This window comes from Erythrolamprus reginae, chromosome Z (assembly GCF_031021105.1).
Source record: "Erythrolamprus reginae isolate rEryReg1 chromosome Z, rEryReg1.hap1, whole genome shotgun sequence".
NCBI lineage: Eukaryota > Metazoa > Chordata > Lepidosauria > Squamata > Dipsadidae > Erythrolamprus > Erythrolamprus reginae.
The window spans coordinates 51803908-52366134 of NC_091963.1; the positions used below are offsets into that span (position 1 = coordinate 51803908).

General features: G+C 41.4%; 2 protein-coding genes across 6 annotated transcripts; one reads left to right on the forward strand and one right to left on the reverse strand.

Moving 5' to 3' along the window:
- The first annotated feature begins 8775 nt into the window (after positions 1 to 8775).
- NR1D2 (nuclear receptor subfamily 1 group D member 2) lies at positions 8776 to 116271 on the forward strand. 3 transcript variants are annotated; one of them, XM_070727265.1, is made up of 9 exons: positions 8808 to 9310; positions 10103 to 10658; positions 49811 to 50071; positions 72524 to 72612; positions 72960 to 73104; positions 80461 to 81113; positions 85145 to 85330; positions 106425 to 106635; positions 113179 to 116271. In XM_070727265.1, exons 4-9 carry the CDS (start codon positions 72535 to 72537, stop codon positions 113373 to 113375), a joined length of 1470 nt encoding a protein of 489 aa, XP_070583366.1. In that variant the 5' UTR covers positions 8808 to 9310; positions 10103 to 10658; positions 49811 to 50071; positions 72524 to 72534; the 3' UTR covers positions 113376 to 116271. The 3 variants fall into 3 exon arrangements, with proteins under 3 accessions (XP_070583364.1, XP_070583366.1, XP_070583365.1); XM_070727263.1 differs by lacking the exon at positions 10103 to 10658 and having other exon boundaries at positions 8776 to 9310; XM_070727264.1 differs by lacking the exons at positions 10103 to 10658; positions 49811 to 50071.
- Positions 116272 to 143490: 27219 nt separating this feature from the next.
- On the reverse strand, positions 143491 to 441471 carry THRB (thyroid hormone receptor beta). 3 transcript variants are annotated; one of them, XM_070727267.1, is made up of 9 exons: positions 441040 to 441471; positions 369453 to 369636; positions 350187 to 350250; positions 215155 to 215255; positions 212363 to 212510; positions 194015 to 194220; positions 188719 to 188865; positions 156213 to 156471; positions 143491 to 145943 (listed from the first exon to the last, which is right to left on the reverse strand). In XM_070727267.1, the coding sequence occupies exons 2-9, from the start codon at positions 369456 to 369458 to the stop codon at positions 145702 to 145704; spliced, it is 1173 nt and encodes a 390-aa protein (XP_070583368.1). In that variant the 5' UTR covers positions 369459 to 369636; positions 441040 to 441471; the 3' UTR covers positions 143491 to 145701. The 3 variants fall into 3 exon arrangements, with proteins under 3 accessions (XP_070583368.1, XP_070583369.1, XP_070583367.1); XM_070727268.1 differs by lacking the exon at positions 369453 to 369636; XM_070727266.1 differs by lacking the exons at positions 350187 to 350250; positions 369453 to 369636; positions 441040 to 441471 and adding an exon at positions 222034 to 222361.
- Between the last annotated feature and the right edge of the window lie 120756 nt (positions 441472 to 562227).

The following is a 562227-nucleotide window of genomic DNA, read 5'->3' on the forward strand; positions in this document are numbered from 1 at the left end:
ATTACAAACCTGTTTGTAACATTAAGGAATATTTCAACTCTGATGAAATGGGTTGAAACAAGTGGTGTTATTAATATGGTTACATTCTATGCAGTTTACAGGGAAATAGGCCCAAAACTAAATCATACAGACTCACAGATGGGGTGAGGGCACTCAAAGGGTTGCTGAATATTTATTTATTTATTCGATCCAGTAAACCTTTTTCTAGCCAGTTTTGAGGAGAATACACTGGATACTTAAGTGTGGAGATAGAGAATGCTACAAATCAATACAGAGGGGCTGATTTAAAATAAATTATGAAGGAAATTAACCCATGGAACAATATTAAAACTGCAGCTAAATATTTCAGGAAAAGTTTCTAACAAAGAAGCAATTAGTGAACACTTTTCCCCTACATTATAAGACTTAGATCTGTGGGCTGATTTGTTCTGTTCTTCTGATGACTATACCACACTGTCTAGGTTAAAAAAATGAATTAGTGAAAGAATCTTTCCCTGCTGTGCTCTGTTGGATTACCATACACACAATTCAACACTGATATAGAGATGCGGGTTTTTATTAACTATCTATTACATAGTCAGTTGAACAAGTGAAAATTCATTCTCCAGGATTAAATTCTCCATCCCTTTAGGTTCTCCTTCCAATCTGAATTAATCTGCCATAAGGCCATTAATGGAAACTGTGAAATGAACTTTGTTTTAAAAGATCAGGAGGCTGTTTGGTGGAGGCTGTTGCAGGCAAGTGTTACAGAATGCAGAAAGCCTTGTTCACGGGCAAATAAAGAATGATGCACAAACATTTCCACAAGCCTTAAGCAGATAAACCTTTTGAGTACTGTACTTGCTTCTAAAATAATCACTTAACTAAAATGAGACTTCAATATTTTTATGACTTCTGTCCCCACCTTAAAAGCAGCTAGTATGTATTTCGTTTTGTTTTTATAATTAGAATAATCCAACTCAGTTTTCCCCAGCATTCTGTCTTCCAGATATATCCAGATTAAAAGAGGTAAATACTGTATTTTAAATCAACCTTAAATTCTGGTGACTACATAAGACACTAGTTGTTGTTTTCTTGCCAAGAATATGGAAATAGCTTTACATTACTTCCCCCCCACCCAATACTATATTTTTATTTCCCAATGTTATCTACAATCTGGAGCATCCTGGTAGTCTCCCATTCAAGTACTAACCAAGTCTGGCTGTGGCTAGCCTTTTCAGTGTCAGCTAAGTGCTGCCATCTGCTGTGTTTAGATTATGCACTACAGTACATCTTCCACATCTCCCAGAGTGGGAAAAATGAATGAATGTAGTGTTGTTTATATAAAAGGCAGAATACATCAGATCCCTAAATGATACAAGGTGCAAATGAAATGAACTTCTCCATTCTTGCTTCAACAACACCCCAAGGAAGTGCAACCGTGAACCTTAGAAGCAGAACCAAAAATGTGTTTTCTGAACAAATTTCTGAGATTTTTGCCATTCCATTTTTGTGCAAATCCATTCAAATGATTTCAGCTTCTAACACTTCTATTCACCACAACAAACCACCAGTCCAAAACTATCAACCCATCTTCTAATCCACATCAGGATTGTCCTTATCCCTTGTAACTACACTCTGTAGCTAAATCAACTTCTACTGCCACAAACAACTCAAATACCCACACTACTATTATAATGGCCAGAGTTGGAAGGGACCCTAAAGGTCATATAGTCTAACCCCCTACTCCAGCAAATATCTCCATACCATTTCATACAAATGACAATCTCCTCTTAAAACAGGCAAACCGCTCCACTATTTAATCGTTGGCTGCACTCCAGCATCCTAATACTTACCCCTATCATCTTCTATCCTACTTCCCATAACTTGTTCTCTAACAATTTTCACACATGAGTATATCTTCATCAGTACAACACACAATGGAACCACAACTGCAAACATATGCATAAACTCTACCTAAGCCATGCTGTAAGAAACAATTACACTTCCCCTCATTCTCTCAATTTATAAATTACAAAGAGAACAATGTATAAAGGGAGATGAACGTTGCATAATGAAAGATCCACAAACAACTTTCTCTTCCCTTAAACAGAGCCAAATCCAGAAATCCTGACATCATAAACTACTAAACATGAAAGAAACCTCTTTCACACACATCTGTACATTAATATGAGAATTCACTGACACAGAATTCCCTCCTCTCCTACAACTGCCAACTAAAGCTGTCAAGAAGCTTTATAACTTCTGTCTCATCCTCAAACCTCTAATAATAGTATGTAATAAATAAACTCAACAGCTCAGCTACATAACTGCAAAACTTCTGCCCTTGTATTAAACACACACCATCTATCCCGTGACAATATTCAAATTCTCTCCTCTTTTAAATAAAGCATATTCAAAAATTCCCTTATTACCTGCTACCTATAGCAATGGATCAATTCTCCTCCTTGATCTGCTGCACCAAAAAACCCAAAAGAAAAATATCCCTTCAATAATCATAAACTTATTGCCTTAAAAAGAATCTAGCTGCTTGGCAACCAACTTAACTCCAATATGGCAGTCATATTTTCTTTTTCTTTTTAAAATAATTTTTATTATATAAATAATTAAAAGAAAACAATAAGACAGTATATAATTTATCATTTTACAATATTATTATTTGTTTGATTAGATATTGTACCTACGTCTTATGAGACAAATAACTAGACATAACATAACCCCCAACCCCTTGAACGGTTGTCTTCACAGTTCCTTCTTTATGTAATTTACGGTTTATAACATCAGCGGTTTTCATGTTTTTGTTCTATATTTCCAGTAAAACTAAGGTCATGTTATTGCTATCATACCCTTATTGGTAAAAGTTAATTCTGGGAACATAATTTTTTTATTTACAGCTATTATCTCTTCTCTTATCTACCCAGGTATAGAATTTCTCCAAATTTCATATTTTGATTCTTCCTTGTTTTTAAACTTTTGAGTCAATTTATCCATCTCTGCACAGTCATAAATCTTTTTAATCATTTCTCTCTCTGATGGTGTTTCTTCTTTTTCCAGTTTTGTGCGATGGTTATTGTAATTGCTGTAATGATGTGCTGAATCAAATAATAGTAGTCTTTTTTAATTTTTCGATCTATTATGCCTAGAAGGAAATTTTCTGGTTTTAGTATAAGTTTTATTTTAGTCATTTCAAAAATCCATAATTTTGTTTTTTTCCATATTATCTTTATTTCGGAGCATGTCCACCACATGTGGAAAAATGTTCTGTTTTTATTACTACACCTCCAACAATTTGGTTTTAAATTTGGGTATATTTTTGCTATTCTAGCTGGGGCAAGATGCCATCTATAAAACATTTTTTGGATATTCTCTTTATACGATACAGATTTTGTCATTTTATAGTTTTTCCATACTGACTCCCATTGTTCTAAATATATAGTGTGACCCAAATTTTTTGCCCAACTGATCCTGTTTCTATTTGATATTCAATCAGAAAGTTGTATGTTCTAGTTATAAAATTTTTATCTTGTCCTAATATTAATTTGTCTAGTATTGAGTCTTTTTCTTGAATACCATCTCCTTTTTCATTTTATTCTTTCTATTCTTCCTTCTAGAACGGAAGGACTTTGTTAGAAAAATAAAGGGGTTTTTGGATCAAACTTTGGACACTTGACAACTGGTTTGTAGTTATGGTGGTGGCAATGTCCCAGGGTTATATGAACATCTTTTGGGATCTTCTGACAAGCAACTGCAGGGATTCACTTAATGACTGTGGCAAGAAAGGTGGTAAAGTGAGGCAGAACTCACTTAATAACTGTCTTTCTCAGGAGATAGAAACGTTGGCCTCCATTGGGGTCAGAACAGAAGTCAAGGATTATCTGTCTGACCAGTGCACTCTTTTAGAAGCAGATCAGAAGTCCATTTTGAAGTTCCACAGAAAATATCTAGGGGGGAAGGCAGGTTGTCCTCCACTTACAACGGTTCATTTACTGGCTATTCAAAGTTGCAACAGCCTTGAAAAAAGTGACTTATGCCCCCTTTTCACACTTACAACATTCACAGCAGCCCCACAATCACGTGATCAAAACTTGCCCACCGTTTCATATTTATGACTGTTGCTGTGTCTTGAGGTCATGTGACTTTTGCTACCGTCTCATAACCAAAGACAATGGGGGAGAAGCCAGATTTGCTTAACAAGTTTTCTAACCGATCCATGCCCAGGCATGAAAATGTGCCACTCAGCCATTATACTTTTCTGCCTGCATTAAAAAAAAATTAGAGGGAACATTGGCAGCCATGAGCACTGTACCCTCTAAGGTGTGCGGCCGCACGCCCCAAAACAACTTCCCGCGCAGCCTTTTCTAAGGCCGTGCAACGGGAAGCGCTGGTTGCCCCTGCCTGCCGCGGACGTGCCGGTGCTGAGCCTCCCTGCCCCCCACCCCAGGCGCCTCTGGCCCCCTCGCACCCCTGGCCTCTTGCCGCTGCCAACCCGATCCACTTTCTCCTCCTTTACCTCCTGCCTTGGGGCGCGACTCCTCCCGCAGTGGTGGCGGCTGCGCCTTCTCCTCTTCCTCTTTCGGCTGCTAGCGAAGGGGCTATGAGAGGAGCAGGGCAGGTGTTCCTGAAGTGCTCCCAGGCTATGAGAGGGTTTTCTCCGAGCACTCCGCCCCATCCCGTCTCTCTCGAGTCGCAGCCCCTTCGCTCAGAGTGCTTTCCCCGAGCGCTTAAGATTATCCTTAGAATAAGAAAAACCTTCCATGGCCTCCAGAGAAGAAAGGAAGAGAGAGAAAGATAGAACAAGAGAGAGAGAGAGCAACAGACAGAGCGAGGTAGAAACAAAGAGAGAGAGAGGGAGAGAGATAGCAAGAGAGAGAGAGAGAGAGAGCAACAGATAGAGCCAGATAGAAAGAAAGAGGGAGAAAGTAAGAAAAAGAGAGAGCAAGAGGGGGAGAGAGAGAAAGGTAGAGAGAAAGAGAGAAAGAAAGAAAGAGAGAGAGATGGTTTTGTTTTATTATTAATTTCTTTTAATAAAAAAGAAGGGAATCTATCTATCTATCTATCTATCTATCTATCTATCTATCTATCTATCTATCTATCTATCTATTCTTCTATGCTGCTCAGTCCCGAAGGGACTGCTGCTCAGATACTATACTTTTCCGCCACACAAAAAAAAAATTAGAGGGAACATTGGCCATGAGTTCTTTCCAAAACTTGGCAATGAATTGAGGCCCTTGGTCAGATACTATGGTGTCAGGTAGACCATGTTGCCAGACAATGTGCTGGATGAATAGTTGAGCAGTGACTTTAGCTGTAGGTATTCTGCATCAAGGAATGAAATGCACCATCTTGGTTAGCATGTCCACCAGGGCCGCCGATAGACGGGTACTACAGGGAGTGCCGTACCGGGCCCCGGGCAAATTGGGGCCCGCAGTCAGCGGCTCCTTGCACATGCCCAGTGTGTACCCTCCCTCTTTTGCCGGCTGCCTGCCTTTACCAGCAGCAGAGAGAGGTAGAGATCGGGCGCGTTGCCGGGTGGTGGAGGCGGTGTGGGGCCAGACGCTGGGTGCCGGGGACGCGGGGGGGGGGCGAAGGGGTGGACGTGGCTGCTGCTTCTCAGCTGCAGAGCCGAACGGGGGCGGAGATCATCCGGTGCTGGGGCCATGCGGGACCGCTTATCAAGGTGGGCGTGGACCGGCAAGCCACCCTACGCTCTCTCTCTTTCTCTCTCTGTTGCTGGTGTGGTGTATGAGAGAGAAAGAGAGAGAGCGGACCCTGGGGTGCGGGCGTGGGGGGAGGGCCTGGAGTGGGAAGTGGCGACCCGGCCAGCGTGGAGAAAGCGAAAGAGAATCTCTAGTTTTCAGGCCCAAGACATCCACGCAGGCTCAGGAACGCGGGCAAGACGCGCCTCGGTTTCCCGCATTTGCCAGAATGTAAAAAAGGAAAGAAAGAAAAAGAAAAACTTTTGGGTGAGAAAAGCAGGAAAAGCCGATTAACAAAACCGAAGTGATTTTTCGGGAGATCAAAGGATTCAGTCTCGATCTCGGGGTGTCGCAGGCGGAGGGCTGGGAGGGAAAGTGCCTTTTTGCTGCCCAAACAGAAATTCGCTTTGCTCGCCTGCACCGAGAGAGTGGGGAACTGTTCGGAAAGAGGCCCTTAAAGTGGGACAGAAGCGAGGCCCCCCTTTCTTGCCCTTGGAAGCCCTCGGCGGGACACTTCGGGCGGCCTGAGCCCCCCTGGCCGGTTTTGAAGCCCCCTCGGCCCCGCGCGGCACCTGTCAGAGGAAGCTGCCCTGTCCCGGCCAGGATCCGGGGGCGGCGGAGGGCCCCGGGTGCGAGGTCGTCGGGGTTTGAGGGGCCCTAAAGCGCCTGGCAGATTGCCCAGCGGGTCTCGGACGCCACTCGGGAGCCACGGAGCCCCTTTTCTGCTCAGGGTCTGGGCCGCACGCTCTTCGCCCACAGCAGAAAAACAGAAAAAATAAGGGAGAGAGAAAGAGAAAGAAAGAGAAAGAGAGAAAGGAAGAGGAGAGATAGAAAGGGGGAGAGGGAAAGAGGGAGAGATAGAGAAGGAGAGAGAGAAAGGGAGAGATACAAAGAGAGTGAGTGAGAGGAGAGATAAGAGAGAGAAAGAAAGAGGGACAGAGAGAAAGAAAGAGAGGGACAGAGAGAAAGAAAGAGAGGGACAGAGAGAAAGAAAGAGGGACAGAGATAAAGAAAGAGAGGGACAGAGAGAAAGAAAGAGAGGGACAGAGAGAAAGAAAGAGGGACAGAGAGAAAGAAAGAGAAGAACAGAGAGAAAGAAAGAGAGGGACAGAGAAAGGGAGAGAGAGAAAGAGAAAGAAAGGTAGAGAGAAAGAGGGAGAGATAGAGAGTGAGTGAGAGAAAGAGAAGAGAGAGAAAGAAAGAGAGAGGGGGGAGAGAAAGAGGGAAAGATAGAGAGGGAGAGAGAAAGGAAGAAGAGAGATAGAAAGGGAGAGAGAGAGAAAGGAGGAGACAGAGAGAGAGAGGGAGAGATAGAAAGAGAGTGAGTGAGAGAAAGAAGAGAGAAAGAGAGAGAGAGAATTAGAAAGACAGAAGGACAGAGAGAAAGGGAGAGAGAGAGAAAGAGGAAGAATAAATATTAAATATTGTATTTGTTCCCATTTTGTTTTTTACTTTAAATAAGGTATGTGCAGTGTGCATAGGGATTTGTTCACATGTTTTTTTAATAGTCCGGCCCTCCAACAGTCTGAGGGATAGTGAACTGGCCCCCTGAGTAAAAAGTTTGGGGACCCCTGATCTACACTGTTCAAAAAAATAAAGGAAACACTTAAACAACACAATATAACTCCAAGTAAATCAAACTTCTGTGAAATCAAACTGTCCACTTAGGAAGCAACGCTGATTGACAACTTGGAGTTTATATTGTGTTGTTTAAGTGTTCCCTTCACTTTTTTTTGAGCACTGTACTTTGAAATTAACTTGGATACCACGGGCTCGTTCAGACCTGCGTTCACCGATGGGCGTAAAAACTAGATCGAAAAGGATATTGAGATGTGAAGCAATATGAAATTGTATTTGGTTTTTTTTTAACAGCTCCTATTTTAATACCACTGATAACTACACAACCCCCTGGATAATTAGAATAGAATAACAGTGGGAAGGCACCTTGGAGGTCTTATAGTCCAACCCCCTGCTTAGACAGGAATCCTATACTACTTCAGACAGATGATTTTTTTTTAAAAAAAAAGTAGTTATTATGTAAACATTAAAAAAATAAGATAGTACATAATCTATCATTTTACAATATACTTATTTGTTTGTTTAAATTTTGTATTTGCATTTTATAAGACAAGCAACAAAACAACACACCATAACAAACACCACCCCCGTCCCTTTTGAACTGTTATCCTCACAGTTCCTTCTTTATATAGTTATACGCCCTGTAACATCAGCGGTTATTATATGATTATTCTATAGTTCCAGTAAAACTAAGGTCAAGTTGTTGCTATCATAATCTTATGAATAAAGTTAATTCTGGGAACATCGGGTTTTATTTACAGCTATTTTCAGATGATTATCTAACATCTTCTTAAAAACTTTAAAAAAGTAGTTTTAAAATGGCGGGGGCGGGGGCCAGACACTTAGGCTGTATGGGGCCCCAAAATTCCTGATGGCGGCCCTGATGTCCACCACCACAAATACAGCTGTGAATCCAGCAGAGATAGGTAAACAGGTCAGGAAATCCATGCAAATGCCCTCCCCCAAGGTCAACGGGTACAAGAATTGACATAGGAGTGGACATCATGGCAAAGTCTAGGCCACCAAAAAGTTCAGGATACTAGTTGTAGTGTCTTGAAGAGGCCCAAATAGCCAGCAGCTGGGTTATCATGACACTGGTTTAGGATAAGGGCTTGAAGTGGCCCCTTTGGAATATATTACAGATCTCGGTGACATAGAAGGTCTTTGGAAAATGTCCATGGTGAATCAGGGTAAAAGCACCTTTGAGACAAACAGGGCTGAGACTCTCCAAAGATATTTGCCATAAGTTACTCAAGGGACTGAAAGCACCGAACTTTCCTTTGTGACCTAGGAAAGAAGTTTAAGTCAGCCATCTTCTGGTGCAGGGCTGTTAGAAGAAGGAAAAAACTTGCAAGTCTGGCTATCTGTTCTTTTGGTGCAGTTCAGGATCCACAGATCTGCCTCACCATGCGGGGTTGAGAACAGGTTATTCTTTCTAACCTTCTCTCCGCCTACCTGAAAAGAAGAAACGGTGTCACTAGGTGACAGACGCCCAAGCGGCAATGCAGAGCGAATGAGGGGGAGGTAGGAGAAGAGAAGGAAGGATGGCGGTGTAGAAGCAGGAGTCAACGCCGTACTCCCGTTGACTCTTTGCCCTGTTGTCAGGGGGAGGAGAAAAAGCCGCCGCAGCAGCCCTGACAGAGCCAACTCAGCAAGAAACTTCCTTAGGAAGGCTCGGTGGTGGTTTATGTGGCTGTTGTTTCAGCTTCTCCCGCCTAACAACGCACGAGGCAGCTCCACGCACAGGGCAGGCGGGTGCACCTCCCATGAACACAGCTGCCGCAGTGGTTCCTTTTGCATCCACACGCAGGTGGGAGGCACAGGAAAGAAACCCAGAAAGAGGCACCTGCATCGCGCGCCCCGGCAGCCCTTTCGAAGCTGTCACCAAAGACGCACGGGGTGGATTTCTTAAACCGGTGGTTCAGGAGGCTTCCTCAAGGGTCAGCCACAGTCTGTCCAGTTTCCTTTTAAAAAATCCCGGTATTCAACAGCAGGTTTTTGTTAGAGAAGAATGGCAGGCATGGATTTGAGTGTTGGTAAGTGGATTCTTTATTGGGACGGGACTCCGCAACCATAAGTGCTCGGAACGAGGGGGAGGAATAGGGTTTGCCTAAGGAGGTAATTGGAACCAGAGTCTTTGTGCAGATGAAGTTTTATACTTTAAGCAGCTGCTTTTACTAGGGATGATCGACAGTGTCTTGGTCGTAAATAATTTGAAGTTCGCCTTATTAGTTCTCGCGTTTCTATTCCAAACGCGAAGGGACAGAGAGTAACACCTTTCGCTTCTAAACTTCTGCAGCGCGGATGATTAGAAAGGGTTTGTGAGGTTTTTGCTGACTGAAAAGGAAGAGCCCGACTTAGAAATGAGAGGTTACAAACTAGCGGGGTCGGGAGAGAAGAAACGGCTATGAGTCCATTCATAAAAAGAAAAACCAAATAACGCGCCATGGAAAAGGGGGTTGGCGAGAAAAAAAGTTTTCGTGGAGCTTGAGCTGAATGCAATTACTTGGATCGTAAGGCTATTATATTTTAGAGAGATCAATCTGGGTATTTGATCTTGGGGACAGGTTTGGGCTTGCCGCCACTCCCAGTTCCCCATAGTTGCTGCCCCTGTTTCCTACTGGTTGCTTCCTTTCCATCACCTCACATGGACCGGCTGGCTAAGCCATGTGCGCCCTTTTGTTTACGTTCGGTGCCAGGCGGGCCTTCATTGGCTCTGGCTTGCTGAGATGCCCAGATTGTATAATTGCGCTGGGCGGTCTTCCTGGGAGACCGTGTGGACTGACACGTATAAACTGCAGCCCGTTGTTTTGGTGACCTACATCCAGGCGCAGCGGCTAAGGGACACGTGGGGGCTGAAGCAGAGGAAACGATTCATTCAGCCGCGCCCTTTGTCTCTTCTCACTCCGCCGCGAAGTGGTGATTTGTACTTGGTGAATAGAAGGAGTTGCCCTGCAGACAAAGGATCCGAAGGCGGCTATTTCCGCTTGGAATTGGAAGGAATCGTTCCTGCAACCGCGAAATGCTTTACCGGACATCTCAACTGTTGGGCAGAGTTTGATCACTTTTGGTCTCCCAAGTGATGGACGACGGGTAGCTTTAGTTTAGTTAACCACACATTCCCCAAGTGAGTTTCATCAGGACCGTGATCAGTTGAATTTAGAAAACCATAAGCAAGGATAGGATTGGAGGGAAATACAAGATAAGCAGCACTGATGATGTTATTTAGTGCAGTGTTTTTCAACTAGTGTGCTGCAGCACAATAGTGTGCCGTGAGACATGGTCAGGTGTGCCGTGGGGAAATTAAACATGGGTCTCCAAACTACCATTCCTGCCAGGATATCCCTTTTGTGTTCATTGAAACAGAACCAGGTTTTACACTATGTGAGTATAAATACATTTAGAAACTATATTATTAACTACAGTATATGAATAATGTGTACTGCTTTAGAGTGTCATTTTGCTTGGTGGTGTGCCCCAGGATTTTGTAAATGTAAAAAATGTGTCACGGCTCAAAAAAAGGTTGAAAATCAATGATCTAGTGTGTATCAATGTTCCCTCTAATTTTTTTTTTGTATGTGGTAAAAAGTATAGTGATTGAGCAGCACATTTTCATGCCTAAGCACCTGAATTTTTTCACAGATGTTACCCAAGACAAGAAGGAAATAGGTTTTCATTGTGGTCCTCCTGATGATCACAATGATCATAAGGGGCATGCATAAGTGCACCGCATGCCTATCACCTGGTCCATCCCTGACCTAATGTTTCTCTATTATTAGTACCAATATCAAGTATATAAGCATTGTTATATCTTTGTATACTACCAATACATACTTGACAAATAAATAAATAAAATTTAATTTTGGATGAAATGACAACATAATGGGATTTGAGACAAAAACCTTTTCTATCATCATACCCACACTTTGGAACATCATTTCCCCAGTTGATTATCATTTGAAAGCTGTTCATTTTAAAATTGTTTTATAAGTATATGTCTAACTGTGATGTTGATGATTTTGGTACTCTTTTTTTTTGGCAAAACATTTTTTATTTTTTTCCACCTTCATAAAACATTACATGTACAATGATACCTCGTCTTATGAACTTAATTTGTGTGGTGATGAGGTTCATAAGAAGAAAAGTTTGTAAGATGAAACAATGTTTCCTATAGGAATCAATGTAAAAGCGAATAATGCGTGCAAGCCTATTAGGAAAATCCAAAACATTAAGGCGGGTGGACGGAATGAGGACAGAGGCAAGTCGAGGAAGCGGTGGGCAAGACCATCTCACTGCCAAAATGTGTCTGTGGGAGCCCTGGTCATCCATCGCCCACCGCCCCCTCCTGCCAGAAGCCCGTGAGAGGCCAAAGCCAGGTGTGGGGAAGGGCAGAACTTTTAGCTTTTGGATGGACAGGAGAGCCCGGAGCTGCCACCTTCCTGCCTGCCCACCTTGCCGGTCACCCCCACCTCGCCAAAGGTGCCCATCCCGCCTGCTCCAAGAGCTGCACTGAGGCCTCCCGGGAGCCACTGCCACCAGTACGGGATCCCCTCACTGCCCGTGCCTCGCACCAGCAACAAAGCAGTGGCAATTGCTGAGGTGACTTTTCCCCTCGGCTGCTTTTCCATGGCGGGAGTGGCGGTGGTGGCTAACAGAATGGGGACATGGGCAGTGAGGGGATCCCGTCCTGGCAACAGTGGTTCTAAAGGGCATTCTCCCCACCTCCCCTCAGCAATCTAAGAAGCTCTGAACATTCATTAAGGATCTCAAGAATCTTTGCCCATTTGGGAGCTTCTCTCATTCATGAGAAAAGGGGGGGGATTGGGATAGCTTCTGTCACACGTTCTCTCCCTCTTACCTCAGCAATCTAAGAAGCTCAGAACGCTCATTAAGGATCCCGGGAATCTTTGCCCATTTGGGAGCTTCTCTCATTAATGAGAAAAGGGGGGGGGATATTGGGATAGCTTCTGTCACACATTCTCCCCCACCTCCCCTCAGCAATCTAAGAAGCTCTGAACATTCATTAAGGATCTCAAGAATCTTTGCCCATTTGGGAGCTTCTCTCATTCATGAGAAAAGGGGGGGGATTGGGATAGCTTCTGTCACACGTTCTCTCCCTCTTACCTCAGCAATCTAAGAAGCTCAGAACGCTCATTAAGGATCCCGGGAATCTTTGCTCATTTGGAAGCTTCTCCCATTCATGAGAAAAGGGGGGGGGGGATTGGGATAGCTTCTGTCACATGTTCTCTCCCCCTTCCCCTCAGCAATTTAAGATGCTCAGAACGCTCATTAAGGATCCCGGGAATCTTTGCCCATTTGGGAGCTTCTCTCATTAATGAGAAAAGGGGGGGGGATATTGGGATAGCTTCTGTCACACATTCTCCCCCCCCTCCCCTCAGCAATCTAAGAAGCTCTGAACGTTCATTAAGGATCCCAGGCATCTGGGAGAGGAAAGAGTAAAACAGAAATGAAAGGGAGAGAGGGAGAGAGGGAGAGAGAAATGAGAGAAAAAAGGGAAGAGAAAAAGAAAAATGAGAAAATGATTGAGGCAGAGAATGAGAGGAAAGAGAGAGAAACAAAAAAGAGAAGTGACTCTTGATTTAAAGCATATAGTAAAAAGCACCCAAAAAATAAGAGAACCCCCCCCCAGCCCTCACCTGTTTTTGGAAATGGTTCAAGAGTGTGTATACACACACACACACACAAAGGGGGGAGGAGACAGGGATGGAAAAAGAGAGGGGAAGTGAGAGGGGTAGGAATGAGAGAAAAATCCCCTCGCTGCCCGTGTCCCCACTCTATTAGCTCCCGCCGCTGCTCCCGCCATGGAAAGGCAGCCGAGGGGAAAAGTCACCTCAGTAGTTGCTGTCGCTTTGTTGCTGGTGCGGGGAGTGAGAGCCAGGGAGCCTTGTCTGAGGCCGAAGCGCGGGACCTTGCCACAACCAGGATTCTCCGCCTCGGGACTGCCGATGCAAGCAAAAGGAGGTGGGGAATCGTGGCGGGGGCGGCAAGCAAATGGGAAATCACAAGGCAGGGGAAATCCCTATGGCAGTAAGAGAGCGCATGTGCAGTAGGAGAGCCAACGCACCCGGGCTTGGGTTCGTAAGGTGAAAATGGTTCTTAAGAAGAGGCAAAAAAATCTTAAACACCGGGTTCGTATCTCGAAAAGTTCACATGAAGAGGCATTCGTAAGATGAGGTATCACTGTATATACCTTCCAGTGTTAAAAAAACATATACAGTGGTCTCTTGACTTTCGCAGGTCCAACTTTCGCGGAAGAGTTATACCATGAGTTTTCAAAAATATTAATGGAAAAAATACTCCGTGGTTTTTTTTGAACACCAAAGGTTTTTCTAATCTGTCCCTCCCCCGGGGGTGAGCATGGAAGCCAAGCCGCAGCTTTTCTTTTCTTGTACAATGTCTCTTGTACAATTATCCAGAGGAGGAGAAATTTTACTCTTTTCCCTCCAATATTTAGCTTCTTGGTTAGAAAAGATGCCTGCAGAGTGGTGATATGCTTGTCATTGAACTTGTTCTCACAGTAATGGAGGACTAGAGAAGTCTTCCCCATCCAGCCCTCCCTGAACAGAATCACCTTGAAACCGCCAAACCTCTCTCCGCTCCGATAGACAGCGGCGCTGAGCAAAATCCGAAAGAACCGGGGGGGGGGAGAGAAAGGAGAGGAGGCCGCACGGAGGAAGACTGCCAGGGGGAAGCAACCCACAGAAGGAGAGGCTTTTCAAATGCGGCAGCTTTTCAAATGAGCACTTCCCCAGGTGGGCAGCTTTGCTCACTGCTGCCGGGCTTGACAGCAGCCCCCTGACTGCCATTACCACCTTGTGCCAGGGTGGGAGGGTGGCCGCTTGTTAGCCCCTTGCCTCCGCCACTGCCTCCTCCTCCTCTTCCACCACCTCGCTGCCTGACCCCAGCAATGTCATTTACACAGTGCTAATGGAAGATCCGTCATCGCTTCAGAGGAGGAGAGCCCGGCATAGGAACTGGGAGGATGGAGCTGGATGGAGCACCGCTGCTGGCCACGGTGGCTGCGCCCGAAGCCTCTCTCTCTCTCTCACACACACACACATACGTCTCCACCCCTTCTTTCCTGGTTTAAGGCACAGGTTAAAACAGAGCGCTGAGCGAGAGGCAGGCAGCAGAGGGCGAGCGGCATCGGTGGGGGGGGGGTGCCATGCTTTTAAAGTTTTTTAATGTTACATTTATGTTGTAAATATAGTGTCTCTACTTTGTGGTTGTTCATTTTTCACAGGTCTTGGAACACATCTGCTGTGAAAAACGAGGGTTCACTGTATAGATACACATTCTTATTCATTATTCAGGAATCCCCATCTTCATCTATTCTTTTCATAACCTAGCCCAATCTGCTTGTTTTATTCTTTTTCAGACTCCCCTCCTTTCTTTATCTCCTCCTCCTACCTACTTCTTCACTCCTCTACCACTCTCTCCTTCTCTTCCTTCCTTTCTATTTCCTCTTCCACCTCCTTTAACCTTTCCAGAATGTCTCCCGTCTTATATTTACAGACTAGTGTTACATAATCAAATTTAAGGAATACCCCTAACTCTTCCCCGCCAAAAGGAGAATTCTTGTTGTTTATAACATTTCAATCATAAAACTTAAAATAAATCTATTATACTAGGTATATACCATCCAAGAAGAAAGCTACTTCCAGTAAAGAAAAATCTAGTTTTGTCTTCTGGGTTCACTATCAAATTAATCCAGCTAAAACTCCTACAGTTAATCCCTATAGTTTATCATTCCAAAATAGTTGTTTATTTCTCATACCTTTTCCCTTTTAGGCCTGCTGCTTCCTCCCCCCACCCTCAGATCATTTCCTCAATGTCTATTTTTCTGATTCCTTCATTTATCATAACTAAAACCCTCTACTCGGCTTTTAGAAATATAGTCAAGCATATTACAGTATATTGTATGCATTTTCATTATAAATATAAGATTTTCTAAATAATCAGGAGTTTATGTATTATTTCAAAATAGTTAATTAGTTCAAATTTTCATACAGTAAATCTTCAAATTTTTCATTTAAACATTATCTCATACTTTAAAATTATCATTCCAAACCAATTCATTAATTCAGACTCTCGTATGGTAAATCTTCATATTTTCCATTTAAACATTATTTCATAAATTAGGATCATTACTAACTCAATAAATATCAAATCAGGAATTACTCCACCCTTAATCATGTCCTTCCTGGAGTCCACGTTTCAGCCGCCCAGGAAGGACGTCTCTGTGACGTCAAAGCTCCACCCATGGAATTCCCTATTGGGATTCCCCACCTCCATTTGAGCCTTCCGACCGGCCGGCAGCTCCATGGCTCTTCTGCAAAGGTGACAGCCGGGCGGCGGCGCTTCTTGGCGGCAACCCGAACCTAAATGCTGAACCCGAACTTTTGCCGAACTTCCAGGTTCAGCGTTCGGGACAACACCAAGAAGCTCCCCGGCTGTTTTGGAAGGGACAACACCAAGAAGCTTCCCGGCTGTTTTGGAAGGTGACAGCCAGGCGGCGGCGCTTCTTGGTGACCTCCCGAACCTGAACGCTGAACCTGAACTTTTGCAAAACTTCCAGGTTCGGCGTTTGGGAGAACACCGAGAAGCCCCCCGGCTGTTTCAAAAGGTGACAGCCGGGCAGCACCGCCCAGCAGAGCGCTGTTTTTGCGATATTTTTTTTGCTTGCACACATTAATCGGTTTTACATTGTTTCCTATGGGAAACATTGTTTCGTCTTACGAAGCTTTCGCCTTACGAACCTCCTCCCGGAGCCAATTAAGTTCATAAGATGAGGTATCACTGTACTTGGGGCGGCAACAGAGAAGGCCCTCCCCTGTGGTCCTGCTAACCTGCATTGCTCAGTTGACAGGACCTGGAGCAGACCAACTCTGTGTGCTCTAATTGGTCTCTGGGAGGTATGTGGCAAGAGATGGTGCCATATATAGTCTGGCCATGAGCCATATAGGACTTTATAGGTAATAACCAACACCTTGAATTGTGCCTGGAGACTAACAGGAAGCCAGTTCAGTTCGCGGAGTATAGGTGTTATATGGGTGTATCGAGGTGCACCATGACAACTTGCATGGCTGCATTCTGGACAATTTGTGTTGTCCAGAGTGTTGGAGTCTCTGAACACTCTTCAAGGGTAGCCCCATGTAGAGCACATTGCAGTAATGAAGATGGGAGGTGATGAGGGCCTGAGTGACTGTGCATATAGCCTCCTGGTCCAAATAGGGCCTCAACTGGTACACCAGGTGAACCTGATCAAAGGTCCCCCCTGGCCACAGCCGAGAAATGGTGATCAAGATTCAGCTGTGGATCCAGGAGGACACCCAAGTTGCAGACCCTATCTGAGGGGGTCGATGTTTCTCCCCCCCAGAACAATTGATGGACAGATCAAATAGTCCTTAGGAGCGAATATCCATGGTCTTGTCTGGGTTGAGCTTGAGCCGTTGGGCCCCCTTCCAGACCTTTCCAGCTTCTAGGTACTGGCACATCACATCCACCGCTGAATTGGCATGGGGTGGAGATATATAGCTGGATATCATCAGCATACTGATTATATCACACCCCATGCTGTCGGATGATCTTGGCCAGTGGCTTCATGTAGATGTTAAATAGCATATAGGAAGCTTGATGTTACTGTCACTATGTCACTGTATTTTATTTTATTTATTTATTTATTTTGTCCAATACAAAATGAGGGTTTTAGTGGGTATATATCTATATATACATAGTAAAATACATGATGAAGGTTATAGTGGAGATGCTCATAGTAAAATAAATCTAAGAAATAATAGAAAAGAAGATATAATAATAGAACATATCAATGAAAGAATAGAAGAAGAGATATAGGAATAGAAGAAAGGTATAGGAGATATAGGAGAGCAATAGGACAGGGGACGGAAGGCACTCTAGTGCACTTGTACTCGCCCCTTACTGACCTCTTAGGAATCTGGATAAGTCAAGCGTAGATAATCTAAGGGTAAAGTGTTGGGGGTTTGGGGATGACACTATGGAGTCCGGTAATGAGTTCCACGCTTCGACAACTTGGTTACTGAAGTCATATTTTTTACAGTCAAGTTTGGAGCGGTTAATATTAAGTTTAAATCTGTTGTGTGCTCTTTTGTTGTGGTGGTTGAAGCTGAAGTAGTCACTGACAGGCAGGACGTTGCAGCATATGATCTTGTGGGCAATACCTAGATCTTGTTTAAGGCGTCTTAGTTCTAAACTTTCTAGGCCCAGGATTGAAAGTCTAGTCTCATAGGGTATTCTATTTCGAGTGGAGGAGTGAAGGGCTCTTCTGGTGAAGTATCTTTGGACATTTTCAAGGGTGTTAATGTCTGAGATGCGATATGGGTTCCAAACAGATGAGCTGTATTCGAGGATGGGTCTGGCAAAAGTTTTGTAAGCTCTGGTAAGTAGTGTGAGATTGCCAGAGCAGAAGCTACGTAGGATTAGGTTTACAACTCTTGAAGCCTTCTTGGCTATATTGTTGCAGTGGGCTTTGGCACTTAAATCTTTTGTTATTAGTATACCAAGGTCTTTAACCGAGTGGGGATTATCTGTGATAATTTGATTATTCAGTTCGTATTTGGAGTTCAGATTCTTCTTCCCAATGTGTAGGACAGAGCATTTGCTAGTTGAGATTTGGAGTTGCCATGTGTTAGACCACTCAGAAACAGCGTCAAGGTCTTTATGGAGAGTAGTTGTGTTATCGGTGGTGTTGAAGAGTTTTACATCATCGGCAAAGAAGACACAGTTGCTTGTGATGTAATCGCAAAGGTCATTGATGTAGAGAATGAAGAGCGTTGGTCCCAGTATACTACCTTGGGGAACACCGCTTTTAACTGGGACGGGGGTGGATATGGTGCTTCCTATTTTGACCACTTGTTATCTGTTTGACAGGAATGCTGTAATCCAGCTATGGAGGGATCCTGAGATGCCATAGGATTTGAGTTTTAGGAGTAGTTTGTCGTGGACCACTGAATCAAAGGCTTTGCAGAAGTCAATATAAATTGCATCTGTAGATTTCCCTTGATCTAGATGAGTTGTCCATATATTTTTGCAGTGGAGGAGCTGCAGGTTGCAGGATAGTTTTTTTCTGAAACCAAATTGTTTGTTAGAGAGCAAATTATTAGTTTCTAGATGGAGAGTAATTGATTTGTTTATAATTGATTCGATGACTTTGCATGGGACGCAGCATAGTGAAATTGTTCTGTAGTTATCTACAAGAGAGGGGTCTCCTTTTTTGAAGATGGGGGTGACCATTGCTTTCGACCATAGCTTAGGAAGTGTGCTGGTTCTGAAGGATTTTTCAAAAATTATGCTTAGTGATTCGGCTATGGCAGAAGAGAGCTTTTTAAGGAAGTAAGCACATAGACCGTCTGGTCCAACTGATAGAGAAGATTTAAGGTCACGTAATGCTTTTTCAACTCGGTCTTCAGTGAAGTCTACTTGGGTTAAGTCGTTGAGGGAGTTTGAGGTGCGATTGATGAAATTGGGGGATGAGCCATTGCTGTTAACAAAGACAGAGCCAAAAAAAGAGTTGAGGAGGTTGGCTTTGGATGAATCATCATGATATTCTTTGCTGTTTGTCAGTTTTTCCTGAAAAACTAATGCAATTTTTCCCAACTTTCATTCATTCATTCATTCATTCATTCATTCATTCATTCATTCATTCATTCATTCACTAATTTACAGGACTTGTAATAATGTCTCCAGAAAGCTCACAACAATCTATAAAACATGATTAAAAACAAAAGCACCCTTTCCCCCTAGATGCCAGACTAAACATCTTCCCAGCTCAACCCCATCTTTAGTCTAATGCTTCTCAGATCCACACAGCTCTTAAGAAGGCCAAAAAGGAAACATCATTGAATTTAATCTTACTATAGATCTGTTTGAAGAGACATGTACAGTTACTTTTAATTGAAGTGCAGTTGATGCTACTTACTCAGACTGTGTTCATGGTTTCTACTCACATTTACAAAAATACACCATTTTTGTGTATTTATAGCCATCTGCTCTAGAATTACTTACTTGAAAGCATTTTCAATAGTTTTGGAATATCACAATTTTGCTTATATCTCCTCCTAGGACAGAAAGCATTTTCCATTATTTGCAGTTTTTTCTTATGTGTGTATGCCCACATATGCTCACGCCCATCCAATCATCACTGAAATCTCACTGTCGCATGGACTTTGAACTGTGGCATTTGTAATGTAACAGGTTGGAGGAAGGCTGCGAAACAATTTTCTCTGATGACTGAGCTTATGCAATAGATGAAGTCAGGTGGTAGAACAAGTATAGACTCCAGAGGGTTGCATAACTGAATTAGGCAGTTTGCCTAAGACTGTGAGAATTTGAATGCTTTTTTAAAAAATGAAAGACTGGATAGTGTAGGGAGTGGTTCTCTCCCTTCCAATTCAGTAACTGTAGAAAGTACAGGTGAGTAGTGTCTATATGTACTAATTACAGTGATCCCCCGGTTATTGCGTCCCCGACCATTGCGAACAGGGTAATTTGCGATTTTTGAACCCGGAAGTCAGAACACCATCTGCGCATGCGTGCCCTTTTTTTCTATGGGCACGCATGCGTAGATGGCGCCGGGCAGATCAGCTGCTGGGCGGCTTCCCTAGGTCTTCCCCCTCTTGGCGGGCATCAGCGAGGAGTTTCCCCACCGCCCACGCAAACTCCTCGCTGCTGCCGCTTCGCTCGGGCCGCTTCCCAGCTGAGTACTCAGCTGGGAAGCGGCCCGAGCAAACGGCTTGTCCGCAGCCTGCCTGCCCGCGCGCCCGCGGCTCGCGCGCCCTTCTCCCGCCCACGCCATTCGCTCGGGCCGCTTCCCAGCTGAGTACTCAGCTGGGAAGCGGCCCGAGCGAACGGCTTGTCCGCAGCCTGCCTGCCCGCACGCCCACGGCTCGCGCGCCCTTCTCCCGCCCACGCCGTTCGCTGGGGCCGCTTCCCAGCTGAGCCCTCAAGCCAAGCGCAGAAGTTTGCCTTTGGCGCTTGGCTTGAGGGCTCAGTTGGGAAGGCGCGCGGGTGTTTTAAAACGTCCCCGCCGACATGGGGGGCTCGCTAGCACCCCCCCAAACCCGGGTTGGGGGTTCGGGGGGGTGCTAGCGAGCCCCCATGTCAGCGGGGACGTTTTAAAACACCCGCGCGGCTTTCCAATGAGTCCTGAAGACAAACGTCAAACTTCCGCGTTTGTCTTCGGGACTCATTGGAAAGCCGCGCGGGTGTTTTAAAACGTCCCCGCCGACATGGGGGGGCTCGCTAGCACCCCCCCAAACCCGGGTTGGGGGTTCGGGGGGGTGCTAGCGAGCCCCCCATGTCGGCGGGGACGTTTTAAAACACCCACCCAGCTTTCCAATGAGTCCCGAAGACAAACGCGGAAGTTTGACGTTTGTCTTCGGGACTCATTGGAAAGCCGCGCGGGTGTTTTAAAATGTCCCCGCCGACATGGGGGGCTCGCTAGCACCCCCCGAACCCCCAACCCGGGTTAGGGGGGGTGCTAGCGAGCCCCCCATGTCGGCGGCGACGTTTTAAAACAGCCGCGCCGCCCCCAATCTTCAGCTCCTCGCTAGCGCTGCGGAAGTAAAAACACCATCTGCACATGCGCAGATGGTGTTTTTACTTCCGCAGCGCTACTTCGCGAAAACCCACTCGTTGCGGGGGGTCCTGGAATGGAACCCTCGCAACGAGCGGGGGATCACTGTACTCCAAATGTCTTGACCCAAGTGCCTATTGTACAAGTTGACAAAATTGCAAACATAATGGAATTTTAAAAAATTATATAATACTACATCTTGGAGAAATAAAATAAAGTTGAATTGAAAGGTGATATTTTGATGAGCAAAAAAAGTTTTAAAAACATTTAAAAGATAATTAGAGTGTTAATAACAATAGTTTTTGTCAAGAATTTTTCCTGCCTGAGAGAGACAATTTGGGTGTGGTATAATCTCAGTAGGTGCAAGAATGAAGAGGGAGAAGGGCAGAGTTTAGCCTGAGTTCTTCCCCATTGCTCTTGATGTTTCTGATGGAAAAGGATATCTGTTGAAAGTGTTCCTGTAAATATGCTACTGTAATCTTTATTTGTGCATATATAAAGTTTGTTCTGAATCTCAACCACATGCAGTCACTTGTGTCTCAGGCTTCTGGGTTTTAAGTGCGAACTCCAATAGGTTATGAGCCAAGTGAAACCCAGAGAGAAATATAGAATATAGGGAAATATAGAATATGAGACTGCATTGTACATTTAAAATGGATCAGGATGGCTAAAATTGAGTTTAAAGATAGCTCAGTCCCAAAGCTGGGAAAGAAGAACTATTTGATATGGGCCGCTAAGATGGAGTACTATTTAAAAGCTAAAGACTTTTGGGACATTGTCAAAGACACCCCCCACACAAATGCTTACAACAGCAGAGGAGAAAGCCCATGATAAGGCTATAACTTATATTGTTTTAAGTCTCCAAGGTGAACAATTTATGGCAGTGGCAGATATAAAGTTAGCTAAAGAGCTTTGGCAAAAATTGAGAGCCATCCATATGAATGGATCTGCTTGCAATGTGGTATAGTTATCAAGAAAACTGTTCAGGACTTGCATGCAGCCAGATGACACTATGGAAGAGCATTTGGTAAAAATACAATCTTTATTTCTGGAACTAAAGCAGAGGCAAAGCAAATTACCTTCCCTGAATCACAAAAGACTCGTCTTCTACTGAACGGTTTAGATGAGAGCTAGAACACTATTTCAGCTGAATTTGAGAGCAAGCCAGAAGATGAGCTAAATTTAGAAAGCTTAAAGTCCTGCTTGCTGAATGAGTTTGAGAAAAGAAAAAATTGCCATTCTCAAATGAAGTCTCTGAGAAGAGAGCAAAATCTGCCCACCGTTAATGAAATCACCCATAACCAAAATATCTCCCTTTACTGCCATTTGGGTAATTTCATCCACCATTTTGTTGTCATAATCCTCAGATTGCCCAGGATTCACCCCAATTCTAATGACAGAACCCTCTTTAGTTTGCATGCAAACCCAGAGAGTCTCCAGCTGTTTCCCTTTTTAAAATTAGTGTTGCTTTTAGACTTTCCTTAACATAAATGGCTATTCCACCTCCCCTTCTCTCTATTCTAACCTTCCTATACAGTGTATATCCTGGTATGGATATTTCCTATTCATTGGAGTCTTTAAACCATGTCTGGTTATGGCAACCAGATTCAAATTATCTCTAGATATTATGGCCATTAACTCACAGAGCTTGTTGCTCAAGCTTTGAGCATTTGTGCACATTACACAAAGAACATTATTATCATTATTTGATAATAATATATAGATATATGCATGATGCAAGCACCTGGGTGTAAGGTTAGTAAACCCAATGTCGTGTATAAATTAAGAAAGGCAATTTATGGGTTTAAACAATCAGTCCAAAATTGGAACGTGTTTAGACACAGTGTTAAAGGATATTGGATTTAAAGGTGGTAAAGCAGACAGTTGCATTTATATAGGCAAATTACAAGGTGAAAACTGTATGATTTTAACTTTTCGTGGGTAATCTTTGTTTTATTGCAAAGAATGAATCTCAGGTAGAAGAATTTTCCAGAAAATTGGAAAAGAAATTTGAGTTGAAGAATCTTGGAGATAAAGAATTATTTAGGTGTTACAAAGAACTGAGAAAGGAGGGTACATTATCAATCAGAAGAGAAAGATTGAGCAACTGCTAGATACATTCAATATGAAGGACTGCAACAGTGCACCCACTCCCACAAGCACAGATTTCTATAATATCCTAAGTGAAGAGAGAAGTGAGGCTTGTAATCAAGAAGTGATTCACTCAGCAATAGGAAGCTTACTGTATATATCCCAGTGGGCAAAGCCTGATATTGCATGTGCAGTGAACATATTATGTTGGTTTACTGCAACACTCACAAAGGTATCTAAAAGGAACCATAGATTTGGGACTAAAAATACAGTGCATTGAAGATTTGAAGATAAAGTATTATGTTGACAGTGACTTTGCCAACGATGTAAAGACCAGAATGTCAAATTCTGTTTGGTGGGACGTTAGTTGGCTGGAAGTCTAGAAAGGAAGCAACAGTTGCTATGTCTACTGCAGAGGCAGAATTCATTGCACTGTCTGAATCGAACTGTCTGGATCGAATTGTGTTCAGAGGTAACATGATACATATAATTATTAAAGGATCTAAAGGTCAAGGTAAACAGTGAGGTCATGGTTTTAAAAGATAATTTAGCATGCGTTAAGATGGTCACTGGTGATAGAATAAAGAGTAGAAACAAACGTGGATATCAAATACTGCAATGTAAGAGAAGCTGTAAAAGCTAAGCTAATATGTTTGGAACACTGTGCATCAGAAAGCAATTTGGCTGATGTGATGACAAAGCCACTTGGTGGTATCATGTATAAGAAGTTTATAGGGAAAAGGGGCAGGGTCAATGGCTGTGGCGCCACAGGTCTCCCTCGCTCTCACAAGGGAAGCCCTGAATCCCCACTGTCCGGGGGTCCCTGTTCTTCTGAACTGGGACCAATCCTCTCTGCAGGGGAGGTGATGCAGGGGATGCTACCACGGGCTTGGTTGGGGACCGGCATGCCCCCCCAGGCAAGCCGGCTCAGTCTTGTGCCGGTGGAAGAGTGAGATCGGCCAGGCCGTCATATCTGGCCAACGTAGCCACGCAAGACAATGCAACACAGAGATTGAAGAAGCCTGGAAACATCTGGAAGGAGAATTGATTTTAAGTGTTGGTGAGGTGCAGAAATGTTTTAAGCGATGTGCTGGTGAGTGCAGAGAGATGGATGAGACTTTAAATGACTTTTCATATTTTTTTTTTACTCCTGGAAGCAGAAATGCCAATAATTGGTGCGGAAGTGGCTGTTCGGTTACAGGGCGATTAGCGGAAAGCTGTAAAATTGTAGCAATCACCTGGAATTGTTGTTTTTCCTTTTTTCAAGGATATTTAAAGATTTCAAAGATTTGGAGCTTCAATTTGGATTTTATTTGGATTTATTTAGGTATTTTCTTTTTTATGATGATGTTACTTCCCTTTGTAACAATTGAAAAGAATAATTAACTATGATAATATACTGCCATCTTCTGGTTTGAGGAGCTTTTACAAGGAATTTTTATGATGCATATTCATACCAGATGGTTTTACATTTGTTCTTTGGTCAGCTTCCAGCCGTTGTTCCTCTGGTGCTTTGGAGAATAGAGTGGCTCCCTCCTCTTTGTGGCAACTCCTTATATACCTGTATACAGCTATCATGTCTCCTCTGGCCCTCCTTTTCTCTAGGCTATCCATGCCCAGTTCCCGCAATCTCTCTTCGTAAGTCTTGATTTCAAGTCCCCTAATCATTTTGGTTGCTCTTTTCTGCACCTTCTCCAGAGTTTCAATGTCTCTTTTGAAGTGTGCTGACCAGAACTGGATGCAGTACTCCAGATGTGGTCTGACCAGGGAGTAGTAGAGTGGCATTAATACTTCCCTGATCTTGGAGTGTTTCCCCCTGTTAATGCAGCTTAGGATAGTGTTGGCTTTTTTGGCCGCTGCTGCACATTGCTGGCTCATGTTTAGTTGATTATCCACCAAGACTCCAAGATCTCTTTCGCAGTCACTATTGCTAAGTGGGGTTTCTCCCAGGCTGTATGTGTGTCTAGGTTTTTTTTTTACCAAGGTGAATGACTTTGCTCTTGTCGATGTTGAACATCATGTTGTTAGTGTGGACCCATAGTGTTAATCTGTCTAGATCTTTCTGTATTTTGAGCCTGTCCTCTAGGGTGTTGGCTGCCCCTGCCAGCTTGGTATCATCTGCGAATCTGATTAGTTCCCCTTCTACTCCCTCGTCTAGGTCATTGATGAAAATATTGAAGAATACAGGGCCCAGGATGGAACCCTGTGGTACCCTACTGCCTATCTTCTTCCATGTGGATTTGGAACGGTTGAGGACAACTCGTTGCGTGCGGTTGGACAGCCAACTTTATCCATCTGCATGTGTTGTAACCTATCCTGTTTTTTTCTAATTTGTGGATTAGGAGGTTGTGGTCAACTTTATCAAAAGCTTTGCTGAAGTCCAAGTATATGAGGTCTACTGTGTTGTGTTGGTCCACTGATTTGGTTATGGTGTTGAAAAATGATACGAGGTTGGTTTGGCATGATTTGTTTCTGACGAACCCGTGCTGGCTGTTGGGTATAATGTTGTTTGTTTCTAGGTAGTGGCAAAGTTGTTTTTTAATTATTTTCTCCGATATTTTTCCAGGTATAGAAGTCAGACTGATTGGTCTGTAGTTGCCTGGGTCAGTCTTTTTACTTTTTTTGTGGATGGGGACTACGTCAGCTCGTTTCCAGTCTTCCGGAAGATCTCCAGTGGTCCAGGATTTTTGGTAGATGAGGAGAAGTGGTTCCGCAATGGTGTCTGCCAGTTCTTTTAGTACTCAAGTGAAGTCCATCTGGCTCTGGTGATTTGTACTTGTTGAGCTCCCACAAGTAGTCCCTTATTGTGTTTTTGTCTATGTTGAGTTCCGGGGCTATTTGTTGCAGACTTGCAGGTTGGTTGGTAGGTGGTTCCATTTTGTGTGAAGACTGATGCAAAGTAGGTTTTGAGCAGCTGTGCTTTGTCTCTGTTGTCTGTGATTTCATTACCGTCTTCATTTTTTAGTGTAGTGACTGTTTCCTTGATTTTCTTCTTGTTGTTTATGTGCTGGAAGAAACTTTTTTTTATTGCCTTTGACTTTCGTTGCAAGGTATTGTTCGTGTTGGGCCTTTGCTGTTTTTATTTTTTGTTTGCAGGTTTTGGCTGTTTGCTGATATTCCGCTTTGGTTATGAGTCCTTCTTTCCATTTTTTGTATTTGGCTTTTTTTTCTTTTATGTTGTCTGAGAGTTCTTTGTTCAGCCAAGCTGGTTTCATTTTGGTTTTCCTATTTTTCTTTTTCATGGGGATTGTATTGTTTTGGGCATCTATGATACTGTTTTTTAGGGCCTCTCAGGCTTCCTGTGTGGTTTTACCCTTTAGAAGTTCCTTCCAGGTTTTTTTCCCCAGGTTTGCTCTGAGCTTGTTAAAGTCCGCTTTTCTGAAGTCTGGGACTCTAGTGGTGTTGGGTACAGCAGTTGGTGATTGTACTATGTTGAATTTGAGAATGACATGGTCACTCTCACCCAGTGTCCCTTCTCCTTCAATTCCCTCCATCATTTCTTCCCTGTTTGTTAATATTAGGTCGAATATTGCAGTCCCTCTGGTTCCTGTCTCCACTTTTGGGGTTAGAAAGTTATCAGTGAGACTGGGGAGAAATCTATCAGACTTTCCACTGAGCTTGTTTTCCAGTTAATGTCGGGGTAGTTAAAATCTCCCATTATTGTTGTGCTGTGCTTGTTGCATATTTCTGTTAGTTGGCTTGTAAGGAGGTTGCCCATTGTATCCGATTGGTTTGGTGGTCTGTGGTTGGTGGATAACCTCAGTGGAGACAGATTTGAGACTGATTGGAGTGACATTTGGGCAAGTATGGATCAAGGAATACAAAATGGAAATATGGCTGCTGATAGGATTTCTAAAGAAAAAGAAGATTTTTACTGTGTTGTACATACTCTCGGTCAGTTGGAGGATGATGATGAACTTGAGGACTCTGATACAGATTGTGTTTATGAATTAGTGGTAGGCCCAGGGTTACAGGTAGTAGAACAGGTGGGAGGCCAGCCACAGGATGTTGCTATGAGTCCAGAATCTAGCGAGCAAGAAACAGACGTTTGCTGGGTCAATCCTAAATACAGAAGGGTCCAAAAACAAAAGGAACAGGCTTTTGGAAGAAGATCTTAAGGGGAGGAATGGGTTAAATACTGGAGTGATGTATTTGGTACGTCAGGGGGCCAGTGGGGAAGAAGGGTGGAGTTTCAATGTTGTGCTAAAATGAAAGATATTCCCGTTCAGCTCCCAAGCTAGCGAATTCATTCTGTGTTATTTTACAGTCATTTGTGCTGTTTTTGAATCATGGTGTGAGTAGATAAATCTTGGTAAACGGAGGAGGCTGGGAGGAATGTTTGAGGAATGTAATTAAGAGAGATAACGAGAGGAAAAGGAATGTGCTAGTATGAACTGCATTTTGAATACAGAAGAGAAGAGAATAAAGATGGAATTTCTTTGTTTATGAAATACTGCATTTAGTAAGAGTTATTTGTAATAGCTAAAGTTCTACCAGAAACCAGAACCCTAAAGGATTTAAATGAAGACTTAAAAACTCTTAAATGGACTTTAAATTAAATTTGACTTTAAATTGGACTTTATTATAAGGAAAATGTAATGAAATTTTTAGGAACAAATTGTTTTAATAGAGGAGGAATTAATTAAATATTTAGATTTTAATTGAGTTGAATTGAATGTTTAACTAAGACATTTGAGATAAAATTTTCTTGGTGGGGAAATTTTGAAATAATAAAATATTATTGTCAAAAGAGAAATTGATAGGGTTGATTAGCTTTAATGATTAATGTAAAGATTAAGATATGAAATAATGATCAACTAAATTACTTTTTGAGATGTATAACATTATTTCGATGGGAAAAAAATTAGAATAATGAAATAATATTATTAAAAATGAAATTGAATTGAAAATGTTTAGGTCTGGTAAGATGATTAATATTAATGATGAATGTTTAATGATTAATTTGGTTAGTGTTGTTGGTTCAAATATATAGATGAGAGGGACTATGGAATTATATGTAAATGAACCATAAGTAGATAAACTGTGATGAATACAAAACGAAAAAGCATGGAAATAGAGAACATTCTTAATGATATTTGCTGATATTTATTTTTTTTAAGTTAAAGAAAAGGGAATAATGATAACTAGAAATATTGATTATATTTTTAATTTGGAATATGATTATTAAATTAAATTTCATATTTCTTCTCTTTTTTCTTTTTCTTCCTTTTTTTCAGAATGGGGTATGTTGATTTTATTGGATTGAAAGTGTTATAATCAGAATGGGGCAGATTACACTGGGTTTACAGTGACTTATTTTTATAGCTTTTTTAGAATAGGGTATAATGTTTCTATTAGATTGAAAGTGTTATAATTAGAGTAGGGAAGATGTTTTTACTGGTTTTTCAGTGCCTTTTTCTTTTCTTTGAAATAGGGTATAATGATTCTATGGGATTGAAAGTTTTTTAATTAGAGCAGAAAAGATGATTCCACTGGGTATACAGTGATTTTCTTTTTCTTTTTAAAGAATAGGGTATGATGATAGACTGAAAGTGTTATAATTAGAGTAGGGAAGATGGTTTCACTGGAGTTACAGGGACTTTTTTTCTTTTAGAATAGGATAGGATGACTATTGGATTGAAAGTGTTACAGATTAAAAGCCTTATAACTAGAGTAGGGTATGGTGAATATATGGGGTATTTAGTTTTGTTTTTATTCTTCCTTTTTATCTTCTTTCTTAACTTCTTTGTTATTTTTTCTCCTTGCTATTTTTTAGTTTTCTTTCATCTCTATTTTTATTTTGTATTTTTATTCATTAAAGGGAATTATTTTTAATTAGGTTCTTTTTTAATTTGGTTATTAATCTGGCAATATTTGAGATATACTATTTGGTGGGTTCTCCTGTTTTGCTCCCTTTATATATATATATATATATATATATATATATATATATATATATATATATATATATATGTTAAATGTTTTTTAGCTGGAATTTTAAAATTAAGGGAGACTAGTATAGATCCATTTCGGCCTATATATATATTTAAGTATTTTTTGGCAATGGTTGGATTTAATTTAAATACTGTGCTGGAGGTAATTGGAAATTTTTACTCCTTTTCTTTTCCCTTAATGTCCTTTTTCCTTTTCTCTTTTATTCTAAAGGGCATTTATTATAGAAGAGGGTTTAAAGTATACATGAAAATTGATATGGAGGAGATTTTGAGAAAATTGAAGCATTATGATCCAATTAATTTGATTTGATTAAGAATAGTAACAGCCTAAAATATATAGTATTGGCTAACAGGTTTTTTTCTTACTTATTATATAAGGAATTGGAATAATTATTTTTTGTTCAGATGTCAAATGGTAAGGAAGTGGCATTGGTTAATCTATGTATACCAAAACTGCAAAAATAATATATTGTAATGTAACTTCAAATTAATGGTATCTTTTTTTCTGTACATGTGATTGGAGAAGAAAAATAAAAATAATTACCCACAAAAATAAAACAAAGAAGTTTATAGAAGCAATGGGTATGATTGCTTCTCCAGCCATGAAGGGAGGAGTGTCAAGGTTTTTTCCTGCCTAAGAGAGACAGTGATTATGTAAAGTTCAGTATGCTAATTTGGGTGTGGTATAATCTGAGCATGTGCAAGAATGAGGAGGGAGAAGGGCAGAATTTAGCCTGAGTTCTCCCGCATTGCTCTTGATGTTTCTGAGGGAGAAGGATGTCTGTTGAAAGTGTTCCTGTAAATATGGTACTATAATCTTTATTTGTGCATCTATAAAGTTTGTTCTGAATTTCAGCCACAATGCAGATACTTGTTTCTCAAGCTTCTGGGTTTTTGGTGCGAACTCCAATATTCACTCTCTCAACATACGCTGTTTCAATCAATCACCCCAGAAGATATATTAGAAGTCTCCCGAAATGGACCAGAGCATAAGTACAGTGATGGCTTGGTGGCACCACGTTTCTGCAGAGTGGTCTGCAAAAATGAACCTATAAAACAGCTTTTCATCAATATCATTAACCTCATAACTAGAAACAACATCAGTTACAACAAACTTACATCAAGACCAGACTTTTTGCTCCTTCAACGCATCTGCTCCTATGAACTAAGGGCAGAACTAACCCTTGACCTGGGTGAAACAAACTTATACATAGACTACCACACGGAATATGTCAAATCCAGGACCCACAACCCTCCCTACATCTTCCAGCCTAACTCGTCTCATCAACCACCCTACATCTTCTAACTCAGTGTTTTTCAACCAGTGTGCCATGGCACACTAGTGTGCCGCGAGACATGGTCAGGTGTGCCTTGAAGAAAGAAGCTCAGGTTCCGGTCTCACAACTTTTTGCTGAGGGCGCAAAGAGCAAAAAGTTGTGAGACCAGAAGCTGATCTAAGTTTTCCGGCAGCGGCTGGAACTTCCCTGGCGGCGGCAGCAGGTGAACTTTGGGCCCGGCGGGAGAGCACCAACAGCAGCGGCACCAGGCAGTAGACGCAGGGCAGCGGCTGCGAGTGGTCACAACAGCGTATACCACACTGGCAACAGCAGTATCGGACAGTAGCTGCGGGATGGCAGTAGGGCGGTTGGCTGTGAGCAGGAGCTCCAGGGCAGAGGCACTGACAGTGGCGGCTGGACGTGTTGCTGGACACCGTGCATGCTGATACTACAGGGCTGGCACTGGCCCGCTGGCTGGGCCAGAACATAGGTGCCAGCCCCACGCCAGCATGTACGGCATCCAGCAACATGTCCAGCTGCCGCCGCTGGTGCCTCTGCCCTAGAGCTCCCGCTTGCATCCGACCACCCTGCCACCGCACCGTGGCTACTGCCCGATGCCGCTGTTGCTGGTGTGGTGTACGAGAGAGAAAGAGAGAGATAGCAAGAAAGAGAGAGAGAAAGAGAGAGCAAGACAGAGAGAGAGAGCAAGAGAGAGGGGAGAGAGAGAAAGAGAAAGAAAGCAAGAGAGAAAGAAAGTGAGGGAGAGAGAAAGAAAGCAAGAGAGAAAAAGAGAGAGAAAGAGAGTGAGAGAGAAAGAGAGAGAAAGAGAGTGTGAGAGAGGAAGCAATAGAAAAAAAGCAAGAGAGAGAGAGAAAAGGAGAGGAAGGGAGAGAGAGAGAGGGATGATAGCAAAAAGGGGAGAAAAAAGAGAAATGAGAAAATGATTGAGGCAGAGAATGAGAGGAAAGAGAGAAACAAAAGAGAGAGGAGTGACTCATGATTTAAATCATATAATAAAAAGCAACCAATAAATAAGAGAGAAACCCCCCCCAGCCCTCACCTGTTTTTGGAAATGGTTCAAGAGTGTGTACACACACACACACATACACGCACAAGGGGGGGAGGAGACAGGCATGGAAAAAGAGAGGATGTCTTAGAGCAGTGTTTTTCAACCAGTGTGCCACGAGACATGGTCAAGTGTGCCGCGAACAAGGAAGCTCAGGTTCTGGTCTCACAACTTTTTGGTGAGGGTGCGAAGAGCAAAAAGTTACGAGACTGGAAGCTGAGCTTCCTTCTTCATGCCTTCCAAGTTTTCTGGCAGCTGCAGCGCCTGCCCAGCTGGAACTTCCCTGGCGGTGGCAGGTGAGCTTTGGGGCCCAGCGGGAGGGCGCCGGCAGCGGGAATGGGAGGGCGCTGGCATCAGTGGCACTGGGCAGTAGCCATGGGGTGGCTGCTGTGAGTGGTCGGCAACTGCATACACCACGCCGGCAACAGCAACATCGGGCAGTAGCCGTGGGGTGGTGGCAAGGAAGTCAGGAGGTTGATGGTGTGCCCCAGGATTTTGTAAATGTAAAAAATGTGCCGCGGCTCACAAAAGCTTGAAAATCACTGTTCTAACTGACCATCCCTCAACAACAACAATGACACCTACCAACTAGCCACACTGCAACAACAACAACAAAATGACATCCCAAACACCACAAACAAAGACTAGGAAAGCGCGCCCGTTACTACTTTTAACCAATCCAAAACCCACTCCCAACACAAAACCAATCTCAAATGCAAATTATTAAATGCCAGAAGTATAGTCAACAAGATGTCTGAATTCCTTCTTTTTCTTGACTCCTCCATCTTCGATATTATCTTTGTCTGTGAAACATGGCTCAATGTATTCTACCCAGACTCCATTATTACAACAAGGAACTATCTTGTCTCTTGTTCTGACTGTGAATCCTACAGAGGTGGCAGGGTAGCTATATTTATTTATTTATTTATTTATTTATTTATTTCTATTTTTATGCCGCCCTTCTCCTTAGACTTAGGGTGGCTTACAACATGTTAGCAATAGCACTTTTTAACAGAGCCAGCATATTGCCCCCACAATCTGGATCCTCATTTTCCCCACCTCAGAAGGATGGAAGGCTGAGTCAACCTTGAGCCGGTGGGGAGATTTGAACCACTGACCTACAGATCTACAGTCAGCTTCAGTGGCCTGCAGTACAGCACTCTACCTGCTGCACCACCATATATATTCTACAAAAAATCTCTAAATCTAAAAAACATCAAAGTTGCACAGGATCTATTGCTCCCTGAAACTATTATCTGTGATCTATCCCTAAATACCACAATTCACTTCTTACTCTGCTATAGAGCTCCAGACTATGACATCACACATGCAAACAAATTATCCACATTACTAGCATGGGCTACCCACTGTCCACACCCCATCATCTTCCTCGGAGACCTCAACCTGCCACACATTAACTGGACCTTAAATGAATGTAGCACGGAACCTATCCATTCTACTATATATATAACACCATGACCAGTCTGGGACTTAACCAATTAGTAACTAACAATACTAGACTAGATAATTGTCTGGATTTCATCTTCTGCAACAGCAAAAGGGCAATATATGGCTTACAAATAAAGGAACCATTATCCAGCAGCGACCACAGCATGATGAACTTCAGTCTCAACCTAAGCCACACTAAGATCCACCCAAATAATGCAACATCGAAATTCAATTTCAAAAAAGCGAACTATGAACTCATTGAAGCCCATCTCTCAACATTTAACTGGCAAACTCTATTCTCTAACTGCAACTCTACTGATGACCTCTACAACACATTCTTGCTCGAAATGAAAATAATTATCAGACTTCACAACTACCTCAAACAAGAAAAATAATCTTCCTATCTCAATAAGAAAATTACAAATAAGGAAAAAATCTCTGTGGCGGAAAAATAAAAAAGGACAAGTAGCTAACTTCAAAAGACGTTATAACAACCAAATAAAAGCAGAATGTCTCAACTACCACAGCAAACAAGAGGAAAACCTTCTACGCACCAAATCTAATGGAGCCTTCTACAACTTTGTCAACAACAAACTCAAGGACTCTAGACCTATCCCATCTCTCATAGGACCTAACCACAAAGAATACAATGATGATTCATCCAAAGCTAAACTGCTCAACTCATTCTTTGGCTCTGTCTTTGTTAACACTAATGGCTCATCCCCTAATTTCATCAATCACTCCTCAAACACTCTCAACGACCCAACGCAAATAGACTTCACTGAAGACCGAGTTGAAAAAGCATTATATGACCTTAAACCTTCTCTATCAGTCGGACCAGATGGTCTATGTGCATACTTCCTAAAAAAGCTCTCTTCTGCTATAGGCGAATCACTAAGCATAATTTTTGAAAAATCCTTCAGAACCAGCACACTTCCCAAGCTACGGTCAAAAGCTATGGTCATCCCCATCTTCAAAAATGGAGACCCCTCTCTTGTTGATAACTACAGACCAATATCACTATGCTGCATCCCATGCAAAGTCATGGAATCAATTCTAAACCAATCAATTACTCTCCACCTAGAAACTAATAATCTGCTCTCTAACAAACAATATGGATTCAGAAAAAAACTATCCTGTAACCTGCAGCTCCTCCACTGCAAAAACATATGGACAACTCATCTTGATCAAGGAAAATCTACAGATGCAATTTATATCAACTTCTGCAAAGCCTTTGATTCAGTGGTCCATGATAAACTACTCCTAAAACTCAAATGCTATGGAATCTCAGGATCCCTCCACAGCTGGATTACACATTCCTGTCAAACAGACAACAAGTGGTTAAAATGGAAAGCACCATATCCACCCCTGTCCTAGTTAAAAGCGGTGCCCCCCAAAGTAGCGTACTGGGACCAACGCTCTTCATTCTGTACATCAATGACCTTTGCGATCACATCACAAGCAACTGTGTTCTCTTTGCAGATGATGTAAAACTCTTCAACACCACCAATAAAACAACTACTCTCCAAAAAGACCTAGATTCTGTTTCTGATTGGTGGCATGGCAACTCCAAATCTGAACCAGCAAATGTTCTGTCCTACACATTGGCAACAAGAATCCGAACTCCAAATACAAACTGAATAAACAAATTATCATAGATAACCCCCACTCGGTTAAAGACCTCGGTGTACTAATAACAAAAGACCTAAGTGCCAAAGCCCCCTGTAACAACATCGCTAAGAAGTTGTTAACCTAATACTATGTAGCTTCTGCTCTGGCAATCTCAGACTACTTACCAGAGCTCACATGACCTTCACCAGACTCATCCTTGAATACAGCTCATCTGTTTGGAACCCATACTGCATCTCGGACATTAGCCCTCGAAAATGTCCAAAGATACTTCACCAGAAGAGCTCTTCACTCCTCCACTCAAAACAAAATACCCTATGAAACTAGACTTACAATCCTGGGTCTAGAAAGCTTAGAACTACGATGATCGAAGTATTGCCCACATGATCATATGCTGCAATGTCCTGCCTGTCAATGACTACTTCAGCTTCAACTGCAACAACACAAGAGCACGCAACAGATTCAAGCTTAATATTAACCACTCCAAACTTGACTGTTAAAAATATGACTTTATTAATTGAGTTGTCGAAGCGTGGAACTCATTACCAGACTCCGTAGTGTCATCCCCTAACCCCCAATAATAATTAATAATAATGGCGCTGAATTCCCATTGCTCAGGGATTCTGGTCCTTCTGGACCAGACCAGATCTCTCCTGCATGGAGAGTGATGCATGGGGCACTGTCAGGGGCTGGCAGTAGTTGGCATGCCCCGCCAGGTGAACTGGCCTGTCTCACACCACTTGTGGTGAAGCTGGACAGGCAGCCATGACTGAGCCAACACAGCTGTGGAGACAATGTGACGCTGGGATGGATGCCAAATGATAGCATCTGGAAAGAGAGTTGGAGGAGTTGCCCACAGAGAAAGGGAGGGATTTCCTGTCGCTGATGGTAAGCTGAGAGTGCCTGAAAGGGATTTTGGACTTTTGCTTTGCGATTGGTTGCTGGACGGAGCTAAAACAGCCGGAGATTGAAGAAGGCAGCTATCTGTGCAAGGTGGCATTTCAGCAAAAGCTTTGAAAAGTAGCAAATTGCCTATCATTGGATTTTTTTTTAGCTATCTAATTGGTTTTATTTTAAACTTGCCTTTTGGTATCTGGAACCTTGAATCCCTTTGTGGAAGCTATATTTTTCTTTTTTTATGTAAACAAAGAGGAACGTAAAATATCAGAAGAAGAAGACACCAAAGCCGGAAATAGTTGGTAAAGAGCTATCCAGAAAAGAGCTGGAAAATTGTTATCTAGCGCCATCGTGTGGTCGGAGGAAATATAGCAGCTTGCTATTTGCTTAAAGATTTTGTCATTTGACTTCCACACTGGCTATGAGAAGGTAGATCAGCTATTGCATGGAAGGAAGAAAATATTTAAGATGAAAATGACTGAACTGAATTGATTTGATTTGATCTGATTGGACTGCTTGAGTTGATTGAAAATACATTGGACAATATAATTCGAAATTAAACACTTTTAAGAAAATCCAGAAGATACTAAAATTCACCTGTACCATAAAGAAGAGGAAGAGGATAGGGTTTTTTCTTTTTCTTTTTTTCTTTTTTTACAAAGTTATCTAGATTAGGGAAGAATATTAATACACTGGCTTTTCTAATGGAAGATACTTTTCGCAAAAATAATGGAACAATATGATTTACAGTATATTGATTTTGATTTGTTAAAGCAGAAATGATATACTGATATAACGAAAGAAATGAAAGAAATGAATTGAGTAGGAAGTACATCTTAAAATTTCTAACAACAACCCTTCCTCCTATGTATAATGTATATTGACATCGTTATAATTAGATAAAGATACGATATGAATAGTGTTTCTTCCCCCCCCCCCTTTCCTTCCTGGGTTTTAAAGAGAAGTAAATTTGGATATTCCTTTTGTTAAGGGCAGCTATGATAAAATGAGGGATTTTTTAAAAATAAAAGCAGGAATGAGTTTAACAAGAAGAAGGCTAGAAATGGACTGAAGCATGATGGCACAGTTATGAAAAACAGCAAATAGCCAAGAGAAATCTAGATACCTATAGCACTTTAGATGCAAATGAAGGTGAAGAACAATATCCAAAATCCGGGTGATAGAATATAGAAAGGAGGTAGCACAGGATGAATGATATATATCAGAATAAATTGGATAAATAATTAGAAAAGTTTGATTAATTTGACTAAGAAATTGGCATCTAATATTTTATTTTATTTTAATTTGAGGTATGTAAATTGGAATCTCTGTAAGTTGTGAAAAACAATAAAAAATTTATACCCCGCCCAATAAACCCTTGAAAATGCTCACTTCAGCTTCAACCACAATAACACAAGAGCATACAACAGATTCAAGCTTAATATTAACCGCTCCAAACTTGACTCTAAAAAATACAACTTTAGTAATCAAGTTGTCGAAGTGTGGAACTCATTACCAGACTCCATAGTGTCATCCCCTAACCCCCAATATTTTACCCTTAGACTGTCCATGGTTGACTTCTCCAGATTCCTAAGAGGTCAGTAAGAGGCGTGCATAAGCGCACTCGTGTGTTGTTTATTGTATTATATTATGTATTATATTATATTATATATTATATATAATTATATATATTATATATATTATATATTATATGTTATATGTTATATGTTATATGTTATATGTTATATGTTATATGTTATATCTTGAACACCCGGTTCTTATCTAGAAAAGTTTTATATGATATGATATGATATGATAATATTATATTATATTATATTATTATAATTATATTATAAATTAATTGCCCACCCCTGATATATAGTATACATATGCTGGTAACAGATGCTAAGTGAAAAAAACTGAAATCATTTGGTTATTATCACTTCCCTATAATTCCATATTATTTATTTATTTATTTATTTATTTATTACTTAGATTTGTATGCCGCCCCTCTCCGAAGACTCGGGGCGGCTCACAACATGTAAAAACAAATCATAAGCAATCAGACAAATTTAAAATATTTAAATATTTAAAAAACCCCATATGCTAACAGTCACACACACAGACATACCATGCATAAATTAAACGTGCCCGGGGGAGATGTTTCAGTTCCCCCATGCCTGCCGACAAAGGTGGGTTTTAAGGAGTTTACGGAAGGCAGGAAGGGTAGGGGCAGTTCTAATCTCCGGGGGGAGTTGGTTCCAGAGGGCCGGGGCCGCCACAGAGAAGGCTCTTCCCCTGGGGCCCGCCAACCGACATTGTTTAGTTGACGGGACCCGGAGAAGGCCCACTCTGTGGGACCTAATCGGTCGCTGGGATTCGTGCGGCAGGAGGCGGTCTCGGAGATATTCTGGTCCGATGCCATGAAGGGCTTTAAAGGTCATAACCAACACTTTGAATTGTGACCGGAAATTGATCGGCAACCAATGCAGACTGCGGAGTGATGGTGAAACATGGGCATACCTAAGTAGGCCCATGACTGCTCTCGCAGCTGCATTTTGCACGATCTGAAGTTTCCGAACACTTTTCAAAGGTAGCCCCATGTAGAGAGCATTACAGTAGTCGAATCTCGAGGTGATGAGGGCATGAGTGACTGTGAGCAATGAGTCCCGGTCCAGATAGGGCCGCAACTGGTGCACCAGGCGAACCTGGGCAAACGCCCCCCTCGCCACAGCTGAAAGATGTTGTTCTAATGTGAGCTGTGGATCGAGGAGGACGCCCAAGTTGCGGACCCTCTCTGAGGGGGTCAATAATTCCCCCCCCAGGGTGATGGACGGACAGATGGGATTGTCCTTGGGAGGCAGAACCCACAGCCACTCCGTCTTATCCGGGTTGAGCTTGAGTCTGTTGACACCCATCCAGGCCCCAACAGCCTCCAGGCACCGGCACATCACTTCCACCGCTTCGTTGACTGGGCATGGGGTGGAGATGTAAAGCTGGGTATCATCCGCATATTGATGATACCTCACCCCATGTCCTTGGATGATCTCGCCCAGCGGTTTCATGTAGATGTTGAATAGCAGGGGGGAGAGGACCGACCCCTGAGGCACCCCACAAGGGAGAAACCTAGGAGTCGACCTCTGGCCCCCCACTAACACCGACTGCGACCGGCCAGAGAGGTAGGAGGAGAACCACTGAAGGACAGTGCCTCCCACTCCCAACCCCTCCAGCCGGTGCAGAAGGATACCATGGTCGATGGTATCGAAAGCCGCTGAGAGGTCAAGGAGCACCAGGACAGAGGATAAACCTCTGTCCCGGGCCCGCCAGAGATCATCCATCAACGCGACCAAAGCGGTTTCCGTGCTGTAACCGGCCCTGAAACCCGACTGCTGGGGACCTAGATAATCGGCTTCTTCCAAGGACCGCTGGAGCTGGAGTGCCACCACCTTCTCGACAACCTTCCCCATAAAGGGAAGGTTGGAGACTGGACGATAGTTGTTAAGTACGGCTGGGTCCAGAGAGGGCTTCTTGAGGAGGGGGCGCACAAGCGCTTCTTTATAGAGTGAAACATATATTATGAAACATTATGATCCTGGAAAGTTCCTTTATTCAATTTTAAGTTAATAATTCATTCAATTCATATAATGCTACCTAATTATTTAATTTTTTTTTAAAAAATCCTAAAGTTGTCAAGTTTTTTTCTACTTCTGTTTTTATCTATAAATGAACTTGTTTGCTTTCCATAAAAGGGGGGAGAGATTCATATTTAATAATTTTATATTTCCAGAGTAATACCATTTCTCCTTCCTTTCTCCTTTCCTCCATTTCTCCTTCCTTCCTTCCTTCCTCCCTCCCTCCCTCCCTTCCTTATTTACTTGCTTGCTTGCTTGCTTGCTTACTTATATTAAAGAAACATAGAAACACAGAAGATTGACGGCAGAAAAAGACTTCACGGTCCATCTAGTCTGCCCTTATACTATTTCTTGTATTTTATCTTAGGATGGATATACAGTATGTTTATCCCAGGCATGTTTAAATTCAGTTACTGTGGATTTACCGACCACGTCTACTGGAAGTTTGTTCCAAGCATCTACTACTCTTTCAGTAAAATAATATTTTCGCACATTACTTCTAATCTTTCCCCCAACTAACCTCAGATTGTGCCCCCTTGTTCTTGTGTTCACTTTCCTATTGAAAACACTTCTCTCCTGAACCTTATTTAACCCTTTAACATATTTAAATGTTTTGATCATGTCCTCCCTTTCCCTTCTGTCCTCCAGACTATACAGATTGAGTTCATTAAGTCTTTCCTGATAAGTTTTATGCTTAAGACCTTCCACCATTTTTGTAGCCCATCTTTGGACCCGTTCAATTTTATCAATATCTTTTTGTAGATGAGGTCTCCAGAACTGAACACAGTATTCCAAATGTGGTCTCACCAGCGATCATTTTGAGTCTGTCAGAAATCCTTCTCTTCTGAAGTTTTTGCTAACAGAACTGCCAATACAATACTCAGATTGAGGATTCCTTTTGCCCAAGTGAATTATTTTACATTTGGAAACATTAAACTGCAGTTTCCATATTACAGATGCCTCCAGGAATATCAACTTTACAGTCATTGGCAAATAGGCAAACCTTCCCTACCAAACCTTCCCCTATGTCACTCACAAACATATTAAAAAGAATAGGACCCAGAACAGACCCTTGTGGCACACCACTTGTGTTGTGGTTCAGTCTGGGACCCCTCCGGGAATGGCTGACCTTCTGTCGGTTTCCAGCTCAGAGGGAGAGGCTGAGGAACAGGAGGTGCAGACTGACGAGGAAGAGGAATCCCAGGCTGAAGAAGAAGGACAGCCAGAGTCCCACCAGGGGGAGCTCTCCCCAGCAAGCAGCCTGGATTCCTTAGGGGAAAATGCTCAAGACATCATAGATATGCGACAAAGGAGAGCTAATCAGAGACGGACTCAATTGGCTAAGTATTTCCAGCATTAGAGGTCACAGCTGGGTTTGGGTGTGGTGCTCTTGGGAAAGGATAAAAGGCGGACCCACCCTTCCTGGCTTGTGGAGTTTTATCTTGGAGATTCGTGAGACCTGTCTGTGAACTTTGGTGGCTTACAATCCTGGTTTGTGCCTTGGACTATTGAAACCTTGGGGGGGGGGGTGCCAGCAAGAAGCTTGTGGTATTGACTGGACATCAGGACCCTGCTGTAACGTATTATAGCTTGTCTGTTGTGAAGACAGGTTTTCCTTTGTGCTTATTTTTCCCAGCTATAAAATACTTTTGGCTTTTACCAGAGTGTCTGGCTGTTTTTTCAGTTGGTGTTGAGGTCTGGGAAAACCCAGACAGAACAACTTGTAACCTGTCTCTGCTCAGAATACTCGCCATTAACAACAACTCTCTGATGTCTACGCTTCAGCCAGCTGCAAATCCACTGAACTATCCAGGGATTAACTCCAATCTTCACTAATTTATCTATCAGCTCTTTATGTGGAATTTAATTTAATTTAATTTAATGAAATAATTTAATGAAATTTCATTTCATATCCAATTCTCCTATTTTATATCCTCCACAAGTGTCCTGTCTTATCTTATTGGCTAGCATCTCTATTGCTTTCTTTGTCCATTCACTTTTATATGTGCTTCATTTCCTCTATATATTCCTTTTATAGTCTCACAAAATTTATCTCCCATATTTAATTCCTTGAATAATTTGTATAGATAACTATGATTAACTTTATCAAAGGCTTTGTACACATCTAATTTCAAATTCCCGATTTCCTCTTGGTAACAGTAGCATGGTGTATCACATTTACTACATTTCTTATTGGTTCAATTATCTTCCTACATTTTACAAACCCATATTGATCCTATTAAAAATATTTTCAATTCTATTTGCCAATATCTTCATAATCCTGATTTGCCAAACTGATAGAACGATATGACTCCAGGTCCCTTAGATCACAATCCATTTTGGGGGTGGTAACAATCTCTGAAATTTCCATGTCTGTAAGATATTATGAGTTTGAAATATATCATTAAACAACTTCATCAAATGCAGTATCAATTCATTCACATAAGTCTTAAATATTATCCTGTAAATCCAACAGGGCCTGAAGCTTTGGCTTGTGTTAACCCTTTAATTACACTGTTTCATCTTGTGTAATTTCTGCATTTAACATTTGTTTATCTTCTTCACTTACTATTTTCCCAACATTAATAACCCCCGCATCCAGTTGTTCTGCTTTATACAAATCCTCATAAAAATTCCTCATTATTTTCTTTGCCATATCTTATCTCACCATTAGGGTTTCTTAATGCTAATACAGTATACATGATTTTTCTTTTCTCTTCTTTATATATATTACCATTTGTTTCATTGATTTTTGTCCCCCAGCCTACATTTTTTGTCTCATTGCCACTCTCATTTTATTCCATTGTATCTCATCAAAAAGCTTCAGTTGTTTCCTTTTCAATTTCAATAATGTATTCCATTCCTTTCTTCTCATAATTCTCAATTGCACCTGTATCAGATTTATTTCCCTTATCTTAGTCTCCCTTTCTCTACCCCATCTCTTCCTTATATCTGCTTCCATGCTAATACATTGCCCCCTCATAAATACCTTACATGCATCTCAAACAATTGATTGCTGTATTTCCCCTACATCATTTATTCTAAAATATTCACATAGTTCTGTTTGCAATTTAAGATTATCATGTTCATTTGAGGATACAAACATATTATATCTCCAAATTCTTGTACATTTGTACATTGTACATTGTACTTGTACATTTCCCATTCTGTTCATTAGTATATAGTCTATGCAGCTATGGACGTATTATGTCTTGCTGAGTAGTAAGTACTTCTGTTTAGTAAAGCTGAAGAAAGATCCACCATATTAAGTCTGTTTAAATGCAGCATTCTTCTATTACCCATTCCCATTGTTAATTGCATATTAAAGTATCCTGCCAAAAACGTTGTACCCTCCACAAAATTATCCAATTTTCTCTTTATATTTATTATAAATTGTTTTGGAGCATAAATTGCTGCCAATGTTAGTTTCTCTTGATTGATTTTTTCCCTTTAACAAATCAGCATCTCCCTTCCCTATTCCTTTGAACTCCCACCTCTTTAAATGGGACTCTTTGATGAATAGGAATTGCAATACCTCTACTATTTTGACTACCACAAGACTCATATATCCATTTAAATTTTTTATCAATTATCAATTTGTCCCTTCCTCAGCATCGTTTATGTGTTGCTGTTGAAACCATAATGTCCACCCTATTGTCCCTAGCCATCCTTAATATTCTATGGTGTTTCAAATTCGATCCCAAATAATTTACGTTTAGAACCATAATAACCCAATCACTCATAATATATAATTTTAATCACTTTTTCCTTTTTTACTTCCCTTAGTTTACTTATTTTTCTTTTATTTACCCTTCTCATCCTTCCCCTCCAGTGCCTCCCCCTTAACCTCCCCTTAAAGAAGGGCAACAAGTCTACTATTTGTCCTTCCATGAAGGCACCAATCCTGATTGCATTCCCACACCTCTGGCTCCCCTAACAACAGCTCTTTCTTCTAAAGTCCCCCCCCTCACCTTCCCTTTTAACAATTGCCGCCTGTTATGTTATACTCTTCCCTTTCACCTTAAAAAGAGAGTAGAAAAACCTGACAGGGACAAAGTTTCAAAGCAGTTCCTAAGAGGGAAGAGAAAGCCATTAACAAAACTTCACTTCCTCAGTTTCTTCTCCCACTGCTGTCTTGGCTTCCTCCTCTGCTCTTTCCTCAAAGTACCCACTTGTGCTTCCAAAACTCTCAGCTGTTTTTATCTTTGTTTTTCCTCCAATGAAGTCTGAGAGCCAACATCCAGGATTTCACATCCACTCGAGTCAGTAGCTACACCCATCCCTCCTTCTGCACCTTCTCCTCTCTGGTCTCTCAGATGTTCAAACTCTATGCCTTGTTGTTGCAGCAAAACCTTTCCCTCCTTGAATGTACATGCTCTGTACATATCATTTTCTTGATACACCAAAACCGCTGCAGGAAATGTCCACATAAACTTCACTCCACTCCGTAACAAACAAATTGTAATTGGCCTCAATGCCGCTCTATCTTGGAGAGTTTGCTGAGAAAGATCCCTAAGAACTCTTATCTCATTTCCATCTTGATTAAGATCAGTAATGCTTCTCAGATGCCTATTCAGATTTTCAGCCTTCCCTTAACTTGCAAATGCAATCACAGTGTCTCTTTGTCTTTGTGGATCCCTGCAAATGTCAAACTCCAGTGGGCTCTTTCTATATCTTCAATATGAATCTCTGCTTTGAGCCACTCCAGGATTGCATCAGCCAATTTTACTCCAGTTCCAAAGCCCTGTTTAAAACCACTCAGGGATAGGTTCCATCTCCTTTAATGATCTTCCAAATTTCTAAGTCTCAAATTTTGCTGCCTCTTTTCATCATTCACCATCCTGGCTTAGATTCATCCTGGCTTGGGCCTGGGGTTGACCACTAACACCGACTGCGATCTGCCAGAGAGGTAGGAGGAGAACTACCATAAAATGGTGCCTCCCATTCCCAACCCAGCCAGCTTTTGCTGAAGGATATCATGGTCAATGGTATCAAACACTACCGAGAGGTCAAGAAGCACCAGGATAAAAGAATGACCCCTATCCCAGCCATGCCAGAGATCATCCATCAGTGTGACCAAAGTGGTTTTCATGTTGTGATCAGGTTGGAAGCCAGATTGAAATGGGTCTAGATCAATGTTCTGTCTGTGTCACTCCAGAAGCTATGACCAACCCAAAAAGATAAGCCAGACACACCGGTTGAATCCAAACACAGTTTTATAATGGTAAAGAGAAAAGAAGCCAACAGAAAATGTCCTTACAAGTCAGGAAAGCACTGGAACTCCAAATAGATACACGAAGGCAATTGTTCATGCATAAACACAGGACCCTCAATGCCAAACAAGGCTGTTGCTAACATACAACAACCTCCCATGGGTCTTCAAGACTGCTGGGCCACGAGCCAGGAACAAAACGCTGAGAGAAAAGGCAGATAACTCCAACTCCACTTTGATAACACTCTACGCTGCTGGAATGGTTCTCATGCCTTATAAACCCTTCCCTGCTAATGAGGACCACACCCAAGCCCTGGTGTTCCTCATTCAACGCTGATAATATCTATTCAGTTGATTCCTCCTTTGATGTATGCCTCTCTGTCGCATACTAATGATAGTTTGTGCTTCATCATCCAATGACTCCAGAGACTCCAAGCTACTTGCTTGAGAGAGCCCCTCCCCAGGGCTCCCAGGCCTTTCTCCCTTGTCACTTTCCTGACTGTAATCTCCCCTGTCTGACTGCCAAGAACTCTCCTCTCCGCTCTCAGCCTCCCCCGGGCATGGAGCCAGCAGAGATGCAGCTGGTCTTTGATCTGACTCAGGCTGAACCACAACAGATCAAGGGTAGGCAAAGTTGGCTTTTCTTTGATGTATGGACTTCAACTCCCAGAATTCCTGAGCCTAATCATGCTAACTTAGGAATTCTGGGAGTTGAAGTCCACATGTCATAGAAGAGCTAACTTTGCCTACCCTTGGTCTAGATAATCTGCTTCTTCAAAGATCCATAGGAGTTGAAGTACCACCACTTTCTCAACAACCTTCTCCACGAAGGGGAGTTTGGAGACAGGATGATAGTTCAATGAGGCTGGGTCCAGGCAAGGCGTCTTGAGGAGGGGCCTCACAACTGCTTCCTTTAAAGAAGTGGAAAGGATCCCTCACTTGAGGTGTTGACTAACTGAAGCCAGTCTCATGTCACCTCTCTACTGGCCAAAACCAGCAGGGAAGGGGCAAGGTCCAACAAGCAAGTGGAGGTATTCATCGCTCCTAGGGCCGTGTCCACTTCATCAGGAGTCACAGGTTCAAACTCATTCCACAGAATGGGTCTAAGACTTGCCCCAGTCATCTCATATGACATTGCCCAATTGGAATCCAAGTCTACTTGAATTTGAATGATTTTGTCTGTCAGAAACAGTATGAATTCCTCTGCCTGCAAGGGATCCTTCTCTCTCTCCACATTAAGAAAAGAGCAGGTGAGAATCTGTGGACACAATAAGAGCAGAAAAATGTGTACGTTTTGCTGCTCCTATCATCACTAAATATATTCTAATATAGGTTCTTAATAATGTTCGATCAGACTCGGATTTGCTGGCTCTCCAAAGTTGCTCTAGATGTCGCTTCTGGTGTTTTATCTCCTGGAGCTCTTCGGTAAACCAAGTGACTTTCCAGGATCCATTGCCTCGAAGAGGTCATAAAGCTGCAATCTGGTCTAGAGCCCCTAAAGTCGCCCTGTTCCAGGCAGACACTAGGAGCTTCGCTGGACTGCAGACAAGGTATCTCCCTAAGCTCCCTCTGGAACCTAAGTGGGTTCCTGCCTGGGGTGTGTTCTGGTTTCAGGCTAATTCAGGTAATAATTGGAACAAATGATTGCTGGATGCCTTATTTTTGTAAAAACACAGCAAAACTCCTCTTTATTTCCCTTTCACTCTTTATTAAAACATCTGCTATTACGCAGTGCCATTCATTCTTGTTTCCCTCTTAAGCAGTTAGGCAAATTATCACAGTAGTAACTTTAAAACATTCCACAAGTCATTCTAAAATTTATGGGCTAATCAGTGCTAGCAAAGCCATAAAAACAGGTTATAAATCATATGTTAACTGCTTACATGCCGGAGCGCAACTGGAAAGAAACCCTCTTGGTATTACAAAATTGATGTAATCAGCTTCTCTTCCATTCTCACCCAGATATCAGGTAATTAATTAATTAGTTCCTCACTCTCTAAGGTCCTAAAGTCTCCTTCCTCTCACTTCCTCTAATCTTTTCTGGTGGCATTTGAAGCGGGGTTAACCCATCTCCAATTCTGCCCATTTGATTCATCTGAACTCATGTGTATGTCATGATCTTCTTCCTCTCCTTCATTAATATTCCTCTCTGTCTGTAAATCAGGTAAACTGGCCAATTCTAAATCACTGTCTCCTTTGGAATCCGAGCATTCCCAAGGCTGAAAGGGAGTATACACAACAGGGCGGAACCACTTAATCGGTTCATTTTGTTTGGTCATAAACATTTTAAATTCAGCCCCAACAGACCTCTTTGGTCACCTCCTCAATACCCAGTGCAAGACTTGAGTGATTATTTCATCCTTGGTAGAGTGACATGCAACCTCAAGTGAGGTTATTGGGCCAGAGTCCAAGCAGTCAATTAGAAGCACAGGTATCTCGTGTATGGGGTTTTCCAATAGCTCCAGCAAGGAACAATGACTGAGGGTGTCGGCATGCTCCAATGTCTATCCAGACCAGTAGATTATCCGGAAGCTCTAGGCAGCCAGGAAAATGGCCCACCTAGTCATCCTGTGTGATAGTGAGGCAGGCATGGGGCAGTCACCTCTGATGAGCCCAAAAGTGGGCTGTGATGAGTGATCAAATCAAATTGCCACCCATATAAATAGTAGTGACAGCACTTCACTTAGGCCATCACAGCCAGCACTTCTCTGTCCAGCTGACTGTAATTGCACTCTTTATGGACAGAGTCCTAGAATAGAAGGTGATGGGTGCCTCAGTGCTGTTGGGTAGGCAAAGACTGAGGACAGCCCCGATGCCAAAGGGTGGAGCATTGCAGGTCAACCCAAGTGGCAAGATCTTATTATACTGGATCAGGAGGCTGTCCACAGAAAGTAGGCATTTGACAGCTGCGAAAGTGAGTGCCTCAATCTTTCCCAGGTTCATTTCGCCTTTTCCTCAGCAGCTTGTGGAGCGACTTGGGCACCATAGCCTTCAATTTAAGGAAAATGCTATAGAAACTAAGGAGTCCAAGAAACGTTTGCAATTCAATCTGATTCTGAGGGGTAGGGGCATCCTGAATTGCCTTATTTTTTGCATTTGTGGGGTGAATCTCAGAACTGTCAATCATGTGTCCTAGGAACTCTATCCTATCTACTCCAATTTGGGATTTCCTCTTTTTAAGCCACTGACCCTTGTTGCGAATTTGGGTCAGCACTGTCTTCAGTCTTTGAAATAATATTTTTTGCTTTGGCCAAAATTAGATTACCATTGAAATATGGCATGGCCCCTGGAAATCCTTCTAACAGGTGTTTCATAAGACTTTGGAACAGTCCGGGTGCTACGCTAACTCTGAACTGGAGCTTCATACATTTAAATGCATCCCTGTGCAACATAATGGTCTGGGCCTCCACAATGGTACCATCTACAGGAACCTGCTGGTAGGCCTGCACAAGATTAAGTTTTGAAAAAATCTTTCCTGGGCCCAGGGAGTACAGAGATGCTGGACCACAGGAACTCGGTAGCTGCTCTGCTGAATTGCCTTATTAAGCATGCACTTATAGTCAGTGCAAAGATGGATTGACAGGAGTCACTATAAGGGTTTCCCAGCATGCAAGATCAATGGGCTCTAGGATCCCTTGGCCAATTAGCTTTCCAATTCCTTATCTATTTTCAGTCAGAGGGTGAGAGGTGGCTTCTGAGGTTTAAGCTGAATTGGTGCTACAATTGGGTCCAAATTGAACAAAATTGGGGTCTCCTTATATGTACCCAGACTGCCATTTAAAATGTTCTCAAACTCCCTCAGACAGTCTTCCGTGGTGCTGTCAATGATAGTATTGACTCCAGTCACCCACATGCCAAGGGCCTGGAACACTCCAAGTTGAGCAGGCTTGGATGGGAGCTGTAGACCACTGTCAGTGTGAAGGGGCCTTTGAAATTTTTGAATTGTATGTTCAAGGTGCAAAAGCCGATGACTTGAATGGGGTTGCCAGTTGGTAATCAATCAGCCCCAGCTCTTGGCACTGCAGTTGCTTTTTCTGGATCTGCAGGATTGCTTGTTGCAGTGTGGCCCAGGATACAATGATGAGAGATGACCTGGTATGTGTCTCCATGCTGCATGGTGACCCCTTGAGCAGGATGATGACTCGCGGCCTTTTCTAATGTGGTTTTGTTTCTTGCCAGATTGTTGTTTTGCAGGCCTCAGTTGCGTTGGCCCAGTCAGCTGCCAATCCCTGTGTTGAGGCTACTTGGTATAGCCAGGCTTGATCAGTGCTAGTCATGTTGCCTTTGGTGAAGGCAGCTTGGCAAGGCAGATTCTTGTTAGATGACTCCGACAGTTGCACCATTGATAGATGGCCTCACAGTATCAGCAGTCAGTGCACCGATGGTGCCCTCCACACTGCACATGGTGGAAGTCTTCATCGGATGCATTTGCCACTTTGTGCTTTTTGAATTGAAGACAGCAAACTTCCTCATTGCTGTCAGGTAAGAAGTCTCATGCCAAACTCTTGCGATGCATGCTGACTGCTTTCATGCACTTCTTGGGCTCCTTCATTGCTTTAATACCTCAGTCAACCTAGTTTATGCCTTGGCTGCCCTAGCCTTGTCCAGTGCAATGTGGAGAGTGAAGGTGGTTTTTGAAAGTAACCTCCATTGTAAGTTAATGTGCCAAATTCTGCAGATCACTCAGTCAAACAGTAGCTCATCTGACAATGGATAGCAGGAACTGACAATGGATAGCAGGCTTGTGCAGCATGGCAACATATTCATTAATGGACTCCCCCTCCTTCTGGTTCCACAGATTAAAGGTGTGCCACTGTACAAATTTGGTTTCAGGGCATAATGGGTCTTGAGCATCTGGACTGGTGTTGGTTCAGAAAGTGCCTGGGCCATCTCGAACATGTCGATGCAACAGTAGCTCAGGAAGAGTGCTCATTTGCAGTTGTCAGATATTCAAAGGAGGTCGGTTGCCTCCATGAAGCATTCAAAGCGAGTCATGTAGGTATCCCAGTGCTCCCGTGCTGAGTTGAAGTGACTGTTCCGGGTTGGATTGTGAGGTGGTCAGCTTTTTTCTGGCCTATCTGCCTTCTGATCCCATCCTCTTTGCCAGTATTGCATGGGTGAATGGAAGAGTGGCTTAAAACAACAGCTCTTTATTTGGCAATTATTTACAATCCACTTTGTGTCTTAATGCCTTGCTAACAGACATGAAAATCAAATTGCAATATTTTGTATTCACTACTGATTATTTTCTTGTGTCTTTAAAAACAAAAGTGTTGAATAGGGTGAGTGGAAGAGGCTGACAGAAGTGGCTTCAAAACAACAATGCTTTATTTGTCAACTATTTACAATCCAGCAAAGGCTCTGTCTGACAACCAGCCCCTTTATAGGGAGCTGCCAGATAGGCAAGCCAATCAGCAGTCACTATATTCCCTCCAGAATGGAGAACCTGACTGAAGCCTGTGCTTCAGTCTGACAATGCAATAAAGAGCGACTTAAACTTCACTTGTTTTTCTCTGAGCACATTCTTTTGGTTAGAATGATGCAATTAAATTTGAATGTTGGGCTTCAGATGATGAAGTAAGATGCTGTTTTCTGAAAATCAAAAGGCATTTCAAATAATGTTATAAGAAGAGGAGGAGGAAGGGAAGCTGACCTCTGACTGCAGATAATGGTTGTACTCATGTGTTCTTTTCCAGGAAGTGTAATTGCTTATACCCACTCTTCAAACTCTGCATCTAGCCCTGCTTCTTGCCACAGTGAAAGCTCAGACAACAGTTTTCAGTCCTCTTCTTCCCCTGTACCACCATCACGAAACAGTTTCTCCTCTGAGAGGAGCTGCAGTAACAAGAGTAAAGAGCACCATGATGGAAGACCAAATGGTGACCAATTTGAGAATCACAGTAAGGGTTATCAATTGAGTAGTGCCTCAGCAGCAAAAAGTCATAATGGATTTGCAAGTAAGTGCTATTAGTCTTTTGCAAAACACTCATTTCTGACATCATGTTTCTCAGTGCCTTTCATTTTTTTTCTATAACTCTCAGATTTTCCTTTTTTCTTCCAACAGTTAGCTGTTATAATTAAACTGATACTCACTTGTTGGATAATTGGAGCTTTGCAAATGCTGTCTATATCCTGGCTTCCAGGTGCTTTCTAGATGAACTATTGTTAGACATACTCATGTAACATTGTAATAGTAAATAAGATTAACTTGTGACATCTGAATTGAATCTAAGTACAGGATACAGTGGTACCACTACTTACGCATGCCTATACTTACAAACTTTTTGAGAAATGAACCAGGTGTTCAATATTTTTTTGCCTCTTCTCACAAACCATTTTCCACTTATGAACCGTTGCTTCTTTTTGGCTGCTGCTGTTGCAGCGAGCAGTGGAGAGGAACCGCAAGAAGGGAAGCAGTGGCAGGCAGAGGAAGCAAGGCGAATGGAGTGGGGAAGGGACAGCTAGAGGTGATGGGCCGGACAAAAGCGAACAGAATGGGAGAGGTGGCAGTCCGAACGAAGCAAGGCGAAAAGAGTGGGAAGAAGGACAGCAAGGGTGGACTCATAGAGCCCAAGAAAGGGGAAAGGTTTGGAGGAATGATTAGAGTGGGGTGGGGGAAAACGGGAGGCAGGGATTCATTGAGCCCAAGAGAGGGAAAAGGTGTGGGGGAAGGATCAGAGTGGGATGGGGAAAAATGGGAGGCAGGGATTCATGGAGCCCAAAAGAGGGGAAAGGTGTGGGGGAATGATCAGAGTGAGCTGGGGAGAAACAGGAGGGAGGGACTCATAGAGCCCAAGAGAGAGTTTTTTCGTCTTGCTTCACTGGGTCACTTCTACCACCTCTCCCACTCTGTTCACCTTGCTTTTTTTGGCCTGCCACCTATTGTCCCTCCCCCCACTCCGTTCGCCTCCACTTCATCTGCCCATGGCTTTTTTTTTAAGCCTGGATTTTCCTAATGGGTTTGCGTGTATTATTTGCTTTTACATTGATTCCTATGGGAAAAATTGCTTCTACTTACGAAAGTTTCTACTTAAGAACCTGGTCACGGAACAAATTAAATTCATAAGTAGAGGTACCACTGTATATTTATCTGAAGCTTGGCAGTGGTGGCTTGTAGCCTATATTATTAATTCTTCATTAGTTAATCTCTGACTTCCATTATTCTAATTAAACTGGAGTCCTGATACTCAAACTATCCTACTGGCATATTATTGTTTCATAGTCAGATTTGGGCCAACAGATTATGTTGTCCCATGGTCCACAATTCAATTTGAAGGGAAAAAAAGATAAATTGAGAAATGTTTATCAAGAAACCCCAGCCAGGAAATACCTCTATTTAAAATGCATAAATCATAGCATTTTACATTTGAGATTTTGGAATTCCCAGATTTGCTACTGAAAAGTATACATTCAAATTGAGAAAAGGGGTATTTTTATTTCTGAATCAAAGTAAATAAAATAAGTTTAGCCATGTAACAACATTGTGCCTACTTTGAAGATTATTTAGGATTGTGATCTCATATAAGCACAAAATCTATTAGGTTTACACTGCCATAAAAATCCTCATTCATTCATTCATTCATTCATTCATTCATTCATTCATTCATTCATTCATTCATTCATTCATTCATTCATTGGATTTCTAGGCCAGTGTACTCATTGCTGTTTACGAAATAAAATCAATACAAAATACAAAATTTATGAAACCCAAACATAAATCCTAAAACTTAAAACCCTAGACAATTAAAACCATTCCAACCAAGTTCATCCCAAACACAGTCATACTAGCAGCTGGAGTAGAATGTCAGTGCTGAATGGCCCCAGTCCTACTAATAAAGGTGTGTTTTTAAAACCTTTTGAAAGGCTAGGAGGTTGGGAGTGGTGTGAATCTCTGGGGGCAGTTGATTCCAGAGGATCGGAGCAGCCACAGAGAAGGTCCTTCCCCTAGGCTCTGCCAGGTGACATTACTTGGCTCATGGGAACTGGAGAAGGCCAACTCTGTGGACTCTGACTGGCCGGTGGGATACACGAGGCAGGTGACAGCCTATAAGTAATCTGGTCTTAAGCCATGTAGGGCTCTTTAGGTAATAACCAACACTTTAAATTGCATCTGCAGAGCAATCGGTAGATAATGCAGCTCATGGTGTGATGGTGATACATGGGTATACCGCGGTAAACCCATGTCAGCTCGTGCAGCTGCATTTTGGACTAGCTGCAGTTTCTGAATGTTTTTTAAAGATAACTCCATGTAGAGTGCATGTAGTAATTGAGCTTCGAGGTGATGAGGGCATGAGTGACCATGAGAAGAGCATCCATGTCCAAATAGGTGCATCAAACTGACTTGTGCAAACATCCCCCTCGCCACAGCTGAGAGATGTTGTCACACCTGAAACCCTTCTGGGCACATCTTCAAGAGAGGAACACCTCCCTCAGGGCCCAGACAGCTCTCAGTCAATGTTCCCTCTAATTTTTTTTGTGTGGGGGGGGGGGCAGAAGAGTATTGTGTCTGAGCAGCACATTTTCATGCCTGAGTAGCACATTTTCATGCCTGAGCACCTGGTTTTTTTCACAGATATCACCCAGAACAACTTGTTGCGTAATTGTTTGGGGCTCGGTGCTGGGGCAGAATAAGGTCCCTTCCCACTATGTTATTCTGTTATTCTGGTTGCCTAATTATTGACATCACTAGCTTACAAAGATTCCAACTGAAATTAGCATGATCAATAATTTAAAGAACAGAGGGCACAGAAGCTTGCCTAAAGAAATAGGTAAACTTAGATCAGCCGATAAGCTTGTTTATATCTTATTTGTTAACCCAACTAAATTATGAGTGGAAATAATAGATTTATATTTGCTCCCAACTAGTACATTATGTTCACAGAATCGTTTTTATTTCTTGCACCTTTGCATTTTTGGGTCTACTACTTCCTCCCCTTCCTAAATCTCTTCCTCAATATCTTTTTTTTTTAATTCCTTCTTTTATCGTAACCAAAAACCTCCAGAAATAACTTTAGGTATGTAATTAAACCTGTTATCTTCATCTTCATTATAATATCATTATAATTTTCTTAATAATCGGGATTTCATATATTATTTCAAAACAATTGCTTAGTCGAACCTCAAGGTGATAAGGTCATGAGTGACCGTGAGCAAAGATTCCCTATCCAAATAGGGCTGCAACTGGTGCACTAGGCAAACCTGGGCAAACGCCCCCCTTGCCACAGCTGAAAGATGGTGTTCTAAGGTTAGCTGTGGATCAAGGAGGATGCCCAAGTTGCGAACCCTTTCTGAGGGGGTCAATAGTTCCCCCCCCGAGGGATGGATGGACGTCTCCTTGGGAGGCGCCACTCTGTCACTCTGGATTGAGTCTGAGCCTGTTGGCACCCATCCAGACCCTGACAGCCTCCAGACACCGGCATATCACTTCCACTGCTTCACTGACTGGACATGGGGTGGAGATGTACAGCTGAGTGTTGTCAGCGTACTGATGATAACTCACCCCATGCCCTTGGATGATCTCACCCAGAGGTTTCATGTAGATATTAAACAGCAGAGGAGAGAGAACCAACCTTTGAGGAATCCCATAGGGAGGGACCTAGGAGTCGACTTCTTCCCCCCTGCTAACACCGACTGCGACCGACCAGAAAAGTAGGAGTAGAACCACCATAAAACAGTACCTCCCACTCCCAACCCCTACAGTTGGCGCAGAAGGATACCATGATCGATGGTATCGAAAGCCGCTGAGAGGACAAGAAGCACCAGGACAGAGGATAATCCCCTGTCCTGGGCCTGCCAGAGATCATCCATCAGCGCAACCAAAGCAGTTTCCATGCTGTAGCCGGGTCTGAATCCTGATTGCCGAGGGCCTAGATAATCGGCTTCTTCCAAGGAATGCTGGAGCTGGAGCGACACCACCTTCTCAACAACCTTCCCCATAAAGGGAAGGTTGGAGACAGGACAATAGTTATTAAATACGGCTGAGTCCAGGGAAGGCTTCTTGAAGAGGGTGCGCACAAGTGCCTCCTTGTACGGAGCCGGGAAGGACCCCTCCCTCAGAGAAGCAGACCAGCCAGGAGGGACACGGGTCCAGCAAACAGGTGGTGGAACTCACAGCTCCAATGGCCTTGTCCACTTCATCAGGTTCCATAAGTTAAAACTTCAACTTATTCCATAAGTTAAATCATTACTATCTCAATAGATCACTAAATAACAATTTGGGATTACTCAATATTAATTGTAATTTTTTTCTTCTGCAAAATGATATTTATCTTGTAGAAGGAGAAACCATCCTCTAAAAAAAGTAAATATATTAATACAGTGGAACCTCGACATACGAGCAGCTCTACTTACGAGCTACTCGAGATAAGAGCTGGGAGGGGAGCGACATTTTTGTTCGCCTCCCGAGCTCACATTCGGGATACGAGCGCCAAGGAGCTGTCTCCTGAAGCCGAACGCTAACTTCCGCGTTCGGATTCAGGAGACAGCTCCTTGGCGCTCGTATCCCGCGTGTTTTAAAAGGTTGCAGCCGGCCTGGGGGGCTCGGGGGGGTGCTGGCAAGCCCCCCAGGCCGGCTGCAACCTTTTAAAACACGCACGCCGCTTCGCAGCTGTCTCCTGAAGCCGAACGCTAACTTCCGCGTTCGGCTTCAGGAGACAGCTCCTTGGCGCTCGTATCCCGCGTGTTTTAAAAGGTTGCAGCCGGCCTGGCGGGCTCAGGGGGGTGCTGGTAAGCCCCCCAGGCCGGCTGCAACCTTTTAAAACACGCGCGTTGCTTCGCAGCTGTCTCCTGAAGCCGAACGCTAACTTCCGCGTTCGGCTTCAGGAGACAGCTCCTTGGCGCTCTTATCCCGCGTGTTTTAAAAGGTTGCAGCCGGCCTGGGGGGCTCGGGGGGGTGCTGGCAAGCCCCCCAGGCCGGCTGCAACCTTTTAAAACACGCACGCCGCTTCGCAGCTGTCTCCTGAAGCCGAACGCTAACTTCCGCGTTCGGCTTCAGGAGACAGCTCCTTGGCGCTCGTATCCCGCGTGTTTTAAAAGGTTGCAGCCGGCCTGGCGGGCTCAGGGGGGTGCTGGTAAGCCCCCCAGGCCGGCTGCAACCTTTTAAAACACGCGCGTTGCTTCGCAGCTGTCTCCTGAAGCCGAACGCTAACTTCCGCGTTCGGCTTCAGGAGACAGCTCCTTGGCGCTCTTATCCCGCGTGTTTTAAAAGGTTGCAGCCGGCCTGGGGGGCTCGGGGGGGTGCTGGCAAGCCCCCCAGGCCGGCTGCAACCTTTTAAAACGCGCGCCGCTTCGCAGCTGTCTCCTGAAGCCGAACGCTAACTTCCGCGTTCGGATTCAGGAGACAGCTCCTTGGCGCTCGTATCCCGTGTGTTTTAAAAGGTTGCAGCCGGCCTGGGGGGCTCGGGGGGGTGCTGGCAAGCCCCCCAGGCCGGCTGCAACCTTTTAAAACATGCACGCCGCTTCGCAGCTGTCTCCTGAAGCCGAATGCTAACTTCCGCGTTCGGCTTCAGGAGACAGCTGCGAAGCGGCGCGCGTGTTTTAAAACGTCGCAGCCGGCCTGGGGGGCTCGGGGGGGTGCTGGCAAGCCCCCCAGGCCGGCTGCAACCTTTTAAAACACGCGCACCGCTTCGCAGCTGTCTCCTGAAGCCGAATGCTAACTTCCGCGTTCGGCTTCAGGAGACAGCTGCGAAGCGGCGCGCGTGTTTTAAAACATCACAGCCGGTTGCTTCTCCGCTGACTCCTGAAGCCAAAAGCCAAAGGTGAACTTCCGCGCTTCAGGAGGCAGCTGAGAAGCGGCGGGGCTGTTTTAAAAGACTGCAGCCGACCTGGGGGGCTTGCCAGCACCCACCCCCAACTTGGAACCGCGGCTGGCGGCGGCGGAGGAAGGCGAATGCGGCTTGGAAGCTGGGAGGGGGGCGGAACGTCTTTGGCCACTTAGCTCTTCCGCCCCCCTCCCAGCTTCCAAGCCGCATTCGCCTTCCTCCGCCGCTGCTGGGCTGCGCGTGGCGGGAGAAGCCCGGACAACGCCGGAGCGCTGGGCAGCACTACCGCTTTCCTTCTTCCCGTCACGCCTTCCAAAGCAGCGCTGGGCGAAAGAGAGCGGGCGGCCAGCGGCAGAAGGCGAGAGATGCCTCTTCGTGCACTCGATCTCGGGGGTTCGGGGCGAGCTTGCCACCAGGCTTGGCTGGGGGGGGCTTGGCTTCTACGTGGGGGGGCGGCGGCCGGGTCCGGCTCCCGCCGCTGACGCGCCCCTCTGACGGCATTGCTGGCATTCCAGGCGAGCCGCCCGGCATAAGCAGCGGTTTCGTGGGTGCTGGCAAGCCCCCACCACGTTACTTCGCTCCTGTCCTGGCTAAATCGTGTGGCAGCAAACATGCTTTGGGAATTTGGCTGGGGGGGAGGGAGTTAGGAAGGTGCAAAGCATGTTTGCTCGCACGGGGAAGGGAAAAGGGGGCGGCTTAAGCCCTTCCCTGTGCTTCGGAAGCCGCTGACGCGCCCCTCAGAGAAAGAGAGAGGGGGGAGAGAGAGAAAGAGAGGGCTAGAAAGAGAGAGAGAGTGAGAGATGCTCAGTGAGCCTTTCTTTGAAGTTGCCTTTCTTTCTTGCTTTCTTTCTTGCTCTTTTTCTTTCTCTCTTTTACCTTCCCTTCCTCTATTTCTTCTTTTCCTTCTCCTTCCCACCTTCTTCCCTCCCTCCCTCCCTTCACTCATTCCTCTCTTACTCTCCCCTTTCATAGGTTTCCTTGCTTCATTCCTCTGTTCCTGTCCCTTCCCCCTTTCTTTCTTTCTTTCTTTCTCTTTTTCTTTCTCTCTTTTACCTTCCCTTCCTCTATTTCTTCTTTTCTTTCTCCTTCCCACCTTCTTCCCTCCCTCCCTCCCTTCACTCATTCCTCTCTTACTCTCCCCTTTCATAAGTTTCCTTGCTTCCTTCCTCTGTTCCTGTCCCTTCCCCCTTTCTTTCTTTCTTTCTTGCTCTTTTTCTTTCTCTCTTTTACCTTCCCTTCCTCTATTTCTTCTTTTCTTTCTCCTTCCCACCTTCTTCCCTCCCTCCCTCCCTCCCTTCACTCATTCCTCTCTTACTCTCCCCTTTCATAAGTTTCCTTGCTTCCTTCCTCTGTTCCTGTCCCTTCCCCCTTTCTTTCTTTCTTTCTTTCTTTCTTTCTTGCTTTCTTTCTTGCTCTTTTTCTTTTTCTCTTTTACCTTCCCTTCCTCTATTTCTTCTTTTCTTTCTCCTTCCCACCTTCTTCCCTCCCTCCCTTCACTCATTCCTCTCTTACTCTCCCCTTTCATAAGTTTCCTTGCTTCCTTCCTCTGTTCCTGTCCCTTCCCCCTTTCTTTCTTTCTTTCTTTCTTTCTTTCTTGCTCTTTTTCTTTCTCTCTTTTACCTTCCCTTCCTCTATTTCTTCTTTTCTTTCTCCTTCCCACCTTCTTCCCTCCCTCCCTCCCTTCACTCATTCCTCTCTTACTCTCCCCTTTCATAAGTTTCCTTGCTTCCTTCCTCTATTCCTGTCCCTTCCCTCTTTCCTTCCTTCCTTCCCACCCTCCGTCCATTCATTCACCCATTCATTATTCATTTATATGTACATGTACATTTCTTCATTAAAAACATGTCTTTCTGCATGATTTAGACTAACTTTGTGAGTTTTTTGAGGGCTGGAACCAATTAAAATTATTTACATTAATTCCTATGGGGAAAAGTCGTTCGAGATAAGAGCTGCTCGACTTAAGAGCCCAGGTCCGGAACGAATTAAACTCGTATCTCGAGGTACCACTGTATTAATTATGTAGAACAAATGGATTGGAATGTATTTGATTAGAATATATTGGAATAAAATAGATTGGAATAGAGTAAGATAGGGTAGGGTAGGGTAGGGTACAGTAGAATAGAATAGAATATATAGAACAATAGAATAGAACAGAAATCGGAATAAAGACTGAAATAGAGTAGAGCAGAACAGAACAGAATATAATAATCAGTGTTTCCTCTATTTTTTTTTCATTTCCATGCCTGGGTGTGGATCGATTAGAAACAAAAGAGGATCACATGACCTCAGGACACACAGCAACGGTCATAAAAATGAAACGGCAGCCAATTTTTGATCCTGCGATCATCGGGCTGCTGCGAAGGTCCTAAGTGTGAAAAAGGGGCATAAGTCACTTTTTTCAGGGCCGTTGCAACTTTGAACGGTCAGTAAATGAACCATTGTAAGTTGAGGACAACCTGCCTTGCCCCCTAGATGTTTTCTGTGGAGCTTCAAAATGGACTCCTGATCTGCTTCTAAAAGAATGCACTGGTCAGACAGATAATCCTCGACTTCTGTTCTGACTGAGTAAGATGGTTATTAAGTGAGTTCTGCCTCACTTTACCACCTTTCTTGCCACAGTCGTTAAGTGAATCCCTGCAGCTGCTTGTCAGAAGATCCCAAAAGATGTTCACATAACCCTGGGACGTGGCCACTATCATAACTAACTTGTCAAGAGTCCAAAGTTCGATCCAATAACCCATTTATTTTTCTATCAAAATCCTTTTTTCCTAGAAGGAAGAATAGAAAGAATAAAATGGAAAGGGGGATTAAAAGGGGATACAAAAAAATAAAAAAGAAAAGGTTTTGGTTCAAAGTTCTGCTCAGATTGAAAAAATTGGAGTTTGAGAAGGGTTGATTAAGCTTAGAGTATTGTTTTATTTGCTCTTTTTAAAAATTCAATTATTTTTTTATTTAGATATATCAGTTTAGGAATTGCTGATCTGTTTTAATAAAGTTAGAGGTATTGATTATAATAAGATATTCAGTAGGTGATACTGATTTGGATTAATGCATAAATTGAATTGAATTTAGCACTTTGGCATACTGATTAATAAGTTAGAAATATAATTGATGTACTTTTTGAAGGAACATTAAGGAGGGAATTTAATTATAAGAAAATGTATGTAACTGAATGATAAAATTAGGAAAAAAAACTTTTGCAACTTTTGGGATGATTGATATTAGTTACTAAGAAAATACTACATTTTATTCATGGAAAATTAGATCACTGTATTGTTTGAATGTATGTTGAGAGAAAAAAAAAATTATCCCCCCAAAAGTCCTCCCACCCTCTTTCCCTCCATTCATTTCATTCTTCCTCCTCCCTCCCTCCATTTTTCCTCCCTCCCTCCCTCCCTCCTTCCTCTCCACTTCTCTCTTTCCCTCCCTCTCTTTCCCTTTTCTTTCTTTCTCTCTCTTTTCCCTCTCTCATTCTCTCCTTCCAGGTCTCTCTCATTCCTGCATCCTCTCCCTCCCCCCTTCACTCTCCCATTTGTTTCTCTCCTCCCTTGTGTGTCCAATCACACTTGGCCAATAAAGAAATAAAGGAAGGATCATCCCGGAGCAGATTCCATTGACTCCAAAATGAGGGGGGGGACTCGGCCATGTTGGAGGGAAATGGGGTGGGGAAGAGACTTGCTGCCAGGCACTCGGCTCCAGCCCCTCCCACCTTTGTATCCTCCCTCTCTGAAGATTCACCCTCCTTCTCCAACCCCCACCCCCGTCTCCGAAGTTTGACAACTCCTCCCATTGTCTCAGCACTCAAAATGGACAGCTCACATCTCTTTTTACTGCCGTATTCTCCATTTCAAAATGCAGGGGGGGGGCAATCTTCCAGGCCCTGCTTTAAACCCCCCCAGGAGGCTTTTGAGCAGCAGTCGGGTGGTTGCTGTCAGCAGGGGCCATCACAGGTCTTGACGGCAGGGGGCCCCTGCTGCCCTGACCACTGTGCTCGCCTTGTGCCATAGGGGGGTCGCGTGCAAGCCCCTGGCCTCCACCGCCTCCTCTTCTACCGCCCTGCTGCCTGAGCCCATTTACAAGGGGCTGGTGGAAGACCTGATGTCGCTTTTGCTAAAGGTAGGCAAAAAAAAAAAGCAAAAGCGACATCGGATCTTCCACCAGCCCCTTGTAAACTGCCTCAGGCAGCGGGGCGGTGGAAGAGGAGGCAGTGGAGGCAAGGGGCTTGCACATGACCCCCCTGTGGAACAGGGGCCTGCTGACGTCAAGGCCGCTCAGGGAAGTGGCACACAGCGATAGAGCCAGAGAAGCCGGGTGGGGCTTAGAGCCCACGGGGCGCGGGCTCCATTGCGCTGGCATGGAAAACTCTGGGCTGAGCTTGGTTTTTTGCTTGCACCCCAGCGCGCTGCATGCATTAGAGGGAACATTGATAATAATAATAGAATGAAGAATGAATAGAACAGAACAGAGATTGGAATACAGATTAGACCAGAGCAGAATAGAATAGAATATAGAATAGAATAGAACAGAACAGAACAGAACAGAATAGATAGAATAGAATAGAATAGAATAGAACAGAACAGAACAGAGATAAGAATAGAATAGAATAGAACAGAACAGAGATAAGAATAGAGTATACAGAATAATAGAATAGAATGAAGAATGAATAGAACAGAACAGATTTTGGAATAGAGATTAGAATAGAGTAGAGCAGAACAGAATAGAATAAAGAATGAATAGAACAGGACAGAGATTGGAATAGAGGTTAGAATAAAGCAGAGCAGAACAGAACAGAATAGAATAGGAGATAAAAATAGAGTATATAGAATAATAGAATAAAGAATGAATAGAACAGAACAAAGATTGGAATAGAGATTAGAACAGAGAAGAGCAGGACAGAACAGAACAGAACACAATAGAATAATAGAATAGAATGAAGAATCAATCCCATTCAAAGTTTGCCTTCATTTTGTTTTCAATACCACTCACCATGAGAAGAGGGGCGGTATCAATGGCCATGGTGCCACGGGGCTCCCTCGCTCTCACAAGGGAAGCCCCGAATCCCGACCGTCCGGGGATCCTGGTTCTTTTGAACTGGGCCCACTCCTCCATGCAGGGGAGAAGATGCAGGGGATGCTACTGGGGGCCTGGTTGGGGGCCAGCATGCCCCCCCAGGCGAACTGGCTCAGTCTCGCGCTGGCGGTGGTGCGAGGTCGGCCAGGCCGCCATGTCCGGCTGACGTAGCTGCGCAAGACAACGCAACGCAGAGATTGAAGAAGCCTGGAAACATCTGGAAGGAGAATTGATTTTTAAGTGCTGCGAGGTGCAGAAATGCTTTAAGCGATGTGCTGGTGAGTGCGGAGAGACAGAGGAGATCTTAAATGACTGTATTTTTTTTTTTTGAAGCAGAAATGCCGATAATTGGTATGGAAGCAGCTGTTCGATTACAGGGCGATTAGTAGAAAGCTGTAAAATTGTAGCAATTACCTGGAATTGTTGTTTTTCCTTTTTTCTTCAAGGATATTTAAAGATTTTAAAGATTTGGAGCTTCAATTTGGATTTTATTTGGATTTATTTAGGCATTTTTTCTTCTGATGATGTCACGTCCCTTTGTAACAATTGAAGAGAATAATTAACTATGATAATATACTTCCACCTTATGGTCAGAGGAGCTTTTACAAGGAATTTTTACGATGCATATTCATACTAGATGGTTCTACATTTGTTCTTTGCTGGAAGGATTGAAGCTGCCCATTATTCATCTAAACTGTGGAAAGAATGTTGTACCCAGCTCTATTTTGGATCATGGCCAATTAGAAGAACTCTTTTTGAAACTGTTCTTTTGATCAAGAAGAAAGAGATTTGGGGAAGTTGAGCAAGGCAGCTAATTAACATTGGAACTGTTCAATGTCTATTGATTGGCTTGGAAAGTGACAGCTAAGATCCAGGTGGTGACTTTTGGATGCTTAGATCAGTGTTTCCCAACCTTGGCAACTTGAAGAGATTTGGACTTCAACTCCCAGAATTCCCCAGCCAGCATTCGCTGGCTGGGGAATTCTGGGAGTTGAAGTCCAAATCTCTTCAAGTTGCCAAGGTTGGGAAACACTGGCTTAGATTGATTAAGATTTGACGTAAAAGACTTAATTTGTTTAAATTGTGGAGTTCTTCCTTCCCCGTTTGGGCTAAACATTTTAAAACTGGAAGTAAGGCTCCCCCCCCCTTTTTTTGGATTACTGGTGCTGCCATCTATTGGAAGGTTTGTTAATGGGAGAATTATTTGCTTATTTAATTAACATCTGCTGTTTGGCCTTGGAAAAGGAAAACAAAGAAGAGAATCTAATGGGAGAACAGAATTTCTTTGATAAAAGAAGAAGTTTTGATTGTGGATTTGAACTTTGAACAAACTCCTGAGAAAAAAAAATTAAAAACTCTTGAACTTGCATTTATCTCATGAATTTGGTGGACATAATTGACTGGCAAGGTTGACAAGGTTGACTCAGCCTTCCATCCTTCCGAGCTGGGTAAAATGAGGACCCGGATTGTGGGGGCAATAGCCTAGCTCTGTTAAAAAGTGCTATTGCTAACATGTTGTAAGCCGCCATGAGTTTAAGGAGAAGGGTGGCATAATAAATAAATAAATAAATAAATAAATAAATAATAAATAAATAAATAAATAAATAAATAAATAAATAAATAAATAAATAATATACTGGGCTGTTTAATATAATTTTTTTAAACAGTTAGAAAAATAAAAGTCTTTTTTCTATAGACATGGAGAAATAAGATTCAGGAGATCAGAGAATTTTTTAATGATATTTGAGGAATGATGATTGAATTTAGAGAATCAATGAGAGACTGTACAGGAATTATTCGAGAAACAAAGGAAGCGTATGACTCAAAAGAGAAAAGTGGAGCAGAGGATTTTCCGGGACAACTAGGACAAGATGGAAAACAAGATACAGGCAATATGGAGAATGGACAGACTAAAGGACATGTTATTGAATTGGATGACTTTGTTACCTTAACAAATGATACTGCAAAAAACATCAAGAATTGTTTGGTCAATGATTGGGCTGTTGATCACATGTTTTACTATGAATATATTGAAACTAGCACAAAAGGAAAATTGAAAGGATGCCAGGGGTTTAAGAGACTCAAAAAGAAAACAATATTGAAAGTGATTGGTTGGAAAAATACAAAAAGTTGACATTTGCAAAAATTGAAGGTGTTAAGAGAAGAAATTAAATGGAAAAGGGGGTTAAAGGGGAATATAAAAAAATTAAAAAGTAAAGGGTTCCATTCAAAGTTTTAGACATGTTAAACTTTGTTAAAGTTAAAGAAATTGGAGTTTGAGAAGGATTGATTAAGTTGGAGTACTCTTTTGTTTGTTATTTTTAAACTTTAATTCATTTTCTATTTAGATATATAAGGGGTGAGTACAAGTGCACTAGAGTGCCATCCGTCCCCTGTCCTATTGCTCTCCTATATCTCCTATACCTTTCTTCTATTCCTATATCTCTTCTTCTATTCTTTCATTGATATGTTCTATTACTATATCTTCTTTTCTATTATTTCTTAGATATATTTTACTATGAGTATCTCCTCTATAACCTTCATCATGTATTTTACTATGTGTATATAGATATACAGTGGTCCCTCGATCATCGCGAGGGTTCCGTTCCAGGACCCCTCGCGATGATCGATTTGTCGCGAAGTAGCGGTGCGGAAGTAAAAACACCATCTGCGCATGCGCAGATGGTGTTTTTATTTCCACCGCAGCAGCGAGGAGCCGAAGATTGGGTTTCCCCGCCGCCTCGCTGCTGCTGCTTGTCCGCGCGCGTGCCGCCCGCCCCCCCCCCCCGCGCTGTTGCTGGGGCCGCTTCTCAGCTGAGAAGCGGCCCTGGGGTTTCCCCGCGCGCGCGCGTGCCGCCCGCCCCCCCGCGCTGTTGCTGGGGCCGCTTCTCAGCTGAGAAGCGGCCCTGGGGTTTCCCCGCGCGCGCGCGTGCCGCCCGCCCCCCGCGCTGTTGCTGGGGCCGCTTCTCAGCTGAGAAGCGGCCCTGGGGTTTCCCCGCGCGCGCGCGGTGCCGCCCGCCCCCCCACGCTGTTGCTGGGGCCGCTTCTCAGCTGAGAAGCAGCCCTGGGGTTTCCCCCCGCGCGCGCGTGCCGCCCGCCCCCCGCGCTGTTGCTGGGGCCGCTTCTCAGCTGAGAAGCGGCCCTGGGGTTTCCCCGCGCGTGTGCCGCCCACCCGCCCACGCCGTTGCTCGCGCCTTACCGGGGCAAGAGGGGGAAGACCCAGGGAAGCCTCTGCCCGGCGGGGAAACTCCACCATCTACGCATGCGTGGAAGGGCACGCATGCGCAGATGGTGGAGTTTACTTCCGGGTTGAAAACTCGCGATATAGCGTTTCGCGAAGATCGAGATCGCGAAACTCGAGGGACCACTGTATACCCACTAAAACCCCAATTGTGTATTGGTCAAAATAAATAAATAAATAAATAAATAAATAAATAAATAAATAAATAAATATATGAACTTAGGAATTGCTGATTTGTTTTAATAGAGGTAGAAGTATGATTATAATAAGATTTGTAGTAGGAGATACTGATTTGGATTAATCCATAAGTAGAATTGATTTTAGAATTGTTGGGGAGATTGATTTTTAATTGATTGAAAATAAGTATTGATTATCTAAATGTTAGATGGGCTGAAATAATTTTTAAATTTGGGATTAGGTAAATATATTATTTAGAGGGGAGAAGTAATCTGAAATTCTTATATGTTTATGTTTTGTTTTTAATTTTCTTTGGTTATCATTTGATTGGCTATAAAAGGTTTTCTTGGTTTATAGAAAAATATTTTAAAAAGGAAGGAAGTACTCTAGCAAAACAAGTTAGAAATATAATTGGTGTTGTATCTTTTGCAGGAACATTAAGAAGGGAAATTAATTAAAAGAAAATGTATGTAACTGGATGATAAAATTAGAAAATATTTTTTTGCAACTTTCTTGATGATTGATCTCAGTTACTAATAAAATACTGCATTTTATTTATGGAAAACTAGATAGTACATTGTATCGTTTGAATGTATGTTGAGAGAAAAATAAAATTAAAAATTAAAAAACCAAAAAACACAAGGCCTCAGATATAAAAATGTTGCTCCCCTCCACCAGTGAGTATCATCTCTCCTCTAAATGAGGAGGCGATAACGTTCTTTTAAAAGTCTTTCTTTGTAAATAGTCCTGCACATAAAAGGAGAAATTGTTTCTGGGCTGGTGCATGATGTTAGAAGTGTGACATAGTCCATGTATTTTTTGTTGATATTTGCTACAATGAAGATTGAGTTAATTAAAGCAGCAAGAGTCCAAAGTCCATAAAATTTACTAAGAAAGGACACTAACATAATGCTAAAGTCACAAGGACCCACTGTTTGCAAATGATGGTTCATGGTTGCTTATTCTAATATCTTCAAGTCTCACTCTTCCTTCTCTGGGTGCTCCAACTAGTATATTAATCCTCAGATCTTTCTCAAGAACAAAAGATTTCTGGACATTGTTTTTGCTGGCAGCTCTTACCTGCCAGCTCAGCTGTGTCTTCTTTGTCCGTTGGGTTCCTTGCACTCTCCAATGTTGCCTCCGCCAACCGCTCTCACTGGTCAGCGTTGTGTTCAGCCCAGTTGCACAATTCTCACTCGTCAAACTGTCCTCTACTGGCTGCTCCCACCTACCGGTCCAGCAGCTTAGCTCCCTTACCCTTGGAGCTCCCCAAGGTTAAGGTTAGAGCTCCCATTATGTTAATGTTACCTTTAAAGCTAGTACCATTATACAGAAGCTTGAAAACAAGGAACTGATTTAAAGCATAGTAGAAGAGCACTGCATATGTACAAAATCCAAAGCATTTCTCCTGAATTATGAGACTATTTGAAAATATAAAAATATTGAAAATATATTTTAAAATAATTCAAAATTCTACCAGTCACAATGGGTGGGTTTGTTTGTTTGTTTGTTTTGCTGCTGCGACTTAACAAGTTAGGAACAGAAAATTATATTTTCTATCAGAGCTAATTATATATTTGTAATATCCTATTTTCTTGTCTGCAAATTCTTAAGTTCTCAGTAACTGGTGACTCCTACATTTAGTTTCTTCTTTACTTATTAGCTCAGATATACCAGCCTTTGAATCTGGAACTTCTTAGGATTGTAGCACATTTGTTTTGGAATTGCACATTTGCTTCCACTGGTTTCTATGCTAATAAAGCTTTTATTATGGGTGTACCAAGGCACGCCCATATTACTCCAACCTTACGCAATCTGCAATGGTTGTCAGTCGGTTTCTGAATGCAATTCAAGGTGTTGGTTATTACCTTTAAAGCCCTAAATGGCTCAGGGCCAGGCTATTTACAGGACTGCCTTCTCCCTCATACCTTGCTATGGCCAGTAAGGTCCCACAGAGTCGACCTTCTCCAGGTCCCATCCACCAAATGATGTCGGTTGGCAGGGCCTCTGGGAAGAGCCTTCTCTGTGGTGGCTCCGACCCTTTGGAATCAACTGCCTTGAGAGATCCTCACTATCTCCACCCTGCTGGTCTTCTGGAAAGCCGTTAAGACCTGGCTTTTCCGGTAGGCCTAGAACTAGAATTGACTGTAAGTATGAAAGGTTTTCGTAGGATATTACTCTTTTTATTGTGTTGCTGATTTTATTGTTATATTTTTATCTTTGTTGTATTTATAATTATTGTTAGCTGTTCTGAGTCCTTTTTGGAGTGAGTGGCATATAAATAAATGAATGAATAAATAAATAAATAAATAAATAAATAATTTCTCATTTACATATTGCCTTGTATAGTGATCATTTGAAATTAAGAGTTGAAAAAAAGCTTTGCAACTAATCCTCATATTTATGCCGTCACATCTGTCTGTGGTCACATGATCACTATTCAGGCACTTTGCATCTGCCACACATTTACAACCATTGTAGCTCTAGCAGTCCTGTGATTGCCATTTGCAAGTTTCACAATCGGTTTCTTATAAGCAGAATTAATGGAGAATATGGAAGTAAAAAAGTCAAGAATCACATGAAGTGTCACTTGACCGCACTTAATTGATTCACTTAATTAAGCAATTAATGGGCACAAGCAGAAGTGATATAAGTCCAATGCTGTCATATAGTTTTTCACTTGGAGTTGTTGCCAATCCAGTTATGATTGGTAAGGCAGGACTACTTATACAGTACTGGGAACATGCCACAAAACTCAAACAATGATACTTCAGTACAATACTATTATGACTTTAGTTTCCACTTCTGAAATGTTAAAAATTTGTATTATATCTTATTATTTATTTATTTAAAATATTTATTTAGCTGCCAATCCTATAAGCAATTCATTATTAGTGGTGTCAGGTGTACTAGTGAAAGCACTGAATTTTCTTGTCTGAAGAGTACCTAAATACCCACTGTAAAAAAAAAATCATCAATGAACATCTCTGTTTTTCTGTTTTGGAAATAATATCTCTGTTAAGTTTTGCCAACTTTAATAATAACTTATTAATTTATTACTTTTTGCAGGGTTTCTAACAATTCAATCCCAGAGAACAACTTTAGCTAGTTTATTACCCAAATACTTAAATTCCATGATCAAAAGTGGAACGGTTGATTCCCTAAATTTTGTTACTGGAACCTGCTTGAAATAAGTAATGATATTTCATGAATTCCTATGTCAGCATCAGATAGCATTTTCTTTTTTTAAAATTTCAACCCATCACTTGCTGAAACATTTGTGTTTTATTTATTTTTATTGATTGATTGATTTTGTCCATTGCAAATGAGAGTTATATTGGGTTTACATATAGTAAATATATAATGAAGGTTATAGAGGATATACGCATAGTAAAATATATCTAAGAAAGAATAGAAGAGAAAAAATAGGAATAAAATATATCAGTGAAAGAATGGAATAAATATAGGAAAGAAGAATGGTATAGGAGATATAGGACAGCAATAAGACAGGGGACGGAAGGCACTCTAGTGCACTTATGCACACCCCTTACTGACCTCTTAGGAATCTGGAGAGGTCAATCGTGGATAGTCTAAGGGTAAAGTGTTGGGGGATGACACTACAGAGTCCGGCAATGAGTTCCACACTTCAACAACTCGGTTACTGAAGTCGTATTTTTTACAGTCAAGTTTGGAGCGCTTAATATTAAGTTTAAATCTGTTGTGAGCTCTTGTGTTGTTGTGGTTGAAGCTGAACTAGTCGCCGACAGGCAGGACGTTGCAGCATTTTTTAAAAAAATTATGCTTAGTGGTTCAGCTATAGCAGAAGAGGGCTTTTTTAGGAAGTATGCACATAGACCATCTGGTCCGACTGATAGAGAAGGTTTGAGATCATGTAATGCTTTTTTAACTTGGTCTTCAGTGAAGTTTATTTTTTGGGTGGTCTGTTTTTGTTAACAGCAATGGCTCTTCCCCCATCTTTGCAAATCGCACCTCAAACCCACTAAAAAACCTAACCCAAATCGTCTTCACTGTAGACCATGCAGAAAAAGCAATCCGTGACCTCAAACCTTCCCTATTTGCCGGACCAGACGATCTCTGTGCATACTTCCTAAGGAAACTTTCTTCTGCTCTTGCTGAACCCCTAAGCATTATCTTCCAAAAATCCTTCAGGACCAGCACACTCCCCAAGCTGTGGTCAAAAGCAGTAGTCATCCCCATTTTCAAAAAAGGAGACCCTTCACTAGTGGACAACTACAGACCGATATCTCTCTGTAAAATCATGGAATCAATTATAAATCGATCAATCACCCTCTACTTAGAATCTAATAACCTACTCTCAAATAAACAATTTGGATTCAGAAAGAAATTATCCTGCAACCTACAACTACTTCACTGCAAAAACATTTGGACTACCCACCTCAACCAAGGAAAATCCATTGATGCAATTTATATAGACTTTTGCAAAGCCTTTGACTCAGTGGTCCACGACAAACTACTCCTAAAACTCAAATCCTATGGCATCTCAGGACTCCTCCACAACTGGATTACTGCATTCCTGTCAAACAAGCAACAAATTGTCAAAATTGGTAGCGCCATCTCCACCCCCACCCCTGTCATAAGTGGCGTTTCCCAGGGAAGTGTACTAGGTCCTACTCTCTTCATTCTCTACATCAATGACTTCTGTGACCATAACGAAAGCAACTGTGTTCTTTTTGCCGATGATGTGAAACTTTTCAACACCACTGATAACACACTCACTCTCCAAAAAGACCTGGACTTTGTCTCAGACTGGTCTAACACCTGGCAACTTCAAATATCAACCAACAAATGCTCTACCCTCCACATCGGCAAAAAGAATCCAAACCGCATATATGAACTGAATAAACAATCTCTCACTGCTAACCCACACTCAGTAAAAGACCTTGGAATACTAATATCGAATGACCTAAGTGCTAAAGCCCACTGCAACAATATTGCCAAAAAAGCTTCTAGAATTGTTAACCTGATCCTACACAGCTTCTGCTCAGGCAATCTTACACTACTCACAAGAGCCTACAAAACTTTTGCCAGACCCATCCTAGACTACTGCTCATCTGTCTGGAACCCATACCATATCTGAGACATCAACACTCTTGAAAATGTCCAAAGATATTTCACCAGAAGAGCCCTTCACTCCTCCACTCGAAACAGAATATCCTACGAAAATAGACTAAATCCTGGGCCTAGAAAGCCTTGAACTATGGCGCCTAAAACACGATTTGAGTATTGCCCACAAGATCATATGCTGTAACGTCCTACCGGTCAATGACTACTTCAGCTTCAACCACAATAACACAAGAGCACGCAACAGATTCAAACTTAGTACGAACCACTCCAAACTTGACTGTAAAAAATATGATTTCAACAATCGAGTTATCGAAGCGTGGAACTCATTACTGGACTCAATTGTGTCAACCCCTAACCCCCAACATTTCTCCCTTAGACTCTCCACGATTGACCTCTCCAGGTTCCTAAGAGGCCAGTAAGGGGCGTATATAAGTGCACTGGTGTGCCTTTCGTCCCCTGTCCAATTGTCTTTCCTTTCTTTCACCTATCATATATATTCTCTTCCTTTCACATATCCTCTCCTCTAAGTTCACTTTTACCCTCATATATATTACCACATGTCTATTTTTCCTCCTATGTATTTGTGTATTGGACAAATGAATAAAATAAAATAAAAAATTTGGGTTAGGTCGTTGAGGGAGTTTGTGGTGCGATTGATGAAATCGGGGGATGAGCCATTGCTTTTAACAAAGACAGAGCCAAAGAAAGAGTTGAGGTTAGCTTTGGATGAATCATTGTGGTATTCTTTATTGTTGGATCCTTTGAGAGGTGGAATAGGTATAGAGTCTTTGAGTTTATTGTTGACAAAGTTGTAGAAGGCTCGATTAGATTTGGTGTGTAGGAGGTTTTCCTCTTGTTTGCTGTAGTAGTTTAGGCATTCTGCTTTTATTTGATTGCAAATGTTTTTATAACGGGTTCTGAAGTTGGCTACTTGTCCTTTTTGTTTTTCCTCCAGAGAGATTATTTTCTTGTTTGTAATTTTCTTATTGAGATGGGGAGATTATTATTTTTTGTTTGTGGTAGATTTTAGAGGTACATGGAGTCTGATAATAATTTTCAATTCGAGTAGGAATGTGTTGTAGAGGTCATCAGTAGTGTAGCATTCAGAGAATAGAGTTTGCCAGTTTAATGTTTAGAGGTGGGCTTCAATGAGTTCGTAGTTTGCTTTTTTGAAATTGAATTTTGGTGTCGCATTATTTGGGTGGGTCATAGTGTGGCTTAGGTTAAGACTGAAGTTTATCATGCTGTGGTCACTGTTGGAGAATGGTTCTTTTATTTGTAAGCCAAGTATTGCACTTTTGCTATTGCAGAAGATGAGATCAAGGCAGTTATCAAGTTTAGTATTGTTATTTACTAGTTGGTTGAGACCTAGAAAGGTAACGGTATTATAAATAGCAGAATGGATGGGTTCCGTGCTGCATCCATTTAAGGTCCAGTTAATGTGTGGTAGGTTGAGGTCTCAGAGGAAGATAATGGGATATGGATAGTTGGTTGCCCACGTTAGTAATGTGGATAATTTGTTTGCATGTTCAATGTCGTAGTCTGAGGCTCTGTAGCAGACTAAGAAGCGAATTGTGGTATTTAGGGAGAGATCACAGACAATAGTTTCAGGTACCGATAAATCCAGTGCAACTTTGGATTATTTTAGATTCAGCGATTTTTTTGTAGAATATGGCTACTCTGCCTCCTCTGCGGGATTCACGGTTTCAGCGGAAAACATGGTAGTTTTTTTATGTATAATGGAGTCTGAGTAGGAAGCAGTTAGCCATGTTTTGCATATAAAAATTATATCAAAGTTGGAGGTGTCAAGTAGAAGGTGGAATTCAGACATCTTGTTGACTAAACTTCTAGCATTTAATAGTTTACATTTGAGATTGGTCTTGTGTTGAAGTTTGGTTTTAGGGTGGTTAGAGGAAGTAAGGAGCCTGCTTTCCTATTCTTTGTTTGAGGTGGTAGGGATGTCCATTTATTGTTGTGGGGGGGTGGTCTGGTACGTGTCAGTTTGTTGTTGTGAGGTGGAGGGTTTGGAGGAGAGGGATGGTTGATGTTGGATGTTAGACCGGAAGATGTAGAGAGGATTATGGGTTTTGGGTTTGATGCATTCCGTGTGGTAATCTATGTAAAGGTTTGTTTCACCAAGTTCATAGCGCCTCTTGAGTTCTGCCTGTAGAGAGCGAATATGTTGTTTATTTGATAAACCTATTGACATGTTTCTGAACAAAGACATTTTCAGATGGCATTCAAATCTAATATATCTGTGCTATTATTGTTCACAATAACATGATACAGGGTAACATTTCAGTTGCATAGAGCAGATATGTCAGTTTTTATTTGTCCTAAACAAATGTTTATTCACTGAATATTAGTTAATAATTAAAATAGATTTAACAGCAAGACACATTTACACGATAAAAGTTTGGGTGCACTTTTGGCCTTAAGTTCAAACTCACAGCAGTTTCAATTGAACACACGTGCACACAATAGATTCAAACTGAATGTAAACCGCTCGAAACTCAACTGCAGAAAATACTTCAGCAACAGAGTGATCAATGCCTGGAATGCACTATCTGACTGTGGGTTTTTTCCTCAAACTCCAAAAGCTTTAACCTTAGACTGTCTACAGTCAACCTCATCCTAAGGTATATGGATAAACACACTATCCTGCCTATTGTCCCTGTCCCACTCTCCTATTGTCCTAATTTACCTATACCAACTTTGCTTTTGTTTATTTTTATACTATACCTGCTATCTTGTACATGATTTGACAAATAAATAAATAAAATAAAATAAAAAATGGGAAATGGGATTTATTTCAAGGAACTCTGCACAGATTTCTTAGAATGCTTTCCCCCCCCTAGTAACACAACATTAAATTTAGAAACTATACTGCTTTTGCTAACTCCTTTACTAAAATATTTTTATTGTTCTTTGAAACATGTATAATAATGATCTTAAAATTACAGATTTACAGAATTAGATTACATTACATAACAGTAAATCTACCTCTTCTTCATTTCCCATGTTACTACTGAGCTTTCATACTGTTGCATTTTTAGAATTTAATGGCATGGTCCTGCTGTGTAAAGTCTGTGGAGATGTTGCTTCAGGATTTCACTATGGGGTCCATGCTTGTGAAGGCTGCAAGGTAATTTTTCTAATATAAATGGCTTAAGGTAGCAATGAATATATATGAATTTAAAATTGAATATAATTGTTGCTGACTGTCTGAAATGTAGTTTATGTTTTATTTGCAAAATGGCCAAATTTAAAATATTTTTATTTTCTACTAAATAAGTACATTCAAAAAAGCTAGGAGTAATGTGCTTTAAAGTTTAAGAATAATATTTTGTTGGTGTTTTATTCTATTATTTTTAATCACAACAAAATTTCATAAATCTTATTTTCAAGATTTAACATGCAAAATTGTATTTATATGATATAATTGAAAGGTTGTTCACAACCCCCCAAAAAAACAGTTGCTTTTTTTTCCAGGGTTTCTTTAGAAGAAGCATTCAGCAAAATATCCAATATAAGAAGTGCCTGAAGAATAACAACTGCTCCATAGTGAGAATGAATAGAAACAGGTGTCAGCAGTGCCGATTCAAAAAATGCTTGTTAGTAGGAATGTCAAGAGATGGTATGTTTCTATATTGAGCAGTGACCTTCAAACTATGAATTATTGTACATTTTTTACATGTTGTAAATTATTGTACATGTTTAATTCAAATTGAAGTTTTATAAAAATAGTAATAAAGTAGAGGTTAACATTGTGCTCTGTTTCTAATCGCACTGTAACCATAAATTCACGTATGGAAATGATACTGGAACATGAAATATGTTCTTATAAGAACTTGTAGTCCCAGTGAGTATTTGTGAATCCAGGTCATCCTCTATTTACAACAGTTCATTTAATGAATGTTTAAAGTTACAACGACACTGAAAAAAGTGACATGACAATTTTTCACACTTACAACCATTGCAATGTCCATATAATGTACTTACATGATCATAACTCAGATGCTTGGCAACTGATTCACCTTTTGTGAACTTCTGACAAAGTCAATAGAGAAACCAGATTCACTTTACAACTGAGTGACTTAACAGCTGCTATGATTCACTTAGCAACTGGGGCAAAGCTTACTTAACAACTGTCTCGCTTAACAACAGAAAGTTTGGGCTCAGTTGTGGTCATAAGTCGAAAACTTCCTGTACAAGCAATTGAGCTTATATTCATAGCATAAGCGGTATCCCCGATGGAGAGAATAAGTGTAGCAAGACCCTATTCACAAAGTGCTCTAAACCATGTTTGTGAGGAGGATGTTTACATCTCCAACTGTACAAGACAGACTGGACTGTCAGGACCTCTTATATATTTACGTTAGATATTAGCAATCCATTCTTTTAAATTATCACAGAGTCTTGACTTTGCTATTTATCAACCACTGGAAGAAATGCAAATTTCCAAACAGAATTTTCTAAGAGGGTAGTTTTCCAGGAAGGAAATTCAAACTTTGGCTAACTTTATTAGATATTATTCCTGACATATATATACTTCCAATTTAGGCTTAGCCATAAGAAAATTAGCCTGTGATCCCACAAATGACTGTATTTTTTGGAGTATAAGATGCACTGGAGTATAAGACACATCCTAGTTTTGGGGGAGGAAAACAAATCTGCCTCTGTCTTCCAGCAATTTGCCTCCCAGCAAATGTTATTTCTGTGCATGTGTGTCTGACCCATAGAAATAGCAAAGAATTTAGAAATGTACAATATGGCAGTATATTAATACCAGAAGGTTTTCTTAAATGTAGTCACACTAACTCCTCCTAATTATTTAAATAGATCAAACATGACTAAGTCAGGGTTTAACTCAGCTGACTTACTATTAACAGGACCACTGCTACATTTCAGATTATACTTTTACAGATTCTATTAAAATTGATGTGGCTTTCTGTTAGTATAGTTATTTTCTCCTATTTAAAATAAGATACAATAGCACTGGGCCTCTTCAGATCAAGCATTTATTTTAAAAAGCTTCTTCATTTTGTTAAGTTATCTAGAACAATAATAAAGCAGTCTTTAAAAAATGTCTAATAATTTGAACATTCTATAGGCATTTATAGTTATTGACTTACCTCCTTGCTGCAAACAACAAACAGCCAGTTTCAGCACAGTCTGATTAGCACAAGAAAATAAAATTCTGCCTTATCTCTCCCTGCCAGTAATTTGCCCCTGTGCAGCTTTAGTTTCATTTTCATTTTAGCATGTAGGCTTGTCTGCAATTTCAATCAACTGAGGGTCAGGAGGTATATAATCAGTGGCTTGTACTAATCAGACTGTGGGCTGCTTGCTGCAAGGAAGTAAATTGCTGTGAAGCAGAAACCAAAGGGTGGGGCTACATTCAATGTTTAAGACGCACCCATGTTTTCATCCTTGTTTTGGGAGTAAATATATGTGTTTTATAAGGCAAAAAATACGGTAGTTTGACTATCCTAATCTGTCTCTCTCTTCTTTTTTTAGAACAATATTCAAATATGGTTACTTTAAGATATGTGAACTTCAGCTCTCAGAATTTGCTAGCTAGCCAATTTTGGGACTTAAAGTTTATACATCTTAAAGTTGTCAAGTTTGAGTAATACTGATTTAGAAGAATGATCTAGTAAATGGGAAGTTTCATACCATTATTAATTCATCATAGCCTGGTAACGTGATTAATTGAATTTGCAAAGGACACACCACAAACAAATCACAAATGTGTTGTGCAAGACTAACAAATTAAGGAACTAAAAAAATAATTACAGGACAAGGATATTTACAATATTATAATTACTCTGACTTTGCCCATCTCTGCCTTTTTTGGATATCATCATTTCAGACAAACTGGTTTTCATAAGCTGGATATCACAACAAACTGGTTTACATTTTTCTCAAGCCAAAGTATCTCAAGTAATGCCAATCTGCCACCCTTGTTTCCATTTTGGTTATTCTTAAAATTTTACTTAATATAACCATAATACTTCCCAAACTGTGAGTAATCCTGGTTACTAAGTTTTTGCTATTGCCATTCCAAGTTGTATTTCTATGTTTTTTCCTTATGTTGAAAATAATGCTTGCATTCCTGCCTGCATGGTTGAGAAGAAAAATTGCTTATTCTTATTTTATAAGTTATTTCAGAGCTTTATTAATAATACATCCTTCTGGACAACTCCTAAGATATATTAAGAAAAGGAAAAACAAACGCAAAGCAAGCATCAAAGACCAGGGCAAAAGCTGAAGCAAGAAAGTAGAAGCGACAAAAACTCACATATCTTATCACAAGAAAATGATATCACCATATTCTCAACTAATATTAATGGATCGAACTCAGACAGAAAAAGAAAAAAGATCTTCCACAAACTTCTAAACCACAACTTTCATATAACATGTTTACAAGAGACACATATCACTAAAAAGGATGCCACGGCTCTACTTCTCCCCGGTCTTGGCGAACTCTTTACTTCCTCAGCATTAGTTAAAAAAAGAGGAATTGCCATATATGTTAAAACCCAATACAGGCCAAAACTTATCTATGAAGACACTGATGGTCAAATATTAATGGTGCAGATAACTATTAAAAACGAACAACTAACAATAATAGGAATATATGCACCTAATATCAATCAATCTATATTTTTCTCTCAAATACACCAATAAATAACGGAAAGAAACTTAACAAATTTCATTATTATAGGTGACTTTAATGCAATACAAAATAAAAATAAAGATCACAAGAGTAATAAACAACAAAGACTAAGAAAAGTTCTCCCAACTACATTCGAAGACCTAACATATGAATTTGCACTTAAAGATATGTGGAGAACACACCACCCAGAGAAAACACAATACACCTTTTATTCGCATCCACACAAATCATAGTCACGTATCGATATGGCTTGGTCTAATTCTTATATCATTAACCATATAAAAGAAATACGGATTTTACCCGGTTCTTGGGCTGACCACAACCCCATACTCCTAACTCTTAACAATCAGAATAACATAATACGCCAAAGATGGACTATGAATCAATCCACCATAAATGAAAAACAATTTAAAACCAACCTAGAAAATGAACTACCAACCTTTATAAAAACCAATAATGAAGGAGATACATCTCTTCAGATAATTTGGGATACAATGAAAGCCTACATAAGGGGCATATATATTTCTTACTCAATCTATAACAATAAACAAAGAAAACAGAAACTCAACAATCTTAACTCAAAACTCCAAGACACAGAAACAATTCTTCAACAGAATCCGGATGACACAACAACCCTTATTAAAATAAAAACTATAAAACATGAAATAAACTTAGAAACCCAACAACAACTTACTGCCAAAATTAAAAGATTAAAACAAATAAATTTTGAATTCCGGCCGTTGGCTGCCTTTTAAATTGGCACAACAAAAGGCGGAAAAAACAATAGAGTCCCTATATGATAAGATAGGTTCCTTGAAAACAAGCACAGAGGAAAAGAAAAACATAAACTTCTATCAGGAACTATATAATTCAGATACAATAGATAACTCTGCAATTAGGGAATATCTACTCCAAAACGAAACATTAGAGCTAACAGACGAAGAAAGCACCAAATTAAACAAGACTATTACCCTCACAGAAATCAAATTGGCCATTGCAAAACAACACAACAATAAAACCCTGGGACCTGATGGAATCCCCTCGGAATTTTATAAACATCACCAGGACCTATTAGAGCCACTTATGTTAAAAGTATACAATGAAGCCTTACTTCAAGGCAACCTTCGTAAACCATGGTCCGAAGCTTACATCACCATTATCCCGAAAGAAAATAAAGATAAAAAATACCTAGAAAATTACCGACCACTCTTTTTACTAAACACAGATTATAAAATATTTTCGACAATAATTGCAGAACGTTTAAAAAAGATTCTAAATAATATTATTCACTCAAACCAGAATGGATTTCTACGGGCAAGAAATATTAGTAATAATACTCGGACCATACTCAACACCCTAGAATATTACAATAAAAACCCCGATAAACCGATGGCCCTTATATTTATAGATCTAAAAAAGGCTTTTGATTCTTTATACTGGGAATATTTCATAGCACAAATAGAACATATGAAATTTGGCAATAATTTCCTCAATTTAATTAAATCCATTTATTCACACCAATCAGCTAAAATACTCTTCAACAAATCTATTACAGAAGAAATAACAGTAATGAGAGGTGTACATCAGGGATGTCCTCTGGTATCTCTAATATTTATACTTGCCATGGAAACATTATTAAAAAATATAAGAAATAATACACAAATACATGGAATCGAAATAAAAAAGAACACTTTAAACTTCAAGCCTTTGCAGACGACATGGTATTCATAATTCAAGATCCACTCAAATCAGCCCATATCTTATTGGACGAACTTCACAGATTTGGGGAAATAACTGGTCTCAAAATCAATGTAGATAAAAACCAAAATTATAACCAAAAACATGACAGAAAAACAAAACTCCCTACTAAAACAAGCTCTTAATCTAAAAATTATGGAAAAATTAAATATCCTCTGGCATCTTAATTTCAGCAAATAACAACACCATAAAAAAAGACAATTACGATAAACTTACACAAGACTTACAAAAAGATCTAGCCAGATGGACAAACCTAAAACTATTTTTAATGGGCAAGATTGCCGCAATTAAATCAATATTCTTCCTAGATATTTATATTTATTTCAAGTAGCCCCTACTAAACTAAACCAATCATTCTTTGAACATCTCCATAAACTAATTCGAAAATTCATTTGGACAAAAAAGAAGGCAAGAATAAAACTAAAAACCTCCAAGACCATAGGTCTAGAGGTGGTTTTGGCCTATCCAATTTTTATCTATACTACCAAGCCACGATTATGACCAAAATCAAAGATTGGATAACTCTCCAAAATACAAGACTGCTTACATTGGAAGGATTTGACATACAGTCAGGATGGCATCCATTTTTAATGATGGAACCAAACAAAATACCAAAACACTTTAAAAATCACTTCATAAGAAATACTGTAATATCAATATGGCACCAAATTAAACAAAACTACTACTTAGCAACTCCGAAATGGCTATCTCCAAATGAATTTTATACCTATTTGACTACCCTTTCCACTCCAAAAATAATAACCTACTTTAACTTACTTGACTCTAACGACAACATCTTAACTAGACAAGAGATGCAAGAAAACGGAATACACATAGATTGGTTCACATACACTCAGATAAATGCTAAATACAAACACCATAAAAACACTTTTAGGTTTCAAAATGCCAACCCCCTCGATCTAATACTATTTGGATCCAACATAAAAATAATTTCTAAACTCTACACCTACTTACTAAAACAAGACACCGTAGAAGAAATAGTCAAAGGATGTATGATAGCATGGACACAAAATTTTGGATATACAATAAACCTTACAGAATGGGAAAAAATATTCACAATTAATTATAAATTGACACCAGCAATATCGTACAAAGAAAACCTTTATAAAATGATTTACAGATGGCAACTTCCACCAGCCAGACTGTCAAAAATGTACCCAAATATATCACCCCTATGTTGGAAGTGCAAAAAGAAGCAAGGAACCTATTATCATTTGTGGTGGACTTGTACATATGCCAAAAAATTCTGGACAGAAATTTAAAGAATAATAGACCAAGTCATATCGATAAAGATTACAACCAAACCTGAACTGTTTCTTCTAGACAGAAAACCTCCAAAGAAGACAGATACCTTATCATACAAATATTGACTGCCGCCAGACTAACATATACCCAACAATGGAAAGAAAAAAACATCCCAACAACTTTAACTATTATTAGTAAAATTATGGAATGTGCTGAACTATCCAAAATGACAATAGAAATACAAAATAAGAATGAATCCGAGTTCTACAAGGCCTGGGAGAAGAGGTACAGATGGCTATCCAACACAAATGACAATAAAACAGAAACCAACTGAAAACTCCTTACTTGGCACCAAAGGAAAAAACAAATACAATCAAAAAAATATATATAGACTACGGTAAATACAAACTAGATCTTCTGTCTGAGTTCAATTCCTCTGATATCTATCTATAATCTACTAACAACGCAACATCCAACCATCCTCAATATACACACCCACAACCATAACATTATAATTTAAAAATATGTCATTAAACTACATACGCCCACTATATCGCAGGTACCACCCGTTTCCCTTTCCCCACCAAAACCCATCTTATCTTATCTAACCATACTAATATATTGCTAAGTAAATCTATAGATACAAAACCATAAAACGTTAAAAATTAAGTATAACATGAAAATGTACAGTTAAATGTTTAAAACTGATACATAATAAGTTAAATATCTTATGCTGAAATATGTCTATTGTTCTGTATCGCCCTTACTTTTTGTATCCCTATTTCCCCCACTTTTTATTTTTCTTCTTTTCTTAAAAAATCAATAAACTATATTTTAAAAAAGAAAAAAAAAGAAAAGGAAATAAAGTACAAAATAGTACAAGACAATAACATACAAAAAATAATATAGGAAAAGGAAAAAAAAGAATACTTATAAAAGTCCACATCTTTTCCAGTAGCCTTTTCTGTCCAGAAGCAGCATAAATGTGCAATTTGCTTTTTGAGGGAAAAACAACTTTAAAAACTTACCTCATTCTCTTAATTGCAGTTGAAAATACCGGATAGTCTGTGTATAAATTCTCTTCCATGTATTTTACATTTGAGAATAATGTATCTTTAGAATTTCAGGTTCCAGAATAAGTAGGGTAGTCTTTTGGTCCTTCTTCACAATTTTGCTGTGAAATAGTTTCTGTGTTTAATCAATGATGTAATTTCTTAAGGAATAATACAATGGAATTATTATTAAAATTTGATTTAATGTAAAAGTCTCTCTCTGTCTTCCTTGTAGCTGTTCGATTTGGCCGAATTCCTAAACGAGAGAAGCAAAGGATGATAATTGAAATGCAAAGTGCCATGAAAACTATTATGAATACGCAGTTTAGTGATCACTTGCCCAGTGAAGCATTAAAAGATAACCAGGAGGCATTGCTCTTAGTGCCCCAGGAACAACTGAACTCCAAACTAAAGAAAGAAGTAACTGACAGAAGGCCCTCTTCTCCTTCTCCCCTTCCTCTTCCACTATGTCCTGCTTTTCCTCTGCCCTCTAATATTGCCAAGGAAGAAATGATTGGCATGGTGACTATTGCCCACAAAGATACATTTATGTACAATCAGGAACAACCAGAAGATCGTAGCACTGTTTTTCAGCCTCCAAATGTTGAAACAAATCTTAAATACTTGGAACAATACAGTTCTGGTGGTGAAGCTGATCATGGTAGCATAAGCAGTGTGCTTCAAAATGGGAATGTTAAACATTTCAATGGACAGTATAAAGGGCAAAACAATAGGTGCTATCCAAGTGGGTATAATCTTTGCTTCCATTCTATGAACTCCACCAGTGGCTTTACCACAAAAGGGTATAATAAAATGCTCGAAAATGGCTTTTCTTCCATTGAATCTCTGAATGTGTATTCCTGCAGCACTGGAGGAAGAATGCATCTGGTATTACAATTATTAAATACTTCAGTCGTAGTAAGGTTAAATTAGTGACATAGTTCTGAGAACAATTGTGAAGTAAAGTATACAGGTAATCCTCTGGATACAACCAGTCACTTAGCAAACGTTTGAAGTTACAACATCTCCCAAAATCATTAATCTTTATGACTGAGCACAGGGACACTGCAATGTTATATAATAATAAGAATAATAACAGAGTTCGAAGGGACCTTGGAGGTCTTCTAGTCCAACCCCCTGCTTAGGCAGGAAATCCTACATTACCTCAGATAGATGGTTATTCAACATCTGCTTACAAACTTCCAGTGTTGGGGCATTCACAACTTCTAGAGGCAAGCTGTTCCATTGATCAACCATTCTGACTGTCAGAAAATTTCTCCTTAGTTCTAAGTTACCTCTCTCCTTGTTTAATTTCTACCCATTGCTTCTTGTTCTATCCTCAGGTGCTTTGGAGAATAGGTTGACTCCTTCTTTGTAGCAACCCCTGAGATACTGGAACACTGCTATCATGTCTCTCCTGGTCCTTCTTTTTATTAAACTAGCCATGCCCAGTTCCTGCAACCATTCTTCATATGTTTTAGCCTCCAGTCCCCTAATCATCTTTGTTGCTCTTCTCTGCACATTTTCTAGAGTCTCAATATCCTTTTTCATAGTGTCAACCAAAACCAAATGCAGTATTCCAAGTGTGGCCTTACCAAGGTCTTATAAAGTGGTATTAACACTTCACCTGGTTTTTATTCTATTCTTATGTTAATGCAACCCAGAACTGTGTTGGCTTTTTTGGCAGCTGCTGCACATTGCTGGCTCATATTTAAATGGTTGTCCATTAGGACTCCAAGATCCCTCTCACAGTTCAACAGTACTTACTACTTACTACTTATTACTTACTTACTACTGTTGAACAATGTTGAAAGCATTCGACAAGGTGGACCACAACCTTCTACTCTCCAAAGTAAAGAAGAGTGGAATCGACAGTAACACAACAAGATGGATTGAAAACTGGCTGACCAATCGCACCCGAGTAGCCCTCAATGGGATTAAATCCACATAGAAAGAGGTAGGCAGCGGGGTACCATAGGGATCAGTCCTCGGTCCAGTACTCTTCAACATATTTATCAATGACCTAGACGAGGGAATAGAGGGGGAATAAATTAAATTCGCAGATGACACCAAGCTGGCAGGAGTGGCCAACACCCCAGAGGATAAACACAGAATTCAAAAAGATCTAGACAGACTTGTACAGTGGGCCGAAATGAACAAAATGAAGTTCAATGTAGAGAAGAGTAAAATCCTGCACCTAGACAAAAAAAACCCAAAACATGCATACAAATTAGGCAAAACCACACTCACCATGAGTGACTGTGAAAGGGATCTTGGAGTCTTAGTGGATAACCAGCTAAACATGGGCCAGCAATGGGCAGCAGCGGCTAAAAAAGCCAACACAATCCTAAGCTGCATGAACAGGGGGATACATAATACCACTCTATAAGGCCCTATTCAGACCGCACCTAGAGTATTGCATCCAGTTCTGGTCACCACACTTCAAAAAAGATATAGAGACTCTAGAGAGGGTGGAGAAAAGAACAACTAAAATGATAAAGGGACTAGAGACCAGGTCATACGAGGAAAGGTTGCTGGAACTGGGCATGGATAGTCTAGTTAAAAGAAGGGCTAGGGGGGACATGATAGCTGTATACAGGTACTTGAGGGATTGCCACAGAGAGGTGGGGGACATACTGTTTTCCAGGGCACCAGAGGGCCGGACGAGGAACAATAGTTGGAAACTGACCAAGGAAAGATTCAACCTGGAGATAAGAAAGAATTTCCTGACAGAGCGATCAACCAGTGGAACGGCCTACCAGCGGAGGTTGTGGACTCCCCAACTTTGGACACTTTCAAGAGGAGATTGAACTGCCATTTGGCTGGGGTGATGTAGGATTTCCTGCTAAGGCAGGGGGTTGAACATGATGACCTGTAAGGTCCCTTTCAACTCTAATAATAAATAAATAATGTACCACACACCTGTGTATTTTGTTTTTCTTGTCTAAATGTAGAACCTTACTTTTTTCACCACTGAATTTCATTTTGTTAGATAGTGCCCATTGTTCAAGTTTGTCAAGATCCTTCTGTATTTTGCACCTATCTTCTGGAGTGTTGGTTATTCCTGCCAGTTTGGTGTCATCTGCAAATTTGATAAGTTCCCCATCTATTCCCCTCGTCCAAGTCATTGATGAAGATGTTGAAGAGTACTGGGCCTAAAACAGAGCCTTGGAGTACTCTACTGCATACACCCCTCCATGTAGATGTAGTTCCATTGAGCACTACACTTTGAGGTGTTGACCCCCTCCACTCTTCCCATAAGCCTTGTGCCTACTTCCCACCCCACATCTACCCACTCCACTCCTTGATGTCTTTAGACCACTTGGATTCAGCATAGACATCATTTCCCGAGCAGCCATAATGAAATAGTCTCCTAATCACCTATGCAAGTGGCTTCTCTCCCATTGGTGTCTTTCTCTACTGTGTCACAGACTTTGCCTTTCCTCCCAACTATTTAGCCTGCCACCTGCACCACTAAGCACCCAGATTCTACCTATCTGCAGTAGCAGGAACTTCACCCACTATCCAAGGGGTTACCAATTCAAAAGAAAGGACACACAGAAGATACATTCACACACACACAAAACTCAGCTATTCTTTCTTACAATCTCCAAAGGAAGGTACATGTTTGTGTATGTGTGTGTGCGTGCGCGTGTTTGCCACTCCCTCAAAGAAGCTTTGATCTTGACCTTCCATTGTAAAGAAGGGAACAAGAGAGTTTGGAAGTTATTTTCCAAAGAGAAAGGAAAGCTCTAAATGCCTGGGAGACTCCAATAATGTAAAGCAGCCGCCTTCTTCACAAAGCCTGAAACATCTGGAAAACTTCAGCCCATTTTAGCCAATCAATTTTTTGCTGGAAATTGGAAGTAAACACCATTTCCAGCAAAACAAACAAACAAAAAACCTGTGACTGGGATACTGCAAACACTCATATTTTATTTATTTATTAGATTTGTATGCCACCCCTCTCCATGCAGGCCAGTTGCTAAATGTCCAAAACATGATGATGTAACTGGGGGGGGAATGTATCATTGAAATTTCAAACTTTTTGTGGATTCATCATAAATCCAAACAGTTGCTAAGCGATCAGTTGTAGTTTGAGGACTCCCTGTATTTGGAATATTAACACCATTGAAGAAAAAATTCACATGTGAAATCACCTTAGAGTGAACAAATTCCTTCTCTTGTATGTGTGTTTTTGTTTTTTTTAAAAAAATACCTGTACGAAATCAATTGGGAGAGGGGACAAATATTAAATAATTACTAATTATAGTGTGACCTTCTGTGTAATTGAGCATAATTTAAATAAACCAATTGAACAGTCATAACTTCCATAGCATTTTCACTTGAAGCTGAAAGTACATTCTCTGGGGGGGGGGGGGGGGGTTTTCACACTGCTTGTACTATATTTTATAAATGGCATAGAAACTGCATGAAAAGTTATTCAAACTTTTTAAGCTTTAAGAGTTTTTTTAAGCCTTAAAGTATAGTGGGGGGAAAATTAAGATTACAGTAATGCACTTACAGTCAAGGTCATATAATTTGTTTCTGGATAGTCAGTGTAATTGCCTATCAATTGTCCTACATGTGTATAAAATGATACAAACATTCTAAAATTATAATGCAAAGATGCTATGTGAATGTAAGTTTGTAAGTATAAAATATTGTGGGAAATAGACTCTAAAGTACTCTCATACTCAGTTTTCTTTTTAAAGAAAGATTTATTTGTGTTGTTGTCAAGAAGTAACTCTTAATTAGATTCTAATATTTTTGGAACATATTTGCTAGCATTTTTAAATATGTACTGTTTTAATTATGAATAATTGTGTTATATTTGAAAACATTTCTAGTTTCATAGTTATAGAAAAGAAAAAGAGTTCCAAGTTGCATTTTGATTCCATATGTGTGTAAATATCCAGGTTTGCCCAATGAACAAGACTCCTTTTGTGGATCCAAATAAATCTGGTCAGGAAGTCTGGGAAGAATTTTCCATGAGTTTTACCCCTGCAGTAAAAGAAGTAGTGGAATTTGCCAAGCGTGTTCCAGGTTTCCGAGATCTTTCCCAACATGATCAAGTAAACCTTCTTAAAGCTGGAACATTTGAGGTGAATATTTCCTTTTTATTTCTATCAATTTTACAACAATTCTATCTCTTTACAACTATATAAATTGATATTAGAATAATAGATAGAAAATATTACTTACCTCTTAGAATATTGTGGTATATTGAGTTATATCATATATTGAGTTACACTAGGCATATAGGGGATGTTATTGACTGTAGATTAAAAGTTCCAATGGCAACTCAACAAACTATAATGAAATCAATGAGGAGGGGTAATTTAACTATTGCATCCCCAGCTGTACAAAAATCTTCCTCAGCCTCTGATATTAACATTGCAGAGGGTAAAGAACAGACTCCTACCTTACAAATGCTACAGAACTCTCTGGATAAAATACAGGAGTGTATGATTAAACAACAGGAAGCTACAAATAAAACTCAAGAAACAATATTACAAAATCATTTAGAAACACAAAAGAAATTTGAGGAAGTATGCGAGAACTTTGTCAAAATTAATACTATAATAGAAGGAGTCCATAAGACAGTGGAAAATCATGAGACTAAGATTAAAAAGGTAGAAGAGACAGTGGAAGCTAATAAATTGAGATTAGATGAAAATGAAGAGGAGCTTAAAAAAGTAAACAAAGATTTGGAAACCGCAGTGAAAGAGATGAAGAAGGAAGGATACTTATTATAGAAATTGAAATTAAAAGGAAAAAGATAACATTAATTGTGATATATGCACCTAATAATGACCAAAAAGCCTTTTTTTAAAAACTATGTCAAAAAATAATAAAACTTGAGAAAGAAAACATTTGTGTGGTTGGAGACTTTAACGCAATAGCAAATTTTGAGAAAGATTATAAGGGAATGGAAAGAAATAAAAAGAAAGAAGAATTGCCAGATGAATTTAAAGATATAACAGAGGAATTTAAACTGAAAGATATATGGAGGGAACGCCACAAAGATGAATATAAATATACTTACTACTCGAACCCACATAAGTCATTGTCCAGAGTAGATATGGTATGGACAGATATATAACTCCAAAAAGAGATAATAGCGGCTGAAATTGAACCCAATCTTTGGGCAGATCATAATCCGATAAATATTACAATTAAAAGAGATTATAGTAGGAGGTATAGATGGACAATGTACACTAAAATAATAGAAGACAATCAATATAAGCAATTCATAGATAAAGAACTAAATTTCTTTCTAGAAAAAAATTGGAATAATGATACATCAATCCAAAACATTTGGGACACGACAAAGGCGTTTATAAGAGTCTAACAATAGCATACATAAGCACTGTTTCCCCCCCCCCCCGCACACCCTTTTCCATGGGCGCTTGCTCCCCATCCCCCTGCCAGCCTGCGGGGGGGAGGTGCAGGGGTGGGGAGGCGCTGGCAATAGAAGAAAAGGGAGGTTACGGGGAATGCTGCTCCAGAGTGCAGAGTGGAGGAGGGTAATCTTATCTTCTCCCAACAGCTCCAAGGTTTGTTTATTGGTTTGTTTGTTTGTTTATCCATAGGGTATATACAGTGAAAACATAAAAAGTTTTTCAGTGAGTGAATCCGGAAACTTTTAAAACAAATTTGGTACCAGTGAATCAATGCAGCTGCATTTATGTGCACAGAAAAGGGAACCCTGGCCTCTCGGTGCTGCCCCCTGCCCACCTGATCCACCCCCTCTCCTCCTCCTCCACCTCCTGCCTTGGATCGCGACTTCTCCCACGGCGATGGCCGCGGCTTTTCCTCGTTCTCATCTGCGCTCCCAGCCAGGGGGCTGTGAGAGAGGGTTTTCTCCACATGCTTCAGGAATGCCCACCCCGCCCCTCTTGCAGCCCCTTCGCTGGGAGTGCTTTCGTCCCAGACTTTCAGCAAGGGGGCTGCAGTAGAGGCAGGGCAGGCGTTCCTGAAGCGCTCGGAGAAAGCGCTCTCTCACAGCCCCCTCGCTGACAGAGAGAGAGAGAGAGAGGGAGAGAGAAAGTAAGTGAGAAAGAGAGAGAGAGAAAGGGGGGGAGGGAGATAGCAAGAGAGAGAAAGAAAGAGTGAGAGAGAAAGAAAGCAATAGAGAGAGAGAAAGAGAGAGAAAGAGAGAGAGAGCAAGAGGGGGAGAAGGATAGAAAGAGAGGGAGAGTGAAAGTGAGAAAAAGAGAGAGAAATGACTTGATTTAAAGCATATGGTAAAAAGCACCCAAATAATAACAGAACAAACCCCCCAGCCGTTTGTGTGTGCGTTTGTGTGTGTGTGTGTGTGTGTGTGTGTGTGTGAACTCTTGAACCATTTCCAATAGCTCACCTGTTATTGAAAATGGTTCAAGAGTTCACACACACAAACACACACACACCACACACACAGTGGAAGGAGGGGGAGGAGACAGGGATGGAAAAAGAGGAGAAGATAGTAATAATAGTAATAGATTTTGGTTTTGTTTTATTATTAATTTCTTTTAATAAAAAAGAAGGGATTTTTTTCTTGTTTGTTTATACTGTATATATAGTGACTGGGCGGCATAGAAGTGTGTGTGTGTGTGTGTGTGTGTGTGTGTGTATGTATATATATATATATATATATATATATATATATATATATATATATATATATATATATATATATATATATGTAGATTGTTCTGAGTTTGGGTTTTGCCCTGTGTAATATTTTGCATGTCTATGCGACGTTTCGGTGAAATCACATTCACCATCATCAGGCTGAAGTTTCAAGCTTCGTGCTGTTGTAAAATGGAATGTTTGCAACTGTCATTTCTTCTTAGTATATAGTGTGGGGGTGGAGATTTGGTTTGAATGTAGCAAATAGATTGGGTGATTATGTTTTAGTGGTCTGATTGGTTGGTGGAATCATAATTATTAGAAGGATTGACATGGTGATTTTTATGAAGTGTTTTTTTGTTTAAGGCTGGTTTCCAAATCTCTGGTAGGCGGGACGTGTCATCTCTTTTATTTATGCAAAGGGGGCTCCTCTCAATCTCTATGGCTTCCAAAGCAATTCTTCTATATAAATTCTCTGTTTTGTGAAGTAATTTAGTTTTTTCAAAGTCAATTTCGTGCCCTGTTTTTTTTAATGTGCTGGACAAGGGAGGAAGTTTTTTCTTCTTTTTTAATTGCATTTTTATGTTCTGCAATGCGTGCACTTACTCTTCGATTGGTTTGTCCAATGTATGTGGCTGCACATGTTTTGCAAGGAATTTCATAGATTCCTTGGTATTCCAATTGGATTTTATCTTTTGGGCTCCTTAGGATATTAGATATTTTTTGGTTAGTGCAAAATGAAGTTTTGATGTTATGTTTGTGCAGAATTTTACTAATTTTGTCTGTGGTGCCCTTGATGTAAGGGAGGATGGTGGTACCATTGTCCTGTTCTTGATCTTGTTTTTTGGGGAGTGTCTCTTTTTTGATTAGGTTTGTGATTGTTTTCCCTTCGAATCCATTAGAAATTAATACATCTTTGAGTTTGTTCAATTCAGTTTTTAAGTGCTCATGGTCAGCTAGGCGTTTGGTTCTGGTGATGAGAGTTTTGGCCACTGAGGTGATTTGTGCGGGGTGGTGGTGTGAGTGTGCATTTAGATAACGGTTGGTATGGGTTTTCTTTTGGTAGATAGTGTGTCCTAGGCTGCCATTGGATTTTTTATAGACCAGTACATCTAGAAAGGGAAGTTGATCATTGATTTCTGTTTCCATGGTAAACTGTATTTTGGGGTGTAGGCTATTGAGATGTGTGAGGAAATTGTCTAGTTTTTCCTTACCATGTGGCCAAATTACAAAGGTATCATCAACATATCTCAGCCAAAGTTTAGGTTTGTATTTGGATTGCTCTAATGCATTATTTTCGAAATATTCCATGTAGAGGTTGGCGATGACAGGTGAGAGGGGTGATCCCATGGGGGCTCCCTCTATCTGTTTATATCTTTGTTCGTTATAGATGAAGTATGTATTAGTCAGGCAGTGGTTGGTAAGGTCTAGGATATATTTGGGGGGGCTTGTGTTTGTCCTGGATGGCTGTCAAGGCTTCTTTAATAGGTATTTGTGTGAAAAGGGACACGACATCAAAACTCACAAGTAGGTCATCGGGTTGTAGGTTTTGTTTTTTAATTATTTGTATAAAGTGGAATGAATTTTGAACATATGAGGTAATAGTTTCTGTATATGGTTGAAGGTATTTGGCTAAAAATTTGGCAAGGTTTTGTAGAGGGGAGCCTATAGAACTGACTATTGGCCTGAGAGGTATTCCTTCCTTGTGTATTTTTGGAAGGCCATAGAGTTTTGGACATATGGAAGATTTTTCTCTGGGGATGATTTTTTGCTGGATTTCTTCACTGATGGGAGAGGCCTTGATTTTGGATTTGGTGGTTTTTCTAGGTAGGTGGTAGGATTTGCACACATTATTTGCTTTTACATTGATTCCTATGGGAAACATTGTTTCATCTTACGAACTTTTCACCTTACGAACTTCCTCCTGGAACCAATTAAGTTCGTATCATGAGGTACCACTGTATATTTAAACGAGTTTGAACTACCACAGATGTCTGAAATTAATATAGACAGAATAGAAAAAGATATTTCAATGATAGAGCTTGAGAGAGCAATTAAAAAACAAAATAGTAACAAAACACCTGGAACAGATGGGATCCCAGCGGAACTATACAAACAAATGCAAGAACCCACAAAAAAACTGATGTTAGTAATGTTAAATGAGGTGTTAAATAAAGGGAAAATCCCTCAATCATGGAAGGACAGCTTAATTACTCTAATACCTAAAGACATAAATCAAAGACATTTGATAAAACAATACAGACCAATAGCATTATTGAATTCAGATTATAAAATTTTCGCAATGATTTTAGCAGAAAGATTCAAAATAATTATAAATGAAATAATACACCCAGACCAAAACAGCTTCCTACCAAATAGAAATATTAAAGATAATCTAAGAAATATAATAAATATATTAGAATACTATAAGACAAACCCTGGGAAAACCATGGCTTTGATATTTTTGGATGCAGAAAAAGCATTCGATAATTTAAATTGGAATTTTTTAATAAATCAATTAGTAAAGATGAAATTTAAAGAAAAATTTATTAGGGCTATCCAAACAATATACACCCAACAAACAGCCAAAGTGATTATTAACGGCGAATTAACAGACAATATAAATATAGAAAAAGGTGTACGACAAGGATGTCCTCTCTCTCCATTGATATTTATACTGGCTAAAGAGATCTTACTAATACAGATTCGAACTAATAAGGATATTAAAGGACTGAAAATAAAAGATCAAGAATATAAGATTCAGGCATTCGCCGATGACCTAGTTTTTAACATAGAAGATCCCATTGAATGTGGTGGGAAATTATTAGATGAAATTATTAAATTTGGGGAAGTAGCAGGATTAAAAATTAATAAACAAAAGACTAAAATAATAACAAATTAGAAAAATGGAACAAACTACAGATCTCTCTTATGGGAAGAATCTCTGTAATCAAAATGACTATTTTCCCTAAAATACTATATTTATTTAGAACAATTCCAGTCACCTTAAAAAAAAACCTTCTTTCAAAAGCTTAACAAAATTGTAACAAAATTTATTTGGCAGGAAAAAAATCAAGGATCAAAATACAGTATCTACAGGATAATAAAAAGCAGGGAGGTTTCGGGTTACCGGACTTTGAGCTATATTATACAGCATCAATTATGGATTGGCTAAAAGACTGGATCAAATTAGAGAATAAACAATTACTATTTCTAGAAGGCCATGACCTGATGGTAGGGTGGCATGCCTTTCTATGGGGCAGGAAAGATAGAACCCATAAATACTTTAGACAACACATTATTAGAAATATGATCCTCGAAGTATGGACCAAGATTAAAAGATCACACTATTCACAAACCCCACAATGGTTCTCCAGTATGGAGGCCATAATGCATCCCAATACAAAAGATTTAAATAACATGGTTAATTATTATAAATTACTAGATGGAAGAGGTAAACTGAAAACAAGGGAGCAATTAGAAAAAAATGGAATAAGAATAGACTGGTGGCCATACAATATAAAAAAATCGAAATATAAAGAGGATAAAAAAACAAATGGGATACAAAAAAGGAGAAATAGAACTTGACAAAATAATATTAGGTCCAGACCAGAAAATGATTTCAAAATTCTATAAGTACCTATTAAAATATAACATGGAAGATTATATAGTCAAAAACAATATTCAGAGTTGGGGTAGGAATTTTGGATATAGTGTAAGCCTAGACAAATGGGATATGATATGGTCCAGAAACTTCAAATTAACGAAATCAACAGCATATAGGGAAAATTTGTAGAAAATGTATTACAGATGGCACCTCCCTCCAGCAAGACTTGCACAAATGTACAAAGGGATAAATCCACAATGTTGGAGGTGCAAAGAACATATGGGGACCTATTACCACATCTGGTGGACCTGCCCAAAAATAAAGAAACTTTGGATTAAAATACAAGATTGGCTAACAGATGTACTCCAAATCAAAATAAACAGAAGACGGGAAGCGTTCCTGCTAGGAATGATAAATCAAAAATTAGACAAAAATAAATATTATCTGCTGATACACATACTGACTGCAACTAGAATGGCAGTAGCCCAATGCTGGAAAAAATCTAACCCTCCGGAAGACTCATTAATACTAAAGAAAATTCTTGACTGTGCAGAACTAGATGCCTTAACATTAAAATTAAAAAACAAAGAAGACTTCGATTATTATAAAACATGGAACATATTTTATGATTGGTTTAAGAGGAGAAATAGAAGTTCAAATTGAATTATGATAATAATGATGCTTTAAGATATGTATTTATTGACAGAAAGATGAAATATGATGCAATTACAACGATTTTTTGTGAAAACAAATCTTTATGTAACTAAATTAATTAATAAAAACGGGTAAGGAAGGCGGTTTAAAAATAATAATAATAATAGAGAAGACATTGATAATCAAAAAGAACAACAGTGAATGCCGATGATTTCTTTTTACCAGAAAATAATTTGCTATGCAACAAGACTGTAACTCTCCTTCTCTCAAGAGGAAATTGATGGTATTTTTATGTTATTTGTAATTTTGTAATTGTCCAGGTGTTTCTCTGGGTAGTGGTATCTATTGTCTAAAACAGGAGTGGTTATTTTATGACTTGTGGACTTCAACTTCCAGAATTCCTGACCCAGCTGTGCTGAGCCATGCTGCCTCAGGAATGCTGGGAGTTATAGTCCACAAGTCATGAAAGGGAATAGTTCCCCACCTCTGGCTTAAAGGAACCCCAGACTTCTGTCCACAATGGAAATCCAATTCTTTCTGACTATATTGAGTTTTGCCTTTTGGAAAAAGCCACGATGAACATGAGAACCTCCCAAGAACCAAGACACAGAACAGGACAATGGCATCGCTCTCCTCTCTTACATCAAAGGCACCACAGATAAAATCAGCAAAATTCTCCGCAAACACAACATCAAGACAGCCTTTGGTACAGATAAAAAAATAGCCAACATTCTAAGAAACCCCAAAGACAATACCCAGCTAGAAAACCAGGGAGTTTATCAAATACCATGTAAAATCTGTCCAGCCACATATACAATGGTACCTCAGTTCTCGACCACAATTTGTTCCAGAAGTGTGGTCGAGAACCAATTTCGTCGAGTACCGAATTAATTTATCCCATAGGAAATAATGGAAATTGGTTTAATTGGTTCCCAGGCCCTGTTGACTCACTGGGAACCAATTAAATCTATTTTCTTTATTTCCTATGGGATAAAAAATCTGAGGAGCTCTATAAGCGCTCCAAGCTGCTGGAAGGGTGGGGGCGGCTGCAATCCCAGCAGCTTTGGGGGGGCTTCTTTCCTCAGTGCTTCGTCTTGTTACCTGTAGGCAGCTGCACCAACTTTCTCCTTCTCGGCGGCGGCAACGGTGGTGGCTTCCCTTTGAGTAGCAACAGCGCTGGGAACGTCACGTAATGAAGGGAAGCTGCTGGAGCGATGGCAACTGCTGAGATGGCTCCGGCGGCTTCCCTTCATCACGTGACATTCCTGGCGCTGTTGCTCCATGAAGGGAAGCCGCTGCCGTTGCTGCCACCGGGAAGGAGAAAGTTGGTGCAGCTGCCTACAGGTAACAAGATAAAGCATTGAGGAAAGGAGCCCCCCCCGGTGGTAACATTTTGGATAATTAACAAAGTTTTCCTGTGGCTGTTAGGTATCCGAATTTTTGTTCGGATACCGAAGGAAATTTTTGCTGAAAATTTTGTTCTGTATCCGAAATGTACGACAACCAAGGCATTCGAGAACCGAGATACAACTGTATTGGACAAACTAACAGGAGAGTAAATGCACATGTTACAGAACACAAGAATGTATTAAGAAAAAAAGAAAAACTTCCTCCCTTTTCCAACACTTCAAAACTACAGGACATAAAATTGATTTTGACAGAACTAAATTAATTTCCAAAACAGAACACTACAGCAAAATAATAATCCTGGAAGCCATCAAGATAGAAAAACATCCCCAAAATATGAACAAGCGTGACGATACCTCCCGCCTACCAGACATCTGGAAACCAGCCCTCATTAACAAACGTATCCCAGCCATACAAACTGAAACCAGACTCAGAACACACATTGCAAAACAACTAAGTAGCCTGCAAGCTCCAACTACTCAGAATATCACCCCCAATCCACAAACATCAACCAATCAGCATACCTCAGTTACATCAACGACCCCAGGTGTTACCCTACTGACTCACCAGGAAGTTTCAACACAGCATGCAGCTGCTGAGCTATCAAACCACACCCAGCCACCAGTATTTATAGAGGGAAGGAAGCTCAGGTCTCTCTGTGTTTGCCCTAGAACAAGGACAGAAGCACCAGCCTGAAGATGACAAGTGGGACCACATCAAAACGTCGCCAGAAATCTCTGAATCCTACACCGGAAGAAACCTGAATATGGCCAAGACCATCATACCTGTACCCATGAAAATCTACGAAAACACACACACACACATATATATTTTATTTTTCAAGAAAAAAACAAAACATCACAAACAAACAAAAAAACCCCAAACAAAACACAACCTGAAAAGGAGCTATAATTGCTCTGTTCAAAATAGTAGTCTTCATAATACAAAAAGGAAAAACTATTGTTAATTAGATCAATTCAGAGGAATAAAAAATATCTATTACATTTCTCTGTTTGAATACATTTTAGAATGATAAATTCTACTATTTTTATAATTCATTAAGCATTTTTTAAACTCAACCAAGTATAAACCCTTTCCCAAATTTTATAAAATTCTGATTCTTCTTGATTGTTCAAACGCCTTGTCATCATGTCCAGCTCTGCACATTCTATAATTTTCCTGATTACCTCCTCTTCTTTAGGGACTTCCATTTCCTTCCATCTTTGTGCAAAGACAATCCTAGCAGCTTCTAAAATATGGGTTATTAAATAGTAAATTTCTCTTTTGTATTTACAATTTGTAGTACCTAATAAGAAGAATTCTGGGGTTTTCCTAATTTCCTGTTGGGTGATTTCTCTTATCCAACTTTCTACTTTATTCCAATAAAGTTTGGCTTTTTGGCAAGTTCACCATTGATGATAATAAGAACCAATTTCTCTTTTACATTTCCAACAATTAGGTGGTGTATTTGGGAACATTTTTGAGAGTCTATTAGGGGGTAGATGCCATCTATAAAACATCTTAATCTGATTTTCTTTAAAGGAAACCAATTTAGTTATTTTATATGTCCAAACCCTTTCCCATGTATCTAAATCTATTTCTCTTCCAAAATTTCTACACCAACTAATCATATTGTCTTTTAAAATCGAACCAACAGTTTTAGAACTAATCAAATATTTGTATGCTTTCCCTATCAATTTTACTTGATTTTTAATTAATATTTTCCCTAAAACATTATTCTCTTTTCTAAATACAGTGTTCCCTCGATTTTTGCAGGGGATGCATTCTGAGACCGCCCACGAAAGTCAAATTTCTGCGAAGTAGAGATGCTTCCTTTCTTCCTCCCCCTCCCTCCTCCATTCCTGGTTTTACTTAACCCCAGAACCCACAGGGGCAATGGGGTGGCAATCTGGGGGCTTTGCTGCGCTCTAGAGTGCAGGTGGTGGCAGCAGAGGCTGGAGTGGAGGCCGCGCATCTCAGCTGCTCGGCAGCCCGCACATACCTACTACTGCTGCTGCTGCTGCCGCTGCCGATTTTGCCACTACATGGCCCCTCAGCTGTTTGGTGGCCCACGTGTCTTCTGTTGGCCACGGCGGTGGCAGGAGGTGCAATCTGGGCAGCGGTGGCCAACACGTGGGCCGCCAAACAGCTGAGAGACCTGGTGGTGGTGAAATCGGCGGCAGCAAAATTGGCAGTGGCATCGCGAAAGTGGAGGAGCAGCTCCCGGGATATCCCTCCAGCTTGCCCATCAGGACGCTAACCAGCCCAAACCGTTGCCCCCCTTTGCTGCTGCAGGTGGGTAGCCGCCCATCTTGGGCTGTCTTGTGCCTCCAGATCCGGAGGCTCGCCCATGGCCACCGAGGGCTCCTCCCCAAGCGGCGCCAGCCCCAAAAGAAGAAAGTTCTGTTTAGGGGGCTGAGCCTTGGCCGCCATTGGCCAGATTGCACCTCCTGCCACCATGGCAGCCAACAGAAGACACGTGGGCCACCAAATAGCTGAGGGGCCCTGCGGCAGCGAAATCGGCGGCAGCAAAATTGGCGGCAGTGGGTGTCAGTAAGGCTCTTCAAGTGGAGCATACCAATGCTCCGAGAATTAAAGGGGAAGGATTGGGAGGCTGGGGCGGAAGCGGAGCTTTTATTTAAAGACGGCTTCTTTAAATACATTTTAAAAATTAAAAAAAATACCACAGGTTTTCAAAATCTTTATTTATTTATTGAAAACCTGTGGTATAGGCTTTCTGCGAAAGTCGAACCCGCCAAAGTCGAGGGACCACTGTATATATGTTCTCATGTCTTTTTCAAATCTAGACTGAATCTGGGCATATTGCCACCAGTCCATTATTACTCCTGCTTCAAGTAATTCTAGTCTAGTTTTCAATTTCAATTGTTCATCTAATAAATCCTTATATTTCCATATCTTACCTTCTTGTAATAAATTGGGGTGGCATATCGCTTCAATTGGGGAGATCCATTCTGGAATTGTTAAAAAGTGATCTTTTTTAATATCGATCCATACTTCCAATAATGACTTTCTAATTATATGTCTCTTAAAATATGAATGAGTCTTATGCTTGTCATACCATACAAAGGCATGCCAGTCTAACATTAAATTATGGCCCTCTAAATTCAGTAATCTTCTATTTTCAAGATTAGCCATTCCTTAATCCATGATAAGGCCGCAGCATGGTAATATGATTTCCAGTTTGGGGGGCGAGCCCACCTCTCTTACATGTCAAGCAACTTAACTATTTGTAATATTTCTTGGTATCTTTGTGCTCTCGCAATCTACTGCTTAAAATCAATTCTTGTTGTATTTGAGGTTGTTTTCTTATAGCACCTAAAGATTCCTCTTTCTCCTGGCTGGTAGCCCCCAATTCCTCTCCACTTCCTTTAATAGCTTCCTTGCGCAATTGTTCTGTTCTGTTCAGGCCACTTTCTTCAAAAAATTATCTGGCTTTATCAACATTCTCGACCTTTATTCTTGCTCCTTGCCAGTACAGTGAGAGACCTTCTGGGATAAGCCATCGGAAGGTTATATTTTCTTTGATTAAAATTCTAGTCAAAACATAATACTCCCTCCTGCTTTCCCTAACTCTTTTTTGGAACCTGTTTTCAGATTATAATTTATTTTCCTTTGTAGTCCAGACTTTGATTTCTTGTGCATTTTAAAATATCATCTCTTATAGTCTTTCTTATGAATTTGAGATGGACCTCCCTTGGTAAATTGAGTTTTCTGGCAAAACTTGTCTGTACTCTATAAATTTCATCAATTTCTTTTATCAGTTCCTGGGGATCAACCTGTAGGATCTCTCCTATTATCTCCGCCATTTTTGAACCTAGGCCTTCATCCTTTTCTTCTATAATATTTTGAAATCTCAGTCCATACGAAGCGTGTTGTAATTCCAAGTGAGTTATTGCCTCGTCAAATCCTCTATTGGTTGTACCGCTGCGCTCTTCGAGTTCTTCTATTTTTTGCTCTACTGTCTCCATTTTGCCTTCTACTGTTTGGATCCTTTGATCATTCTCTTTTAAGGTTTGTTGTATGTCTTCGGTTTTTACATCCATTTCTTTCATTCTTTCCTTCATTTCTCCCATTTCGACTTTTAGATCTCCCATTTCGGCTTTCAGATCTTCATGTTGCTGTCTTGCTTCATCTCTATTGGTATCTATAGAGATCAGGGTTTTCTGCATAAAATCTTGTATGACAGACAATGAATCTTGAATAGTTTGGAGAGAAGGTTGTAGTAAGGCTTTTTCCTTCTCCTTCTCTTTTTCTTTTGCTAACATACTTGTTATTGTCTTTTGTTGAGATGGAGAAGGGGATGAAGATTCTTGTGAGGCCAGAGATGTAGTCGAAGTCTGTTTTTTAGAAGTTTTTTTTCCCCCCAAATCTTTTTATTGTTTTATAGATACATATATCACAATTTGTTTATACAGTTTACAGGTCTTATCCAACTTTTTTACCGGTTACAGTTGTTATATAGATAATATTAACTTAATACTATGCAATGCAAAACATGGTAAAAACATTCAAATGGTATTTTCAAATTTTTTTAAGGTTTGTACTGCTATTTTGTATAGAATTATACAAATCTTTTCCTTTGAATCCACTCGTGCCAATTGTTCCACATGCTTTTAGTTTCATTGATTCTGTTTCCCTTAAGTAGGTTTGTCATCTCGTCCATTTCTGCACATGTATATATCTTGTCTGTTATTAAATTTACATTGGGAGTCTGTTCGTTCTTCCATGTTTGCGCTATTGCAATTCTTGTAGCTGTGTTTATGTGAGTCAATAAAAAAGGGTTTGTTTAGAGTATGATCTTTTCCAAATTCCAAGGAGCATCCCCTCCGGTGAGTACTCTATTTCCTCCTTCGTAATTTCTTTTAACCATTTGTAAATTGTTTCCCAAATTTTTAGAATTTTAGAGCAGGACCACCACATATGAAAGAAAGTTCCTTTTTCTTTATTGCATTTCCAGCATACCTTTTGGAGTGCTGGGTAAATTTTGGCAAGTCTTGCCAGTGGTAGATACCACCTGTAAAATAATTTGTAATAGTTTTCTTTATAGGCTGATGATAGGGTGATTTTAGTTATTGTATTCCATGTTTTCTCCCATTCTGCTATATGGATTTCCCTTTGTATATTTTTCTCCCAGGCTACCATTGGATTTTTAATCATCTCTTTTTCTTTCTCCTGTTCTAGTAAAATCTGGTACAGTTTGGTTATCTGTTTTTCCACATTTCCTGTTAAGATCTTGTCCAGAGTTTGGGTGGAATTTGCTATACCTGGTGTTTGTTTATCCTTATTATATCTGGATTTTATTTGTATATATGTCCACTCGTCCAACCTATAGTTTTGTAATTCCAATTCTTGTTTAGTTTTAAGTTCTCCATTTGGGTGTAAGATATCTTTATATTTTATGGTCTTGGTTGGGTCTATCAAATTCGGATATACTATGGCTTCCATAGTAGATAGCCATCTAGGAATTTTGTTATAAAATTTTCTTTTAGTCTCATACCAGGTTTTAAGGAGAGATTTTCTTATCATGTGTTTATTAAAGGCAGTTTGTTTTTGTTTATCATCTCTCCATAAATAGGCGTGCCCCCCCATCTGTAGATCATGGCCCTCAAGTACCAGTATTCTTTTATTAGTGAGATTAATCCACTCTTTTAGCCATGTTAGGCACGCTGCGGTGTAATACTGTTTCAAATCGGGGAGTCCTAATCCTCCTCTGTTTTTGGTGTCTTGGAGGTATCTGAATTGAATTCTGGGTTTTTTATTTTGCCAAATGAATTTTGAAAAAGTTTTATTAATGTCTTTGAAAAAATTTTGTTTGATATTAATAGGGGCAGTTTGAAAAAGGTAGAGGAATTTGGGTAAAATGTCCATTTTTATCACAGCGATTCTACCTAACATGGATAGTTGCAAATCCTTCCATTTTTCTAAGTTTTTATTAGTTTCTTGTATGAGTTTGTTATAGTTATCTTTTTTGAGAGATGAAATTTTATTTGATAATATTAGTCCTAAGTATTTAATTTTTTTGTAGTTTGTAGATTTGTAGTTTCTTCCAATTTTTTAATTTGTTTTGTAGTCATATTTTTTGTCATAAGCATCGTTTTTTGCTTATTAATTTTTAGTCCTGAGAGTTCCCCACAAATTTCTATTTCTCTGATTAGTTCTGGGCCAGACCTTATAGGATCTTCTAAGAAAAGTACAATATCGTCTGCGTATGCCTGTAATTTGTACTCTTCGTCTTTTATCTTAATTCCTTTTATTTCATTATTTAGTCAAATTTTGTTTAGTAGTATTTCCTGGGTTAATATGTATAACAAAGGGGACATTGGGCATCCCTGTCTTACCCCTTTTTCTATTGAAATTAGTTTGGTCATGTCATTATTGATTATCGCCCTGGCTGATTGTGTTGTATAAGTATTTTTAATGATATTTTCGAATTTGGTTCCCAGTTTTAGTTCTCTGATTACAGCTATTAAGTATTGCCAGTTGACGCTATCAAAAGCTTTTTGTGCGTCCAGGAATGCAAGGGCTACTTGTTCTCCTGGATGAGCTTCACAGTATTCTATGATATCTAGAACTGTCCTTGTGCAATTTGAGATATTAGGTAGGAATCCATATTAGGTAGGAATCTATTAGGTAGGAATCCATTTTGGTCTGGGCTGATTATTTTATTTAATATATTTTTTAATCTTTCTGAGAGAATTGCCATAAAAATCTTGTAATCCGCGTTTAGTAAGGATATTGGTCTGTAGTTTCTTATTTTTTGTTTATCCAGGCCTTCCTTAGGTATCATTGTGATGTATGATTCCCTCCAAGTATTCGGGATTTTAGCTTGTTCCAGGATTGCATTGTAAGTTTCTAGTAATATAGGTTCAAATAATTCTTTATTATGTTTGTAAAATTCTCCTGGAAGTCCGTCTGGTCCTGGTGTTTTATTATTTTTTTGTTTTTTTAAGGCCAATTGAATTTTCTGTAGAGTTATTTTCATGTTTAAAAGTTGTTTGTCTGGCTCTTCTATCTTTAGTATATTATTCTCATTTATATATTTGGCAATTTTTGTACTTTCTACTGATTCCTCTTTATATAAATTTTGATAGTAATCTTTCACTATTTCTTTTTTCTGCTGTTCATCGTATTGTAATATTCCGTTTTTATCTTCTAAGTGATAGATTAGTTTATCGCTTTTTGCTTTTTAATTTTTTTGCGAAAGCCATCTGCCCGGTTTGTTAGCCGATTCAAAGTGTTTTTGTTTTGAATATTTTATATCTTTGGCAAGTTCTTGTTGTTCTAAAGTGTTTAGTATTTAGCTTCTCTTAGTAAGTTTATTGTTTGATTATTTGTGGGGTCTTGTTGGAGGATTTTTTCCAAATTTACTATTCTATTTGTGTGGTAATTGTGTTCTGCTCTTTCTTTGATTTTTTGGCTGCATATGATATTGTTATTCCTCTCGTGTATGCCTTTAGTGTGTCCCATAGTATTTGTGTTGTAGTGGGTTGTTTCCTATTTTCTTCTAAAAATAATTTTATTTCTCTGTTAATCATCTTTATATATTTCTCATCATGTAATAAATTTGTGTTCAATGACCATCTCTTATAATATTTTTTTGTTCCTTGCCAAATTATAGTAATCGGATTATGATCTGCCCACATGTTAGGTTCTATTTCCAGGGATTTTATTGATTTATGTAATCTTTTGCTTAGCCAAACCATATCTATTCTTGATAGTGAGTTGTGTGGTCCAGAGTGGAAGGTAAATTGTTTGTCCTTTGGATGTCTCAATCTCCACATATCTGTTAAATCTAATTCTTCAGTCATTTTATTAAACGTATTTGGTAATGTAGGTCTTTTCAGTTTACTTTTCCCCCCTGTTTTGTGGTCCATTTTTGGCTCTACAATTCCATTGTAATCTCCTACCATACAAATGTTTATATAGTTAGTTTCAAGCAAAATTTGATGTATATTTTTATAAAATTGTTTTAACTCTTGATTCGGGGCGTATATGTTCACCAGTAATATTTTCCCCCCTAATATTTCAATTTCCGTCATTGTATATCTTCCTTTGGGATCCGTTTTAATTTCTTTTGGTTTTAGTTCTTTCTTCACATATGTGGCCACTCCCCTTTTTTTTCATTTTCGTCTAATGAGGCATGTAATTCCCCTAATTTTGTATATTCTAAGAATTTCTTATGTGCTAATTTGATATGCACTTCTTGCAAACATATTATCTGTAGTTTCTGGTTTAGGAGTTTGGAAAAGACCTTTTTTCTCTTACAATTGTTATTAAGGCCATTTATATTTATTGAAATCAGTTTGATATCTGAAAGCATTTAGTTAAGTATTCCTCCTAGGGAGGAAAAAAAGTTAAAGCAAGAAAGCTAGTTTTATTTATCTGCTGCCGCTGCCATTTGTGATCTAGTCTTAGCCCCTTCCTCCTTCTCCTTTCCTCTCTCTGTTTCCTCTGGTCCTTGCTTTCTGTCTGTTTGTCCGTCTGTTTCTATATCCTCTTCCTTGCTTGATTCTAGTCTATCTCCACTTTCTAATTCGGAGTCTAGGGCAGTTATTCGTTCGTATATCTCTTGTGCTTTTTCCTCATTGTCGACTTTCACTCTCCTTCCTTCTATTTTTACCATCATCCCCTCTGGTGTTATCCATCTAAATGTTATTTCCTTTTTGTTCAGGAGGGAGGCTAAGTTTCTATATTCCCTTCTTCATTCTCTAATCTTTCTAGGGATTTGTTTCAAAATATTTAGTTCTCTACCTTTATATGTCATTTTCCCTTCTCTAGAGGCTGCATATACCCTGTCTCTTGTAATCTTTCTAGTGAATCTTAAATGTATTTCCCTGGGTAATCAATGTCTTCGCACAAAGTTAGTATTAATTCTGTAAATTTCGTCTAATTCATTTATGACTTCCTCTCTGTTAGTCTGTAATATCCCTGAGATTATTGTTGTCATAATCTCCCCAAGGTTTTCATTTTCTGCCTCTACCACATTTTGAAATCTTAGAAAGTAAGATGATCTCTCTAGTTCCAATTGGATCAAGGAGTTTTCGAGCTCTCTGTGGGATTCTATGAGTTTTTGATCAACCTGTTCCAATTTTTTTTCATTTTGTTCTGTCCTTTTTCTACTATTATTATTTTTTCCTCATTTTTGTGTGTTTCTGCTTGTGCGGATTCCAATCGGTTTTCTAATCTCAGTATATCAGTTTTTAATTCTACATGATTATTTGTGATCAGTTCCTGCAGTTTCAACATGGTTTCCTGCATTACTGTTGAAGTTTTGTTCATGTTTTGCATCAATAATGTACTCTCTTTTTCCTTCTCTACATTTAACATCTCATCTATTTGCCTTTGAGAGGCAGGAGAAGCTGTATTTGTTGTTGTGGTGGTTTTTTTACCACCTTTAGGTTGATAACTAGCCATCTCTTTTATGATCTGATTTTGCTTTTCCAATATAGTAAATATTCTATTCCAGATCACCATGGAAGATGAAAGAAAAGTGTTTAAGCAGATTAATAACTCTTGCTATATTTCATTCACTAATTAAATTTTTATAGTCAACTTTCTAGTTTGTAATTAATTAAATGATTCTAAATTCCTTTGCAAATAGCAATGTAAATAACAATGTAAATATAAACTTATGAACTTATAAACTTATTTTCTATACAGTTCAATTCTAATTCTTATCAATATTCTATAGTTTCCTATCTTATTCCGATCTAAAGTAATAAAGAAATAAAGAAAAACAATTAAGATACTCTTAAAAATATTAGTCAAATAATATGCTTTCAATTTCCAATTCCTATCTATCTATTTATTATGTTAAGAGGAGGATTATAATGAGAAAGAAATATTAACACAATGCTATAAATAGTTCTAATGCTTATTCTTATCTATATTATATATATATATATATATATATATATATATATATATATATATATATATATATATATACCCTTATGTATAGTAGTTATGAGTAATTATAAGAGTAGAAATCATAAGAAAATTATAAGCAAACATGTAAAGTATAAGAGGTATTGTGTCTTCTCTCCCCTTGTTGATTGTTGATTGTAGTTAGTGCTGTTAAAGAGTCCTTATTCCAAGGACTTTTGAAAGCTTTAAGTGTTCTGAAGTGCAGCTCTGTGATGCAGGGTTTTTTTTTGAAAGAGTTAACGAGTTAATTATAGGGTTGATTGTATTTGAGTTCGCTGAGTGTGACTTTCCTTCCTTTGCACTCCTCTCCGCTTTCACTTTCAGGGGCAGAGAAAGTACAAGGTCTTTTGCCGCTTGCTAGTTTGTGCTAGTTTGTTGCTAATTTGTGCTGACTTGTCTGTTCCAGCTCTCCTCCGACTCCTCGGTTCATATGCTGTTTTGCACCCCGTCTCTGGGTCTGTCCTCAGCGCCGGCTTCCTATTCTTAAAGTTGTAGATTATGGAACAAATCTTCCTTCTGTTCTCGGCGTTCTCCTCATCCTCTTGTCAAATCACTCGGCTCACTCGGCTTTCGGGTTTTTTATATTCAAAGAACCCCTTTTGCTACTTTCTCCTTCTTCCAGACACCCCAATTCCAAACACAGCAGTTCTCGGTAAATAGGAAAAAGAGAGAGGGGGCTAGATGAATATTTCCTCTGCTCTCTCAATCTGTTATATCGTATCTTTGAGTCCAATTCCGGATTCCGCACACACCAGCAAAGGAAAAATCAATATCTATGTGCTTCAGTATTATATATTATCAATGGTTCCAAAATCCAAATTAAACACTGTCCTGGGAAAAAGTTTTTAAAGTCCCTTCGGAGATCGGTATTTCAAATTAACCAGCACCCGATCAAAAAGGGTTGCTGGATTTTTCCACCTCACCGTCGCCGCTTTTGTAGATTCCTACGGTAATTTTTAAAAAAAATCTCCTTACAGGCAGTCTATTTCAGCAATATAATAGAATTTCTATTTTTAACTTCTAATAAAAAGTTCTAGAATAAGTTCTTCAATATGCAGTACATAGTATGATCTTAAAAAAAGAATTGTGGAAAGATCTGTATTCCTCACTTGCTTCCCTCTGCGGTGGCTCCTTGGAGTTTCGGACCCGCCATACTTTGACAGCAAAGACGGGTGCCTCCAACCTCTGATAGAAAAGGGTGTCCTTCGCACCAATTGCAAAACGCCTTTTAACAATCGATGCCCAGATAGTCCCTCATCTTCCACGTCACCCTCCAAGCGAACTGTGCCCCGAAAGGTCTTGGAGATCGGAGGAAAAAAGCAAGTCCAGGGAGGAGATCCTCCTTGCAGCTGCTTCACTCCACGTTGCCAACCCGGAAACTCCCTGTTTTTTAGAAGTTTTTATAATAGTAGTCGTATTTGACATCTTGAATGAATTTCTGGACTTCCTTAGGCCTATAATAAAATTAAAGCTTTTCCAAAATGACATCCACTTTATAAATCAAAACTTATGAAACTAACTTATTACCTAACTTATAAAATGATCACTTGAAACCTAATTGACAGTTAGATACTTATTAATATGTGCTTAATTGCTATAAAAATATGATGTAAAACTCAGTTATATAAATCTTATAATACTCAATTAATTAGTTATTTGAATAATTATGAAGGGGAAAAAACAAAAAGAAAAAAAATAGTCAGTTATCAAAATACCACAGAACTTGTAAATATAGGTAAATATATAAGTAAATACTGTATAAGTATTTAACACTTAATTAATTAATCAGGCTTAATCAGCTTAATCAACTCAGATCTGGAGTTCCAGAACTGCTGTGCTGAGAAACTCCTTTAAGAGTCAGGCAGAAATGCCAATGAATAAGAAAGAAAAGAAACCTGGAGATCTGTAAGGGTATGTGGGTGATTTACGGACCTTTTCTTAAGGAAGAATATGCTGATTAGATCTGCCTCTTGCATTTGTTATCTCTTGGCCAATTTGAGCAGGCCTCTGCCAACATGAACTGATATATATGGTCCTGTCTGTACAAGGCATATTTAACTATATAAAAACGTTTGAATTGAATCCTTTGTTCGTGGGGCTTCTTTGTTCTAATCAGGTAGGTCCAAAGCAGAACAGTATTTAAGAAATGCCAATTATCCTTTTCTCTTGCCTCATGTTTCTTTTTCTGATGAAAGATATTATTTTTTACCTCTGTCACTTTAAAAAGTTTTAAATGTTGATGCTAAGTAATATTTGCCATATCCTTTAGGCTCTGTGCAATAAAGGTCAGTCTGCTTAAACCTAAGTTTTTGACTGACCCCAGTGGATTGCCTCTCACTTTAAAAGTAATAAAATAAATTTTAGAAGATGTTGCATTTTAATTTAAAACCATCTTATAACCTCAGTATAAGTGTCAATTTTTGTGAGATGGATTGCCATATAAATTTGATAAATAAGTAAAATTCCAATAAAAATATAAAAACCAAGTGAGGATATCTCCATATCTCCAAACTCTAACTTTTTTTAAACATATAACTTGTCCTACTTCTAAATTATATAAATAGTTGCCAAGTAATCTTTTTAAAGTGATTAATAATATCTTTAGTATATTGTAAAAAGCCTTTTTAAACAAACAAGTGGAAGATATAAATTATATAGCATAGTAATCATTTTGTGTGGGGATTATTTTAGAATTAAATATTCAGGATATATCACTACGTATTGCTTTTAGGCACAAACAGGGAACACATTTTTGAGCAGGATAATGTTTGGATAGAAGAAATTGAAGGTCTGGGAAGTAAAATCCCACAAGGCAGTAATTAATTTCAAGACAAATCACCAAGAATTTACCTTGTTCAGAGAAAACTTTTATCTTCAATTTTATGAACTGTCAAACTTTAAGATTCTGTATGAACTCTGTATAGATTTACATGCGAGCTTTTCTCCCTAAATTTTCTTTTGACCAGGTACTAATGGTACGGTTTACATCTCTATTTGATGCAAAATATCGTACTGTCACTTTTCTTAGTGGAAAGAAGTACAGTTTGGATAATCTACGTACCATGGGAGCTGGTGATCTGCTGAATTCCATGTTTGAGTTCAGTGAGAAGTTAAATGCACTCAAACTTAGTGATGAAGAAATGAGTTTGTTTACAGCGGTGGTCCTTGTATCTGCTGGTAAGAAATCAAAATGAACCTTTATATATAGCAAAAAATAAAATAGATTTTGCCTTTCAGAATATATGAAATTTGATTTGGGGGTTGGGCTCCACTTCTCCCTCTCTCCTGGGTTTCTTCATATTGTTTAACAAATAAGATTATATTTGAAATTTATCTTACAGTATTTTATCTCTTCTGGAGGTATCTCACTAATGGTTCTGTCCCTCTTCCTTTTATATAGTTGGTTTGTATAAAAAGAAATGAGAACTAGATTTTTTTTTCAGCAGTAGCTACATTTGGGACTGTTTAGGAGCTTAGCCAAATGCACCCATGATGTCATTTTTTCAGTAATGATGCAATATTTCCTACTTTATTTGGAATGTATTTTTATATACATTTTTATAGATGTAAGATTTTTTGGGGGGATTTTTTGCAGTTCACTTTTAGTTCAATATTCTTTCTCTTGTGAATTTCTAAAGAAAATTTGCTATTGAATTTTAAAATAAAATTGTGTGTGTGTATGTGTAAATTACAATGTTGCATGTTCTCATCCATATTGGAATAAGAATATTGCATTAGGAAATTGGAATTATCGTGCTGTTTGATCTATGATAATTAATTTTAGTTACTGAAGTGCAACAAATCCAAATCCAATAAACAAACAAACAAATAAATAAATATCCTTAGTATGTGCAAAAATGTATTTTCTCAGTCCACTTGCCATGTATTCTATATCACATAAATAAACAGAATTTTTCATTGTGGAATAAATCATAATATAGGAGGGGAATGGGCAACCAAACATGTGCTCTCTTACTCTTCAGAGTGGCAAGGAAGAGTATTCTGAAGTCATACTCACTCCAATCAACATTATAGAAAATCCTAATTTGTTAAGTTTCTGTTCATTTTACATTCCTGATTATGTTAGGATTCTTGCCTCGTACCCGAAACATTCCTGTTAACTGTACAGTCTGGTCCTGTGAGGGTGAACCTATGGCATGTGTGCCACGGGTGGCACATGGAGCCATGATGCTGGGCACACCAGGCAGTGACCATGGAATTTCTTCCACTCACAGGTGTTAGCAAATTCAAAAAATGAGCCAAGACTAGACAAATTATCAGCAGGCATACAACAGCAAAATTCACATTAATAGAAAGCATGCCAAATGCAAAGTTTTACATTTTAATAAGAAGTTATTTTATTTATTTATTTATTTGTTTGTTTGTTTTTTTCATTTGTTTATTTATTTTGTCAAACAATTATAGGGTGATAATTTGTACAAATTAAACATTAGATAAGTAATGATAAAAAGTAACAAAAGAAAACAATAGGACAGGGACAGTAGGCACAGTGGTACGCTTATGCACGCCCCTTACAGACCTCTTAGAAAGCGGGAGAGGTCAATTGTAGATAGTCTAAGGTTAAAGGTTTTGGAGTTAGGAGTAGAAACTACAGAATCAGGTAGTGCATTCCAGGCGTTGATTATTCTGTTGCTGAAGTCATATATTTTGCAGTCAAGTTTGGAGAGGTTGATATTTAGTTTAAATCGATTTCGTGCTCGTGTGCTGTTGCGGTTGAAGGTGAAGTAGTCATTAACAGGTAGGACATTTTGGTATATGATTTTATGAACTATAATTAAGTCGGAACGGAGACGACGGAGTTGTAAGTTGTCTAAACCAAAAATTTCAAGTCTGGTGGAATAAGGTATTTTGTTGTGAGAAGAGGAATGAAGGACTCTTCTTGTGAAATATTTCTGGACTCTCTCAATTGTGTTGATGTCAGATATGCAATGTGGGTTCCATACAGGTGAGCTATATTCTAGGATTGGTCTGACAAATATTTTATAAGCTCTTGTTAGCAGTTCAAAATTACCAAAGAAGCTGTGAAAGATTAGGTTAATAACTCTTAAAGCCTTTTTGGTAATGTTGTTGCAGTGGGCTCTAGGACTTAGGTCATTGGATATGAGTACTCCAAGGTCTTTGACAGATTGAGGGTTATCAATAAGTTCAATTCCTCTAAGTTTATATTTAGTATTCTGATTCTTTTTACCAATGTGTAAGACAGAGCATTTAGTGATAGAGATTTGAAGATGCCAGGTTTTATTTGTTTGTTTGTTTGTATGCTGCCCCTCTCCATAGACTCGGGGCGGCTAACAACAATAATAAAAAACAGCATATAACAAATCTAATATTTAAAATAACTAAAAACCCTTATTAAAAACAAAACATACCATGCATAAATTGTATAGTCCTAGAGGGAAGGAATATCTCAATTTCCCCATGCCTGACGACAGAGGTGGGTTTTAAGGAGCTTATGAAAGGCGAGGAGTGTGGGGGCAATTCTGATCTCTGGGGGGAGCTGGTTCCAGAGGGCCAGGGCTGCCACAGAGAAGGCTCTTCTCCTGGGTCCTGCCAAACAACATTGTTTAGTTGATGGGACCCGAAGAAGGCCCACTCTGTGGGACCTAACTGGTCGCTGGGATTCATGCGGCAGAAGGTGGTCCCGGAGATATTCTGGTCCGATGCCATGAAGGGCTTTATAGGTCATAACCAACACTTTGAATTGTGACCAGAAACTGATCTGCAACCAATGCAGACTGCGGAGTGTTGGTGTATTTAGGGAAGCTCATGATTGCTCTCGCAGCTGCATTCTGCACGATCTTAATTTTCAGAACACTCTTCAAATGTAGCCCCATGTAGAGATTGTTTCAGTAGTCGAGCCTCGGGATGATGAGGGCATGAGTGACTGTGAGCAGTGACTCCCGGTCCACTCCCATCCCCACACCCACAAGGCAAATCATGTGGACAAATCCAATGCAGGGATTTCTAATTCCTTCCTGTGTTCAGTTACTTTGGATTCTGCGTGAAGGAATGTGTGCTACGTGGCATATCTCTCACTCCCCTGTGTGTGTTTTTTTTTCTTTCTTTTTACCATACTGTGTCAGGCCAGCCTTTAAATTCACATATTAACATGGGGCCTGACAGTAATAATAGTAATAGATTTTGGTTTTGTTTTATTATTAATTTTTTTAATAAAAAAGAAGGGAATTTTTTTCTTGTTTATTTGTTTGTTTATTTATTTATTTGTTTGTTTGTTTGTTTGTTTACTTACTTACTTACTTACTTATTTATTCATACATACATACATACATACATACATACATACATACATACATACTTCTAACACCGACTGCGACCAACCGGAGAGGTAGGAGGAGAACCACTGAAGGACTGCCTCCCACTCCCAACCCCTCCAGCCGGCACAGAAGGATACCATGGTCGATGGTATCGAAAGCCGCTGAGAGGTCGAGAAGCACCAGGACAGAAGATAAACCCCTCTCCCGGGCCCATCAGAGATCATTCATCAGCGTGACTAAAGCAGTTTTCATGCTGTAGCCGGGCCTGAATCCTGATTGCTGAAGGCCTAGATAATTATTTTTGCACTAAAGAGTTCTTTTTTTGGTTTGTTTCACTGAAAGCGCTTTTGCTGTTTTTTCCCCAGAGAAAAGCCGTTAATCACATATGAGTTGTTTTTTTCTAAAATAAAACCTCTACTCAGATTACTGTGTTTTTCATAGTATAACATGCACCTTTTCCCTCCCTAAAAGGGGCAATGTTACTGTCTTATACACCAAATGCAGCCATTTTTGGCCTCCTGAAATCCTGCCCGTATGCAAAAACTGGGGTGTTTGTGCCTTCTCCCAGCCATCAGAAGCACTCTGCAGACCTCCCAAACCCTCTATGTGCCCCATTTTTTTGCAAAAATAGACCTATTTTTCATCTGTTTTTGTGAAACTTGGATGTGCAGAGTGTTTGAGAGGCTTGAAAGGTGCTCTGGGAAGCGGGGAGGCAGGCAGGACAAAATCTTTTTTTTACTTACCTCTTCATAATCTTGGTGTGTCTTGTACTCTGAAAAATATGGTAAATTTCTCTATTGGCACTTGGAGATAAATACGTGGGTTTTGGGTTGGGTTTGGGCACTCGGTCTTAAAAAGGTTCCCCATCACATAGCCACTCAAAATTGTTCTTTTCCTCAATATAATAATATCAGAACATTTTTGTTATTTTACTGTGATCTCAGAGATGTTCTAATATGTGTGTACTTGTTGCTCTGCTCAAAAAGAAAAGTAAAGATTCCTCTGTAATATTCAAGCTATTGGATCACAAGTTCAGTTATCATTATCTATGCAGAATGTATTTGCCATCTCAGGGTGCCCTCCATCCTTCATTTTAAATTAAGGACATTGCATCGGCATCCTTCAGTCTTGAAATACCATGCTACCATGCTATTGTGGTCTGTAATTCCCAGAGCACGAAGCCTGGGTAGGTTAGTATAGAGCAGTGTTTCCCAACCTTTTTTGAGCCGCGGCACATTATTCATATTTTCAAAATCCTGGGGAACACTGAAGGGGGGCGGGGCGGGGGGGGCGGGCTAAAGAAAAGTTTGGACAAAAAAACCCTCTCTCTTCCTCCCTTTCGCTCTATTTCTCCCTCTTTCTCTCTTTTCCTTCCTTCCCTTCTTTCTCTCTCTCCATCCCTTTCTTTCTTTCTTCCTCTCTTTTTTTCTCTCTTTCTCTGTCCCTCCTTCCCTTCCTCTATGTCTTTCTCTCTCCCTTGCTCTCTCTCTCTGTCTCTCTTGCTATCTCTTTCTTGCTTTTCTCTCTCTCTCTTTCACTGTCTTGCTATATGTCTCTTTCTTTCTCTTTGCCTCTCTTGCTATCTCTCTTTCTTTCTCTCTCTTTCTCTCTCTCTGTCTCTCTTGCTATGTCTCTCTTTCTTTCTCTTTCTCTCTCTCTCTGCCTCTCTTGCTAAGTCTCTCTTTTTCTCTTGCTATGTCTCTCTTTCTTTCTCTCTCTCTCTGCCTCTCTTGCTATGTCTCTCTTTCTCTCTTTCTCTATCTCTCTTTCTCTTTCTCTGCCTCTCTTTCTTGCTCTGTCTCTCTTTCTCTGCCTCTCTTGCTATGTCTCTCTTTCTTTCTTTCTCTCTCTCTCTCAGCTGACTGCAAGCGGGAGCCCTGACGGCGGCAGCTGGACGTGCTGCTGGACACCGTATATGCCAGGCCCGCAGCGCCAGCAGCACGTCCAACCGCCACAGTCAGGGCTCCCGCTTGCAGTCAGCTGAGAGAGAGAGAAAGCTCCCTCTCGCCGCCGACATCTCCCTGCGACTGCCTGCGGCCACCCCCCCCCGCTCCCATCGCCAGTGCCCTCCCGCCGGGCCACAAAGGACACTTGCCGCAGGTCCAACCGCCACAGTCAGGGCTCCCGCTTGCAGTCAGCTGAGAGAGAGAGAGAGAGCTTCCTCTCGCCGCCGACATCTCCTCCCGACTGCCTGCGGCCGCTGCGGCCGCCCCCCCCGCTCCCAATGCCAGTGCCCTCCCGCGGGGCCACAAAGGACACTTGCCGTGGATGCCAGAGAAGCTCCAGCTGGGCGGGGCGCTGCCGGTACTTCCGTCCTGGGGCTCCCGCTCGCAGCTGTCCCCCGGCTCCTGCTCGATGCCGCGGTTTTCGGCGCTCTCCTGCTGAGCTCCAAAGAAGGAAGGCGGGAAAAAGGCTTTTTCCCGCCTTCCTTCTTTGGAGCCCAGCAGGAGAGCGCCGAAAACCGCGGCATCGAGCAGGAGCCGGGGGACAGCTGCGAGCGGGAGCCCCAGGACGGAAGTACCGGCAGCGCCCCGCCCAGCCGGAGCTTGGCGGCACACCTGGCCATGTCTCGCGGCACACCGGTGTGCCGCGGCACACCGGTTGGGAAACGCTGGTATAGAGCATAGACTGTTATCCAAGCAGAAGATCCCCCCTCTCCATGTCTCTGAAATATTCCAATGGAATGGTGAAAGCCGATATGATTGGTTCCAGCTACATCACAGGAGTTAACAGAACACGGCTGTACACAGTCATGAACTGCTTCCAGGACTCCGGTTCTGGATTTTGCCTCCTGAAGCCTGTTCTAATAATGGATATAGCCACGAGGCAGTGGAGGTTTGCAGCCAGAGTTTTTCTTCTCTTACTGGTTGACCAAGGCGTCTTTTGTATCTTGCCGTACTCTTAGCAAGATCACTTGCAGAGATCACCTTCATGCCATTGACCTATTCTAGTAGGTTTCATCCACTCAGTCCATCGGAATCTGTCTTAATACGCTCAGGATAAAAGTCCCATTGGCTACTTTCAATCTGTTTGGCCAGCCTCTCGAAGCTGTTGCCCAGGATGTGGCCACTGTGCATGCTACAGCTATTAGATTAAAGCTTGGTGACAGGTGGAGACCAAAGGTGAATGAGCTGCCCTAAATGAGCTGCTGTAAAGGACACAACATGCCCCTACACCAGAGGTGCTACCCCTCCCCGAGCACCCCATACACTGCTTGTTAAATGTATACTTATTTAAAATGGGCTTATTAATTTATATTGGACTTGACCAGTAGTGATTATGATTTACCTTGATTGAATATCATTTACTAATTTAAATGCTTTGATGAATACCTGGGTACTTTGCAGAACTTTATGCAGTGTGTTTAACAATATAAGTTGCAAACCAATAACTGTCTCCCTCCCATTGTTTATCTTTCATTTAGAACGATCAGGAATAGAGAATGTCAATTCTGTAGAAGCACTTCAAGAAACATTGATCCGTGCACTCAGGACTTTAATCACAAAAAATCATCCAAATGAAGCCTCTATATTTACAAAACTACTTTTGAAACTGCCTGACCTGCGTTCTTTAAATAACATGCACTCTGAAGAACTTCTAGCCTTTGAAATTCATCCATAAGCTTTTACCTCCTACTTATATACTTGATTTACCTAAAATTAATGGTTTTTATTTTGTGCTAAAATGTTTCTTTATATTTGTACATGTTTCTGTGAAGGATTTGTATAATCGTGATCTCTTACCATGCAATAAATGAGGTTGATCCTTATTTCACCACTGACAAAATGGCCACAGATTTCATCTTCATTATCCAAAAAAGTCCCTCTTGCACAAAAGCTGAAGAAATTACACTAAATATTATAGATGCTGACTTCTTTGTCTTTACAGAAAATATCATTTAATTATCCTAAAGAAGAATTCACAGTGGCTACAAATAGAAAGCAGCACTTTGAATAATAAATGAAGCAAGATTACATTGGTCCAACTCATCCTTAAGTAAATACCTTGCTATATGAGGAAGTTTTAAAAAACTGTTTCTGATTAAACTATGAATAGTTTATAAAAGAATCGGTGTATATTAATTTGTTCACTTTAATATAAAATTACACGCTCGTCTCTGTACATGTTTGTGTGCATATACACACATACACATATAATGTGAACAGAGATGGGTGTATTATTACTTTATGAATTTCATATATGTACAGTACATAATACTATAAATATGTAAATATAAACAAACTTCTCAATATTTTCAGCTATGAAGAAGTTAAAGGATGATTATCGATATTAATGCATTGGATTATGTATAGTTGAAGTAAGTAAATATTTAAAACTTAGAGATTCTCAGTTTGTATCTTGATATTCTGAATTTTTTAATTTTTGACACTTCAAATAATATAAGTGAAGAGATAAATAGATAAAATTTGAACATTATTGAGAATGTATGCATCTATACAGCTTCATTTGCGTTTTCTTACGGGTGTGAGATCCTGAGACCAGCGCAGCCGCACATGTGCCTGACATGTGCGCATGTGCCTATGCAAGCTTTTGCTCTGCACATGCACCTGAAGTAATATCTGATGTGAGGATGCTCACGCGGGTGAGATTTTGGCAAATTTTGGCCTGTTTTTTGCTTCTGCGCATGTGCAGAAGCAAACAGAGGGCAAAATTGTTGAAATCTTGCCCGTGGAAGCGTCCTTGTGTGAGATTTTGCTTTGGGTGCATTTGCAGAAGCAAAATCTCACACAGTGGTGCATGCACACATGTTGGGCGCGTGTGTGGCTGGGTTGACCTCCGGAACCCATCAAAAATCGCTAACGGATCATGGATCCTATCTGTACCGTGTGGGACCCATCACTGCATCTATAGTAGGCATTTAAAGTTGGTGAACAGCCTTTTTAATTTTTCTGTAAAGTTTCCAGTGTCAAGGAAACTATTTTGTACCTTCATTGCATATTGAGTATTGTGAATCATTTGTTCTACATATGTATGCAAGTTGAATGTTACATACCGGTAAGTCTTGTAACATGAGTGGAACTTTTAAAGTCAGTTTTGTTGTATCTCCATAGGTTTTGGAGATAGGTTATCCAATATCTTTGAAGTTCTGTTAATTTCATAACTTTTTAAATGCCAGTGACAAATAGCTAAGCTATTCTGTTGCATTTTTAAAATTAATGTATGAATTGCTTCATGCTGTTTATAGTATGAAAATATTTTAGTTGGAGATGTTCCAAAATATGGCTTTTGAAAATACATTTATATTTCATGGTTATTTAGTACTTAACACATCTTGAATTTCCCATAACTTTATATGAAAAATTACAATATCATAGTTGACAAATAATGTTTAGGCCAATGCATCACTAAGTGAAAAAATATTTCTTTGTAAATTTATTATATAGCATACTTATTTGATTTAAATTAATTTCTGTTATCTTACTATTTATCAAACTCCTATTTTTGCTAAATTCAAGCAACTATTGGGATGTGTTTTTACTATAATAATAGGGTCACATGGAAAAGAAAAAGCTCAACTGCAAGTTATAATTTGGGGAGTAATTATTTTTGAAAATGGTTACCAAATATCAAAAATCCAAACATGAGTTAGTCATTTTCCATGAATAGAGGCAAATTACTTGATTCTTGATTTCTTCCATGAAGATTTTGTCTGGAAGCAAAGTATTGTTTGAACTTTTGTGAACAATTGCATATGTTTCAAAGAATCAATTCCCCAAATACATATGTAGTTTAGAAAAATGCACTATAAAGTAAACTTTCAATTTACAATTGGTACAAATTGTACAATTTCAATTTAAGCTTGATCTTATTCACTGGAGGAAAAAGTTTCTCTAGAAACAAGATGTAGAAAAAGTTTCTCTAGAAAAAAGATGTAGATTTGAATTCACCTTCTGTCTGAAGTCTGGAATTTTAAATGCTGTATTTACATTATGCTATAAAATCAAAACTGTGGCCTCCACACTTACTTTGTCTTGACAGAATAATAGGAACAACTGTCTGGAGGAAAAAACCAGTAAGTCCGGGTGCCTTTTGGGAAGCGCTTGTGAGACAATAGGAACAACTTTGCAGCGGCTTTTATCAATATTCATACAATAATGAAAATGAACATGGTGATAAGCCATTGCATAATTGCTCCTGACTTCTGCCAAATACTATGTGCATAAAGGAACAGTCTTTATGTCAAATGTGATCTAAGGTTTAAGATTTAGAATTTTAACTAAAGAAGTTGTGTAATGTGAACTCTGCTTTACTGTGGTCATAGGTTATATATTACTTAAAATATTGAGAAATATGTCAAACTTTTGAATACTGTTAATGGGCGTTGCTGAGGAAATACAAAAATGTACTGTATTTTTTTTTAAATGGCTTTACTTGTTTAAAAATGTTTAATGTTAAAAATGTTAAACATGGGCGTTATGATGACAAAGCAGTTTTCTTAAGATTGTGTGTCCTCATTTTCAAAATAAAAACTGAAACCTGAAGAAGGGAGATCCAATCTTTGGGCCAATTTCTTGTGAATTTTTATTATTTAGAACATTTTTATTATTTAGAAATGAGAGAGAGTAAAAAGATAGCATTCGGATAGGAAAGGCCTGAGCAAACAGCACTTCAACAGGTTTTATTCTTTTGTGTTAATATCCCATCTAAAAATCTGATTAAATCTCAGCAGACAACAAATAAAACATTTAAGTGTAAAAAAGGAAGCATAAAACAAAAGCACACAAATGAGCCATTTAAGAACAAGTAAGCTCTGAAAGCATGTTCAAACAGAAATAGTTTTTAACTTTGCAATTTAAAAACAATTTCCCAAAAAGTGGAATCACAACTCAAGTTTAATACTTGAAACATGAGTAAGAAGGCCCTTACAGGAGCAGCTCTGGCACAACTGGTTAAGACAATGACTAGAGGGGATAATATTTTAGATTTAATTTTTATGAATGGGAATTGGGTTTCAAGGGTTAAGGTGGGAGAAAATTTAGGTTGCAGTGACCACCTATGTTTGTGGTTTGATATAAAAACCTGCTGGATTTCATCCCGGCTTTATTGTCACTGTTCTGCAGTCGTTCTCCTCCTACCTCTCTGGTCGGATGCAGTCGGTGTTGGCAGAGGGTCAGAAGTCGATCCCTAGGTCTCTCTTTTGTGGAGTTCCTCAAGGGTTGGTCCTCTCCTCCATGCTGTTTAACATCTACATGAAACCTCTAGGTGAGATCACCTGATGACACAGGATGAGTTACCATCAGTATACAGATGACATCCAGCTGTACATCTCCATCCCATGTCAATTCAGTGAAGCAGTGGAAGTGATGTGCCAGTGTCTGGAGGCTGTCTAAATTATTAGCAGGACAATTGGAGTGAACTTTTACCTTTTGCAGAAGTGGCTTATAATAATTTGCTACACAGTAGCATGGGTTTTGCCCCATTCAAATTGATTTATGGACAAGATTTTGTGCCTATCCCTGGGTTACCACAACACGAGCCCAAACACCCCCACTTAAAAAGAATGGGTAACTCAATTAAAGACGAATGGGCTGATATGAGCCCAATGAGGCTCACCATGCCCATAAGATTCAGGCCAATAAAGAAAGAATGCAGCTAGTGAACTATAAAGTAGGAGACAGAGTCTTTTTATCGACAAATGTTTTACGGACCACCCAAAAGTCTAAAAAATTAGGACCCAAGTAAGTGGACCCTTTCCCTATCATGCAGGTGGTAAACCCAGTAGCTATGAAACTGGACTTGCCTAAAACTCTGCAAAGAATCCACCCAGTGTTTCATGTCAGCCTGCTGAAACCTGAGCAAACCTCGGAACTATGGGCTGTTCGGGCTGACCCCCCAACACCTTTGTTCATTGAAGGAGAGCAAAATTTTTAGGTCAAGGAAATTCTAGATTCTCGTAAACAAAGGGGAAAACTATAATACTTTATTTTTTTATTTTTTTATATTGTCCAATACACAATAATACACAATGAAGGTTATAGAGTATATAGTAGAGAAGAAACACGAGATATAGGAGAGACTATAGGACAGGGGACAGCAGGCACTCTATTGTGCTTATGTATGCCCCTTACTGACCACTTAGGAATCTGGAGAGGTCAACCGTGGATAGTCTAAGGGTAAAATGTTGGGGGTTAGGGGATGATACTATAGAGTCCAGTAAGGAGTTCCACGTTTCGACAACCCAATTACTAAAGTCATATTTTTTACAGTCAAGTTTGGAGCGGTTAAGTTTGGCGCCTGAATCTGTTGTGTGCTCTTGTGTTGTTGTGGTTGAAGCTGAAGTAGTCTTTGACAGGCAGGACATTGCAACATATGATCTTGTGGGCAATACTTAGATCATGTTTAAGGCGTCGTAGTTCTAAGCTTTCAAGGCCCAGTATTGTAAGTCTAGTTTTATAAGGTATTCTGTTTCAAGTGGAGGAATGAAGGGCTCTTCTTGTGAAGTATTTTTGAACATTTTCAAGGGTGTTAATGTCTGAGATGCGATATGGGTTCCAAACCGATGAGCTGTATTCGAGGATGGGTCTGGCGAAAGTTTTGTAAGCTCTGGTAAGTACTGTGAGATTGCCAGAGCAGAAGCTATGTAGGATTATATTAACAACTCTTGAGGCCTTCTTAGCGATGTTGTTGCAGTGTGCTTTGGCACTTAGATCTTTAGTTATTAGTATCCCGAGGTCCTTGACCGAGTGGATTAGATTAGATTAGATTTATTGGATTTATATGCCGCCCCTCTCCGAAAACTCGGGGCAGCTCACAACAATAATAAAAAACAGTACACAATAACAAATCCAATGCCCACCAATCTAATTACAATTTAAAATTAGTAATTTCATAAAACAATCCCAATATATATAAAAAACAGGCACACAGTCAATCAATCAACAAAACAGCATGGGCAAGGGGGAGGTGTTTTAGTTCCCCCATGCCTGACGGCAGAGGTGGGTCTTAAGGAGTTTACGAAAGGCAGAGAGGGTGGGGGCAATCCTAATCTCAGGGGGGGAGCTGGTTCCAGAGGGTCGGGCCCCCCACAGAGAAGGCTCTTCCCCTGGGTCCCACCAGACGACATTGTTTAGTCGACGGGACCCGAAGGAGGCCGACTCTGTGGGACCTAACCGGTCGCTGGGATTCGTGCGGCAGGAGGCGGTCCCGAAGATATTCTGGTCCGGTGCCATGAAGGGCTTTATAGGTCATAACCAACACTTTGAATTGTGACCGGAAACTGATCGGCAACCAATGCAGACTGCGGAGTGTTGGAGTAATATGGGCATACTTAGAGAAGCCCATAATTGCTCTCGCAGCTGCATTCTGCACGGTCTGAAGTTTCCGAACACTTTTCAAAGGTAGCCCCATGTAGAGAGCGTTACAGTAGTCGAGCCTCGAGGTGATGAGGGCATGAGTGACTGTGAGCAGTGACTCCCGGTCCAAATAGGGCCGCAGCTGGCGCACCAGGCGAACCTGGGCAAATGCCCCCCTCGCCACAGCTGAAAGGTGTTTCTCTAATGTGAGCTGTGGATCGAGGAGGACGCCCAAGTTGCGGACCCTCTCTGAGGGGGTCAATAATTCCCCCCCCAGAGTGGTGGACGGACAGATAGAATTGTCCTTGGGAGGCAAAACCCACAGCCACTCCGTCTTGTCTGGGTTGAGTTTGAGTTTGTTGACACCCATCCAGGCCCCAACAGCCTCCAGGCACCGGCACATCACTTCCACTGCTTCGTTGACTGGACATGGGGTGGAGATGTACAACTGGGTATCATCGGCGTATTGATGATACCTCACCCCATGCCCTTGGATGATCTCACCCAGCGGTTTCATGTAGATATTAAATAGCAGGGGGGAGAGGACCGACCCCTGAGGCACCCCACAAGGGAGAAACCTTGGGATCGACCTCTGACCCCCCACTAACACCGACTGCGACCGAACGGAGAGGTAGGAGGAGAACCACTGAAGAACAGTGCCTCGCACTCCCAAGCCCTCCAGCCGGCACAGAAGGATACCATGGTCGATGGTATCAAAAGCCGCTGAGAGGTCAAGGAGCACCAGGACAGAGGACAGGCCCCTGTCCCAGGTCTGCCAGAGATCATCCATCAACGCGACCAAAGCAGTTTCCGTGCTGTAGCCGGGCCTGAATCCAGACTGCTGAGGACCTAGATAATCGGCTTCTTCCAAGGACCACTGGAGTTGAAGTGCCACCACCTTCTCAACAACCTTCCCCATGAAGGGAAGGTTGGAGACTGGACGGTAGTTATTAAGCACGGCTGGGTCCAGGGAGGGCTTCTTGAGGAGGGGGCGCACAAGCACCTCCTTATAAAGGGGCGGAAAGGACCCCCTCCCCAAGGAGGCGTTGACAATCTCCTGGACCCAGCTACGTGTCACCCCTCGACTGGCCGAAACCAGCCAAGAGGGACACGGATCCGGTAAACAGGTGGCGGAACTCACAGCTCCAATGGCCTTGTCCACTTCATCAGGTGTCAACAAGTCAAACTCCTCCCAGACAGATGGGCAAAGACGTTTAGCCCCAGTCACCTCGACTGACTCATTGTCAGTCGACTCTGTTTCACAATTGGAGTCGAGGTCCGCTCGGATCCGAGTGATTTTATCAGCGAAAAATGTGTTAAAATCCTCGGCACTACTCTGCAAGGGCTCCCCAACTCCCCTCTGATTAAGAAGGGAGCGGGTTACCCTAAACAGAGCGGCCGGGCGGGATTCCGCTGATGCAATCAAGGCGGCATGATACGCGCATCTTGCCGCCTTGAGCGACACTTTGTAAGTCTTAATATGAGCTCTTACAAGTGTTCGATCGGATTCGGACTTACTCTTCCTCCATTGCTTCTCCAGACGTCTCTTCTGGCGCTTCAACACCCGGAGCTCCTCATTGAACCATGGAGCTCTCCGGGGTCTAGTGCCGCGGAGAGGTCGCAATGGCACAATCCGGTCAAGAGCCTCCCCTGCAGCCTTGTTCCAGGCCTCAGCAAGAGATTCTGCCGAACTGTGGACGAGTGTATCTGGAATAATCCCAAGCGCCATCTGGAAACCTTCTGGATCCATCAGGCATCTGGGGCGGAACCTCCTAATTGGTTCCGCCTCCCTGCGGGGAAGGATTGGAGCCAGGAAGTTAAGCCACAGTAGGAAATGATCTGACCACGACAAAGGCAACACTTCTAAGCCCCTTAATCTCAGATCATTACTCAATTGCTCAGAGAGGAATATCATATCGGGTGCGTGCCCACCCTCATGAGTCAGACCCTGAACTACTTGAGTCAGGTCCATGGCTGTCATGGTGGCCATGAACTCCTGTGCCAGTCCAGAGCAACCGCCGAGCGACGGCAGATTGAAGTCCCCCAGGACGATAAGTGGGGATTATCTGTGATAATTTGTGTATTAAATTTGTATTTGAAGTTCTGATTCTTTTTGCTGATGTGTAGGACAGAGCATTTGCTGGTTGAGATTTGGAGTTGCCATGTGTTGGACCAGTCAGAAATTGAGTCTAGGTCTTTTTGTAGAGTAGTTGTGTTATCAGTGGTGTTGAAGAGTTTTACATCGTCTGCAAAAAGAACACAGTTGCTTGTGATAAGATCACAAAGGTCATTGATGTAGAGAATGAAGAGTGTAGGTCCCAGTACGCTACCTTGGGGGACACTGCTTTTAACAGGGACGGGTGTAGATATGGAGCTTCCTATTTTGACCATTGTTGCCTGTTAGACAGAAATGCAGTAATCCAACTGTGGAGGGATCCTGAGATGCCATAGGATTTGAAGTAGTTTGTCATGGACCACTGAATCAAAGGCTTTGGAGAAGTCAATATAAATTGCATCTCATCTATAAATTTTTCTTGATCAAGATGAGTTGTCCATATATTTTTGCAGTGAAGGAGCTGTAGATTGCAGGATAGTTTTTTCTGAATACAAATTGTTTGTTAGAGAGCAGATTATTAGTTTCTAGGTAGAGAGTAATTGATTGGTTTATAATTGATTCCATAAGTTTACATGGGACGCAGCATAGTGATATTGGTCTGTAGTTATCGACAAGAGAGGGGTCTCCTTTTTTGGAGACAGAGTTGACCATTGCTTTTGACCATATCTTAGGAAGTGTGTTGGTACTGAAGAATTTTTCAAAAATTATGCTTAGTGGTCTAGCTATAGCAGAAGAGAGCTTTTTTAGGAAGTATGCACATAGACCATCTGGTCCGACTGATAGGGAAAGTTTAAGGTTGCGTAATGCTTTTTTGACTTGGTCTTCAGTGAAGTCTATTTGGGTTAGGTCATTGAGAGAGTTTGAGGTGCGAGTGATGAATTTGGGGAATGAGCCGTTGCTGTTGACAAAGACAGAGCTAAAGAATGAATTGAGAAGGTTAACTTTGGATGAATCATCATGGTATTCTTTGTTGTTGGGTCCTTTGAGAGATGGGATAGGTCTAGAGTCCTTGAGTTTGTTGTTGACAAAGTTGGATTTGGTGCATAGAAGGCTTTCCTCTTGTATGCTGTGGTAGCTGAGACATTCTGCTTTTATTTGTTTGCATATGCTTTTATAACGGCTTTTGAAGTTTACTACTTGCCTTTTTTTGTTTTTACGCCAGAGAGATTTTTTTTAAATTGTAATTTTCTTATTGAAATGGGAAGGTTATTTTTCTTGGTTGAGGCAGATGCAAATGGTATGTAAAGTCTGATGATTATTTTCATCTCAAGCAAGAATGTGTTGTAGAGGTCATTCATAGAGTTGCAGTTAGAGAATAAAGTTTGCCAGTTTAATATTGAAAGATGGGCATCAATGAGTTTGTAGTTCGCTTTTTTGAAGTTGAATTTTGGAGTCACGTTATTTGGGTGGATCTCGGTGTGGCTTAGGTTGAGGCTGAAGTTTATCATGCTGTGGTCACTGTCGGAAAAAGGTTCTTTTATTTCTAAGCCATATATTGTACTTTTGCTGTTGCAGAAGATGAGATCCAGACAGTTATCTAATCTAGTATTGCCACTTACTAGTTGGTCAAGTCCCAGACTGGTGACTGTGTTATATATAGTACAGTGGATAGGTTCCGTGCTACATTCATTTAATGTCCAGTTAATATGTGGTAGGTTGAGGTCATCAAGGAAGATGATGGGGTGTGGGCCGTGGGTAGCCCACGTTAGTGGAGCTGATAATTTGTTTGCATGTGCGATGTCATAGTCAGGAGCTCTGTAGCAGAGTAAGAAGCAAAGTGTGGTATTTAGGGATAGATCACAGTCAATAGTTTCAGGGAGTAATAGATCCTGCGCAACTTTGATGTTTTTAATGTTTATAGATTTTTTTGTAAAATATAGCTACCCTGCCTCCCATGCGGGATTCACAGTCATAATGAGAGACAAGATAGTTCCTTGTTGTAATAATGAAGTCTGGGTAGGATGCATTAAGCCATGTTTCACAGACAAAGATAATATCAAAGATTGAGGAGTCAAGAAGGAGAAGGAATTCTGACATCTTATTGACTATACTTCTAGCATTTAATAATTTGCATTTGAGATTGGTTTTGTGTTGGGAGTAGGTTTTGGGTTGCTTAGAGGTAGTAAGGGGCGCGCTTTCCTAGTCTTTGTTTGTGGTGTTAGGGATGACATTTTGTTTTTGTTGTTGTAGTTCTGGTTGGTATGTGTCAATTTGTTGTTGTGAGATGGTCGGTTGGAAGAAGTAGGCTGGTTGATGAGAGATGTTAGGCTGGAAGATGTAGGGAAGATTGTGGGTCCTGGATTTGATGCATTTTGTGCGATAGTCGATGTATAAGTTAGTTTCACCCAGGTCAAGGCATCTCTTTAGTTCCGCCCTTAGTTCACGGGAGAGGATGCGTTGAAGTAGCGAAAGATCTGGTCTGGATCTGAGTTTGTTGAAACATGTTGTTTCTGGCTATGTGGTTAGTGGTTTTGATAAAAAGCTGTTTTTGCAGGTTCATTTTTGCAAACAACTTTGCAGAATCGTGGTGCCACTGTGCCATCACTGAACTTGTGCTCTGGTCCATTTCTAGAAACTTCTAATATATCTCCTGGGGTGAATGACTGAAAGAGTGATTGTTGTTGATGGATAATGTTCTGTATTTTTGTTATATCAGGTTCGTCATTTTCTTCAAGGCCGAAGAGGATGGCATTTCGGCGTTTTTGTTCTCTCTCCATTGCATCTTTGACAAGAGTAGAGATGTCAGGAGAAGAATTGGACTGTCTTTGTGTTATGGGTGGTGCAGTGGTAGAGGAAATTGGGTTAGGACGTTTAGCGTTTAATAGTGCCTGTACAGTGATCCCTCGATTTGCGCGTTCTCGATTAGCGCGAAACGCTGCAACGCGGTTTTTCAAAAAATATTAATTAAAAAAATAAAATATTAAAAAATAAAAAATAAGTCCACGCTAGTTCTCTCTCTCTTTCTCTCCCTGTTGCCGGCGTGGTATATGAGAGAGAAAGAGAGAGGCAGAGGTCGGGCGCATTACCGGGAGGTGGAGGCGGCGTGGGGACGCTGGGTGCCGGGGACTCCGAGGAGGGGGTGGACGTCTGTTCCCTGAATGGAGACCGCCGGCCGCTCAATCGGGCCGGCAGGGAACAGAATGGAGCCTTCCGCGGCGGGGCTGGTAAGGGGGGGAGCCGAGGGGGGAGCCGAGCCCAGCCCCGTGGCATTCGCTTTCCTCCCGCCGGCAGCCGACTGATCGTGGGCTCCTTCGCAACCTCGGAGAGCTTCCTGGTTTTCGTGAGCTTTCATGCCCTGGAAGCTCTCCGAGGTTGCGAAGGAGCCCACGATCAGTCTCGGCTGCGGGTGGGAGGAAGGCGAATCCCCCGTGGGCTCCGTTACATCTTCCGCTGCCAGCCAGGCCATGCTGGCGGCAGCGGAACAATCGCTGGCTGTCAACTTTTCTTTTTAAAACTGGGCAGGAGCTGACTTGCCTCCCCAGTGCTAAAAAGAAAAGTTGACAGCCAGCGCTGCGACTGACGGAATGCTGAGCCTCCCGTTCTCCCCCACCTCGCCCCTTCCGGTTTCGGCGTTCGGCAACGGAGTCCGGCGCTGGGGCCATGCGGGGCCACTCATCCAGGGGGGCGTGTGTGGACTGGCAAGCGGCAAGCGGCAAGTGATCTGGCGGGAAGACCAAGGGAAGGTTCCTTCAGCCGCCCAACACCTGATCCGCTCCGCAGCGCGGCAGCAGCGAGGAGCCGAAGATGGGGTTTCCCCTTTGCCTTTACCCCATCTTCGGCTCCTCGCTGCTTCCGCGCTGCGGAGCAGATCAGCTGTTGGGCGGCTGAAGGAATCTTCCCTTGGTCTTCCCCGCCGCCCACACGCAAACTCCACCATCTGCGCATGTGCGGCCATGAAAAAAATGGCGCACATGCGCAGATGGTGGTTTTACTTCCGCATCCAATATAACGCGGAAATCGGTTAGCGCGGGAGGTCTTGGAACGTAACCCCCGCGCTAACCGAGAGATCACTGTATATCTTTTTCTATGGATAGTAGGCGTGATTCTTTGTTTTCAATGAATTTTGATGCGTTTTGGAGGTTGTTTTCAATGTATTGATATCTTCAGAAATGCTATTGAAGATCTCTAATTTTGTTTTCAGGGTATTGATATCTTGAGAAATGCTATTGAGGGTCTCTAATTTTGGGGCATAGGTTGAACAGAGGTAGAAGAATGAGGAGTTTCCATGGAGATAGGTGGCTGTATGGTCAGTTATGTTTAGGCAAGGGTGGTGTGCAGAATTTTTGCAGGTTTGACATTTGGTGTATTTATCAAAATCATTTATAGTGTCTTTGCATATAAAGCAGGAATTGCTGCTTGGATCTTCTGACTAAAGATTTTGAGATTTTGAAGATTTGATTGAAGATTTGTTTTTTCCTGGCATGACAATTCTCAGGGATTGAGCTTTATTGTTTTATGGGGAGATGAGTTGATGGGTAGGCAATGGAATTTTTAGGGCAGGAGAGCAGGAAATGGCTGTTTACTATTTACTGGCAAGATGTTTGAAAGAACTATATAGTGGTGAAAAAATCAGAGAATTTACTGTTGGGTTGAAAGTGATTCTTTGTTAATAAAGTTGGAAAATCAGAGAATTTACTGTTGGGTTGAAAAACGATTCTTTGTTAATAAGGTTGGTTTGTTTATTCCTTTTGTTAGAGTATTTTAGCTCCTACCAGCTCCTAGCACTGTCTGGGTGTTTGCAGAGTCAGAGCTTCCTTACTTCAGGGCTTTGAGATGCAGATTGAGATGGGCTAGGCAGGGGTGGCAGGTGGGGGGAGAGAAGAACTTTTCCTCTTTAAAATTTATTGAAACTTCTTGAAAAACTTCTTGAGGTTAATTTAAGTCTCTGAGCTTACGGTTTGAGTTTAAGCTTTGGAAGAGGGAAAGAGATTTTCTGGAGAGAAAAGTATCTGGATTCTTATACCTCGGATTCTGGTTGCTGAGATTCTTTGTTTTGTTATGGAGCAACTGGAAGAAGGTGAGTGGAAAAGGGTACACGTTGCTATATTTGTAGCACGCTAAAAAAACCTCACCGGCTCTTGATCTTCCGGTTGGCTACATGTGGTGAAGCAGCTGCAGGGAGGGATCTCTCCCCCACACGGTTGCTTTTTCTTTTGATTCTTGAGACCTTTCAGGGCACAGATTGTTTGGAGAACGACGTGGGCAAGGAGGGACTATCCAGGCATCAATTGGTAAAGGCGTTTCACAATTGGTGCAAAGGACACCCTCTCTATCAGAGAACAAAAATGCCTGTCACAGCTGTCACCAGTATGGCGGGCCTGAAACCTCAAAGATTCAATTCAATTTATTAGATTTGTATGCTGCCCCTCACCGAAGACTCGGGGTGGCTCACAACAATAATAAAAACAATATTCCAGCGAAAACAAATCTAATATCACAAAGCACATAAAACCCTATCATATTTAAAAAAGCAAACAACATATACATACCCAAACATAAATATAAAAAAAGCCTGGGGGAAAGGTATCTCAACTCCCCCATGCCTGGCGGTATAGATGGGTCTTGAGTAATTTACGAAAGACAAGGAGTGTGGGGGCAGTTCTAATCTCCAGGGGGAGTTGATTCAAGAGGGCCGGGGCTGCCACAGAGAAGGCTCTTCCCCTGGGGCCTTCCAAACAACATTGTTTGGTCTACGGGATCCGGAGAAGGCCAACTCTGTGGGACCTTATCGGTCATGGGGATTCGTGCGGTAGCAGGCAGTTCCGGAGGTACTCTGGTCCAATGCCATGCAGGGATTTAAAGGTTACAACCAACACTTTGAATTGTGACCGGAAACTGATCGGCAGCCAATGCAGGCCACGGAGTGTTGCAGAAATGTGGGCGAATCTAGGAAGCCCCACGATGGCTCTCGCAGCCGCGTTCTGCACGATCTGAAGTTTCCGAACACTTTTCAAAGGTAGCCCCATGTAGAGAGCATTGCAGTAATCGATCCTCGAGTTGATGAGGGCATGAGCGACTGTGAGCAGCGACTCCCTGTCCAAATAGGGCCACAACTGGTGCACCAGGTGGACCTGGGAAAACGCCCTCCTGGCCATAGCCAAAAGATGATATTCCAATGTCAGCTGTGGATCGAGGAGGACGCCCAAGTTGCAAAACCTCTCTGAGGGGGTCAATAGTTCCCCCCCCCAGGGTAATGGACGGACAGATGGAATTTTCCTTGGGAGGCAAGACTCACAGCCACTCCATCTTGTCTGGGTTGAGTTTGAGTTTGTTGACACCCATCCAGGCCCCAACAGCCTACGGGCACCAGCACATCACTTCCACTGCTTTGTTGACTGGAGCCACAGCAGAGGGAAGCAAGTGAGATAAACAGATGTTTCCATACGTCTTGTAAGCTTATACCGTATACTGTATACTGGGGACATCTACCGTGTTTCCCCGATAGTAAGACACCCCCGATTGTAAGACATATCGGGGGTTTCAGGGGGGTCGGCTAATATAAGCCATACCCCGAAAGTAAGACATATGTCTTACTTTCGGGGAAACACGGGGGGTATTGCCGCCGGATCCTCTCTAGCGAAGGCAACACCCCTCTGCGCCCACCTCGCGTGGCGAAAGGGGAGGGACGGGATGGAAAGCGAAGCTAAGCGAGTTATCACGGCAGCTTTGCTCTCGCTGGCTCCCTTTTGCGCTTCTGTTACGCTTGCTTTTGCCGCTGCCGGCAGTCTACGAGCGTTCACTGGCCGCTGCTACAGTCACTTTCTGCCTCTGCTGGAGCCGGCTGTGGTTTCATCCTCTGCTTGGAGAGGTAGCATCCTCTGCTTGGAGAGGACTTTGGAAGTGACGCCGGCTGCTGTACCAGTTTCTTTCCTTCTCCCCCACCCCCATTTTTGTAAGGAAGCGCTGAAAGACACCGCGGAACTTACCGCTGAGTAAATTTATTATTTTAAAGCAGCCGGCTTCACTTCCAAAGTCCTCTCCATGGCAACTCCTGTCTTGTTTGCCTTCGGACCCCAAAATACCCCCCAGCGTGCCCTTTTCCATGGGCGCGCAGTCCCCATCCCCCTGCCAGCCCGCGGGGGGCGGGGAGGCGCCGGCAGTACAAGGCGCTGCCCCCGCCCATCCGATCCACTCCATCTCCTCTTCCGCCGAAAGGCAAACGGCGCGCCCCGCCGCTTAGGCTTTTGCTGCTTCTGGAGGGGTGGGCGCCGATGCCGAAAGCCTCAGCGCCGTTTGGCTGCCGGGGGGGCGAGGAGGAGAAAATCCTCCCCCCCCGGAGCAGCAAAAGCCTAAGCGGTGGGGCGCGCCGTTTGCCTTTCGGCATCGGCGCCTTCCCCTCACGAGCAGCAAAAGCCTCAACGACGGAGCCGAAAGGCAAACAGCGTGCCCAGTCGCTTAGGCTTTTGCTGCTTCTGGAGGGGTGGGCGCCGATGCCGAAAGCATCAGCGCCGTTTGGCTGCCAGGGGGCGGGGAGGAGAAAATCCTCCCCCCCTCCAGGAGCAGCAAAAGCCTAAGCGGCGGGGCGCGCCGTTTGCCTTTCGGCATCGGCGTCTTCCCCTCCACGAGCAGCAAAAGCCTCAACGACGGAGCTGAAAGGCAAACAGTGTGCCCAGTCGCTTAGGCTTTTGCTGCTTCTGGAGGGGTGGGCGCCGATGCCGAAAGCCTCAGCGCCGTTTGGCTGCCGGGGGGGCGGGGAGGAGAAAATCCTCCCCCCCTCCAGGAGCAGCAAAAGCCTAAGCGGCGGGGTGCACTGTTTGCCTTTCGGTTCTGACGCTTAGGCTTTTGCTGCTCGTGGAGGGGGGGTTGGCGGTGCCGATGCCAAATGCTTTCCCTCCGCTGTGGGGGGTGCAGGGCAGGCACAGTGAGCCCCAGGAGACAAAGAGAGAATGAGAGAAAGGAAAGAGACAGAAAGGGAGGGAGAGAAAGAAAGAGTGAGAGATAGAAAGGATAGAGAGAAAGAGGGAATGAGAGAAAGGAAAGAGACAGAAAGGGAGGGAGAGAAGGAAAGAGTGAGAGATAGAAAGGATAGAGAGAAAGAGGGAATGAGAGAAAGGAAAGAGAGAGAAAGGGTTGGAGAGAAGGAAAGAGTGAGAGATAGAAAGGATAGAGAGAAAGAGGGAATGAGAGAAAGGAAAGAGACAGAAAGGGAGGGAGAGAAGGAAAGAGTGAGAGATAGAAAGGATAGAGAGAAAGAGGGAATGAGAGAAAGGAAAGAGAGAGAAAGGGAGGGAGAGAAGGAAAGAGTGAGAGATAGAAAGGATAGAGAGAAAGAGGGAATGAGAGAAAGGAAAGAGAGAGAGAGAAAAAAAATAAGAGAGAGAACGAGAGAGACATATAAGACATACCCCGAAAGTAAGACGTAGGGGGGCTTTTGGGGGTAAAAAGAAAGTAAGACGCTGTCTTACTATCGGGGAAACACGGTAGCAGAACAGTTTTTGGCACAACGAATCCCAGATTTCTTTTTGTATTGAGAAAGAGATTGCCCCATTAGGAGACCTAAGAAAATAGTCTCATAAATTAGTAAAAGCGGCGATGGTGAGGGGAGAGAGAGGACCGACATTTCACCGAGATTGAGACTTTGAATACTTTGGAAGGAGAGTGCAGATCTCTGCATGGAGCAGAAAATTTCCCCTAAGAGATTTCTCAATTTTTCGTATTGTATTATATTGAACTACATAAGCTATTTACTCTTTCTTTTGACTCGAGATACCGGATCTGTTTAAATTGATCAAATTATGCGAATTTGCAACTTTTCCTCTGATCTCAAAAAGCCGAGAGGTTTGACAATCAGCTGAGGAATGAAAGAACGGAAAGCAACAAGGGACAGAAAGCAGAAGGGCGTTTCAGAGTGCGGATACAAGGATTATAATATTGCGTTGGATTATAATATTGTGTTGGATTTTCAGACAGTCACGTCGTGCTGAGACCCTGAGGATCTTGAGGAGGCTGTAGGGAACTACAGTGGTACCTCAAGATACGAACCCCTCATCTTACGAACAACTCGTGACACGAACCCAGGGTTCAGAAAAATTTTGCCTCTTCTTACGAACTTTTTTCGAGTTACGAACCGGCATTCGGGAGGCTGCTGGGAAGCCCCCCGGCTGTTTTAAAAGGTGACAGCCAGGCGGCGGGGCTTCCCAGCAGCCTCCTGAACGCCGGTTTGTAACTCGAAAAAAGTTCATAAGAAGAGGCAAAATTTTTCTGAACCCCGGGTTTGGTTCGGGAGGCTGCTGGGAAGCCCCCCAGCCCGGCTGTCACCTTTTAAAACAGCCGCGCGGCTTCCCAGCAGTCTCCAAACGCCGAACGCGGAAGTTCGGGTTTGGCGTTCGGCTTCGGGAAGCTGCTGGGAAGCCGCCCGGCTGTTTTAAAAGGTCGCAGCTGGGCTGGGGGGCTTCCCAGCAACCTCCCGAACCCCGAACCCGGAAGTTCGGCAAAAGTTCGGGGTTCGGGAGGTTGCTGGGAAGCCCCTCAGCCCGGCTGTGACCTTTTAAAACAGCCGGGCGGCTTCCCAGCAGCTTCCCAAAGCCGAATGCCAAACCCGAACTTCCGCATTCGGCGTTCGGAGACTGCTGGGAAGCCCCGCCGCCCGGCTTTCACCTTTTAAAACAGCCTGGGGGCTTCTTGGCGGCCTCCCGAACACCGAACCCGGAAGTTCGGGTTTGGCTTCGGCGTTCGGGAGGTCGCTGAGAAGCCCCCAGGCTATTTTAAAAGGTGACAGCCGGGCGGCAGCGGTTTTTTTGCGGGGGGGGGTTTTCGTTGCACGGATTAATTGACTTTACATTGTTTCCTATGGGAAACAATGTTTCGTCTTACGAACCTTTCGTCTTACGAACCTCCCCCTGGAACCAATTAGGTTCGTAACACGAGGTATGACTGTACAAGGAAACGGTTTGATTCTTCGGAATAGAGACTGACAGGAAAAAAAAATCAAAAGAGGTTTGGGCAGAGGAGATGGTCGGGAGATAGCGTGTCACCACGGATTACTCCGTGGCGGAGATTTGGAACTCGATCTTCAGAACAGCAAAACATGCAAAACATCTTGTTCTTTTAATAAGGACTCTTCGTCTTTACTCCTTGCCATAAATTGTATTGGAGAACTAAAAACCCACAGAGAAAGAACAAAAAAAAATAGCAAACAGAATAGGAAGTGACATTCAATTTCATGGACCATGAAAGAGCTAAAAACAACTGGAGAAATAAATCACAAACTGGAACTTTGAAAAACAGCCTTTATCGGAAATAGCGAAGAAGAAGTAATACCTCTTCCCCTTTTACTGTTTCCTCCTTTTCCTTTCTTTTCCCTCTCATTTATGTAAAAATATATAGAACATAGAATAAGAATAGAATTCATAGAATAAGTTTATAATACTTGCATAACCTTCATATTTTTAGGATATTTATATATTATATTATATTACTATATTATTTACATATTAAAACTATTATTAGAATTAGAATTAGAAGTAAATATAGATATTAAAATTAATTATTTATAATCTACTTTTATATAGCTTTATATAGTATAATAACTATATGCAATATAGCAATCTTAACATATATAATTAATTAATTTTATTGATGAATAAAAATAAGCTATAGTATATATTTTACTGATACATTTATAACCCTTCTAATTAATCTTTTGGATACCAAATTTATGAATTGTAAGCTTAACTCTTATTTTGTCTAGATATCTCTTATGGTTATATGGAATAGAATATATACTATCTTAGAAAAACAAAACCAAATTATAAAGGAAATGGCTAATTACCAACCCAGAGGTGGTAAAAACCTAACCTCAACAACCCCAGCAAATACAGCTTCCCCAGCCTCACAGAGGCAAATCGACGAGATGTTAAACTTAGAAAAAGAAAAAGGGAGCACATCATTAATGTAGAATATGAATAACACCTTAACCATAATGCAGGAGACAATGCTGAAACTACAAGAACTCATCACAAACAATCATTTAGAGTTAAAAACTGATATACTAAGACTAGAAAACAGGCTGGAAACAGCCCAAATGGCAACACAAAAAAATGAACAAAAAATAGCACTGGTAGAAAAAAAACCTGAACAAAATGAAAAAAAATTAGAACATGTTGACCAAAAATTAAAAGACTCCCATAAAGAGCTGGAAAACTCATTGATCCAACTGGAATTAGAGAGATCCTCATATTTTCTGAGATTTCAAAATGTAATTGAAACAGAAAATGAAAATCTAGGGGAAATTATGACAACCATAGTGGCAGGGATATTACAACTCAGCCGAGAAGAAGTAGTAAATGAGATGGACGAAATATATAGAATTCATACAAATTATGCACGTAGACACCAATTGCCGAGGGAAATCCACCTAAGGTTCTCTAGAAAGAATACAAGAGACAGAGTATATGCAGCTTCTAGAGAAGGAAAATTGACATACAAAGCAGAGAACTAAATATATTAAAACAAATCCCTAGAAGGGTAAGGGAGCGAAGAAGATAATACAAGACTCTAGCCTCACTTCTAAACAAAAAAGAAATTACATTTAGGTGGATAACCCCGGAAGGAATGATGATAAACTTAGAAGGTAGAAGAGTTAAGGTCAACACTCTCGAAAAGGCGCAAGAAATATATGAGCAAATAGCCAATCCAGATTTAGAATAAAAAAGCGGAGATAGACTAGAATCCAGTAAAGAAGATGAAATAGAAATAGACAGATGAACAGAAAGAAGACAGGAAGAAATAAGATTAGAGGAGAGAGAAATGGAGAAGGAAAAAGAAGAAGGAACCAAACAGCAGCAGCAGCAGTGAATAAATAAACAATCAATAGCAACAAAACAAACAAACAAACAAAACAGAACTAAAAGGAAATAATTTTTTTTATTTAATTAGATGTTATCAGAAATTAAATTAATCTCAATAAATATTAATGGCCTTAACAACAACTACAATGAAGAAAGGTCTTTTCCAAACTCCTGAGCCAAAAAGCACAAATAATTTGTCTGCAAGAAGTGCCCATTAAATTAGCACATAAAAAAATATCTAGAATACTCCAAATTTGGAGAACTTTATACATCATTAGATGAAAATAAAAAAAGAGGGGGGGCCACCTATGTGAAAAAATAATTAAAATTGAAAGAAATAAAAACAGACTCAAAAGGAAAATATATAATGACCGAAATTGAAATAAAAGGTGAGAAAGTATTAATAGTTAATATTTATGTCCTAAACCAAAAATTGAAATTCTACTTCAAACCAACTCCGGAAACATCTGTATAATAGGAGACTATAATGGGATCGTGGACCCAAATATAGATTACAAGGCAGGAAATAAAATACAATAAAATGGTCCACCCCACCTATTACATTTAATAAAATGACAGAAGAACTAGACCTTACAGATATCTGGAGACTAACACACCCAAAAGAAAAACAATTCACTTTTTACTCAGCACCACACAACTCCTTTTCCAGAATAGATATGGCATGGTTAAACAAAGGAATGTATAAAAAAATAAAATCGGTTGAGATAGAACCAAACACGTGGGCTGACCATAACCCGCTAAAGATTATTTGGCAAGGAGAAAAGAAAGAATACAGGAGATGGTTGCTAAACACAAACCTACTCCAAGATGAAAATTACACAGAGATGATCAATAAAGAAATAAAATTATTCCTGGTGGAAAACAAAAAACAACCTACTTCAACACAAATACTCTGAGATACTCTAAAAGCATATACCAGAGGGTTAACAATAGCATACACAGCCAAAAAACAAAAAGAAGAGAAGGAGGAATACAACCACTATATAAATAAAATTACTAGCTTAGAAAAGAACCCCCAACAAGACCCAACAAACAGTGAGATTTTAAAACTTTTGAGGGAAGCCAAATATAAAATAAACTCTATTGATTAACAAGAATTAATTAGAAACATAAAACAAACAAAGCAAAACTATTTCGAAACAGTCAATAAACCAGGCAGATGGCTCTCCCAAAAGATCAAAAAAGCAAAAAGCGATAAACTGATTTATCAATTAGAAGACAAAAATGGAATAATCCAGTATACAGAACAACAGAAAAAAGAAATAATATAGGATTACTATAAAAATCTATATAAGGAAGAATTAATAGAAACCCCAAAAATAATAAAATATATACTAGAAAACAATACATTACAAATTGATGATCCTGATAAACAAATGTTAAATAATAAAATAACTATACAGGAAATTCAATTAGCCCTAAAAAAACAAAAAAGTAACAAATCTCCAGGCCCGGATGGCCTCCCAGGAGAATTTTATAAAGGGAATAAGGAAATAATTGAACCCATCCTATTAGAAACATATAACAAAATACTAGAACAGGCAAAACTCCCAGATTCATGGAGAGAGGCATACATTATAGTAATATTGAAAGAAGGTTTAGACAAACAAAAAATACAGAACTATAGACCAATATCACTACTGAACGCAGATTATAAGATCTTCATGTCGATTCTAGCAGAAAGAACAAAAAAATTTTTAAATAAAATTATCAACACGGATCAAAGTGGCTTCTTACCACTTAGACAAATCTCAAATTGTACAAGGACGGTATTGGACATTTTGGAGTATTGCGAAGCACATCCAGGAAGGGAAGTAGCTTTTGCCTTCCTGGATGCGCAGAAAGCTTTTGATAATGTCAGCTGGTAATCCTTATTAGAATTAATTAAAGAATTAAAACTAGGCCATAAATTTGGAAATATCATTGGGAATATATATACTCTCCAGTCAGCCAGAGCAATAATAAATAGTGATATGACAAATCTAATTCCTATAGAAAAAGGGGTACGTCGGGGTTGCCCAATGTCACCTCTTCTATTTATATTAACACAAGAACTACTACTAAACAAAATACTTAGGATTAACAATATCCAATAAAACTATATCCCTCAAGAAAAACAACTATGATAAACTAGTACAAGAAACAAAAAAACCCGTGGAAAAATGGAAGGATTTACAATTATCAATGCTAGGCAGAATTGAGGTAATAAAAATGAATATTCTCCCAAAATTCCTTTATCTCTTCTAAACTGCCCCTATTAATATAGAACAAAAATTTTTCAGAGAGATAAATAAAGATTTTTCAAGATTCATCTGGCAAAATAAAAAACCCAGTTCTAGGGGGTCCGAATGTCAGTCTTGCTATGTTTCATCTTTCCATTATGCTTCGCCTGTCATAAGTAATGGGGGTAGTGGGTGGGTGTTTAGGGATTTGGGAGGGGAAGTTTCCGGAGTGGCCCTGGTAAGTTTTGTTTCTCCTGGTGAGGTCCAGAAGAGTTTTGTTTCTCCTTGAGAAGAGGTTTTAAGAACATCCATTAGTAGCTGCATTCCATAAGCATGACACAATGGTGAAGATGTCCACCTGATGAAATTGGACAGTGGGGATTGGCTATTTCCCAAAGGGGTGTGTGTGGGATACTTTAATATGGGCAACTATCGCACCTTTTTCCTCAGACTTTTCTTTGCTTCTGATGCATTCACTTCTGATTTAGTAAAGTTTACTTTTAAAGTTCAAAATGGACTCTGAGTTTTACTTCTTTAAAATACTGAGTGGAGCCATCCCAACAACTTCATTTTAATGCTACACCAATAAAATATTTCAAGTATGAAAATAAAATTATTTTGACAAAATTAGCCCTCAGACTAGGGACAATCCCTTCAAAGATAATCAAGCAACGAGTCAACAAACAGCTAGAAGCAAACAAAGTAATAACCAAAAGCCAACATAGGTTTGTCAAAAACAGATCATGCCAGACTAATCTTATAGCATTTTTTGCCAAAGTGACAAAATTAGTGAACCAGGGGAATGCTGTTGATGTGGTTTACTTGGACTGCAGTAAGGCTTTTGAAAAGTAGATCATAACCTACTACTAAATAAAGTAGAAAAGTGTGGGATAATATTGCTTGTTCCTTGGCTTAAAAAAACACCAACTTGAATATCTGGCACCTTCCTTTCCATGTAGGACTCCTAAGCATTACTTTGTTAGCATGTGAAATGTAGGTTACTGTAACTTTATTTGTATAAAACTCTACAAATTATATTTTGTTAGCTCTAGTGTTTGATATTGATAAACTAACCTCTTCCAAACATTCTCTAGACTTACTGTTGCTCTTAATTCCTGAACACCTCCAAACTGTAATAACCAGATGCTAATCTATCTTCATCTTGTGCTGTTCCATTTTTCATGACTTTGCAAATATCATTGCAATGGTCTTTATCTCTCCTAACAGCTCTCTGCATTATTTTGGTTATTTGAATTAGCAATGAAGAAACATAGAAACATAGAAGATTGACGGCAGAAAAAGATCTCATGGTCCATCTAGTCTGCCCTTATACTATTTCCTGTATTTATCTTAGAATTGATATATGTTTATCCTAGGCATATTTAAATTCAGTTACTGTGGATTTACCAACCACATCTGTGGAGGTTTGTTCCAAGCATCTACTACTCTTTCGGTAAAATTATATTTTTTCACGTTGCTTCTGATTTTTCTCCCAACTATGGATGATCTCTGGCAGGCCCGGGACAGGGGCTTGTCCTCTGTTCTGGTGCTTTTTGACCTCTCAGTGGGTTTCAATACCATCGACCATGGTATCCTGCGCCAATTGGAGGGGTTGGCAATGGGAGGCACTGCTCTTCAGTGGTTCTTTAATATATTGGATTTGTAACATTGTACTTTGTTGTGAGCTGCTCCGAGTCCTCAGAGAGGGGCGGCATACAAATCTAATATATAATAATAATAATAACTAACCTCAGATTGTGCCTCCTTGTTCTTGTGTTCACTTTCCTATTAAAAACACTTCCCTACTGAAACTTATTTAACCCTTTAACATATTTAAATGTTTTGATCATGTCCCCCCCTTTCCTGACCGCACTGTTCACTGTTCAACAACAATCACACAATGACATCTATGACCGTAGCAAGATGTAAGGCTCAATGGCCCCAAGCCTGCCAACAGAGATAAGTTTTTAGGGCCTTCCGGAAGGCCAGGAGGGCAGGGATGGTATGGATCTCTGGAGAGAGTTGATTCCAGAGGTCTGGGGCAGCCACAGGGAAGGCTCTTCCCCTAGGCCCTACCAGCTGGCATTGCTTAGCTGATGGGACTTGGAGAAAGTCAACTCTGTGGGACCTGACCCGCTGCTGGGATACGTGAGGCAGAAGATGGCCCTGTAAGTAATCTGGTCAAATGCCATCTGAGGCTTTATAGGTTATAACCAACACTTTAAATTGTGTTGAGAGACCAATTGGCAACCAATGCAGCTTGTGGAGTGATGGGGAGATATGCATATGCCTAGGAAGGTCTGTTATTGCTCACGGGCTACATTTTGCATCAACTGTAGTCTCTGAATGTGTTTTAGAGGTAGCCCCATGTAGACGATATTGCAGTAGTCGATCCTACAGGTGATAAGGGCATGAGTGACTATGAGAAGAGGTTCCCTGTCGAAATAGGGATGCAACTGGTGCACCTGTACAAAAAAAAACCTTGCCACAGCTGGGAGATGGTGTTCTAAAGTCAGCTGTGGATCAAGGAGGACTCCTAAGTTTTGGGCCCTCTCTGAGAGGGTCAAAATTCCCCCCCAAGTTATGGATGGAGAGGTGGAGATGTCCTTGGGAGGCAAAACCCTCAGCCATTCCATCTTGCTGGGTTTGAGTCTGAGCCTGTTAACACCCATCCAGACCCTAACAGCCCCCAGACACTGGCACATTCCTTCCACTGCTTCACTAAATTGACATGAGGTGGAGCTGTACAGCTGGGTGTCATTTGTATACTGATGGTAACTCATCCTGTGTCATCAGATGATCTCACCCTGCAGTTTCATGTAGATATTAAACAGCAGGGAGGAGAGGACCAACCCCTGAGAAACTCTACAAAAGAGAGACCTAGGGGTAGACCTTTGACCCCTTGCCAACACTGACTGCATCTGACCAGAGAGATAGAAGACGAATGACTGCAGAACAATGACAATAAAGCCAGGATGAAATCCAGCAGGTACTGGAGAACTATTCGAGGAAATTTTGAGTAGTTTGGAGAACCAGTAGTGGAAATTTTGAGTATTTGGAGAATGTTGGATTTCTATGTTATTTATGGTTATAAGTGATGTTCTTCACATCATACAGCAAAGACTCTTCATAGCAGAACTGTGATACTATGTACAGGGTACAGATACAATGACTCCAATATAAATCTTATGCTTTTATTTCTTCTTTTCTCATTGAACTGGTTTCATATTTACACAAATAAACAACTTGACAGTATAACTATATTTCTCTATACCGCTGCTCTGTATGATGCAGATTCACCAACAGTCAGCATACGAATCCCAGAATTCTATCTTCCAACTGCCAAAACTGACCACATGCCAGTATGCAAATTAGCTCTCAACATTCCATCTCCTTTTCCCATGCTATATGCTAACAGAGAACTGGCAAATACCACCTCTGGCTGGCCCCAGAGTGGGGTGGTAATGGAGTTTTTGCAGTATTCTTCCCCTGGAGTGGAGTGTGGATGGAGATTTTGCAATATCCTTCCCCTAGAGTGGGGTGGGAATGGAGATTTTGCAGTATCTTTCCCTTGCCAATCACGCCCACATAACCAGTAGTAAAAAATATTTGGATTTCACCATTGCAATGAAGTTATTATTCTATTCTATTTTGGGAGTATGGGATGCAACCATCAATTAACTGTATTTGCAGTTTCCCTCTGCAGATTACAAATCACACGCCATAGATCATAAGCATTGGACTTGTCTGAAGTTAGTCTGAGATTAAATTTAAAGGTAGCCTCTTGAAGTGGAGCAGGATTGCAATAAATACAGCATAAATTAATCCAGTTTACCATACAATGCCATTTGATCATGCTTGAGAAAGATAGCTTGCTGTCTCACAACAAAGTAATTGAATTGATATTATTACAGAAATAACCTCAGCCACTAGGAGTAAAAATATTTAGGACTGCTCCATTTTACCACTAGAGGTGTATGCTGTGGCATTAATTTTAAATAAGTTCAGCTCGTTCAATTTTGTGGAGCAATAATTATTTAGAACATCTTTCTTGGACAGTGTTAATGGCTTTTATTGTTTATAAGACTTTTAATCTCATTACAATGCAGATTCTAAATCTCTAAGCCTTCATCAGGGGGAGTAAGAGAATCAATTCAACTCTAAAACATGTCCTAATACTACAGGAAAGTGTCTGAATGAGCTCAGTTACTATATTGTGTGTTGCATTTCCTTTTCTACATGACTTTACTTTGGGAAATAAAATATTTTGGGTCACTATAGGAAGTAAAACTATCAAATCTGGACTGCACAATCTGGATGATCCTTAAATGGCAGCAAAGATAAACATTGAGCCTATTGGACTCCTTAAAAAAGGAAATTTGCAGTCATATCTTCAAGAGGGATATATTCCTAACCATTGATCTTTCAAAATATTAAAACAAAACAGGTTAAAAAGAAATTAAGTGACAAGAAATAAGAGACACCAACACACATCAGTTGTAAGATGTTTGTTTTTAGAATTCAAGCTTACATAATAATCTATGCTCACTATAGTCATAATTGCATATTAATATCTGCATACAAAAGCTATGTAAAAATTATATTCTTTTCCCAAATATACAAATTTCTCATAAAACATTTATGATAACATATTTAATATAGTTTTTAGACTTTAAAAATATTACCCATCTAGCATATATTTAACACTGTTTGAAAGGGGGAAAACAAAACAAAACAAACAAAACACTTAAATTTTATCCCAGAATCATGTCTTTCTAATAAATCTGTGTACTTCCAAACTTAGTCTGAAGAAATCCAAACCATAACAAGGCTAATCCAAAGCTCAGCAGCAGTCATCTTAATAAAATAAAAAGAAACAAAACACCATTTTGTGGAATTCTTAAATAATTGACATAAGGAAAAATAATTTAAAAAATTAAATGTTTTTTCAATCCATGGTATAATCTTATTTCTTACTTTCATAATTTCAATTGCAAAATAAAAATGTTTTACATTGTGCTCAATAATTTACACCAATTCCATTTATACAGATGTAGATTTACATTTGATTGTCTTGTGCATAAATAACGATTAGTGTTATAAAGTTAAACTGTACAAAACAGATAGTCACAAACAGCTTTTTACCTGCACAGTACTGCTTCTGAAGGCAACATAGTTGAATGAGGATTAATATACAGAAGCAAGATATAAATGCTATTTGCATTTGATAGAACTTATACAACACAGTAAAAACTTAGTAAAAGGCCAAATCCTTTTAAAAATTGTAGTAATCTATATTTATGCTTGCATGTTTTAAAAAGAAAGCCTATTTTATTTTAAATTAGATTTCTTTGTTTTTGTTTGAGGGAAATAAATATCTGCTATCTAGGATACAATGACTATAAAATTTTATATAAGGGTCATATCAAGCTAATATCAAGAGGAAATTTCTGATAAATTAAACTATTAGCAGAAATTACAAGAGAACATAGCAAAATGTCTCCTGTATGTCTTACTATTTTAAAGCTGCAAAAAGGCAAGTAAAGAAATATTTCTTAGCAGATCATGAATGAGTGCACAACTTTATTAACACTTTTCTTAACTATCAAAATGAGGCAGAAACTTGTTCTGGCACAAATGGCTGATAATGACTTGCCCATTTTATTCATCTTTTTTTTTAAAAAAAATATCCTATAGACTGAACTTGTTTTCTAATAATGTAAGAACTGAATGAGTCCCATGGGTTTTGATTCTAATTTCCAGCAGAGGATAGATGTTATAAAAGCCTAATCTTACAAAAATATTGGCTCAATCTGAAAAGCATTAAGATTTAAAAACCTTAAGAATGATGTTACTGACAATTTATGTGGCATATCAATATTATATCTACATTTACAAGTATACAGCATAAAGTATATCACTAACAACAATGTGGTCATCTTGTGGTCTACAGAGCTGCATTGGTAGATTTCCTTCCACAAATCAAACAATTTCCTTTTGACGTTGCATTGCCTTTTTAATTCCACTGCAGCACATTAATACAAAGGTAAATCGCAAATGTTCAGTGTCTGATTCTGACACTTACATTTTGGCACAGTGCTGTTGTTTTTAAAATGGTTAGGTCACTGTAGAGTCAATCACTATTCTCTCTCCCAATTTAACTTCATATGGAATTCAACTGCAACATCAAACCCACAGAAGCTTAAATATCTATCATTTATGTTAAGCTAACAATTATTTTTAAAAAGAGAAATAATATTTTGTAGAATGCTCCACTTGATACTATATCTATAGCAGAAAACAAACTTGAAGAGCATGGGACATAATAAACAACCAGAATTAAAGCTGCATAGTCAAAAGTTCAGATATTTTGCAGTCAGTCAAAACAGCTCCCAACAGAGAATAAATGGGTGTACAAATTACCACTCCTAGTAATCATTATGAAACTAAATCTGAAGATGCTTCCAGATGTTTCTTAAAATTTTATACCAGTGTTTGCAGGATTGGGACCACTTTATTTGTCAAAAAGAAACCTGAGTAATCATATTCTAGTAACTTAAAATAATATATTTCTCTGGTGTGACTAAAAATAGAAACCATTATAACACAAGCACACTTACACATGAAAAAAGAAGAGCAACTGGAATTCTAGGGTTGGGATATTTTGTGAGATTAAGCTTCTAGAAATCAAAATGTGGCTCTTGAGTTTTGATGAATAATCACTGGGATTGTCATCCAAATTAATTGATAATCTCTGAATAGCATAAAGCACTTTTAAAATCAAAGATGAGCCAATTTCATGTATTTATTTTAAATGTGGGCTAAACTTTAGAATACCATATCATAAAGAACTAATGCAAATCAAAACATAGCATCATTAGATTGTGATCTTAGCTTGATGTATGTTTTATACATAGTATATTATAGTTTTTAGAGTGGAATTGTTTCACAGTAATTATTGAAAAGCTGTGGAGTTTGCTTAGATCCAAGATTCTTTCCCCACCCCCTTTAATAAAGGAAAACTTTGGAATTTCTCTGAAAATAACTTTAGATTCTATTTATTACTTTATATTTGGCTAAGCAAATGTGGTCATTTTGGGGGGGGGGATTCAAATTGATTCAACTATGCTTTTGGACAATTATTTTTAGAGATCTCAAGCTATTAGTCAACTCTGATATTATGCAAATATTTATGTTATCACAAATTTGTACAAGATAAGAAACTGCATAGTCTATAAAAATCTCTCCAATGACAATATCCTTATATGATTATTCTGTAGGTATATCTAGCTTATCAAACACACATTATTCACCCATTGCCCATGAAGCCCCAGAGAATAGCATTCCCCAATCTTTCCAGCATGGGGGGGGGGAGGGAAGGAAGAGAGAAGAGGGAATAGTGCAAGAGGCAGGTGCATGCATGCACACACAGCTTCATTTGTATGGACTTCACACAAGTGGAGCTGCAAGCACTGGTGTCCGCCATTTGTCCAGGTAAGGGTGTGAGCAGTGGTGTTCACCGCTCATGTGAGTGGGACTGCGAGTGCTTGCACCTACCATTCACATGAGTTGGGCTGCATGCATGCACTGACCCACCATTCACATGGCCATGGCTCACACACTGGGGACCCCTGCCATAGAAGATATCATTCAGGAAAAAAGCAATCCTTGATAAGGCAAACTCACTGGCATCTTGATTTAGGTTGCTATAGAACCAAAAATATTTTACAGAAACCAATTTGAAATGTTGGCATTTTTAAAATAAAAACTGAAACACTGAAGTCAGAAGCATTTCTTCTCTCCAATTCATCTAGACCAGTGGTTCTCAACCTTTCTAATGCGGCAACCCCTTAACACAGTTCCTCTTGTTGTGGTGACCCCCAACCATAAGTCTAGCGCCAATTCTCCCAACAGAGCTTTAAGCTGATTGGCAGGAGGGTCAGAGGGACACCCCCACTGTCAATGCCTGATTGGTGGAATTGTAAAAATATGTTCTGAGGTGCCAGAATAGAAGCTTTAGTTCCTAACACCACAGGAAATTTGTCTTTTCTCTGGGTGTTAGGCAACCCCTGGTCATTCGACCCCCACAGGGGTCCTGACCCCTAGGTTGAGAACAACTCATCTAGACTGAAAGTTTAACTGTATGATTTGATATTTACTGATAAGGATTACCACACTATTTATAGATTGTAAATCGAGTGTATTTAAGCCATTGAAAATAACCTAAATACAATAAATTGAAATAGAATACCTATTGTCAATGGAATAAACCATAGCTGAAAACAATACTATAATTCAAATGTTGTTCACAGTGACAGTCTACCTGAGTGCAAACATTATTAAAGAGGACAAAATGATTTAGAATTTCAGCTATTCATTTGGAATAAGATTCAAAAGTGTACCTAACAATTTACATTCTGTCAATTTTTTTTCTTGAAATGGATTTCCATGTCATATCATGTTCACAAAAAGTTAAAGGCCCATATCTCTTGGCTGTATAAAATGAGATTCACAAATCCTAGGAATCAGGTTACTGATTTATGGTCATTGGAAAGATGCTGGTATACTGGTAGAAAAAAGATATATGACTATACATAACAGAGTGGAAAGGTTTATAACAGGTAACTCAAATTAATTTTCATTGAGTTGAGAGGGGGAAAGATAGAGAAAATCTTTTGTATGTATCATATTAAATTGGAAAGAATTCATTGCACATATTTTTATGATTTAGGAATTGCATGCACTAGAAGAGACAAAATGGAGAAATCAGAGAATCCCTTAAAGTTATTATCATGTGAATATTTAAAAAAATATAAATGGCAGGGGCACAGAATAATCTGTCTTGCTAATGACATCATAATGAGATATGTATATCTTTTGTATAGTTACAATGGGTCAATTTTGGTTGATCAGCCAAAAGTCATGAATCCTGTAAATCATTTATCTCCAGATGTCCAAGAACCTCAATACCTAGCATATCTTTGTTGACTTGGGTGACAACCAATTTGGTGATGGTTATAACTTTGGATGGTCAACGAACTGCTGTAAGACAAGGACTACATTTGTCACCCAAGAATCTACTATGAGAATCAAAGAGATTTTAAAATATTTAGATTCTAAGAATCTGAAACGGTTCTTGGATGTTCTGTCTTTATTATATTGATGGTCTTTGACTATAATAAAGGTTTTACTTACTTACTGATTCAAAATAATTTGGGGCAAGTGGAAGAAATATAGACAACTATGACTCTGATTTATCCAAATTACCATTAAAAAGAAAAGAGATCAAGAGCCTTGGCTCTGGGTATATTTTAAATGTTCTTATTTCTTCCTGTATTTGTGCTTTTTGACTGAATAAGAGGGAATGAGAAGCTATATTCACCTGGGGGGAAAATAGGACTCTGACTGCATTCTGTAGCTTTTTACAAAGGTAGTCCTCACTAAACAACCCCAGTTCAGATCAGCAAGGTAGTTAATCAAAGCATCACATGACTGTGCTGGATTTAAGGTGTCACTCACACTGCTAAGCAAATCACTCGTGGTCATTAAAGCAAGATATCATGCAATTGCGACTTGTGATTTTAATCCTGGCTTTTTCATTAACTCTGCTTGATGGAAGCCGGCTTGAAATGCACAAATAGCAATCTTGTAATTATGGAATGCTGTGTTCATTGTAAAACACTCAAATGTCAATTACATAACATTACAACATTACATGCTGCAATGGTCATAAGTGCAAGGATCAATTATAAAGATACTTTTTCAGTGTCACTATAATTGAACACTTGCTAAACAGGGCAGCCATTAAGTGACGATTACCTGCAAAACATAACATTCATAACAATTTGAAAATTTTGATGAAATTATGATTATGGTAGGAACTTACTTGGATAAAGCTATCTATTTTTAAACATGGCAAGGTGAAATTAGGCGTAGCTAAAGTTGCAATCTGGGAATACACTGCAGTGAACTTAATATATCTGAATTATATTTCTAGTTGTATATAACTGCAATTGATTGCATTTGATCTTCAGCAAGATTAAAACTTGCTAGATTGTTCTGAATTCCTCAGCCAGAGTCCTCATGTCCAGAAAGTAATTAATACTGTATACAATATGGCAGGATACATCTATCCATTTTCTTGCTTCCTCAATTTATTTATATTTATATATTTATACCCATATCTTTCCAAATAATTATACACATGGGTCACCTGAGTGCTGGTGAATAAACTTAAAATTCTTGAGGTTAAACTCTCAAAGGATTCACATCGAAAGGAGTAATGGACATACAAAAAAACCCACAATTATGACAAGTACCCGCATTGAAGGGATATCTTCATTCATCCATGCCTATTAAAAATAATCCTCCAAAGATTATTGGTACAAAATAAGAATGGACCCAAAAGAAAAAGCAAAAGCTAGGCAATGGAATGAAATGACACCCAGTAGTGCTATAGAATCTCTGAGAATCTTTCCAGTCTTTTTAATCCTCAAACACTTCTAAGAACAAAGGAGGAAAGAGTTCTGTGGGGCATTCCACCTTCATGTGCAGGAAGCGGCTAGCATGGCAGGCTCCAATCATTCGTAGGTCGGTCACCTTCATCAGCAGTTTTGGCCAGAAGTGTGCAATATGGTGTTTTCTGTAATTAATATAGTGTTCAAACGCCAACAGGAAACTTTCTTGACACTTTTCTATTCTTTCAATGCTGACAAGACCTGGGCGATCTGTAAATATAAGATTTAGATTATAAAAAATTCATTCACCTTAAAAAGGATATTTTATAAAGTGCAAATAGAATCAAAATAACTTCCAGTATATTTCTCCAGGCTGCATAAACTAAATCTTTGCATGATCCTTGTGAACTAGTAATTTGGGAAAAGGGACTATTGATGGGAAAAGCAAGCTTGGTTTTTTGGTGAACGATGAATTGTGTTGTGTGTATGTGTGTGTTGCACATAATCAGGTGATGAAAGTCCTACCTTTTAAAATTTGCATCATTTACTTAAAAATGTCTGAGGTCTGAGTTACCTGGTTGTGCTAGCTATTTTCACACAATTAAATTGTACTCTGTGACTGATCTCTCTCTGGACATTGTTAAACTGGACAGAAGTTGGGACTAGTGTTGGGCGAACCGAACTTGCACAATTCGGGTCTGTACCAAATTTTGCGGTGTTCGGTATACCAAACCCAAAGTTTTTAAAAAATCCGTGCCGAAGTTCAGGTTCGGTTCGGGCAACGTGGCAGACCAATGGACAGCCTTCTTCTTACCTGAAGCCATGCGGTCTCCGGACATCAAAGTAAATGAAAGGCTGGGATTGGCCATGTGTCCTGCTGATCACTGATTGGCCAGCAGTATGCATGGCTTGGATTGGTCCCCAAGGACACCTGATCTGCCTCTATAAAAGGCAGCACCTTGCTGTCCAGCCCCATTGTAAGAGATTCCAGCTAGCGAGGGAAAGTCTGTGTTAGTTATGCTGAGAGGGAGAGATAGATTAGATTTCACTTTGTTTCTGCTACAAAGAAAGAGAGATATTGGCCTACAAGAGACAAGAAAACTTTGGTGAGCATTCAGGCAGGGCAGGGCTGAAGAAGAAAAAGACAGGGGGAGGTAGGGGGCCAGTTGCTCTCTGCTACACTTCCACTTTTACATTTTTAAAACTTTTTTCCTTTCATTCATTTTGTGTACAAATGCATGGAAGGACACAACAATATTACTTTGTGGGTATTTTTGGAGTTATTTTCCCTATCCTATACTTCCACTTTCAAATTTTTAAACATTTTTTTCCCTTTCATTCATTTTGTGTACAAATGCATGGAAGGACACAACAATATTACTTTGTGGATATTTTTGGAATTATTTTCTCTATCCTATAATTCCACTTTCAAATTTTTAAACAATTTTTTTCCTTTCATTCATTTTTATTTTGTAGGTGGCAAGATTGCCACTCAGTAAGCAAAAAAAAAAGGTTGCTGAGTCTGAACAAGGCTGTTGTTCCTGTCTGAAAAAAAGTTCTCCAGAGTGGTCTAGGAAACTTCTTGTCCGGAAAACCAACACCTGCTTCCAGGGCCAAAGCTATTTCCTGTATCCAGAGGGAGGGGGGCTCCAGTTCCTGTCTGAAAAAAAGTTCTCCAGTGTGGTCTGGGAAAGTTCTTGTCCTGGAAAGCAACACCTGCTTCCAGGACGAAAGCTTTTTCCTGTATCCAGAGGGAGGGAGACTTGTCCAACATGCAGATTGGTTGGGTGGGAAAAGTTCATGTAGAAGTCATAAATCGAGCTATTCCAGTAATGAAAAAGTGCAATGGCTAACATGTTGAAAGCTGCTCAGACTCTAAGGAGAATCACGGCATAAAAATCGAATAAATAAGTCAATACATAAAAAGGGGTGGACAGACACTTTTGTCTTGTTACTGACCTCTGGCACTCGTACTTTTGGGTCCACCTCTGGGCCACTTTCTTTCAATTTCTTTCTCTGCATTTCCTTTTTTTCTATATATAAAAAAAGCCACTAGAGCTCTGTCAATTTATTTTTTGGTAAAACAAGGGCCAATTCCTATCTCTGCATCTCTGTCTTCTATCTAATCTGAAGCCTCAGTGCTCTCTGAAATTTTGGGTCAAACATGGGGCCACTTCATGTATCTGTGATTTTGATGTTTTTCTGTCTAATACAAAGGCTCTACTGCTGCCTGGGCATTTAAGTTTTACAGGGCATTTTTTCTCTAATTCTACTTCCACCTGAACGCTGCACCTTCATCTGTTCCTTGGATCAGTGTCACTGCAGGCCTTCAAACATGAAGAAAGCCACGAAAAAGGGACATGGCCGTGCTGGTGGTGGTGATGGAGCTGGTGCTGCAGGGGCAGGTAGCGGGCGTGTAACATCTGCGTCTCCTACCCCTTCCTCTGGTGCAAGCAGGCGCCTGGGTTTGATGCAAGAAGAAGTTGGCGATGACATGGCATGCAGCGCTACATTTCCTTGTTATTGCCTTCTACACACTCCACCACATCTGCGTGTTCAGTGCCTGAGTCATCACACACACCCAAAGCAGCAAGGCCGTCTCACCCAGAAGCAGAGGAGTCTTTAATGCTGTTCTCTGAAACTTGTAACTGGGATGTCATGAGGCGTCCAACTGCCCAATCTGCAGTTGCAGACCTTGGGCTTCCGGATAGCCAGGAGCTTCTGCTGGAGAAAGAGGAGGTGTCCATGGCATCATCGGGGAAGACCACGATCGATGATGATGAGACCCAGATCCCCACTCCTGCAGCTTACTGCAATGTAGAGTCTCAGAAGGAGGCTAGCGGGGAGGAGTTGGTGGAAGAAGATGACGAGGTGCTAGATCCCACGTGGACCGAAGGCTGACAGAGTTCAGAGGAGGAAGAGGATGTGGTAGTCCCACAGCCCCAGGCAGCCAGCAGAAGTGGAGGGAGAAGGCTGCAAACCCTCAGCGCTCAGACTGTTGGTACTACTGCCCACCGTGTCCAGGGGCCGAGCACGCCTCATGTGTCAAAAAGAATTTCACCAGCGTGGCATTTTTTCAAGCAGTTAACAGAAGACAAGAAAAAGGTTGTTTGCAATCTCTGCCACCAGTCCCTGAAGCAAGGGACAGATCTTAATAATCTCAGCACCAGCTGCATGACCAGGCACCTGATTTCAAAACATGACCTTCGGTGGAGATAATACCTTAAAATTATTCAAACGCCTGGGTCTTCCTCTTCTGCTGTGGCTGCCTCGGCCACTGCCAAAGCCCCCCCCCCCAGCAACAAGTTCACCTGTCCCTCCCCAAAGGGACAATGATGGATCACCACTAACACCAACACCAATGGCAGCACCGGCACCACCAGCAGCAGCAGCACTGGCAGCAGCCCCACCACCACCATCGCCAAGCATGTCTACACCATCCCAGGGAAGCATTTATCCCTCAAACTTTAGAGAGAAAACGGAAGTTCGGCCCATCCCACCCACGAGCCCTGGCCCGAAATGCCAGCAATTCACAGCTGCTGGCATTTGAAATGATACCCTACCGCCTGGTGGAGAAACCAAGTTTCAGGAAATTTGTTAAATTGGCTGTCCCACAATACTCCATTCCCAGCCGCTATTACTTTTCACGCAAGACCATCCCTGCCCTGCACCAACATGTAGTGGAGAAAATTCAGTGTGCACTGCAAAATGCTGTCAGTTCCCGCGTCCACCTCACCACCGGCATGTGGACCAGTAAACATGGCCAGGGCTGGTACATCTCTCTCACTGCCCACTGGGTGAATGTAGTGGCAACCGGGCATGAGGCGGGAAGCAGTTCAGCACATATCCTTCCACCACCCAGGATTACTGGACATCAGTCGGTGCCTGCTGTTGCCTCCTGCTCCTACTCTGCTTCCCCGTCTTCTTCCTCCATATCCAGTAAGCGCAGCCCGGTAACCTCCTACTTCAGAACAGCCATGGGTAAACGGCAGCACGTGGTGCTGAAACTCATCTGCTTGGGCAAGAGATCACACACTGCCCAGGAGCTATGGATTGGCATGCAGGGGCAGACAGATGAGTGGTTGTTGCCGCTGAACCTGAAGCCGGGGAAGGTGGTGTGCAACAACAGGCAGAACCTTGTGGCAGCCTTGGGCCAAGCGGGGTTGATGCACATCCCTTGCATGGCGCATGTGGTCAACCTGTTGGTGCAGAAGTTCCTGGCCAATTATCCGGGCATGTCGGCGCTGCTAGGTAAAGTGCGTGCGGTGTGCGCACACTTTTGACGTTCTGCTGCTGCTCACCTATCTTCCCTGCAGAGGAACTTTGGCCTTCCCACCCACCACCTCATCTGCGATTTGCCAACCAGGTGGAATTCCACACTGCATATGCTTGAAAGGGTGTGTGAGCAACAGCAGGCAATAGTGGATTACCAATTTCATAACCCCCAGTCAAGTAGAAGTGCAGACCCACAGAACTTTACCCCCAATGAGTGGGCCTCCATGAGGACATTTGTTCTGTCCTGCATGGCTTCCAGTATGTCACTAATATGGTCAGCGCTGACAATTCCGTCATCAGTGCTACCATCCCCATGGTTTAGGAGGAAGGCCCATTTTCCCAGCAAATCCATGTCTCACAGGGTGGGGAGCAGCCCGGTACTCCGCTGTCCACCCTGCATAGAGTTTTGGGGCAGGAAGAGGAGGAGGAGGAGGAAGAGGAGGAGGACTTGCAGCAGGGTGGCCCCCAGTGCAGCTCACAGGCACCAATGGAGCGTGACTGGAGGGGGGAGCAGGAGGAAGAGGAGGAGAGACCTGTTGCTGAAAACATCACCTTGACTCCAGACAGCCTGGCTCACATGAGCCACTACATGGTCCAGTGCCTGTGGAATGATGCCAGGGTAGCCCGCATCCTCAACTCTGCCAGTTACTGGGTGGCCGCCCTGCTGGATCCCCATTATAAGGACAGCATCGCCTCCTTCATACCAGCGCCCAAGCAGGAGCTCAGAATACGCGAGTACAAGCATGTGCTCATGGATGCACTATTGGAAGAGTTCCCACAGCAATTAGAGTGCCCAGTGGTGGCACACAGAGTAGGAGTAGGACGTAGTCGGCAACGTAGAGGGAACACTGGCAGGGGGGTGGTCATTGTCAGACATTGCAAATATCCATGACATCATATTCAACATCCACACAGATCCAACACCCTGGGATGTGATGTCCCATAGCAGAAGGCATCACATGACCCGCATGGTGGATGACTACCTGTCCATGCTCATGATGGTTGTTAGCGATGCCTCCACCAACTTCAATTTTTGGGTAGGTATATTGAACACATGGCCAGAGCTTGCCCTCTATGCCCTGGAAGTGCTGGCCTGCCCTGCGGCAAGCGTCCTGTCAGAGCGTGTGTTCAGCACCGCAGGAGGGGTAATCACTGACAGAAGGATCTGCCTATCCACAGACAACGTTGACATGCTGACATTTCTTAAAATGAACCAGGCGTGGATCACAGAGGACATTGCTGTGCCACACCTGAGTGAGTGGTTAGAGCTTTCGCTACCATCATCACCAACACCACCCTCATAGTTGTAAAATTCATGTTATGTGTGTATATAGTCAGTTATATTTTTATGGTGAAAGTTTGGGTATAGTTTGTGTTTGACTAAAGTTTGTGTTCAATAAACCTATTTTTTGCACAGATTTGTTCTGAGAGCCTAAATGGATGTTCCTTCCAAGTTGTGTCACCTATTGAAAATCTGAGATATCCATTTTCATGGGAAAACTTTTAGTGTGTCCTGAGTTCAAATCCAGTCAATGGCTGTACTGTGCACCTGGCCAGGAAGAAAAAAATTCTTTTGGAAAAATGGTTGCAGGGAGCTTAAATGCAGGATATCTTCAGAGAGGGGCGGCATACAACTCTAATAAACTATAAACTATGTTCCCTCCCAGAACTGTCATCGTTTGTAAATCTGAGATATGCAGACTTATAGTGATGGGATGTAATGTTCTGGTTTGGGTTTGACAAACACGGTTTGTGTTCTCTCTCCACCAGTTGCAATTTGGCAATGTGCCACTCTTGTCCAGTGTGCAAAGCCATCCAGCCATGGCAACAGAACAAGCGAAAGAGAAGGTGTCCAGGGCCTCATCTGGGAAGGATGATGAGACCCAGATCACCGATCCTGCAGCTTACTGAGAGTAAGGCTAGCGGGGAGGAGTCGGTGGAAGAAGATACCAGGGGTGATGATGAGGTGCTAGATCACACGTGGACCAAAAACCCTCAGTGTTCAGTCTGCTGTTACTACTGCCCACAGTGGCCAGTGACCCAGCGTGCCACATAGTGCATGCCCTCCAATCACACAGGATTGCTGTGCAAAATCTGGTGGGTGGCTGCTGTTGCATCCTCCTGCTACTCTGCATCCCCCTGTTCACCCTCTTGCCAATTTAATTTGTGGGCAACCACAGGGCCGCCTTCTTTCTCTGCCTTTCCTTTTTCTATGTAAGCTGAAGCCTCAAGCTGCTACTACTAGTCACAGCGGCCAGAGACCGATAGCACCACAGAGCGCATGGCCTTCCATCACACAGGATTACTGTGAAAAAGATGATGCCTGCCGCATATGGGATTGCTGGGTAAAAGCTGGTGGGTGGCTGCTGCATATGGGATTACTTTGGAAAATCTGGTGGTTGGCTGCTATTGTGTCCTCCTGCTACTCTGCGTCCCCCTGTTCACCCTCTTGCAAATTTAATTTGTGGGCAACCACAGGACCGCCTTCTTTCTCTGCCTTTTCCTTTTCTATGCAAGACAAAGCCACTAGCGCTGTCTCTCAATTTAATTTGTGGGCAACCACAGGGCTGCCTTCTTTCTCTGCCTTTCCTTTTTCTGTGTAATCTGTAGCCTCAAGCTGTTAGTACTGGTCACAGTGGCCAGAGACCGATAGCACCACAGAGCGCATGGCCTTCCATTACACAAGATTACTGTGAAACAGGTGATGCCTGCCGCATATGGGATTGGTGGGCAAAAGCTGGTGGGTGGCTGCTGTTGCCTCCTCCTGCTACTCTGTGTCCCCATTCACCCTCTTGCAAATTTAATTTGTGGGCAACCACAGGGCTGCCTTCTGCGGCTCTATTTTTAAAAACTTCGGAATTCGGGTTCAGGGTTCGATGATGTCACCCAAATTTTTTGCAAAGTTTGCCCGAATCTGCTGAACCCGAACTTCATTGCGTTTGCCCATCACTAGTTGGGACATGTTCATTCATTGGAAAATTAAATGATCTGTCAACTGGGATGATATAATGTAACAGTTTACCCTGTTGAAACTGAAATTGCAAACTCTGTGGCAATATTTCAGATGTATCAAACCAACTTGTGAGCTATATTGTGTTTAGAAGGCTTTTTCATGGCCTTTGTATTATTCTGTGTCCCACACCCTTGCTCAAACAATGCTGCTGAAATTTATTTATTTATTTTGTCTCGTACATAATGTAGGTATGTGAGGATATAATCATATTAGTATACATGAATAAAAGATTAGAAATATATTAGAAATAATAATATCCATATACATGATACTAGTAAAACATAAAGGGACATTAGGACAGGGGATGGAAGGCACGCTGATGCAATTATGCACTTATTACTTATATTTGATAGCAAATATAAGTGCCAAAATTTATCCTGAGCTGGTAGCTCTCAGAACAGCAATTTTGCTTATGGTTAAGGAGTAAACTTTTGATCCTAGCTTCACAAGTCATGGTCAGGATTTAAATTCTTAACACCTATTTGATCTGCTACAGCTAAAACAGCAATCATATTAAGCTTTGTCCAGGATTCTTTTATGTGCTAGTCCATATGGCAAAAATTATGCCATGTTTGCCTATGGTCCATGTTCATACACTTGGGTTCTGCTAAGGAGCAAGGGTAGGATACAAAAAACATAGCAAACTGGTGGATAATTTGCTTTTACAAGTAATCTCTCTTATATAATATCCAGTTAATCCTATGTGCTCACTCATTATTTAATATCACTAAAAACTTAAGCATCTCAAAATACATTCAGCAAAAGACAAAACAAAATTTGCTCATAAGAATGGTATAGACCTATGATGGCGAACCTATGGCACATGTGCCACAGGTGGCACATGGAGTCATTTCTGTGGGTATGTGAGTTGTTGGTCTATGTCAGCTTCACCACACATGTGCATCAGTGGTGAGCCACCATTCCCGGTGCTACCAGAATGGGCTGGGAGCACGGGAGTGTGCATGCACCTAGTGTATGCACATACATGGTGCAGGATTTTGCTTCTGCATATGCGCAGAAGCTGAATCTCATGACGAGCATGCATGCAAGTGAGATTTCTTGTTTTTCATGTAAGATAAGTGCAGGGTTTGCCTGAGGCTCTGGGAGGGCCAGTTGAGGCCATTTTTGCCCTCCTAGAGCAGCGTTTCCCAACCGGTGTGCCGCGAAGCTCCTAGGGAAGCTCCAGCTGGGCGGGGCGCTGCCGGTGCCGACCTGGGGCTCCCGCTCGCAGCTGTCCCCCGGCTCCTGCTCGATGCCGTGGTTTTCGGCGCTCTCCTGCTGGGCCCCAAAGAAGGAAGTCAGGAAGAAGGAGAGCTTCATTCTTCGCGCCTTTTTCTCGCCTTCCTTCTTTGGGGCCCAGCAGGAGAGCGCCAGAAACCGTGGCATCAGGCAGGAGCCGAGGGACAGCTGCAAGTGGGATCCCCAGATCGGAGGCACCGGCAACGCCCTGCCCAGCTGGAGCTTCTCTAGCGTCGGCGGCAAGTGTCCTTTGGGGCCCGGCGGGAGGGCACTGGTGGTGGGAGCGGGGGTGGTGGCTGAAGCGGCCGCAGGCAGTCGCGGGGAGATGGCGGTGGCGAGAGGGAGCTCCAGGCGGCGGCGAGAGGGAGCTCTCTCTCTCTCTCAGTTGACTGCAAGCGGGAGCCCTGACGGTGGCGGTTGGATGTGCTGCTGGACGCCGTACATGCTAGCGCTGCGGGCCTGGCATATACGGCGTCCAGCAGCACGTCCAGCTGCCGCCGTCAGGGCTCCCGCTTGCAGTCAGCTGAGAGAGAGAGAGAGAGAGAGAAAGAAAGAGAGACATATAAGAGAGGCAGAGAGAGAGAGAGAGAGAGAGAAAGAGAGACATAGCAAGAGAGGCAGAGAAAGAGAGACAGAGTGAGAAAGAGACAGCAAGAGAGGCAGAGAAAGAGAGACAGAGCGAGAAAGAGAGACAGCAAGAGAGGCAGAGAAAGAGAGATAAAGAAAGAGAGATAGCAAGAGAGGCAAAGAGAAAGAAAGAGACATATAGCAAGAGACAATGAAAGAGAGAGAGAGAGCAAGAAAGAGAGAAAAAAGCAAGAAAGAGATAGCAAGAGAGACAGAGAGAGAGAGAGCGAGCAAGGGAGAGAGAAAGACATAGAGGAAGGGAAGGAGGGAGAGAGAAAGAGAGCAAAAAAGAGAGGAAGAAAGAAAGAAAGAGGGATGGAGAGAGAGAAAGAAGGGAAGGAAGGAAAAGAGAGAAAGAGGGAGAAATAGAGCGAAAGGGAGGAAGAGAGAGGGTTTTTTGTCCAAACTTTTCTTTAGCCCGCCCCCCCCACCCTTTCAATGTTCCCCAGGATTTTGAAAATATGAATAATGTGCCGCGGCTCAAAAAAGGTTGGGAAACACTGTCCTAGAGGATCCAGGAGAGCCTCCATAGCCTTAGGATGGTGAAGTAGCCCCTACTGGGTCCACTGGACATTCGCAAATGGCCTGTTTCCAGCCTCCGTAGGGCAGGGGAGGCAGGAAAGCTTCCAGAGCCTGGACATGGCAAAAAACAGGCTTACCAGAAATCTGAAAAAAGGCTGTTTCTGGCCTATGGAGGCTTCGGGGAGCCCTGCTAGGCCCCAAATGGGGTGGCGGGAAGGGGGTCATGCATGCAGGTGGTGGGGCAGCACAGGGGGTTGCGTGTTCATGTGCGGGGAGAGCCTTGAATTATAGATGTGGGCACACAAGCACATGCATGTGTGCTTTTGGTACCCAAGGAAAAAAAGGTTAGCCATCGCTAGCATAGACTGTTAATTATATCATTTTGCATTATTGACAATGATATAACATTATTATAAAATCATGTATACTGGACTTTTTTTAAAAAAGGTGTCGATTTAACATATTGTTTTTATGTTCTAAGAAGGAAGTGCAGTTGTTGAATGATTGTCTCTGTATAGGTCCATTCCTTTCCTTTTTCATCATTACCAATGAAAGGGAAATCAAATACACCAGAGCTCACATAATTAGAGCTCAGAAAGGGAAAAATTGGCTCCGTGCTTTCCAATTGAACACTTGAAATAGAAAAGTGTTTCTCTGTGGAGACACCTATTACAAAACTTGTCAAGGAAAATCTGCTGTTCCTGAGTGCCATGAAATCTCCATGCTACAACAAACAATTTTTAACACTGTTATCTGATTTTTATTTTGTATGTTTGAAGGAGTGTAGTCTTTCTAGAAGGTTTATAGAATCCTTAACAGGTTAAGATGTTGATTCATAATATCTTTCAAATATTCACACTCACCTGAAGACATCAGCAGTACAGCCTGAAGAAGAGCAACTTCCGTGTCATCAAGGTTGAATGATGATAGTGACATACCCAAGTCAAAAATAGCATCTGATACTACACCAAGACCCCCATTTTTCAACTGGCCTCTTGTTACTGCCATTTCTCCATTTAGTGTTAAGGTCTCACTTTCTGGGTCGTAGCGCACTGCTGCTCTGAGGGACATGATCTCCATGCAACAACCTTTCAGAAGTATAATTTGATCTTCACATGGCAGCTGCAAATAATTGCAAGTAGAATAAATTTTCCCACATGAAAAATACTTTTCTATAAAATAAAAACAAATATAAAAGCAAATCTTCCCTATTACGGTATTTCAAGATATGCCTTTCACTAGAAGCTATCCCTGCCATATTCACAGAAGATCAGGGCCCTTTAAACAATAGTTAATAATATTTTCTCTTTTCACTTTAGTGTCCATATAAAATTTTCAAAAAGGAGAAATAGTTATACAATTGCCTGAAGCCATCCATTTAGAAGCCGTTAATTTTAAAAAGGGCAAAGATCTCTTTAGAGGAATATCAGATGTATACACAGTACACCTGCAATTTCTCCTACATAATACAGTAGTACCTCTACTTATGAACTTAATTCGTTCTGTGACCAGGTTCTTAAGTATAGTAGAAATGTTTATAAGAAGAAACAATTTCTCCCATATGAATCAATGCAAAAGCAAATAATGTGTGTGACTGGGGAAACCGCAGGGAGGGTGGAGGTCCTGTTTCCTCCCAGGAGATTCCTAGAGAGGCTGCACAGAGGCTTCTCCCCGCCGTTTCCAGTTACAGTTTCGGAGGCTTGGTTTTGTAAGTGGGAAATGGTTCTTCAGAAGAGGCAAAAAGATCTTGAATACCCAGTTCTTATCTAGAAAAGTTCATAAGTAGAGGCGTTCCTAGGTAGAGGTACCACTGTAGAATGCTGACCAAAAGCCAATCTGCAAGTTATTTCTAAATTTGATGTTTGTTAGAATTCATAATGGCGGTGACTGGAGAGTGAATAAAGTTGGCAACTTCGTATTCAAAATATTTTTTCATTGACCATTATTATTAAACCAGTTTATAAACTGCCAATTCTATATATTTGAAATACAAATCAACAGAATACTTAAGAGAAGAATACCATCCTGATTTTGTGTATCATATGGTTATTACTTGTGCTAATAAAAGTCTTATTTCATATGGCTACATCTGAAGACATTTATTTTTTAACTAAGAATGCTTTCTTCCTCTAACTGTAAGGAAGGGGATTTTTTTTTACAGATGTAGTGATTACATTTAGCATTGCAAAAAAACCATTCTGAGAAGCAATAAAAGTTTGCCTTCATAAATTGAAAGCCATACCTAAATGACAGACGAATTGTTGGCAAGTAGATGGACTAAGAAAATTATAAAATAAAATTGTAAAATTATAAAATAAGTAAAATAAAAAAGAATTTAAAACAAGACTTCATATGGAAAAACAAATATTATATGTCCCCCATCTTTTCCTCCTCCTCCTCCTCCTCCTCTTCTTCCTTCTCCTTTCTTTTCTTCATTTGTCAGCTTGAGAAGTACAGTGATGGGTTTACTTATAGCCTAATTGAGCTATACATTGATTTTCCTGAAGAGCAGGTAAAATAATCTATACTGGAAAGGGAGTCATAGTGAAAGATACTATAACCATATTCATTCTCAAAAAAAGTAATGTTGTTTCTTAATATAGAAGAGGAAAAATATAAATAAAGAATAAAATAGGAAAATAAAGGCACATATAATGAATATTTATTTTTAGATCATTTTAAAATTAATACAATTCCTTCAATACTTATTGCTATAAGCCTTGTGCCATACATTTCTAAAAAGGAGTAAAATTTTATAAAACAGGTGAAAACTGCAGAATAAATGAATAATATTCCATAACCCGACAGTGGCCAGCTTGCTAGCTCTTTTATTAGGAAGTACAGTGGTACCTCTACTTAAGAACTTAATTCGTTCGTGACCAGGTTCTTAAGTAGAAAAGTTTGTAAGTAGAAGCAATTTTTCCCATACAAATCAATGTAAAAGCAAATAATGCATGCAAACTCATTAGGAAAGAAATAAAAGCCTGGAATTTGGGTGGGAGGAAGAGGAGGAAGAACAGGAGGAGGACAGTCACTGCCAAAGGAAGAAGGTGAGGTAAGGGGAATTTTAAAAATCCAAAACTTTAAGGCTTAAAAAAAAAGAGGGACTATGATGCGGCGAGGAGGAGCACGCACCTCCCATACATCTGACACGAGGCTGCCTCCCATACACTGCACCAGAGAGAGAAACCCAAGTTGGCGAGAGGGGGGAACTTCCCACTCCTTTGATCAAAAGGTGGCTGCTGCTGCTGCTGCGGCTACCAGCTAACCCTTCCCATGGTGAAGGCCTCCCCTCTCCTCTCGCTCGTTCGTTTTGTAGCCGGCACCTTTTCTTCACTGTGGTAACTCCTCTGTTTGGCTGAAGCTGAGTTGACCTGGCTTGGAGGCAGCATGAGGGAGTCACCACAGCGAAGTGGTTTATTCCCTCTCCAAGCACCCAGAGTAAGGAAAATGCTCTGTTCACTCTGGGCTGCCCAGAGCAAAGGGAGTGTTTCTTTTCTCTGGGTGCTGGCAGAGGTTTATTCCTTCTCCAAGTGCCCAGAGAAAGGAAAATGCTTTGTTCACTCTGGACTGCCAAAGCCTTCTTAAGACTACGAAAGGCTTCTCTGGCAGCCCAGAAAAGTCCAAAATTGCTGGGATTAAAGGGGGAATGGCAGGAAACTGGTTGGGCCTTTGTGCTGCTCTCAAATTTCCTGGGAAATTTTCCTGGGCTGAGGTTCTTAAGTAGAAAATGGTTCTTGAGAAGAGGGAAAAAAAATCTTGAATACCTGGTTCTTATCTAGAAAAGTTCTTAAGTAGAGGCATTATTAGGCAGAGGTACCACTGTATAATAGAAAGTAGGCAAAATGGCTATTAAATGATTGAATGCTGCCCTGGAATGTAAGAGATCCAGATTTAGGGAAACATTCTAAAATCAATCCTCAATTTTGGTAAGTTACATTTCTTTTTACTATTGTTCTCTAATGAACAAAAACTGTTATTTAAAGCTGAAATGGCAGTATTTTATATTTATCTGAGTTATACTCCAGTGCTTTTGGCACAAATTTATGTATTCTGTGACAGTATTTTATATGTACTTAAAAATATACTTTGGTGCTTTTTAGTGTAAACTCTTAGACAAGTGATGCATTTCCCCCACAAGCTAAAAAAGACTGGAATACATTTTGAAACAATAAGAGGGGAAAGAGGGAAAGGAAGGAAGGAAGGGAGGAAGGGAGGGAGGGAAGGAGGAGGGAAGAAGGAAGGAAGGAAAACAAACAAGCAGAATGAAAGCAATGGAAAACTAATTATGAGATTCAGAAGCATCTTGAAATGTGTATTCAGTGATCCCCCGCTCGTTGCGAGGTTTCCGTTCCAGGACCCCCCGCAACGAGCGGGTTTTCGCGAAGTAGCGCTGCGGAAGTAAAAACACCATCTGCGCATGTGCAGATGGTGTTTTTACTCCTGCAGCGCTAGCGAGGAGCCGAAGATTGGGGGCGGCGCGGCTGTTTTAAAACGTCGCCGCTGGCATGGGGGGCTTCCTAGCAGCCCCCCAAACCCAGGTTGGGGGTCCGGGGGTGCTGGCAAGCCCCCCATACCGGCGGCGACATTTTAAAACAGCCGCGCCGCCCCCAATCTTCGGCTCCTCGCTAGCGGGCAGGCAGGCGGCGGACAAGCCGTTCGCTGGCGCTGGCTGTCGCCGCTTTCGAGCTGAGCCCTGGAGTGAATTCGCTCCAGGGCTCAGCTCGAAAGCGCCGACAGCCAGCGCCAGCGAACGGCTTCTCCGCGCTGGCTGTCGCCGCTTTCGAGCTGAGCCCTGGAGCGAATTCGCTCCAGGGCTCAGCTCCAAAGCGCCGACAGCCAGCGCCAGCGAACGGCTTCTCCGCGCTGGCTGTCGCCGCTTTCGAGCTGAGCCCTGGAGCGAATTCGCTCCAGGGCTCAGCTCCAAAGCGCCGACAGCCAGCGCCAGCGAACGGCTTCTCCGCGCTGGCTGTCGCCGCTTTCGAGCTGAGCCCTGGAGCGAATTCGCTCCAGGGCTCAGCTCCAAAGCGCCGACAGCCAGCGCCAGCGAACGGCTTCTCCGCGCTGGCTGTCGCCGCTTTCGAGCTGAGCCCTGGAGCGAATTCGCTCCAGGGCTCAGCTCCAAAGCGCCGACAGCCAGCGCCAGCGAACGGCTTCTCCGCGCTGGCTGTCGGCGCTTTCGAGCTGAGCCCTGGAGCGAATTCGCTCCAGGGCTCAGCTCCAAAGCGCCGACAGCCAGCGCCAGCGAACGGCTTCTCCGCGCTGGCTGTCGCCGCTTTCGAGCTGAGCCCTGGAGCGAATTCGCTCCAGGGCTCAGCTGCAAAGCGCCGACAGCCAGCGCCAGCGAACGGCTTCTCCGCGCTGGCTGTCGCCGCTTTCGAGCTGAGCCCTGGAGCGAATTCGCTCCAGGGCTCAGCTCCAAAGCGCCGACAGCCAGCGCCAGCGAACGGCTTCTCCGCGCTGGCTGTCGCCGCTTTCGAGCTGAGCCCTGGAGCGAATTCGCTCCAGGGCTCAGCTCCAAAGCGCCGACAGCCAGCGCCAGCGAACGGCTTCTCCGCGCTGGCTGTCGCCGCTTTCGAGCTGAGCCCTGGAGCGAATTCGCTCCAGGGCTCAGCTCCAAAGCGCCGACAGCCAGCGCCAGCGAACGGCTTCTCCGCGCTGGCTGTCGCCGCTTTCGAGCTGAGCCCTGGAGCGAATTCGCTCCAGGGCTCAGCTCCAAAGCGGCGACAGCCAGCGCGGAGAAGCCGTTCGCTGGCGCTGGCTGTCGCCGCTTTCGAGCTGAGCCCTGGAGCGAATTCGCTCCAGGGCTCAGCTCCAAAGCGCCGACAGCCAGCGCCAGCGAACGGCTTCTCCGCGCTGGCTGTCGCCGCTTTCGAGCTGAGCCCTGGAGCGAATTCGCTCCAGGGCTCAGCTCCAAAGCGCCGACAGCCAGCGCCAGCGAACGACTTCTCCGCGCTGGCTGTCGCCGCTTTCGAGCTGAGCCCTGGAGCGAATTCGCTCCAGGGCTCAGCTCCAAAGCGCCGACAGCCAGCGCCAGCGAACGGCTTCTCCGCGCTGGCTGTCGCCGCTTTCGAGCTGAGCCCTGGAGCGAATTCGCTCCAGGGCTCAGCTCCAAAGCGCCGACAGCCAGCGCCAGCGAACGGCTTCTCCGCGCTGGCTGTCGCCGCTTTCGAGCTGAGCCCTGGAGCGAATTCGCTCCAGGACTCAGCTCCAAAGCGCCGACAGCCAGCGCCAGCGAACGGCTTCTCCGCGCTGGCTGTCGCCGCTTTCGAGCTGAGCCCTGGAGCGAATTCGCTTCAGGACTCAGCTCCAAAGCGCCGACAGCCAGCGCCAGCGAACGGCTTCTCCGCGCTGGCTGTCGCCGCTTTCGAGCTGAGTCCTGGAGCGAATTCGCTTCAGGACTCAGCTCGAAAGCGGCGAGAATGAACGGCGTGAGCGGGCGAAGGGCGGGCAGCAGCGAGGAGTTTGCGTGGGCGGTGGGGAAACTCCTTGCTGATGCCCGCTGCTCGCCCTCCCGCCAGCAAGAGGGGGAATACCCAGGGAAGCCGCCCAGCAGCTGATCTGCCGGGCGCCATCTACGCATGCGTGCCCATAGAAAAAAAGGGCACGCATGCGCAGATGGTGTTTTGACTTCCGGGTTGAAAAATCGCAAATTACCCTGTTCGCAATGGTCGGGGACGCAATAACCGGGGTATTACTGTATCTAGTGTAAGAAATCATAGCTAAAACTATTATTTTCACTGCTCTCTAATAAGAATGAAATATATTCTCCTTGCTCTTTTTGCTTATTGGAGTGAACATTTCTTGTTGGCTATCTTATATCCAGCAAACTCCTGCAATTCCCTAAGTGAGATTATCCTAGAGAGTAGTAGTTGAAATTCAGTGAGGTCCAGTGACATAGGGTTCCAATGGGGAGCATAACAGGAGTTGACAGCATCTGTGCTGTTCTTTGCAATCTAGTACTAAATGCTGTGCTTTCAAATGAGTGCTTTAAAAATGTATCTGTTTAATTTTAATTATTTTTTTAATTAGATATGTAAATTTAGGAATTGATTATTGGTATTAATAGAGTTATTACTACTGATTTTTTAAAAATCTGTCTTCTCTCTTTTTTAAAAAAATATTTTTATTGATTTTTCTAAAATAAGAAAAACACACACACAACATATAACAAGTTTTCATTTCATTTTCATTTTTCATTTTATTGGATTTGTATGCAGCCCCTCTCCGTAGACTCGGGACGGCTAACAATAGTGATAAAAACAACATGCGACAATCCAATACTAAAGAAGCTAAAAACCCTTATTTTAAAACCAATCATACATACAAACGTACCATACATAAATTGTGGAAGCCTAGGGGGAAAGAATATCTTAATTCCCCCATGCCTGATGACAAAGGTGGGTTTTAAGAAGCTTGCGAAAGGCAAGAAGGGTGGGGGCTATTCTAATCTCTGGGGGGAGTTGGTTCCAGAGGGACGGGGCCACCACAGAGAAGGCTCTTCCCCTGGGTCCCACCAAACGACATTGTTTAGTTGACAGGACCCGGAGAAGGCCAACTCGGTGGGACCTAATTGGTCGCTGGGATTCGTGCGGCAGAAGGCGGTCCCGGAGATAACCTGGCCCGGTGCCATGAAGGGCTTTATAGGTCATAACCAACACTTTGAATTGTGACCGGAAACTGATCGGCAACCAATGCAGACTGCGGAGTGTTGGTGTGACATGGGCATATTTAGGGAAGCCAATGATTGCTCTCGCAGCTGCATTCTGCACAATCTGAAGTTTCCGAACACTTTTCAAAGGTAGCCCCATGTAGAGAGCGTTACAGTAGTCGAGCCTCGAGGTGATGAGGGCATGAGTGACTGTGAGCAGTGACTCCCGATCCAAATAGGGCCGCAACTGGTGCACCAGGCGAACCTGGGCAAACGCCCCCCTCACCACAGCTGAAAGATGTTTCTCTAATGTGAGCTGTGGATCGAGGAGGATGCCCAAGTTGCGGACCCTCTCTGAGGGGGTTAGTAATTCCCCCCCCCCAGGGTAATGGATGGACAGATGGGATTGTCCTTGGGAGGCAAAACCCACAGCCACTCCGTCTTATCAGGGTTGAGTTTGAATCTGTTGACACCCATCCAGGCCCCAACAGCCTCCAGACACCGGCACATCACTTCCACTGCTTCACTGACTGGACAAGGGGTGGAGATGTAAAGCTGGGTATCATCTGCATATTGATGATACTTCACCCCATGCCCTTGGATGATCTCACCCAGCGGTTTCATGTAGATATTAAATAGCAGGGGGGAGAGGACCGACCCCTGAGGCACCCCACAAGGGAGCAACCTAGAGGTTGACCTCTGACCCCCCACTAACACCGACTGCGACCAACTAGAGAGGTAGGAGAACCACTGAAGAACAGTGCCTCCCACCCCCACCCCCTCCAGCCGGCGCAGAAGGATACCATGGTCGATGGTATCAAAAACCGCTGAGAGGTCAAGGAGCACCAGGACATAAGATAAACCCCTGTCCCGGGCCCGCCAGAGATCATCCATCAGAGCGACCAAAGCACTTTCCGTGCTGTAGCCGGGCCTGAATGCTGACTGCTGAGGACCTAGATAATCGGCTTCTTCCAAGGACCGTTGGAGCTGGAGCGCCACCACCTTTCAACAACCTTCCCCATAAAGGGAAGGTTGGAGACTGGGCGGTAGTTGTTAAGAATGGCTGGGTCCAGGGAAGGCTTCTTGAGGAGGGGGCGCACAAGTGCTTCCTTGTAGGGATCCGGAAAGGAGCCCCTCCCCAGAGAAGCATTGACAATCTCCTACTTCAAGAGGACCCCATGGCTTTACAGAAAGAAATCGATGAAGTATACCGAATTTCGAATAGCTATATCCGTCGACACAACCTCCCAAGAGAGATACATATTAAATTCACAAGAAAGGCGTTGCGAGATGAGATACTTCATTATTCAAGAAACTCCCCGCCTCAACGACATGGAGTAGAAATAAAGATATTAAAACAAGTTCCAAGAAGTGTCAGAGAAAACAGAAGAGATTACCACTTTTTAACCAAAATCTTGATTAAAGAAAATATCACTTACCGTTGGCTTATTCCACAAGGACTTTCTCTGACATGGCGCTCTACAAGGTACAAACTGGAAAACGTAGATCAAGCTATGTTCTTTCTTGAACAGAGTGGTTTGGGCCACTCCGACCATGCAAGTAAGCAACTAGTGGTCCAATTACAACCAGCTCAACAGCAACCAGGGGAAAAATCACTAATTCAGCAAGAAGAAAACCTGGGGGCAACTGCCCAAGTAATAGAGCAGGACCAAGGCTCTAGAAGAGTTCAACCTCAGCGAGAAACCAAAAAACCTATTAAATGACAACGAATAAAGACTTGAAAATCTTTTCCGTAAATGTTAATGGATTTAACGAACCAAGAAAAAGGAAGCAAATTTTTTCCAAAATCAGAAACCAAAATGTTCAGATTGCAATACTACAAGAAGTTCATATTAAAAAAGATAACCAAAAATTACTGTTGAATCCCAAAATTGGAAAAATGTATGCTGCATTAGCAGACCAAAAAAAAAGAGGTGTAGTGATGTATGTCAAGAATTCTATAAATTCCAAACAAATATATAAGGATAAAGAGGGTAGGATATTGATTGTACAAGTAGACATTGAACCCAGACCTCTAGTGGTTGTTTCTATTTATGCCCCCAATGAAGACCAAATGACATTCTATAAAAATTTACACCAAATAATAACAGATTTAGCTATTGATAATCTATTGATAATAGGTGATTTTAATGCTATCGCGAATAGACAATTAGACCACTCAGGAGGGGGAGGTAATAAAAAAAGGGGAAAAGGCAAAAAAACAAGAAGAAACTTGCTACCCAGTACTTTTCAAAAAATGAAAGCGGAACTATTATTAAGCGATATTTGGAGGGAAAGACACCCTCTCAAAAGGCAATTTACCTTTTATTCCAATCCTCACAAAATTTGGACGAGAATTGACATGTTATGGGCACCAAAAACAGTGGCAGAACAAATAAGAGAAGTCGAGATAGACGTTAATACATGGGCCGATCATAATCCAATAGTGGTCTATATGACGATGAATAATAAACAGAACAATTGGCGGATGAACAGGTATATATTAAACGACAAGAAATATAAGGATTGGATTGAAAAGGAATTAAAAATATTTTTTGAAATTAATAAAACATCAGATACTACTCCACAGAACTTATGGGATACAGTTAAAGCGTACATAAGAGGTTTAACAATATCTTATACAGCAAAATACAATAAGGAAAAGAAATTAGAGTATTTACAATTAACAAACGAATTAAAACAATTAGAATCCTTATCGCAGCAACATACTAAGAATAGAGATCTAAAGACAGAAATAAACGTAATTAAACATAAAATTAGAGTTATAGAACAAAACCAACTAACTGAAAAGATTAAAAGAGCAAAGCAACAATATTTTGAATATGCAAATAAACCTGGCAGATGGTTAGCGTATAAACTTAGAAAACAGAGTCAATCAAAATTAATCCAAAAATTAGAAGATAAAGATGGTAAAATAAAATTTGATACAGAAGGTAAGGCAGACATTGTGTATAATTTTTACAAGGAATTATATGCTAAAGATCATGTCATTGAAGATGAAGTTTTTAATTATTTAGAGGCTTCAAATTTACCACAAATAACAGAAGATCAACAGGCTACCATGGATGGACCAATAACAATGGAGGAACTCCTAATAACAATTAAAAAACAGAAAAGCAACAAGGCCACAGGCCCAGATGCCATACCTGCAGAATGGTACAAGATAGATAATGAAACAATAAGAAATCATATGTTAGAAACTTTTAATTTCTGTAGACTTGATGGAAAAATTCCTAAATCTTGGTCAGAATCACTGACAACCTTAATACATAAACATGGTACAGAACCAGAAAAAATTAAAAATTATAGGCCTATATCACTATTAAATGTAGACTATAAGATTTTTATTGCCATTTATGCAGAGAGACTCAAAGGAGTTATAAATGGAATAATACACCAAGACCAAAATGGGTTTCTTCCAGGGAGACAAATTAAAAATAATATTAGAACTGTAATAAATATACTAGAGTACTATGAACAACACCCAGATAAGATGGCATCTTTAATGTTTTTGGATGCTCAAAAAGCCTTCGACAACGTTAATTGGATATTTATAAAAATGCAATTAAATAAAATGAGATTTGGCCCAAAATTTGTTAATTTAATAGATACCATATATTCAAAACAAACAACGAATATAATATTGAATAATAGTCAATTACCAATACTTGATATAAATAAGGGAGTTCGCCAAGGATGTCCTATATCACCATTGTTATTTATTATGACCCTTGAAACCTTATTAATTAAAATAAGAGCGGACCCCAGAATAAAAGGTTTAACCGTAGGAGATGAAATCTATAAACTCCAGGCCTTTGCAGATGATCTAATGTTTATAATTGAAGAACCGACTACAACAGTTCCTACTTTATTACAAACCATTGAACAATATGGAAACGTAGCAGGTTTAAAGATAAACAAAAACAAAACACATTACTTGACTAAAAATATGAACAAAACACTAGAAACTAAATTAGAAACTATTTCTGGAATAAAGACTGTAAAAAAGGTAAAATATTTAGGAATAAATTTAACAGCGAAAACAATAACATTAAAAAATGATAATTATATGAAATTGTTAGCAGAAATTAAAAAAGACTTAGCAACCTGGAACAATTTGAAAATATCTTTCTTAGGAAGAATTGCAACAATTAAGATGAATATTTTACCCAAGGTCTTATTTCTTTTTCAGACAATACCAATAAACCCAGGGGGTATCTTTTTAAAAACTTTAACCAACTTAGTTAAAAAATTTATATGGCAAGGTAAAAAAGCAAGGATAAAAATGAATTGCTTAGAAGATATCAAAGAAAGAGGAGGATTTGGCCTTCCAAATTGGAAATTATACTATCAGGCCGCCGCACTAACATGGCTTAGAGATTGGATAATCTTAGATAATAAAAGAACACTCGAACTAGAAGGACATGATTTAATGCTTGGATGGCACGCATTTTTATGGTATGATAAGGACAAAAACCATTCATACTTTAAAAGGCATACATTAAGGAAATACTTACTAGAAGTATGGAAAGATATAAAGAAGAATCATTTCTTAAGCATCCCAGATTGGTTAGCCCCCTTAGAAGCAATAACGTATCCAAAGTCTATAAAGGACAAGAAAATGACTCATAGATATAAAGAACTATTAAATGATCAGATGAAGCTTAAATCTAGAATTGAACTACAAGAAGAAGGGATAATAATAGATTGGTGGCACTATGCCCAGATCCGATCTAGATATCAGAAGGATAAAACTCTTTACATTTTTAATAAAAGTAAGAATTCTTTAACTACCTTAATAACCACTAACTCTACAAAAATGATAGGGAAAATATATAAACTACTTATTGCTCATAAAAATATAGAGTTGACTTTAAAAGATACTATGATAAGATGGTGTAGAAATATTGGTAAGGAAATAGATATAGACACTTGGGAGAAAGTCTGGATTAATAATTGGAAAATGACTAAATCAGTTTCCTTAAAAGAAAACCAAATCAAAATGTTCTATAGATGGCATCTCCCACCAAATAGGATAGCAAAAATGTTTCCTAAAACATCCCCAATATGTTGGAAATGTAAGAAGGAAATAGGAACTTACTATCATCAATGGTGGACATGTAGCAAAGCAAAACTATATTGGAAGATGATTGAAAAAATATTAAAAGAAATAATAAAACAAGATATAGATAATACCCCGGAATTTTATCTATTAGGTGTCACAACCCAGATCTATAAGAAAGAAATTTTTTATTTAATCATACATATATTAACCGCGGCTAGAATAATATATGCGCAAAACTGGAAAGGGGAGGAAATCCCCAAGGAAGAAGAGGTTATAGCTAAGATATTAGATTGCGCTGAAATGGATATGATGACAAGAAGATTAAACGATCAAGAGGATACTAAATTTTATGAAACATGGAATAACGTTTACAAATGGATAGATAAGAAAAAATAAGATATATTTTTAGTGGTTGTTTTTTCTTTCTCTTTATTCTGTATTAGTTTTTATCTAGATGATAACAATAGTAATATTAGTTTAAAAGGATTTTTTGATGATTATGATATAGCTATGTATGTATAAGTATAAACAATATATTAAGATTTTTGAAGTATAATAGTTGAATTTAGTCTTACTGTTTAGATTGAAGGTTTAACACTATTTTATTATAGTAATTAGGATTATATTAAAGGTATCTTTCCTTTCTGGTAACTATGTTATACTAACCTTAATACCCACATTAAGATTTGTAAACTTCAACCCAAACTTATTAATCTTTTCTTTTTTTTTTTTTTTTATAATAGTTAACACATATGTATTCTTTTTCTATATTTGAATTTATACTTTCATAAGAAGCGGGGGAAATACACCCCCACTTTATGTTCATTGTTTGTTTGTATTTGTTTGTCTTTTTATGAAAAATAATAAAAAAATTGAAAAAAAAGATAATCGGCTTCTTCCAAGGACCGTTGGAGCTGGAGCGCCACCACCTTTCAACAACCTTCCCCATAAAGGGAAGGTTGGAGACTGGGCGGTAGTTGTTAAGAATGGCTGGGTCCAGGGAAGGCTTCTTGAGGAGGGGGCGCACAAGTGCTTCCTTGTAGGGATCCGGAAAGGAGCCCCTCCCCAGAGAAGCATTGACAATCTCCTGGACCCAGCTCCGTGTCACCTCCCTGCTGGTGGTTGTGCTCACCACCAGACAAATATTCATACCCCACCACCAATCGGAGGTGTTTCTTATATAAATCGTTTTAACCCAAGAGCGAAATATTTATTTACATATTATAAAGTGATTCCAGCTTGTTTCTTATAGCTTGGTCTCGGATCCTACTCGCCATATATTGTCTTACCTTGTCCCATCACCCCATCAGTTGTTGCAATTCAGTTTCATTAGTTAAATTCATCCTTTTGTCCATAATCTCAAATTGAATGTGGTCCACCATGTACCTATACCAATTTTGCATTGTCCATTTTGTCACGTCCTTCCAACCTAAGACTATTACCGCCTGAGCGCTTTCTATTGCTACTTGTTTTATCTCTCTGAATTCTCCCACCTCATTACTTTTAACTAATACTGCCATTTCCTTAGTAATTATCCATCTTATATTTAATATCCTATTAATATCCTCTTGCACTTTTTGCCAAAAATTCTGCACTACTGAGCATTTCCATAGCATATGCATGAACACTCATTTATCTTGGCACCCATGCCAACAAATACCTTTAACATTCTGCTGAAAATGTGCAAGTTGAACGGGTATGTAATACCACTTATGTAGTATGTTCCTTCTCATTTCCCTAACTCTTGTATTCTTAGTTTTCCTTATATTCTCTACTATATTTTTAATCTCTTTCACCTCTGCTGAGTTATTAGTACTGATTATAATATAATGCAGATTTAAATGATTAAAGACCGAGTGAAATTAGAGAATATTTAGAAATTTTCTTTTCCATTTCTCAAAATGATTGAAATTGATTGATATTTAGGATTAACAATTAAGTAAGAAATGTAGATAAGCATTAATTGGCAAATGGGTTGAAATCTTAAAAATTTGGGAAATGTACTATTTATTTTTTGTGTTATTATGCTCTGTTTTTAATTTCTTTTTGCTAACATTTGATTGGTTATTTGATGGTCTGATCTTCCGGTTCCGGTGGGGCAGCAGGAAGGAGGGAGGAAATCGCTGATCTGCTGGACTACGGTTTAACATCGTAAATATAGAACTATCTTTGTTTTCATTTTGATAACCAGCATACAATCCCAGTGAGGTGAGAGTCCCTATCTCGAAAGACCTTGGTGCTCTACCTCTCTGTGACGATTTTTAGGCTATTTAGATGGAGCCTGGCACCATCTTGCTGCTGATTGTCTTTAATAACTTATTGCTGATTGACTGTTTTGTTCTATATTTTTATATTTAGCTATTTTATATTTCTATATTTCTAATGATTAGTATGAATTTTAGAATTTAGCTTTTTAGCTCTATTATAATTATAGAAATGTATAGTAATTATAGCAATTTTAAATTAATTTTTAACTAATTTATTGTGGGTTCTAAATGATGGATGACTGGGAACGGTGGAATGGTGGGAATGATATATATAATATGAGTGAATGGGGGGAAGGGTTAAGGTTGGATGACAGGGGTGGGAGGGCTGATGTGTATGAATTAAATGAGTGGGGTGGATGGGATGATATTTATTTGAATAATGGGAGCAGTATGAATGTAGAATTTAGCCTACCTAGCGATAGACAGGAGGGATAGGGATATCTATCTCTGGGGTGACAGAGGGCCAGAATATCCCAGTCTTGCTGAGGAGAGGTAGATATGGCGGGAGTCACGGGGCTAGCCGTCCTGGAGGAAGAAGGGGTCGCTGCTTAAAAGCGAGCCTCTGTTCTGGTCCCTTGAGCTCAACCCGGGGTAGTGGTGACGAGTGTAATCCGGGCCCTGGGCTCAAACTGCTACTCAATGCCAGATCGGTCGTAAACAAAGCGCTCCTCATCTGGGATTTGATCCTGGATGAGGAGGCCGATCTGGCATGTGTGACTGAAACCTGGCTGGGCCCAGAGGGGGGAGTTCCTCTCTCGGAAATATGCCCAGCTGGGTTTCAGGTATGGCATCAGTCTCGACCCCAGGGAAGAGGGGGGAGTGGCTATTATAGCCAAGGAGAACCTTTGCTTGCGTAGACTCGTTGCCCCTGAGATTGTGGGTTGTGAGTCCCTCCTTGTGAAGTTGACTTAGGGGTTCAGGTGGGCTTGTTCCTCACGTACCTGCCTCCCAGCTGCGTGTCAACAGCCCTGCCTGTGCTGCTCGAGGAGGTGGCCGGGTTGGCGGTGGAGTTTCCCGGACTTATTGTCCTGCAGGACTTCAGTCTGCCATCACTCGGCGGTTTCTTTGGACTGGCACAGGAGTTCATGGTCACCATTACAATCGTGGACCTGACCCAAGTAGTTCAGGGTCCGACTCACAAGGGGGGACACACAACCGACATGGTATTCCTCTTGGAGCAATTGAGTAATGGTCTGAGACTAAGGGGCTTAGAAACATTGTCTTTGTCATGGTCAGACCATTTTCTACTGCGGCTTGATTTCTTGGCTCCAATCCTCCTCCGCAGGGAAGTGGAACCGATTAGGAGGTTCCGCCCCAGATGCCTGATGGACCCAGAGGGCTTTCAGAGGGCGCTTGGGGTTCTACCAAATTCACTTGTCCACAGCTCAGCGGAGTCTCTTGCTGAGGCCTGGAACAAGGCTGCAGCGAAGGCTCTTGACCAAATTGCGCCACTGCAACCTCTCTGTGGCACTAGACCCTGTAGAGCTCCATGGTTCAACAAAGAGCTCTGGGAGTTGAAACACCAGAAGAGACATTTAGAGAAGCGATGGAGAAAGAGTAAGTCCGAATCTGATCGAACACTTGTAAGAGCTTTTATTAAGACTTACAAAGTGCGTGCACCATGCCGCCTTGATTGCATCAGCAGAATCCCACCCGGCCGCCCTATTTAGGGTGGCCTGCTCCCTTCTAAACCAAGGGGGAGTTGGAGAGCCCTTGCAGGGCAGTGTCGAGGAATTTATCTAGTTTTTCGCTGATAAAGTCGCTCGGATCTGGGCGGACCTCGACTCCAATTGCATAGCAGTATCGGCTGACAATGAGTCAGTCGAGGTGACTGGGGCTAAACAGTGAGCTCCACCACCTGTTTACTGGATCTGTGTCCCTCTTGGTTGGTTTTGGCCAGCCGAAATGTGACATGGAGCTGGGTACAGGAGATTGTCAATGCCTCCTTGGGGGGAGGGGGGTCCTTCCCGGCTCCTTATAAGGAGGCACTTGTGCACCCCCTCCTCAGGAAGCCTTCCCTGGACCCAGCCATGCTCAACAACTACCGTCCAGTCTCCAACCTTCCCTTTATGGGGAAGGTTGTTGAGAAGGTGGTGGCACTCCAACTCCAGCGGTCCTTGGAAGAAGCCAGTTATCTAGGCCCTCAGCAGTCTGGTTTCACGACCGGCTACAGCACAGAAATTGCTTTGGTCGCATTGATGGATGATCTCTGGCGGGCCCGGGACAGGGGCTTGTCCTCTGTCCTGGTGCTTCTTGACCTCTCATCGGCTTTCGATACCATTGACCATGGTATCCTTCTGCACCGTCTGGAGGGGTTGGGGGTGGGAGGCACTGTTCTTCAGTGGTTCTCCTCCTACCTCTCTGGTCGGTCGCAATTGGTATTAGTGGGGGGTCAGAGGTCAACCTCTAGGTCTCTCCCTTGTGGGGTGCTTCAGGGGTCGGTCCTCTCCCCCCTGCTATTTAATATCTACATGAAACCACTGGGTGAGATCATCCAAGGGCATGGGGTGAGGTATCATCAATATGCTGATGATACCCAGTTATACATCTCCACCCCTTGTCCAGTCAACGAAGCAGTGGAAGTGATGTGCCGGTGCCTGGAGGCTGTTGGGGTCTGGAAGGGTGTCAACAAGCTCAAACTCAATCCAGACAAGATGGAGTGGCTGTGGGTTTTGCCTCCCAAGGACAATTCTATCTGTCCGTCCATTACCCTGGGGTTGCAATTATTGACCCCTCAGAGAGGGTTTGCAACTTGGGCATTCTCCTCGATCCACAGCTAACATTGGAACATCATCTTTCGGCTGTGGCGAGGAGGGCGTTTGCCCAGGATCGCCTGGTGCACCAGTTGAGGCCCTACTTGGACAGGTTGTCATTGCTCACAGTCGCTCATGCCCTCATCACTTCCAGGTTCGATGGATGGAGTTGGCCTTCTCCGGGTCCCGTCGACCAAACAATGTTGTTTGGCTGGCCCCAGGGGAAGAGCCTTCTCTGTGGCGGCCCTGGCCCTCTGGAACCAACTCCCCGCAGAGATTAGAACGGCCCCCACCCTCCTTGTCTTTCGCAAATTACTCAAGACCCACCTGTATCACCAGGCATGGGAGAACTAAGACATCTCCCCCAGGCTTTTTATATTTCATGTTTGGTATGTATGTCCTGTATGGTTTTAATTGTTGGGGTTTTTATATATTTTTAATTATTAGATTTGTCCCATTGTTACACTGTTTCTTATTACTCTTGTGAGCCGCCCCGAGTCTTCGGAGAGGGGCAGCACACAAATCTAATATATTATTATTATTATTATTATTATTATTATTATTATTATTATTATTATTACTACTACTACTACTATTATTATTATTATAATACAAGGCTTTCTTAGTTTATAAGAAAATGTATTAAAAAGGAAGGAAATACTATGGCATAGTGGTTAAGAAGTTAGAATTATGATTGTTGTTATATTTTTGAAGGAACATTAAGGAAGGAATTTAATCAAAAGAAAATGTATGTACTAGATGACAAAATTAGAAAAAAAAAATTCTGCAAAAAAATTACCCCTCCAAAAAAGAAGAAAGGAAAATAGAAGCCTCTCGAGAACCGGGTAACTCTATGCAGAGATCTTGGTGAGTATCCAGTATTTGCTTTGGCATTTAGGTATCGGGTCCACAAAGGCAGTTGTTGGGCGAGTAGGCTAGTGTGACTGGTGACTCTGAGAATGTGTGATGAGATGCCCTTTTGAAGGATCTTATTAGATTAGAAGACCTTCAGGGCGAGGTGAGTGGACTCCCAATCTGCGGTTCCATCCTCCCGCGAGGGAATTGGCCAGAGATGGAGGGCTGAAAGACGGAGCAGTGTGAACTGATGGTTTCAGTAGTTGCAAACCTGGTCAGGGGTACACTAGTGAGGAAACTACCTAATAAAGAAAAGAAAAACCCATGGGAGGAAATAATGGATCCAGGGATACAGAGGAATATGTCCCAAAGAATAAGAAAAAACCTAAACTTAAAATTGAATCAGAAGGATCATTGGGTAAAATTCACTCGGGACTCATTTTTCTGCTTCCTTGACTGAATATATGACCTAAATCAGTGATGGCGAACCAATGTGCATGTGTGTGCCAGCCAACTGATTTTTGGCTCACACAGAACCTCTGGGAGGGCATTTTTGGCTTCCAGAGAGCCTCCAGAGGGATGGGGAGGGCATTTTTACCCTCTCCAGCTCCAGGGAGGCCTTTGGAGCCTGGGGGGGTGAAACATGAGCCTACTGGGCCAACCAGAAGTTGTGAAACAGTCCATTTCCAGCATCCAGAGGGCCTGGGGAGGCAGGGGAAGCTGTTTTTGCCTTTCACAGGCATTAAATTATGGGTGTGGGCACTTGCATGTCTGCGATAGCATGCACACACACTCTTTCGGCACCTGAGGAAAAAAAGGTTTTTACCTTCCCCAGGCTCCAGGAAAGCCTTTGGAACCTGGGGAGGGTGAAACATGAGCCTACTGGGCCCACCAGAAGTTGAGAAACAGGGCGTTTCTGGTCTCCGGGGGGCGGTGAAGCTGTTTTCACCCTCTCCAGGCCAAAGGCTCTCTGAAAGCCAAAAACACTCTGGGAGCCTCTGTGCAAGCCAAAAATCAGCTGGCCGGCAAACACATGCACTTTGGAGCTGAGCTAGGGCAATGTCTCATGTGCCAGCAGGTATGGCCCCGCATGCCACCTGTGACACCTGTGTCATAGGTTCACCATCACTGATTTAGGTCATATAATCAGTCCAGGAAGCAGAAAAATTAGTCCTGAGCAAATTGAAGGAATAATTGAACAACTCCGACCTAAAATACAAAGACAATTAAGAAGATTTTTGGGATTAGTAGGATCCTGTCGACTGTGGATAGAAGATTATGCCGCATATGCTAGACCTTTATAAGGAGAACTAATGAAAGGAAAAGCTCCTAGATTACAATGGACAAGGGAATTGGATGAATATTATCAGAAATTGAGAAACTCCTTGACAACTGCCTTGGTACTAAGCCTCCCAAACTTAAAGAAGCCATTCCATTTATTTGTAAATGTCCAGGAAGGTCTAGCTCTGGGAGTTCTTGCTCAAACCTGGTGTGGCCAAAAGAAACCAGACGTTAGATGAGATGTTAGATGAGATGACCCAGGACGTTAGATGAGATGACCCAAGGATGGCCGCAGTGAGACGTTAGATGAGATGACCCAAGGATGGCCGCAGTGAGACGTTAGATGAGATGACCCAAGGATGGCCGCAATGTCTTCAGGCAGTTGCAGCAATAGCTAGCCTAGTTGACAAGAGTAGCACAATTATTTTGGGAGGATCTCTGATTGTAAGCTATCCATATGATGTGTGTGTGTGTGTGTGTGTGTGTGTGTTATTTTGAAACAGAAGGCATGATGATGGCTGACCGGTGCCTGAATTTTGAAGAATGATGGAATATTACTAAATCACAAGGACTTAATAATCACTACAGCAATGCCTTAAATCCAGTTCAATTTATGCAGTAGAGAGAAGGAAAAGAAAGAGGTGAAGTAGAACATTTCTGTGGTGAAGTCATTGAATTAGAAACCAAAATAAGACCTGACTTACAGGATGAGCCATCAGAGGGAAGATGAGAAGGAGAAGAAAGGGAATAGACTAGCTGACTCAGAGGCTCAGTGAGCCGGAATGGAAGGAGATATAGTAAAAATTCTCTCATCCCAAAAGTAGATGAATTGAAGGATATACCGATATTTACTGAAAAGGAAAAAGGAAAATTGCAAGATCTTGGAGCAGAGAAAGATAAGGAGGGAAGGTGGTGGCTCCAGAATTGAAGTGCTGAATCAAGCGTTTCTTCATCTCATTATGGAAAAACTACATGAAGGAAGCCATTGGGGAACACAGGCTTTGATTGATGCAGTATTAAAAATATATGCAGGGATAAAAGTATAAACTGAGTAACAAGTATTTAGTATTAACCTGAGTAACAGCAGGTTACTCAGAAATGTATAATCTGTCAAAAAATGAATATTAGGAAACAACAGAGGGGAGGGAGACCTCTGGGCCTGTACCCTTTTCAAAATATTCAAATAGATTTTACTGAAATGGCACAGGTGGGAATGTTTAAATATTTCCTTGTAATTGTGAATCACCTGACAGGGTGGGTGGGTGGATGCTTTCCCTTGCATAGATGAAACTGCCAGAACTGTGATAAGAATTTTGTTAGAACTTGTTATTCCCAGATGTGGCCTTGTCCAACGTATTGACTCAGACCAGGGACACCACTTTACTGGATGGATTATACAGAGGATCACTAATATGTTGGGAATAAATTGGGATTTACACAGTCCTTGGCATCCACCATCTTGTGGAAAAGTTGAAAGGATGAACGGGAAAATTAAGAGCACATTGATAAAAAATATGTTTGGAAACTGGGTTGAATTGGTTGAAAGGGTTGCCTATCACCTTACTGAGAATTAGGACACAACCTAGAAGAGACACAGGATTAACACCTTATGAAATATTGTTTGGGATGCCCTTAAGGGGGAGTGGGCTTAAGGCTGGGGACTTCCCTACAAAAGATAAGGGGCTTATCCAATATTTGCAATGACTGTCCTAGTCCTTTGAATCTTCTAGGTCCAGCAGATTGCTGATACAAACACCTGTGCTCAGTTATATGATACATAATATTCAAGTCAGTGATTGGGTGCTGATTAAAACTTGGAGGACTGAGAAATTGCAGCCACTGTGGGAAGGTCCATTCCAGGCACTGTTAACCACTGATTCAGCAATTTGGACCACAGAATGACGTTGGACCCACTGTACTTGAGTGAAGAAAACTGACTCATCCGACATGTGGACCAGTCAACCCACAAAATCCTTAAAATTGAAGATAACCCGACAATAAAATGTTTTCTTTCAGGGCTGGACACTGGACACAGAATATCCTCCAGAGAAAAAATGAAGGATAGTTAATGGTGGTAATCTGGCTAGGCCTTGAAGGGATGTTGGGAATACACATTTGCATAGAAAATGAGGGTAAGTGGGATAACGGAGGAAAGATTCATTATTATTATGATGTAGGGTGGGAGCATAATGAAAATTGTGATTATATTATGAAGAAGAATATTTTTAATTGGAGTACAGCACCTGTGAATTATGAACCACACCATTTTAATCCTAGTGGGATGTGGAGATTTTTCAAAGAACAAGGATGTTGTTTGACTACTGCCTCACGGGATCCGTTATGCAGAATTGCTACTGATATGGGATGTGTGGCCCATGTTGACTTCCTTGAAGTATGTTGAGGAGAATAATTTCCCATATGATGTAGATTTTGAATGTGGGGCACAGTGGCAGTGGACGTTTCCACCAAGGGGTAGAAAGGAAGGTGCCACCTCAGATTATGGCAACAGCCCTGGGGGAGTAGGAAAGTGAGATCAACCTTACCCACAAGAAAGAAGAGACTAGTTTCAATAAAAAATACACAGACTTGTGACAAATGCGTCACTAAAGTAAAGTATGGAGCAGAAAATAAAATGACTGTTCTACACTAATATACCCCCTGGAAGAAGGGTGGAAAGAAAGAAGGGCAATGCATATATCCAGGACAACAGTATGATATTTATATGAAGAATGAGAAGTATTGATGTTCCAAACCTCAAACTCCTATAGAGGTGAATGCAACCATTTATACTGGTAAAGGTGATCAGGGAATTAGTGGGGGAGGAATATTGGTTGCAGTACATAAATAGCACCAAAATAATAAGAATAGGAATATCTTCTGAAGTAGAGTTTGATGCATGTAAACATTAGAGGCACATCTTAAGGGTATAAAATATGGTGATAAAAGCTGGGAGAATTCGTATAAACACAATCATAAATATCTTTGTGGAGTATCTTTTATTGGAGTAAAAGTAATCCTAATATTTGGTTACCTTGTGCAGGAAGAATTGACTGTAGCGGGTGGAAATGTGTCTGTTATTATACAGGAGGAAGGTATTCTGGATTTGAATGCCCTAATATTAGGGAATTTCGAAGGGGAGAAAGTAATTTCGTGCAGATAAGATGGAAGATCACCAATTCAAATAAAATAATAGCATATGGGTTGGAACCAATGGAACTGGAAGTGATCCAATGACTTATATTATTATTTAAAAAATTAAGGTGACAAATGAGATTGAAATTCAATGGTCTGTATATGATACTTTGAACAAAGCAAAGAAAGCTCAAATTGTAACAAACAAAGCTAAAAAGCCTATTTGTAGAATTTGCTGAAAATTTTGCAAAGACCTTAGGAGTAACCAATTGCTATGTGTGTGGTGAAACCAATATGGGAGAAGCATGGTCTTGGAGGCATTGGAAGCTGATGGGGAAATGTTCAATAACTTCACGTAGAAACATGTGTTTTTTGTGATTTTTTTTTGCTTGCATGCATTAATCAGTTTTACATTGTTTCCTAAGGGAAACATTGTTTCGCCTTACAAACTTTTCGCCTTCCGAACCTCCTCCTGGAACCAATTAAGTTCGTAAGACGAGGTATCACTGTACAAAGTTCCATTGCAGAGATCATTTCCAGCCAACAAGCTATAAAATTTGTGATGGTGATGAAGGAAATTGGAGATCAGATGAAATTACTTTGATGTGGAAGCTGTCAAGAAACAATGGTATGAGGTGTTGAATGAAAGAGAAACCAAAAAGGAGAATTATGAGAAGTTATGGCTAATTGAAATAAAACAAAATCTTAAGACTTTATGCTGTAATACAGAACAAGAAGAAATGAAGGACTGAGAATAGAAAATTCCAGGAAGAAAAAAATGTAAGTTTTATTTTATCAGAGAACCAAGAGATAAAGTGACTCATGTGGCCAAGGTCCATTGTTGAAAGGTGTCTACCAAATATGGGCATGTTAGAAGAAAGAAAGAAAGAAAGAAAGAAAGAAAGAAAGAAAGAAGGAAGGAAGGAAGGAAGGAAGGAAGGAAGGAAGGAAATGTAATCATATTAGGGTATGTTTTCATGTGTACCTTTGCAATAGGTTGCCACCCACCTCATCCGACAAGCTGATGAGAATTGGGAGGCCTATGTTAGGGTATATTAACCTGCATTTGGCTTTGTGCAGGCGCGGCTCTCTTGCAAGGTTCGCCACACTTTGGAAATCATTTCTTTTTAAACTCAGAGAGAATAAAACTCTGTCCCTTTTCTTTCTGAAGTCTCATGTGAATTCTTTTACAGAAATTCTGCTCACGATAATATGAAAAGAGAAGTCCAACGCCACATTCTATGCTCAATGAATTTTATATTAAGTTGTTCATTTATGGATCTGTCCTCATTCCTTTTGCCTTCTCCACTCCCCCGTTCTCAAAAGGAATGGTCAAGGCAAGGAAGTAGTGTAAAGAAGTATATGATTAAGTTCTTATAGCAACAACAATATTCTGTGTAATGGCTTGCTGCCATTAATCACCAAGCTATTTTCTACACTGAAATGTAATCCGGGAGTCCCCTTTTCGACCTCACTAAATGCTTCCACCCTGCCTCCCCAGACCTGAATCTATGGCTCCAAATACAGGAAGAAAATTAACTCCAAATGTTAATTGTTAAATGTTAAGATGTAAGATGGCGACGGAAGCAGATGTGTAGTCCCGTCGTGGAAGATCTTAGCAAACAAAGTAGGGAAAAGACTTTTTAAAAGTACATAAATAACAAAAATTACTAAAATAACTACTGAAGGAGCACCCATGGACTACTACCCTGAAGGACTTCTAGCGAAAAGCCTCTGCAAAGCTCAGCTAAGAAGAAATAAAAAATAAAAACCTTCAGATCTTCGCAAGCATGCATGGCCTCAAAGTTCAGCTATCCTGGACAGAGGGTAAGCGGGGACTATAGACGAGATCGTGCGGGACGAGAGAAAGCATTTGAGTTAATTAAGCCAGCCAAAACTAACATGGGGAGGGAGAGGATTTTTGCACTGTGAAAGGAAGCCGCTAGCCAAGAAAGGAAGCAAGGAGTCACTAGCTTTGATCTCCTCCCCGACACCCAGCTGATGCTTCCTAGCAGCCACTGACAACCACGAAATAGCTTCCACCAACCTGGGATTTCCCCCGGTACTCCCCAAAGCCAACGCTACCAGCCTGAGCCCCTTTCACCCAGCTAATTCCTCCCCCCCACCCTCACGGAGCCTTCAAAAAACCTTTGTGAGACAGACACTCATCTGATTTCCTCCCCCGGAGCGTCCATTAGCTTGGGATTCCCTCCCTCTCTCCTTAAGCTGCCTGCCTAGCCCCTGCCACCCAGCTGTTTCCTCCCCCCTCACCTTTACAGAGCCATCAGGTAATCTAAACTCCAGAAGCCTAGATATCTCTCCTCAAAGCTCTGACTCCTGAAGACCCATCCTGCAAATCTAGCTTCTGTTGAAAGTTGTGTCCGCCATTAAAGAAACTTTAACCTCGTGGCTTCAAACAAAGCCACTCTTCTAACAAATAGACAACGTGATCCCATAGGTGAAAGGGACCAAATAATCAAATAATAACAATAAAGAAATATAGAAATGGTTCAGTAGCCCCCAAATTCTGCAGAGTGATTCTCACAAGTGAACTTAGCAAACGCAAATTCATTAAGACCATAAACTCATTAAACAGAGATGACTCAAACCCTAAATAACTTTGCTCTAGACCAGACTTATCAATCTTACAACGTATCCAATCCCATGAATTATTAGCAGATCAAAAAAAAACGTCAAGGCCAAGGCCAAACTGATCTTTATATAGACTACCATGCCGGCTGCATCAAAACCAAGTTATGCAATCCACCAACCAACCCCCAAACCACCATCAACCAAAACCACCCCAATCTCCAATCTACCCTCAACCAAGATCAACCCCTCATTAACCACTACCTTCAAACCACCATTGCCCACAACCAACCTAACTTCCAATCCATCACTACTCAAAACCAACTCTCAATAAACCAAGACTAGGCATGCACAACCCTTACTTACTACTACTACTACTACTACTACTACTACTAATAATAATAATAATAATAATAATTTATTAGATTTGTATGCCGCCCCTCTCCGAAGACTTGGGGCAGCTCACAACAGTAATAAGAAACAGTGTAACAATGGGACAAATCTAATAATTAAAAATATATAAACCCCCCAGCAATTAAAAACCATACAGCACATACATACCAAACATGAAATATAAAAAGCCTGGGGGAGATGTCTTAGTTCCCCCATGCCTGGCGATACAGGTGGGTCTTTGGGTAACTTGCGAAAAACAAGGAGAGTGGGGTCCATTCTAATCTACGGGGGGAGTTGGTTCCAGAGGGCCGGGGCCACAACAGAGAAGGCTCTTCCCCTGGGGCCCGCCAAAGAACATTGTTTGGTCGACGGGATCCGGAGAAGGCCAACTCTGTGGGACCTTATCGGCTGCTGGGATTCATGCGGTAGAAGGCAGTTCCAGAGGTATTCTGGTCCAATGCCATGTAGGGCTTTAAAGGTCATTACCAACACTTTAAATTGTGACTGGAAACTGACCAGCAGCCAGTGCAGACCACGGAGTGTTGCAGAAACATGGGCGAATCTGGGAAGCCCCCCGATAGCTCTCGTGGCTGCATTCTGCACGATCTGAAGTTTCCGAACACTTTTCAAAGATAGCCCCATGTAGAGAGCGTTGCAGTAATCGAACCTGGAGGTGATGAGGGCATGAGTGACTGTGAGCAATGACTCCCTGTCCAAGTAGGGCCGCAACTGGTGCACCAGGTGAACCTGGGCAAACGCCCTCCTCGCCATAGCCGAATGATGATGTTCCAATGTTAGCTGTGGATCGAGGAGAATGCCCAAGTTGCAAACCCTCTCTGAGGGGGTCAATAATTCCCCCCCCAGGGTAATGGACAAGGGAGAGACCTATAGGTCAACCTCTGACCCCCCACTAACACCGACCGACCAGAGAGGTAGGAGGAGAACCACTGAAGAACAGTGCCTCCCACCCCCAACCCCTCCAGACGGTGCAGAAGGATACTATGGTCGATGGTATTGAAAGCCGCTGAGAGGTCAAGAAGCACCAGGACAGAGGACAAGCCCCTGTCCCGGGCCCGCCAGAGATCATCCATCAACACGACCAAAGCAGTTTCCATGCTGTAGCCAGGCCTGAAACCAGACTGCTGAGGGCCTAGATAATCAGCTTCTTCCAAGGACCGCTGGAGTTGGAGCGCCACCACCTTCTCAACAACCTTCCCCATAAAGTGAAGGTTAGAGACTGGACAGTAGTTGTTGAGCACGACTGGGTCCAGGGAAGGCTTCTTGAGCAGGGGGCGCACAAGTGCCCCCTTATAAGGAGCCACGAAGGACCCCCTCCCCAAGGAGGCATTGACAATCTCCTGTACCCAGCTCCGTGTCACCTCTTGGCTGGCCAAAACCAACCATGAGGGACATGGATCCAGTAAACAGGTGGCGGAGCTCACAGCTCCAATGGCCTTGTCCACCTCATCAGGTGTCACCAAGTCAAACTCCCCCCAGACGGATGGGCAAAGATGTTTAGCCCCAGTAACCTTGACTGACTCATTGTCAGCCGATACTGCTATACAATTGGAGTCGAGGTCCGCCCGGATCCGAGTGACTTTATCAGCGAAAAATGAGTTAAATTCCTCAGCACTGCCCTGATTTAAAAGGGAGCGGGTCACCCTAAACAGGGCGGCCGGGCGGGATTCCACTGATGCAATCAAGGCAGCATGGTATGCGCATCTTGCCATCTTGAGCACCACTTTGCAGGTCTTAATAAAAGCTCTTACAAGTGTTCGATCGGATTCGGACTTAGTCTTTCTCCATCGCTTCACTAGACGTCTCTTCTGGCATTTCAACTCCCGGAGCTCCTCGTTGAACCATGGAGCTCTACGGGGTGTAGTGCTACAGAGAGGTCACAGTGGCGCAATTCGGTCAAGAGCCACTCCTCCCCCCCTTCCCTGGGGTCGAGGCTGATGCCATACCTGAAACCCAGCTGGGCATATTTCTGACAGAGGAACTTCTCCCTCTGGGCCCAGCCAGGTTTCAGTCACACATGCCAGATCGGCCTCCTCATCCAGGATCAAATCCCGGATGAGGAGAGCTTTGTTTACGACCGATCTGGCATTGAGTAGTAGCAGCTTGAGCCCACGGCCCAGATTACACTTGTCACCAGTACCCCGGGTTGAGCTCACGGGACCGGAACAGGGGATCGCTTTTAAGCAGCAATCCCTTCTTCCTCCAGGACGGCTAGCCCCATGACTCCCGCCATATCTACCTCTCCCCAGCAAGACTGGGATATTCTGGCCCTCTGTCACCCCAGAGATAGATATCCCCATCCCTCCTGTCTCTCTATCGCTAGGTAGGCTAAATTCTACATTCATACTGCTCCCATTATTCAAATACATATCATCCCATCCACCCCACTCATTTAATTCATGCACATCAGCCCTCCCACCCCAGTCATCCAACCTTAACCCTTCCCCCCATTCACTCATCTCATATATATCATTCCCACCATTCCACCCTTCTCAGTCATCCATCATTAAGAACCCACAATAAATTAGTTAAATATTAATTTAAAAATTAATTTAAAATTACTATAATTACTATAAATTTCTATAATTATAATAGAGCTAAAAAGCTAAATTCTAAAATTCATACTAATTATTAGAAATATAGAAATATAAAATAGCTAAATATAAAAATATAGAACAAAATAGTCAATCAGCAATAAGTTCTTAAAAACAATCAGTAGCAAGATGGTGCCAGGCTCCAGTCCGGCTGGATTCTAAAAAGAGTCTAGTATAAATGTCCAAGTCTCTTGGTACAATGTTCTCTTTGGTGCCGGCCACTGCCACTGACCGGCACCCACAGTTCTAGTCTGTGTAACTTGACTGTTATTATCTTGGACTCCTCCGTCTCTACAATGTCCCAGGGTCCCGTCAGTTACCACAGTAGCCCTCCAGTTCTTCCCGGGTGACATATTTGACTCTTGGCTCCACACTTCACAATCTCCATGGCTCCACACTTCCTCCCAGCAGCCTCCCAACAGCCTCCAACCTCCAGCCTCAGCGTGTTCCCCTCCTGGCAGCCTCCTCAACTTCCTCAACAACATCCGTTTCTAATCTCAAATGTAAACTGATGAACTCTAGAAGCATCGTTAATAAAATACCTGAACTCCTTCTCTTACTACAAACTGCTAAATTCGACATCATATTTATCTGTGAAACATCATTAAATGAACCCCACCCAGACTCCGTTATCACAGTAAGTGACTATCAAGTTTACTGTTCTGACCGTGAATCCCGCAGAGGAGGTGGTGTTGCAATCTTCTACAAGAAATCACTCAAGCTTAAAAAAGTGCAAGTTAAACAAGAACTTTATCTTCCTGAAACCATCATCTGTGAACTGACCTTAGATACCACACTTCGCTTCTTTCTATGTTATAAAGCTCCAGATTATGATATCACACACGCAAACAAGCTAATCTCACTGCTAACGTGGGCAAGCTCCCACCCACTTCCTCTTATATTTCTTGGAGACTTAAACCTTCCACATATAAACTGGACCCTAAATGAATGTTCCACTGAACCCATACATTCAACACTTTACAATGCCATTACTAGCCTAGGACTAGATCAACTAGTTACTGACAACACTAGACTTAACAATTGTCTTGACCTCATCTTCTGCAACAGTCTACACTCAATTTACGGGCTACAAATAAAAGAACAATTTGCTAACAGTGACTATAGCATGATTGACTTTTACCTAAACATACACCCTCACAAAACCCACCTTAACAATAGAAAAGCCAACTATAACTTCAAAAAGACCAATTACAACCTCATCAAAGCCTACCTCTCACCTCTCGATTGGCACACAATTTTCTCTGACTCCATCACTACTGAAGACTACTACAATATGTTTTTACTTGAAATCCAAATAGTCATCAAATTATACGTACCACTAATATTCACCAAAACTAAGAAAAACAAATTACCCATAAAAATAAGAAAGCTCCAAACCAAAAAAAGAATTCTTTGGTACAAAAATTAAACAGGCCATGTTTCAAACTTTAAAAGCCGGTATAAAAATTTGTGTCACCAACTAAAGACTGAATGTACCAATTATCACATCATCCAAGAAGAAAATCTTCTACGGACAAAATCTACTTGTGCCTTCTACAACTTTGTTAACAATAAACTCAAAGACTCTAGACCCATCCCACACCTTAAGGGACCAAACAACATAGACCATAATGATGAATCAGTCAAAGCCAACCTCTTTAACATCTTCTTCAGCTCAGTCTTCGATAACAACAATGTCTCATGCCCAGCATTTCCTAACCACACCACAAAAAACCTCAATGATCTTACACAAATTGATTTTACAGAAGATAACGTTAGAAAGGCATTACGCAACCTAAAACCATCTTTATCTTTTGGACCAGATGGACTAAGTGCATACTTCTTAAAATAACTCTCCTCCACCTTGGCTGAACTTCTGAGCATAATTTTTAATAAATCTTTTAGTACTAGCTCCCTACCCACACTATGGTCACTTGCCACTGTCATCCCTATCTTCAAAAAAGGAGATCCAAGCAATGTTGAAAATTACAGACCTATCTCTTTGTGTTGTGTCACCTGCAAAGTTATGTAATGAATCATAAACCAATCCATTACACCCCACCTTGAAGCTAATAACTTACTTTCCAATAAACAATTTGGTTTCAGAAAAATATTATCCTGTAATCTACAACTCTTACACTGTAAAAACATTTGGACCACTCAACTTGACCAAGGTAATCCAATTGATGCAATCTATATCGACTTTTGCAAAGCCTTTGACTCAGTTGTCCACGACAAACCTCTTCTGAAACTCAAATCCTACGGCATCTCTGGACTACTACACAATTAGTTAACAGCATTCCTATCTAACAGACAACAAGTGGTCAAAATAGGAACTGCCACTTCTCTTCCTGCTCCTGTTAACAGTGGTGTCCCTCAAGGTAGTGTTTTAGGGCCCACACTATTCATACTATACATAAACGATCTTTGCGATTGCATCTCTAGCAATTGTGTTCCCTTTGCAGATGATGCCAAACTATTTAATACCACCGACAATAATGCTACCCTTCAAAAAAACCTTGACCAAGTAGCAGAATGGTCTAAAACCTGGCAACTTCAAATCTCCACCACTAAATGCTCTGTCTTACACATTGGTAAAAAGAATCAGAATACTAAATATAAACTTGGAGGAATTGAACTTATTGGTAACCCTCAATCTGTCAAAGACCTTGGAGTACTCATATCCAATGACCTAAGTCCTAGAGCCCACTGAAACAACATTGCCAAAAAGGCTTTAAGAGTTGTTAACCTAATCCTTCGCAGTTTCTTTTCTGGTAATTTTGAACTGCTAATGAGAGCTTACAAAACATTTGTCAGACCAATCTTAGAATACAGCTCATCTGTATGGAACCCACATTGGATTCATTTAACTGGAGGGGTTGGGAGTGGGAGACACTGTTTTATGGTGATTCTCCTCCTACCTCTCTGGTTGGTCACAGTCTGTGTTAGCGGGGGGGGCAGAGGTCGACTCCTAGGTCCCTACCTTATGGGGTTCCTCAGGGGTCGGTTCTCTCCCCTCTGCTGTTTAATATCTACATGAGACCCCTGGGTGAGATCATCCAAGGGCATGGGGTGAGTTACCATCAGTACGCTGACAACATTCAGCTGCACATCTCCACCCCATGTTCACTGAGTGAAGCAGTGGAAGTGATGTGCCGATGTCTGGAGGCTGTCAGGGTCTGGATGGGTGCCAACAGGCTCAGACTCAATCCAGACAAGACGGAGTGGCTGTGGGTACTGCCTCCCAAGGACACGTCCATCTGTCCGTCCATCACTCTGGGGGGTAACTATTGACCCCCTCAGAGAGAGTTCACAACTTGGGCTTCCTCCTCGATCCCCAGCTAACTTTAGAACATCCTCTTTCAGCTGTGGCGAGGGGAGTGTTTGCCCAGGCCCACCTGGTGCACCAGTTACAGGGAGTCTTTGCTCATGGTCACTCATGCCCTTATCATCTTGAGGTTCAACTACTGCAATGCTCTCTACCTGGGGCTACCTCTGAACAACTTGTCCAAAATGCAGCCGCGCAAGCAGTCTTGGGCCTTCCAAGAAATGCCCACATCTCGCCATCACTCCGCGGACTGCATTGGCTACCGATCGATTTCCAGGCACAATTCAAAGGGTTGGCAATGACCTATAAAGCCCTTCATGGCATAGGATCAGATTATCTCCGAGACCTTCTTCTGCCGCACGAATCCCAGCGACCAGTGAGGTCCCACAGAGTTAACCTCCTTAGGGTCCCGTCGACCAAACAATGTCAGCTGGCGGGACCTAGGGGAAGAGCCTTCTCTGTGGGAGCCCCGACCCTCTGGAATCAGCTCCCCCTAGAGATTTGCACTGCCCCCACCCTCCTTGCCTTCCGAAAGAGCTTAAAGACTCATCTTTGCCTCCAGGCTTGGGACTTTTAAATTTTCCCCTGACCAATGATAGTTTTTAAGTATGAGTGCTGAATGATTGGTTTGATTGCTTTTCTTTTTAAATTAAATTTAATGCTGTTTTAATGTAGTATTAATTAATTAATTGGATTCATATTATTGTTTTATTTTTGTATATGCTGTGAGCCGCCCCGAGTCCTCAGAGAGGGGTGGCATGCAAATCCAATTAAATAAATAAATAAATAGTGGCACAGGGATTTTGGATTCTATCTTGATAAACAGTAAGTCCAGATTCTGAAATCCAAACATAAATCATAAATGCAATTCTTAGCCCTTTGAATGAATTTATGTTGTTACTTTAAAACCAGAGATAGACAATATTTCATGGGTTTAGGCCTGCAAAACTGATGCTGATGTCTGGCTTTGGAAGGGATATAAAAGAGAGAGGGAGAGGGGGAGGGAGCGAGGGAGGGAGAGGGAAGGAGAGAGAGAGAGAGAAACGAATGACATTTTTCAAGGAGTTGGTGGAATTTGGTTTGCCCATTTACAGGTACTTCAAGGATATTTTTAAAACTATCCAAATTCCCTCCAAGTTATTAAGTATAGTGAGAGGAAGATATCCACAGGGAAAATACTCCTATTACTACCTGAAAAATCATTGAATTCTAAGAAAAAGTCTAACTTGTTCTGTCAAAGGATGCTTTATTTTTCTCCACTTGGAATGGGTGCCTGTATGCACAACATAGACTGTAATTTTTCTTTTTTCTTTTGTTCTGAAGTGTTATAAGATAATGCAAAATATCTATCAACAACAACAATATCAACAATAAAAATGCTACCAGAAATCAAAACAAATTAAATAGAAAAGGAATTCATACCTCACAGAACATAGGCAACTTTTTGGCAAAATCCACCACTCTTGTGATAGCTGGTGTGATAATTTTTGTAAACTGGCTGAAAGCTTCTAAATCTACTTTCCCACCTTCTGGGGCATTTACTATTGGTGCTTGTCCAATATCCTCTGGCTAACAACAGAAAACAAAAACATTGTAAGAATGTAATTTATTTACCATAAATATGGATTCTTTTTAAAACTTTGTGCAATGTTGGCAACTTAATTTTTTTCAGCTGGAATAGATTGACAGATAAGATAAATAGAAAGAAAAGGAATCAACAAGGACTTTCAACTTTTTGTTAACTTTTGGACATGGAATTAAATTTGGAAATTCAAGTCAAAGTTATATAAGATTCTATTTCCTGTCACTTAACCTACAGTTGTATAACTAATTAAGATGTACCGGTGGAATACATGAATGACCGGATTAGGGAATTAGGGACAGATCATCAGGGAGAAAATCTTTGCAGTTGCTATGAGTCAATCAATCCATCAATCATTCAATCAATTCTAATTACTTGGAAAAGAAAAGTGGCTTGCAATTTTATGGCTATGTCTAAGTTAAAATTAAAGAAACAAGAAACAAGAAAAGTTGACAAGATCTGTTGACAAATCAATTCTAATTTCTTCAAATATTTTTCCAAAAGGCTCTGCAGTATAACACAGGAAAGATACCTATGTTTAGCTTATGTTTAAAATAGATCTAATTTTAGTATTGGTACTCTTCTAACTTATTCATAACCAGTATTATGTCCTTAAATTGGATGTACTGGTTGGATGCCCTGAATCCAATTTCCTATTCCGTATGGGATCTCAGGATTGATGAGAGGTGCAACTTCACTTTCTCCTTTTAAGATCCTTCTGAAATTTCAAATATTTATTAACAAACAATTTCAATGCTTGATTAAGAGTTTATTGCAGAGTTCAATTCAAAGATAATTTCTGTACCTGAATTGCACTAGATGTGTTTTTGCTTAGAATTTATTTACTCGGAATCCAAATTCAAATAATTGTCTAGTTCAAATTAATAAAGAAGTTGATACAGAATCATGTATTGTTTCTTTGTATATATTTGTATATGATCAATAAATATTATTTTAAAACAGAATCATGTGAGATGCAGATTAAATCAAAAGAAAATAAAAATAGTATGCACAATTGATGAATCTGATTGTTATCTGACACAGAATTTTCTTTTTAGCACTAATCAACTACCAGATGTAGAACCTACTGTTTCATTTATTTTTATGTCAAAAACATTTCTGCATTCTACATGGATATTTATATTTTCCCTGTTTCAGCACATAAAAAAGTTCCCATAAAGGTTTCTGCTGTTAACATTCAGTATCTATGAGTTAAGATGCATAGATTAGTTAAATATAGTTAAAATTATTTAGATTAGTTAAAATATGGATTACATGTTAATAATTGGGATTAGCATTTTTGTCATTTAAGCCGGTGATTTTCAATCTTTTATGAGCCGCGGCACATTTTTTACATTTACAAAATCCTGGGGCACACCACCAACCAAAATGACACAAAATGACACCCTAACACAGTATATATTATACATATAGTTAATAATATAGTTTCTAAATGTACCTTTACTCACTTAGTGTAAAACCTGAGCTGAGGCTTCATCTAGTGGTGGCAACATTTACCTCCAGTCCTGACCAGGATTAGAAATCGGGACCATGGGGAGGAGTAGCAGCTTCAACTACTCGCCGTGGCCACACAACGACAAGTGTGCAGCAGCCCGGGCTGGGTGTGGATGAGAGGTGGCCTGCTATTGGTTCATCAGTAGTGGTTGGGATGAATTCTAGAAGGTGATTGGTCAGTGAGCGTTCCCTGTGCCTCCACTCTTCCTGTTGCTGGTAGCTGGAGGGATTGTGAGGGGAATGTTTATGTGCGGCTGGCGACGGCTGAGGGCGGGCTTGATAAATGGCCTCTGCGGGCCATATCTGGCATGCGGGACATTTGGGGAGCCATGTTTAATTTCCCCACGGCACACCTGACCATGTCTCATGGCACACTAGTGTGCCACGGCACACTGGTTGAAAAACACTGATTTAAGCAATGCAGTCATTAAGTAAGCAATGCCCAATTTTACAACCTTTTTTTGCTGTGGTTGTTAAGCAAATTAGAGTATATAGTTGTTATATAAATCCAGATTCCCCATTGACTTTGCTTGTTGGAAGCCTCCTACAAAGCACACAAATGGTGATCAAGATGCCTCAACTGTCATAAATTCATGTCAGCTGACATGTGCCCAAATTGTATACATTTTGATCACATGACTGTGGAAACACTGTTGATAGTAAGTGCAAGTAAGGACCAATCATAAATATTTTTTCAGGGCTGTCATAACTTTGGAAGGTTGAAAGTTGAGAGCTAACTATTATGATCACTGAAATTATGTTGCCTAGTAAAAAACTATTTATATAGGGTTTTTTTTATCTTGCTATTGACAGCTATTAGTACTAATTTTAAATTATTACACTTAGAGTATTTGTTTATTTGTATGATAGATATCTCTCTGTGTTGTATGATTTATAAATTCTTACCTCATCTAACTGAGGTAAGATGGTTATTCCATGCACTACTATTTTTTATTCCATTGATGGAATGATTCATTCCTTATGAGTATGGGTTGATGGATAAACCACTAGGGGGAAGTAAACAGATTTGTCTGTGTGCGGTTTTGGCAGCCATTTAAGTCAAACAAATAAAAAGTAGTTTGCACAAAGATTTTGCTCTGGGAATTGGTTTACGAACCATAAACTATTCTACGAATATTATGTAAAGAGATGAAACAAAGGACCAGGGCTTTGTAGGAACAGGAGCCACTAGAAAGAGAAGGTCTGATTTCACGGGCCAAAGAAGTGCAACAGTCACCTATTTTCAATTACAATTTCAATTAAATTCATTTAGCCATGGATGGGGTAATAATTTTAGGGCTTCCCTTTACTATGTCTGCTTGATAAACGCAGTGACAGTTGGAATTCTGATGTCCCTCACAACCAAGCCAGTCCAGTGAGACAGAATTTGATTGTCTCACAGCAGACCTGCTGGACCAATTGAAGTCGAGTGGATTGCTGCTTCGTGCTGTATCATGTCCTAGCATTCTCCTTCATGCACCATGATTATCCAAATGGAACATCTTTAATTGAGATAACTGGAAAAAACACTTGAAGAAAAGAAGGATATTGTATTTCCTCTACTGTGGGCTGATGATATATTGTTCTGCTTTAAGTATATATCCTCTGGAAATAATGGGATGTCTTCATTCAGGGCAAGGAGCTGTATGAATAGGGTGATTGGAAGTACAGCATATCCATGTATTAGTAATGAGTTGACAATTAGCTCTTACTATTGGGAAACATTTTGTAACTGTCAACTGGAAACTGTCCTTTCATAATTTAATATAATTAAGATTCTACTTCCTGGAACAAAATAACCTACTGCTATTATCCCTCTTTAATGTAATTAATGTAGAAAAATCATTGGGATAACCCCTAATTTTAACCTTCCCTTTTCATTTTTCAAATATTTCCTAAAAGTGACTAGAACCACTGTATATTGTTTTAGCTTTGTCCACTTAGTTTATAAGGTGCACAACCTCAGATTGTTCATACTCTCTAAAGGTATTACTGAATTACAGTGTTTACTATGATAAGAGGAATTGTAAACAAATTGGAAATAATTATATAAGTTCATAAACTTTAATTAATGTAGTTTAGTGGGGGGTTTTAACCTTGCTTCTATCCATTTTTTAAAATTATGGTTAGCCCAGAGGACTGTGGAAAAGTTTTGAAAAAGGTTTGCCCAGTTGGTTTAAAATTGTCTCCAATATCTAACAGGGAAACTATGGAATGCTTGAAAGATCCAGTAATACAATATATTTCATTTTTTTTAAAAGAAAGGATTGATGATTCTTATATTATTCTACCATTATTAAAAAACTAAACCCTTCTCCCGTAGGAGGAGCTCTTATAACTTGAAAATATCCTTAAGTTAAATAATATAAAATGGATAAAGATAATAATTTGTAATATCTGGTCTCTATTAAACTAAAATAATTGAACACTAGAACTTGGCATAATAATATTAAAAAAAATAGCAGCCCATATGCTACGTTAGGTCCAATAACATTACTGGTTTCCATGTAGTTTTATCAGAGAATTACTATTAAGGATTTTTGTTTACTCATTGCAATAACTATGTGAGGAATAACCATGTATCCATAATTAATTGTGTTCTATTTTAAAAAATAATTACTGCATGGTATAACAAAACTCTTTTCTCCATGTAATAAGTATGCTATAATATTAATTTGGTTTCTGGACTCAATTCAAAGTGTTGGTTATGAACTATAAAGCCCTACATGGCACTGGACCAGATTACTTGTGGGACCGCCTACTGTCACATGAATCCCATCGACTGGTTAGGTCCCACAGAGACAATGTTGTTTGGCAGGACCTAAGGGAAGACCCTTCTCTGTGGGAGACCTGCCCCTCTGGAATCAGCTCTTCCCAGAGATTTGTACTGCCCCCCCCCCTTCTGGTCTTTCGTAAGAGTCTTAAGACTCACTTATGTCGTCAGTTTTGAGCCAATTAGATCTTGGCCCCTGGCCAATGAATGATTGTATGATTGTTGTACGAATGGGTGTGATTGATTTTAATATTTAGGGATTTTAGATAGCTATTTAATTTTAATTTAATTGGATTAATGTTATTGTAGTTGGCTGGTTTTTTATATCTTTGGAGAGGGGCGGCAGAGAAACCAAATAAATAAATGAATGAATGAATGAATGATTGATTGATTGATTTACTATTTGCTGCTTTAAAATATCATACATAAGTACAGATGGTATTAAAACACTTTAAACAAGTGAATGGGGGGCCAGTATATCAGGGAACATTAAGCAGAATCGTTACAATCTTATAGTTCAGACACAGAGGGCAATGGACTTCTATTCATGCAAACCTTGGGCATCTTATAGTGGCATTTATATCTGGAAGGAGCTCAAGAATGCTGGTGAATGGGGTGATAATGCAAATGGATGGCCTAAATTTTGCTTTTCTCGGTTTCGAGGAGGGATTTAGAGATCATTGCTTATTTGTAGCTATATTAATTTTATAATATAGATTTTAGGTTTCCCCCATCAAAATGGCAAAAACTCACCCTATAAATGTTCAGCAATTACATTTACTATGATGTGCACTTTCACCACTGAGCTCCTCTGAGGAAAAGACAGTCCTAGACTGTGTAGTACATACCAAAAATTTCCTTTTCTGTTTCCAGTGACTTCCTTGTGCATTTGTGGCCATATGTGCTTCTGTAACAATTTTAATAAGCTCCCATTCTTCATCAGTTGGTTCCGGTTTCACTCCTGTTGTTCTTTGTAATTCTTCTCGGCGTCTTTTCTCTCGATTTTCCTCAATCAATTTTCTTTTTGCAAGTCGTTTACTATCATCCAACACCACTAATGAGAAAATAATGCATTACAAAAAAGGAGACCAGAAATGATTCTTATATGGATTTTAATATCTCTTTTCATGATTCAGGTAATATCTATGTTGGTAATGGACAAATAGCAGAATGACTAGCCAGGGCAAAATCTGGAGCTTTTATATCTAATCAAGCACATCCTCCAAAATCAAGTTAATTACAAATCATGGAAATTCATGATGAAAAAATGTGTATACACCCACATACATACACACCTACACATACATATATATTAGTGCTATTATTTCAGGCCTATTCTATGCTGTAACAAGTTAAGCTTCAAAAAAAATTATTGTCAAATCTGTCTGAAGGGGTAACATGTCTTCAAGATCAAAAGATGAGACACAGAATCTTAGGATAAAATATTTCAATTTTGTGTACTTTCCAAAACAAGAAATAATGCAAAAATACCTGGAACAGTCACATGATTTTCCATATCCAATGAAAATACATATGAAGAAATCATGGAACTATTCCGCTACAGCCCATCACCTTGTCTTTAGGGATAAGGTGAAAGATTCTTACATGAAGATTCTGCTTTGTGTATATATGAAGGGCTCAACCACATAAAGAATCCTGGCTGACCATCAATTGACTGTCGTATAGAGGAGCCTCAAGTACAAACTTTTCCATTATATAGCCACTGAATATATGACAAGAAAATCTATCAGGCCTTTCCCATATTGTGAAGATATATTTTCCTCTAATGGAGACTGGAGAAAATATGGAGAATCACTGCCCTTATGTGAAAGTATGAACAATGATTTCTGTTATTGTTTATCGTGTTATTGAGGGAGAAGGGACAGACCTTTCTCCTACTTTGTGCCACTGCCCTAGCATAGATTTGTTACTGCTTCCCACCATAGTGATAACCATATGCTTCCCACCATAGTAACGAGTGTGCATAAGTGCATCAGAATGCCTTCCGTCCCCTGTCCTAATATTTCTTTTTTACTAGTATCATGCATATAAATATTGTTATATTTTTTATACCACCAATATGTACTTGACAAAACAAATAAATGAAATAAAAATAGTGATCTTTGCCCTTTTGTGCTGCTGGGGAAAATGCTAATGCCCTTGAAAGCAAATGCAGCAATGCTGGGGCAGCTCCACAATCATAGAGACCAGGATAGGGAGTATTACTGATAGGAATATTAACCTCACAGAATAGAGTACAACTTTCACAAGGGACTAATAAATACACCAGGCAAAAAGAAAAAAATTGGCTGCCAAATAACACTTAGTTCTTTCTAGGAGCTAAAGGAGAAATAGCTACAGATTGATTCTGAGGAGGATGAGCCAGGCCCATCTCGGGACTCTGTGGTTTTGTCAGCTGATGCAGAGAGTGAGAATGAGGGAGAAATAGACCTGGGTGAACCTGAAGGACCACCAGAGGTGGCAAATATGTCAATGACAGTAGGGTCTGACTTAGAGGATGAGGAGGAGGACCATGAGCATTTGCTAGATGCTCACTTTAGAAGACTAAGAAAAAGACAAGAATACTTGTATGGAAAAAGTAAATAGTCTGTAGTTTGTTAATTCGTTGACCACTTCCCATAGGTATTTAAGGGTGGCTAAAGGGAAATTCAGAGTGGAGTTTCAATGTTTTGTAATGGAGTTGCTCGATGTTTGAAGCTTCAGCCAGGTTACGCTAGCCAACTGTTATTTCCCTGCTAAAATCCTTGGAGTAAAAGTGCCTTGTCTATGGAAATGCTGGAAAGCTGTAATTGTAAGTCAGTGAAATTGGAGACTCCTTATCTCAAAAAGGAATTTGTAAGTAGCTTTGATCTTCGGCAGTAGCATAGCTGCTGGACTTTTATCTTATAACTGCTGTCATTGAGAAGCTGCCAAGATGAACTTGCATGCATGAATTTGGCTTGTATAAATGACGCTTGCTATATAAAAACTCAAACAGACTCAAACTCAATCCTGATAAGACGGAGTGGCTGTGGGTTTTGCCTGCCAAGGACAATCCCATCTGTCCGTCCATCACCCTGGGGGGGGGGAATTATTGACCCCCTCAGAGAGGGTTTGCAACTTGGGCGTCCTCCTCGATCCACAGCTAACATTAGAAAACCATCTTTCAGCTGCGGCTAGGGGGGCGTTTGCCCAGGTTCGCCTGGTGCACCAATTGCGGCCCTATGTGGACCGGGAGTCACTGCTCACAGTCACTCATGCCCTCATCACCTTGAGGTTCGATTACTGTAATGCTCTCTACATGGGGCTACCTTTGAAGAGTGTTCGGAAACTTCAGATTGTGCAAAATGTAGCTGCGAGAGCAATCATGGGCTTACCTAGGTATGCCCATGTTACACCAACACTCTGCAGTCTGCATTGGCTGCCAATCAGTTTCCGGTCACAATTCAAAATGTTGATCATGACCTATAAAGCCCTTCATGGCCTTGGGCCAGAATATCTCCGAGACCGCCTTCTGCTGCACGAATTCCAGTGACCGGTTAGGTCCCACAGAGTTGGCCTTCTCCAGGTCCCGTCGACTAAACAATGTCGTCTGGCAGGAGCCAGGGGAAGAGCCTTCTCTGTGGCGGCCCCGACCCTCTGGAACCAGCTCCCCCCGGAGATTAGAACTGCCCCCACCCTCCTTGCCTTTCGTAAGCTTCTTAAAACCCACCTCTGCCGCCAGGCATGGGGGAACTGAGACATCTCCCCTCGGCCTACACAGTTTATGCATAGTATGTTTGTGTGTATGTTTCTTTTAACAAGGGGTTTTTAGTGACTTTTTAATTATTAGATTTGTTATGTATTGTACTATTACTGTTGTGAGCTGCCCCGAGTCCAAGGAGAGGGGCGGCATACAAATCTAATAAATAGTAATAATAACAATAATAAAGATTTATTTGAAATATCAGTGCGTGGATTTCTCCTTTGTTTTCAATCTACATAGGCCTGAGATAGAACAGTTGGCAAGCTAGTCATTGTAGAGATTGGGAAAGGGGATGATCAGTCTAGAGTTCAGTCCCAAGGTTCAAGATTGACTCAGCTGTCAATTTTTCTAAAATTGGTAAAAATAAGTACAAAAATTGTTGGGGCCAATTGTAAACCAGTTAGAAAATGCTGTAAAACACCATAAAGTAGTATATAAGTCTAAATGCTATTGTTTTTAAATTAAACAGTGGAGAGGACAGAAAATGTGTTGTGCGGTTGTCATATATCCCTAAAAAAGTAACTCTAACTCTCTTTATAACTAAATGATAAAACATTTTAGCATTAATTCTTTATCCAAATCTAGAGAAAATCTAGAGGAAAAAATTCTGTATGGAAATATGTTGTCTAAAATTATTGTGTCCAATCATTCTTACTCAATGGTTCAAAACCTATATCACATAATAATAACAGAGTTGGAAGGGACCTTGAAGGTCTTTGTCCAACCCCCTGCTTAGGCAGGAAACCCTACACTACTTCAGACAGATGGTTATCCAACATCTGCTTAAAAAATTCCAGTGTTGGGGCATTCACAACTTCTGGAGGCAAGCTGTTTCACTGATCAACCATTCTGACTGTCAGAAAATTTATCCTTAGTTCTAAGTTACTTCTCTCCTTGTTTCCACTCATTGCTTCTTGTTCTACTCTCAGGTTCTTTGGAGAATAGGTTGACTCCTTCTTTGTGGCAACCCCTGAGATACTGGAACACTGTTATCATGTCTCCCCCGGTCCTTCTTTTCATTAAACTAGCCACACCCAGTTCCTGCAACTGTTCTTCATATGTTTTAGCCTCCAGTCCCCTAATCATCTTCGTTGCTCTTCTCCCCACTTTTTCTAGAGTCTCAATATCCTTTTTGCATTGTGGCAACCAAAACTGAATGCAGTATTCCAAGTGTGGCCTTATAAAGTGGTATTAACACTTCACGTGATCTTGATTCTATCCCTCTGTTAATGCGGCCTAGAACTGTGTTGGATTTTTGGCAGCTGCTGCACACTGCTGGCTCATATTTAAATGGTTGTCCTCTAGGAATCCAGGATCCCTCTCACAATTACTACTGTTGAGCAAAGTACCATATATACCGTACCTTTGCATTTTGTTTTTCTTGCCTAAATATAGAACCTTACTTTTTTCACCATTGAATTTCATTTTGTTAGGTGGTGCCCATAGTTCCATTGAGTGTGTTGAGTGCGGTTAATTAGCTAGTTTTGAATCCAGCTAGTGTTGCTGTCCATCCCACATTTTTCTACTTTATTTAGTAGTAGGTTCTGGTCTACTTTGTCAAAAGCCTTACTGAAGCCAAGTAAATCACATTGACAGCATTCCCCTGGTCCACTAATTTTGTCACTTTGTCAAAGAATGCTATAAGATTAGTCTGGCATGATCTGTTTTTAACAAACCCATGTTGGCTTTTATTTTGTTTGCTTCTAGGTGTTCATAGACTCGTTGCTTGATTATCTTTTCCAAAATCTTCCCTGGTACTGAGGTCAGGCTGAAAGGTCTATAGATTCTGGATCTGTTTCCCCCCCCCCTTTCTTGAAGATGGGAATCAGCTCTTTTCCAGTCCTCTGGCATTTCCCCCCAGTGCTCCAGGATCTCAGGTTCTGAGATCTCGTCTGCCAGTTCCTTCAGAATCTTGGGGTGTAATCCATCTAGTCCTGGTGACCTGAATTCGTCTAGGGTGGACAAGTGTTCCCTTACCATTTTCTTCCCTATTTTAACTTGTGTTCCTAATATGTTTTTTGTGATGCTGTTTTTTGATAGGTTGGACTGTTTTTTTCTCTTTGTGTAAAGACAGATGCAAAAAATGTGTTGAGTAGCTCTGCTTTCTCCCTGCTGCTTGTCACCTGCTTTCCGTTTTCTTCCTGCAATTGACCAATTGTTTCCTTGACTTTTTTCTTGTTTTTAATATCTTGGAAGAAGCTTTTTTGTTACTTTTTACTTTTGTTGCTAGCCTTTGTTCATTGTGAGCTTTAGCTTTCCTCACTTCATCTTTACAGGCTCGGGCTATTTGCTGGTATTCTGCCTTAGTTATTTCCCCTTCTTTCCACATTTTATACCTGGCCTTTTTGCCTTTCAATTTGTCAGAGAGTTCTTTATGCAGCAATGCTGGTTTCTTTTGTGAACTATTATTTTTCATCTTCATTGGTATTGAACTAGTCTGGGCTTTTATAATCTCACTTTTCAAAATTTCCAAAGCTTCTTGAGTTGTTTTCCCCTTGATGATTCTCATCCATGGAATCTTTCCCAAGATCTCTCTGAGTTTATTGAAATTAACTCTCTTAAAGTCCAAGACTCTAGTTTGACTTCGTTCTACTATTTGTGTTTGCATAATGTTGATTTCCAATATTTCATGATCACTTGCTCCCAAGGTTCCTGTAGCTTCAACAACTTTTTTCATTTAATCTGTTAGTGAGAATTAAATCTAATATGGCTGATCCCCTTGTTCCCTTCTCTACTTTTTGGGTAACATTGTTGTCTGCTAGGTTTGTTAGGAACCTGTTGGATCTTCCATTTGGTGCAGAGTTTGTCTCCCAATTGATGTCAGGATAGTTAAAATCCCCCATTACTATTGTGATGCGCTTCCTACATACCATATTTTTCAGTGTATAAGACGCAGTGGTGTATAAGACGCACCTAGATTTTAGAGGGGGAAAACAAGGAAAAAAGTATTCTGAACCAAATGGTGTAGTGTTATATTGTTTAATAAAATACCGGTGTAGTAGAATACTTTTTACAACCATGTATGCTTTTTAAAACCATGTACACATTTTACAAACATCAAACTTGACAGCTTCAAGACTTGTGGACTTCAACTCCCAGAGTTCCTCCACCAGTCATGCTAGCTCAGAAATGGGAATTTAAATCCTCAAGCCTTAAACTTGCCAGATTTGAAGACTCTTGCACTCCTAACCCCTAACTCAAACAAATAAACAAAACAAACGATGACAATTCATTTTGTTAGTTGTTCCTTTAGACACAGAAATGGCTAGTGATAGAATCATTTACAATTACAGTTCCCTGATGAGGTTGTCTTAATATTTTACTATTACTTAATATATTACTATTATACAATGAGGTTTTAAAGACCCCTTTCTTGAATACTCCAATTTTCACAAATGAAGTACATGGAAATATATGGTGATGATGATAAACCTGAAATACTCCTTAAAAGGAGTGTTTCTAGAGCAGGGATCTCCAACCTTAGCAACATTTAAGAGTTGTGGACTACAACTCTCAGAGTTTCTCAGGCACCTTTGCTGGCTGAGGAACTCTGGGAGTTGAAGTCCATAAATCTTAAAGTTGCCAAGGTTGGAGATTAGTGTTGGGCAAACCCAACAAAGTTCACCTAACCTGAACTCGAACCCGAACCCTTCTGGAAATAAAGCCATGCCAGGAAGGAGTCCCGCCCCCGGAATCCCACAATTTTTTCCATGAAAATACACCTGCATAGCTCAGCTTCTCAAAAGGTGGCACACCTTGGAGGGAACCTGCATTTGGGCACCTCCAGTTATACCATTGACAGGATTCGAACACAAACTATACACAAACTTTTTCCATAAATATATACCTGATTATATACATACATAAAATTAATTTTACAGCTGTTGGGGGGGAAGGTGGTGGTGGTGGTAGCAAACGTTCTAACCACTCACTCAGGTGGTGGCGCAGCCAAGTCCCTTGGGATCCATGCCTGGTTCATTTTAAGAAATGTAAGTATGTCCACGTATGTGGATAGGTGAATCATTTTGTCGGTGATGACCCCTCCTGCGGTGCTGAACACACGCTCGGACAGGACACTTGCCGCAGGGCAGGCCAGCACTTCCAGGGCATAGAGGGCAAGCTCTGGCCATATGTCCAATTTACCTACCCAAAAATTGAAGAGGGTGGAGGCATCGCTAAGTACCATGAGATGCGTGGACAGGTAGTCGTCCACCATGCATGTCACGTTCTGCCTTCTGGTATGGGCCATCACATCCGATGGCAATGTTCCCTCTAATTTTTTTTCGGTGTGGGCGGAAAAGTATACTGTCTGAGCGACAGTCCCTTTGGGACTGGGCGGCATAGAAGTATAAATAAGTAAGTAAGTAAGTAAGTAAGTAAGTAAGTAAGTAAGTAAGTAAGTAAGTAAGTAAGTAAGTAAATAAATAAGAAAAAAATTACCTTCTTTTTTATTAAAAGAAATTAATAATAAAACAAAACCAAAATCTATTACTATTATTACTATTTTCTCCTCTTTTTCGATCCCTGTCTCCTCCCCCCTTGTGTGTGTGTGTGTGTGTGTGTGTGTGTGTGAACTCTTGAACCATTTCCAATAACTGGTGAGCTATTGGAAATGGTTCAAGAGTTCACACACACACACACACACACACACAAACGGCTGGGTTTTTTTTTCTCTGTTATTATTTGGGTGCTTTTTACCATATGCTTTAAATCAAGAGTCATTTCTCTCTCCCCCCCTCTTGCTCTCTCTCTCTCTTTTTCTCACTTTCTCTCTCCCTCTCTTTCTATCTCTCTCCCCCTCTTGCTCTCTCTTCCTTTCTCTCTCCCTCTCTTTCTATCTCTCTCCCCCTCTTGCTCTCTCTTTCTTTCTCTTTCGTTTTCTTTCTCTCTCTCTATTGCTTTCTTTCTCGCTCACTCTTTCTTTCTATCTATCTCTCTTGCTCTCTTTCTCTTCTTTCTCTTGCTATCTCTCTCCCCCCTTTTCTCTCTCTCTCTCTTTCTCATTTACTTTCTCTCCCCCCCCTCTCTCTCTGTCAGCGAGGGGGCTGCGAGAGCGCTTTCTCCAAGCGCTTCGGGAACGCCTGCCCTGCCTTTACTGCAGCCCCCTTGCTGAAAGTCCGGGACGAAAGCGCTCCCAGCAAGGGGGCTGCGAGAGGGGCGGGGTGGGCATTCTGAAGCGCATGGAGAAAGCCCTCTCTCAGAGCCCCCTGGCTGGGAGCATTTTTGTCCCGAGGAGAAGCCGCAGCTGCCACTGCCGCGGGAGAAGTCGCGCCCCAAGGCAGGAGGTGGCGGAGGAGGAGAGGGGGTGGATCGGGTGGGCGGGGAGCAGGGCTGAGAGGCCAGGGGCGTGAGGGGGCCGGAGGCACCGTGGGGAGGCAGGGGTGGCTGCGGCTCCCTTTCGTCCTACTGCCGGCGAGATCTGTAGATTGCAGTCCTTAGTTTGTAGCTTGCAGTCAGAACTGGAAAGATTGTCCCAGCCACATGCAGCCATGTGTGCAGCCTCTACTTTCACAGTGCCCCCCGAGGAGGAGGGCTGTGTGGACAACTGTCGGTGCAGGAAGATTACGTGCAGTGGAGCAAAAACATAGCAATTTTGGTCTCTCTGTATCAAATTCCTATAATGTTCTTGCAGATTTAAATGGTAAGGATGTTTTAGATATTAGCGAGGCTCCTCAGGTGGAGAATGAGGGAATATTCCAAGGAGAAGATGTTGTGAGGTGCATAGTGTCACCAAACCATCAAGTGCAGTTAGTAGAAATAAAAAGAGGACACATTTTCTTGTGGGTGACTCAACTGTTAGAGGTGTTGATTTCGGACAGAGCAAGGATGTGGTGAAGCTGATGAGATGTCTCCCAGGGGCCACTGCCAGCAGGGACTGGAGGCGGATTACAAATATTGTCAAGGCTGTGGGTAAAGGTAATAATGTTGATGTGATGGTGCATCTTGGCACAAATGATTTGTCCCAGAGAAATGTTAATGTAGTAAAAAGAGATTTCCAATGTCTAAGCATGGAGCTGGGCAAAATAATTGATTCAGTGACTTTCTCAGAGGTGTTACCGGTTTGTGGCCAGGAGGATAAAACAACTTGTATCAGAGAGTTTAATGTGTGGTTAAGGCAGTGGTGTAAAGCTGAAGGTTTTGGCTATGTAAGTCATGATGTCAGTAGGTGGTCTAATAGGGAGTTGTTTAAAAGGGATGGTTTGCATCCATCATACAGAGGTATCCAGGTGCTCGGTGAGGAGTTCAGAACTTTTTTGGACAGGCATTTAAACTAGATAAAGGGGACAGAGATGTAACTGATGTGGATGATTTCTGTCCCCGACCAATGAGGATAAATCAGTTTCTGGAAGCTTATGAAAAGGGAGATGCAAATAAAAGAGATGTAGTTCTTGATGATAAGGGCCAAACTAATAATGAAAATAATGTTCTTCAGGTAATGTGCACGAATGCTCAAAGCTTGAGCAACAAGCTCTGTGAGTTAATGGCCATGATATCTAGAGATAATTTGGATCTGGTTGCCATAACTGAGACATGGTTTAAGGATTCTAATGAATGGGAAATATCCATACCAGGATATACACTGTATAGGAAGGATAGAATAGAAAGAAGGGGAGGTGGAGTAGCCATTTATGTTAAGGAAAGTCTAAAAACAACACTAATTCAAAATACATGTAAGGATCTGGAGACTCTCTGGATTTGCATGCAAAATAAAAAAGGTTCTGTCATTAGAATTGGGGTGATCTATAGGCCTCCAGGGCAATCTGAGGAATATGACAACAAGATGGTGGATGAAATTACCCAAATGGCAGTAAAGGGAGATATTGTGGTTATGGGTGATTTCAACATGCCTGATGTTGACTGGAATATCCCCAGTGCCCTTACATGCAAAAGTAAGAATATAGTAGAGGCCTTTACAGGAGCAGCTCTGGCACAGCTGGTTAAGACACCGACTAGAGGGGAGAATATTCTAGATTTAGTCTTTATGAATGGGAATTGGGTTTCAGAGGTTAAGGTGGGAGAAAATGTAGGATGCAGTGACCATCTGTGTTTGTGGTTTGATGTAAAAACTGATTGTGAGCAATCCTATACTGCAACCAAAGTATTAGATTTCAGAAAAACAAATTTTAATGCAATGGGGGAATATTTAAATGATGAATTAAAGGGGAGGGATAAAATGGCAGGAGCGGGCACCCAAAGGACTATATTAAAAAAGGCCATCTTAAAAGCCACTGGACTGTATGTAAGGCAAATAACTAAAGATAAAAGGAAGAAAAAAATCGCTATGGTTTAGCAATGATGTAAGGGCTATAGTCAATGAAAAAAAGGCTGCCTATAGGAGGTATAAAGAGTCTGGAAGTATAGCTGATAGACAGGTGTATAAAATGAGACAGAAGGAGGCAAAACACATAATATATGCTGCTAAAGCCGCAAAAGAGGAAGAAATTGCCAAATCTGTAAAGAAGGGGGATAAAATCTTCTTCAGATATATTAGCGATAGGAAGAAGAAAAACTGCAGCATCACAAAGCTTAGTACCGGGAATAACACATGTATTGATGGGAATAAGGAGATCACTGACTATTTCAATAGCTACTTCTGTTCAGTTTTCTCAAAAGACACCTTACAATATAATACTATAGATGGATATAGCATTGCTTCCAGCTGTACGGATTCAGCTCCAGTGATCTTAGAAGCTGATGTCTTAGAAGAACTTGAACAATTAAAGATAAATAAGCCAATGGGTCCAGATGGCATCCACCCCAGAGTTCTTAAAGAACTCAGATTTGTCATTGCTACGCTCCTGACTGATTTGTTTAACCAATCCCTGTTAACAGGAGATGTTCCTGAGGATTGGAGAATGGCCAGTGTTGTGCCTATCCACAAGAAGGGCAGTAGAGAAGAAGCTGGTAACTACAGGCCAGTTAACTTGACACCAGTTATAGTTAAAATGATGGAGATTCTACTCAAAAAGAGGATAAATCAGCACCTAAAAAACAATAACTTATTGGACCCAAATCAGCATGGCTTTACTGAAGGCAAATCATGTCAGACTAATCTCATTGATTTCTTTGACTATGTCACAAAGGTGTTGGATGAAGGTGATGCTGTGGATATTGCCTATGTGGGCTTCAGCAAAGCCTTTGATACAGTTACATATAAAGAGCTGATAGATAAATTAGTGAAGATTGGATTTAATCCCTGGATAGTTCAGTGGATTTGCAGCTGGCAGAAGCGTAGACGTCAGAGAGTTATTGTTAATGGCGAGTATTCTGAGCAGAGACAGGTTACAAGCGGTGTGCCACAAGGATCTGTTCTGGGTCCTATTCTTTTTAATATGTTTGTGAGTGACATAGGGAAGGTTTGCCTATTTGCCGATGACTCTCAAGTGTGCAATAGGGTTGATATTCCTGGAGGCGTCTGTAATATGGTAAATGATTTAGCTTTATTAAATAAATGGTCAAAGCAATGGAAACTGCAGTTTAATGTTTCCAAATGTAAAATAATGCACTTGGGGAAAAGGAATCTTCAATCTGAGTATTGTATTGGCAGTTCTGTGTTAGCAAAAACTTCAGAAGAGAAGGATTTAGGGGTAGTAGTGTGGTCGGGCAGTAGGAAAAACAAGTAGGATGCTTGGCTGCATAGCTAGAGATATAACAAGCAGGAAGAGGGAGATTGTGATCCGCCTGTATAGAGAGCTGGTGAGACCACATTTGGAATATTGTGTTCAGTACTGGAGACCTGACCTACAAAAAGATATTGACAAAATTGAACGGGTCCAAAGACGGGCTACAAGAATGGTGGAAGGTCTTAAGCATAAAACGTATCAGGAAAGACTTAATGAACTCAATCTGTATAGTCTGGAGGACAGAAGAAAAAGTGGGGACATGATTGAAATATTTAAATATGTCAAAGGGTTAAATAAGGTTCAGGAGGGAAGTGTTTTTAATAGGAAAGTGAACACAAGAATAAGGGGACACAATCTGAAGTTAGTTGGGGGAAAGATCAAAAGCAACATGAGAAAATATTATTTTACTGAAAGAGGAGTAGATCATTGGAACAAACTTCCAGCAGACATAGTTGATAAATCCACAGTAACTGAATTTAAACATGCCTGGGATAAACATATATTCATCCTAAGATAAAATACAAAAAATAGTATAAGGGTAGACTCGATTGATCATGAGGTCTTTTTCTGCCGTCAGTCTTCTATGTTTCTATGTTTCTATCTCCCCCTTATCTATTCTTATCTATTTGCATCTTTCCGTTCCCACGACGATCCACTTTTTTTGGGCCAATCGAATGAGAAAACGGGCTGGCTTTGGACTGGAAGTGTTTGGAACGGTGCGGGTTTTGCGCTTGTCTGTATGGTTCCCTTGTTTTCTTCTCTGGCAATTCCTGGGGGACTGACTTGTTCAGGCTCTCAAGTGCTGCCGCTGCTGCTCCCACCATGGAAAGGTAGCTGATGGGGACAGGGTTATTTTCCCCTTTGCTGCCTTTCCATGGCAGGAGAGGCAGCGGCGGCACTCAGGAGCCTGAACGAGCCCGTCCTCCAGGACTTGTCAGACTTTCCTCTTCGGCTGCCTTTCCATGGCAGGAGTGGCAGGTCCTGGAGGATGGGCTCATTCAGGCTCCAGAGTCTTGCCACTGCCGCTGCCACCATAGAAAGGCAGCTGAGGGGGACAGACTTATTTTCCCCTCAGCTGCCTTTCCATTGTGGGAGGGGCAGTGGTGGTGCTTGGGAGTCTAAACAAGCCTGCCCTCCAGGACTTGCCAGACTTTCCCTTTGGCTGCCATTCCATGGCAGGAGGGGCAGGTCCTGGGGGATGGGCTCGCAGGTTCCAGAGTGCCGCTGCCACTCCTGCCATGGAAAGGCAGGCTCCCGCTCATCCTCGGGGCTGAGCCACAGGCTTCCCGCCGGGGGCTGCCAGGTGGCCTTGACAACATTTGGTCTATAATTTTTAAAGCACTTTTTTGAGGTAAGAAGGTGTGTCTTGGGTGAATTTTTAAAAATCTTTCTTCTCCAATCACGTGTACAGAAAAAAAGATACCATTAATTTCAAAGTCTTCGGAAAGGGGCAGCATACAAATCTAATAAATAATAATAATAAATTAATTTATAATATAACATTTTTACAATTTCGGTATACACAGATTAAACAAATGCCACCTCCTGATGATTTAACATCTGGACCAAAAAATAATTATTCCAATTCCTCATATGATAAAAAAAGTTAAAAAAAAGAACTGTATACATTTTAGGCTGTTACTATTCTTAATCCAAAATCTCCTCCATATCAACTTTCATATATACTTTAAACCCTCTTCCATAATAAATGCCCTTTAAAATAAAAGAAAAAAGAAAGAACCTTAAGGGGAAAGAAAGGGAGCAAACTGGTATTTAAGTTACTATTAAAAAAAAGATAGCTAAAATATATATAAAGGGGGCAAAAAATAGGGGGAGAACCCACCATATAGCATATCCCAAATATTGCCAAATTAATAAACCAAATTAGAAAGGAACCTAATTAAAAAATAGTTCCCTTTCATGAATAGAAATACAAAATAGTAATAAAGATTAAAGAAAATTAGAAAATAACAGGGAGAGAATAAGGAAAAAATATAGGGAAAGAGATAAGAAAAGGGGAGGATAAAAACAGAATGTACTCCATACATTCATACATTCATCATATCCTGTTCTGGTTATACAACTTTCAATCCATAACACTTTCAATCCATCATCATAGCCTATTCTATAAACAAAAAAGGTCACTGTAAAGTCTGTAATCATCTTCCCTATACTAATTATAACACTTTCAATCCATCATCGTGCCCTGTTGTAAAAGGAAAAAAAAATTCACTGTATAGTCAGTGTAATCATCTTCCCTATACTAATTATAACACTTTCAATCCAGTAATATCAACATATTCCATTCTGAAAAGAAAAGAAAGAAAAAGAAAGAAAAGAGAGAAAGAAGGAGATCATTAAATTAAATTAAATTAAATTATCATATTCCAAATTATATTAAAAATATAGTCAACATTTCTAGTATATCATTATTCCCTTTTCTTTAACTTTTTAAAAAATTATATCAGCATATATCATTAAAAATATTTTCTATTTCCATGCTTTTTATTTGTACATTCATCATAGTTTATCTGCTTATAGTTAATTTACTTATATAATTCCATAGTCCTTCTCATCTATATATTTGAATCAACAACAACTTTAATCAAATTAATCATTCCACTTTAATCATTAGTATTAGTCATCCTACCAAACCTAAGCAAACCTAAACATTTTCAATTCAATTTCATATTCAGTAGTATTATTTCATTATTCTAATAATGTTTTGATCAAAATAATTTTATACGTCTCAAAAAAGTAACTTAGTTAACCATTATTTCATATGCAACTCACTTAAAATCTTAATCTTTACATTAATAATTAAAGCTAAACAACCCTATCAAACCTAACCATTTTCAATTTCTCATTTAACAGTAATATTTCATTATTTCCCCCTAGAAAAATTTCATTATTTCCACCAAGACAAGATTTTTAAAAAAATCTCAGATATCTTAGTTAAACATTCAATTCATCTCATTTTAAAATCTAAATCTTTAATTAGATCCTCTTGCATTAAATCAATTTATTCCTAAAAGTTTCATTACATTCTCTTATAGTAAAGCCCAATTTAAAATCTATTTAAAATCAATTTCATTTTAAAAATCTATTTAAGTTCTAAACCTTCATTTAAATCCTTTACTTTTAATAATATTATTTCATTATTCTGTAATTTTACCCACCAGAGTAATTTTATGAGTCCCAAATATCTTAATTAATCAGTATTACATATGCTACTCAATCAAAATCAATTAAATCAATTAACAATTGTAGTCTTAAATTAATCCCTCCTCCATTAGAGCAGATTCTCCCTTGCAATTTCATTAAACTTTTCATATAGTAAAGTCCAATTAGAGTCTAGCTTGAATTAATAGTCCAATTAAATGTTTTTTTTCAAAAGTCTATTTATGTCCTTTAGTATAAATCTTCTTCTTTGAAAATCCTGTCAGCTTCCATATTCCCATTTTATGTTCTTGCTCCATACTTGCCCAGATGTGTCCAATGTGTCCTTTAGTTAGTGTGCAGTATCCCCTCTAAGTTACAAAAAATAAGTTCTTCCGGTTAGCCATGTTCCAAAACAAACCTGGGGACAATCTTTTTTCACCAGTATACATAGATATCAAACAGCTTCATCCTTCCAACAAGAAAAATAAAATAAAAAGCCATCTGGCACTAATTGCATCACGAAACCTTTGTAGTACCTCCTCCAACCTGAGGATGGCAGTAAATTATCACAACTGATAATTCGTGGTAGTTGTTATAATGGGAAGTGACGGGAAGTGACATCATCGAGGGGAAAAAAGAAATACCTCAATAAATTTAAAAAAAATACCAATTCAAGCTCCAAATCTTTAAATTACTTAGAATTCATCCAAAAGAAGAAGAACAATAACTTGGCAATTTGCTATGACTTTAAAGCTTTCTGTTAATCGCCCCATAGCCGATCAGCTGCTTCCACACGAATTCCAGGCATTTCTGCTTCCATGAATTAAAAAAAGTAAGAAACAGTCCGTTTTAAGTTTCTTTCTGTCTCTCCGCACTCACCAGCACACTGCTTAATCCTTTTTCACCTCGCCATCGCTGCAATCCATTCTCTTTCCAGGTTTTTCCGAGCTTCTTCAGTCCCTGCATTGCGAAGTCGTTTACGGCTAGTGTTGGCCAGACATGGTGGCCTGATCGATCTCGCGCCACCGCTGGCGCCAGGCAAAGCCGATTCGCCTGGTAGGGCTTGCCGGCCCCAAACCAAGCCTCCTATGTCACCTCCTCTGCAAAGAGGATTGGGCTCGATTCAAAAGAGCTGGGACCCCCAGACAGTGGGGATTCAGGGCTTCCCTCATGAGAGCAAGGGAACCCTTGGCATCACGACCATTGACCCCACCTTTGGTGTCTTATACATCAAAAAATAAGGTACCTTGGTTAGCTGACTATCAAAAAGTTCATCTACTTCCATTGTTTGGTTGGGTGGCCTACACTATAGACCTATGGCAATGTCATTTTCCCCATCCCCTTTAATGTTGACCTAAATGCATTCAAGATTATTTTCATTACAGTGATCCCCCGAGTTTCGCGATCCCGATCATTGCGAAAGGCTATATCGCGATAATTCCACCCGATGACGTCACTCCCTTCCTTTCTCATCTTTCTTTCTCTCTCTCTTTCTCTCTCTTGCTTCTTCCTCTCTCACACTCTCTTCCTCCCTCTCTCATCTCTTTCTTTCCTTCTCTCTCTTTCTCTATCTCTCCCCCTCTTGCTCTCGAGCGGCAAGCGAGCAGCCGGGCGGGCAGGCGAACGGGCAAGCGGCAAGCGGCAAGCGATCTTGGGGTTTCCCCTTTGCCTGGGCGGCGGGAAGACCCAGGGAAGGTTCCTTCGGCCGCCCACCAGCTGATCTGCTTGGCAGCGCGGCAGCAGTGAGGAGCCGAAGATGGGGTTTCCCCGTTGCCTGGGCAATGGGGAAACCCCATCTTCGGCTCCTCGCTGCTGTCGTGCTGCAAGCGAGCGGCAAGCGAGCAGCCGGGCGGGCGGGCGAACGGGCAAGCGGCAAGCGATCTTGGGGTTTCCCCTTTGCCTGGGTGGCGGGAAGAGCCTGGGCAACGGGGAAACCCCATCTTCGGCTCCTCGCTGCTGCCGTGCTGCAAGCGAGCGGCAAGCGAGCAGCCGGGCGGGCGGGCGAACGGGCAAGGGCGGGCGAACGGGCAAGCGGCAAGCGATCTTGGGGTTTCCCCTTTGCCTGGGCGGCGGAAAGACCCAGGGAAGGTTCCTTCGGCCGCCCAACAGCTGATCTGCTCTGCAGCGCGGCAGCAGCGAGGAGCCGAAGATGGGGTTTCCCCGTTGCCTGGGCGGCGGAAAGACCCAGGGAAGGTTCCTTCGGCCACCCAACAGCTGATCTGCTCCGCAGCGCGGCAGCAGCGAGGAGCCGAAGATGGGGTTTCCCCGTTGCCTGGGCAACGGGGAAACCCCATCTTTGGCTCCTCGCTGCTGCCGCGCTGCGGAGCAGATCAGCTGTTGGACGGCCGAAGGAACCTTCCCTGGGTCTTCCCCGGGTCTTCCCCGCCGCCCACACGCAAACTCCACCATCTGCGCATGTGCGGCCATGGGAAAAGGGGCGCGCATGCGCAGATGGTGTTTTTACTTCCACACCACTACATCCCGAAATATCGATTATCGCGAGGGGTCTTGGAACGGAACCCTCGCGATAATCGGGGGATCACTGTATTGTTGTGCTCTATTTCTGTAGAGGTGTAGTTATTTCTTATATATTATGCAACTTCACCTCCTCTTTTATTTGGTCTGTTTCTTTTAAATAATTTAAATCCCTCTAGCTGTATATTCCCTTTGTCAGTTTTATCCCCCCAAATTTCCGTAATGGCAACTATGTCATATCCTCCCTGATAATTAAAAGAAGGGGTATATGAAAAACTTTCATACCTGAAGAGGCATTGCTAATCAGAATAGACATAAACATAAGCACCTAGGTAAAATCCTGTTAGATCAGAGCAAAGCAGTACCAAAAATAGCATGCAGCTTGTACTAAATATTTAGAGGTACCTAGACTGTTGTAAGCACAGTGCTACTGTCCCATTCTTATACTGCTCAACAAATAGTATTTGGAAGTATATTATCTGAAACATTGATAACATGCAGACATCATGTTAGTAATTTAAGTATTCATAAGCTAAGTATTTGGAATTTTTAGTATGTATTTAAACAATTATATGTCTCTCTACACACATAAGTATTGAACAAATTGATTATTTTAATATTTTTAATGAGCTTTAACTGTTTATATCCTTATAAATCATTAAGACTGATATGCTGAGGCTGCAATTTTTAATTATAATTACTCCAATTCACATCAATTAAGATGCTCCTGCAAATTTGCTGAGAAACTTTGGGAATATACATACATACATACTTGTAAAGAGTTAATTTTGCAGTCATATATTGTATTTTCTTAGAAATGAAATAGTGTTCCCTTTCCATCTGGCTAAAAATAAAACAAACAACCTCAGAATGACTCATGCAACAGTATCCAACTTCCCATTTTTCCAAATCTTTAAGCTTGTTTTTTTCCTTCCTCTGCAGGACTTTGCTCAAAAATCACTTCACTGTTCATCTCATTATTATTGCACAAAATAATTTGGCCCAGAAGAAAGCATAATCTTTTCAAGAGTTAACAAAAAATTTAAGCTCTCGAAAAAAATTAATTGAACAATATTTTCAATCAGCATATAAGAATATAAATTAAAAATTTGAATAAAAACCTGATTATCAAAACAAATTGTAATAAACATATCTAATGAAAATAAATAGGAAATTTTTATAAAGCTTACAATCTGTTGCCATGCCAACATAGATGCATTTCTTGAAGCGACACTCCTGGCACTGATTTCTTGTGACTTTGTCTATCACACATTTTCCTTCATATTTACAGGAGTAAGTTGGATGAAGATTTTTTTGAATTGTTCTTCGAAAAAAACCCTGTGTGAATAAGAAGTTACAAAATTTTACCAAATCACTCCCCTTTCTGTATAATGTATGTAAGACATTTAATTGGGTATTTATTTATAAACCATTAAGAAAATGCAATATAATTCTATAATTACAATTTCTTTGATTTTTCCCTCGGCTGGGAATCTGAAGCTTAACTACATTAAGTTACATATCTACCCCAAAGTTCTGCACCAATTTTATATCTTATTTAACTTTTCAAAAGATGACTTTAGGAGAAACTCCTGAAAAAAAAGAATATGCCTTATATTGCACATGATTTAAATCATTTACTTGGAGAAATTGGACAAATAACTGTACTCAATTCTTGTTTAATTGCTATAAATGAGCTTATTTAAAAGATTAAAAGGACTAAAGGATTTTCCAGTTCATGGACAGTTTTTAAAAAAAGAAAGTAGTGATTAATAATTCTTGTATACTGTTGACATCCTATTCCTGTGACCTGTGACCTCTGTAAATAATTACATCAGTTTAGTACCTAAAGGAGCACTGATGAATATTACCTTTTTGTAAACTGTAATGTTACTAATGGATGACATTTGAATGCACATTAGATAGGTACTATATTAGATTTTATACCATGACACTTTAGATGGATTCAGCTCACAGACATTTTGACCAAACATATCCCGAGAGTATTTTCTAGGTTGTAATTTATTGAATATCTTTATCTGAAATACATATAAGATTGGCTTAGCTACAATTCTTCTTTATAACATACATTGACATTTTTAATACTAGCCTAATGTATATAAAGCAGTATCTGATTTCCATTTCCTATGCTGATGTATGAAGAAACAAGAAGCTGAAACTATCGCTGAAGAAAGCAGAAACTTCTGATCATTCACCTTTATTATCGTGTTTCCTCCCAAATAAAAACCTGTCTTATATTTTTTTGAACCCTGAAATAAGTGTTTGTCCTTATTGCCAGGCACTCAAAAGCCCAATTGTGCTTATTATCTGAGGATGTCTTATTTTGGGGGAATAGGATACAGTTTTAAAAATGGATTACAAACTCGATGAAATCAGTAGTCACATACCTGATACCACTTTGATAGCATGCTACAGAATTGAAGTTAAAAGTGAAAAACTCTTTGATGCAATTAATTATGATTTAATTAATTGATTAACAATTTCAGTCGGAGGATTATGAAAGAAAGACTTCTGTCATTTAACAATGTTATATAAAGCGATTTATAAAATACATTAGCAAAATTTACTATGTCTTAAAGGTGACTACTTCACTGCAATAAGCCCCTATTTAGCTACTTGATTTTGACTTAGTGTGATCTATTTCATTTATTTATCAATGACCAGATGCAGATGTGGGAAAGATCCAGCTTCCAAATATCTTTGCAGCATAACTAGTGGCTAGACTGAGGCTTTTGGAAAAACCCCAAAACATCCTACTAAAATTTAGTAGCAAGTAATTTATTTTAAATTAAATAATATAGGTATAGCATACGTCTCTGACAAATTTAATATAACAATTTTTACTTTTCTTAAAAAATAAATATCCTGAACTCATATCACAAAGAAAGAATTAAATTCTTTCTCTACTTTTAGTTTTAGTGATTATTAGTCACCATGGAACAATCTCTCACTTCGTAGCACTAGGGGGAAAAAAAGCTCTTGCCCACTCCTGTTTTAAAATTGACATAAACTTACAGTTTGTGTTGGCTGCAAATGAAAACATGTTTGATATATGACCTTGGGAGACGTGTCATTAATAAATGACGAAATTAATAATGCCAAGTCATTAATAAATGACAAAGGTGATAATGCCATGTCGTTAATTAATTGCCAAAGTTTAAATACAGCAAGGAAAACACAATCTCAGCCACCACAACTATAATTTCTTATACAAAACACTGCAGAATTCAATGACCTGGTTTGGTCATTGGGACCAGAGGTTTAGTTTTCCAGGCTTCCAGACTAGCGTTAGAATCCATCCTCAGGGTATTTCTCTCTATTAAAATATACACCTTGGGATATTCTGTATTTATTTACACAAAAATACTACATGTAGAATAGGCCAAAGTACACATTCTAGTAAAGAGAAGTTCCCGAGGATGGCTCCAATGTGAGTCAGAAAGCTTGACAGAAGCTTAAACTTCTGGCCCCAGTGACCAACAAAGATTGGATTCTGCAACAATATCCTTGGACATGTTTCTTTGCCTTCATTCCTAAAACATTATTGCATTTATATTGCTATATAGTGCTTTGCTTAAAAAATCCAGAAAAAAATAAGTTTCTGAAAATGTTTGAGATCCTTCTTTCTGGAAAGATAATTACAAAAGAGAGCAAGATGTAAGAGTAAGATTGCAACAATTCAATAAAAAGAAGGGTAAAAGTAATAATTCTAGACTGTATTTTCTTTTACACCGCATATGATTTTTAAAAACTTGTTATTGTATTTTAAATTTCTAAAATCAATCAGTAAAATGGGAGTCCCTTTCTATTGCAAGCACAAACATTACTTTGTGATATTAAAATAAGGATTATTCTTGTTTTGTAACATTTAACATGCTGTTCCACTTATGTAATATCCATTGTAGGAAATCAAGCTAATTGATGATTTCCAGCTCTTATTCATTTACATTGCTATTATTACCTTGCAACCTTCACAAGTGATACAACGATAATGATATCCAGTTGCCTTGTCACCACAAACAACACATAACTCATCCTTGTCTAAATAACTGGGTATGTACCCTGCAAAGAATTAAGAGAGAAATTTTATCAATGCAAAAAATAAACTTGAAAGGAATCTCCATTATTCAATGCATCTTAATATAACTTACTACTCTGACATTAATGGTTTCTTAAATGGAAGCAAGAAATACATCAACATTGAGCAGTCTGAATCAAGGTATTATAAAATACAAAAATATAATTATTTAGAAATCTAAAATTACTAAAGAAAACAATGTTACCAGAATGAACATGTATCTATAATGTACATAATTCTGACAATTGACACCAAAATATCTTAAAGTTGCTAAGGTTCAATAAAACTGGCCTACAAGAATGGAGAAAATTTGATAAATACATAGCTACTGAAGAAATCTAATGCAGATTATGCTTAACATAAATTAACATAGAACTCTAAGCTACTCACGATGCCATTGCCGATCAAACAGGTAATTTTGCTATTCTCCTTATGTTCACTGAGAGCATATACATCAAAGACAAATTCCTTATGTGGCCAATCACACTTGACCAATAAAGAATTCTATTCTATTCTAATTTAAAAATGAGAAAGACTGCACTTCTAGTATCTGGGTCCATTTTTTCCCTTGCTAAATGATTCCTTTTTTTTCTTCCTTCTAGCCCTAAAATGCTGCAGAAATATTTTTAATCAGTTTCTATCTGTAGCTGGGTTATGGAAATAAGATCTGACAGGAAACTGAGATTCATATACATCCTTTTTTTAGGGGGTAGCTTAAGTAACTCTGTTAGAATTAGTTAGAATTACTCTTCTGCCTTGCTGTTCTCAAAGTGAAGATAAATTTATATACTTCCACGTGGTACCATTTTCACTGTTTTACCATGCTTTGTCAAGAAGTTACAAGGCATCATGATCCTTAAGCCACTTCCCTCACTTGTAGGCAAACATACTTGCTTGTGTATAAATCTTTATTGTGAAATATCTTAAAAACTTTTAAAGATATTTCTGTACCTTTATCACCTCTTTTCTAAGTCATCTAATAAAAATATGTAAAGTTAATACATTTTATCTCGGAGATCAGTAATTTTCAAAATTTGTAGACCACTGTCTACAACTTGGTGGTACAAAAATAACCTGGATGTATCTAATTCTTAACAGTGTAAAATAATTTCCCTAAAAATATAAGGAGTTTATTTAGATTTAGGTCAGTTTATGTGGGCTCTAAGTGCATCATCCTTATGTTCAGTGTTTGTCATGAGGAACTGAGGAAGATACACATTTGCATAGAATATAAACCTAAATACAGCCTTTTTCCTTAACTAGCATATCTTTAATAAAATACATTTTGTTTGGATTTACCTCTCTGTGTGCTAAAGGGAAAATAAAAAGAGCTTTCACACTTACTTCCTGAATCTGAGGTTCTTGGCCCAAAGGTGTCAGTAACAGACACTAACAGTATTCTCTTTAATATCTACCACATTTGAACTTTTAAAAACATATCAAGAGAGAAGTGCTCATATATTAGTGATATTGATGGATAAAGAGCTCCTATCTCTCTTGTACAATTGAATTTTCAAGTTTATTTTTGCTGTTAATGCTTTAATATTATGTAATGTTAATATTATATTTCATTCTTGAAAGCAAAAATATACCAGAGTTCTTTCTGTATGAAAATATTACCTGTGTTCTGTTCAAACTGTAGAAGGTTGCTTGAGCACATAGTGAAAGCGTCTGACTAAAGAACCTATTTCCAACCCCTTTCATAAATAATAGGTGTGTAAGCTATTCATGAGCGTGCCAATTGCAAGTCTTGCTCTGAAATCTTCGCAGGTCTTGCTCTTAAATCTGTGCTGCATTGTTTTTAAGTATATTGAACTGGATTCAAACCAGTCTTATTGACTTGAAGAAATATTCATTTTATAGTAATATGAGACATGAATTAATCTAATATAACTAACAATCAAAATAAATCCTAGTTCAAATTAATTTAGAAATACATATGTACACCCCTAAATTTAAGGTAGAATCAATTGCTACATAACACATAGACAGAACTGGATTAATTTCTTATACAAATCTACAGCTGGTTTTTGAATTGTTTGTCTATTCTGAAAAATATGGAAGATCATGATATAAGTGCTAAAGTCAAACATTATTTCCTCTTGATACTTTTTAATGATAGAATTTTTGTCAATGTATTGATTGGCATTTCGTAAAAAAATGGCTATTGTGTTAAAAATATGAACAGAAACACGATAACTTCATGGTCGTTCAATTAAACAACATGCATATTGATAAATAGTGAGATATTTTGAAGAGAAATTGAATATACAATGCTGTGATTCAAATTATGGTAATATATGGAGCTGCCTATACAATGTTACAGAAAGTGGAAATGATTCTTTTTCCTTTTCTAAATGATCCTTCCACTGGAAAGTTCATGTACAATGAATTGTATTGGTTTTCATTTCCCTAATATTCTAGGAGAAGTATGCATCATGATAACCAATACAGTGATACCTCTACTTAATAACTTAATTCATTCTGTGACCAGGTTCTTAAGTAGAAAAGTTTGTAAGTAGAAGCAATTTTTCCCATAGGAATCATTGTAAAAGCAAATAATGTGTTCAAACCCATTAGGAAAGAAATAAAAGCTTGGAATTTGGGTAGGAGGAGGAAGAGGAAGGAGGACAGTTAATGTCGAAGGAAGAAAGTGAGGTGAGGTAAATAAAAAAAATCCAAAACTTTAAGGCTTAAAAAAACCGAGGGACTGGGCTGGCGAGGAGGAGCACGTACCTCCCATACATCCGGCGCGAGGCAGCCTCCCATACACTGCACCAGAGAGAGAAACCCAGGCGGGCAAAAGGGGAAACCTTCCGTTCTTTTTACCGAAAGGCAGCTGCTGCTGCTACCTGCTTCCTCTTCCTTCCCATGCTGAAGGCCTCCCCTCTCGCTCGCTCGCTCACTTTGTAGTTGGTGCCTTTTCTTCACTGTGGTGACTCCTTGGTTTGGCTGAGGGCGAATTGATCTGGCCGGGGCAATGCACCCCCCTTTGCCTTTCTGTGCCCAGATGCTCCAGGAGGCAACCTTTCATCAGGTGTATGGGAGGCAGCACGAGGGAAACATCACAGCGGAGTGGTTTATTCCCTCTCCAAGCACCCAGAGAAAGGAAAACGCTCCGTTCCTACTGGACTGCCCAGAGCGAAAGGAGCTTTTCTTTTCTCTGGGTGCTGGCAGAGGTTTATTCCTTCTCCAAGTGCCCAGAGAAAGGAAAATGCTTCATTTGCTCTGGATTGCCAAAGCATCCTTAAGCCCCACCGAAAGGCTCCTCTGGCAGTCCAGAAAAGCCTGAGAGGGCCGGGATTAAAGGGGGAACTGCAAGAAACTGGCCGGGCCTTCGTGACACTCTCAAGTTTCCTGGGAAATTTTTCCAGGCTCGGGTTCGTAAGTAGAAAATGGTTCTTAAGAAGAGGCCAAAAAATCTTGAACACCCGGTTCTTATCTAGAAAAGTTCTTAAGTAGAGGCGTTCTTAAGTAGAGGTACCCACTGTATATCCCAACACAGAAATTATCTTTTAGCACTACCATATATGTTGCTTTAGCATATATCTTTTAAAAAAAATAATTTTTATTAAAGAATTGTTTACAAGATTGAAAAATAAATACAAATATAAAAGTAAAAAAAAAGATAAAGAAACAGATAAAGTGAAGAAAAAAGTATTTAGAGAAGCAATTTATGATTTTCCTTGCAGCAGTTATACCTATCCAGATTCCTAAGAGGTCAGTAAAGGGCGAGTACAAGTGCACTAGAGTGCCTTCCATCCCCTGTTCTCCTATACCTTTCTTCTATTCCTATATTTCTTCTTCTATTCTTTCATTGATATGTTCTATTACCTTCTTTTCTATTATTTCTTAGATATATTTTACTATGAGTATCTCCTCTATAACCTTCATCATGTATTTCACTATGTGTATATAGATTAGATTTATTGGATTTATATGCCGCCCCTCTCCGCAAATATATATAGATATATACCCACTAAAACCCTCATTGTGTATTGGACAAAATAAATAAATAAATAATAAATAATAAATTATATAACACAATTCCCATCTGCTCATATACATACACAACATATACAACTAGTAAATCCAGAAACCATCAGTTTCTAGATTATAACAGTAATTGTTAATCAAGTTAATTTAGCAATTTCTGTTACATTCTACCATCTTCCCCATTCATCCTCTGTTCTGGGTATTTCTGTAGTCTTCATCTTTGTACATGTAATAATATTGTTGCTCTTACCATAGATAAAACCAATAATCCATGAGTTATTTTAGCATATACAGTAATATCTTAAGGATTTTTGTCCTCTTGATTAATTTTCTGTAATTTAAATGTAGCAATGATTTTAAGATGAAAATTCTTAAATAACTGGAAATATAAAACATGTATGTTTCATAATGGTTAGATACTTAGAATTAAGATTGTATCCTACCAATTATGTAGGCAGCTTTTTTCACAAACCATGAAACTTTTATAAACACATTTTGATTAGAATTAGAAACTCTGAAATTTACTTTCTTTTTAGGAATAATCTAAATTGTAAGATATGTTTCTTAATTTTTTAGGTACTAGCCTATAGGAACATAATGGCAAGTAACTGGTATAATTAATGCAAGGCAAGTTATCTGGAACAAATATAAAGAGCTTGTAAAGCCAACTGTGAACACCTGCTCTGAATCTTAATTTTGTTTAATGGACTAATATTAAGGCTTTGCTAACAGCAAAATAAATATATGTAAAATAAGAAAGAAATCAATTGTGGATCAATAGTGTCACAAATGTTTTATATTACAGCTGTCTGCCTTCAAGAGAGGATTAGCTGATCAATTTTTTTTTCAGGACTTGGCTGAAAGGTCTTATAAGATAGGTTTATAGTTTCCAATACAATTTGATCAACAAATGTGTTACACAATCTTTGCTGACCAAGAAAATGAGCAAAAAATTGTTTGTAGTCATATGAATTTCATTCATTGACAGCAACATATTATTATCAAATATTTGGAAAGCTTTTATATTCAAAGGAAAACAGGCAAGAAAAAATTATTGGAGGAAAATTTCACAATGAAAATTCCAAGAAATAGCTGCTATTTACTAATACAGTATTTAATAATTAGATGTTCGGACTAGTGTATTAATATATAAGATTAAAGCCTAATATATACAAAAAGTTATAGTATTACAAAATGATAATAATCAGGAATTATTTAATTTTATAGCCATATAATAAGTTACAAATTGTATATGGATAGAAATCTTATGAAGCTATATATGCAAATTATCATTCAGCTTTGCTTAACTTTATTAATAATATTTGCCATTAAAACAAGTGTGTTGATTATATAGTTTCTAACTGAAGATGGAGACAGGGAGAAAAAGCAAAAAAATAAAAAGTATATATCTGTCACTTATTTACATTAAGACTCAAAAAAGGGAAAAATTCAAAAACAGCAATAATAGAAGAAAACAGAAAAGAAAAAGAAGATACAGAGATTAGGTTATTTTCACTTTTTAAAAATCCCACTTTTTAAATATACATTAAACCTTTAAATATTTACATATTGGTCAGTTTTTAAGTTCTGGAACATTTTAAATGTGAGGAATAATTTAAATTTAATTTTTACCATTTAGTAACTTTAAAAAATTCTAGACTTTTAGAACAGAATGATTTTTTAAAAACTACTGAATAACTTTGTCTACTACAAGTAATAATTTAAGAACAGTAAATGTTGCTATGTATATCTCAAACTGAGCAAAAGAACAATTTTTAATATTGTGGAATTCCATTTTAAATAGATGACATTCATCTGTAGAATTATTTTAAAATAAATAGCAATTTTGATATTTGTTCAGATTTTAGTTATATGAATAGACCATTTACTCATATACATGTATTTTAGATTGAACAAAGTCAACTAACTTCAGAAACATAATTGCTCACTATCAAAAAAGTAACATTTAATATTGTAAAGATAATAGAGCATTGGTTTATGAAATAAAATGTATTTCAGAGTAAATATTTTATATACATGCAGCTAAATGTTTCTCAGTTGTTAAATAGTTTGCTTTCTTTAAAATATAATATAATGTAATCTGAAATGAAGACATACTTCAATGTTGCCTAAAAATTATTTATTTAGAATTATTCTTTTATACTACCTATTAACTGCACCACCAACCAAGGTGTTTGATCAATTAAATGATAAAGTAAAGTTTCACTTTGTTTTTCTAACAGTTTTTCCCCCGTGAACTGTATTATATTATAAATATAAATTTTATCTATATTATAAAATCCAGTGATTAGCATTTTATGTATATTAACAGTATCACAATTTTTGAACACTTGATGAAAACTAAAATGTTAAATAGACAGAGAGATGAAGACACAGAAGACCATATATTTTATAAATCACGAATGAATTGAATGATTTGCAAAATCATGAAACCACCTAAAAATGAATAGCATGGTAGACTGGCAGTTTGAAAATATTGTATACATATAAAAAGCATCCTGATATTAATGTAAAAATACCTGCATGTCATTATCATTTATCAAAATAAACCCATTTCAAAAATCACCTAGCAACATCTGTTGCTACAGCTTCCAATTCTAGACAGGCAGTTTTCACCTCTAAGAATGTAACTTAGAAAAGTATGCTCTTTAAAGAATTAGATGCAGATAGATGTTATTGATCTCTTTCGGTCTCCCCTCCCTCTTTCTCTCTCTCTTATCAAAAAATGACAAATATTTTCCCTACCTTTTTTCTGAGAGAAGGCTGGTGATTGCACTTGAGAAAAAGTAGGCTTTTCTTCAGTAAAATATTCAGTTTGGTTGTATTGATGCAGGGCCATGTCCATGTCAGAATACTCGCTCTTAAAAACGCTTCCAGGGTAACTACAGGTATAAGGCTGATTCACTGCCCAGGCCTGTTCCATATATATGTTATTATTGTGCAGGACCTGAGCATCACAACTGCTGTAACTCTGACTATCTTCGATATAAGTGCAATAATCTGAAGGCTGCACGTAGCAGTTGCTGTTGGCAGCTGAGTGAGCTTCATAAATTTCTTGTATGCAATAGTTCATTTTGTTATCCTCTCTCAGCCTATACTCTTCATATGCGTGCACACATTCACATGCATATACACTCGATGTGCATATGCATTGAACAAGAATGTAAGGAACAGATGCACAACACTGAGAAAGGGAACAGTAAAACTGTATGCTTAACTGTAGAGCAGCCAATGACTGCCTAATACCTGCTTTATATTAGGGATGGGTGGATAACTGCCCTATGAGTCCCATATATTGGAAAGCAGATTTATGACAGTCAAATGTCTTAATCTGTGACTGCATGTTAATTCTTAGAGAAGAATTACTCTGGGCCCTCAGGCAAAGAAAAAATGTCTAGACCACATCACATTTGGGGAGTTAATGATTACTTTATAAAACTAGTTCCATTGCCTTGCATTAAGACTATAAATGATTGCTAACAGAAGATGCCTCCAGCACTATCAAGTTAAGTGTAAGCAACAGAAAGAACACTTAGGCAATCCTAAAGACGATATGCTGAAAATCCAAAAATCAATAATCCCACTTTTCAGCATTAATTGAAAAATTCTAAAGGGCAATACTGATGACACCAGCAGTAAGTCTGTGTTTTAAACAAAACTTTAGTGTCTAAATCTGTCATCTACTTTACTGTATTGATTTTGATTGACAGAATTATCTGAGTAGACCTTTCCTGCCTTACACATACTTAGGTCAAACTCCCTGCTGCTTGATAATTTAACACATTTGCAAGAAAGCAGATTTCTCAGACTTCACTGATTTTAATAGATGTATTATTGAATTCAACAGGTGGAAAATTATAAAACAGGCCGCCTTAATCAGCAAACAGAATACTGCTTACAAATTAAAGTTAAGCTTAATTGGTTTTCCAGTTGTATTTCATTAAGTTGCTTTCTTCCCAATGTGAGCTGTTTCTGCATCTGTTTCATTTACGCCTTAATAATTATTATTTAATAATTAGATAAACTCTTCTCAACTTTAAAAATGTTTTATATTTATATGTTTTATATTTCATATAACAAATATTAAAATTAATGCCTAGCTAACACTCACTTAGCAATAAATTTTATTTATTGGTTTATTTGTTTGTTTGCTTGCTTACTTACTTACTTATTTGCTGCCCATCTTATTTCAAACAACTCTGGGCAGTAAATCCATTTGAATGATAAAGACTATTTCTTGGTATATGGACTCTGTATTGCATAAGCAAGATTAGGACACATAACTCCTTAAGGGGGTGGGAGGTTTAGAATTATGAAATATAAATAAATAAATATTGACCAATAATAAATATTAATTTTTATTGTATTTTTTAATGTTTTAATATGCTAAATATATACCATATTTTTGGGACTATAAGATGCATCAGTGTATAAGATGCACCAAAATTTCAAAGAGGTTAAGGAAAAAAGTTTTTGTCCTTCCCGGACCCCAGAAGTACACTGCAGGAGCATTTTTGCCTTCCCCAGGAGCACTCTAGGGACTTTTCAAACTTTCTGTGCACCCCATTTTTCACAAAAGGCCCATTTTTCAACCATATTTTTTGCAAAAACGAGGTGTACATTTATGGGGGCTAGGAGAAGGCAAAAACAGTTTTTGCAAAAATGTGCCCTGTTTTTGCCTATCTTTTTACAAAAAACAGGAGGGTTTTTTGCTTTCCCCTGCAGGCCTCCTAAATCTTCTATGCACCCCATTTTTTATTTTATTTTTTAAAAAGGCCCATATTTTGCAAAAATCAGATGCAGGAGCAGGACTTTGGGAGGCCAAAAATGTCTGTGTTCAGTGTGTAAGACACACCAATATTTCCACCCTCTTTTAGGGGGGGGTACATTTTATACTCAGAAAAATATGATAATCACTAATTTGGAAACTAGCTCAGTTAAAAGTCATTAATATCTTCAAAGGGAGTAATTTACAAGCACAAAAGAATGACAGCATATTGAACAGGAACAATGAAATAGGATTGTTCTGCATGTTTTTTTTCAATCTATTGCTTATAAAACAAATTTCTTATTTTTGTTTTCCCTAGTACATTAACTTGTATTATTCAACAAGGCCTATTTTGCAAATTATAAAAACATAAAATCATAAAATGCTAAAAGTCAATCAGCTGCACACATTCATGATGGGTATTTGTGCGTAATACATACTTAAGGAAAATTTTCAGGCCCATCACTTGACAAGCAAAGTTTAATTAATGGAAGGTTAAAGTTACTTCATAATAATGTATCATTAAATATCCTTATAATATCTTAGGGATCTAACAGAGTTTATTTCAGCTAGATTGTGTAAAACGTTTATAAATAATTAGCAGGCAGAAAATTTCGAACTGAAAATATTTCCAAACTTGTTATTCAATTCACATTAAATATTACTTTCTGCTATGATGCAACACAATTTTCTGTAATCTACACAAATAATAGAATATCATAAATGTAAACTACATTTTTCAATCTAATCTGAGTTGGGATAAAGAATAGTCCATTCCCAAATACCTCATTGTGATTTTTGTGGATTCCGCCCCACACATATACATACACACATCCATCCATAAGACATTGTTAACTAATTCTCCTTTCTCTGGCTGGGTAGGAGTTCATTTTTCCAAGCAGTTGACAAATCTCTTTCTTATTTATTTCTTATTTATCTATTTATTAGATTTGTATGCCGCCCCTCTCCGAAGACTTTCTTATTACATTTTATTTAATATATTTTAATTATTTCATCATGTTTTAAATAAATTATGTATTTTATTTGCTTTAGAAATTACTACTTAGTAACATTTCAGAATTCATTTTTGTTGCATTTTGCTTTTTACATTATATTGCTAGCTATCCTGATATTAGGCAATAGAGAAAATAAAAATATTCCATATAGGTAAATAAACTTTATCTACCGGTATATGATTAACAAACTTCAACATAAATTTATTTCCAAGGAAAACAGACTGAATGGCCATCTGGCAGTAGCAATGCACAGATTATAAGCTAAGAAAATCTATGAATAGTATAAAAATGGGACACTTATAGTAATAATAAATTGCTTGGTACTATCTGAAAGAAAATCAATGTTGTTTAGAAATAAAACATTTTGAGAAACTTCCAGTGAAATAGGCTTTGTCATGCTATAAGATCTTTTAAAAAAATAAGAACTGGGAACTGAAATTAACTGTACTATTAGCATTTATAGCTCCATTGCACTATCCATTTTATACTAATTCTATATACTATGTATACATAATAACCATTCATAATAAAATATGGAATACTGTACTGTACTTTATTCTTAACAAACTAAATATAAAATATAAACTGCATGAAAATAATTAACCACTTTGCTTGTTGAAATGAAACATTATTGCAAAAGAAAATTACAGTAGAATTATATTGTTTTTAATCAAACTATAGAATGAAAATTTTACACTACTTCTAAAAACAACTGTTGATGGTTTTAGGTCAGCAATAGCAATTTGTGTTACCATGTCATTATTTGAAGGGAAATCAATAGCTAAATATATTTCTCAATTTGAGTTATGTCCTCTAATGCTGTAATTTCTTGGCCGTTAATTAAAAAAACACCCCAATTTAAACTATTGCTATATTTTCCACTTTTTTTGCAGGAAAGAACAATAGGATTATAGGAGGAAATAGATTTTTAATAAACTACTCATTTAACATATTTACTTGGAAAAAGTGATTTTTTAAAAATGAGGATTATATTTAGTACCACAGAACAGTTATAAAAATACACTACACTGCCATTATTAAATTAATATGATTTAAAGTCAATATCATACACATAGTATTGTCTCAACTTATTTTAAAATGTTTTAAAACCTAGATGACAGCATTACAAATATTGTGAATTATTTATGGGCTAATCGACTAGATTTTGCAAGAGTGTGATATGACAATGAAGATTTTACAAAGAGTTGAGATGGGGGTTGAAGCAACACAGGAATCTGTATCCAGAAGTCTCTTTTTACACTAATGTACCATATCATGAGTGAAGTAAAAAATATTTTTAATAGGGTTTCAATCAGTGAAAGATTTTATAGGGTCTCAATCAGTGAAAGGCAGCAAAAAAATTTACTACCACATTTTGGGCATGGCTTATTTTATGGGTGTGGCTTGCCATCCATACGACCAGGTGGGAATGGCTTGATGATCATGTGCTTAAAGGTGGCCAACTTGATGTCACTCATGTCAAGAATTTGGGTTATGTTTAGGGTGCCTCGCCTCTCCTAGCCTCAAGGAGATACAATTTCCCTATCTATTTACTCTTACTGAACATCCAAAATATACTCTTTAATTCTATGTATATATAGAATAGAATAGAGTAGAATTTTATTGGCCAAGTGTGATTGGACATACAAGGAATTTGTCTTCATGCATATGCTCTCAGCATACATAAAAGAAAAAAATACATTTGTCAAGAATTATGTGATACAACACTTAATGAGTGTTATAGGGCAGTGTTTTTCAACCAGTGTGCCGTGGCACACTAGTGTGCCGCGAGACATGGTCAGGTGTGCCGCGAAGCTCAGAGAGAAAGAAAGCAAGAGAGAGAGAGAAAGGAAGCAAGAGAGAGAAAGAGCGAGCGAGAGAGAGAGAACACAAGAAAGAGAGAGAGAACAAGAGAAAGAAAGAAAGAGAGAGAGAGAAAGAGGGAGGGAAGGAGAGAGAAAGACATAGAAGGACGTAGGGAGGGAGAGAGAAAGAGAGCAAAGAAGAGAGGAAGGAAGGAAGAGAAAGAAAGAGGGATGGAGAGAGAGAGAAAGAAAGAGGAAGGAATGGCGAGAAAGAGGGAGGGAGGGAGGGAGGGAGAAAGAAATAGAGCGAAGGGGAGGAAGAGGGAGAGAGAATTTTTTTGGCCAAACTTTTTTTAGCCCCCCCCCCCGCTCCATGTGCCCCAGGGTCTCGTAAATGTAAAAAATGTGCCGCGGCTCAAAAAAGGTTGAAAATCACTGTTATAGGGGTCAAATAAGCAATGAAGAAACAATCAATATTAATAAAAATCTTAGGATACAAGCAACAAGTTACAGTCATACAGTCCTAGGTGGAAGGAAAAGGATGATAGGAATGATGAGAAAAACTAGTAGAAATAGAAGCACAGATTTAGTAAAAAGTCTGACAGTGTTGAGGGAATTGTTTGTTTAGTAGAGTGATGGCGTTCGGGAAAAAACTGTTCTTGTGTCTAGTTGTTTTGGTGTGCAGTGCTCTGTAGCGATGTTTTGAGGGTAGGAGTTGAAACAGTTTGTGTCCAGGATGGAAGGGGTCAGTAAATATTTTCCCCGCCCTCTTTTTTGACTCGTGCAGTATACAGGTTCTCAATGGAAGGCAGATCGGGAGCAATTGTTTTTTCTGCAGTTCTGATTATCCTCTGAAGTCTGTGTCAGTCCTGTTGGGTTGCAGCACCAAACCAGACAGTTATAGAGGTGCAGATGACAGACTCAATAATTTCTCTGTAGAACTGTATCAGCAGCTCCTTGGGCAGTTTGTGCTTCTGAGCTGGCGCAGAAAGAACATTCTTTGTTGTGCATTTTTGATGATGTTTTTGATGTTAGGTGACCATTTTAGGTCTTGAGATATGACAGAACCTAGAAATTTGAAGGTCTCTACTGTTGATACTGTGTTGTCTAGTATTGTGAGAGGTGGAAGGGTGGAAGGGTTTCTCCTAAAGTCTACCACCATTTCTACGGTTTTGAGTGTGTTCAGTTCTAGATTGTTCTGGTCACACCACAAGGTTAGTTGTTCAACCTCCCATCTGTATGCGGATTCATCATTGTCTTGAATGAGTCCAATCACTGTTGTATTGTCTGCAAACTTCAGTAGTTTAACAGATGGATCGTTTGAGATGCAGTCATTAGTGTATAGAGAGAAGAGAAGTGGTGAGAGTACACAGTCTTGGGGGGCACCTGTGCTAATTGTACATGTATCTGATGTGATTTTTCCTAGCTTCACCTGCTGCTTCCTGTCTGCTAGGAAGTTTGTGATCCACTTACAAGTGTGTTCAGGCACCGCTAGCTGATTTAGTTTGGTTAAGAGAATGTCCGGTATGATGGTATTGAATGCTGAACTGAAGTCTACAAAGAAGACCCTAGGGTAGGTCACTGGAGATTCAAGATGTTGAAGGATGTAGTGTAGAGCCATATTAACAGCATCATCTGTCGATCTATTTGCTCGGTATGCAAATTGCAGGGAGTCTAACAGTGGATCCATGATGATTTTCAAGTGGACCATCACTAGCCTTTCAAAGGTTTTCATAACTACAGATGTCAGAGCAACTGGTCTGCCATATATATGCCATATATACACTTGCATATTACACACAGGCACAGAAAAATATACATTATCTACTATATAAACTGTAGGTGTATGTACACACACATGCATGCATAGCTCTTCTAAAATTATACACATTCAACCTCATTTACTGTGATAGGAAAAATATGCCCAGAACCCAGACGGGGGGAAAAGAAAAAAAATTCAAAATTTTTCTACTGGTTCTGCGTACCTGACTGTACCAATAACACCAAAAAAATTGGTATGGCTGTGAAATAAAAAGAAAAGTACCAAGAAAATGAAAAAAAAATATTCAAAGAATTTGTCTACTCTTGATCTCTGATTGCTTTGATCTAGAGAGCACAATTCATTGATATTACGAATGTGTTGCAGACAGACGTAGACACTCCTACAAAGAGCTCCCAAATATGGGTTTGAAAAGTTGGAAAGTTGGAAAATAACCCCCAAACCTCCCCTAAACATCTTAAAAGACATACAGAACTGAAGAGCAACTAAAGCAGATCAAAGAGAGCTGAAGATAAATGTTAAAAGGGGAGGACGCTTTCTAGCTTTCGCTATCGGCAAAAGTGAGTAGAAATATCAGAATAAAGAAAGATGGTGGAGGGAGGAGCTCTAAGCCCTGGGGGAAGTGCTGAACTGAAATTAGATAAATTGCTTCAAATATTTGCATCTCTGGAAGAAAGATTTAAAGATGTCGAGGATGTGCTGGGGAGTCTTGCCAAGCATAGTTAGTTAAAAAGGGTCAGAAGAACAAGCAGAAAAACTTTTAAAAATAGAGTCACAGGTGAAAGGCCAAGCTGAAACATACAGGCAGAAGAATTACAGGCTTACTAATTTAGAGGATCGTCAAAGGAAATGAAATCTGTGTTTATGTGGTTTTAAATAAAGTTTTGGTGCAAGATTGAAGTTGGCTTAGGTACTCCATGATTGGTTAAAGGTGAATGAAGTTCAAATTAATTTGGGGGATATGGAACAGGTTCACTGGAGTGTCCAACGTAGAAATCCGGAGAGGCAAGCGAAAGGAAAGCTGAACTGATTTATAAACATCTGAAAGGCTACGCTGGCCTCAATCAAGATGGAAATGAGATAAGAGTGCTTCCTGGTGGCAGCGGCGCTGTGATGGGAGGTAATGTACAGAACTCCATCCCCGAACCTCCTATTTCTTCCTGGAGGCCGTGCATTTGTGGTCTAATCAGACTTGGAGGGTCTGATCCTAGAACAGGGGGTCTTCCAGAGCCCGAGGGACAGATCGCCACTGCCCTGAAGGGAAGGGATCGCCCCGCAGCTCCAGAAAAGAATAACTGGGCACCAGCCATGGCTGGCACCCGGCCATAGCAGTGTGACCACGCATAAGGAAGGAAAAATGATTTAAAAATAAGTCAATCGAAGAAAATAGATTAACAGAGGAGAAGACAAGGTAAAAGAATAAGGAAGTAAGTAAAGATTTCAGATTCCACAAGATCAATTGCTTAAAGAAAGTCAATTTGAAATAAGGTGAACACAGAGACGTTGCTAGAGTTTAATGTCCGCAAGAGTGGAAAATTACTAACCAGAACTTGATTTCTCATGATCACACTGCGAGAACAAAGGAGTTGTTTAAGTTGCTTTAATTTTTCTGATAATCCTAACCCTGGAAAGAACTAAGAATATACTTTTATACAAGATATAGGGGATTAGGATTTGAATTTTTATGAACTAAACTAAAGAAAATTTTGATTGGTTGTTTTTTTTCTTGTTAAAATCATTTTGGCCTTAAAGTGTGAAAGAAGTTTGTGCTGTGAAATATAATGACAACGAAGGGCTAAAATAAATAAAGAGGAACAAAAGATCTGATTTTGAGAATTGATTTTATGGTGAATTAAATTGGATATCGCAATTGGATTTATGTCTTTGGAGTAATCAGTGAAGACTGGATTACAGAGGACTAATTTGAGAGAGACTGAATCGTATTTGGATTATATTGATTTTATGGTGAATCAAATTGAACATTGCAATCGGATTTATGTTTTTGAAGTAATCAGTGAAGACTGGACTACAGAGGATTAATTTGAGAGAGATTGAATTGTATCTGGATTATATTGGACTATATGAAAATATGACTATTGATTACTTGTATAAAAATTGGACAGAACTTTAATATTGGACTACAACTGAAGATTTTTTTTTTCTTTCATCAGTGGGAGACTGTTTGACTCTTTGCCCATCTATTGGAATAAATTTGAGATCCAAGGATTAAATAAAGGAAGAAAAAGAAAAGAAGGATTGAACTGATATCGTTAGATTTTAAAAGGACCAGACAGAAAATATAGTTTAAGTATATTTTGTTGTTATTTCTTCATAACTTTCTTATTGTTGTATTCCTCTGGTGGTTTTTTTTCTTGGTATATTATTAAGAATAGAATGAATTGCTAGCTTTCCTTTCCTCCCTCCAGGTTTGATATACCCCCAACTCATAATAAGTTTTTTATTATGTTTTTTTGTATTGCTGTGGTTTGCATTATATCTTTCTTTCATTTTTTCCTTTCTTCTCTTTTTTGCCATTTTTATCTGATTTGACTAAGTTGATTAAGTAGATTAAGTCTGATTAATTATTTAAGTGTGTAATATCTATATTCACTTATATTTACAGGTTTTTGAGGTATTTTGATAACTGATTTTGATAACTGATTAATTCTTTATTTTTTTTGTTCTTTCTTTGTTGTTTGACTTTTCCTCTTCTATAATTATTCTAATAACCAAGTAAATTGCATATTATAAGATTAATATAATTAAGTTTTACATTATATTTTTTATTATTAAGTATATAATAAGTATATATTAATAAGTTCTTTATTGTTAACTAGATGTTAAATAGTAAGTAAGTAATCATTTATAAACTAAGCAATAAGTGATTTTATAAGTTTTAAGTCACCAAGTGGATGTCATTTTGGAAAAGTTTTAATTTTACTATAGGCCAAAGGAACTCCAGAAATTCATTTAAGATGTTGAATATATCTACTATTATAAAAACTTCTAAAAAACAGACTTCGACTCCATCTTTGGCTTCACAAGAATCTCCAACTCCATCTCCATCTCAACAAAGGATGATAACAAATATGCTAGCAAAAGAGAAAGAGAAGGAGAAGGAAAAAGCATTACCACAACCTTCTCTCCAAACTATTCAAGATTCACTGTCTGTCATACAAGATTTTATGCAGAAAACTCGGATCTCTATTGACACCAATACAGAAGAAGAAGGAAAGCAACATGAAGATTTGAAATCTGAAATGGGAGATTTAAAAGTTGACAAGGGAAAAATGAAGGAAAGAATGAAAGAAATGGATGTAAAAATCGAAGGTATACAACAAACGTTAAAAGAGAATGATCAAAGGATTAAGACAGTAGAAGGCAAAATGGAGAAAGTAGAGTAGAAAATGGAAGAATTCGAGGAGCGCAGCAGTACAATTAACAGAGGATTTGATGAGGCAATAACTCATTTGGAATTACAACGCGCTTCGTATGGATTGAGATTTCAAAATATCATAGAAGAAAAGGATGAGGATTTAGGTTCAAAAATGGCTGAGATAATAGGAGAGATCCTACAGGTTGACCCTCAGGAACTGATAAAAGAAATTGATGAACTTTATAGAGTACAGACAAGTTTTGCCAGAAAACATAATTTACCAAGAGAGATCCATATAAAATTTATAAGAAAGACTATAAAAGATGATATTTTAAAATGGACAAGAAATCAAAGTCTGGACTTCAAAGGGAAATAAATTATAATCTTAAAACAGGTTCCAAGAAGAGTTAGGGGAAGAAGGAGGGAGTATTACTTTTTTACCATAATTTTAATTAAAGAAAATATAACCTTCCGCTGGCTTATTCCACAAGGTCTCTCACTATACTGGCAAGGAGCAAGAGTAAAGATTGAGAATGTTGATGACACCAGGGACTTTTTTGAAGAAAGCAATCTGAATAAATCTGATCAACTGCGCAAGGAAGTTATCCAAGAAAGAGGAGATGAGCTGGGGGCAACCTGCCAGGAGAAGGAGGAATCCTTAGGTGCTAGAAGAAAACAACCACAAATGCAACAAGAATTGATCTTAAGCAGTAGATTGCAAGAACACAAAGATACCAAGAAATATAAATAGTTATGTTGGCTGATACGAAAATCTTTTCTGTCAACGTGAATGGATTAAATAATCCAAGAAAAGGAAATCAAATATTTGCCAAACTCAAAAAACAAAGAGCGCAAATAATTATACTTCAAGAAGTGCATATTAAAAAATCCAACAGAAAACTATTATGTAATCCGAAACTAGGGTAAATTTTTACTAGCTTAGCTGATCAGAAAAAAAGAAGTATTGCAATGTATATAGATGAAACAATAGATACAAAACAATTATATAGTGACCAGGATGGTACAATTTTAATTATACAGCTGAAATTAGAATTCGAACCTCTCATCATTGTATCCATCTACGCACCGAATGAAAACCAAAAAGAATTTTATAAAAAGTTACATGATAAAATAAATGAATTGGCTATTGAGAATATGAAAAAGAAAACAATTTTGCCAATGACATTTTGGAAAATGAGCTCAGAATTATTATTGAAAGATATATGGTGTGAGTGACATCCATTAACTAAACAGTATACTTTTTATTCAAACCCACACAAAATTTGGACAAGGATAGACATGGCCTGGGGTTCTGCACATACTTCTGAATATATTAAAGATATTGAGAAAAAGATAAATAGCTGGGCAGATCATAATCCGCTTATAATTTTTTGGAAAGGAAATAAGAAACAATTTAAATGACAAATGAACAGAAATATTTTACAAGATTCTCAATATGCAGAATGGATGGAAAGAGAATTAGAATTTTTTTTAGAATTAATAAAAATTCTGAACCTCCCCTCCCCCTCCACAAAATTTATGGGATACAGCCAAGGCCTATATTTGGGGATTAACGATTTCTTATACTGCAAAAAAAAAGAAAGAAAAAAAGAAACACCAGCAATTAGAGAAATAATTAAAAGATTTAGAAACAGTACTACAAAGTGACCCACACAATAATAAGGTAAAAAGGAAAATGGATTTGTAAAAACATAAAATAAATTTGATTGAACAAGAACAAATAGTTGAAAAAATTAAAAGAGCAAAACGGGAATATTTTGAACATGCAAATAAACCAGGACAATGGTTAGCTTTTAAATTGAGAAAACAACAACCGCAACAACACACAAGCACAAAATCGATTTAAACTAAATGTCAACCGCTCCAAACTTGACTGCAAAAAATACTACTTCAGCAACAGAGTAATCAACACCTGGAATGCACTACCTGATTCTGTGGTTTCTACTCCTAACCCCAAAACCTTTAACCTTAGACTATCTACAAATGACCTCTCCCCCTTTCTAAGAGGTCTGTAAGGAGAGTGCATAAGCACACCACTGTGCCTACCGTCCCTGTCATATTGTCTTCTTTTCTTACTTTTTATCATTACATATCTAATGTTTTATTTGTACAAATTATCACCCTATAATTGTTTGATGAAATAAATAAATAAATAAACAAATAAAATGATAAAGAAATTGGAAGATAGTAAAGGAGCACTAAGATATAGAACAGACGAAAAGAAAGAATAGTGGTGGAATTTTATAAAAATTTATATCAAAAAGAAGAAATAAAAGAAGAAAAAATTTCTGAATTCTTAAATTCCATAGACTTACCACCACTATCAGACGAACAACAAAAAAGGCTTAATGCTCCATTTACTATGGCAGAATTACAACAAACTTTGAAAAATCAAAAAAATAATAAAGCTACAGCCCCAGATGCTATTCCTGCTGAATTTTATAAATTAGATAGTAATGTACTTACTTTGAATATGTTAGAGATTTTTAATAAGATTATCACAGATGGTAAAATTCCTAGAACATGGTCGGAAGCCCTGCCAACGTTAATACATAATCCAGGAACAGAGAAGGATAAAATACAAAATTATAGACCAATAGCTTTATTAAATGTAGATTATAAAATATTTGTTTCTATTTATGCATTTAGATTTTTAAAAAATTTAAATGAAATAATTAATGAAGATCAGAAAGAATTTTTGCTGGGCAGACAAATAAAAAACAATTTGAGGACAATTATTAATACATTGGAATTTTATGAACATCACCCAGAAAAACAAATGGCATTGGTATTTCTGGATGTAAAGAAAGCTTTTGATAACGTTGATTGGACTTATATGAAATTACAATTAAACAAAATGAAATTTGGCACTAAATTTATAAACTTAATAGATGCTATATATTCGAATCAAACAGCCAAAATTATATTAAACAATGATCAAACGGAAAGGTTAGAGATACAAAGAGGGGTTAGAGACGGTTGTCCCCTCTTGCCCCTGTTATTTATTTTAACATTGAAAACTTTGCTAATAAAAATAAGAGAAAATAAGAATACTAGAGGATTAGAGATAAAAAAAGAATCTTATAAAGTCCAGGCATATGCCGATGATGTTGTCTTTATTACAGAAAACCCCCTGACTTCAATAACAAATTTAATAGATCAAATAGAAGAATTCAGGAGTGTGGCAGGCTTGAAAATTAATAAAAGTAAGACACAATTGTTAATTAAAAATATGACAGAATCACAGATAAAACAAGTGGAAAACTTGACAAATATGAAAATAACAAAGAAAGTGAAGTATCTTGGTATTTCGATTACTGCAAAATCCATGTCTTTAAAAAATGATAATTATACAAAACTCTTAGGTCAAAGGATTTAGAAATATGGAATAATTTACAATTATCTCTACAGTAGAACCTCGACATACAAGCTGCTCTATATACGAGCATTTCGAGATGCGAGCTAGGAGGGGAGAGATATTTTTGTTCTACTTACGAGCCCACATTCGGGGTATGAGTGTTTCTTCCGCCGCCGCCAGGCTCCGCCCAGCTGTCATTTTGTAGAGAAGCAAGAAGCGGAGGAAGAGCTGGATGCTGGCGGCGGAGGAGGAAGGCAAATGCGGCTTGGAAGCTGGGAGGGGGGCGGAATATGGGAGGAGAGAGGCAGCCTCCACGCTTTCCTTTCGGAGGAAGAGCTAAGTGGCCAAAGACGTTCCGCCCCCCTCCCAGCTTCCAAGCCGCATTCGCCTTCCTCTGCCGCCGCCAGCCGGAGCGAGCTGTTGGGCTGCGCATGGCGGGAGAAGCCCGGACAACGCCAGAGCGCTGGGCAGCACTACCGCTGCCGCCGCCGCGGGGAGAGGCGGGCATGTGGGCTGGCAGCATTGGGCTTGGTGGAAAGTCCGGGGGCAGCTCCAGCGACTCCCCTCCCGTGGCTGCTCGGTGGAAGGCAGAGGGCGCGAGGAGGAGGGGGGGCGAAAGCTGACGCAAGGAGAAAGCGGAGGGGTGGGGGTGGCGGGGAGGCATAAGAAGAGAGGAACCCCCCTCCCCGCACTCACATTCTCTGACTAGCTAGAGGCGCGCGCGCGTGTGTCGGTGTGATTGCGACTCCCCTCCCGTGGCTGCTGTTGAGGCGGCAGCGGCGTCCGCCTCTGGCGCGCGGCTCTCTCTCCATTCTTCTCTTTCCCCCTCTCGGGCTCCGAATGCGGCGGCGGGAAGAGGAAACGAGGCAGTCCCAGATCGCTTGCTTCCCCGGCCAGCAAGCCGGCTGCCTGGGAAAGCAGCACATTTGAAAAACACTTTCCCAGGCAGCCGGCTTTCTGGCCGGGGAAGCAAGCGATCCGGGACTGCCTCGTTTCCTCTTCCCGCCGCCCGCCGCATTCGGAGCCCGAGAGGGGGAAAGAGAAGAATGGAGAGCTGCGCGCCGGAGGCGGACGCCGCTGCCACCTCAACAGCAGCCACGGGAGGGGAGTCGCAATCACACCGACACACGCGTGCGACTCCCCTCCCGTGGCTGCTGTTGAGGCGGCAGCGGCGTCCGCCTCTGGCGCGCGGCTCTCTCTCCATTCTTCTCTTTCCCCCTCTCGGGCTCCGAACGCTCCTGTCCTGGTTAAATCGTGTGGCAGCAAACATGCTTTGGGGGTTTCGCTGGGGGGGAGGGAGTTAGGAAGATGCTACTTCTCCCCCCCAGCCAAACCCCCAAAGCATGTTTGCTGCCACACGATTTAGCGGCAAAGTAACGTGAAGGATTGGAAAGCTGAAACCGCCCGGTTTCAGCTCCCCAATCCTCCACGTTACTTCGCTCCTGTCCTGGCTAAATCGTGTGGCAGCAAACATGCTTTGGGGGTTTGGCTGGGGGGGGAGGGAGTTAGGAAGGTGCTACTTCTCCCCCCCAGCCAAACCCCCAAAGCATGTTTGCTCCCACGGGGAAGGGAAAAGGCGGCGGCTTAAGCCCTTCCCTGTGCTTCGGAAGCCGCTGACGTGCCCCTCTGACGGCGTTCGGCGGCTTCCGAAGCACAGGGAAGGGCATTGAAAAGGCGCGATGCTTTTCCGGGCAGCCGGCTTGCTGGCCGGAGAAGCGAGCGATCCGGGAGTCCAGGAGGGGGAGAGAAAGAGAAAGAGAGAGGGGGGAGAGAGAGAAAGAGAGGGATAGAAAGAGAGAGTGAGTGAGAGATGCTCAGTGAGCCTTTCTTTGAAGTTGCCTTTCTTTCTTTCTTTCTCTTTTTCTTTCTCTCTTTTACCTTCCCTTCCTCTATTTCTTCTTTTCTTTCTCCTTCCCACCTTCTTCCCTCCCTTCCTCCCTTCACTCATTCCTCTCTTACTCTCCCCTTTCATAAGTTTCCTTGCTTCCTTCCTCTGTTCCTGTCCCTTCCCCCTTTCTTTCTTTCTTTCTTTCTTTCTCTTTTTCTTTCTCTCTTTTACCTTCCCTTCCTCTATTTCTTCTTTTCTTTCTCCTTCCCACCTTCTTCCCTCCCTCCCTCCCTCCACTCATTCCTCTCTTACTCTCCCCTTTCATAAGTTTCCTTGCTTCCTTCCTCTGTTCCTGTCCCTTCCCCCTTTCTTTCTTTCTTTCTTTCTTTCTCTTTTTCTTTCTCTCTTTTACCTTCCCTTCCTCTATTTCTTCTTTTCTTTCTCCTTCCCACCTTCTTCCCTCCCTCCCTCCCTTCACTCATTCCTCTCTTACTCTCCCCTTTCATAAGTTTCCTTGCTTCCTTCCTCTGTTCCTGTCCCTTCCCCCTTTCTTTCTTTCTTTCTTTCTTTCTTGCTCTTTTTCTTTCTCTCTTTTACCTTCCCTTCCTCTATTTCTTCTTTTCTTTCTCCTTCCCACCTTTTTCCCTCCCTCCCTCCCTTCACTCATTCCTCTCTTACTCTCCCCTTTCATAAGTTTCCTTGCTTCCTTCCTCTGTTCCTGTCCCTTCCCTCTTTCCTTCCTTCCTTCCCATCCTCCGTCCATTCATTCACCCATTCCTCTCTTGATCGCTTAAAGCTGGTCCCTGGTGCAAAAAGGGTTGGGGACCTCAGTCCTACAGGATTGGGTGGCAGAGAAGTTGAACATATGTAAATTTAAAAGTTTAAGAAAGTTTACAAGTTAAGTGAAAGAAACTTCATTATTCATTTATATGTACATGTACATTTCTTCATTAAAAACATGTCTTTCTGCATAATTTAGACTAACTTTGTGAGTTTTTTGAGGGCTGGAACCAATTAAAATTATTTACATTAATTCCTATGGAGAAAAGTTGTTCGAGATAAGAGCTGCTCGACTTAAGAGCCCAGGTCCGGAACGAATTAAACTCGTATCTCTTTTTTTTTTTTTTTAAATATTTTATTTATTGATTTTTAACAATTTAAAATCACACAACATAAAACAGTGCATAGTGAAATGTGAATTGTGCCCATCACCCCGACATACACACATTCCCCACCACCAAATTGGGGGTATTTCTTTTTTAATCCACTTAACCCAAGAGCAATATATCTGTCTACATATTATAGAGTGATTCTAGTTTATTTCTTGTAGCTTGGTCTCGGATTCTGCTCGTCATATATCGTCTTACCTTGTCCCACCGTCCCATCAGCTGTCCCAAATCAGTTTCATTATCCAAATTTATCCTTTTTTCCATAATTTCAAATTGAATATGATCCACCATGTACCTATACCAATTTTGCATTGTCCATTTTGACGCATCCTTCCAACCCAAAACTATTACTGCCTGAGCACTTTCTATTGCTGCTTTTTTTATTTCTCTAAATTCTCCCATCGCATTGCTTTTTACTAATACTGCCATTTCCTTAGTGATTGTCCATTGTATATTTAACATTCCATTGATATCCTCTTTCACTTTTTGCCAAAATTCCTGCACTATCGGGCATTCCCAAAACATATGCATAAACACTCCTTTATCTTGACAACCATGCCAACAATTCCCCCTAACATTCTGCTGAAAATGTGCAAATTGAACGGGAGTAAAATACCACTTATGTAATATTTTCCTTCTCATTTCCCTAATTCTTGTATTTTTAATTTTCCTTATATCTTCTACTATATTTTCCATTTCTTGTACCTCTACTAATATCTCATTTTGCCACCATTTAGTCAATCCATCAATCGTGTCCCCATCTGACTGCACTAGCAGTTTGTATATATTAGTTGCTTGCGCCTTTATCCCCTCACTTTTTTCTCTTATTATTTTCTCTAACCCTGTCTCCTCCCGCCATAATACTTCTTTATTCTCCCTTTCATTTAGATATTTACATATTGCATTTATTTGTAGCCACCTTCCCTTACCTAACCACCATTCTATGCGATTTCTACTTGGCCTGCCATCCTTCTCGTATAACTGTTCTATCTTAGTTATCCCTCTTCCCTTCAACTCTCCTATAACCCTATTTAAGTTAATTTCGTTTTCTCTATTTATTACATTAAGCGATGACAGTTTAGATTTATATAATCCTATTTTCCCTTGCCATTTTTTCCAAATTTCCATAGTCCCTTTCATTGGGCCTATTAATTTTCCTATATCTCTCCTATTCCACTTCCTAAAAATTAATTCTCTATTATTCATCCCGTTTATCTGTTTTTCCAATTTCGCCCATTTATTTTCACTTAATTGCAACTCCATTAACCTTTCCATTTGAAAAGCTTCCCTATACAGCTCCAAACATGGAACACCCCATCCCCCCTCTTTTTCATTCGCAATTAACCACTTTTTTCTTATTCTTGGTCTCTTATCTTCTTCAATCCAATAATTTAATTTTTTGTCCCACTCTTTAACCTTACATACCGATAACCCCCCCGACAGCACCTGAAATAGGTACATCATCTTGGGAGCTATCATCATTTTTAAAGCTCTTATTTTAGAGAGTCTCCTTAGCTTTTTATCTTTCCAGCTCCTCATCTGTTTCAACATTTTCCTCCATGTTATTCTATAATTAATCTCTTCCATTTTCACTGGGTTTTTTAATAACCAAATTCCCAAATATTTTATTTTTTTTAAGTCCTAATTTCAACCCTGATTCTTTCCTAATTTCTATCTGTTCTCTCGGATCTGTATTTAAACACATAATCTCTGATTTTTCCATATTAACCGACAGTCCCGATTCCTGCTTAAACTCTTGTAAAATATTTATTATACCTTTAATCATCTCCATCGGGGTCTGGGTCAATATAATTGCATCATCTGCAAATAAATTTATTTTCATTTCTAATTCCCCTATTCTATATCCTGCCCAAGTGTTATCTTGTCTTATCTTATTAGCTAAGATCTCTATTGCTATTACGAATAATTTTGGAGACAGAGGGCATCCCTGCTTGGTGCCGTTTAATATTTTAATACTCTGCGTTCTTTGTCCATTCACTCTTATATATGCTTCATTTCCTTTATAAATCTCTTTTATAGTTTCACAAAATTTTTCCCCCATATTTAATTTGTTACATAATTTATATAAATAACTATGGTTAACTTTATCGAACGCTTTATAAACATCTAATTTCAAAATTCCCAATTTCCTTTTAGTAGCGGTAGCATGGTGCATCACATTCATTACATTTCTAATTGGTTCACTTATTTTCCTTCCCTTCACGAATCCATATTGATCCTCTTCAATTATTTTTGGTAAAATATTTTCTAATCTATTTGCCAGTATTTTCATAAATATTTTATAATCCTGATTTGCCAAACTGATCGGACGGTAAGACCCAGGCTCTCTTAAATCTCGACCCATCTTCGGAATGGTAACAATTTCTGAAAGCTTCCATGTCTGCGGGATATCACGATTTGACAATATATTATTAAACAATTTCCCCAAATGCGGCAGCAAAACATTCACATAAGTTTTATAAAATTCCCCTGTAAACCCATCTGGGCCCGGTGCTTTGGCTTGTTTTAACCCTTTAATTACTCTAGCAATTTCATCTTGTGTAATTTCTGCATTCAAAATTTGTTTGTCTTCTTCACTTACTATTTTCCCAACCTTGAGGACTTCTATCTTCACTTGCTCCTCTTTATACAAATCTTCATAATATTTCCTCATTATCTCCTCTAACTGGTCATTACCATATCTAACCACTCCACTGGTGTCCCTCAATGCTAAAATACATGATTTTTCTTTCCTCTTCTTCAGATATCTCGCCATTTGCTGCATTGATCTTGTCCCCCAACTCTGTATTTTATGTCGCATCGCCATTCTCATCTTATTCCATTTAATCTCATCATACACCATCAACTGTTTCTTTTTCAATTTCAGTAAACTATTCCAATCTCTACTTTTCGTCATTCTTAACTGCTCTTGTATCAAATCTATTTCCCTTATCTTCCTTTCCCTCTCTCTACCCCACCTCTTCCTAATATCTGCTTCCATACATATACATTGTCCCCTCATGAAGGCCTTACATGCATCCCATACAATTGATTGTTTAATACCACCCACATCATTAATTCTAAAATATTCTGATAACTCTGTTTGCAATTTCTCTTTATCTTGTTCCCTAGCAGTTACAACTGCATTATATCTCCAAATTTTTTGATTTCGTTCCTGACCTATTTCCAATTCTGCCAATAGTGGGGCATGATCTGATATCCATATACTTTTAATGTCTACTTTTTTAACTTGTATATTACCTCCCCTGTTCATTAATATGTAGTCTATGCAGCTAAATGTGTGATATCTTGCTGAATAATATGTAGCTCTGTTTAAAATATCTGCATGTAGATCCACCATATTAAGTCTATTTAAATGTAACATCCTGCTATTTGCATTCCCATTTGTTAATTGCATATTAAAATCTCCTGCCAAAAAAGTTGAGCCCTCCTTAAAATTGTCTAACTTCTTCTTAGTATTTATTATAAATTGTTTTGTTTTCCCATTTGGGGCATAAATTGCTGCTAATGTCAACTTCTTTTGATTTATTTTCCCTTTAACAAATATCCACCTTCCTTCTCTGTCTTTCTGAATTCCCACCTCTTCAAAATTAACCCTCTGATGAATCAGAATCGCTGTGCCTCGACTATTTTGCGTTCCTCTTGACTCAAACACCCATTTCCAATTTCTATCATTAATCAAGTTATCCCTTCCTCCCCTTCTTTTATGTGTTTCTGTCAAAATCATAATATCCACCTTATATTGCTTAGCCATCCTTAATATCCTAAAACGTTTCAAATCCGATCCCAAACCATTCACATTTAAAACCATTATCTTACACTCCGTCATAATATACCAAAAACACCCCTTTCCCCTCTTGTTTTGCCCTTGGTTTATATTTTTCCCTTTTCTTTACCCCTATTACCCCCCCCCAACGTGCCTCCCCCTGTGCTCCCCCCACTGAGAGGGGAGAAGACAAGAAAAAACCTTGCCCATACCTGAGGCACATTTTCTGGATTGCGTTCCCACTCAAACTAGCTCCTCTTTCAACCCTTTTTAATTTTATAAAAGAGAAAATTTCTCCCCCCCTCCTTTCTCCTTTAAATAATTCCTTCTTTAATTTCTTCTTTAATTTTAAATTCTTAAACCCCCTTTTTCTCCCCCTTAGACTTCCCCCACTGAATGACAGATATACAGGAATCCCAAGGCATCTCCAAGAAAAATAATAATAATAACAACAATAATAGTAATAGTAATAGTAATAATTCTTTTCCTTTTCCTTCCCCCCCCCCCCCCCACAACAAGACAAGGGACCAAACACCATCACTTTCTGGCTCTCTTCTCACGCTGAGCCCGTGTTCTTCTCTGCTCCTTTCTGATGGCCTCCACCTGCCCGCTTAACTCCTTCAGCTGCTCTTCCCTTCGTCTTTCCTCCTCATCAGGGGTACTCCGACCGTCAAAAGCCTCTTCTTCTTCATATGCTAGTGCTCCAGTTTCATCAAACTTAATCCCCAGTTGATCCAGCAAAGCCTTTCCCTCCTCCAATGAGCGTGCTCTGTACATTTTATTATCCTGGAACACCAAGATGGCCACTGGATAGCCCCAGCTAAATCTGGTTCCACTTTGATATAGCCGGCTTGCAATTGGTTTCAACACAGCTCTCGCTCTCAGGGTTTCCCAGGAAAGATCCCTCAGAACCCTTATCTCATTTCCGTCTTGTTTAAGGCTCGTAGAAGTCTTCAAAGTTTTATAAATCATCTCTGCTTTTTTTTCACTAAGGAAAGCGATGATCACATCTCTCTGTCTGCCGTCTCTCCTGGGGGCTGCCCAATGAACCCGCAACAGCTCCTCCACGCTGACCTCCACGCCTGTCTGTTTATTTAACCAAGCACAGACAGCTTCTGTTAACTTAAATTCAGAGGGCAAATCCATTCTGAACCCTCGTAAACGCAAATTCCTCCTTCTCTGTCTGTCCTCCAAATTTGCGATTCTGTCATTTATTTGTCTTATTTTTCCATCGTAATCCATCACTTGTTTCTCAACTTTCAGTATCTTTCCAGCAGAAGAATCCCCTTCCTTTTTAATTTGTTTAACTTCTAAATCCATCTGTTCCATTTTATTCTCAACTTTGTTGAATCTCTGTTCAAACCCGCTACAAATCTGCAGCAGTTTATCTAACTTCTGCTCAATGTTAGCCAGACTAGAGAGGTCTTTCCCTCCCTCCGCCATTTTAAGATTTATTGTACTCACTTATCACTTCCTTGTTACAGCGAAAGCGCCTCCGTCTTTGCTTGAAATCATAAATCTTCAAACTCACTTTGATGCCGACAGATTCTTGTTTCTTCCTATATTTTTCTAAGGAAGATTTATAGTCTTTTTAAGAGGGAGAAAACTCTTTACATTTTATCTTTGTTCGGAGCCAGAGGTGAAATGCCTAGAAAGCAATTCGGCACATGCGCAATCATATCTCGTATCTCGAGGTACCACTGTACTTGGAAGAATTTCGACAATCAAGATGAATATCCTGCCCAAAGTATTATTCTTATTCCAGGTAATTCCAATTAACCCAGGGGGGATTTTTTTTAAAGAATTAACAAAGATTATAAAAAAAATTATATGGCAAGGGAAAAAAGCGAGAATAAAACTAAGTGTATTAGAAGATGTAAACGAAAGAGGTGGGCTCGCCCTACCAAACTGGAAATTATATTTCTAAGCCGCGGCCTTATCATGGATTAAGGAATGGCTAACCATGGAAAATAGAAGATTATTGAATCTGGAGGGACCTGACTTAATGTTATGTTGGCATGCCTTTGTATGGTGTGATAAGTATAAGACTCATTCATATTTTAAGAGACATATACAGTAGTTAGAAAGTCATTATTGGAAGTATGGATTGACATAAAAAAACCCCACTTTTTAACAATCCCAGAATGGATTTCCCCAATCGAAGCAATATGCCATCCCAATTTATTACAAGAAGGTAAGTTATGGAAATATAAGGATTTATTAGATGAACAAATGAAATTGAAAATCAGACAAGAAATACAGGAAGCTGGAGTAACAATGGATTGGTGGCAATATGCCCAGATTCAGTCTAGATATCAAAAAGATGTAAGAACGTATATATTCAGAAAAGAGAATACAGTGATCCCTCAAGTATCGCGAGGGTTACGTTCCAAGACCCCTCGCGATACTCGATTTTTCGCAATGTAGTGGTGCGGAAGTAAAAACACCATCTGCGCATGCGCGCCCCTTTTTCCATGGCCGCGCATGTGCAGATGGTGTTTTTACTTCTGCACCTGGGAAGACCCAGGGAAGGTTCCTTCCGCCGCCCAGCAGCTGAGGAGCCGTCTGCCTGCCCGCCTGCCCGCCGCTTTTCCGCCCACCGCTTGTTCGCCGCTTGTCCGCCCGCCGCTTTTCTGCCCGCTGCTTGTCTGCCTGCCGCTTGTCCGCCACTTGTCCGCCCGCCACTTGTCCGCCGCTTGTCTGCCCGCCGCTTGTCCGCCCGCCGCTTTTCTGCCCGCCGCTTGTCCGCCGCTCGGTGCACGATCGGGGTTTCCCCTTTGTGTGGGCGGCGGGGAATTCTGGGAGTTGAAGACCCAGGGAAGGTTCCTTCGGCCGCCCAGCAGCTGATCTGCTCGGCAGCGCAGTAGCAGCGAGGAGCCGAAGATGGGGTTTCCCCGTTGCCCATGCAAAGGGGAAACCCCATCTTCGGCTCCTGCGCTGCCGAGCAGATCAGCTGCTGGGCGGCCGAAGGAACCTTCCCTGGGTGCCGCCCGCCGCTCGAGAGCAAGAGGGGGAGAGATAGAGAAAGAGAGAGAAGGAAAGAAAGAGATGAGAGAGGGAGGAAGAGACTGTGAGAGAGGAAGAAGCAAGATAGAGAAAGAGAGAGAGAAAGAAAGATGAGAAAGGAAGGGAGTGACGTCATCGGGTGGAAAAATCGCGATATAGCGTTTCGCAAAGATCGAGATCGCGAAACTCGAGGGATCACTGTAATGTTTTATGGTAATTACTAATTAGCTGCCCCGAGTCTACAGAGAGGGGTGGCATACAAATCTAATAAATAAATAAATAATAAATAAAATAAAAATCAAGGAAAACTGATTTGGAAAGCATATAAATATCTAATTAGTTCTAAAACTGTTGATTTGATTTTAAAAGACAATATAATTAGTTGGTACAGAAATTTTGAAAAAGAAATAGATATAGATACATGGGAAAGACTTTGGACATATAACTGGAAAATAACAAAATCAGTTTTCTTTAAAGAGAATCAGATTAAGATGTTTTACAGATGGCATCTACCCCCTAATAGACTTTCAAAAATGTTTCCAAATACATCCCCAAATTATTGGAAATGTAAAAAAGAAATTGGCTCTTACTATCATCAATGGTGGTCTTGCCAAAAAGCCAAACTCTATTGGAACAAATTAGAAAAATGGATTAGAGAAATCACTTCACAAGAAATTAGGAAAACCCCAGAATTTTTTCTACTAGGTATTATAAATTATAAATATAAAAAAGAAATCTACTATTTAATAACTCATATTTTAGTAGCTGCCAGGATTGTTTTTGCACAAAGATGGAAAGAAACAGAAACCCCTGAAGAAGAGGAGGTAATTAAGAAAATTATTGAATGTGCTGAGGTGGACATGATGATGAGGTGATTAAATAATCAAGAAGAATCAGAATTTTACAAAATCTGGGAGAGGGTTTATACTTGTTGAATTTAAAAAAATGTTTAATGATTTTTTTTGTTTTTTGGGAAAAAATACACACACACACACACACACACACACACATATATATATATATATATACATACATACATACATACATACATTTGAATTTATTATTAGATTTGTGTACAAATAGCGAAATGTAACAGGTACTTTTTATAATTCTCTGAATTGATCTAAACAACAATAAGTTTTCCCTTTTTGTAATATGAAGACTTCTATTTTGAACGGAGCGACAGAGAAGGAAAGTGATTGTTTGTTAAAGGGAAAATGAATCAAAAGAAATTGGCATTGATGGCAATTTATGCTCCAAATGTGAAAACAAAATAATTTATAATAAATAAAAAGAGAAAGTTGGGTAATTTTATGGAGGGCATAATGTTTTTGGCAGAGGTTTTTAACATGCAATTAACAAATGGGATTGGAAATAGTAGGATGTTACTTTCAAACAGACTTAATATGGTGGATCTTCATGCAGACCTATCAAATAGAAGCATTTACTATTCAGCAAGACATCATACATTTAACTGCATCAATTATATATTAATGAATAGGGTGGGCAATGTACAAGTTAAAAAAGTATACATTAAAAGTATTTGGCTGTCAGATCATGCCCCACTATTGGCAGAATTGGAAATGGGTCAGGAACACAATCAAAGAATCTGGAGATATAATGCGATGGTAACCTCTAATGAACAAGATAAAGATAAATTGCAGATAGAGTTAAGTGAATGTTTTAGAATTAATGATGTAAGTGATATACAACAATCAATTTTTTGGGATGCATGCAAGGCTTATATGAGGGGACAATGTATATGTATGGAAGTAGTCATAAGAAAGAGGTGGGGTAGAGAAAGGTAGAGTAAGATAAGGGAAATAGATTTGATACAACAGCAGGGGTGGGCTGCTGCCCGGATGGGGGGGTGCAGTGGGGTAACAAAAGTGGAGCTCCACCCCAGAGCACCCAATTTGTATGAAAGAGGGCATCCTGCATAAGCCACGCCCACAGTATGGTAGTAAAAAAAATGGTAGTCCTTCACTGTAGAAGAGCAATTGAGAATAACTAAGAATAGGGTATGGAATATCGTACTGAAATTGAAAAGAAAACAATTGAAATTGTTTGATGACATCCAATGGAATAAAATGAGAATGACAATGAGACAAAAAATAATAAGTTGGGGGACAAAATCAATGCAACAAATGGCAAGATATTTGACGAAGAGGAAAGAAAAATCATGCATATTAGCATTAAGAGACCCAGTGGAGTGATTAGATACGGTAAACAGCAGTTGGAGAAGGTAATGAGGAAATTATGAGGATTTGTATAAAGAAGAGCAGGTAAATGTAGGAGCTCTTAATGTTGGGAAAATAGTAAGCAAAGAACATAAACAAATACTGAATGCAGAAATTACATAAAATGAAATTGCTAGAGTAATTAAAGGGTTAAAACAAGCCAAAGCACTGGGCCCGGATGGGTTTACAGAAAATTTTTATAAAACTTATATGAATGAATTGTTGTTGCATTTGGAGAAATTGTTTAATATTCCAAACTTATGATATTCTGCAGACATAGAATATTTCAGAGATTGTTACCATCCCGAAGACTGATAGAGATTTAAGAGATCCCGGGTCCTTATCATCCTATCAGTTTGGCAAACCAAGATTATAAAATATCTATGAAGATACTGACAAACAGACTTGAAAATATCTTACCAAAAATAATCAAAGAGGCTCAAGGTGGGTTTGTAAATGGTAGGAAGATAACTGAACCAATTAGAAATATAATAAATATGATGCACCATGCTACTGTTACTAAAAGGAAATTGGGAATTTTGAAATTAGATGTCTATAAAGCTTTTGGTAAAGTTAATCAGAGTTATTTATATAACTTATGTAAGGAATTAAATATGGGGGATAAATTCTGTGAGACTATAAAAGAGATATATAAAGGAAATGAAGCATATACAAGAGTAAATGGACAAAGAACGCAGAGAATTAAAATCCAAAATGGCAATAAGCAAGGCTGTCCATTATCCCAATATTATTTGTAATGGCAATAGAGATATTAGCTAATAAGGTAAGACAATATTTGGGGAGCATATAAAGTAGGAGAATTAGAAATGAGATTAAATCTATTTGCAGATGATTAGTGTTGGGCGAATCGAACTTGCATAGTTCGGGTCAGTGCCAAATTTGGCCGGGTTCGATATACCAAACCCGATCCCAGACTTTTTCAGACGTCCATGTTCAGGTTTGGCAGTCAAACAAACACCGTGATACACCAATCAACAGCCGTGTTGTATGCCAAAGCCATGCTGTATCTGGGCAGGAAACATAAGGACCAGCTGTGATTGGCCATACATCCTGCTTGCCAGTGATTGGCCAGCTGGACATATGGCTGTGATTGACCTGGCGGGACACCTGACCATACCTGTATAAAAGGCAGGACCATGCGCCCCAGCGCCATTAAACAAGCGCCGAATTAGCTAGGGACAATGCTGTTGCTGCTAATGACAGGGAGAGATAGATTGGGGAGATTTCTCTATGATACAATTGTCCTTCCAATGGCAGAGGATTTAGGGAAAGTTCGCAGAGTAGGGCAAGATCCAGGCATAAAGAAAGCGACATTTAAAAATGCCTTTTTTTTTTTGTTCAGTCTTGCTGCACCAGGTGGCTGCCACTGTAAGGGGATATATCTCAACTGTGCCATTGTCTTCCTAAGGGCAGATCACCTAGGCATTCAAGACAAAAAAGGTGAAGATTTGGGGGTGGGGGGCAATCTCCCTGCATCTGGTGGTGGCTGCCACTGTAAGGGGACATATCTCAACTGTGACATTGTCTTCCTAAGGGCAGATCACCTAGGCATCCAAGACAAAAAAAGTGAAGATTTCTTGGGGGGCCAGTCTCGCTGCATCTGTTGGTGGTTGCCACTGTAAAGGGACATTATCTCAACTGTGCCATTGTCTTCCTAAGGGCAGATCACCTAAGGAAAGTTCTCAGAATGAAGCCCACATCTAGGCATCCAAGACAAAAAAAGTGAAGATTTTTTGGGGGGCCAATCTTGCTGCATCTGGTGGTGGCTGCCACTGTAAGGGGACATATCTCAACTGTGCCATTGTCTTCCTAAGGGCAAATCACCTAAGGAAAGTTCTCAGAATGAAGCCCACATCTAGTCATCCAAGACAAAATAAATAAAAATTGGGGGGGGCAGTCTCGGTGTATCTGGTGGTGGCTGCCACCGTAAGGGGACATATCTCAACTGTACCATTGTCTTCCTAAGGGCAAACAGGTGCCTCCTATTGCCTCCTCCTCCTACTCTGCTTCCTCATCTTCATCCTCCACATGCAGTAAGAGCAGTGCAGCAACCACTGATTTAAGCATGGCCACGGGGAAACGGCAGCAGGCAGTGCTAAAACTCATCTGCTTGGGTGACAGACCACACACCGCCCAGGAGCTGTGGGCCGGCATCCAGGGACAGACAGACAAGTGGTTGCTGCCGCTTCACCTGAAGCCTGGCAAGGTGGTGTGCGACAATGGGCGGAACCTTGTGGCAGCCTTGGGCTGAGCGGGGTTGACACACATCCCTTGTCTGGTGCATGTGCTCAATTTGGTGGTGCAGAAGTTCCTGGCCTATTATCCAGTCATGTCGGCGCTGCTGCATAAAGTGCATGCCGTGTGCAAACTTTCGCCATTCCCACCCTGCTGCTACTCGCCTATCTTCCCTGCAGAGGAACTTTGGCCTCACCACCTCATCTGCGATTTGCCAACCAAGTGGAATTCCACGCTGCATATGCTTGAAAGGGTGTGTGAGCAGCAGCAGGCAATAGTGGAGTCCCAGCTTCAAAACACCCAGGTGAGTAGAAGTGCAGACCAACAGCACTTTATCACCATTGACTGGGCCTCCATGAGGGACATTTGTGCTGTGCTGCAGTGGTCAGCGCTGATAATGCCATCGTCAGTGCTACCATCCCCATCCTTTGCCTACTGGAAAAAAACTCTTCAGGCCATGACGGAGGATGTGATGGTGGCACAGGAGGAAGCAGAGGAGGAGGAGGAGGAAGGCCCATTTTCCCAGGCAGCAGGGGAGCACACACATGGCTTGCAAGATGGGTGGCTGGGCCAACAGCAGCCAGGTACTCCGCTGTCCAGCCAGCGGAGAGTTTTGGGGAAAGAGGAGGAGGAGGAGGACTTGCAGCAGGGTGGCCCCCAGTGCAGCTCATGGACATCAATGGAGCATGGCTGGAGGGAGGAGCAGGAGGAAAAGGAGGAGAAGATATCTCTTACTGAAAAACTCTCCTTGATTAAGGGCAGCCTGGCTCACATGAGCCACTACATGCTCCAGTGCCTGCGCAATGACCTCAGGGTAGCCCGCATCGTCACCTCTGCCAATTACTGGGTGGTCACCCTGCTGGATCCCCAGTATAAGGACAATATCACCTCCTTGATCCCAGCACTCTAGCACTCCAACGGGAGCACAAAATGAGAGAGTACAAGCATGCACTGGTGGATGCACTAGTGGCAGAGTTCCCACAGAACTTGGAGGGCTCAGTGGTGGCATGCGGAGTAGGAGGAGGATGCAGTCACCAATGCAGTGGGGGCACTGGCAGCACCTCACAGGGGAGGGTGAACACGGCCACGATGTGGGAAAACCTATTCCATCGTCCCACACATCCCCACCATCGGATGTGATGGCCCATAATACCAGAAGGCAGAATGTGATAGGCATGGTAGATGACTACCTGTCCATGCGTCTCATGGTACTTAGTGATGCCTCCACCTCCTTCAATTTTTAGGTAGGTAAATTGGACACATGGCCGGAGTTTGCCCTCTATGCCCTGGATGTGCTGGCATGCCCTGCGGCAAGTGTGTTCAGCACCACAGGAGAGGTCATCACTGACAAAAGGATCCGCCTATCCACAGACAACATGGACATATTTACATTCCTTAAAATGAACCAGGCATGGATCCCATGGGACTTGACTGTGCCACCACCTGAGTGATTAGAGTGTTTGCTACCACCACCACCTTCTCCTCCTCCTATGCCACTTCCACCTACATCAACCCCCCCACCCAGACAGCTGTAAAATTCATGTATGTATATATTTAGGTTTATTTTTATGTAAATATTTGTGTATAGTTTGGGTTCAAATATAATTTGATAACTGCAGCTGCCCGTCAATAAAATTAATTTTGGCAGAGATGGTTTCTAAGAGCCAAAATGAATGTTCCTTCCCAGGGGGGTCACCTTGAAAAAGCTGAAATAATTTACACCAGGCCAGCTTTATATTATTAACAGGGTGTGGGCTTCTGACAATTCAATAATAGTGTCTGGCCATTGCCAGCGTCATATAATTTATAGGTGTGGCCCTCCAGTGTACCCAAACTTCAATGGCCAGTTATGAACAGTTGTGGCCCTGGAGTGGGCCTAGACTTGAATGCTCAGTTAACAATTGTTGTAGACCTAAACTAAATGCCCAGATATGAACTGTTGTGGTCCTGGAGTGGACCTACATGTCAAAGCCCAATTAACAAAATTTGTGGACCTCCAGTGGACTTAGACTAAAATCAAAACAAAATGACCCTTTCTGAATCCCCCACTTCTCTAGCTGGGTGTCCTACCCTTTACATAAGGAGGTAATTTTTCACATGAATCATCCTCCCAAATTTGCCCCCTTCAATGTGGTTCGGGTTTGGGTTCGGCGAACCTACTCGAACTCTGACGTCAAGTTCAGCCGAACCCGCCAAACCCGAACTTCAATGGGTTTGCCCAACACTGCAGATGATACAATCATATTGACCCAGACCCCGATGGAGATGATTAAAGGTATAAAAATTATTCTGCAAGAGTTTAAACAGCAATCGGGGTTATCGGTCAATATGGAAAAATCAGAGATTATGTGTCAAAATATAGGTCTGAGAGAGCAGATAGAAATCAGGAAGGAATCAGGATTGAAATTGGGACTAAAGGAAATGAAATATTTGCAAATTTGGTTATTGAGTAATCCAGGGAAAATTGTGGCGGTATTAGTTAAAAGGATTGAGATGGGAGAATTTAGAGAAATAAAAGAAGCAGTGATAGAAAGTGCTCAAGCAGCAATAATCTTGGCTGGAAGGATGCGACAAAATGGACAATACATGGTGGATAACATTCAGTTTGAGATTATGGATAAGAGGGTGAATTCAGCTAATGAAACCAATCTGCAGGAACTGATGGGACAATGGGACAAGGTAAGAGGATATGGAGTCAGTAGAATTCGAGATCAAGCTATAAAGAATAAATTAGAATCACTTTATAATATGTAAATAGATTGCTCTTGAGTTAAAATGGTATATACAAAATATGCCCCCATTTTGGTGGAGGGATATGGGCAGTGATGGGCTACCGAAATTTTTACTACCACACTGTGTGTGGCTTATGTAGGACATCCTGCATTTTCTTTGAACATCTTTCAGTGCAAATTGGGTGCTCTGGGGTGGAGCTTCATTTTTGCTATCCCACTGCATTCCCCCCCCCCATCTGGGCAGTAGCCCACCCCTGGGTATGAATGTTTTCTGGTGGCAGGCACTTAAGCACTGAGCACATTGTTATTTGTTGTGTGTATATTCTATTGTTATTGATATTAGAAAAATTAATAAAATATTTATTTTTAAAAAAGAGCAAACTGTTCATTGATTTCAAGAACTATGAATTAACATCTTATTTACAGGGTACAATACTACAGTAAAATTGTATTGGTTATGATTCAACATATAAATGTTATGGATTATTATTGTTGTCATGAATTGCAATTGTAATTTCAAATGACAAAATATGGATTTCAAATAGGATTCTAATTCACAGGTTGCTGGACTATGTTTCTTTCGTTTGATATCTATTTTCTAAAACCAGATGTCAACTTTTACATATTGGGCTGTTTCTAAGAACTGTAATAAATAATTTTAGGTTTAAATTCCAATTCTTAAATTTTAATTTACATTCTTTCATACTTCAAAATCTATTTCAAATTTATTTTATCTGTCCAAGAAAGATAATTTACTGAAAGATGGGTCTGGCTCCTACAAAGACAACAGTTATGGAAATAGGTTTTCTGTGTCAAAATATTCACAGCTAGCAAACTATCACCTATATTACCTACCAATATAAGTATTTCTGTTTTGAGTTTGGTACTGTTTATTTTGAGCTTGTTCAATGGCCAAAATTGTCATAGTTCCTCTTCTCAAGCAATATTTTGAGCAAGATTATCCCTGGGGGCAATATTGACTATATTAAATTTAATATAGTTGCAAAAATTCCTTCCTTATCTCCCTAATGAAAGCTAGGCAAAAAAACAAACAAACTATCTCACCATTAGTTAAAGAAAAGACTAGGGACAGTAAGCCAATCCCTTACTTGCCTGCTTGGAAAATGAAGCAATATGACAGTTAATGAAGAATCCTGGCTTCAGCTATGAAAATTATGTAGATTGCCTGGTGTGAATCCTTTAACTGAGGTTGGATCTAGGGGTGCAGGTGGGACTGTTGCTCATGTACCTGCCTGTCAATGGCCCTGCCTGTGCTAATTGAGGCAGTAGCTCCACTGGGGTGAAATTCCCCAGATTCATTTATGGGACTTCAATCTACCATTGTCCGGTGAGTCCTCTGAAGTGGGCAAGAGTTCATAGCCTCCATGGCAACCATGGACCTGACCCAAGTAGTTCAGGTTCCAACCCATGAGGGAAGACACACATTTGACATGGTATTTCTCTTGGAGCAATGGTGCGATGATCTGAAGTTAAGGGGCTTAAATATTCTGTCTTTGTTATGGTTAGCTCATTCCCCACTGTGGTTAGACTTTACGATTACAATCCTCCACTACAGGGAGGCAGAATTGACTAGGTGGTTACCCCAGATGCCTAATAGACCCAGAGGGATTTCAGAGGGTGCTTGGGGATTTTTCAGACTCGCTTATACATTATCTGGTAGAGTCACTTGTGAAGGCTGGAATATGGCCTCAATGGAGACTCTTGACAGGATTGTGCTTTTGTGACCTCTTTGTGGCAGTAGACCCAGGAAAGCTCCTTGCTTCATCGAGGAGCTCTAGGGATGAAATGCCAGAAGAGACATCTGGAGCAGTGTTGGAGGTCCAGTAAATCTAGACCTGACTGAACACTGTTAAGATCTTATATTAAAACCTATCTAGTGGCAATCAAGGCGACAAGATCTTCCCATCTTTCCACTGTGACTGCATCTGTGGAATCTCACCCAGCCACCCTGTTTAGGGTGACCCATTCCCTTCTTGACATGGAGGAAGTGGTGGAGCCCTTGCAGAATAGAGTTGAGGAATTTAATCAGTTTCTCGCAGACTAATTCGCTCAGATACAAATTGACCTGGACTCCGACTAGGCAGGATCGACTGAGGTGATTGAGGCAAGTCTTAGTCCAGTTGTATGGGGTGAGTTTAAACTCGTAACGCCTGATGAAGTGAACAAGGCCATGCGAGCTGTGAGCTCCTCCACCTGTTTGTTGGACCCGTGTCCCTCCTGGCTGGTTTTGGCCACCAGGGAGGTGATGTGAGGCTGGATCCAGGCGGTTGTCAAATCTTCTTTGAGGGAGAGATTCTTTCTGCCTCCATTGAAAGAGGCAGTTGTGCTACTTTTCCTATTTCAAACTATACCGATAAATCCTGCTAAGACTTTCTTTAAAGAATTGATTAAAATAGTAGCAAATTACATTTGGTTAGGCAAAAAACCTAGAATAAAATTGAAATCACTACAGGCCATAAAAGAAAGGGGAGGGTTAGCACTGCCAAATTGGAGATTATATTATTATGCAGCTGCATTAACATGGATTAGGGATTGGATTACATTAGAGAACAGAAGAATATTAACCCTAGAAGGGCATGATCTTCTATTAGGTTGGCATGCCTATCTGTGGTATGAAAAATATAAGAAACACACGTATTTTAAAAAACATATATTAAGAAAATCATTTATGAAAATTTGGCAAGAAATAAAAGAACAGCACTATACAAAATAAGAGTATGGATCTCACCAATACTAAAATACCATCTAAAATTAATACGATAATAAAATACAATTACATATAAAGAATTATTGAATGAATAATTACATTTGAGATCCAAAGAAAAATTGGAAGAAAAAGGCAAATTATTGGAATGGTGGACCTACCTTCAAATAAAAGATACCTTCCAAAAAGATAAGAAAGGACAATGATTTAAAATGGGGAAAGGAGGCCTAGTTAGGACACTCATGGGAAGCGAGGGAAAATTAATTGGTAAAACGTATAAATTTTTAATTACCGTATATACTCAAGTATAAGCCGAGTTTTTCAGCCCCAAAAATGGCCTGAAAAACCCGGCCTCGGCTTATACTCGAGTCACCACAAGAGGGCGCCGAATCATCACAACAGGGTGCCCCACCAGCAAGCTAAACGGGGAGGACGGGGACGGCATGAACTCTCTCCAGGCTTTAGAAGTCTCCAGCCGGAGAGAGAGGCAGATTTGTTACAGAGATCAACTTGGTATGGCAGCAGGGGAAGGAGGAGAAGGAGGAGGAGGACAGCTCCTTCCTTTCCTCCTCCTCCCCCGCGGCTTTGGGCTATTCTGGCTCTCCTCCGCCTCATTTCCCTGTTGCCGTCCCAAGTGGATCTCTTTAGCAAATCTGCTTCCCTGCACAACACATGGGGCAATAAAGGGAGACGGAGGAGAGAGCCAGCAAGCTAAAGGGGGGGACCGGGACGGCATGAACTCTCTCCAGGCTTTAGAAGCCTCCAGCCGGAGAGGGAAGCAGATTTGTTGCAGAGATCCACTTGGTACGGCAGCAGGGGAAGGAGGAGAAGGAGGAGGAGGGCAGCTCTTTCCTTTCCTCCTCCTCCCCCACGGCTGTGGGCTATTCTGGCTCTCCACCTCCTCCTTTCCCTGTTGCCGTCCCAAGTGGATCTCTTTAGCAAATCTGCTTCTGTGCACAACACATGGGGCAATAAAGGGAGACGAGGAGGAGGGAGGATCAGGGGTGGGAGATCAAGCCAACGAGCCAGCCAGTAAGCTAAAGAGGGGGGGGGACAGCATGAACTCTCTCCAGGCTTCTAAAAACTCAAGTTTAAAGAGCCCTGGATTAGGGTTAGAAATGCAAGAGTCTTCAAACCTGGAAAAATTAGGGCTTGTGGACTTCAACTCCTACTCCTGAAGTAGCATGGCTGGTGCAGGAATTCTGGGAGTTGAAGTCCACTAGTCTTAAAACTGTCAAGTTTAAAGTCCCATGGGTTAGGGTTAGAAATGCAAGTCTTCAAACCTGGAAAGATTAGGGCTTGTGGACTTCAACTCCTACTCCTGAAGTAGCATGGCTGGTGCAGGAATTCTGGGAGTTGAAGTCCACTAGTCTTAAAACTGCCAAGTTTAAAGAGCCCTGGGTTAGGGTTAGAAATGCAAGTCTTCAAACCTGGAAAGATTAAGGCTTGTGGACTTCAACTCCCACTCCTGAGGTAGCATGGCTGGTGCAGGAATTCTGGGAGTTGAAGTCCACTAGTCTTAAAACTGTCAAGTTTAAAGACCCCTGGGTTAGGTTTAGAAATAGGTTTTAGCTTGGTTGCTGATTGAGCTACTTTTTTTACTTTTTAATTTATTGTTATTACCAGATTGCTTTCATTTACACTCTTTTAAATTTACAGAGCTAATTTTGGTTTTCTTTAAAATAAATATTCTAAAACATTTAATCTACTGATGTCTCAATTAATGTAATTTTATTGGTTTCCATTTTTATAAGTTACCAGTAGCCACTGCATTTTCTAACCTCAGCTTATACTCGGGTCAATAAGTTTTCCCAGGTTTTTGTGGCAAAAACTGGTGCCTCGGCTAATACTCGGGTCGGCTTATACTCGAGTATATACGGTAGATTTGAAACAGATGGATATAGTAAAAGATAATATGATTAGCTGGGGAAAAAATTTTGGGTACTCAATAGAACTAGACAAATGGGAAAAACCTTTGTTAATTGGCAAATCATTTGATCTAATGCATTCAAGGAGAACCAGTGCAAGATGTTTTACAGATGGCATTTAGTACCAGAAAGAGTATCAAAAATGTTCCTGAATCCATCTCCCAAGAGTTGGAAGTTCAAAAAAGTAAACAGAACATTTAACAATCAATGGTGGACCTGTCCAGAGGCCAAAAGGTATTGGAACATGGTAGGGGAATGGCTAAAAAAAAAAAATCACAAAAGAAGAAGTTGAGGAAAAAACAGAATTATTTTTATAGACTATTTTTAACAAGAAGTATAAAAAAGAAGTTCAATATTTGATTATCCAAATTTTGACAGCCACAAGGATCATATATGCCCAGCAATAGAAAAGTGAAAAAATACCAGAAGAAGGGATGGTAATTAAAAATGTGATGGATTGTGCAGAGGTGGATATGCTGTCAAGAAAACTAGAAAGGAAGGAGGATTCGGGCTACTACAAAATATGGGAGAACTTTTATAATTGGTTAAAAGAAAGAAAGAAAGGATAAAAGAAAAGAAACTATAAAGAAAGACAGTTCAAAAGATTAGAATCTAAGTTTGTAGAAAAATAAGCAAATATGTAAATATGCAAAGCAATACATTAACCAAAATAAGTTAAAATGCATATATCTCTGATCAAAATTTGGAACGAGAAGGGGATGTAAATATCCCAAATGTATGTTTTATTTATGTCTGCTTTTTTTTGCTGTTATTTGTTTTTTCTTTGTTTGTTTTGTTCTTCACTTTGCTAGTATTTATTATGTTCATACAAATCTATTGAAAGTTTAATGTTGTTGTTTTGTGTTTTGTTTTTGTTTTTAAAATTCAAAATTGCTACTTGACCTCTCAGCGGCTCTTGATACCATCGACCATGGTATTCTTGGTGGGAGTTAAGTCTGGAGGAGTTGGGATTGGGGGGCACCGTTCTATGGTTGCTCTCCTCCTACCTCTTTGGTTGGATGCAGTTGGTGTTGGTGGGGGGGCAGAGATCAGCTCCTAGGCCCCTTCTCTCTTGGGTGCCTCAGGGCTCAGTTTTCTCCCTCATACTCCCTCGTTCATGTAATATCTACATGAAACCACTGGGTAAGATCATCTGTAGGCACAGGGTGAGTTTCCATCAGTTCACTGATGACACTCAGCCTTATGTCTCCATCATGATCAGTTAGGTCACACAGGGTTGGCCTCCTCCTGGCTGATGGGTCTCCAGGAGAGAGCCTTCTGTGTTGTGGCCCCAACTCTCTGGTCCCAACTCGCCCCAGATATTTATTTATTTATTTTATTTATTTATTATTTGGATTTGTATGCCGCCCCTCTCCGAAGACTCGGGGCGGCTCACAACAAGTGAAAAACAATCCAATCCAATCCAATTAATTAAAATATTATAAGTTTAAGAAAATCCCCTGTACTAACATACACACATACAGACATACCATATATAACTTCAACGTGCCCAGGGGGAGATGTTTAGTTTCCCCATGCCTGACGGCAAAGGTGGGTTTTGAGGAGTTTACGGAAGGCAGGAAGAGTAGGGGCAGTTCTGATCTCCGGGGGGAGTTGGTTCCAGAGGGCCGGTGCCGCCACAGAGAAGGCTCTCCCCCTGGGGCCCGCCAACCGGCATTGTTTAGTTGACGGGACCCGGAGGAGGCCCACTCTGTGGGACCGAATCGGTCGCTGGGATTCGTGCGGCAGAAGGCGGTCTCGGAGATATTCTGGTCCAGTGCCATGAAGGGCTTTAAAGGTCATAACCAACACTTTGAATTGTGACCGGAAACTGATCGGCAGCCAATGCAGACTGCGGAGTGATGGTGAAACATGGGCATACCTGGGTAAGCCCATGACTGCTCTCGCAGCTGCATTTTGCACGATCTGAAGTTTCCGAACACTTTTCAAAGGTAGCCCCATGTAGAGAGCATTACAGTAGTCGAACCTCGAGGTGATGAGGGCATGAGTGACTGTGAGTAATGAGTCCCGGTCCAGATAGGGCCGCAACTGGTGCACCAGGCGAACCTGGGCAAATGCCCCCCTCGCCACAGCTGAAAGATGTTGTTCTAATGTGAGCTGTGGATCGAGGAGGACGCCCAAGTTGCGGACCCTCTCTGAGGGGGTCAATAATTCCCCCCCCCAGGGTGATGGACGGACAGATGGGATTGTCCTTGGGAGGCAGAACCCACAGCCACTCCGTCTTATCCGGGTTGAGCTTGAGTCTGTTGACACCCATCCAGGCCCCAACAGCCTCCAGGCACCGGCACATCACTTCCACCGCTTCGTTGACTGGGCATGGGGTGGAGATGTAAAGCTGGGTATCATCCGCATATTGATGATACCTCACCCCATGTCCTTGGATGATCTCGCCCAGCGGTTTCATGTAGATGTTGAATAGCAGGGGGGAGAGGACCGACCCCTGAGGCACCCCACAAGGGAGAAACCTAGGAGTCGACCTCTGGCCCCCCACTAACACCGACTGCGACCGGCCAGAGAGGTAGGAGGAGAACCACTGAAGGACAGTGCCTCCCACTCCCAACCCCTCCAGCCGGTGCAGAAGGATACCATGGTCGATGGTATCGAAAGCCGCTGAGAGGTCAAGGAGCACCAGGACAGAGGATAAACCCCTGTCCCGGGCCCGCCAGAGATCATCCATCAACGCGACCAAAGCGGTTTCCGTGCTGTAACCGGCCCTGAAACCCGACTGCCGGGGACCTAGATAATCGGCTTCTTCCAAGGACCGCTGGAGCTGGAGTGCCACCACCTTCTCGACAACCTTCCCCATAAAGGGAAGGTTGGAGACTGGACGATAGTTGTTAAGTACGGCTGGGTCCAGGGAGGGCTTCTTGAGGAGGGGGCGCACAAGCGCTTCTTTATAGAGTGATGGAAAAACTCCCCTCCCCAAGGAAGCGTTGGTAATCTCCTGGGCCCAGCTCCGTGTCACCTCCCTGCTGGCCGAAACCAACCAGGAGGGACACGGATCCAGTAAACAGGTGGCGGAACTCACAGCTCCAATGGCCTTGTCCACTTCATCAGGTGTCACCAGATCAAACTCTTCCCAGACAGGTGGACAAGTACGTGCCCCAGTCACCTCGACTGACTCGTTGTCAGTCGACTCTGTTTTACAATTGGAGTCGAGGTTGGCTCGGATCCGAGCGACTTTATCAGCGAAAAACGTGTTAAAGTCCTCGGCACTACTCTGTAAGGGTTCCCCAACTCCCCCCTGGTTAAGAAGGGAGCGGGTCACCCTAAACAGAGCGGCCGGGCGGGATTCCGCTGATGCAATCAAGGCGGCATGGTACGCGCATCTTGCCGCCTTGAGCGCCACTTTGTAAGTCTTAATAAAAGCTCTTACAAGTGTTCGATCAGATTCAGACCTACTCTTCCTCCATCGCTTCTCTAGACGTCTCTTTTGGCGTTTCAACTCCCGGAGCTCCTCGTTGAACCATGGAGCTCTACGGGGTCTAGTGCCACGGAGAGGTCGCAAAGGCGCAATCCGGTCGAGAGCCTCCGCAGCAGCCGTATTCCAGGCCTCTGCAAGAGACTCTGCCGAACTGTGGATGAGTGCCTCTGGAATAACCCCAAGCGCCGTCTGGAAACCCTCTGGATCCATTAGGCGTCTGGGGCGGAACATCTTCATTGGTTCCGCCTCCCTGCGGGGAAGGATTGGAGCCAGGAAGTCAAGCCGTAGTAGAAAATGGTCTGACCATGACAAAGGCACTGCTTCTAAGCCCCTTAGTCTCAGACCATTGCTCAATTGCTCGGAAAGGAATACCATGTCAGGTGCGTGCCCCCCCTCATGAGTCGGACCCCGTACTACTTGAGTCAGGTCCATGGCTGTCATGGTGGCCATGAACTCCTGTGCCAACCCCGAGGTTTCGCCAAGTGACGGCAGGTTGAAGTCCCCCAAGACAATAAGTCTGGGGAACTCCACCGCCAACCCGGCTACCTCCTCGAGTAGCACAGGCAGGGCTTTTGACACGCAGCTGGGAGGCAGGTACGTGAGAAATAAGCCCACCTGAACCCCTAAGTCCAACTTCATCAAGAGAGACTCGCAACCCGCAATTTCCGGAGCAATGAGTCCACGTAGGCAAAGGCTCTCCCTGGCTACAATAGCCACTCCTCCCCCCCTTCCCTGGGGTCGAGGTTGATGCCATATCTGAAACCCAGCTGGGCAAATTTCAGAGAGAGGAACACCCCCCTCTGGGCCCAGCCAGGTTTCAGTAATACATGCCAGGTCGGCCTCCTCATCCAGGATCAAATCCCGGATGAGGAGAGCTTTATTTACCACCGACCTGGCATTGAATAGCAGCAACCTGAGCCCAGGGCCAGAGTTACATTCATCACCAGTACCCAAGATTGGGCTCACAGAGCCAGAACAAGGGATCGTTATTAAGCAACGATCCCCCGTTCCCCTGGAACGGCTAACTCTGTGGCCCCCGCCATATCTGCCTCTCCCCAGCAACACTGGAATATTCCGACCCTCTGCCACCCCAGAGATCAGTGCCCCTTCCTCCCCTGTCTCCCGAGCGTCAGGTGGGCCAAATCTGTCGTTCGTACTATTTTCATTCATCTCATGCATACCACAACCCCACCCACTCCAACCATCACAGTCACACCAATCATTCATCCTATGCACAATATTACATACACCCCAGTCATCCATTCATTAAGAAACCCCCCAATAATATTAAGATTAAATTAGTAATAATTAAAATAGATTAACTTGATTATTAAAATACAATAAGAAAAATATCTAAATTTATCAAATTTTAAAAAAACCTATAAATATAAAACTGAATAAAAATAACAATAAAAATACAGAAAATACAAATATAGGTAATAGTGAATGATTCAATTCATTTAGGGAATCCGGTCAGCAGCAACTAATAAAAGTGCTAAAGTTCTCAACGTGCTGAGTTTCCCAAAGTGCCAAGTTTTTCAAAGTGCCAAGTTTTTCAAAGTGCCAAGTTTCTCAAAAGTGCCAAGTTTCTCAAAGTGCCAAGTTCTCAGGGGCAGAGGTTATTCAAAAGTCAAGGATCATTCAGCATCTCTCTCTCTCCCCCCCCCCCCAGAATAGGGAGGGGGCGTCCATGTCTGTATAACTCTCCCACCACCAGACCTTGCTCTACCAGTCCTCCTCCCTTGGTCTCCTTTCAGTCTCCTCTCTCCTATTACAATGGTCAGTTCTCCGTCCGCCAGGTCTCCTCCAGCGCCGAGCGCACCCACCGCACAGCTGCTCAGCGTCCCGGTCTGCCTGGCTGGTCGCATTGTCCTCAAGAGTGTCCTCCTCCAACACAGTCAACTCGATCGGCTCACCCGACTCACCAGCTTGTTCATTCGCGAATCTCACCCCAAACTCCTTCACTCGTCCCCCCAGCCTCAATCTCGGCGTGGGAGCATTCCCGGAGCGAGAGAGGAACTCAGGGAGAGAACTCGGAGGCGGGCAGTTCACTCACTCCACAGCGGCCGCCATGTTCCGAGCCCCAGCTGATCGGGGCTCTCAGCTCTCCGCTCTCCCACAGCAAAAAACAGGGGGAGGACGCCGCACAGGAATCGGGCATCAAGATGAAGAACCTTCGGCCCACCGAGTATGCACGCCGGCTCACTGAATATCCACGCCGGCTCGCTGAATATGCCCGCATCAACACCATTCTCCTTGTCTATTCCAGCAGACCTGGGGACCATTAAAAACACATCTCTGCCAGCAGACTTGGGGACCATGAGCAACAGCTTTGCTATGGCCATCAGTATGACAGAGGAATGATTGTTTATTTTCATCATGGTTTTATGCATTTTCTAATATTTTAATTATATTTATTGTCTATTGTATCCATTTTTACCCCTGTGAGCTGCTCGGAATCGCAAGAAGGGTGGACAATCAATCAATCAATCAATCAATCAATAAACAATATGATCCAGATGCCAAATAATCAATTTCTGCACAATTAAAGAACAATTAATGGTGCAGAAATTTATCCTTTGACATTTGGGCTGTATTTTTTTACACAATTCTCTTAAGCTGAGTTAGAGGCTTGTTAAAGTTAGGATTCTTCATTAAGTGTCATTCCATATTTGGGGATGCAATTCAACATCATATTTACATCTGCCCAATATCAGATTGACCTTTTTGCTAATATACTACATTTACTTAAAGGCAAGTTACACTAAAATCCATGAAAATAGTATTTTTGGACTTGGCTTGGTCTAGGTTGGTCACAGTTTCCCAGCCAAAACTATGATTAAGTCTGTTCATATTATTACAAAATTAAAAAGTTTTCATCATTTCATCAAGCCAAGCCCCCAAACACTAGAAAATTCCTGGAAGCCTGACATAAAACAGATCTATAGACAGATAGACAACATCTACAAACTGTGCAAAGGTAACAAAAAAGCCAATAAGAAAACCAAAAGATCAAAACACTTCCCCATTAGCTATAAACATCCAGATGAGCTTAGATACCAAGACTGACAACAAACTAACAATAAAGAAATAATACCCTATTCAAGGATATGCCAAAGAAGATGACACTAAACAGTTCAACCAAAAAATATCCAATATTACTGACAGGGCAAGTGACTTGAATATAAACTGACAGCAAACCACACTCCCTATGAGTACTATTGATGTTACCTAATCTGTTTAATGAATAATAATATTAATAATAATAATTTATTAGATTTACATGCCGCCCCTCTCCAAAGACTTGGAGCGGCTCACAACAGTAACATAAAATACAAATCCAATGTTAAAAGCAAAAACAGTTTTAAAACCCCTAATTAAAAACAATCATACAACCCAAGCAAACATTCCCCCCCCCAAAAAAAATCAATCAAACTCAAAGAGTACCAAGGACTTCTGAAGCAGATCTGAGTTTGCAATATTGTAAAAATTCTGATAGATTTCCGACCTATTTCCACTGTTGGCAGAATTGGAAATAGGTAAGGAATGTAATCAAAGAATTTGGAGATATGATGCAATTGTAACTTCTAACGAACAAGACAAAGATAAACTGCAGACAGTTATGTGAATACAGTGGAACCTCAAGATATGAACTTAATTGGTTCCAGGGGGAGGTTCGTAAGACGAAAGGTTCGTAAGACGAAACATTGTTTCCCATAGGAAACAATGTAAAGTCAATTAATCCGTGCAACAAAAAAAAACCCGCAAAAAAACGCTGCCGCCCGGCTGTCACCTTTTAAAACAGCCGGGCGGCTTCCCTCTCTCTCTCTCTCCTTCCTCCCTCCTCCTCCTCTTCCTCCTCCTCCCATATTCCGCCTCCCTCCCAGCCCGCTAGGCAAGCCAGTGGTCCCCGTCACGGAGCACAGCCATGTGGGCTCCGCTCTGTTCCCTGCCGGCCCGATTGAGGGGCCAACGGTCTCCGCCAGGGAGAGCTTCCTGGCTTTCGTTCTTGTTGGATTCGCGAGCTTTCATGCCCAGGAAGCTCTCCGAAGTGAGGAGAACCGCCGCTGTCGCCCCTCGGCCGCGCCTCCTCGCCCGCCGCCCGCCCAGGATGCAGACCTGCTGCCTCGCCTGCCGCCGGCCCGATCCTGCGTCTCTTGCTTCTGGGCTGGCTCCATTCTGTTCCCTGCCGGCCCAATTGAGGGGCCGGCGGGAAGAAAGCGAATGCCTCTCTTCGTTGCGCTGCCTGGCTGGCAGCGGAAGATGTAACCGAGCCCACGGGGCCGGGCTCCGTGGCCGGCAGGGAACAGAACGGAGCCTTCCACGGCAGCTGCCTGCTGGGCTGGTAAGAGGGGGAGCCGAGCCCAGCCCCGTGGGCTCGGTTACATCTTCCGCTGCCAGCCAGGCCATGCTGGCGGAAGCGCAACAAAGAGAGCCATTCGCTTTCCTCCCGCACGCAGCCGTCTGACAGTGGGCTCCTTCCCGATCTCGGAGAGCTTCCTGGCTTTCGTCCTTGTTGCATTCGCGAGCTTTCATGCCCAGGAAGCTCTCCGAGATCGGGAAGCCGTCCACGATCAGTCGGCTGCGGGCGGGAGGAAAGCGAATGCCATGGGGCTGGGCTCGGCTCCCCCCCTTACCAGCCCAGCAGGCAGCCGCCGCGGAAGGCTCCATTCTGTTCCCTGCCGGCCCGATTGAGGGGCCGGCAGGAGGAAAGCGAATGCCTCTCTTCATTGCGCTGCCTGGCTGGCAGCGGAAGATGTAACCGAGCCCACGGGGCCGGGCTCCGGCTTCCGCGCCGCTCGTCCCACCCATCGCACGTATCCAGCAGAAGCGGCGGGATTCAAAAGTGCTGGGGTGGGGTGTCTGTCGGGACACCCCACCCACCCCAGCACTTTGAATCCAGCAGCTTCTGCTGGATACGGGCGATGGGTGGGGCGAGCTGCCACAGCCACCGGCTTCCGCGCCGCTCGTCCCACCCATCGCACGTATCCAGCAGAAGCGGCGGGATTCAAAAGACCTTTTAAAACAGCCGCGCCGCTTCCCAGCTGTCTCCTGAAGCCGAACGTGGAAGTTCGGCTTTGGCGTTCGGATTCAGGAGACAGATGGGAAGCTGCGCGGCTGTTTTAAAAGGTCGCAGCCGGCCTGGGGGGCTTCCCAGCACCCCCCGAACCCCGAACCCGGGTTCGGGGGGGTGCTGGGAAGCCCCCCAGGCCGGCTGCGACCTTTTAAACAGCCGCGCCGCTTCCCAGCTGTCTCCTGAAGCCGAACGCCAAAGCCGAACTTCCGCGTTCGGCTTCGGGAGACAGCTGGGAAGCGGCGCGGCTGTTTTAAAAGGTGACAGCCGGGCTGGGGGGCTTCCCAGCAACCTCCCGAACCGAACCCGGGGTTCAGAAAATTTTTGCCTCTTCTTACGAACTTTGTTCGAGTTACGAACCGGCGTTTGGGAGGCTTCTGGGAAGCCCCGCCGCCTGGCTGTCACCTTTTAAAACAGCCGCGCGGCTTCCCAGCAGTCTCCGAACGCTGGTTCGTAACTCGAAAAAAGTTCGTAAGAAGAGGCAAAATTTTTCTGAACCCCGGGTTCGTATCACGAGTTGTTCGTAAGACGAGGGGTTCGTATCTTGAGGTACCACTGTATTTTAGAATTAATGATGTAAGCGATATTCAACAATCAATTGTTTGGGATGCATGTAAGGCTTATATGAGGGGATAATGTATATACAGTGATCCCCCGGTTATTGCGTTCCCGACCATTGCGAACAGGGTAATTTGCGATTTTTCAACCCGGAAGTCAAAACACCATCTGCGCATGCGTGCCTTTTTTTTTTATGGGCACGCATGCGTAGATGGCGCCCGGCAGATCAGCTGCTGGGCGGCTTCCCTGGGTCTTCCCCCTCTTGCTGGCATCAGCGAGGAGTTTCCCCACCGCCCACGCAAACTCCTCGCTGCCGCTCGCCCGCCCTTTGCCCGCCCACGCCGTTCGCTCCCCCTCTTGCTGGCGGGAGGGCGAGAAGCCCTCCCCAGCACCCGCTCGCCCGCCCTTCGCCCTGGAGAAATTCCAGCCCCCACCTGGTCCCGCCCGATCCTCCTCCCTGAGGCAGCTCGCCCTCCCATGGCCGCTTCCTCCACCCTCCATCGCAAGCCCTCGCCACCGCAGCCAACGCGCGCTGCGATCTTCAAGCCCGGCTCCTTTCGGCCCAGCATCCCGGGCCAAGCAGCTGCCTTCCGTGACTGAGCCTGGCTCGCCCGGAAGATCATAGCGCGCGTTGGCTGCAGCGGCGAGGGAAGCCAAGCCGGCAGCAATGTCGCCGCCGCTGCAGCCAACGCGCGCTACGATCTTCCGGGCGAGCCAGGCTCAGTGACGGAAGGCAGCCGCTTGGCCTGGGATGCTGGGCCGAGAGGAGCTGGGCTTGATCCGCTGAGCCTGGCTGGCCCGGAAGATGGCAGCGCGTGTTGCCTGCGCCAGGGCGAACTTCTGCGCTTGGCTTGAGGGCTCAGTTGGGAAGGCGCGCGGGTGTTTTAAAACGTCCCCGCCGACATGGGGGGCTCGCTAGCACCCCCCCGAATCCCCAACCCGGGTTTGGGGGGGTGCTAGCGAGCCCCCCATGTCGGCGGGGACGTTTTAAAACACCAGCGCCGCTTTCCAATGAGTCCCGAAGACAAACGCGGAAGTTTGACGTTTGTCTTCGGGACTCATTGGAAAGCGGCGCGGGTGTTTTAAAACGTCCCCGCCGACATGGGGGGCTCGCTAGCACCCCCCCGAACCCCCAACCCGGGTTAGGGGGGGTGCTAGTGAGCCCCCCATGTCGGCGGCGACGTTTTAAAACACCCGCACCGCCCCCAATCTTCGGCTCCTCGCTAGCGCTGCGGAAGTAAAAACACCATCTGCACATGCGCAGATGGTGTTTTTACTTCCGCAGCGCTACTTCGCGAAAACCCGCTCGTTGCGGGGGGTCCTGGAACGGAACCCTCGCAACGAGCGGGGGATCACTGTATATGGAAGTAGATATCAGAAAGAGGTGGGGTAGAGAAAGAGACAGTAAGAGAAGGGAAATAGATTTGATACAAAAGCAGTTGAGATTAACTAAGAGTAGGGAATGGAATATCCTATTGAAATTGAAAAGGAAACAATTGACAGTGTATGATGAGATCCAATGGAATAAGATGAGAATGACGATGCGACAAAAAATATTGAGCTGGGGGACAAAATCAATGCAACAAATGGCAAGATATTTGAAGAAGAGGAATGAAAATCATGTATGTTAGCATTTAGAGACTCTAGTGGAGAAGTTATATATGGTAAAGAGCAGCTAGAGAGGATTTATTTATTTATTTATTTATTTATTTATTTTATTTTGTCCAATACACAATGAGGGTTTTAGTGGGTATATATCTATATACACATAGTAAAATACATGAAGAAGGTTATAGAGGAGATACTCATAGTAAAATATATCTAAGAAAGAATAGTAATAGAACATATCAATGAAAGAATAGAAGAGATATGGGAATAGAAGAAAGGTATAGGAGATATAGAAGAGCAATAGGACAGGGGACGGTAGGTACTTTAGTGCACTTGTACTCGCCCCTTACTGACCTCTTAGGAATCTGGATAGGTCAACCGTAGATAATCTAAGAGTAAAGTGTTGGGGTTTGGGGATGACACTATGAGTTCCACGCTTTGACAACTCGGTTACTAAAGTCATATTTTTTACAGTCAAGTTTGGAGCGGTTAATATTAAATTTAAATATGTTGTGTGCTCTTGTGTTGTTGTGGTTGAAGCTGAAGTAGTCGCTGACAGGCAGGACCTTGCAGCTTATGATCTTGTGGGCAATACTTAGATCTTGTTTAAGGCGTCTTAGTTCTAAGATTTCTAGGCCCAGGATTGAAAGTCTAGTCTTGTAGGATATTCTATTTCGAGTGGAGGAGTGAAAGGCTCTTCTGGTGAAGTATCTTTGGACATTTTCAAGAGTGTTAATATCTGAGATGCGATATGGGTTCCAAACAGATGAGCTGTATTCGAGGATGGGTCTGGCAAAAGTTTTGTAAGCTCTGGTAAGTAGTGTGAGATTGCCAGAGCAGAAGTTATGTAGGATTAGGTTTACAACTCTTGAAGCCTTCTTGGCTATGTTGTTGCAGTGGGCTTTGGCACTTAAATCTTTTGTTATTAGTATACCAAGGTCTTTAACCGAGTGGGGATTATCTGTGATAATTTGATTATTCAGTTCATATTTGGAGTTCAGATTCTTCTTCCCAATGTGTAGGACACAGCATTTGCTAGCTGAGATATGCAGTTGCCATGTGTTAGACCACTCTGAAACAGCGTCAAGGTCTTTTTGGAGAGTATTTGTGTTATCGGTGGTGTTGAAGAGTTTTACATCGTTGGCGAAGAGGACACAGTTGCTTGTGATGTAATCGCAAAGGTCATTGATGTAGAGAATGAAGAGCATTGGTCCCAGTACACTACCTTGGGGAATACCGCTTTTAACTGGGATGGGGTGGATATGGTGCTTCCTATTTTGACCACTTGTTGTCTGTTTCACAGGAATGCTGTAATCCAGATGTGGAGGGATCCTGAGATGCCATAGGGTTTGAGTTTTAGGAATAGTTTGTCGTGGACCAATGAATCAAAGGCTTTGCAGAAGTCGATATAAATTGCATCTATAGATTTCCCTTGATCTAGATGAGTTGTCCATATATTTTTGCAGTGGAGGAGCTGCAAGTTGCAGGATAGTTTTTTTCTGAAACCAAACTGTTTGTTAGAGAGCAAATTATTAGTTTCTAGATGGAGAGTAATTTATTTGTTTATAATTGATTCCATGACTTTGCATGGGACGCAGCATAGTGAAATTGGTTTGTACTTATCGACTTTTTTGAAGATGCGGATGACCATTGCTTTCGACCATAGCTTAGGAAGTGTGCTGGTTCTGAAGGATTTTTCAAAAATTATGCTTAGTGGTCCAGCTCTGCTACAGAGCCCCGGACTTTGGTTGCCAGCCAAGCACCTGTTTTTGTGATGCTGAGATTCCCCTGCTGGGATTCCCCTGCAGCATCACAAAAACATGGAAGTCCAGAGGTGAGGTTTCCCATGGAGGGGAGACTCAGGGGAATACCAGCAGTGCAAAAACGGGCGCTTCGGCTGGCGAAGTATTTTTAAATTAATATTTTTGAAAAAACGTGGTATAGACTTTTCGCGAAGTTCGAACCCGCGAAAATCAAGGGAACACTGAAATCACAAAGCACCTATTTTATCTTGTGTGTGTGTGTTTACATTGTTTCGTCGACGGGACCCGGAGAAGGCCAACTCTATGGGACCTGACCTGTCGCTGGGATTCATGCGGCAGAAGGCAGTCCTGGAGATATTCTGGTCTGATGCCATGAAGGGCTTTATAGCTCATAACCAACACTTTGAATTGCAAATGGAAACTGATCAGCAACCAATGCGGACTGCGGAGTGTTGGTGTAACATGGGCATACCTAGAGAGAGAAGTTTCAGATCTGAAGTTTCCGAACACTCTTCAGTGGTAGCCCCATGTAGAGAGCATTACAGTAGTCAAACCTCGAGGTGATGAGGGCATGAGTGATTGTGAGTAGTGAGTCCCGGTCCAAGTAGGGCCACAACTGGTGCACCAGGCGAACCAGGGCAAATGCCCCCGTCGCCACAGCTGAAAAATGGTTCTCTAATGTAAGCTGTGGATCAAAGAGGATGCCCAAGTTGCAGACCCTATCTGAGGAGGTCAATAATTCCCCCCCCAGGGTAATGGACAGATGGGATTGTCCTTGGGAGGCAAAACCCACAGCCACTCCGTCTTATCAGGGTTGAGTTTGAGTTTGTTGACACCCATCCAGACCCTAACAGCCTCCAGACACCAGCACATCACTTCCACTGCTTCACTGACTGGACATGGGGTGGAGATGTACAGCTGGGTATCATCTGTGTACTGATGATACCTCAGCCCGTGCCCCTGGATGATCTCGCCCAGCAGTTTCATGTAGATATTGAATAGCAGGGGGGAGAGGACTGACCCCTGAGGTACCCCACAAGGGAGTAACCTCGAGGTCGACCTATGACCACCCACTAACACTGACTGCGACCGACCGGAGAGGTAGGAGGAGAACCACTGAAGGACAGTGCTTCCCACTCCCAACCCCTCCAGCCGATGCATAAGGATACCATGGTCGATGGTATCGAAAGCTGCTGAGAGGTCAAGAAGCACCAGGACAGAGGATAAACCCCTGTCCTGGGCCCGCCAGAGATCATCCATTAATGCGACTAAAGCAGTTTCCGTGCTGTAGCTGGGCCTGAAACCCAACAGTTGAGGGGCTAGATTATTGGCTTCTTCCAAGGACCCTTGGAGCGCCACCACCTTCTCAACAACCTTCCCCATAAAGCGAAGGTTGGAGACTGGATAATAGTTGTTAAGAATGGCTGGGTCCAGGGAAGGCTTCTTGAGGAGGGGGTGCACAAGTGCCTCCTTGTAAGGAGCCAGGAAGGACCCCCTCCCCAAAGAAGCATTGATAATCTCCTGGACCCAGCTCCATTTCACTTCCCAGCTGGCCGAAACCAACCAAGACAGACACGGATCCACCAAACAGATGGCGGAACTCACAGCTCCCATGGCCTAGTCCACTTCATCAGGTGTCACCAGATCAAACTCTTCCCAAACAGATGGACAAGGATGGGCCCCAGTCACCTCGACTGATTTGTTGTCAGTCGGCTCTGTTATCCAATTGGAGTCGAGGTCCGTCCAGATCCTAGCAAAAAATGTGTTAAAGTCCTCAGCACTGCTCTGCAAGGGCTCCCCAACTTCCCCCCTGGTTCAGAAGGGAGCAGGTCACCCTAAACAGAGCAGCCAGGTGAGATTCCACTTATGCAATCAAGGCGGCACGATACGTGCATCTTGCCGCCTTGAGCACCACTTTGTAAGTCTTAATATGAGCTCTTACACGTGTTCGGTCGGATTCGGACTTACTCTTCCTCCATCACTTCTCTAGACATCTTTTCTGGCGTTTTAACTCCTGGAGCTCCTCGGTAAACCAAGGAGCTCTCCGGGGTCTAATGCCATAGAAAGGTCGCAGCAGCGCAATCCGGTCAAGAGCCTCCATCGCAGCCTTATTCCAGGACATGGCAAGACCCTCTGCTGAACTGTGGACGAGTGCATCCCCCCAGAGATTAGAATTGCCCCCACCCTCCTTGCCTTTCGTAAGCTGCTTAAAACCCACCTCTGCCGCCAGGCATGAGGGAACTAAGATACACTTTCCCCCTAGGCCTTCACAATTTTATGTATGGTATGTTTGTATGTATGATTGGTCTTTATATAATGGGTTTTTAACTGCTTTTTTAGTATTGGATTTTGTTGTACTGTTTTACTGCTGTTGTTAGCCGCCCCGAGTCTGTGGAGAGGGGCGGCATACAAATCCAATAAATAATAATAATAATAATAATAATAATAATAATAATAATAATAATAACCCCAAGTGCCCTTTGAAAGCCCTCTGCGTCCATCAGGCATCTGGGGCGGAACCACCTAGTTGGTTCCGCCTCCCTGCGGGGGAGGATTGGAGCCAGGAATTCAAGCCGCAGTAGAAAATGGTCTGACCATGACAAAAGCAACACTTCTAAGCCCCTTAGTCTCAGACCATTACTCAGTTGCTCAGAGAGGAATACCATGTCGGGTGAAGGTCCCCCCTCGTGAGTCGCACCATGTACTACCTGAGTCAGGTCCATGGCTGTCATGATGACCATGAACTCCTGCACTAGCCCAGAGGTTTCATCAAGTGATGGTAGGTTAAATAGTATAATAGCCACTCCTCCTCCCCCTTCCCTGGGTGGACGCTATGCCGTTCTGATCATTCTGGTCAGGGTAGATGGTTCCATTCACCTGGATCACTCCTTTAGGAATACTGTTAGGCTCTTCGGAGTGCAAGCCACCCTTACCCCAGATCAGAAAGATTTCCATCCTGAACATCTCCGTTGAGGATCATGTTAGAGTTCCTGGAACGTAAGCTGTTCCTGTCCCAGTATGGATTAGCCTTTGAGGATTACCATTCAGCGTTCCCCTACCGCGTATCACATTTGTATCCAAATGTTCACCAAGGGCTTGGTTCCATTCCAGTGGACTCAGAGAGTTTCTTTCTTAGTCAAGGCCCACCATCTATGTGGTTGGCCAGATACTCCTATAGTGTGATTGTTGGCGGCCATCGGCTAGGGTCTTGCTGCTTACATTCTTCCATGCCGACGCTGGTACCAGCGATGGCATACATCACTCATCAATGGAACATCATGGTCCATTTTCTGTTGTCCCATGGGCTTTAGGTTCCGTTTCCACTGTTACCTTCTGTCTCTCCCTGCAGCATTTCTTTCCGAAAGCGAACGGCATGGGGGCAGGCTGACTCAGATGCCACAGAGTTGGCCTCTGCAGCCCTCTCTCCTGGCTTCATCCTTGGGGCAGGGGTAACAGGTATTATTTCTTGCACTAGGCTGTGGAGGTCTGACTTATGTGCTCCTTTCAGTTACTGGCAAAGCAACAAGGTAAACTCGGCAAGGGGCCACTGGATTCCTTCTTATAAGATGGAGGGTGCTATTTATACTTTTCTAAGACTCAGTCCTGACTGGTCATCAGATAAGATGAAACCCATCCTTAGAGGCTAACTCTCTTACATGAGAATGGGTTTCAGGTAAGTATAACAATGCCCATCATTCGTGATAACATTAATTTTTGATGATAGGTTGCAGGATTGAAATGTCATGACTGCGGATTGTAAGCTATGAGATATGGGAAGATTGATATATGTAAAGAGAAGATAATACTAAAATTGTTCATACTTGTGTTGAAGTAATTTCTTTGTGAGTTTCTTTTTTATTTCCTTATTTTTCTATTTTTTATTTTATGAGCTTTTTTCTTTGCATTAGTTTTATTTTTGCAATTATATTTTAAATATTTTTTTTAATTTTAAATGTAACTCAAAAACACCAAAACAAACAAACAAACAAACAAACAAACAAACAAACAAACAAACTGTTATTTAAGTTTAATGTAAATCTGAGATGCAGATAGTTGCCACTCTACTGTTCAGAACAGTTGTAAAGACTTGACTTTTTGGCAAGGGGGAGTAAGATCCCTTGTTTCATTCTATACGCTTGCCATCTTTTATCTTTTATTGATTTTATTGTAATTTTGTTAATTATTATGAGCTGCCAGAGTTGTTGAGAGTCAGGCAACAAACATGTTTAATAAATTGTAATTATTTTCACTTTCCATGACTCTAAAGTAGTTGGTATAATTCTCAGCACTCTGTTTGTTATTGTTAATAAATGTCAAGTGTATGCTACTTGGATATTTTGAAATAAATATTGATATAGAAGTACTTTGTTTGCCTTGTACTTACATCATTTTAATGTGATTTTACAAAACCCAGTCTTAAGTTGAAGGTCTCCAAATGTATGAGGCATAATATAGCCTAATCACAAGTTAAAGTTATTAGCTAATTAGACTGTTTATCACTTGATAACACTTTAATTCATCACTTTTGACATAAAAGGGTTTTCTTCATTTACTCAAGGATATACCTCGGTAACCTACATTAAAAACCACCCTGGACTTGCCTGACATCAACTGACTGTCTTTACTAAGATGTTAAAGCGATCAGCACCTGACATCTGTTAGCTGGAGGCATTCTGAGGTAAAGGACCAACAAATCAAAATAAATTAGACCAGTTTAACTTTTGAATGAGGTGATCCCCTTAGTGACATTATAATCTATGCTCCTGATGTTGCATTAGGATTTAGGAAGAACAACGTTTCATACTTTTCTTTAGAGCACCACATCCTGCGGTTTTTTTGCTAAACACGATACAAATATTACACATTGCAATTAAAATAAAACAAAAATGTAAGCCACTACTTCCTTTTATTAAAAAGATGAAATCATTATAAATTAAACAAAAGCATTATATATTAATAGACTTGACAGTGTGGTACTGAATACTATTAATAGTGAGTATTTTGAAGTTAAAGCAAAAAATGAGTCAATCTGATCCTAAAGGCAAAAGGGACAGAGTAAATGTAATATAATTACATTGAAAATCAATACCTTGCCAAGTTCTATGAAGCACTTTACATGCATTTAAGTGCCCATTTCTTAGTGGGAAAATTACAATTGAACAGTTAGATTTTCTAAACCATAAAACCAGTATTATCAGATCTAAAAATAGTGTTTGACCATGATGAAAATTACTTCTATAAAGTACCATTCTCAGTTTATGTACAAACAGTGAATTGTACATATCTGTTGCATGTTATTTCTGCTATATAATAACTCCAATTACTATTTCAATTTGGTCCACAAATTGATACTTTTTACAATTTGAAATGGCATCATACCTATATAGTCTGGCACAAGTACTAAGCAATATACCCCAACAAGGACAAATCAGCTATTTGAGAAGTACTGAACTCTCAAACATATTTTTATTTTCACAACATTTTTTTCCAGGCACTACTATTTCTTCCTAAATAATGAGACCCCATTTCTATTTTCTGCTAGAAAAGCGCATTAGCCCATCTTAAGATGAAAGCTCATGATGCAGGCTTAAAAAATGGTTAACAAACTTTACCAAGATCCTGCTTGGCCGTGAAATTCTGGAAGGAAGTGTTTCTCAATTTTTCTTGATCAGATGGAATTCCCATGCATCACCAACTGATTGCCCTGGTAAGATGTACATATTTCCAGCTATGCACTCTCAGTCATCATAGTCGGCTTTCATTCAGTGAAGTTAGAAACTTTAGTATCCCTTATATATATATATACATCTATATATATCCAACCAAGATACTGGTCTTCTGTTTAAAACATGAAGCCTTGAGCATGTTACCATCAATTTATTGCCTTGCTCCTATGTTCATTTAAGGTCTTGAAGGTTGAAGCTGGTCATGAACAATTTTCAGCTACTTAAAACAGAAAATATTAAGGATTCAGCCTTGTTTGACTTGGCTCTTTTTGTGGGCTGACCTGAGGGATACTAAGACTATCTAAGGCTAACATCCTCGTGTGTATCTTTAGCAATTCCAGTCTTGCTCCTATTGCTGTATTCTGGTCAGCTCTGTAGTCATAAGTAATAATTAGACATCACACTTACTTTGGGATTTATATCTACCTTGGCATTATTCATACATTGATGAGAATAGTATAATATATATCACAATTCTATATTTATGTTCATGAATTGGGGATGGGAAGACACAAAAAAGATTGAATATTTATAAATTTAATTCAAATTTACACAAAATGTTCTATAAGTAATTATAAGATTTATGGTTTTTAATATAGTTATATTTCATTTCATTAAAGGAAAACTAAGACAATTTCCAATTATGAAAAAAAAAGTAGATGAAAATGTTAGTCATAACAGAACTTCTTGCAAAATCCCATTAAAATTCCAATGTGAATATGTATGCATTATGAATCAATTATATTTAGTATAAATGACAAGCCAATGTAATTAGATAATTTTATTTTGAAGAGAAATATACTGAAGAATCCAATATTAAGCAATGCATGTAACTCTGTAACAGAGATTTATTAAATACAATTGCCAGATTTTAAAACTAATAATTTTCTAGCTATAAAATAGACTACCCTAACTAAATTGATATTTAAATAATGGACTATCTACTGTATGAAAATCAGAACAGAGCTGTAGGTTCTTGGTGTTTTCTGAGGTTGATTATTTGTTGCAGACATATTTTGTTATGAGAAAGATTACCAGGAAGAAAAAGGAGACCCTTATCCCACTTTATACAGCTTTATTCAAACACTGTTTGGAATTCTGTGTCCTGTTCTGGAGGCACCATTAAGAAAAGATATTGATAAGGTTGAGTGAGGCCAGAAACAGGCAACCAAAAATGGTATAAATTTTGAGGGACAAAACATATAATATAATATGCGAATCATATAGCTGTAAACCAAAAATAGTAATAATACATTCAGGGGTAGTGACTTGAGACTATGATTCTATTTTACTTCAACATTACTGGCTTAGTTCAATGTTATACTTGTTTTCCAGCTTTGTAAAATTTTAAAATTTTAATTACAGGGGTTGTTGATTTTCTTGGTAAATACAGCAGTCTGGATTCAGGCCCAGCTACAGCACGGAAACTGCTTTGGTCACGTTGATGGATGATCTCTGGTGGGCCCGGGACAAGGGCTTGTCCTCTGTCCTGGTGCTTCTTGACCTCTCAGCAGCTTTCGATACCATCGACCATGGTATCCTTCTGCGCCGGCTGGAGGGTTTGGGAGAGAGAGGCACTGTTGTCAAGTGGTTCTCCTCCTACCTCTCCGGTCAGTCACAGTCAGTGTTAGTGGGGGGTCAGAGGTCAACCTCTAGGTCTCTCCCTTGTGGGGTGCCTCAGGGGTCGGTCCTCTCCCCCCTGCTATTTAATATCTACATGAAACCACTGGGCGAGATCATCCAAGGGCATGGGGTGAGGTATCATCAGTATGCCGATGATACCCAGTTATACATCTCCACCCTATGTCCAGTCAATGAAGCAGTGGAAATGATGTGCCAGTGCCTGGAGGCTGTTGGGATCTGGATGGGTGTCAACAAGCTCAAACTCAACCCAGACAAGACGGAGTGGCTGTGGGTCTTGCCTCCCAAGGACAATTCCATCTGTCCATCCATTACCCTGGGGGGGGAATTATTGACCCCCTCAGAGAGGGTTCAGAACTTGGGCGTCCTCCTAGATCCATAGCTAACATTGGAACACCATCTTTCGGCTGTGGCGAGGAGGGCATTTGCCCATAGCTAACATTGGAACACCATCTTTCGGCTGTGGCGAGGAGGGCATTTGCCCAGGTGCACCAGTTGCGGCCCTATTTGGACAGGGAGTCATTACTCACAGTCGCTCATGCCCTCATCACCTTGAGGTTTGATTACTGCAACGTTCTCTACATGGGGCTACCTTTGAAAAGTGTTCGGAAACTTCAGATCATGCAGAATGCAGCCTGCACTGGCTGACGATCAGTTTCCAGTCACAATTCAAAGTGTTGGTTATGACCTTTAAAGCCCTACATGGCATTGAACGAGAGTACCTCCGGAACCGCCTGCTACCGCACGAATCCCAGCGACTGATAAGGTCCCACAGAGTTGGCCTTCTCCGGTCCCGTCGACTAAACCAGTGATTTTCAACCTTTTTTGAGCTGCGGCACATTTTTTACATTTACAAAATCCTGGGGCACACCACCAACCAAAATGACACAAATGTAATAAATAAATAAATAAATAAATAAATAAATAAATAAATAAATAAATAAATAAATAAATAAATAAATAAATAAATAAATAAATAAATAAATAAATAAATAAATAAATAAATAAATAAATAAATAAATAAATAAATAAATAAATAAATAAATAAATAAATAAATAAATAAATAAATAAATAAATAAATAAATAAATAAATAAATAAATAAATAAATAAATAAATAAATAAATAAATAAATAAATAAATAAATAAATAAATAAATAAATAAATAAATAAATAAATAAATAAATAAATAAATAAATAAATAAATAAATAAATAAATAAATAAATAAATAAATAAATAAATAAATAAATAAATAAATAAATAAATAAATAAATGCATGCATGCATGCATGCATGCATGCATACATACATACATACATAACCCCCTCATATATACAATCCCATGTAACATCCCCTTATAAATACAGTCAATCATCAATCATCCCTCCTCAAATTTATACCACTGTCTCATTTCTGGGTACTTCTCCTGTCTTTCACCCTTTTCTCTCTCATGTTTCTCATTTCTCTCTCTTCCTCCCTTTTTCCCTCATTCCTTCTCCCTCTCACTTCTCCTCTTTTTCCATCCCTGTCTCTCTCCCCCCCTTATGTGTGTGTGTGTGTGTGTATACACACTTGAACCATTTCCAAAACCAGTTGAGGGCTGGGTTTTTTTCTCTTTTATTCTTTTCAAAAACAGGTGTGGGCTGGGGGGGGGGTTCTTATTATTTGGGTGCTTTTTACCATATGCTTCAAGAATCACCTCTCTCTCTTTTGTTTCTCTCTCCTCTCATTCTCTGCCTCAATCATTTTCTCATTTCTCCTTTTTTCTCCCCTTTTTGTTCTCATTTCTCTCTCTCTCCTTTCCTCTCCCTATCTGTCTCTCTTGCTTTCTCTCTCTCTTGCTATCTCTTTTTCTCTTGCTTTCCTTCTCTCTCTCTCACTCGTTCTCTCTTATTTTCTTTCTCTCTCTCTCTTGTTCTTTCTCTCTCTCATGCTTTCTCTCTCTTGTTCTTTCTCTCTCTCTGTTGCTCTCTCTCTCGTTCTCTCTCTTATTTTCTTTCTCTCTCTCTCTCATGCTTTCTCTCTCTTGTTCTTTCTCTCTCTCTTGTTCTCTCTTATTTTCTCTCTCTCTCTCTTGTTCTTTCTCTCTCTCATGCTTTCTCTCTCTTGTTCTTTCTCTCTCTCTCTGTTGCTCTCTCATTCTCTTATTTTCTTTCTCCCTCTCTCTTGTTCTCTCTCTCTCTTGTTCTCTTATTTTCTTTCTCTCTCTCTTGTTCTTTCTCTCTCTCATGCTTTCTCTCTCTTGTTCTTTCTCTCTCTCTCTGTTGCTCTCTCATTCTCTTATTTTCTTTCTCCCTCTCTCTTGTTCTCTCTCTCTCTTGTTCTCTCTTATTTTCTTTCTCTCTCTCTCTGCCAGCACCGCTGCAGCCACCGCTGTGGGAGGAGCCGCGCCCCAAGAAAGCCGAAGAGAAGGACGGATCGGGCGGGGACAGCCACAAGTGGAAGCCTCAGCCCTGGAGCTCCCACTTACAGAAGCCACCCCCGGTTATTGCCCGCCGCCGCCGCTATTGGCACCCTCCTCGGGAGGCCGGCAAAGGTTGCTTTGAAAGTCGGCCCCCTCGCGCCCATGGCTTCTCGTCGCTAATAGCGGCGGCAGGCAATAGCCGGCCCGGGGGAGGGGCGGCTTCTGCAAGTGGGAGCTCCAGGGCTGAGGCTTCCACTTGTGGCTGTCCCTGCCCGCCCAATCCATCCTTCTCTTTGGCTTTCTTGGGGCGCGGCTCCTCCCACAGTGGTGGCTGCAGCGGCGCTGGCGATCCGGCCACTAGCCGCTCCGAGCGCTGTGGGAACGCCCACCCCTCTCACAGTCCCGTCCCGGGCTGTCAGTAAAGGGGCTGCTTCCCATCCCCCTGCCAGCTTGCTCAGAACGTTCAAACTAAGGAAAACCTTCGCCGGCCTCCACAGAGAAGAAAGGAAGAGAGAGAACGAGAGAGAGTTCCCACTTGCAGGAGCTGCCTCACGGCACACCTGACCGTGTCTCCACTGTAACATTGTTTTTATTATTGTTGTGAGCCGCCCCAAGTCTTCGGAGAGGGGCGGCATACAAATCTAATAAATTATTATTATTATTATTATTATTATTATTATTATTATTATTATTTTCAATAAATTGTTAAGATGCCTGGCTTGGTGCAGTGTAACACTTGTTTGGCTGTTGTGTTCTGTAGTACCTTGTGGAACTTGGGGTGCTGCCCTCTTTGCATAAGGACATCTAGTTTATATGGTGAGATCTCTAGGTTACAGTCCTTAGTTTGTACCCTGCAGTCAGAAGTGGAAAGATTGTCCCAGCCATGTGCTGTAATGCAGCCATATATGCAGCCTTCACTTCCTCAGCGCCCCTCGAGGAGAAGGGCTGTGTGGACAACTGTTGGTTCAAGAAGATTATATGCAGTGGAGCACAGACACAGCAATTTTGTTTTCTCTTTATCTAATTCCTATAACATTCTTGCAGATTTAAATAGTGAGGTTGCTGTGGACATTAGCGAGGCCCCTCAGGTAGAGGATGAGGGGATGTTCCAAAGGGAAGATGTTGTAAGAGAGATGCATAGTGTTACCAAACCATCAGGTGCAGTTACTGGAAATAAAAAGAGGATGAATTTTCTTGTGGGTGACTCGACTGCTAGAGGTGTTGATTTGGGACAGAATAAGGATGTGGTGAGGCTGCTGAAGTGTCTCCCAGGGGCCACTGCCAGCAGGGACAGAGGGCGGGTTACAAATAGTGTATTGTGAAGGCTGTAAGTAAAGATAATAACGTTGATGTGGTGCATCTTGGCACAAATGATTTCTCCCAGAGAAATGTTAATTGAGTAAAAATAGATTTCCAATGTCTTAGTGTGGAGATGGGCAGAAGAACTGATTCAGTGACTTTCTCAGAGGTGTTACTGGTTTGTGGTCAGGAGGATAAAACAACTTGTATTGCAGAGTTTAATGAGTGGGTAAGGCAGTGGTGTAAAGCTGAAGGTTTTGGATATGTTAGTCATGATGTTAGTAGGTGGTCTAATAGGGAGTTGTTTAAGAGGGATGGTTTGCATCCATCACACAGAGGTACCCAGGTGTTTGGTGAGAAGTTCTGGACAGACATTTAAACTAGGTAAAGGGGACAGAGATGTAGATAATTTTTTGTCCCTGGACGATGAGGATAAATCAGTTTGTTGAAATTTATGAAAAGGTAGCTATAAATGAAATAGATGTAGTTGTTGATGATAAGGGACAAACAAATGATAATAATGTTCTTCAGGTAATGTGTACAAATGCTCAAAGGTTGAGCAACAAACTCTGTGAGTTAATGGCCATAATATCTAGAGATAATTTTGATCTGGTTGCCACAACTGAGACATGGTTTAAGGACTTCAATGATTGGGAAATATCCATACCAAGATATACATTGTATAGAAAGGATAGAGTAGAGAGAAGGGGAGGTGGAGTAGCCATTTATGTTAAGGAAAGTCTAAAAGCAACACTAATTAAAATACATGTAAAGAGCTGGAGACTCGCTGGGTTTGCATGCAAACTAAAAAGGGCTCTGTCGTTAGATTTGGGGTGATCTATAGGCCTCCAGGGCAATCTGAGGATTATGACAACAAGATGGTGGATGAAATTTCCCAAATGGCAGTAAAGGGAGATATTGTGATTATGGGTGATTTCAACATGCCTGATGTTAACTGGAATATCCCTAGTGCCCTTACATGCGGAATTAAGAATATAGTAGAGACCCTTAGAGGAGCAGCTCTGGCACAGCTGGTTAAGACACCTACTAGGGGGGAGAATATTCTAGATTTAGTTTTTATAAATGGGAATTGGGTTTCAGAGGTTAAGGTGGGAGAAAACGTAGGTTGCAATGACCACCTATGTTTGTAGTTTGATGTAAAAACTGATTGTGAGCAATCCTATACTACAACCAAAGTATTGGATTTCAGAAAAACAAATTTTAATGCAATGGGGGAATATTTAAATGATGAATTAAAGGGGAGGGATAAAACGGCAGGAGCAAGCACCCAGTGGACTATATTACTGTATGTAAGGCAAATAACTAAAGGTAAAAGGAAGAAGAAACCACTATGGTTTAGTAATGATGTAAGGGCTATAGTCAATGAAAAAAAGTCTGCCTATAGGAGGTATAAAGAGTCTGGAAGTATATCTGACAGAGAGGTGTATAAAACGAGACAGAAGGAGGTGAAACAGATAATATGCTGCTAAAGCCTCAAAAGAAGAAGAAATTGCCAAATCTGTGAAGAAGGGGGATAAAACCTTTTTCAGATATATTAGTGATAGGAAGAAGAAAAACTGCAGCATCACAAAGCTTAGTACTGGAGACTCTACTCAAAAAGAAGATAAATCAGCACCTAAAAACCAATAACTTATTGGACCCAAACCAGCATGGCTTTACTGAGGGCAAATCATGTCAGACTAATCTCATTGATTTATTTGACTATATCACAAATGTGTTGGATGAAGGTGGTGCCATGGATATTGCCTATCTGGACTTCAGCAAAGCCTTTGATACGGTTCCACATAAAGAGCTGATAGATAAGTTACTGAAGATTGGACTTAATCCCTGGATAGTTCAGTGGATTTTCAGCTGGCTGAAGCATAGATATCAGAGGGTTATTGTTAATGGCAAGTATTCTGAGCAGAGACTGGTTACAAGCAGTGTGCCACAAGGGTCTGTTCTGGGTCCTATTCTTTTTAATATGTTTGTGAGTGATATAGGGTAGGGAAGGTTTGCCTATTTGCCAATGACTCTAAAGTGTGCAATAGGGTTGATAATATGGCAAATGATTTAGCTTTACTAGTCAAAGCAATGGAAACTGCAGATTAATGTTTCAAAATGTAAAATAATGCACTTGGGGAAAAGGAATCCTCAATCTGAGTATTGTATTGGCAGTTCTGTGTTAGAAAAAACTTCAGAAGAGAAGGATTTAGAGGTAGTGATTTCTGACAGTCACAAAATGGGTGAGTAGTGTGGTCAGGCAGTAGGGAAAGCAAGTAGAATGCTTGATTGCATAGCTAGAGATATAACAAGCAGGAAGAGGGAGATTGTGATCCACCTGTACAGAGAGCTGGTGACCTCACCTACAAAAAGATATTGACAAAATTGAACGGGTCCAAAGACGGGCTACAAGAATGGTGGAAGGTCTTAAGCATAAAACGTATCAGGAAAGACTTAATGAACTCAATCTGTATAGTCTGGAGGACAGAAGGGAAAGGGGGGAGTGGAAGGTGCCTATCAGAGTGGAAGGTGCCTGTCGTTGCTGATTCCAGTATGGCAGGCCCAAAGCTCTAGCAGCCACGAGAAAAGAGGAAGCGAGAGTGACAGATCTATCCATTTTCAGTAAGCTGTTACACTATACTGACAGATTTTATACGGACATAACTATAATTAGAAAGAATTTGAACATGGAGGGATATCTACCTGACTAGGGAAGAGATAACTATAAACCCACGAATAATGAGGCGGTGATAGTGAGGTGGGAGAAAAGAGATAATTTCAAAGTAACCTAGTCAGAGAAAATAGCAATCATCTTGAATCAGCTACTTTTTTAAAAAGATCTTTTTATAAGCTTTAATTTTTAATAAGACTGTACTGACAGGACTGTTCAATATTTGATATAATTTTTTATCGTTACTGTTGTCGTTTTCTTCCGAATCAAGAGTTTGACAATCAGCTGACAGGCAGTTAACAAGGGAGCGGAAGGAATGGATCATTGTAAAATCATTAACTTGCTCGGAGCGCGGATTTTTAGAAATTCTAGAGCACCGTTTAACTTCAAACTTTGGAGAAAATAACTTTGTGGATAACTTAGGATGATCTGTAGTGACTGTGCTTGATTGGTATGACTGTTCCAGATTTTGAGTAACGAAAGAGATCAGGGACATCAAGAAAGAGAAGGGCTACTCTGAGTCCGAAGGAATGGGTGAGCTTTTGAAAAGTTTAGAAAAGATTGGAACTTGGATTGATTTGATTTGGAGTCATGAGAAGCTTGGGGAGCTGTAATCTTTGCTAATAAATAAATAAGTCAAAGATTAAAGTGAAAGAAGAAAAAATGGACTTAACAACAGGAAGTGATGCCAAACCTAGCTCAGAAGAAGAAGGCAGAACGATTAAAAGCAACTAAGAAGATTAACATAGAGCAACTAAAGACAGAGACCAAGAACCCCGGATAATGAATCAACTTCTGAGTTCCCCTTGGCTTCTTTTTTTTCTTTTTTCTTTTTCATCCCTTCTGATTAGAAAACTGGGTCTGTGAGCTGTAATCCAATTCTAAGTTGGGATATAGCTGGAGAACTCTAAAGTAAATTGCCTTTTTACAAAAGTGGAATAATTTACTCTATCTCATTTTATTCAATTCCGTTTATATCTCTCCCTTTATCCCTCTCTTTAACTAGTATCTTTTAATATTTTCTTTTCTCCCTTGTACTTACTAATTTAATTAATGAATTAATTATCTTACTGTAATCAAATATAAGAATTAATTGGTAATTATACTTTGGTAATTTATTTTATTGTGCTTTATAGAATTAACATTTAATTAATAACTACTATTTAATAATCAATATTAAGTAAATATATAGATAAATTAGTTTAAAATTTAGAGAAAGGGAATTTTTAATACAATTATATGTATATAGATATTTAGTATAATTATAGATAGATTAAATTTGTATTTAATATATTATTAAGGAACATATTGTGAAATTATATATGCTATATATACTTTAGAGATTATTGAGTTACTGAGTTTATACTGAGCTTACACACTTATTTAAAATAACACCACTGTCTTTATTTCTGTAAAATTTAAAAATTACAATAACTGTACTGCTTTTGAAATATTAAGGATTATTGATATATAGCCCTATCTTCTGTGCAAAAAACTAATTTAAACAACAAACTGTGAATACTGCAAATACTATTCAGTAGCTACCTCTCTATATGGTTATTTGGGATAGAATTTATAAAATTCTAGAGAAACAAGATAAAATACTAAAAGAGATGGCAGGGAACCAACCCATAGGAGGTAAAAAACCAACAGCTGCATCTTCGGCCATTCTGCTTCTCCTGCCCACCAGAGGCAGATAGATGAGATGCTGACATCAGAGAAAGACAAAGAGAACACATCATTGATGCAGAACATGAACAGTACTTTAAATATCATGCAAGAAAAAATGCTCAAGCTGCAAAAATAACAAATGATGAAATATCTAGAGTTATTAAAGGGCTAAAACCTGCTAAGGCTCCAGGCCCAGATGGTTTCACTGGATTTCCATCCCTGAATTGGCAACAGCTGGGTTTGGGTGTGGTTCTCCTCAGCAGGGTTGAAAAGGCAGGCCCGCCCTTACAGTCTTGTGGAGAGTTATCAACTGGGAGTCCTGTGACCTTGCTTCGATTCTTGGCGTCTCTGATCTTGGCTTGTGGCCTAGAAGGCTGAAAGACTTGGGGGAGGCATGGGTTTTATTATCTCCAGTGTTGTTTTTGCCAGCAAGAATCCTGTTTTATTGCCTGGCCTTCGTGAAACCTCTGTGAAGCTTCATCGTGATCCTGTCTGTAAGAACAGTTTTTGTTACCTGTGTTTGCTTTCCAGTATATAAACTGCCTTTGCTTTTTACCAGTATGTCTGGCTACTCTTTTTGGTTGGTGTTGGCGTCTGGGGGGACCCAGACAGAACAACTGGTGAATACTATAAGACTTATATGAATGAATTATTACCGCATTTGGAGAAATTGTTTAATAATGTTTTCCAAACCTTTGATATTCCAGAGTCATGGAAGACCTTGAAGATTATAACTATCCCAAAGCCGGACTGCAATCTAATGGACCCAGGTTCCTATCATCCTATCAGTTTACTTAATCAGGATTATGAAATATTTATGAAAATATTGGCAAACAGAATAGAGAATATTTTAAAGTTAGACATGTACAAAACTTTTGATAAAGTTAACCATGATTACTTGTTTCAGTTCTGTAAGGATTTAAATATGAGAGATATTTTTTGTCACATTATAAGAGCAATTTATAAGGATAACACGGCTTATATAAGGGTAAACGGAAATAGAACAGAGAAGGTTAAAATTCAAAATGGGACTAAGCAGGGCTGTCCACTATCCCCAATGCTATTTGCATTGGCAATTGAGGTCTTAGCAAATAAAATTAGAAACGATAAGGAGTGGAGAGGTTACCAAATAGGAAAACTTGAATTAAAACCAAATCTTTTTGCAGATGATGCTATAGTATTGACTGAAACCCCAATTGAAATGATGAAAAGAATAATGGTTTTACTTCAGGAATTTAAAGATCAATTGGGTCTTTCAGTTAATATAGAGAAATCAGAGATAATTTGTTTAAATACAGGCCCTAAAGAGCAAATTGAGATATGAAAAGTTTCAGGATTGAAATTAGGATGTAAAAAAATTAAATATTTAGGAGTTTGGTTATTAAAAAATCCTTATAAAATTGCGATGGTTAATTATAACTTAATATGGAAGATACTGAGTACCGAGTATTCTGAGCAGAGTCAGGTTACAAGCGGTGTGCCACAAGGGTCTGTTCTGGGTCCTATTCTTTTTAATATGTTTGTGAGTGACATAGGGGAAGGTTTGGTAGGGAAGGTTTGCCTATTTGCTGATGACTCTAAAGTGTGCAATAGGGTTGATATTCCTGGAGGCGTCTGTAATATGGTAAATGATTTAGCTTTACTAGATAAATGGTCAAAGCAATGGAAGCTGCAGTTTAATGTTTCCAAATGTAAAATAATGCACTTGGGGAAAAGGAATCCTCAATCTGAGTATTGTATTGGCAGTTCTGTGTTAGCAAATACTACAGAAGAAAAGGATTTAGGAGTAGTGATTTCTGACAGTCTCAAAATGGATGAACAGTGCAGTCAGGCGGTAGGGAAAGCAAGTAGGATGCTTAGCTACATAGCTAGAGGTATAACAAGCAGGAAGAGGGAGATTATGATCCCGCTATATAGAATGCTGGTGAGACCACATTTGGAATACTGTGTTCAGTTCTGGAGACCTCACCTACAAAAAGATATTGACAAAATTGAACGGGTCCAAAGATGGGCTACAAGAATGGTGGAAGGTCTTAAGCATAAAACGTATCAGGAAAGACTTAATGAACTCAATCTGTATAGTATGGAGGACAGAAGGAAAAGGGGGGACATGATCGAAACATTTAAATATATTAAAGGGTTAAATAAGGTCCAGGAGGGAAGTGTTTTTAAAAGGAAAGTGAACACAAGAACAAGGGGACACAATCTGAAGTTAGTTGGGGGAAAGAACAAAAGCAACATGAGAAAATATTATTTTACTGAAAGAGTAGTAGATCCTTGGAACAAACTTCCAGCAGACGTGGTAGATAAATCCACAGTAATTGAATTTAAACATGCCTGGGATAAACATATATCCATCCTAAGATAAAATACAGAAAATAGTATAAGGGCAGACTAGATGGACCAGGAGGTCTTTTTCTGCCATCAGACTTCTATGTTTCTATGATACTTCAAAAGCAGATAAAAAACTGGAAGAAAAAAAGGTTGAGAAGAATGGCAAAGATTAGAGCTCTTAAAATGATGATTATTCCAAAAATAATGTATTTATTTCAGGTCTTACCAGGTACCTTTCCAGGGGCAAAATTGAGGGAATGGGATAGTAAACTAAATTTTTGGATTGAAGGAAATAAAAGACCTAGAATAAGGAAAAAATGGCTGTTTGCCAATGAGAAAGAGGGGGGGTGGGGGAGCCCGAGCTTACAATTATGTAGGGAAGCATTTCAAATAGAAAGATTAATGGAACTACAGTTATTGGGGGGAAAGAAGTGGGTGAAATTGGAAAAGGAAATCAATAATATAAATAATAAGGAGTTATTATTTAAAAAATGGAGTAAAATAGAAATTAATAATTTAACCGATCATCTGAAAGCAGTTTTAGAAATATGGTCAAAATGGCAGGGGAAATTGGGAATTAGAAACTCAAAATTATCAACGTTACATGTATTGAATACAAGTAATGACGTTAACTTAAGCAAAATTATAAAATAAATAAATTGTAAAGGGATAATGAGAATAGAACAATTATATGAGAAGAACAGAAGAGTTAGTAGAACTCGGCTGGAATTTATTTTATTTATTTATTTTATTTATTTATTTATTATTTGGATTTGTATGCCGCCCCTCTCCGAAGACTCACAACAGTAAAAACAAATCATAATAATCCAATTAATTAAAATATTTAAAGATTTAAAAAACCCATATGCTAACAGACACACACACAAGCATACCATGTATAAATTAAACGTCCCCAGGGGGAGATGTTTAATGTCCCCATGCCTGACGGCAAAGGTGGGTTTTGAGGAGTTTACGGAAGGCAGGAAGAGTAGGGGCAGTTCTGATCTCCGGGGGGAGTTGGTTCCAGAGAGCCGGTGCCGCCACAGAGAAGGCTCTTCCCCTGGGGCCCGCCAACCGACATTGTTTAGTTGACGGGACCCGGAGAAGGCCAACTCTGTGGGACCTAATCGGTCGCTGGGATTCGTGCGGCAGAAGGCGGTCTCGGAGATATTCTGGTCCGATGCCATGAAGGGCTTTAAAGGTCATAACCAACACTTTGAATTGTGACTGGAAAATGATCGGCAGCCAATGCAGACTGCGGAGTGATGGTGAAACATGGGCATACCTAGGTAAGCCCATGACTGCTCTCGCAGCTGCATTCTGCACGATCTGAAGTTTCCGAACACTTTTCAAAGGTAGCCCCATGTAGAGAGCATTACAGTAGTCGAACCTCGAGGTGATGAGGGCATGAGTGACTGTGAGCAATGAGTCCCGGTCCAGATAGGGCCGCAACTGGTGCACCAGGCGAACCTGGGCAAACGCCCCCCTCGCCACAGCTGAGAGATGGTTTTCTAATGTGAGCTGTGGATCGAGGAGGACGCCCAAGTTGCGGACCCTCTCTGAGGGGGTCAGTAATTCCCCCCCCAGGGTAATGGACGGACAGATGGGATTGTCCTTGGGAGGCAAAACCCACAGCCACTCCGTCTTATCCGGGTTGAGCTTGAGTCTGTTGACACCCATCCAGGCCCCAACAGCCTCCAGGCACCGGCACATCACTTCCACCGCTTCGTTGACTGGGCATGGGGTGGAGATGTAAAGCTGGGTATCATCGGCACATTGCTGATACCTCACCCCATGTCCTTGGATGATCTCACCCAGTGGTTTCATGTAGATGTTAAATAGCAGGGGGGAGAGGACCGACCCCTGAGGCACCCCACAAGGGAGAGACCTCGGAGCCGACCTCTGACCCCCCACTAACACCGACTGCGACCGGCCAGAGAGGTAGGAGGAGAATCACTGAAGCACAGTGCCTCCCACCCCCAGCCCCTCCAACCGGTGCAGAAGGATACCATGGTCAATGGTATCAAAAGCCGCTGAGAGATCGAGGAGCACCAGGACAGAGGATAAACCCTTGTCCTGGGCCCGCCAGAGATCATCCATCAACGCGACCAAAGCGGTTTCCATGCTGTAACCGGGCCTGAAACCCGACTGCTGGGGACCTAGATAATCGGCTTCTTCCAAGGACCGCTGGAGCTGGAGTGCCACCACCTTCTCGACAACCTTCCCCATAAAGGGAAGGTTGGAGACTGGACGATAGTTGTTAAGTACAGCTGGGTCCAGGGAAGGCTTCTTGAGGAGGGGGCGCACGAGCGCTTCTTTATAGAGTGCTGGAAAAACTCCCCTCCCCAAGGAAGTGTTGGTAATCTCCTGGGCCCAGCTCCGTGTCACCTCCCTGCCGGCCGAGACCAACCTGGAGGGACACAGATCCAGTAGACAGGTGGCGGAACTCACAGCTCCAATGGCCTTGTCCACTTCATCAGGTGTCACCAGATCAAACTCTTCCCAGACAGGTGGACAAGTATGTGCCCCAGTCACCTCGACTGACTCATTGTCAGTCAACTCTGTTTTACAATTGGAGTCGAGGTCGGCCCGGATCTGAGCGACTTTATCAGCGAAAAACGTGTTAAACTCCTCGGCACTACTCTGCAAGGGCTCCCCAACTCCCCCCTGATTAAGAAGGGAGCGGGTCACCCTAAACAGAGCGGCCGGGCGGGATTCCGCTGATGCAATCAAGGTGGCATGGTACGCGCATCTTGCCGCCTTGAGCGCCACTTTGTAAGTCTTAATAAAAGCTCTTACAAGTATTCGATCAGATTCAGACCTACTCTTCCTCCATCGCTTCTCTAGACGTCTCTTTTGGCGTTTCAACTCCCGGAGCTCCTCGTTGAACCATGGGGCTCTACGGGGTCTAGCGCCATGGAGAGGTCGCAAAGGCGCAATCCGGTCGAGAGCCTCCACAGCAGCCGTATTCCAGGCCTCCGCAAGAGACTCCGCCGAACTGTGGATGAGTGCCTCTGGAATAACCCCAAGCGCCGTCTGAAAGCCCTCTGGGTCCATCAGGTGTCTGGGGCGGAACATCTTCATTGGTTCCGCCTCCCTGCGGGGAAGGATTGGAGCCAGGAAGTCAAGCCGTAGTAGGAAATGGTCTGACCATGACAAAGGCAATGCTTCTAAGCCCCTTAGTCTCAGACCATTTCTCAATTGCTCGGAAAGGAATACCATGTCAGGTGCGTGCCCTCCCTCGTGAGTCGGACCCTGTACTACTTGAGTCAGGTCCATGGCTGTCATGGTGGCCATGAACTCCTGTGCCAACCCAGAGGTTTCGCCGAGTGACGGCAGGTTGAAGTCCCCCAGGACAATGAGTCCGGGGAACTCCACCGCCAACCCGGCTACCTCCTCGAGTAGCACAGGCAGGGCTTTTGACACGCAGCTGGGAGGCAGGTACGTGAGAAATAAGCCCACCTGGACCCCTAAGTCCAACTTCAACAAGAGAGACTCGCAACCCGCAATTTCCGGAGCAATGAGTCTACGCAGGCAAAGGCTCTCCCTGGCTATAATAGCCACTCCTCCCCCCCCTTCCCTGGGGTCGAGGTTGATGCCATATCTGAAACCCGGCTGGGCAAAGTTCAGAGAGAGGAACACCTCCCTCCGGGCCCAGCCAGGTTTCAGTAATACACGCCAGGTCGGCCTCCTCATCCAGGATCAGATCCCGGATGAGGAGAGCTTTATTTACCACCGACCTGGCTTTAAGCAGCAGCAACCTGAGTCCAGGGCCAGAGTTACACTCATCACCAGTACCCAAGATTGGGCTCACAGAGCCAGAACAAGGGACCGTTATTAAGCAACGGTCCCTCGTTCCCCTGGAACGGCTAGCTCTGTGGCCCCCGCCATATCTGCCTCTCTCCAGCAACACAGGGATATTCCGACCCTCCGCCACCCCAGAGATCGGTGCACCTTCCTCTCCTGTCTCCCGAGCGTCAGGTGGGCCAAATCTATCATTCACACTACTATCAATCAACTCATCCATACCATAACCCCCCCCACCAACCCAATTATACCAATCATTCCATTCATACCCACAAGTATACTTATCCCAGTCATCCATTACTTAGCACCCCAATTATATTAAAAAACAATTAAATTAATAACAGTATAAATTAGCAATTGATAAAAATTTAAAACACAATAACATTAAAATTATACTTATATAAATATAGGATAAAAATTATAAATTAGTAAAAATTGATTTTCTTTTGATGGTATAAAATCAGATCTTAAAACATTTTATAATCATCAGTAATCAAACAGTCAGTCCAGGTGCAGTGTTCCTCGGTCTCCATGGTCTAAGGTCTTAATCTAGTTCAAAGAGTCTTGATGTTAAACCTCCTCTCTTTCTGGTTGTCTTTTAAAATCAGACCACAAGGGGGCATAGTTCTTCAATCCATCCACAATCCACATAGTTCTTCAATTCATCCACAATCCACAAGGGGGCATAGTTTCTCACCGATGATACACACAAATACACACAAATTATGAATCAAGGTTAAGAGGGGAAGGGGGGGAAGTTGGAGAAATAATCCTCAGTTCTTAGTTTTTTAATCTCCCCCTGGCCCCCAGCAGCTCTCACCCACTGGTGCCATACGGGGGAGGGGGCTAAATTATTGCTCCTAGATGTCTTCATTCATCCATTGGCGTTGAAGCTGGCCACCGCCACTGGACTCCATTCCTTCCCAAAGAAAAAGCTGTCTCTCTCCCCCATGTTGTCTCCGTCGTTCCCCGACACTGCCATCTCGACAACGGACCTCTCACCTCCGGAGGCGGGCTGGAGGTCTATCCCGGTGGGGACTCGACTCCTCTCGCTCCCCTCGGCTCCTCTCATCGCCTCCCTGCCGGCGCTACGACCCTCCGTCCTCCACCCGGTCCGGTCCCGCCGCCCTTTCTCCGCATTTCTCCGCACCGGCAAGATGTTTCTCCGGTGCCATGCTCTCCCTCGGCTCTCCCTCGGCATCTCCACAGTGGTGGCTCGGCGTTCCTCCGTCCTCTCCTTTCTCCAGAAGGCAGCATCTCCCGAAGGCTGCTTCCTCTGCGAGGCTCCATCAGACGCCGATGCCGACGCCATCTCCGCGTCTCAACCGGCCACCTCTCCTTGCCGCGGTCTCACTCGGCATCCCCCCCAACAGGCGGGACATTCCCAGCCCTCAAGCTCATAACAACAGGGGGGCAAAGTGGCCCGTGGGCTCTGACCCATCGTCGACCACCTCAGACCTGGACTGACCCATTTTCCTGATGATTTTCCATTGTTTCAGAGGAGCAGCGGACCCACCATGCTCCTCACTGCTCACACCGGAACCGGAAATCGGAATGGTGGCTGGGTCAACAGAAATGGCTGCAGATTAATGCAATATGTAAATATTTAAATAAAAGTGAGAATAAAGAAGCCTTTTTGAGAGAAGAAAATTGCTTAGAGAAAATATTAAAAGAAAAGATTAATGATACAAAAGCACAGGCAAGTAATATATACAGAATGTTATCGCAAGCGGAAGAGGGAGTAATAAAAGGCTTGACAAGATGCTGGCAAAATGATTTACAAATTGATGAAAGAGAAATGAAATAAATAGTAGAAAATATATATAAAACTAAGAATAAAAGAATTAAAGAGATGAGAAGGAAAATTTTACATAAATGGTACTATACACCAGAACAACTTTCACACTTCCAGAAGAAAGAGAAAGGTAATTGTTGGCTTGGTTGCCAAAAGAAAGGAATCTTCATGCATATATTCTGGGAGTATGTTGAAGTTCAGAAATTTTGGAAGGAAGTATTATTATTATTTATTAGATTTGTATGCCGCCCCTCTCCATAGACTCGGGGCGGCTCACAACAATAACAAAGACAATGTAAGAACAAATCTAATAATTTAAAAAACACTAAAACCCCCATTATTAAAAACAAGCATACACACAAACATACTATATATAAACTGTATAGGCCCGGGGGATGTCTCAGTTCCCCCATGCCTGATGGCAGAGATGGGTCTTAATAACTTTACAAAAGGCAAGGAGGGTGGGGGCAGTTCTGATCTCCGGGGGGGAGCTGGTTCCAGAGGGTCGGGGCCACCACAGAGAAGGGTCTTCTCCTGGGTCCCGCCAAATGACATTGTTTAGTCGACGGGACCCGGAGAAGGCCAACTCTGTAGGACCTAACCGGTCGCTGGGATTCGTGTGGCAGAAGGCGGTCCCGGAGACATTCTGGTCTGATGCCATGAAGGGCTTTATAGGTCATAACCAACACTTTGAATTGTGACCGGAAATTGATCGGCAACCAATGCATACTGCTGAGTGTTGGTGTAACATGGGCATACTTTGGGAAGCCCATGATTGCTCTCGCAGCTGCATTCTGCACAATCTGAAGTTTCCAAACACTTTTCAAAGGTAGCCCCATGTAGGGAGCATTACAGTAGTTGAACCTTGAGGTGATGAGGGCATGAGTGACTGTGAGCAGTGAGTCCCAGTCCAGATAGGGCTGCAACTAGTACACCAGGTGAACCTGGGCAAACGCCCCCCTCGACACAGCTGAAAGATGATTCTCAAATGTGAGCTGTGGATCAAGGAGGACGCCCAAGTTGCGGACCCTCTCTGAGGGGGTCAATAATTCCACCCCCAGGGTAATGGACGGACAGATGGAATTGTCCTTGTGAAGCAGGACCCACAGCCACTCCATCTTGTCTGGGTTGAGTTTGAGTTTGTTGACACCCATCCAGGCCCCAACAACCTCCAGGCACCGGCACATCACTTCCACTGCTTCGCTGACTGGACATGGGGTGGAGATGTATAGCTGGGTATCATCGGCGTATTGATGATACCTCACCCCATGCCCTTGGATGATCTCACCCAGCAGTTTCATGTAGATGTTAAATAGCAGGGGGGAAAGGACCGACCCCTGAGGTACCCCACAAGGGAGAAACCTAGAGGTCGACCTCTGACCCCCCACTAACACCAACTGCGACCGGCCGGAGAGGTAGGAGGAGAACCACTGAAGAACAATGCCTCCCACTCCCAACCCCTCCAACCGGCGCAGAAGGATACCATGGTCGATGGTATCGAAAGCCGCTGAGAGGTCAAGAAGCACCAGGACAGAGGACAAGCCCCTGTCCCGGGCCTGCCAGAGATCATCCATCAACGTGACCAAAGCAGTTTCCATGCTGTAGCCGGGCCTGAATCCAGACTGCTGAGGTCCTAGATAATCGGCTTCTTCCAAGGACCGCTGGAGTTGGAGCGCCACCACCTTCTCAACAACCTTCCCCATAAAGGGAAGTTTGGAGACTGGACGGTAGTTATTGAGCATGGCTGGGTCCAGGGAAGGCTTCTTGAGGAGGGGGCGCACAAGTGCCTCCTTATAAAGGGCCGGAAAGGACCCCCTCCCCAAGGAGGCGTTAACAATCTCCTGGGCCCAGCTCCGTGTCACCTCTCGACTGGCAGAGACCAACCAAGAGGGACATGTATCCAGTAAACAGGTGGCGGAACTCACAGCTCCAATGGCCTTGTCCACTTCATCAGGTGTCACCAAGTCAAACTCCTCCCAGACAGATGGACAAAGACGTTTAGCCCCAGTCACCTCGACTGACTCGTTGTCAGTCAACTCTGTTTTACAATTGGAGTCGAGGTCCGCTCGGATCCGAAAGATTTCATCAGCGAAAAACGTGTTAAAATCCTTGGCACTACTCTGTAAGGGTTCCCCAACTCCCCCCTGATTAAGAAGGGAGCGGGTTACCCTAAACAGAGTGGCCGGGCAGGATTCCGCTGATGCAATCGAGGCGGCATGATACGCGCATCTTGCCGCCTTGAGCACCACTTTGTAAGTCTTAATATGAGCTTTTACAAGTGTTTGATTGGATTCGGACTTACTCTTCCTCCATCACTTCTCTAGACGTCTCTTCTGGCGTTTCAACTCCCGGAGCTCATTGTTGAACCATGGAGGTCTACAGGGTCTAGCGCCATGGAGAGGTTGCAGCGGCGCAATTCGGTCAAGGGCCTCCGCTGCAGCCTTGTTCCAGGCCTCAGCCAGAGACTCTGCTGAACTGTTGATGAGTGTATCTGGAAGAACCCCAAGTGCCTTCTGAAAACCTTCTGGATCCATCAGGCGCCTGGGGCGGAACAACTTAATCGGTTCCGCCTCCCTGCAGGGGAGGATTGGAACCAGGAAGTCAAGCCACAGTAGAAAATGGTCTGACCATGACAAAGGCAACACTTCTAAGCCCCTTAGTCTCAGACCATTACTCAGTTGCTCAGAGAGGAATACCATGTCGGGTGCATGCCTCCCCTCATGAGTCTATTATTATTATTATTATTATTATTATTATTATTATTATTATTATTATTATTATTAATTAGACTTGTATGCCACCCCTCTCCAAAGACTCGGAGCAGCTTTAATCATTCAAGTTCTTCCAAGACATTGGCCTCTGAGATAACCATTTATTTGTTTTGTTTGTTTGTTTGTTTGTTTGTTTGATTCATATGCTGCCCCTCTTTGAGGATTCGGGGTGGTTTACAACATATAATAACAACATAATTCAATAGATAAATCCTGTTATTTACACTAAACAAACAATCTAAATCTCCAGATACATTAAAACCAATCATACACATTCAGACAACAGCCATACAGCTGGTGAGGAGGTAAGATCTAATCACACCTAACCTGGCAGCATACTTTTTTATTTATTTATTTATTTATTTATTTATTGGAAAAAATAATTTGGAAATATGTATGCTGCATTGGCAGATCAAAGAAAAAGAGGGATAGCGCTATATGTCGAAAATTCCACAAACTCCAAACAATGTCATTGTCTCTATTTATGCCCCAAATGAAAATCAAACGACATTTTATAAACAATTGCATCAGAAAATAAATGAATTAAATATTGAAAATATGATTATAATTGGCGATTTCAATGCAATTTCAAATAGATTATTAGATCATTCATGGGGGGGAAAATAACAAGAAAAATAAAAATATATTACCAACCACTTTCCAAAAGATGAAATCTGAATTATTATTAAATGATATTTGGAGGGAAAGACATCCCCAAACAAGACAGTATACTTTTTATTCAAACCCTCATAAAATTTGGACAGGAATAGATATGGTATGGGCTTCAAAAACAACTGCAGAACAAATAAAAAAGGTAGAAATAAATGTAAATACTTGGGCAGATCATAATCCTGTAGTAGTATACATGAAAAGTAATAAGAAACATTCAAATTGGCAGATGAATAGATAAAAGATAAAAAATATAAGGAATGGATAGAGAATGAATTAAAGATATTTTTTGAAATAAATAAAAATTTAGATACCACCCCTCAAAATTTATGGGATACTGCCAAGGCATACATCAGAGGATTAACGATTTCTTATACAGCAAAGGTAAATAAAGAAAAAAAATACAATATGAACAGTTAACTACTGAATTAAGACAATTAGAATCTTTATCGCAACAAAATGCCAAGAACAAGGAGATTAAGGGAAAGATAGAAGTAATTAAACATAGAATTAAACTTATAGAGCAAAACCAAATAGCAGAAAAGATAAAAAGAGTTAAACAACATTATTTTGAACATGCCAATAAGCCAGGAAGATGGCTTGCGTACAAACTAAGAAAACACAGACAGTCAAAAATAATTAAAAAGTTAGAGGACGAAAACGGAACAATAAAATATAATATAGACGAGAAAGCAAAAATAGTACAATTTTTTTTAAAGAGTTGTACAAAAAAGAAGATATTAGTGAGGAAGAAGTTTTTAACTATTTAGAATCTATAAAGATACCGCAATTAACGGAAGAACAACAGGAAAGTTTAGACAGTTCAATAACAATTGAGGAACTTCTCACAACTATTAAAAAGCAAAAAAAATAATAAAGCAACTGGACCTGATGCTATACCCGCAGAATGGTATAAAATAGATAGTGAAGTAATAATAAATAATATGTTGGAAATTTTTAATGAAAGTAGAATGGATGGTAAAATTCCAAAATCATGGTCAGAATCTTTAATAACCCTAATTCATAAACTAGGAACTGCTAAAGAAAATATTAAAAATTATAGACCTATATGATTATTAAACGTAGACTATAAAATATTTACTCCAATTTATGCCGATAGATTAAAAAACATTGTAAATGAGAAAATACATCATGACCAAAATGGGTTTTTACCAGGTAGACAGATAAAAGAATCTTAGAATGATTATTAATACATTAGAATATTATGAACAACATTCTGAAAAATCAGTATCATTAATGTTCCTAGATGCTAAAAAAGCCTTTGATAATGTAAACTGGACCTTTATAAAAATGCAATTAAACAAAATGAGATTTGGTACTAAATTTGTAAACTTAATAGACGCAATTTATTCAAAGCAAACAACAAAAATCATATTAAATAATGAGCAATTGGAAACATTTGAAATAAGTAAAGGAGTTCAACAAGGATATCCGATATCACCTTTATTATTTATTTTATCTTTAGAAGTTTTATTGATAAAAGTAAGAGCAGATCCAAAAATAAAGGGTTTGACCATTGGAAAAGAAATATATAAAGTTCAAGCATTTGCGGATGATTTGACTTTTATAATAGAAGATCCGATAACAGCAGTCCCAATACTGATACAGACAATAGAACAATATGGAAAAGTTGCAGGGTTAAAAATAAATAAGAGTAAAACACAATTTATAGTGAAAAATATGAATAAACTTCAAGAAAGAAAACTTGAACACATCACAGATATGAAAATACCGTATTTTTTGCTCCATAAGACGCAGTTTTTTTCCTCCCAAAGTAGGATGAAAAATCAGCCCCGTCTTATGGAGCGAAGATGCAGGCAGGGAGGGGGGGAGGCGCTGGAGCAGAGGGGGGGGCGGCGATATACTTACCAAAGGGCCCCGGGGAAATTGAATAATGGGGGGGGCCCGGCGCTTCTCCTGCTGAGCCCAGCTGCTGCGGCTGGAGGCGCGCCCGCTCTAGCGTTCCTTTTGGCCGGCCGCCGCCTGTGCAAAGTTTGGCTGCGAACTTGGAAGCGCCATCCCGCCGGCTGGCTGGCTAGCTGCTGCCTGGCCCCCTCCCTCCCGGAGGAGGGTCTCCCTCCGCACCACCAGCGGCGCTTCCCCCGCCAGCCAGGCAGCCAAGCCCCGCGCCCGCCGGAACCGGCTCCTCGCTCTCCCCCCGCCGCCCGCTGCGCTTGCAGGAGGTGGGGAGGGTCGGGCGGCCCGCCAAGGCCAGGAGAGACGCCGCTGCCCCCCCTTCCCTCTCTCCGCCCGCCGCTGCGCCTCCTTGATGCCGAGAGGAAATGCCGGCAAAGGTTTTTCTTATTTTGAATATTCCGAGTGGGCTAGCAGTGAGATAGGGAGCGCGTGCAAGAGAGGGAGAGAGAGAAAGAGAGGGAAAGGGGGGAGAGGGGGGAGAGAAAGAGAGAGGGAGAGAAAGGGGGGGAGAGAAAGAGATAGCAAGAGAGAGAGAACAAGAGAGAGAAAGAGCGTGAGAAAGAAAACAAGAGAGAAAGAGTGAGAGAGAGAGAAAGCAAAAGAGACAGAAAGAAAACAAGAGAGAGAAAGTGAGAAGAAGAGAGAGAAAGAGGGGGAGAGAGAGAGAAAGAAAGAGGGGAGAGAGAGAAAGAGAGGGAGAGGGAGAAAGAGAGTGGGAGAGGGGGGAGAGATAGCAAGAGAGGGAGAGAGAGAAAGAGAGAGGGAAAGGGGGGAGAGGGTGGAGAGAGGGAGAGGGGGGAGAGATAGCAAGAGAGGGAGAGAGAGAAAGAGAGAGGGAAAGGGGGAGAGAGGGGGGAGAGAAAGAGAGAGGGAGGGAGAGAGAGGAGATAAAGGAAGAGGAGAGAGAGAAAGGAAGAGAAAGAAAGAGGGATAGAAAGAGAGAGAGAGAGAGATAGATGCTCAGTGAGCCTTTCTTTGAAGTTGCCTTTCTTTCTTTCTTTCTTTCTTTCTCTCTTTCTTTCTTTTTCTCTCTTGCTCTCTTGCTCTTTCATTCTTTTTTCTTTCTCTTGCTTTCTTTCTTTCTCTTTCTTTCTCTCCTTCCTTCCCTCCTTCCATTTCTTTCATTCCCCCTCTCTATTTTATTTCTCTTTCATTTTCTTTCTTTCTCTCTTTCTTGCTTTCTTTCTTGCTCTTTTTCTTTCTCTCTTTTACCTTCCCTTCCTCTATTTCTTCTTTTCTTTCTCCTTCCTACCTTCTTCCCTCCCTCCCTCCCTTCAGTCCTTCCTCTCTTACTCTCCCCTTTCATAAGTTTCCTTGCTTCCTTCCTCTGTTCCTGTCCCTTCCCCCTTTCTTTCTTTCTCTCTCTCTCTCTTTCTTTCTTGCTCTATTTCTTTCTCTCTTTTACCTTCCCTTCCTCTATTTCTTCTTCTTTTTCTCCTTCCTACCTTCTTCCCTCCCTCCCTCCCTTCAGTCCTTCCTCTCTTACTCTCCCCTTTCATAAGTTTCCTTGCTTCCTTCCTCTGTTCCTGTCCCTTCCCCCTTTCTTTCTTTCTTTCCTTCCTTCCTTCCTTTCCTCCCTCCATTTCTTGCTTTCCTTTTCCTTCCTCCCTTCTTTCCTCCCTCACTCCCTTCTTTCACTCCTTCCTCTCTTCCTCTCCCCTTTCACACCTTTCCTTGCTTCCTTTGCACCCTTCTATGTTATTGTAATAAATATTTTAGCCCACTTTTTGGCTCAAAATATTTTTTTTCCATTTTCCTCCTCTAAAATCTAGGTGCGTCTTATCAGCAGGTGCGTCTTATAGAGCGAAAAATACGGTAGTTAAGAAAGTTAAATACTTGGGAATATGGATAACATCAAAAACAATATCATTAAAAAATGATAATTACATAAAATTAATCGCATAAATAAAAAAACATTTAGAAATATGGAACAACTTAAAAATATCTTTTCTGGGGAGAATTGCCACAATTAAGATGAATATTCTACCTAAGATCTTGTTTTTGTTTCAGGTCATACCAATAAATCCTGGGGGGAAATTTCAAAAAAATTTAACAACAATAGTTAAAAAAAATTGTATGGCAAGGAAAGAAAGCAAGAATAAACATAAATATCTTGGAAGATATTAAAGAAAGAGGAGGATTCACTTTACCTAATTGGAAATTATATTATCAGGCAGCCGCCTTAACATGGATTAGAGATTGGATAGTATTAGAAGATAAAAGAACATTAAAATTAGAAGGACATGACCTTATGCTTGGCTGGCATGCCTTTATATGGTATGATAAGGACAAAATACATACATATTTTAAAAGACATACAATAAGAAAGTACTTGTTGGAAGTCTGGAAAGACATAAAGAATCATTTTTTAACTATTCCCGAATGGATTTCTCCCTTAGAAGCAATAACACACCCCAATTCAATAAGGGAAATGAAAATAATAAGATACAAGGAATTACTAGATGACCAAATGAAATTAAAGCCAAGAAATAAATTACAAGAAGAAGGGATTATAATCGACTGGTGGCAATATGCTCAAATCCAGTCTAGATTTCAAAGAGATAGTACGATATATATTTTTAATAAAAATAAAAATTTCTTAGGTAACCTACTAGTTACTAATCAGACTAAACTAATAGAGAAAGCATATAAATATATGATTGGCCACAAAAACATAGATTTGACCTTAAAGGACAACATGATAAGTTGGTGCAAAAATATTGGTAAAGAAATTGATATAGATACATGGGAAAATGTCTGGACTTCAAATTGGAAAATGACAAAATCAGTCTCGCTAAAAGAAAATCAAATTAAGATGTTTTACAGGTGGCACCTCTCACCAAATAGGATAGTGAAAATGTTCCCTAAGACCTCCCCATTATGCTGGAAATGTAAGAAAGAAATAGGGTCCTATTATCATCAATGGTGGATGTGTAGTAAAGTTAAGCTTTATTGGAAAATGAGAGATAGAAATAACCCCGGAATTTTATTTACTGGGCATAACTAATCAGAAATATAAGAAAGAAATTTTACATCTAGTTATTCATATTTTGACCACGGCCAGGATAGTGTACGCGCAAAATTGGAAAGGGGAAAATATTCCCAAAGAAAAGGAAGTTATTAAGAAAATACTAGACTGCGCTGAAATGGATATGATGACAAGACGGTTAAAAGATCAAGAGGAAACAGAATTTTATGAGATATGGAACAAAGTGTATATATGGATAAATAAGAAGAAATACTAAAAATAAAAAAAAATAAGAGAATTGTATTAGTAGGGATATGATTTAAGAGTTATGTTAGAATTAGTTTACGTATGAAGATTTATTATATAAGGTAAAACAAATTTCTTCTTTTCATTTAAAGTAATAAGTTGATTTTAAGTATTTTTTGAATGTATTCTTTTTTCTGTATTGAAATTTTACTTCTAGAATAAGCGGGGAAGATACAACTCCATCTCTATGCTAAATGTATGTTTGTCAGTCTTGTCTATTTTAAGAAAATTAATAAAATATATTGGGGGGAAAAAGAATATATTACTCTTTCAGTAAAATAATATTTTGTCATGTTGCATCTGATCTTTCTCCCAACTAACCTCAGATTGTGCCCCCTTGTTCTTGTGTTCACTTTCCTATTAAAAACAATTCTCCCTGAATCTTATTTAACCCTTTAATATATTTAAATACAGTGATCCCTCTATTATCGCGAGGGTTCCGTTCCCAGACCCCTCGCGATAATCGATTTTTCGCAATGTAGGGTTCCGGAAGTAAAAACACCATCTGCGCATGCGCGCCCTTTTTTTCCATGGCCGCGCATGCGCAGATGGTGGAGTTTGCGTGGGCGGCGGGGGAAGACCCAGGGAAGGTTCCTTCGGCCGCCCAGCAGCTGATCTGCTCGGCAGCGCGGCAGCAGCGAGGAGCCAAAGATCCGGGTTTCCCCTTTCCGTGGGCAGCGATCTTCGGCTCCTCGCTGCTAGGCGGCCAAAGGAACCTTCCCTGGGTCTTCCCCGCCGCCCACGGAAAGGGGAAACCCGGATCTTCGGCTCCTCGCTGCAGCCGCGCGCCCCTCGCCTTAGCCTCGCCCGGCGGGCAAAGGAGGGCGCAGCTCCGGCCGCTCACCTCGGAGCCGGTCGGCCTCGCTGGCCGCTTGCAGCCGAGCCTCGGCAGGGGAAGAGGCGGTGGCGCCGCGGCGAGCGAAGGCGAGGGGCGCGCGGGGAGCTGCCGGAAAGGAGGCGGGCGAAGGAGGGCGCAGCTCTGGCCGCTCGCCTTGGAGCCAGTCGGCCGTGCGCCCCTTGCCTTCGCCTCGCCGCTGCACCCTCCTTCACCCGCCCTTTTTGACTGCCCATCCACCCCACGGCCTCTCCCCCCCTTCAAAACAAAAAAACCCCCGCTGAGCCGGAGGGAACTCCTGACGTTCGGGCAGCAAAAAGAAGCGCAGGGCAGCCCCCGCTGAAAGTGCGCAGAGCCGGCGACACACAGGAGCGGGAGAACCGCGCGCACGCACACACACCGGAGAGCCACGCGAGAGAGCCCCGTTTCCTCACAGCGGCGTTGCCTTCAGCGCCGCATCACCCAGCAAGGTTCTTCCCAAAGCTGCCGAAAGGGGAAAAAAACAGCCCCAAAAAACCCCAGGCCGCCTTGGCATCGCCACCCAGCTGGCCGCGCATGGACCCTCCCTTCAGTCCTCGCCCGAGAGAGCCACAAACGGCACTCCCGGCGAAGGGTGGCGGTTTTTTCCAGTCCGCGGCAATTCCCCTCAGCACACTGCCGGATCCAGCGGGGGAGGGGGGAAGCGAAGGCGCGGCGATGGGCAAGGGCTGCCAGTGAGCCTTCTCCATCCCTTTCCTGCTGCACCGGACTGGCTCCGACTTTTCTCGGCTGCTGCCCACGCCCGGCTCTCTTGGCAGGCAGAAGCAACAAGTCCGACGCGACCCCCGTGAGGCGGTGGGGAGAGGTGGTGGGGAGAAGCTCTCTCTCCCTCCTCCCCCCCCGGAAAAAAGAAAGCAGCCCCAGCCAAAGACGCCCAGCGAGAAAGAGGCCTCACGGGGGTTGCGTGAATGTGCTACATATTGCATCCCTCCATAAAAGCTATAGGTGTTTAAAATTATACATGCAGGCTGTCGGCGGAAGGTGATAGCTTCAATGCTTAAACAGCTTTCCTCCCCAATATAAACCGGAGTTCTGAGCTCCAAACACCCACCCACACAAAGAGAGAGACGTGTCGCCGTGGAGTTGGCCTCCCCTGCCGAGAAACATTGCCGGGAGCATCCCCTAGCACGTTCACGCGACCCCCGTGAGGCGGGGGGAGAGGTGGTGGGGAGAAGCTCTCTCTCCCTCCTCCCCCCCGGAAAAAAGAAAGCAGCCCCAGCCAAAGACGCCCAGCGAGAAAGAGGCCTCCGCGCCGGACTTGTTGCTTCTGCCTGCCAAGAGAGCCGGGCGTGGGCAGCAGCCGAGAAAAGTCGGAGCCGGTCTGGTGCAGCAGGAAAGGGACGGAGAAGGCTCACTGGCAGCCCTTGCCCATCGCCGCGCCTTTGCTTCCCCCCCTCCCCCGCTGGATCCGGCAGCGTGCTGAGGGGAATTGCCGCGGACTGGAAAAACCGCCACCCTTCGCCGGAAGTGCCGTTCGTGGCTCTCTCGGGCGAGGACTGAAGGGAGGGTCCGTGCGCGGCCGGCTGGGTGGCGATGCCAAGGCGGCCCGGGATTTTGGGGGGCTGTTTTTTTCCCCTTTCGGCGGCTTTGGGAAGAACCTTGCCGGGTGATGCGGCGCTGAAGGCAACGCCGCTCTGAGGAAACGGGGCTCTCTCGCGTGGCTCTCCGGTGTGTGTGCGCGGCGCGCGGTTCTCCCGCTCCTGTGTGTCACCAGCTCTGCGCGCTTTCAGCAGGGGCTGCCCTGCGCTTCTTTTTGCTGCCCGAACGTCAGGAGTTCCAAGGCGAGCGGCCAGAGCTGCGCCCTCCTTCGCCCGCCTTCTTTCCGGCAGCTCCCCGCACGCCCCTTGCCTTCGCTCGCCGCGGCGCCACTGCCTCTTCCCCTGCCGAGGCTCGGCTGCAAGCAGCCAGCGAGGCCGACCGGCTCTGAGGCAAGCGGCCGGAGCTGCGCCCTCCTTCGCCCGCCGGGCGAGGCTAAGGCGAGGGGCGCGCAGCTGCAGCGAGGAGCCGAAGATCCGGGTTTCCCCTTTCCGTGGGCGGCGGGGAAGACCCAGGGAAGGTTCCTTCGGCCGCCTAGCAGCGAGGAGACGAAGATCGCTGCCCACGGAAAGGGGAAACCCGGATCTTCGGCTCCTCGCTGCTGCTGCGCTGCCGAGCAGATCAGCTGCTAGGCGGCCGCTCGAGAGCAAGAGGGGGAGAGATAGAGAAAGAGAGAGAAGGAAAGAAAGAGATGAGAGAGGGAGGAAGAGAGTGTGAGAGAGGAAGAAGCAACATAGAGAAAGAGAGAGAGAAAGAAAGATGAGAAAGGAAGGAAGAGAGTGACGTCATCGGGTGGGAAAAATCGCGATATAGCGTTTCGCGAAGATCGAGATCGCGAAAATCGAGGGATCACTGTATTTTGATCATGTCCCCCCTTTCCCTACTATCCTCCAGACTATACAGACTAATAATAATAATAATAATAATAATAATAATAATAAATATTATTATTATTATTATTAATATTAATATTATTATTAATTAGACTTGTATGCCACCCCTCTCCAAACACTCGGAGCAGCTTTAATCATTCAAGTTCTTCCAAGACATCGGCCTCTGAGATAACCATTTATTTATTTGTTTGTTTGTTTGTTTGATTGATTCATATACTGCCCCTCTTTGAGGATTTGGGGTGGTTTACAACATATAATAACAACATAATTCAATAGATAAATCCTATTATTTACACTAAACAATCTAAATCTCCAGATACATTAAAACCAATAATACACATTCAGACAACAGCCATACAGCCGGCGAGGAGGTAAGATCTAATCACCCCTAACCTGGCAGCTTGTTTGTTTGTTTGTTTGTTTGTTTATTCCAATACACAATGAGGGTTTTAGTGGGTATATATGCATACACATAGTAAAATACATGATGAAGGTTATAGAAGAGATACTCATAGTAAAATATATCTATGAAAGAATAGAAAAGAAGATATAGTAATAGAACATATCAATGAAAGAATAGAAGAAGAGATATATGAATAGAAGAAAGTTATAGGAGATATAGGAGAGCAATAGGACAGGGGACGGAAGGCACTCTAGTGCACTTGTACTCGCCCCTTACTGACCTCTTAGGAATCAGGATAGGTCAACCATGGATAATCTAAGGACAAAGTGTTGGGGGTTTGGAGATGACACTACGGAGTCTGGTAATGAGTTCCACGCTTTGACAACTCTGTTACTGAAGTCATATTTTTTACAGTCAAGTTTGGAACGGTTAATATTAAGTTTAAATCTGTTGTGTGCTCTTGTGTTGTTGTGGTTGAAGCTGAAGCAGTTGCCGACAGGCAGGACGTTGCAGCATATGATCTTGTGGGCAATACTTAGATCTTGTTTAAGGTGTCTTAGTTCTAGGCTTTCTAGGCCCAGGAATGAACGTCTAGTCTCGTAGGGTATTCTGTTTTGAGTGGAGGAGTGAAGGGCTCTTCTGGTGAAGTATCTTTGGACATTTTCAAGGGTGTTGATGTCTGAGATGCGATATGGGTTTCAAACGAATGAGCTGTATTTGAGGATGGGTCTGGCAAAAGTTTTGTAAGCTCTGGTAAGTAGTGTGAGATTGCCAGAGCAGAAGCTATGTAGGATTAGGTTTACAACTCTTGAAGCCTTCTTGGCTATGTTGTTGCAGTGGGCTTTGGCACTTAAATCTTTTGTTGTTAGTATACCGAGGTCTTTAACCGAGTGGGGATTATCTGTGATAATTTGATTATTCAGTTCGTATTTGGAGTTCAGATTCTTTTTCCCAATGTGTAGGACAGAGCATTTGCTAGTTGAGATTTGGACTTGCCATGTGTTGGACCACTCAGAAACAGCGTTTTCAGAGAAGTCTACTTGGGTTAGGTCATTGAGGGAGTTTGAGGTGCGATTGATGAAATTGGGGGATGAGCCATTGCTGTTAACAAAGATAGAGCCAAAGAAAGAGTTGAGGAGGTTGGCTTTGGATGAATCATCATGGTATTCTTTGTTGTTGGGTCCTTTGAGAGGTGGGATAGGTCTAGAATCTTTGAGTTTATTGTTGACAAAGTTGTAGAAAGCTCTATTAGATTTTCCTAATAGGTTTTCCTCTTGTTTACTGTAGTAGTTCAGGCATTCTGCTTTTGTTTGATTGATTACATTGAGAATGCTGAGTCATTCTGAGGCAATTAAGCATGCAGCAACATCATTAGGCAATAAGTATTTAAATATGCAAGAGCTCTCTGCTTGGCCTTTATTCATTTTCTCTCTCTCTCTCTCTGATCTCTGATCCTGCTCTGTGTGAAGCTGCTGTATTGCTGTATTGATCTGTTGGTTCTTGTGAGTTATTGTAATGGAGATAGTTGTAGTGAGATACTAGTGTGATATCTGTATAGTAAACTAGGATACAGTCAGTAGTGTAAATAAGAAGTAAATATTTTTCTAAGATTTCCTACTGCTGCTGATGGTTATGTAATCCACTTTTTAAAAAAAACAAATGTTCTACAGTGGAACCCCGACATAAGAGCTGCTCTACTTAAGAGCAACTCGAGATAAGAGCTGGGAGGGGAGAGATATTTTTGTTCTACTTACAAGCCCAAATTCGAGATACAAGCGCCAAGGAGCTGTCTCCTGAAGCCAAACGCTAACTTCCGCGTTCGGCTTCAGGAGACAGCTGCGAAGCGGCGCGCGTGTTTTAAAAGGTTGCAGCCGGCCTGGGGGGCTCGGGGGGGGTGCTTGCAGCTTTCTTTCTTGCTCTTTTTCTTTCTCTCTTTTACCTTCCCTTCCTCTATTTCTTCTTTTCTTTCTCCTTCCCACCTTCTTCCCTCCCTCCCTCCCTTCACTCATTCCTCTCTTACTCTCCCCTTTCATAAGTTTCCTTGCTTCCTTCCTCTGTTCCTGTCCCTTCCCTCTTTCCTTCCTTCCTTCCCACCCTCCGTCCATTCATTCACCCATTCCTCTCTTGATCGCTTAAAGCCGGTCCCTGGTGCAAAAAGGGTTGGGGACCTCTGTCCTACAGGATTGGGTGGCAGAGAAGTTGAACATATGTAAATTTAAAAGTTTAAGAAAGTTTACAAGTTAAGTGAAAGAAACTTCATTATTCATTTATATGTACATGTACATTTCTTCATTAAAAACATGTCTTTCTGCATAATTTAGACTAACTTTGTGAGTTTTTTGAGGGCTGGAACCAATTAAAATTATTTACATTAATTCCTATGGGGAAAAGTCGTTCGAGATAAGAGCTGCTCGACTTAAGAGCCCAGGTCCAGAACGAATTAAACTCGTATCTCGAGGTACCACTGTATTTTGAAAAATAAGGTGGTTTGTGATGAAGGGGAATTAGAAGACAAATTGTATGTAATGAAGAATAAGAATGTAAAAGGAAAAGCTACATGTGTTGTAAACCAACCTCTACATGACAATTGTATACACTATATAGAGTGTTAGGTCATGCTAATTTTGGTGCTGTGAAAAAGATAACTGAGAATTGTGGTTTAAAAGTGAAAGGATGCAGTAGATTTTTGGACTGCTCAATTTGTAGTAGAGTGAAAGTAAAGAGATACCCTATGCCAAAGTTTATCACACATATAACAAAGAGACCATTTGAGTTGGTACATGGGGATTTGTCTGACCCATACAAATCCAGTCAAGGAGGTGCTAAGTACGAGTTTGTACTTGTGGATGATTATACAAGATATATATTTTGTATCTTATTGAAGTACAAGAGTGAGGTATTTGGAAAGTTTAGGGAATGGGTGAATAGGATTGAGAGACAGTTTAATTAGAAGGTTGGAAAGTTTCAGACAGATAGAGATGGTGAGTTTGTTGGTTTACAGTTTAAAAGAGGGCTTGAAGTAAAAGGAATAGTACGTAGAATGACTAATCCCTATTCCCCTACTGAGAATGGGATTGCAGAGAGGAATCCACAACTTGGGCATCCTCCTCGATCCACAGCTCACATTAGAGAAACATCTTTCAGCTGTGGCGAGGGGGGCATTCGCCCAGGTTCGCCTGGTGCACCAGTTGCGACCCTATTTGGACTGGGAGTCACTGCTCACAGTCACTCATGCCCTCATCACCTTGAGGCTCGACTACTGTAACGCTCTCTACATGGGGCTACTTTGAAAAGTGTTCGGAAACTTCAGATCGTGCAGAATGCAGCTGCGAGAGCAATCATGGGCTTCCCTAAATATGCCCATGTCACACCAACACTCCGCAGTCTGCATTGGTTGCCGATCAGTTTCCGGTCACAATTCAAAGTGTTGGTTATGACCTATAAAGCCCTTCATGGCACCGGACCAGATTATCTCAGGGACCGCCTTCTGCTGCACGAATCCCAACGACCAGTTAGATCCCACAGAGTGGGCCTTCTCCGGGTCCCGTCGCTTGGCGGGCCCCAGGGGAAGAGCCTTCTCTGTGGCGGCCCCGGCCCTCTGGAACCAACTCCCCCCAGAGATTAGAATTGCCCCCACCCTCCTTGCCTTTTGTAAGCTACTTAAAACCCACCTCTGCCATCAGGCATGGGGGAACTGAGATACTCTTTCCTGTGACATTTGTCTTTCTGGATGTGTGATAATGTTTAATTAAGGTATTTTTGGATTTATAAAATTACTTTTGTGGGTAAAATTTTGGAATAGTAAAATAATGAAATATTGAAAATTGAAAATGGCTGTTTTTAAGGGATGATTAATATTAATGATTATCATAATGATATTGTTTTAATAATTTGGAGGAGAGGGGTGGTATAGAGGTAGGGAAAAGAAAAATAATAATTAAAATGAATTTTAAAGCTAAGAGGATTTTATTATGAATAAGCAAAGATTATGGAATTTATATAGGTAGTTGATTAATGAATTGAATTATGATATATAAATTATAGAAACAGGGGGCTAGATAGGAAGCTTTGGGTGGAGAGATTTTTGGAGAGATTTGGGGCTAGATAGGAAGCTTTCAGGGGAGCGATTTTGGAGAGATTTGGGGCTAGATAGGAAGCTTTGGGGGGAGCGATTATCGGAGAGATTTGGGGCAAGTTTTTTGGGGCACTCCTTAAGCCCCCAGCATCACACCCGCCACTCTACTGACGCGGGAACCTCTCCAGAGTCCCCAATGACAGCAGAAGATGCCTGGAGCCCAACCCTGGCACCCAGCTGACACAGGAGCTTCCAGAGCCCCCAACGACAGTGGAAGATGCCCGGAGCCCAACCAAGTCTGCCAGAGCCTCCTCAAACCCCTGACATCACACCCGGCACCCAGCTAATTCCGGAGCTTCCCCAGTGCCCCCAACAACAGTGGTAGACACCCAAGCCTAAACAAGCCAGACCCTCCTCAAGCCCCCTACACCACACCCAGTGCCCAGCCAGTGCAGGAGCTTTCCCAGAGCCCCCACGACAGCGTAAGACACCCAGAATCCAACCAAGCCTACCGGAGCCTCCTCAAGCGCCCCGGCATTACACCCAGTGCCCAACTGACTCAGGAGCTTCCCCAGAGCCTTACACTTAATCAAAGCATAATCAACTAATAAATCAGCAAAAACAAGACCAACCAAAACACAACTAAATACAAAAACAGCACTCATCAGCAGCACTCATCAACTACTCCACTACTAGCCTCTGTTGTGGTTCAGCCTGGGACCCCTCCGGGAATGGCTGATTTGCTGTCGGTGTCCAGCTCAGAGGCTGAGGACCAGGAGGGGCAGACTGACGAAGAAGCTGAATCCCAGGCTGAAGATGAAGGACAGCCAGAGGTCCACCAGGGGGAGCTCTCTCCAGCAAGCAGCCTGGATTCCCTGGGGGAGGATGCTAGTGACTTCATAGATATGCGACAGAGGAGAGCTAACGAGAGAAGAACGCAGTTGGCTAGGTATTACCAGCATTAGTGGTTGCAGCTGGGTTTGGGTGTGGTGCTCTTGGGAAAGGATAAAAGGTGGCCCCACCCTTCCTGGCTTGTGGAGTTTTATCTTGGAGATTCGTGAGACCTGTCTGTGAACTTTGGTGGCTACAATCCTGGTTTGTGCCTTGGACTCTTGAAACCTTGGGGGGGTGTGCCAGCAAGAAGCTTTTGGAATTGACTGGACATCAGGACCCTGTTGTAAAGTATTGTAACCTGTCTGCTGTGAAGACAGGTCTTCCTTTATGCTTATTTTTTCCTGCTATAAATTACTTTTGGATTTTACCAGAGTGTCTGGCTGTTTTTTCAGTGGGTGTGGAGGTCTGGGAAAACCCAGACAGAACAGCCTCCTACCATGAAGAACGAACCACGCACTCAGAGAGAAGACACTCCTACTTCCCACATGGAAGACAAACCCACCACACACAAAGAAGATGAAAGAGCTGACTTCCTAGTGAGTTGCACACTGTGCTCCATGTATACACTCCTACCCTCAAACTTCCAAAACTTCACTTGCAATAAATATAAAGTAATCCAATTACTTGAGGAAAAAATAGAAAACCTAGAGAGAAACCTCAAGACCCTGCAGCACCAACATCAAAAAAAGAAAGACCAACATACTCCCAACACATCCAACACCACAGAAGAGCACATCAGAACCAACCCCCCCGAAGCTGCAAACAACTGGACACACATCACCCACAGAAGAAAAAAAAACCAAACCATCCCCAAACTCCCACCAACTCCAACCCACCTCCTTCTAACCCCAGTGCCCACAAGCAACAAATATGAAGTACTCCTGGCACACGAAGACCAACAACCACCTCATAAGGAACCACCAAAAACCAAGCACTACAATACAATACCACCAAACACCGTCACAACGAAGGCTAGCCCCCCCTCTCCCCAACCCAACCAAAAAGAAAAGGAGAGTGGTGGTAATTGGTGACTCAATCCTCAGGGGAACTGAACCTGCCATCTGCAGACCAGACAACCAATCCAGAGAGGTGAGCTGCCTCCCTGGAGCCAAAATCTCGGACATAGCGCTAAACCTCACTAAAATCCTAAAACCCACTGACTACTACCCCCTACTAGTGATCCATGCAGGAACAAACGACACAGGGAAAGACATGAACCAAATCACGAAAGACTACGACCACTTGGGCAATACAGTCAAAAAGATAGGGGCACAGGTCGTCTTTTCCCCTATTCTACCCACAAGAGGACAACATCCTGACAGAGAACGCAAAATCCCAGAAATAAACCACTGGCTAAAGAGATGGTGTCGCCAAAACAACTTTGGGTTCCTCGACCACGGTCTACGATACCTTCAAGAAGGGCTCCTAGCAACAGACGGACTACACCTTACCAGAGCAGGAAAGAACCTTCTTGGAAATCAACTAGCCCAACTTATCAGGAGGGATTTAAACTAGATCTGAGAGGGGTGGGTGACCAAAGTAAGAGACTGAACAACAAACCAAATAAGAAAGCCCACTAACACTTCAGAGGATAAAAAATGCCCACCCAGAATCAGACACAAACAACTAAAATGCCTGTACACTAATGCACAAAGCCTGGGGAACAAACAAGACGAGCTAGAAGTACTAATGCATGAGGGCCAATACGATCTAATTGGTATTACAGAAACATGGTGGGATGAATCACATGACTAGAACACACACATAAAGGGCTGCAATCTCTTCAATAAAAACAGGTCAAACTAGAAAGGAGGTGGAGTTGCACTATACATAAAGTCTGACAGATTTCTCACCAGCCTCGCCAATAACTTTCTAACTCAAAAAGTGGAAAAAGCAACCAGAGGGTCTGCAATACTAGACCTAATTTTAACAAACAGGGAAGAAATGATTGAGGGAATAGAAGGAGAAGGGACGCTAGGTGAGAGTGACCATACCATCCTAAAATTCAACATTGTGCAATCACTAACTACAACACCCAACTCAACTACAGTCCCAGACTTCAGAAAAGCGGACTTTAACAAGCTCAGAGTGAATCTGAAGAATAAACCCTGGAAGGAACGTCTAAAGAGTAAATCCACACAGGATGCCTGAGAAGCCCTAAAAAACACTATCATTGAGGCCCAAAACAATTCAATCCCCATGAAAAAGAAAAGCAGAAAAACTAAAATGAAACCAGCATGGATAAACAAGGACCTCGCAGACAACGTAAAAGAAAAAAAAAGCCAAATAAAACAAATGGAAAGAAGGACTCCTAACCAAAGCGGAATATCAGCAAACAGCCAAAACCTGCAAGCAAAACATAAGAACAGCAAAAGCTCAACACGAACAGCACCTCGCAATGAAAATTAATGACAATAAAAAAAGCTTCTTCCACCACATAAACAACAAAAAAAAAATTAAGGAAACAGTCACCATACTAAAAAACAAAGATGGTAACAAAATCACCGACAACAGAGACAAAGCACAGCTGCTCAATGCCTACTTTACATCAGTCTTCACACATAAAGGAACCACCAACCAACTAACCTACAACCTAACTGCAACTAACAGCCCAAACTCAACGCAGACAAAGCTACCATTAGGGACTACCTGCGGGAGCTCAACGAGTTCAAATCACCGGACTCCACCCCAGAGTCCTAAAAGAACTGGCAGACACCATAGCGGAACCTCTTCTCCTCATCTACCAAAAATCTTGGGCCACTGGAGACCTACCAGATGACTGGAAACGAGCGGACGTAGTTACCATCCACAAAAAAGGTAAAAAGACGGATCCAAGCAACTATAGACCTATAGACCTGGAAAAATACTGGAGAAAATAATAAAAAAAACAGCTTTGCCACTACCTGGAAACAAACAAGATAATATCTAACAGCCAACACGGGTTTGTCAGAAACAAAACATGCCAAATCATCCTTTTTCAACACCATAGCCAAATCAGTAGACCAGCACAACACAGTGGACCTCATTTACGTAGACTTCAGCAAAGCTTTAGACAAAGTCGACCACTATCTCCTAATCAACAAATTTTAAAAAAGCGGAGTAGACTACAACACTTGCAGATGGATTAATAGTTGGCTGACCAACCACACCCAACGAGTTGCCCTCAACGGTTCCAAATCCACATGGAAGAATGTAGGCAGTGGGGTACCACGGGGTTCTGTCCTGGGCCCTGTGCTCTTCAACATTTTCATCAATGACTTGGATGAGGGAATAGAAGGGCAACTGATCAAATTTGCAGACGACACCAATCTGGCAGGGGTAGCCAATACCCTAGAAGACAGGCTAAAATTACAGAAAGACCTAGACAGACTAAGACAGTGGGCCCATACCAACAAAATGATGTTTAACATTGACAAGAGCAAAGTCCTTCACCTAGGCAGAAAAAACCCTGGACACACATACAACCTGGGAGAAACCCCTCTTAGCAGTAGCGACTGCGAAAGAGACCTCAGAGTCTTGGTGGATAATCAACTAAACATGAGCCAACAATGTGCAGCAGCAGCTTAAAAAGCCAACACAATCCTAAGCTGCATCAACAGGGGAATACACTCCAAGACCAGGGAAGTCTTAATACCACTCTACTACGCCCTGGTCCAACCCCACCTGGAGTACTGTATTCAGTTCTGGTCACCACACTTCAAAAGAGACATTGAAACTCTGGAGAAGGTGCAAAAAAGAGCAACCAAGATGATTAAGGGACTGGAAACCAAGACTTATGAAGAGAGACTGAGGGAACTGGGCACGGATAGCCTAGAGAAAAGGAGGGCCAGAGCGGACATGATAGCAGTCTAAAAGTATACGAGTGGATGTCACAGAGAAGAGGGGATCACTTTATTCTCCAGGGCACCAGAGGGCCAGATGAGGAACAACGGCTGGAAGCTGACCAAGGAGAGATTCAACATGGAGATAAGGAGGAATTTCCTGACGGTCAGAGCGATCAACCAATGGAACAACCTACCAGCGGACGTTGTGAACTCCAACACTCTGGACATTTTTAAGAGAAGATTGAATTGCCACTTGACTGGTGTACTATAGGGTTCCTGCTTGGGCAGGGGGTTGAACTTGATGGCCTTCACGGTCCCTTTCAACTATAACAATAAATAGATAGATAGATAGATAGATAGATAGATAGATAGATAGATAGATAGATAGATAGATAGATAGATAGATAGATAGATAAATAAATAAAATCACATATGGGATAGAAAAGGTGGATAGAGAAAAAATATCTATTCTTTTCCCTATCACACAATACTAGGATGAGGGGGCAATCCATAAAGCTCTTAGGTAAGAAAGTGAGGACAAATAATGGGAAATACAGTGATACCTCGTCTTTCAAATGCCTGTGATGCCTCGTCTTACAAACGCAGTGATGCCTCATTATACAAACTTTTCGAGATACAAACTGGAGTTTAAGATTTTTTTGCCTCTTCTTACAAACTATCTTCACCTTACAAACCGCCGCCGTCGCTGGGATGCCCCACCTCCAGATTTCTGCTGCCAGTGAAGCACCTGTTTTTGCACTGCTGGGATTTCCCTGAGGCTCCCCTCCATGGGAAACCCCACCTCCGGACTTCTGTGTTTTTGTGATGCTGCAGGGGAATCCCAGCAGGGGAATCCCAGCAGTGCAAAAACAGGCACTTCACTGGCAACAGAAGTCCGGAGGTGGGGTTTCCTAGTGAGGGGAGCCTCAGTGAAATCGCAGCATCGCAAAAACACAGAGGTCTGGAGGTGGGGTTTCGAGGACTTTGGTGTTTTTGCGATGCAGCGATTTCACTGATGCTCCCTTCGCTGGGAAACCCCACCTCTGGACTTCCGTTGCCAGCGAAGTGCTCGTCTTTGCGATGCTGGGATTCCCCTGCTGGGATTCCCCTGCAGCATCGCAAAAACACAGAAGTCCAGAGGTGGGGTTTCCCATGGAGAGGAGTCTCAGGGAAATCCCTGCAGCGCAAAAAAGGGCACTTCAGCTGGGAAAAGGGGTGAATTTTGGGCTTGCACACATTAATCGCTTTTCTATTGATTCCTATGGGAAACATTGTTTCATCTTACAAACTTTTCACCTTAAGAACCTCATCCCGGAACCAATTAAGTTTGTAAGACAAAGTATCACTGTATTTCTTCACCCAGAGGGTTGTTGGTTTATGGAATTCACTTCCAGAAGAGGTCGTGACAGCTATCAGCCAAGGCAGGATTAGACAGATTCATGGACGCTAAGTGTATCAGTGGTTATTGAAACGGATGTCCATTCTTATCAGCTCCTAAGCATATGGTCAGGTACACAGAAACAGTAGAAAATTTTTGAATTATTTCCCCTTCTGAGCTCTGGGTATGTTTTTCCTATCACAGTAAATGAGGTTGAATGTGTATAATTTTAGAAGAGCTGTGTGTGTGTTTCTGTATATACATTTTATAAAGTAGATAACGTATATTTTTGTGTGCCTATGTGTAATATGTATGTACACATATGGCTATATACATAGAATTAAATAGTATATTTTGGGTGTTCAGTAATAGTAAATAGATAGGGAAATTGTATCTCTTTGAGGGCAGGAAAGGCCAAGCACTCTAACCCCTAACCCAAACCCTTGACGTGATTAACATCAAGTTGGCCACCTTTAAGTCGGTCACATTATTTTTAAGCCACCCTCTAGTCACATGATCATCAAGCTACTCCCACCTGGTCACATGGCTGGCAAGCCACACCCACAAAATAAGCCACGCCCACAGTATTGTAGTAAATTTTTTGCAGCCCTTCACTGAAACCCTATAAAGAAATATTTTTATTACAAATTCTTTATTAAAAAACTATATTCTAGATATTCAATTTCAGACAATGATATGGTTTAGATTCAGAGAGTTCAAGCTCAAGAATCAAATCAAATATAATCCAGTTTATAATCATAGGCACATTTAGGTAAAACAAATGAGCTAGAGTTGAATGAACTCAAAACAACAATGCTAATTTATTATTTTATAATCAGTAGAGAAGAAAAATATTTAAAAGAAAAAATGGCTAGACAGTTTCTTTTTAAATTTATTCCCAATTCAACTAAATAATAGATTCCTTCAGTTTCACTTTAAATGCAGATTAACATGTATTTCCCACATTTATTTGTCAAACAATGAAAAACTACAATTTTCTTGCCCTTTCTTATGTTTCTAGGGAATTATTGGTCAAAAAGAGAAGCATGCTGGTGTATTTGAAATTTTTCCTTATTAAGGCATTTTTCTTATTAAGGCATTAAGTGGATTTTCCAATGGAGAATTGGAGCTGATTTCCCCCCCCCCAAAAAATGGAGATAAATCATTGTTTGTTCTTATATATATCAGCAACTCATCAGTTCTTGTTACAATTCAAAATAATTTCAGCACTTCATAGATGCTAATTTTATAATCTGAAATTCTAATCTATTTTTTTGATAGATAAATTCTAATCTATTTTTTTGATCCATTAGCAGATCAATGTCTTCTCTCCACTCCTTTAGTTCTTTTATAACAAACAGTTCTCAAAACATAAAAAACTTGCATCTATTTTGCAGATCTAAATTGGTCTAGTAATAGCACTGTAGAAAATATTTTGGAATATTTTTAGGAACTATCCACATTTGTAATCCACTTTTTTCCTAACAACTCTTCATTTTCAATAGGAAAAATATAACTAAAAGTGCCACAAAACCTGCATTATTATATAGTCTAATAATCAAGAAAAGGAGGATTTTTAGTGACAAGGCAACTCATTCTAAAACAATGCTAAAAGGTTGGTAATTTGCCATCATTTTTGGAAAACATTAGGTTCATTTTTGAACAAATTAAGTTATTTATATGCCTGTGCACTTCTATTCATTCCTTAGCATATTGGAAAGAACAACTAGTGGTCATTTCTATTTGGGCTGACAGACTTGCAAAGGCCATTTTACATTATGACAATTGCAATTGCAGCAATTATAATCTGCTAGAATAAAAATATCTAGAGCTAGGGTAATAAGCCATTTGTTAAGTGACACAGAATGATTGTAATCACCATTACTCAAGCCTTCTATAATCCAGTTTAAATTTTAAGAGCCTTACTGTGAGTGCCCAGGCGTGTTTCCAATGTTTTATTGGTCCTGGAGACTGGACTAATCTTGATAAAGGATTGTATGTGGTTCTACCACCCTAAATTTTGAATTACAATAATCTTACAGATAACTCCTTTGCTTTCTTGATCTTTTAAGATAATTACCTATCAATTTGGAAGAAAAGCATACATTTACATCAAGGTACTGAACTCTGAAAAAGCTTTGTTGGACTTTAAACAATGGGTTCTTCATAATTATCTTCAAAGAAATCTAACTTTAAAGTCCCTTCCTGTATGGAATCAAGTGATTTTTCTCAATTGCCATAGCTACTTTTTATTTAATATTGTACCTGCTTTGTGAATGTTTTATTCATTCATATGCAGTATGTCACAAAACTGAGCACAGCCCCTCACATTTTATAAATATTTAAGAATTGCTTTTTATTTGACAACACTGAAAAAAATGACACTTGGCTACAGTGCAATCAGTGTACAGCTTGTACAACAGTGTAAAATGTGCTTTCCCCTCAAAATAACATAACACACAGCTATTAATGTCTAAACTTCTGGCAACAAAAGTGAGTACATCTGTAATGTCCAAATGGGACCCAAGTAATTGTTTTCCCTCCCTGGTGTCATATGGTACAAGGTCTCAGTTGTGCAGGGAGAGCAGGTGTATTAAATTTGGTGTTATTGCTCTCTCTCTCTCTTTCTCTCTCTCTCTCTCTTTCATACTGGTTGCTGGAAATTTAACATGGTGTCTCATGGCAATGAACTCTTTGAGGATCTGAAAAAAACCCAAATACTATATTTTTCAGTGTATAAGACACACCGGTGTAAAAGACGCACCTAGATTTTAGAGGAGGAAAGCAAGGAAAAAGATATTCTGAACCAAATGGTATAGTATTACATTGTTTAATAAAATACCAGTGTAGCAGAATACTTTTTACACCATGTATACTTTTTAAAACCATGTACACTTTTTACAAGCATCAAACCTGACAGCTTCAAGACTTGTTGACTTCAACTCCCAGAATTTCTCCACTAGTCATGCTAGCTCAGAAAAGGGAATTGAAGTCCACAAGCCTTAAACTTGCCAGGTTTGAAGACCCTTGCACCCCAAATCCCTAACCCAGGGGTCTTCAAACTTGACAGCTTTAAGACTAGCGAACTTCAACTCTCAGAATTCCTCCACCAGTTATGCTACCTCAGGAATGCCAAATCTGGCAAACCTTAATCTTGCCAGGTTTGAAGACCCTTGCCCCATCCACCTGAGACCCTTTGTAAAATTGGAGCAGGGACAATGTTTATCTTATTTCTATCAATATCCCCACCCCTACACACTTCCTAGAAAGACCAATACATGTATCAAAAAAGTCTTGTTTCAGATTCTTCTGCTATGTTCCTAAATAGAAGATTAGAGGTCCCAACTAATTTTACAAATAAAATGAGAGGTATCTTTCCCCCCTCTGTCTTTCCAGCTAAATATATGTAAATGTAAATAAATTCTTCAGTTCTGAATTTTAGAAATGCTTTAGACTAGAGTTCTCATTATTCAGCCTTGGAGAGGGAGCTGATGGGGATTGCTTCTCTTCCAACAGACTGGCTAATGGGAACTGTAGTCCAAGGTATCTATACTGTACATATAACCATAATTTTATTTTTGTAATTATTTAAGTTTCAGATTTTTTAAAAAAACCCAGCATTTTAACAACATGGGGGAAGCTCTCCATTGCAGGAAGGGATAATTTCTATCAACATCCCCATCCCGGAGGTGGATGATGGGATTTGTAATCCAAGCATCCCTAGTATAAGCCCAAATCACCCTCTGATCTCTCAATGCTAAATAATGCAAAAATAATGGGGATAGACTTTGAAAAGCGGGCCTTTACAGTAAGGGAGGCAAGCCCCCAACCCTAGTGGCTTCCCATTCACAGGAGGAGATCACTGGCTGCCTGACTGACTGATGGGATTTGTAGTCCAAAGAGTGGTCAGGCAAGGAGAAAGTTCCCCAGAGGAGGGGGCAACGTCTTGAGAAGTCACTGCATACACAAGACACTCTCACAGCGCAAAAGCCTCCAATCTCCCTCACCTATGGGGCCCACCTGGCCATGAGAGGCTGCCATCTCCATGGTAACACTGGGAGCCGAGCCTGGCAGGGGTTCTGCAGAGGGACGTAGGGGAACCATGAGTGCACGTGAGTGTCAATGCGTGCCTTTCCCACCCAACCTGCTTCAGATCCGCCCTGCGGATCCTTCTCCCCATTGCCACGTCTCTTGTTCCTCGAAAGGTATGATGCTGTGGGGCACTGGAAAGCCCAAAAAACAATCTCTCCCCAGCACCTCCACAGCCCAATTCCTCGATGTCGAGGCTGGGCAGGGCCTTTTGAGCGTTCCCCAATGTGTGACCACCCAGCCTCTGCAGAAATACCACCTCTTATCCTATTAAACCCATTTGTATTTCTGGCTTTTTGCTAATCTTTGTGCTTTTTATACCTTGTGGGATACGGAGGGGAGTGTGAGTTCTTTAGCCAGCTTCTCTGCAGTGCCGAGCTTCCTCCCCATGGGAGACCGGTGGGCATTGGCTGAGGAGCCCTCCTGGCAGGCCAAAAAGTGGCTCGGGTGACCAGCTGTGGCAGGGGCCAGGCACGTTCTGCCTCTCCCTAGCTGAGGCAGCTTCGCTCGGAGCATGCTTCACCAACAGCAGCACCCTCTCAAAGGCGCCCCCAACCTGCCTCAACCGGGGAGAGGTGGCACCAGCTTGGCCCCTGCCACATCCACTTGCCTGAGCTGCTTTTTGGCCTGCCAGGAAGGCTCCTTCGCCAGGTCTCCTGTGAGGAGGGAAGCTTGGGAATTCCGCAGCTGGCACCCTCTGCTCTGAATGCCCAGCGCCCCAACCATCCCCAGGGCTGAGCCGCTGGCCTCTAACCAAGGAAGGCTTCCACTGCCACTGCTGACCACCACCCATCTCCCCCCCATGCAATACTTGGTGTATAAGACACACACAGTTTTTGACCCACTTTTTTGCAGTAAAAATACTTTGAAAAATACTCTACATTAAGATGGTTTAGGCTATAAAATACTCTACATTAAGATGGTCTAGACTATTAAAAAGACCCTGATACTGAGCTGCAGCATGGTGGCCAAGACCATACAGGGCAGGTTCCACTCAGAACATGCTACACCATGGTCGAGTGAAGAAGTTGAGTGGCCTCAGTATCCTATCTTGGCTTTGGGAAACAGACATGATGCCAGCAATGATGCAGAGTTTGAAGGTTTGAAGGGAGGTCAGCCTATTAGTGCTCAGACCAAGTAGTGCACACTGCATCAAATTGGTTTCTTGGCTGTCATGCCAGAAGGACGCCTCTTCTAAAGATTAAGCATAAGAAAGCCTACAAACAGTTTGCTGCAGTCATTGGACCATAGGAACCATGCCCTATGGTCCAATGACACCAAGATAAACCTATTTGGTTCAGATGGTGTCAAGCGTGTGTGGTGACAACCAGGTGAGGAGTATGTTTTGTCTACAGTCAAGAAAAGATGGGCATGATAAAAGACCAAAATGGCAGAGACCTAACAGAAGCAGAAGAGATTAAGAAGAGGTGGCAAAATTACACAGAAGAACTATTCTAGAATGAGCTTAATGTCCCTGATAACCAAGGGTGGGCTGCTTGCACACACAAGACTCTCACAGCATGGGGGGAAACGGAGTGGGGTAGTGAAAATGGAGCTCCAACCCAGAGCACCCAATTTGCACTGAAAGATGTTGAAAGAAAATGCAGGTCATCCTGTATAAGCCACACCCACAGTGTGGTAGTAAAAATTTTGGTAGCCCTTCCCTGCTCATAACCATGATGGGTGGTCACTGATCACAAGCTAGATGTTCTGTCGAGCTCTCTGGTAGAATCCTCCCGAAAAGGCACAGACACAATTTCAGACACACACACGTTTGAAAATTCAAAACAATGTTCTTTATACTGAAAATGCAAATAAACGAAGTACTCTTTTGTATAGCAAAGAGCACTTGTCTCCAAACAAACTGGTAATTTGTACATGTCCCTTATCAGTTCTGTGATACTTAGCTTGCAGCTGTGAGGCAATTCACAGTCCTTCTTCTTTCACAAAGTGAAACACACTTTGCTCTGGTTTAGTTTCAAAGCGGGGGAAAATCAGCACACAAAGGTCAAAGTCAGCAAAGCAGGCACAAAACACAACAATCAGATAATCCTCCACAATGGCCAAACCCACAGGCTGCTATTTATAGCAGTCTCACTAATTACCACAGCCCCACCCAACCAGAGGTGGCCTCATTTTCTTTGATAATAATCTCTCAGTTGTTGCTGCCTATGCATTGCTCTCCGCATGCGTGGCTGTATCATTAACTCTTGTTCCGAATCCAAGGAGGAGCTAGATAATTGATCTCCTTCTGAGCTGTCTGCCACACTCTCCTCCTCCCTGTCACTCATGTCTTCTTGGTCAGAGGAGCCTTCATCAGCAGATTCCACCGGGAGCAAAACAGGCCTGCGGCATGTGGATGTCCCCCCCACATCCACAGTCATTGGGGCAGGAGCTGGGCTAGAGCTAACCACAACACTAGATATCCTAGAAAAGGCAAATCTTTCTTTTCCTTGGGTGCCGAAAGAGGGTGAGCGCATACTATGATGCATGCACAAGTGCCCACATTAATTATTCAATGCCTGGGGACGGTGAAAACAGCTTCCTGTGTCCTCTGGAGGCCCTCTACTTCTACTTCATTCTGGTGGGCCCAATAGGCTCGTGTTTTGCCCTGCCTAGGCTCCAAAGGCTTCCCTGGAGCCAGGAGAGGGTAAATATGCCCTCCCCCATCTCCCTGGAGTCTCTCTGGAAGCCAAAAACACCCTCCCGGAGCCTCTGTGTGAGCCAAAAATCAACTGGCCAGCACACACATCCATGTTGGAGCTGAGCTAGGGCAAGGGCTCGCGTTCCAGCAGACATGGTTTCACGTGCCACCTGTGGCACCCATGCCATAGGTTCAGCATCACTGTCCTAGAATGTGAAGTCAAATGGGCCTTAGGAAATCTGAGCAATGACAAAGCTAGTGGTAGTGACAGTACTGCAGCTGAGCTATTCAAAACCTTAAAAGATGATGCAGTAAAAGTGTGACACTCAATTTACTAGCAAATTTTGAAACTCAACAGTTGTAACAGGATTGGAAAAAGTCAGTTTATATTCCAGTTACAAAGAAAGGCAATGCCAAAAAATGTTCAAACTAACACACTATTGCACTCATTTCACATGCTAGTAAAGTTCTACTTAAAATCTTATAAGCTGGGCTCCAGCAGTATGTGGATCAAGAACTACCAGAACTATGGGCAGGGTTTCCAAAAGGCAGAAGAACTAGAGATCAAATTGCCAACATATGCTGAATCATGAAGAAAGTTAGGGAATTCCAGAAAAAATATCTACTTCTACTTCATTGACTATGCTAAAACGTTTGATTGTGTGGATCACAACAAATTGTGGCAAATTCTTAAAGAGATGGGAATACCAGACCATTTTGTCTCTTGATAAACCTACATGAGGGTAAAGAATCAACAGTGAGAACTAGACATGGAATCACTGATTGGTTCAAAATTTAAAAAGGCGTCTGTCAAGGCTGTAAACTGTCACCCTACCTATTTAACTTATATGCAGAGCACAACATGATAACGGTGGGGCTAGATGAATCAAAAATTGGAATTAAGATTGCCAGGAAAGATATCTTGTTGGAGAAATATCAACAACCTCAGATATGCAGATGATACCACTCTAATGGCAGAAAGTAAAGAGGAATTAAAGACCCTCTTGATGCGGGTAAAGAAAGAGAGTAAAAAAGTTGGCTAGAAACTCAACATTAAGAAAACTAAGATCGTGGCATCCAGCCCTCTCAATTCCTGGCAAATAGATGGGAAAGAAATGGAGGTAGTGACAGATTTTATTTTCCTGGACTCCAAGATCACCAATATGGGGACTCCAGCAAAGAAACTAAAAGACCCTTAATCTTTGGGAGGAAAGCAATGACAAATCTAGACAACATACTAAAAAGCAAAGATATCACCCTGCCGACAAAAGTGTATATAGTCAAGACTATAGTTTTCCCAGTTGGACCATAAGAAAGGTTGAGCTTGGAGGAGGGACTGAGCCAATGGCCACGACAGCATGGAATTCCCCTTCACCCATATGGGTGCTCCGAATCCCCATTGCCCGAGGGTCCTGGTTCCCAAGGAACTGGGCCAGATCCTCCCTGGAGGGGAGGTGAAGATAGGGTCACTGTCGGGGGTCTGGTTTGGGGTCACCATATCCGCCAGATGAACCAGCTTGTCCTCCACTAGTGGCAGTGTGAAATCAGCCAGGCTGCCATGCCTGAGCCGACCTAAGCCGTGGCGCTGACATCACAATGCAAGGATTGAAGCAGTGAGGGAATACATGTGAAGAGAACTCTAAGAACTTTTCTGGTGAGCTAGAGATGGAATTTTAAGCTGTGCTGGTAAGTGAAGTGGCCAAATAATGATTTGCAACTGTTTTAGCTTATTTTGGGTTTGGAGTAAAAAATAAAGTTACCGGAAATGGAAGAAAGCAGCTGTATCTGTGGTGAGGAGACAGCGAAAGCTTCTGAAAAAGCAAGAGCCCAAACTAGATTTAAACAACTAAAGATATATGAATTGGATTATAATAATATCCTATAAAATTCTAAGAAGATTGATTTACTTTTTATTTTGCCAAGAGATTTAAGCTTTCAAGTAAGAAAATAAAGGAACTCCATGGAATTTGCAAAACATCCCCACCTGCTAGTTGGAGGATTTACTACAAGAAAAATTTTGACTTTATTTTCTGACAGATGCTGATTTTGTTCTGGGAATAGAATTCTAAGAACTTTGGTGGAGAGGTGAAGGCGGAATTTTAAGCTGTGCTGGTGAGTGAAGTGGTCAAATAAAGATTTCAGACTGTTTTAGCTTATTTTAGGTTTGGAGTAAAAAATTTCCATAACTTACTGGAAATTGCAGAAAGCAGCTGTATCTGTGGTGAGGAGACAGTGAAAGCTTCTGAAATAGCAAGAGCCCAAAACTGGATTTAACAAGTAAAGATATATAATTTGGATTATAGTAATATCTTAAATAATTCTAAGAAGATTGATTTACTTCTTGTTTTAACAAGAGATTTAAGCTTTCAAGTAAGAAAATAAAGGAACTCCATGGAATTTGAAAAACAGCACCACCTGCTGGTTGGAGGACCTACTATAATAGAAATTTTGGGAGGGGCGGAGCTAAGCTGAAGCAACACAACAGACTCCCCAATGCTCTGGGGTAGCCTGTTGAACCGGGGCTGATTGGGATCCCACGATGTGGACTATCCTGGCCTGGAGAGTCAGGTGAGAGAGGGAAACATCTGGGGAACTGCAGGATATCGCAAAATCCAGCAGGAAACCAGTCCCCTGACCATTAGCCTGCTGGAAGTAACCTGTTACCTGAAGTTTCGGAAATGTGGAAGTTGAGGGGATTATGACCATCCATAAAGCCATCTTGTGAGAGAATTGTTTTGGGATTTTAAAATGTGGACTTTGGAGAGAAGAGATATATTGGAGGTTTCTTAAAATTTGATTTGGAACTGTTTTTTGGTGAGGGAGAGACGTGAAAACACCGGAACTTTGATTTCCGGCTCAGTGGCGGGGAAAGCTTTCTGCATTGCCGTCTCTCCTGAATGCTGCATTTAAACTGCCAGAGCGATATGTTAACAGCGTTTTTGTAAAGTGCTACAACTCTAAAGAAACTGATATTTTAAGGAGAAAAGTATTACTGCATGTTTGGGCTGGATTTTCAGCATCTTTTATTGTTTTCTTTTCATATTTTCACCTTTTAAGATATTTAAAATTCTCTACTCTGAAAGATTTTTTCACCTTAAAAGGCTTATACTGCCATATATAAAAGGCTTATACTGCCATCTAGTGGCAAGAAGTTAAAAGAAAAAAGTACAGGCTGCAGCATGGGAAAGTGGCCTTGGCATTTTGCTACATTTAATAATAAAGCCAGGTGCAGCTTGCTGACTCAGTGTGTTATTGCTACAAAGTGATAAATAGTTTTTTCCCCCTTCTCTTTTGAAAAGTACAATAACTTTGCTTCTTGGTTTGAGGCTTCTGCAATAATAATTCAGCTAAAAGACCCTTTAAGGGTTATACTTATAATCCTATAATCAATAAATATAGCGTATATATATTTTAGACACTACAATTTTTATACCCAACTACTTTTTCGATTTAAACCTTGATTTTATTTTATCCATAATTCAAGGTTTTTTTAAAAAAAAATCATAATTAATTTTTATATTTGATTTTTAATTTTTAAATTTTTAAATCTTTAAATCCTTATTTTTATTTTCTTAGGCCTTTATTATACTCTACTTTTTTCATTCTTTATTATCTTATTATTTTTACCAGATTTTGATTTTGATAGCTTCTTCTGGAGAATTGGCTTTTATATTACTCTTTTTATCAGACCCTAATTTAAGTATTGGGTCTGACTAGTTAATTTTTGGGGGGGGTTCGATCACTGGATTTTTCCATTCATTGGATTATATTTGATTTTTTTGGATTATTTTTGATTTTTTCCAAAAACTAATTTTTAATTTTATCGGGTGTTTTTAACACTGGGTTTGTATACCTACCCTCTGGATTACTATTTTGTTTTGTTTTTTTAGATTAATGGATTTTTTTTTTTAGATTAATGGATTTGGATTATATTTGATTTTTTGGATTATTTTTCAATTTTTTGAAATTATTTTTTGATTTTATCAGGTGTTTTTAATACCAGGTTTGGATTATTGCCTTGTCTTTTTTTTGATTAATGGATTTTTCTATCTATTTATTGGATTATATTTGATTTTTTGGATTATTTTTTTTAACTATTTTATTTTATTTTATCGGGTGTTCTTAACACCGGGTTTGTATACCCCCCCTTTGGATTATTGCCTTGTCTTTTTTTGATTAATGGATTTTTCTATCTATTCATTGGTTTAGATTTGATTTTTTGGATTATTTTGGGGGTTTTTTTAAACTACTTTTTGATTTTATTGGGTGTTTTCAACACCGGGTTTGTATACCCACCCTTTGGATTATTACCTGATTGGAATACTCCAGCCTAATTGGATTATAAAATGGCAGCAAAGAAACCATCACATTCTACAAGCACTCCTCCACAGTCATCAAACATCACAGAGAAATTGGAATTTGCTGAAATTAAGAGTGCAATTCAAGCTTTAAGAGAAGAAGTAAAATTGAGTAGAGAAAGTGCTAATCAAGAATTCAATTCAGTTAAAGAAAATCTGAACCAAGTGATTAAAAATTTAAATTCTGTTAATGTTGAAATGAAATGAATGAAGGAAATTATTGCTAAAAATGAGCAACGAATACAAAGGGTCGAAGAAAAGGTGCAGACCCATGATACAAAGATAGAGGAATTAGTGACAGAAGAGAAAAAAAGAGAAAGAATTTCACTAATTCTTGAGGCAGACCGCGCAGAATTTATCTGCGTTTTCAGAACATTCCAGAAGATAAAGGTGAGAATCTTCAAGAGATTTTAGGTGATATTTTGGCAGAAACAATGATGGATATTGATGAAACTTTCAGAGTGAGCACTAGGTATGTGGCCAGATACAATTTACCAAGAGAAGTTCACGCTAGATTTACTAAAAAGTGGCATAGAACACAAATACTTCAAAAGCTGAGAACTGCAACTATCAAGTACAGAGAGAAGGAAATTATAGTCCTAAAGCAGGTCCCAAGGAAGATAAGAGATCTACGAAGAGAAGACCAATTTTTAACAAGAAAGCTTCACCAAAGAGGAATCAATTTTAGATGGCTGATCCATTCCTGGTATGGCAAGGTCAAAGATATAGAATGGATTCAGTTAATAAAGCTGAATTGTTTTTCCATCAGAAGTTTGAACAGACCGAGGAAGGAGCGAAGGAGATTCAAGTAATTGTGAGGGCAAAAGAATCAGCTCCCATAGAAGAAGGACTAAAAGTCTTAAGTGAAGAATATTTACTAGATGTGGCAGCGGGAGGAACAGATATCTCATCTCAAGACCAAGAAGCGACAAGTATAAAACAACTTTTTCTGATTGATAGTAAGGAGCAAAGAGAAAGGGTGATGATGAGAGCAGCAAAGGAGAGGCAAAAGCCTTAATATAGGAAAACAAATTTAAAATGGATGTAGAGCTTAACTGGATTTCAATAAATTGTTAATGGACTTAATTCATCAAATAAGAGAAATAGAATTTTTAACAAACTTAAAAAACTAAATTTGGATATAATTTGTCTTCAGGAAGTTCATATTAAAAATCAACATAAGAAATTTTTAGAAAATAAGTCAGTTGGACAACTCTATACTTCATTAATAGATCAGGCTAAAAGAGGAGTTGCTATGTATATACAGAAGAAAATTGACTCCAATCATATTTATTTGGATAAAGAAGGCAGAATACTGATGGTTGATTTAAAACTTAATAATCAAAAAATGCTGGTAGCAATATATGCCCCAAATCAGGGGTCCCCAAACTTTTTACACAGGGGGACAGTTCACTGTCCCTCAGACTGTTGGAGGGCCGGACTATTAAAAAAAACTATGAACAAATCCCTATGCACACTGCACATACCTTGTTTTAAAGTGAAAAACAAAATGGGAACGTACTATTTAGAGGGGGGAGAAGATCTGAAATATATGTTTATGTTTTGTTTTTAATTTTCTTTTGTTAACATCTGATTGGCTATACAAGGTTTTCTTGGCTTATGAAAAATGTATAAAGAAAGAAGGAAGCACTTTGGCATAATGGTTAATAAGTTAGAAATATAATTGGTGTTGCACTTTTTGAAGGAACATTAAGGAGGGAATTTAATTAAAAGAAAATGAATGTAACTGGATCACAAAATTAGAAAAAAAACCTTTTGCAACTTTTTTGATGATTGATATTAGTTACTAACAAAATACCACATTTTATTCATGGAAAATTAGATAGTACACTGTGTTGTTTGAATGTATGTTGAGAGAAAAATTAAAACAAATTACCCCCAAAAAAACAGTCCTTCCTTCCTCTGTCCCTCCATTTCATTCTTCCTTCCTTCTTTCCTTTCTTCCTTGTTCCCTCCATTTCTCCTTCTTTCCTTCCTTCCTTCCTTCCCTCCTTCATTCCTCTCCACTTCTCCTTCCCTCCCTCTCTTTCCCTTTTCTTTCTTTCTCTTTTCCCTGTGCTTTTGTCATTCACTGGCGGGCCGGATAAATGTCCTCAGTGGGCCGCATGTGGCCCGCGGGCCGTAGTTTGAGGACCACTGCCCCAAATGATAATGATAATCAAGAAGCCTTTTACTTAAAGTTACACAAGGAAATTAATGAATTAAACTATGAGAATATTTGTGTATTGGGTGACTTCAATGCAATAGTACAACCAGATGTGGATTACAAAACAAATAAGAGCAACAAACTTAAAAAGAGGACTTTGCCTAAATCTTTTTTTTTTGAGATGGTAGATGAATGGAATATGGTGGATGTCTGGAGAAATAGACACCTGAAAGAAAAACAATACACTTTTTACTCCGCAAGACATGCTTCATGGACAAGAATTTATATGGTATGGACTACATTTGATCTGCTTAATTCTGTTCAAAAAGTTGATATTGAACCTAATGTTTGGACAGATCATAATCCTATTGTGATGAAATGGAAGGGCAAAAGTAAAAAACCTAGGTGGACAATAAGGCGAGAAATATTACAAGAGAAAGAGTTCGAACTATTTATTTAAAAGAAATGTCCTTCTTCTTCCAAGAAAACAAAAGAGAACATACTTCCTTGCAAATACTTTGGGATACATCCAAAGCTTATTTTAGAGGTCTTGTTACTACGTACATGAGCAAGAGGAATAGAGCAAAATTTCTATATATGAAAGAGCTTGAAGTAAAACATAGAAAATTGGAACATCAGTTACAGATAAACCCTCAGGATCTAAAAATTCAAGGGATGTTGGACTTAACTAAACACAAATTAAATTTAATAGAGGATGAAGAAGTAGCCAGGAAGATGAAATTAGCAAAACAAAATTTCTTTCAACAGGCAAATAAGCCTGGAAGATGGTTGGCTTACAAAATAAGGAAAGATAAAGAACAAAGATGGATAAAACAATTGCAGGATGAGAAAGGTGAATTGCACTATAGAGAAGAGGAGAAAAAACAAATTTGTCTGGAACTATTATAGAGACTTATATAAACAAGAATTTATAGATGACAAAAAAAATTGTCAATATTTGGAAGAAGCAAATCTACCTAAAATACCAGAAACATTCAGGGAAAATCTTGATGCTAGAATAATTATGATGGAATTATCAGAAGCTATAAAGAAACAAAAGAACGAAAAAGCCCCGGGTCCAGATGGGCTACCAGCAGAAGTCTATAAAACCTTTGAGGAAGTCTTCAGGCTTCTAATTTTGGACATATTTAATGAAGTTATGTGGGATGCTAAAATACCAGACTCTTGGACAGAGTCCTATATTTCACTGATACCAAAAGAGGGAGCTGATACTTTGAACGCGAAAAACTACAGACCCATATCACTTTTAAATGTGGATTACAAAATATTTGCATCTATAATAGCAAACAGGCTCAAAAGATTCTGAAATGAATTTATACATACAGATCAGAATGGATTTCTTCCTAAAAGACAAATAAAAGACAACATGCGTATAATTTTAAATATTACTGAATATTATGAACAACATCCTGAAAAACAAATGGCGCTGATGTTTTTAGAGGCGCAAAAAGCATTTGATAATGTAAATTGGAAATTCATGAACAGACAACTACAATATATGAACTCTGGTTCAAGATTTCTTCATGTCATCGAGGCAATATATAAAAAACAATCAGCTAAGATATTGATTAATGGAGAAATGACACAAAAGATTGAAATTTTTAAAGGTGCAAGGCAAGGATGTCCCTTGTCTCCATTGTTATTTATTTTGTCACTGGAAGTTTTAAACAGAAATATTAGATCTGACTCTCAGATCTCAGGATTAAAGATTAGAGACCAAGAATATAAATTACAGGCTTTTGCTGATGATTTAGTTTTTGTACTTGAAAATCCACTAACTTCAGGCCCGAAACTCTTATCACAAATTGAAAGATATGGAGAGGTAGCAGGACTAAAGATCAATAAAGACAAAACAAAACAAAACCAATCACAAAAAACATAAATGTAGATATGAACATATTAAATTTCAGGTTGTTTACTGATGAATGTTGAAAATGTGTACAAAGAAAAATGTTGCACATCTGTGAGATAGATGATAGAATGATGAGATACCGTCAGGCACACTGACAGGTAGATCAATATCTATGAAATAACAACTGTTGCTCAGTCTTACACTTTACTTTTTATATGAATCCTTTATAAAATGAGGCAAATAAATATCACATAATTATATATACCATCAGCATTGTAGCACATACGAATAAATTTTAAAATAAGCTGGGAACATATGGACAAATATCTTATAAAAAATCTACATACCTTTTTTTTAACCTGGGACTACCGGTGGCCACTCAAGGTACAGCAGCTGCAAGGAGGGGATCTCTCCCTCCTGAGGCTGCTTTTTCCTTTGTTTTCTGAGATCCTTTGAGACACCATCTGGAGGACGACGTGGGCAAAGAGGGTACAACCAGGCATTGTGGGGTTAAAGGCATTTACTCTCGATGCGAAGGGAACCCTCCCTATTAGGATTCAAAGGCATCCACCACCACTGAAAAGTATGGTGGACCCGAAGCTTTGACAGCCACGAAAAAAGGAAGCAATCCAGATTGACAGATCAACCTGTTTTATTGTAAGCTGAAAGCTGTATTGTATTTATGGGATTCTTACATAACAGAACAGTCTATATATCCTAATAATCTAATAAGTGAAAGAACTATCATAGATATAATACACGGATTCTGATGGATTTTTAAGAAAGCCGGACCAGGATATGGGAAGAAGGGACCCAAACACTACTTAAGTGGCAATAGTGAGTGGAGTGAGAAAGATAACACTCCAATCATACAGATAGGAGTTGTGTAGCAACCTGATCTGGACATTTATGTCACTCGTCCCCTCAGAATCCAGAAATTTAATAGTTGGTTCCGATTTGACTGAAAGATGGACTAAACGAGCAGAGGATTTACCTTGATTGACTGGGCAGCTCATACCAAACTCTAGGGGTGATTGAGTGTAAATTCGAACAGGCTGCAATTGTCCTATGGGGTGTTTTTTTACTTGGCAGTTTGGCGGATTGCTATCAGGCTATCATCTATTAAACCAGAAGAGAGAGCGGTAATCCAGGAGGAAGTCAATTCTGTGATTCCCTGTGCTAGCTGGAGGAGGAATTAGACAGACGAATTGAAGGACAACGGGTCTTGTTGTGATACTGGAGGAGTGTAATCCCCCACCACCACAGATTGAAAAAGAAAATTAACAAGATTGACGAGGTGGCATGCTTGTGTAAGCTGTGTGGAGCGGAGAGCAGAGATCAGAGGGTCAGGTGATTTGAGGTGTGGCTGGTGGATATTTTGAGACTCGTTTGTGCTTAAGACTGCCACCTTTCTTTTTCAGCTTTGATTGTCTTTAACTTCCAGTTTCATCACCAACAATTTCTGTGTTGAGCAACCCTAAACAAACCTGGAAGTGATGCAACGGGACCATCAGACCAAGAAATCATAGAGAAACCATAGAGAAACCACAGAGATAACAGACTATAGAATTTAGCAATCATAGAGACATTAGACCATAGATTTTAGACCATACATCATAGAATCTGATAAGTGGAGAAAGACTAAAGCAACATAAACTAGGAAAAGCCTCTTGGAACTTTTTGCCTTCTCTAACGGATGGATAAGAAAACTGAATTGAACTGATCCTTAAAAGAATTTCAAAAAATTTTAAAACAAAAAAAAAATCCAATGTTATAGGATGAGAGGATTTATACTTATACTATATTTAGCATTTATACTTATATTTACAATAATATTTCATATGTTTATTTAACATTTATAGTTAACACATAACAAATAATATTTATTGCTTAGTAATTAGTAATTAGACTTGCATTATTATCATAGCTTATATTATATTATTATAGCTAATTAAATACCATATTATTATAGCTAATTAAATACTAAATATTAGATGTTTAAAATAATAATTAATTAAGTAATTTGATTTTGAAGGTATTAATATAAGTAGCATTATATATTCAGATATTTCCTATAATCTTTTGCAGTTTTGCAGCTTTGACAACCAGTATTATAACAAGTCATGTAGAGTTTGTTAAAAGTATAACGTAATAAGATAATTATTGCCTTCCCTTTCCTTTTCTCTATCCTTCCTTTCTGCTTCTCCTTCTCTGAACTGTACTTGATATATATTGTATTATATTTGATATACATTTTATTTTGAATTATATTTGATATATATCACATGAGTGAAAATTATATATTTAGAATACATATTTTATTTAGAAAGCATCTTAGAAATTCAGTTTACTTGTATAATCATTGAAGGGCCTTTAAGATAATTATTAATTAACTGTAATTTAAATTTAAATCTAGGATATCTAAAACTATTGATACTAGTTAATAGTTGATATTTTATTGTTATTACATGGTCATTTGGAATAGAATTTTTAACATTCTTGATAAGCAAAATCAGATTATAAAGGAGATGGCCAGCTATCAACCAAAAAGTACTAAAAGGTAAGCGAATGCAATCTCAACAAGTACTCCCTCTCTCATGGCACAATGACAAATTGATGAGATGCTAGTGGCTGACAAAGAAAAAAGTGGTACGAACTTCATGCAAAATATGAATAAATCCCTGACCCTAATGCAGGAGATGTTCTGTCTAGGTTCCCCCAGATGTCAACACCAACTAAAAAGAGTATCCAGACACACTGGTAAAAAGCAAAGTCATTTTATATCTTTGAAAACAAACACAGATAACAAAAACTGTTCTTACAAACTGGAATGCTATGAAGCTTCACAGAAGAGTCACGACGGCCAGACAATACAACAGGCTTCTTGCTGGCACACACACCACTGTAGATAATAAAACCCACGCCTCCCCCAAGTTTTCAGCCTTCGAGGCCACAAGCCAGAATCAGAGACGCCAAGGATCGAAGCAAGGTCACAGGACTCCCAAAAGATAAGTCTCCACAATACAGGAAGGGCGGGGCTGCCTTTTCAACCTTTCTGAGGAGAACCACACCCAAACCCAGCTGTTGCCTATTAGGGATGGAAATACCTGGCTAATTGTCCCCTTCGTTGTGCTGCCCTTCTCTGCCTCATATCTATGATGGCTTGTGCGTTCTCATCTAATGATTCCAGGCTACTCGCTGGGGAGAGCTCCCCCCTGGGGGTCTCAGGCTGTTCTCCCTCCTCCTCATCCTGACATTCCTCTTCCCCGTCTGCCTGGTCCTCCTCCTCCTCCTATTCCTCGTCCTCCCCCTCTGAGCATGGAGCCGGCGGAGTTCCAGCCGTTCCCTGAGGAGCCTCAGGCTGAATCACAACAGGAGATGATGGTCAAGCTACAGGATTCAATTACCAACAACCAGACTGAACTGAAAGCAGATATCGCCAGGCTTGAAAAAATATTAGAAATTACACAGATGGCTACATAAAAAATGAACAACAGATCATAAAAGCAGAAAAAAGGACTGAGCAGAATGAAAAAAAATAGATTACGTGGGACAAAAGCTCACTGATGCCAACAAAAATCTCAAAGATTCTTTAATCCATCTCAAAATGGAGAGGTCTGCCTCCTTTTTAAGATTCCAAAACATAGTGAAATCAGAAGGGGAAAATATAGGTGAAATCATGTTGACAATTGTAGCCAGTATTTTGCAAAAAAAAAAAGCCATGAGGAGGTGGTCAACGAAATCGATGAAGTTTTTAGAATCCAAACTAGTTATGCTAGAAGACACCATCTCCCCAGAGAGATTTAAGATTCTTAAGGAAGAACATAAGGGATAAAGTAAATGTTGCCTCAAGAGAAGGAAAACTTACATATAAGGTCACAGAACTTAATATCTTGAAACAAATCCCGAAGAGAATACAAACCTCTGGCAAAACTGCTAAATAAAAAAAGAATAAATTTCAGATGGAATATACCAGAGGGCATGACAATCACCTTGGAAGGAAGGATTAAAGTAGAGAACATAGAACAAGCCCAAGAAGTGCTTGAACAGGTTGCAAGACTAGAACTAGAATCAGAAGGTAGAGACAGGATAGAATTGAGTAAGGAAGAAGATTACGACACAAGACAAATAAATGAGGAGAGAGAGAAGGTGAGCAAAGAATCGGAGGAAGAAATAAACAAAGAAAAGGAAGAAGGAGCAAGATCTCGGACAGCGGCAGCAGACAACAAATAAAGAAAAAACAACAATAAACATAGAAACATGGAAACATAGAAGACTGATGGCAGAAAAAGACCTCATGATCCATCTAGTCTGCCCATCTAGTCTGCAAAATAGTATAACTATTTTCTGTATTTTATCTTAGGATGGATATATGTCTATCCCAGGCATGTTTAAATTCAGTTACTGTGGATTTATCAACCACGTCTGCTGGAGGTTTGTTCCAAGGATCTACTACACTTTCAGTAAAATAATATTTTCTCATGTTGCTTTTGATCTTTCCCCCAACTAACTTCACATTGTGTCCCCTTGTTCTTGTGTTTACTTTCCTATTAAAACACTTCCCTCCTGTACCTTATTTAACCCTTTAACATATTTAAATGTTTTGATCATGTCCCCCCTTTTCCTTCTGTCCTCCAGACTATACAGATTGAGTTCATTAAGTCTTTGCTGATACGTTTTATGCCTAAGACCTTCCACCATTCTTGTAGCCCGTCTTTGGACCCATTCAATTTTGCCAATATCTTTTTGTAGGTGAGGTCTCCAGAACTGAACACAGTATTCCAAATGTGGTCTCACCAGCACTCTATATAGCGGGATCATAATCTCCCTCTTCCTGCTTGTTATACCTCTAGCTATGCAGCCAAGCATCCTACTTGCTTTTCCTACCACCTGACTGCACTGTTCACCCATTTTTGAGACTCAGAAATCACTACCCCTAAATGCCTCTCTTCTGAAGTTTTTGCTAACACAGAACTGCCAATACAATACTCAGATTGAGGATTCCTTTTCCCCAAGTGCATTATTTTACATTTGAAAACATTAAACTGCAGTTTCCATTGCTTTGACCATTTGTCTAGTAAAGCTAAATCATTTACCATATTACAGACGCCTCCAGGAATATCAACCCTATTGCACACTTTAGAGTCATCGGCAAATAGGCAAACCTTCCCTACCAAACTTTCCCCTATGTCACTCACAAACATATTAAAAAGAATAGGACCCAGAATAGACCCTTGTGGCACACCGCTTGTAACCTGTCTCTGCTCAGAATACTCACCATTAACAACAACTCTCTGATGTCTACGCTTCAGCCAGCTGCAAATCCATTGAACTATCCAGGGATTAAGTCCAATCTTCACTAATTTATCTATCAGCTCTTTATGTGGAACCATATCAAAGGCTTTGCTGAAGTCCAGATAGGCAATATCCACCGCACCACCTTCATCCAACACCTTTGTGACATAGTCAAAGAAATCAATGAGATTAGTCTGACATGATTTGCCTCCAGTAAAGCCATGCTGATTTGGGTCCAATGAGTTATTGTTTTTTAGGTGCTGATTTATCCTCTTTTTGAGTAGAGTCTCCGTCATCTTAACTATAACTGATGTCAAGCTAACTGGCCTGTAGTTACCAGTTTCTTCTCTACTGTCCTTCTTGTGGATAGGCACAACACTGGGCATTCTCCAATCCTCAGGAACATCTCCTGTTAACAGGGATTGGTTAAACAAATCAGTCAGGGGGATAGCAATGACAGATCTGAGTTCTTTAAGAACTCTGGGGTGGACGCCATCTGGACCCATTGCCTTATTTATCTTTAATCGTTCAAGTTCTTCTAAGACATCGGCTTCTAAGATCACTGGAGATGAATCCGTACAGCTGGAAGCAATGCTGTATCCCTCTATAGTATTATTTTGTAAGGTGTCTTTTGAAAAAACTGAACAGAAGTAGCTATTGAAATGATCAGCGATCTCCTTATTCCCATCAATGCATGTATTATTCCCAGTACTAAGTTTCGTGATGCTGCAGTTTTTCTTCTTTCTATCACTAATATATATAAAGAAGGTTTTATCCCCCTTCTTTACAGATTTGGCAATTTCTTCCTCTTTTGAGGCTTTAGCAGCATATATTATCTGTTTTGCCTCCTTCTGTCTCATTTTACACACCTCTCTATCAGCTATACTTCCAAACTCTTTATACCTCCTATAGGCAGCCTTTTTTTTCATTGACTATAACCCTTACATCATTGCTAAACCATAGCGTTTTCTTCTTCCTTTTACCTTTAGTTATTTGCCTTACATACAGTCCAGTGGCTTTTAAGATGGCTTTTTTAAATACAGTCCACTGGGTGCTCGCTCCTGCCATTTTATCCCTCCCATTTAATTCATTATTTAAATATTCCCCCATTGCATTAAAATTTGTTTTTCTGAAACCATTAAATTTTATTTATATCTCTTTTTTACAACTGGAATGCAACATGAAATAAAGCTATTTTCAATAAACATCAATGGACTAAATAGTCCCTATAAAAGAAAGAAATCTTCTCCAAATTTTTATCTCAAAATGCCAACATAATTTCCATCCAAGAGACACATATAAAACAAACTCACAGAAAAATGTTAGAATGTGACAAGGTAGGCAAATTATATACATCATTAGATGAAAAGAAAAAAAGAGGAGTAGCCACATATGTTAAAAAAAGAGCTCAAACCTAAAGAAATACTCAAAGACATAAAAGGAAGATATATAGTTGTGGAAATTGAATTTATGAGAGATAAAATGACAATATTTAATACTTATGCTCCAAATGAAAAGCAAAAAAAATTCTTTAAAAACCTACACGAGAAATTAGCAAACAGAGACCGGAAGAATTTATGTCTAGTGGGTGACTTCAATGGAATAATCAACCCAAAAATGGACCATAAAATGGCAGGTAAACAAAAAAAGGAAAAGATCAACCCTCCCTGATACATTTAATAATCTAACAGACAAATTAGACCTATTAGATATATGGCGAAGTCGACACCCAAAAACAAAACAATTTACATTTCACTCAATCCCACAAAATTCTTTCTCAAGGATCGATATGGTATGGATTGACAAAGGACTAAGCCACAAAATAAAAACTGTAGAAATTGAACCGAATCATTGGGCAGACCACAATCCACTCCATATAACCTTCCTTGAAATAAAGAAAAGCTTCAGAAGATAGACCTTCAATACTAAATTACTTACAGACGAAAATTATATTGATCTGATTAAAAAAGAAACAGAATTTTTGCTAACAGAAAATAAAAAACAACCTACAAGGATACAAATAATTTGGGATAGCCTTAAGGTATACATCAGAGGAATAACAATTTCATACACTGCAAATAAACTTAAAGAAGAAAGGAAAGGATATAATTATAACTTAAATAAAATTACAAAATTAGAAACATTATTACAACAGGATCCCCAAAATTAAAAAAATTATATATTCCCTGATGGATGCTAAACATAAAATTAACCTGATCCACCAACAGGAACATGCCAGAAAGATAAAACAAGCTAGACAAACGTATTTTGAATCGGCCAATAAGCCAAGCCGATGGCTAGCCCAAAAAATAAAAAAACCAGAAGTAAAAAAATAGTTTATCAGCTTGTAGATTAGCAGGGTTCATTACAAAATACAGAAGAAGGGAAGAAAAAGATAATATATGATTACTACAAGGGGTTATATACACAAGAACAGATCGACATAACGAAAATAACGAGTTATTTGTCAGAAAACAACTTTTTGCTAATCAGTGACCAAGCTAGAACAATAATAAACATTGAAATAACAACCCAGGAAGTACAACAAGCTCTAAACAATCAGAAGAAGAATAAATCACCAGGTCTAGACGGCTTTCCGGCCAAATTTTACAAAAAGCTAAGTCATGTTTTTGAACCTGTACTATTAGAATTGTATAATGAAACGTTCCAACAAGCAGACATACCTGACACTTGGAGGGAATCTTACATAACAATTATCCCAAAAAATGAAACAGAAAGAGATGAAATTCAAAATTATAGGCCTATATCATTATTAAATGCAGATTACAAAATTCTAATGACAATCATGGCAGATAGATTAAAGAAAATTTTAAGTAAAATTATTAACAAGATCAAAACGGGTTTCTTCCATACCGTCAAATCAAAAATTGTACCAGAACAGTTTTAGATATTTTAGAATATTGTGATGTACACCTAGGCAAAAAAGTAGCATTGGCTTTCCTAGATGCACAAAACGCCTTCAACAATCTTAATTGGCAATATCTCTTACAATTAATTCAAAAATTAGACTTTGGGAACAATTTTATAAAGATTTTGCAAAATATATACTCACAACAAACTGGCAGAGTGATGGTTAACAATGACTTTACAGAAAAATTCCATATAAACAAAGGGGTCTGCCAAGGGAGCCCATTATCTCCCCTACTCTTCATAAGAGTTCAAGAAATATTGTTAAACAGGATTACAGGTAACAATGAGATACAGGGCATCAGAATTAAAGAGCAGAAATACAAGGTCCATGTATATGCCAATGACATGGCATTCTTTTTCGAAGACCCATCAGAATCCGGATTGAAATTATTTAGGGATATAGAAAAATTTGGGGAGTTTTCGGGGTTAAAAATTAATAAACAAAAAACTAAAATCATGACTAAAAACATGACCCAAAAAGATAATATCGAATTGGAGAAAATCTTAAATCTGCAGGTAACAAAAAGTATCAAATATTTGGGCTTAAATTTAACAAATAAAGTTTCATCGATTAAAAAAGACAACTAAGACAAACTACTCGTAGAGACAAAGACAACTTTAGAAAAATGGGGAAATCTTCAATTATCTTTTTTAGAAAGAATTGCGGCAATTAAATGAATATCCTCCGGAAGTATTTATATCTATTCCAAGTAGCTCCTATTTATTTAGACACAAAATTTTTCAGAGAACTTAATAAAATTATTTCAAAATTTATATGGCAAAAAACCAAACCTAGAATCAGGTTAAAATATATTCAAGACAATAAAGAAGAGGTGGACTAGGGCTCCCAGATTTTAAATATTACTATGTAGCGGCTTCTATAATTTGGATAAAAGATTGGATTCAATTAGCAAATAAAAAAATATTAACATTAGAAGGCCATGACCTGCAAATAGGGTGGCATGCTCATTTGTGGAAAAACGATAATAAAATATCAACCATTTTTAATAAACACCATATAAGGAAATCCCTATTAAGATTATGGTATGAGATTAAAAGGAAATAATATATAAAAATCCTCCTTTGGCTTTCAACAATGAAGGCCATTATATATCCTAATTTAATCGACCCGACAAAATCTGCAACATATAAGAACATTCTACACCCGGACAGACAAATAAAATCTAGAGAAGAATTGGAAACTCAACACATTAAAATGGATTGGTGGACATACAACCAAATTAGATCCAGATATATGAAAGATACATATGGAATAGGTATAGAAAAATCTCTCAACACACTAGACAAAATTCTTTTGGGTCCAGGTAAAAGAAATCTAACAAAAATATACAGTTACCTTTTGGAAAACGATAATCCGGAAGAAATAGTAAAAGCACCAATGTTAGCATGGGCCAAAAACATAGGCCGAAACATCTATTTAGCAGAATGGGAGAAAACTTGGAACATTACGAGCAAAATTACTCTATCTGTGGCCTACAAGGAGAACTTCTATAAAATTTTCTATAGGTGGTAATTGCATCCCTCAAGAATTGCCAAAATGTGGGACTTCCGGTCTGGATTGAGACCGCAGCGGAGTCTCCCGGGCAGGGCTCTGCCCCGAGACTCCTTTCACCCCTCCGAAGGTCGTGGTTTGCGATCGGATCGGGTCCGGATGGCCCGATCCTAGAACAGGGGGCTCCCCCCTGTCCGAGGAGCCGTCGCCGAAGCTCCAGAGACAGCGGTTTTGCCCTACAGCTTCGGAGAAGGGAGAACCTATCCTCTTCCATAAGAGGATACGGCCAGTGCTATCTCTCCAAACCTAACGGGAAGCAAGGAAAAGTCAAACGAAAGTAAAGATTTTTGCAGCTTATCAGACTGGAAAAGAATACAAAGAGATAAGAAAATTTCAAGGTAAAAATTTATTGTTTCATGTTTAAAGACAGAAGATTGGATCATAGAGAAAGTTACAAGTGAAAGTTTTTTCTTTAACAAGGCGAAGGTGAAAGTTGTTGGAAAAATTGTATCAAACCGCAAATAACAGCTGGATCTAATTTCTTTTCACTTTCGTTTCTCACTTTGAACTTGATCTTGGATTTTTAAAGTTTTGAATAATTAAAAATATTGAAGAATTAATAATATAATCCAAATTTGACATGACTTTAGGAATGATTTAATTTGCAAAGTTGAATAGAATTTGGAGCTTTTAAACCTTTAGCAAACAATGTATCCCGGGCTCTAATTTTGACAGCGGAGGGATAAAGAACATTTGCTACAAATTTTTTTCCCTGTCGTTTTCTTCCAACAACATGAAATAAACTAACAACTTGAAAATAAATGGAAAATAAAATGAACTGATACACTAAAGCTAAGAAGACTTATTTAGCCATTCTTTTTGGACTGTTTGTTCTTGGATTACTGCCTTTGGATTACTTGCTGTTTTCTTTTGGATTATTTGCGGAGATTTTCCTTGCATCTGTCTTGGACTGTGAAGTTTAAACTGACTCCATTTTAAAGTCTTAAAATAGCGGAGACTTTGCCTGCATCTGTCTTGGATTGTGAAATACTAACTGACTCCATTTTAAGATAAAAGAAAACTTCAAAGTTGACTTTGCTTTTAATTGGAAAATTGGGATTGCACAGAATATAATAATATAGAAACCCATCTCCTGATATTATTGGATTTATAACATTCTGCATTAATAAGGATTACTTGATTTACAAGAAAACTATAAGTATACAACACCTGTACTTTGTATTTTAAATTAACTTTCTTTTTTTTCTTTTCTTCTTTCTTGTTGTTCTTAAAAGTAAATTGATTTAGAACATATGCACTGTTAACAAACCTTGCTTGCCTGCTCTACCTTAGTGAAATCAAAAAAAACCTTTTGCCTTTTTCTCTCTAAAGACAGGCTTTCCCCCCCCTTATACTCTCTTCTTTTTACTTTTCTTAGACATATTGCCATCTTCTCTCTCTCTTCTTCTTCTAACAGCTCCCTTCTCTATCTGCATTGAATTTTTCCTTCCTTTTTTAAAGCGCTCTATTTTCCTTCTTTTCTTCTGGTCTTGTTAATTTAAAGTTAAAAGACAATTTATTGTGATTTTTACTAGTAATTTGACTGACATACTCGTTGCTCTTATTGGGTAATAATTTATTGTGATATTTTAAGGGAAATTTGTAGTAAATTGAACAGATTTGGAATTTATAGTGATTCTCTCCTTTTCACTAATTATAAATTAACAATAACTTGAAATTTGAAAATGTCAAGCACTTCAACCTACGTCAAAACAGTTAAAAAGCAAGCAGCTGCTGCATCTTCATCACCCCAAGGATCACCCCATCCTTCCCCGACACACCAGGTTTTGTCAGTAACCATGTCTACCAAGGAGAAGGAGAAAGACAGACCACAGCAGCCTACCTTAACAACCATACAAGAAACTCTTAATGCAATGAAGGACTTTATGCTTAAATCTCAAGAAGATGCAACTCAACAAAGAGAAGCTATAAAAGACGAGGCAACTCAACAAAGAGAAGCCATAAAAACAGAGCTGGCTGAATTTAAAACAGAGATGGCTGAACTAAAAGCAGACACGGGAGAAATGAAGGCGCAGATGAAGGAGATTCAACAAACTTTACAAGAAAGCGAAGACCGTGTTAAAACAGTTGAAGAAAAGACTGACAAAATAGAGAAGAGAATGGACTACCTTGAAGGCAGAGCTGACTCACGATACAGAAGACATGATGAATCAATCATTCATTTGGAGATGCAACGTGCTTCGTATGGGCTACGATTTCAAAACATAATAGAAGAAAAAGATGAAGATTTAAAGATGACTATGGCTGAAACTATTGGAGGAATCCTCCAGGTGGATCCTATGGAAATAATGAGAGAAATCGATGAAGTTTTCAGAATTTCAAATAGCTACATACGTCGCCACAATCTTCCGAGAGAGATTCACATCAAGTTTGCAAAAAAGACCCTGCGAGATGATATACTGCACTGGGCAAGAACCTCAAAATTGCAACATAAAGGATTTGAAATAAAAATACTAAAACAGGTTCCAAGAAGTGTTAGAGAAAGTAGAAGAGACTATCAGTTTCTAACCAGAATCCTGATCAAAGAAAACATAACTTTCCGTTGGCTCATTCCACAAGGACTATCATTGACTTGGCATTCTAGAAGATACAAGTTGGAAAACCTAGACCAAGCAAGGGACTTTTTTGAAAACAGTGGTATAAGCCAACTGGATCAACCAGTAAAAGAACAAACTGTACAACAACAGCCAGTACAACAGCAGCCAGTGCAAGAACTAGCAGTACAACAGGAGCAAGTTATGGGGGCGGCTACTCAAGAAGAAGAGCAGGATCAAGGTGCCAGAAGAAAACAACCTCAGCGCGAAACCAAAAAATACAACAAATGACAATACTTAAAGACTTAAAAATCTTTTCAGTAAACGTTAATGGACTTAATGAACCAAAGAAAAGAAAACAAATGTTTTCGAAAATTAAAAATCAAAACGCTCAAATTGTAATATTACAAGAAGTGCATATTAAAAAAAGCAATCAGAAGTTATTATTGAATCTTAAAATTGGAAAAATGTATGCTGCATTAGCAGACCAAAAAAAAAGAGGAGTAGTGATGTATGTTGAGAACTCTATAAATTCCAAACAATTATTTACAGATGATGAAGGTAGAATTTTGATTGTACAAGTTAACATTGAACCTAGACCTCTGGTTATTGTTTCTATCTATGCCCCTAATGAAGACCAAATGACTTTATAAAAAATAACAGAGTTAAATATTGAAAATATGATAATAATTGGTGATTTTAATGCTATTACAAACAGACAACTAGACCATTCGGGGGGGGGGAATAATAATAGTAAAAAGAGAAGAAAGAATTTATTACCTACTACTTTCAAAAAATGAAAGCGGAATTATTATTAAATGATATTTGGAGGGAAAGGCATCCTCATAAGAGACAATACACTTTTTATTCTAACCCCCATAAAATTTGGACTAGAATAGATATGGTATGGGCTCCAAAAATAACCGCAGAACAAGTAAAAGAGGTAGAAATAGATGTTAATACGTGGGCTGATCATAATCCGGTCGTAGTTTATATGAGAACTAATAACAAACAGGTTAATTGGTGGATGAATAGAAATATTTTGAAAGACAAAAAAAATATAAGGATTGGATCGAGAAAGAATTAAAAATATTTTTTGAAATTAATAAAAATTCAGACACTACTCCACAAAATTTATGGGATACAACTAAGAGGATTAACGATATCTTATACAGCAAAATACAATAAGGAAAATAAAACAAAATATGAACAATTAATAAATGAACTAAAACAATTAGAATCATCATCACAACAAAATACAAAGAACAAAGATTTGAAAATAAAAATAGATGTAATCAAACATAAAATTAGACTGATAGAACAAAACCAAATAGCTGAAAAAATAAAAAGAGCAAAACAATACTACTTTGAACATGCTAATAAACCAGGCAGATGGCTAGCATATAAACTTAGAAAACAGAGACAATCAAAAATAATTAAAAAATTAGAAGATAAGGATGGTTTAATAAAATATGATACAGAAGGAAAAGCAGACATTGTATATAATTTTTTTAAAGAATTATATTCAAAAGACAATATCAGCGAAGATGAAGTTTTTAAGTACTTAGAATACTCAGAACTACCACAATTGACGGAAGATAACAGGAGATTATGGATGGACCAATAACAATGGAAGAACTTTTAACAATAATTAAAAAACAGAAAAATAATAAAGCCACTGGCCCAGGTGCTATACCGGCAGAATGGTATAAAATAGAAAATGAGACAATAAGAACTAATATGTTAGAAATTTTTAATGAATGTAGACTCGATGGTAAAATCCCCAAATCCTGGTCAGAATCCTTAATAACCTTAATACATAAGTCGGGTACCGAACCAGAAAAAATTAAAAATTACAGACCTATATCATTACTAAATGTAGATTACAAGATATTTACTGCTATATACGCAAATAGACTTAAAAGGGTTATAAATGGGATTATTCATCAAGATCAAAACGGTTTTTTACCAGGCAGACAAATTAAAAATAACCTTAGAGTGGTTATAAATACATTAGAATATTATGAGCAACATCCAGGGAAAACATTATCATTAATGTTCCTGGATGCCCAAAAAGCCTTCGACAACGTCAACTGGATATTTATAAAAATGCAATTAAATAAAATGAGATTTGGTCCAAAATTTGCTAATTTAATAGATGCCATTTATTCAAAACAAACAACGAACATAATATTAAATAATGAACAACTGGAAACTCTTGAGATAAATAAGGGAGTCCGTCAAGGTTGCCCCATATCACCTCTGTTATTTATTATGTCTTTGGAAACTTTATTAATCAAGATAAGAGCAGACCCCAAAATAAAAGGTTTAACTGTAGGAGACGAGACTTATAAAGTCCAAGCTTTTGCAGATGATTTGACCTTTATAATTGAAGACCCGATAAAGACAGTTCCAACATTAATGCAGACAATAGAACAATATTGAAAGGTAGCAGGTTTAAAGTTAAATAAAAGTAAAACACAATTCTTAACAAAAAATATGAGTAAAATACAAGAAACCAAATTAGAATGTATTTCCGGAATAAAGACAGCCAAAAAAGTAAAATATTTGGGAATATGGTTAACAGCAAAAACAATAACATTAAAAAATGACAATTACATAAAATTATTAACAGAAATTAAGAAAGATTTAGAAATTTGGAACAATTTAAAAATATCCTTTTTAGGAAGGGTGGCAACAATTAAGATGAATATTTTGCCCAAAATCTTATTTCTTTTCCAGGTAATTCCAATAAATCCAGGGGGCAATTTTTTAAAAAATTTAACAAACATAGTTAAAAAATTTCTATGGCAAGGGAAAAAAGCAAGGATAAAAATAAATTCCTTAGAGGATATTAAAGAAAGGGGAGGTTTTGGACTTCCAAATTGGAAATTATATTATCAGGCTGCTGCTCTAACATGGATTAGAGATTGGATAACTTTAGAAAATAAAAGAATACTAAATTTAGAAGGGCATGATCTCATGCTTGGATGGCATGCTTTCATATGGTATGATAAGGAGAAAAATCACTCATACTTCAAAAGACATACACTAAGGAAATACCTAATAGAAGTCTGGAAGGATATAAGGAAAAACCATTTTTTAACTATTCCTGAATGGGTTGCTCCTTTAGAAGCAATAATTCATCCAAAGTCTATAAAGGACAAAAAAATAATAAGATATAAAGATTTATTAAATGATCAAATGAAATTAAAATCTAGGACTAAATTACAAGAAGAAGGGGTAACAATAGATTGGTGGCACTATGCACAGATTCGATCTAGATATCAAAAAGACAAAACACTTTACATCTTTAATAAGAATAAAAATCTACTAAGTAATTTAATTACTCTCAACCAAACAAAAACAATAGGGAAAATATATAAATATTTGATTGCACACAAAAATGTAGAGTTGACCTTAAAAGACAATATGACATTGGTAAAGAAATAGGCATAGATACATGGGAGAAAGTTTGGATTAATAACTGGAAAATGACAAAATCAGTGTCATTAAAAGAAAATCAAATTAAAATGTTTTATAGATGGCATCTCCCACCAAATAGGATAGCAACAATGTTTCCTAAAACTTCTCCGTTGTGTTGGAAATGTAAAAAAGAAATAGGAACCTATTACCATCAATGGTGGACATGTGGTAAAGCTAAAATATACTGGAAGATGATAGAGAAAATAATAAAAGAAATTATAAAACAGGATATAGAAATTACCCCAGAATTCTATTTATTAGGAATTACTAATCAGATTTATAAGAAAGAAACTTTATATTTAATTATACACATTTTAACTGCGGCTAGAATTATCTATGCGCAGAATTGGAAGGAGGAGGAAGCCCCCAAAGAAGAAGAAGTTATTGTAAAAATATTAGATTGCGCTGAAATGGATATGATTACAAAATGTTTGAATGATCAAGAAGATACAAAATATTATGAAACATGGAACAAAGTTTATACATGGATAGAAAAGAAAAAATGAGATATATAATCTATTCTTAGTAAGCATGAGGTACTCATTTTTGTTTGGGTTGTATTAGTATCAGTCAAATAGAAACATAGAAACATAGAAGTCTGACGGCAGAAAAAGACCTCATGGTCCATCTAGTCTGCCCTTATACTATTTTCTGTATTTTATCTTAGGATGGATATATGTTTATCCCAGGCATGTTTAAATTCAGTTACTGTGGATTTATCTACCACGTCTGCTGGAAGTTTGTTCCAAGGATCTACTACTCTTTCAGTAAAATAATATTTTCTCATGTTGCTTTTGATCTTTCCCCCAACTAACTTCAGATTGTGTCCCCTTGTTCTTGTGTTCACTTTCCTATTAAAAACACTTCCCTCCTGAACCTTATTTAACCCTTTAATATATTTAAATGTTTCGATCATGTCCCCCCTTTTCCTTCTGTCCTCCAGACTATACAGATTGAGTTCATTAAGTCTTTCCTGATACGTTTTATGCTTAAGACCTTCCACCATTCTTGTAGCCCGTCTTTGGACCTGTTCAATTTTGTCAATATCTTTTTGTAGGTGAGGTCTCCAGAACTGAACACAGTATTCCAAATGTGGTCTCACCAGCATTCTATATAGCGGGATCATAATCTCCCTCTTCCTGCTTGTTATACCTCTAGCTATGCAGCCAAGCATCCTACTTGCTTTCCCTACCGCCTGACTGCACTGTTCACCCATTTTGAGACTGTCAGAAATCATTACCCCTAAATCCTTTTCTTTTGAAGTATTTGCTAACACAGAACTGCCAATACAATACTCAGACTGAGGATTCCTTTTCCCCAAGTGCATTATTTTACATTTGGAAACATTAAACTGCAGTTTCCATTGCTTTGACCATTTATCTAGTAAAGCTAAATCATTTACCATATTACAGACCCCTCCAGGAATATCAACCCTATTGCACACTTTAGAGTCATCGGCAAATAGGCAAACTTTCCCTACCAAACCTTCCCCTATGTCACTCACAAACATATTAAAAAGAATAGGACCCAGAACAGACCCTTGTGGCACACCGCTTGTAACCTGACTCTGCTCAGAATACTCGCCATTAACAATAACTCTCTGATGTCTTTGCTTCAGCCAGCTGCAAATCCATTGAACTATCCAGGGATTAAGTCCAATCTTCACTAATTTATCTATCAGCTCTTTATGTGGAACCATATCAAATCTATTTTGTTTAAGAATTATATTAGAATTAGTTTATATATAAGTAATATGGTAAGAATTTTGGTTTTATATTTGTATTAGCGAAAATGTGAAAAACTTTAATTCAAAATTTAGTAAATTTTTTTAATATTTAACATACAGTGGAACCTCAACATACGAGCAGCTCTACTTGCGAGCAACTCGAGATAAGAGCTTGGGAGGGAGCGTCATTTCCGTTCGCCTCCCGAGCTCACATCCGGGATACGAGCCACGCCTCCCTGACTCTTTCGGCGAAGGAAGGAAGGCAAGGAAGCGCGTGGCTCCTCTCTGCTCGTAGTATCCCACTTGGTAAGCATTCGCTTGGCTTCTGCTTGGGGGTGGGGGGGTCCTTGGCTTCTGCTTGGGGGTGGGGGTGGCCGTCCCCGCTTTAGGAGCAGCAAAGAAGCCATGCACCGGTTTTGAAAGATCGGAGCCAGCATGGAAAGCTTCCCCAGGCTGGCTCCGATCTTTTAGAACACACGCGCGGCTTTTCCGCTGACTCCTAAAGCGGGGAAGTTCGCCAGGAGTCAGCAAAGAAGCCGCGCGTGTGTTTTAAAACATCGGAGCCGGCATGGGGAGGCTTTCAATCAACCCCCGAGTCCAGGTTGGGGGCTCGGGGGCTGATTGAAAGCCTCCCCATGCCGGCTCCGATGTTTTAAAACACACGCGCGGCTTCTTTACTGACTCCTGGCGAACTTCCCCGCTTTAGGAGTCAGCAAAGAAGCCGCGCGTGTGTTTTAAAACATCGGAGCCGGCATGGGGAGGCTTTCAATCAGCCCCCGAGCCCCCAACCCGGACTCGGGGGTTGATTGAAAGCCTCCCCATGCCGGCTCCGATGTTTTAAAACACACGCGCGGCTTCTTTGCTGACTCCTGGCAAACTTCCCCGCTTTAGGAGTCAGCGGAAAAGCCACGCGTGTGTTTTAAAACATCGGAGCCGGCATGGGGAGGCTTTCAATCAACCCCCGAGTCCGGGTTGGGGGCTCGGGGGCTGATTGAAAGCCTCCCCATGCCGGCTCCGATGTTTTAAAACACACGCGCGGCTTCTTTGCTGACTCCTGGCGAACTTCCCCGCTTCAGCCGACGTCTTTTCCCCTCAGCCCTCGGGCTTGCACACATTAATCGCTTTTACATTGTTTCCTATGGGAAACAATGTTTCGACATACGAGCTTTTCGACGTGCGAGCCTCCTTCCGGAACCAATTAATTTCGTAAGTCGGGGTTCCACTGTATATCTAATTATGTATTCTTTTTCTGTATTTGAATTTTATACTTTCAAGATAAGCGGGGAAAGTGTATCCCCACTTTGTATTTAATGTTTGTATGTCTGTCCATTTTATGAAAATCAATAAAAAAATTTTTTTAAAAATTGCCAAAATGTTCACAAAATATACCCCAACATGCTGGAAATGCAGTAAAGTAATCGGCTCTTTTTACCACATGTGGTGGATGTGCCCCAAAGTACAATCGATGTGGAAAACCATACACAATTGGCTAGTTGAAATTACCGATAAAGAAATAGAATTTACTCCAGAGGGATTTTTACTTGGCATCTGGGGGAAAAAAAAACCCAAACATGTACTATATCTAATTACACACATAATTACTTCTACTAGAATAGCTTACGCCAAAATTTGGAAAAGTAAAAACATACCCTCGGAATCTCAAATCATAGAAAAAATATACAGATGTGCGGAACTAGATGAGATGACTAGAGATATTAAGGGAACAAAAGAAAATGAATCAATTAAAATATGGGAGAATTGGCATAAATGGATTCAAAAAAGATATATGACAGAAGGAATGTAAATCTCAGGTCATAACCACATTGAATCAATTGAATTACTCATCATACAATTAACTATGCAATAGGGGCATATGTTAACAACTTTTCCTATCTTTTTTACCTCCTGTTTTTTTTCTTTCAACTGAGATTGATGTAAGCTCCCTGTTTTTTCCATTAATTGTTTTTGTCTGTGTGCTATAACATTACTAAGAATGTATACCAAAAACATGTATTGATCTGCAAATAGATGTAAATATAAGAAAAAACTAAAATAAAACATTTTTAAAAATCTACATACCTGACATGCTGCTGAGAGTCAAAAGATTGTAGTCACTCTCATTCTTCTCCTTCTCCAGTGTCACCTATTTAAAAAATAATTTAGTCAATATTTAATGAATATAACTTTTTAATATATTAATATGTAAGAGCCATTTTGGAAGCAGGATGTTGAATGTTAAGGGTTTTTTCTCTCATAAATTGAAAATGTGCCCCTTTGGGAATACAGGGTGTTTTCCAAAAGTAATGTAATTATTATTTTTTAAGTAATTTATTGATCAGATTTGCACAAACACTTAAAATTCTTCAAAGTACTGTCCTTAGGCCTCTACACATTTTTTCCAGCGACACTTTTTCGGAGTCTTTTCAGCACATCCATGTAGTAGGCAGCATTAAATGTCTTTCCTTGAGGAACAAACTCCTTATGGACCACTCCTTTACTGTAAAAAAGAAAATGAGCATTGTTTTCACTTTTGATTTGCTCATTCTTGCCTTTTTGAGCTTAGGGGACTGGTCGGTGTGCCACTCAGAGCTTTGACGTTTTGCTTCTGGGTCGTATTCAAAAGCCCAGGTGTCATCATTAGTGATGATGTTGTCCAAATAATCAGGTTCAATTTCTACACGTAGCAAAAATTCACTTGAAATTTCCACTTGGTTGGTCAACAACTTGGGCACGAGCTTGGTGCACACTTTCCTCATTGCTAAATCTTCAGTAACAATGTGAAACACAATAGTAGACGACAAGTTCATTGGCAACCATCTTGATACTCAATCGATGGTCAGAGTCCAACAATTGTTGAACACGAGCCACATTGTTGATTTTGCTGGTTGATGGCTGCCCAGAGTGTTGTTTGCTGTGAACCTCTTCACGATCCTCCTTAAAGGCCTTTAACCATCTTGAAACTTGTGAGTAGGACAGAGCAGAGTCCCCGTAAGCCTCACAAATCATTTTGTTAGTCTCCTCAAGAGATTTTTTCAGTTTAGCACAAAACGTAATCGAATAACGTTGCTTGATCATCAATTCCATTTTTTTGTTGTGACACAGTCAGCATGCAGAGGTTTACAATAACTGACATCCTGCCGCTTCCACAGCTTGGAGTGCACTGAGATCGGTTTCGCAGCAAAGCTTAGCAACCCCCTTCACCTACTCCAAGTGCTTCAGTCCCACTCCGACCAATAGGAGCGGCGCGGGAAATTCAATTGCATTACTTTTGGAAGGCACCCTGTATCTTGAAACTTAGATGGCCCTTACTTACCAACTGTTTCATTCAAAGATGTGATGATGCTAAAAATGTAACTATGACTAATTTCTGCATTTTTATTTTTGCAGCATTCCTCAATCCCATGATTACCTTTACAGTCCTGTACCTAACCTGTTGTCCACCCACCCATATAGAAAGAGAATAGGGAGAAAGGTATTATAAGAGAGTAAGCAGGCATACAATAAAAATACACAGAACTTTTTGTATAATGTGCTAATGGCTGCTAATGTCAGAACATTATTTTCAATATCTTTTCCCCATCCTGATGCAATACCTTCCTTTCCAATGAATGTAAATACAAACATTATTTTTTAATTCCCTCAATATTATGAACATTCCAAAGGATGAAGAGAATTATTCATCTTTTCTATTTCCTATATTCTTTAACTATTTCTTTTTTTGTCTATTTATTTGTATGTTCTTTTATCTTCTTCCTCGTCTGTCTCTCTCCCTCCCTCCCTCTCCCTCCCCACCCTCTCTCCCTCCCTCCCTCTTAAATTTAAAGCTTTTGGGGGGAAGAAACAAAAAAGTATTTATACATAAAAAGACAACAAAATTTTGTTTGAAGAAGAGGAACATGAGAATGTATTAAACCTCTTACATAATAAATATTAAGTGACTGATTCAAATGGGGAAAAAAAGAAAATGAAAGCACATGAGACAAAAAGAAAAGTGGGCTGCCTTTGGCATTGGTGTCAGGAGAGGGGAGTGTTCATACATATGTTTTGGGAGTATTTGGTAGTGCAGAAATTCTGGAAAGAGGTGCAAGATGAAATTAATAAGATGTTAAACATAAAAAGGGTGATTGCAAAGGAGATGGCAGTATTAGTAATAAGAAATTAAGGAAGCAGCTGTAGAAAGTGCCCAAGCGGTAATAGTCTTAGGTTGGAAGGATGCAACAAAATGGGCAATACAAAATTGGTACCGGTACACAGTGGAAATTATGGATAAAAAGATAAATATAATCAATGAAAATAAAGTGAAAAAGCTGGTGGGAATATGGGACAAAGTTAAAAGTTTTATGGTTAGTAAAATTCAAGAGCAGGTTATAAAGAATCACTCTATAATTTGTAAACATGGTGACTTTCTTGGTTTAAAATAATATAAATCAGTACACACTCATATCGGTAGAAGGGTCTGAATGAATGAATGATTATTTATTTACTTACTTATTCATTCATTCATTCATTCATTCATTCATTCATTCATTCATTCATTCATTCATTCATTTTGACTTCTATGCTGCCCAATCCTGAGGGACCATGTTGGGTGGTGGGAGCATGCATCACTTTTGTGCAGTCTGTAACTCTTGTTATTATTAAAAACTAATATTTTTTTTTAAAAGAGGCAAATAGAAAAGTGAAGCAAAAAATTATACATGTGTACATCAATCTATTTCAAAGACATGTCAACTTCTCTGTTGACTATCCTATCACACAGCCTTTGTGATCTTATTACATTTCTACTGTTTACTAAAGTTTTAGATAGTAATCGCTTTATTTAATTTGAATTTAAAATTTTAAAAATGAAAGTCTATCAGAGTGTTATATTCTACTAAAATTATCTATCTTTGGTTTCAACATCATAAATAAAAATATATATCCTAGTGTTATGGTCTATTCTGTTGCAAAGTTTAACAATCTTAGATCGTTATTTTTGGTAGATTTGTGGAGTAAAAGTTTGGATGGTAACTTCTTTTATAATTCACTCAAGTTTTTTATATATTTTTCCATCTAGCCAGGTGAATCACCTTTCCCAGGATTTATAGAATTGTGTTTCTTCTTTGTCTTGCAGTTCCAGAGTCATCATTGTCAGCACACTCCATAGTCTTACTAATGAAATGTAATGTGATAGGGTATAGTCTAATTTCCAATTTTGAGCAAAGGCTATTATTTCTGTTGTTAATGTATTTATTAACATATATCTATCTTCTTTGTCTATTTGGTGTCTAATTATGCCTAGGAGAAAGAGTTCTGGTTTAAGGGGGATTGCCTTTCAGATAATTTGCTCCATATATTTTTGAATTTTTAACCAGAAGGCTTTTGACTTAGGTATGTCCACCATAGGTGATAATAGGATCCTACTTCTCATTTACATTTCCAGCATGTTGGTACTATGGTACTAGGAACATTTTTGCTAGGCAAGCTGGGGGGAAGTGCCATCTATAAAACATTTTATAGAGGTTCTCTTTATAATTTGTTGCTTGGGTTAGTTTATAATTTAAGTTTAATGTCCAAATGTCCTCATTCTATTAGGTTTACAGAGTGACCAAAATTTTGGGGCCAAGCAATCATGTTGCCTTTCTTCATCCAAGAGTTCATAGTGTAATAAGAAGTTGTATAGTTTCGATATTATTTATCTGTGCCCAATAGAGAATTATCTAACATATTTGTTTTTTGGAAACCATATTTTGCTTTGTCTTTATTGTATCTCAATTTAATCTCTAGATCAGGGATCCCCAAACTTTTTACACAGGGGGCCAGCTCACTGTCCCTCGGACTGTTGGAGGGTCAGACTATAAAAAAACTATGAACAAATCCCTATGCACACTGCACATAACTTATTTTAAAGTAAAAAAACAAAATGGGAACGTACTATTTAGAGGGGGGGAAGAAGTCTGAAATTCATATGTTTATATTTTGTTTTTATTTTTTTTTGTTAACATCTGATTGACTATGCAAGGTTTTTTTGGCTTATAGAAAAATGTATAAAGAAAGAAGGAAGCACTTTGGCATAATGGTTAATAAGTTAGAAATATAATTGGTGTTGCACTTTTTGAAGGAACATTAAGGAGGGAAATTAATTAAAAGAAAATGAATGTAACTGGATGACAAAATTAGGAAAAAATACTTTTGCAACTTTTTTGATGATTGATATTAGTTACTAACAAAATACTGCATTCTATTCATGGAAAATTAGATGGTAACTGTGTAGTTTGAATGTATGTTAAGAGGAAAATTAAAAAAAATTACACCCCCCCAAACAGTTCCTCCATTCATTTCATTCTTCCTTCCTTCCTTCCTTCCTTGCTCCCTCCATTTCTCTGTCCTTCCTTCTTTCCTTCCCTCCTTCGTTCCTCTCCACTTCTCTTCCCCCCCTCTCTTTCCCTTTTCTTTCTTTCTCTCTCTTTTCCCTCTCTCTCACAAAAACCTCTGTGCCCCACCATGCGCTCGGGGGTGGGAGTGGGAGAGGCTCCGCCACAAACACCCAAATTATCAATCTGTTTTTAAAGTACGCTTAATATTTAACAAAGCCAATGTCTAAAAAATATGAGAGAATTCTTGAAAAATGAGAGGACTCCAAATAAGAAGGTGGTTTTTTATGAGGGTGTTTTATTAATCCCCACAAAATATCCTGTGAGAAAGCTTTTTCAATTTAACACATAGCTGAGACCCATGTAATGTGATTACTTATTGTTTCAATGAACAATTCCAATATTAAAAAGTCTAAGCAGGCAGGATGAAGGAACTTGAGGGTGTGTGTCTCTGTCTCTCTCTCTGCTGAAAAAATGAGTCTCCTCGCAAGTCAACTTATGGGAAAGGTGGAGAGAGGGCGAGGTGACAGCTCCAGTGTAGGCACAAGACTACGCCCGCCACTTTTTCCCCAGAGTGCTGCTTGTGCGCGCAGGTGGCTAGGCCACCCAACCGCTGCATCTTGTTTCCTGGGGGTTTTTTTGCTTCCTGTTTCTTTCCGGTGGCAGGAAGAATATCAGCAGGAGTGGGCGTTGCATGGTCCCCGGACACAGCCAGAGAAGCCAGATGGGGCTCAGAGCCCACGGGGTTTTCTCCCGGCTGACAGCCAAAAGAATCTGTGTATTATTTTGTTTAAGTTAATAAAGAAATATTTAAATTATTGGAATGATCTGGAAAAGAAACAATATTTTCAGCAGGATGTTCATTTTTATGACTGCTACTCTGCCTATCAGAGGAAACTCTCTCTCCCCTCCCCATTATTATGGTCTTATGCGCTGTGATTTACTTTCACTTAAAGAGTGCTCAATGGACATATTAAATATAACCACATATACAGCTCTAATAAATACCTTAGGGATAACTATTAGCCTCTAGCTCCTCCCTGTGGACATCTGAAAATATTCTTGTGTAGAATACTGATGCTTGGTAGTGTACATAAAGCACTATTGACATATGCAGATTAGAACTAGGGAGTTTGGTGAATTTTCTAAAGAAAGGAAGGATTGCATTCATGTGATCAGAACCATCCCTGAACATTCTTGTGATAGGAGTCATATGGCAGTTAACATTTTGCCCAAAGAAACAAAAAGCATACTAATCTGCTTGTTTTTCCATGTAGAAAGGAAGAAGAAAGAATATGAATGATCAACAGGTCTATTTTAATATGATTAAAGTTTCATTATACCTCATCAATCATGTTTCGAAAGATAAGACTTCTTTTTCGCTTATCTAGATAAAAATTTCTAAAGACCTTTGTGTGGCTTCTGTATTTTTGATGAGATTTGGGGCAAGGGTGGTTTCTGATCTTTTCTTGAAATTTATCACAAAAATTTGCAACCACAACCAACAAACCAGAAAAACAATGAAAACACTTTTGTCTACTAAGCCCTATGACTTTCTGTCTAAAATCAATAGTCTTTCTACTTAAAAATGAACAATATTTACAAATGATAGCTAATGATAAAAAGAAAAACAACAACATATTTTAAAATGATAATTTAACCTAAGGTAAACATTTATTGAACAATATGATCAGAATTTAGAAAGTTTAACCTGCTCAACGATACCTAATATACTATCAAAATTCAGTGGGTTAATTTAGTGTTTCCCAAACTTGGCAACTTAAAGATGTCTGGACTTTGACTCCCAGAATTCCCCAGCCAGCATTTGCAAATGCTGGCTGGGGAATTCTGGGAGTCAAAGTTCAGACATCTTCAAGTTGCCAAGTTTGGGAGACACTGGAAATTATGTTATAAAATAAAAGCATATATTTCCAGTTGTTGTCCTGCTTCTCTGGATAGTGCTTTCTCATAATATTCAAATCATTTTCTTTTTGATTTTTAAGAAGTCTTTAAGAATATTGTTATTTTATCAAGTTGTATGGATACAGTGGTGCTGAAACTATTCATTTTATGTTTCAATTCTAAAAATGTAAATTTCCAGTTTATGTCTGGTGAACTGCAATTTGTATTTTTTTAGTTTGTTCATTATGAATAATTTCCTTATCACAAGTCTACTGAACATATCAACAAAAAAGTAAAATACAATGAAACAGAGATAGGAACAATAAAGCAAATTGACATCTTACTTAATTTAAACAGTAGTAAGAGCCATGCCAATTTACTGTTAATGAAGTTCATCTTCTACAAATAAGTGACATCTTATTAAGTATAAGCATAACAATATTTGTCTGTCAGAAGGCATTTCATATAAAATTCAAATTTCAATTCAGAAAATTAATTAAGTTTTACAGTATATAAGATCTATGTGATAAAAACTAGTAACACTAATGGATAAATCCTCAGTAACATCATATACTAACTATAGTAACATACGTATAGCATTCTTGACAAATGTATCTTTTTCTTTCATGTATACTGAAAGCATATGCACCAAAGACAAATTACTTGTGTGTCCAATCACACTTGGCCAATAAAGAATTCTATTCTATTCTATTCTAGTCAAGTCTAATCTAGTCTAGTCCAGCTTAGTCTAATCTACTCTATAGAATTCTATTATTATTAAACTTAATATACTTAATATTAAACTAAACTCTAACAATAATCTAGAGTAAATTACTTAAATTAACTGACCATACACTAAATTAAATTGTGCTCTACACACCTTATCTGTGCACAATTCCCTCAAACTATACATAATTTCTTCAAAAGTGACACAAGAAATTAATATTTAGTGATTAAGAAGCTTTAGTATATTAATTCTTAAGACAAATTATATTTTTGAATCAAACTTTTCCATATCAGTTCAGAGCACTTACATTTTATTTAAATTTTAATAAGGGACAGTTTATCCTCTTTGTGAATTTTCATAACCGTTCTTTGTAGTTGATACATAGTAAGTGCTTTTTATCATCATTTCATCTTACCCTAATTGCCGATCATCTTAGGAAAAGATGACTAAAATGTCAAATAGTAAGATAACAAATTTTGGACCAAATGATTAGGAAATTTATTAATGATAATTTAACCTTCAAAACAGCTCTTCACTAAGCTAAGCACAGGAAAGATGAATTAACATGTTAACCATCTGTTCTGTTATTCTTCATCTGTTATCCTACTGTCAAACTATTTACTAAGTCTGTACCACTAGTCTTTTCTCATCATTCCTATCACCCATTTCCTCCAACTTATGACTGCTTGTATCCTTAAGATTTTAATTAATATTGATTGTTTCTTCATTGCTTATTTGACAATCATTAAGTGATGTACCTCATGATTCTTGACAAATGTATATTTTCTTTTATGTACACTGAGAGCATTTTTCTTTCCGCATTTCTAACAAAGGGGTGACATGTTTGGGTACATTTTAGTGAGTCTAGCCACTAAATGCCATCTCTAGAACAGTGTTTCCCAACCTTTTTTGAGCCGCAGCACATTATTCACATTTACAAAATCCTGGGGAACATTGAGCGGGGGGGGGGGGGGCAAAAAAAAGTTTGGACAAAAAAAAATCTCTTCCTCCCTTTCGCTCTATTTCTATCTCTCCCTTTCTCTCTCTCCCTTCATTCCTCTTTCTTTCCCCCTTTCTCTCCATCTCTCTTTGTTTCTCCCTTCCTTCCTCTCTTTTTTGCCCTCCTTCTCTCTCCCTCCTTCCCTTCCTCAATGTCTTTCCCTCACCCTCCTTCCCCCCTCTTTCTCTCCCTCTCTTGCTATCTCTTTCTCTCTCTTTCTCTCCCCCCTCTCTCCCTCTCTCTTTCTCTCTCTCCCTCTCTTGCTATCTCTATCTCTCCCCCATCTCTCCCTCTCTCTTTCTCTCTCTCCCTCTCTTGCTATCTCTTTCTCTTCCCCCTCTCCCTCTCTTTCTCTCTCCCTCTCTTGCTATCTCTTTCTCTCCCCCCTCTCTCCCTCTCTTTTTCTCTCAGCAGCGGCAGCAGGGTGATCAGCTGTGAGGCGGAGCTCCGAAACCGAGGCACCGACGGTGGCAGCTAGACATGTTGCTAGACGCCATACATGCTGGTGTTACGCTGGGCATGGACGTGGGGCTGGAGCCTCCGTCCCAGCCCAGCCAGCAGGCAAGTGCCAGCCACGCAATTCCAGCATGTCCAGCCGCCGCCGTCGGTGCCTCTGTTCCAGAGCTCCGCCTCACAGCTGACCACCCTGGCGCCTCCCCACGGCTACTGCCTGCTGCCGCTGCACGGCTACAGCAACATGTCCAGCCGCCGCCAGTCAGAGCCTCCGTTCCGGAGCTCCGCCTCACAGCTGACCACCCTGGCACCGCCACACGGCTACTGCCCGCTGCCACCGCCATCACTCTCCTGCTGCGCGCCGCCCTCCCCGCTGCCACCGCCCTCCCACCAGGCCCCAAAGCTCACCTGCTGCTGTCGCCAGGAAAGCTCCAGCCGGGCGGGGCGCTGCAGCTGCCGGAAAACTTGGAAGGCACAAATAATGAAGCTCAGGTTCCGGTCTCACAACTTTTTGATCTTCACAAAAAGTTGCGAGACCAGAAGCTGAGCTTTTTTCTTTGCGGCACACCTGACCGGTTGGAAAACACTGCTCTAGAACATTTTATATTGGTTTTCCTTGTAGGAAATCACCATTGTTAGTTTATAGTTTATAGTCCAGGTTTTTTCCCCATTCATTTAAATTAATTGAAAAACAAAACTTTTGGGCCCACCATTGACCCTTTGACTACTTCTTCTATTGTGTCATGTTGTAAGAGAAAATTATATATTTCAGATATTGTTTTCTTTTCTGGGCCTAAAATAGCAAGTTGGTTTTTTGGAGGCTGATTTTATTTTTACGTTCATTGTATTTTGATTTAATTTGTAAATAATGTAGCCAGTCAAGTTTAATTCCTTTTTCCAAGAGTTTTTGTTTAGGATTAGGTCGTTGTTGTCATCTAACAGTTGTTCGTATGTTATGATTTTGTCTGGAAGTATGGCATTTGGGTATATAATCGCTTCTGTTGAGGATATCCATTTAGGAATGGAATGATAGTGTTTTCTTTTTGTGTACTGCCAGATATCAATTAAAGCCTTTCTTATGTAGTATTGTTTGAAGTATGTTGGTGTTTTGTGGATGTCAGCAGTTAGGAAAGCATGCCACCCTGATTGAAGGTCGAAACCTTTAATATTCTTGGATTTTTTAAGGTTTAAGGTCGAAACCTTTAATATTCTTGGATTTTTTAAGGTTATCCATTCTTTCAATAGGTTGAGAATTGATGCCTGATAGTACAGTTCCATGTTAGGGAGCCTGAAGCCACCTCTTGATTTATGGTCTTGCAGAATTTTGAGTTTAATCCTCGCCTTTTTTATTTTTTGCCCAAATAAATCTATGAATTTTTTTTATGAAGGTTATTGAAGAAAATTTAATTTAATTTAATTGGTGCTGTCTGGAAGAGCTACAAGAAGCGTGGAAGTATGTTACTTTTAATTACAGCAATCTTTCCCATTAAAGAAAGTGGAAGTTTGGACCATCTAGCAAAATCTTTTTCCATATCATTAACTAATTTTTCATGGTTGTCCTTTTAATGGCACTACAATTGGCTGCAATCCACAAACCTAAGTATTTAACCTTTTTTGTAATTTTGATTTTGAGCGTTTCTTCAAGTTTAATAATCTGTTCTTGCGTCATATTTTTTGTTATTATTTTAGGTTTTTCTTTGTTAACTTTTAATCCCGCAACCTCTCCAAATTTGTAAATTTTGTTAATAAAAATGGGTGCTGATTCCAGGAAATCTTGTAAAATAAAAAATGTCATCAGCAACGGCTTGTACTGTATAATGTTCTTTTTTAACTGTTAGTCCTTGAATTTCTTGTGTCTTACATTATTTAGCAAGAGTTCTAAAGCGAGGATGAAAATAAATGGGGCTAGACAACCCTGTTGCACACCTTTCCTTATGTTTATTTTGTCTGTTATATCTTTATTTATCAATATTTTAGCTGTTTGCTGTGAGTAGATGGTTCTAATAAGTCTTAGAAAATTGTCTCCAAATTTCATAGTTGCCAACTGAGTTATAAAAAATTGCCAATATAGGCTATCAAAAGCTTTTTGAAGATCCACAAATATGAAAGCTGCAGGTTTAGCTGCAAGCTTCAAGTTGAGTTTTTCAGCACCAAAAATGTGCTGAAAAATCCAACCTCGACTTATACTCGAGTCACTGAGTTGGGCGGAGTGGAGCGGCAAAGAAAGTGCAGGGAAATTTTCCGGCCTCTAAATGTCGCATGCGCACAAGCTCCCAGTTCCACTGCCAGCCCACCATGTGCCTCTGGGAGAGGGGGGGAGGCTGAGCGCTCCATCGTGAGCTTTAAAGAGAAAGGCGGAAAGAGGGCAAGGGAAGACCTCTGGTTTGAGCAGCGCCACAAGAGTGTGCGTGTGTGTGAATGCCCTGTGGCGGAAAAGTGGCGGTCATTCCTGTTGCTCAGGTGATGGCACTGCCCAAACCTGAGGTCTCACCTTGACCTCTTTCCCCCTTCCTCTTTAAAGCTTGCAATGGGGTGCAGAAGTTCACCCTGAGGAAGGAGGCGGGGATTACACCCGTCTTGCACGTGAGCTCCCCATTCCACTGCCAGCCCACCATGTCCTCTGCAGCAACTAGGTAGCAGTGGTCGCTTTTCTTAAAGAAGCAGCATCACCGGGAATGTCACGTCTATACCCCAGGCACCCACCGCTGCCACTGCCACCAAGTCACGAGACTGAGGAGGTCAGCAAATAGGCCCTGAAGGGGCAGAGCCGTCGCCCGCACCAGCGCCATGTTCTTGGGCTCCCTGTAGCAGCGGCTGAAACCTTGTTCCTCCTAGGTGTGCCACCCAGGTTTTCCAGTCTCGCCGGATCTCTGGTCGAGCTCCATCCCACGGCTCTGGTTTCAGCCGCTGCTACAGGGACCCTCAAGAACATGGCGCTGGTACGGGCGATGGCTCTGCCCCTTCAGGGCCTGTTTGCCAACCTCCTCAGCCTTGCAATTTGGCAGCGGTAGTGGCGGTGGGTGCCTGGGGCATGGACATAACATTCGCTGTGCTGCTGCTTCTCTAAGAAAAACTGCCGGGCCACCTCAGCAGTTGCTGCAGCTGCTGCCTTGTTCCTCCAGGGAATGTCATGTCTACGCCCCAGGCTGCTACACGACCTGGTGGTGGTGGGGGCTCCAAGCAGGCAGCAATCACAAAGGAAGGTGATTGTGTCCATGGAGGCACCTCCCCTGCCCACTCTGGGATTCCTTGCTGCAATCCCAGCCGCTCAGCTTTTTAAAAAAACAATGGCTGGGATTGCAGCAAGGATTTTTTCCAAAAGAAAATTATTGGAGCAGGCGGTGGGGATTTCCTCTGAAATGGCTGGAGCAAGGGGCGGATGGGAGCTCGTGGTCTTCGCCAGCCACCCATCTGCTGGGACTTCACTTTCTGCTTGCCCCGCACCAAGGCTCCTGCCAGGTGAAAAATCTTTTGCCAGATAAGAATGGATCCCACTGAAGAAATTTTAGACAATACTCAAAATGATTCTTCATTTGCTTTGTAACCTTAAATAAAAACCATTACAGTATTGACTGTGTAATTTACCCGGGGGTGGGGAGAGAAAGATGCTAGGAAGGAAGAAAGACAGACAGACAGACAGACAGACAGACAGACAGGGAAGGAAGGAAGGAAGGAAGGAAGGAAATAAAGAAGGAAATAAAGAAGGAAGGAAAAAAGAAAGAAAGGAAGGAAGGAAGGAAGAAAGAAAGGAAAGATGTTAGGAAGGAAGGAAGACAGAAAAAAGAAAAAGAAAGATGGTAGGAAGGCAGGCAGGCAGGCAGGCAGAAAAAGATGGTAGGAAGGAAGAGAGACAGACAAAGAAAGATGGTAGGTAGAAAGGAAGGAAGGAAGATACACAAAAAAGGAAAGGAGGGAGGGAAGCGATGTAAGAAGAAAGAAAAAGGTAGGAAGGAAGACAGGCAGACAGAAAAAGAAATGGGGAGGGAAGAAGGAAAGAAGAAGGAAGGATAGATAGAAAGAAAGAAAGAAAGAAAGAAAGAAAGAAAGAAAGAAGAAAGACCTATGACCACAATTGAGCCCAAAATTTTGTTGTTAAGCAAAAGCGTTAAGTGAGAATCACCACATTTTACTCAACCCATGACATTTCCTAGCTTTAACAGTGATGTGCAAGCTAGGGAAGTACCAGTACATCTGAAGGCATGTGTAATCTTCTAGTTATGGTTAAATGTGTCGCAGAAAGTGGACTCTGGGTTTGTTTTTCCTACCACAGTAAGTGTGGTTGAATGTATATAATTTTACAAGAGCTCTCTCTCTCTCTCTCTGTGTCTATATACACAGATTATATAGTAGATAATGTACAGTATATTTTTGTGTGCCTGTGTGTAATATGTATGTACACATATGGCATATATACATAAAATTAAATACTATATTTTGGATGTTCAGTAATAGTAAATAGAGAGGGAAATTGTATCTCTTTGAGGCAGGGAGAGGCCAGGTACCCTAACCCTAAAGAAAACCAGTAAACTAGATCTTTAATTTAAAAGAGAGTAAACAAAAGCAATTTGGCATTAACTTTAAATTAAAAAGTAAAAAAGTAGCTCAATCAGCAACCAAGCTAAAACCTTAGAGTTAAAATCCTTCAAAACTGGATTCCTCCTCATCAACCTTATGTCCATCATCAACTCCCAGAATTCCTGCACCAGCCATGCTACCTCAGGAGTGGGAGTTGAAGTCCATAAGCCTTGAAGACCCCTGCTTAAATCAAACTTCCATATGATAAATATTTAGATTTTCCATTTAAAACATACAGTGGTACCTCAAGATACGAACCCCTCGTCTTACGAACAACTCGTGATACGAACCCGGGGTTCAGAAAAATTTTGCCTCTTCTTACGAACTTTTTTCGAGTTACGAACCGGCGTTCGGAGACTGCTGGGAAGCCGCACGGCTGTTTTAAAAGGTGACAGCCGGGCGGCGGGGCTTCCCAGAAGCCTCCCGAACGCCGGTTCGTAACTCGAACAAAGTTCGTAAGAAGAGGCAAAATTTTTCTGAACCCCGGGTTCGGTTCGGGAGGTTGCTGGGAAGCCCCCCAGCCCGGCTGTCACCTTTTAAAACAGCAGCGCCGCTTCCCAGCTGTCTCCCGAAGCCGAACGCGGAAGTTCGGCTTTGGCGTTCGGCTTCAGGAGACAGCTGGGAAGCAGCGCGGCTGTTTTAAAAGGTCACAGCCGGCCTGGGCGGCTTCCCAGCACCCCCCCGAACCCCGAACCCGGGTTCGGGGGGTGCTGGGAAGCCCCCCAGGCCGGCTGTCACCTTTTAAAACAGACGCGCGGCTTCCCAGCAGTCGCAGAAAACCGTTTTTTTGCGGGGGGTTTTTGGTTGCACGGATTCATTGACTTTACATTGTTTCCTATGGGAAACAATGTTTCGTCTTACGAACCTTTCGTCATACGAACCTCCTCCTTGCACCAATTAAGTTCGTATCATGAGGTATTACTGTACTTCATAAGTTAAAATCATTACTACCTCAATAGATCGGTAAATAACAATTGAGGGTTACTCAATTATTAATTGTAAAATCTTTCTTCTACATGATGTTTATCTTGCATAAGGAGAAACCATACTCTAACAAAAAGGTAGATCTATTCATATTAATTATGTAGAACAATTGATTAATGCCAAAATTCATACTATTTTATTATCCTAACAGTTGTATTGTTTGGGTATGACAAGTATAGTTGGAAGAAAAAGTTTAATTATACAGTTATCCTCATTTGAAGCAACATTTTATTACAAAATTACCTCTTCTGTTACTAGAAATTAATCAAATTTAAATGGGTAACTTACAATTCACTTTCTGATCAAGAGAGAAAGCCATGGTTCCTTTGTTCTGAAAGTCTCTTCAATCCTTCCGCCCTTTCCCCCAGTACTTCCTGTAGAGGAGGAACTGTGATTGGTTCAGCCTGCTGCCAATCAGGCAGCCTCTCAGTGCCTTCTTTCTGTGTAGAGGAGGAACTGTGATTGGTTCAACCTGCTGCCAATCAGGCAGCTGAGGGTGTGGCCTGCAAGAGCAGAAGCAGCCATGCAAAGAAAAAAGCCTCGTGTTGCCAGAGCCATCAGGTTTCTTTCTTCCCTGCCTTTCACGTCAGAACTGCGCAGCTTTGGGAAATGCTGCATGGGAGTTTTCAGGTCAGTGAAGGTCAGTGACTTGAATATAAGCCGAGGTTAGATTTTTTAGCACATTTTTGTGCTAAAAATCTCGGCTTATACTCGAGTATATACGGTACTTGCAATATAAGCCGAGGTTAGATTTTTTAGCACATTTTTGTGCTAAAAATCTCGGCTTATACTCGAGTATATACGGTACTTGCAATTTCTTTTGTCTATACCTACCTTGCTTACATTTTTGATAACTTGATCATAGAAATCTTTTGCTGTTTTTTGTCAACAAGAGATATAAGCATGCCCTTGGGAGTTAATCATCTAAAGGATATCTTGTTTCTATTTAGTTTGGTAGCCAGAGTTTTTCTCTTTTTCTCGGACATGTCGTGGTACTTGACGAAGTACTATTACTTCTTTATACTTATAAGTCACAGAATTTTCTTTTCACAGATTATAAACCTCATCCCTTATATTGCGTTTAGTGAATATAATATACATTTCTCTGGGTAATCAATTTCTTCTTGCATAGCTCATGGAAATTCTGTAAATTTCATCTATTTGTTGGATCATTTTTTGTGAAGTTTTATTTGTGATGGTTGTGAGTATGTCTGCCATAACCTGGGGTAAGTCCTCATCATTTGATTCAGTGACATTAGAAAGAATGCTGATTTCTGAAGTTCAAGATTTATTATTGCCTCCTCTAAACTTTGTTAACGCACTCTGTTGTGCATTCCACAAATTATAGTCGAGTCTCCATTATTTCATTTAGTTCTTCAATTTTTTTAATTTTTTGGTCATTCTGTGTAAGGATTTGATGTACTGTCTCCATTCTTTCATTGAGACGTCCTACATGGTCATTGATTCTTTTGATGTCCTCCTTCATTGTGCCCATGTTTTCTGAAATTGCCTTATAATTGCAGTCTATTGACTCTTGCATTTTTATCATCATTTCTTGCAAAGAGTAATAGGGTAATAGATGAAGCTTGGGCAGGTTGTGTAACTGGTGTTTTATCATTAGGAGGGATTTCAGAGTTACGTTGAGTGACCAGAGTTGAGGGCTGAGCTGTCGCCTTCTTCCAGGCCTTAGTTATTGTATTAATGTTAGTAGATGACATTTTGAATATGTTCCAAACAATTTCCAATTTAATCATACAAAATGAAAAATTTCAGTACTGGTGCTGTCTATCTTTTGTCAAATTGATTGTGTTGTGGTAGAGGGAAGTGTGGTCATATTAGAATTTTAAATTAGGAGTAAATTAAGAGTATTTTAATGCTTAAGGGATAGACTATAGCTATAAATCAGCAAAGGTCCAAGCTTCAAAGTTTTTGTTGCCAGTTATTTAGCTAAGAATAGAAAGTCAAAGGAAAAGTGAGAATAAAAGTAAAAATGGGGGCCTCCGGTTTTGTGGATTGTTGCTGACTCAAACTTCTCTAATCTGTCAAAACAACTTTCTCTCACCGTCAATACTCCCAAAAGCTTTCTCTAGTATCTGTTGTTATAGAATGTTATTTCCAGTCTATCGCTGCATTTATTTCCCATGGACTCCAGCGGAATAGCAGGATGTTGCAAAGATCCACTCAGAAAAGTCCATTCATTTCACCTAACGCCGTTTGTTCTCTGCCGCCATTAGCCATTCAAAGGGATCGCAGTTGCCACTTTTCAATCACTCTGGCACAATCTCTCCTCAAATTCAAAGCACACAACAGAGGGGTTCAAAATCCATTACCATCCACAAACATCGATCGATCAGAAAAATCCTTAGATCGCCTGACTCCAAATCTATCTTCATTGTTTCCTCGCAGCTTCCTTGATGGAGTCGGAGCATCATGTCTTCAAGCCAATCAAAAGACCGGTTTCTTTGTGTGTCAGCTAGAGGAATCCTGCTCTGCCCAATGGGTCTGCCGACCACCCTTGGGTGTGCTGGGGTTCCTCTTTAAATCAACGGGTCTATGGGTCAGTGATCTCCCTAAAACTGCCAAAAATCACACAAAAATCCACAGCCGCCCCGGCAAAACTGAAGGCTGCCCACACCAGTGTGATGCCAAAACCAAAGAGCAGAAATTTAGTGAAGCATTGGTCCATACTTTTTTTCAGATCTTCTGCATTTTGGATACAAATTTTAACAGAAGAACTAAAAATAACAGAAAGAAGAAATTGGTGAGAAAAACTTTTGTTTTTGTGGATTTAAAATTATTTTGACAATCAGCTGGGGGGATATTGCGGATTGGGGAGTGCCATCTACTGGAGAGAAGGAAAATATTGCAACTAGTGTAACAACTTCTGGATTATAAAAGAGAAAGTACAGGTGTCTGGCCTTGGCTGCAAGAAGATAAGAGGGAAAGCCTGAGAATTTTTAAAGAGTGCTCTGCTTTGCCTAGACTGCTTGGCTTTGTTCTCCCCCCCCCCCCCCCCCCGGTATAAATTTTTACTGTTTTTCACACATTACAGAGACTTGAATTTACATACCTAAATTAAAATATAATGCAATACAATAACAAATGCCAATTTCTTAGTCAAATTAATCAATTTTTTCTAATTATTTATCCAATTATTTTTGGTATATATCATTCATCCTGTGCTACCTCCTTTCCAAATGCTATCATCTGGATTTTAGATAATGTTCTTCGCTTTCATTTATATTTAAAGTGCTATAGCTATCTAAATTTCTCTTGGCTATTTGCTGTTTTTCCTAACTATGCCATTGTGCTTCAGTCCCTTTCTAGCATTCTTAGAAAACACATTCCTACTTTCATAAAAAGAAAAACCCCTCATTTTATCATAACTGCCCTTAACAATAGAAAATATCCAGATTTATGTCTCTTTTAAAGCCTAGGAAGTAAAGAAAAAATAAAGAAAGAATAAAAGAGAAAAGGAAAGGAAAAGGAAGAGCAGAAAAGAATAAGAAAAGGAAAAACACTATTCATATCATATCTTAATCTATACATAGGAGGAAAGGTTATTATTAGAAATTTTAAAATACATTTCCTACTCAATTCATTTATTTCATTTCTTTCATTATATCAGTATATCATTTCTACTTTAACAAATCAAAATAAATATAAATCATTATTACTCCATTTTATGCGAAAAGTATTCTCCATTAAAAAAAGAAAAAAACCCAAAATATTAATATTCTTCCCTAATTTAGATATTTTCCATGGCCGTTCTTAGTGTCAGTGTTCAGCCTAACACTTAGTGTGATAATCTTCCCTAATCTATAGGCCCTGCTGCCAATCCCAGCATAATAATCTTTCCTAATCTATGTGTCACTGTCATATCAGTGCAATAATCTTCCCTATTCTCATTGTTTTCACTGCTAAATGCAATGTCATAATCTTCCCTAATCTATATATTTCCCTAATCTATATATTTCCCTAATCTATATATTATCCCTAATTCTAAATGTCTTCCACTATCGAACTCAGTGATAATCTTCCCTAATCTATTGATTTTTAACTTTTTGTTATTTCATCTGTCTTTCCTATATAGTACCTAACATAATTAGTGCTAATTATTATCCCATATTAATCCTACTCCTGTTATTGTAACTCTCCTCCGTTATCTTTTCCCCTTCCTCCCACTTTATTTATCATCATAAATCAAATAAGCAATTTATAATTCAATTAATCAGAATAATAAAATAAAAAAGAGAGAAAGAAAAGCAAAGAAGAAAAATAGAAAAAAGGTCATCCAAAGATAATCATAATCATCATAATAATCATCACCAAATATCTCATCTGTATTATGTGCAATAATCAAAACCATTTTCATTTTTTTCATTTATAAGCCATTAAATTTTCTCCTCTTATATCATTCTTCCAATTTTACAGTTTATATCACTTGCTTGTATATTTGTATATATATATAAGCTTCCATAAGATTAAAATATTTTAAAAGTCCAATTCATTAAATATACTCAATTCTTTTTGTAATTTATAACTTTGTAAGAACAGAAAAAGGAGAGGAAGGGGTGCTAATATCTTCTAGTAACTTTTGAATATTCTTACATATAATTTAATTTTCTTAAAAACATTTAATTCTTAAAAGTATTTAATTTCAATTTATATTATTCAATGTAATTTCAGTCAGATCAGATGGTCCAAATTTCAGTCAAATCTATCAGTTTAATTCAGTTCAAGTAATTTCATCTTAAACGTTATCTTCTTTCCATGGGTTTACCTGATCAGTCTTTCCACGGCAAGAATACTGTCTCTGAATCTATGACAAATGTAATTTCAGTCAAATCAATCAATTCAAATCAGTTAATTCAGTTCAAATAATTTCATCTTGAACATTGACTTCCTTAATGCATTGGGTGGGTCATTCTTCTCTAGAATACTGTATTTAAAACCAGTAGCAAGTTGCTATATTTCCTCCGGCCACATGATGTTGCTAGGTGATTAATTCTCCAAGTCTTCTCTATGTAGCTCTAAAGGACTCTTTTACTGTAGCTTCCTGTTTCGTACTTCCTGACTTATGATGTTCTTTGTTTATAGAGGAAAGGAAAGATAAGGATTCCAAAACAAAAGTTAAAAATTTCAAATTCCAAAAGGTGAATTTCCAAGAGAACCAATTGGGTAATTGAAAATAATCCAAATGATGGGGAATTTCACTATTTTAGAAGCTTTCACTGAAATGCCACATTGCACAGTTAACTGCCTTCTTCAATCTCAGGCCATTTTAACCCCGTCCAGCAACCAAGCGAGAAACAAAGGTCTAAAATCTCATTCAGGGATTCTCCGCTTACCATCATAGACAGAAAAACTCTGCTTCCCCTCTGCAAGTAAGTCTTTCAATTCTTTCCAGATGGAATCATTCGACTATCCTCCCAGCTTGCGTAGTCTCTGCAGCTGTGTTGGAACAGGCACGGCTGCCTGTCTGGCTTCACCACAGCCAGTGCAAGATCATCATTTTGATTGTGGAAATTCTTCCTGTAAGTGAAATAGATAGTTTGTTCCATCTAATCAATTGTTCTTCTGTCCTTTTTATTAGTGTATCATAATTGTCTTTTTTAATTGTGCTACATCTTTTAGTTAGTGTTATGCCTAAGTATTTTACTTTCTTTACAATTCGAATCCCTCAGTGTCTTTCTAGTTCTTGATCTTGTTCTGGTTTCATATTTTTAGTTATAATTTTAGTTTTTTGTTCATTCATTTTTAGACCTGCCACTTCTCCATATTGTTTTATTTCCCTCATTAGGTGTTCCCCTGCTTCTATTGGATCATCTATTATGAAGACTAAACCATCCGCATAGGCCTGTACTTTAAATTTTTGTTTTCTAACCTTCAAACCTATAATCTTTGAATTTGCCTTATTTGATTTAGCATTGTTTCAACAGATAATATATATAATAATGGAGATAGCGGACAACCTTGACGTACCCCTCTCCAAATTTTAAATGATTCTGTTAATTCCCCATTGATTATAATTTTTGTGGATTGCATATGGTATATTGTTTGTATCATTTGGGTAAATTTGGGGCCAAATTTCATTTTTTGTATTAGTTCAGATATAAATTCCCATCTCAAATTGTCGAATGCTTTCTGCGCGTCTAAGAACATAAACACCATTTGTCTCTCAAAATGTGTCTCATAGAATTCTAATACATCCAATATCGCTCTTATATTGTTTCTTATATATCTTCCTGGAAGAAACCCGTTTTGATCAGTGTTTATCCATTTGTTCAAAATTGGTTTCATTCTATCTGCCATAATTGACATAAAAATCTTATAGTCTATATTAAGCAACGATATTGGTCTGTAGTTTTGTATGTTTTGCTTTTTTGAGGTATCCTTTGGTATTAAGCTTACTAGCGCTTCTGTCCAAGTTTTTGGTGTTATTCCCTTTGTAAGACTTCATTAAATATAGTTAATAATATTTCCCGTAGTGTTTCTTTTAGTTCTTTGTAAAATTCATCTGGTATATCATCAGGGCCTGGTGTTTTATTGTTTTTTTGTTTCAGTATTGCATTTTCCAGTTCTGTTAACATTATTTTCTTATTTAATATTGTTCTGTCTAATTCTGATATCTCTTCTAATTTTGCTTTTTTTAAATATGTATTTAATTCTTCTTTTATCTCTTCTTTTTGGTATACTGTAATTCTGTATAATATTTAACTGCAATTTTCTTTTTCATTTCCATTGTGTATTGGGTATCTCCATTTTCATCTTCTAATCTTTGTATATATCGTTCTTCTTCTTTTTAATTTGTATGCCAACCATCTGCCTATTTTATTTGCGTTTTCAAATTGGTGTTGTTTGGCTATCTTAATTTTACCAGAAATTTCATTTTGTATTAATAAATTGATATTATGTTTTAGCTTATCCCTTTCAACTCTTAATTTCTCATTTTGTATATATAAAATATTATTGGGATATCAAAATGTTGAAGAAATTATTAAAGGTAACATGATAGCCTAGGATAAAAACATCGGTCATACAATTCAATTAGATCAATGGGAAAGAATATGGCACACAAACTCTAAAATCACCAAATCTACTGCATACAAAGAAAATGCAATCAAAATGTTCTATAGGTGGCACATGCCACCAGCAAGGCTAGCCAAAATGTATACCAATGTGGAGAGAAACAGGGCTCATATTTCCACATATGGTGAACTTGTAGACAAGTAAAAGAAATCTGGCATAAAATTCAAAAATGGATAAAAGAAATAATTAAGATTGAATTAGAAATGAAAGCGGAAATATTTTTGTTTGGTATTATTGAAAATCAGATGAAAAAAGAACAGTATTATTTGATACAACATTTAATAACATCAACAAGAATAACCATAGCACAATTCTGGAAAAATGAAACAATGCCGAATGAACGGAACTTAATAAAAAAAATGTTGGACTGTGCTAAAGCAGACAAGCTAACAATGGAGCTAAAGGAACAAGATAAATCAAATTACTATCAGATTTGGAATGACTTCTACACGTGGTTGAATAAAAGAACAGCTACTAGTAGTGCTGCGTGATAAAGAAATATTTTTTTAAAAAATCACTAAAGAACTAAGATAACTTATTCTGACTGCATTAGATATGTTCTATTATTAACTTAAAAATAAGAACTTAAATGCAATAGCAAATAACATAAATTACAAAGTATATGTTATCAATTAAACCATTGGTGTTAATACCGCTAAGAACAAAAGGAGGCTGACAACATAGCCAGCCATGGGAGGGGAGGGGAGATATATTATATGCTCGTCTTTCAATTGTCATGGGTGTATTGTACATTGCTTAGATGTAATGTTATGTCTATTTTTTATTGTTTTTAATGTTTATATGTAAATAAAAATTATTTTTTTAAAAAAAAAATCTCATTTTGTAGGTTTTTTTGCATTTCTATTTCTAGGTGTTTTATATTATTTTTATATTCATTCAATTTTTTATCTTTAGATTTCTTTGCTTTAGCTGAATATGCTATTGTTAGCCCTCTTATATATGCTTTTGTGGTGTCCCAGATGTTCTGAAATGTAGTGTCATTATTCCAATTGTCCTGAAAAAATAGTTTAAGTTCTTGTTTGATATAGTTAATATAATTTTGTTCTTTAATCAATGTCTGATTTATGGCCCATCTATAGTGTTCTTTTTTTGGTTCTTTTATTTTTATTAATATTGGATGGTGGTTTGCTCATAAGTTTGGTCCTATTTTGATTTCTCCGATAATTTTTCCTATTTCTTTATCTGCCCAAATCATATCTATCCTTGACCAAGACTTCTGGGGTGGTGAGTAAAAAGTGTTTTCTAAATCCTGGGGATGTCTCTCCCTCCATATATCTGAAAGTCTGTGTTCTCTCACCATCTCAAAAAATTCAGTTGGTAAGGTTTTCCTCTCTTTAGTTTTAAAAAAAATTGTTTTATAATCTTTTTGAATATTATGTATCGCATTAAAATATCCAATAATACATATATTTTTCCCTCCTATCTGTCTTACACGTTCTTCTAATTTTTTATAAAATGCTTTTTGATTTGAATTTGTAGCATATATTACCATTAAAACTATTTCTTTGGTTCCTATTCTAATTTTTATACTTAATATTCTTCCATCCTTATCTGCATAGATTTTTTTCAGGTTGAAGTTTTTCCCTAATATATACAGCTATGCCCCTTTTTTTTGAATCTGTTAGTGCTGTGAATAATTTACCTATTTTTTTATTTTCTAACAATTTACAGTCTTGATTCCTTATATGTACTTCTTGTAGGCATAATATATCTACATTTTGCTTTAATAATTTGGTCATTGTCTGTTTTTTCTTATAGGTGAGTTCAATCCATTAATATTTACCGAGAATAGATTAAGTGTTTTCGCCATATTTTTGGTCTTCTTTTTTCTTTTCTTTTCCTTCTTTCCCCCTTTCCCCTCCCTCTCCCTCCTTCCTCTCTACCCCTTCCCCCTCCTCATCTCCCCCTTCCTCTACTGTTGCCTTGCCGCTGCTCTTGTTACGATTCTTTCCTCTTTTTGTGTCTCCCCCCTTTCCTGTTCTCTTTCTATCCTTTTCTCCTCTATTTCTTCTTCCCGCATCTGATAGTCTGTATCTGAATTGCTGTCTTCCACTTTTTCTAGGTATTGTCTGATAAAATAATCAGCATTTTCAAATGAGTCAATTTTGATTTTCTTCCCTTTCCAAGTTATTAAAAGTCCTTCCAGGATTAACCATCAGAATGGTATTTCCCTTCTCATGAGTTTGGCCATTAAATAGTGGTAATCTCTTCTTTTTTCTCTTATTCTTTTGGGTATCTGTTTGAGAACAATTATTTCTTTCTCCTGGTACATTACTTTCCCATTTCTTGTTGTTTTATATATTTCATCTCTTATAGATTTTTTTGTGAACTGTACATGTACTTCTCTTGGTAATCTGTGTTTTTTAGCATAGTTCGTCTGGATTCTGTATGTCTCATCAATATGGTTTTTCACCTCCTCTATTTCGATTTGTGTATTTTCACTTATTAGTTCTGCTATTTAATTAAATAAATCTTCTTCTGCGTTCTCCGGAATATTCTGGAAGCACAGGAATTGTGCAGACATCTCCATCTCCAGTACTGCAATCGAGCCCTCCGGGTCTTTATTGGCCGCTCTTAGTCTTCCTTCTGCTTCTCCTATTTTGTCTTCTGTTTTTATTATATTTGTTTCCATTTTTTAATTCTTTGTTCATGATTTATAATAATTTCTTGTATATTCTCCATTCGTGTCTCTAGACCTTCAATTTTCTCTAACACTTTTTCAAAATTCTTATTTGTTTCCTCCTGGTTTTGTTTTATTGTATCTTGTGTTGCTGAAGCAGATTCTTGGCTCCATACCATAAATTCCTGGATTAGATGTAAAGAAGCCTGTATGGATTGGAGAGATGTTTTTTCCACTGTCACCATTTCTATGTTTGATTTCGTATTAGATGTGGAGGGGGTTCCAGGTATAGATTTCTTCTGATATTTAGAAAAGTTCATTGACATACTCCGAGTTCTCTCTAGATGTTCTCAGATTTTCCCTATATTTATATTAAAGTTAGTGTGCAGGTAATATAATCAGCAATAGTAACTATTTAGCAGAAGGAATAATAATCTTATTTTGGGGGGGTCAATCAATCAATCAATCTTGTCACACTTATCACACTTCTAAACTTATCAGCTATTAATCAGTAATTCATTAATAAATTTATAACAAATACCAATTTTAAAATTTCTAATTATATATCTATCTTAATTAGTCAGTAAATATACTACATATACCGATTTATCAGAAAGTGCAATATTAAATCAATAATAGTTAATGACAATAAATATAATATCTATTTAATTTACTTCAAAAGTAGTCTTGAAATATTTCCTAATATAACTAAATTGATATATATTATACAATTGATATATATTATATGCTATATAATTTAAAGTTTAAGAGTTTAAGAGTTTGAGACTTATATTATATTCACTGTATTCACTATAGAATTCACCATATACTATATTACTATCTTAATCAAACAATTAATTTTTCCCAAATTGAAATCTCAGAGGGGAGAGATCAAGTAAGAATTAAACACAAAATAAATATTAAAAAAAACAAAAAACAAATAGACGGGGTAAGAAAAGGGAGAGAAGAGGAAGAATGAGAGAAAAAAAACAAAAACAAAAGAAAAGAAGGAGGAAGAAGGCAGAGAAGAAGGAGAAAAAGGCACAGAGGTTCACAATCACTTGGGTAAACAGCAACAATCAGAATTAAACTATTAAATACGCTTAAGTGCTTAAATTATCCAGATATGTTTAGAGTTGAAATTATAGATGTTAACTATAAATTATAAATTATAGATTTGTAGAGCTTCTTGGTTTCTTTTCAACTGGTTTCTGACGCTTAGTAGTTCAGTATAAGTCTCTAAACAAAGGCAGTAAGATCTCTAGATTACTACAGCAATCAGTTTCAATCTCCGAAGATCTCTCTTGTAGAAGAAAAGTGGCGTCTCCAGTCTTTCAGCCACGTGCACACAACCTCACACTCTCCTCTCCTGAACTTTCCCAATTTCTCTCAAAATTTACCAAACCTCCAAACTTTCCAATCTCCACTTCCAAGTGGCTCGATCACAATCACGATTTCTCCACGGTCTCCCACGATTTGCCCACCGTTTCCAGATTTCTCACGTCTCACACGGCCAACTCAGCACACTCAGCAAATGTGTTGGGCACCTCGATTTCCCTTCTCCACCGGTTTCTCCTCGCTCCTTCACCACCAGTTTCTCCTCGCTCTCCCTCGGTCTTTCCTCCGATCTCCGATTCTGATCTCCAATCTCCAATTCCAACTTTCCGGTCTCGATCTTCAATCTCATGTCGCCAATCCCCAGACTGACTGCCAAACCGCTCTCCGATCACCACGAGAAAGCACCGACCTCAGCTATTGCCTCTGTGTAGTCCGTCTTCACCAATCTTCCATCGACCACCATTCACTTCCGCCCACCATCAACAACTTCCTTTCACTTTCTCTGCACCTCAGACTGCTCCGCTCTCCTTGATCGCCAATATTTAAGAAAAGGAGACTCCCTATTTTCTTTCTCCCAACCTTTTTTCCCCTCTGGTTTTTTTACAGGTAAGTAAATTATAGTAGTTTAATAAAAACCGCTGCTACCGCTGCTCCTTCTTTTTGCTTCCCAGATGGCAGCTCAGTGCACCAAGCCTTTGGGCCGGAGATAAAACTCCAACTTTTTTCCCACCCAAACACGGGAATTTTGTCACCCGCAGTGGGGGCTTGCACCCCACTCACTGTCAGACACTTCCCCTTACTCTAACTCTCCTCTCCAGGGAGAATTGTCTCCAATTATATGGTTTTTCGGCGAAAAATCTCAAGTGTAAACCAGGAGCTTCTAGCCTACACGTCGCTTCAGTTTGGCACCATCCCGGAAGTCTAAATTAATATTTTTGATTATAGACAAAACATTACTAAGTTATGATTGATCTTCCTTCCTTCCTTCCTTCCCTACTTCTGCTGTTTATTACTTTGTATTAGTTTTATGTATTGTAAAACATTAATATTTTGATTTTTTAAAATGTGGTAAATATAACTTATTAGTTGGGAGTGGGAAACCAGTGGTCTATGAGTAACATATGATCTCAGCATACTATTTGCAAACCCTGAATCTCCCCATAGTGTATGAGGTATGGTTTTTTTCAAATTATGGGGGATAATAAGTGCCTGTTTAAAAGAAATAGATGCTTGCAGAAGTTTTCAAGACTACATGTAGAAACTGCAACCCATTCCCAAAATATTTTTGTGGAAATGCAATGAATTGGGGGGGGGGTTTGCTTTTATAAAACTCTTGAAAGATAAATAATACTGAGTTTATTTTTGCAAAGAAGTGGAAATTGCCTCTAAAGAAATACACACTCACACACACACAGTCAGATTAGGGATGTCCATTTGTTGTTGTACGATGGTGGTCTGGCAGGTGTCAGTTTGATGTTGTGAGATGGTAGGTTGGAAGAAGTTAGACCGGAAGATATAGGGAGGATTATTGGTTTTGGGTTTCATGCATTCCGTGTGGTAATCTAGAGAAAGAAAGGAAAGAAGGAGAAAGGAAAGAGGGAGGGAGAGATAGAAAGGAGAGGGGGGGAAATGATAGAGAAGAGGGAAAAGGGAGGGAGAGAAAGGGAGAGAAAGGCAGGGAGAGAAAGATAGAAAGGAAAGAGGGAGAGGGGAAAGAGGGGGGATGAGATAGAAAGGAGGGAGAGGGGGGAAATAGGATAGAGAGAGGGAAAAGGAAGGGAGAGAAAGAGGGAATGAAGGAGGGAGAGAAAGATAGAAAGAAAAGAGGGAGAAAGGCAGGGAGAGAAAGATAGATAGAATTTTTTTAAAAAAAACAAATAGTGATAGATTAATTATGTTTCCCTTTCCTGGTCTTCTAGGGTTAATCAATAAGACTTTCTTGAAAATTAAAAAGTAAAGCATTAGCTCAAGCTATCTAGCTAAATTTATTTCAATTTTCTCTGTATCCAATTTCTTCCTAGGACAAGAGAGATTCAAAACATTGCTCAAAAGCACACAGCTTATTTCTGTGCTCAAGGCAGGAGGACTAGAAGATGAATCTCCCCATCCCCTAATCACCTTTTCAAAGTTGGTGTCATTTTTTATTGCAATGTTTATACTTTCCAGATCAACATCCCTGAAAACATACAATGCAAAAATTATATTTAACCCTGCTGTTCTTGTCCTCGGGTCCTTTTAGATCCAAAACAAAATTGTAAAAAAAAAATCCCTGCATGTCTGAAACTTGAAATTACACGATTTTGTCTCATTTGAGGGGTTCTTTCTAAGAGGGGGGATTGTTTTGCTTGTTTAGTTTTTGCTGGGCAAAAATACTTACACTTGCACACACAGTCAAAATAAAAATTTAATATAAGCTACATTTTTAGTTTCACATTTTAAATTTTTACTATTCAAAGACATTTTCATTTTGTCTCTTAAAAATACAAAAACTAAAATTGTTAATTGTTAAGTTCTCTTTTCTGCCTTCTTTTATTTGCCTTTCATTTTTCATTAACTTCAATCTACTAAACATAATTAAAGGCTTGAATTTGTTCACTGACTCACTCACTCTGAAATGATTTAAACGCTAGAATAAGGTATTTTTTTAAAAAGTCAGAACCGCCACTTTATTCCTTGTGAATTAAAAAATGAGAGAAATACTTTCTGTGCAATAACTTGGATAGAATCACCATATACAACAGTCTCCCTCCAGGAGTGCTATAATCTTGAATGAATCCTGAGGCAAACTGTATACTGTCTTTTTTGTATATAAGACGCACCTTTTTCCTCCCTGAAAGAGGCTGATAATTTGGGTGTGTCATATACTTTGAATGTAGCTTTTTTCCCCAGCCCTAACTAGCTGCTAATGATCTTTCCAGCTCTTGCAAGCTCTTTCATTGTTACTCTGTGAATAATGTTTTCTAAGTCCTAAGTCTTTGCAGGGTTTTCCCCCCATTGGTCTAACTTGCTCCAAATGTTTCTTTCCAGCCCTAATCAGGTGCTAATGATGTTCCCAGCTCTTACCCGCTTGCAAGTTTTTTCATTGTTACTCTCTGCAAGGAATGTTTTACAAACTCTGTCTTTGTAGGGTTTTTTCCCCATTGCTTTACTTGCTCCAATTTCTTCCCAGCCCTAACCAGATGCTAAAATGTTCTCAGCTCTTACTGGCTTGCAAGCTCTTTCATTGTTACTCTCTGCAAAGAAGAATATTTTCCAAACCCTAAGTCTTTGCAGGCTTTTTTTCATTGCTCAAATTGCGCAGACAGTTTCTTTCCAGGTGCTAATGATGTTCCCAGCTCTTACTGGCTTGCAAGCACTTTCAATGTTACCATCTCAGAATAATTTTTTAAAGCTATTAACTGGGGGTTAAAATAATGTGCTGAAGCTGGCCAGACTAAGGATGCTAGCCAGATAAATACCTGTTAAGTAGATTCTTTTCCCTATTTTTCTCCCCCAAAACTAAGCTGCGTCTTATATTCCGGTATGTCTTATACTCTGATACAGTATATCAACAGCCTGGATAGTCAGCTGGCAATCCAACACTTGCAGCTGCTCCTGGATACACTGACCCTGAGCAGATGAAATCTTGTTTGGAGAAAGACAGAAAAGATCCTGTAAGAGAAAGCAGCCCAAGAACATGTTGGCAACTGCAAAGGTAGCCTGCATATCAATTTGAGAGGAGAGGGCTGTCACCAAGATTGAGTCAGTAATCAAATAAATATTCTAATCAAATACAGTGATCCCCCGCTCGTTGCGAGGGTTCCGTTCCAGGACCCCCCGCAACGAGCGGGTTTTCGCGAAGTAGCGCTGCGGAAGTAAAAACACCATCTGCGCATGTGCAGATGGTGTTTTTAACTTCCGCAGCGCTAGCGAGGAGCCGAAGATTGGGGGCGGCGCGGCTGTTTTAAAACGTCACCGCCGGCATGGGGGGCTTCCTAGCAGCCCCCCAAACCTGGGTTGGGGGTCCGGGGGGTGCTGGCAAGCCCCCCATGCCGGCGGCGACGTTTTAAAACAGCCGCGCCGCCCCCAATCTTCAGCTCCTCGCTAGCGGGCTTTCGAGATGAGTCCTGAAGCGAATTCGCTTCAGGACTCAGCTCGAAAGCGGCGAGAGCTAGCGCCCAGCCCCGTGACATTCGCTTTCCTGCCGCCCGCAGCCGAGTGATCCTGGGCTCCTTCGCAACCTCGGAGAGCTTCCTGGGCATGAAAGCTCACGAAAACCAGGAAGCTCTCTGAGGTTGCGAAGGAGCCCACGATTACTCGGCTGCAGGCGGGAGGAAGGCGAATGCCACGGGGCTGAGCTCGGTTCCGTCCTCGGCTCCCCTCCTACCAGCCCCGCCGCGGAAGGCTCCATTCTGTTCCCTGAATGGAGACCGCCGGCCGCTCAATCGGGCCGGCAGGGAACAGAATGGAGCGTTCCGCGGCGGGGCTGGGGGAGCCGAGCCCAGCCCCGTGACATTCGCTTTCCTGCCACCCGCAGCCGAGTGATCCTGGGCTCCTTCGCAACCTCGGAGAGCTTCCTGGGCATGAAAGCTCACGAAAACCAGGAAGCTCTCTGAGGTTGTGAAGGAACCCACGATCACTCGCCTGCAGGCGGGAGGAAGGCGAATGCCACGGGGCTGGGCTTGGTTCCGTCCTCGGCTCCCCTCCTACCAGCCCCGCCGCGGAAGGCTCCATTCTGTTCCCTGAATGGAGACCGCCGGCCGCTCAATCGGGCCGGCAGGGAACAGAATGGAGCGTTCCGCGGCGGGGCTGCTAAGGGGAGGGAGCCGAGCCCAGCCCCGTGACATTCGCTTTCCTGCCACCCGCAGCCGAGTGATCCTGGGCTCCTTCGCAACCTCGGAGAGCTTCCTGGGCATGAAAGCTCACGAAAACCAGGAAGCTCTCTGAGGTTGCGAAGGAGCCCACGATCACTCGGCTGCAGGCGGGAGGAAGGCGAATGCCACGGGGCTGGGCTCGGTTCCGTCCTCGGCTCCCCTCCTACCAGCCCCGCCGCGGAAGGCTCCATTCTGTTCCCTGAATCACTTTGAATCCAGCAGGCGGGATTCAAAGTGCTGGGGTGGGGGGGGGTGTCCCGACAGCCCCCCACCCCAGCACTTTGAATCCAGCAGCTTCTGCTGGATACGGGCGGTGGGTGGGACGAGCGGTGCGGAAGCCAGGGGTGTGGCAGCTCGCCCCCCCCATCGCCCGTATCCAGCAGAAGCGGCGGGATTCAAAGGGATTCAAGGCTAACTTCTGCGCTTGGCTTGAGGACTCAGCTGGGAAGCGGCACGGGTGTTTTAAAAGGTCTCTGCCGGCATGGGGGGCTTCCTACCCCCCCCCGAACCCCCAACCCGGGTTTGGGGGGGTGCTAAGAAGCCCCCCATGCCGGCGGAGACCTTTTAAAACACCCGTGCCGCTTCCCAACTGAGTCCCGAAGCCAAACGAACCCGGGTGGCCGGGCGAGCAGCGAGCAAATGGCGGGTGGCCGGGCGAAGGGCGGGCGGGTGCTGGGGGGGGCTTCTCGCCCTCCCGCCAGCAAGAGGGGAAAGACCCAGGGAAGCCGCCCAGCAGCTGATCTGCCCGGCGGGGAACACCATCTACGCATGTGTGGCCATAGGAAAAAAGGGCGCACATGCGCAGATGGTGTTTTTACTTCCGGGTTGAAAAATCGCGATGTAGCCCATTCGCAATGGTCGGGGACACAATAACCGGGGGATCACTGTAATTAAACACCTCAAATCAACCCAGGCCATCACTGAGGCTTCTTAAGAACAGCGTTCAGGCCCTTGCTTCTCCAATGAAAACAGCTGTCCCATTCTGGATATGTGCTCTTTGTTGTTCTTGCTCCTAGTTCTGAATCTGGATCAGCCCTCATACCTGACAAAACTCTCATGGCTCTGAATCTGTTTCTTTTGTCTTGCAATGTGATTATTCATCTGATTCCAGCTGTACTCCAAAAATTTATAACACACCAATACGATGGCATTGCCTGACTGTCTGTTTTGCGTCAGCTGCACAGATGAAGAATGTGGGAGAGCAAAATAGGATGATTGTGGGAGAATATTATAAGTTTTTTCTTGTGAGTATAATGATGAATATCCCTTTATGTGCAAATATACAGCCTACAAAAATGCTATAGTACTCCAAGAGCACTGTAAAACTGGAAAGTAAAATTAAGAATGTATACTTAAAATGGGGACCAGAAGTATAAAAAGCTTGAGAGCACCTATAAAAAAATATTGACAAAATTAAACGGGTCCAAAGATGGGCTACAAGAATGGTGGAAGGTCTTAAGCATAAAACGTATCAGGAAAGACTTAATGAACTCAATCTGTATAGTCTGGAGCAGCGGTCCCCAAACATTTTACATAGGGGGCCAGTTCACTATCCCTCAGACAGTTGGAGGGCCGGACTATAAAAAAAACGTATGAACAAATTCATATGGACACTCCACATAGCTTATTAAAAGTAAAAAACAAAATGGGAATAAATACAATATTTAATATTTATTGTCCCTCTTTCTTTCTTTCTTTCTTTCTTTCTTTCTCTCTTTCTCTCTGTCCTTCTCTCTTTCTATTTTTCTCTTTCTCTCTATCCTTCTCTCTTTCTCTCACTCACTCTCTTTGTATCTCTCCCTCTTTCTCTCTCCCTCTCTCTGTCTGTCTCCTCCTTTCTTTCTCTCTCCCTTTCTCTCTCTCCTCTTCCTTTCTCTCTCCCTCTCTATCTTTCTCTTTCTCTTTCTCTCCCTCTCTCTTTCTTTCTCTCTTTACTTTCTTTCTCTTCTCTTTCTCTCACTCACTCTCTTTCTATCTCTCTACCTTTCTTTCTCTTTGTCTCTCTCCCTTTCTATCTCCCTTTCTCTCTGTCCCTCTCTTTCTTTCCTCTCTCTCCTTCTCTCACTCACTCTCTTTCTATCTCTCTCTTTCTCTCTCTCCTTCTCTCTCTCTCTCTCCCTTTCTATCTCTTCTCTCCCTTTCCCTCTCTCTCTTTCTTTCTCTTTCTCTCTCCCCTCCTTTTTCTCTCTCTCTCTTTCTCTCTCATACACCACGCCGGCAACAGAGAAAGAGAGAGGTAGAGATCGGGCGCGTTACCAGGAGGTGGAGGCGGCGTGGGGCTGGACGCTGGGTGCCAGGGACGCCGGGGAGGGTGAAGGGGTGGACGTGGCTGCTGCCTCTCAGCTGCAGAGCCGAACGGGGGTGGAGGCAACGGCGGAGTCCGGCGCTGGGCCATGTGGGGCCGCTCATCCAGGGGGGCATGGACCAGCAAGCCGCCCTATGCTCTCTCTCTTTCTCTCTCATACACCATGCCAGCAACAGAGAGAGAAAGAGAGAGAGCAGAGGGCGGCTTGCCGGTCCACGCCCCCCTGGATGAGCGGCCCCGCATGGCCCCAGCGCCGGACTCTGCCGTTGCCTCCGCCCGTTCGGCTCTGCAGCTGAGAGGCACGTCCACTCCTTCACCCTCCCCAGTGTCCTCGGCATCCAGCGTCCGGCCCCATGCTGCCTCCACTACCCGGTAATGCGCCCGATCTCTACCTCTCTCTTTCTCTCTCTGTTGCCGGCGTGGTGTATGAGAGAGAAAGAGAGAGAGCAGAGGGCGGCTTGTCAGTCCATGCCCCCCTGGATGAGCGGCCCCGCATGGCCTCAGCGCCTGCCTCCGCCCTCATTCGACTCTGCAGCTGAGAGGCATGTCCATTCCTTCGCCATCCCCGGCATCCCCGGCACCCAGCATCTGGCCCCACGCTGCCTCCACCACCCGGTAACATGCCCAATCTCTACCTGCAGGAACGAGTGGTGGGGCCGCTTGAAGGCTACCACGGCACCGCAGTCCCAGATTGCTCACTTCTCTGGCCAGCAAAGCCGGCTGCCCGGGAAAGTGGTGCGCTTTTTAAATGGCGCTTTTCAAATGCGACGCTTTCCTGCATCAGCCAGCAAAGCCGGGCAGTCGGCCTATGTCAGCGGCGAGGTGTGCCGTGGGGGGGGAGGCGATGGAGGTCAGGGCTTTTCAAGCAGCCGCCTCCCCCCCATACACACACTTAGCCATGGCGCACTTAGCTGTGACTTTCAGTAGACAGATTTCAATGCCTTTTCCTGAATTTTGCATCCACTCACCACGGAGGAGGAGGTGGGGAGGAGGAGGTGGAGAGGCAAGGCGGCAGGGAGCAAAGCGGGCCTGCAATTGGCCAATTTCTTTCTCGCCTTTAGGGAAAGGAACTGTTGCTGCTCTGCCATAGGGCAGCAATAATTTCTCTCCCTAAAGGCGGCAAAGGAAGGGGCTAATTGTAGGCCCGCTTTCCTCCTCGCCTCTTGCCTCTCCACCTTCTCCTCGCTCAGCAGCTGACTGCGGTAAGTGGACAGGACATTTGGGAGCTTATTATATCGATCAGTAAAATCTTGTGAGCTGCCGCAGGCCTGTTAAAAGACTTCATCGGGCCGCATCTGGCCCGCGGACCGTAGTTTGGGGACCGCTGGTTGAGGGCCTAGATAATCGGCTTCTTCCATTCCGCTGGAGCTGGAATGACACCACCTTCTCAACCAACTTTCCCATAAAAGGAAGGTTGGAGACTGCACGATAGTTGTTGAGTATGGCTGGGTTCAGGAAAGCATTACATTACTAATGTAATGGTAAATATACAGTATTTGTGCAGGAATAATTAAACATTTACTATAAATGCACCTTTGTTACCCTCCCACTTGCTTTCATTTGATATTTTCAATTTCTGCCTTGTCTTGAAACAATTTTGGTTGGATTAATTGTGTTCTGATCTTTAACAGTTGGCAATGAAGTGCTTTATGGGTGACATGTAAAAGCAAAGTCAGCATCAAGAAGCAGTTTAAACAGGTAGAAATAATTTTTGGAGCCATAAAAGAAGTTCACAGAGACATTAAATTCTAAAGAAATGATTAATCATCATTGCAGAGTTGTAATTACATTAAATTTATTTATTTATTTATTTATTTATTTATTTATTTATTTATTTATTTATTTATTTATTTATTTAGTTAGTTAGTTAGTTAGTTAGTATGCCGCCCCTCTCCGTACACTCGGGGCGGCATGAAAAGATGATAGAAACATAGAAGACTGACGGCAGAAAAAGACCTCATGATCCATCTAGTCTGCCCTTATACTATTTTCTGCATTTTATCTTAGGATGGATATATGTTTATCCCAGGCATGTTTAAATTCAGTTACTGTGGATTTATCAATCACGTCTGCTGGAAGTTTGTTCCAAGGATCTACTACTCTTTCAGTAAAATAATATTTTCTCATGTTGCTTTTGATCTTTCCCCCAACTAACTCCTGAATCTTATTTAACCCTTTAACATATTTAAATGTTTCGATCATGTCCCCCCTTTTCCTTCTGTTCTCCAGACCAGCAGTCCCCAAACTACGGCCCATGGGCCGGATGTGGGCCGCTGAGGTCTTTTAACTGGCTCGCGGCAGCACACAAGATTTTACCGATCGATATAATAAGCTCCCGAATCTCCTGTCCACTCACCGTGATCGGCTGTTGAGCAAGGAGATGGAGAGGCAAGAGGCGGGGAGGAAAGTGGGCCTGCAATTGGCTCCTTTCTTTGCCACCTTTAGGGAGAGAAACTGCTGCTGCCCTATGGCAGAGCAGCAACAGTTCCTCTCCCTAAAGGCGAGAAAGAAGGGGGCCAATTGCAGGCCCGCTTTCCTCCCCGCCTCTTGCCTCTCCACCTCCTCCCCACCTCCTCCTCCGCAGTGTGTGGATGGGAAATTCAGGAAATTGGCGATTCAAAAACTCCACTGAAAGTCACAGCTAAGTGCGCCATGGCTACGTATGTGTGTGGGGGAGGTGACTGCTTGCAAACCCCTGACCTCCACTGCCTCCCCCCCGCGGCACAAGGCGAGCACACCTCCACCTCTCTCTCTCCGCTTCTCTGGCAGGCACCGCCTCCGCGCACTCCCCTTCACTCTGCCCCCACAGCAGCTGCCTTTGGTACAGCGACAGCAGCGGCTCCTCTCGGACCAGGGCCCACCAGCAGGTGCCACTTTCCACGCAACTCCAGCCTGACACAGGCAGCAGGTACCGCCCTGCCCCCCTTCATGGCCTCTTTGACAGCCCTTCCCGGCAGAGGCGCCGTGTCTGCCTTCCCAACAGCTCCTGCTGCCGGCGCGCAACTCTGCTCACCCGAAGCCTGGCGTTGATGCTGGAGAGCGGGCTTTGGGCTCTCGGCATCAGCGGCTGCCATGCCACAGGGTCATTGTTGTTATTGTCGCGGCGGCTGCCCCGTGCCGGCCAGCAAAGCTGGCAGCCCGGGAAAGAGCTTTGCCCAAAGCCCGCTCTCCAGCATCAACGCCAGGCTTCGGGTGAGCAAGAAAGAAAGAAAGAGAGAGAGAAAGAAAGAGAAAGAGAGAGGGACAGAGAGAAAAAATGAAAGAGAGAGAGAGAGAAAGAAGGAGGGAGAGAGAAAGGAAGAGGGAGAGATGGAAAGAGAGAGAGAGAGAATGAGAATGAGAAAAATGAAAAAATGATGGAGGGAAAGAACGAGGGAGAGGAAAATGAAACAAATGAGAGAAAAGGAAGAGGGAAGAGAGAAGTGGAGAGGAAGGAGGGGGGGAAGGAAGAAGAAATGGAGGAAGTTTGTTGATGTTATAATCGCCACACACAAACACACACCCCACACACTTCTTTGTAGTACTCCTGGTTGCCAATTAGCTGCTAATTTCTGCTCTGGGTTCTTTTACAGTCTCATTTTAATGTTTCCTTTTATCTGTAAGTTGGTCAGTCACTCACCTGGTGTCATCACCTTGTCCACTTATCACTCCTGCACAGTACTTCGATCAAAACAATCTTCACACCCCAATAATCCACATTGTCATCTTTCTGCTTCTTTAGTGTAGCCACCCTGGCTTCGGAGCCGCTCGCAATGGCTACTTTCCTCAGCTGCTGCTTTCTGAGGCTTCAGTTGACTCTCCAGAGAAATTGCTTTTTCCCTCATTGTGCCAGCTCATGTCTCTTTATCCACTCTTCCTCCAAAATAGTTTAGGTCAATAAACCCCCCAAATCATCATTGGTTTCTTTGGAAGCTCCAAAGTATCCATCGTATTACCATAGCATTGGCCCCAGCCCCAGCTATGCAGCTGATGTCCACATCAGACAGCAATGAAATTCTGGTCCCAATTGTCATCATAAATCAAGGACTAATTGTAATTAGTTTCTGGACAGATGGATGTATTTCCAACAAAGCACTGGGCATTTTTATTTTCCAAAAATGGTTATGTGATATAGAAAGGGCTTAATTCTAGTGAGGGAAATTTAGCATCATGCAAATTTTTTCCCATGATTGTTTTTTTGCCGTAATTATTGAAAGCAAACAATAAAATAATAGGCAAATAGTATAAGCAGTCTCAAAATGCAAAGTAGTTGCTATGTGACATATTGTGTATCTTTTTTAGATGCAGTATACAACAATAAAGTGCAACATCAAAAGTTTGAAACAATAATAGAATACATTTTTTAACAATCTTGACAACACAGGTTGAAATTAAATTACCTGTTACCTGAATAGCCCTTAGAATCTAAAACTATCATTCATGCTTGGATTTGAATGATATAAATTAAACATTAATCAATATTTGAATATGTAAAATAAGGATGTATTAATTAAGCCAGGCCTTATTGTTGTGCATATTACTGGTTTAACTCTTATTTGATTGAATTATTTTGTTGGAATATTATTATTCTGAACCATTAATTGGAATAACTGTAGCTAGATCAAAAAGTCTTACACAGAATATTAAACTGAAGTGTCACATATTACCTTCCTTACAGATACAGTGGCAATTGTGACTGGGATTTCCCTTGCTAAGCAATGAGGTTGTTAGTGTCACATGACCGTATCACTTAGTGATTACATTTCAGGAAGTCCTAGCTGGCATCAGAACTCCAGGGTCATTAAGTGGTGTTGCAGTGCACTGGGGAGATTTTGGGCGGCCTAGTTGCATGCAAGTTGGGGGAAGAATTGGGGGGAGATTTTAGTAAGGGGAACATGAATTGACACAAGAACAGGAAGGCTGAAGAAAGGTGCAGGTAGATACAAGTACAGGGAGATTGAAAATATGCAATAGGGAGAGGGGCGTGGTCAGCGCCTCGGTGGTAGCGGTGGTTCTCTCGCTCCTGCAGTGAATCGACAAATCCTCGCTATTTGGTGGTGCCGATTCAGTTTGAATCGGCCCAAACCTCCCTGAAAGGGAGGGGAAGAAGGGGACTTGGTTTGGTCCCTGTTTGGGGTTGGCAAACCCCAGGGTTGACCAGACCTGGAGCCTCCACCATCAGCGGTGGGAAGGTGGCTAGCCGCCATTAGCCGAGGAGACTGCATGCTAGAAAGAGTTGCTTGAAGAATTGGAAGTCATCCGGAAAAGAAAAGGGAATGTAAGTTTTTGTGCTGGAGTTGTGGCGAGGAGAATTGACTGTTTATTTGAGCATTGCTGCCAGAGGGAAAAATCTTTTTGTTACTTTTTGCTTATGGATTACAGGAAAAGGAGTTCAAGAATTTGGGGAGAGTGGCTAAATGGACTATAATTGCTGTTTTTCATTTCGAATGGAACTAGAAGTTAACATCTACAAACCACCTTGGAAGAATATTGGTGAATTTTTAAAAATGCACTACTAATTTTCTTTTATATATATACTATTTGGATTTAAAAGTTGAATAGCTGGAAAAAAAACAATAGTAAGAGATTTAAGACGGTATGGTTGCCATCTATTGGTAGAGACTGTACTCATGAGAAAGTGCTTCGAGTTGGAATTTTTTGTTTACTTAGACTCGACCTTCATGAAATGTGCTATCTGGATTGATTAATCCTGGTTTTGTTTCTGCATAAGGGGGGGCTTTTTTGTAGGCTGTTGGTTTAAGCAGCTGGACAAAATTAGTCATTACTTACACAAGGGAGAAGGAGATGGAGGAATTAAGAGAAATAAGAGACTTGTTGGATGGGTTTCGCTTGGAGATTTCTGAGGATATTAAAGGTTTCCACCATGAAATGAGATCAATAATTGACATGGAATTGGATCTGGAATAAGATTACAAATTGGAAATGGCAAAGAGGACACTGATAACAGTTACAATGGACTTGACGAATTTGGAATTGGAACAGAAAAAGCAGAAGAACATGAAGTGGAAATAGAAGATATACCTGAACAAGATGGACTTTAAATATTTAAAGAGACAATCACTGAATGTGAAAATAATAACAATTTTGGAATTAAGGATGGAACAATTGGGGGATATACTACATATCTTTTGGATGGTGTATGGTTACCTGCTGAGGTGGAACAAGAGAAACCTGGGTATAAAATTATAGAAATTTCTAAAAAACGTTTGTTAGATGAAGATATCAATGCCCACTGTCAACCTGCGCTTGTGCTGCTGCATTCTTTGCTTGGTTGTCATAGAGACGGGGAGGGGTAGATATCAAGGGGGGTTGGGAAGTGTGCAGGAGGAGAAAAGTTTCAGTTAGGATAGGTTTTGATTTCCCAGGTGCCGGCGGAGACAGTTAGACGGGCAAATTCCTGAGAAGCCTGGGAGGAGCATGTTGGATCACCTGATGTGTTTGGACAATGGAGATTGGGCGGATGCCCAACAGCGGGGTGGAAAAGTGGGTTTTAGTATGTGGGGTACACACCATTTTCTTCAGACTTTGCTTTGCTTTCGATGCTTCAAGTTCTGATTTTGATAAATTCACTTTGAACCTTAAATGAAAGGACTCTGAGTTTTATTTGTCTGAATTCTGACTGGCAGCCTTGACATTAAGCAAAGTCTGCATAAACAGTCACTCCTGGAGAGCAATCTACCAGGGACTGGCAAAAATGTTGCGAAATGAAAGTGAGGGGGTGACTTCCGAAGAAGAAGTTGCTCTTAAAAGCCTGGACCCCTTATCCTGGAGAAAGAGGAAGCATCAGACCTCAGCAGAGACAAACCTGCCAGATGGGCTCCACGATGGTCCATCGGGGTAGGCTCAAAAGGTCTCCTTGGAGATGAAACGAGGGATGTGGATGCAAATGTGACCCATCGAAAAAAGAAAAGTAAGGAGAAGTGGGTGGTTAACCAGGAAGAAAATTTATTGGCAGAATTGATGTCAGGAATTAGGGAGGCCCTGTCAGCGGTGGAAAAGAAAAGTCAGGCTTCCCTAAAAGCCGTTCCGAGTGAGGAAGAGGGGGGGAGGAACAGATGCCGGGACCCTCGAGCCAGGGAGAACAGCGTCAAAAGGCAGTTGCCCAAAGCCCTCCCCCCCCAGAGGCCTGAGCCCTGTGAGCCCAAGACGCCCTGCACAGAGAGGGGGGGAGCCTGCAGAAGCAAGGCCCCAACCGCCCCTCACTTCACCCAGCGTTACGATGGAGCACCGGCGGGGCTGAGGTATTTCCTGGCCCATGTGAACCAATACATGGAACATTATGAGGATGAATTCCCCAATGACCCAGCCCGGGTTAGGGTGGTGACCCGGGCGTTGGATGCAGAAGCCGCAAATTGGATGGTGTCACTGCATGAGAGGAGAGACCCCTCCTCAGGAATTTTGATCAGTTTATGACAGCACTCAGAGCGCGCTTTGAGGATCTCCAGGCGGAGAGAAAAGCTAGATCAAAGCTGAAAACCCTGAAACAGGGAGGGAGATCAGTTACTGAATACACACAGGAGTTCAGGGAACTGATGGCTTACGTGAGCTCATACCCAATGAATATTCTGATGGAATACTACATGGATGGGCTGGATGATGAGGTTTACCGGCATTGCAGAGGCAGAGCAACCTCTAGAAACCTTAGCAGATGGTTCGAGCTGATGGCAGAGGTGGAGATAGATCTCCAGAGAAGCCAAAGGGAGAAAAGCCCCCCCCCCCCTAGGGGAGAGAGGGTCCTGAAGAAAACACCCCGGAACTTCCCAGACAAGCCCAAATCTACAGTGTGTTTCCATTGTGGAAAAGAAGTTCCCCGGGCGGCGGAATGCTTTGCCAAACCTGTGCCGAGGGTGACACCTAGTGGCTGGAAAAAGTCGGAGCAACGGATTAAGAAATCCCAAGAGGCTGGCAAAAGTGGAAAGGAAACCATAGAGGTCGCCCCCCCAAAGAGGGAGGAGTTGGGATCTCCGGATCGTCCTAACATCCTGGAAAGCGAGCCGGAAGAAGCCTTCTCGGTAAGTCTCCCCCACAGATGTGTATACATTCCCCTAGCTATAAGGGACCTGAATGGGGGGACGAGGGAAGCATGGTAGCCCTGCTGGATTTGGGTTGCACCATAAATTTAATGTCCTCTGAGGTGGCGGAGAGTTTGAGCCTCAAACTCAAGAAATTAAGGGACCCCATTTCTTTCACCCAGTTGGATGAATCAATAGCAGGGGGGAAGCCTTCCACTCAGGAGACAGGGACTTTAATTATGACAATGGGCTCCCACCAAGAGACTATACAATTCATTGTGGGACCTGTGCTTGATAGCACAGTCATTTTGGGACTACCCTGGCTACAGAAATGGAATCCAGAAGTTAACTGGCATACTGGAGCGGTCACTATCTCCTATAAGGGGAAGGAGGAACTGGGATTTGTATTGGCAGAATTGGGAAGGAAGGTTCCCCCCTTGGTGGAGAAAATTGTAGGCGAGGAAAAAATCCCCAGGGAATATTGGGAACTTAAAGCAGTTTTCAGCGAAAGGGAAGCTGACAAACTGCCCCCACATAGAACCACGGACTGTAACATTGAGATAATGCCTGGGGTGAAATTGCCCAAGCCCAGGATGTACTCTTTGACCCCTGGGGAACTGGGTGAGTTATGGCGATTCATTGACAAAAATTTGGAAAGGGGATTTATAGAACCGGCCAGACCTCAACTGGCAGCCCCCATCATGTTTAGAGAGAGGAAAAATGGCTCGCTCTGCCTGGTGGTTGACTATAGAAATTTAAATACCATTTGCACGCATTATGTGTACCCCTTGCCCCTTATGAAGGACATGTTAACTTACCTGGCGAAAGGGAAGTTCTTCACAAAATTGGACTTACGCGAAGCGTACTATCGAGTGCACATAAAAGAGGAAGATGAGTGGAAAACTGTTTTCAACACTCCATTGGGATGTTTTCAATTCAGGATACTCCCTTTTGGCCTATAGGGGGTGCCAGGAGTCTTCATGTAACTAATCAATGAGGTATTGCATGAACATTTATTTAAAGCAGCGTTTCCCAACCGGTGTGCCGCGGCACATGGCCAGGTGTGCCGCCAAGCTCCAGCTGGGCGGGGCGCTGCCAGTACTTCCGCCCTGGGGCTCCCGCTCGCAGCTGTCCCCCGGCTCCTGCTCGATGCCGCGGTTTTCGGCGCTCTCCTGCTGGGCCCCAAAGAAGGAAGGCAGGAAGAAGGAGAGCTCCATTCTTCGCGCCTTTTTCCCGCCTTCCTTCTTTGGGGCCCAGCAGGAGAGCGCCGAAAACCCCGGCATCGAGTAGGAGCCGGGGGACAGCTGCGAGTGGGAGCCCCAGGACGGAAGTACCGGCAGCACCCCGCCCAGCTGGAGCTTCTCTGGCGTCGACGGCAAGTGTCCTTTGTGGCCCGGCGGGAGGGCACTGGCGATGGGAGTGGGGGGGCGGCCGCAGGCAGTCGCGGGGAGATGGCAGCGGCGAGGGAGCTCCAGGCGGCGGCGAGAGGGAGCGCTCTCTCTCTCTCTCTCAGCTGACTGCAAGCGGGAGCCCTGACGGTGGCGGTTGGACGTGCTGCTGGACGTCGTACATGCTGGCGCTGCGGGCCTGGCATATACGGTGTCCAGCAGCACGTCCAGCTGCCGCCGTCAGGGCTCCCGCTTGCAGTCAGCTGAGAGAGAGAGAGAAAGAAAGAGAGACATATAAGAGAGGCACAGAGAGAGAGAAAGAGAGACATAGCAAGAGAGGCAGAGAAAGAGAGACAGAGCAAGAAAGAGAGACAGCAAGAGAGGCAGAGAAAGAGAGAGAGAGAAAGAGAGAGAGAGAGACATAGCAAGAGAGGCAGAGAGAGAAAAAAGAGAGACATAGCAAGAGAAAAAGAGAGACTTAGCAAGAGAGGCACAGAGAGAGAGAGAAAGAGAAAGAAAGAGAGACATAGCAAGAGAGACAGAGAGAGAGAAAGAGAGAGAAAGAAAGAGAGATAGCAAGAGAGGGAAAGAGAAAGAAAGAGACATATAGCAAGACAGTGAAAGAGAGAGAGAGCAAGAGAGAGAGAGAAAAGCAAGAAAGAGATAGCAAGAGAGACAGAGAGAGAGAGAGAGCAAGGGAGAGAGAAAGACATAGAGGAAGGGAAGGAGGGAGAGAGAAAGAGAGCAAAAAAGAGAGGAAGAAAGAAAGAGGGACGGAGAGAGAGAAAGAAGGGAAGGAAGGAAAAGAGAGAAAGAGGGAGAAATAGAGCGAAAGGGAGGAAGAGAGAGGGTTTTTTTGTCCAAACTTTTCTTTAGCCCGCCCCCCCCCCCGCCCCGCCCCCCCACCTTTCAGTGTTCCCCAGGATTTTGAAAATATGAATAATGTGCCGCGGCTCAAAAAAGGTTGGGAAACACTGATTTAAAGGATGCTTAATCTACCTAGATGACATTTTAATTTATTCGGAATCCCTAGAGGAACATGTAACTCTGGTCAGAGAAGTCTTAGAGAAACTTAAAACTGTGGAACTGTATGCTAATTTAGCAAAGTGCGAGTTTCACCAGAGCAAAATCGACTATTTAGGTTATGGCATCTCGCATGATGGGGTGGAAATGGATCCGGAGAAGGTAAAGGCGGTCTTGGAGTGGAAGGCCCCACAAACTAGGAAGCAATTGCAAAGCTTTCTGGGTTTTGCAAATTTTTATCGGCAATTTATCCCAGCGTTTTCTCAGATAGCACTGCCGATTACCAGCCTACTGAAAACTAAGGGAGAAGGTAAATCCAAACCCAATGGGCCTTTGTCGTGGTTCATGGAGTGCCAGGCAGCTTTTGAAAAGCTGAAAAAACTGTTCTCGAGCGAACCAATCCTCAAACATCCTGATTTAGAAAGGACATTTGTGGTACAAGTGGACGCCAGCGATGTGGCCGTGGTAGCGGTATTACTTCAACGAGATGAGGGACAGGTGCTACATCCCTGTGCATATACATCTAGGAAGCTAAGTGACACCGAGCGGAGATGGGCAGTGTGGGAAAAGGAAGTGTTTGCCATACGCTGGGCACTACTCTCCTGGAGACATTTCCTAGAAGGAGCAAAACAACCTTTTGAGGTGTGGACAGACCACAAAAACCTGGAAGCTTTGAAAAAACCCAGAAAATATCCCCTAAACAAGCCAGATGGGCGCAACTTTTCAGTCGGTTCAACTTTTCACTGCACTATCTACTGGGGGGGAGCAATTGTATGGCAGATGCTCTGTCGAGAATGCTGCAGTACAACAGCGGGAGGCTAGAACTAATTCAATCAGTAATACAACCCGCACCTGTCCCTCATGCTTTCTCAGCGATGACTCAACACCAGAGCGCAAAGAAGACGGATCTTCCTGACGGTCTGATGGCAGACCTGCAAAAGGCGTTGGAAACCAATGACTGGTATCGGACTCATGAGGGTGATTGCACCAAAAGGAACAGCCTAGCTTGGCTGGGATCACGTTTGTATATCCCACTAAAGTTGAGCCCTTTAATATTAGAAAGAGGCAATGACTCCAAGGTGACTGGACATTTCACTTTCTTGAAAACCTTGCATTTCTTAACGCTGTCTTATTATTGCTGTTAGCCACCCCGAGTCTCCGGAGAGGGGCGGCATACAAATCCAATTAATAATAATAATAATAATAATAATAATAATAATAATAATAATAATAATAATAATTTATTAAGAAGGCAATTCTGGTGGCCCTCCATGAAAAAGGACATTGAGGCTTATGTAGCAAGTTGCCCAGGATGTGCAGCCGCTAAACAACCCCCAGGTCGCCCCCAAGGACTGTTGCAGACAGTGGCGAGACCAGGGGCACCCTGGAAGGAAATATCAATGGACTTTATTGTGGATTTACCTGAGAGTGGGGGGAATACAGTGATTTGGGTTGTTACTGACCTTTTTTCCAAACAGGTGCACTTTGTGGCATGTTCAAAAATCCCCACCACCAAAACACTGGCAAGATTGTTCATACAACATGTGTATCGGTTACACGGAGTTCCTGAGCGGATCAGATCAGATCGTGGGGTACAAAACAGGGGCTCAGCTCGAGCCATCATCCTCAAACCAATGGGGGGTGCGAGAGGACAAACTCTGTCCTAGAACAGTACCTGAGGTGTTATTTGAACTATCAACAGGATAATTGGAGTGAGCTCTTGCCCTTCGCGGAAGTGGCCTATAATAACTCATTACACAGTAGTACGGGGTTCACTCCTTTTAAGTTAGTAAGTGGACAAGACTTTGTACCAATTCCGGAACTACCCCAGGACGAACCTCAGCACCCATCCTTAAAAGATTGGGTGTCGCAACTCAAGGCGACTTGGCCCATAACGCGGAAAGCACTTGATGAGGCTCAAATTGCTCATAAGGCCCAAGTGGATAAGAAAAGGATAGTTGCAGAGTACAAGGTGGGAGATAGGGTCTACCTTTCAACAAAATTCTTGAGGACAACGCAGAAATCCAAGAAATTAGAAGCTAAGTGTGTAAGTCCTTTCCCTATTATACAGGTGGTAAATTTGGTTGCAATGAAGTTAGAATTGCCAAAAGAACTGAGGAAAGTCCACCCGGTATTCCATATCAGTTTGCTGAAACCGGAACGAATAAGTGAATTACGGGCCCCGCAACCAGATCCCCCCGCCCCGTTACTCATTGAGGGTGAGCAATATTTTGAGGTAAAAGAGGTGTTGGACTCTCGGAAAACCAGGGGGAAAATTCAGTATCTGGTAGCTTGGAAACATTTCCTGGTGTCACATGCAGAATGGGTGGACGAAAAACATATGAATGCTCAGAGGGAAATTGACCGTTTTCGGTTGAAATATCCTGATAAACTGTAATGTAGTATTATATATATGTGTGTTGTTTTGTTTTTGTCTTATAGGACTAAAGTTCCATTTCCAGGGGGGCTGAATGTCAACCTGTGCTTGTGCTGTGCTGCTGCATTCTTTGTTTGGTTGTCATAGAGATGGGGAGGGGTAGATATCAAGGGGGGTTGGGAAGTGTGCAGGAGGAGAAAAGTTTCAGTTAGGATAAGTTTTGATTTCCCAGGTGCCGGCGGAGACCGTTAGACGGGCAAATTTCTGAGAAGCCCGGGAGGAGCATGTTGGATCACCTGATGCATATGGACAATAGAGATTGGGCAGATGCCCAACAGCGGGGTGGAAAAGTGGGTTTTAGTATGTGGGGTACACACCATTTTCTTCAGACTTTGCTTTGCTTTCGATGCTTCAAGTTCTGATTTTGATAAATTCACTTTGAACCTTAAATGAAAGGACTCTGGTTTTATTTGTCTGAATTCTGACTGACAGCCTTGACATCCACATCCTAAATGATGAGTATATTAAGTTAAGCACTGGCAAGGGAAGTTATAAGCAAGGCTATCAGATTTTGTCATTTTTAAAAGGAATGGGAATTAAAGATTGGGAATCTGCAAAGAGTGGTCTTTTAAAGGGGACTTTCTATGTAAAGAAGAGATGGGTGAGGAAGAAGAAGAGTAAAATTAAAATGAAAAATCAAAAGAAGCGATATAAAAAGATGGGAGAGACAGATATCAAATATAGACAAGGAAAAGGGCTCTTTGAAAATGGTTGATTGTATTCAGAATATTTTATAATATTTTATAATAGTTTTTTTTTAAATTCTAGTAATTACTTTTAGATTCCTTTAGCAGAAGTAGATTTATGAATTTGGACAAAATTTACAAGTAAATAAGTAAATTAAATATATTAAAGTGATTTAAGTAGGTTTATTTTAGATTTTTAAGGATTGTTTAATTTGGATAAATGGGCTTAATGAGGTTTATGGATTTGAAAATTAAAGTACAGTGGTACCTCAAGATACGAACCCCTCATCTTACGAACAACTCGAGATACGAACCCGGGGTTCAGAAAATATTTGCCTCTTCTTACGAACTTTTTTCATGTTACGAACGCCAAACCCGAACTTCCGGGTTCGGTGTTCGGGAGGCTGCTGGGAAGCCCCCTGGCTGTTTTAAAAGGTGACAGCCGGGCGGCGGGGCTTCCCAGCAGCCTCCAAACGCTGAACCCGGAAGTTCGGATTTGGTTCGTAACACAAAAAAAGTTCGTAAGAAGAGGCAATTTTTTTCTAAACCGTTCAGAGGCTGCTGGGAAGCCCCCTGGCTGCTTTAAAAGGTGACAGCCAGGCGGCGGGGCTTCCCAGCAGCCTCTGAACGCCAAACGCGGAAGTTCGGGTTTGGCGTTCGGCTTCGGGAGATGGCTGGGAAGCCGCCTGGCTGTTTTAAAAGGTCACAGCCGGGCTGGGGGGCTCCCCAGCAACCTCCCGAACCCTGAACTTTTGCCGAACTTCCGGGTTCGGGGTTCAGGAGGTTGCTGGGAAGCCTTCCAGCCCGGCTGTCACCTTTTAAAACAGCCGTGCGGCTTTCCAGCAGCCTCCGAACGCCAAACGCGGAAGTTCGGGTTTGGCGTTCGGCTTCGGGAGATGGCTGGGAAGCCACCCAGCTGTTTTAAAAGGTCACAGCCGGGCTGGGGGGCTCCCCAGCAACCTCCCGAACCCCGAACCTTTGCCGAACCTCCGGGTTCAGGGTTCGGGAGGTTGCTGGGAAGCCTCCCAGCCTGGCTGTCACCTTTTAAAACAGCCGCGCGGCTTTCCAGCAGCCTCCGAACGCCGAACGCGGAAGTTCGGGTTTGGCATTCGGCTTCGGAAGACAGCTGGGAAGCCGCCCGGCTGTTTTAAAAGGTCACAGCCGGGCTGGGGGGCTCCCCAGCAACCTCCCGAACCCCGAACTTTTGCCGAACTTCTGGGTTCGGGGTTTGGGAGGTTGCTGGGAAGCCTCCCAGCCCGGCTGTCACCTTTTAAAACAGCCTTGCGGCTTTCCAGCAGCCTCCGAACGCCGAACGCGGAAGTTCGGGTTTGGCGTTCGGCTTCGGGAGATGGCTGGGAAGCCGCCCGGCTGTTTTAAAAGGTCACAGCCGGGCTGGGGGGCTCCCCAACAACCTCCCGAACCCCGAACTTTTGCCGAACTTCCGGGTTCGGGGTTCGGGAGGTTGCTGGGAAGCCTCCCAGCCCGGCTGTCACCTTTTAAAACAGCCGGGCTGCTTCCCAGCCGTCTCCCGAAGCCGAACGCCAAACCCGAACTTCCGCATTCGCCGTTCGGAGGCTGCTGGGAAGCCCCGCCACCCGGCTGTCACCTTTTAAAACAGCCTGGGGGCTTCTCGGCGGCCTCCCGAACGCCGAACCCGGAAGTTCGGGTTTGGCATTCGGCGTTTGGGAGGTCGCTGAGAAGCCCCCAGGCTGTTTTAAAAGGTGACAGCCGGGCGGCAGCGTTTTTTTGCGGGGGGTTTTTTTTTGGTTGCACGGATTAATTGACTTTACATTGTTTCCTATGGGAAACAATGTTTCGTCTTACGAACCTTTCGTCTTACGAACCTCCCCCTGGAACCAATTAGGTTCGTAAGACGAGGAATGACTGTATCTGTTTTTTATTGCTTAATTTTAGTTTATTAAGAGGGGTTAGATGAAATACAATAATGGCATAATAATAGGTAATGAATTTAAATGTTTGTATTTGTTTGTTTCTTAAACTGATAAAGTATAAAATTTTCATATTGATTAAATTAGATATAAGGATTTTTAGTTTTGTTTTTGAAATTTTTACTATACAGTAATACCTCATGATACGAACTTAATTGGTGCAAGGAGGAGGTTCGTAAGTCGAAAGGTTCGTAAGACGAAACAGTTTCCCATAGGAAACAATGTAAAGTCAATTAATCCATGCAACCAAAAAAACCCCCGCAAAAAAACGGCGTTCCGCGACTGCTGGGAAGCCGCGCGGCTGTTTTAAAAGGTGACAGCCGGCCTGGGGGGCTTTCCAGCAACCTCCCATACCCCGAACCCGGAAGTTTGGCAAAAGTTCAGGGTTTGGGGGGTGCTGGGAAGCCCCGCAGCCCGGCTGTGACCTTTTAAAACAGCCGCGCGGCTTCCCAGCAGTCTCCTGAAGCCGAACGCCAAAGCTGAACTTCCACGTTCGGCTTCGGGAGACAGCTGGGAAGCCGCGTGGCTGTTTTAAAAGGTCACAGCCGGCCTGGGGGGCTTCCCAGCACCCCCCGAACCCCAAACTTTTGCCGAACTTCCGGGTTCGGGGTTCGGGGGGTGCTGGGAAGCCCCCCAGGCCGGCTGTGACCTTTTAAAACAGCCGCGCCACTTCCCAGCTGTCTCCCAAAGCCGAACGTGGAAGTTCGGCTTTGGCGTTTGGCTTCGGGAGACAGCTGGGAAGCCGCGCGGTTGTTTTAAAAGGTCACAGCCGGCCTGGGGGGCTTCCCAGCACCCCCACGAACCCCGAACTTTTGCCGAACTTCTGGGTTCGGGGTTTGGGGGGTGCTGGGAAGCCCCCCAGGCCGGCTGTGACCTTTTAAAACAGCCACGCCGCTTCCCAGCTGTCTCCCGAAGCCGAACGCGGAAGTTCGGCTTTGGCGTTCAGCTTCAGGAGACAGCTGGGAAGCTGCGCGGCTGTTTTAAAAGGTCACAGCCGGCCTGGGGGGCTTCCCAGCAACCTCCCAAACCGAACCCGGGGTTCAGAAAAATTTTGCCTCTTCTTACGAACGTTTTTCGAGTTATGAACCGGCGTTCGGGAGGCTTCTGGGAAGCCCCGCCGCCCGGCTGTCACCTTTTAAAACAGCCGCGCGGCTTCCCAGCAGTCTCCGAACGCCGGTTCGTAACTCGAAAAAAGTTCGTAAGAAGAGGCAAAAATTTTCTGAACCCCGGGTTCGTATCACGAGTTGTTCGTAAGACGAGGGGTTTGTATCTTGAGGTACCACTGTATTAAGTAAAGCACTGTTAAGGGAAGATATAAACAAGGTTAATAGATTTTGTCATTTTTAAAGGGAATGTGAATTAGAGTGGGAATTTGCAAAGAAAGGATATTTAAGGGGGACTTTTTATGTAAAGAAGAGATGGGTGAGTAATAATAATAATAATAATAATAATAATAATAATAAATGAGCCATACTTTTAGTGATTAACCAGTTTTCTAATAACTCTGATTCCTTTTTTGACTTATAGTTAAATACAGTTAATATTAATAATAATTAATAATAATTTATTAGATTTGTATGCCGCCCCCTCCAAAGACTCAGGGTGGCTTACAACAATAATAAAAAACAATATAACAGTGAACAAATCTAATATTAAAAGAAAAAGATATATAAAACCCCAGCAATTAAAACCATACAACACATACATACCAAACATAAAATATAAAAGCCTGGGGGAGGTGTCTCAGTTCCCCCATGCCTGGCGATATAGGTGGGTCTTGAGTAATTTGCGAAAGACAAGAAAGAAGAAGAAGAGTAATATGAAAATGAAAAATAAAAAGAAACTATATAAAAGATGGGAGAGACAGATATTGAATATAGAGAAGGAAAAGGGCTCTTTGATAATTGGCTGATTGTATTTTGAATATTTTATAATTTATATAATTTTATAATAGCTTTTTTCTTAATCTTAGTAGTTACTTCTTGATCCATTTAGCAGTAGTAGATTTATGAATTTGGATTTATAACTTAATAAGTAATTGAAATATATTAAGGTGACCTGGTAGGCTTAATTTCGACTTCTAAGGTTTGTTTAATTTGGACTAGTGTGTTAAATGGGGTTTATAGATTTGTAAATCAAAGTATTTGTTTTTATTGCTTAATTTCATCTTATCAAGAGGGGCTTGATGAAATATAATAATGGTATAATAATAAGTAACAAATTTAAATGTTTGTATTTATTTGTTTTTTAAATTGATAAAGTATATAATTTTTATATAGATAAGTTTAGATATAAGGGTTTTTAGTTTGTTTTGAAATTTGTACTAGAGGGAAGAAGGCACTTTGAAATTAAGATGATAAAATCCAAAGAATTTAGATTTTACATATAGTTTAAGGAATATTAATGATGGATTTAATTAGACATTAATTGAGATTTATCTGGATGATGAAATTAGAAAGAAAGGTATAAGTGTTGTGTGATGATAACCCAAATCAAATAGATGGGATTTAAGAATGTATCATTTGATTATACAAGATGTACTAGTCAAAAACTATTTTATTATAACAAAAGAGAAAGTATATGATTTTTTGTATTATATGATGTGGAAGAAAAAAATAAAAAAATACTCTGAAAATATGCAATACACAGTACAGTGGTACCTCTACCTAAGAACGCCTCTACTTAAGAAATTCTCTAGATAAGAACCGGGTGTTCAAGATTTTTTTGCCTCTACTTAAGAACCATTTTCTACTTAAGAACCCGAGCCTGGAAAAATTTCCTAGGAAATTTGAGAGTGGCATGAAGTCCCGGCCAGTTTCCTGCCATTCCCCCTTTAATCCCAGCCATTTCGGGCTTTTCTGGGCTTTGCAGAGGAACCTTTCGGTGGTGCTTAAGGAAACTTTGGCAGCCCAGAGCGAATGGAGCATTTTCCTTTCTCTGGGTGCTTGGAAAGGGAATAAACCTTTGCTGGCGCCCAGAGAAAAAAAATGCTCTCATCGCTCTGGGCAGCCCAAAACGAACGGAGCATTTTCCTTTCTCTGGGCACTTGGAGAGGAAATAAACCACTTTGATGTGGTGACACCCTCGCGCTGCCCCCCCCAATATACTTGGTGTGAGGTTGCCTCCCAAAGCATCTGGATGCGGAAAGGTAAAAGGGGATGCTTTGCCCCAGCCGGATCACCTCAGCTTCAGCCAAACCGATGAGTCACCACAGGGAAGGAAAGCAACAAAGTGAGAGGAGAGGGGAGTCCTTCAGCATTGGGAAGGAAGAGGAAGCAGCCACCGCCTTTCAGTCAAAGGAGCAGGAAGTTCCCCCCTCTCGCCTGCCTGGGTTTCTCTCTCTGGCACAGTGTATGGGACGCGCCTCGCACCAGGTGTATGGGAGGAGCGTGCTCCTCCTCGCCGCTTCAGAGTCTCTCCTTTTTATTTAAGGCTTAAAGTTTTGGATTTTTTTTATTCCCCTACCTTCACCTTCTTCCCTTGGTAGCGACTCTCCTCCTCATTTTCTTCCTCCTCCTCTTCCCACCCAAATTCCGAGCTTTTTTTCCCCTAATGCATGCATTATTTGCTTTTACATTGATTCCTATGGGAAAAATTGCTTCTACTTACAAAATTTTCTACTTAAGAACCTAGTCACAGAACGAATTAAATTCTTAAGTAGAGGTACCACTGTACAGGGTACAATATGGTGTGTAGGAAGGCAAAAGAGAGAATATTTTCAAGAACAACTTGTTACTTTCCCAGCAAGTTTCTTTCTTAAGGAAGCATCTGTGCAACGCCTTCTCAAGAAGCCCGTTCCTGGATCCAACTAATTTGAAAAACTATTGTCCTGTCTTCAACCTTCCCTTCAGAGTCAATCACCTAGACCTTTATCAGGCAGGTTTCAGGCCCACTACAGCACTGAAACTGTTTTGATCATGCTGATGGATTATCTCTAGTGGGCCCGAGATAGGGGACATTCCTCTATCTTGGTACTGCTTGACCTCTCAACCATTATAGTGCAACCATTACAGTGTTTGTGTACAATCTGCTTCAAACAGAAAACTACTATAATATTCATCATTAGAGCAGCTCAATGTATTGAAATGTTCTGAAAGCATGTCTGACTCAACCGTTCAGATCTCTAACAATGAAAGATTATTGGCTATGAGAACTATGTAAACAGACTGAAGAAAATTTTCCAAATTTCTACAAATAGTTGCCTCATTCTTATTTTAAATACAAATACAGACAAAGACAATGTTTTAATTCGATTTATTTATAAAAATCCACTTATTCATTGATTGCTTGATTATGTGCTATTAAATTGGTGTAACTTCTTACCACCACATTCATAAATTCTCTCAAGGAGGATCTGTCTCCAATTTAGTTCTTTAGCTTTTTCAACAAGTAAAAGGCCGGCTCTTCACCCTTTCCAATTTTGGACTCATCAGCCCCCACTGCAGGCAGGCCGACGAGGATGTGTCGGAGCCGGGCCACATGCGGGCAGGACTCAGCAGCCCAGTGAGAGCCAGACAATTCTTCCCTGGACCCAGGTGAGATGGGGGAAGAGGCCAGGGCGGTGCGCCTTGGGGCGCTAGGTGCAGGGATGCAAAGCCAGTCCTAACAGGGACCATGCTCTGGGATTGCAAGAGCCGGCAAGGCCGGCCCACAAAGGAATGGGGCAAGGCCCACTCCTGAGCCCACCAGAGGCATTGGGTAGGAACGGGGAGGGGGCAAAGTGACACACACCCTTCCCTGCTCCACGGGTGCTCTACATGTTAGTACGGGCTGAAAGTGAGGAGCTGGTCCACGATCTCAGTGGGCTGCTGACTTTTAAGCTTGGACAGGAAAGAGGGGGGCTGGCAATTCTAAGCCTCCCCCCACCAGCACTCATTGGGTTGGTGGCCGCATGGGCGATGGCGGGGCCTCAGTGCCCAGGAGGGGGTGAATTTAAGCACAATAATCCTGTCTAAATTAATCAGCATGCTAAATTAATTGGCAGGCTCAAAGCGATTTAATTTATCTAAGTTAGTATACTTGAATTGATTGAGCGTGAAATGAATTAATTAAAATGATTTAATTTATTTAAGTTAGTATACTTGAATTGATTAAGCATAAAAGGAATTAATTGTAACAATTTAATTTATTTAAATTAGTATACTTGAATTGAGCTTAAAATTAATTAATTTAAAATTAAACTGATTTAAGGGAGGGGACAGCACATGTTTTTTGTGGCAACGACAGTGGGGGCAGTGAGGCAATCCTCACCCCGCCCACCCCCTCGACTCCATGGGGCACTTAGAGCAGCCCCTTAAGGCAGTTTTTTAGCATACGCAAATTGGGAGAAATAATGCTCCTGTACACAAGTTAAATATCTGGTGTAAGCCAAACAGATGGCTATTTAATAGGTACTGGATGGAGCGAGACATATAATTGAGCTATAATGGGATATACATATAAATGGTATAGGGATTAAGATTCCAAAATTTGAGATGGATAATGGCATAACTATGCTATATTTAGGGGCGGGGGGTTGCCACATGACAAGGGCTATCCTTGCCCCACCTGGAAGCAAGAACTACAGCTCTCTGGTAGCAAGTAGGCTATGCCCCAGCTGGAAAGTCTTTATCTGAATGGGTGGCTATTTGGGAGTGCTGTCTGCTTTGGAGCCTGCATTTTGGCCAAATTTAGCCAGGGCAGGGGGTGATATTGTCACGGTGGCCCAGTGGTTAAAGTGCACTACTGCAGGCTACTTCAGCTAACAACACTGAAATAATTTGCAGGAATAAAAGTGGCAAGGGAATGGCAATGAGCGCAGCAGAATAAGAAAGTAGTGAGGTGAAAAGAAGTGACATATAGTCAAATGGCGTCTCTCTGGAGTATTTCTATACCGCCAGGCATGGGGGATTTGAGACATCTTCCCCCAGGCTCATTATAATTTATGTTTGGTATGTATGTGCTGTTTGGTTTTTAATTATGATAGGGTTTTTAGTTATTTTTAATATTAGATTTGTGCCATTATAATATTGTTTTTATCGTTGTGAGCCGCCCCGAGTCTTCGGAGAGGGGCGGCATACAAATCTATTAAATTGAATTGAATTGAATTTCTAACTGTATTTTCTCCAGTTTCTTTTACAGGGAGAGGCAATTCATTTCAAATTTTTCCCAAGTGAGTAGAATGGGAATGTTTCACACCTGTGCTTCCAAGTACTTCCTTGAGAACTGGCACAGGAGTCAGGAAGTATTCGGTCATGTCAAGGGGCAGTCCGGCATTTAGTGCATAGCCCATACGAGGCAGCTGTTGGCCTTATTAAATGGGGATATATTGGAATTTGAATGTCCTTTCAGGCAATGGGGCTTTGAATCCATGGCACTCGGAACTAGCTGGGTGGGCTGACACATGCTGTGCCGGGTATCATTTGGGATAAGAACCATAAGGAATTGGCAGGGAAGGCATACCACCATTGTAGGCGTCATTCCCCTTGAGGGAGGATTATCCACCTGGTAGGTTACAGTCATTCAGCAGGACATTTCAGAAGTAAAGCACTAGTGGTCCCGGTCACTGTGTGAGTCTTCATCACTGTAAACATGACTGTTTGTTTCTTCCAACTGTTACCAAATGTAGCATCCTGGATGCATGGACACAGTACCCATCTGTGATGGGAGCAGGGAACAGCCGCCATCTGGTCTCCAGGAGCAAAGGGGAGAGGGCACTACCCAAAAGAGTACACTCAGTCAATAACGTCGGCACACACACAATAGCTGGATGTCATAGGTGAGGCCCTGGTAATAATCACATTCAGGTTGCATGAGGGAATGAGTTACTATATCAGTAAAAGAAAGTTTGTTTGACTCAGCTAAAGTTGGGTGCATTTTATGATGGTCAATGGTAGGAACAAAGCATATGGTTTGCTGGAGGTGGGCACTGGTACAAGTGGTGCTATCTGGCCCTCCCAATTGGCAGGCAAAGCTGTAGTGCCCTTTTCCCTGTTAGTACAAATCTCAAAATAGACTAAGAACCCTTATACCCAGTAATGGGCAGCCAAAAATTTTACTGCCACACTGTGGGTGTGGCTTATTTTGTGGGTGTGGCTTAATGGTCATGTGACTGGGTAAGAGTAGCTTCCTGGCCATGTGACCAGGTGGGAGTGGCTTGAATGGTCATCATCATTCATGTGAACTGTTAAGTCCTCGACTTACAACCTCACCAGTATCGCTCTCCTTCCTGGGTCGCCCCCTGCCTCAGGCTGGGCAGCTAGGCGAATGGGTGCTGATCAGCTGTTGAGAAAAGAGGGGGGGAGGAAATGGCCTCCATGCAACACCTATTGGTGCTGGTCTCCCTGCTGCTTTCCGAGGAGGAGGAGGGGAGAGGGAGATGGTCAGCTAAAGATGGGCACACAGCTTCATTTCCGCCGGTGGAACTGCATTCCACCCCATCCTGCCTGCTGCCCACTCCTGCTTATACCTAATTTTATCAATTAAAAAATTTAAAAAACAACAAATATAAACATATAAATTCATTACTTATGGCATTATTATATTTCATCAGACCCCTCTTGGTAAATTAAGGCTAAACAATAAAAACAAATACTTTTAATCTTCATCTCTACAGACCTCATTTAATAAGCTAAACCAAATTGAACAAAATAATTATCTTAACCAAACTTGCTTATATCACTTTAATAATGTTCATTTACTTAAAAAAAAAATCAAAATTCATGAATTTACTAAATTAAAAAAAAATAACTACTGAAATAAACTATTGTAAAGTATTATAAAATATTCTAAATTCAGTCAACCTTTTTCAAAACCCTCTTTTCCTTGTCTATGTTTAATGTCTTATTCTTCCATCTTTTTATATCGCTCATTTTATTTTGTTACTTTCTTCTTCTTCCACACTCTTCTCTCCTTTAAAGGTCCCCTCTTTGCAAATTTCCTCTCTTTAATTCCCTTTCATTTCAGAATTAGCAAAATCATTTTGCTCACATTTATCTTAATGTACTCATTTAACACAAGAGCATTAAAATATTCATCCACAACACCTTTTTCAGACGTTTCTATAATTTTACCCACAAATTTATCTTGCTCCACCTCAGCAAGTAACCATATACCATCATCAAAATATGTAATATATCCCCCATTTAATTCATCCTTAATTCCAAAATTATTTTTGTTTCCACATCCAATAATTTTCTCTTTATATATTTTAAGTCTATCTTGTTCTCCTGCATCTTCTACTCCCACTTCATATTCTCCTGCATCTTCTGCTCCAGCTCCAAATTCATCAAGTCCATTCTAACAATTATCAATAACCTCGTTGCCATCTCCGATTTGTTATCCTCCTCCAATTCCAGTTCCAATGTTAATTATTCATCTCATTTCATAATGGAAATCCTTAATGTCCTCTCGAGTCTCCATATGAATCTCATCCAACAAATCTCTTATTTCTCTTAGTTCCTCCATCTCGTCTACTTAAAAGGTGGCTAATATTGTCCAGTTGCTTTAAAAAAAGCCTACAAAAAAGCCAACAAAGTACTCTCCAGTATTCCTTATATCCAAAAAGCTCCCTTTTTTTGCCAAAGCAGCAGCAGGTTTATTTAATCCAGATAGCATGTTTCGTGAAGATTTAGGTAAACAAAAAATTCCAACTCGAAGACTTTCTCACCATACTGTCCTTAAATCTCTTCTTTCTTTTTAAAAAATGTTTCAAATAGTATTAAAAAATTAAAATAAAGTTTTACAGATCCACCAATCTTCTTCCAAAATAGGTTTTAGTCATTAGCTTTTACTTAATTCATTACAAAATTAGTTAAGTGTAGTGTCCATTTAGCCGCTCTCCCCGATTTCTCAAACTTTTTTCAAATAATCCACAAAGAAAAAGATCAAAAAAAAATTTCTCCTTCCACTATCAGTGTTCAATTTAACAGCCAATTCTCCTCCGCCATGAACACCAGCACAAAAACTTACGTTCCCTTTTCTTTTCCGGATGACTTCCAATTCTTCAAACAACTTTTTCCAGCACGCAGTCTCCTCGGCTAATGGCAGCTAACTGCCTTTGTGTCGCTGTCAGTGGAGGCTCCAAGTCCAGTCGCGTGGGGTATGCCAACCCCAAAACGGGACCAAACCAAGTCCCCTTCTTCCCCTCTCCTCCAGGGAGGTTCTGGGCTGATTCAAAATGAATCGGCACCCCCAAATAGTGGTGATTTGATGTTTCCCTGCAGGAGTGAAAGAAATGCTGCACTGCCAAGGCACTGACCATGCCCCTCTGGCCTAAATAGGATCTGACCCCTGCTGTGGTGCTATGGGGCAGAAAATGGGGCTAACAGCAACTGTGTGATCTCCTTTAGGGCACCTTTTGGAAGGTCATGGGCTGCCCCTCACCAGAAGCTCTGGGCAGAATCTGCCTGAGTGTTGAGGAGGGGGCGCTCTTGGGGCTCACTCGACGCAAGCCCACAAATGAGGGTGAGCCTTCCCACATGCCTTGGGCATGGCAAAGGGCAAGGGAAGGCCAAGGTCAAGTTCAAGGCCAAAGTCAAGGATGACCTTCCCTTGCTTGGCAAGGAGCTTTCACCCATAGTTGCCCAAGGATGTTTGGAATGGAAGTTCTGCTCCATTGGCTTCCTCTGCAGGTCCAGATTTAAATAAATAAAGTGACCCATAAAACCCAGCTTTGAGGTCTGTGTGCTTATTCTACATCCGATGTAATGCACCCTTCCCTGCTTAATTGAACCCACCTACATTGCAGTTCGTCAACTTTTTCCTTCCATCTTTCCCTAGATTTATTTATTTTATTTATTTATTATTTAGATTTATATGCCGCCCCTCTCCGCAGACTCGGAGAGGGACAATTATAGAATTGTCTTTTGAGTTAGGTGTTTGCATAATAAATATTAAATAAAATAGTTTTAGTCCTATCATCTATCCCTTAAAAAGAGCTCTGGATTGTATTTGCTCCAGGATCAATTTATATGTTTTCTTGGTTAGCCATGGTATTCTCAAGAGTTTTCTCTAACAGCAAAGTTCAAAATGTTAATATTCTTTCTATTATGTTTCTTCAAAGTCCAGTTTTCAGATAATTACTTAATTATTAATCTTAAATTTCAGTCAATTTGAGAAAAGAAAAAAGGGGGGGAAATTCTAAATATTCTCTACTTTCAATTAAAAATCATTAATATCATTAATCTCCCCAACAATTCTAAATTCAATTCCATTTATGCATTAATCCAAATCAGTATCACCTACTACATATCTTATTATAACCAATAATAACTTTATTAAAACAGATCAGCAATTCCTAAATTCATATATCTAAATAGAAAAAACAATTAAAGTTAAAAAAAGAGCAAACAAAACAATACTCCAAGCTTAATCAACCCTTCTCAAACTCCAATTTTTTTAATTTGAGCAGAACTTTGAACCAAACCCTTTTCTTTTTTATTTTTTGTATCCCCTTTTAATCCCCCTTTCCATATTATTCTTTGTATTCTTCCTTTTGGAAGGAAGGACTTTGTTAAAAAAAAATAAAGGGGTTATTGGATCAAACTTTGGATGCTTGACAATGTAGTTATGATGGTGGCAATGTCCCAGGGTTATGTGAACATCTTTTGGGATCTTCTGACAAGCAATTGCAGGGATTCACTTAACGACTCTGGCAAGAAAGGTGGTAAAGTGAGGCAGAACTCACTTAATAACCGTCTTACTCAGGAGATAGAAATGTTGGCCTCCATTGGGTTCAGTACAGAAGTCGAGGATTATCTGTCTGACCAGTGCACTCTTTTAGAAGCACATCAACAGATCAGGAGTCCGTTTTGAAGCTCCACAGAAAACATCTAGGGGGGAAGGTAGGTTGTCCTTGACTTACAATGGTTCATTTACTGACCGTTCAAAGTCGCAACGGCCCTGAAAAAAGTGACTTATGCACCCTTATCACACTTCGGCCTTCGCAACAGCCTGATGATCACATGATCAAAACTTTGCTGCCATTTCATATTTATGACCGTTGCTGTGTGTCCTGAGGTCATGTGACTCACTTTTGTTTCTAACCAATCCATGCCCAGACATGAAAATGTGCTGCTCAGACATTATACTTTCTGCCCACACCGAAAAAAAATTATAGGGAACATTGTCCACAACTCAGTACTGAGAACAGAGCTGCCACCTGCCTCCAGATGGTGTTGGCCGAAAGCCAGAAATGAAATACCACTGTTTTGGGCTGGTTTGCCTGAACTAAGTAAGTAACAAATACTTTCAGATCTCTGAACCAATAGTAAAAATATTTTTAAAAAGTAAAAAAAAAAGATCCACTTCATCACGTAGTACAGCTGATTGTCACAGCTGATGAACCTTTTTTAACTTTTTAAAAAGCATTTTTAGAGATGGTAGTTAAAAATGCTTTAAATTTTTTTTAAAAAAACTTTTAAATCATGCCACCTTGATTGCATCAGCGGAATCCGGCACAGCCGTTCTGTTCAGGGTGACCCTTCTTAATCGGGGGTGGAGGTGGCAGTTGGGGAGCCCTTGCAGGGTACTGCAGAGGAATTTAACTCGTTTTTCGCTGATAAAGTCGCTCAGATTCAGACAGTCCTTGACTCCGATTGGATTGCAGTGTCGGCTGACAACGAGTCAGTCTAGGTGACTGGGGCCCATCCTTGTCCATCTGTCTGGGAGAAGTTTGACCTGGTGATACCTGATGAAGTGGACAAGGCCATTGGAGCTGGGAGTTCTGCCACCTGTTTACTGGATCTGTGTCCCTCTAGGTTGGTCTCAGCCAGCAGAGAGGTGACACGGAGCTGGGTCCAGGAGACTGTCAACACTTCTTTGAGGGGGGGTCCTTCCTGGCTCCCTTCAAGGAGGCACTCGTGTGCCCCTTCCTCAAGAAGCCTTCCCTGGACCCAGCTGTGCTTAACAACTATTGTCCTGTCTCCAACCTTCCATTTATGGGGAAGGTTGTCAAGAAGGTGGTGTCACTCCAGTGGTCCTTGGAAGAAGCCGATTATCTAGGCCCTCAGCAGTCACGATTCAGGCCCAGCTATAGCACAGAAACTGCTTTGGTCATGCTGATGGATGATCTCTGGCGGGCTTGGGACAAGGGCTTGTCATCTGTCCTGGTGCTTATTGACACCTCTATGGCTTTCGATACCATCGACCATGGTATCCATCTGTGCCGGCAGGAGGGGTTGGGAGTGGGAGGCACTGTTCTCCAGTAGTTCTCCTCCTACCTCTCTGATCGGTCTCAATCGGTGTTAGTGGGGAGTCAGAGGTCAACCTCTAGGTCTCTCCCTTGTGGGGTGCCTCAGGGGTCGGTCCTTTCCCCCGTGCTATTCAATATCTACATGAAACCACTGATGAGATCATCCAAGGGCATGGGGTGAGGTATCATCAGTACGCTGATGATATTGTTATATATCTCCACCCCATGTCCAGTCAGCGAAGCAGTGGAAGTGATATGCCAGTGCCTGGAGGCTGTTGGGGTCTGGATGGGTGTTAACAGGCCTAAACTCAACCCTGACAAGACGGAGTGGCTGTGGGTTTTGCCTCCCAAGGACAATTCCATCTGTCTGTCCATTACCCTGGGGGGGAATTATTGACCCCTTGGAGAAGGTCGGCAACCTGCGTGTCCTCCTCGATCTACAGCTAACATTAGAGAACCATCTTTCGGCTGTGGCAAAGAGGGCGTTTGCCCAGGTTCGCCTGGTGCACCAGTTATGGCCCTATTTGGACAGGGAGTCACTGCTCACAGTCACTCATGCCCTCATCACCTCGAGGTTCAACTTCTGCAATGCTCTTTACATGGGGCTACCTTTGAAAAATGTTCGGAAACTTCAGATCGTGCAGAATGTGGCCATGAGAGCAATCATGGGCTTCCCCTAGATATGCCCATGTCTCGTCAACACTCCACGGCCTGCACTGGCTGCCGATCAACTTCCGGTCACAATTCAAAGTGTTGGTTATGACCTATAAAGCCCTACATGGCATTGGACCAGAATACATTCAGGACCGCCTTCTGCCACACAAATCCCAGCGACCGATTAGGTCCCACAGAGTTGGCCTTCTCCGGGTCCCGTCGACTAAGCAACGCCATCTGGCGGGACCCAGGGGAAGAGCCTTCTCTGTGGTGGCCCCGACCCTCTGGAATCAACTCCCCCCAGAGATCAGGACTGCCCCCATCCTCCTTGCCTTTTGTAAGCTCCTGAAAACCCACCTATGTCCCCAGGCATGGGGAAATTGATATACCCCTCAGCTATTATGTATGGTTTGTTGGGGTTGTATGATTGCTTTTTATTATAAGGGTTTTTTAAAACTGCTTTTTAAACATTGGATTTGTACACTGTATATTGTTTATTGTGAGCCGCGGCATACAAATCTAATAAATTATTATTATTATTATTATTATTATTATTATTATTATTATTATTAAGTCACGGATCTCAGCTGTTTGACAATCAGCTGAGACAAGTATCATCAAAACCTTTTTTTCTTTTTTACTTTTTAATGCATTTTTCATAGCTACCAATTTGCTGTAACTGTGACTTTGTGAGGTTCCTGCTTTGTTACAGGGGGCATTTTGTGTGATGTCCAACTGCTTCTGCATTGTGTTTGAGTCAGTTGTATAGGAGTCAATTGTGTAGATTTTGTGTTATTTATGTATAAAGCAGGAAAGTTGGCTATTGAACTCTTTGTGGCTCTGAGAGATTCCTGCTTGTTGATGCAGGGGCCATTTTGTGTGCTTTTGCATTGTGTGTGAGTCAGTTGTGTAGTTTTTGTGTTATTTTTGTGTGAAGTGCAAAAGTTGGTTTTTGAGCTCTTTGTAGTTCTGTGAGGTTCCTGCTTGTAGTTGCAGGAGCCATTGTGTATGAAATCAGTGGTTTCTGCATTGTGTGTGAGTCAGTTGTGTGGCTTTTGTGTTGGTTTTGTGTGAAGTGTGAAAGTTGATTTTTGAGTTTACCTGATCACATGACCATTACTACCAAGCCATACTCACCCAGTCACATGCCCACCAAGCCACATCCATCAATCCATGCCCATCAAGCCACGCCCACTAAGCCATGCCCACAGAACCAGTAGGGAAAATTTTTAGATTTCACCACCTTTATCCAGTCCAAGTGTTTATCAAGACATCTGCTGGAGAAATGCCTGCCTTAGTACACCAGGAAAAAAAGGTCTTCCAGGTGGCTGAGTATATTTTCTCAGTGGAAGGTTTCCTAGAGGTCTGAATGGTGTTAATGACCCTTGAGGAAAAATTGTACCCTCTCATAGTGTTCCACTCAAGTGCCAAGCAGTCAGTTGGAACCACTGAGGGTTTGTGTGGACCAATGTCCCCTGGCTGAGGGAGGCCTCACTCTGAGGAATCCTCCAGAGGTGTGTCACTGAGAGATTCATGAGGTCAGAAAACCAGCCTCTCTTGGGCCAGTGTGGCACCAGAAGCAAGAACTCAGCCTTCTTCAGGACTTTCCTGATGACCCGTGGAAGAAGGGGAAGAGAAGGAAAGGCATTCATGAATCCTGAAGGGTACTGATTGCAGAAGGCATCAACCTCCTATGTCCTGGGAGTTGGAAACCTTGAGTAAAACCTTGGCAGTTGCACATTTTCTGGGGTGGTGAACTCATCGACCTCTAGGAGGCCAAATCAGCTTGTCAGATCTTGGGTGGATGGGTGCAGCTTCCACTCTGCGTGGTTGATGGTCGTTCAGCTGAGCCAGTTTGCCTGCACATTTGACTCCCCCCCAAACATGTGTTCCACACAGATGGACAGCAGATGTCACTCTGCCCAGATGCCCAGCTGCCTGGCCTCCTGCCAGGGATCTTGATCTGGTACCTCCCGGCCTGTTTATATTTATTTGATGATATTTCAATGCTGCCCTTCACCCGGGACTCAGGGTGGCTCACAAAAAAATATAGAATATAAAAAAATCTAATATTAAAATACATTGGAATCTCAATACATCTAAACTTTATTTATTTATTTATTTGGATTTATATGCCGCACCTCTGCAAGGACTTAAAACACATAAAAAACAATGCAACATCCTAATCCAATTAATATAAAACAGTTAATCTAAAACCCCAGTAGTATTAAATTCAGTCTTTGCCATTCACACAACAAACATACACTACATTCGTCAGCCGGGGGGTAGGGTCTAATGGCCCCAAGCCTGGTGGCATAAATGAATCTTGAGACTCTTGCGGAAGGTGAGGAGGGTGGGGCCGGTGGGGAGCTGATTCCAGAGGGCCGGAGCCCCCACTGAGAAAGATCTTCCCCTAAACCCTGCCAAATAACATTGTCTAGTTGATGGGATCTGGAAAAGGCAGACTCTACGACCTAACCGATCGCTGGGATTCAAGTGGCAGGAGGCAGTCCCACAAGTAACTTGGTCCGATGCCATGTAGGTCTTAATAGGTCATAAACAACACTTTGAATTGTGTCTGGAAACCAATCAGCAATCAGTACAGTTCATTCGTGGAGTACTAGAGAAACGTGCATATCTGGGAAGGCCCATGACTGTTTGCGCAGTTGCATTTTGCACCATTTGCAGTTTCCAAATACTCTTCGAAGGTAGCCCCAAGTAGAGGGCATTGCAGTAGTCGAACCTTGAGGTGATAAGGGCATGAGTGACTGTGAGTAAAGACTCCCTGTCCATATAGGGCCCAAATCAGCATGGCTTTACTGAAGGCAAATCATGTCAGACTAATCTCATTGATTTCTTTGACTATGTCACAAAGGTGTTGGATGAAGGTGGTGCCGTGGATATTGCCTACCTGGACTTCAGGCAAAGCCTTTGATACGGTTCCACATAAAGAGCTGATAGATAAATTAGTGAAGATTGGACTTAATCCCTGGATAGTTCAATGGATTTGCAGCTGGCTGAAGCGTAGACATCAGAGAGTTATTGGTAACGGCGAGTATTCTGAGCAGGTTACAAGAGGTGTGCCACAAGGGTCTGTTCTGGGTCCTATTCTTTTTAATATGTTTGTGAGTGACATAGGGGAAGGTTTGGTAGGGAAGGTTTGCCTATTTGCCGATGACTCTAAAGTGTGTAATAGGGTTGATATTCCTGGAGGCGTCTGTAATATGGTAAATGATTTAGCTTTACTACATAAATGGTCAAAGCAATGGAAACTGCAGTTTAATGTTTCCAAATGTAAAATAATGCACTTGGGGAAAAGGAATCCTCAATCTGAGTATTGTAACGGCAGTTCTGTGTTAGCAAAAACTTCAGAAGAGAAGGATTTAGGGGTAGTGATTTCTGACAGTCTCAAAATGGGTGAACAGTGCAGTCAGGCGGTAGGAAAAGCAAGTAGGATGCTTGGCTGCATAGCTAGAGGTATAACAAGCAGGAAGAGGAAGATTATGATCCCACTATATAGAATGCTGGTGAGACCACATTTGGAATACTGTGTTCAGTTCTGGAGACCTCACCTACAAAAAGATATTGACAAAATTGAACGGGTCCAAAGACGGGCTACAAGAATGGTGAAAGGTCTTAAGCATAAAATGTATCAGGAAAGACTTAATGAACTCAATCTGCATAGTCTGGAGGACAGAAGGAAAAGGGGGGAACATGATAGAAACATTTAAATATATTAAAGGGTTAAATAAGGTCCAGGAGGGAAGTGTTTTTAATAGGAAAGTGAACACAAGGACAAGGGGACACAATCTGAAGTTAGTTGGGGGAAAGATCAAAAGCAACATGAGAAAATATTATTTTACTGAAAGAGTAGTAGATCCTTGGAACAAACTTCCAGCAGATGTGGTAGATAAATGCACAGTAACTGAATTTAAACATGCCTGGCATAAACATATATCCATCCTAAGATAAAATACAGAAAATAGTATAAGGGCAGACTAGATGGATCATGAGGTCTTTTTCTGCCGTCAGACTTCTATGTTTCTAACTGCTGCACCAGGTGAACCTTGGCAAACACTCCCCTCGCCCTAGCTGAATGATGCTGTTTCAAAGTCAGCTATGGATTGAGGAGGATGCCTAAGTTGTGGATCCTCTCTGAGTGGGTCAAAAGTCCCTCCCAGAGTAATGGATGGATAGATGGAGGTATCCTTGGAGGAAGAACCTACAGCCACTCCATCTTGTCGAAGTTGAGTCTGAGCCTGTTAGCACCCATTCAGATCCTAACAGCCTCTAGACACTGGCACATCACTTCCATTGCTTCAATGAGTGGACATGGAGTGGAGATATATAACTGAGTATCATCAGCATACTGATGGTAACTCACCCTGTGCCCTCAGATGATCACACCCAGCGATTTCATGTAGCTATTAAACAGCAGGGAGCGAGTACCGACCCCTGAAGAACCCCAAAAGGGAGGGACTTATGAGTCGACCTCTGACTCCCTGGTCCTGTCAGAGATTGTCCATCAGTGCAACCAAAGCAATTTCCATGCTGTAACCAGGCCTGAATCCTGTTGAGGGCCCAGATAATTAGCTTTGTCCGAGGACTGGAGCTGGAGTAACACCACCTTCTCAACAACCTTCCCTATAAAGGGAAGATTGGAGATCGAATGATAGATATTAAATACACCTGGGTTCAGGGAAGGCTTCTTTGCCTCCTTATAGATGCCAGATAGGACCCCTCAAGGAAGCGTTGACAATCTCCTGGAATCAGTTCAGTGTCACTTCTCTATTGGCTGAAATCAGCCAGGAGGGACGTGGGTCCAACAAACAAGTGGCAGACCTCACAGCTCCCATGTCCTTGTCCGCTTTATCAGGTGTTACCAGATCAAAATCTTCCCACACAACAGAATTAAGATGGGCCCCTGTCACCTTGACGGACTCGTCAGCCGACACGGCATTCCAATTGGAGTCAAGGTCCTTCCGAATCTGGGTGATTTCACCTGCGAAAAACGTATTAAAATCCTCAGCACTACCTTGTAAGGGTTCGTCAACTCCCCCTTGGTTAAGGAGAGAGTGAGTCATCCTAAACAGGGTGACTGGGCAGGAATCCGCAGATGCAATCAGGATGATATGATACTTTCATCTTGTCGCCTTCAGTGCCACTTTGTAAGTCTTAATATGAGTGCTTATAAGTCAGATTCTGATTTACTTTCTGAATCCAGTAAAACACTAAACACCATCTGAAAACCCTCCAGGTCCTTCAGGCACCTGGGACAGAACCACCTAATTGGTTCCACCTCCCTGAGGTAGAGGATTGGAGCCTTAAAATCAAGCTGTAGCAGAAAATGATTTCACCATGACAAAGGCAAGGTATCTAAGCCCCTTAATGTTAGATCATTACTCAACTGCTCTGAGAGGAATACCATGCCAGGAGTGTACCCTCCCCCTCATGAGTTTGACCCTGAATTACATGGGTCAGGTCCATGGTTGTCATAGTGACTATGAACTCCTGCGCCAACCCAGAGGATTCACCGAGCGATGGCAGATTGAAATCCCCCAAGACAATAAGTCTGGGGTACTCCACCACCAGCCAGGCTACCTCCTCAAGTAGCACAGGCAGGGCTGTTGACATGCAGCTGGGAGACAGGTACATGAGCAACAAGCCCACCTGAACTCTTAGGTCCAACTTCACAAAGAGTGACTAACAAACCGTTATCTGCATTGGCTGCCAATTGGTATCCAGACCCAATTCAAAATATTGGTTATGACCTATAAAACCGTACATGGCATAGGACCAGATTATCTGTGGGACTGCCTTCTGCCGCATGAATCCCAGTGTCCGGTTAGTCCCACAGAGTTGGCCTTCTCCAGGACCCATCAACTAGACAATGTCATTTGGCGGGTCCTAGGAGAAGAGCCTTCTCTGTGGGGGGGCGGCCTCTGGAATCAACTCCCCCCAGAGATTTGCACTGCCCCCATCCTCCTTGCCTTTTGTAAGAACCTGAAAACGCACTTATGTCATCAGGCTTGGGGTCACTAGACCACAGCCTCTGCCCAGTAAATGTGTTGGATGTGATAGTATGCACGTGATTGTTCAATTTTAATAATTAGTTTTAAGATAATTTTTAAATTAACTATTCTATTAATTGGCTTTGAAATGTTTTATATATTGTATATTTTTATTGAAATGTTGTAAGCCGCCCCGAGTCCACAGAGAGGGGCGACATATAAGTCTAATAAATAAATAAATCTCAGGAGGAGCGAGCCTGTGTAGGCTGATAGTATTTTTGGCTATAATAGCCATTCCCCCCCTCCCTGGGTCAAGACTGGTGCCACACCTGGATCCCGGCTGGGCACATTTCAGAGAGAGGAACCCCTCCCTCTAGGCCCAGCCAGTTCTCAGTCACACATGCTAGGTTAGCCTCCTCAATCAGGAGTAAATCCTGAATGAGGGGAGCTTTATTTACAATCGAGCTGGCATTGAACAGCAGCAGCCTGAGACCAGGGTCTGGATTTTGCTTGTCACTTAATATTAAAACCAATCATTCCCATTCATTCCATTATTCTTCACTCAGGGGCCGGAAATGGATTTTGAAATTTCAGTGGCCCCAAGTCTGTCGACAGAGATGCATTTTCAATGCCTTCCTGGAAGGGTGGGGGTGGTATGAATCTCTGTGGGGAGTTATATATACTTTTGTCCATGAGCACTAACATGTGCTTGGAGATGATGCAGGACCAGGAAGACTGCATGTAGCTCCCGCCAATTGATGTTGCACCTCCACTGACCCTGAGCCATGCACAGTCTATGAGTCTACGGAGAGGGGCAGCATACAAATATAATAAATAAATAAATAAATAAATAAATAAATAAATAAATAAATAAATGACCAGCTGGTGAGGCTCTTGAAAGAGACATTCCTTGGAGATGGCCAAAGACCAATTGAGGGAAAGAAGGACACCTGGAAACCTGGACCTTTGTTGGTGAGCTGTTGCATCCTGTTCTCTGGAATGATAAGAGAAACCATTGAAGGTCTAGAGTGTAGGCATGACCAAGGATACTGGATACCATTTTGCCCAAGAGAATAGAGAGCAGTGCTAAGGATACCCTGCACTGCCTATGGATCATGCCTGCCAGGTGTCTGATACTGTTCTGCCTCTCCTGGGACAAATCTAATAAATAAATACATTCTGCACTCAAGGGAGTGTATAACTACTCCCAGATATAGGAGGCAGTTAGAGGGAGTAAAATGGCTCTTCTCCGTGTTAATAGAGAATCCATGGTGTCTGAGTGCCGTAATTGTTATCTGAAGATCCTCTCTGGCTTGTTGGAATGAAGAGGCATGTATTAGAATATTGTCCAGATAACACTAGACTCACATGGGTAGAGCTCTAGTGTGGGCCACCTGCATAACAGAACCTAAGGTAGGGCCGATGTAAGGGCAGAATACGTTTATGCAGGTAGGCCTCTGTTAAGTCAATTGCAGTGAGGAAGTCATTCTCTTATGCCCCCCCTCCCCAGTCAATATTTTGGAGAGTGCTTGCTGTCCTTTCAAATCTTCTCTTATTTGTTGTGCAATATTTTACCCATATTAATGACTTCTGCTTTTATTTTGTCAATGAAAAATTCTTGCAAAATGACACATTTTTGCAAGGCACATGAGTTTGAATATCACTTAGAAAGTAGTTATTTTCAATACTTCGAAAAGGTGGTGGTTGTGACATTCAATATGTCATCAGTGTTAATCAAGTTACATGGCAGTTCTAATGACACAATCATCACATTTTCATCTATTAAGCATAATGGCTACATTTATCTGCATCCTTGCCATATTAACATACTTTTATTTATCATATTTATATGCCATTCATTTACTTCAGAGGTTGGCTGCAGTACTGAATTCTAACACTGCATCACTGTGGCTCTAAAGAGTGGTATGTCAATCATAGATGAAATACCAGTTTGGAGAGCCATGTCTCAACATTCCAGAACGCCATGAATGGAAGGAGATAAACTAACTGCTGAATGAGCCCCAGCAACTGGTCTGGTCCCACAGAGTCAGCCTTCTCCAGTTCCTGTCAACTAGACAATGTCGTTTGATGGGATCACAGGGAAGAGCCTTCAGTTTAGTCAAGTCCCTAGAGATAGTATCAAGATCTAAAAGGTGAGTGTATAGTGTTCGGTAGTGAAAGGAAATGAGTCCTGGGCATATTAACTCTGTCCTCCCAGGCTCTTTGGTGCTGGTCACTGTTGCTAGCCAGATATCTCTCTCTCTGCCTCAGTCATTATTCTCAGCTCCCCCACCTCCACAGCATCTCCCAGCTCTTGTAAATTGCTCTGGTTGCCTTCTAGTGTCTCCGTTGGTATTGGAGGACATCTACGGATCTCCAGGCCCTCAATAATCATACACAATCTCCACAAGGTTTTCATACTGTCAAATTACAGCCCGCCAGTCTCTTGGGTGTTTCTCTCGGCCTCCTCCCTCGTTACAATGGTAGTCAGTCCTCTCTTCATGGATCCTCCACCTGCAAGACCCTCCGACACCAAGCGCGCCCACCATGAAGCTTTTTGGTGTCATGGGTCTGTTCGGTGGGCCATATTATTTTTGGGCGACGATCTCCTTCCACCCTTTTCCTTGAGGCCTGTGCAATTCAGCTGGCTCAGCTCGTTCGCTCTCAGCCCGCCTCAGTTTGTCGTCTCGGCTGGGTTCCTGTTCCTTCTTCCTTCCGTCAGCGTGAGTCAGTGTTAAATGGCAGCCGCCATTTTCCACATCACAGCTGACTACAGATCGAGCACACAAGCAGCTAGCACAGTTCTATCCACCATGGAAAACTGTTGAAACAGGGGAGATTAGAAGCAGGAATGGTTCACCTCCCTGGAAAACTAAAACAAATTTGTCGTCTCAAACTACACACCTCCATATTCCAGATGTTCCACCATAGTCCAGCAGAGCTGCAGCTTCCACCCTCCTTCTTGCAGCCCCACCGGAACCAGAACCATATTTTAATAGGTTTTGTTTATTTTGAATTACTGAGATTATTATATTATTGACTATTATCACTAATTTCAGGTTAATTTATACATATTTTAAAAATGTGCATTCCAAGGTAAACATTTTATTAATATGCATAAATTAATAAATTAAATTAATTTTAAAATATAATAAATTAACCTACAAATGAATAATATGCTTGTGTATATTGTGTGTATATGTGTGTGTAAGAGAGAGAGAGAGAGAGAGAGAGAGAGAGAGAGGGAGGGAGAGTGCTCCTGGGAGGAATGAGCAAGGAATGTGAGGAATATATGCCAAAATTATATATGTTCCCAGCATGGTCCCTAAAAGCATAAAAGTAATTTTATTATTTTTATTATTTTTATTTTTATTTTTATTTTTATTATGCCAATACAACACAGCAATATTTCATCACCAGTCGGGCGCTTCCCAAGCACCTAAGACTGAGTGATGTAGCGGCAAATTGTTTGCCAATCCCAGTAAAGTGGCCTTTTGCAATTGACAGATGGAGATTTTGTCAATTCCGATGGTTTCCAAATGTCTGCTGAGATCCTTTGGCACTGCGCCCAGCGTGCCAAGTACCACTGGGACCACTTTTACTGGCTTATGCTAGAGTTGTTGCAGCTCGATTTTTAGACCTTCATATTTCACTGATTTCTCTAGCTGCTTCTCCTCAATTCTGCTGTCCCCTGGGATTGTGATGTCGATATTCCATACTTTCTTTTTCTCCACAATCAGGATGTCTGGTGTGTTATGCTTCAGAATTCGGTCAGTCAGAAGTCGGAAGTGCCACAGTATGCTTGCTCATTTTCGACCACTGTTTCAGGCTTATGATCCCACCAGTTCTTTGCCACTGGGAAATGGTAGTTCCAGCACAGGTTCCAGTGGATCATCTGTGCCACAGCATCATGTCTATGCTTGTAGTCAGTCTGTGTGATCTTTTTGCAGCAGCTGAGTATGTGATCGATTGTTTCATCTGTTTCTTTACAGAGTCTGCACTTCAGATCGTCTGTTGATTTTTCAATTCTGGCTTTGACAGCATTTGTTCTAATGGCCTGTTCTTGTGCCGCCAGTATCAGTCCTTCTGTCTCCTTTTTGAGTGTTCCACTTGTAAGCCATGTCGAGGTCTTTTCTTTATTCACTTTGCCTTCAATCTTCTCCAAGAACTGGCCATGCAATGCTTTGTTCCACCAACTGTCCATACGACATTGAGTTACAGTTTTTCTGTACTGCTCCATAGTTTGCTTCACCTTGGGAAGCTTCCTATTGCTGACCTCCATCAACGCTGACTCTTTGCTCTCCTTCACATAGTCAGCTAATGCATACTTCTTTTCTTCCACTGTCTGCTTCACTTGCAAAAGTCCTCTGCCACCTATTTTCCTTGGTAAATACAGCCTGTCAACATCACTGCGGAGATGTAGTGCATGATGGATTATCATTAATTTTCTGGTTTTCCTGTCCAAGTTGTCCAGCTCTGCTTGAGTCCAGTTCACTATGCCAGCTGTGTAACTAATAACAGGTATGGCCCAAGTATTTATAGCCTTGATAGTGTTGCCACCATTCAGTTTGCTCTTCAAAATTTTTCTGGTCCTCTGGATGTACTCTTTGCTGATCAGTTTTCACATGGCCATGCTTGATATTACCCAGTCCATAGCTTTCATTCCCAACAAAAAGCTCAGTCTTCCAATATTTCATCGCCTTTTCTATGAATTTCCTGATGTTTTCATTGACTCCAATGACTTCCAGGGATTTTATTTATTTATTTATTTATTACTTGGATTTGTATGCCGCCCCTCTCCGAAGACTGATCCAGCTGTGTGGCAATGAGTCAAAGGCTTTCTTGTAGTCAATCCAGGTTATGTATAGGTTTGTTTTCCTGTTCTTACAGTTCTCCAAAATCATGTTACCAATTAGAAGCTAGTCTTTTGTACCTCTACTTCATCTTTTATTGCCCTTTTGCTCCACTGGTCTGATTTCATTTTCTTCTAGGTAGTCCTGAATTCTGTCAGCTATGATACCTGTCAGCAGTTTGAGCATGGTGGGTAAACATGTTATTGGCTTGTAGTTTCCTGGTATGGCTCCTTTCGCTGCGTCTTTCTGTATTAAATATGATCTGCCAGTTGTAAGCCATTCACTGACATTTCCTGTCTACAGCATTTTGTTGAACAATTCGCCCATTTTTGCATGTAGGCTGGTCAGGTATTTCAGCCAAAAACCATGCACCTGGTCAGTGCCAGGAAATGTCCAGTTCTTTACCCTCTTCACTCTTTCTGCAATCATTTCAGGTGTTATCTCCAGCTGCTGCATATTGCTCCCTGAGAATTCCTTCTCAAACTCCTTTATCCACCGAGCAGTCCTGTTATAGTCCTTTTGACCTCCCAGAGATCTTTCCAGAACTTTGTTGTACCTCTGGCTTTTCAATTTTCTTATCTGTTTGTTGATGCAGGTTCTGATAGAACTGCCTTTGGTTGGATTGAAATGTTTTATTCTGCCTGTACTGGGTGATCCTAGCTTCATATCGCTCAATTTTCCTGGCTGTCACTGTTATCTGCTGCTTTACAATTTCCAGAGCTTCCTTGATCTTTCTTGTACTAAGCCAGTACTTTTTTGTGAAATAGTCTTTGATCTTCTGACTGTTCAGTTTATGCTCCTTAATGTTGTTCAAGTTACTTGCATCTGATCTCAAGCTTTTGATTTTCAGTTCTAGTCGGATTTTCCATTTTGGTTTTCCAGTTGGTTTTCTGATTGGTTTCTGTTGCAGTAACCCTAGTTCTTCAGTTACTTACACACATACTGTAGGCAAGCTGATTCAATTCTTCAATTGAAGTTACATTGACAGTTGCAAGTGCAGAGTTAATATCTTCCATCAGTGGGACAAGTCGTTTCTTGCTTATGTTTTTTAAGGTTGGCAGTCTCTTTTGCTCTGCATTGGGCCCTGCGTGAGCAAGTATTTGGTACTTAAGTTCTTGCTGCCTTTGAGTCATAGTGCCAAGTGTCTCATCTGAAGCTTCTTGCTGTCTTTCCAAGTTTTCATCAGGTTCCAATTGTGCAGTGACTCCAGATCTTATTGGAACTTCTATTGGTGCCAGATCAGATTTTGGTGTTTCTATTTTGCAAATTTTCTGTATTTCTTCTAATTCGACTTCACTGAAAATTTGGTTTCTGGTTATGAGTTGTTGTTGATCGGCCAGTCAAAGTGCCATTATTTTTGAGTCTACATATTCTTGTTTCCATAATTGGTACATCTGTCTTTGATATCCACATTTTTCAGGGTCCGAGTTATAATAATACTTCATGATTGTGCGATTCTCTGATATTGAGAATTTCTGCCGCTTTTTGATTTGTAAGCTTTGTTTGTTTTGTTCCTGTAGGTCATTTGTCGATGGCTGCCCAGGTTCCACAGCAGCCACCATGGAAGATATTAACTGATGGAAGATATTAACTCTGCACTTGCAATTGTCAATGTAACTTCAATTGAAGAATTGAATCAGCTTGCCTTTTTATCCTGGCCGACAACTGAGCCAGTACGGACTTCTTTTTGTTTTGTCTCTCCATTCGTTTAAATGGGTTAGGTATGTTTAGTCTGGCTCCTCTGCTTTGACCACTCCTGCAAGGTTAGACCTACCAGTAGTTTACACTACCACCAGCACAGCTCTCAGCTTCATTGAAGCACACAAGCCCCACTACCACGACAAGGCATACCCATCAGTGGGGATTATTATTATTATTATTATTATTATTATTATTATTATTATTATCAGCAGCAGCAGCAGCAGCATTATTATTATGATTTATTAGATTTGTATGCCGCCCCTCTCCAAAGACTCAGAGGGGCTCATAAGAAAACAGTACAAATCCAATAGTTAAAAACAATTTAAAACCCCTTAATATAAAAAACAGTCATACATCTCAGACAAACCATACATAAAATGGAAACGGCCCAGGGGAATCAATTTCCCCATGGCTGATAGCAGAGGTGGGTTTTAAGGAGTTTGCGAAAGGCAAGGAGGGTGGGGGCAATCCTAATCTCTGGGGGGAGTTGATTCCAGAGGGTCAGGGCCGCCACAGAGAAGGTTCTTCCCCTGGGTCCCGCCAGACGACATTGTTTCGTCGACGGGACCTGGAGAAGGCCAACTCTGTGGGACCTAACCGGTCACTGGAATTCATGTGGCAGAAGGCGGTCCCGGAGATATTCTGTTCTGATGCCATGAAGGGCTTTATAGGTCATAACCAACACTTTGAATTGTGACCGGAAACTGATTGGCAACCAATGCAAACTGTGGAGTGTTAGTGTAACATGGGCATACCTGGGAAAGCACCCCACAAGGGAGAAACTTAGAAGTCGACCTCTGACCCCCCACTAACACCGACTGCGACCAACCAGAGAGGTGGGAGGAGAACCACCGAAGGACAGTGCCTCCCACTCCCAACCCCTCCAGCCGGCGCAGAAGGATACCATGGTCGATGGTATCGAAAGACACTGAGAGGTCAAGAAGCACCAGGACAGAGGATAAACCCCTGTCCCGGGCCTGCCAGAGATCATTCATCAATGTGAGCAAAGCAGTTTCCGTGCTGTAGCTGGGCCTGAAACGTGACTATTGAGGGCCTAGATAACCGGCTTCTTCCAAGGACCGCTGGAGTTGGAGTGCCACCACCTTCTCAACAACCTTCCCCATAAAGGGAATGTTGAAGACTGGACTATAGTTGTTGAGAATGGCTGGGTCTAGGGAAGGCTTCTTGAGGAGGGGGTGCTCAAGTGCCTCCTTGTAGGGAGCCGGAAAGGACTCCCTCCCCAAAGAAGCATTGACAATCTCCTGGACCCAGCTCCGTGTCACCTCCCTGCTGGCCGAAAACAGCCAGAGGGACATGGATCCAGTAAACAGGTGGCAGAAGTCCCAGCTCCAATGGCATTGTCCACTTCATCAGGTGTCACCAGATCAAACTCTTCCCAGACAGATGGACAAGGACAGGCCCCAGTCACCTCAACTGACTCCAAGTGCTTCAACAAACTTCAAAAGGAATGCAAATTTATTTATTTGTTTGTTTGTTTGTTTGCTTGATTGATTTTTATGCCACCCTTCTCCTTAGACTCAGGGCAGCTTACAACATATTAGCAATAGCACTTTTTAACAGAGCCAGCATTTTGCCCCCACAATCCAAGTCCTCATTTTACCCACCTCAGAAGGATGGAAGGCTGAGTCAACCTTGAGCCGGTGATGAGATTTGAACTGCTGACCTACAGATCTACAGTCAGCTTCAGTGGCCTGCAGTACAGCACTCTACCTGCTGTGCCACCCTGGCTCATACCAGCTGTCGCCAAGGTATTTAAATCCTTCCATTTCCCACCATCCAGAGCTGGAAAAGCTTCTTGGATGAGAAGCAAAGCATCTTCAAAGACAAAATTAATGCAGTCCAATTGTCTCCTAAAAAACCACCTTTGGGATAACCATAACCTGAGTGGACTGAGATTCTCTACAGACTTCATAATCTACAAAATTAACCATCTACATTTATAGACATTATTATATATAGTGGTTCAGAAATATGAAATATAAATAAAGTAAATCAAATCAAATCAAAAATATAAACTAGACAGCCTATGCTAGTCATGGTGAATCAACAAACATACAACACACAACAAACATACATTACATTCATCGGCCAGAGGCCTAGAGTCTAATAGCCCCAAGCCTGGCGGCATAGATGAGTCTTGAGACTCTTGCAGAATGCAAGAAAAATGGGGACAGTGCGAATATCTGGGGGGGATCTGATTCCAGAGGGCCGGAGCCCCTATAGAGAAGGTTCTTCCTCTAGGCCCTGTCAAATGAAATTGTCTAGTTGATGGGACCTGGAGAAGGCCAACTCTGTGATCTAGCCGGACGCTGGGTCTCATGCAGGAGGAAGCAATACAAGTAATCTGGTTCAATGCCACATAGGGCTTTATAGGTCATAACTAACACTTTGAATTGCATCCAGAAACCAATTGGCAGCCAGGAGAGTCCAGGGAGTGCTGGAGAACCATGGACATAGCTAGAGAGGCCCAAGACCGTTCGCACGGCTGCATTTTGCATGATTTGCAGTCTCTGAACACTTTTCAAAGGTAGCCCCATGTAGAGAGCATTGCAGTATGGGACTCAGCCAAACTGTGTACAAGTGAATCCAGTAAAACCCCAAGCATCCTCAGAAAGCCCTCCAGGTCCTTCAGGCACCTGGGGTGGAACCATCTAATTGGTTCCGCCTCCCTGTGGGGGAATATTGGAGCCTTAAAATGATCTGACTATGACAAAAGCAAGGTATCTAAGTCCCTTAATTTCAGATCATTACTCAACTGCTCTGAGAGGAATACCATGTCGGGAGTGTGCCCCCCTCATGAACTCCTGCACCAACCCAGATGATTCACCGAGTGGCAGATTTAAGTCACCCAAGACTATAAATCTGGGGAACTCCACCGACAGCCAGGCTACCTCCTCGAGTAGTACATGCAGTGCTGTTGACATGCAGCTGGGAGGCAGGCACAGGAGCAACAAGCCCACCTGAACCCCTAGATCCAATTTCACAAAGAGCGACTCACAACCTCCTATCTCAGGAGCAGAGAGCCTGCGTAGGCTGATGGTCTTCATAGCTACAATAGCCACTCCTCCCACCCTTCCCTGGGGTCGTGGCTGGTGCCATACTTGAAACCCAGCTGGGCACATTTCAGAGAGAGAAACTCCTTCCTCTGGGCCCAGCCAGTTCTCAGTCACCCATGCCAGGTCGGACTCCTCATCCAGGAGTAGATCCTGGATGAGGGGAGCTTTATTTACAACCGACCTGGCATTGAGCAGCAGCAGCCTGAACCCAGGGTCCAAAGTTTGTTTGTTACCAGTACCCTGGACCGAGCTCCTGGGGCCGGAACAAGGGATTGCTTTCAAGCACCAAGCTCTAGTTCCCTGAGAGCAGCCTACCCCATGTCTCCCACCAGATTTACCTCTCCCCAGCAAAACCGGTATATTCCGACCCTCCACCAGTCCAGAGATGGGCTCCCCCACTCCTCCTGACTCCACAACGCCAGACAGGCTGGCCCTTCCAGTCAACTCATTCATCCCAGTCATCCCCCCATCTAATTCACACACATTCAACAATTATCCATCCTTAAAATTACCCCCCCTTACGTTAACTAAGAACAATAATAAAAAACATAGAAAACATAAGAAGACATCCTACGGTACTAAAATTAGGAACAATCATGTTAAATCTAGTTTTAGTTTTTAACAAGGAAAGACAAAAGCATAAACTGACAACTTATTCCTGTGAATTAGTACAGGCCAAATATTTTAAATATTTGGACATATATAGTGCCAGAATGTAGTCCAGAATATTAACAAGCCAGGTAAATTATTCCACTTCTAACTGCACAGAAGAGCACAAAAGCAACAACTAATTACATTTTAGCTATGGCTAATGCATATGGGATACAACTCGATCTATATACAAACATGAGGGCTTATGAAGCCATTTCAATGAATTTCCTTATGGTTTTGTTCAATATGCAGCCCCAATGCAGTTTTCAGGCTTGAAGTGAACATATTCAATTTTAGCCAAGATTTAGAATAATATTTGACACTAGAAGTTAATAATGGTGAAACTTTTTTCCTTGGATGCCAAAAGCATGTGTGTGCACCAGTGTTCCCTGTAAGCTGCGCGCATGCGCCCCCCCAAAATACCCCCCCGTGCACCCTTTTCCATGGGTGTGCGCTCCCCATCCCCCTGCCAGCCTGCGGGGGGGCGGGGGGGATGTGCGGCAGTAGGAGGAAAGGGAGCCACGGCCGCCCCTGCCTCCCCACGGTGCCTCCGGCCAAATGCGCCCCTGGCTTCTCGGCCCTGCCCCCCGCCCACCCGATCTGCCCCCTCTCCTCTTCCACCGCCTCCTGCCTTGGGGCGCGACTTCTCCAACGCCAGTGGCGGCTGCGGGACAAAAGCGCTGCCAGCCAGGGGGCTGCGAGAGAGGGCTTTCGGAGAAAGCGCTCTCGCAGCCAATGACCCCTCTAATTTTTTTCTGGTGTGGGCGGAAAAGTATAGTGTCTGAGCGGCAGTCCCTTCAGGACTGGGCGGCACTCTTTCCCTCTCACTTTTTCCCTCTCGGCTTCTGGGCAGGTTTGAAAAACTCTGAGTTGATGATGATTTTTAAGTGAGCGATTGCTCACTGCTCAGCTTAGAGGGAACTATGCTCGCAGCCCCCTCACCGTCGGTGCCTCCATTCAGCAGCTCCACCTCACAGCTGATCACCCTGCCGCTGCCCCATGGCTACTGCCCAATGCCACTGCTGAGAGAAAGAGAGAAAGGGGGAGAGAGAGAGATAGCAAGAGAGAGAAGAGAAAGAAAGCAATAGAGAGAGAGAGAAAACAAGAGAGAAAGAGAGAGAGAGATGAAAGGGGGGAGAGAGATATAGCAAGAACGAGAAGAGAAAAAAGCAAGAGAGATAGAAAGAAAGAAAGAGTGAGAGAGAAAGCAATAGAGAGAAAGAAAACGAGAGAGAGAGAAAGAGAGAGAGCAAGAGGGGGAGAGAGAAAGAGAGAGAAATGACTCTTGATTTAAAGCATATGGTAAAAAGCACCCAAATAATAACAGAGAAAAAAAAAACCAGCCGTTTGTGTGTGTGTGTGTGTGTGTGTGTGAACTCTTGAACCATTTCCAATAGCTCACCTCTAATTGGAAATGGTTCAAGAGTTCACACACACACACACACACAAGGGGGAGGAGACAGGGATGGAAAAAGAGAAGATAATAATAGTAATAGATTTTGGTTTTGTTTAATTATTAATTTCTTTTAATTAAAAAAAGGGATTTTTTTACTTACTTACTTACTTACTTACTTACTTACTTACTTACTTACTTACTTACTTACTTATTTATACTTCTATGCCGCCCAGTCCCAAAGGGACTGTCGCTCAGACACTGTACTTTTCCGCCCACACCGAAAAAAAGTTAGAGGGAACATTGGTGTGCACGCTATTGTGCCCACACCCATAATTCAATACCCCCTGCCCCCTGTGCTTGCACGTTTGATCCCCCCCATGCTGCCCTGGCCCCTGTGAATGCATGCATGATCCCCCCTTCACATGTTTCTTGACCTGGTAGGCCCAATTTTCACCCTCCCCAGGCTTCAGAGGCATTCTTGGAGCATGGGGAGGTGAAAATGGCTTCCCCGTTCTCCCCCTGGAGGCCCTCCAGAGGCTGAAAACTCCTCCCCAGAGTCTCTGTGCAAGCTGAAAACCAGCTGGCTGGCACCCACATGTGCACTGTAGATTGATTAAGGCAACGTTTTGTGTGCTGGTAGATACAGCGCCATGTACCACTTGTGGCACCCGTGCCAGAGGTTTGCCATCACTGCTATAGCCTGATATCTCTGCTATTGTCAGATAACTATTAATCTCATTGGTATTGTATCTGTATAGAATAATACTGTCTTGCCCTTTCTTCTGAATATTTAGGTCAATTAACACTAGTGAAGCCAAATTAATAATAAAAGAGAGAATCAATAAAACAGAATAGGGCTAGAAGGGACCTTGGAGGTCTTCTCAGGAGACCCTATACACATGGTGGTGAACCTATGGCATATGTGCCAGAAGTGGCATGCAGAGCTCTCTCTGTGGGCATACATGCTGTCACCCCAGGCCTATTTTGGGTCTCTGCCATGCATGTGCATGTGTCTCCCGCTGGCCATCTGGTCTTCATGTTTCTGCCAGCCATGTGACCAGGTGAGAGTGGTTTGATGATCATGTGACCAGAGGGTGGCTTAAAGGTCATGAGACTGGTTTAAAGGTGGCCAACTTGATGTCACTCATATTAAGGGTTTGGGTTAGGATTAGGGTACCTGGCCTCTCTTTGCCTCAAAGAGATACAATTTTCATAGATATGTACTATTACCAAACATCCAAAATATACTGTTACACACAGGTACACAAAAATATACATTATGTACTATATAAATGTACACACACACACACACACACACACACACACACACACACAGCTCTTCTAAAATTATACCCAGAGTCCACTTTCTGCCACACATCTAATCATAACTTCTGTACATTAGAACATTACACACACTTTCAGATAGCACCCTAGCTTGCACATCATTGTTAAATAAATAAATAATAAGCAGATTCAGCTTATAAATAAATAATAAGCAGATTCAGCTTATCCCCCCCCCCCCCAGTCACAATTACACAATCCCCCTGGCCCTGGCTCATGTTATTTACCAGCACAAGTCCTCCTCCTCTTGAAGTCCTCCTCTCACCTACTTTGTAAGTTTAATTTTAGGAAAAAAGTAAGGCAAGCCACAAGCAAGGTGGGAGGGATGATTGGTGAACCAGTGAGCTGCTGGCTCATCGATCACTCTGCCAATTAATGTGTAGAAAAATTTTAAAAATAATTTTTAAAATTTAAAATTAATTTTTTTAAAAGGTGGCGGTTCCAAATAACAGGCAATCAATCAAATGATGTCACCAGAGGGCTACTACTGGTACTACAATCCCAACCGTACCGGTAGGAACCCATTACTGATGTAACTTCTTGACAACTGGCATGTTCATTGCGAGTTTTAAATTGTTTTGTACTGTTTTTTAATGGAGTTTTATATTGTATTTTATGTCTATTTGGCTGTGAGCAGCCCAGAGTCCTCTGAAAGTAGGGCAGCATATAAGCATGCATAAATAATAAATAAATATAAATGAATGAATGAAAAAGAAAGAAGGAAGGAAGGAAGGAAAGAGAGAGAGAAATGAAGGAAGGAGGGAGGGAAGGAAGGAAAAGGAAAGAAGTGATTTACTAATCTATCCAAATATTAAGTAGATGGAATCTTACCTAGCATTTTGTAATCAATCAAGGTCAACCATCTATCTAGGAATGCCCTGGAGCTGAATTTAAGTTTTGATAATTAAATGGATACATTTATAGTTTTCATTTACCTTCTTTCAGGATTTTCTTTTTTACTTTCAGTTCAAGTTTATAACCTGAAATTCTTGGATGATCTCTCATTCAAGCACTATGCCCAACACTGCTTATGTTCCCAGATTAGGTCAGCCATGTGCTGTCATGTTCTTTGATCCTTTTTACTAATCTTAAAAGAAATCATAATTTACATCCAATATAGATATCAGAAAATCATGTCTGAAGCCTTTGAGGGCAGAATTTCATCTGAAGTTATGTTTGTAGTTTAAGATTCTATAATATAAGATTTAAGATCTATATGACAATGAATTGAAATAAAATCCATAGAATGACAAAGTATTATGCATTGTATACAGTTATAAAATAGTTTATTGCATATTTGATTATACCACATTTTCAATAAATATAGTAGATGGCTGGATTTATAAGTTGGTTTATTTCATCAACGTCTGATCCAAAGAAGTAAAGAATAAATGAACACATATAATGAATGTTATGGCAAATTCTTCAGATACCAAATAGGGTATAAAGACTCTAAAGAACATTTCAACCAAGTACGAATTTTCAGAGTCTATAGTTCTAAATCAGCATTTTTAATCTTTTCATGAAAAACATAATATTGCTTCAACTACTGATTTTTAAAAACTTTAATTGTAAGAATTGCTAAAAATTATATAGGGTTTACAGTACACACGTACATATGTATACACTAGTACCTTGTGATACGAACCCCTCGTCATACGAACTTTCCGAGATACGAACCCGGGGTTCAAAAATTTTTGCCTCTTCTTACGAACATTTTTCGCCTTACAAACCCGCCCGAACGCCGAACCCGGACGTTCGGCAAAAGTTCGGGTTTGGTCTTTGTGTTCGGGAGGATGCTGAAAAGTCCTGCCGCCCAGCTATCAGCTTTGCAAAAGAGCCACAGTGGGGAGGCTCAAATGGAGATGGGGAATCCCAATAGGGAATTCCATGGGCGGAGCTTTAATGTCACGAAGACGTCCTTCCTGGAGTCCATGTTGTGGCCGGCCAGGAAGGACGTCTCCATGATTTCAAAGCTCTGCCCATGGAATTCCCTATTGGGATTCTCCACCTCCGTTTGAGCCTCTGGACCGGCCGACAGCTCCGCGGCTCTTTTGCAAAGCTGACAGCCGGGCGGCGGGACTTCTCGGCATCCTCTTGAACCTGAACACCGAACCCGAACTTCGCCGAACTTCCAGGTTCGGCGTTCGGGAGAATGCCAAGAAGTCCCCCGGCTGTTTCAAAAGGCGACAGCCAGGCGGCAGGGCTTCTCGGCGGCCTCCCGAACACCGAACCCGGATGTTCGGCAAAAGTTCGGGTTTGGCGTTCGGGTTCAGGAAGACGCTGAGAACCCCCCCGGCTGTTTCAAAAGGCGACAGCCGGGCAGCGGGGCTTCTCGGCGGCCTCCCGAACCCAAAGCCGAACTGTTGCCAAACTTCCGGGTTTGGCATTCGAGAGAACGCTGAGAAGCGGCTGGCTTTTTCAAAAGGTGACAGCCGGGTGGTGCCGCCCAGCGAAGCACTGTTTTTGCGGGGGGGGGGGGGTTGCTTGCACACATTAATTGATTTTACATTGTTTCCTATGGGAAACATTGTTTCATCTTACAAAAATTTTCGCCTTACAAACCTCCTCCCAGAACCAATTAAGTTCGTAAGACGAGGTATTACTGTACATACATACATACATACACACACACACACACACACACACACACACACACACTCACAGTGGTACCTCTACCTAAGAATGCCTCTACTTAAGAACTTTTCTAGATAAGAACCGGGTGTTCAAAAATTTTTTTGCCTCTTCTTAAGAACCATTTTCTACTTAAGAACCTGAGCCCAGAAAAATTTCCCAGGAAATTTAAGAGCAGTTTCCTGCCATTCCCCCTTTAATCCCAGCCATCTTGGGATTTTCTGGGCTGCCAGAGGAGCCTTTCGGTGGCATTTAAGGAGGCTTTGGCAGTCCAGAGTGAACAAAGCATTTTCCTTTCTCTGGGCACTTGGAGAGGGAATTGCCAGCGCCCAGAGAAAAGAAATGCTCCTTTTGCTCTGGGCAACCCAGAGTGAATGTTTTCCTTTCTCTGGGGGCTTGGAGAGGAAATAAACCACTTTGCTGTTATGACTCCCTCACGCTGCTTCCCATACACCCGGCGTGAGTGTCTGGGCACAGAAAGGCAAAAGGGGGCACTTTGCCCCCGCTGGATCAACTCGACTTCACTCTGGGTTGCCCAGAGCGAAAGGAGCATTTCTTTTCTCTGGGCACTGGCAATTCCCTCTCCAAGTGCCCAGAGAAAGGAAACTGAGGAGTCACCACAGTGAAGGAAAGATGCCAGCTACAAAGTGAGCGAGCGAGAGGAGAGGGGAGCCCTTCAGCATGGGAAGGAAGAGGAAGCAGGTAGCAGCAGTAGCAACTACTACCTTTTGGTCAAAGGAGTGGGAGGTTCCCCCCCTCACCTGCCTGGCACAGTGTATGGGAGGCATGTGCTCTTCCTCGCCGCCTCAGAGTCCCTCTTTTTTTAAAAAAGCCTTAAAGTTTTGGATTTTTTTGATTCTCCTCACCTTACCTTCTTCCTTCGGCAGCAACTGTCCTCCTCCTCCTCTTCTTCCTCCTCCTCCTCCCATCCAAATTCTGAGCTTTTATTTCTTTCCTAATGGGTTTGCACACATTATTTGCTTTTACATTGATTCCTTTGGGAAAAATTGCTTCTGCTTACAAACGTTTCTACTTCAGAGCCTGGTCACGGAACGAATTAAGTTCTTAAGTAGAGGATCACTGTGTATATATACACTGTAAACTCTATCCAGAAGGGTCTGTTGTAATTATTTTATATATAATTTCATAACTATGAAGCCTAAAAAACTAAAAGTCATGATTCCACTTATATTTCTTAATATCCCTCTGTCATGAAGATAGCTTATTAAAATAAATGAAATAAAATAAAATAAATTAATTACTGTACATACTTAGGTAGAGATACCACTGTGAGTGTGTGTGTGTGTGTGTGTGTGTGTATGTATGTATGTACAGTAATTAATTTATTTTAAATAAATAAAATAAATAAATTAATTAAAATGTCACAAAATTTCCAATACCTATGGACTATTAACCTTAGGCCCATATTTCCCTTCTAACCCCAAAATCAAGCTCTTCTGAAACACTGAATTTTTACAATCTCTTTTTGTTTCATTCAAAAATTATACCAAAATCTATTTTAAAAATAATAAGTAATGATTACCAAAAACTATTGGATTTCAACAACTTGCATACGTTTAACTATGGTCCCAATTACATACTATATTTTTCAGAGTATAAGACACACCTTTTTCCTCTCTAAAAGAGGCTGATAATTTGGGTGCATCTTATACTCTGAATATAGCTCCCCCCCCCCCCCCGAAGCCCTAACCAGCTGCTAACTAGCTGATCTTCCCAGCTCTTACCTTGCAGGCTCTTTCATTGTTTCTCTCTACGAAGAATGTTTTCCAAGCCCTAAATCTTTGCAGCTTTTTTTTTATTGCTCTGAATATTTCTTTCCAGCCCTATCAAGGTGCTAACAATGTTCCCAACTCTTACCGGCTTGTCAGCTCTTTAACTTGTTTTTAGGCAAAGAATTTTTTTATTTTTCAATCCAATCACAAATACAAAATCAAATAACATCCCTCTTGAATTACATTACAATGAATCATTTTTAAAATTTCAGTATTCATATTCCATCCAATGCTGCCTCCTTTACATTTAACATCTGGACAAAAAATAATTACGCAAATTTCTTATATAACATTAAAAAAACCTGTTAGCTAGTACACTTTTTAGGCTGTTCCTAATCTTAGTCACATCTAATTAATTAGGCCAAAGTGCTTCAAATTTCTCCATGAATCTTAAATATCAATTTTGATATATTTTTCTTTACCTTACTTTTATAATAAATGCCCTTTAGAAAAAAAAATAACCTTAACTCAGGGGTCTTTAAACTTGACAGTTTTAAAACTAGTGGACATCAACTCCCAGAATTCACTCAACCTACTTACCCCTGAGCTACCCACCCAGATTTCTTTCTTGGTTTGCTAAAATTTGGAAGGCCAGTTTGCGCTTCTGTGAAGGTAGGGGGGACAAGAAAGCAAAGGGGGGATCCACCCAAAGACCTCTCCCTCCCTCCATCCATCCCCCTCCCTCTCTCTCTGTCTCTATCTCTCTCCCTCCTTTATTGCTCTCCAATGCAATCCGTTGGAACCTGCAGATGCCGTTGCTTGCACCCAACTCAATTGCGACCTCCCAAAGGCACCCCCTGAGGCAGAAGATTGGGGTGGGGGCTGTTGGAGCCAAGCCTCCTCACGCTGATCAAGGCTTCCCCGCGGGCTTTCTCCAATGGCTGGATACACAGAGCGCTGAGGGATGCCCGTCCATTTTCCCTCAGCTGCAGCCGCATGCTCCGTATTATTTGCCCGGTGGCAGCCGTTTCTCGCGGGGTCCCTGCCAGCACTATTTCCAGTTTAGATGGGGGCGGCTAGTTGCCATGGTCTTCAGGGGTGCCTTTGGGAGATTGCAGGTGAGGTGGGCGCACACGACGGTACTGCAGAGAAGCGGGCCTACTTCTCGAGGCCTTGATCTTCTGGCATGAGGGGGCTTGGCTCCATCAGCCCCCCCACTGTATTGTTGGGTGGCCAGCTCAGCTGGACGAGCGGCAGTGGGTAGAGCTGCCTCAGACAGGGAGAACCACCCCCTGCCCAGTCACTGCCACAGCTGCTCTCCCAGCTAAGCCGGCCACCCAACAACACAGCGCTGGTGCGGACAATGGCTCTGCCCCTTCAGGGCCTGTTCGCTGACCTCCTCAGCCTTGCGATTTGGCCTGGGGCATGAATATGACATTCTTGCCCATAAATGAAAGCCGCCAGAGCCGCCTCGGCAATTGCCACCGCTGCCAGGACTGGTTAACTCGGGCGGCGCACCCACCTTGCCCCTGCTAGCTGGAGGCCACAGGCAGCCGCCTGGAAAGAAAGGCTTTGCTGCTGGTACTACTCCCGGCACCCTGCCCATCCCCAGGGCGGAGCTGCCAGGCAGCCTCAGCAGCTTTCGATATATAAGATGCACCCAATTTTTAAAGCGCTTTTTTGCAGTAAAAAGATGTGTCTTATACACCAAAAAATACGGTATATATCACATACTCAGGAAGAAAGTCGAGGCAGAAAACGTTTAATTATTTGGTGGCTATTGTTATCCATTCCTTCCATTCTGTATTTTTCCTTTTTTCATTATGGCAGTAAAATGAAGGGAATTGTGTGCATATAAGTATCTCTTCATTAAGTGGATTGTACGGTATTTGCAGATAGGAGGGTAATTTATTTTATTAACTGGTTTTATGGGCAATTTATCCTCCTCCTCTTTCTTCTCTTCTTTTTATCAGAGGTTTAGAGTCTTTTCAGATCAATGAACTCAATTTTACATCATTGGTCCTAAGTTGCTACAGGAAGTGACTATATAGCTTGTTGCCAAGCCAATGTTAGTGTTTTTTTAATTGATTCTTGATTCTTTCCCTTTCTAGATTTTCCTTTCTCTTTGTAGATTTATATACATATAGGCACACAAAAATATAATGCAGTCATACATAAATTTTTGGATGAAAGGTATCTCTAAAATATTTTGAGGAGAACTGACGATTCTAGGTAAACTAAATGAAGAATCTCGTTTGAGATATTGTTGGCGTATATAATGATTTGGGGAGTGATGGTGGCTTTCTTTGTGGTAAATATTATCTGTTGCTTCATAAATCTATCTATTTAGTTTTAACACACAGGAGCAGTTCACATTCTTATCCCAGAATAGTCAGTCAAGGAATCCTGATCCAGAAATGGATTTGTATTTTTAGGTTTCAATCTATAAATCAGATCTGTCCATTTGATTCTATTGAACAACATGCAGAAAAACATCATTTGCAAAACAAGCACTTGCACTTCAGATTTTAACTTGTTTAATAGACATTCTTTCCTGAAGGAATGTCATTCTTTTCTGAAATTTCAAGGGAACTAGGGCTTTCTAAAAAGACAAACATCCTCAGCAAGCAATTCACAAGATTATTTTGAGGAAGCCATAATAGTTCAAAGTGCTGTAAACTCATCAGAATCTATTACATCAATTTTATACCAGTTTAATGGTTGTGGCTTGTTCCAAAGAATGCTATAAATTTTGTTTGCAATTCATGTCTATAATAATACCTCCTACAATTGTAATTCCTAGACTATTTTATAAAGAGGAAAATATTACTAAATTTAAATTTTAAAACTTAGCATTTAGACTTACATTTATTTATCTATTTGTTTATTAATTCGATTTTTAGGCCGCCCTTCTCTGGAGACTCAGGGTGGCTTACAACATTAAAAAAAACCATAAACATGACACAGTTGAAATCAAAATCATTATACCATTTCACAGTGCTTTACTGTCCTCTTTAAGTGATTTACAGAGAATAAGCTCCCAACAATCTGGGTCCTCATTTTACCGACCTTGGAAGGATGGAAGACTGAGTCAACCTTGGATGTCAATTTGTTGTTTACTGAGACTTAAAACATAACAACTAGAGGTAAGAAGCATAGTGAGTTCTTTATTGTGAAAAGACTATGGAAGGGCTTTAAGACATTGTTTACATATAAAATAATAACTAGGATGTTCAGATAGGATTACAAAACTCCAGCTGGGAATTCTGGAATGCTATTGCCAGGCAAGATATGGTTCAGGTATCATAAAAATGGTTTACAGTGATACCTCGTCTTATGAATTTAATTCATTCTGTGACAAGGTTCGTAAATAGAAAAGTGTGTAAGATTAAACAATGTTTCCTATAGGAATCAATGTAAAAGCAAATAATGCATGCAAATCCATTAGGAAAATCCAAACTTTAAGGCTTGAAAAAAAAGCGGCCGGTGGACAAAGTGAAGGCTAACAGAGTGGAGATGGACAGCGAGAAGAAGCGAGGAATGGAGGCCCTAACAAAGGCTAATGCTGCCGCAAATTGCTCCCAAAATCACCCCTCCAGACGCTTCCTATGCTGCCCCAAATCACTCCCCAAATCACCCCTCCAGAAGCTTCCTATGCCACCCCAAATCACTCCGAAAATCACCCGTCCAAAAGCTTCTTATGCCACCCCAAATTGCTCCCAAAATCACCCCTTCAAATGCTTCCTATGCCACCCCAAATCGCCTCCAAAATCACCCCTCCAAAACCTTCCTACGCCGCCCCAAATCACTCCAAAAATCACCCCTACGAAACCTTCCTACATTGCCCCAAATTGCTCCTAAAATCACCCCTCCAGCCACTTCCTATGCCACCCCAAATCACCTCCACAATCACCCCTTCAAACGCTTCCTATGCCACCCCAAATCGAGGTCCTAACGAAGGCAAATGGATTGAAGAAAGGCAGTAAGGAGAAACGAGGCAAACACTTACTATGCCACCCAAATTGAGGTCCTAACAAAGGCAAATGGAGTGAAGAAAGGCAGCAAGGAGGCATTTTGAAAGGCGAGGTGATTTTGGAAGACTTTGGAAGCGATTTGGGGCAGCGTAGGAAGCTTTTGGAGGGATGATTTTGGCAGCGAGATGATGCAAAGGAAGCTAGGGGGGATTTTGGCAGTGGGATGGGCTGGCTGTGGGGAGCAGAGGAAGTGGAGGTCTAGAGGGGAGCGATTTGGGGCAATGTAGGAGGCTTTTGGGAGCAATTTGGGGCGGCGTAGGAAGCTTTTGGAGGGGTGATTTTGGGAGTGATTTGGGGCGGCATAGGAAGCTTTTGGAGGGGTGATTTTGAGAGCAATTTGGGGCGGTGTAGGAAGCTTTTGGAGAGATGATTTGGGGAGCAATTTGGGGTGGCGTAGGAAGATTTTGGAGGCATGGTATGTTTGTGTGTGTGTGTGTGTGTTAGTAAATGGGGTTCTTTTTAAATCTTTTTAAATATTTTAAATTTATTTGGATTTGTCATGATTTGTTGTATTTTGCTGTGAGCCGTCCTGAGTCTGCGGAGAGGGGCGGCATACAAATCTAAATAATAAATAAATAAATGATTTTGGGAGCGATTTGGGGTGGTGTAGGAAGCTTTTGGAGAGGTGATTTTGGCAGCGACATGATGCAAAGGAAGCTAGGGGGATTTTGGCAGTGGGATGAGGTGGCTGTGGGGAGCAGAGGAAGCGGAGGTCTAGAGGGGAAATTAGCAGGGAAATGGGGCAGCTCTGGCATTCCTCACCTCGGGACTGCAGGTGCAAGCAAAAGTAGGTAGGGAATCCTGGAGGGGGCAGCAAGCAAATGGGAAATCCCGGCAGTGGCAGTCATAAGGCAGGGGAATCCCTGCGGCATGAAGAAAGGGCACGCGCAGTAAGAGAGCCCACGCACCCGGGCTCGGGTTTGTAAGGTGAAAATGTTCTTTAAAAGAGGCAAACAAATCTTAAACACCGGGTTCATATCTCGAAAAGCTCGTATGAAGAGGCATTCGTAAGATGAGGTATCACTGTATTTAATAAATCACAAGACACTAAACTTTTTATGTTATGCTGACAACTAGACTTTTCTATGTTATATACACACTATACCAAAATGAAATAAATCACATAATTCAGCCTTTGTTTCCTGTCAATGTTGACATTACTGGGCTACATGGGCCAATGATCTCACTAAGTACAAAGTAACTCCTAATGTTCCTTAAATTGATGCTTATATTCATCAGTGAGATTCTCAAAACATACTTTTGAAAAGGATGTTGTGGGGACAAACTGTCCAAGAAGAAGAACTAGCTTTCAAGAAGATCACACTTTATTTTACAAGAAACTAGACAGATTTTATCAGACTACTGATTAATGAATATATATGCAAACCTATGCAGTAATAAAACAAGGAAAGAAGGTGACAGCTACTTCAGAAACAATTATTTTCATTATCCTTGTAAAACACTCTCAAACTATTAGCTTCAGTTTTATACTATTTATAGAATAGTCAATTTTATAATAGTTATAGCATGCTGCCTCAATCTGGGCCCTTTTGGATATCTTGCACTATAATTGCTTTGTGCTACAAAGGAAAGGCTGTAGCCCCAACCATTTGTAGAGCTCAAAATCAAGAAAAGTGCCTTGAATTAAATCTGGGGATAACCAGAGTCAACTTCCTACTCTGCTCCTACAGTAGTAGGCTTCCCAGATGAATTTTAATTATAACTCCCTGGATTCTCTGAAAGTATAAAGCCAAAATGGAAAACAAGCTGGCTCAAATCACCCAGTAAAGTACATACTTCAGTAGGACCTTGAACCATTATTTTGCTAGTTCTAGTCTAATATTTGAACTCATCATTTCAAATTATTAGACTACAAATGTTAGATTTCTTTATTGGCCACAATAGAATTAAAACTTCTGAAAGCTGCCAAAAACTGTTTTAGTAGCTGGATAATAATGCCTCTGGATAACCATCAAGGCTGCTCTTGACATTTCTGCGAAATACTGAGAAATACATGTAATATTACTCATTATTTAAAAAGCTGCTACTTTAGATACAATTGTAAATTGAAGATAAAAATCTGAAAATGGAGTTGAAAATCATATAATACATATATTAATTGTAGAATATATTAGCGTCAACCACTGCTTTTAAAAACAATCTAGCTATTGAAACTTGATCATGTGAAATCTTTCTACACAAGGATGTGAGTTTGTTGAAAAACACAGCCTCCTCACCTCAGTTTTAAAGAATACATATTTAATATTTTAGCTGAAACATAAGTCAGAAAACTTTAAAACAAAATCAAGAGCAGCAACAACAACAAAAAACCTCACCTCACCGTCTTTTTCCGAAGTGTTTTCAACAGACGCCCACACAAACATGTCAGACACTCTCTCCCCCAATCTGCAGCGCGACTTGCGACTTGCTGCAAGAACATCTTCCTACAAGATCCCTTGTCACATAACTTACTCATCATGGAAACTTCCACACTTTCCGTCCATGGTGGCTGCACTAAGTATGCCACAGACATTTTTTAAAAAACCCAACATAATTTAGACAATTATGTATACAATGGGCGGAGACAGCGACTTTTTAAAATGTATTTTTAATAAAATGAAAAATCCAGCGATGACATACTCTGTCAAGAGCTAAGCTGGAAAACGCTCACTTCCATCCCCGGCTGATTGATCTCGGCTGAAAAACAATCTCTTTCTGAAGAACAACAAAGATCTCTGGAAATACGTTTCCTGAGATCCTGGACCATCCCCCCCTCCCCTCGGCTAAAGTAACCTCTCCAATGTGCGTTTCAGACTACCCCAGGGCAACCAGTTTCTAAAAATACCCCCTTTCCAAACATCTGCTATCACATCTGCTCTCGTTTCGGTCAAGTCCAGCTGGGAACTCCTGCCTAGAGTCCAAGGACACAAACCTGATACAACTGCAAACCCACTCACCGAAAACAACTCTGCAGCCGGGATCAAGGGTTGTCGTTGCTGCCGTTCCGGCCTGTTTTCTTCCCTAATCGGTGCTTATTAAGGTGCCCGTACGGGTGAAGTGAGGTGCGGGAGAGACTCCTCTGTTTCCTTTTCGACCTCCCAGCCAGCAGCAGCACCTAAATCAGTCCTACTTCCCAAGCCAGTTTTTCTGTCTCGGCGTTGATGACCTGGTTTCCCCTCGCGCCCCACCGGGAGCCGGAGGCGCAGAAGCAAGAAGACGCAATACCCGCCAAACCAGTGCTGAAAAGCTGGAGATGCGAGTACGGAAGGGGGAGAGAGGCGAGTATAGTTCAGACCAGCCCAACCTAGCCCAGCCCAGCCCGCAAAAGATGAAGGAGCCAGCCCATGTGGATCTAGCCTTCCGGGATACAAACGGCAGCCCCCTTTATCTTTGCTAACTGACGTGCTCTTCTGTGTCGGTATGTTTCATCTTTCCTTTCTAGCACTGAAGCTTAGCAGACAGAAACTAAAGTTGACGCTCAAAGCTGTAACATGCCTCGCCGGGAAGTGCCCGCTCCGAATCCCCAGCCGTTCACTTCCTTAGGATTGTTTTGGCAAGCCCCGGCGTTATTTTGCCGGAGAATAAATGCAGATTTCGAGATAGCCTCCCGAAGCGGAAGGAATCAATTGAAGAGGAGGCTACCTTTCTGCCCAAAGCAATTCAGGGCATCCAGGTGTCCCTTCAACTGGTGCCAAACTCCACTAAGGCAGGTTTCACTTATGAGGTTGTTAGTTCAGCATTTCCACAATTCTCCCAAGAAATCTGAATAGTTTAACTATGTATTTATTTAACTAAGAAAAGAACCTTCCACTCCCTAAGAAATTATGGTGAGAGGGGGAAGAGTTTAAATTCCAACTTTAACTGTTACAGAAATTATCTAACCACAAAATCAACAATGGAAGCTCAGCATACCCTTGTGTACCTTTCACAGGTATCTGCTGTACTACAACACTGCCAAAATCTTTCTTATTAATTTTTTTAAAGACAAGTTAACTATTATAGATACTGCAGTGTTGCTTTATGTATACACATTAACCGCTGATACTTAACTATTCATATAAATTGTTGTAAAACATTTTTGGATTCAAAACCACTTTTAAAACACATGTTTTCATTCTTTTCAAATACTTAATACTTTTTAATCTTAAAAACAATTAAGATTGAAATTCAGCCTTAATTGAAATTCAGACAGTAATTTAAATCTAAATCTAAATCTAAATCTGAAGGCTCTACACACAGTCTCTCATCACCTCCTGTCTTGATTATTGCAATGCACTTTACATGAGGCTACCCTTGAAGAGTGTTCGGAGACTCCAAATTGTCCAGAATGCAGCCACGCAAGCTGTAAATAAAATAAATAAATAAAATAAGTAACATGAGCTCCACGAGCTGCATTGGCTTCCTATTAGTCTCCGGGCACAATTCAAGCTGCTGGTTATTACCTATAGAGCTCTACATGGCTCAGGGCCAGACTATTTACGGGACCATCTCTTGCCACATACCTCCCAAAGACCAATAAGAGCACACAGAATTGGCCTAGCCCAGGTCCTGTCGACTAAACACTGCAGGTCGGCAGGGCCGCGGGGAAGGACCTTTTCTGTTGCCGCACCAGCTCTATGGAATCAACTTCCCCCCAATGTCCGTACTGCTCCCACCCTACTGGCCTTTGCCAGCAGGTCTGGGGCCATAAATTAACAACTATCATGGCCAAATTGTATGAATGGTATGCATGCATGCTGACTGGATAGTTTAATTATAGGTTTTAATTAGGGTTTTATAGTTTTAATTTGTACATTTGACTTCTTTTTATTGTTTTTGTATTTTATATTGTTATAAATCACCTTGAGTCCTTTGGGATAAGGGGGCATATTAATTGTATAGGTTTTTATTCCAAAAATTCAGGTGTGCTTTTTTCTTCCTATTCAGAGATAAAGATGATAAGTAGCCCTACAATGTTATTTTTAGATTACAGTATTGCCTTTTTCTGTAAGAATAGTAGCATTAAACACAAATGAGAGAATATGTTTGGTTTTTGTTTTGATGTGAAAGAAGTTACCATCTATTAAATATACTCCAGGTATTATATTTAAAATAATATTTCAGCCCTGTGAATCACAACACAAAGGGCCTCAAATCTACTACCAAATTATATATATTACTCTTATATCCTGTCATTTGAAAATATCAGAAATAAAACTGATTCATACACAGACTGGGTATCAATAGTAGATCGAAAGGTGTGAGAAAAACTGTGAACTTATTCTTTATTATTTACTAATCTATATTTAATAAACATTTTTATTATATGTAAATCTTTATACCAAATATATAAAAAAGCAACAATCCTTACTTCTTATTCAAGAAGATGTTATCCTAAATTCTCTCCAAAGTATTTAATTATAAAAATTGTATGCATAATATTTTTTTTCAGATCTGAAATTTGATTTCCCTCTTTCCTTTATAAGTAGGACCCAGGGATGAAGTTTAGTTTTAACTTGCACATTTTCAATTCAATGGGAAATTAAATGAATCAATATTTTATTCTCATTCAATGTGTTTTGGAAAAAAATATATTTATGTAGCTTTCTATAAAATTGTTAAAGCTTCAAAAATTATTAGGAAAATGAGCCTCACATTTCACAAGAGAACAAATGCAATGTTTCTATTCATTAAAGTAGCCCAACATTTTTCAAGCTTTTGGATGAGACTCCAAAACAAAAAACCCCTCTTATAACAACAGCATCATTTAAATGAATAAATTTCTTAAAGAAACAGCATCCCCATATTTTTGTGTGTGTGAGAGGCTTAAAAAAGTCAGAGAGCCTTGATAAATAGTAGAAAGGTGTTTTGTTTAGGTAAACATGGAAGCACTTCTTCTGAATCATTTTTGAAATATGCACAGGCTTTGTTTCTTTTTGTAACAATAAATGTGAATGCTTTTAACTAAGGACCGAGTCCTTTAATTATGCATTGATAAGTAATTAGGAAGAGATTATAACATTGGACAAGTACCTCTATAAACCAAACTACATCTTATTAAACAATTCTTTTAAAATGTACAATATCTTTCAATTTATAATGAACAAAGGATGAATCTACATCAAGTCACTTAGTCTTAGTTATTGGAATTGCATCCCATGACAGCATACTATATATAATTTCCCATCGTTTAATTTAATCTTCACAACATTCCTGTGAGGCAGGTTGGGTTGAGAGTCATTTAGTGAGTTTCTGTGGCAGAATGAAGATTTCAGCTTGGATCTACCCACTCCTAGTCTAGCATTTTAACCACTATATCTCATTAGTCAAATTGATGGAATATTTTAGTAGTGAGTTAACCTAAATGCCATTTATTTCAGTTCATTCAATCTAAATCCCATCAAAGGAAATATTAAAAACTAATAAGTTTGAAGCCATCAATTATTTTTATAAAAGTACTTATTCAATACTTTGGTATTTCCTAAAATACCAAACTAAATATGTCACTATCTATGTTCAAATAATTTTGAAACATAGCCATTATTTCCAGGTTCTATACTTTTGAATTGGACTGAATTGACTGGATATCCAGAACTTCAATCAAAGTATACACTAGGGAAGAGAAATGAGTTTCTATTTGAGAGTTCATAATATGATCAAAAAGTTAAAAAATAATTTAGAGGAAGAAGCCATTAATGTTTAAGCAAAAGATCTGAAGATCTGTATTTTCTACCTCAAGGGAACAATAGTTTCAGGACTACAAAATAAACTGGAAACTGAGCCAAGAGGCCCCAAGTCTCCAACAAGGCTGGTGTTCTGTTCGGGTCTGTGAAGCCCGAATCTAAGTTTGAGACTTAGGTGCTTATATTTGGTCAATTTGAAAACTTTTTTCACTTGGAAACTACTTTGAACATTTCTGCACACAATGAAATGAAAATTGAAATGAAAAAATTAATGCTTATTGGTTTATTTTGCTCATAAAAGCCTGCATCCCCTTTTTATGATTTTGTTTCCAATTTATAGATAGTTTAGCCTGCAAAATGCATACAACTTTACTATATTTGGTGTGGGATTACTAGTTTGAACATTACTGATCATAAGAAAAATATAAATGAACTGAAAAAAATGATGCCTATTGTTTTTTTAAATCAGAAAGAAGCCCCCCCCCCCCCCGGCTGTTTGCAACCATTTTCACTTTTAAAAAAATTTAGGCTCAAAATCCAAAATATTTTTAATACCCTAGGCATTGATTTATTAAAGTTAACATTTCTGATCATCATAAAAATATTTTTTGGGGGTGGGGGCTCATTTTTTCTGTGCAAAAAAACTCACACTGGTACTGTTTTGGGTCGTATATGACCCAGACCAAAAAGATTTTTTTTAGGTACTTACATTTGGTCTTATTGAAAACTTTTTTCACTGGGAAACTAGTTTGAATATTTCTGAACATAATGATATGAAAATTGAATTGAAAATATTGATGCTTATTGGTTTATTTTTATAAACTCTCCCCCATTTTTTTAGCATTTTGTGTCAGTTTATATTTTTTTTAGGCTACAAATCTCCAAGGAATTTCCCCCAAAAACTTTTGATGTACTAAATTGAACATTCCTGATCATAAGAAAAATAGAAATGAACTGAAAAAATTGATGCTTATTTTTTTATTTTGCTCACAAAAGGGCCACCCGCCCTCAGCCTTGCTGTGTGCCATTATTTTCACTTTTTATATAGATTTGGCTAGAAATATTGGGAATATCCTTTTGAAAAACAAGCACATGACAGCCCGACAACTAATTTTTTGAAAGAAATCCATTTTACTAAAAACAAGTAGAGCTCTACTTAAGAGCAACTCGAGATAAGAGCTGGGAGGGGAGAGATATTTTTGTTCTACTTACAAGCCCAAATTCGAGATACAAGCGCCAAGGAGCTGTCTCCTGAAGCCAAACGCTAACTTCCGCGTTCGGCTTCAGGAGACAGCTGCGAAGCGGCGCGCGTGTTTTAAAAGGTTGCAGCCGGCCTGGGGGGCTCGGGGGGGTGCTTGCAGCTTTCTTTCTTGCTCTTTTTCTTTCTCTCTTTTACCTTCCCTTCTATTTCTTCTTTTCTTTCTCCTTCCCACCTTCTTCCCTCCCTCCCTCCCTTCACTCATTCCTCTCTTACTCTCCCCTTTCATAAGTTTCCTTGCTTCCTTCCTCTGTTCCTGTCCCTTCCCCCTTTCTTTCTTTCTTTCTTTCTTTCTTGCTTGCTTGCTTGCTTTCTTTCTTGCTCTTTTTCTTTCTCTCTTTTACCTTCCCTTCCTCTATTTCTTCTTTTCTTTCTCCTTCCCACCTTCTTCCCTCCCTCCCTTCACTCATTCCTCTCTTACTCTCCCCTTTCATAGGTTTCCTTGCTTCCTTCCTCTGTTCCTGTCCCTTCCCCCTTTCTTTCTTTCTTGCTTTCTTTCTTTCTTTCTTGCTCTTTTTCTTTCTCTCTTTTACCTTCCATTCCTCTATTTCTTCTTTTCTTTCTCCTTCCCACCTTCTTCCCTCCCTCCCTCCCTTCACTCATTCCTCTCTTACTCTCCCCTTTCATAAGTTTCCTTGCTTCCTTCCTCTGTTCCTGTCCCTTCCCCCTTTCTTTCTTTCTTTCTTTCTTTCTTTCTTTCTTTCTTTCTTTCTTTCTTGCTTGCTTGCTTGCTTGCTTGCTTGCTTGCTTTCTTGCTCTTTTTCTTTCTCTCTTTTACCTTCCCTTCCTCTATTTCTTCTTTTCTTTCTCCTTCCCACCTTCTTCCCTCCCTCCCTCCCTTCACTCATTCCTCTCTTACTCTCCCCTTTCATAAGTTTCCTTGCTTCCTTCCTCTGTTCCTGTCCCTTCCCTCTTTCCTTCCTTCCTTCCCACCCTCCGTCCATTCATTCACCCATTCCTCTCTTGATCGCTTAAAGCCGGTCCCTGGTGCAAAAAGGGTTGGGGACCTCTGTCCTACAGGATTGGGTGGCAGAGAAGTTGAACATATGTAAATTTAAAAGTTTAAGAAAGTTTACAAGTTAAGTGAAAGAAACTTCATTATTCATTTATATGTACATGTACATTTCTTCATTAAAAACATGTCTTTCTGCATAATTTAGACTAACTTTGTGAGTTTTTTGAGGGCTGGAACCAATTAAAATTATTTACATTAATTCCTATGGGGAAAAGTCGTTCGAGATAAGAGCTGCTCGACTTAAGAGCCCAGGTCCGGAACGAATTAAACTCGTATCTCGAGGTACCACTGTATGTAATTTTGGAATCACAAGCATAATTTATATATAAAGTGAAAAATGTGCGCACAGGCTGGTGTGGGGCTTTTCAAAGCAAAATGCAAATAAGCATCATTTTTTTCAGTTCAATTTTCATTTCATTATGTTCAGAAATGTTCAAACTGGTAATTCAATGCGACATGCTTGAAAACCCTGGGGGCGGCCCTTTTCTGAGCAAAATAAACAAATAAGCATCATTTTTTTCAGTTCAATTTTCATATCATTATGTTCAGAAATGTTCAAACTAGTAATCCCACACCAAATTTGGTAAAATTGTATATTGTTTGCAGGCAAAACTATCTATAAATTGAAAAACATTTCACAAAATGGGGAGGGGGCTTTTATGACCAAAATAAAAATATAAGCATTATTTTTTTCATTTCATTGTGTGCAGAAATGTTCAAACTAGTTTCCCAATGAAAAAAGTTTTCAAAAAGACCAAATTTAAGTACCTAAAATAAATCTTTTTTTGGTCCGGATCATATTGACCCGAAACATAAAATCTGTACCCTGACATTAAACAGAACAGCAGGGTTAATAGTCTATTATTAGTCTTATTATTATTAGGTCTATTAGTGGTATTTTGGTAGCCCATCACTGACTCACACTGAGATGTAACATACTTCTGTTAACTAAATGAAAGAAAGCTTCAGATGGTTGCTAGGTACAAAAACAATGAGTAATCTAAAATGTGAACCAAACTAATGTTAAATTGTACTTGCAATTTCATACCATTTAATGTTGAAGACTAAATTTAAATATAAATTGAAGTTTTCTTCTGCCAAGAATGAATTAGCTACATGAAATCAGTATGAATTTAGGAGTAGAAAAAAATATCATATAGTATTTACATGTATAAGCTTTTCAAAAACTATTCATAAATACAGATTGGAAATGTGTGTGTGTAAAATGAAAAATATCACCTATACTTAAAAAAAATAGTAAATTAATCTTATTGAGTTACTATTTAACACCTTCCATTTGTACAAAGGATTGAAGAGTAACTACATAATATAATAATATGATGAATAGCCATTGTTTTACAGTTACAAAAAAGCAGACATGAAGAGATGTATCATAAACAAAGAAATCATTTATTTAATGTCAGCTTACTTTTCTGCATTTTTCACTGAAGTGAAATTTGATACATTAGTATCATTATCAGAAATATTAAATATTATAATTCAATTCCAGCAATTGATGAAGCATGATTTGCCACATGAATCAGAAGAATGTTGTAAAAGTGCAGTATTTTAATCAATCCACATTCTAGCATTGTAAGATTATAGTCTCACATTTTCTTCTTCAGAACAAAACATTATATTCAATACAAGTGAAGCATAGGCTTTACTCAGGTCTGTCATTATAGTGGGAAAAATACTCAACTCCATATAAAGGGCTAGATGTCAGAAAGGAGTTTGGCTGGATTACTGAACTGTCAGACAATAAAGAACTGTTGTTAGCAAGTTCCTGCTTGTCTTGCCTCTTCCATCACCGATCTACCATTGGCGATGAAGATGGGATCAGAAGAGAGTAACTTGACACCGAGGCAGAGCAGCAGCAGCCAAGCACTGGCTCAACATCTGCAACCTCAGCCATTATGATGATTGTCTTCACCCCTTCAACCCAGACACATGGAGTGGAAGTCCTACATGGAGGACTCATGTCCTCCACTGCTTCATGGAAGCCAAAAATCTCCTAGTGGTCTCGGAGAACAGGAAAAGATTGTTATTCCTCAGCTAGTGTGGCATAGACATTTTCAACACAACAAAAGCCATTGTCTCACCAACCACTGTGACAGCCATATCCTGGCAAACTCTGTGGAGCACACTCCAGGTGCCCTACCGGCCAAAAAAATTGAAGTTTGTCAAATGTCAGGAGTTCCATAGCCAAATACAAGGAGAAGGCGAAAGCATAAACTCACATGTAAAACTTCAGCAGGGTTGAATTTAGAGAGCTGGATGATGTGCTGTTAGAGCAACTCATAAGCAGAATCAGGGATTTGAGATTACAAAGGTGGTTTTTAAGAGAAGCCACACCTCACCCTGCAGGCTGTGCTAGATGAGGCCAGAGCTGCAGAGCCATCTAGCCAATCAACAGCAGCTTTTCAAAAAAAAAATGGCACCAGCATTGCAAATTACTGCCAGGCTGTCAAAAGAGCATGGAGCCTGAAGAATTGACAGCAGTCAAAGATTACATTTGCTGCTTCCGAGCAGAGAAAGACAGAAAAAATGAGATTGGTGGATGGTCATCTCTATGCGTGAGATGCAGGAGAAATGGCAGGTTTAAGGAAGCCATTTGCCAGTGCTGTGAGCAAAGGAGTCACCTGGCCAAAGTCTGCCAAGCCAGACAACCTACCATATTCAAGACAAGAAAGATGACTACCTATTCTGGTCAGAGAACTCTAACCTAAACTCCCAGATGGGAACGACTGGACAATTTTTAAAAAGCACACTAAATTATCCACATTGTGCAGCAAATCAGCAGTAAAACAAAGAATATCCATGTGACCATGAATATCAAAGGGTCACCATGCAACATGGAGATCAATATTCGATCAGCACTGACCATCATCTCCTGGATGATGCTAAAAAGAATAGGGCTCAGAAGAAACCACATAAAACCACAGCAAATGCAATTAATAATAATAATAATAATAATAATAATAATTATACTTATTATTATTATTATTATTATTATTATTATTATTATTATTATGCCAATACAACACAGCAAACAAAATCACTATGCTGGATTTCATATTTAATCATGATGTAGCGGCGAATTATGTTTGCCAATCCCAGTAAAGCAGCCTTTTGCAATTGACAGATGGAGATTTTGTCAATTCCGATGGTTTCCAAATGTCCACTGAGATCCACAGTTGTTGCAGCTCGATTTTTAGATCTTTGTATTTCACTAATTTCTCTAGCTGCTTCTCCTCAATTCTGCTGTCCCCTGGGATTGTGATGTCGATATTCCATACTTTCTTTTTCTCCACAATCAGGATGTCTGGTGTGTTATGCTTCAGAATTCGGTCAGTCTGAAGTCGGAAGTCCCACAGTAGTTTGGCTTGCTCATTTTCGACCACTTTTTCGGGCTTATGATCCCACCAGTTGTTTGCCACTGATAAATGGTAGTTCCAGCACAAGTTCCAGTGGATCATCTGTGCCACAGCATCATGTCTATGCTTGTAGTCAGTCTGTGTGATCTTTTTGCAGCAGCGGAGTATGTGATCGAATGTTTCATCTGTTTCTTTACAGAGTCTGCACTTTAGATCGTCTGTTGATTTTTCAATTCTGGCTTTGATAGCATTTGTTCTAATGGCCGGTTATTTTGCCGCCAGTATTAGTCCTTCTGTGTCCTTTTTGAGTGTTCCACTTGTAAGCCATGACGAGGTCTTTTTTTTATTCACTTTGCCTTCAATCTTCTCCAAGAACTGGCCATGCAATGCTTTGTTCCACCAACTGTCCATACGACATTGAGTTACAGTTTTTCTGTACTGGTCCTTAGTTTGCTTCACCTTGAGAAGCTTCCTATTGTTGGCCTCCATCAACGCTGACTCTTTGCTCTCCTTCACATAGTCAGCTAATGCATGCTTCTCTTTTTCCACTGTCTGCTTCACTTGCAAAAGTCCTCTGCCGCCTATTTTCCTTGGTAAATACAGTCTGTCAACATCACTGCGGGGGTGTAGTGCATGATGGATCGTCATTAATTTTCTGGTTTTCCTGTCCAGGTTGTCCAGCTCTGCTTGAGTCCAGTTCACTATGCCAGCTGTGTATCTAATGACAGGTATGGCCCACATATTTATAGCCTTGATAGTGTTGCCACCATTCAGTTTGCTCTTCAAACTTTTTCTGGTCCTCTGGATGTACCCTTTGCTGATCACAGTTTTCACATGACCATGCTTGATATTATCCAGCTGCAAGATGCCCAAGTATCTGTTGGCTTCTGGCTGGTGGCACTTGATGGTTTGACCATTTGGCATTTCAGTGCCCTCGCTTTCAGTGATTTCCCCCTTTTTCAGTGCCACTGTGGCACATTTATCCAGGCCAAACTCCATGCTGATGTCATTGCTGAAGATTCGCACAGTGTTGGTTAGTGACTGTATCTCAGTTTCTGATTTTCTGTACAACTTCAGGTCATACATATACAGCAGGTGTGAAATTTTTGGTGAATTCCTAGCAGTTTGGTAGCCTATGCTTGTTTTCTGTAGGATGAGTGACAGATTATAGCGATGATGAATAGCAATGGGGACAAAGAGTCCCCCTGGAAGATGCACCATCTGATGTTGATCAGCCCATAGCTTTCATTCCCAACAAAAAGCTCAGTCTTCCAATATTTCATCGCCTTTTCTATGAATTTCCTGATGTTTTCATTGACTCCAATGACTTCCAGGGATTTTATGATCCAGCTGTGTGGCAATGAGTCAAAGGCTTTCTTGTAGTCAATCCAGGTCATGTATAGGTTTGTTTTTCTGTTCTTACAGTTCTCCGAAATCATTTTATCAATTAGGAGCTGGTCTTTTGTACCTCTACTTCGTCTTTTATTGCCCTTTTGCTCCGCTGGCATGATGTCATTTTCTTCTAGGTAGTCCTGAATTCTGTCAGCTATGATACCTACCAGCAGTTTGAGCATGGTCAGCAAACATGTTATTGGCCTGTAGTTTCCTGGTATGGCTCCTTTCGCTGCATCTTTCTGTATTAAATATGTTCTGCCAGTTGTAAGCCATTCACTAATATTTCCTGTCTGCAGAATTTTGTTGAAAAATTCGGCCATTTTTGCATGCAGGCTGGTCAGGTATTTCAGCCAAAAACTACGCACCTGATCAGTGCCAGGGGATGTCCAGTTCTTTACCCTCTTCACTCTTTCTCCAATCATTTCAGATGTTATCTCCAGCTGCTGCATATTGCTCCGAGATTTCCTTCTCAAACTCCTTTATCCACCGAGCAGTCCTGTTATAGTCCTTTTTGACCTCCCAGAGATCTTTCAAGAACTTTGTTGTTATTTTCACCTCTGGCTTTTCAATTTTCTTATCTGTTTGCTGATGCAGGCTCTGGTTGGATTGAAATGTTTGATTCTGCCTGTACTGGGTGATCCTAGCTTCATATCACTCAATTTTCCTGGCTGTCGCTGTGATTTGCTGCTTTACAATTTCCAGAGCTTCCTCGATCTTTCTTGTACTAAGCCAGTACTTTTTTGTCAAATAGTCTTTGATCTTCTGATTGTTCAGTTTCTGCTCCTTAATGTTCTTCAAGTTACTTGCATCTGATCTCAAGCTTTTGATTTTCAGTTCTAGTCGGATTTTCCATTTTGGTTTTCCAGTTGGTTTTCTGATTGGTTTCTGTTGCAGTAACCCTAGTTCTTCAGTTACTTACACACGTACTGTAGGCAAGCTGATTCAATTCTTCACTTAAAGTTACATTGACATTTGCAAGTGCAGAGTTAATATCTTCCATCAGTGGGACAAGTCGTTTCTTGCTTATGTTTTTTAAGGTTGGCAGTCTCTTTTGCTCTGCATTGGGCCCTGCGTGAGCAAGTATTTGGTACTTAAGTTCTTGCTGCCTTTGAGTCATAGTGCCAAGTGTCTCATCTGCAGCTTCTTGCTGTCTTTCCAAGTTTTCATCAGGTTCCAATTGTGCAGTGACTCCAGATCTTATTGGAACTTCTACTGGTGCCAGATCAGATTTTGGTGTTTCTATTTTGCAAATTTTCTGTATTTCTTCTAATTCGACTTCACTGAAAATTTGGTTTCTGGTTATGAGTTGTTGTTGATCGGCCAGTCAAAGTTCCATTATTTTTGAGTCTACATATTCTTGTTTCCATAATTGGTACATTCGTCTTTGATATCCACGTTTTTCAGGCTCCGACTTGTAATAACACTTCATAATTGTACGATTCTCTGACATTGAGAATTTCTGCTGCCTTTTGATTTGTTAGCTTTGTTTGTTTTGTTCCTGTAGGTCATTTGTCAATGGCTGCCCAGGTTCCACAGCAGCCACCACGGTCCTTTTTATCCTGGGTGATGACGGAGCCAGTATGGACTTCTTTTTCTTTTGTCTATCCATTAGTTTAAATGGGTTAGGTACGTTTAGTCTGGCTCCTCTGCTTTGACCACTCCGGCAAGGTTAGACCTACCAGTAGTTTACACTACCACAGGCACAGCTCTCAGCTTCATTGAAGCACAGAAGCCCCACTACCACAACAAGGCGTACCCATCAGTGGGGATTATTATTATTATTATTATTATTATTACTATTACTATTACTATTATTATTATTACTATTATTTATTAGATTTGTATGCCTCTGAAGACTCGGAGCGGCTCACAACACAATACACAATATACAAATCCAATATTAAAAACAGATAAAAACCCTTATCATAAAACAGTTCATCACACAACTCAAACAAAACCATACATAACTCAATGGTCGATGGTATTGAAAGCCGCTGAGAAGTCAAGAAGCACCAGGACAGGGGACAAGCCCCTGTCCCAGGCATGCCAGAGATCATTCATCAGTGCGACCAAAGCAGTTTTCGTGCTGTAGCCGGGCCTGAATCCCGACTGTTGAGGGCCTAGATAATCGGCTTCTTCCAAGGACTGCTGGAGCTGGAGTGACACCACCTTCTCGACAACCTTCCCCATAAAGGGAAGGTTGGAGACTGGACAATAGTTATTAAGTATGGCTGGGTCCAGGGAAGGCTTCTTGAGGAGTGGGCACACAAGTGCCTCCTTGTAGGGAGCCAGGAAGCACCCTCTCCCCAAAGAAGTGTTGACAATCTCCTGGACCCAGCTCTGTGTCACCTCTTTGCTGGCCAAAACCAGCCAAGAGGGACACGGATCCAGCAAACAGATGGCGGAACTCACAGCTCCAATGGCCTTGTCCACTTCATCAGGTGTCACCAGGTCAAACTCCTCCCAGACAGGAGGACAAGGACGAGCCCCTGTCACCTCGACTGACTCATTGTCAGTCAACTCTATTATCTAATTGGAGTCAAGGTCCGCCCGGATCCGAGCAATTTTATCAGCGAAAAATGTGTTAGACTGTTAAGAGACTATCATGGGAATTGCATCTCCATCTTGGGCAAGGCACATTCCAAATATACTTTAGAGAATTTTCCGGACCTCTGAGCATCATTCTGGTCAATAGCGACCCCCTAAGCTTACTTGGATTGGATTGTTTCAAGGCCCTGGTGTCAACACCATTCAGGAGGACGACATTGACAAGGTAATCCATGAATTCTCTGACATCTTCAATGGTGGCCTCAGCAAGTATACAGGGACTCCCATTTCATTCTGCCTAGACCCAAAGTTGCCCCTATCAGAATAAAGCCAAGTAGACTGCCCCTAGCACTAAGGCCAAAATAGATAAGGAACTAAACTAGCTGGTAGGCAGGGCCGCCGATAGACGGGTATTACTGGGAGGGGCGTACCGGGCCCGGGGAAATTGAATAATGGGGGGGGCAGCGCTTCTCCTGCTGAGCCCAGCTGCTGTGGCTGGAGGCGCGCCCGCTCTAGCGTTCCTTTCGGCCGGCTGCGAACTCGGAAGCGCCATCCCGCCGGCTGGCTGGCTAGCTGCTGCCTGGCCCCCTCCCTCCCGGAGGAGGGTCTCCCTCCGCACCACCAGCGGCGCTCCCCCCGCCAGCCAGCCAGCCAAGCCCCGCGCCCGCCGGAGCCGGCTCCTCGCTCTCCCCCCGCTGCCCGCCGCGTTTGCAGGAGGTGGTGAGGGTCGGGCGGCCCGCCAAGGCCAGGAGGGACACCGCTGCCCCCCCTTCCCTCTCTCCGCCCGCCGCTGCGCCTCCTTGATGCCGAGAGGAAATGCCCCGGGCGGGGGAGGCCAGGGGGGCTCGGACCCGCCACGAAACCAGGCCCCCTCCACCCGAAAAGCCGCCGCGGAAGACTGCGGAGAAGGCAGGCTAACTGAGGAGGGGGCTGGGGCGGGGGCGCCTCGGTGCAGCAACCTGAGCAGGCAAGGGGGAGCGGAAAGTAGGGGCTGGGCGGGGGTCTGACCCGTGGGCGCTGGGGGGGGACACATGAAGGTCACCCCACCTGGAACACTTCCTCGCCTGAAATGGCCCCAGACGCAGCAAAGGGAAATCGGGCTAGGTAGCCAATTGGGGAGGGGGCCTCACCTCTCTTCGTGGGATGCCTCCTCTTTGCCCATCAGAGAGAAAGGTGGGGTCTGCAGACTCACCTTCCAAAGCCCTTTTTCCCAGGAATCCCCTCCACTCCCCATGAAATTCATCATGACATAGCCTCAAAGTTAACCCAGAAGGAAAGCAGGCTACACTGAAGTTAACCTTGCTCTAAATTTTGCTCCCCAATTCATCCCACAAGCCTCAAATCGGAGATCTTTGGAAACTCAGTGCCATAGAGAAGCTCCCAGAATTCCAAGGCAGCAGCATGGAATCCTGGGATCTGCATTTAATAATAATAACAACATCTCTTGCTTTCTCTCCTTCCTTCCCTCTTTCCATTTCTTTCATTCCCCCTCTCTTTTTATTTCTCTTTCATTCTCTTTCTTTCCTCTTTCTTTCTTTCTTTCTTTCGTTTCTTTTTCTTTCTTTCTCTTTCTCTCTTGCTCTTTTATTCTTTTTTTCTTTCTCTTGCTTTCTTTCTTCCTCTTTCTTTCTCTCTTTCCTTCCTTCCCTCCTTCGATTTCTTTCATTCCCCCTCTCTCTTTTTATTTCTCTTTCATTCTCTTTCTTTCTTTCTTTCTTTCTTTCTCTTCCTTGCTCTTTTTCTTTCTCTCTTTTACCTTCCCTTCCTCTATTTCTTCTTTTCTTTCTCCTTCCTACCTTCTTCCCTCCCTCCCTTCCTTCAGTCCTTCTTCTCTTACTCTCCCCTTTCATAAGTTTCCTTCCTTCCTGTTCCTGTCCCTTCCCCCTTTCTTTCTTTCTTTCTTTCTTTCCTTTCCTTCCCTCCCTCCATTTCTTGCTTTCCTTCTCCTTCCTCCCTTCTTTCCTCCCTCACTCCCTTCTTTCACTCCTTCCTCTCTTACTCTCCCCTTTCACACCTTTCCTTGCTTTCTTTACACCCTTCCTCTGTTCCTGTCCCTTCCCTCTTTCCTTCCTTCCTTCCCACCCTCCGTCCATTCATTCACCCATTCCTCTCTTGATCGCCCCTTTTACCATTCCTTCCTTCCTTCCTTCCTTCCTTCCTTCCTTCCTTCATAGCTCGCCCTCGCCTTTCTTCCCTTCCTTCCAGATGGGAGTGCCCCCTCAAGACACCCGCCTGACTGCTGGTACCCTGCTTTTTCTCTCCCCTCGTCCTTTCCAGCTCCTCTCTGGTGGCTGCCGGTTCTGGGATCCCCCTCCCCTCTCCCCTCGCTAGAAAGCACATGGTTTTGTCAACAAGAAGGGAGAAGTGCCAAGGAGCCGTAAATAAGCCTCGCTCCGCCTGACCAATGCCAGGATCTTTCTTTCCCTTGTCACTCCCACTTCTTTCTTTCTCCTGGATGAGTCCACACAATCGGCTTAACCCAGTTCCTGAAATAGCCTATGGCAGTGCTTCCCAATCTTGACAACTTGAAGATATCTGGACTTCAACTCCCAGAATTCCCCAGCCAGCATTCGCTGGCTGGGGAATTCTGGGAGTTAAAGTCCAGATATCTTCAAGTTGCCAAGGTTGGGAAACACTGGCCTATGGGACCGCCTCGCTTGGCGTGAAGCGGGAAATGATCCCCGGGGGATGGAGTGGCTTGGCGACTTAAAATAGTTTTAAAATGGCGGGGGGGGCCAGACACTTAGGCTGTATGGGGCCCCAAAATTCCTGATGGTGGCCCTGCTGGTAGGACAAGGGTTATTAGAATGGGTTGACCATGGAAAACGTGAAACCCCAATTGTAATCCTCATCAAGGCAGATGGCACTATCAGCATCTATGTGGATTATAAAGACACAATAAACAAGGCATTGCAGTCGAGCGCCTACCCTGTGCCAATTGTATGCAACATTGCCTGGGCAGAGAGAATTTTTTTTTGCTAAGCTCAACCTGTCTCCAGCCTAGAAACAATTGCCTGTCAATGATGCCATCACAGAAGCCCAAACTATTGTCACCCATAAGGGGGCTTATGTGATGCCGCTGCCTCCCATTTAGAGTAAGCATAGCGCCCAGGCTGTTCCAGGGCATAATAAAGTAGTTACTGCATGGCAAGCCTGAGCTCCTGGGCCATTTAAAGATTGTTCTTGCTTGTTTCCAGGAAATCTGACTCAGGGCCAAAAGAGAAAAATATCTAATTGCAGTTATGGAAGTTGAATTCCTAGGCTACCAGATCCATGGCTCACAAATTGTATGTTGTGAGCTGCTCCGAGTCCTTGGAGAGGGGCAGCATAAAAGTCCAATAAGTAAATAAATAATTCACCCTACTAAAAGCAAAGTTAGGACTATAAAAGTGTCCCCTGCCCCTAGAACCAAAATGGAGCTCCAGGCCTTTCTGGGTCTCCTGAATTTTTACAGAATTTCCTTGCTGCAGAAGTTGATGGTGGCAGAGTCTCTGCACCAGCTTCTCGATAAGAAGGCCATATGGCATTGGGGCCAGCCTAAAGCCACTCTATTCCCAGCAATAAAAAGACTCTAGTCCTTGGACAGTCTATTGATCCAGTATATGTGCCCCTGATCCTGACCTGTGACGCCTTGCCATTTGGAGTCAGGGCTGTGCTCAGTCATCAAATCATCAGATGCCAAACGGAACTGAGGCACCTATTGCATTTTACTCCCAAACTCTGCTTAACGGAACTACAGAGAGCAGGACAGAGAAGTGCTGGCCGCATTTGCCAGAGTCCATCAGTTCCATGAATATTTGTGTGGCAGAGACTTCAAACCTATAATTCTTGTCCTCTTCCTCTTTGGAGGGGGAGCAGGGGGGAAGGCACTTGGGTGTGTGTGTGATTGGGGTGAGGAAGGAGAAAATAAGTAAACCAAGAGCAAAACAAGAGAGGAAAAGGGTTATTTTTGTACGTTATGACTGAGTGTATTATAATGGTTTTAAATGTGAATGGTTTGGGATCGGACATGAAACATTATAGAATATTGAGGATGGCTAAGCAAAATAAGGTGGATATAATTATTTTGACAGAAACACATAGAAGACGAGGAGGAAAGGGTAAATTGGTTAATGATAGAAATTGGAATTGGACTTCATAATTTTTTGGAAAAAATTATGAAGCTCCAAACAACCAAAAAAATTAAATACTGTACTTGGGACTTAACTAACAAATTATCAGCTTTCAAAAAATATAATTATGACATGTTGGCCAAAGATACTAGAATTAACTTAGAGAAATGGGGAAAATTACAAATTTCCTTCTTAGGACGGATAACAACTATAAAAATGAATATCCTTCCAAAATTTTTATATTCCAAACAGCCCCCATATATTTAAATCAAAAGTATTTTAGGGAACTGAACAAAATAATCACACCATTCATTTGGCACAAAAGTAAACCAAGAATCAAATTATCTTATTTACAGGATAGCAAACGAAGGGGAGATCTTAGACTCTATTATGAAGCTGCCGTGTTAATCTGGATCAAAGATTGGATCAACTTATCAAATAAAAGAATATTGATACTTGAAGGGCACGATCTTCATATGGGCTGGCACGCCCACCTGTGGACAGGGGAATTTAAAAAACAGAGCACATTTAATAAACATATAATCAGAAAATCCCTATTGAAAAATTGGTACAAAATCAAAAATAAGCATTATATTAAAATTCCAATGTGGCTATCCACAATGGAGGCCATTATTTATCCAAATTTAATAGATCCAACTGAAACCCTGAGTTATAAGGACATTTTATTCCCAGATGGTCTTTTAAAACCAAGAGAATTATTAAATTTTCCAAACTCCAAGATGGACTGCTGGACCTATATCCAAATTTATACAAGATACAAAAAAGATATGCAAGAAGTAGGCATAGAACTAACACTGAATCCCCTGGATAAGATTCTCACTGGGCCAGTTATATAATTATTTATTAGAAAATGATAACCTAGAGGAAATTGTGAAGGGCCCATTGCTATCATGGGCAAAAAAATGTAGGACGGAATATACATCTTGCTGAATGGAAGAGAACCTGGATAACAGTCAGTAAAATCACACTATCCGCAGCATATAAAGAAAATGTTTACAAACTATTCTATAGGTGGTACCTTTCTCCCTCTAGAATAGCTAATATCCACCCAAAATTGAACACAATTTGTTGGAAATGTAAAAAAGAAGTAGGTACGGTATGTTTTACCATATGTGGTGGCCTTGTCCCAAAGTTAAAATTCTATGGAGAACGATACATAAATGGCTACTAGAAATTACGCAAATAGAAATAGAATTTTCTCTGAAAGGTTTCTTACTGGGAATATGGGATAAAAAGTATCCTAAACAAACACTTCATCTGATGACACATATAATTACTGCAATGAGAATAACATATGCCCAGAATTTGAAAAAACAAGGTACTCCATCAGAAAGGCAAATAATTGAGAAAATTTATAGGTGTGCTGAGATGGACAAGATGACAAGAGATATTAAGGGCATGAAAGTCGATGAAACAAACAAACCATGGGATAAATGGTACAGCTGGATCCAGAATAGAACAACTCAAAGAAATGCTAAGGGAATCATACAAACTTAGATTAAAACAAATAATGTATACAAATATAATGTTTAGCAAGATAAAATGTACTCTTTTTCCTATCTTTCTTCTTATTGATGAATGTAATCAAATTAGACATCAGACTTTTACAAATTGAATTGGAAACGGGTAATGATCTGCATATGATTATTGAGATGTTTTTCTTTTTTATTGTACAGTGATCCCCCGCTCGTTGCGAGGGTTCCGTTCCAGGACCCCCCGCAACGAGCGGGTTTTCGCGAAGTAGCGCTGCGGAAGTAAAAACACCATCTGCGCATGTGCAGATGGTGTTTTTACTCCCACAGCGCTAGCGAGGAGCCGAAGATTGGGGGCGGCGCGGCTGTTTGCCGCCAGCATGGAGGGCTTCCTAGCAGCCCCCCAAACCCGGGTTGGGGGTCCGGGGGGCGCTGGCTCTCGGCGCTTTCGAGCTGAGTCTGGGAGCGAATTCGCTCCCGGACTCAGCTCAAAAGCGCCGATAGCAAGCGGCAAGGAACGGCTTGTCCACGCCGTTCATTCTCGCCGCTTTCGAGCTGAATCCGGGAGCGAATTCGCTCCCGGACTCAGCTCGAAAGCGCCGAGAACGAACGGCAAGGAACGGCTTTTCCTTGCCGTTCATTCTCGCCGCTTTCGAGCTGAGTCCGGGAGCGAATTCGCTCCCGGACTCAGCTCGAAAGCGCCGAGAACGAACGGCAAGGAACGGCTTTTCCACGCCGTTCATTCTCGCCGCTTTCGAGCTGAGTCCGGGAGCGAATTCGCTCCCGGACTCAGCTCGAAAGCGCCGAGAACGAACGGCAAGGAACGGCTTTTCCACGCCGTTCATTCTCGCCGCTTTCGAGCTGAGTCCGGGAGCGAATTCGCTCCCGGACTCAGCTCGAAAGCGCCGAGAACGAACGGCAAGGAACGGCTTTTCCACGCCGTTCATTCTCGCCGCTTTCGAGCTGACTCCGGGAGCGAATTCGCTCCCGGACTCAGCTCGAAAGCGCCGAGAACGAACGGCAAGGAACGGCTTTTCCACGCCGTTCATTCTCGCCGCTTTCGAGCTGAGTCCGGGAGCGAATTCGCTCCCGGACTCAGCTCGAAAGCGCCGAGAACGAACGGCAAGGAACGGCTTTTCCACGCCGTTCATTCTCGGCGCTTTCGAGCTGAGTCCGGGAGCGAATTCGCTCCCGGACTCAGCTCGAAAGCGCCGAGAACGAACGGCAAGGAACGGCTTTTCCACGCCGTTCATTCTCGCCACTTTCGAGCTGAGTCCGGGAGCGAATTCGCTCCCGGACTCAGCTCGAAAGCGCCGAGAATGAACGGCGTGGGCGGGCAAAGGGCAGGCGGCAGCGAGGAGTTTGCGTGGGCGGTGGGGAAACTCCTCGCTGACGTCAGCAAGAGGGGGAAGACTCAGGGAAGCCGCCCAGCAGCTGATCTCCCGGTTGCCATCTACGCATGCGTGCCCACGGGCACGCATGCGTAGATGGTATTTTGACTTCCGGGTTGAAAAATAGCGAAGTACCCTGTTCGCAATGGTTGGGGACGCAATAAACGGGGGATCACTGTAATTAAAAATAAAAATTAAACTTTTTTTAAAAAAGAAACTGGAATAGGGTATATGAATCTCGAGGAATGCAAAATAGTAGAGGTACTGCGATTCTTATTCATCAGAGGCTTTTATTTGAGGAGGTTGGAGTTCAGAAAGATAGAGAAGGGAGGTGGCTGTTCGTTAAAGGGAAAATAAATCAAAAGAAATTGACATTGGCAGCAATTTATGCCCTGAATGCAAAAACGAAACAATTTATAATAAACACAAAGAGGAAGTTGGATAGCTTTATGAAGGGCACAACGTTTTTGGCAGGAGATTTTAATATGCAATTAACAAATGGGATTGGAAATAGCAGGATGTTACATTTAAATAAACTTAATATGGTGGATCTCCATGCAGATATACCAAATAGAGGTACGTATTATTCAGCAAGATATCATACATTTATTTGCCATGACTATATATTAATGAATAGGGTGGGCAATATACAAGTTTAAAAAGTAGATATAAAAAGTATTTGGTTGTCAGATCATGCCCCACTATTGACAGAATTGGAAATAGGTCAGGAATGTAATCAAAGAATTTGGAGATATAATGCAGTGGTAACTTCTAATGAACAAGATAAAGATAAACTGCAGACAGAGTTATGTGAATATTTTAGAATTAATGATGTAAGCGATATTCAACAATCAATTGTTTGGGATGCATGTAAGGCTTATATGAGGTGACAATGTAGAAACAGATATAAGAAAGAGGTGGGGTAGAGAAAGGGAGAGTAAGATAAGGGAAATAGATTAGACACAAGAGCACAAGATTAACTAAGAGCAGGGAATGACATATCCTATTGAAATTGAAAAGGAAACAATTGAAAGTGTACGATGAGATCCAATGGAATAAATGAGAATGACAATGCAACAAAAAATATTGAGCTGGGGGACAAAATCAATGCAACAAATGGTAAGATATTTGAAGAAGAGAAAGAAAATTCATGTATATTAGCATTGAGAGACCCTAGTGGAGTGGTTAGATATGGTAAAGAACAGCTAGAGAAGATTGTGGGAAAATATTATGAGGATTTGTATAAAGAGGAGCAGGTAAATAATATATAATATAATATTGGGAAAATAATAAGTGAAGAAGATAAATAAATATTGAATGCAAAAATTACACAAGATGAAATTGCTAGACTAATTAAAACAAGCCAAAGCACCGGGCCTGGATGGGTTCACAGGAGAATTTTATAAAACCTATATGAATGAATTGTTGCCGCATTTGGGGAAATTGTTTAATAATATACTGTTAACTCATTATATTCCACAGACATGAAAGATTTCAGAGATTGCTACCATCCCAAAAATCAACTGAGATTTAAAAGAGCCAGGGTCCTACTGTCCTATTAGTTTGGCAAATCAAGATTATAAAATATTTATGAAGATTTTGGCAAACAGACTTGAAAATATCTTACCAAAAATAATTGAAGAGGATCAATATGGGTTCATGAAGGGTAGGAAGATAAGTGAACCAATTAGAAATGCAATAAATGTGATGCAACATGCTACGGTTACCAAAAGGAAATTTGGAATATTGAAATTAGATGTCTGTAAAGTTTTTGATAAAGTTAACAACAGTTATTTATATAAATTATGTACGGTATTAAATATGGGGACAAATTTTGCAGAACTATAAAAGAGATTTATAAAGCATATATAAGAGTGCACAGACGAAGAACACAGAGAATTAAAATTCAAAACGGCACCAGGCAGGGATGCCCATTATCTCCAATGTTATTTGTAATAGCAATAGAGACATTAGCTAATAAAATAAGACAACACTTGGGTAGGATATAAAATAGGGGAATTAGAAATGAAATAAACCTATTTGCAGATGATGCAATTATACTGATCCAGACCCCGATGGAGATGATTAAAGATATAAGAAATATTTTGCAAAAGTTTAAACAGGAATTGGGATTATTTGTCAATATGTAAAAATCAGAGATTATGTGTTTAAATACAGGTCCGAGAGAGCAGATAGAAATTAGGAAAGAATCAGGTTTGAAATTAGGACTAAACAGGAAAATGTTGAAACAGATGAGGAGCTGGAAAGAGAAAAAGCTAAGGAGAATGGCTACAATAAGATCATTTAAAATGATGATAGTTCCCAAGATGATGTACCTGTTTCAGGTATTGCCAGGGGGTTTATCAGCATCAAAGTTAAGGGATTGGGATAAAAAGCTTAATAATTGGGTTGAAGAAGATAAAAGAACAAGATTAAGGGGAAAATGGTTAATAGTTAATGAAAAAGAGGGTGGATGCAGAATTCCCTGTTTGGAGTTGTATTGAGAAGCATTTCAAATTGAAAGATTAATAGAGTTGCAATTATCTGAAAATAAATGGGTGAAATTGGAAAAAGAGATGAATGGAATGAAGAATAGAGAATTAATTTTTATAAGGTGGAATAAGAGCTATCTAGATAAATTAACAGGTCCCCTGAAAGGGACTATTGAAATTTGGAAAAAATGGCAGGGGAAAATAGGATTATATAAAGCAAAATTGTCATCGTTATATGTAACAAATAGAGATAATGAAACAAATCTAAATAGGGTTATGGGAGAGTTGAAAGGAAGAGGGATAACTAAGATAGAACAGTTATATGAGAAGGATGGGAGGCCAAGTAGAAATCTTATAGAATGGTGGTTGGGTAAGGGAAGATGGCTACAAATAAATGCAATATGCAAATATCTGAATGAAAGGGAGAATAAAGAAGCACTACTTAGGGAGGAGATAGAGTTAGAGAAAATAATAAGAGAAAAAAGTGAGGGCACCAAGGTGCAAGCAAGTAATATATATAAGATGTTAGTGCAGGCAGACGGGTGTGTGACCCAGGGATTGACTAAATGGTGGCAGAGTGAATTACAAGTAGATGAGCAAGAGATGAAAACTATAATGGAGAATATAAGGAAAATTAAGAATACAAGGGTTAGGGAAATGAGAAGGAAAATATTACATCAGTGGTATCACACACCTGTCCAACTTGCATATTTTCAGCAGAATGTTAAGAATACCTGTTGGCATGGGTGTCAAGATAAGGGAATGTTTATGCATATGCTTTGGGAGTGCCCGGTAATGCAGAACATTTGGGGAAAAGTGCAAGAGGATATTAATAGGATGTTAAATATACGATGGACAATTACAAAGGAAATGGCAGTATTAGTTAAAAGGAACAAGATGGGAGAATTTAGACAAATAAAAGAAGCAGTGATAGAAAGCGCTCAGGTGGTAATAGTCTTAGGTTGGAAGAATGCGGCAAAATGGACAATACAAAATTGGTATCGGTACATAGTGGATCATATTCAATTTGAGATTATGGATAAGAGGATGAACTCGGCCAATGAAACGGATCTGTGGGAACTGATGGGATGATGGGACAAGGTAAGAGGATACATGGTCAGTAGAATTCAAGACCAAGCTACAAGGAAAAAAATTGGAATCACTTTATAATATGTAAATAGATATATTGCTTTTGAGTTAAAATGGTATATATAAAATATGCCTCAATTTTGGTGGAGTGGTACGAATGTTGTGTGGTGGTGGGCACTAATTACTGAGCACCTGTTGTATGTTGTGCGTGTGTTTTATATTTCAAAATCAATAAAAATCTTTATATATTTAAAAAAATGTTGCCAAGGTTGCAGACCCCTGTGCTAGACTGGTCCCAAGCGCGAGTAAAAGTGAGGAGTGTTGAGTCTATGTAAATAAGTTGACTGAGGAGAAAAGCTGTCTCCGGGCAGAAAATGTAAATAAAACAAGGTCGCGTCTGATTGGATCAGACGCATGACAGTTCCTTTTGGCGCGAGTCACAAATAGTATAAATAGAGCTGTATTTTCCACTGACAGCCAGACGCGTTCCATGCTGAAGGTCACTTTCAAAAAGAGCTAATAAAGGAACCGTCTACCAAGTACTTGTCTGGTCTCCCTTCATTTTACTGGCGACGAGAACCGAAGAAACCACGCGTGCAGAATGAGCAATCTTCAGATCGGCCGGGCTCCTGACTATTTCGATCCCGAAAAGTCATCGTGGGACGCCTACATGGCAAAATTCGAGATTTTCCTCGAAGCGGCTGGAATGGGAGACGCCGAAGCCGACAGGAAGCGGGCTATTTTCCTCAACTATTGCGGTCCAGAAATCTTCGACCTCGTTCAAACTCTAACCGACCCGCTCCCGGCGAAATCCGTTCCATGGGACGACCTACAAGCAAGACTCGCAAATCACTTCAAGCCCACGAAGCCAGCCGTGGTGTTCAGACACCAATTTTCTAGAATGGCACAACAGGACTCCGAGTCGATCAATCACAAATAGTATAAATAGAGCTGTATTTTCCACTGACAGCCAGACGCGTTCCATGCTGAAGGTCACTTTCAAAAAGAGCTAATAAAGAAACCATCTACTAAGTACTTGTCTGGTCTCCCTTCATTTCAAGGAGTATGAAGCATAATTTCTCCAGCCTCTTTTCCTTCCCGGCAAAGTCTCATTTCTGTCCTAAATTGGGTTGAAAAGAAATTTAAGGCTCAATGACTCTGGAAGTCGATGGCTCGAGGGAGTTTTCCGATGATAATGAGTCACCTGCATTGAGCCAGCAGAGAAGGGGAATCCTCTCCATCCTTCTCTTTTTGCGCACTTGGGCGAGTTCCAATCAAAAACTCACAAGTAAACCAAGCCTTTTGGAGGGGAGGAGGAGGACCACAACAAGCAGCTGGCTAATGAAGGTGGATTTTCAATAGGTGCTTCTCGTTTACACCGCATATTTCCTTTCAATCTCCTACCCTCTCTTGAACCCTGTCTTCTAAGATGCCATTAAGGGAGTGGGGAGTTGAAAAGCAAGCGGTGGTGGCAAGTTAAGTTACTTTGATGAGTACTTTTTACTACTTTGGTGAGCACTGCACACCAAGACAACTAGAGACAAGAATCGTTTTTTCCCAAACGCTATCCCTCTGCTAAACAAATAATTCCATCAACACTGTCAAACTATTTACTAAGTCTGCCCTAGTATTACTACTAATTTTTCCCCATCTTTCCTATCACCCATTTCTTCCCACTTATGACTGTATGACTATAACATTGCTTGTATACTTAAGATTTTTATTAATATTGATTGTTTCCTGATTGCTTATTTGACCCTATGACAATCTTTAAGTGTTGTACCTCATGATTCTTGACAAATGTACACTGCACAAAAAATAAAGAGAATACTTAAATACCACATCCTAGATCTGAATGAATGAAATATTCTCATTGAATGCTTTGTTCTGTACAAAATTGAATGTGCTGACAACATGTGAAATTGATTGTCAATCAATGTTGCTTTCTAAGTGGACAGTTTGATTACACAGAAGTTTGATTTCCTTGGAGTTGTATTGTGTTGTTTAAGTGTTCTCTTTATTTTTTGAGCAGTATATATTTTCTGTTATGTATACAGAGAGCATATGCACCAAAGACAAATTACTTGTGTGTCCAATCACACTTGGCCAATAAAAGAATTCTATTTCAGCTTCAGGATGTACAGCTTAATGCAGTGTTTTTCAACAAGGGTTCCGCCAGAAATCTGACGACACCAAAGGGTTCACCTGAAGAAAAAAGGTTGAAAAACACTGGTCTAGGCACTAGTTGGTTTGAGTTGTCTCTGATGGCTGTAGGATGCGGGCATCAATTTGCCCACATAGTTGGTCTATGTGGTGATGCCATAGTCTCCCATCTTCTAACTCAAGTTTATAAGACTTGGCCTGGTTACTTCTATCACTCTGCCAGTTATCCAAAGTTTGGGTAATGGCTAATACCTTGTTTAGCTAGGAATATTTCAAACTGTTTGGCCGTGAACTGGGGCCCATTGCCAGAGACCAGGACGTCCGGCAACCCCTTAGTGGTGAATAGGTACCACAATATTTATTTATTTATTATATTTATTTATTTATTCGATTTCTATGCCGCCCAATCCTGAAGGACTCAGGGTGGCTTACAACAATAATAAAAATACAAAATAAATAGATACAAATAAAGAAGTTGAACATTATCTAAAACTAAAACATTATCTAAAACTAAAACCCCTTTAAAAGGTTATTTAAAAAAGGCAGTCAATCATACGCATGCACACCATTCATAGAGTTGGCCATCAAGGATGTAAATTTATGGCCCCCAGGCCTGCTGGCAAAGCCAGGTTTTCATAGCCTTACAAAAGGCCAGCAGGATGGGAGCAGTACGGACATCGGGTGGTAGTTGATTCCATAGAGCCAGAGCAGTCACAGAGAAGGCCCCCCCCCATGGTCCCGCCAACCTGCATTGCTTAGTCGGTGGGACCCGGAGGAGGCCAACTCTGTGAGCTCTTATTGGTCTCTGGGAGGTATGCGGCAAAAGACAATCCCGTAGATAGTCTGGTCCTGAGCCATATAGGGCTTTATAGGTAATAACCAAAACATTGAATTGTGCCCGGAGATTAATAGGAAGCCAGTGCTGCTCGTGGAGCAAAGGTGTTATATTTACCGAGGTAGTAGTAGTAGTAGTAGTAGTAGTAGTAGTAGTAGTAGTAGTAGTAATAATAATAATAATAATAATAATAATAATAATAATAATTTATTACATTTGTATGCCGCCCCTCTCCAAAATTTTGGGGTGGCTCACAACAATAATAAATAATGTACAAATCCAATATTTAATTGGATTAAATTAATTAATTAAATTAAGGAATTAAATTAATTCCTTTTAATTAAATTATTGTGGCGAGTTTTAAGGATGGGTGAATGGCAAGGGTGGAATGGTGGGAATGATATATATGAATTGAACGAGGGGGGAGGGTCAAGGTTGGAAGATTGGGGTGGGAGGGCTGATTTGTATGAAATTAATGAGTGGGGTGGATGGGATGATATGTATATGAATAATGAGAATAGTATAAATGCTGAACTTAGCCTACCTAGCGATGGAGAGACAGGAGGGAGGGGGGCATCTATCTCTGGGGTGGCGGAGGGCCAGAATATTCCGGTCTTGCTGGGGAGAGTTAGATATGGCGGGAGTCACGGGCCTAGCTGTTCTGGAGGAAGAAGGGATCGCTGCTTAAAAGCGATCCCGTTCCGGTCCCGTGAGCTCATCCCGGGGTACTGGTGACGAGCGTAATGCAGGCCCTGGGCTCAAGCTGCTGCTACTCAATGCCAGATCAGTCATAAACAAAGTTCTCCTCATCCGGGATCTGATCCTGGATGAGGAGGGCGATCTGGTATGTGTGACTGAAACCTGGCTGGGCCCCGAGGGAGGAGTCCCTCTCTCGGAAATATGCCCAGCTGGGTTTCAGGTATGGCATCAGCCTCGACCCCAGGGAAGGGGGGGAGGAGTGGCTATTGTAGCCAAGGAAAACCTTTGCCTGTGTAGACTCGTTGCCCCTGAGATTGCGGGTTGTAAGTCCCTCCTTGTGAAGTTGGACTTAAGGGTTCAGGTGGGCTTGTTACTCACGTACCTGCCTCCCAGCTGCGTGTCAACAGCCCTGCCTGTGCTGCTCGAGGAGGTGGCCAGGTTGGCGGTGGAGTTTGCCGGACTTATTGTCCTGGGGGACTTCAATCGGCCGTCGCTCAGCAGTTCCTCCGGACTAGCGCAGGAGTTCATGGCCACAATGACAACCATGGACCTGACCCAAGTAGTTCAGGATCCAACTCATGAGGGGGGACACACAACCAACATGGTATTCCTCTCGGAGCAATTGAGTAATGGTTTGAGACTAAGGGGCTTAGAGATATTGCCTTTGTCATGGTCAGACCATTTCCTACTGCAGCTTGATTTCCTGGCTCCAATCCTCCCCCGCAGGGAGGTGGAACCAATTAGGAGGTTCCGCCCCAGACACCTAATGGACCCTGAAGGCTTTCAGAGGGCACTTGGGGTTTTACCTGATTCACTCGTCCACAGCTCGGTGGAGTCTCTTGCTAAGGCCTGGAACAAGGCTGCAGCGGAGGCTCTTGACCAAATTGCGCCATTGTGACCTCTCTGTGGCACTAGACTCCTCAATGAGGAGCTCCGGGAGTTGAAACACCAGAAGAGACGTCTAGAGAAGCAATGGAGAAAGAGTAAGTCCGAATCCGATCGAACAATTGTAATAGCTTTTATTAAGGCTTACACACTGGTACTCAAGGTGTCAAGATGCGCGTACCATGCCGCCTTGATTGCATCAGCGGAATCCCGCCCGGCCACTCTGTTTAGGGTGACCCGCTTCCTTCTAAATCAGGAGGGAGCCCTTGCAGGGTAGTGCTGAGGAATTTAACTCGATTTTCCCTGATAAAGTCGCTCGGATCCGGGCAGACCTCAACTCCAATTGTATAGCAGTATCGGCTGACAACAAGTCAGTTGAGGTGACTGGGGCTATACATCTTTGTCCATCTGTCTGGGAGGAGTTTGACTTGGTGACACCTGATGAAGTGAACAAGGCCATTGGAGCTGTGAGTTCCACCACCTGTTTACTGGATCCATGTCCCTCTTGCTTGGTTTCGGCCAGCCGAGAGGTGACACAGAGCTGGGTCCAGGAGATTGTCAATGCCTCCTTGGGGAGGGGGTCCTTTCTGGCTCCTTATAAGGTGGCACTGGTGCGCCACCTCCTCAAGAAGCCTTCTCTGGACCCAGCCGTGCTTAATAACTTTCCCTTTATGGGGAAGGTTGTTGAGAAGGTGGTGGCGCTCCAACTCCAGCAATCCTTGGAAGAAGCTGATTCTCTAGGCCCTCAGCAGTCTGGATTCAGGCCCGGCTACACCACGGAAACTGCTTTGGTCGCATTGATGGATGATCTCTGGTGGGCCTGGGACAGGGGCTTGTCCTCTGTCCTGGTGCTTCTTCTCAGTGGCTTTCAATATCATCGACCATGGTATCCTTCTGCGCCAGCTGGAGGGGTTGGGAGTGGGATTTCTTCAGTGGTTCTCCTCCTACCTCTCCAGTCGGTCGCAGTCGGTGTTAGTGGGTGGTCAGAGATTGACCTCTAAGTTGCTCCCTTGTGGGGTGCCTCAGGGGTCAGTCCTCTCCCCCCTGCTATTTAATATCTACATGAAACCACTGGGTGAGATCATCCAAGGGAATGAGGTGAGGTATCATCAATATGCTATTGATACCCAGTTATACATATCCACCCCATGTCCAGTCAACGAAGCAGTGGAAGTGATGTGCCGGTGCCTGGAGGCTGTTGGGGTCTGGATGGGTGTCAACAAGCTCAAACTCAACCCAGACAAGACGGAGTGGCTGTGGGTTTTGCCTCCCAAGGACAATTCCATCTGTCCATCCATTACCCTGGGGGGGGGGAATTATTGACCGCCTCAGAGAGGGTTCGCAACTTGGGCGTCCTCCTCGATCCACAGCTAACATTGGAACACCGTCTTTCAGCTGTGGCAAGGAGGGCGTTTGCCCAGGTTCGCCTGGTGCACCAGTTGCGGCCCTACTTGGACAGGGTGTAATTGCTCACAGTCGCTCATGCCCTCATCAGCTCGAGGTTCGATTACTGCAACGCTCTCTACATGGGGCTACCCTTGAAAAGTGTTCAGAAACTTCAGATCATGCAGAATGCGGCCACGAAAGCCATCGTGGGGCTCCCTAGATTCGCCCACGTTTCTGCAACACTCCATGGCCTGCATTGGCTGCCAATCAGTTTCCGATAACTATTCAAAGTGTTTGTAATGACAACATACAAAGGCTAGCCACTAGCCAAGAGCACTGCTGCTGCTGTCTGCGCCAACGTTACCGCCGCTACCACACCTCCACCTCCTTGGCGGCTGCTGCTGCTGCACATAATTGATCTGCTGGACATGAGACGGAGGAAGAGGCTGCCCCGGTGCAGGAGCGGGTGTGATTGGAGGGATGACCTACCTTGCCTTACCTTCTTATCAAGTTGTGGAACCCCTGGCTGGCCCTTGTGGAACCCTGGTTGAAAAACACTGGCCTAGACCCTAAATACCCTGACCACTAAAATAAAACTTTAGCTAAAACTGTCTCAAACCTGACTTTGAAAGGGTCACAACCACATGAAGAACCAGGATCTAGTGAAGAACAATCAGAGAGGGGAGCCCAAGTCAGGCAACTACATCCAGGGTCAACACTCAGGTCGACATCCAGAAGCTTCCATTGGAACAGCCAGAGACAACAATAGTCCAATCTGATCAGGCAGACTCCAAAGAACTAGCCAAAGTGTGCAGATCAAGTAGACCACACCAATGCCCCCTTACTTACAGGAGTACATTCAGCAAACAATCCTGATTGGCCAAGGACTAAATCAATACTGCCTCCTGAGGGGCAGTGGGATGACTTACGGGGACAATAAGAGGCAAGGGAGGGCAGGGGGCACTAAGAGGCAAGGGGGTAGCAGAGAAGTGCTGGAAGTAGGCCCCTTGCAGGGTGCAATTCTCTTTGGGGCTCTGCTGGTCGTCAATCAGCTGAGCACTTCCAGTCCCATCATCTCCTGCACCTGCCTGTACTGTACACTGGCAGACATGTGAGTGATGCTCTGTTTTGCCTGGCTCAGAAAACTTTCCCTATTTTTTAAAAATAAAAAACAGGTTTCTACTCCCCTCCCTGCAACTTTAAATCTTTTTAAATCAGATATGAACACACACATTTTCAGAGCAGAAATGACAGAAGCAGAAGCACTGTCACACATGTTTTACAATGTTTCCTAACAAAACACTGATAGTTTGTGTGCTTCATACAACATTTTATTGCTGATTTCTAAGTCTGGAAAGCCACATGCTATTGGTGAAGAATTCTTCTTACCAGCCATTAGTTAGGTTTTCAGCATTGTTTTGAATAAGTCACCATATGATATAATTAAGACAATTCATCTCAGCAACAATTCAGTCAAAGACGCATAATGAAATGGTTGAGAATCTGGAAGATGTATTGTGCAGCGTACTACAGACAACAGACTTTGCATTACAACTAGATGAATCAACTTTGCCAGGCAATGAATCTTTGCTTCCTGCTATGTGTGTTTTATCAAAGATGAAAGTTTAACTCAAGTCATGTGCAAGGCAACAAAAAAAGACACTAGGGGAGTCAAATAGTTCATGGTGTTGAACAGCTTTTCAAAGACAAGGAAATTCCACTTGCTGACATACTTGCTTGTGCAACTGATGGAGAACCATCAATGACTGATCGTTACCGCGGATGTTTTGCTTACTTGAAAAAAGCAGTGTCAAATGTCTTTATCGTTCACTGTGTTTTTCATTGCCAACGTCTGGTTGCAAAATATCTCAGTGATCACTTACACAAGTCATTACACACTGTCATTACTGCAGTGAACAAAATTAAAGTACATGCTCTCAATGATCGACTATTCTAGAAGCTCTGTGCTGAGAATGATGAAAATTTCGATCATTTGCTACTTCATACAGAAGTTCATTGGATATCAAAAGGCAACTAACTGTATGAGATACTTTTATAAACTTTTTGACACTGTTGTGGAGTTTTCTGAAGACAAGAATGCTTTGCTTAGTGATAAACTCAAAGAAATCAGTCATGGCATCAATGTTCCCTCTAATTTTTTTTGGTGTGGGTGGAAACGTATATTGTCTGAGCGGCAATCCCTTCAGGACTGGGTGGCATAGAAGTCAAAATAAATAGATAGATAGATAGATAGACAGACAGACAGACAGACAGACAGACAGACAGACAGACAGACAGACAGACAGACAGACGATAGATAGATAAATAAATAAATAAATAAATAACCAAACAAACAAACAAACAAATAAATAAATTTTTATGCCTAAGCGCCTGATTTTTTTTCACAGATGTCACCCAAGACAACTTATTGCGTAATTATTTGGGGCTCGGTGCTGGGGCAGAATAAGGTCCCTTCCCACTATGTTATTCTGTTATTTTATATTTCAAATAATATTATTATCCTCTTATAAATCCATAACTCCTTCTTATACATTCTTCTTAAAAGAAACAAAAAACCCTTATACAAATTTTTCCTAATTAGGAAAAAAAATTCCTTTCTCTTTTATTAAAAGAAATTAATAATAAAACAAAACCAAAATCTATTAGTATTAAAACTAAAACAACCAGCAAAACCAAAAACACAACTACTAATAAATCCATGCTTTAAAATCTTCATTTCTTTAATATTTATCATATTATTATAGTAATCTAATAATACTATGAAAATCTATCTGAACACCAATGCATCAATTAATATATTTTTCTATAATTTAATTCAATATTTCCAAGATCAATTAATTTTCAGGAACTTAGCATTTACTATATTAACTTTCATCAATCTTCTACATTTCCAAGTATATTTTAAATTCATAATGCAAAATCATAAAACCATACAGTAGATATCATTAACCCCTTATATATCCTATGTATCTTCCATTAATTTTAATTATGTAATTCTATATAGTTCTAAAATTCGAATCCAATTTTAGGAATTAATACATCCTAATATTAAACAATATCTAAATATATCTTTTACTATCATTGCATAGTCAATCCATATTTAATAATCAATCATCCCTCCTCAAATTTCTCTTGCCAAAGGGAAAAAACCATGTTGTTTTTCTGTACCCTGCGTTTTTCTTTTGATATTTGTTATTTTTCTTTTTAATTATAAGCTACCATAGGTTTTTACGCAACTGAGATATGTGAAAATTAAAGTATATTAAGAAATTGGATGATTGATATTGTTTTGGTGATCTTAATCTGCAGTAAAGAAATTTTGGTTTTTAAAAAACCCACCATATTTTGCCTCAGAGAATTTCAAAATAAAATACTGTGTGTCTATAACAGTGACCTCGGAATGGGGCAACTCTATCAATATCAAAATGCCACTTAAATAGTTGAGCTAGTTTCAAACTAGATTTTGATTTTCTTTCTCTCCCTCTCTCTCTCTCTCCCTTCCTTCCTCTTTCTTTCTTTCCCTTTCTCTCTCTCTCTTTTCTCTTTCTTTCTTTCTCTCCCTCCCCTCCCTTTATCTCTCCCTCTCTTTCTCCCCCCCTCTTTCTTTCTCCCTCTTCCTTTCTTCCCCTGCTGTCAAGCCCTGTGCCAGCCAGCAAAGCCGGCTGCCCGGGGAAGTGGCGCATTTGAAAAGCGCGCCGCTTCCCCGGGCAGCCGGCTTTGCTGTCGGCAGGCCCCTGCTGCCCCAACAGCAACCTCCAGACAGCTGTGCTTGCCTTGTGCCGCGGGGGGGAAGCAACCGCTTGCAAACCCCTTCTCTCCCACCACCCTGCTGCCTGAGCCATGTAGAAGGTCACTTTTGCAAAAGGTAGGCTTTTGCAAAAGGTAGGCGATGGCTCCTGGGCAGGGTTCAAAAACCATGTGCTGAAAGCCACTGCTAAGTATACCATGGCACATTGCTCGGCTTAGCGGGAACAGTGCATGGCATTACTTATTTATCAGAACTGTTTGCAAAGTTCAATGAAGTGAATTTGCAGTTGCAAGAAAATGAGATCTTATTAAGGCCAAATCTGTCATCTCTATGTTTAATTCAAAATTAACTCTATTCAAGCACAATATAGGCCATCATGAGTTATATACCAATTTCCAAGCTTGTTTGAGCTAGAAGAGAAAGGTGGGATACAAGATTATGATCTGCAGGTTTTTAGTGACCATTTGGACATGCTGCATAAAAATATGTCTGAGCGATATCAGGATCTTCTTTTGATGGAAATTCCAGATTGGGTGATAAATCCATTTTCAGATACTGAGGAAGATGGGTAGTGGAGGAACAACTAATAGAGCTGCAAAATGACATTGAGCTGAAGCCAAAGTTTAAGAAATCGTACCAAGAGTTGTGGTTACGGATGAAAATTTCTCATCACTATCCTTCTCTATGGACAGTGGTTAAGAAGCTCTTAAGTGGTTAAGTGCATTTCCAACGTCATATTTGATGGAATGTGGTTTCAGTGTGGTCATCCAACTTCTCTTCAAGCAAAGAAATTGACTCCAAATTACTGAACATGGTGATTTAAGACTCCTGCTAAGTGACTTAAAATCAGACAATTGAGAAACTGGTGTTATTAAATCTGCGAGGCAAGGGCACAATAACTGAGGCAAGCCAGATTGTAACCAAACAAAGCCTTTATCAAAGCTAACAGAAGGCAACAGCGATTGCAACCAGAAACAGCTCAGTAAATAGTCAACAACTCCTGCCATGTCTGACAGCTCTTTTTTATATCTGGCTGTCAGACATGACAGTCAATAGGGAGCATCTAAATCCTGCTTTCCAGCAGCTCCCATTTTAGCCAAACAGGGAGGTTGATGAGCAGACTTGAGTGTCCTGAGAGGATGTAGCAAAGATCATTTCATCAAGCCTATCCATCACAGAAATAATTTACTGTATAGTGAAGTAGTTACTAAATTTTACTGAGTTACGTTAGTAGTTATTAAAGTTATTGATAAATGACTATCATTGAAAACCTGGTATCACTGGATCATGTTCAACAATTTCATTGAATTAACAAAAGATTTTTAAATTTGATTTGGAAAAAATATGCAATTAACTGTTAAAGTTTTGAATTATACTATTACTATCTTACTTAGTGGGTTGTACAAACCACTATTCTGAACAATGCTATTTATAGTGGGGGCATGGAGGATGACTTTGCAGCCCCAAGAACGTGGTAGACTGAAAAAGTTTGGGAGCCATTGGACTAAACCAAGTGCAGAGGGGTGTTAAGTATACAACAAAGTGAAGCATAGGCTTCACTCAGGTCCATTACAGTGGGAAAAATACTTGAATGTTGTTCTGTCTGGGTGCCCCCAGACTTCAACACCAACTGGAAAAAGCAGCCAGACACGCTGGTAAAAGCAAAAGCACTTTATAGTTTGAAAAATAAACACAGAGAAAAACCTGTTCTTCCCAACAGGCAGGCTATGAGGCTTCACAGCAAAGTCCTGACGGACAGACAATACAGCAGACTTCTTGCTGGCACACACACCACTGTAGAGAATAAGCCCCCACGCCTTTTTCCCCAAGGTTTCAGCCTTCAAGGCCACAAGCCAGAATCAGAGACGCCAAAGATCACAGCCAAGTCCCAGGACTCCCAAAGATAATACAGTGATCCCCCGCTCGTTGCGAGGGTTCCGTTCCAGGAGCCCCCGCAACGAGCGGGTTTTCGCGAAGTAGCGATGCGGAAGTAAAAACACCGTCTGCGCATGTGCAGACGGTGTTTTTACTCCCACAGCGCTAGCGAGGAGCCGAAGATTGGGGGCGGGGCGGCTGTTTGCCGCCGGCATGGAGGGCTTCCTAGCAGCCCCCCAAACCCGGGTTGGGGGTCCGGGGGGCGCTGGCTCTCGGCGGTTTTGAGCTGAGTCCGGAAGCGAATTCGCTTCCGGACTCAGCTCAAAAGCGCCGATAGCAAGCGGCAAGGAACGGCTTGTCTCGGCGCTTTCGAGCTGACCGCTGACAGCTCGAAAGCGCCGAGACAAGCCGTTCCTTGCCGCTTGCTATCGGCGGTTTTGAGCTGAGTCCAGAAGCGAATTCGCTTCCGGACTCAGCTCAAAACCGGCGATACCAAGCGGCAAGGAACGGCTTGTCTCGGCGCTTTCGAGCTGACAGCTCGAAAGCGCCGAGACAAGCCGTTCCTTGCCGCTTGCTATCGGCGGTTTTGAGCTGAGTCCGGAAGCGAATTCGCTTCCGGACTCAGCTCAAAACCGGCGATACCAAGCGGCAAGGAACGGCTTGTCTCGGCGCTTTCGAGCTGACAGCTCGAAAGCGCCGAGACAAGCCGTTCCTTGCCGCTTGCTATCGGCGCTTTTGAGCTGAGTCCGGGAGCGAATTCGCTCCCGGACTCAGCTCAAAAGCGCCGAGAATGAACGGCGTGGGCGGGCGAAGGGCGGGCGGCAGCGAGGAGTTTGCGTGGGCGGTGGGGAAACTCCTCGCTGACGCCAGCAAGAGGGGGAAGACCCAGGGAAGCCGCTGCCATCTACGCATGCGTGCCCGGCACGCATGCGTAGATGGTATTTTTGACTTCCGGGTTGAAAAATAGCGAAGTACCCTGTTCGCAATGGTTGGGGACGCAATAAACGGGGGATCACTGTACTCCACAATACAGGAAGGGTGGGTCTGCCTTTTCAGCCTTTCTGGGGAGAACCACACCCAAACCCAGCTGTTACCTATTTAGGACTGGAAGTACCTGGCTAATTGTCCCCTTCGTTGTGCTGCTCTTCTCTGCCTGTGATCGATGATGGCTTGAGCATTTTCATCTAAGGACTCCAGGCTGCTTGCTGGGGAGAGCTCTACCCCGTGGGGTTTTTTCTGTTTTTTCCTCTCCCTCGGCCTGATATTCCTCCTCCCCTTCTGCCTGGGCCTCCTCCTCCTCCTCCTGTTCCTCATCCTCCCCCTCTGAGCAGGGAGCCGGCAGAGGTTCAGCCGTTCCCTGAGGAGCCTCAGACGGAATCACAACAAATGTGGTCGGCCAAACAGTCTGACAGCTCCCTATAAAAGAGCTAGCTGTCAGACAGGAGTTTTGCTGGGTTACTGAACTGTCAGACAATAAAAACTGTTGTTAGCAAGCTACCACTTGTCTCACCTCTTCCATCGCTGATCTAACACCTCCAATCTACCTTACTTCTAAGAATGTGGCTGATATAAATCTGCATTATAATAGAATGAATGGGTCAAAAAACCCAAACTATTCAACCCTAAGCTAATGTCATATATCTTTAGACTCTAATACGTAATATTTATTTATTTATTTAATTGGATTTGTATGCCACCCCTCTCCGAGGACTCGGGGTGGCTCACAACATATACAAAAAGACAGTAATAAAATCAATCCAATTAATATACATAAAAACAATCCTTAAAAATCTAACTTTTTAAAAAAACTTCCTTTAACATTCATTCAACAAATCGTACTAAAAATATTTGTTGGTCAGGGGGAAGATCTAGTAACCCCAGGCCTGGTGACAAAAATGAGTTTTTAAGCTCTTTCGGAAGGCAAGAAGGGGGGGGCAGTGCGAACCTCTGGGGCAGCTGATTCCAGAGGGCCGGCCCCCCCACAGAGAAAGCTCTTCCCCTAGACCCCGCCAGCTGACATTGTTTGGTTGATGGGACCCTAAGGAGACCAACTCTGTGGGACCTCACTGTTTGCTGGGATTCGTGCATCAGAAGGCGGTCTCGGAGATAGTCTGTATAATATATAATATATACAGTAATGATAAATCTATGTTTACTATGAAGTGTTTAAAAGAATGAATTTTTAGAATGTACTTTGAAGTTTGAAATGATTTCTTATAATTCCTCAATATATAGCACAGCTTGTAACCTATACAATAATATATAATTATAATTATATATAAATAAAAAATATGTAATCTTTGTATTAAAATTCTTATCTTTGACCACCATAAAATTACAACTGATTTGTTCAAGTTTTTATTACTATGACTATTACACCCAAATAATGTAAAATATTATTCTCTTCTGTTTAGTCCTGTATCACACCATTATAATTCAGATAATTCCCCTAAAGAAGAAATAAGGAATGAATATAAAAATGCATGAGAAAAATGGGAAAGAATTTCAAAAGTGTTTGATTTACTTCCTTTTTGATATACACAGACTCTAGATGGAGGTATAAATGTAATAATGAGGAATGCACTGCCCATAACCAGTCCTGTCATTATTGCATTTTAATGGTACGAGTGCAAAACTTTAGATATACATTATTTGAATTGTCAGGAGTGCATGTGTATATTTTACATTTCTTCAAGCAGCACAGCTGCAGCAGTGTTTCGAAATAGCGTTTGTAAGTGATGTACGTTACAAGCAGTGTATCGTCAATGAACTTTTCACTGCAGAGAAAGAAACTGTTGGGAACATTCGCAAAAAGGTTTATGGAGAATCTGCAGAAGTACAGTTAGTCACTGGGCACAGCTGAGGATGAAGAGGTGATTCGCACAGTGCAGAAATGGCTTTGTGACCAGAACAAGGAATGGTACTGACAGGGCATACACGCCCTTGTGTCTTGCTGGAGGAAGGCCATAGATCAGAACAGAGATTATGTGGAAAAATAGGGAGCGTAGAAGAAATATCATTCTTTCTTGTGTGTAAGTTTCATTGTATTCAATAAATAAAGTTGAACCAAAAAAAATGTAGTGCATTACTTTCTGGGCGACCCTTGTACATTAAGAAACACTAGTTTTTTTCAAAAAATATTTTAGATGATCTTGAGAGTCGATAAGTAAGTTTAAGTTAGTTAAGTGGTATGATTTTTTTTAAAAGAAGCACAAAGAATTCACATTATTTAGAATTGTTCACACCCCATAGTTTGAGGCAAGCCTCTACAGAACTTTGCTTCCAAACAATGCCAACAGCTTATTGGATGAAAGCTGCAAAGGAATACCAACTGCTCTTCATGTATGCATCCGTAATAACATATAGGTAGAAGATATGATCCATTACCTACTACATTTCAAATTTTATAGGAAGCCAGAACCAGATTTATTACACACCTACATCTCCAATTGAATCAATCTAATTCAGAAGGGGGAGAAAGCTACTTTTTGGTGTCAGATGAAGACAAACATGTAACAAAACAAGTTGCATTATTTGCAATGGCTATAAGGAAGATATAAAAATAGTCCTTCAACAAATACTGTTAATATTAGAGGAAATGTACTGAATTGATGTGATCGGTGTAATTTTATATGTATTTTGCTAAAGGTTATGGCTGCAAATAAATGTTTTGTAGTAGTAGTAGTAGTAATAGTAGTAGTAGTAGTAATAGCAGCAGCAGCAGCAGCAGCACCATTGGCAGCGGCAGTAGTCTTTGTAGAAATTTTAATTTGTCCGCAATTCAGGAAGTATCAGATTTCCACCAAAAAATAAACAATTCTCTATTTAAAGTAAACAATATGCCATTTTACTAAATGTTTATGACATCCTTAGGAAACACTGGAAAAATTTTGTGATTGCAACCATTATTAAGCAGTCCTGATTATATTTGTATGAATTAAATCAATTATAGAAAATTACATATTGCTACTGAAATACTATGTTTTGCAATCCTGAGCTCCCATTCATGTGTCCGATTTTTTTTCTAGAGTCCGTATAACTGGAATGTAGATAGGCAGGGGTGGGCAACAGACACCACAGGGTGGAACACCATTCCACTGGCAGAAATGAAGCTGCATGCGCAGCTTCAGCTGATCAGTGGCAATCACTTCTGGGATTACTGGTCTCGGGTTTTTTCCCCTGCTGCTGCTGCGGTTGCCGTTTGTGCTCCTCGCTTTTTTTCTCTTTCCTCTTTCCTCTTCCCTCTCTCCTGCCCATCTCCCTTCCAGCCTAATGCAGCCACCTCCCAGGGCCAGGAAGGAGGAAAGAGGAAAAAAATGAGGAACGCAGACGGCAGCAGCAGCAGGAGGGAAAAAAAGAAGAACTGTGCCAAAGTGGTCTGGGCTGCGACCAAATGTCGCTGTTGCCACCGCTCTCTCTTTAATTTGTTACCTGGCAATAGACAAGTGCTACAGTTTTCTGGTGGGGGGGAGAGAAGGAGAGACAGAGAGATTAAAGATTTCCCCTCTCTTCCCATTCCACAACAAACCTCAAACAAACAACCAAGCCCGAAAGTGTTGTTGTTGTGACTGTGTCTTGTTTACCAGCACTCTGCTGATTATTACCTTGGACTTGAAGCATAGAGACCCCTTTTGTCAGGAGCAGGAAGAGCGAATCTTCCAGGCAATGCCTCGCCTCCTCTTTGTATCCTTCCCACTCATTCACTTGCAAATCCCTGGGAAAGCCTGCTCATCTCTTAGTTTCTGTAAATTCCCCATAGCAAGGGCTGTGGCTCTCTCAGCAGAACCTTTTCCTATCTCTGTCTCTTGATCTCTCTCCTTCTCCTTCTCCTCATTCTCTTCTCCTGAGTGGTGGCTTCCCCCCCCCCCCCAGCTTCTTCTTTCTTTTTCTTTTAATCAGGCTCCCTGAATGAAAGCCAGTCAGAGCAAATGAGTGAGTGAGTCAGCTAGCTAGCCAGCGAATGGTTTCCCCCTCTCGGTCTTCTTCCTTCTCCTCTTTCCTGCTTACCACTCCTGCTGCTTTACTACCATCCAGAGTTAAGTGGTGCTTCCAGAAGATGCCTGAATTAGTTTCTAGTTGACTCGGGGTGGAAGAGGGCAAAATTAAAGCAGGAAATAAAAGAGGAAGATTAGTCCGGGACTTCAGGGGTTGTCACCTGGGTACGACACAACTTGATTCTCAACAAAAAATAGGACCTTCCTGCCTTTGGCTTTGTAGTGAAAAGGGCATAAGAGTTGTATTTTGGGAGGGGGTTCCCCCATTCCCATGTGCCATCTTCTATCAACCACAGGGGCACAAAGCATGATAAATTTTGCTCGCTCGCTTGGTTTTATAAAAAGAACCTTTTCAAACCCGAAGTTTAGAGAGCATGTTGCCTTGTAGTATTTTTCTTAAGCCGAACTGCTTCAAATGGGCAATTTCACAAAGCCAGTCAAAAGAACTGCTGAGCTGGATGTGGGGCAGCATTTGAATTCCCTACATCTCTGTTCAAGACTACCTAACTAAGTATATAAAAAAAGAACAAAACAAAAACAAAAAACTTCTATTCTATTGAATTTTCCCAGCCGCAGCTGAGAAAGGATCTAGCATCTTTTTAAAAACCGGAAAGGCTTGGATTGCAGCAAGGAATTCCAGACATATATATATTTACTTATTTTGGGAAAATGCAAGATACATCTTGTTGAGAAACTAGATAAATAGTTATCATAAGCTCACCTCACTTTACCATACAATGGAGGCTATAGATGCCCTTCGGAGGCAGGTATACATTTCTGCTGTTAGGAGTAGTGATGGGCGAACCCAACGATTGGGCGAACTTTGCAAAAAAATTCGGGTGACGTCACCGAACCCCGAACCTGAACCCAAATTCCAAACTTTTTAAAAATAGAGCCACAGAAGGCAGCCCTGTGGTTGCCCACAAATTAAATTTGCAAGAGGGTGAACGGGGACGCAGAGTAGCAGGAGGAGGCAACAGCACCCACCCACCAGATTTTGCACAGCAATCCTGTGTGATTGGAGGGCATGCGCTATGTGGCGCGCTGGGTCACTGGCCACTGTGGGCAGTAGTAACAGCAGACTGAACACTGAGGGTTTTCGGTCCACGTGTGATCTAGCACCTCGTCATCACCCCTGGTATTTTCTTCCACCGACTCCTCCCCGCTAGCCTTACTCTCAGAGTCTACATTGCAGTAAACTGCAGGATCGGTGATCTGGGTCTCATCATCCTTCCCAGATGGACACCTCCTCTTTCTCTTGTTCTGTTGCCATGGCTGGATGGCTTTGCACACTGAACAAGAGTGGCACACTGGCAAATTGCAACTGGTAGAGAGAGAACACAAACCGTGTTTGTCAAACCCAAACCAGACCATTACATCCCATTACTATAAGTCTGCATATCTCAGATTGACAAACGGTGACAGTTCTGGGAGGGGACATAGTTTATAGTTTATTAGAGTTGTATGCCACCCCTCTCCAAAGACTCCCTGCATTTAGGCTCCCTGCAACCATTTTTCCAAAAGAATTTTTTTCTTCCTGGCCAGGTGCACAGTACAGCCATTGACTGGATTTGAACCCAGGACACACTTAAAGTTTTCCCATGAAAATACACATGGATATCTCAGATTTTCAATAGGTGACACAACTTGGAAGGAACATCCATTTAGGCTCTCATAACAAATCTGTGCAAAAAATAGGTTTATTGAACACAAACTTTAGTCAAACACAAACTATGCCCAAACTTTCACCATAAAAATATAACTGACTATATACATACATAACATGAATTTTACAACTGTGAGGGTGGTGTTGGGGGTGGTAGTAGTGAACGTTCTAACCACTCACTCAGGTGGTGGCACAGCAACGTCCTCTGTGATCCACGTCTGGTTCATTTTAAGAAATGTCAGTATGTCAATGTTGTCTGTGGATAGGCGGATCCTTCTGTCAGTGATGACCCCTCCTGTGGTGCTGAACACATGCTCTGACAGGACGCTTGCCGCAGGGCAGGCCAGCACTTCTAGGGCATAGAGGGCAAGCTCTGTCCACGTGTTCAATTTTCCTACCCAAAAATTGAAGTTGGTGGAGGCATCGCTAAGAACCATCATGCACGTGGACAGGTAGTCATCCACCACGCGGGTCACGTGATGCCTTCTGCTATTGGACATCACATCCGAGGGTGGTGGATCTGTGTGGATGTTGAATATGACGTCATGCATATTTGCAATGTCTGACAATGACCACCCCCCTGCGGTGCTGCCAGTGTCCCCACTGCGTTTCCGACTACGTCCTACTCCTACTCCACGTGCCACCACTGGGCAATTGCTGTGGGAACTCTTCCAATAGTGCATCCACGAGTGCACGCTTGTACTCGCGTATTCTGTGCTCCTGCTCGGGCGCTGGTATGAAGGAGGTGATGCTGTCCTTATAATGGGGATCCAGCAGGGCGGCCACCCAGTAACTGGCAGAGTTGAGGATGCGGGCTACCCTGGGTCTTTCCACAGGCACTGGAGCATGTAGTGGCTCATGTGAGCCATGCTGCCCTGAGTCAAGGCGATGTTTTCAGCAACAGGTCTCTCCTCCTCCTCCTCCTCTTCCTCCTGCTCCCCGCTCCAGCCACGCTCCATTGATGCCTGTGAGCTGCACTGGGGGCCGCCCTGCTGCAAGTCCTCCTCCTCCTCTTTCTCCTCCTCCTACCACAAAACTCTATGCTGGCTGGACAGTGGAGTACCTGGCTGCTGTCGGCACAGCCCCCCACCCTGCGAGACATGGATTTGCTCGGAAAATGGGCCTTCCTCCTCCTGCTCCTCCTGTTCCGCCTGCTGTTCTGTTTCCTCCTGTCGCATATCCTGCATGGCCTGAAGGGGTTTTTCCAGTAGGAAACCCATGGGGAGGGTAGCACTGACGATGGAATTGTCAGTGCTGACCTTATTGGTGACATACTGAAAGTCATTCAGGACAGAACAAATGTCCCTTATGGAGGCCCACTCATTGGGGGTAAAGTGCTGTGGGTCTGCACTTCTACTTGACCGGGGATTATGAAACTGGTAATCCACTATTGCCTGCTGTTGCTCACACACCCTTTGAAGCATATGCAGCGTGGAATTCCACCTGGTTGGCAAATCGCAGATGAGGCGGTGGGTGGGAAGGCCAAAGTTCCTCTGCAGGGAAGATAGGCGAGCAGCAGCAGGGTGGGAACGTCAAAAGTGCACACACACCGCACGCACTTTACCCAGCAACGCCGACATGCCCAGATAATTGGCCAGGAACTTCTGCACCACCAGGTTGACCACATGTGCCATGCAAGAGATGTGCGTCAACCCCGCTCGGCCCAAGGCTGCCACAAGGTTCCGCCCATTGTCACACACCACCTTCCCCGGCTTCAGGTTCAGCGGCAACAACCACTCATCTGTCTGCCCCTGGATGCCGGTCCATAGCTCCTGGGTGGTGTGTGGTCTCTCACCCAAGCAGATGAGTTTCAGCACCAGTTGCTGCCATTTACCCACGGCCGTTCTGAAGTAGGAGGTTACTGGGCTCCGCTTACTGGATGTGGAGGAAGAAGACAGGGAAGCAGAGTAGGAGCAGGAGGCAACAGCAGGCACCGACTGATGTCCAGTAATCCTGGGTGGTGGAAGGATATGCGCTGAACTGCTTCCCGCCTCATTCCCAGCTGCCACTACATTCACCCAGTGGGCAGTGAGAGATGTACCAGCCCTGGCCATGTTTGCTGGTCCATGTGTTGGTGGTGAGGTGGACACGGGAACTGACCACAATTTGCAGTGCACACCAAATTTTCTCCACTACATGTTAGTGCAGGGCAGGGATGGCCTTGCATGAAAAGTAAGAGCGACTGGGAACGGAGTATTGTGGGACAGCCAATTTAACAAATTTCCTGAAACCTGGTGTCTCAAACAGGTGGTAGGGTAGCATTTCAAATGCCAGCAGCTTTGAAATGCTGGCATTTAGGGCCAGGGCTCATGGGTGGGATGGGCCGAACCTCCACTTTCTCTCAAAAGTTTGAGGGATGGACAACTGATGAATGCTTCCCTGGGACAGTGTAGACATACTTGGCGATGGTGGTGGTGGTGCTGCTGCCAGTGTTGGTGGTGATCTATCATTGTCCCTTTGGGGACAGACAGGTGACCTTGTTGTTGGGGGCCATTGGCAGTGCCTAAAGCAGCCACAGCAGAAGAGGAAGACCCAGGCGTTTGAATAATTTTAAGGTATTGTCTCCACCGAAGGTCATGTTTTGAAATCAGGTGCCTGGTCATGCAGCTGATGCTGAAATTATTAAGATCTCTCCCTCGCTTCAGAGACTGGTGGCAGAGATTGCAAACAACCTTTTTCTTGTCTTCTGTTAACTGCTTGAAAAAAATACCACACTGGTGAGATTCTTTGTGACACATGAGGCGTGCTCGGCCCTTCGACACGGTGGGCAGTAGTACCAGCAGACTAGCACTGAGGGTTTGCAGCCTTCTCCCTCGCTTCTGCTGGCTGCCTGGGGCTGTGGGACTAACACAGCCTCTTCCTCCTCTGAACTCTGTCAGCCTTCGGTCCACGTGGGATCTAGAACCTCATCTTCTTCTTCCACCAACTCCTCCCCGCTAGCCTCCTTCTCAGATTCTACATTGCAGTAAGCTGCAGGAGCGGGTATCTGGATCTCATCATCATCGATCGTGGTCTTCCCCGATGATGCCATGGACACCTCCTCTTTCTCTGGCAGAAGCTCCTGGCTATCCGGAAGCCCAAGGTCTGCAACTGCAGATTGGGCAGGTGGACGCCCCAGGGCATCCCAGTTGCAAGTTTCAGAGAACAGCATTAAAGACTCCGCTGCTTCTGGGTGAGATGGACTTGCTGTTTTGGCAGGGGGGTGATGACTCAGGCAATGAACACGCAGATGTGGTGGAGTGTGTAGAAGGCAATAACAAGGAAAAGGTAGCGCTGCATGCCATGTCATCTCCAACTTCTTCTTGCATCAAACCCAGGCGCCTGCTTGCACCAGAGGAAGGGGTAGGACATGCAGATGTTACATGCCCTCTACCTGCCTCTGCAGCACCAGCGCCATCACCACCACCACCAGCAGCAGCAGGGCCATGTCCCTTTTTCATGGCTTTCTTCATGTTTGAAGGCCTGCGGTGACACTGGTCCAAGGAACAGGTGAAGGTGCAGCGTTCAGGTGGAACTAGAATTAGAGGAAAAAATGCCTTGTAAAACTTAAATGCCCAGGCAGCAGTAGAGCCTTTGTATTAGACAGAGAAACATCAAAATCACAGATACATGAAGTTGCCCCGTGTTTGACCAAAAATTTCAGAGAGCACTAGAGGCTTCAGATTAGATAGAAGAAAGAGATGCAGAGATAGGAATTGGCCCTTGTTTTATCCAAAAATAAATTGATAGAGCTCTAGTGGCTTTTATATATATATATATAAAGAAAATGCACAGAAAGAAATTGAAAGAAAGTGGCCCAGAGGTGGACACAAAAGTACGAGTGCCAGAGGTCAGTGGAAGTATAGGAGAGAGAAAATAACCCCCCAAATACCCACAAAGTAATATGGTTGTGCCTTTCCATGCATTTGTACACAAAATGAATGAAAGGGAAAAATGGTTTAAAAATTTGAAAGTGGAAGTATAGGATAGAGAAATAAACCCCACAATACCCACAAAGTAATATGGTTGTGCCTTTTCATGCATTTGTACACAAAATGAATGAAAGGAAAAAATGGTTTAAAAATTTGAAAGTGGAAGGATAGGAGAGATAAAATAACCCCAAAATACCCACAAAGTAATATGATTGTGCCTTTCCATGCATTTGTGCACAAAATGAATGAAAGGAAAAAATGGTTTAAAAATTTGAAAGTGGAAGTATAGGAGAGAGAAAATAACCCCAAAAATAGCCACAAAGTAATATTTATTTATTTATTGTTAGAGTTGAAAGGGACCATGCAGGTCATCAAGTCCAACCCCCTGCCTGAGCAGGAATCCTAAAGCACCCCAGCCAAATGGCAGTCCAATCTCCTCTTGAAAGTGTCCAGAGTTGGGGAGTTCACAACCTTCGCAGGCAAGTTGTTCCACTGGTTGATCGCTCTGACCATCAGAAAGCTCTTCCTTACTTCTAGGTTGAATCTCTCCTTGGTCAGCTTCCAGCCATTGTTCCTCGTCCAGTCCTCTAGTGCTCTGGAGAATAGAGTGGCCCCCTCCTCTCTGTGGCAACCCCTCATATACCTGTATACAGCTATCATGTCCCCTCTGCCCCTCCTTTTCTCTAGGCTATCCATGCCCAGTTCCCGCAATCTCTCTTCGTAAGTCTTGGTTTCAAGTCCCCTAATCATTTTGGCTGCTCTTTTCTGCACCTTCTCCAGAGTTTCAATGTCTGTTTTGAAGTGTGGTGACCAGAACTGGATGCAATACTCCAGATGTGGTCTGACCAGGGCGTAGTAGAGTGGTATTAATACTTCCCTGGACTTGGAGTGTATCCCCCTGTTGATGTAGCTTAGGATAGTGTTGGCTTTTTTGGCCGCTGCTGCACATTGCTGGCTCATATTGTTTTACCACTGTTCTTAGCCGCCCCGAGTCTGCGGAGAGGGGCGGCATACAAATCCAATAAATAATAATAAAATAATGTTTAGTTGATTATCCACCAAGACTCCAAGATCTCTTTCGCAGTCACTACTGCTAAGTGGGGTTTCTCCTGGGTTGCATTTGTGTCTAGGTTTTTTTTTACCAAGGTGAAGGACTTCGCTCTTGTTGACGTTGAACATCATGTTGTTAATGTGGGCCCATAGTGTTAATCTGTCTAGATCTTTCTGTATTTCGAGCCTGTCCTCTAGGATGTTGGCTACCCCTGCCAATTTGGTGTCGTCTGTGAATTTGATTAGTTCTCCTTCTACTCCCTCGTCCAGGTCATTGATGAAAATATTGAAGAGTACAGGGCCCAGGACAGAACCCTGTGGTACACCACTGCCTACCTTCTTCCATGTGGATTTGGAACCGTTGAGGACAACTCGTTCCATGCGGTTGGACAGCCAATTGTTTATCCATCTGCATGTGTTGTAACCTACCCCATTTTTTTCTAATTTGTGGATTAGGAGGTTGTGGCCAACTTTATCAAAAGCTTTGCTGAAGTCCAAGTATATGAGGTCTATTACGTTGTGTGGGTCTACTGATTTGGTTATGATGTTGAAAAATGATATGAGGTTGGTTTGGCATGATTTGTTTCTGACGAATCCGTGCTGGCTGTTGGATATGGTTGTGCCTTTCCATGCATTTGTACACAAAATGTATGTATGTATGTATGTGTGTGTGTGTGTGTGTGTGTGTGTGTGTGTGTCTATATATATATATATATATATATATATATATATATATATATATATATATATATATAAATGAATGAAAAAAAATGGTTTAAACATTTGTAAGTGAAAGTATAGGAGAGAGAAAATAACCCCAAAATACCCACAAAGTAATATGGTTGTGCCTTTCCATGCATTTGTACACAAAATGAATGACAGGAAAAAATGGTTTAAAAATTTGTAAGTGGAAGGATAGGAGAGATAAAATAACCCCCCAAATATCCACAAAGTAATATGGTTGTGCCTTTCCATGCATTTGTACACAAAATGAATGAAAGGAAAAAAATGATTTAAACATTTGTAAGTGGAAATATAGGAGAGAGAAAATAACCCCAAAATACCCACAAAGTAATATGGTTGTGCCTTTCCATGCATTTGTACACAAAATGAGTGAAAGGAAAAAATGGTTTAAAAATTTGAAAGTGGAAGTATAGGATAGAGAAAATAACCCCAAAATACCCACAAAGTAATATTGTTCTGCCCTTCCATGCATTTGGACTCAAAATGAATGAAAGGAAAAAAGTTTTAAAAATGTAAAAGTGGAAGTGTAGCAAAGATCAACTAGCCCCTGCCTCCCCTACCTCCGCCTGTCTTTTTCTTCTTCAGCTCTGCCCTGCCCTGCCTGGATGCATTGCTCACCAAAGTTTTCTTGTCTCTTCAACTTGTCTCTCTTCTTTGTAGCAGAAACAAAATGAAAGCTAATCTATCTCTCCCTCTCAGTATAACTAACACAGACCTTCCCTCGCTAGCTGTTATCTCTTACAATGGGGCTGGACAGCAAGGTGCTGCCTTTTATAGAGGCAGGTCAGGTGTCCTTGGGGACCAATCCAAGCCATGCATACTGCTGGCCAATCAGTGGTCAGCAGGACACATGGCCAATCCCAGCCTTTTATTTGATGTCTGAAGACCGCATGGCTTCAGGTAAGAAGAAGGCTGTCCATTGCTCCGCCGCTTTGCCACGTTGCCCGAACCAACCTGAACCCGGACTTCGGCATGGATTTTTTAAAAAACTTCGGGTTCAGGATACTGAACACCGCAAAATTTGGTACGGACCCGAATTGTGCGAGTTCAGTTTGCCCAACACTAGTTAGGACTGCTTAGCAAAAAGCTCAAGAAGTTTGCCAATTGTGTGAACATTCTCTGGGGAAAACTCTGCTAATCAAGGAAGAAGTAAAAGAGTCAGAAGGTCATCTTGAAGATCATATAGACCAGTGATGGCGAACCTTTGGCACATGTACCACAGATGGCATGCAGAACCATTTTTGCTGGCACACAGGCCATTGCCCTAGCTCAGCTCCAGTGTGCATGTGCATGTGCAGGCCAGCCAGCTGATTTTCATCTTGCATGGAGGTTTTGGGAGGATATTTTCAGCTCCCAGAGAGCCTCTTGGGGTATGGGGAAGGAGAGTCTGTGGAGAGTGAAAAACAATTGTACCAGGCCCACCAGAAGTTGAGAAAGAGGTCATTTCCAGCCTATAGAAGGCCTCTGGGATGGCAGGGGAGGCCATTTTCAACCCCCCAGGCATTGAATTGTGTGGGCACTCACACACACTTTCGGCACCCAACCTGATATAGACAATTTTTCAGATTTATTCAATTTTCAGCAGAAACTCCAAAGTGGCACCATCCACATTTCTTCAAGGGTATTTGCTATTTTTGAAATAAAGGGAGAGAAGAAGAGGGAAAAGGCTGCTCTTATAAAAGGCAACTAATTAACCTCTGATGTCATTAATTAGACTTTTATGAAGAAGAATATACTCAGGAAGCTCTACTTGATTTTCCATAGTCTTACATTTAAAATTACAGTTGACGTAGAAATCATTCTATTGAATGGGGTGAAAGATATGGGTCCCTGCCAGTGTTTTTAAAAAGTCATTGCTATTCAAATATTGTATCTAAAATTAAGGGATAGCTTTATTTAGCAATCACGTGGTGCAAGAAGATGCTCATTGTACATGATTTTGAATTAATTACTGACTCATTCTGTTGCAAGATAAACTAGGTAGATATACCTTGCAGTCCTCCCCTTGTCAGTGGGTTCTGCCTTTTTAGAGCATTTGTTCTGGGAAACTGGTTTATGTAAAATGCATAATCAGAATTACCTTTATACAGCATCCAGTAGTCCTATTGTGTATATTACTTTATTCTAAGACCTAAAATTTTATTCTCTTTTTCATATACCATTAACATCCAAAGCAATCTGCTTTTTAAATAAAATATTTGTAAAACAAAAAAGAAAGAAAGAAAGAAAGAAAGAAAAATGCTAGGAAGGAAGACAGGCAGAGAGAAAGAAAGAAAGGAAAGAAAGAAAGATGTTAGGTAGGAAGGAAGACAGAAAGAAAAAGAAAGATGGTAGGAAGGCAGACAGGCAGAAAGACAGAAAAAGATAGTAGGAAGGAAGAGAGATAGACAGAAAGAAAGATAGTAGGTAGGTTGGAAGGAAAGAAGGAAGACAGACAAAAAAGGAAAGGAGGGAGGGAAGAAGGAAAGAAAAAGGAAGGAAGGAAGGAAGGAAGGAAGGAAGGAAGGAAGGAAGGAAGGAAGGAAGGAAGGAAGGAAGCAGTGGAAGTGATGTGCCGGTGTCTGGAGGCTGTTGGGGCCTGGATGGGTGCCAACAGACTCAAACTCAACCCTGATAAGACAGAGTGGCTGTGGGTTTTGCCTCCCAAGGACAATCCCACCTGTCCGTCCATCACCCTGGGGGGGGAATTATTGACCCCCTCGGAGAGGGTCCGCAACTTGGGCGTCCTCCTCAATCCACAGCTCAAATTAGAGAACCATCTTTCAGCTGTGGCGAGGGGGGTGTTTGCCCAGGTTCGCCTGGTGCACCAGTTGTGGCCCTATCTGGACCAGGACTCACTGCTCACAGTCACTCATGCCCTCATCACCTCAAGGTTCGACTACTGTAATGCTCTCTACATGGGGCTACCTTTGAAAAGTGTTCGGAAACTTCAGATCGTGCAGAATGCAGCTGCGAGAGCAGTCATGGGCTTCCCTAGGTATGCCCATGTTACTCCAACACTCCGCAGTCTGCATTGGTTGCCGATCAATTTCCGGTCACAATTCAAAGTGTTGGTTATGACCTTTAAAGCCCTTCATGGCATTGGACCAGAATATCTCCGAGACCGCCTCCTGCCGCATGAATCCCAGCGACCGATTAGGTCCCACAGAGTGGGCCTTCTCCGGGTCCCGTCAACTAAACAATGTCAGTTGGCGGGGCCCGGGGGAAGAGCCTTCTCTGTGGTGGTCCCGACTCTCTGGAACCAGCTCCCCCCAGAGATTAGAACTGCCCTTACCCTCCTTGCCTTTCGTAAACTCCTTAAAACCCACCTTTGTTGTCAGGCATGGGGGAACTGAAATATCTCCCCTGGGCCTATACAATTTATGTATGGTATGCTTGTGTGTATGTCTGCTTAATAATGGGGTTTTTAAAATATTTTAAATTGTAAATTATTAGATTTGTTATGAACTGTTTTTTATTGTGTTGTGAGCTGCCCCGAGTCTATGGAAAGGGGCGGCATACAAATCTAATAAACATAAACAAACATAAACAAGGAAGGAAGGAAGGAAGGAAGGAAGGAAGGAAGGAAGGAAGGAAGGAAGGAAGGAAGGAAGGAAGGAAGGAAGGAAGGAAGGAAGGAAGAAGGTGGATGGACGGACATACAGACAGAAAAAGAAAGGAGGGAGGGAAGAAGGGAAGAAGGAAGGAGAGAGAGAGACAGAAAGAAAGAAAGAAAGAAAGAAAGAAAAAGAAAGAAAGAAAGAAAGAAAGAAAGAAAGAAAGAAAGAAAGAAAGTCTTACGACCACAATTGAGCCCAAACTTTTGGTTGCTAAGCAAGAGCGTTGTTAAGTGAGATTCACCACATTTTACTCAATCCATGACATTTCATAGCTCTAACAGTGATGTGCAAGCTAGGGAAGTACATCTGAAGGCACGTGTAAGGTTCTAGTTATGGTTAAATGTGTGGCAGAAAGTGGACTCTGGGTGTGTTTTTCCTATCGCAGTAAATGAGGTTGAATGTGTCTAATTTTAAAAGAGTTCTCTCCCTCTGTGTGGGTACATACACGTAAAGTGTTAGTGATCTACTTTATTATATGGTAATTAATTGGAAATCGGGAACTAACAAACTGTGAGAAGTTCTCCTTATTTCAAATAAATACAATGATGACGAAATTATGCTTTATTGGAGTCAGGCTATGACTCCAGATACAGAATAGGAAGTTGTATGTAATAAAAATGGTCCTCAAAAAAGAAAATTGGGCAGAAAAACTATTAGGAAATCACCCTAAATCTAATACGTTTAGTATGGAGATTACTAAACTTATTTGACACCAATTCTGTGATTCTTTTCGTCCAATAAATGCAGACATGAGGTATAGGGTATATATGTATTTAGTATGTACAGTGTTCCCTCAATTTTCGCGGGTTCGAACTTCGCGAATAGCCTATACCACGGTTTTTCAAAAAATATTAATTAAAAAATACTTCACTTTTTTTTTCTATACCATGTTTTTCCCCGCCCAATGACATCATACATCATCACCAAACTTTCATCTGCCATTGCTGATTGGCCGAAATCTCGGCCAATCAGCGTTGTTATTGCAAAAAAAATAATTATTATTGTTAATAAATAATTATGTTTATAAATATCTGGATCACTAAGTGTCTTATTCAATGGTGAGTACCAGTAATAATGGTGAGTAAATGGTTGTTAAGGGAATGGGAAATGGTAATTTAGGGGTTTAAAGTGTTAAGGGATGGCTTGTGATACTGTTCATAGTAAAAAATGGTGTATTTACTTCCGCATCTCTACTTTGCGGAAATTCGACTTTCGCGGGGGGTCTCGGAACACATCCCCTGCGAAAATCGAGGGAACACTGTACTGGCAAAAGGCCACACTATCAGAAAGGCAGGATTTAAATTTTTTGTTATTTTTTCTAAAGGGATTTTAAAAAGTAGGTTATAATTTATTCATCTTTAAAGATTCATGCAATTACTATTAGGATAAGGTGACCAAATGTCCCGCTTTCTGCAGGACAGTCACGATTTTCGCAATTTGTCCCGCATCCAGGGGCATTTTTTTAAAGTCCCGATTTTTTGAAACAAGCCACCAGGAAGCCGCGAAGAAGGAAGCTCAGCTTCTGGTCTTGCAACTTTTTGCTCTTTGCCTCCTGAGCCTCCAACAGCCGTTGAGTAACACATCTGATGCCCCTTCACTCCTTTCTCCCCTCCTTTTTATTTTTCTTTCTTTCTTTTTATTTGTTCACATCTCCCTCTTCCTCTTCCATTCTTGCTCGCTCCTTACCCACAGCTCCACACCTTCCTGTGGCCACCGCCGTGGGGCTGAGCCACCCAGGCAGGAGGGCTCGCTGGCTGTGAGAGCAATAGGGGGGAGGAGAGGGAAGAGTGGCCGGGCATTCGCCCCCCCATCCTCCGACAGCCCGTCCGCTGTGCTTGATGGCGGGTAGGTGGAGCGGCATTTGCACCTGGCAAAAAAACAGCAGCTGGCCCGGTGAAGACAGGTGGCTCCGGCCCGGCCCGGCATTCACCCCAGCACCACCAATTGAGCAACTGAACACACTCTGCTTCTGCTTCTAGGTCAGTGTCACCTTGGAAGCAGGTGAGAGAGGCAGCACAGGAGCCCACCACTGATGCAGGGAGAGAGAGAGAGAGAGGAAAGGAAGAGAGAGAGAGACAGCAAGAGAGAGAGAAAGCAAGAGAGGGTGAGAGAGAGAAAGAGAGAGAGAGACAGAGAGAGGGGAGGGAGGGAGAAAGAGTGAGAAAGAGTGAGAAAGAGAGAGAGAGAGCAAGAGGGGAAGAGAGAAAGAGAAAGAGAGAGGTAGCAAGAGAGAGAGAGAAAGAGAGAGAAAGCAAGCAAGCGAGAGAGAGACAGCAAAAGAGAGAGAAAGAGAGAGAGAGAAAGAGAGAAAGAGAAAGGAAGGAAGGAAGGGAGAGAGAAAAAAGGAGAGGAAGGAAGAGAGAGAGAGAGAAAATTTTGTTTGGCTAAACTCCCCTCCCTTCCCCCACTCAATGATATCCCTCTTTCCCAGTCTTAAAATCTAGCCACTTTATATTAGGAGTAAGGCTAAACATTGTATATGGAAAGGTGCATATAATAGAATTTCCTTCTTTTTACTATTCTATTTGTACATTGCAGATATTAGCATGTATAATTAAGCAAAATCAATCATTTAAAACACGCATGTAAGGATTTCACTCAGTCCTTAATTTCTTTGGCAGGATTTAAAATTTTTGTTATTTTTTCTAAAGGGATTTTTTATAGTAGGTTATAATTTATTCATCCTTAAAAATTCATGCAGTTACTGTTAGGAATAAGGTGATCAGACATCTCTGTTTCTGTGAGACAGTCACGCTCTTTCATAATTTGTCCCGTGTCCCAGGGCATTTTTTTAAAGTCCCGATTTTTTGAAACAAGCCACTGGGAAGCCACGAAGAAGGAAGCTCAGCTTCCGGTCTCACAACTTTTTGCTCTTTGCCTCCTTAGCCTCCTGCAGCCGTCGAGTAATGCATCCGGCGCCCCTTCCCGCCTTTCCCCCTTTTTATTTTTCTTTCTTTCTTTTTATTTGCTCACTTTCCCCCTCTTCCTCTTCCATTCTTGCTCGCTCCTCGCCCCGGCTCCACACCTTCCGTGGCCACCACCATGGGGCTGAGCCGTCCAGGCAGGAGGGTTCGCTGGCTGTGAGAGGAAAGTGAAGAACGGCTGAGGCATTCGCCCCCCCTCCCCTGACAACCCATCCGCTGTACGGGCGGGCAGAGCGTCATTTGCACCGGGCGGAAAAGCAGCAGCTAGCCCGGCGAAGACAGGTGGCTCTGTCCCATCCCAGCATTCACCCCGGCACTGCCAATTGAGCAACTGAGCGCACTCTGCTTCTGCCTCTGGGTCGTCGTCGCCTTGGGAGCAGGTGAGAGAGGCAGCGCAGGAGCCTATCACTGACAGGGAGAGAGAGAGAAGAAAGGAAGAGAGAGAAAGGGAGACAGCAAGAGAGAAAGCAATAGAGAGAGGAAGAAAGAGAGAAAAAGACAGAGAGAAAGAGAGAGGGGGGAAGGAGAGAGTGAGAAAGAGAGAGAGAGAGAGTAAGAGGGGGAGAGAGAAAGAGAGAGATAGCAAGAGAGGGGGGCAAGAGAGAGAGAAAGCAAGCAAGAGAGAGAGGCAGAGAGAGCAAGAGAGAGAGCAAGAGAAAGGGAGGAAGGGAGAGAAAAAAAAGGAGGGGAAGGAAGAGAGAGAGAGAGAAAAAATTGGGCTATACTCCCCCCCCCCCTCAATGATGTCCCTCTTTCCCAGTTTAAAATCTGGTCACTTTATATTAGGAGTAAGGCTAAACATTATATATGGAAAGGTGTTTATAATAGAATTTCCTTCTTTTTTACTATTCTACTTGTACATTGCAGATATTAGCATGTATACTTAAGCAAAATCTATCATTTAAAACATGCAAGTAAGGATTTCACCCAGTCCTTAATTTCTTTGGGTTTGAGTCTTCTATATAGAAATTAATAAGATTAATTCATGTTTTTGAGTATTTTTTTGGATTTAGCATTGATTATGTTTAGGAGTATGCAGAACTCTTTAGTTATCAAGGACATGCACAGAGGAAATGTGGGATTCCAGCAGATATCCAGAAGATATGAGATATTCAGTTATACCAAAAAACAGATACTTTAAAGTTCAATTAGTGTTTACTTTAGAAATAGCACAGTCAAGTTAAACAGTCTGGTCATAAACATTCAAATCAGTCAATATCTCTTAATACAATAATATCACAAGCCTGTCTTTGTCTTACATATCAGACATACATTACAGCTTACAAATACATCAAATTATCATAAAACACACAGAGCTTACTACATCAGTCACAGTAACTCAGCAGAAAGAAACAGAGAGATCAGAGAGCGAGAATCATGCTTTCTGGCTCCATCTTATGGCAATTTGCAAGAATACCTCTTAAAGCTATAGTACACATTTGTTGTTAGTTTATTTATATATTGCAAACCCAACTGTTTTGTACATAGAACTAACAGATTATACAGAATGAAGTAATACGTCACGAGACTATTATGTTGGTCAAAGTCAAAAACAAATTGTTTTTTTCTGGACACTTTCAATAGTGCTGACAAGTAACTTCAGATATTTAGTTTGAAAATACGTAAATATCTATGTCAAATGATTAAACTTCAAATGTAGAATTGCATGTATAGGCTTCACCTAAATGAATATTGGAGAAAAAATAATACTTTTAAATTAAAAGTTTGGATACACTATCTGCACTATTTCATTCTACATATACTGTATACGTCTATTTTTCATTTTAAGTTTAGATAAATTTAAAAATTCTCTCCCTAGCTTTTCAGTTATAAAAAAATTGACAGTTTAGAAGAGTGATATTAAATTTCCAGATTTGAAATTAAGCTACAATACTTACATTCTTTAAATCAAGAAATAACAGTTAGACTATTGAAAATTTGTTCTGCTGGGAAATAAATTCTATTAAACACAAAATAAATTTAGTAACTCAACCACAACTTTCTCACAAATTGAAAATGACTAAACAAATATACTTTGAATACTTTGAATCTGCAAACAATCCCAGTAGATGGCTAGTGTTTAAACTTGCACTTCAAAAATCTGATAAAAGTATAGAAGCCTTATATGATAACTCTGGATCCTTAAAGATTAACGACCAGAAACAGATAATACAACAATTTTATCAGGAATTATATGATACGGAAGTAATAAAAGAAGAATAAATTTTAAAATATTTTAGTCAAATTGAATTATCACAGATAACAGGAAGATCAACTCACAATAAATAATAAAATCACCCCATTAGAACTAAAGTATGCTATTGCAAAACAAAACAAAAAAAACCCAGGCCCGGATGGAATTTCTTCCGAATTGTATAAACACCATCAGGACCTTTTGGAATCCATAATGTTAGACATTTATAATGAAGGCCTTCTTCAAGGTAAACTCCCAAATTCTTGGTCAGAGGCCTACATAACATTAATTCCCAAAGAAAATAAAGACAGAAAATGTCTTGAAAATTAAAGACCAATTTCTTTACTCAATACCGATTACAAAATTTTTACCTCAATTATTGCAGTACGGTTAAAAAAATTCTAAATAGTATAATTCACTCAGATCAAAACAGATTCCTCCCCTCAAGAAATATCAGCACAAACACAAGAATAATCCTTAACGTGCTGGAATACTATGACAAAAATAGTGACAAACTGGTTGCCTTAATATTCATTGATCTACAAAAAGCTTTTGACAGTCTATACTGGTAATATTTCACAACCCAAATAGCCTATATGAAATTTGGAGACAATTTTGTTAATTTAATTAGAGCAATCTATACACATCAATCTGCTAAAATACTCATTAACAACAATATCGCTAAAAAAATAAGGATAGCAAAAGGTGTGCCTCAAGGCTGTGCTTTAACACCTTTAATTTTCATCCTTGCTAAAGAGACTCTATTAAATAACATAAGAAATACAAGAAGTGAAAATTTAAAAAGATCAGTATAAGGTACAAGCTTTCGCAGACGATATAGTCTTTATAGTTCAGGACTCTTTAGAATCAGCTCTAATTTTACTTAACGAAACTTAAAATTTTGGAGAAATAACAGGATTAAAAATAAATAAGGAAAAAACAAAAATATGACTCAAAAACAGAGTACCCAAGTAGAAGAAATCCTTAACTTAAAAACAGTTTAAAAAATCAAATATCTAGGTCTTTGGATTACATCAAACTGCAGCACTATAAAAAAAGACAACTTTGATAAGCTAACTAATGATATACAAAACAATTTAACAAGATGGTCAAACCTAAACCTTTCTTTAATGGGAAAAATAGCTGCAATAAAAACTAATATCCTCCCACAATTTCTGTATTTATTCCAAGTTGCTCTAATAAACCTAAACACCATCTTTTTTCAATAATTTACAGAAGAAAATTCGCAAATTCATCTGGGCCAAAAAGAAAGCAAGGATCAAATTTTTAAAAATACAGGATCACAGAACAAGAGGAGGTTTCAGCCTTCCAAACTTCCAAATATATTACCAAGCTTCAATCCTCACTCTGATAAAAGACTGTGTAACACTAAAAAATACAAGAATATTAACCCTTGAGGGTTTTGATTTGCAATCTGGATGGCACTCCTTTCTGATGTTGGATATGCACAAAATACCAAATTACTTTAAACAACACTACATAAGAAAAGCATTAATAACTATGGCAATTTATTTAAAAAAATTATTATCATTCTATCCCAAAATGGTTATCCCCAAATGAACTGGTTATCTGCCCAAATCTTTTTTCTCCTGCAAAAATTTTAACCTACCAACAATTACTAGATGAAAAAGATAATCTGCATAAAAAGCAAGAACTCTCTGAAAAAGAGATAAATCTTGATTGGCTAACATACTTACAAATTAAGTTTAAATATAAAGAACATAAAAACAAATTCAGCTTCCAAATAAAAGAATTTATTAGACACAATTTTTCTTGGTCCAAATGGAAAAATAATGTCTAAATTTTATAATTTCTTATTAACGCAGGATAGATGAACAAGTTAAGGAATCAATGATTGCCTGGGCTCAAAATTTTGGTTACCCAATCAATTTGATTGAGTGGGAAACAATTTGGACAATAAACTATAAAATGGTTTTAGCAACCTCCTACAAGGACACAGCCCTGAAGCAGTGAACAGAGCGCTTAAGCAGTGGAGCACCTGTGTAGCCGGGCCATCCCTAAATGTGCTGGACAAGTGTTATTTTCAACGTGGATGAGGCTTTGGCAAAGCACTTGTCAATCCCTCCTGTGGACAGCCCAGCCTGGGCACTGTATTCTAACACCACCAAGCCAGGCGATACGGAGAAACTTCTATGCCCAGAGGATCATCAAACAAAGTTGATACTGCAACAAGCTCATCAGGCTGTTGGCTGGGTGTTAAAGGATGGTAAGGGCATCAGCATCTGCAACTTTTTTCAACCAGACTACCTGCAAGTGCTGTACACCTTGTGAAAGTCCACACCGGCATCAGATATCTGAACACATCAGGATCTCAATAAACGATTAGTGACAGTGCAATATTTGTTGGACATCATGTTGCAGGTGGCCTGCTTTGCCGCAAGGGACATGGGGTCCACTGTGGTGGTGCGCAGGATGATTTGGCTGCACAATTGGTCAACAGATATTTATTATAAGTGGCGCCTGGCATCCACGCTGATAATGTGTCGGTCCTTGTTTGAACAAGTGTTGGAACATATTCTAATAGAGACAAAGGACCAGTGAAAAGTCTTGCCCTCATCTTCAAAGAAAAACTTCTGGCCAGTTACTTTTCCCAAATGGGCTCCTAGGGCAGTGGACCATTATTATATCCATAACCAATAGCAGTATCAGGGGTAGACTAGCAGCCATCAGAGGCCAGCTATAGATATAGTTTATTTATTTATTTATTTTTTATTTATTACTTGGATTTGTATGCTGCCCCTCTCCGAAGTTTCCCAGGGGCAGTCAGACTAAGCAGCCCTTTCAAGGAGCCAGAGGCTGCCCCTTCTGCTGTGCCAAGTAAAACGTTGATGGTTCCACCTATAGGGGTTCGTTTGGTCTTATTTGCCAAATGGTGGGAGGACATCACTATTGACAAATGTGTTCTGGAGAGCCTGTCCTCAGGCCTCTCCATTGAATTTACCTCCAACCCCCTGAGATTCTTCATTTGCTTTCCCCTTTCTAAGAATCAGACTAAAAGGGCTCTCATGCAGGAGGCCATCCAACAACTTTTGGACATCCAGGCCATTCAACATGTGGACCAATAGTATAGAAGGGCTTCTATTCTATTTTGTTTTTAGTGCCCAAATCCTCGGGAGGGCTGGAGACCGATCTCGACCTGAAAAAACTCAAGAGGTTCTTAAAATACCATAAATTCAAAATTCACACCTTACAAACTATCTTGATGGCAATTAGAAAATGAGATCTTTTGCTATGTGTCCTCTAGTTTGCAGGGAAGGTTTCCAAGCCTTTCACCTCTCCATTTGCTCTCTACATGTCTCTAGTATGCAAGAAGGGTTTCCCAGCCTTCCTCTTCCCCATTTGCTCTCTATGTGCTTTCTATGTGTCCTCTAGTTTGCAAACCTTTGGAAACCCTCCCTGCAAACTAGACGACACATAGAGAGCAAATGGGGAAGAGGAAGGCTTGGAAACCTTCATGCAAACTAGAGGATACATAGAAAGCACACAGTGAACAAATGGGGAAGAGGAATGCTTGGAAACCCTCTGTGCAAACTACAGGATACATAGAGAGAAATGGGGAAGAGGAAGGCTGGGAAACCCTTGTTCAAACTAGAAGACACATAGAGAACAAATGAGAAAGAGGAAGGTTTGAAAACCTTTTCCTTGTGCTTTCTATGTGTCCTCTAGTTTGCAAACTAGAGGACACATAGAATGCACGGCCGGTGCTTCAGCCCCCGGCCCGGATTTGCTGCAGGGCCAGGGAGACACGGCCCTTCAGCGTAGCTGCCATCTTGGGGCCGAGATCTCGCGAGATTTCACGAGATCTCGGCCATTTCTAGAAGCATCGGCCATAGCCGATGACGTCGTCGGGGGCGGAGCCTGCCAGCCCTATAAAAGGGCTGTGCAGGCTTTGGGCTTCCTTTTCGTCACGACGACGACAGAGCGAACACCTGGCTGGGTTCGCTCTTCATCCTCGGCCATCCTGAAAGACAGCCTCGTGGCGTCGGCCATTTTGGAGGCTGCAACGTGGAGGCCTGGTTTGGGGGTCGTGGGGAGGGACAGAGGGATTGGGGGCCCCCCCTGGAATACAGGGGGGAATTTTCCTGGGCGGTTGCCTTTCCTCTCTGGGTTTCCCCCCCCCCCATTTCAGCCTGGGGTGGCCTGGTGCCGGGGGGGAGGGTGCGGCCTTGCAGGTCTAGTTGAGGCCTTTGGCCTCTTAGGCCCAGGGGCCCAGGGGAGAGCCTTTGCTCGCATTTAAAGTGACTTCTGCCTTACAAGGCAGGATTTGCTGGAGCAAATCCCAGTGAAGGGGGTTTTTGAGCTCTGATTGTAAAAAAACCCAAAAACCCCCTACCCCAGGATCAAGTCCAGAACAAGGCCGAAATGGCCCTATCCTAATTCCCCATTTGGCCTTCTTATGCCGGGGCTTGGGGGAGGTGGGTGGCCTTACAGGCCCGGTGGACCTGATCCTTTAGGCCCCAATTTGTGGTGCGGCCTGTTCAGGCCTGAGGCAGGCCTGCACTCTGTGGGCCTCACAGGCCAGAGTTTTTTGTAAATTTTCCCTTACTCTTGCTATATCATTGGTAGTTATGGCTCCTAAAGGCAGAAGCCCCTACCTCCACTTATGGAGATGGTGGCAAGGCCTAGGAGAGCCATGAGGCCCTCTGTCAAGGCCAGGCTGGCACAAGAGGTGGCTCAAGTCAGGGCCAGGCGGGGGGCAGGGTGAGGGATCTCCCCTTTGATTGAATCTAATGTACCTTCTCATTCTTTGTACAGGATAATTGGGAGATTGGATGTCTTGAATGCACGCTGGAGATCAGCGTACGGGCCTGGGGGCATCATCCCATCAGTCCAGCGGCCTTGGCAGGCCACCGGGGAACCAGCGGCCCAGACCTTCATGGATGGCTTCTACCCCCTTTGGGGGCAGGTGAGAGTTTCTACTTTCTGCATTCTTAGGGGTGCGGGGCAGGGGTACCTTTTAGACACTAGGACGGTACCCCGCTTACCCGCTACCAATTCTGGGTTTTAGTGACTAGGGCTCTAGTCAGGATTGGCATTGACCCCGCCGGATATGGAACGCATTCGTTCCGTAGGGGCGCTGCTACCAGCGCAGCAGTGTCTGATTTCCTGGGTCATTGGACCCAGGAGATTGGCCGCTGGCGGTCAGCAGCCTATCTAGGTTATGAACGGCTAGTTGCAGTAATAGGATAGGATGTCAGGCTAGGGAACCTTTCTCTGCCTTCTTCTAGATAGTCCCACCAGGGCAAGACCGACGGCGTTGCTGTGTGGCCACAGTGGCTTTTGGGCTGGCCGCTCTGCAGCAAGAACTGCCGTGGGAACCCGGCTGTCTTTGGGTCCAGTGGGTCAGCATCGTCTGGATCGAAGGAAGAGGTCTGCGAAGAGAGGGGTTTCTCCTGCTGCTCCTGGGAGAGCGGCACAAGAGGTGTCGCACCCAGGTGGTCGGTCTTGCACTTCGGTGGCAATGACCTGTGTGTGCTTGGGGGTCTGGCACTGCTTTGTCATGCCCGCAAAGACTTGCGTATTCTTCGTAAAGCTTGGCCAGCCATGCAAGTGGTCTGGTCTGAGATCCTCCCGAGGATCGTTTGGGGACGCCATTTCCCTTAGGGCCACTCACAAGGTCAGGAAAGGTGACTAAGGCTATGGGTAGGCTGGTTAGAGAGTTGGGGGGGTAGGGGTTTCCCATCCCAATATCACCATAGATCAGCCATGGCTTCACCGCGCTGACGGCGTTTCACCTGTCAGATCAGGGGAACAACATCTTCTTACAGGACCTGCAGAGGTCACTGCACAAGCTGGTGCAGTTTGAGGGGGGAGTCGGGGGGCCAAGATAGAGATCTGACCCCCACTCCATGGCAGGTTAGGGGCGGAAAACTGAGTGGTGTTTAGCAACTGCGTGTTCTCCGTTGGGCATCTTTGTGGATGATTGACAGGTTCTCTCCAAAGGCTCATGGTGCTAACGGCCTGAGCAATTGGGGGGAACCTGTCTTTGGGTCCCGCCCATTTCTTTCCCCTTCTAGGGGTTAGACGGCGAGACCTCCCACATGCAGGTGCATGGCAGAGATCCAGGTGAGGGCGGGGCCCTTCACCTGGATCAGCATGGAGCTACGCCCATAAGTTGCCACGGAAGTTTTTCTGACATCATTTTCCGCCCCGGAAGCAATTGTTTGACCCTGCGGGTCCTTGTTAGGGTTATAGTTAAATTTATGCTAATTTAATGAATAAATTATGCAAATTTAATTAATAAAAATGACCCATTTTAAATCTAGCTCTTTGTGTCCGTGTCGTTACTCCGCCTCTGCTGCAAAGCACAAGGAAAAAGCACAAGGAATGAAGAACGGAGTAGGATTCTTAAGAAGGGGATGATTTTGTTTTAGAATCACTGAACCAGAAAAGATTCTATGAAGTAGCTACTTTTTTGATAAAGACAAGGAAACTGCGCTCATTTGTTATTTCAATTTCTGCCTTACTCCTAATCAAATAAAAATATAAAACTCCCACTGCTTCTCCTAAAAACACTGCTTCCAGACACATGGGCAGAGTGAAAGGGAATGAAAAGGAACGAACCCTCTGATTGGCTGGCAGCAAAGTCTCTCCTGGGTCCAAAAGGCCAGAGTGAATGTGTTTTTCAGCCCGTTCTTCGAAAGGGCCAGGAGAAAATGGCTGGGAGACAGAAGGCTGGGGACAAAACAGGTGCAGCGAAGTGGAGGAGGCAAACAGTCCCATTCCAACGTGCTCCAATACCATGGATTCCTGGTAAACACTGGAAAGAGCCAGTTGCTACCATCAACCAGAATTGCTCACCTGAGAGTTGTTATTGATTCTCGCTCCAATACCACAGATTCCTGGTAAACACTGGAAAAAACCAGTTGCTACCATCAACCAAAATTGCTCATCTGGGAGCTGTTATTGATTCTCTGGAATGCAAAGAGGTATTCTAAGATGAGGGGAAACTTTATTTATTATTTATTTATTTAATTATTAGATTTGTATGCCGCCCCTCTCCGAAGACTCGGGGCGGCTCACAACAACAGAACAATTCAAGTCCAATGGTTAAAAACAATTTAAAACCCTTAATATAAAAAACAATCATATGTCTCATACAAACCATACGTAAAGTGGGAACGACCCAGGGGAATCAATTTCCCCATGCCTGATGGCAGAGGTGAGTTTTAAGGAGTTTGCGAAAGGCAAGGAGGGTGGGGGCAATCCTAATCTCTGGGGGGAGTTGGTTCCAGAGAGTCGGGGCTGCCACAGAGAAGGCTCTTCCCCTGGGTCCCGCCAGACGACATTGTTTCGTCGAAGGGACCCAGAGAAGGCCAACTCTGTGGGACCTAACTGGTCTCTGGGATTCGTGTGGCAGAAGGCGGTCTCACAAATATTCTGGTCCAATGCCATGAAGGGCTTTATAGGTCATAACCAACACTTTGAATTGTGACCAGAAATTGATTGGCAACCAATGCAGACTGCGGAGTGTTGGTGTGACATGGGCATATCTGGGGAAGCCCATGATTGCTCTCGCAGCTGCATTTTGCACGATCTGAAGTTTCCAAACACTCTTCAAAGATAGCCCCATGTAGAGAGTGTTACAGTAGTCGAACCTCGAGGTGATGAGGGCATGAGTGACTGTGAGCAGTGATTCCCAGTCCAGGTAGGGCTGCAACCGGTGCACCAGGCGAACGTGGGCAAATGTCCCCCTCGCCATAGCTGAAAGATGGTTCTCTAATGTAAGTAGGGATCAAGGAGGATGCCCAAGTTGCGGACCCTTTTTGAGGGGGTCAGTAATTCTGCCCCCAAGGTGATGGACAGACAGATGGAATTGTCCTTGGGAGGCAAAACCCACAGCCACTCGGTCTTATTAGGGTTGAGTTTGAGTCTATTGACACCCATCCAGACCCCAACAGCCTCCAGGCACTGGCACATCACTTCCACTGCTTCGTTGACTGGACATGGGGTGAAGATGTATAACTGGGTATCATCGGCATACTGATGATACCTCACCCCATGCCCTTGGATGATCTCACCCAGTGGTTTCATGTAGATATTAAATATCTTCCTTGGTGACCTCAACCTATCAAACATCAACTGGACCCTAAATGAATACTCCACAGAACCAATACATACTGCCCTATACAACGCTATCACCAGCTTGGGACTTAACCAATTAGTAGCAACAATACTAGGCTCAAAAGCTGTCTTGACCTCATTTTCTGTAATAGCAAAAGCGCTATCTATGGACTGCATATAAAAGAACCCTTCTCCAACAGTGATCATAGTATGATTAACTTCAACCTCAATCTACACCATGCTGACACTCACCTGAATAACGTGACACCTAAGTACAATTTTAGGAAAGCCAACTATGAACTCATAGATGCCAATCTGTCAATTCTTAACTGGCAATCTTTATTCTCTAACTTCAACACCATTGATGATCTCTACAACATGTTCTTACTCCAAATTAAAAGACTTATCGGACTACATGTACCACTCACTTCATCCAGAGGTAAAAGAAAAAATAACTTACCTGTCTCAATAAAGAAACTACAAACCAAAAAAAGATCTCTCTGGTGTAAAAGCAAAAAAGGCCAAGTAACCAACTTCAAAAGCCACTACAAAAGCATATGCCAGCAAATAAAAGCAGAATGTCTCAACTCTCACAGCAAACAAGAGGAAAACCTCCTTCACACCAAATCTAACCAAGCATTCTACAACTTCATCAACAACAAACTCAATGACTCTAGACCTATTCCATGATGATCCATCCAAAGCTAACCTCTTCAACTCTTTCTTTGGATCTGTCTTTGTTAACAGTAATGGTTCATCCCCCATCTTTGTAAATCGCATCTCAAACTCTCTCAACAACCTAACCCAAATCAACTTCACTTTAGACTGCATTGAAAAAGCAATCCATGACCTCAAACCTTCCCTATCAGTCGGACCAGATGGTCTTTGTGCATACTTCCTAAAAAAGCTTTCTTTTGCTATAGCTGAACCTCTAAGCATTATCTTCCAAAAATCCTTCAGGACCAGCACACTCCCCAAGCTATGGTCAAAAACAGTAGTAATCCCCATCTTCAAAAAAGGAGACCCTTCTCTCATTGACAACTGCAGACCAATATAACTATCCTGCATCTCATGTAAAGTCATGGAATCAATTATAAATCAATCAATTAGCCTTTTCTTAGAATCTAATAACCTACTCTCTAAGAAACAATTTGGATTCAGAAAGAAATTATCCTGCAACCTACAACTACTTCACTGCAAAAACATATGGACTACCCACCTAGATCAAGGAAAATCCATTGATGCAATTTATATTGACTTTCGCAAAGCCTTCGATTCAGTGGTCCACGACAAACTACTCCTAAAACTCAAATCCTATTGCATCACAGGATTCCTCCACAGCTGGATTGCTGCATTCCTGTCAAACAGGCAACAAGCTGTCAAAATTGGAAGCGCCATTTCCACCCCCGCCCTTGTTAAAAGTGGTGTTCCCCAAAGCAGTGTACTAGGGCCTACTCTTTTCATTCTCTACATCAGGGGTCCCCAAACTTGGCAAGTTTAAGACTAGTGGACTTCAACTCCCAGAATTCTCTAGCCAGCTATACTGGCTGGAGAATTCTGGGAGTTGAAGTCCACAAGACTTAAAATTGCCAAGTTTGAAGACCTCTGCTCTACATCAACGATCTCTGTGATCATATCACAAGCAACTGTGTTCTTTTCGCCGATGATGTAAAACTCTTCAACACCACGGACAACACATCTACTCTCCAAAAAGACCTTGACTTTGTCTCAGATTGGTCTAACACCTGGCAACTTCAAATATCAACCAACAAAAGCTCTACCCTCCATATCGACAAAAAGAATCCGAACCTCATATATAAACTAAATAAACAAAATCTCACAGCCAACCCCCACTCAGTAAAAGACCTTGGAATACTAATATCAAATGACTTAAGTGCCAAAGCCCACTGCAACAATATCGCCAAAAAGGCTTCTAGAGTTGTTAACCTGATCATACGTAGCTCCTGCTCCGGCAATCTCACACTACTCACCAGTGTCTTAACATCTATTCCAAGAGTATCTGTAGAAGGGGTGGGTTCTGTTTTTCTTTGCTGTGCGTGCACAATGCTAAAAAACCCCAGCTTCTGCTTGCACGCAGAAGCAAAAAATAAGATGGCACCTACAGCACCGCCAAGAGAACCAACTCAGGGGCGTTGTAGCCATGGGTTGCTGCTGGTTCCAGAGACCCAGGTCACCAAGTTACTACCAGTTCCATAGAATCGGTCTGCAACAGAAGGAACCCACCTCTGTCCTGTAGACTTTAAGCTATAATATGTAAATCAAAAATAATATTTAGAATTTAGTGGATCACATCACATTTGAATAGAAAATATCTGTCTATAACAGCATTTGTTGAAGATGTAATCAAGATAATACTTCTTTAAAATACGTTTTACAATGTCTTACTAAATTTTTGGGGGGGAAAAAAGGATTATATAAATATAACTGTTGTGGTTGGCTCTGGCCCAGCTCCTGCCCCAGGGAATGTGGAGGTGGATGCAAGGGAAACTTCCACATGTCACAAGCCTGTGTTATTGCCAACAGAGTCAGTTCAGAGTTTAGTTTCCTGGGACAAAGAAGAAGGTGGGAGTGACTCGGCAGAGGGGGACTTGGCACACAGCCCAGACAGTCAATTTCCCTTATCTTCCATTGATTCGGATGAAGACATTTTGGACCTACACAAGCGCAGAATTATGTGTAGAAGAGACCAAGTAAGGACATATTACAGGAGATAAGAGCGGCCACCTGTGTTTGGGTGGGGCTCCAGTAATTAGGGCTGCTGCCATAAATAGCAGCATGTGGGTTTGGACGTTGTGGAAGAGTATCTGATCGCAGTTCATCAGGAATCCTGTGTTGCTGGTTTCTGGACTTTGTTGATTTTTCACGCCTTTGAAAACAAAGCAGAGCAACGTGTGTGTGTGTGTGTCTCACTTTGTTGGAAGAAGAAGGGGTGTAATGTTTCTTCACAGCTGCTAGTTAAGTACTTAATGACTGCTTAAGGTTAATTGTACAGACTACCCGGTTGTTTTGGGATGAGTGCTCTTTGCAATACAAAAAGTGTGCTTAGTTTATTTTGAATTTTGTGTTAAAGAACATTGTTTTGAATTTTCAAACGTGTCTGTGTCTGAAATTTGTACCCTTGAATTTTCGGGAGGCTCCTCCCAGAGAGCCCAGCAGAACAATAACTGCTTAATAAAAATAAAAATTTTCAGAAGATAATAATCTCTTGCATTACATACCCATTACATGGAATTTGAGAATTGGACAATGTAAATGGACTTTCCATGCACTAACTACACCCAAAAGATCTACTGCAATGTTGGAACGATAAAAGTTTGGTCCCATTCATTGAAGATTTGACTACACTTGCCACCTATGAGCAGATAGCCTAGACTTAGACTTTGCATAGAAAAGAAAGTATAATGAAATATGTAATTCATTTTCACAACTTATAGTAGTCATATAAATTATATTAGAAATTGGATAAAAATGTTTTTCTATTTGTGAATAAAAAACTTTAATAAAAAAGGAATTGGATAGGTATGTATACAATTGTTATAACAATATAACATTTTGGGGGGGGTTTCTGTCGTATTTTTTCACTTTCTAAAAAAGTACATTTTATCTATTTTTAAAGAATGTGTGTATCTGTACTATAAACATTTCTATGTTTTATTCTTTTTATGTTGTATTATTTTAAAGGAATAAAAATAAATTAAAAAGAATGACACTGACATTAGTCTTATAGAAATTATAATTATTGCAGATGTTTTCACCTTTTTTTCTCACTGCCAGTATATAGGGACTATGGGTCTCACATACTATTTTCTGAATCAACCTATAATTTAAAAGGCAACAGTTATATTAAAAACTCACTGGGGTAAATAAATGGAAAAATGAATGTTCTGACATAGCTAAACTACATTTGCAAAATCCTAACCAATATTAGCAGTTTATTTAGGAAATTTCTGTGGTGGAGAGTAAACATCTATGTTTTATGTACTACAATAAAACATCTATGTTTAATGACCTACAAATAAAAGAATCATTTTCCAACAGCGACCACAGAATGATTAACTTCAGTCTCATCTTATGCCACTCCAAGAATCAACCTAATAATGCAACACCCAAGTACAACTTTTAAAAAGCCAACTATTAACTCATAGATGCCGACCTCTCAACTCTTGATTGGCAAACTCTATTCTACAACATATTTTTGCTTGAAGTCAAAAGAAGTATCAGTCTACATGTACCACTAATAACTACCATAAGCAGGAAAAACAACCTACCCATCTCAATAAGAAAACTACAATCCCCCCCAAAAAAATTATCTGGCGGAAAAATAAAAAAGGCCATATAGCCAACTTCAAAAGCCGCTACAAAAATATATGCTGCCAAATAAAGACAGAATGCTTCAACTATCACACAAAACAAGAAGAAAACCTACTGCGCACCAAATCCAACCGTGCCTTCTACAACTTTGTAAATAACAAACTCAAGGACTCAAGACCCATCTTACCACTAAAAGGACCCAACAACAAAGAATGCTATGATGAATCAACCAAAGCTAACCTCTTCAACACATTATTTGGCTCAGTCTTTATAAACAGCAACAGCTCAACCCCAAAATTCCCTAACTGCACCTCAAACACTTACAACAACATAAAACAAACAGATTTCATACAAGACAATGCTGAAAAAGCAATACCCGACTTTAAACTTTCTCTATCAATTGGACCTGATGGTCTATGTGCATACGTCCTAAAAAAGCTCTCAAAAGTCATAGCCGAACCACAAAGCATAATCTTTAAAAAATAATTCAGGACCAGCTCACTACCAAAGCTATGGTCACAAGCAACGGTCATCTCCATCTTTAAAAAAGGAGATCCCAGTCTATTTGAAAACTACAAACCAATCTCTTTATGCTGTGCCAAAGTCATGGAATCAATCATAAACCAATCAATTACCCTCCACCTAGAAACTAAAAACCTACTCTCTAACAAACAATTTGGTTTCAGAAAAAAAATATCTTGTAACCTGCAACTCCTTCACTGCAAAAATATATGGACTACACATCTCGATCAGGGCAAATCAATAGATGCAATTTACATTGACTTCTGTAATGCCTTTGACTCAGTGGTTCATGACAAACTACTTCTAAAACTCAAATCCTATGGCATCTCAGGATCCCTCCATAGCTGAATAACTGTATTCCTATCAAACAGACAACAAGTTGTCAAAATAGGGAGCACCGTATCTAATCTTGTTCTGGTAACCAGCAGCGTACCTCAAGACAGTGTACTTGGACCAATACTCTTCATGTTCTAAATAAATGACCTTTGCAATCGCATTACAAGCAATTGCGTTCTCTTCACCGACGATGTAAAACTTTTCAACACCACTGATAACACAGCTATTTTCCAAAAGACCTTGACTTTGTGTCCGAATGGTCAAACATCTGGCAACTCCAAATCTCAACCAAAAAAATGCTCTGTTTTACACACTGGCAAAAAGAATCAGAACACCAAATACAAGCTGAACAAACAAGACCTTATAGACAACCCTCACTCCGTAAAAGACCTTGAAATACTCATATCAAATGACCTAAGTGTCAAAACCCACTGCAACAACATCACCAAAAAGGCTTCAAGAGTTGTTAACTTAATCCTAAATAGCTTCTGCTCTGGTAATCCCACACTACTAACCATAGCATACAAAACTTTGGCCAGACCAATCCTTGAATACAGCTCATCTGTCTGGAACCCATATCGCATTTTGGACATAAACACTCTAGAAAATGTCCAGAGATACTTTATAGAAGAGCCCTCCACTCTTCCACTCACAATAGAATACCCTACGTAACTAGACTTACTATCCTAGGTTTAGAAAGCTTAGAACTTTATCGCCTTAAATACGACCTAACCATAGCCCATAAAATGTAGTATTGTAGCCCATACTAAAATGTCCTCCCTGTCAATGACTAGTTCAGCTTTAACCACAACAACACACAAGCACATAAAAAATACAAGCTTAAAGTAAACCACTCCAAACTTGACTGCAGGAAATACGACTTTAGTAACCGAATAGTTGATGCATGGAAGTCACTACCAGACTCTGTCATCACCAACCTCCCAAAACCTTACCCTTAGACTATCCACTGTTGACCTCTCCCGATTCCTAAGAGGTCAGTAAGGAGCATGCATAAGTGAACCAGCGTGCCTTCTGTACCCTGTCCTAATGTTTCTCTCTTACTAGTATCATGTATATGAACATTGTTACATCTTTGCATACTGCCAATATGTACTTGACAAAATAAATACATAAATAAAAATTGAAAAAAAAATAAATAAATAAACTAATAGGAATAAATATGTCCTGAAGATATAAAAGATGCTGAAGTCTACTATTGGAGATGATGCATATCTTCCCTTTAATCCATGAATGCAGACATCGTGAAGAACTAATTGTCTCCTTTTCCATCACCAATTCTAAAGGAGAAAGTGTTTTTCAAGAATACAGTGATACCTTGTCTTACAAACTTAATTGGTTCCGGGACGAGGTTCTTAAGGTGAAAAGTTTGTAAGACGAAACAATGTTTCCCATAGGTATTAATGGAAAAGTGATTAATGCGTGCAAGCCCAAAATTCACCTCTTTTGCCAGCCGAAGCGCCTGCTTTTGCACTGCTGGGATTCCCCTGAGGCTCCCCTCCATGGGAAACCCCACCTCTGGACTTCTGTGTTTCTGCAATACTGCAGGGAAATCCCAGCAGTGGAAACCCAGCATCGCAAAAACGAGCGCTTCGCTGGCAACGGAAGTCTGGAGGTGGGGTTTCCCAGCGAAGGGAGCATCAGTGAAATCACAGCATTGCAAAAACACCGAAGTCCTTGAATCCCCACCTCCAGACCTCTGTGTTTTTGCGATGCTGCGATTTCACTGAGGCTCCCCTCACTGGGAAACCCCACCTCCGGACTTCCGTTGCCAGCAAAGCGCCCATTTTTGCGCTGCTGGGATTCCCCTGCTGGGATTGCCCTGCAGCATCACAAAAACATGGAAGTCTGGAGTTGGGGTTTCCCATGGAGGGGAGCCTCGACTCCAATTGGAAAACAGAGTCGGCTGACAACGAGTCAGTCGAGGTGACTGGGGCCCATACTTGTCCACCTGTCTGGGAAGAGTTTGATCTGGTGACACCTGATGAAGTGGACAAGGCCATTGGAGCTGTGAGTTCCGCCACCTGTTTACTGGATCTGTGTCCCTCCTGGCTGGTCTCGGCCGGCAGGGAGGTGACAAGGAGCTGGGTCCAGGAGATTATCAACGCTTCCTTGGGGAGGGGATCCTTTCCATCATCCTATAAAGAGGCGCTTGTGCGCCCCCTCCTCAAGAAGCCTTCCCTAGACCCAGCCGTACTTAATAACTACCGGCCAGTCTCCAACCTTCCCTTTATGGGGAAGGTTGTCGAGAAGGTGGTGGCACTCCAGCTCCAACAGTCCTTGGAAGAAGCCAATTATCTAGGTCCCCAGCAGTCGGGTTTCAGGCCCGGTTACAGCACGGAAACTGCTTTGGTCGCGTGGATGGATGATCTCTGGCGGGCCCAGGACAGGGGTTTATCCTCTGTCCTGGTGCTTCTTGACCTCTCAGCGGCTTTCGATACCATCGACCATGGTATCCTTCTGCACCGTCTGGAGGGGTTGGGGGTGGGAGGCACTGTTCTCCAGTGGTTCTCCTCCTACCTCTCCGGTCGGTCGCAGTCGGTGTTAGTGGGGGGCCACAGGTCGATTCCGAGGTCTCTCCCTTGTGGGGTGCCTCAGGGGTCGGTCCTCTCCCCCCTGCTATTTAATATCTACATGAAACCGCTGGGTGAGATCATCCAAGGGCATGGGGTGAGGTATCATCAGTACGCTGATGATACCCAGCTTTACATCTCCACCCCATGTCCAGTCAACGAAGCGGTGGAAGTGATGTGCCGGTGTCTGGAGGCTGTTGGGGCCTAGATGGGTGTCAACAGACTCAAACTCAACCCGGATAAGACGGAGTGGCTGTGGGTTTTGCCTCCCAAGGACAATTCCATCTGTCCTTCCATTACCCTGGGGGGGGGAATTATTGACCCCCTCGGAGAGGGTCCGCAACTTGGGCATCCTCCTCGATCCACAGTTCACATTAGAGAACCATCTTTCAGCTGTGGCGAGGGGGACGTTTGCCCAGGTTCGCCTGGTGCACCAGTTGCGGCCCTATCTGGACCGGGACTCATTACTCACAGTCACTTATGCCCTCATGACCTCGAGGTTCGACTACTGTAATGCTCTCTACATGGGGCTACCTTTGAAAAGTGTTCGGAAACTTCAGATCGTGCAGAATGCAGCTGCGAGAGCAGTCATGGGCTTACCTAGGTATGCCCATGTTTCACCAACACTCCGCAGTCTGCATTGGTTGCCGATCAACTTCCGGTCACAATTCAAAGTGATGGCTATGACCTTTAAAGCCCTTCATGGCACTGGACCAGAATATCTCCGAGACCGCCTGCTGCCGCACGAATCCCAGCGACCGATTAGGTCCCACAGAGTGGGCCTTCTCCGGGTCCCGTCAACTAAACAATGTCGGTTGGCGGGCCCCAGGGGAAGAGCCTTCTCTGTGGCGGCCCCGGCCCTCTGGAATCAACTCCCTCCGGACATTAGAACTGCCCCTACTCTCCTTGCCTTTCGTAAACTCCTTAAGACCCACCTCTGTCGTCAGGCATGGGGGAACTGAAACATCTCCCCTGGGCAGATACAATTTATGAATGGCATGTTTGTATGTATGTGTGTTTAGAATATGGGGTCTTTTAAATATTTTTAAACAGTAATTTAGATTTGTTGTAGATTGTTTTTTCACTTGTTGTGAGCCGCCCCGAGTCTGCGGAGAGGGGCGGCATACAAATCTAAATAATAAATAAAATAAATAAATAAATAAATCCCAGCAGCACAAAAACGGGTGCTTCACTGGCAACAGAAGTCCAAAGGCGGGGCATCCCAGCGGCGGCGGTGGGTTTGTAAGGTGAAAATAGTTTGTAAGAAGAGGCAAAAAAATCTTAAACCCCGGGTTTGTATCTCGAAAAGTTTGTATGATGAGGCGTTTGTAAGACGAGGTATCACTGTATAGAATAAACTAGCCAATATTGATCTTAGCTATTAATTGAGAAAAATGGGCAGTCTAGAAATGCAAGGAAGGAAGGAAGGAAGTTTTAGCAGTCTGTGTAATTATGAAAGTGATAAAAATGCAATAAGTTAAATAAGTAAATAAGTAAGTAAGTATGTAAACAAACAAACAAGTTTTAACAACCAGTAGAATATTCGGCAAAGTCTAACAGATTTTTCTTTTTGGCTTCTGTATAAGTTTCTTGTAAATTTAGATGAGAGAGACTAGATATTTCTTGGCTGACGAGATGGTGATAGAAAAGAAATTGCTGGTCAGAAAAATGAATATAGTATGCAAACAGATCTTAGAATAAATGTTAATCTCTCCTGATTCCTAAGAGTTCAGTAAGGGGCGTGCATAAGTGCACCAAAGTGCCTTCCGTCCCCTGTCCTAATGTTTCTCTTTTACTAGTATCATGTATATAAATATTATTATATCTTTGTATACTACCAATACGTACTTGACAAAAGAAACAAATAAATAAATAACTTTAAATTAACATATTCTTCATTATCATTTTTATCCATTGACATAAGTTTTAGATATATATATCTTTAAAAATCCCAAAAGAGTTTAGAAATAGCACAGAATTTTACTTTTAAAATTTACTTTAGATTTAGAGTTAAGATTATTTCTCACTAAAAATAGTATTTTATGTTAAACAATATTTTATTTTCAAATGTCACTTAGAGGTGACCCAAGACCTTTTCTCATATACAGAAATATTATAGTCTCATAGAACACCTTAAAGGCTTACCTCTTTCATGTTCTTAATAAAGACAGTTGCTGTTTTACCTGTGAGTTTATCATTGCTGATATCTAACATTAGTGACGAAGAAGATAAAGTACCCATTGCAAAAGGCTTGTGTTGCTGCTTCGTGTATTCCGGTTAAATATTTTTGTGAATGTTCTGCTGCCTCATATTGATGGTTTGTGAACTGAAAGAAGAAGATTCATCCCTTTCTTCACTCTGTTTGCTTCCTGCCTGCTTAGGCGAAGAATTTTGATTGTTGTTGGCTGTTTGAGGCTGATTGATTAATCATTGTCTGTTCTTGCTGATAGCTGCCTGCCTCTGAACTGTTGGAAGACGCCAGTATCTTATGGCAGCTAGTTATTTTAATTTCTTCATCTCTAACGTAATTAGGAATTATAGCCTTGGCTGAGCCACCTCCTTTTAATCTGCAACCATTTGACACTCATACTGATTCTTGGAATATATATTTGGAAAAGTTTGAATGTTTTTTAATTGCCCACTCCCTTACCAGCATATCTAGAGACAGGAAACGATCTTATTTCTTGGGGTTCTGTGGCACGCAGGTTTTTGAAAAAGCTGTGGCTCTATTTGCTCCACATTCCATTCATTCTGTCCCATGGGAAGATGTGCTTGATAAACTTAGATAGCATTATCATCACTACCATGTTGCTGTGTTCACCGTTATAACTTCTTTCACTGGGATCAGGCAGAAGGCATTCCATTACAAATTCACTGATTTGGAGGATTACTTGTTGGACCATTTAGTGCTTGGAGTTAGGGATTGCCACTTAAAGAGACATCTTTTGACTATACAAAATTTAATGTTTCAAGTAACACTAGCCAAGGCAAGGGCAGCGAGCAGTCAACATTATCCCTTGCACAGATTAATTCCATAGAGACACAAGCAACTGCACATGTAGTCACTGCCTTGCCAGAAAACGTAGAACAAGATCTTCAATGTGAGGAAGCAGTTTGCCGGCTTGTTGCAAATCTGAGCAGAAATACAGTGCGTGACCATCAATCATAGCCACAAGCCCGAACAAGCCACAGCTACGCCCAAGGACAGTCTGTTTTGGCTGTGGTGGGGAGCATTCCAGGAGCAGTTGCCCATTTAAGGATATCATTTGTCACAATTGCACCTGTCATGGACATCTGGCCTGAGACTGCTGCATGCAGAAGACCATGCCATCATTGTCTCAAAGGAATCAGCCCAACTACAACAACCCTGCAAGGTGGTCATCTAATGCTGCAACAAGCTGCTGCCATGATTGTTTTATCATGTATGATGAAGAATACCAACATACGACCAAGTATAATGTTTTATCGCACTCAAAAAAGATGACTGTTCATTTCTGTGGGAGGAGTAAAGTCAAGTGGAGATTGACACCCGGGATCTGCAATGTCTTTGATGTTGTGAAAGAGAACTTGACAATTGCAGGCATAAGGGGCAATAGAAACCGTCGATCAGGCTGATTGGGAAACCTCAATAGTGATCCCCATTAAGCCTGATCGGAGTATTCATATATGTGCGGATTACAAATGCACATTGAATTGAGCCTTGGCCCCATAAGGGTATCCAGTCCCCAACGTACATTTATTGCACTCTTTGGGAGAAGGCAAGATTTTTGCCAGCTTGGCCCTCACCCAGGCATACCAACAGTTGCCTGTGGATGATGAAGCTGATGTTGCCCAAACCATCATGACCCATAAGGGTGTGTTTCGTTGTAAGAGATTGCAATTTGGAATTAGCACAGTCCCAAGAATATTTCAAGGACTGATGGAACAGTTTTTGAAGGGAATAGATGGAGCATTGCCGTATTCCAGTTCCGGTGGTGGAGGTAACAGGAGGAAGATAGGAGAGCTCCGCCACCAAGAACAATGGTGGAACATCTTTCAGTTAGCCCAGGTTGTTCCAGGGTTTTTTACTTACATCAGTGGGTTCCTTAATATCAGAGGTTTTCATCCGTGTGGCTGTTGAATGGGAAGCTCCTTGAAAAAGCTGTGTTTGAGACCTTCACAGCTGACACGGTGACAGCAGAAAATGGTGGCCCCCAGCAGATAGAAAGGTGAGGGAGACATGAGAGGAAGAACTATGCTGAACTGTGAAGTTTAACTTTATAGCAGAGATGGGTAAGAGGACAGGAGAGAGGAGAACTGCAAGACTGTTGCCTATTGTCTGCCTGCTGACAAGAGGCTAAGAGTTGAGAACTGTAAACTGTAAATTAACACCAGGTCTCTGATGTGAATTAGGCGAGCGGGAGACAGAACGGGAGACAGAGCGGGCAATGAATGTGGTTGGCATCTGCTGCTCAGTATCTGGTAATGGCAGCCAAGATGTTTAAGAATACCTTGTTTTATTTGGGCTCAAGGGGAGTGTGATAAGAGTGCAAAAAGAGCCTAAGAAGAGCATTGAAATGGGAAACCATAAACTGGTGATGCCAAACTGACCGGTGAGGGTGGTTGATGGAGGCATCACTGAAATACAGGAGACCAGTCGGAAATGCTGCTTCTGCCAGGTTCCTTGCCAAGGAGAGTTGGAAAGAGCTGGAAACCGTGGAGCCAACACTGCCAGGCTGATTAGTGAGAGGGGTCGGTGGAAGCGGGGCCAGAGTCCATGGAGGACGAGGTGGAGATATATATCAGCCAGCCTGTGAGAGAGGCTGGCAGAGATGCTGTGGAGTATAGAGGATATGAAGACCGAGAAGACTTGGCCGAGCTGCCAGGGAAAGCTGACAGCGAAAGTAGGTCAGACAGGACTCTTCCCTTCACTGTTAGCCAGATATCCCAAGGATTCAGTATTTTTTGTAATTGGAGCTTTGGAGCAAACAGGATTGCAGTTGACTGTGATTATTACCACTTTTTAACAGAGTTGCTGAGGGACTATAATATGGTAGGGGCCTGTTTTGTCAGACTCTCTAATTTTTTACCATTTTAATGAATTTTATAGGATATTTTAAAGAACACTCAATTTATATTAGATTTAGAATATTACATACCTATCTGATAATTTTCTCCTTTCCTAGATGGAACTACTTACAGCAAAGACACTACCCTAGAATTTACCACGCCTCTGTATCAAAAGAGTGAGGATGTCCTCTGACAAAGAAGGGCAAGGGGCAATATATTTATATATATGTGTATATATATAAGTTTATCCTGTGCTTACTGAATTTCAGATTACTTTAAATTGGGTGGGGGTATTTTTATTTAGTTTAACTGGAGTGAGCTTTGTATGATGTATGGATGGGATGAGGAATATGAATGGTGAGAATGGAGTGAGTGGTTAGTTGTTTACAGTATGGTGTTTTTTACTGTTGTATTTTTAATTATTTTATTGAGGGGATATTTTAGAGATGGATGTTTGGAACTGGATGGAGAGTATGTATGAAATGAATGAGATAAATTCTATGAATGGAAGAATTAGTTTACCTGGCAATGTAGAGGCAGGAGAAATGGGGAGAGCCCATCTCTGGGGTGGTAGAGGGCCAGAATATTCCGTTCTTGCTGGGGAGAGACACATATGGCAGGAAACATGGCGTAGGCCACTCCCAGGGAATGAGGGCTCACTGTCTGAAAGCGATCCCTGGCTGGGCCCAGAGGGAGGAGTTCCTCTCTCTGAAATGTGCCCAGCTGGGTTTCAGGTATGGCACCAGCCACGACCCTAGGGAAGGGGGAAGGAGTGGCGATTATAGCCAAGAAGACTTTAAGCCTACGCAGACTCACTGCTCCTGAGATTGTGGGTTGTGAGTCCCTCTTTGTGAAGTTGGATCTAGGGGTTCAGGTGGGCTTGTTACTCATGTACCTGCCTCCCAGCTGCATATCAAAAGCCCCGCCTGTAGTACTCAAGGAGGTAGCTAGACTGATGGTGGAATTCTCCAGACTTATTGTCTTGGGGGACTTTAATCTACCATTGCTCAGTGAACCCTCTGGGTTAGCGCAGGAGTTCATGGCCACCATGGACCTGACCCAAGTAGTTCAGGGTCCAACTCATGAGGGGGGACACATTCCCAACATGGTATTCCTCTCAGAGCAGCTGAGTAATGATCTGAGATTAAGGGGCTTAGATATTTTGCCTTTGTCGTGGTCAGATCATTTTCTGCTATGGTTTGATTTTAAGGCTCCAATCCTCCCCCGCAGGGAGGTAGAATTGATTAGATGGTTCCGCCCCAGATTCCTAATGGACCCAGAGGGCTTTCAGAGGGCGCTTGGGGTTTTGCTGGATTTGCTTGTACACAGTTTAGCAAAGTCCCTCGCTGCAGCCTGGAATATGGCAGCAGTGGAGGCTCTTGACTGAATTGTGCCATTACAACCTCTCTGTGGCAACAACAGTCCCTGGAGAGCTACTTGGTTTACCAAGAAACTCCAAGAGATGAAATGCCAGAACAGACGTTCGAAGAAGTGTTGGAGGAAAAGCAAATCTGAATCTGATTGAACAATTTTAAGAGCTCATATTAAGACTTATAAAGTGGTACTCAAGGTGGCAAGAGGTGTGTACCATGCTGCCTTGATTGCATCAGCAGAATCCCACCAGATTGCTCTGTTTAGGGTGACTCACTCCCTCCTTAATCAGGGTAGACCTTGACTCCAATTGGAATGCAGTGTTGGCTGACAATGAGTCAGTCAAGATGGCAGGGGCCCATACTAGTCCACCTGTATGGCATGAGTTTGATCTGGTGACACCTGATGAAGTGGAGAAGGCAATTGGAGCTGTGAGTCCTGCCACCTGTATGTTGGACCCGTGTCCCTCCTCGCTGGTCTCGGCCAGGAGCTGGGTCCAGGAGATTGTCAACGCTTCTTTGAGGGGGGTTCTTCCCAGTTCCCTACAAGGAGACACTTATGTGCCCCCTCCTCAAGAAGCCTTCCCTGGACCCAGCTGTACTTAATAACTTATCGTCCAGTCTCCAATCTTCCCTTTATGGGGAAGGTTGTCAAGAAGATGGTGTCACTCCAGCTCTAGCAGTCCTTGGAAAAAGCTGATTATCTAGGCCCTCAGCAGTCAGGATTCAGGCCCGGCTACAGCATGGAAACTGCTTTGGTTGCACTGATGGATGATGTCTTGCAGGTCCTGGTGCTTCTTGATCTCTCAGTGGCTTTCGATACCATTGACCATGGTATCTTTCTGCACTGACTGGAGAGGTTGGGAGTGGGAGGCACTGTTTTACGGTGGTTCTCCTCCTACCTCTCTGGTCGGTCACAGTCGGTATTAGTGGGGGACCAGAGGTGGACCCCTAGGTTCCTCCCTTGTGGAGTTCCTCAGGTGCAGGTTCTCTCCCTCTTGCTGTTTAATATCTACATGAAACCACTGGGTGAGATCATCCAAGGACATGGGGTAAGTTGTCATCAGTATGCTGATGACACACAGTTTTACATCTCCATCCTGTGCCCAATCGGTGAAGCAGTGGAAGTGCTGTTAGTGTCTGGATGGTGCCTGGAGGCTGTTAGGGTCTGGATGGATGCCAATAGGCTCAAACTTAACCCCGACAAGATGAAGTGGCTGTGAGTTTTGCCTCCCAAGGACAATCCTATCTGTCCATCCATTATCATGGGGGGGATTATTGACCCCCCTCAGAGAGGGTCTGCAACTTGGGTGATCTCCTCGACCCACAGCTGATATTAGAACACCATCTTTTGGCTATGGCGAGGGGGGCATTTTCACACCAGTTGTGGCCCTATCTGGACAGGGAGTCTCTGGTCACAGCCACTCATGCCCTTATTACCCCGAGGTTCGACTACTGCAATGCTCTCTACGTGGGGTTATCTCTGAAGAGTGTTTGGAAACTTTAAATTGTGCAGAATGCAGCCGCGCGAGCGGTCATTGGTCTTCCAAGATACACCTACATTTCACCAACACTCCGTGGACTGCATTGGTTGCCGATTGGTTTCCGGACACAATTCAGAGTGTTGGTTATGACCTATAAAGCCCTACATAGCATCGGATCAGATTACTTATGGGACTGCCTTCTGCCGCATGAATCCCAGTGACCAGCTAGGTCCCACAGCATTGGCTTTCTCTGAGTCCCGTCGGCCAGAAAATGTCATCTGGTGGAGCCTAGAGGAAGAGCCTTCTCTGTGGCAGCCCCTCTGGAATCAACTCCCTCCAGAAATTCGCACTGCCCCCCTTCTCACCTTTTGCAAGAGTGTTAAGACTCATTTATGTCACCAGGCATGGGGCAATTAGATCAAGCCCCCTCTGTTTACTAAATGAGATGTGTTATTGTGAATGAATTGGCTGACTAATTTTAATATATTTGGATTTTAATTTGTAATTTTTTAATTGGTGTAATAGACCCATGTGAAATGTAGCATCACAGAAGCCTGCCTTTCTTTGTTGCTTTGAATAAAAGGGGCTTCCTGGATCTAATCTGGGTTGTCTCATCCTGAGAAGTTGCTTGTCCGAAGTTTTTTCTCTCATTTGGATTATCATGTGAAACCCACAGTCAGATAGCAGCTGCATGCTTCTATAATGGGCAAGTGGATAATTAGGCACTGGCATTGGTAGCCAGAGTGAGGAGATTTCACCATTATTTCTATAGGCAGTCATTCACGTTGGTAATGGACCATCAGCCTCTTTTGGGCATATTAGCAAAAAACAAACAATCTTCCCAGTTGATGTCCTCTTGGACAAGATAGACTGTTTTTTTTAGCAAATTACATGTATCATCTAGTATATAGACCATGAAAACATACAGCACATCCAAATGCATTGAGCCATTGCCCTCTTCCAGTCCAGTTGTTAGATCCAGCTTCTGCTTCGACAGTGTTGGCTATATTGGAAACGGATATGCATATTTCAATTTTTGATATTGCTAAAGAGATGGTTCATGACTGAGTGTAAACTCAGGTCATTTCATGGGTGCTGAGAGGTTGGCCACATAATTTAATGGCCACCAAATTTACCCCTTTTAAGACACGCCAAAACGAACTTTCAGTCTTAAAAAGTTTTTTATTATGGGCAGATCGAGTGGTGGTCCCGAAGAATCTTAGGGGTCCCATACTAGATTTATTGCACATAGTTCACCCTGGAATTGTGAAAATGAAGGCCTTAGCCCAGAGCTATTTTTGGTGGCCAGGAATAGACAAGGACCTCAAGGCCAGAGTCACTTTGTGCTCTCATTGCCAATAAATTAGAGCATTCCCTTCATGAGCTAAGCCTAGGATAATTGACCTCACAGGGGTCAGATGTTTTTAATAGTAATAGATGTGTTTTCTAAATGGTTGGAAGTTGGGATTATGTCCCCCACTACATTTGAAGCCATCATCTGTTTTTTAATCCACCCTGTTTGTTATGCATAGGTTGTCTGACCTCCTCAGCTCTGACAATGGCCCACAGTTCATGTGTGGTACCTTCCAACATTTTCTGGCAGCTAGGGAATAAGGCATGGGCTGATTGCCCCATGGGATCCCCAGGGGAATGGGCAAGTGGAACGCATGGTCCACACCATGAAAGAGTCGGTTGCAAAGATACAAGGCACTGATTGGCATCAGAAGATGGCCACATTATTGTTGGCCCAACATACGACCCTGGTAGTTTCCACTGGCAAATCACCAGCAGAGATGTTAATGGGCAGGCATCTCCGTACATTATTCGATCATGCCCACCCACAATATACAAGTGAAAGGCCTTGGGACTCTGCAAGGATACGAAAATTGGCAATGGGCAGTTTTGTCTATGCAAGGAACTATGCTGGAGACCCATTATGGCTTCCAGCTATAGCCATTGCTATGTTAGGCTCATGCTCTTATAGAGTCAGTTTGGAAGATGGCTGGGAGTGGCACCAGCACATTGACCAGCTAAGGGAAAGAGTAATAAGGGGTTGCAAGGCTCAGGGTTCATCAGAAATACCTCCCAGCCCAAAAATATCTTCATTACCAAAAATCGATTCAGGAGAACTGACTCTACCATCATCTCCTGCCCTGGTTTCTCTACCTCGACCTACAGTTCAATCTGCTGGAGAAGGGTCTGCCAGAGGTACATCGGAATTTGAGGCTCCAGAGTCGGTGGAGGTTAATCCAGTTGGGGAGTTGATAGCCGGTCTCATAGATCAAACCATTGTAGAAGGAGGCTGGCATATTTAGCAGATTATGAGTGTACTGATCTTAAGAGCAAAGGGGTGTTGTGTGTCGATCAGCTGTGGCAGCATAGAAACATAGAAACATAGAAGACTGACAGCAGAAAAAGACCTCATGGTCCATCTAGTCTGCCCTTATACTATTTCCTGTGTTTTATCTTAGGATGGATATATGTTTATCCCAGGCATGTTTAAATTCAGTTACTGTGGATTTACCAACCACGTCTGCTGGAAGTTTGTTCCAAGGATCTACTACTCTTTCAGTGAAATAATATTTCCTCACGTTGCTTTTGATCTTTCCCCCAACTAACTTCAGATTGTGTCCCCTTGTTCTTGTGTTCACTTTCCTATTAAAAACACTTCCCTCCTGGACCTTATTTAACCCTTTAACATATTTAAATGTTTCGATCATGTCCCCCCTTTTCCTTCTGTCCTCCAGACTATACAGATTGAGTTCATTAAGTCTTTCCTGATGCGTTTTATGCTTAAGACCTTCCACCATTCTTGTAGCCTGTCTTTGGACTCGTTCAATTTTGTCAATATCTTTTTGTAGGTGAGGTCTCCAGAACTGAACACAGTATTCCAAATGTGGTCTCACCAGCGCTCTATATAAGGGGATCACAATCTCTCTCTTCCTGCTTGTTATACCTCTAGCTATGCAGCCAAGCATTCCACTTGCTTTTGCTACTGCCCGACCACACTGCTCACCTATTTTGAGACTGTCAGAAATCACTACCCCTAAATCCTTCTCTTCTGAAGTTTTTGCTAACACAGAACTGCCAATGCAATACTCAGATTGAGGATTCCTTTTCCCCAAGTGCATTATTTTACATTTGGAAACATTAAACTGCAGTTTCCATTGCTTTGACCATTTATCTAGTAAAGCTAAATCATTTACCATATTACAGACCCCTCCAGGAATATCAACCCTATTGCACACTTTAGAGTCATCGGCAAATAGCCAAACCTTCCCTACCAAACCTTCCCCTATGTCACTCACAAACATATTAAAAAGAATAGGACCCAGAGCAGACCCTTGTGGCACACCGCTTGTAACCTGTCTCTGCTCAGAATACTCGCCATTAACAATAACTCTTTGATGTCTATGCTTCAGCCAGCTTGAAATCCACTGAACTATCCAGGGATTAAGTCCAATCTTCATTAATTTATCTATCAGCTCTTTATGTGGAACCGTATCAAAGGCTTTGCTGAAGTCCAGATAGGCAATATCCACGGCACCACCTTGATCCAACACCTTTGTGACATAGTCAAAGAAATCAATGAGATTAGTCTGACATGATTTGTCTTCAGTAAAGCCATGCTGATTTGGGTCCAATAAGATTGTTTTTTAGGTGCTGATTTATCCTCTTTTTGAGTAGTCTCTCCATCATTTTAACTATAACTGATGTCAAGCTAACTGGCCTGTAGTTACCAGCTTCTCTACTGCCGTTCTTGTGGATAGGCACAACACTGGCCATTCTCCAATCCTCAGGGACATCTCCTGTTAACAGGGATTGGTTAAACAAATCAGTCAGGGGGGTAGCAATGACAGATCTGAGTTCTTTAAGAACTCTGGGGTGGATGCCATCTGGACCCATTGCCTTATTTATCGTTAATCGTTCAAGTTCTTCTAAGACATCGGCTTCTAAGATCACTGGAGCTGAATCCGTACAGCTGGAAGCAATGCTATATCTCTCTATAGTATTATTTTGTAAGGTGTCTTTCGAGAAAACTGAACAGAAATAGCTATTGAAATGGTCAGCGATCTCCTTATTCCCATCAATGCATGTATTATTCCCAGTACTAAGCTTCGTGATGCTGCAGTTTTTCTTCTTCCTATCATTAATATATCTGAAGAAGGTTTTATCCCCCTTCTTTACAGATTTGGCAATTTCTTCCTCTTTTGAGGCTTTAGCAGCATGTACAGTAGAACCTCGACTTACGAATTTAATTGGTGCGGGAAGGAGGCTTGTAAGTCGAAAAGCTCGTATGATGAAACATTGTTTCCCATAGGAATCAATGGAAAAGCGATTAATGCGTGCAAGCCCAAAAATAAGAAACCGGCCGCCACCACCGAAGGAGGCTTGAGCCTCACGATCCTCCCCGCACCTTTGCCATGCATGTCAGGAGAGAGAGGGAAGGAGGGAGAGAGAAGCAGACGGGCAGCAGACGGAGGCCAAGTCTCGCTCCGGGCTGTGCCCCCTCTGAGCACTCACCGCCTGTCCCTGTCAGCGACCCAGCCACCTTCACCCGCCCGGACAACCGCCAGAGAGGCTCCTCCGGAGGGGCGCACGGGGAAGGGCTTGAGCCGCCGCCTTCTCCTTTCCCCGTGGGAGCGCCGCACCTCTTGTCTGCCCGGCCTGAGAGGCACGAAACCGGTGCTCATGCCGGGCGGCCCGCCTGGAACGCCAGCAATGCCGCCGGGCCGATTGCCGAGCAGGGGTGGGGCGCGGAAGGAGGCGAAGGCGAGGAGAGCGCTGCTAACTGCAAGAATCTTGTAGAAATTTGCCCGGGGGCGCTGCCCACATCTCAGAAGGGAAGAGGCGTAGGGAAAAAGCGGGGCGAAAAGTCCTGAAAACACCGCCAAAGCCGGCATCCCAAACCGTACGCGAGGGAACTCTCAGGAAGAAGGATGAGTCAGAGGCAGGTCTTGCCGGGCCGATTGCCGAGCGGGGGCGGAGCGCGGAAGGAGGCGAAGGCGCCGCCGCACTGGCCCCCATCCCAGATGGAGCGGCCTGAGGGGGGCCGGTGCGGCGGCGCTTTCGCCTCCTTCCGCGCCCCGCCCCAGCTCGGCAATCGGCCAGGCAAGACCTGCCTCTGACTCATCCTTCTTCCTGAGAGTTCCCTCACGTACGGTTTGGGATGCCGGCTTTGGCGGTGTTTTCAGGACTTTTCGCCCCGCTTTTTCCCTACGCCTCTTCCCTTCTGAGATGTGGACAGCGCCCCCGGGCAAACTTCTACAAGATTCTTGCAGTTAGCAGCACTCTCCTCACCTTCGCCTCCTTCCCCGCCCCCGCTCGGCAATCGGCCCGGCGGCATTGCTGGCGTTCCAGGCGGGCCGCCCGGCATGAGCACCGGTTTCGTGCCTCTCAGGCCGGGCAGACAAGAGGTGCGGTGCTCCCACGGGGAAAGGAGAAGGCGGCGGCTCAAGCCCTTCCCCATGCGCCCCTCCGGAGGAGCCCCTCTGGCGGTTGTCCGGCGGGTGAAGGTGGCTGGGCCGCTGACAGGGACAGGCGGTGAGCGCTCGTATCCCGAATTTGGGCTCGTAAATAGAACAAAAATACCTCTCCCCTCCTAGCTCGCATCTCGAAATGCTCGTATATAGAGCAGCTCGTATGTCGAGGTTCTACTGTATTATCTGTTTCGCCTCCTTCTGTCTCATTTTATACACCTCTCTATCAGCTATACTTCCAGACTCTTTATACCTCCTATAGGCAGCCTTTTTTTCATTGACTATAGCCCTTACATCATTGCTAAACCATAGCGGTTTCTTCTTCCTTTTACCTTTAGTTATTTGCCTTACATACAGTCCTGTGGCTTTTAAGATGGCCTTTTTTAATACAGTCCACTGGGTGCTCGCTCCTGCCATTTTATCCCTCCCCTTTAATTCATTATTTAAATATTCCCCCATTGCATTAAAATTTGTTTTTCTGAAATCCAATACTTTGGTTGCAGTATAGGATTGCTCACAATCAGTTTTTACATCAAACCACAAACATAGATGATCATTGCAACCTAAATTTTCTCCCACCTTGACCTCTGAAACCCAATTCCCATTCGTAAAAACTAAATCTAGAATATTCTCCCCTCTAGTTGGTGTCTTAACCAGCTGTGCCAGAGCTGCTCCTGTAAAGGCCTCTACTATATTCTTACTTTTGCATGTAAGGGCACTGGGGATATTCCAGTCAACATCAGGCATGTTGAAATCACCCATAACCACAATATTTCCCTTTACTGCCATTTGGGTAATTTCATCCACCATCTTGTTGTCATATTCCTCAGATTGCCCTGGAGGCCTATAGATCACCCCAATTCTAATGACAGAACCGTCTTTATTTTGCATGCAAATCCAGAGAGTCTCCAGATCTTTACACGTATTTTGAATTAGTGTTGTTTTTAGACTTTCTTTAACATAAATGGCTAATCCACCTCCCTTTCTCTCTATTCTATCCTTCCTATACAGTGTATATCCTGGTATGGATATTTCCCATTCATTGGAGAATGAATGAGTTAATGTGAGGCAAACCATGATTGGTTAACCTGGTAATTAAGGAGATTAGCAAGCAGGAAGTATAAATAGGTCTGCCCAGGAGTGGCGGAGTTAAGTTACTTCTTTCAAGTTCTTAATAAAGAGAGTTGTTGTTTTACCTGTGCGTCCATTGTTGTTAATATCTAACAGTTTGTTTGGATATCTATGCCACCCTTCTCCAAAAATTCAGGGTGGCTTACAACAATGCTAAGTACTTTCACAGTTTTATTATTTTTATTGTACCCAAACAGAAATCCAAGCAAAAACTTTATGGAATTGCATCTAATAAAGAAAACCTATATGCCCATGACTTCATAAATTCTCAATGGAATTCAATGTGGAATATCCCTTATATATAATTTTAAAAATGAGACAATGGTGGAATGGCAAAAGAATTTAAAATCTACATCAAAGCACATGATGAATGAGCATTTGATCAACCCACATCCTCTAATATATGTGAATCTATGGACAGATCACTTTTTTTTTGTCATTTGCTGTGAATGAGAGTAGAAATTAACTGGCAGGGAATTAACTAAAAATATCTAAATAAACTCGAGACCAAAGATTCAATTCAAAAGCAATTATCCCAAAGCTTTGATGAATATGTATACTAGGAGGAATAAAAACAATTTCCATACATTATATTATGGCCACTTTGCAAAAATTACACTAGGTTCCTATTTATCATCTTTAAAAGTTTGCAAATAATAAGCAAATTTATGCTGACAATTTCAGACATTCACAGCTTAACATATTGTGTGAAAAGAACCAAATAGATTTTATAGAAAAGAACATCAGTAGGATGTGTAAAGCCTAACTAAAATATTCCTGGAAAGGGGGAGGACCATTTTATTTGATGAAAAATATTACAGTTCTAAAAATACTTCCATAAAGAAAATAAGCTCCACAAAACAACGCAATTTCTAAGGAAATGAGTCGAAAAGAATACATTTCAAACTCATGTGACTGCACTGGATCAGCTCCAGTACTGCCTTAAAGAAACTCCTGTGGCATATGTATAATTTAAATGTCATTTCTATCCATCCGCTAGCCTTCTCTGTTTCCGTTTTCTGAAGCGTCCTCCTTCTGCTTCTCCCTCCCACATCCAGTGGCCAACTATCTTTCCATTTTCCACTCGAGTTGTGATTGTTTGTTCTCCAAAGACAGAGCAACACACACACACACACACCACCTACGGTATTGGAAGAAGGGAGGGGAGGGAAGCTACTAGTGGCTCCTAAAACGGGAAACGGCCAAGGAGCAGGACTCACCTGCCGAGCGCGGGCTCAGAAGCCAAGAGAGACGCCAAGGAGGCTCCAGGGCTTCCCACGGCGACGTGAGGCCTGTGTCCTGAAATGACCCAGCTGGGTAGGAGGGAGGGAAGCGCTGGAGGCACGGAACGAATCAGTGAGTGACAGAAAGAAGCAGGACGCCCGGTTCTTGGGCAGAGAACAGCGCGAGAACTCTTTGCAATTCCGCCGACTTGTGTTTACATATCTTTCAACGCCTGTTTTCGCACAACCCTCGAATGAATGCTGAAATGCCGATGCAGAGGTCTTAACGAAGCATAGGATATTGTGCAGCCAACCTAACTCCCCAGTAGTTTTTTTCTTTCTTTCTTTAATTTTTTAAATGTTGAATTGGGCAGAGTTTGCAATCTAAATATTTAAAAGTTAGTAGGAATGGCACATCTAAGAGATCTTTTTAAAATGCTATTTACAAATTTATCCGTATTTCTTTGGAGATTGGTGAATGCTTCTATACTGTGTTTTGTTTTCATTTATTTTTAAATTTTAATAGGCGCATGGCAAATGCAGTGTCCCAGTTTTGCTAATACTGTAGTCAGAACAACAGTCTCTTCTCCCATCCCCCATCTTGGAGAGCTCCAACATTTGGTTTGGTGTAGTTAAAAATCTATTCCATCAAACAATTTATGATGTAATACATTTGAGGAACTGCCCAGAGCTCTTTTGTTGTTTGCTCTACAGTGTATTTTGACTAATACAGTCCCATTGTCTTCCTGAAAACTATTTCCCAATGCAGCAATGCTTAATCTGAGAATTCTACTGGATGAAGTTATTCCTGTCTGTCCACTATTGAAGGCATAGAGACCCAGTCAGAAAAAAACTGCCAACATTACAGGCAATGTGCCACACTCCCAGCCATCCAGGAAGGACACAGTTTCAAACAGTAAACAGACATCCTATTCCACATTCAGCCATGCATCATCTGAAGCATATGCATCCAGAGAAAAGTAAAGAGAAAAAAGAAATATATAAAGTGGTGGAGAAAAACCAGCAAGGCTGTGAAAATCAAAAGAAATTGCTGCAATAACCAGACGGTGATTAAAAGCTTTTGGGCTTTTGGATAGGATTCATTCATTTCAAATATTTTAAAAATAAATCTACTTCTTTCAGGTCTTCTGCTCTAGCAGAGGAGAACAACAAAAAATGTGCTAATTTCTCTTTGCAATATATGTTGTTGCAAACTTCAGAGTCTATGGAGAGGGACAGCATACAAATCTAATAAATAAACAAACAAACAAACAAACAAACAAACAAATACTTTCTGATGAAGGTAAACTCCCACAGCAGAAAGTCTAAGCTTCCTTTGCAACTGAAACTCCATGGTTCTCAATCTGGGCAGCATTTGCTTGGATAGAAAAAGTTATCTCACTGCAAACATCCAGCTTTACCAGGGATGATAACAGATTATAGAAACATAGAAGACTGACGGCAGAAAAGACCTCATGATCCATCTAGTCTGCCCTTATACTATTTTTTGTATTTTATCGTAGAATGGATATATGTTTATCCCAGGCATGTTTAAATTCAGTTACTGTGGATTTACCAACCACGTCTGCTGGAAGTTTGTTCCAAGGATCTACTACTCTTTCAGTAAAATAATATTTTCTCATGTTGCTTTTGATCTTTCCCCCAACTAACTTCAGATTGTGTCCCCTTGTTCTTGTGTTCAATTTCCTATTAAAAACACTTCCCTCCTGAACCTTATTTAACCCTTTGACATATTTAAATGTTTTGATCATGTCCCCCCTTTTCCTTCTGTCCTCCAGACTATACAGATTGAGTTCATTAAGTATTTCCTGATACGTTTTATGGTTAAGATCTTCCACCATTCTTGTAGCCCGTCTTTGGACCCGTTCAATTTTGTCAATATCTTTTTGTAGGTGAGGTCTCCAGAACTGAACACAGTTTTCCAAATGTGGTCTCACCAGCGCTCTATCTAGCGGGATCACAATCTCCCTCTTCCTGCTTGTTATACCTCTAGCTATGCAGCCAAGCATCCTATTTGCTTTTCCTACCGCCCGACCACACTGCTCACCCATTTTGAGACTGTCAGAAATCTCTACCCCTAAATCCTTCTCTTCTGAAGTTTTTGCTAACACAGAACTGCCAATACAATACTCAGATTGAGGATTCCTTTTCCCCAAGTGCATTATTTTACATTGGAAACATTAAACTGCAGTTTCCATTGCTTTGATCATTTATTTAGTAAACCTAAATCATTTACCATATTACATATGCCTCCAGGAATATCAACCCTATTGCACACTTTAGAGTCATCCAAACCTTCCCCTATGTCACTCACAAACATATTAAAAAGAATAGGACCCAGAACAGACCCTTGTGGCACACCGCTTGTAACCTGTCTCTGCTCAGAATACTCGCCATTAACCATAACTCTCTGATGTCTATGCTTCAGCCAGCTGCAAATTCACTGAACTTTCCAGGGATTAAGTCCAATCTTCACTGATTTATCTATCAGCTCTTTATGTGGAACCATATCAAAGACTTTGCTGAAGTCCAGATAGGCAATATCCACCGCACCACCTTCATCCACCACCTTTGTGACATAGTCAAAGAAATCAATGAGATTAGTATGACATGATTTGCCTTCAGTAAAGCTGATTTGGGTCCAATAAGTTGTTTTTTTAGGTGCTGATTTATCCTCTTTTTGAGTAGAGTCTCCATCATTTTAACTATAACTGATGGCAAGCTAACTGGCCTGTAGTTACCGGTTTCTTCTCTACTGCCCTTCTTGTGGATAAGCACAACACTGGCCATTCTCCAATCCTCGGGAACATCTTCTGTTAACAGGGGTTGGTTAAACAAATCGGTCAGGGGGGGTAGCAATGACAATTCTGAGTTCTTTAAGAACTCTGGGGTGGATGCCATCTGGACCCATTGCCTTATTTATCTTTAATTGTTCAAGTTCTTCTAAGACATCGGCTTCTAAGATCACTGGAGCTGAATTCGTACAGCTGGAAGCAATGCTATAACCATCTATAATATTATATTGTAAGGTGTCTTTTGAGAAAACTGAACAGAAATAGCTATTGAAATGGTCAGCGATCTCCTTATTCCCATCAATTCATGTATTATTCCGGGTACTGAGCTTTGTGATGCTGCAGTTTTTCTTCTTCCTATCACTAATCCTCCTTCTTTACAGATTTGGCAATTTCTTCCTCTTTTAAGGTTTTAGCAGCATATATTATCTGTTTTGCCCCCTTCTGTTTCATTTTATACACCTCTCTATCAGCTATACTTCTAGATTCTTTATACCTCCTGTAGGCAGCCTTTTTTTTCATTGACTATAGCCCTTACATCATTGCTAAACCATAGCGATTTCTTCTTCCTTTTATCTTTAGTATATTTGCCTTACATACAGTCCAATGGCTTTTAAGATGGCCTTTTTTAATACAGTCCACTGGGTGTTCGCTCCTGCCATTTTATCCCTCCCCTTTAATTCATTATTTAAATATTCCCCATTGCATTAAAATTTGTTTTTATGAAATCCAATACTTTGGTTGCAGTATAGGATTGCTCACAATCAGTTTTTACATCAAACCACAAACATAGATGGTCACTGCAACCTAAATTTTCTCCCACCTTGACCTCTGAAACCCAATTCCCATTTGTAAAGACTACTAGAATATTCTCCCTTGTAGTCGGTGTCTTAACCAGCTGTGCCAGAGCTGCTCCTGTAAAGGCCTCTACTATATTCTTACTTTTGCATGTAAGGGCACTGGGGATATTCCAGTCAACATCGGGCATGTTGAAGTCACCCATAACCACTCCCTTTACTGCCATTTGGGTAATTTCATCCACCATCTTGTTGTCATATTCCTCAGATTGCCCTGGAGGCCTATAGATCACCCCAATTCTAATGACAGAACCTTCTTTATTTTGCATGCAAATCCAGAGAGTCTCCAGATCTTTACATGTGTTTTGAATTAGTGTTGTTTTTAGACTTTCCTTAACATAAATGGCTACTCCACTTCCCCTTCTCTCTATTCTATCCTTCCTATACAGTGTATATCCTGGTATAGATATTTCCCATTCATTAGAATCCTTAAACCATGTCTCAGTTATGGCAACCAGATCCAAATTATCTCTAGATATTATGGCCATTAACTCACAGAGCTTGTTGCTCAAGCTTCGAGCATTCGTGCACATTACCTGAAGAACATTGTTTTCATTATTAGTTTGCCCCTTATCATCAACAACTACATCTATTTTATTTGCAGCTCCCTTTTCATAAGCTTTCAGAAACTGATTTATCCCCATTGGTTGTGGACAGAAATCATCCACATCAGTTACATCTCTGTCCCCTTTACCTAGTTTAAATGCCTGTCCAAAAAAGTTCTGAACTCCTCACCGAGCACCTGGGTACCTCTGTATGAATTATTATTATGTATTATGTGGAACTATCATGCTATTATTTGCTTTCCTGTTCTCATGTATCCATTAAACTTAAAGCAAAAGGCCTGAACAGGACTATATTCTTATTGGACAATAATTCATGCATTCCTTTCAAATTACTTGTCCCAACTGTACCATATTAAGAAGAAGGCAATTTTATCACATTCTCTCTCCCCCCCCTCTCCTCCCCCCTTACTCACTTGGAGTAGAAAATACAAAACTGAAAACAAACTAATTAGATACATTTTAATTTATTGATTACAAAAGTGACACTATAGTATATAAACTTTAGTATATAAACACTAGGAGGGTGTTTTTTAAATATATATCTTGCATTTTCGGTAAGAGCGCAAAATAGTTTCTTCGGGAGAGGGGTGTTTCTCTCTTAATATCTATCCACTGTTTTTTTCAATGTTCCTCTCAGGGTCCACGAAATAATTTTTGAACCTCGGAAAGGGTTCTCAGAAAAAAGTTAAAGAGCACTGATTAATCCCAACAAGAACCAGTGAAATGTTTCAGGCTGAGAAACTGATTGGTCTAAAATCACCAAGTGTATTCCAAGTCAACATCTTAGCCACTATATTATCACACTTTCCACATTTAATATAGGAAAATACAGAAGTCATTGAGGCTTGAAAAATATTGAAAAGGAACTAGTCCAAAACAATAAAGTATTCACTAGGTGACCCAGGCAATTCTCCCTCACATTCAAATGAATGTAATTACGTTTCTTGCAAGACTACTGGCTGCTATTCTTCACACCAGTGAGAAAGAAAGTAATAAAACATGCAATGCATAGAGCTGAGCCATTAAGGGATGTTATTATTTAATAGCTTGATATCATTGCAGTTATGATTATTTGCTCTTGAATAATCATAAGAGAATAATTTCATTATCATTATCAGCAAAAAAAAATCATGTTAAAATATTTACTATTATGGTCTATTACTTGGCAGTTCTAATTTATGTATCCCCTATCTTTCTACCAAAGAATCTCAACAATTTCAAGGTAAAATGCATACAATTAATATGTCATCAACTTTGGGATGTGTTAGTGCCCTAATTGTATCATTTCTGGGGTCAGCAGATCTGGTTATACTCAATGAATATTAAAATGGTGGTTTTAGACATGTAACTCCTGAATGCAGAGGCAGAAACATCCCAGTTCCTCATTAGTTTTCAACGTAATTCAAAATTTCAGCACAGTTCAAAACATTAGCAATCTCTTTAAATGGTATGAATACTGGGCAATCATCTCCTCTTACACTAAACTTGCTGTTTTCTTCAGAAGGAGAGGTGTTTTTGGTCTCATTTTTGATAGGAAAATATACATATGTATACTTTAGTGAGTGCATCAAGAATGAGAAGAAGGGGGATGGCCAACATCACAGTGGTATGGATCTCCACCGTATTCCACAGGGAACTCTGAGTCCTAGCTGCTTGGAGACCTGGAACCAATTGGAACCAGATCAGATCCACCTTGGAAGAGTGGTGGAAAAGAGAGGCACTGGTGGAGGTCTGTGGAGGTTGCAATCCCTCCCAGGGAACTGGCATCAGCCTGTCGGCCAGCAGCAGAGGAAGAAACTCTATCATGATTAGCTGGGACAGCCACAAAGAGGATGATTGATTGGAGAGATCATAAATTGCCTGGGTGACAAGATCTAAGCATTTGTGCTGGAGAAACATAAAGAAGAACTGAGCTGGATGAGTGCTTGGCTGATTTAAAGATAAAGAAGAAAACTTTAAATTAAAAGGAATTAAAAGAGGCTTTAAAGTGGAGTGAATAGCAATTGAAAATAGCATAGAGAGACTTAAACGAACAAGCTCAAAATCAGGCGATTTTGAAGAGATTTGTATAAATGGATCTGATGGGAATTAAAGAGAGTTAAAAAGAAAATAATAATTAGAAGAAAACATTATATAATTTACAAGTGGATTTAAGATACGGAATTTCTTAGTAAAGAAAAAAAGGGGAAAAACAAAGATATGTCTTGGGAAGTGACATCATCATCTGCTGGTTAAAAGAAATATTGCAACAGACTGTGGAAAGTAATCTGCTGACAGCTGGAGATTGACCTTGCTTGTAAAATACCTAGAATGTCAAAGCAATCTGTGTCTTACTATTTTGCTTGATGGTTCTTTGGTGAAAGAAGTTAAGAGGACTTTGAATTGGAAATACAAAGGATTGAAGGAGATGTTAAAACATTTTTATGAAGAGATAAAAAATTGTCTTCTAGAAACCAGGGTGAAAAGAAAGTAGAAATGAAGTTAGACTATAAAGATTATACAGAATTCAGAAGGAAAAGGAAAACGAAGAAAAAGAAAACCAAGGAGGCTGCACAGATTAAAAGGAAATAGAAAAGAAAGAATAGACTGATAACAACATTGGAATTTATAGTGATAAAAAAATAAACTGAAAATGTTATACAAACTGAGGATTAGTCTACCATTTACAGTGATGAGAAAAATGAAAAGAGAATTGAAAATAATAAACATACTGCTGATTACACTGAGATTTACAGTTACATGAAAAGAGCAAAAGGGTGGGCGGAGCCAGCTGTGGAGCCGGTCAGATGGCGGGGAGCTGAGTTCTGGGAGAATCTGATGCCTGCAGCTGATGGATAAGCTTCACAGAAGCCATAGACCCCTTGGAGAGGGGTTAGAAGTTTGGGGGAGTCCTGATCAGTGTTCCCTCTAAGGCACACAGTGCACTGTAGCACACACAACTCTAGACTTCAGCGCAGTGTTTTTTAACATTGCACACTGAAGCCAGGCACCATTTCTCCCTGCCCGCCAGGCCAGCTGCCTGATCTGTTCTGCCGCAGCGGCCAGCCCGCTGGCCGCCCACCTACCTGTCTGCCTGTCTGCCTGCTTGCCTTTGTCTGCAGTGGGGAGGTGCGAGGAGAGGTTTCCTTGGGACTAGTTCTGAGTCCTCCCACACACTTGTTATGAACAAAACGGTGCTGCTTCGCCAGCCTTTTGAGATTCCCTGAAAGTTGGCTAAGAATGATGATGAGTGAAGGGAGGTGTGGGGAATCCTGGTGAGTCAGCATGCCATTTAAAGTGGGAAGGGGTGGGTGAGATTGAAAATGAAATGAAGGCAAACTTTGAATGGGATTCATTCTTTATGCTATTACTATGTTACGCTCTGCTCTATTCTAATCTCTATTCCAATCTCTGTTCTGTTAATTCTTCATTATATTCTGTTATTCTATATACATTATTCTTATCTCTATTCTATTCTATTTCATTCTGCTCTGCTCTATTCCAATTTCGAGCAGAGAGAACAGGAGACTGAAAGACTGAACTGAAGGTGCTGAACGAGTGGAGCCTGGCATAGTTATATAGGAATTGTAACATGATCTCCAAATTCCCTCCAGTTTGCTGTCTGGCTGTCCCCCCCCCCCCTTTTTCCTTTGTGACTTCGTGAGAGCAACGGAGGAAAGAGAGGAGGGAAGTGGTGTCAGGCAGCTATAGAGAGACTCAACAATGCAGAGTATAAAGTTTGAGCACAGAATCCTGATTATTGTGAAACATTTCCAACATTTATTCTCCTCAGAGAAACTAATTAAATCTCTTTAATCTTAATTAAACTATGCTATATTAATTAACTGAAACCATCAATTAGTTATCTGTGATTCATATTATCACCTTTTAGCAACCCTATAGGAACTTGTATAGTTAAAATAGAGACTACAAATCTACAAAAAAATATAGAAGAGCACCAAAAAGGACCACTGAGGTTCTCAGGAAATGCTACAATTACTTTATAATCTATAAGGTTTTACAATTTGATATAATTGATTTCATAAGGTGAATTTAATAAATATTTTTTTAATTTATTCAATTTTTATGCTGCCCTTCTCCTTAGACTCAGGGCAGCTTACAACATGTTAGCAATAGCACTTTTTAACAGAGCCAGCCTATTGCCCCCACAATCCGGGTCCTCATTTTACCCACCTCAGAAGGATGGAAGGCTGAGTCAACCTTGAGTTGGTGATGAGATTTGAACCGCTGACCTGCAGATCTACAGTCAGCTTCAGTGGCCTGCAGTACTGCACTCTGCCTGCTGCGCCACCCTGGCTCACTTATAAGTACTTATATGGACAAATAATCATAATTAAGATTTGCTCAAGATTTGCTAAGAACTGTTATAATTTACAACTCTAGTATAATCTGTTAGAATAATTTTACTGTGTATATTTTATTTATTTATTTATTATTTATTTATTATTTAGATTTGTATGCCGCCCCTCTCCAAGGACTGATAAACTAAACTAGTAATTGGTGGCATTGATAGTGCTTGATATATATTGCTTCTATTTCTTAAATTTTTGACTGATAGAAATAAGAGTTCCAATTTACCATATTTAAAGCTTATTATAAATTAATTGTTTAGTGGATGACTTAATATAATCATTATTATTATTAAGATAATATAATCATTATTTTAGAATAGAGCAGTTAGAAAACAATCTAGTTTGTGCTAATTTAACTTTAAGTTTAAGGATTCATAGAATATACACGAAGGATTGTAATTAATTTTATATAATATAAAATTTTTATAATTTACTTACTTACTATAATTTACTTTAAATTGTCGCCCATATACTTTTCCTTTACTTCTTCCTACCTGCTCAAGGTTTAACAACTTCTCTTTTTTTTTCTTTTCTCTCTCTCTCTTTCTTTTTTATTGATTAACATAAATTATTGCAATTAAAGTCTAGGGTAGCAATATATTGATATTGACTAATAGTTGGGAGATAGGTGCCTATGGTTATTTGGAACAGGATATTTAAAATCTTACAGAAACAAGATCAAATCTCTGTTCTGTTCTGTTCATTCTTCATTCTATTCTGTTATTCTGTTCTGTTCTGCTCTACTCTATTTTAATCTCTATTCCGATCTTTGTTCTGTTCTGTTCTATTCATTCTTTATTCTATTTTATTATTTTATATACTCTATTCTTATCTCTATTCTATTCTCTATTCTATTCTGTTCTGCTCTGCTTTAATCTCTATTCCAATCTCTTTTCTGTTCTATTTATTCTTCATTCTATTCTGTTCTCTTCTGTTCTCTTCTACTCTGCTCTATTCTAATCTCTATTCTAATTTCTATTCCAATCTCTGTTCTGTTCTATTCATTCTTCATTCTATTGTTCTATATACTCTACTCTGCTCTATTCTTATCTCTGTTCTGTTCTATTCTGTTCTATTCTACCCTACCCTACCTTACTCTATTCTAATCTATTCTATTCCAATCTATTCCAATCCATTCAATTCATTCTAATAGTATGAATTTTGGCATTAATCATTTGTTCTACATAATTAATATGAATATATTTGTTTTTTTGAGAGTGTGGTTTCTTCTTCAAAATAAATATCATCTTGTAGAAGAAAGATTTTACAATTAATGATTGAGTAACCCTGAATTGTTATTTAGTGACCTATTGAGATAATAATGATTTTAACTTATGGAATATGTTTTAAATGAAAAATCTGAATATTTATCATATGGAGGTTTAATTTAAGCAATTGTTTTGAAATAATATATGAAATCCCAATTTTTAAGAAAATTATAATGATATTGTAAGGAAGATGAAGATAGCATGTTTGATTACATAACTAAAGATATTTATAGAGGGTTTTGGTTATGATAAAATAAGGAATTTTTAAAAGATATTGAGGAAGAGATTTAGGAAGGGGAGGAAGTAATAGGCCCAAAAATGGAAAGGTGCAAGAAATAAGAACTATTCTATGAACATAATATACTAGTTGGGAGCAAATATATCTTATATATCTATTATTTCCATTCATAATTTAGTTTGCTTAACAAATAAAATATAACATGGTTTCTTCCCTTGCACATTGGCTGATCTAAGTTTGCCTATTTATTTAGATAAGCTTCTGTGTCCTCTGTTCTTTAAATTATTGATCATGCTAATTTCAGTTGGAATCTTTGTATGCTAGCGATGTCAATAATTAGGCAACCAGAATAACAGAATAACATAGTGAGAAGGGACGTTATTCTGCCCCAGCACCAAGCCGCAAATAATTATGCAACAAGTTGTCTTGGGTGAAAATATATCGGGTGCTCTGTTCAGGCATGAAAATATGCCGCTCAGACACTATACTTTTTGGCCCACACCGAAAAAAAATTAAAGGGAACATTGGTCCTGATAATCGTTTTGGGATGGTGATCCAAACGGCACACTAGAGAAACCCCGGAGAAGATCGATTGACTGGAAATGATGGTGCGTAATGGCGACTGAGTGAACTCCTAGCTGGCGAAAGAGGTAGCAATATATTAGGAGGACTGTTTTAAGGCGTGACCTGTTAAAAAATGTACTAGTAATCTGCATGGACTGTGAATAGAGAAAGGTGCAATCTGGAAAGAAGCCTTAGAAGTGAGTGATTGTATATGAGGAGGCCAGCATGAGAAGGAGGGAGGAAGTTGCTATCTTTTCCCCCTCTGGGAAGTGGTGAATAGAAACAAAGCTGAAAAAGGAAAAAATACCGTGCTGGCAAGAGGCTTATATTACAATGGAAAGATCAGGCAGAATTGACTTTGACAGAACTAAATAAATTTCCAAAACTGAACACTACAACAAAAGAATAATCATGGAAGCCATTGAAATAGAAAAACACCCCCACAATATGAATAAATGTGATGATACCTCCTGCCTACCAGATATCTAGAAACCAGCCCTCATCAACAAACGTATCCTAGGCACGCAAACTGAAACCAGACCCAGAACAACACAGGACACCCCCACCAATCACCCCCACCACACCCAAACCCACCCTACAGACCAAATACAACCACCACCCAGAAGCCAAACCACAGCAGCGTCCCCAACTGCTGCACCCCCCTCTGACATGCACACAAAGCAAACTGTCAAACACCATAAACACATGACCAGACCACAAACTCACAGCCAAACCAACACCTAGGATGTTATACCACAGATATACATTATAAAACAGCTGTGTTGTCTGCAGCTCCAACTACTCAGGATATCACCCCCAATCCACAAACATCAACTAATAAAGCCCTACATGGCATAGGACTAGACTATCTCTGAGACTGCCTTCTGCCGCATGAATCTCAATGACCAGTGTAGGTCTCCTTAGGGTCCTGTCGACCAAACAATGTCAGCTGGTGGGACCTAGGTGAAGAGCCTTCTGTGTGTGTGTGGGGGCCCTCTGGAATCAGCTCCCCCGGAGATTTGTACTGCCCCCACCCTCCTCGCCTTTCAAAATAGTTTAAAAACTTATCTTTGCCGCCAGGTCTGGGGTTTATGTAATAAATAGAGATAATGAAACGAATTTAAATATAGTTATAGGAGAGTTGAAGGGAAGAGGGATAACTAAGATAGAACAGTTATATGAGAAGGATGGCAAGCCAAGTAGAAACCGTATAGAATGGTGGTTAGGTAAGGGAAGATGGCTACAAATAAATGCAATATGTAAATATCTTAATGAAAGGGAGAATAAAGAAGTACTATTGAGGGAGGAGAAAGTGTTAGAGAAAATAATAAGAGAAAAAAGAGGGTATAAAGGCGCAAGCAACCAATATATATATAAGTTGCTAGTGCAGTCAGACGGGGACATGATTGAAGGACTGACTAAATGGTGGCAAAATGAGATACAAGTAGAGGTACAAGAGATGTAAAATACAGTAGAAAATATAAGGAAAATTAAAAATACAAGAATTAGGGAAATGAGAAGGAAAATATTGCATAAGTGGTATTATACTCCCGTTCAACTCGCACACTTTCAGCAGAATGTCAGGGGTATTTGTTGGCACGGGTGTCAAGATAAAGGAGTGTTTATGCATATGTTTTGGGAATGCCCGATAGTGCAGGAATTTTGGCAAAAAGTGCAAGAGGACATTAATAGAATGCTAAACATACAATGGACAATCACTAAGGAAATGGCAGTACTAGTTAAAAGCAATGCGATGGGAGAATTTAGAGAAATAAAACAAGCAGCAATAGAAAGCGCTCAGGCGGTAATAGTTTTGGGTTGGAAGGATGTGTGACAAAATGGACAATGCAAAATTGGTATAGGTACATGGTGGACCATATTCAATTTGAAATTATGGATAAAAGGATAAAGTTGGATAATGAAACTGAATTGAGACAACTGATGGGAGGGTGGGACAAGGTAAGACGATATATGATGAATAAAATCCGAGACCAAGCTACAAGAAATAAATTGGAATCACTCTATAATATATAAATATTGCTCTTGGGTCAAAGTGGATTATATAAGAAACACCCCCAATTTGGTGGTGGGGTATGTGTGTGTGTCGGGGTGGTGGGCACATTTCACTATGCACTCTTTTATGTTGTGTGTATATTAAACCTATTAAAAATTAATAAAAATATTTTTCTTAAAAAAATCTTCCCCATAAAGGGAAGGTTGGAGACAGTACGATAGTTATTAAATATGACTGGGTACGGGGAAGATTTCTTAAGAAGGGGGTGTACAAGTGCCTCCTTGTAGGGAGCTGGGAAGGACCCCTCTCTCAAAGAAGCATTGGTAATCTCCTCGATCCAATTCAATTCAATTCAATTTATTAGATTTGTATGCCGCCCCTCTCCGTAGACTCGGGGCAGCTCACAACAATAATAACACAATATATAACAAATCTAATAATAAAAAGTCACTAAAAACCCCGTATTAAAAAGAAAACATACACACAAACATACCATACATAAACTGTATAGGCCCAGCGGAGATGTCTCAGTTCCCCCATGCCTGGCGGCAGAGGTGGGTTTTAAGAAGTATACGAAAGACGAGGGTCTCCCGCTCGCTGCTGCTCTTCCTCCATTCCCCCATTCTTGCAGCCCTGTGTGTCTGCACCAAGGTGGGGGGATGGAGGAAGAGCAACAGAGTTGTCCACCTCCCTTGAAGTCTGTAACTTGCCGCTAGCTGTCCGCGCCTCAAGGCAGGCAGGTGACAAGATTGATTAGGGGAGCTGTTCTTATTCCATTTCCCCTCCCCCACAGTCCTCTTCATGGCCCTCTTCACTCAGAGAGAGAGAGAGAAAGAGGGAGAAAGAGGTAGAAGGAGAGAGGGAAGAGACACAGATACAGAGAACACTTTCAGCCTCCCACACATGGTGTTTTTCTCCTCAGCCCTTTATATTGCTGAGAGTGGCTGACTGTCAGTTTTGGGAACTCCACATGAAGGTTTCCTGCCTTTCCTGCGCAAAAAGATTTAAAGGGTTGAGGAGAAAAGCGCCGTGGAAAACAAGCACTGTGTAATTTTTACTATACATTTTTCTTGGCTGCTTATTCTCTAAACACTCATTCAATGGTACTGGCAAGCCATTTTTCTTGGAAAGGTGAAGCCAAATCTGAGAACACATCATAAGTGTTTATTGGGGACAAAAATCATCAAAAGATTGCATTATTTATTTATTAGATTTGTATGCCGCCCCTCTCCGAAGACTTGGGTTGGCTCACAACAACGGAAACAATACAAATCCAAAATTAAAACAATTTAAAACCCATTAATATAAGAACAATCATACATCTCATACAAACCATACATAAAGCAGAAATGGCCCAGGGGGGTGGAAAATGGCCTATCATCTCTTTTATTCTATTTCCCAGCCAGAAGTTCCTCCCCCTGGCTCTGTGAATGGTCTGTTTGAATTCAAACTGAAAATGAAAATGGTCCTTTCCACTTCCCCTTTTCCCCAGCCCCTTTGAATTCAAGCAACAGAAATAGAAAATGGCTTTTACAGTAGCTTCCTTCTCTCAAATCAGCCTCAGAGTTCCTGCCTCAGCCTCTGTGAACTGGAACTGAATGAAAAATGGCCTATCCTCTCTTTTATTCTACTTCCCTGCCAGACATTCCTCCCTGTGGTTCTTTGAATGGTTTGTTTGAATTCAAACTGGAAATGGTCCTTTCTATTCCCCCCTTTTCCCAGCCCCTTTGAATTCAAGCAACAGAAATAGAAAGTGGCTTTTACAATACCAGCTAAAATGGCTTTAACAGTCACTAGTTTCTCACTAGCCCCTTTGAATTCAAGCAACAGAAATAGTCAATGGCTTTTACAATACAGTGTTCCCTCGATTTTCGCGGGGGTTACGTTCCAAGACCTCCCGCGAAAATCGATTTTCCGCGAAGTAGTGGTGCAGAAGTAAAAACACAATTTTTGGCTATGGACAGCCAAAAACTACCCCCACGCACCCTTTTTCAAGGCAGCGCAAGGAGCCGGGCTTGAAATTAGGGCAGGGAGCGACGAAAGTGCGGAGGCCGGCAAAGATTGCTTTGAATGTTGGCTGCCCCCGCCCCCCCAGCGCCTCCGCCCCCCTCGCTGCTACCGCCCGCCCACCCGATCCACCCCTCTCACCGGCTTTCTTCGGACACGGGTCCTCCTGCAGCAGCACTGGCGGCTACGGCTTCTCATCCTCCTCATTCGGCCGGTAGCCGCTCTGAGCACTTTGAGAATGCCTGCCTCAGTCCCTTAGCTGAGAGCACTTTCGTCCCAGCTATCAGCGAGGGGGTTGCAGGAGAGGTGGGGCAGGCGTTCTCACAGAGAGGGAGAGGGAGAAAGAGAGAGAGAGCAAGAGGGGGGAGAGTGGAAGGTAGAGAGAGAGAGAAAAATGATAGAAAAAGGGAGAAAAAAGAGAAATGAGAAAATGATTGAAGCAGAGAATGAGAGGAAAGAAAGAGAAAGAGAGAGAGAAGTGACTCTTGGTGATGACGTATGATGTCATCGGGTGGGAAAAACCGTGGTATAGAAAAAAAAACCGTGGAGTATTTTTTAATTAATATTTTTTGAAAAACCGTGGTATAGCCGTTTCGCGAAGTTTGAACCCGCGAAAATCGAGGGATCACTGTACTAGTTAAAATGGCTTTAACGGCTATTAGTTTCTCACTAGCCCCTTTCAAAACAAGCAACAAAAATAGAAAATGGCTTTGACAGTACATTCCTTCTGTCAATCAGCCTCAGAGATCCTGCCTCAGCCTCTGTGAACTGTAACTGAATGAGAAATGGCCTATCCTCTCTTTTATTCTACTGCCCAACCAGAAGTTCCTTCCCCTTGCTCTCTGAATGATCTGTTTGAATTCAAACTGAAAATGAAAATGGTCCTTTCCATATCCCCTTTTTCCCAGCCGCTTTGAATTCATGCAACAGAAATAGAAAATGGCATTTACAGTAGCTCCCCCTGGTTCTGTGAATGGTCTGTTTGAATTCATACTGAAAATGAAATTGGTCCTTCCCACTTCACCTTTTTCCCAGCCCCTTTGAATTCAAGCAACAAAAATAGAAAATGGCTTTTACAATACTAGTTAAAATGTCTTTAACAGCCACCAGTTTGGGGAAATCAAAATATGGGCCTTCCCCACCCCCTCCAAAAACTGAAATCAGGCTGTTTCCTGACTCCTAATGGGCCCAAAAGGCCTGAAAACCAATTGGCTGGTGCACATATGTGCTCAGGACCTAAGCTCATAAAGCTATATTGCTCTGTGTGTCACTTGTGACATGCATACCATAGGTTTGCCATCATGGCCCTAGTCCTTCTTTTCTTTAAACTAGACATACCTAATTCCATCAACCATTCTTTATATGTTTTAGCCTCTAATCACCTAATCATCGTTTTCTTCTGTGTACTCTTTCTAGAGTATTAACATCATTTTTACATCCTGGTGATTAAAACAGGATAAGTATTTCAAGTATGGTCTTACTAAGGCATTATAATGTGATATTGACACTTCATGTGACCTTGACTCTGTTAATGAAACCTAGGACTGCTTTGGCCTTTTTGGCAGCTGTAACACGCTGCTAGCTTATAATTAAGTGACTAGGACTTCATGATCCCTTTTATTATTTTCCCATATACCACTTATACTATATCTATGCATTTTTTAGATAGGGCTCTGTATTCAAGTTTGTCAATACCCTGTATCTTAAACCTAGAGTGTTGTGTATTTCTGCTAACTTCATGTCATGTGCAAATTTGATGAACTCCCCTTCATCTAAATCATTGATGAAGATATTGAAGATTACTGGTCTTAAGACAGAGCCTTGGAGTACTCAACTGCATACTTCTCACCATGTAAATGCAGCCTCATTGAGACTACATGTTGAGTGCAGTTGGTCAGCCAGTTGCTAATCCATTTATGTTGATATTGTCTATATTTTTCTTTCTTCCCAATTAGTAAGTTAGTAAATTGTAGCCTACTTTATCAAATATTAAAGTTGAAGTAAATTATATCCACAGCATTTATCTGGCCCACTAATTTTGCCACTTTATCAAAGAATGCAATAAGATTTGTCTGGCATGATCTGTTTTTGACAAACCCATGTTGGCTTTTGGTTATGACTTTGTTTGTTACTAGATGTTTGCAGATTAGTTGCTTGGATCATCTTTTCCAGAATTTTCCCAGTTATTGATGTCAGGTTTGTAGTTTTCTGTGTACAGGAATAGAAATAATAGAAATAGAAATGAAAAGAACAGAAGCTGGAAGGGTATCTGGAGGTCTTCTAGTCCAGCCCACTGTTCAAACAGAAGAACCCATACAATCTCAGACAAGTGAATTTCTAGTCTCTTTTTAAAAATCTCCAGGGATGGAGCCCCTCAATTTATGAAGGCAAGCTGATTAATTATCCTCACTGTTAGGAAATTTCCTAATTCCAGGTTGCTTATCTCTTTAGTTAGTTTCCAACCAGTTTGTTGTCCTGCCATCTAGTGCTTTGTAAAATAATTTGATCTCCTCTTCTTTATGGTAGAACCTCAAATACTAGAGTACTACTATCATGTTGCCCCAATCTCTTTTTCTTTAGACTAGCCAAACCCAAATCCTGCAGCTGTTTTTCATGTTTTAGTCTCCAGGCCTTTGATCATCTTAGTTGCTCTTCTCTGAACTTTTCCCAAAGTATCAACATCTTTTTTTTGTAGTATAGTGACTAAAATTGGTTACAGTATTCTAGGTATGGTCTTATTAGGGGTTTATAAAGCAGTACCAATACTTCACATGATTTTTATTCTATATCTGTTTATGCAATCCAAGATTGTATTATTTTTTCTGGCTGCTTTGGCTCATATTCAAGAGATCATCCACAAGGATTACAAGCCCTCTCATAATTACTGTTTTGCAGCCACGTCTTGCTTAATCTGTATTTACAACTTTGATTTTTCCTGTCTAAATATAAAACTTAGCTTTTCTCCATATTAAATTTCATTTTGTTTGATGGGGCCCATTGTTAAAGTTTATCAAAAACTTTTTAGATCTTGCCTATCTGGCTATGATTTTAACACCACTAATTCTGATTATCAGATTTTTAAAAATTGATCAGACAAAAAGCGTAAAGTAGGAAAATGTATTACCAACTTCTTTCAGACTTGTTGAGATGGCTGGAAAAAATTGTTGCGGTTGGCTCTGGGCCAGCTCCTGCTCCAAGGATGGTGGGGGTTGGTGTGGGAGAATCCTCACATTATCAGAGGCCGGTTTTACTGCCAACAGCTTCAGACAGTGAAGCTTCTGTGTCAGGGGAAGATTCTGGGAGTGAAGCAGGATCGGATGAGGAGGTAATTACAGGCAGCCCATTAGCTAATTACCCCATTAGTGAGCCATCATCATCATCATCGTCGTTAGATTCAGAAGAGGAGGGATTCATAGATGCGCATAGACGCAGGTTTATGACAAGGAAGGAACAACTGCGCAAGTATTATAAGAAAATAAGGGAGAACACCTGTGGCTGGGGCAATTAGGATAATGGGGCTGCTGATAAATTGCCAGTGTTGTTGCCTTTTGGCGTGGGAGATTATCCATTTTGTGTGAGAGAGACTTGTGGTTTGCTTCAGGATTTACAAAGGCTTTTGTGAACTGCTTCAGTATTTTCACGGACTTTGTGGAACAATTCACAGTTAAGTTCAGTGTGAGGAATCTTGAAGGGGGGTGGCTGTGATGTCTTCACAGCTGCCTTTTATCTGCTTTGCTTTTGTTTTATCTTTTTCACAGCATTCAAGGCTTGTGGTTTGTGGGAGACCACTTTGGCTGATTAAAGTGCGTTTGGACAATATTTTCCTTTTGATAAACCAACTTTGTTTACTTTACAACCATGTGTGTTTGAATTTCTACTTTGGACTTAATTGGGGGCTCATTACGGGTAGCCTGGCATAACAAGTTAAATTCTGATATGATGAGCTACCGTATCAGAATTAGACTTCTGATATGATGAGCTACCAGCACAGAGCTATAAAGCTTAGTTAGTCAGTAATAAATATGGTTAAATTTATTATACTGGCTGAGGAATACCATTATTTCATGAAAACATTGTAGAGCTTCCAGGCACCCAATGTACCAATATGGCTCGATTAATAAACTGGAACTGAGGAATACTTTGACTTAAACTCTAATTTAATTTTGGATAGGTTTTCTTCTGAAGTGTTCATATGGGAGTCAAAAAATAAAAATGGTAACTATGTCTGCTGTCAAACCTGTACCTCTTTTTAAAGAGATTACCCTGGTTCGCTTAACAGACAAATGTTGTGTCACATCTCAACCAAAACATGTTTTCTTTATAACTTTTGCCTAGAAGTTGAAACATACGACCATAAGTGCGTAAATTTGATTTCCCTTGAAATTATGAGTTCAACATATTATTAAACATATCTTTTAGTATAAACTGGTATGCAAACAAAAGTTTTTTGCCATATTTTTGCTAAGATGCTCAATTTTGTTGGTAGTCCTGTTTATTCTGAACATTGTTCAGAAAATGATAGTAATCCAAATTGGCTCCTAAAGGTTGACTATATTAACTAGTTTCATTGAATTCAATAGAAGTACTTTTTTATTAGTTAAAATGAACCCTTGCATTAAAATAAACAAATAGAAAAAATTAAAATAAAATTGAATGTTCTGAATGACTGCATGACTTTTTAAAATTACCATTGATAGACATTTTCCTTATATCCTGATTTAAACACTCCATGTTTGAAAAACATTATTTCATCTGGGAAATTGTCCTCTTAATTTTTTAGCTTTTTTCTTTTTTTAGCATTCTATCATATGATTTGATAGTTTCCAAATGTGACACCCAGTTAAGTAAAAATACACAGCTTTGATTTTATCATATTTTGAATAAGATTTGATTTCTTGTTCTGTAACAATAATTTTAAGACTTTGCTCATAAGAATCCAAATGCAGCTTGTTTACGTGGCCAAACAATATATCTAAATAGTACTTTTTAGTTTCTTAGATGTTCAAAGAAGCAAGGCAGCACTATAATCCAGTTTCTAAATTTTGAACCTGAAAGCTAAAAATGCAACAGGAGGAGATACAGATAATATATGCTGCTAAAGCCTCAAGAGGAAGAAATTGCCAAATCTGTAAAGAAGGGGGATAAAACCTTCTTCAGATATATTAGTGATAGGAAGAAGAAAAACTGCATCATCACAAACCTTAGTACTGGGGATAATGCATACATTGATGGGAATGAGGAGGTTGCTGACCATTTCAATAGCTACTTCTGTTCAGTTTTCTCAGAAGACAGCTTACAATATAATACAGGTAGTCCCTGGGTTACACCCTCCCCGACTTACAGTGTTTCGTGGTTACAACACGAAACCGGCCCCCTCCTCCTGCCACACTGTGCTCGCTTGGTTTGCTCTCACCATCCCAAATTTTGGCAGCGGGCTCCAGAATCGCTGGCATTTGATGGCTCTGGTGCTTTCTGAACCGCGGGGGTTGGAAGAAGGCATGAATGAAGCGCTTTACAAGCAGGCAATTTTTTTAATCGCCGCAGCGACGTCATGATGTGACGACCCGGGGGCAGCAAGGCCCTTCAAATTTGCATATTCAAAGCTCAAATCGAGCTTTAGAGTAGCTAGCCATGCTACAAGCTTGGGGGGAATCAGGCAAGACAGCGTTAGAGCGAAATGGAGGGAGATTCCGACTTACACCAAAATTCGGCTTACAATCCACCATAGGAACGGATTGATGTCGTAAGTCGGGGACTACCTGTACTATGGATGGATATAGTATTGCTTCCAGCTGCAGGGATTCAGTTCCAGTGATCTCACAGGCCAATGTCTTAGTTCAGTGGATTTGCAGCTGGTTGAAGCAAAGACAGGGTTGTTGTTAATGGCAAGTATTCTGAGCAGAGACTGGTTACAAGTAGTGTGCCACAAGGATCTGTTCTGGGTCCTATTCTTTTTAATATGTTTGTGGGTAGCATAGCGGAAGGTTTGGTAGGGAAGGTTTGCCTATTTGCTGATGACTCTAAAGTATGCAATAGGGTTGATATTCCTGGAGGCATCTGTAATATGGCAAATAATTTAGCTTTACTAGGTAAGTGGCCAAAACAATGGAAACTGCAGTATAATGTTTCCGAAGTAAAATAATGCACTTGGGGAAAAGGACTCCTCGATCTGAGTATTGTATTGGCAGTTCTTTGTTAGCAAAAACTTCAGAAGAGAAGGATTTAGGGGTAGTAATTTCTGACAGTCTCAAAATGGGTGAAGAGTGTGGTCAGGTGGTAGGAAAGCAAGTAAAATGCTTGGCTGCAAAGCTAGAGGTATAACAAGCAGGAAGAGGGAGATTGTGATCCCGCTGTATAGAGCGCTGGTGAGACCACATGTGGAATACTGTGTTCAGTTCTGGAGACCTCACCTACAAAAAGATATTGATAAAATTGAATGGGTCCAAAGACGGACTATAAAAATGGTGGAAGGTCTTAAGCATAAAACTTATCAGGAAAGACTTAATGAACTCAATCTGTATAGGCTGGAGGACAGAAGGGAAAGGGGGACATGACCAAAACATTTAAATATGTTAAAGAGTTAAATAAGGTTCAGGAGGGAAGTGTTTTTAATAGGAAAGTGAACACAAGAACAAGGGGGCACAATTTGAGGTTAGTTGGTGGAAAAATCAGAAGCAACATGAGAAAAGAACCGTTGTACCTACCTGAACGGTCTTCTCAGTGCTCTGGAAGGAGAGTCCATCATGGGTTGTTAACCAATCCTATTGGTAGAGACTGAGTTAATTTAAATAATTAATTAACTGGCACCGCCCCCTTAGCAGCCCCCATGAGCCAGTTTTAAAAACGAAGACAATGTAAAAATCAGAAAATTTTATTAACTTCATAACCAAATATAAACTTTAACAGTCCCAGCACTCCGGCGACCTGGCCAAACACCATGCCGGGTGGGTATGGACTCTCCTTCCAGAGCACTGAGAAGACCGTTCAGGTAGGTACAACGGTTCTTCTCCATTGACTCTGGAAGGAGAGTCCATCATGGGATATACCACAGATCAAATCCCCTGGGAGGGAAAAGGCTGGGCCGTGGTCGTTGGAGTGACATACACTCGTTGCAAGACACGCCTTCCAAATGAAGCCTCTGCCGAAGCCAATGAGTCCAGTCTGTAATGGCGTATAAAGGTAGACGAAGAGGCCCAAGTAGCGGCACGACAGATATCCTCTAAGGAAGCTTGCGTTGACCAAGCCGCCGAAGTAGCCGCACTTCTGGTGGAATGGGCCATGATTCCAGTGGGAGGAGATTGAGATCTCGATGTATAAGCCTCCGCAATGCAATCTTTAATCCATCGACTAAGGGATTGCGAAGAAACTCCAAGGCCCATCGTGGCCTGAGCAAACGAAATAAAGAATCTTCCAGTTTTTCGAAATGATGCCGTCCTCCTGATATAGAGCTTCAAAGCCCTTCGGACATCAATCTTGTGCCAACGAAGTTCAGAAGGATGTTGACCATGTGTGCAGAAGTCTGGTAAAACCAGTTCTTGCCTTCTGTGAAAATCTGTATTCACCTTCGGGATAAACGAAGGGTCCAACCGCAGCACCACTCTGTCCGGATGGAACACACATAAGTCCGGCCTGACGGACAGCGCTGACAACTCGGAGACTCTGCAGGCAGATGTAATCGCCACCAAAAACAATGTCTTTATTGATAAGAGTCTATATGAAATCGACCTCATGGGCTCAAAGGGAGGACCCGTGAGGGCACGTAACACTAGGGTGAGATCCCAAGTCGGGAATCTCTTCACCGGAGGAGCGTGCTTGTTAATAGCTCCCTTGATGAAATGTCTCACCCATGGATGTTGAGCCAAAGATCTAAAGTCTGACACTCGGACTATAGTTGACAGGGCCGCCACCTGCCTTTTCAAGGTGTTGGGGGCTAAACCCCGCTCAATGCCAGATTGGAGAAATTCAAGGATTGCAATTAGCGAGGCTTGCTTTGGATCACAATGGCGGGCCGAACAAAATCTGCAGAAGGCTGCCCATGTTGCCTGGTATATCCGCACTGTCGATGGTCGACGAGCCGCCTGCATAGTCGCAATGACCGTGTCCAGTAGATGATGTTGCGTTAGTCGCTCCCGCTCACACGCCAAGCGGCTAATTGGAACCATTGAGGCTCCGGGTGACAAATGGAGCCCTGAGTGAGCGAGACCAGGCGATCCGGAATCCTCCAAGGAGGGGAGACTGAGAGAGCTACCAGGTCCACGAACCACGGCCGGCGGGGCCAATATGGCGCCACTATGATGACCTCGGCCCTCTCCCGGATTACTTTGTCCAGCACCCGTTGTAGTAGACACGTTGGGGGGAATGCATACAGTAGACCCTCGGGCCATGGAGACAAGAGGGTGTTGACTTTTTCTGCCCTCGGCGTTGGAAACCGGGAATAAAACCTCAATAACTGTGTGTTGTCCTGAGATGCAAACAGGTCCACCAGAGGAGTCCCGAAACGTTGACTCAGCAGATGAAATAGTCCGGGATCCAGTCTCCACTCTCCGGGGTCCAGGGTAGACCTGCTCAGCCAGTCCGCCTGAACATTGCTGGTCCCGGCTATATGCTCCGCCGACAGAGAGGCTAGACGGGTTTCCGCCCAGTTGAACAGGGCCGCCGATTCGCCCATCAAGCGAAGAGACTTCGTTCCCCCTTGATGATTCAAGTGGGCCCTGGTAGCGACGTTGTCGGTTAAGACCAACACATGTTTGCCCAGAACCCAAGGGAGGAAGGCCTGAAGAGCCAGAAAGACAGCCCTGAGCTCCAAATAGTTGATGTTGATTGGGCTCAGATCTTCCGGAGACCAAAGACCCTGGGCCATGTGTAGCCCCATGTGGGCCCCCCAACCGGACAGACTGGCATCCGTTGTGAGGATTAGGCGGTCTCGGTTGCAGAAGAGAGACCCGTTGCCCAAGGCAGGGGAAATCCACCACCCCAAAGAGACCTTGACCGAAGAAGGGAGTCGGACTAATCTCTGTGAGTGACTCAGTTTGGCCTTCTGCCATGGCAAAAGGAACCATTGAAGGACCCTGAGATGATGACGGGCCCAAGGCAGAATTCCGATAGTTGAAACAAGTGTGCCCAGGAGCTTGGACAGGAATGCGAGAGACACACGTTGCTGGTGTCGAAGATGCAAGATCAACTGTTGGATGTTTGCCATCCTTTCTGGAGATAAAGTCACAGTGCCTGTCGAGGTGTCTATCACGGAACCCAGGTGTAACAGCCTGGCTGTTGGAAGAAGATGACTTTTTTCCTCGTTGATTGTGAACCCATGGGATTCCAACGTCTGTCTGGTGACCGCCAAATCTGCCAGCGCCCTCTGAGAGGATCTGGACAGGATAATGAGATCGTCCAGGTGGGCTAGCACCCGAATTCCCTGGGATCTGACATGTGCCGTCAATACGTCGAGCAGCTTTGTAAAAGTGCGAGGGGCCGAGGACAGGCCGAACGGCATTGCCCTGTACTGGTAATGTGAGCCTTCCAGGGCGAACCGGAGGAATCTCCGATGAGACTGCAGGATTGGCACATGCAAGTAGGCCTCTTTTAAGTCTATAGATGTTAATAGATCCTGCTTCCGGATTGCAGCCAAGATGGTTTGGAGCGAATGCATTCGGAATCGCCGATATTTGATGTAAGTATTGAGGTGCTTTAAATTGAGGATCATGCGCACCCCTCCCGATGTTTTTGGTACAAGGAAAACCCTTGAATAAAAGCCGGTACCTATTTCGTGCTTGGGCACTTTCTCTATTGCCCGTATCTCCAAGAGGTGGGAAACCTCCTGCTGAAGCTGTGACCTCTTCAGGGGGTCCCGCTGAATTGGGCACTGAACATAACGGAATGGTGGGGGCTGGAGGAACTCCAAGCGCAAGCCCTGGGAGACAGTTGCTAACGCCCACCTGTCGGTAGATGTAGTCCGCCATGCGGCCTCGAAAAAGCGAAGTTTTCCTCCCAGGGGCTGTTGAAAGGAGTCACTTAGGGCGCTTGAAGCCCCTTTGGTTGCCACGAAAGGGACGCCTCGACTGTTGATACCCTCTCTGGCGATCCTGGAAGGGCGCTCTATCCCCTCGGAACGAGTTGGAGGTATACTGGGCCTGAGAATAGGGTCTGGTATTTTGACCCGCTGGAGCAGAAGAGTCCCACCGAAAGGACGGCCTGCGTTGGTAGGGAGTAAAGCGACGCTCCTGGCGCCTGTAGGCCCTGGGGAGGGACTTCCTCTTATCCTTGTCTTCCACAAGGACAGGATCTAACGCTTCCCCAAACAGCTTTTCCCCTTGAAAGGGGGCCGAGGCTAGGTTCCATTTGGACTTTAGGTCCGCTGGCCAGCTTCGCAGCCAGAGCAGGCGCCTTGATGACAGAGTGGCCGCCATACTCCTGGCCGAAAATTTGGCCGCATGCAGAGTGGCGTCTGCTGAAAACTCTGCTGCTGCCAACAGCTTCCCAAGATCCTGTCGCAAGCGACCCTCATCTGGTCCAAGTCTGGCCTGCATCTCTTGCAGCCATACGATAGATGACCTCGTGAAAAAGGAAGCAGCCGCCGCTGCTCGAAATCCCCAGCTCGCCATCTGGTGGGTTTTCCGGATCAACACCTCTGCCTTTCTGTCCTCAGGCTTTAAGCTATCGCCTGTCTCAGATGGAACTAAGGACTTGGAGATCAGCTGCATGACAGGTTGATCTATAGGAGGGAACTCCAGTAATTTTTCTACCTCCTCATCAAATGTATAGAATCTGCGCTCCACTGCAGAGGGGCCCTGAGCGGCAGCAGGATGTTGCCAGGGTCTTTTTATACTCTGTTGGATAATATCAGAGGATGGAATGTGCTCTGACTCAGGCTGGGGCTCTTTAAAAAGGACTGTAGCCGGTTTGGTCCCATCAGTGGTGTCTGTTGATTTTCCAGGACCTGGCAAGTCTACAGTCTGTTTGGCCTTATGAAGCAATACCCTGAAAGTTGAGGCTTTAAAAAGGCCAGCCGCCACAGGCTGCTCTGGTGGTGTCTCGTCATCAGACAGCTCATAATCTTTTTCAGGCTCCTCTAAAGGGTTTGCTTCCTCAGCCCAAGACCCCAATCCTGAGGGGGGCGGTGCGCACCACAGGTTTTTTGATTGCACCTGGCGAGGCTGCTGTGTAACTTGTTGCACCCCCGACGCCATCCCCTGAGTGTAGGCATTATTAATTAAATCCTGAACCGAAGGGGACATCTGAGGCCAAGTCTCTGGCTGAGGCCTAATCCCTGCAGAAGGCCAAGTCTCAGGTGGACCACGAAGCCCCGCTGCTGTTGGCGTGAAGGTGGCTGAGGGTCCCTGGCCGCTCCTTAGAGACTGACTTGCTGACCCTGGCCTAGGCTGGATAGGACCAGGAGAAGGGAGCACCTGAGGCATAGTTGGCATCTGTCTGTCTGGAGACCAATCGTGGTCTGACAGCACCTCTGCTGGTCTTATAGCAGGATTAATAGTAGAAGTGTCCCTGGCCAGGGGCAAATACTGCGCAGACAGAGGAGAGATGGTCAAGGGGGTGTGAAGGGCCGCCTCCAGCCTTTTTTCCAAGGCCTGAATCCGCTTTTCAGCCTCCTTAAGTGAGGAAGAGGAGTGCTGGGCTTTGGCCTTATCTTTGGACCTAGCCTTGGCCTTGGGAGCCGTGCTGGGAGAGGGCAGCTTCACTGGAAGTGATTGATCTTCCATTGTACTCACGGATTAGAAATTGCTGACAGCTTTCTTCACCAAAAACGAGCACAAAATGGCGATCCGACACCCCTGGGCCTTGCGCGTGCGCAGGACAGCCCAGCTCTTGTTGTTCGCGCCCAGCAACGGAGCGGAGAGCAACTTTTTCCCGCCTTGGCCACAAAATGGCGGGTGCGAGAGCCGCTTCTGAAGGCACTTGCACTTTTAGTGCTGCTGGCTCCTCGCCTCACCCTTATAGGGGGGGGGCAACCCACCCCAGGGGTATCAGCCTCTTCTCAGCTAGCCCCGCACTTCAAGCAGCTTCTTTGTACTTTTCGCCGAATCGGCGATCCTGGAAGCGGCGGCGGCGGCTTCGGCGGCGGCTTTTTTCCCCCCGAGCCGCCGAACAGCTGAGAGGGGCTGGCGCCCAGCCAGCTTTCCAAAGGCGCTGTTTCTGGGGAATCGGAGCTTCCCCCAAGCCTCCCAGTGGGGGGGGCGGACCCCCCCACCTTCGGCTCGCAGCCGGGTCTGGCCTCGGAGGCCAGGGACCCCAGGCTGTGACGCTCCTCGCTTGGGGTGGTACCCGCTGAGGGAAGGGCCCCCCGAGGAGAAAAACGGTGGGGGAGTGCCCACGGAGGGCAGAGACCCCTTACAGGAACCTTTGAAGTCACCTGTAGAAACATAAGAAAAAACATTAAAACTGTCAAAAATAATTTTTAAAATAATTAATTAAATAATTAATTAAATAATCTAAACAAATTTAATCAATTTTAATTAAACCATATATGTCAACAACATGAGGTAACTCAGAAGAAAAAACTCAAACGTCTCTACACTTAGACTGAGTTTTTAAAACTGGCTCATGGGGGCTGCTAAGGGGGCGGTGCCAGTTAATTAATTATTTAAATTAACTCAGTCTCTACCAATAGGATTGGTTAACAACCCATGATGGACTCTCCTTCCAGAGTCAATGGAGAATATTATTTTACTGAAAGAGTAGTAGATCCTTGGAACAAACTTCCAGTAGACATGGTTGGCAAATCCACAGTAACTGAATTTAAAAATGCCTGGAATAAACATATATCCATCCTAAGATAAAATATAGGAAATAGTACAAGGGCAGACTAGATGGACAATGAGGTCTTTTTCTGCCGTCAATCTTCTATGTTTCTATCATTCTCTTCTTTGTCATCACAGGGCTGGCATTGGAACACTTTGAAACAGATGATGGAATCTGTCTCTATGACCTTGCTATCACCATAAAACAGTGAAAATGAGGTAGAATGGTTACAATTTTTTTAAGTGTCACGGTTTCTTAGGTTTCATTAAAAACACTAGTGAATTTAAATATATATATATTCTAGCAAATCTGTGTTGTACTTTCCCTGGCTCTGTTTCTACATTGAGATTGTTTAACAATGCTTTCTATGTTCATATGCTGTTTATTATTATCCATGAATTTGCTTGGATATATACTATATATATATACTATATATATATACTTTTCACCTTACGAACCTCGTCCTGGAACCAATTAAGTTTGTAAGACAAGGTATCACTGTATATATATATATATATATATATATATTGTTACCCCACTGACTCACCAGGAAGTTTCTACACAGCAGGCAATTGCTGAGCCATCAAACCACACCCAGCCACCAGTATTTATGGAAGGAAGGCAGCTCAGGTCTCGCAGTGTTTGCCTGAGAACAAGGACAGAAACACCAGCCTGAAGATGACGAGTGAGACCTCGTCGAAACGTCGCCAGAAATTTCCAAATCCTACACGGGAAGAAACCCGAATATACCAAGACCGTCATACCTGTACCCGTGAAAATCTACGAAAACATATATGTGTGTGTGTGTATATATATATATATATATATATGTCACATGTTTAAGCTGAATTTGAAAATTAAGGGAGACTAGGATAGATCTATTTCGGCCTTATTTTGGCCTCATCAGCTAGCCATACCCACTGGGACTTGAACCTGCAACCTTTGCCTTGTAAGGCAGAGAATTATCCTCTAGGCTACAGTATCCAATCCCTTCAGCTCTGTACCAGGGAAGGGTTACATTTTGTGTCGAATCACCCTGGTATATTGAAGGAACATCACAGCTCCTTTTTTGCCTCTTGGCCCAACCCAGGGCCATTTCCAAGGCAGTTAATTTTATTGATAGCCGACAATTCTATCTGTATGTGTCACATGTTTAAGCTGAATTTGAAAATTAAGGGAGACTAGGATAGATCTATTTCGGCCTTATTTTGGCCTCATCAGCTAGCCATACCCAATGGGACTTGAACCTGCAATCTTTGCCTTGTAAGGCAGAGAATTATCCTCTAGGCTACAGTATCCAAAATGTGTGTGTGTGTGTGTGTGTGTGTGTGTGTGTGTGTATATATATATATATACACACACACACACACACACACACACACACACACACACACACACAGTGGTACCTCGGTACTCGAACGCTTCCTTTCTCATACATTTCGGATAACGAACAAAATTTTCGGCAAAAATTTGCTTCGGTATCTGAACAAAAATTCAGATACCGAACAGCCAGAGAAAATTTTGTTCATTATACGAAATGTAATCCCGGCAGCTTCAGGGGACTGAGGAGCTCTCTAAGAGCTCCAAGCTGCAGGAAAGGTGGGGGCTGCTGCAATCTTGGCAGCTTCTGGGGGCTCCTTTCCTCATTGCTTCCTTTTATTACCTGTAAGCAGCTTCAAAAACTTTCTCCTTCCCTGTGGCTGCAACAGCGGCGATTTCCCTTCCAGTAGCAAGAGCGCCAGGAAGTCACGTAATGAAGGGAAGCTGCTGGAGCGGCAGCAACTGCTGAGATGGCTCCGGCGGCTTCCCTTCATCACGTGACGTTCCCGGCGCTGTTGCTACTGGAAGGAAAATCGCCGCTATTGCAGCCACAGGGAAGGAGAAAGTTTTTGAAGCAGCTTACAGGTAATAAAAGTAAGCAATGAGGAAAAGAGCCCCCAGAAGCTGCCAAGATTGCAGCAGCCCCTTCCTGCAGCTTGGAGCTCTTAGAGAGCTCCTCAGCCCCCTGAAGCTGCCGGGATGGCAGCTTCTGGGGGCTTTCCTCATTGCTTCCAGCAGCCCCCACCTTTCCTGCAGCTTGGAGTAGCGAATTTATTTATCCCATTGGAAATAAAGAAAATAGATTTAATTGGTTCCCAGCGAGTTAACAGGGGCTGGGAACCAATTAAATCCATTTCCATTATTTCCTATGGGATAAATAAATTCGGTACTCGACCAAATCGGTTCTCGACCACACTTCTGGAACGAATTGTGGTCGAGTACCGAGGTACCACTGTATATATATATATAGCAATATACCAAGACCGTCATACCTGTACCCGTGAAAATCTATCAAAACATATATATATATATATATATATATATATATATATATATATATATATATATATATATATATATATATGTAGATTGTTCTGAGTTCGGGTTTTGCCCTGTGTAATATTTTGCATGTCTATGCGACGTTTCGGTGAAATCACATTCACCATCATCAGGCTAAAGTTCCAATCTTTGTGTTGTTGTAAAATGGAATGTTAGCAACTGTCATTTCTTCCTAGTATATAGTGTGGGGGTGGAGATTTGTTTTGAATGTAGCAAATAGATTGGGTGATTATGTTTCAGTGATCTGATTGGTTGGTGTAATCATAATTATTAGAAGGAATGACATGGAGATTTTTATGAAGTGTTTTGTTTAAGGCTGATTTCCAAATATCAAAATTCTAAAATCATAATTATTAGAAGGATTGACATGCTGATTATTATGAAGTGGTTTTTTTGTTGTTTAAGGCTGGTTTCCAAATTTCTGGTAGGCGGGACGTGTCATCTCTTTTATTTATGCAAAGGGGTCTCCTCTCAATTTCTATAGCTTCTAGGGCAATTCTTCTATATAAATTCTCTGTTTTGTGGAGTAATTTAGTTTTTTCAAAGTCAATTTCGTGCCCTGTTTTTTTAATGTGCTGGACAAGGGAGGAGGTCTTTTCTTCTTTTTTGACTGCATTCACATGTTCTGCTATGCGTTGGCTCACTCTTCGGTTAGTTTGTCCAATGTACAGTGGTACCTCGAGATACGAGTTTAATTCGTTCCGGACCTGGGCTCTTAAGTCGAGCAGCTCTTATCTCGAACGACTTTTCCCCATAGGAATTAATGTAAATAATTTTAATTGGTTCCAGCCCTCAAAAAACTCACAAAGTTAGTCTAAATTATGCAGAAAGACAAGTTTTTAATGAAGAAATGTACATGTACATATAAATGAATAATGAAGTTTCTTTCACTTAACTTGTAAACTTTCTTAAACTTTTAAATTTACATATGTTCAACTTCTCTGCCACCCAATCCTGTAGGACAGAGGTCCCCAACCCTTTTTGCACCAGGGACCGGCTTTAAGCGATCAAGAGAGGAATGGGTGAATGAATGGACGGAGGGTGGGAAGGAAGGAAGGAAAGAGGGAAGGGACAGGAACAGAGGAAGGAAGCAAGGAAACTTATGAAAGGGGAGAGTAAGAGAGGAATGAGTGAAGGGAGGGAGGGAGGGAAGAAGGTGGGAAGGAGAAAGAAAAGAAGAAATAGAGGAAGGGAAGGTAAAAGAGAGAAAGAAAAAGAGCTAACTTCCGCGTTCAGCTTCAGGAGACAGCTGCGAAGCCGCGCGCGTTTTAAAAGGTTGCAGCCGGCCTGGGGGGCTCGGGGGGGTGCTGGCAAGCCCCCCAGGCCGGCTGCAAGCACCCCCCGAGCCCCCCAGGCCGGCTGCAACCTTTTAAAACACGCGCGCCGCTTCGCAGCTGTCTCCTGAAGCCGAACGCGGAAGTTAGCGTTCGGCTTCAGGAGACAGCTCCTTGGCGCTCGTATCTCGAATTTGGGCTTGTAAGTAGAACAAAAATATCTCTCCCCTCCCAGCTCTTATCTCGAGTTGCTCGTAAGTAGAGCAGCTCTTATGTCGGGGTTCCACTGTATGTGGCTGCACATGTTTTGCAAGGGATTTCATAGATTCCTTGGTATTCCAATTGGATTTTATCTTTGGGGCTCCTTAGGATATTAGATATTTTTTGGTTAGTGCAAAATGAAGTTTTGATGTTATGTTTGTGCAGAATTTTACTAATTTTATCCTTGGTGCCTTTGATGTAAGGAAGGATGGTGGTGCCATTGTCCTGTTCTTGATCTTGTTTTTTGGGGGGTGTCTCTTTTTTGATTAGGTTTGTTATTGTTTTCTCTTTGAATCCATTAGAAATTAATACATCTTTGAGTTTGTTCAATTCAGTTTTTAAGTGCTCATGGTCAGCTAAGCGTTTGGTTCTGGTGATGAGAGTTTTGGCCACTGAGGTGATTTGTGCGGGGTGGTGGTGTGAGTGTGCATTTAGATAACGGTTGGTATGGGTTTTCTTTTGGTAGATAGTATGTCCTAGGCTGCCATTGGGTTTTTTATAGACCAGTACAACTAGAAAGGGAAGTTGATCATTGATTTCTGTTTCCATAGTAAACTGTATTTTGGGGTGTAGGCTGTTGAGATGTGTGAGGAAATTGTCTAGTTTTTCTTTACCATGTGGCCAAATTACAAAGGTATCATCAACATATCTCAGCCAAAGTTTAGGTTTGTATTTGGATTGCTCTAATGCATTATTTTCGAAATATTCCATATAGAGGTTGGCGATGACAGGTGAGAGAGGTGATCCCATGGGGGCTCCCTCTATCTGTTTATATCTTTGTTCATTATAGATGAAGTATGTATTGGTCAGGCAGTGGTTGGTAAGGTCTAGGATATATTTGGGGGGTTTGTGTTTGTCCTGGATAGCTGTCAAGGCTTCTTTAATAGGTATTTGTGTGAACAGGGACACGACATCAAAACTTACAAGTAGGTCATCGGGTTGTAGGTTTTGTTTTTTGATTATTTGTATAAAGTGGAATGAATTTTGAACATATGAGGTAATAGTTTCTGTATATGGTTGAAGGTATTTGGCTAAAAATTTGGCAAGGTTTTGTAGAGGGGAGCCTATAGAACTGACTATTGGCCTGAGAGGTATTCCTTCCTTGTGTATTTTTGGAAGGCCATAGAGTTTTGGACATATGGAAGATTTTTCTCTGGGGATGATTTTTTGCTGGATTTCTTCGCTGATGGGAGAGGCCTTGATTTTGGATTTGGTGGTTTTTTCTAGGTAGGTGGTAGGATCTGTGCTTAGGAGTTTGTAGGCCGGGTTTTGTAGTAGAGTTGTCATTTTTTCTTTGTAGTCTGATGTATTCATCACTATTGTGGAGTTTCCTTTATCGGCTGGGAGGATTATTATTTCCTGGTTTTATTATTATTATTTTATTTTAATGTAATATTTTATTTTAATATAATATAATATAATATATTATAATATAATATATTTTAATATAATATAATATAATATTTTATTTTATTTTAATATAATATAATAATATTATTATATTATTATTATTATTATTTATTATTATTTCCTGACATATATATATGTCACATGTTTAAGCTGAATTTGAAAATTAAGGGAGACTAGGATAGATCTATTTCGGCCTTATTTTGGCCTCATCAGCTAGCCATACCCACTGGGACTTGAACC

What these genes read in the sequence shown, in the direction of transcription:
- THRB (XM_070727266.1), bottom strand. Translation starts at nt 222,361, where the DNA reads ATGAACTATTGCATACAAGAAATTTATGAAGCTCACTCAGCTGCCAAC. An exon ending in AACAGAAAAGGAAATTTTTG is followed by an intron (nt 188,866 to 194,014) that starts GTATGTACTACA and finishes TTCTGTTGTTAG; the next exon opens with CCAGAGGATATTGGACAAGC. An exon ending in AGTTGCCTATGTTCTGTGAG is followed by an intron (nt 156,472 to 188,718) that starts GTATGAATTCCT and finishes AATTATTTGCAG; the next exon opens with CTGCCATGTGAAGATCAAAT.
- NR1D2 (XM_070727263.1), top strand. Translation starts at nt 9,286, where the DNA reads ATGGCAGGCATGGATTTGAGTGTTG. An exon ending in AGTAGGAATGTCAAGAGATG is followed by an intron (nt 73,105 to 80,460) that starts GTATGTTTCTAT and finishes TCTTCCTTGTAG; the next exon opens with CTGTTCGATTTGGCCGAATT. An exon ending in CTGGAGGAAGAATGCATCTG is followed by an intron (nt 81,114 to 85,144) that starts GTATTACAATTA and finishes GTAAATATCCAG; the next exon opens with GTTTGCCCAATGAACAAGAC.